The sequence below is a fragment of the Prinia subflava genome, chromosome 1, assembly GCF_021018805.1.
Source record: "Prinia subflava isolate CZ2003 ecotype Zambia chromosome 1, Cam_Psub_1.2, whole genome shotgun sequence".
Taxonomy (NCBI): domain Eukaryota; kingdom Metazoa; phylum Chordata; class Aves; order Passeriformes; family Cisticolidae; genus Prinia; species Prinia subflava.
The window spans coordinates 19,724,227-20,255,547 of NC_086247.1; the positions used below are offsets into that span (position 1 = coordinate 19,724,227).

A 531,321-nucleotide genomic window follows, 5' to 3' on the forward strand; every position below is an offset into this window, starting at 1 on the left:
GCAGGTTAGCTAATTAGCATATTAACCAATAACATCTCAGTGTTAAAGAAAAGGAAAGTTACCATTTTGGAAAGTTTTGAAAGCCTTACCACTTTGTCTTTGGTCTTGCTGAGCATTTTATGTGGGGCTGGACATCTGTCAACTAGCACAAGTTTTGTTCCCCAATAGACCAGGTTTGAAAATTTGGAAGGGAAGCCCAGGAGTAGCGTACAGGGAAAACTTTAAGAAATACAAATAATGTATTTCCCTCAGTGTTGCGGTGCATTTTTAGGTTATGATTTATTCCTGTACTGTGCTTGTTATATTCGGTATAATCCAGGCACACCCGTCTCCATCCCTCTGGTAGTTTGTTAAACTCTGGGTCTCCACCTCCCAGTTGTCAATCCTCCCTAATCCTATCCCACTTTCCAGAGTTTTCCCTATCAGTATCCCTCCATGGGCCAACCTCTACCTAATCCCCGTCTTGGAAATCCCCTAATCCTCGACGCCCCATAGACCCACATGAACCTTCCCCCCTGCCCCCATCCATTTTATTGGCCCCATATCCGTGTCATTCCACCCTATTCCACTCCCTTGCTTATAACCCATTAGTTTGTGACCCTTAAGTCACAAAAAGTCCCCCACAAGGCCTCTGCCTGGGGTCTTGGGCCTCCAACACCTGCTAAATGAACTTCTCAGCTTGCACTCCAGTCCCGTCTCTCTGTTGTCTGTCCCTGCATTGACCCGTCCATGACTGGGACCAGCAGAGCTCACCGGGGGCTGCCACAGCCCAGCTGCTGCCTGGCAGGAGCGTCCCAAAAATCAGGCACAGCTTGACCTCTGTGCATTCTGGCTTGATTTCTTCCCATGCCTATTTGGTTGCATGCCTCTGGAGCAGTCTCAGGAGGCAGCACTCATCCTCTGGCTGTTCTCTGAGCAGGGTGCTGTCACCTCCTTGGGTTGGACTGGCCTGTAGTTGTCCATAAGATTCATAAAGAAGCCTTTCTTACATGTTTGTGATTTTCTGAACCAATGTCGTGTATATTTGAGGCTCAGCTCTGTCTTACAAAAAAGGGTCCACTAAAATCAGGGTTAGCCTGCAGCTTTAGCAGTGATTTCTGCAGCTCATACAAACTGGATTCCCTTCAGCACAACATCATAAGACAGCTTCCTGGCACTGGAAGTGTCAGTCTAGACAATACCAGCACCTTCCCCAGCCACAGGTTATTTCAGCTGCTGCCCTACAGCACTCAATAAGTGTCTCCAGTGGCTTCAGAGTGGATGCCACAGCAGGGCCTCTCCAGTGCTAGCGCAATGTAGCAGGCTCCAGTCAAAAGCCCATTTGAGTCAATAGCAAGACTCAATTTATGGGTTTCAATGGACTACATGTGCATCTGAGCTATTCCCTTTATAGACAGTGACAAGAATAGGTACAGTTATGACTCATTTTCTTCTTAAAGGAGTGTGCTGGTTTGAATGTAAACCAGTAGGAGAAATGAATCCCACAAAATTAGCTTAAGAGAGATTTCAGGTTGGAGTTGCAATGCAATAAATAGAAAGATTACAATAAATGCCTTGATACCCAGAAAACTGGCTTAAACCCACAAAATCAGAGTACAACCTCACACCCTGTTGGTCAGGGTGGTGATTACAGTCCTGTTGAAGTGATGAGTGCCATCAGAAGCAGTGGTCCTGTAGAAGTTCTGGTCCTCCTCTGGATCCACTGAGGGGTGGCAGTGATGTCCCAAGTTCCCAGTTACATACGGTCAGGTTCAGGTGGGAGTGCTCAGTACCAGCCCCACCCAGGGCAGGGGTTTTCACAATGGAATGGTGTAATCCTGTGAGACATTGCAGCTGCACACTCTGCTGGTGCCATGGAGTCCATGAGGGCCCACTAGCAGAGATGACCCTCTCGGGAAGAGTGTGACTGTGCTGATGCTTCCCCAGAAGGAGTTATTACAGCTGAGACATTTGTGAAGAAAAAGAAACACTGCCCTGCTTTGAAGGGTTGCCTCTTCTTCTTTGTCTCATTTAACACCCAGCTTGTAGCCTGAGGTGTTGGATGTGCACTGGGCAGCTACTGCAAAACACTCTTCATTAACAGCTTGTCAGAAATTATATAGAGAGGAGTAGAATACATGATTTGGGTTACACCCACATAGTGCAGAACTTCTCCTGAACCAGGACAAGGAGATGTCTAAAATTATGTTTCAAATGTACCATTTCCACTGCCTGTACAGAGAGACCAGAAGACACGTGTCCGTCTGTCTGACCACTGAAATTAGGTCAGATGAGTCATATTCCTCTAGAGTTGCCAGAGAGAGGAGCACCCTCAAACTTCAGTACCTGGGTGAAGGCACTGTAAAACACAGGTCAGCTGTTGATACAGTTAGGAGTAGGCATAACCCCAGGCTAGGCATTTGTGAAACACATGCAGCAGGAAATAGATCCTGATATCAGGGCAGGCAGAGACCTTGTAGAGACCCCAGTCTGTAACAGGGATCAACCATCACAAAATCTGTCCAGTGCCATTAGATGAAAAAGCTGGAAGAGTCCTTTCTCACAGGGATACTCGACAGAGGGAGGTAATATACCTCTTTTATGCAGATAGCAATGTGTAAATAATTTACCTGTCGTGAGGAGTCCCAATCTTCCAGGGTAATGGAGCAGTTGGCAGAGGGCACTCTTCAGACAATGCACTGAAAGGGTTTGGTAGCTTAATAACAATTCAGTGCTGACTGGAGCAGTGATTAGAGGGCAGGTCTTGTCTCAAAGCTACATGCTGATCAGCATGTAACTCAGCCATGCTCATCATCCCTGAAGATCTCAAGGGATCTGTGTGGCTTCACAACCCCCACAAGTGGTTCCTCTGAGGCTGACTTGAGCTCTTCTCCCAACAAAGGAAAGTTCCAGAGATAGCTCAGTGGGAGATGACTGCATCACAGCTTCTTCCAGCTTATTCTTCCCCTGCGGAGTTTTGGGTAATAGATCTTCACTTCCAGGGAAGATGATGTATGTGATTTGGCAACAATTGACAATAGCCTATTGTGAAGCCTTGCAAGACAGGCACTTATGCCTTAACTTTCCTTTTCTGCATGAATTGTGAGCTGTTTCCATTCAATTTGCCATGTTCTTCTTGGCCCTTACTCAAGAAACAACTTTTTTTTTTTTTTTAAGAAGAATTTGTCTTGAACAATTTGAGCTGTAATAACAGCTATGACCTGGATACATGTGGTCAGTAAATAATAGCATAGTAAAATATAAAACAAAATCACATTTGGGTGTAATGATACTTAAGAAATACTCAGGTGTCAATTAATGACTTATAAACAAGTCATCTCATCTTTGTGCCATCTCATTTCACTGTAATTTGGCATCTTTAAAGACAGACCAGCAGCAAGATGAAAGCTGGCCTTGAAAAACATGGGAGTCACCATCCTGGATCCCAGCTTCCTGTTTCACTTTGGTTTGACAAGTATCCCTGATAATTGCTTCAGAAGAGAGTACATAATATTCTCTGGATGGAAACAGGGTAATCTGACCTAACAAAAGAATTTATCTTCTCTGGTGCTTAGAAACCATTTTTAGCCCTGAAACTTGAGTAACTGCATCACTTCCAGAAATTTCTTAGGAGTGGTTGTAATACTGAGATCAATGATGGCTCTTTATGAGAAAACCCATCAGCATGCTGTTTGGTTTTTTACCTGTTGAAACAATAAAGAAATAGTATCACAGGTGCTGAACTAGGCAAGACAACACCCTGATTTGAAGCCAAGGGATGGAGAGGAAATAGTTAACACCTTAGCAGGTGTTATGGTTTTTTGCCTTTTCCTCAGGCTTTAATTACTTTGCTTGCTTCATTCATGTTATCCTTATTAATTATGATGAATTGGCTGACCAAGAGTCTGTTCTCCTTTTGCAAACTTGTACAAGTAGGACCAGCTTAAGCAAGGTAAATATTCAGCCAGGACAGCAGACTTCTGGAAAAGTGGAGAATGGATCCAGTAAGTACTTTTCCTGCAGCGCAAGAAGAGGCTCTTTTTGGCTCTTACCCTTCCTGCTGAAGAGAAGCAGGGTATGTGCTGTAGTGCTTTTTAGTACTTTCTTCCTCTCCCACACCTCCCATCTTTCCTATGGTGGCAGCAGCACACTGTGGTCCTTAAACCTCACCCAGGTGTTTCACTGATAACTAAGCTTGTTTCACAGAACCACAGAACTGTTAGGGTTGGAAGGGACCTCTGGAGATCATTCAGGTCAATACCCTGCCAGGGCGAGGTCACCTACAGCAGGTGACACAGGAATTGTCCAGAGAGTTTTTAAATATCTCCAGAGAGGGAGACCCCATGACCTCACTAGGCAGCCTGTTCCAGTGCTCTGTCACCCTCAAGGTAAAGAAATTCTTGCTCATGTTGAGGTGGTATTTCTTCTGCTTTAGTTTGTAGCCATTGCTCCTCGTCCTGTCTCTGGGCACCACCAAAAGACATCCTCTTAGCACCTTGCTTTGAGATATTTGGATGTATTGGTGAGATCCCTGCTCAGTCTTCTCCAGACCAAACAGGCCCAGCTCCTACAGTTTCTCCTCATAAGAGAGATGCTGCATCCCCTCATCATCTCTGGGGCCTCTGCTGGACCCTCTGCAGTAGCTCCTTATCTGCTTCAGACCAAAACTTCCAATTTTGCTCACAGTGCCCAGAAGCCTGGCCATCTTGCAATAGCTTTTAATTTTAAAAGTCTTCTAGATTCAGCCTTTCTCCCTTAACAGTCTTCCATTTATTTACAGATTTATTTAAGACCACATGGAGTGAAAGAACAGGCTTCAAATGTGGCAAAAGAAGAGCTGTGTTCCCAGTTTGAAAAGGACTGATTTACCCTTTACACTTGGACTCCCATCTGGCTCTGCCTCCCCACATGCAAAGGTGGCCAGGCTGCATCTGTAAGCAGGGACAGGCCATGCCCTAAAGCCCTGGCTCGTGCCACACTCACTGTGCCATTGCTGGCATGGCCCCTGCCATGGTTTTACCCACAGGGGACAGCACTCTCCCAGGAAATGCTTTATGGTGGCATTGGCAAGCCCTTGTTCCCAGAAATCTGGGAGGGTAAGGCTTGTTTGAGGCAGGGAAGGGACAAGAGAAAGGAAGAGTTTGGTGTATGAACACAAAACAAGCCGTGCTGCTGGGTCTCCACGCCTGCGAAACGGAGCTGGCGTGGTTCAGTGAGCAGGGCAGATGTGACCCAGCTGAACGAGGGCCAGAGGCTGCAGGGAGGCAGGGACACCAGGACAAAGCTGCTGTAGGGCTCCAGCAGCCAGCTGACACTTAGCTGTCTACAAATGGAAGTCAAGTAGCTATTTGAGAGCAGGAATACGACCAAACCTCATGCCGTGGCCTCTCACTGAGGCCAAGGTCAGCCATGGTGTTAGTCTGAAGGGCTGAGTTTTGCAGGAGAGGATGGAGAAGCTACAGTGGGTCCATCTTTCTTTTTCCCACATTTTTGCTTTCACAATTTTCAATTTGTTTGTCATTCAGCTCTCAGGAAGGATATTTTCCCAGATGTTTTCTGGGAGCAAAAAGTGATAAAGGGAAAACAGATCTGATATTCTGGATGTCTTACCCAGAGAGTGGCATCCTCTTTTTAGGAGCTATTTGCATTACTTACCTTGGAAGCTGAACTGCCTTAAACCTCATATGCAGCTGATAGTGAAAAGTGTTCAAAATGGCTTTCGAGAAGATCCTAAATTAGAGTTACCTTCAAGGTCCCCCATCTCTTTTCATTGAGTGCAATTAAATAGGCACTTAATTTTGGCCCTCTGAGTTTCGCCTAAGTTAGATATCTGAACACAGTCTGGGTATCCATCTAAGACTGTAACTGTGGCTTGGTGTTGACACTCAGCTGTCACAACTAAGTTCATAACTCAGCACTGGTTAGGAAAGCAAAGCTGCTGACGGTGTAAGAAACTATATTCTGAATCTGTTGCCTAAGGCACCTGCTCATATTTTAAGTATTAGACATGCATGAGATATGGAAAAGTCACAAGGAAGCATCTTGGTTCTGGATCATTCTTAAAGAAAACAAGGAAATAATAACTGTGCCTAAATAGGTAAAGAAAACAATATAAAAATATGTTCTTAGTTAAACATGTATAACTAAAGAAACTAGCCGTACAGCTGCACAGATGCTGTGATTTTTACTGATACCATGCTAATTGAAAAAAAGAAATCCTGGGTTAGAAATGAGAAGAATTCACAGCAATTCAAAATGAGGATTCTTATGTTAATTTTCTTTAGTTTGTCATCTTAATGACACTTTCAGAGCTGAGAGCTGTGCCAACATTGTTTTGCTTTGCTTTGTTTTGTTTAAGACTCTTTAAGGTGCTGACAGGAATATGTCACCTCTGTTTCTCCATTCACCATTTCTTTGATTATCACCTGACTCATGTGTTTAGGGGACAACTTAGAAATGCGGTTGCATTTTAAGAGATTTAAGTGGCCTTGTTCCCTTCATTTTACCCAAATGCTTCTTGGCTCACTCTGAGATCCACCCTTTTTAGCTCCCACTTTATTTCAATGGCCAAAGTGCATCAGGATATATAAAAAATGTCAATTCCCCAAGTTTATTTTTGCTAGTGAAGAATGAAGTTGTCTGTTGGTGAAGTGCCATCCAAGCCCAGGGCTGTTCCTAGAGAGCCAGAGCTGCTGGTTTCCAGACTGCTGAGCCAAAACACAGTGTTTGTACAGCCAAAACACAGTGAAGGACAGGACTCATTTGTTTGTGCATGAGGTTGTGTAACTGTGTGCACTGACACCTCAGGCATGTGGCAGATGGTAGCTGAGGCATCTAGAACGCCAATTAGCAGATCTGAGAGTAAGCAGGTCTTGAGTACAAATTCCAAAACACAAAATCACAGCTCAGAATTTGGTATGGAATCAGAAAATGGGCTGAGAAACTGTTACATAAAGAAAATCTTTGTTTCTTTTCCAGTATGTGGGAAACTGTAAGAAGAAACTTCAAATGTCCTCAAGTTTCTTAACTGAGTTTCTTCCCATGCAGCAGAACTCTCACTGTGTTGGTCCCTGAGAGATGGTGCCTGCTATAAATGACTCTTCCTCATCCTCAGGGATCTGTCTTGCCAGTATTCAGGAATGTTGCAGCTAAAATACTAATTAACCAGAAACAAAAGGGGGATCAGAATGGTTATCAATAAAAATATCTGCTACTTTGATAATTGCACATTACCATTTAATCCCTCAGTATTACCTAAATCTCCTTTATCACAGGGATAATAGTTTTGGCAGCTATTGGCATTCAAACTGGTCTAACATGCACTGGCAAGGGAGTACTGGCCCTTTTCTTCATGAGTCTGTTGCACTATCAACAGAGCAGGACCTACTGGTTGAGTTTTTGCCTGGCAAGTGTTGGTGTTTCAGTTTGTTTTCATTTCAGTGAATGGTGTCACCTTAATATAAATATCATCTTTAAAATACTGATGATTCCTTTACTGCAGCTAGACAAAAAAACTTTAATTAACAACTCTTACGTTAAGCCCTGACAGCTGTCCGAGGGAACCATGGAATATCTCAAGTTGTAAGGGATCCATAAGGAGCATTAAGTCCAACTCCCTGCTTCTCACAGGACTACCTAAACCAGATGACTAAGAGCATCATCCAGACACTCCTTGAACTCATGGCTGCTTCCCTGGAGAGCCTGTTCCAGTGAGCAACCACCCTCTGGTTGAAAAGCCTTTCCTAATATTCAACCTGAACTTCGACCAATGCAGCTCCATTCCATTTCCCTGTGTCCTGTCACTGCTCTCCAAAGAGGAGATCAGCAGCTCCCCCTCCACTGGCCCCTGGGAGGAAGCTTTACACTGTGCTGGAGTCACTCCTTATCCTTCTCCAAGCTGAACAAGCCAAATGACTTCAGCCAATGCTCCTGAGTCTTGCGCTTGAAACACTCTATCAGTGCCAAACCTGCTCCCACCCCACTGAGGTATCCTAAACCTACATGTCTCTAAGATTGTTGGCATCCAGTGCCACTCACCCATTCCATCTTCATGGCAACATCACTTCCACGATATGTGGATAATATGGATAGCACTTAATAAACTGTTCTTGGTTACAGCAATTGTCACAGACAACAAGCACTTATGACAAACTTTTCCTTAGTCCCATGCACTGTGCTCTCTGCAGATCTAGGATGCTATTTCCTTTCCATGTGACCTCATGTCATATTTTAGGGCATCAGTGCCCTGTGGTTTAATTAGTATGGCTGCTTCTCTTTCTCCCTGGGGCTGGGCTGAGGAGTGACCTGACACGACAGTGTGTCAGATCTGGGAAATTAATTCTCACCCATTTCCTCCTTCATCAGTTATTTGCTGCCTGCTGCCCTCAGTCCTGATAATTATACAGGCAGTTCAAATAGGTCTCGGAAGGACTATGGAATCCTCATTCTTATTTCTGGCTGCTATGCCTGGATGTGCTTCTCCTAAGCACAGCTGCTGTGAAGGTAAAAATTCAACACAAGACAGTCATTACTTCCTGCCTCTGTGGCCAATGGAGAGAAAAGGAGAGAATCTGATGTGCCCAGCGTGACTCATCCCACCCTAAACAAGATATCAAAAATAGACAGGTATTAAGCAAATAATTCCAGAAGGTAATTTATCTTTGGTATTAGTAGCAGATAGCTGTATTTTTTTTTTTCTTGCCAGCTAAGCTAGGTTCCATGAACCTGTCCTTTGAAGGTGAACCATTCTTAGCTGGGTGCATGTGTATCTTCTTTCTTGCATTGCTGCTTGCTCCTGGTGAAGTGTTGTTGTAAATACCAAGGAAGGGACAGCGAGGACAGTCACAATTGGAAGCTGATTATGATATCTGCAGCTGTGGTGTCTGCTCTTTGCTGCTTGGGTATCAGAGAGAAGAGAATTGCATAGATATGAGCCAAGGGAAGAGGTACAAACTTTTCTAGACTCCCACACAGCTTTATCCAACTTTGTGAGGAAGCTATGAAATCTATTGCTTTGTTACCTTTTATGCCATATTAAACCTCTATATAGAAACTATTACATTTTAATTATTTTACAGGTGTGAACAAATATTTGATAATAGTGGGAAATAGTGCGAATGCAATGGTGTGCTGGTTGGGATTGTGCTGGCCCCATGCTCACCCTCAGTGTGGCAAACATCATGCTATTTAAACCTTGTAAATCTGAAGTAAAGCCATGGAAGCAGAAAAGCTTACTGACTGCCCACAGTCAGGCACCATGGTGTTTTACTGCATTTTTTATTGGCACAGATTCCTCCCAGCATAACCAGATGAATCAGCCATCTGAGCCAATGTTTAGTAGTCATGAGTAAAGTGGTATTGTTAATATTAAAATGATCTAGTTTTGTTTGGTTTGAAATTAAGTGGACATAGACAAGAAGAAATTGGAGAGGGAAAACAGCAAGCAATCTTGAGAACTTATCTCAGAGAATAGGACCCTTTAGAAGAGTATATGTTGTAGATTTCTTGTCTGTACAAAGCGCCTTTTCAAGGATTCACTGATTGTAATTGTGTGTATTTCTAACAAGTGCCAAAGACAGACAAGGTCTCATGTCCAGCAGTGGGAGGAGGTGTTTTCTTGCCCACTCTACCACAGGGCTGGAGATGATGTACTCCAGACTCACCTGCCCTCATAGTGCAGTTCTCACCCAGAGATTTGCCTGTCTTGACGACCTTGCCAATGTCAGCATCAGCAGAAGAGGGACCTGCTGGGGTATTAGTGGTTTAACACACCAGAAGTCTTGGTCTGTTCCTCCAGCAACCCACTTGCAGATGCAGTGCAACAAATGGAGTTCCTATCTTCACAGTTCCCACAACTGCTTGGCCCAAAGTAATTTGCTTCCTGTTTGGTGGTTTTGTCTCATGACAGTACTGCAGTGCTTTTCTTTCACCTCATCTCTGGGAACAAATACACACATTTTGCTGTGCATACTGCCAGCCAGCCTCTCACTCTTCAGTAAATAGTCATAAGTGCTTAAGTTTTGCCGAATCACCACTGCCTGTGCTGATGCTGCCTCTGAGGGGTCAGGTAGGGATTTTATCTCTACTTTCTCATCTCTACCCACCCCTCATTGCTCTAGAGGTGTTGGAACACTGCTCCCTTCTGCAGAGGCTGCATGAGCCCTTCCAGCCCCCTCTGTCAGGTGGCCATTCTGTCCTCATTTGTACCCTGCTCACAAAAAAAAAAGGCAGCTAATATTAGGTGGTATCTGGGGTTAGGGTGGAAGTCTAAGTGGCTGGTGCAGCCAGTCCCCAGCGGCTGATGGGAGCGCTCCATGGTCCCAGTACATTTAGTGTGCTGGTTATCCTGGAGCCGGAGCAGCCCGGCAGGCAGAGCTGGCAGCTGGCAGCCAGCTCCACGCTGGAGCCATGTCCTGCTTGGCTGGGAGCCCAAGGATGGCCGGAGCACAGGGCCCATGGCCTGGCTGGGTGTCAGGCACACCGGGCCTCCCGCCGCTCCCTGAGTGAATCCTGAAAGTGGCATTCCACCTGCAGCCCTGCTGGAGGAGAAAAGCATGCTTGTTCTCCAGCTGTGTGCACTGACACGGCTGCCTGAACCCCAGCTAGCTCTGATTCTGGCTGTGCCAGGGGCCGTTCCCAAATCTGCCAGCAGATTCAGGTAACAGTGCAGAGCAAGGCTGTTCTTCTACGGCAAACAGGTGTTGTGGTGTCTAGGCTTTGGAGCAAGGACTAGAGAAGGCTCTCTTCTGTACAATTTCTCAGAGACCTTTAATCCCCAAGAGGGGGATATAAAAAAGAACAAGGAACAAAGCCCATGCCTGCTTTTAAACCCGAGGGGTGGGGGGTGTGGAACAAGCAGGTGATTGGCCCCAGGACAGATGCACAGGGGGTTTCCATAACATAGGGCAGTGTCAGGGGAAAAGATGGACAGCTGACCAAAGCTTCTAGGGAGACAAAGGGACAAAGGGGGAGGCATGCTTGGACAGCACCTGACCCATCGAGCGAGGGGGAAACGGGGATGAACCACTGAGATATAGAATTTTAAACAGCTTAATAAAAACCCACCACCATAGTGCACTGTCTGTAACCAGCTCCACCGAAGGGTGTGGAAGGATGTTGCTGAGCACCTCAGAGAAAAGCAACAAAATTCTGCACACAAATTCTGTAAAGAAAATGTTTTATTTAAAGTGTTAAATACCATCACCAGAATGAGTTTGATTTACATTAGTTGGTGTTCATTACAGGCCTAATCTGCCTTTTTTTTCCCCAACTGTAATTCCTTTTAACTTTTTAAAACGTACTATTTACAAGACAGCAGTGATCACTGGAATAGTACTATTTACATGACTAAACCATAAGTAGAATTGCAGACGTGTGAAAATTAAAAAAAATACATTAATTTTTTTAAAATAAATACTGCATAATGACAATTATGTACAAACCTTCCATGCGTCATGTCCTTGATTTTAAAATTTGAAATAATTTATAGAGGACTATGCATACAAGAATGTGTGAGCACATCTCACAGTGTCAGGAAAATGGTTATGTATTTTTGTTTAATATCCTAGGGGATATTGTAGACTGCATGTTAGTAGTATTTATTTGCTGCTGGTAGACAGGTGTCTAAATTATTTCAATAAATATAATTTTACCAGTCTGTCTATTAACTTAACAATAATCCATTATATAAACTCTGCAGACAAGACACAATCTCATTTTCTATGATATTGCACAAAGTAAAAGGCATTATAAGTGATACTGTTATTACTTTTTCCCTCTTAAGAGGCATGTACAATTTGTTAATGGGAAACTTCAATAGATTTTCAAATAAAATCAGAATAATTCAGTGGCCGTAAAGGTAAATGTAATGTACTTGAAAATTATTGCAAGATTTCAATAATTTCAATTTAACCTTAAGTAGGTATTAAAGGCATACAAAGACCCATAAAAAAAAAAAGGAAGAAAGATATTTTGTTATTAAACATTAGCCAGTTACATTCCCTTTAAATAACATAACTTAATGAGAAGCTTGAACGTGCAGCACCACCCAATGGTAGTTACTGTCTGCTACAAACCCCAGGGTTTTGAAGCTCCATGAACTGCAGTGAGGTTCTGGTAATGGTGTCAAATGCTGACAGAGTGGTACTGAAAGGCTTTCTTTAAGGCTATTTTACCAACCAAAGACTGATACTTTCCAGACTGATATTACCTAATTATGTCTTTTGCAACGCAAATGTAGTGTATGAAAATTGAACTTTACAGCAGAAGAACTGTATGGATTTGTAACCTTTGTTGCTTTTGTTATTTCAAAAAATGTAGCAATCAATTTGGTTTAGTGCAAATAAAAGTGCTTAAATTTGTTTTCTAAAAATCAATCAGGTACTTAATTTTTCCTCTTTCCAAAAACCTTCAAGAAATAATAGTTCAGTCTTTGAATGAAAGATGCTGGTGCTGAAAACAAATTTATTGAAGACATCTCACAATGGCCACATGATTCCAGTATTTTGCTGTAGAATTCAATTTGAAGGTGAGAAAAAATGAAAATAAGTTACCATGCACTGTACAATAAATTGCAAAAGTTCAAATATTTTCTTTATCAAATACATGCTGAATTACATTAATGTACTCCCAAGCCATGTTGCAAAATCCTTTTCAACATGCTTGAAAAAAATTAAGCTCTTAAACAATATTTTTCTCAAATAATTCAGAAATGCAGAACAATCTGCAACCCTGAACCAAATATGGGGCATAAGACAGTAGTAAGTCAAAAGGTAGCCATTTTAGAATATGCTGATCTTCCTGGGAGGTAGAGGGGGAAAAGAGCAAAAGGAAGAAGGGAGATTGGGAGGAGAGACAGAGAAAGAAGGAGGTAAAAGAAGTGTACAATTTGCACATTATGTTGAACTTTACAAGGCTTGTACCTTTTACATTTAAATAAATTTAATATAATACACTTATTTCTTGTCACATAAACAGAATTTTAAATATTTGCTAGAAATTATTTTTTATTTTTAATATAAGTCTGCAAAAACACAGACCATGACTGCTTTAAAGAATGATAAACGTGGTGTGTCTTTGTATCACCCTGTTGCATTCTCTTCCCTTTAAAACCATGCACTAGTGAAATTTATTTTTAAAAATAATATAAACTGTTGAAAATGGCTGATTTTTTTTTTTGCAAGTTGCAGCCCCAAGAAAATAATTTAAGTGTTCAGCTAAATCTGTGTCCATGCAAAAAAGTTTCTTAATTTCATACAGTACAGTATATCCACAGAATTTATTTTTCAGAGAGTCCATCATGTCTGGGGTTTCACTGTGTGAACAGCTGGAGGTATGAAGCCCGCCACTTTAAGTCTTGAACCTTTTCAATATGAAGAGTTTTCAGATCTCAAGCAACTGCTGCAAGTGTCAGTTGACTTTTCCAGCATCCTTAGATTCTTTTCTTCCACTGCCTGCTAATCCACTGATGTGTAACATGGCTTCATGGGAGGGTAGCTCCGTTTCTGTGGCATAACCAAACTTTAGGAGGGGAGGGCAGACAAATAAAGAAATGGGAGCAACAAAACAGATATGCCATTGAAAAGGACTTTTGTTGCATGAAACAGATTGATTTTTTTAGTTTAGTCCATGGCTTCAGATTGGACCAAAACTGAGTCCCTGAACTCCAAACCTATCAGTTCTTCATGATTTCAGTCCATCACCTGAGGGCCTTCCATAGGGCACAATGTGTGCAACTTCCTTGAGAACACAGGATCGCGTTGCAGCCCTAGAAACAGGCTCAGAAGACACAACATTAAGCATGCAGTGTTACCAGGGTTTGCGACCTGTAATTTTATTTTTTGTAACGCTGGTTGCTATGACGACAGTTTCACAGCTGCTATGAGCGAGCATACGAAGGTCCTGTTGAACTTTCAAGAGATGATTGGGAAGCTCTTCTAGTGAGAGGAGCCAAGGTTGGGTCTACTAGGGAAGAAGGAGGGAAAAGTTTGAACCACCCAATCACCATGTTGGACAGGTCCAGTTCATCTAAAAGTATCTGTGCCACTCCCATAAAGGATTTGTGATCCATACGTCCATAGTCTCCCCAAACAATTATCTGTTAGGAAAAGAAACACAAGAAAATAGAAAAATTTCACCAAAAATGTCAAAAGCTTTAATCTGATTTGTCAAAAAACTCTGCTTATTTAATTAGAGTAAAGAATGAAATATCTGACTACTGACATAGTTTAGTTCTGTGTATACTAATCATGATGCAGTGACAGAAATTATTCACGATGCCAGAGAAAACCCAGAGGGGCCCAAACATACAGCAGAATGATCTATAACTCACTTTTGCTCACTTCTACTTGCATACTCAGTTTCTACTTGCATAAATAGCTATTAATGTTGTATTTATCTGTGCAGCAAGTATATAAAATACGAGAATTTATTTCTAAATGAAGCCTGAAACAAGTTTGAAACTCATTCAGTGAAAACTGTACAGGTGACATTTTCAGATTCAGAGGAATAGTTATGCAAATTACCTGTAAAACTTTCCCTTGGGGACTTTCTTCAAATGATAGAAGTTGCTGATAAAGTGGTTCCAGTGTTTTTCTTGCTACCTTTGTTTTCTTTTTGGCTATGCAGACTCCATTTTCTAATAGATACACCTTTACATATGGTGCTTAAAAGAATGAAAATAAAGAACAGTAGGTAAAGAAGTCCAGATTTTTTTGTGTAACACACACACTTTCTATCACCATATAAAAATCTGCTTTTAAAGGATATATAACTTACAAGAACAAATCTCACAATCAATATTAACAATTATTCCCATACAAAGCATCCATGCATTTTCTTTACTATTCTCCTTGGGTGTATTTTTTCCTTGACTTTTTGTATGTCTCTTTTACCATGAAACAATTCAGATTTTGACCTGAAAAAATCAGATATTCCTATATATAGCATCCCTATACTGTACAATATGCAAAATAGGCCTATTAAGTAAATGCACGACTTAAAATGACTTTGGTGAGATTTGGATCAATGCTCCAAACTGTTAATAATTTAAAAGTACCTACAAGGTGAAAATCAGTGAAGAAAAGACTCTGACACAATTTCTATTTTGGCAAAAGAGCTTGCTAAAAATATCATTATATTGTCCTTTTCACATAGTGTTACAGGACGCCAGATTATAAAATAAGGAGTGAAAATCAAATATTGTTCTACTTTTCAAGTAGATAGATATCTGTTCCACATCTCTTGATTCTCTCTTCAATTCTAAGACTCCTATATAAAATCTTCAGTATATACCTTACTTTCTACCCCATAACTAAGGATGCCTTTGCTATTATCAAAAATAATTTTGGGTGTTCTGACAGCCTGATTTTTAATTTCCTCCTGAAGGAGGGCTGATTTTTGGTGTATCATTTCAGTGTGGTATACATTACAGTATACAACACTGTCATCTACTGAGATTTGAATTTGTTAACAGCTGCCAAAGCTGAACAGAAAAGCCACAGAATTGTTTGGTTGAATGCTATTCTTAGAATCATAGAATAGACTGAGTTGGAAGGGACCCATTAGGATCATCAAGTCTAACCACTGGCTCCGTGGTAAGTTTGTTACTAAGGTTTTTCCTCCTTACCTGGCAGTGTCTTTGAACCTGGTTTTACAACAAGGCCACGGGCGCGGATTATTTCTACTTCCAGTTGTCCTTTCTTGTCCATCATTCCCACCTGAATATCTCCTAGACAACAAAAAGAAATCCCAGCATTGTAATTCAGAAATATTTTAATATATGAAATGTTGACAAAATTTCCAGGATGAATACGTGGAGACTTGTATCATCTGTTTTCCATCAATAAGTATGATCTGGATTTTAAAACTATTAAATAATTTAATATTTAATAATTTCATATATCTTCACTGCTGTTTATGTTAGTAAACAATTTAAAACCTCTGCAATAACACCTTGTCTCACATCTTCCATCTCTCTATTACTTCAAGCTAATTTCTATTTCCTAAGAGTTTCATATTAAAAAAAAAAGGCAGCAAGGGAATTAACACAAAGCAGCTCTGTAAAACTGCTTGAAATCTCTTCACTGTGCCTTTAGTTTAAGACAAGTTATGAAAAGACAACTGGTGAATATAAAAGCCTGTAAACACAGTAATAACAAATATTTTGCACCTAAATTACCAATTTTTATACAATATTTTCCAAGGGATTCAGAGAAAAGTTTGCTCTCATTAGCCCCATTCTAAAGATGGAAAACTGAAGAAGAGGTAAAAGGCTGAATTTTTCAAAGCAACTCTCTACTTTTGCATGTCTTCATAAGATCCATGATTACATTCAGCTTTGGCTGAGGTTACAGCTTTGGTCTTAACTGAGTTGCTCAAAGTTGTTTCTCACAAAAGAAATCCATATATAAAGGGAATCTAGATAAATTTTGTGTTGTAATTACCAAATAGATTACTAATTACCAAATAGAATATATCATATCTAGAAGACATAAACACTTACCCATTGATGGCGTTGCCAAAGTCTGTCGTCCTACAAGCTGGGCAGGACCAAGACCATCCAGAAAATCACTGAACTGGCTATCTGCAGCCAATCTCACCCCAGGGAAGATCAAACTAGAAATAATATTGAAAAAGAAACCAACAAAAAATACACTTAAATTTGCCCTTTCTTTGTGTTTTTTATTTATTTGGTTGGTTTTTTGTTTTAATTTGGCTTGGGTTTGTTTTTTGTTTTTAGACATTTTAATGTTTGTGGGTTTGGTAGTACTGTAAGGGACTTACAAAACAATTACTGTAATTTTTGAAATCCCACAGTGTTCAGCAAGCAGCAGTTTAGCCTTCAGCATATAAACAAACAGGTAAGGAAAGCACTACTCCTCAATAGTCTCCGAATTTGTATTCTTCCATCATGTTCTCCTTTTCCAATGCATTAAAGACCACTGTTCATTATCAAAGTATTCATATGAGACCAGTTTGTTAAGATAGTGACACACACCCTTACCACTGACTTAGTTACATAAAGGTTAAATTGCTCACATTTCTCAGTTACTGTGAATTCAATGGCTAAACATCAAATGTACACAGTGAAATTATGACAATACACCAAATACTGGTTGCTATTTTCAAAATCCCCATTCATTTGAAATATTTTGTTAAAAATGTCTTTGAGAATGACATCTATTCAATAACAGACTTGAAATACCTTGTGGCAAAGTAACTTAAAATGAAAATGCTTGCCATAAGTTATCCATGACCCTTTACAGTGCAACAAGAACTAATGAAATCTGTAATGACCAATCATTAAGAAATGTCCATCTCAAATGCATATAGTGCATCAACTTGGACACATCAAATATATTGTGCAGCATAGATGTATTGTCCAGTGCTGTGAACACCACTAATAAATCAACCTACAATAAGACTTTTCTGGGCAATGTCTCAAATTTAACACTCAGAAGCTTTTAACTTGAGCTTTTATGATAACCAGGATACATGACAGACTCGTACTTCTGTGCAGATAATTTCTTCAGTTAAAAGTAGAAGAATCTTTGAAATGCTCTTGAGCCCAATGAATGACACCATGAAATGCTCTAGAAATGCTTTGCTCTGCATAGCACTGACATATGCCAGGAGTTTTTGGAAGAGAATTTGTCTATATCTGTGTTTTACCTGGTGTACTTCACCGCTTCCCTTCCTGACACAGTTCATGATGGTGATCTGACCCACCATGTGCCCTTCTATGGCACAGCAGAAATGATCCTTCTCCTTCCTGCACCAACAGTGGCAGACTCTTTCAGTCACAAGGGAAGACTTAGGCTTAGTCCATCAATGACACCAGCTTGTGAAGGGAATTCTGACTGAACAGGACCTACAGCACTCACTGTGCTTCTCTCTAACAACCAGTTTATGGAGAAATGTTAAGAAACCAGAGCTGCAAATGCTGCTTACTTTCCCTCAGAGCTGTAGCTGTTCATGCTCCCATCCGTTGACTCCCGGCTCGCCTGGCGAGTCATCCAGTTCCTCATCTCCACGGCCAGCCCTGTCTCCGTGCTCCTCTGGACGGTGCTCCGCAGCTTCTTGCCCCCTGCTTCTGTTGGAGACAAAAGAGAAGCCCCTGTGCCACTGTGCTGTCACAGCACACCCCTGCTCCATGTGGCACAAACACTCAGAGCTGCAAATTAATGACCTGTAACAAAACTTCCATTTAAAAATTATCAATTTTTTTAATAACAGGGAAATAGCATCATAAACCTCATTTACAGGATCTTAGTTCTGTCACCGTGTGCTCTCCAAGGTCAGACAACACAAGTCTGCTTCACGGAGGAAACCAGATTTACACAATCCATAGTCTAGAGTGTTTAAAATATATTTTCCCTGGATGAATAAGTCCCTCTTAGGAATTCAATTAAAATGTTACCATGATGTCAAAACCTGCAGAGTAATGTTCTAATTCAGATGAATTACTGTTTTAAAAACACTTGGTCATTATCTCCTAAATCACATTACAGATATCCATTGGTGAGGACAGTAAACTACAAATCAAGAACCCTTCCCATGTTTTCTTCTCTATTCACTAGCTGATAAATTTAAATTTATATTTAAAATATACAGTATTGATTTTTATGCATAATATGAAACTTTATCACCTCCAAGAATAACAATTTTTCTATCTATATGCACAGTTTAATTTTACTTGTAAAAACAGCAATGTGACAGATATCTGGCTATCAGACAAGTGAAAAAATGAACAGTATAACAGCATTTTAGTGTAGGAATTTTGATCAAGACCTCAGCTTGATGAAATGAGTAGGAATGAACCCTCAGTTCTTCTTTCATGAATATGACAGCCACTCCATGTCATTTCTGATTTTAAATGCTGCTCCCTGCAATGGGGTAAGGAATTCTGCATACCGATTTCTTGCAATCTGCTCTATACGCCTCTGAGTGCAGCACAGTGATGTGCGATATACTGATATTATAAAAGTTCAAGAACTTTAAATATGCTGCAACAAATTTTAACAATTTTTAAATATTGATACCATGAGGGTAGAGGTAGGATATCCAATATCCTAGGATATCAACTGACTCAACTTCCTCCTGCAGCTGTTTGAAGCATCTGGTACCCTTTACACCTTCTTTGCCTCATCATGTACTAGAGGGCAGAAGAACTTCTGGACCTTTGAGGTTGGTGAAGCTTTAGGGATTTGAAAAAAGGAAATGAGCAAAAGGAGGAGATCGTCCTGGGATGAGGACTATCACACTCCAGGGGGATGTGTGAGCACAGGGACTGGCTTAGAGTGAGAGGATCTGCACCCTCGGACAGGGAATGGGAGAGAGACCTCAATTTCAATGTGTGCACTCATTGTCACTGTCCTACAGGCTGCAGCGCGGGTAGAAGTCTCCCAAGCCCATCCCAAGCCAAGTCAGGAGGAATATTGGGTCAGATAAAGAACATGGGAAATGTAGAGAAGTGGGAACTAAACACCAAAAATACCTTGAAAACCACTGGCTCCTTGTCAAGAAAGATTAATAACTCTGCAATATTTAGCAGCAGTGAGACATTTCTACAGCAGTATCATGAGTGGTTCAAATCATCTTGCTTATTACAAGCCTTCTACATATTCCTTAAGACCAGCACTTTTATTCAGTACATACAAATAGGAATAATAATAGAAATAATAATTTTCCTCTAGAACTTCAGCTACCCAAATGAATCCAGTACCCAGTAGAATGAAAAAATAAATTTTATTGCATCAAACTTATTTCTAAAAATGCCCATCAATACCTGATGTCAAAAATGCAAATAAAAAAGGTACCAGGCTACTAGAACATATAAAAAATGAAGGTTAGAAATCAACAATTTCATTACTTTTGGGTTGCATTGTTCCAAGTGCCTGTCGGTTTATTATTTATATTCAACTAATGCAAGCTGGAAGATGACTTCCAACAGTAGTCCAGAGTTATTGTAAAATACAAGCACTCAATTCAAAGAAATATTCCCACAAACTGCCAGGAAAATATCATGCTGTAATTTTGTAGAAAAGGTACACTGCATCACAGTTACACATGTGAAAGGCATACAACCCTGAAGCCCCACAGGATATTACTCTTCTCTTCTACAAACTCTTTTCATGAGTAAGCATTCATTTTCATTCAGCCTCACTGAAAGATGGTCATTCTCAATTCATTATTGTAAACATGATGCACATTTAAAAGAATATCTCCATCTTGCACGATTCTTCAGTATCTTCATCCATCTTTTAAAGTTTTGTGAGTTTGGGAGAAATATATGTTTGATTATGTAATATGTGAGAAGGAGTATATAGTAACCTTTATTAATTTGTAAGGCAGATTTTTTTTCTGAACTAGAATTTTAAGTCTGTATGCCTTCATTGTAGAAGAACAGAATAAAAAAATGAACACATCCATTCCACATCAATTTACTGAGAAATTAAGGTAGAACTTGTGCAACTGCCATTCAAGTCTTCATAGAGGCACACATGTTCATAGCATCCCTCTAAAACTTAATTTAAAGATTTTACCTGAAATAAGTGGTCTAGTTCACATGACAACAGACACACAAAGATATAACTTTGATACAGCATGGAAGTTAGGCATGTGTAGTATACCCAGCTGTTGTATAAGTGCAAGTGGTACACAGAAATTATTTTGATCTTAACACAGAATTTAGGGAGGGCTGAAAGGAGGTTATGTGAATAACTATTTCAAAATTTTCAATAGAAACACACAGTGCTCTCGACTGATCTCCAAAGAGAAAGATCTGACCTTTCATCAATAAAGTTCCTAATCATGATGTTGATGCTTCTTGAAGTAAGAATTGAAGATTTCAACAGCAAAATGGCAACTTGGAGTAGAATTCACAGAAGACCCAGATCTGGGTGGCATGGCTCCTGAGCCACTGCTTTTGATATGAATACTCTTTCAGATGAAACTTGGCTAAACTAATACATAATAATACACAAGAAATATCCCCACTTGATTGCCCCCAATACTAGCAATATATTTGTCCCTGGAAAAATTTTAATAAATCAAGAGTAATCCTACAATTCCTCAAAAAATTTAAAAGCAAAGACAGTATTTGTGCCGTCCCTAACTTACATTTCATAAATTCAGGATTAAAAAATTCAGAAGGTATCAAGCAGCAATGAAACCACCAAGTAGCTATTCAGCTCAAAGAAACAGCCTTTGGTGCCATACTTCCAAGCTGTAGCCAGTAGATCATACCACTCTACTAAAGCCAAACTGTTTTCCCTCATTCCTATCTAAAAACTGAAACCTCCTCTCTTGCATTAATTCAACTACTTGTGTAGCCGCATTCCATACTGGACCCAAATCAGAAGGAACAAACAAAAAATATGATTTAAAGTTGTTCTTTTTCTTTCAAGACAGATAATTTCAGAAAAGATATTTGTCAAGACAAGCACACAGTGGAATGAGCCCAACTAAGGCAATACTAACCTCAAGATAGATTAGTAACTTGGGAATGCACCACTCAGAAATAAATATCTAACTGGTGTCACTGTAAAAGTGGGGGTTGGTTTTACAATCCTAAAGTATATATACTTATACACTTACATTATGCATGCCGTTTAAATCTTACCAAATGAAAAGACATGGAAATGAGAGCCTAGAAATGTACTTTGTTGTTACATTGCTGAGTACCTGCAATCAAAATCATTTTACTCATCATTTCCTAAACTCTAATAAAGAACATTGAAAATGTTCTCCAAATTAGTATAAGCTAACTGTCCTAGCAAAAAGAAATTTCTCTCATGTCCCCACCACAAAATATGGAATATATTATCCTGAAAACACTAGTTCAGATTCTTGCAGCCATATTGTAAGGAGTGGAATAAATTACCAGAAATAATTGCATTGGTATTTATGAAAGCACATTCTTACAGTTAATCACACTGGTGATTTAACTAATATGGTTACTGCAAATAAACTCCATAGGCCACATTTTCTAAGTTACACACGGAATTATTTGTTCTCACAACTTGGAGTGCAAATCACTTACAGCTTAGGGATACAAAACTACTGATACAATCTTCAATAGCAGATGAGAAGTCAAACTGCAGTGAACACAACAGATTACCTTCCATTATCTAGGATCTAGCCAGATGAAATCTGCTGCTGGTGGTGAGAGCGAGAGCTCTCAGCTTGCTCTCAGCAGGAGCTTCCCACAACTGCTTCCCCAGCAGGCACAGAGCCAAGAGAGGACATGGCACAGGCACAGGCAGGCTGGCCATGCCAGTCCCCAGCTGATACATGATCTCTTGGAAGGACTTGTATGGAGTACAGAGCAGCTGTGCCTTCAGAAACACACGTAAGCGCTTGAGGGGGCTCTTCTCTGCTCTCCCCACATCACTGGAAAAGCTGCATGAAAGCTTCTTCAGCACTGTCATCTCAACTCAGGAGTTAGATCCACAAAGAGAATAAGCTGCCTTTAAGTGCCTGTTTTTTGAGACTAAAATTCTTTACAAACCTTGTTACCTGCTCTGGATATGTTAACAAGTAGCTTGATAAAAGAGAGTCTAAGAAAATTTGAACCTATGGAAGAAAAGGGGGACAGGGTAGGTCTCAAATTCCCTTGCAGCCACACAGCTCTGTTCTGCAGCCCAAGTTTTGTCTGCATTGAACAAAGCATTTAGCATTTGTTGAAGCACTAGGAAGCACAGCCAAGCTGTTTCTTTCTGTGTTACCCACAGACCCCAAGCAGAAGACATGGTTTAGGATCCATTAATTTAAGCAGGATTTGGGAAACCCAGATTCCATTGTCACTTGAGTTTGAGCTCATTTCACTGATTCTCATAGGCCAATGCTGACAATCAGTTTATGAAGTTTTGTGTTACAGTCCTTCTGATGGACATTTTCACAGAGCATGCTGTCAGCACTTCTGAAACCCAAAGAGCATTTCAGAGCTAGGGGAAACTGTAACCAGGGGCTTTCCCCTCCTTCCTTGTAAGGAAGAAGATCTGCATTCTAGTTCCTGCTTCCATGAGTATCTGAATGTAAAATACTGATAAATTTTGACTGGGGCAGGAATAGCCTGCCCTGATATGCCCAAAGCAGAGCTATCTTCACCAAGAAAGCTCTTCAGCATGGAAGCAGCCAGGTTTGGAAAGTGTGAGAGAGGGTCTGGGCTGACAGCCTCAGACTGCCCCATGCATTTTTAAATTTCTTGAGAGGCCTCACTAGTTCTTCATTGTCCATCAAGAAACACTTTTTCACTCTTGTCCTGTTCTTTTTTGTTTCTTCCTCAGGCCATAATGGAAGTTAAGTAAGATAGCACCTAAGAAAATGTAAAAGAGAGAGCTGAATTAAATAATCAACAATAATCCATTACAAAACTGTTGCTTGCACTTCTGGTCAAAGGCTGGTATAGAGGATTTGGCATCCTATTCCTGATGAATTTCCTACAGGACCCAAGAAGCAGCCATTATGAATCTCATTTTTTCTTGGCAAGACTGCAGCACCCTTTGACAGGATCCTACTTCCCTGTCATGGCAGGGCTGGTCATATGTTCAGTCAACTCCTTGCCTTGTTGTGGTGGTGTGATGTGAAGTCACTTCACCACATGTGGCTTCCGAGCAATGCTGTGGTTTAAGGCTACACCTGCTCCTTATTCTCTCCCATGCTAATGTGTCTAAAGCTGTATTCTGCCCCTTTAATTTCACTGCTGTTCTGATGTCCTTTCTCCAGTCTTAACTGATCCTTCAGCAAATTGTTAAGAGCATCAGGAAAGAGAAACTGGTTTTGTCTGTGTGTGGCATCCATCACTTTAGGATCTTCAGCCTACAGTTTTATGTTCTCAAAAAGGTTTTCAAAATATTTTTACAGGACTGAACTGTAAACACAGAGCTGTTTTCCTACATACATACTAAATACTTGATGTTCCTAAAACTTTAGTAACCCTGGCATTATTATTCAGAATCACATGCTACATATAAAAAGGACACATAACCACCTTGAATACCCAAAGGTTTGTTTTTGGTGTGCGTGTTAAGTAATAACTTCTGGTAACCCTGAGTATATACAGAATCACAGCATAGAGGTCTGATGCTTGGCCATTTCCTTGATAAAGAATTTACCCCTGATAAGAGACAGCTGTCCCAGGGAATCAAAACCAATTAACCACAGCTGTAAGGAAGAGAAGGGCAAGTACTGATGTAATTTTCACTTTTTTTTGGTTACCTGGCTCTGACTATATAACAACAAAAAGGCTGTGCAGGTCTGGCTGGATCCCTTGTTTTACAGATGCTGATTACAGATCTCGACAGTGAGATGCAGATCAGGAACAGAACTACACACACCGACTCAGGCCCTTCCAGCACCACTGCAGAGGTGTCTGTTTCTGTTACTGATAAGGCCACCAGTTTTCTAGGTGTGGTCAGGGGATTCACCTGCCAAAAGCATTTACCTGCTGTAAACCTGCACACAGAGATACGACAACAAAAAGCACACAGCTCTGCAGCCCACAGCTGTAGGTCCCATGTGACAAGTGACCTGAATGAACAGTTCTTCAGGAGCCCTCATTTAGAGCAGTTACCATCTCCACACAGATAAATGTTCTTAACATTCAAATGTAATAGCTAATAATGTAATGTAATGTAATAATAATTTGTGCATATTTTGTGCATGTATAACAACAGAATGGTAGCATTTTATATCCACTTTGTACATCCTGTACAACAATCTATGTAACTACAAAAAGTGCAAAGCTGTGGGAAATCAGTCTCACCCCCAATCTATTAAAATCCTGAAAAACAGAGCAAGTAATTCGAATTACATTCTAATTTGTATACCATTTATATAAAGAATAACTAGATAGGTGTACATCTTCATCACAGGAACTCTTCACATCCAGTCTCTGATTTTTATTTTTTTTTGCCAATGACAAAGGATGATCATTCAAAGTAAACAGAAACTGTTCCTCAAGTTCTAAGAGATAATATTTTTATGTTTACATGGACATTCAATTTTCTGGATGTATACCTTTCTTATATATTTATTAATAACCATTATTTCACGCAGTGTCAAGAGCAGATTAAAAATGCTTAAACAGCAAAGAGTACATATACTGAGGGGCTTAGAAGTGCTTCTTTTTTTGCATTATATGAAGTGAGAGATACTTTCTAAATATGGAATAATGGCAGTAACACTATTCTTTACCCCAACTTTGATTATTTTTATTGTAGCAAGGATCATTGCATATACTATCAGACAGATCTGGGCAGCATTTTTGAATGATGTAGCAACTGTGTTGAAACAACTCAACACTCTCTATTAAGGCTTAATGAGGTAGATGGTGCCAAGAAGTTGGACTGCTACTGAGATTACACAAATTAGAAACAGCTCTTCCTCCTTCACTTTGTCTAAGATTAATAATGATCCTATGCAAATATCATTACTTAAATAACCACAGTTAACAAAAAAACTGAACAAATTTCACCCTGTAATGATCCATTTTCAAACTACTGCTGTTAAACATTTACCTCTCCAAACTGAAACAATGACAACACAGTGTGTCGCTGCTCTGATTACACTCTTGACCTTGACATTGAAAAATGACAATTACAGCATGTAGAAATGAGACAGGTTTTTCACACATTTCTGTAGGTAGCACAGAGATGCAACCTATCATACACTGAAGCTTCACTGCTGCTGCTACAGCCAGATCTGAATTATCTGTCCACTATTCAGGTACATGCTGCAGTGTAACCAGCAGATCAGAAGAGAAACAGAACTATAAGAGAAATACAACTCTAACAATCTACTGGGCATTTCTAACTCATGTTGAAGTATGTTGTGCTTTGAATGTCAATCCTTCTGCAGTTTCTTCTACTTTTCTCCTAGTTTTCAAGAATACATGTGATTTGTTTTTGTCATGCTATTTACTTTGCCACCAACAGTATAGTTTTTCCTATGCTTATTTTTTAAAGGTCTTACCAATCTTGGCATCTACAGCTACTTCATTAATATAGTATCTGAGTATGTAACTGGTAAAAACACTTGTGACTTGCTCGAAATGCCTGCTACACTGCCTCCATGCTGGAACTCAGCCCATGGAGCTGCAGAAACAGGACAGATCACCTACCATGATGGGAAGGCTGACCCGAGTCAGCCCCAGAACTGTGTCCTAACAGCAAACAGAAAAAATTATCAACTATAAACTTAAATGTCATGCAGATTCTTACAGAACAATTATTATTCCATATTCAGAGTGCTTATTTACCCTCCAAGATGAGTGAGCCCACCATTGCACGCAATGTGCAGCAGACAATCTCTGGTGTTTTAGCATCAAGTGAGCCAAGATCTTTAAAGCTTCATCTTTTATAGTGGATAACCTGTCACAGGCCATTATACCCTTCTTTCATATCCTTCCTTGGCTCTCTCTATGAACATTCCACATAAACAAGGTCATCTTTACCACCAAGGCCAAAATGTAGGCCAATTCCCCCAAGATGATGTAGTTATTCTCATTTTCTTCATAGCCTGATACTCCTATATTACTTTATTCTTTTTAAGATGGTAATTTTAAAGGATAACTACTTCATGTGCAAAACTCTCTTCACTTTAGTAATTACTGCGCTAATGAATTTATTGTTACTACTTCTCCCATTTTCTATTTCTGGTCAAATTATTGTCTGCTTGTTATTGTCTACTGGGACCTCCAAAGGGACACTGTGATCTGGCGGTCTAACCACAGGAACAGAATCCAGGAACTGCTGGGTTTTATTCCAGCTCTACCAATGTGCAGTGATTAATCCATGAGAAATGCCACTGAAGCCATTACAGTGTTCAACTGAGCAGCTCAGCTTAACTTTAAATAAGTCCTGAGCGTTCACTAAGGGACAGCATTCCTGCTGACACCTGTGTGGGAAGGAAAAACCCTCCAGCAAGCTTCCCAGCTAGTTATCAGCCAGGTGACAGCAGGGTATAATGTGCTTCTATTCCTGTTGAACTCCTGCAGCAACACTCAGATACTTCTTTCAGTAGACATCAATATGCAAAACTGTAATGTAACTTCTCCTCAGCTAACGGAACTAATTTTTGCTATTTTTGGCATGATTGCCTTGGACTGAAGAACATTCTGTGGCTTTTTTTTAAATTGCCTTTTGTTTTTCTAACATACTGGGAGACCAAGATGCTTTTCAGTTCTTTCTGAATTAATTTATGTCTTAAATTATCATAAATTATCTCTTAAATTGTCTTCAGCACCTGCAAAGCATTTGGCTTTCCCCTTCAATCTCATAGCTTCACCACCACCCAAAAACTTTGGCAAAAGAAGATATTAAATTGAAATATACTCTCTTTCAGTGGGGCTGGTTCTGCATACAGACCTTGCCATGACCAGCAGCTCCATAGCTGCACTTGTGGCAACATGCTATTTAACTGTTCATAACAACACCTCAGGGTAAAAGACAAATCCAAAGTGAATGTAAATAGAGTATAAAAGGGAAACTGTAGTAAAAATTTATTACAGTAAACAATACACAGTGTAATTTGAGGAAGCACCAAGCCCCGCTCATAAAAACAGATGTAGGCTTTCTAGTGAACACACCATGTGATCTGAGCCTCTCCTCTTTTCTCTGCATGTTGGATAACTTTACCTCTTCTCCAGTCAGCTTCTTGTACGTAAGAATTCATTTGTTCAGTTGCTCACAGGAAAGTTCAGTGCACTCATGCACTACTTGTAAATACATCATGTGCATGAAACTGCAGTATGACTATACAGACATCTGAAAGGATATCACACACATTTATATTGGGAGTTCTCTTGTCTTTTGACAATCACAACATTTCTTTAATTTCAACAAAGCCAAGACTTCAGAAAAAATATGGGACTTGGAATGCTTCAAGAGCATTCATACAGATACTGATTTGTCCTCTGTCCCCATACCTCTTCAACGATTTCCATATAATTTAAGCCTGTTCCAAGTATTATTTGACACAAATTATCACTTCAGTATGCAGGCCATACATTTTATTATCAATAATAATATCTAACAAATGAATCTAACAAAATAAAATGCAGAAAACACCTCTTTAAAATCCTTAATACTTTGACAACATAAATAGCTTTCTCTAGCACCATGTTAGTCCTGTGTGTACACATACAGACATGCCAGAAAGAAACTGATGATGCCAAGAATTATTTTCTAACACCTTTTACTAGATGTGGCTAAGAATAAAAAACTCCTAAATAATGAATGTGCATAAACTTGAAGGATTCATCTCAACTGATTAGCAAGTAAGAAATGCTATGTTAAATAGCAGTTCCCTGTACTGCAAACCTGGCCAGCCATGGCAAGTTCAGGCCTAGCCATGATAAATTCCCCTGTACTCTGCATTGGTGAGGCCACACTTGGAGTGCCATGTTCAGTTTTGGGTCCTCCAAGGACAGTGAGGTGCTGGAGGGTGCCCAGAGAAAGGCAACAATGCTCTAAAAATACATCTTATGAGAAATAGCTGAGGAACTTGGGCTTGTTTAGCCTGGAGGAGGCTCTGGGGGATCTCATCACTCTCTACATGCAGCTGACAGGAGGCTAGTGAGGTGAGGTTCAGTCTCTTCTGCCATGCCTGCAGTGAGAGGATGCGAGAAAATGGCCTTAAACTGAGATCGGGAGATTCAGATTAGATACTAGAAACAAAAATTAATTGCCAGGGTGGTCAGGCATTGGAATAGGTTGCCCAGGGAGATGGTGGAGTCACCACCCCTGGACGCGTTCAAGAGGCGCCTGGATCTGGCTCTGGATGATGTGGTTTAGGGGTTTAGGGCTTACAGTGGTAGAGTGGACAGCTGGACTGGATGTTCTTGAAGGTCCCTTCCAACCTTGATGATTCTATGATTCAAATTCATGGCTGCCAACTGAGAACAGCAGCCTTTTTCACAGCCCACTTCTTCAGTACATCACAGCTTGGATGCCAGGGCTTAGAGGTCTCCTTCTTTAATCGGCCAACAAGTAAGGGATCTTCTTAATTATCATGTTCAAAAATAGCTTCAAAAATTATTAATATGTTGTACTGAGTTACTTGCTACTAAATTATTTCTGAACTTGACAGTACTCATATTCTTTCATACCAAAAAATCCACCTCTAGACCAGTATATTCACTTCAGCAGTTAATAAATTAAAGTCTTCAAGGGAGTATCTCAAATAAATGCCTCAACAGCTCAGATTTTCTATTTGTATTAAAAAAATATGACTAAGATTTTGACATCTATTTCAGATTAAACCGTAAAAGAACATTTGTATGTGAACATGGGAGTGCATGTTCCACACCCACTTGAATTACATTAATATAATTGCATAAACACTCCTAAGAACACAAATTCCAATTTGAGTGCAGAGGTGACTTGCTGTCCAGAAAACACATCACAATTTTTTCTTTCGAATCCCATTGAGAACACTTGGGTAATGATCTTAGCTGTCATGCCTGCCATTCCCTCTGTAACCTGGTATGTCTAAATTGAAGTAGCAAAAACTCAAATCCATAAAACTGCATAGCAGTTACATTTCTACTTCTTCATGGGAATTAATGAAATGCATTTTCAAGTGTAGCCTATATCTAAATAGGATCAGATAAATCAACACAATATGTGACGTGAATCAGTATACTACCTATTAACACTTCTGTTTAAATAATTTGCCAGCACAAAATAAATAAATCATTACAATTACCCTTAAATATACAAATATTTCTCTACTGAATTCCATGTATTTTATATTTCTTTGAACCAGTGAACAGTTTTAAGAAAACACAGATTACACCAAGGAATAATTTAAACTCTTCCTAGAGAAGTAAAGAAAAAAAAGTAGAACAAAACAAATCAATACTCTGACTTCACACAGGATTAATGCAATTATTGTAGCTAAAAATCAGGACTGAAAAGAAAATGCTTCTGGAATGATAAAGAAAAATAATCTTTAAAGAATACCTCAATATGTTTAGCACAATTTTTTATATTTTCAGTGTGTGCTTTCAGCCACAGTGTTTATTAGCATACCAAGAGTATTAAAGATGCCATCTGAAGCCTACCCTGCAGTCTACTGGCAATATTTTGCAGTTCACTTCATTGTTCAAGGCAGAGAGCAGATGAGAGTACTGAAGGACAGCAGTTTGCCCCAGGGGGCAGCCACTTCTTTTCCACTGAAAGGGGCAACCTGGCCAGCCCCAGAGAAAGGGCAGGGAAAAGGAGGGATTCAACCAGAAATGAGATGCTTTGGAGGAAAAACTTCAGAGACTGTTGCACGTGAAAAGATAAATCAGAACACACAAGGACTGGGACACGTATTAGCCACGGAACTCTCAGCCTGGAATGTGGATGGTGATAAATGAACATGCAGATATTTTAAATAGACCAGGAACGGTGGACACACAGAGCTGATAAATGTTTGCGTAGCAGCACTGGACATTAGTAACTCCGTTTAGTAGTGTTCATATCTATTGAAGGTCCATTGCTCCATTAATCTTAATGAAATTAAAAATCTTGAATCAGTTCTCATAAAACAAGGGAAAGCCCATCACTTCATTCTATTCATAAAGATATTTAAACACAACAGATTGTTTTCTTTATGAAACCAGTATATTCAAAATAAACTCAAGAAATACAAGTTCCATCCTGGATAGAGTTTGATGCCATGCTTAACTATGTACATTTGCACTTTCCAAATAGCAAATCTTTGGGAGGGGGCACAGCTACACAGAAAATCCACTGCATTTCTCTTGTTTGCCTTCCACCTACACTGCTGCCTCTAAGGAAAGGGTACTTGAGGCCAGTATTTAACTGCTCAGCTCTGGTTTTCTGTATAAATTATGTTGTAATGACAGACAAGGGATACCTGAACAAGCCCGAAGATTGACAGCAAAGCACCTGCGAGGAAATGTGGCTTGTTTTTCGTACGAATGGGCACAAAATGGAAAAAAACGGAAAGACCCTCTATCCTTTATTTCTCATCCCAACATAACTAAAGTTCAGCTAGTAACTTCATTCCCAATGTGACGATAAACATCATCTCTTAAATCACACCTTACTCTCCAGCTACAAGCACGGTCCCTCAATCTCTCAGCCCAAGCCACTCTCCATCGCTCGCGTCCCCCTCCAGCTCCTCGCCCGGCACCGACCCCCGGCCCGTCCCTGGAGCGGCCCGGAGCGCCCGCGGTCCCCGCGCACACCGGCGGCCACCGTGCCCCGGCCCCTCACCTCCGTCCTCCTCCTCCAGGGAGTTCATGCAGGGAAAGTAGACCGCCAGCGCCTCGAAGGAGGCGGAGAGGCTGCTCCGGCTCTGCGACCGCTGCATGGCGCGCCCGCCGGCCGCCGTCTGCCGGCCCATCTTGGCCGAGCGGCACCCGCCTTTGGCGCGGTACAAGAAGCGCGGCGTCTTGGCGGCGGGGCGGAGGGCGGCGGGGAGCGCTGGGCGGGCTGCGCGCCGCGGAGCTCGGCTCTGCCCCGCTGTGCCCCGCTGTGCCCTGCTGCGCCCGGCTCTGCCCCGCTCTGCTCCGCTGCGCCCGGCTCTGCCCCGCTGTGCCCGGCTCTGTCCCGCTGCTCTCGGCGGGGCGGGCCGCCGCACCAGCACGGAGCCGCCTACCAGCGGGGCGAGCAGTCAGCCGGCGGCGCGGGGCTCCGGGGCGGGACGGCGCCGTCGTGCGAGACTCGCGGGCGGGACGGCCCGGCCGCGGCCGCTGTAAATACCGAGCGCGGCGGAGGCAGGACCGCGGCTCGGCGCCGGCCGGTAGCGGCGGGACGTCCCGCAGGCACCGCCTGCAGACTTTGTTCTCCGCCCGGTGCCGCTGGGCTGGCGGGAGGGGCGCGCCGGGGCCGGCCGGGGGCTCGCAGGGATGCTGGAGGCGCAGGGAGGCCGTAGAAAGGGCGGCCCCGCGGCTCGGCACGGACCGGAGAACGCAGCAGCGGCCCCGGCGGGGAGCGGGGCTGGTCAGCGCTACCCCGTGCAGCCAAGGGGCTGCTCTCGGATGGGCTCTGTAAAAAGGGAATGAACCACTGGACCACAGAAAGGCTGAGGTGGGAAGGGGTCCCTGGGTCGTGAGGCTGGGTCACAGAGCCAGCTGCCCTGGCTGGGGCCACACAGCTTTGATTACCTCCAAGGATGGAGACTCCCAGCCTCTCTGGGAAATCTCATTCATCAATGTTCACTGACACTCACAGTGAGAAAATGCTTCCTGATGTTCAGCGTGAGCCTTCTGTGTGTGAGCTTGTGCCCATTGCTTCTGTCAGTGGCCCACCATCTCCCAAGAAAGTGGCCCTGAAGGCCACAGGCAAATCCTTCATCTCTCCTCCACTTTGAGCCAAGCTATATTTCTCTGAAGCACATCTGCCTCCTTAGCAAACATGATTGTACCTTCTCTGAATTCACTCCTTAGAGGATTTGCTTAAAGCTAAAACACATATCTTCCTCAACATTATTTAATGTTACCTATTTTTTCTTTTATCGAGTATGTTTATCGAGTATATTGAGTGTGTAACAATTGGCAACCTTCCCCCTAAAATGCTAAAAAATTAAAGCCCTGGACATGGGTCAAAAGAGGTGCTAGCTAGTGTAGCAATCTTTTGCAGCATCAGTAACTTATTCCACAACAGTTCATGACAGTACAAAAGTGCTATCAAACCTTGCACATGGTTGTTGTTTCCTTACTGGCCCTTTAAACAGTATGATAGTAAATGCAGGGCATGGGGTGCATTCAGTTTTCTTTCAAATTAAAAAAAAAAAAATTCTCTCAAAATAATGGTAAATAATGTTTAGAGTTTGATCTAACAACTGTTACAGACAGAATGATGGTCTGAAGTGAACTGAAACTCTTAATGAAGAAAGTGTGTAGAGTGAAATACACTTCACACCTCTTGTGCATTTCCTTGAGCTGATGATTGGAAAGGATAATAATAAGACATTAAAACCAGCGAACACTATCACTGACCTACTTTGCTGAGGAATGAAAACTAGTCTGAACTTTAGTGTTCAGGGAACCATCATCAGTCAATCTACAGCAAAGCAGTGAGTTTTTACAGCTATTTTTACAATTTACACAATAACAATTTCTAGACAAGTATAATCTAATAAAGCACATTTCATGTAACATCATAGGAACTCATTTTAGAAGAACATAAATCCTTTATTTCCTCTTTACTGACTATGAAAAATGCCCAGGGCAGTGTCTCTAGGCTCTGACATCTTTTAGATGTCTCATTCAGGTCATGCTCCAAAGTGTGTATTTAGTTGCTCATCAGTTTCTCTGGCCACATGGCAAAGTTTGTCACCTCCCGACATATCTGTGATGTTTTACAGTTTAACAAGAAGGTGAGCTGCCAAGACAGACAGACAGACACCTCTCTTGGGCCACAGGCAGGCCCACGGGCACTCCATGATGGCAGAGACCTGCTGAGGTCTGTGGTGGACACCTGGCCAACCTGCAGCACCACTTCCCTTAAAATCACTCTTAGCATTACATCCCATTAAAGTATATTCAAGTGGCAGAGTGAGCTTTCCCTGTTTACTCTAAGAAGACATTACTAAAATACTAAAAAGCAAACAACTCTAAAGTATAATGGCAGTAATAGTAATAAAAAATGTCTAATATACAAAATCATGTAATTGGCAGAATCCAATAAAATGTGTTGAAATATTTGCAGAAGATATTTTTAAACGACTTAGTGACTATAGAATTTCCTATCTATAAACACTGAAGCAGACAAAATAACTTCCTTCAACATTTTTATGAGTGTCAGATATCGCAGAAAATTGTTATGTAAATAACAATTCATAACTGCTTTTGAGAAGTTGGATAATAAAAATCAGTTAATATTCATTACATTTCAGATGAACGACTGGTTACTTTCACAAAACCAGCTGAATAAAACTGAAAAGACATTGAGAATGCAGAGAAAGGCAAAAAACCCCAGTCGGGTGACTTGGAGATATTTACAAAAATATAGACAAACTCTAGGATACATATTCAAAAAAGAGCAAAACTGATTTGGAACATCTGTTTCATCTAATTTCACTCACATTTATAAATATTCTTGTGTAAGTACTCCCCTTGGAAGGACCTCTTGTAGAAGAAATAGTAATACCTGCTTAGAAGCCAGGAGGCTTCAAAGCAGTCTACACTTGTTTTCCTTCCCAAACAAGAGAATGACCACATCCACCACCTCCCCCTGATCTCTGACCTCAGCAGAAACTGTAAATCTCCCTGTGACACAGGGCCCTGATGGCACACTGGACCAAACAAGACACTGATGGGGCATCTCGTGGTGACACGCAGCCTCAGTGGGAATTTGGCTGCACCCACAGGTGTGGCTGTCCCGCAGTGCCAGAGCCCCAGCATCTCTCGTCCCCTCAGCAGGGAATCAGACTTGGCAGCCACAGCCATTAAAACATGCTGGTTTTGCTAATGTTGGATAGTATATAAAAACCTGTGACCATCATGGATAAAATCGGCCTACAGCAAGAAAAGAACTTTAAAACCTCAACAATCTGTAGTCAGTTACAAATTACCCCAAACAGATACTGGGATATTAGGCACCAATGCAAAAAATGTGTGACAAAACAAATTATCTGGACCACCATCCCAATCCAAGCTTCTTCAATATGCTTCTGCCCTAATTTTCTTTCTTTAAGATAGATGTTTAAATGGGAGAATGAAAACAGACACAAAGAACTGAGGTGAGTAATTAAAAATCCTTTTTTTTTTTACTGTATGAATACTGGCTATTGTTCCTTTGGGGAGGCTGTTCTCAGTTTCTAATGATTGCATTATACAAATAGTCTAATTGATGGCAATCTAGACACATCCTGAACTGCAGAAAACAGGTTTATTACCCTGACATTGACAACATCCCCCAATTGTTTTGCTGATTGTTTAAATTTTAACTGATACTCATTGATTTGTGCCTCCAGGTAGAGGTGAATAAAACTCCTGTTAAAGGAACAGCATCCAAATTCCCATCTCAATGCTAAATATTAAGACAAAGCAAGAGACTCCCACGTATGCTATTTCTTTAGCATTTTCATAGTTTGCTGAAAGAAACTATGTTGTAGGAATCCAGGTCAAACAGAACAAGGTCAAACGTCTTCTATAAATGTATGTACTGTCCTAAGGAAATTCTATTTGTAGGGTTGGATTTATTATAAAATATTTTGGTGCCTCATCTAAAGAACTGTGGAAGCAATTGCTTACTAGTTGTATTCCTTGAAAATTACTAAAAGATGAATTTGTGGCACTGGATGTTCAGCATCCACCTACTCTAAATACAGCCAGCCAATAATAAGATTCTGAATTTAATACAGAATGTATTAAATGTATCTTTCTGTTTTTATGTAGATATACCATGTATGGTAATTTAAAAATGATATAGAAATTGTTGTATCCCCCATGTTTTTCCATGTTTCAGCTGTAATGGTGTATTTCAGCAAGCTTGCTTCAAGTAAACACAAATCATTAGACGTAAAATGGAGATGCATCAGAAGAATAATTATTTGATGATTCCTTCATGAAACCATACCTTTTTTCAAGGAAAGAAAAAAATAAAAAGAAAAAATTAAATTTCTTCACTTCCCATTTCTACTTCTATATATTGAACCCAGAGGTCATAATTCCCTGGAGTGAAGAATGCAATAATTTTTATGGCAATTATTTATTTATTATTGTATATATTATGGATTAATTCCTAAAGCCTGCTTCATCTTCTGAACACAAAATAAAAGCGTACATTGCCATAGAAGAGTTCTTGAGCCCTTGTCCACATTTTGGAGAGGATTCTCTAGAGCAGTCACTATGGAAGGGTGATCTAAAGTTTCTGAACACATTCCCTTAACCTGCAGTTAAGGAAGAATTTCTGGGAGTGGGACTGGAAAGGTGTTATTGCCCTTTTCTTTGTCACCTTTTCTGTCAAGCATTGCCCACAGACTTCTTTTGTTGGCTACAGAAAGGATTTATTTTGTTCGTGATTGTCTTCAGAAAAACAATTCATCTGCTGAGCTTTCTACACTGGTTAATTATCTTTAACTTGCACCACACGTATCAACTATTAGGCATAACATATTAAAATTGTAATTCAAACTCTCAATGACTTCCCACTTATAAGAAATCTTTGTGCAATGTATCACTACAAGAAGGGCAAATTTCTTCCTCTTACAACAGGAGTTCCCCCACACCTCCCACACTGTTTTATTTCACTAAGTTTTTGCCTCCGCCCATGCCCTCAGTCTTCACTAATCAGAGAGAGCCAAAATGTCAACAGAGAACTCCTTTACAAGGGCCTCAAAAAGAGTTAACTGAATTGTCTCCCAAAAAAATAACCCAGTTTGAAAACACAGAATTTATCTAATTCTAGGAAGACACAAAAGGAAAAAAAAATACCAGTACTGGCTGGGGGAAATGTTAATCTCCAACTGAACTCCAACTCAATCATTCAAACAATTTCCAGTAATTTGTCCAGATTAAGTATCACTGGAATATACGACTGCTACTATTACTGAATTAAACCTTTTTTTTTCCTTTGTGTAAAGCTAAAACAATATACTGAAATGTTCATTAAAAACATGGCCCAGTTAGTGTAAAATAGGGTTTATGTATGAAAACTTGTAACATGTAATAACAAGCTGCTATTGCCTATAACTTGCTAAATGTAAGGTCTGTGCTGGTTGTCCTCATTCCCTACAAAGATGGCCGTGTGCCACCTCCAGCCCAGCACTTTGAAAGGGCAAATTCCAGAATTCTACAAGGTCCTTCACAAAGTAATGGCTGCTTTTACTAATTCCCATCTTATAAAAATTCACTGTTCTTGGCTTAGTAATTTTTTGATCGTGATCAAAGAATCAGAGAATGGTTTAGGTTAAAAGGGACAGTTAAAAGTCATCCAGTCCAATGCTCTTGTGATGAGCAGGGACACCTTCCACTGCACCAGGTTGCTCAGAGCCCCATCCAGCCTAACCTTGAATGTTTACAGGTTTCAGACATCTACCTGTTCCAGAGTTTTATCCTTCTTATAAAAAAACTTCCTTATACCTTATACCTACCCTCTTTTGTTTTAAAACCATTACCCCTTGTTCTATCACAACAGACCGTGCTAATGTCAGTTTGTCCCTTACTCATCATGACCTTTGTCATGAACTCCATCCCAGGGCAATAGCTCCCATGCAACATTGACCTTCATTGGTCTCCTACTCATCTTAAAGTTTCATGATATAACAATAATTCCTACATTATTTCTATGTCTAGCAGTTAGATATAAGTTTTCTAAATTCTACTTTATTTAAATCATGCATTTTGGATTCTCCAAGCATTCCCTACTAAGCAGTCACAGAGAATGCAGGTACACTCTTCTGTCTGCTTACATGGTAACAGTAAATTTTTCCATTCTCCCATTTATTTTGGCATTTTCTAATGTAAGGTCAACTCTATCCCAAATATCAAGCTAGGTACACAGTACAGGTTTATACCAAAATAGCTTTGCTGACTGACACAGCTGTTCTGGGAGAATTCCCTAGTTGTTAGTGCAAGTACAGTTAAATCAGCAAAACAGGATTCTCCTAGAACTGCTTGTTTTGCAGTCCCACCTTAGGACTCATCTACTGGTACACAATTCCAGCATTCCTACATGGGAATAGCGGTTCCACTGTTTCCATCATCTTTACAGTCTCTGAGAACGGGGCTCTACCTTTAAGTAATTCAGTCATAATTTCAGAGTCTTGCACATTTTCAGAGAATACAGATTTGAAAGATTTGAAGTGCTGAAAGAAATTGCTTTCTCTACATCTCTTTCAAAAAGCCAACAAATTTCAGTTTCTAAAAATAAAATCAGGAAATTTTAACATAAAAATTGTTTTAAAAGGTAGAAATGGAAATGCCTTCTGGTTTTTTTTTTTTTTCTTGGAAACATAGGCTGCTTTCCAATATATAGAGATACCAATTTTAGTTTCTTAAACAATATAGTTGGATTGCTTATCCTGCAGTTGGCATTCTCTTCTGTATTAAGCTTTCTTTAATGAACATAAAAGAAATCTACAAATAAAGTAACTCTTTTTCTTTAATGCTAATATTAATCACATGTGAAAGCTGTCTGTTCTTATTTAAACAAAATATATGTCCTTTCTCCTCCAATGTTTATGGGAAAACCACAAAACCAAAATAAAATCATAATTTTTCTGAGTAACAAAAGGAGTTTTCAATGGGCTAGCATGAAGTAACACAATGTAGATAGCTCACAAGTAGCTAAAAGGTTGGAGAGAGAACCTCTACACTGCTGAGTATTTTTGTTTTAATTAAAATAATTTCACATCCTTATGATCACAAGGCGATCTGCAAATCACAAGGTGTCTTAGAGCTTGGCAAAAAGTATTACTTCATAATGCTCTATCAGGGAGAGAAACCAAGAGCACAGAAATAAAAAGCTACATACTGTTTTTGAGGAAAGAAGTGTTGAGAAAGAAACCTGTAGGAAAAATTATCAAGTAGTTTTAAAAACTAAAGGCAAGTGGTGGGGTTTTGTTTCATTTGGCTTGGTTTCTTTTTGTTATAAATGCATACATTCTATCTGCTTCCTCTGTTTTAATCCCAATCCCCTTTTTCTTTTCTCTGAGAGTGACCTTTATAATTCATCCGACCCATCAGCTTAGAAACAAGCTGTAGTTATTCATTTATATGCTCAAATCATATTATTGCAGCTGCCTATGTACTCCACTGAAAGTTTTCAGAATGTCTTAGAGGAGAACAGTGTAATTAGTTTCAGACACTCTAATTTCATGAAACATGATTTGTTTTCCTTATAATTCCATCTTCAGTAGAGATGGGACAAAAGCAGTACAGAACTGCTGGCACTTGAGTGGCCTGTGGAGCACAGTGTCCTGAACCTCTGTTGGTGCTGCAATCTGCTGATGTTACTTTAAGAGGGTATACTGCAGAAAAGCACTCTGTGGTCTTTATGCTTGTACTCTGCCAGAAAAAAAACCCAAAAAACAAAGAGACTCCTGCTGAGATAAAACGTGTTTTGCAAAAAACATGTAAAATGACAAACACGTAAACAATAGGGTGGAAAGCAAGTTGTGTACCTGTCACACATTGTTCTCTGCACTCAAGAACTGCAGTGTCTAAAGAGAACATAGTTTGCCAAGGACAGTGCAGGTCTGGTTCAATATGTTTGCCTTTTAAGAGTAATATGTTATCATCAAGTGTCAAAAGGCTTGGTGAGTCCAAATGTCAGCGTTGAAGAGACATTTGTCTTGCAAGTCAGTCAGGTAATTTTGAAATACCCTGTAGAAGGTTAATATATATTAAACTGGTGTGATTTGGCAAAGTTCTGTGTCTATTAGGTTATCTGTTTTCTTGAGACCACAGATTACATTCATTGAAAACACAGTGTGCCAGAGTCCTGTGCATTATTTCAATGCAGAAAACTAAACAAGGTTTTCTGAGGCTTCTTATGCTCTGCAAAGCACTGCAGAGATTTGCCACATCTATTTTGTAAGTCACGCTCTTTCAAACTGCCTGCACTGTGTAGTCCACAGGTAACCAGCTCCATCCCTCAGCCAGCCTGGTTTCCAGGCTGGCTGTAACCATCATATGGTTACATCTACAACCTTATGGTTACCATCCATATGGTTACAGCTAGCTGGTAGAGTGCAATCTCTGAATGCCTCTGAGTTCCAGAATGTCAGAGGAAGCAATGCTATTTTAATGAGGTCATAAATTTCCCTTCTTATGGGTGCAAATGTAAAAATTTATATCTTAACGAGGATTTTACAAAGGAGCCACATTCACTAAAGAAGCACCTTAATTTTAATGGTCACCACTAAACTCACTGACTGGAATCTGAGTCAGTTGGTGGGCACCAGAATCTATCCAGAAATAACAATAAAAATATTTTCCAAACAAAGTTTAAATACATTTTTATCTGCTGATGTCATGTTTATCTGACAAAATCACAGATTTCAGTTTTATCTTGTAAGTTTTCACACTGTAATTCTGGCAGAGGAATGTGTGCTGTTGTCATTAAACGTCTCTCATTTCCATGGTGTTCTAGTCATAGCAGTGTCTCTTCAGACATGCTCACACAATCTATGAATCCTGAAGTGCCACTGCTAATGAAAAACAATTTTATTTTTCTCTTTCATTTGTTTATATCTGGTATCCACAACTATGTCTAATGAGCAAATACAATATCAAGACACATTCTGATGCATAGAATGTGTTGAGTTGGAAGGGACCTTAAAAATTAATCTAGTTCCAACCCCAGAGCCATGGGCAAGGGCACCTTTCATTGCTCCAAGCCCCATCCAGCCTGGCCTTGAACACTTCTCTGGGCAACCTGTTACAGTGCTTCTGTACACACTCTGAGTAAAGAATTTCTTCCTAGTATCTAATCTAAACCTTCCCTCTTTCAATTTAAACCCATTACCTCTTGTCTTATCACTACATGCCCTTGTGAAAAGTCATTCTTCAGCTTTTTTGTAGGCCCTCTTTTGGGTACTGGAAGGCTTCTGGTAGGAACTAGATCCTTTACTTGTCTAGTAAGTGACAGTTAAATTTCAGTTACTCAGCAGTAAAATTTCATTGACTGAGAGTCTACTGCTGCTGTTACTATTGTTACTAGTGCACTAGCTAATATTGATTACAGACCAGATGTGCTGATACAAATTTGGCCCAATACATCTGCTGTATCCTACAAAATATTGAATAATATAAGCTTCTTTACTTATGCTGACCTTTAAGAAATAAATTTTACTTCTCCAGCTAGTAAGGTGTCCCATCCAAGATGATTTAAATATATTATACTTTCCAGAGATCCCTCAGATATGAGGTTCATTATCTTCCATGTATGATTTAGGCTCTCACCTAAAGAGTAAATAACTGAAATCAAAAAATTGATGTCAACCTCATGATAGTTTTGTTCATCTGCCAAACTACTTATGAGCATAGGTCTTTGAATAACGTTCACAATTTTGGTCAGTTTTGCCAGGATTACATAATACTTGCTATTTGTATTTCAGAACCTGGCTACTTTTTGTTGCATATTTAGTTAATCCTAAAAGAGTAAGAAGGCTTGGGCCTGAATATAGAAAAAATTATATGAACTCATAAATTGAGAATTTTTTCCAAAAGAGTTTTGCAATCTTAATGGTACAGCAGATAAAAATCTCATGCTGCAGCATAGAAAGAAACTGCACCAAATTTACACTACACCCAGTAAATCAGCAGCAAAAACTTCCTGCCATCTGGATAATCTCCATCAGCATAGAATATTTCAAATGTAGTAGCAAATAACATCCTACAAATCTTTTCATATGTTTCTATATTAAGAGAGAGTTTGTATCAACTTCCTTTTCACTAGTGTTATTTCAGACTGGCAAATTGAAGTGAGAATTATGATTTCCTCAGTGGAAGGGACACTGAAACGTGTGCCTCTTTATCTCCTTGTATTAGCCTTTTTAAGTAAAAAGCAGCGCCAGTATAACGCAAAGAATTCTATTCTTTCTCAAGGGTCATAGCAGTCCCCATTGCTGGTGATAAGTGACTCATCTAAGGACAGAGGTGTTGCTCTGGTTTAGAGAAAAAAAGAGTCTCATAACTAAAGAGAAAGGAAAAAACCAACCCCCAATGGTTTGTGCTGAGTGACATAATATGTTTACTTACAGAGCACAATGGACCCGGTACTTTAGCCCCAACTCAGGTACTGGAAACTGCATCAGTGCTGCCTCTGGCCAGGCTAAATAGTTTAGCAGAATATGTCACTTGTTTGTCTGGAGTTAGCTCAGGTATTTGCGACCCTGCTGTGCTGTGTGGCCATGACATGCACCAAGAGTCATCTCATTTCACTTTTGCATACTAAAACTAGGAGTCTAGTTTAAACCAGCTGCCTAGGCTGCCTCTGTACTCAATGGAGAAAAATTTGAAACAATGGGATTGCAGTGCTGGAGTACTAACTATAGCTAATGAATGAATTTTCAGTCCCAGAGGAGTTAACAGCCAATGCTAACTGAAAAAGAAAGCCTATGGACTCCCAATAGGAACTACACACACCCACCAAAATATCAGAACCAAACCTAGAAGATGACAGAACCCCAAAGTGACTCAGCGGGTGACTGTCAGCTGTGTAAAAGAGCTTCTCAAACCTTTTTGGACTAGTAAAGGCACATCAAGATTTGAACTCAAGAGAGCACAGTGGTACAAAACACAACTTCTTCTGACTCACCTACCCAGAGCCCAGGGGCCAATTGACAGATAGATGAAATAGGCAGGTCTCCTGTGGCCTCAGTCCAGACTGTGGCTGCTGCTTTGCAGTACACACTTGTGTGTCTGTCTATATGCACATGCATATTTATATTCATACATAAAGAAATGCTATATTGTGTTTATTCCCTCTCACTTGTGTCTGTATCATATTTTGTGCAGGAAAAATTGTAGGAGTTGATGCTGAACGGATAAAAGGAATCAGGGCAACAGCCCAGATGTTTGGCATCTGTCACAAATAATGTATATGTAATTTGAAATGTTCTTATAGATAAATTATATGCAAAATATAACGCCCAAATAATCAACATAACTAACTTTTTATTTTTTAAAATGTATGTTTTTTACATCTTCCTCCATAAATTTCACCTAATTCAGAGGTGAGAAATTTTCCTCCCACTTCTTTTGGAGTGATCTTTCAGGAACTCTGGGTTCTCAGACCCTTAAAAATCAAGCCAATAATTCTTTGCTTATTTCTTCCCTTCTACCCTGTTTCTTTTGTTTCAGAAACAAAACAAAAAAGATACACATTTTGTTAATTAAAATTCCTTTTTTTTTTTTTTTTTCTGTATGAATACTGGCTATTGTTACTTTCTAAAATAATCCTTTGTGGATTTAACAAATGTCAGGATTCTGCACCAGCATTCTTGTTTAGAGAGCTCTTCAAAATTCAGTTGGAATAGAAGCAACCCATGAAGTTCAGCAAATGAATTATTTGAATACTTTTTTTGTATCTGCCTATTATGTAGTGGATCAAAAATAGTTGACTCTTTTTAAACTTTTATAATGCAAGTCTTAATAAAGTTTAGTTAAAAATTTTAAATTTTCTCTATAGCTACCCTTATTCAGTCTCTCCATGTTTAATAATCTTAATATCTTTGTGTTTAGTGTAGGGTTTATCTTTAGATTCAGGGTCATTTAATACACAGATGAGTTCAGTTCTGTATGCATGAAGAGAGAGGAGAATGTTCTCCAAGAATGAATGTGACAAATGAGCATATGAGAACATTTTTTCCCTGTAAATATTTAGAGAATGTTTTAAATTTTAATATAAACCTTATTTTACTCTATGAAATGTCATATTTAGCAGAAAGGTACAGACTGCACAGTTAAAACTATGGGTGCCAATGTCTACTAAAGACACCTCATGTCTTTTCTTATACCCATGTGAATATGTGGCTACTCCGTGAACCTCTATAGATTATCATTAAATTTGAAGTTTCATAAAAGTGTATCAGGTAAGCACAGCAATCAGTTGAGTTATGCACCTATCTGATTTGAAATAATTTATAATTAAGGTAAGAGAATATTGTTTGTAGGAGAAATATATTATTGAGCAGTAGTAAAGATAAATAGCTTAATGAAACTTTAAGCTCTTTTACTGGGGTGATGAAAACCAGCTTTGATATGAGCTAGATTTTACCAAAAGCCAACCAAAATTTACAATAGATGAACACTTCAGAGTGTTCTCATTCTGAAGAGAGATGTTACTTTAAAGACCTGAATCTACCATGCTGGATAAGTCACTCAAACTTCTGGTTTCCAACATCCACACAGTCTAGCAATCAGAGCCAGAATATACATCAGGTCCATGCAGTATCCTATAGAATGGGTCCCTTAGTCTAAATCTGTACTGTGAAGTACTTGCTCTTGCTTGTTTGCTGGTAATTGTTTGCAATGCTCTAGTTCTTGCACTGTGAGAACAATGAATAAATCATTCTGTAGTCATCTTTTTCACAGTATCCCTGACTTTACAGGCCTCAAACATCTCCTTCAGTCTTTGTTTTTCTGGACTGAAAAAATCCTGTTCCACATTCTTCATGATCCCTGCTGCAATCTCTTCCTATTGGCTTTAGCCCTGTGTCCTTTCTGAGACTCTGGGGCCATTAGAGGTGCATCCATCAGAATAATGATGTTTCCTGTGCTGCTTTGTTATATTCTTTTCCTAACAATTGTAGCTTCATATTTTGGGAGAAAGAAAGCCCATAGGAATTTAAATATGGAGACAAAACAGGGGAAAACACATTAAACCACATCTTCAATTTGAGATGACTAAATAAAAAGTGAAGTCTTATTTTTTTAACAATTTCTAAGCTATAAAGAATGATCAAAATATTTCTTTTCTATTTTGGAAAGCCTTTACACATAAAAATCCATGTGCAGACAGTGAGCAACTCTTGAGTGCTTGAACTCAGGGACCTGAGCCTCTTTCAGCATACAGTATTTTACTCAGGCTTGCTTTGTGTTGCATCCAGCATGACTGAAGTGTATAAAATAATCCCATTTCAAGTTCATGTATAATTGACAGACAGAAAATTGTAAACTTGGACCCTTTTACAAAATGAAACTATAGAGAAAAATGGGAAAGTTGTTTTGCCTTCCTAAGTGTAAGTAGAATTTTGTGATGGGATTAAGGAAAATTGGTGGCCAAGATGTTGGCAAACAGCTAAAGAGATCTGTCAGAGGAAGCCAGCAATCATGTCTGGAGAGACAACTTAAATGTTAGGTGATGATCATATATAAGTGAATAATAAAACAAAAACAATTGCTTCCTAGTGCACACCCCAAGAAATAACAAAGCTCTATATGGAAAGTGGAAAACATTCTAAAACACAGGAAAATACCTCAATCTGTGGTTTGATATAGATTGTGCAATTAATTTCTTCATGAGACTAGGAGAAATCACTGATCCTCACTGCCAAATTTCAGTTAGAAGGGGAAAAAACAATCCCATTTCTGCAGTTCAGCATAGACAGATAAAAATGAATTTAAAGAATTAGTGTAGCCAGCTGTCCAGAAAATCTGTGGCCCAAATAACATAAGGGAACCTGTAGACAAAAATGCCTGCAGAGGGATGGTGATCCTAGTGAAAGTCTGCAGGGACTTGAGGTCTGAATAGCATTTACTAGCTCTGCACCCTAGAAAAGAGGATTTTTGATATAGGCAAGTACATGAACAGACAATTTGGAAGACAGCTAATTGGTGCAGTGGTTTCCATTTCGAATTCAATATGTCCAAGGATGGGATTTCTTATAGAAGAGAAACAATTTAAACCAGAAAGAGCTGACTGTGAAACTTCAGCAATCATATGAAGATTTGGAACATGGGGAAATCTGCAAAAATTGCAGGGGAAAATAGACTGAGGACACTGCTGAAGGCAGCTTCAGAAGATCGTGCCGGGAGGGTTACCTTGTGAGATTTGAAGAGCCACTGAAAAGTTTGGAATTTATCCTTTTGGATTGGATTAAACTAGCAGAGAGTTATACCTATTTTTATTACAGAGACCACAGAGGCCTTTCTTATATTTTGGACTCCTAACCAAATGCCCAGATAACACACATAACTGAATTATAGGAAATTTGACTTTGTATTCAACTGAGTAAAGCATTGAGTAATGTGCTCATTGCCTTTTCCACCCCCCTGAGGTGCAAGGAGGCAGGTCCTTTGAGCTGGGACTCTGACCAGCTCTGCCTGCCAGCTGAGGCAAACTCTTGGGACAGAGATCCAACTACTACACTTTAAATCACAACCTCCTGTCACTTTGAGGCAGTAAAAGAGGGAGTCTTTACTCAGTCGCTAGGGTTAGCAGTTCTGACGCCAACCTTTTCTTTCTGCAGTGCTTTTGCAGGTATCCTGCCCGTGGCAGAAGGCTTGGAATGACATGATTTTTAAGGTGTCTTCCAAACCAAATAATTCCATAATCCCATAATTTTATGATTTTCAGACTAATATTTTCTTTGCTTGTGCTTTCTCACTATGGTCCTACATTTTGGCATCATAGCCAAACAGCTAGAAGGCTGTTTTATAAAATGGCATCATGTCTTTGATTCAGTTTAAACAAACATACAGATTATCACACAAAAGCTACCTAAACACTTTCAAATTAGGAAGACTTAGGCATTTTGTGTCATGGCTACCTCAAGAACTACCTCCTCCTTTTGTAATTACGCCAATAGGGTGTGTCAGCTGTACCTAATCTAGCAAACGGAAAAGATGGTAAGAACAGGTTTGTTTTAGAAAAGGACTCTTCACTTTCTACTGTATTTCTGCTTAGAGATCAGGAATCACTAAATTTTAGGGGAGTCTGTGAACCTTTCCTTCTTCCATAGGGTTTAAGTTTTAGAAATAACACTATATGAAAAGAATCCTGTAAGACAATGTAAGAAATTTGTGGAAGATCATAGTACTAAATAATGTTTGGGCCGTGAGATACTGTATTTATAAATCAACTATTTCATCAGAGAGGATCCTTTAGCCTCAGTTTATATCGGGTTAATTTTGAATAAAAAATCTGACTAAGTACTTTGAGCACCGGAGGGGGTGTCAGTCCAAAATACGTCTGGAAAGGTCTTCTTGGGTCGTTGGAGCTGCAGCTCCCTTGCTGCAGGACCTTGGAATCCATGAGGTTTGAAAAGACTTAGAATTTTCAGGTGGCCATGTCATTATATTTCAGTCTCTCATCAAGATGTATTAAATGTTTTGTGCCACTTGCCCTGCTTTCCTCGTACTTCCAGAGAAGTGCCAAAGGTGCATTAAGCCTCAAGATCTGTTTCTTTGCCATAATCCTGTTTAGGAAAATTAACTAGTGAGAATATGGGAGGAAACAGTCAAATGCAGATTAACTGAGGTAAGAAATACTGATGCTGAGGTAAAATAATATTAGCATCATAAGCGCTGAATATGATGAACGTGGGTAAACAGTCATGAAAATCAGGTTAACAGATTTCTAAAAGAGCTTTGGAGTTCAGTAGCAAGGAACATATCTGTCCTTCCTTGCAACTGAGATACTTTTAGTGACCTTTTCTTTAAAAAGCTGCACTCTCAAGAGTACACATTTATTATTTAACATTTTATTAAATACTTCTGCAAAATCAAAAGATAATGTACATGTTCTGAATGTCTAAATGATGAATTTGAGAGTGGAATGAGGTTGCATTCCTGTTCCTTTTATGGTTCTCTGTATTCGCGATTTATTTTCAGAACAAATAAAAGTAACATTGTAATTATCCTTTTATGCTAACAGTTTTGGTATTGTATTAAAAATGTTTTAAAAGGAACACATGGCATTCACTGACATAAACACTTGTGAAATTGCTCCATTCTGCTTATGCCTGCCTCTCCACTGATGTAATTTTCCATCAGTCTGTCTATATTATATTTCTATTTCTGCAAGTTACCACTTTCATGAGCTAATACAGTATTGTTTGACAAAATAGAAGGAAAGAGAAGTCTTGATCTACATTATTAAGATCACGTTATCTAATTAATTGCCACAAAACTTGTTAATTCTAATTTAATATAACCAGATGAAGTAAAATACAATAATGTTCAGAAGTTTCAAAATATTGCGTGTTAATAGTTGGGATACAGCTCAAAATTAGTGTGCTTTTCTAGCATTATAAGACAAAAGAGGTTGAAAAAAAAGAATGCATGAAAAATAAGCTTACTGGCATAATGTTAATGCTCATGAGATGGTATGAATGAAGGTTCAACATTCATTCAGGAAGTGGGAAGAACACCAAGTGGGCAGAAAACCACATTTCTGTCAAAACAGCCAGGGAGCCAATGATATTACAGAGGTGTAGGTTGGGCTGAGTAATTTTAGGCACTCAGTACTCTCTACACATCAACCATGCACAGGACTAATCTTCTAACAAAAGTTAATTCCACTGAGCTGTACCCTGTCTGACAAGCTTATATTAATTTCTTCATCACTGAACAAGTATCCCCTCAAAATTTCTTTTCTGAATGTTCATCTTACCTCCCTTGTTGAACTATAATAATCTAAATATTTTTTTCCATGATGTATAGTGGTGTACATGTATATGTAAACAAAGTCAGTGAGAGAGAATAATCGTCTTCTATTCCCACAATAAACATTCTTCATTTCTCCTCTTTTTTTTTATAGAGACAAAACACTTTGTTCACATGCTCCATTGTTTTCTAGGCACTGAATAACCCAAACCCGAGCGCCTAAAACTGTAAAAGAGAGAGATTTTTACCTAAAAGAGAGATAATTCACCTAGTTTATAAATATGCAAGGCTGTAGTTTGTAATGGAGCAAAGGAATTTACTCAGAAATTATGTATAAATAGATATTGATAATGTGGTCCTTGCCATGGTCTACCCACAGCTGTGAACTTAATTTTCTAGTTTTTCTTCAGTCTAAACACTATCTGTGCAGCTAGCCTAGCTGTGAGAGTGAAGGGAAAAGAAGTCACTTGATGAGGAGCAAAACTCAGGACAAGAGGATGAATCATGAGGGATGTTGAAATTCAGAACACTGAGATTTAATTTATGGACATAAAAAGGGAGAAAGTCTGTCAGAGCACTAGGTAGGGAAAATTATTTTTAACTACCAAATACATGAGGGTTTGTTGACAGTCAGGAGAAACCAAAACATGCTGGGCTGCAGGGCAGAGCTGGGTATACAGGACAGAACTCTACAGTACAGCAAAAGAACTTGACTACTGCTGGGAAACGGTGTTACTGTAAAATAGTGTTTGATTTAAAAAATCCCTTGTTTGTAATTTTTTCTATAGGCAGGCCAAAACTAATCTCTTTTTGCCCAATATCAAGTCTCATCATTCCTGTGTCTGTCAGATTCCGTCCTCGTAAAAACAAGAACTCTGTGCTTACAAAGCTAAGCAAGGATCTACAATTAAGTCCTGAAAAAAGTAACAGGAATAAACAGCTCCAGGAATAATCAGTGGTGAAGTCTTTAATTTAATTTAATTTAATTCAGTTTAATTTAATTTCAGTCATTCTTTCAATTGATCTGCTTCCTGCTTAGGGCTTAGGCTTTTGCAAAACAAAGCTTTGGTGTGTTTTCAATCTGGTAAAGAGTGGGTGGAAGTAATAGTCACCATTAAGAAATCATTTCCATGCCTTCATGTAAACCTCACTCTTCTTTCTTGGAGCACTTCTATGGCCTTCTTCACTCATGACTGAAATACATTAAATTTTACACATGAACTGCATATGGAGAGGGATCCGTAGATGGTCCCTGAAACTGTCTCTTCACAGAACATTAAAAAAAAATCCCATACCCTTTTAATGCCCATTTACTGCAAAATAAACTGAAGAGCTACCATGGTGCAGATGAACTCACATTGAATAGTCAGAAATTAAGCTGTTGCTTGGCTTCCAGAGAAAGCATTAGCCTGTTACATGGTGACTTTCTCATCATGTCTCAGTTTGGAAGATGGGAATGGAGTTCAGTTAGAATAATATCTATCACATATATAGAACATATCACTTTTCATCAAAAGAATTAAAGAAATCAGAAACAGAGAAGTCTTTTAATCCAGCTACTCACTGCCAATGCCTGAGCCAGCTTGTACACTCTCAGGAAGCCCATTCAGGAAAGGAGCAAAAATTCTATCAGCATGAAGCTATTTGTTTCTGTATGTTGCACAAACTGCACTTTTGAAAATAACTCAGCTTTTCTACGATATACTAGTAATAGTTATGTTAGGAAGACATTAATTCACTTCCTAGCTTCACTTACATACATTTGGCTTTAAATTTGTCTGAGAATCTAGTTCATGGCATAGTCTCTCAGAAAGACATTGCAAACTCCATGACCAAGCACTCAAGCCAACTGACACATTCAGCTGGCAATTCTGTGCTCAGCCCAGAAGTGAAAAGTGATGGTGACAGTGAGAAAAGCTCCATTTCAGGACTGAAGTATGCCACCAGGATTGGTTATCCTGTCCTGATGCAGCAAGAACCCAGCAGTGCCCAGTGCTGTAGCCAGGCCAGGGTCACTGCAGCTGCCCAGCACAAAAGCCAGGGTGTAATTCCTAGTAACCCCTAGTAAAGGGTCTCACACAGCTACCTGTCTGCCTTTGTGGATGTTTTTCTCTTTTTACTAACTTTTCAACCTATGAGACATTTTCATTTACATCCCATAGCAGATAGGGGTATTGACTTCCTGGGGTTTTAATGAAAACAAGGAGCCCGAGCTCAGGCTGGACTGTGGCAGTCACCACTGGCACAGCGTGTGTCCCACAGGAGGGCACGTGGGAGGGTTTGAAAGGGCTTTGAACAAGAACTGCCCTATGCTGATAAGAGATGTGATACTGTTCCAATGAGAGATTTAGCCTCCAATGCTTCTAGTATTTGTATAAAAACTGAAGTTAGGAGGAAATAAAATACTTAAAATATGAACACAGAGAATACATATCTGTGTATATATGTATATTTAGTACAAATCCATGACAACAGTGTGTACCACTCAAAAACACTTAAACCAGGTATGCCTTGAGACTGATGAACCTAATTCTTTTTTTAAAAAATCAAACATTTTCTGTCTTTCATTCCAAAATTAAAAGAGATATTAAAAAAAAAAAACAAAAAACACCTCAAAGGCATCTTAAGGTAACACAAAAATTCAGATGAACTTTTAAATCAAAATAAAAAGAGAATTTAACACAGTTGTCTTATTTTTTTAATGTGTTGAAGATAGCTTTGTGAAACTATAATCTCATTTCCTGGCCCCAACAAAGCAGTGATTTTCAATTACTATTTTTGCTTATTAGAAACAACAACACCTTTTTATTACTAAATTTATTTTAATGTTAATTATTTAATAACTAATATTAAAACTAACAGAGGATGCACTAACAATAAATATTTACTAAGCCCAAACAACAGCAGAAAGCTAATTGAATCTTACAAGGTATGGAGAAGAAGGAAGCATAACATTGAGGAAAGAAAAGGAATTGCTCTCTGAGCTCTCATGTACTCTGCTTTCTCAGGATTGCTCTGGTCACTCCAAGCAGTCCTACACAATTTGCTTTCACAAAAGCTTTTCTCTTCGGCTATAATTTTCCTCAGCTGCTAGTCTTCCTCTAACTGTCTTTTTCTTGACTCCCACACTGTAATGTGCAGACAGAGCCATGCTGTCATTTAGTCCCCTCCTGTGTGTGCCTTCTTCTCCCTCTTTCACTGATATAATTGCTGAATTTCTCCATACTCTACTTACCTCACCTCTTGACTCTCTCTCACATTACAGTCTGCATTGCTGCCTCCTGCTGTGGTTCATCCTCATCAATCACTTTTGCTCTCAGGCTGGGGCTCATCTTTGTTGAAAGTCTTCTCAACAGGCTCCCTGCTACAGCTACCGACCCTGAGCCCTTCATCCTGGACCTGTACACTTTTACTGAACAGATACACCTTGCTACTTTCCTTTGATGCCAGTATTATCCTACAGTAGTTGTACCTTCCATTCATATCCTTTAAAAGCCACATCCTAAAGACCTGTTTTCACAGAACAGAAAAGTTTCTTCTTAATATTTTTAAGTCTTTTTTTTCTAAAATCTAGAAAATGCCTAGGAGGTCACTTTTTTTCATATCTGATATCATGTCAAGGATACTTACTTTCGGTGACATCCAAACTCTCTGTGCTGAAAACAAAAAAGCAACCAAATATGTTCACATCGTTGGTGTTTGGACACTGGACAGACATACCATAACTCAGGATGAGAGAGAGGGAAAAAGCAGGAATTGATGGGCTGAACAAAGTTAACTCTGCTAAAGGGAAGGAATTTAAATTAGCTGAAAATAGCTAATTGACTGCCTACAAAGTATTTTCATACAGAAACAGAATTCTTGGTGATATGCCAAAAATTTAAATGGAAAATAAGTTCAAGGGTTTAAATGAGTTTTACCTGTGTGACCACTGACTGTGGTTTTTGCCACTTCTATCCTGTCCACGCTTACATATATATATGTGTATGTGTAAAAGAAAAGAATTAGGAAACACAAAGCTATAAATCAGAATAACAAATGTGTAAATAAAGGCTGCAATAGGATTTATATGTAGGTGCTTATTATGAGCACATTGCTCTGCCATCTACCTTATCCTCCTCAAGTTAATTATTTTTGTGGTCTGCTTATTCATATGTAGATAAAATTAACCATAAAATTGTAAGGAGTTATGGACAGTGCACACAGACAAATCCTCCATCATGTAGGGGTGACTGCACAAAACTAATTTTCTCAGGCTACATTTAAAGTACTAGAGACTGTGATCATGTTATTTGTCCTTACAGATATAACCTTAAATGATCATAAGATTGAGAGCTTTAGAGGTCTTTCCAGAAGAAGACCTTCAGGTTCCTTTCCACATATACTGCATACCTTCAAATGCCAAATGAGCATAGATGACACTAAGGTCAAATCAAATGAAAAAAGTTTTCTTTCTTAATCCTGAAGAGCTTAAAATATGCAACTTGGACAAAACTGGCACATGCTTAAGTTCATCTCCCCACTGAGAAAAGACAAGCATAGTTGTAAAATCCAGGATCCGGCTTTAACCATCTGAAAAAAAATCTTTTCAAAATTGCAAAGAATTCTTTTCCCAGTAGGGCTCTGTTCAACAATTCCTATAATCAGCCAACACACTGCATGAAAGCATTTGCTTAAATGGAATAGCAAAAGGCATGCAAGTTAATGACTTCAATGAGCACTGAGCACTTGGACTTCTTCATAAGAAAGCTGCTGAAATGATTGATCTGTGTAGTTCCATGCAGCCTGACCTCTGATGGGTACCTGCTGCTGGCACCTGGCCGTGGCAGTGCAGTAACAGAATGTGAGACTCTCAGGCTGCTCACTGCTGAGAAGTGGTGCTTTTAAAGGGAACTCCTGTGGCAATAGGGTCTTCAGCCACTGATGGAAAGGCACAGGGAACAACAGTTCTGTCCAGGATTTTATGTGCGTTATTTTAGTGCAAGTAAACTGCAAGATACTTAAATGAAATTAATTTTCTAAGCTTCCTGGCATTTCTGTGCTTTTCCTGATGAAGACATGACTTAGGTTGATGAGGTGAAGTTAAACCACAAAGCAGAGCAATGGCAGCAGTGACAGAGATGAAGATTCATCTAGTTCTTATCCCTTAGTGGTCTTACCAGAGAAAGAGACCAGAAAACAAACAGGGTTGCTTGTGTGTGAAAAGTGGATTCACATGTCTTCCTCCCCTTTGTGAGAGTCAGAATTCCTCAAATGAACTATAACTTACATGGAGCTATTCATATGCTTATTAGTAATCACTGTACTTAGCTAATTTCTAACACAAATAATATTCAACCTCAGAAATAAAACCAGAATGTCTTTAAAGCAGACAAACAATAAATATTCTGCATAAATGTTTTTCTTCCTGCAAGTTACACAGATTCATACAAACCAATTTCATTTGCATCCTCTGGGTGGGAGCTCAGTTTTCTGTCACCAATGTAACTCATGGCATACAGAGATGAGGAAATTTTTCAGTTACCTACATACTAGACCAAGGAATGAACTAAGTGCTTGTTCTGTAGGTATGTCCAAGAACAGCAGGAAGCTCAGCACTGGGAGGGTGACAGAACAGGGAAATATAGCTGGTAGCAGGGAGAAGTTCTTTGTCATGTTCAAGAAAAGGAATGCTTTGGTGTGTGCTTCTCACTAGATCTTCAATGGTATTTTTCGGATGTTCACATATCATAGCATATTTCTATGCTGTATTGAAATAAAAAAATTAAAATATTGCCTTGCTAGAACGTGTAATTTACAAATTTTAGGGTATCTAAAATAGAAAGTTTCTATAGAACTCAAGTTTGTTTTTTAATATGCTACTATGTTATCTTTTCTACATGAATATTTAAATTGGCAGCACCTAAACACTGCAGGTTATACACAAGATATTGCATTAATTTAGAATTTTAAAAAATATTTGACATACACTTCATGAAAAAAATCCATAATGCTGGTAACTATTAATTAATTTAGTTAATCAGAGGGAAGTAATTTTTCCTTCACAGTACAAATTTGTTCTTCACAGGTCTTACTGCAGCAAATAGTAACAAGAACAGTACTTATTACTGTGAATATTTTCAATTAAGTCTCAACATGATTTCATAGACTGAGCTAAAAATAATTTTTGCTGGCATCAAATTCTAACCAAGGGCAAACTCAAAATATTAGAGTACTATAATTACAAAACAGAATAAAATCTGATTGTAACTTTTGGTGAAGAGATTTAATTAGTACAAGAAAACAGATATAATTTAACATTTCTTATTGTAATGAAATGATCATGACGGTAAAAAATTCAATGTCATTCACACAAGCACTTGCAAGCGTAGAAAAAAATCCTAAAAATAGATTAAAAAAGGACAACCCCCCTCCCACTGCTAGGGAATCTATGTTTTGCTTACTTTACCAAAAAAAAGTAAGACTGCTAAAAAAATATCTCCCAAAGGATCTGTTTATCTTATATAGGTAGACAAAGAACCATGCACAAATTATTTAGGTGATAAGGAAAAAGGGGTTTTTTTGCAGAAAAAGGATGAATCTTTGTATGACAAATAAAGCCTGGATAAGAGATTTGACTGTAGGCTAATAGTTGGGGAAGCTTGATTGTGAGCAAAGGTTCAGCTTCCTGATCAAATGGTTGCTTGTGTATTCATCAATGGTACACTTAAATAATTTTAAGTTACTCTGTTTAATTTCTCCTGTAGATTTCTCTATTGAGAGTTTACTGTCAGTGGCCCATGTCAGTTCTGGGTGACAGGATCATCCCACTTGCTCCATGGAAGACAAAGCCATTCTGAAGAGCCTGGGGATGCACAGTGGTCATACCCCAGTTCATTATACACAAAGTGCCTGGAAATATGAATAGCACAACTGTGTTCTCAGTACCTGCATGGCTTCCCACAAGCTGTACATTCCATGGGCTGTTTAAAAGCAGAAGTTCTGTAACTTTTCCCTCCCCACTTTATCCTACAGAGGCCACAGATTGCTCATGTTTGTAACACAGGCAGAGCAGCCAGCTGAAATGGGCAACAGCAGAGTGCAGTCTTCTTTAAGAAGTCCATGTAGCTTGGATACCAGTCTGCACAGAATGCCTCTAATACCACCTTTTCTTTTGAGGCTATTTTCATGATTTTTTACTTTCAGGCAATTATTCCATAAATTCACTTCTATCCTTAGAAAGAGAATTCCATTTATCAAAGGAATTATTAACAGTATTGATAGCATGGGTAGTGTTAAAGACATAAATTCAGTATTAAGATACAACTTGCCAAAAGACACTTAATATTGCATTCCATTTAAGTACAAGGAAAGAAATCCTGTATTATTAAGAAATGTTGAATTAAAAAAAATATGCAGCCATAATGAATCTGTAAATATGACTGTAATATTTATTTATTTTTGCTGTGCAAACCTGTGTCTGATAACTGTTCAACAGCAAAGTACAACAGCCCTCTTCCTGCTGGCCTTTGGAGATCTGAAGTAAATCTCCCTTCACAGCACAATGTTATTTAGTGACAATGGTTCACAGAGCAATGGATAGATGAATATTGTCCTAGAATAGCACAAAGAATATTCATTGAGGTGGCTATGTGCAAAATTGACAAAACTAGAAATATTATTTAAACTGAAAAAAAACCCAACTGAATTTTCTTCCTTGAAGTATAAACTACATGTGTACACAGAACTACAGATAAGTATCCCAGACATTTCAGGCAAAGTGAAAACTGAATAATTGCCAAGGTATAAGATTGCCCTGTAAAGTTCTTTTCACTCTCAAGTTTCAGTAGAATGAAATCAGAGCCCTCTTTCACAGAATAATAAACAAGAAATTCTCATATATTATATCACATGTTAACTAAGGGATTATAAAATCCCAAAAGGAGTTTTTAAACGGAAACTTTCTTAAGGAAAGTCTAAATTTTTCCTTATGTAACAACACAAAAAACCACAAATCTTGTTTATTGCAAAACCAGAAATAAAACAGCTTTATAGTTTGGGGGTTTTTATGAGATGTATATTTTTTTTAGCAGGGATCTTATGAGAATTCTTCTGCTCTGAAAAAGAAAAAAATAGTTTAGCAGAATTCTTACCAAGAAAGATCACCCTACATTTCTCTCTATTTTTACCTCTAATTATGGAAAGAAAAAAAATCTTGTGGAAGGTCAAGCTTAATGTTCTGATCTCACTTAGAACTTTCTCCTTTTTCCCCTTATTAATGAGTTTAAGAAGTAATATAAGAAACTTTATTTTTAAGTAAAGAAATGAAGAAAATAATTTTTAATACTAAGTAAGGATTTTTAATATCATAAATGCCTACAACCAGGGGGATTAGTTTTACTTCTACCACAGGCAGATGGAATTCTTACAGGTGTACACCTCACTGAGTTTATACTACAGAGAAGTTTGATGAGTTATTTGTGAGTGAGGCAGTATGGCTTAGCTGGCGTACATGATCTGCACCTTTTTTCCTAAAATTAAGCCTTTTATTCTTACTCCCTAGTCTTACCACAGGGCTTCCTTCTCATCTGCCTGGAATTTCTCCTCATATATGGCATAAGGTGTATCCCACACACTGTGTGTGAGAAATATCTTCCAGAGGACTTCTGATCTTAGGATCATAGCTAGCACTGTCTGGAGTTCAGTTCTGGCATCTCAACTCTATGTTTGTTTTCACTACACCCATCTCTTAGAAACGCCTTGTGAACATGTGAAGACTCAAATATACACCTACTTCCTCTACAGAAAATCTGTTAAGGAGGCTGCATAAATTTTGTACTGCCATATCTCCTTTCCTAGTCTTTTCCTACATTTAGAGGAAAACAACAGAATTTAATTACATTTTAAAGCCTTTTTAGTTTGCAATTAGAGTCTCTTTATTTATTAGCATACTTTTCAGAGTTTATTTAGTAAAAGCTGATTAATGCTCTTGGTAATGTACTTATTATAATGGTGCTTTCTCTTTGGTAAGGGATTCAGTTCACAATTCCCAACTAATGAGTGAGATAAATTTGCCCTAATCTCTTGTCAACTGCTAATCCTATATTTCTATCACTATATTATGTGTTAATTTTCAAAGTAAATTAGATTACACATCAAGAATATTGATGCAAGTGTAATGCTACACATTAAAGCAATCTATTACAATAGCAGTCTGTCTCTGGAATAGGAGAAGAAATAAACCCCCAAACAAATGGCTTGTTTCAAACTGCCTGTATTTTATATATATGATTTAAAAACCCCATTAAAATACATGTCCAAATTAAAAGTAGTGGATGACAATTTCAGTTGCCATTTTGACCACAAAAATTAATTCTAGGGATAGAAAATAACAATGTCTATTATGTAAACAAATACGCTTTTATTCAGAAAATTGTATGCTTACCATATACTATCTCACTTTAGACAATGAAAGACAATCAATTAAGTTTCTCCTTCAGTTACCATGATTCCAAGTGATTGAGCACCCTCTTTTTAATAGGAACCACATTGACTATATGTGTAGTAGAAGACTATTTTTATATAAATCAATTTTTAAATTGAGACATATGAAGTTCTATATCACACTAAGACCAATGTTACCAATAGATTCCCCTCAATTATTCCATAAGTGGAGGAAATTGCTCTACAGGCTACGTCATTGGTTCCTAAGAGACATATGTGACACTGTTCTACTTACAAGTACAGCACTTCAGACTGCAGTTTCAATGCTCTACAAACCATACAGAATTTGGTTTTCAACATAAATAAAATAAATCTCACTCAAACTTTTTGCTCTGAAACCTCATTCTCTTACATTTCTTCTAAGATGTAGCCATGAAATATCAAATTTTCTAAATACTTTAATCTCTTTTCATTTTGGACCTCTCCAGAATTTTTTAAAATGGAAATGCCTCATTTTCATAAAAAGTATTGAATCACACAAGATCAATCATCATTTTGTTGCCACAGAATCAACTGCTGTTTGTACTTTTCCTAGAGAGAACTATAACTTCAGTAATATGTGGCAAAGTTTAACCCCAGCAAAAACTATGAAGGATGTCAATAGATCGCATAACACTGTCTCAAAATTCCACTTTTACAGCCCTATAACTTCATCCCACATATGGCATCCTAGCAAGAGTGCTTAGGTGACATGGAGCAACATGTTGCAACAAAGCAAGTGCAGTTCAGGCAGTGTCAGCTGCCCCAGCATCACCTGCTATGTTTCTGTGTGCAGGGCCCTCTGGAGCGTGGCACCTCGGAACAACACTCTCCAGAGACACAAGGGCACTGATTCCTATCCAAACATAGTTACACCTCTCTGCAGGCATTACTGCACTGGTCACTCTCAAGTCGTGCTGTTACTTCCTTTTTTTCATCTCTTTTAATAGATTCCTTCTATTGTAATTGCATACCCAAAGACATTGACAGGACCCAGTCTCTGAGAGTGCTCTGGACCCTGTAAGGGTGACCGAACACACATCGGTGATGTTTTAGTACATAGGATCCATGGAGTGCCCCAGATTCTGAAAACATGCATTAAACTTCTTGGGCTCTTGGATGTAATCAGCCCAGCAAGACAATAAATTTTGGCTATTTAAAGAATGGACAAAATATTTACCTTGCTAGAAGAGAAAGGTCAGCTAAATAAGGGAAGTGAAGGCACCCAGGTATCTGCGTGCCAGAGACTGTGCGTGTAAATTGAAAGGGATACCTAAGATTGTGTAATAAAAGGATGGCAAAGATTTTACTCATTAATGAAATATAGCTGTGAATTAGGTCTGTATCTCTATAGAAGACTGATCATCAGTTCCCTCAGGGCTAACCAGCAGGAAAACAATTTCATTCCAGATACAAATAACTAAGCCTGTTAAGAATTGCATTTTGCATTCCATTTTCCTCTGTAAACAAAGCTGTCTTTTCCACAAGGAAGAATGCCTGTGGAAACAGGACCTGAACGTTACAACATAAACTCCTACATAAACTCCTAACCCATCAAATGTTAGCTTCTAGAATTGATAGCCTGACTCAAGAATACAGAGTATACCTTTAGGTATTTTTGGTGCACTGGAAAGGTACAGGAACCAGAAATAAAATAAATATCAGTTTCTCTTGCTATTTGACTCTTCAGTATCTTGTCATTTACTGAAGTCTTAAGTAAAAGCTTCCTTAAGAAAAATTACTTTTCTGTCATGCTCTTTACCCATAAAACAACACTTCCAACCTGAAAAGAACTACAGACCAAAATAAAAAATACATTTCTGTATCTATTTTTAGTGTCAACTTCTTAGCATTATGACAAATAGCAAGAAACAATAGAAATATAATTTGAAAATACATTTAAAATTTACCTTATAAGGCATGTATTGTAATCTGATACACAGTCCTGAAAACACTTATGATGACCTACTTTCAGAAAAACTTTTGGCATAGATTTAGTTATAAAATATGAATGAAGGAAACCACTGAAGTAAAATTATACTTTGCAAAACACTTGAAAAAAGCTTCAGAGATACAGATAGTCATTTCTACACTGATTTCCATATGAAAACAGAACCTTCTACAGAAGTAGCGTTATCTTCTGATATTGGTATGCTTTTTCAAACCTGATATGTAAGAAGATACTTAACCAGCCCATTGAATGATATACTATCTTCATAAAGTACCTAAGAAACTTTTATACTTTGACAAGTTTCTACATGGTACCAGTGCCCTGACATCTGAATATCTCCTGCCTCAGTTCCAGAAAACTGTACTTACAGGACACCTACAGGAAAATAGTGTTTTTGTTCCAGATGGTACCATTACATGATTCCTTGTGCCTTCCTACCATCTGAGAAAGGAACATGATGAGACAAACCAGATAAATTTATAAATTCATTAAACACCTTAATTGCAAGTTTTAATCCTCTGGTATTAATGCACAATGCTGGTGTCCAACATTTTCTGTAAGATGTACATATGGATGGAAACAAACAGTTTAGGTTGGAAGGAACCTTAAACACCATCTAGCTACAACTCCCCTGCAGGGGGACCAGGGACACCTTCCACATAGGTTGCTCAGAGACCCATCTAACCTTGCCTTGAACATTTCCAGGGATGGGGCATCCACAGGTTCTTTGGACAACGTGTTCCAGTGTCTCACCTTCAGATTGTGAAGGATCTGAAGACATGCAAGGTATTCCTTCATGGTGGGACCTCACCCTCATCAACCCAACAGGCCATGATGTTGTGTTACTGTAGACACAGAACCATGCACACACCTCATCCATGGCCTGACATGTGGCCACAGGCCTGCTCACCACAACCAGCAATGCTGTGTGACCCAGCTATTTTAAGATGCTTGTGCCTGTCCTGTAGCAGCAGCCACATGTGGCCATCAGACAGGGCCCCTTGGAGATGCCTGTCAAATAGAGCAGCAGAAGCAGGTATGCAGTAATAGCTCTAAAAACAACCCTGAACCTCCCTACCTGTATCCCCATACCCAACTAGCACGAGGGGCTTTTTCAGGAGATGGAGGCTGGAGTGGCACTGGCTGCTCTGGTTGGAGCCAGGTACAGGCCAGCCCTGAGCAGCCAAGGGAGAGGGGCTGTGAGCCAGAGCCACGCAGGCTCCCCGGCTCCTGCCTCTCTTCTAATTGAAGAAGAGCATTGAATTACACTCAGTTACAGCTCCTCACCCAAGAGTTTGTCAGAACACCCTATTCACAGTTAGGGGTCTAAAGACTTTGTGTACTCTTTGAGACAGTTATATTTCACATTTGTCCCTGACTGGAGCATCTAATCAGTCATTGGTAAACTAATTGGATATAAGAGAGAAAAACTTCAGCTTAAAAGTACCAAATAACAAAGACAGCGTGGTATTTAAATCAGATCTAGACCAGACATGCAATACACATTCTCTCTAGTGCTGAGACATACTTGAGCAATGTACAAAGAGCTAACACTCTTCATTTAATAGCTCTTATGGCAAGAGAGATCAGATTAGATGATAAAAAGTAGTGTGGTGCATTGTATATGATTTGATATTGAAGTGCATCTGTACAGTCACATAGTTCTGTACTATCGCAAGACAAAAAAATTTGATTTCCAGGTGAGTAAGTGATTAATTTCTTTTCTTGCCTAACCAGACACTTCTAAAGGTGACTTCATCTTTTATCTGTCATTTATTTTCAAAGAATATAGAAATGTGCATGAACCTGCCTTTCTATTACCTGCAAGTGAGCTGGTAAAACACAAGGCTGCTGCAAAGACTTGCCTACCAGTGTCTGCGTGATGTTCAGAGCTTTCTCTATATACATTCTTTCCCCTCTTCTTCATTCCCTCCTGTTCATACTGCATTCAGTAAGTCACACAGTCAAGCTCGCTACCCTCTTCTGCACTGTTACCTCTCCTCCTTTCCTTTCTTTTTTAGTTCTACTCTTTACAGTACTTGAAATCCCACCCACAATCCCCCAAAGTTTACTTTAAAAATTTACCACAGTTTCTGACAGTACAAATCATTGTTTTGCTCCATTTTTTGTACATTAAAACTCTTATCACTTTGTTTTAGAAAGAACTGAGGAATCTCTTATCCGTGTTTGAATGGTGGTTAGCACAATGGAGACCTTCAGATGGGACCTCACACAGCAGGGCACTGTAAACTTATATTGAATAGTATGAAAACATCACAACAGTTTTTCTTAAATACTGAGAATACAATATATCTTCTGTATATTGAAACATATATTGCATATACTGTTTTCTGTATACTTGAAATATAGTATATATACTTGAAATATATTATATATGCATACTTTTACATTTCTTAAATGCTTCTTTTATATGAACGCTATTAGAATACAAGTAACTTTTTTCTATGTAAAATACACTTTTCCTATACAGTGTCATTATTTGACATTGAGCTTTTCAGAGTGCATTATATGGATTTTCCCCAAAATAGGAAGAAATAGAAAAAGATCTGTAAGATTTTAAATGCTTTAGGCATCAAAGCAGGAAAACTCTCCATTTTCCAAGGTAGCACATTGAAGTATCCAATATGAATTGAGAGAAACAGAAATGAGGAAAATTTCTAGAGGTGGCAAATACACTTGTAGGCTGAAAAGAAAGGAATTAAAATGCAATAAAACATTTACGCTAAAGTAATATAACATAAAATTTTGTTCAAGCAAATAGTTTTGTTTCAAAATAAGGTTGCATGTTCAAAGGTGAAAAAAACTCATGTTGAAATATGTGAACACTGTCTGTGACAAAACCAAAGGCATCTTGCAACATTTCAGTGACCCTTCCAAACTTCAGTAAGGAATCCCCCCAAAGGGAAGGGTAGCTCATGTTGGTTCCTGAAAAGCTGAAAAGTAAGGAATTCATGTATTAAGCAGGTTCCAGCAAGCAGAAAATAAAAGCTTCAGTCCAACCTGAAAAGGATCTTTGCTTAAAAAAAAAAAAGTTCAGTAAATGTTAAGAGAAAAAAGATAATTGACCATTTTCTTCATTCCAAAGAATATTGTTGGTGAGGCAACTTCAACAGGATCTTCAAGTGATCAAACTGCAATACATAAGTATTATGTACATTTAAATGGTGATTTGAGAGAAAGAAAAAAAATGTAGTTCCTACCAGTTTGGCTGAGTTGTGACGTGCTACGGCTTTTTCGTGACAGCCCCACGATGGCGACCATCTTCGCACCAATGCTGGAGCGCCTCTTTTTGCTGCCGCCACCAACAGTGCCCACGGCCGTGTCCGACTGGCTGCCGTCGTTCTTCTCCAGCGTGTACATCTCCCCGCTGATGCTGGTGCTCTTAGTCATGTTCTTTCCTGAGATGGCCATCTGTCTGCTTTGCATTTTGGATGTAAAGACACTGTCAGCCAGTTGACGGATAAACAGTGCAGACAAAGAGTAAAAAGGGGAAGACAGAAAAGGACAGGTTTCAGATGGAAGGTTTTGGGAGACTGGAGGGCAAAAGCAACTAATCACACAGGTAGGGTTTGGTTTTAAGAGGTAAAAGGAGAAACTTTAATTCTAGGTTCTTTGTTGGTCCACTGTTAAAACACTTGATTCATCAAAATTGTGTTTTAAATAACAAGCTCTTATTTACTGATTGACTTAAAACTTACTACCAGCAAAAGCATACCAAAGAATCAATGCATCCATATATCATATAATCACTTTTTGTTTGGAAGACTTAAGTTCTGCCATCAGTGCTCTGCACCTCTTCTTCTCACATATATGCACACAAATAACCTATAGTCCTCTGAGAAACAGACACTTGATTTATTACTGAGTGGAAAAGAACATCAGTCTGAAGCCCAGTTTTGGTTGCTAAACATTCAGATATTTCAAGGATGTTCTCAGTAATCTGGTTTAGCTCAGTCATCATACAGTAATGAAGACACATAGGTTTTTTGGTCCATCTCTGTGATCAACAGGTGTTAGATCTGTATTTCACACAACACTTGACTCTTATGTGTCACAGATCATCACTGCTGACAAAATGGAATTCAATTCTAATGTATCTTTCGAACTCCTTTAGAGACTGTGCTAATTTGCTCTGTGTGGCTGCATCTAAACTATCTGCTGCAGCATTTCATGTGTCCCAGGAGAACCTGATCTGCCAGTGGTCAAGGCTAAGGGACCTTTTCTCAGAAATGGCAATCTACACTGATGACAACAGCACTTATCCAAATTTTGCCCTGGCATCTCATTGGTAGGTGTCTGAACAAATACCTAGAATGGGAAGCTCTGGGGTACACGTGGGCCTGAAAATATAGAGAGAATTTTCTATTTCAATGAAGTTCTTGCACAGAACTTAGACCTTTATTATTCTTTTCAGTACAGTGCTTCTCACCAAAAAGTCCCCATGAGATGCCATTTTAAACAATCCACAAAACTGGAATATTTCTGGAACCCAGGGGGAATGATTTTGTTGTTAAATCACCAATATATAAAGGCTAAAATGAATATTTTTGCTTTTAAAACAGATTTTCAAATACATGCAAAGGCTGTTGCTAGAGCTTTAGTGCTCAGCAAATGTCTCTAAAGGAAATTTTTCAAGGTATAGAAAAAAATATACTCCTTTTCCCTTACCTATAATGGCCTGAAATCTCCTTCATAAAAGGAAGGCATTATTGTTTCTTTATGAAGTTTTTTCCAATATGTATTCTGCCAATAACTTATATGTGGAATTAATGCAGTGCACTCAAAAGTAAATGGGCTGTGTCTAAGACTTACAGCTTAGACACAGCCCAGAGGGAAAGCTAAGATCTGGTTCATAGCAGAAGTAGACCTTTACTTTGAATAAACACTGAGTGTACTTCTCAGGGAAGTTACAAGGAAAAATATGAATGAGAGTTTGGATCAACAGATGGAGAAGAACAAAAAAAAAGCTGGGAGAGAGCCGTAGTGGCCTGGCCTGGATGCAGTCACAGAAGCCTGAACACAGCAATAACCTGAAAGCTTTTTTGTACCCTCTTTTAGCTCTCTATGGTTATATATTAGCACACACTGACTCTCATTGGTACATTTATCACCAAGGGAGGAGTGGGGTAGGATGTGGGTAAAGAACCAGGCAGGGAACCAGTAAAAGAGAATTTGGATTTCTGTGTCTTATTAGTACTATAACTTACTTGTTAGATAATACATCACATGCTGTATTTTGTTAACTTACTTGTTAGATAATACATCACATGCTGTATTTTTTATCAAACTAACACCTCTAAGAATTCAAAAAAAAGAGATGAGACAGAAACTAGTTCTCAGTTTCAACATTATCTTGCATACAAAAATACTAGAGGTCTAGAAGAAACGTTGCTGTGAAGAGTTAGTATCTTGAACTTTATCTTAAGCAAAATTTTGCTAAGAATCAAAAAATTAGAGCCCCTTGTCCAATAATGTGATTTTTAAGATCTCAAAGGAAGTATGATTAATGTCTGCTTTCAGTCAGGTCTCTCTCTTTTCAGTATTTTTTTAAAATCAGATCAAATTTGACAGAGCAGTAGAAAACTAAAGCTATTTAGTTTATAAAACTGTTTTGAAAACAGATCCCTGGAGAGAGATCTTATGAATGTCTCTTTGGGGAAAGATTGCAGAAGTCACTATTGAACCTCTCCTAGTAGAAGCCAATTCACGTATACAGGCTGGTGGGGGAAGTAAGTTTTTCACTGCTTGCAGAACAACCTATTTCAGTGATCCATTTTTTCAAAAATAATACCCAGAAAACCAGTGAGTTCCTGTCATATGGAAAACAGTAATTAATGCATTTTTATAAGTGATATTACCATTCAATAAAGGTCCTATGTCATCACTGGAAACAGAAATATCCACATTTTAATATAAAAGTCACACAGAAGAGAAAGTCACCATTTCCTGAGCTGAATGTGCCTTTGAGATGCTTTTTGTGTCCTTTCCAAGATGTATAGTTCTATTTAAGTGGGATGGATTACAATAGTTGTTCTTATTAATGAAATCAGTGTGTCTAAAGAGCTTGGTCACTATAGTTTCACTGGACAGTTAGCTATGGAAGTACTATGAATTGTTAAAGTTTGCTTCTTGGCTGCTGTGTTCTGTATCACAAAATATTTTGCTGTGTACTCCTGCCAGTAATGATGTAGACTTCAGTCAGACACCTTCTCTTGGCCAACTTTTTGAGAAAGGTAGGAAAGGGAATTCAAATGAGAAAGGGATTTGGATTTAAGTGGATATACCAAATTCTAGTACAAATGGCTGATACTAAAAATTCATTCACAAACCTCTATTTTTTTTCCCAGTAGAGTTCTAAAACTATTTTCTTCAATTAAAGACTTGGGAATTTTCCCCTTCTCTAAAAGCAGCAGAGAAGACATCTTTGCTACAGTTCTAACCAGCAAACAGCCCTTGGAGAAAGCCATCCCATAGCAGGGACTTTGCTTTTTGCAACTCCTTTCTTAGCAAAAAAGCTTTGGGAAATACTAGGAGAGTTCCAAGTGGTTTATAGTGCCTTCTAATAAACCACAACCTAAAGTGGACATGAGCACAATATTCATCAGCACTTGGAATCCTTTCTGGCTATCCAAACCCTCATTCACTAATTATTCTTGGCAGATACATGATACCATCTCAGTAGAAACCATCCTTCTACCCAGCCTGCCTTTTGACAATTCCACAAGTGGATCATTCTCAGAAAAACTGAATGTTGTATGTCAGATTTGGTTCCTCTCTGAGGTAATAGAAAGGTTGACCTCAGTGAAATTTATAGAGTAAACCATACAAACCTTTTCCTTAACAGGAAACAGAAATTACTGGGAGTTTTCTTTACGTGTACATATATACAAACATAACCTCATACACCTCCACTTAAATATGTTCAACAGTATTTTAAAACAGACATTATATAAAAGTAATTTATGAAACTGTATGAGTTAATTAATAGATATGCAGTAAAAATAGGGTTCTGAAGGTCTTATAATAATAATTTTAAAAATATCCTCAGCAAAGAGAATATACCTCCAGATGCTGGGGGAGAGGGGGGAGAATAAAATAAAGGGGATAATAAAGTAATTTTCCTAGTCCAAATAATATATGCATAATGACATAATGATACCGTCATTAGAACCAAAACAAGAACAAAATCAGCACACAACCTCAGCTATGCAGCAGCCTACAGCCTACAGCGAGAGCAGAGTGAAAGCAGCAGCCAGGCTATTGCCTTTGGCTTAACAGGACCAAATTATCACCATGGGCAGGATGAAGGACAAAGCTCACACAGGAACATTGCTTCCTGCACTATCCCTAAATCCAGGAAATCTCTTGAGAAAACCAAGAGCCGCAGACCAGTCTCAGTGTAAATATAGTTTCAGATATTTCTGATATAAAACTTCTGTTTTCCAGTGAATAAAGAAAATGGAAAAATGCATGCATTTTAGAGGGCTACATTCTCAAAGCTAAAGCAGAAAGTCCTTTAAAAAATACAAGGGAAAAATAAGGCATTAGGAAAGAAATTACAGTAAGATATTTTTATATATTTGTAATTTAAAGCCAATGGTGGAGTATGAGAGCCCTACCCACTAAATAGTATTGTTAAAAGTACCACGTTAGCCAACTGAGGAGAGTCAGACTGACAGATACCTGTGATGTCAAAGGTATTCTAAGTAAATTTGCTGAGGATACTAGATTAGGAGAAGCTCTTGACTCCCTTGAACACAGAGAGGCTCAGCAGAGGGACTTTGACAAATTAGAGGTCTGGGAAATCACCAGCCATATGAAGTTTTACAAAGACAAGATCTGGATTCTGTACCTGGGATGGGGATTGTGTGTACAGACTGGGAGACGAGTGTCTGGAGAGCAGCACCACAAAAAGAGACCTGGGGGTCACTGGCAAGTTGAGCCAGCAGTGCCCTGGCAGCCAGGAGGGCCAGGTGTGTCCTGGGGGACATCAGGCTCAGCATGGCCAGCCAAGCAGGGGAGGGGATTGTCCTGCTCTGCTCTGCTCTGCACTGAAGCCTCACCTGGAGTGGTGGGGGCAGTTTTGGGCACCACAATATAAGAAAGATATAGAGGGCACCTAAACAATGGCAACGACAATGGTGAAGGGCCTTGAGGAAAAGCCATATGAGGAGCAGATCAGGTTACTGGGTCTGTTCACTCTGGAGAAGAGGAGACTGAGGAGACCTCATTGCAATCTGGAGCTTCCTTGTGAAGGGAAGAGGAGGGGCAGACACTGATCTCTTCTCTGTGGTCCCAGTGACAGGACCCAAGGGAATAGCCTGAAATTGCATCAGAGGAGGTTTAAGCTGGATATCAGGAAAAGGTTCTTCATCCAGAAGGTGGCTGAACAATGGAACAGCTCCCCAGGGAAGTGGTCACAGAACCAGCCTGACAGAGTTCAAGAAGTGTTTGCACAATGCTCTCAGACACATGGTGTGATTCTTGGAGCTGTTCTGTTTAGGGCCAGGAGTTGAACTTCGATGATCATTTTGGGTATTTTCCAGTTCAGGAGATTCTACGATTCTGTAAAAATTAATATGGTCCTTGTAGCCAATGAAGAGTTCTGTGCCACACCTAGAGCAGTTATTCAAATGTGTTAGGCCTGTTCTCTGGCCTTGACAGCCTGCATACACATAGCAGGCTAGCTTATGCTAGCTTACGCTAGCTTACATCCTTCCCAAAACAGGGTTTTATCAGGCATCCTACCTGAAAGAAACTGATCTCAGTTTATACTGTCTCCTGAGTTATCCCTGATCTGAATCAGGGACACCTTATCAGTGTGTCCAGCACAAAGCTATACCAAAGAGAACAAAAACTGTTTAAACAATAGAGATGACCAAGACCCTGTCTTGGACCTATCTAGCTTACTGGTCCAGACTTAGCCTTAAATTCCTTGATGAGATTAGAAATCTCAGATGTTTTCAAATTATGATATTCAACAGCCCAATTCTGGCCCAAAAGCTTTTTCTGAATGCTTTTAAAGAAAAACAGTATGCAACTATAAAATGGCTGTTCAAACACAACTTTTTGGAATGGCAGTGTTAAAGTTTTGGATTGCTTTAAGACATCAATCTCCAGTATTTCTTTGCAGAGACTCACCTTTTTTCAAAACCAAGAGTGTAATTATTCCTTGGAAAAAATGTGCTCCCAAAACCTTCCAGACTCTTACTACAGCAGATAATCAGAAATTATCTCGTTTTTCTCTCCAGTTTGTCAATATTTGTACCAAATTACAGAAAGATTAGAAAACACTGCCAGAGAAACTTCCAGAAAACAATAATTAGAATTGGCTACTTGAAAAACAATCCTTTCTGGAATTGTTGCATAGCCAGAAAGGAATTTCATAAAGTGCCTAAGGAAACTCTCATAGAAGAGAAGCAGAGAAATAGGTCTCAGAATCTTAGATTTAGTCTTGGTATCTTCTGCTTTAGGCAGACCATTCCCTTGATATCTGACCAAGATGGAAAGAAACTGTTCGTGAGGTTTGAGCTGAGGAGAGGGAAGATTTCACAGTGAGAAAGAATCCTGTCCCAAAGGCAGTGAAACTGATTTGAAGCCACTTTATCTGGGTTTTACTGACTTGTAACTCTTGCACTGGCTAAGATGGATTGCACTGTGGGCAAATGTTCTGGATCCTAAAGAGGTTCCAGATAAAGTCTTGATTTACTCAATATTTTTGGATGCTAAGTAGAAAACAACAATTCAGAACCTTCATGCTACCTCTCTCAGTTTCTGATGGACTTGAATGGGTTTAATAATCTTACAAGAAAATACTAATTTTAGAACTATTTGATACTACTTTTAGCTGTTATATTTTCTATGAAGCAGGTGCAGACACAATAAATGCTCATAATAACGTATGTACTAAGTGGAAAATCTCATCCTGTTGCCATAGATTAAAACCTGCAGTCTTTGGCTGCAGTTTTTGAATTAGTTGCAGAGTTGAAAGACATCGAGGTCAGATTCTTGTCTACAGAAACAGAAATATTTTCTAAAAACTGGCTGATGTGTACAGTAAATGCTAAATTTCATCAGGAATCCTTTGTTTAGGACATAGAGGCAAAAAAACCCACCCCAAAACACTAAAAACTAAAACTCCACACTGATATCATGATCCATCTGCCAAGCTTGAAATAAGTCCCAGTGACAGGAACCCCAGAGCTGCTACTCAGCTTCCTCTTCCCTCTTCACTAACCTGGGAAGTTCTGCAGTAGTAATGTACTGCTACAGATTTATAAAACTGTCTTTTAGACCAGGCCCTGGCTCTGAACCACACCAGTCTGTGGCAGAAAGCAGCACAGGGAGCAGTACAGAATCCTTATACCCAGTGACTTTGTAATCACTAACCAGTTACAAAGAATATCACTTATTCTACAAAGACTAAGTAAAGATGTAGCAGATCTTATTTGTTTCAATGACTCATAGACCAAAATTATGATGAAAAACTTTATATTTTTTCACTTTTCAATGAATACACTTTAAAAAAACCAGTGTTATGAAGCACAGGCATTTTTCCAATCTACAATGCTGTTAATACTTATAAAATGTGAAGGAGAAGATATCAATACAATCCATTGTACTGTATATTGTTGGCAGGATTTTAAAATATGCTGTGTGTATTTTTCTGTTGTCTTTATAGCAGTATTGAAAATGACAACTTGTAATGTCATTGCTCTGCCATAAACATATATATCAGAGAATCAGATTTACACAAGTCATTTGGCAGACCTTGCAGGTTTCTTTACATCTTTATTTCAAAGTCAAAGCAAAATTAATATTATTGCTTTCCAGCTTAGTTCTCTGGTAATGATCCCTAATGAAAACAAGGCATACATAATAGTGAAAATCCACATTGCCAAGTGTGTAGTACAGCTGTGGGCTGTGATGTCCTAGGGAAAGGATTTTAACAATTTTTCAATTGTTGAAATAGATATTTTCTAATATATGTCTCCTGTGAGACTGGAACACCCACTGAAGACTTTGTTTACTGCTTTTTACAGGCAGGAGATGAATTTTAATGCCATTCTTAATGGACCTGTTAACTCAGTCAGAGATGTTCTTATTTCATTAATTTACTGAAGAAATTTAACAAAAACAGCATTATGGGGACAGCTGTGATTTAGGAAATAACATTTCCATGGGAACAACGCTTCCGGCCAAGACACATCCGCGTCTGCCAATCCACATCAAAGAGAGACACTGCAGGTTCAAAATTATAATGACTTAGTCTCTGGAGATCCACTTGGTCAAGAATTATTCTATTACCTTCTTGGTGGTATAAATCTCTAATAGCTACTGGACTGACTCAATTATTAGGTTTATTTTATTGAAATTATAACAAGAAAGTTGGAGGACATATAATAGAGCAGTGTTTATAATCTATTTTGTTATGTATATTACTATTCAAAGAAAACTAATAGCCACATCTCAAAATATAAGTAGAAATATTTTGATATTAAATTTCTTTTTTCAAAGGTCTCCTTTATTACAAATCAGGAATACCTGCTACAGCACATAGGTTGACTTGAGCTGTATCTTCCCCTCTCTGGTAGATGAAAAGCTCTCCACATGTCTTTATTGTTACAAATTATGAGAAGTATAACTTCTTCCATGACATCTCTAGCACATTTTTTTTTCAAATTGGAGCAAATAGCAAAGTCATTTGGGGTCAGGGCATTAGATTATTTACAAAACATAGCAACAGCAAATGAATGATGCAGAAAAAACACTGTAACAGGTAGCTGTTTTCGAATACTAGCAGTTGAATTATACACAGAGCTTCAGAGATTTTTGATAAAATTTCTCACCTTCTCTGATAGAATAATTGGCTATTTTTTAACATAAAAATACCGTTGATTTTTTGTTAATTTAAATTGCAATTATAATGAAGATTATATTAATATTCATCTTGTGTCGATAAATTTTCAAGTTTTCCTCTACGAAGTTAGAGAAAAGCTTTATTACCCTGATAACAGTAATGAATCTTTGATGAAATCCCTTTCTTTGATACAGTGAACTAAGCCAGTCATTTACTTTATGTGAATGCAAAAAAAAGTCTAGCAAAAACATTATTTGAGGTCTAGAAGTCTTGCATTAGTCAGCTGTCATACACATTGGTAATAAAAGAAGTCCATATGAGCTCTGAAGGTTTGGCAATAAAGTGCATTGCAGTCAAAGACCAAGAGACCTTTGAATAACGTCCAAATTCTTTGAGTTTAGAAAGCATCTTGTTTAACCCAGCCTGGCAAAGAAGCAGTTGTGTTTGTAAAAGCTGGGTAACAACTAGCTTGCTAAATTCAAACTGATCATGAGAACCTGGTTTTATCGAGACTATTCTCTTGCAGAAAAGCACCTTGCATGTACTTAATCTGAAAGTTAAATGTTGTGTGCCTTTTCCAACCTGCTGTTGAATTAGTCTTCCAACAGGGGTGGAGGAGAGGACCTAGTTTTCTGTGATAACACTGCTAAGTCACAATCTGCTCAGTGGTGTTTCTTGAAGAGCTGAATAGAGTTCTGTGAGATGAAAAGCAAGCAGTGAATTGCTAAACATTAAATCCAGTATGTGTCCCAGACCTCAAATCACCAGAGAAATAATGTAAAATAGAGCCAGGAAAGTGAGAAAAATTTCAGACTTGAAGGCTGAAATGCTCAAAAATATATAGAACTAAGAGACATAATGTTTTGCCTGAGGGTAAGAAGTACCATGATTTATCATCTTGCTAAACTGAAATTGCTGTGACAGAGATTGACTTATTTAGAAAATTCATTGACAGAAAACTTTGGAAGATAGACATGGGGAACTGGATAGAATGCACTACTGAGATTACATTAAGAGAAAAAGCACATAATACATAGGGAAGAGACAGATGTCTTGGAAAAGGCTTTATTTAAATAAAATGCTGTCAGCAATATAGATTGCACTGTAGCTTCATCTATGCATCACTCATGAAAGACTCTATTTCTTTGATTAGCACTGCACAAAGGGAATATGCTCAGGAGCATTTTAATGCTTATGTGCATGTATGTGGCAGTGGCTGTCCAAAGAATAAAACAACTCTAACATTTCTTTCATCCTTGTAAATTTGGGTTGCTTGAGGACTCTGAAAAATCAGGGCCAGAATAGGCACTGCTCATGTCTCCAAAATTCATAGCATGTGAATCATAGAATTGATCTTCTGGGACTGAGAACTAAACGGACACGAGCAAGAGATCTGAAGCCGTAATTACTTCAACCAAAGAGACATTATCTGGGACATCATGATCTTGCCTGTCTGACTTCTGTCATTTTGACAAAATGACTTTGAGTCACTTTTGATCTCTGGGGGAAATTATAAAAACATACAGAAAACTTAAGAACATAATAAAAAAGAAAACTTGAGGAGAGGTGTCTCACATCTTTCTGAACATGTGCTTGCAACCTTAGTTTTTCTGAACTGGAAAAGGCAGATCTATGACCAAATGTTCCTCCTGAAAAAAATGTGTACATGGCACATTATGCAAGTTTGAAGCACATTCCTCTTTTTTACCTTGGGCCTCCATAAGAATCATGTTTATGTTATGGCTACTATCTGGGAAGTGTTGGGCTCTCAGAGGTATTTGTAAGGAAATTTGATTTCCTGCTTGGGGCTACCTGATCACACATCTCCAGCTTGTTTAGCTAGCACCTTATGGACTCTAGGAGAAGTATGAACACCACACAGGTACAGTGAAATTATTGAAAATGTTCAGATATTCAGGCAAAAAACATCAAAATCAGCTATATGGGCAATGCCCAACCAGTGGAACATTATCATTCCATAGATATTAAGCACACAGTAGTAAGACCAGCACTCGGCTCCTTATCCTTGGTAAAGTATAGTACTTGCTAGATGGGCCTGGAAATGTGTGTCAAAGGCAATAGCACAAATCCAGCAACTGCATTTTAGAAATACTTCTAAGAAGTAACATGAAGGAGTTTGTTTGCTTCTTGGAAGACTAAGAGGTAAGCTTATTAATTATTTTTAATGAAGTACATTTTTAGGAATATGTATTAATTTTACAGAATCTTATCACTCTTCTATTAAAATAATACTGAAGTAAAAAGAATGAAAACATACATCACTAAGAGCCATGTCTGTCCAATCATAATGTCCAAGAAAGAAAAGCCTTATAAGTTTCAATATTCAATCCATTGTTTTTGTAATTTACTATACCACTTCTAGTTTTTGCTGTTGATATTATTGTCACTAGACATGTTGTGCTCAATCCTGTAGAAATAAAGATTAAGAAGTCTTTCTATTGAAAACCTTATGATTCAATCTAGCTTTAAATATTTTCAGTAAATGAATCTTTTTATAACACACTTAAAAGTGCAAAAACTAATTTCAACATTTATATTTGCCTCAAATCCACATTTTAATTTTTTCCTTCATCTCTGCTTCATTGCATGTCTACAGGTCTTTCTCCCTGCATTTCTTGTGGTTTGGTTTTGTTTAAACTACTGATGCATAGTTTTAAAATAAACTTTAGTAACAGGAGTGCATCAGTGCATCATGGATCACAGGTCAGAGGTGGCTCAACAGAGGTAAAAAGCTGCATTTCATGGAGAGGGAAGCAGTCTTAAAGATATTGCATTGCAGTCAAAGTAAAAATGTCTGAGTTCCCTGCTGGATGCCTTACATCAAAGCTGCAAACTGTTTCAAATGACTTATTTTTACTGTTCACCTGTTAATAATGTGTGGTACCAAATTCATTAATTGCTTATATCCCAGTGTATCCAAATGAATTTTTTAACTGTAAAGAAACCTATGTATCTTTTGTATTTACTCCAAAGTAACAGGGAAAAACAGGGTTCCAAAGGTTCTATAGACAGTGACAAATAACTTAGAAACAGGTGACTTTACTAGATTTCCTAAATTATTTTTATTCTATTCTCAGTACATATTTCATAACAAATATATTTGCTCATGTACTTCCATTTGGAGCCATTGATTTTTGAATATTTTTCCATAATATTTTTCAGGAGCTACAGATAGTTTTCTTCTCAGTGTCATCTATGAAAACGTAAAAAACCAAATGGTCAAATTATTGTCCGTGTTTGTAGCTCTATGAATGTATAGACTGAATATTTGCCTTTCTGTAGAAAAGTAAAGGTAAAAATCTTACATTAAAAAGTAGTGGCTTTGAATGTATGCTTCAAATGGGCAAGAGTTTCTCATAAACTCCTAACAGACTCCGGCCAGATCAATAGTACTAGGAAAATCTTACTGAAAAAAACTTTTCTTTAGGTCTTCTGATTTTAAAGGCACAGAGTGGCAATGTAAGCAGCTCTGCTTATCTAGTCATAAGAGTGCAGAAGAGTTATGTTAGAGAGACACAAAGTTGTTTCTTGTTGAAGGACCCAGTGCATCGCACCTACCCCAATTGCCTGGATCATGCAACGTTTTGCAGCTGAAAAGAGCTGGTGAACACTGTACTGCAACCTGCCATTCTCACCCCAGGAAGGGCAAGATCACTTCGTTGTCATGTTGAAAAAGTTTTTAGACCGAGATCTGTTGAGAGCTGTAGAAAACTGCATGCTGGCATGCTTTCTCTGAAAACCTGAACATTGACATGACTGGACCCAAGTTATCTCTCCTTCCATGGCAGAAATGACACTGGGTGAGCCTTATCTGTTTGTCTATCTCTCTCTCTCTCTCTCTCTCTATCTCTCTCTCTCTCTCTCTCTCTCTCTCTATCTATCTATCTATCTATCTATCTATCTATCTATCTATCTATCTATCTATCTATCTCCGTTGGAAGCACAGACTACCTGTACTGCAATTCTGCTAAAACACTGATCATGTGGTGGGGAAGGAGTCTCAGGCTACCATTTTCTCTTCCAAACATGTGGCCTGTTTGGCTACAAAGGTCAGATACAATTAAATTCTTTCATCTAGCAGTTCAGTTGAAGGAATTATTGAAATACTTTTGAAATAGCTTTAAGAAACCAAACAGCACATACACATTGAAAAGGAGCTTGCAAAGACTGCATTGACATGCTTTTTCTTCCAGAAAAATACTGCATTTAACTGTTAATAGCTGCAGTCACAGTGGAAGGGTCATAAAACCTGAAATACTAAAATTACAATTTAATGAAAAACTAAGGAACAAATACTCATCAGGAATCAGTTTTAAAACATTCCTTCCTTCAAATTAAAAGCATTTTAATTATACAAATTAAATTCTACAAAGTCTTTTTTTTTTCTAAATGAACTAGAACTATAAAGTGAATTTGAAATGAATCTTTATACCTAACAAAGGAAGGGGCATGAAAGCATGAAGAACGTTTAGAAAGAGAAAAGAAGAAGAAATCTGAAGAAATATGTTACTTAAAGCCATACTCTGTTTCTTGAATTTTTAAGTGCTCTGAAAAATTTCATCCCTGCTGAATTTTTTCACTACGATTTTTTCTTTCTTGGTTGTGTCATTTTCCTACTTAATCAGATGTATTCCTTCCACCATCTTTTCAAATTCAATTCCTTTCTTCACATGGGATATCACTGATTCCTTATACAGTGATTATATTATCCTTACACAGATTCCTTATGATCCTGATGCATAGCAAAACTTTGTGACTTGCACATGGTTTTTATTTCCCATCTCTGCCCTTTCTGTCCACCCACACAGATAATTGCTTTGTCCACTCTCTCACCATTTCAAATGACAGATACTGCAGTGCTTTTCTCCAGCCCTAGCAATTTACCCAATAACCCCTTCCAGGATACTAGAGAAAAGACAAGTTTCATAGCCTTTCTATTTGGCTGTCTCATCTTCCCCCACACATCAGTAAAAGGTTTTACTGTTTTACTCTGTTTTACACAAGTGTACATAATCCATCCTTATTTTCTACTATTTTAGCACTTGTTCCTTATCATACTTATCATCTCTCATTCAAGACTGAAAGATCGTTTCCTGATCATCAAACTTGCCCTTCATCCACTTGATATATTTTTAGCAAGCACCTCATGTTTTGTCCTAATTTTCTTGAATGCTTGAAAACAGCTCTCCAGAAACATTCACAAAGATACCTTATTTTCTTTCCTCAAATCTCCTCTTAGCATTCATTCTCTGTTGTCAAGATGTCCCCAACACAGTGTTGTACCTATCTCCATCATGTGGAACATCTCTTAGTTCTTCTGTTCTTCTCTCTCTGGACTCATATGTTATTTCATGATTTAAACTCTGTGTGCTTGGAACAGAAGTTGCATTTCTCTACTGCATTTCAACAGTGAAATCCTGCTCTGTGACTACATTTGCTGTGTATTCATATGGTAAAACAAAACTATCGTGACTATCAGAATTAATGTTTAGGATTGATATTTAGAAAAATATTAAGAAAGGATAAAATTTAGAGCAGTCTTAAATAGATTACCTTCAATAAAAAAATATTAATTACAAAGATTATATCTAAAAAGCCTTTGTTTTTGGCCCTGAGAATAGCAAGGAGATGGAGTAAGAAAAAAAAAAAGTCAGTGAACTCTACATAATAAATACTCAACAGCAAAGCTGGAGCCACCCTTTTTTTGCTAACATGTACCACAGAGAAAGAACACAATTATGATTTCCCTATAGGTCAAGCAGATGCCAAAGTTTAGTTTTACAAGGATTAATTAAGGAAAAATCTGACGCTGCAGCTATTTCTGCCAAAAAAAGATTAATTGATTTAATGTACTCCAGTGCTACAAAAGCTAATGCCTTTATTGTGCCAAGGTACTCTTTGAAATGGGCATGGGATGAATTAGTGCTGGATGTCTGTGTTTACGGCCATTTTAACCCAGCCATGATCTCAGCAGATCGAAGACCTTAGTGGGACTATTACCATTACTCAAGAAGTACATAAAGACAGTAACATCAAGAGGTGTGAGGTGTCCTTAACAAGTTAATTTTTTGTTGATGGAGTGATTGAGAGCAGCTGCTGCATTCCAGAGTGTCCAGAGGAAAGGTAACTGCTGTCCAACTACAGATGCACCTCTGAAGTAAAAATATATCTCGAAAATTCTCATCTGCAATACAGCTTTCCTTGATGCCCAGGAGCTCAAGAATGACATGATAATTTACTACTATTCTATCAAGGAGGAATTGTCTGCCTTTGTTCTGCTGGGTCTCTCAAATACCTATTGATATGTTTAATCGATTGTTTGGTTACTTTTAATATTTGTAGTCAGTCTGAAAACATTCTCTTTTGGAAGCTGAATTCATTACCTCATCTTATAAATTGCCAAGTGTGTGTTATTTTAAAATTGTCAGAAAAATGAGCAGAAGGCACTGAATTTTCAAAAATGCTGACAATTGATCCTGCCTTCAGGCTTGTCCACTGAATACACAAGTCATAATATTTCAATATATTAATGAGACATAACTATGTGTATATAAATGTGTATACATACCTATAGCTGCCCCTATCCAGGAATCAATCTGGCTTTTCTATTTGGTTCTTACCTAGAAAAATGTTCAGACAATACTAAAAAGAGAGCACTGACTCTACCATGGGAAAGGAAGGTGAATATAAACTTTTCTGTGTATTCACAGCTTGCATACTAAAAGTGATCAATATGTGCAAAGTGGGCAAATAATATTGGAGACTGATTTCCATGAAGGGAGCCAAAGGGAACACAAAAGTCACTACACAACGGTCACTTAATAACATCTTGTTTCTTTATAGAGTAGAAACTCCTGAATTGTGTCACTACTTCTGAAGGCAGAGAGCAGATAGCAACCAGAAGAAAAAGCTGGCCCAGGAAACAAGGAGCTGTTTCTCATAAAGGACTTTACTTTGCGTGGGGGACAGCATATTGGCCAAAGACCAGCTTGAGTGAAATCTAGAAACCTGGAACAGAGTCATGCTTTTGAAAGGCAGGACTTTCAGATCCATCAGAGTGGGAAATTAGTGGGAAATGGAAGAGAAAAAGGTCTTTAAATAATCCTTTCACACACTACCATACAGCAGTCCCTGGAACACCTATGCCAAGGCACTCTTAAGACAGCTGGTTCTAAACAACTGTTTTTGCTAAAATCTAAAATGCATGAACATGAATGATGGCACAATATATAAAGGCAGTAGTATGGCTATGTTAGTTCATATCACCAAATCTGAAACTCATATTTTCTAATGAAGAAAGAAGGAATGTTGTATTTCTTTCAATGCGACATACATGGATTTTGCAATACAAACTGTCAGACATTTACATAGTTTTAAGGATTTGTGGCAAAATGTATAATTCTAGAATATTATCTGATAGAACCAGAGCCAGTTGTGCTCCAATGTGTCTGGATACAACACAGCAGCCGAAGTGCATGACCCTTCCACAATTGAGCAATCCTTGACAGTTATTCACATGGAACAAAAGAAAAAAAAAAAAAAAAGGAAGACTCTACTTTATCTACATTGATTGTCAATCAGTATGCACCACAAAGAGGACTGAAAAAAATTCCAAATTTTCTTCTTTAGTATGGCCATAAATGAAAGTAAAGACAATTTTGATATTGCTGAGTTTTCACTCAACAAAACATTTTTCCATGAAATAATAATTCAAGTAGAAAATATAATAAAAAAGCTTACAATTTCTACTGTTAATCACAGTCAAACCCAAACTTTAGTCTAAACTAATTTAAAAAATAATATGCTGCAGTCGTATGCATATTGATGAGTCAAGTTGATGTGCTGCCTCTTTTGGTATGCAGAACAAGTTCATTGAAGCTGAGAATGAAATGATTAAATATGAAAGCATGATGACTGAAAGCAAAAACAAACAAAGAAGAGCTGTAGAGACATAGGCAATAAGCGAGCAAAGTGGGGTACTGGTACAGGAGAAAGAACAGATCTATATAAACAGAAATATATTTTACCTGTCATCCTCTTTCCCTTCCTCAGCTTGGTCTTCTTGAGCTTTTTCATCATGCCCTGATTCTTTGATCTCCTCCTTATCACAGTTCTCTGTCACCTCTTGCCCTTCCCCTTTTTCATTAATTTCTTGCTCTTTTGCTTTTTCCTCATCCTCCTGTTTTTCTTCCTCCTCAGGAAATACTTCATCTTGTTCATCCCCTTCCAGCCCTCCCTCTTTTTTCCCCTCTATATCCCTTGTCCTTCTGAAGTCAACAAAAATTGAAAAAGGCATGCAAAAAGAAAAAAGAAAAGAATAAATTAAAGTTAAGGTCATGGAGAAGAGCATGCATGAAGAAAGTAAATGCAAAACAAATGAAATAAAAACTAAAGGATAGAAGCAGACATAACATAAGTCATGCTTGGCTAGGAGTCCAGCCTACACCAGAGAGTCTTGGAATATTTTTTTAGTAAGTCCCTATTCAAATAAAATTTGAATGTGAGAAATAAAATTGCATGGCAATATCTCACATTTAGAAAGAAATGTTTGACAGAAACAATGTGGTCCTAACAATGCGCATATGAGCTGATGCTTAACTTTTGCAAATGCTCTCTTTTTAGAGGACAATTATCTGAGAATTAGTATAGGTGATGGAGATGGGTTACAGCTTCTAGAAAAATTATCTTTCATTTGTGCACCGAATGAAAGCCAAAGTTCCTCTGAGTGCACACAGGCAAAGAAAAGGCTGTGTTTTGGTTAAAGATACACAACGGACATCTTGTTGAAGCTCAGTACTTGTATTGAGCTCAATGATTGTACACCTACAGTTAAACTGGAGTAGTCTAAGTATTAAATAAATTGAATTGGTCTGTGTAAGTATTAAGTAATACATCTATAACAGCTCAGCGTTCTGTTTAAAAGAAAAATAAGATGCCTCTGCTGGCACAAATTTTCAAGTTAAACTCTCTTTTCAGCCATATTAAGTATATTTTACAAAACGGTTTTCAGAAAGTGTGTCTAATGCTTGCTGACAGCATATGTTTGCTATTTCAGTGTATGTTAGATAATCCAAGACAACAAAACTTGGCTAAAAACAAATTCTGTGGAGACTTCAAAAAGCATTAGATAAAAACAACATTTAAGGCAGTATTTTGCAAAATCCCTGCAACTGTCATTCTAGGCAAAATGCTAATGTCAAATACAAATATTGTTAAGTATTCCCCTGCTAAAATCACAGAGCTGTAGCAGACACTGTGGCTCACCAGGCTCACCTTATTTTCTTGTTTCCCCTGGGGCGCTCTGACTGGACAGACATGTAGCTCGTGCTGCTGAAACGCGAGGCGCTGCTGGTGCGCGACACGGCCGAGACGTCGCTGACATCGCTGTCCGAAGACTTGTTGGAAACGTTGTCCGAGCCCCGATGAGGGTCCCGCCCTGACCGATACTGCAGGAGGAAAGGGACAAAGAGACGGCGTTGTTGTGACATGCTGCCACAGATCAGCTACGGACCTGGGCCCTCCTGCTATCTAAACTGCCTTTGTCATCACACTGCCTGAACTTTTAAAATGAAGTTTTTCCCTGATACAGAAGTTATGTCTTGGTTTCTACTAATTATATTAATTTTACTCTGCTTTGCTATCCCAGACAAGTTAGCTCCTCAGTTTCATCTTGTAGAAAATATCCAGCATGTCCAAAAGTTTCACAAAGCTTAGAAAAGACATCTAAACCCTCATAGAATATTCTTACCACAACTGTTTCACCAGTGCAGAAAGAAAAGCAGAGAGATTAGTGACTTGCCTATGATTACTGAGCTCATGAAAGATTAAACAGGAGACAGAATGTGCTGCATGCTATCTATAAAGTACACGTCTCTTTTGGGGTTTAGCCTGTTTACAAGAACTTCCAACAGACAAATGTTAATTTTTTCCCACCAAGTAAACAGATAGATAAGATTATCAAATCAAAAAACAAAGCAATGTTGCGGCTGTGCAAACAAACCAACACCTTGCTGAATTGCTGGGCTGGGAAGTCCGAAAGGATGGGACTGGACTAGAGGTAATTTCTAGGGAAAATGTACATGTGCCTCAGAAACTAAAAAATTACAAAGCTATTTGAGTTTGTTAACAGTAATATCAAACATAGAGCTGGCAGATGACTGGTGATCAGCAGTAAGCCCACACAATATAGACAGTATCAGGTTAGAGCTGAACAAAATATGGTGGCTAGTTTTTGTTACACATTAGCCCTAAATTAATGTTAAATCTGTGCCACTCTGCATGGCATTGTATAACAAGTATAAATACCGGAAAGATATTTTTCCTTCTCTTCATATACAGGCATTTCTGTTTATACAGAAACCTGATGGGCTGCTACTGGTAATCTTTTCAGGAAAACAGTACTTCAAGATAAATTGTCAATGATCACTAGGTGATTGTTTGGAAATAAGACAGTACAGAAAGACATGAAGAGCAGCTCAGACAGGACTGAAAGAAAACAATGGGAAAAAATAATCTACCTAACACATCAGTGGCTTGTTGAACTCTTGGGGATAGCAACTTTGTACTCAGCCACCTGGAGAAAATAATTCATAATGTAAAATAGCAAACCTGTGTAGTACCACAGAAGAGAAGGGTGTCCAGGTTTAGCCATTAAATTTGTCTCTTTTTTATAGTTTTAGAAGAACTGTCTTTCTTGAATTACCTAGATCATTTGTTTCTGTTCTCTTACAAGGAATGCTACACTGGGAAAAATTCTGAAAGAATGTGCAGTATCTAAATAGGATTTCAGATATATCTAAAGAGGATTTCAAAATAGCATTTCAATGCCTTTCCTCAGAAATTATTTTTACACTTAGTAAATTATTTTGCTCATTTTAAGACAGGGAAATGAACAAGAAAATTGCTCATGTAAGTTAGACTGTACATCTGCTGCAGAGAGTGACCAGTCACAGCCATCAGTCCACATTTACAAAAAGCGTTGCATATTCTACACCAATCTTTATAATTCTTCCTGATCTGTACTAATTTACCATACTTCTCTCAACCAACAACCATTCAAGTCCCTTCCAGCCTTTAAATGTGAAAGTGAATTTAGCCACCCATAAACTCAAAGTACCTCTGTGATTATAATGTTCAAAAGTTTTGATATTTACTGACTGGTTCTATTGATGCCATTAATGTTTTTGCTTAATAGAAGAAGACAGTGCATATTATTACTTATATATTCAACTGGGAATGTAAAAGCAATAATTAAACAGCTGTGCTGATCATCAGAGATAATGGAACATTATACCAGAATAAAAGGAGTGTCCTTTCCAGCAACTCCTTTTAAAGAGCAACTACTTAGTCCTTTAGAGAAATAAAAAATAATTATGTGTAGAGAAATGTGTTGAGTCCTATCCCCCTACCTAATCTTCCCTATGATGATTCTTCATTTAAGACAAAGTTATGAATGTGGTTTCTGGTGATTTAGCCTAAAGCTACCAAGACTGGAAAGCACAGCCTGTTGTAGCGGGCTACCATCACACACTATGGAAAAGGCAATGCAGAACTACCCTCAGGCCTTCAGCACCATCTGAGCCCCCAGGCAGAGGTCACTGCTGTGCCAAACCCTGTGCTGCCACGGCCACACTGCCACCGGCTCCCACCAAGCTAAGGGACAGCCAAGACATTTCTTTTTTGGGGAAGAAAGATGGACCATGGCATGTGTAAATCACTGATGGATCATCAAGTGTTAATCTTACTGCAGTTAGGGGATAGATAATTAGGTGTGGTGACTCATAGAATAACAGACCTCGGCCTGCAGACCCTACACTGAGCTTGCCCAACTACCCATGGAAATGAGCCCTTCTAAATCAAACATGAAGTGGCAAACAGAATCAGCGTTGCACAGAGTTATTCTAGAGTCATTCTGCATTCTGCAGTGTCCAAAACCTGTGGGTTTGGTTTGCTGTTTCATTTCCACACCTAGAGAATGTCAGTTTTCAAACTACTGCATAGCAATGTGCTGTATATAACAAATTGGACATTTCCATAAATAAAAAGTACTTTATTGTGTTGGCTTGGGTTTTTTTTTTTTTATTTTTAGCCAAATGCAATAGTAATAATCTAGTGATATATAGTGAAGACTGAGAATTTTTTCAGCAAGAAAAGCAACTTAAAAGTAAATAATTTTAGACATATAATGTGAACAAAGTTCATCAAATCATTACCTTGTCTCTTTTTTCTCAGTTGTACATAAAGGTATTTTTCATCTAATGCATTTTGTTGGGACAGATGTCACTGAAATATTTGACTGTTACAGCTTCAGGATATTTTAAGATTAAAACTGGGAAAGTTAATTGATCCTTTCATTAAATCTGAATGTCTTAATATACAGTATTTTAAAAGGTTTGTTTATACCTTGTCTGAGTTACAGTCTCAGCATCTGCTAGCTACCTACCAAGGAAACATCTATCAAATGAAATTAAATTTCAGATATCTCATATTCACTCACTAACTGCTCCTAATTACCCTTTATTCTGCTGCTGAAGTGTACTTTTAACCTTGTATCTGATTTAATTTTCTTAGGAAATGGATTACAGTAGTGTATTACATGTTAGTGCTTCCTTAACTCCAGCACAGAAGACCAAAGGAACCATATTGCTTGTCTGAGAGAAACCATGGTGGCCCTTTAGTTTTGCATTTGTTTCTTAAATTGGGGTTCTACACAAGGCAGCTTTTGAAGTGCTCCTTTGCTCACTGCCTCAAGAGTAAAATTGCACTTCCATTGTGCAAATACTGATTTTTTCAAAAGTATTCAGTTCTTCCATGTCATATACTCCAACTGTAAAATGCAGCTATTTTTTCAGTTTTGTGCTACTGCTTTTTCAGTTTTTGTCTCTTGAAAGTTGCCTCAAGGCATCACATCTTCATATATTTCACATACTTCCTCCCTTTCTTCCTCCAAATCTCACTTTTTTTCTAAATGTTACCCACTGTATGACAAGATCAACTATTGGACTGAAAAACTGACTGCCATCCCCCCATTCTGTCTGAAGAACAGATACCATTTCCTCTCCAGTGCTGTTCCTATGTTTAGGATTTGCACCCTCTTACTGCACATTGGTGGGGAACTGCAGCCTCCCTGGTTGGATCAGCATGGCCACTGGTTTCGACCGTCGTCTCCAGCAACCATGCTGTGTGCTCCAACATCCCTCAGCAGAAAACACGAGTACAAGGACAGTAAGGGACATCACATCTCCCCTGGGCTGAAAAATTAGGTGGTCCAGCGTGCAGTGAAATGTACCTGCACACTGTAAAGATTAACTAAAAGGATTCTTTCAGATTCTTTTTTTTTCCTTTTCAAATGCCAGTCACGACAGAAGGAAAATTATCTCCTGACTTTCCCAAGGCTGGAAATACAGGCCTCTTTTGTTGGAATATGGTTAAATTTTCATTTCCACCTCAATAAAAACTCATATAATAAAGGCAACATTCTGGACTTTTATGACCCATTAAGCAGTCAACCCAACCTCTTCAAGCTGTTTCAAAATGGGAAGTCTGCTGAAAGCAGATGGATTGATTAGAAGTTGCTTTTGTAATTTTAATAGTGAGATGGTTTTGCCCTATTTTGCAGTGTTGAAGAATGAGTATAATTTCATTATTACAGATTCTATCAAACAAGTATCCTAAAGTTTCTAAAAGCATTTTTATCTGTGTTAGTAGAATAATCAGCTGGAAAGCCTAACAAAAGGACAGTTAGTTGTTAATGCCTATGCCTTTTAACCAAGAGATTACCATCCTTTAGTGACAAATTCATGATTATTAAAGTTGAAAAACAAATGCCTAGTTTGTTTCCTAATACAACAACCTCTGCATTTTGACCGCTTTGTGGACTACCAGTAAATGGCTGACAGGACATATAGAGCTGCAACTTGTCTGACACTCATGCTCTTATTTCTGCAAAGAAACTGGTTTGGAACTTCTAGTTCAAAGGGAGTTTTAATGTGTTTCATGTTGCTTTATTGTTACCAGTCTTCCATCTGGGACTATACAGTCCTGCAATTGTCCAGGCAACTGACATTGTCAGGGATTTCTAAGCATCATTCTATTTTATTATCTTTTCTTTTTTTATAGTCTACTAATCAGGTTTTATTTGCTAGCATTTACATAGGCACATACAAATCTGGTCAATTCCCATCAAAATGTTGGGAAGATGTTTCAGACAATTGCCTATTGTGCTACTACCAGAAGATTAAACAGCCATTCTGGACTATTTCAATAATTCTTTGACTCACTAACAAAAGCTCTCAAGCAGCCAGAGCACAGCAGTTTGAAATGTTCTATACCTCTCGGTGTGAATTCACAACTTCTAAAGGCATTGTGAATTTTAGTTATTACCACACATCATTTGAATAAATGTTACCAGGTTACTTGATTTTTTCTAAAACTTTTGTTAATTGCTGCATAATGATGTCTGCCATTTAAAATAAAGCCAAATACTTGCTAATAATTACAACAACAACATTAGATTTATATAAAGTAAAAAATTCAAACATTTTTACAAAATACCACATACAAATGAGTACGTACAATGTATGTTTATCTTTAGGTTGCATACATACAAACTCCAGATGAAGGCTATGATTAATCTGCCCTTTTATGTTATTTATACATAGCCAGCTCAAGAATCTATGCTTACATTTGTCACTCCTGTCAAGATTCATCAAGACAATTGAGGTACAGCCAGCCAGGTCTGCCTTTGCCAGTTCTGCTTTTGCTATCACATGGCACACAGCTGTCCCTCAGGAGATTAATTCTTGCACTGCTTGTATTAGATGTTAGGTATATAATGAGATCCACAGTTGCCTTGGGCTTCTCAATATGGAACTGCAGCCAGTGTACCTTAGACTCATTCTTGTCTGCTGATCCTGTCTCCTACTTTGTAGCCCTGGATCTTATCCTATCTTCCTCCTTTTTATTTCTGATTCTTGGATCCTACGTTTTAACCATTTAATTTTCTTCTGATGAGTTACACTGGCATTGTTCCAACTGTTCTCCCTTCAGCCAGTTCTTGCTTTGTATTCAGCACCTTTTGATCTCCTGAGCTTGGCCCTGTGCACCTCTACTGGCATTCTAGCCTTGCACTAACATAAAGGAGAGAGCTATGGTGTTGTTACTTCTGAGCAGCACAGTGCCTGGACCAGTAAATCTAGCTGGATGTGGTTCTCTAAGCATTCATCCATCATTACCATTCCTTATGCAATAATTTTTTCCTCAGTATTCAAAACATTCCAATCCTTCTACCTTCAATAAAAAGAACTGACTGTAATCTGATTTGCAAAACTCACCTTCTAAACCATCCAAATTTCCAATAAATTTGGACCATCAATTAAAACATCAATAAAAAGGAACATTCATATTTCTATTAAACATGTGAAAAAAACTTTCTTCAAAAGTTTTCACATCCTTTCCTTTGTAGTGTGGTGTCATCTACTTATCAATTTCACTAACCAATACTCACATATGCAGTCTTACAAACGAGTTTGTAAAACCTGATTTCACTATGGAACTAACCAATGCTGCAAATAGCATCCTACTGCTAAATTAGGAAAGGAAAACAACAATGAAAAAGATCGAGTCAGCAGTGGGCCTTGGCAGGAAAGAAAGGCAGCCTTGGTTGTACTGACTTTAGCACAAGTGGAACATGAGGAGAGATTATTCCCCTCTATTCAGCACTCATTAGCCTGCATCTAGAATATTGTAAGCAGTTTTGAGATCCAAAGTGAAACACTGACATTGATAAAAGAGATTAAGTTCATTGGAAGGCCACCAAGCTGGCTGGGAGAGCTGGGCTGGTTCTCACTGGAGCAGTGATGGCTATGGGAGTACCTAAAGACAGTTTATCAGACCATACAGGGGAGAACATCAAAAAGACAGAGCCAAGCAATTCAGAGCCAGCAGCTCTGACTGGTGTAAGTTTTTACCATAGGCACAGTGAAGTAATGGATCAAGCAACTCAGAGAATTTGTGCAGTTTTCATCCTTGAATGTTTTCAAGACCTGACCAGCTAGAGCCCTGAGGAACCTGTATTAATGTCACGCTGACCTGGCTTTAGACTCCTGCTAAGGGTTGGACTAGACAGCTCTTGAGATCTTCTCCAACCCAAATTACTCTGTCCTCCTATGGATCAGGGTGATCCAGGAGTTGAAGCTGAAACTGCAAGGGCAGAAGTAATACAGAAGTCACCAATATATCAATGCCTAGGGGGCAACTGGAAATCTAGAGGGAAGTAGTCCAAAGGCAAACCAAATCAAAAGACAAAAAATCATTGGCTTCACATATGTTGGAGTATGGTGTAATTTTTTAATGAAAGTATGCAATATAAATACAGGAGAGCACTAGAAAATATCTTGGCATTACTTCAAGAGAACTTACAGACCCTGTAAATATTTGGTAAAGCAGGAAGCAGGAAGGGAGATCTTAAGTGTTTGTGTCAAGTGAGCTTGAAAATTAGCTTCTCAAAAAGTGTGTCTTCCTACAAAAAAAAAAAAGAAGTTCCTGCTGTAACTTTCAAATACCAAGTAGCTTTTTCTCTCTGAGGTTTTTTTCATACAATATGACTTTTGGAATGTCAAGACAACCTCTAATTTCAACTGCACTAATGTGTTCTGAAATCAAGCTGTTATTGATGCAGAATTAATTCACAAAGATACTTTCATCTAGTCTAGGGAACTATTTGTTATTTAATCTTACTTTAAGTCTGGACCAAATTTAAAATTTTTTGAAAGGAGGGCAAACTGCAAACTTTTTGCTGGAATATATAAAGTTACCATATTATTCCAAACTTCAAAATCACAAAGACATTGTTTAAAATCCCATCTCTTCTTTGAAAAACACAGTGGGTGAAAAACTGTTGTTTAGGATAAAGTAAAACACAAATAGATCAAGAGAGGAATAATTATAAGCATCACCACAAAAAATTCTTAAAAGGCAATGTAAGATGTGTTACATAGTGGAGTGAAAATACGGAGTTTATGATGGCCAAGCAGGTGTCTCCTAATACCTCATCAAAAGCTACCTTAAAATCATTACACATAGAGAGCTTCTACATCAAATCATAGACATAATTGAAACAGGACTCTGGGACATGACACCACAGCTACACCATGGACCCCTTTGGTGGTGTGCCTCATCTAGATAATTAAACATCATCTTTAAAAGTGAAGGTAACTGCTTTCTATTATTTATCAAGGTAATTGAGATGTTTAGGAGGAGTTTTTGATAGCTGAAATAATAAAGTTGATTCTGACAGATTAATTGAGGCAAAAGAAAGACCCAGGTACAGCACAGGGTTAGGGTGAAACAGCTATAATTGACTATATAAACCAGAAGGAATAGAAAATCTTGTGTGTCCTTTGGATGAACTTCATCTTGTTACAAGAGCTGATCCCTTGTAACAAGTTATAAGTGAACCTCAGAATGCATTTCTCTAACCAGAATATTCTCAACAGTTTTTGAAAAAAGCCAAGATCTTGAAGAAAGATGAATCTACATCATATGAAGGTGAATAAATAAGAGCTCCAAAAGAAGAACCCTGCAATCACAATTAAGTTTAGAAGGATATTCAACATCAGCCTCCCTTTTCCTTTTCCTGAAAGAAATTCAGGAAAGTATACAAAATGGAAACTAAAACAAAGCTCTTCCAATGATTTCATGGAACATTTACTATCCAATTCCCCTTTCATACTGCTGATCATCACCAGAATTTTAACAGCTCTTTAAAACAAGGCAAAGTCAGTTACCAAGTTTCACTTTAGAGAAACAGGTCCACAGTCTGGCTATATGATGGTGGTAATAAACTAATGTACATCTTCTCACACTCCCCTGGGTCTTTTGGACTGCCACACATTAACTATTCTGTCTTACACAAAAGGAAGAAAATTTATTTAAAATAGACACCAGCAATCCTTTAGCAATCCACAGCATCATGTTAAGACTCCTGAAGATGAATCATCATGGACAGAATTCACTGTAAAAAGTCTGTTCAAGTCAGGGCTCTTCAAGTCAGGGCAGTTGCAAAACAGAGGTATCCAGGGATTTCCCAATTTATGGTGCAATTATATTTAACAATATCTCCAGTACTTTACCTCCTGGTGAACTTCAGCATGTTTGTAGGACAGTCTGGTGAGCCTGTGCTTGCTCAATGGGTCCAGTTTGAGTGATAATTCTGCTTTTTCTGCTCCTTGTTGGTCTTCTAAAACTAGTACATCCTACTCACACTGGATGAACTAATCAAAGCATGGTTCCTGTATGTTTCCATTCCTCAAGTGGTTCATATGCCATTTCTGTCACCACTGCACTCAAAATCTTTTGCACTTCATATAGTCCTGGCATCCAGTCAACAGCTTATTTTTTTAAGAAAATAACAAGGCAGAATTTCTGTTTTTTGAAAAAACCCTCTTTTGTCTGTGGTTGTTCTACTTAATTTGGGCTTCTTTGAGATGTTACTTTGCAAATGCAAGCTAGGAAACCAAATAATATGCAGTTTATGGAATTTTTATACATTAAAACTTGCTTTTAAACTTCATTTCCATGATTTGTTTTCTGTCCTTTGGTCTCATGAAAACAAATAAAAATAAAATAAAAAGATGGCAAGGCAACCATCTCTTTGTATCACAGAATTTGTTCCATTACATTTCATTTCAACCCAAAAGCCTGTGAAGCATTGCAGCATACCTGATGGCTTAGGAACAGAAATACAAACTTTCCCCTTAATCCTACCTTCACTATGTAACATTTAATATGTCTTTCACCAAATTTATCCTGGGACACAGCACCTTCAAAAGAATTCATGCTGAAGAGAACAGCTGGATTGACACAGGCCCATCTGGTGTGTGCTTATTCCTGTAAGCAGAAGTGCCTGAGGCCACAATTGTTCAATAACAGGATATAAATACATCTTTATACATCTATGATTCCACCATCCAAGTCCATAAATCCATAGATATCAGAGGATAGCCTGCCAAATCAAGCATGATTTGAGGGGATGTAACATAATCTTTTTTCTTAATCTTTTGTTTTCACTGATTATTAGGATACATCATGGAAAATCCCTGCACAGTAAGAAGATATAAGCTCAGCTGATAGATTTCCTGAATTTTTTCTGCTGATTCATGTCAAGCTAAAGGAGAAACAAATCTGCAAGATATAGATACCACCATTTCCTTATCAATCCATAACCAAGGTAAACTGCTTAGAAAACATTATTTTCCCTAAACTATATCTCCTCAGCAGCTTTACTTCTGTTTTATTGCAACTAGCAAAAAAAAAAAAAAAAAAAAAAAAAAAAAAAAAAAAAAGACTGCAGGGAGATCCTGAGCAAGCAAACTGCTCCTACAGATCTGAAAACCTGCACTCTCCTTTTGTCTCAGTCATTGTCCTTGAGGGAGTAATTGAAAAACATTTACTACTTATGTCTCCCATATCTCATTTTAAATAGTATGATTTGCCTTTGCTTGCTTGTAAAGTTAATCTGAGTTCACTTTTACTGAAAACATGCGACATCTTTTAATATTATTTACAATTTCATCTTCACCACAGAAACCACTTAAACAGTAGGATAATAATATGTAACATTTGCAGAAACTATTAAAAATATCAATTGAAACTGTATGAGGAATTTAATTAATTTTGCAAAACAGGTACTTAGATTGGAGCTATTATAAGATCAAAACTTCTATAAACATTCTTGAATGTCTGTGAATTCTTAGAATTCAGATTCAGAAGTTAGAATTCAGTATTCAGATCTTGAAGTTATTTTATTTTACAAATGTTTCCTCAGAGTAGCATTAGCATAATAATTCCCAAATTTATGTGACTAGAAACTAGCTAAGGAAAACATTTTAAACTGCCTCCTAAATACCATCCAATCCACTTCTTTACAATTCTTGAAACTGAGAGTCAGTCTGTTGGCCAGAAGTGAATTTAAGTTATTGTCCCCTATTTACAGAACACTATGTCACAGAGTTTGGAATTTTAATAGAAAATCATATGCTAATTAAAGTTCAGATATTATTAATTAGCTAGTAGTTTTGGATTAAACTGCAGAACTATGCAAATCACCAGAATTGTTTTTTACATGATGCATATGTCAGTCAAGAGAGAGCAGAAACAGAATTATACATCCTGCATCTCTGAAATTAATGTATCTAAGATGCCTTATATGATGCAACAAATATAACATCCTTCACAGATTTTAAACAGTTTGAAGACAAAAGATATATCAGAATAATTTTACCGTGATAGAACAAGCAGAACCTCAGACAAAATTGTGTTATTTCCTGCCAGTACTCACTGACTCCAGACTGCCAGTGATATCTCTGGTAAAACAATGATTTCCATCAGCAGAAGGAGGATAATACTCCTGATAAATTACTAAGAAAATATTCTGTTTCCTAGCAGTAAACAATGCTAGTTATTGTAACCAAAGCCTTTAGTTCCCAGAAACAACAGTAAAAAATACCACAGGTTAGGAATGCCACAGAGGTAATTTCATGTCTTAATAACATTTTCACTATGAGTGTTGCTGAAGGCATTGAGGCTTTACAAAAACCTCCCTATGCTGAGACTCCAAGGTCCTGACCCTACTTTGATTAGCTCCATTGTGCAGAACCACCTTTTTCAGAATAATGGCCATGTGCTACATCTCCCTAAATCCTTCATATGAACTACTAGCAGTACAGATGCTTGAAGCCACAGTTGTATTCATGAAAAATAACTGTAAGACTTTGGGTAGTTAAGGTGCTTAATACAGTGAGAATCAAAAATCCACAGAGAAATCTGATAGACATATATAGCATTCTTTCCTATGTAACAGCTGGCAAAAAATCCTTAAAACCACAAACCTACTGTTTGGAAAAAAAGTTGGTAAGTTGGTTAAATTTTCATTGATAATTTTTGGGTTGCTCTCAAAGAAAATCAACCTATTTGATAAAGAGGAGCACTCCCAGATGTGAAGAAAACATCCACACCACTAAAACATTATTATAGCCAGAGTTACAAATTATAACAGTAAACTCTGGGCAAATCCTCCCTCTAAGGTGTGCTCAGCTAAACCACAGGGAGAAGCTGTCCAGGGGCTGCCCCAGGAGCACCTCCTGGAGCTGGGCAGGGCAGGAGGGGTGGGAGGTGAGGGGGAAGCCAGAATTCCTGTCCCCAAATCTGACACTGCTCTGTCCCTCCTGAGCCACCCTCTGAGAAGCTGACAAAGGGCCTACTTCTTCAGCTTGGAGAAGAGAAGGCTCCAGGGAGAACTTAGTGAAGCCTTCAGTAAAAAAAGCTGGAAAAGGACTTTTCTACAAGAGCCTGTAGAGATAGAATGAGAGGTAATGTCTTTAAACTGAAAGAATAGATGAGATATTAGGAAGAAATTCTTTACTGTGAGGCACTGGAACAGGTTGTCCAGAGAAATTGTGGATGTCTCATCTGTGGAAGTGATGAAGACATGGCTGGATGGAGCTTTGAGCAGCCTGGTCTAGTGGAAGGTGTCCCTGGCCAAAGCAGGGGGACAGGAAGCAGATGATCTTTTAAGATCCCTTCCAACTCAGGCCATTCTATGATTCTATAGTTCATTTTGAATCCTACACATTAAAGCAGGGTCCGTGCAAGCCCTGCACTGAGATTTCAGGTCTGTTTTTTCTAACTTTCCTCCATTTTTCAAGGTCAGTAATCTAGCAAATTGATCTGGCAAACCTGTTTCCATCATGGAGCCACTGCTCTAGACTTGTATTTCAAATGTGAATAGTTCCTTTTTCATACATATTTACATGGCACAGAATTAAGTAGCACAAATCGGTGTGATACGTTATCACACATTATTATTTTCATTTCTTAGAGTTCCCTGATTGTTGCAGCAATTCAATTAACATCATATATTCTCCACTTTTTAATGTCATACCTTGGCACCCAGATATCTAGTACATATTTCCCAGTTATTTTTTTTTCTTTTTTTTTTAATGTAGATTTCCTCACTTATTATCAGCATAACATCAATTTCAGAACAACTTAAATAATTCAAGCATAGTCACAGTATTTTGCACACGAATTGCCACTTAGTTCAATAGCATCTTAGAACTTTACAGCTTAAATTCAGATAAAAACTGTACAAAGAAATAATTGAGTTTACTATGAAAAGACAGCCACTGTGAACCAAAAGACTAACAGTTCAGCAATCACTTGTCTATACAAAGCCATTCAGAAAGGAAAAATATATTCTATTATAAAAAGGATAAAAGGATTTAAGACAAATTGTAGTGATTGCTCTGGATGGAAGTTGATCAAAACATCACCCAGGTGAGTTTAAAATGTGATTATTAATAGAATGGTTACAATGCTCAATTGAAACTGGCTTTAACAGAGAGCTTTTGATGTAAATGCTGCTGTATATTTATGTGCTTGCTAATTTTTTTAAATACTTGCTTTTTGCAAAAGAATATTTAACTCATTGTTATAAACCACAAGACTGCATTACACTTAGAATTTGTGCTTTTTAAATGGAAACCCTGTTCTCTGATATTGAAACCCCCTTTTTTTCCTCCTAGTAGACTCCTATAACTAATGAAAATTCAGAGCCAAAATAGACTGGGTTTTTTTGTGGGGTTTTGTTTGTTTGTTTGGGGTTTTTTGGGTTTTTTGTTTGTTTGGTTTTTTTTACTTTTGAGGTCATTTTTTTGCTTTGAGAATGATTGTAAAATTATAAGTTACTTTAATAACATTTTACAATGTATTTAAGCTCTTCTTTGTAAACATGATTAACAATAGAAGTTTACACAAAATCTAAGAAAATATGTGACAACGGGACTATCTGTCGACAGCTGAAGACAGCCAGCATCACTCTCCTTTCAGATGTTTAAATTTCAGCCCCAATCATCATGGTTGAATGCAGTATTTTTGTTAGCCACAGTACTACATTTAAAAATACCCTAAATTTCTGATAGAGACATGGATACTCAAGATTAAAAAAAATAAATTACAAAATTATCAAAGCCAAAATAAAAGAGGGCTTGAATTTAATGAAAAAGAAAAATAACAGCAACAGAAATATTTTCTATTAGTTTGCACATCTTTTACTGAAGAAAATACTAGAAATCACAGCAACCCACATCTATATTCAAAGTCACTAAATTAATTCTAAAACAACAGCAAAATACAGTTTGATAAAAATAGAAATTAAAGAAGAGGTATTTTCTACATTACCATGTATATCAAGTTCAGTTCTACAATTCTGAATTCATTTCATCTAGATATATTTTCAAGTCTTATAACTGAGCTTTAAATCCTGTACTTTAAGGACCCAGAACCTCCATTTCAGCAATTCATTTAAAAAAAAATTATTAAAAATACAATGAAATACTTGATGGAAAATATAAATGCTACCAGCACTATGGGCCAGAGAGACCTCTGCCATTGACCAGCAAAATTCCTAACAAATCACAAAACACATTGAGTTATTAAGTAGATGGCCTGAGCACTCACAGGCTGTTGGCAGTGACAGGACCTGTCCTTCCAGACCAGCTGGTTGAGCTACCAAGTTTCTGGTCCAAAGTACAATACTGATTAACTCACAGGAAACCATAAAAGCCATGGAAGAGGCAATAAGTAAAATGTTTCTCACCTGGGAAATACTTAGATGGTCTAATTGGTGTTTGGTTTATTTTCCTAAGGTAAGAGTTTATTGGTGAGGAGGTGGGCAATGGCAAGATGCAGGGAACTACACAGTGCTATTCCCATTTGTAAGTCTATCAAATTCTACTGGTTAGGCTCTTAGCTGTATGGGCCTTCCACAGAAATTTATTGCACTGAATCTTTGTGTGTGATCTTATCTGTGTTAGTCTTTGCTCTCTTAATTATTCTCCAGCACAGCTCCATTCAAATTATTTTGTTTCTCCAAGTTTTATCCAGATATTTAAAATTTTAAAATTTAGATTGGTATGTTAAAAAGTATATACAAAACAATTTGTGAACTGTTTTGAGGGCACATGGATATCCAAATAGACTCCATTTTGTATTTAGTATTTTGAATATTTCTAATTACATCCTTAACAGCATCATTTGTAAGAAACAACTATAGATCAAAGAGGTATACTCATAATTATTATAAATTATCAAATTATTACTGGGCATCTCATGGTCCTTTGAGAACTCTAAACCAGTTGTCAATATAAAATCCATATAAATCTAATACATCTTATATACAGCAAAATATCAAAGTTCCCAACATCCCTTCAGCTGAATGTTTGTTTAACTATCTTCTCCACAAGGGTTTCAAGTAAGAAAGGTGACAAGTGCTTCTGCTGGCACTCTTTGCTGCTCTGTGTACTGCTCTGCTTTGATTTTTAAGGAGGAGACAAAGAAATTCCCAAAACCCCATTAAATGAAATATTCAATCAACAGCACAGGTCAGAGGATTCCACATGTAGCTGTACCCATGGCACAGCTACTTACTGCAGGTTTCAGAGGGAAAAGGCAGCTCTTGGCAGCACTTATGCACTTTACAAGACCTTACAATTATGATCTGCTTCTGAGGCATTCAAATTCAGCCTCTTCTGCCTCCAGATCTTACTTTTTTCCATTCTCTCACGCAGAAACCCCATAAGGTTGCACTTAATTCATTGCTGAATCAAAGTGTCTCATTTTGAAGAACCACAGCTGTTCTGTGCCTGCGTGCTGCATCTACACTACTCAAAAAGCTAAAGATATGCGTGACTCTCCTTTTCCACAGTTTAATTTGTCTTGGTCTTGATGTCAGGCTAGAGGATCACAAAATAGCATGCTAATATGCCTTATAGTACTATTCTCCTTCTTCAAACACAGCGAATTACGCTTATATCTAAAACTTCAGTTGTTATTGATTATCAGGAGCTGCAGCTTTACATGCATCTGATGATGCAGAAAATTTGACTTATCATTAATATGAATCATTAAAGGTGGAGTTAGGAAATCCTCTTTGATGTTCTGTATTATTCTGCATTTAATGTACTCCTTTTTACATTTGGCTAAGTAAGCTGGTTCAGCAAAAAAATCAGTTTTTATCTGCTCTTTTACCTCTTTTATCCCAACTTTATTCCTTGATGATCTAACATAGTCTATTGCTAATTACTACATCACTGACTAGTACTAATTGCTATATTATGTAACTGGATTTCTCTGCCTTTTTGTAGGTCATTATTTTTTTCTTATAAAACAAATGAAATTAGTCTCAAGATAGAGGTTTAAATGTAGGTCAGCTAGTTGTCAGTCTCTGTTTTACCTTTGTTTCTAAAGAAAGCCACAGTTTTCCACTGTTGCAACTCCTACATAAATCCAGCTCCCTTTAGACATCAGTGATCAGACTTGTCTGTAGTGGCCAATATTAGCCTGATGTTAATGGAATTCTCTCTTGATTCTACACTGATTTCACACTGATTCCAAACACTTCTAGGGTTCTATATACCATAAGTATGTCTCTTTTTTTTCTCAGTAGCAACAAAGCTTTTTAACTCTCCTCAGCTGATCCACTGAGCGAGATCTAGTCATGGGGCAAGAGGAGAGGAATGACACGGTTTCTCACACCCTTCATCCTAAATTTGTCAGCAGGAATTCCTGAATCTGAGCACTGGTGGGAATGGCCAGGGGATGATGCTCCTCACCAAACATAGCACTACCAATTTTTTTTCCAGAATGGTGGAGTATGAAGTAGGAAGCAAGGCAGAGAGGTTCAGAGAGGTTTGATTAGGTTGTTTGGGAAGTGACTCCAAAAGCCAGTTCTACAAAATATGAACTATGTGAGTCCAGCATAGTTCATATTTCTCTCATAGTTCATAGTTCTCTCAGCTCCCACCTTGGCCCTTCCCTCTTCACAGTACATCTTGCTTAACAATTTAGAACCGGGAAGCGTAGTTCTTATGCAAAACAATAAATTAGTCACAGAGAGATTCTTAAGGAAGTGACACAAATCAGGCTGGTGTTACAGAGGCACACTATGGTAAATGGCTAATTTTGCCTCTGGTGGAACACTCTTGTGCCATTGAGCGTATTTATTTCCATAATTCAGGTTTTCCAGCATGTCAGCATCTACCAGCACTGCGATTCAAACTTGAGTATATATCTCATTTAGTACAAGTTTACTAGTACCCAACAAGCAGAAATAAATAGTTGTTCCAATACCAGAAATTAATTTACCTAATGCTTAGTGCCTGCAATGTTTTCTCTCATCTGCTTAGCTGTAAATATTTATTTGAAATGTAACATATTATTGCTTTCCATATGTATGTCCTGAAACCACACTTCAGGAGCTTCTAAAGGAAGTTATTTAAGGAAATAAGTGTTTTGCACCCTGCTAAACTAATGTACACAAAATATTATGGAGGCAGAATAATTATTGTTCCAAAAATAACAAGGTATGTAAAAGAATAATAGAAATACTATCTTTATCAATCATGAAGAAAAAATATAAGGGAGAATCAATTTCATATTTCAGCAGCTTATAAGAACACTGAGGTCTGGAATTAAACTTTTCCCTCAAATTTCTTAATGTATGACTATGCACCACAGAAGGATATGTACCTTCCAGAGGTAGAACAAAGCTAGAGATATTTAATAGAGGATGCCTATTTTAATATTTTAATATCTAATAGAACTTTTATAGCTTTTGCCTTCTCATCAAGGAAGGATACTGTATATTTTTTCTTAACTTAAAGTAATCAAGAGGGACATAAAGATGCAGTTGAACTGTTGACTTCTATTTAAAGAAAGAAATAGAACAGAAAAGGTAAAAGAAAATTCTATGTGCTGGCTTTCCTGAATGTGGCTTAGTGCTTACTCAGTGACATCTTTCTCAGGCATGGCACTTATGGGTGTTAATTGAGAAGTCTAAAAAAATTGAAGTCACTGTATACTGTACAGAACATTTCAGTCAGTATTCAACATACATGTTTCCATTCATGATTCCATAAGAATTTTTGCAGAAACCAGGTAGATAAATTTTACTCTACTCATTTTCTGTCTCTAGATAATATAGGAATTTAATTAAGGGGAATTTAAGCAGTGGTAGTAGAAAACTGAAGACAGAACTCTTACATGGTTTATGAGAGTTATGGTTCGCACACAGCTTTGAAACTACACAATTTTAAGAATGCATGTTGAATTACTACACATATGTGAATATTCAGTGTCTAGTTCCACAGGTTTGTTGATAAAATAAATAACTCATTTTCAAGTACTGAAACTACACTTAAGCAGAAGAGTAAATTAACTGTTTATTTCTGGAGACATTGTTTGATGTGTGCAATAAATAAACCACCATATTCATAAAATAATTCCATTTATAATTTTCCTCTTTAATACATTCCAATAATACTGAAGGTAAAATTTTAATTAAAAATATAAAAGATGTAGAGTTATGGTGTAGGTGAAAAGGAAAAACAAGTGTAGTAAATACTTCCTTAGGTAGTCATGTTCTATCTAACTCCTTTACATGAGAACCAATTTAATCTGCACCAGTCCTATTTCTGACTCAAATTTCAGTTAAGCATTGAGGCTTAATCAGGAGGTAAATCAGGAGGTTAAGTCTGGTTACACATACAATACATAAAATCATCTTTTTGTGGTACATACAATCACAACACTTACGATAAGGTCCACTCACAGCATTATGCTCATCTCTCAAAGGTGACACCTTTCAAAGTCAACAATATAGAAATACTTTGCCATAAGAGCCAAAAATGAGAAACAGCTAAACACAACAATATCAAGTCCTTCTTACATGTTAATAAACATTCCTATGCTTTGTGCAGTTAACACTACATTTGCAAAATACCCAAATAACCATGCAGCACATCTACAGAGTTTTAAAGTGTCTTAAGCCATTGTCATGGTCTTGGTTTTCTCAATTCTATTTTCATTAACAGGGCTTTCCATTTGGAAACAGACTTTGCTGAAGTGCTTCTATTTTCCCACACTGAAATGTATATTCTAGAAAGTAATTTTATGATGTGTATTAGTCTAAATTATCTGCAATAATAATAATTAATATATTAATAATTGATAATTAATAAAATTGATTTTTTTATTTGCATTCAAATACTAAAGGTCTCATTTTACAGTAGCTTTGCCAATCCTAGGAACAAGGAAAAACAACCTGGAAATAAAAGTCTAAACCAGACATCTCTTCCTCAACCAGATTTTATAGGTCAGAAGTCTCATGTTTTCCACTTAAAATGCGACCTCAATTAATGAATAGTAGTCCTCCTTTTAGAGGACACTAAATTATTTTTGTATAATAGAAATTTAAATTGAAAATACCTTGATTATTTTAATTAACACACTCTATATGACATGACCCTGTCCCAGATAGCAGGAGATTTTGGATAGTATATTTAAGGTTATATTACTATGTAGATATTCAGATTCTTGGCAATCTGCCATAGCTGGGGTGGAAGCCTTTGCTGGTGTATAAAACACTTCTCTAAGTGCTAAGAGGCCACTATTAAACTAATTAACACTGCATCTTCCAGAGTTCAATAGATCAAGGTAACTCTCTGTTCAACTATGTGAAAGCCATAAACAAGTTTCAATAGCTCTCATGCTTTCTGTCCCTCAATAAACATCTTCCCTCTCTTTGAGTTTTTAAATCATGGCACTATTGTTCATTCTGATAGACAATTATACTGTTTCTTTCATTTGCTTTAACTTATCCTTCTTAAATTTTAATAATCAAGAACACTGTGTGTTAAGAGTTTTGCTGCACATTTCCAGAATTTTATTATAGACACACAAGAAACTTTACTGAAGAAACAACCTGGCACTCATCTATTACTTTCTAATAGGATGTTGGATATTTCAGTTTAGCATATGTTGATGCTTTTCAAAACAAAACTCCCTTGCCTTAGAATGATAATCTTGTTCCAGCCTGGAATCTGATCCTGCTACCTGTTTGTACTTGCTCATTTTCATTTGGCGATTCCTTTCTTCTACATCAATTGCACCTGTTAAGTTAAAAACAGAAGAAGAAAAGAAAATAAATACACAAGCAGTCATCAATTCCAAGGTTAAAATTATGCTCATGGAAGTTTTAACAGAAAGAGATGAAATTTGATTTACTTAAAATTCCGTGCATACAATTTTAGTTCCTGTGTTATGATCTTGTAGAAAACCACAGTTGTAACAGGAGTGAAATAGCAGATAAGTATTTCAGCAGAATCTTAATAAGTATTGTATTACCTACACAATTGAAATGAAGCCAACTTTGTAAAAAAAAACTCAGTATAAATTAAACATAATATTTCCATGGAATATAATGTTACTATTTTAAGAATATTCATGAGAAATTGATTCTTTTATTTAATAAGGAGGAATGCAAAGATAACCTGCTTACTTTGGGTAGAGATTCTGGTTCTGCATCTATTATGGTATGACATATAAAATTAATAATCAGGTAACAACCACGGACTAGCAGACCTTCAATTTACTATTTGAGTGTATTCTTAGTATGCTCAAAAAATTCAAAGAATGATTAAAGAAATCTTAAAGAGCCACCCAGTGGCATCACTGTATTATATTCTAATGAAACATACTTCAAGAACAATTTCAAAATTCACTCTTCTTGGAAAAAATACATCATTAGTTTCAGTCAGGGATAGGGTCTCACTACGTGACTCAGGCAGTAGCTGCTTTCAACAAATTGGTACCGTAACACAACGATTTACAATATAAAATAATAAGGAAGTAAGTGCCAAAGCTGAGGTGGAAGACTAAGAAATTGAAAAATAAGAGGAAGGCAACATTTCAGAAAAGATTTTCAAACAAAATATAATTAGCTATCATACACACACAAGTTTGATTGTTTTCCGCTTTAACCTATTATCAGTCAAGAATAAATCATTATCCGTTGAATGCTAAGAAGTGTTAATTTTGACTGACTTTTGTCTTAGACTATCCATAATTTTAATGCAAAAGTTGTCTAGGACTAAAATTTCAGAATCCCACTAATCATAAATAGAAGTTTCTGTATATTGTATGTATTGAGCAATATGAGCTGTATTTATGGAACTGAGATGGGAATATTAGATTCCAGTGTACTACAGAAACCTAGCTTAAACTATAAACCTTGGTTGTAAGTCATAACCTAACAGCAAAGTGGGGCTCTGCACAGAACCTGGGCCTCACAGCTCTGTATTTTCTTTCTTGAGAACAATAGGAGTAGTAACCCATACTATGAGAGCTGCCAGGTAGATGTTGTGGCACTTCAGATAGGAAATCTGGAAGGAGAGGAGGTAAAAGGATGTAAAAACACTAAAAGCTGTTCTGTTCTCTATAAACACTCTGGCTTCTACTTTTTGTATTCTAACTCTCTGTCTTTACACTTTACCACAACATGAGAGAAAACAATTCATCAAAAATTCTAAGAGAAATTATAATTAAGAAAAATTAATGAGAAATAATAAATGGTGTTTTATAGGGAGAAATAAAATGAAAAAGAGAGCAGCAGATGAAAATGTCTAAAATAAAATAGAGTCCATTTTTCCTATCATAGTTGTCCTCAACCATTATATAACCCATAGCAGTGTTTGTCAATTTATCATTAAGATGAAGTGACTTTTTTAGGACCTAGTTTTTAAAGCTCTATTCTTTTTTCTCTTGAAAACAAAAAACTTTTCATTGGAAAATATTTTCTTTTTTCAGTGACAGAAGTAACACATACTTGTTTTGAAGTAAAATACTCCAGCCTTCTCTCAAAGAAAGAAATCATCTTTGCTGAAATCAAAACCTTCTTGTGATATTTCACTAGTGTAAGAAAGAACGTTTTTCACTAAAAGGAATTTTTTTTCAATTTTTTAAATGTTTTATTATGAAACCATGGCATGTTTTTTTGTGTCCAGATATTCTGCCAAATTTCAGGAAATTACAAGTGAAGAAATAATGATTCTTGAGCATAAATTAGAAATTTCACAAGTACTTGAGAAAATATTCATTCTTATCTGTGATCAGTTGGCAAAGTGAAAGTTAGATTTCCACAAATCCAATTGCTTATGATATGTACAAAACATGCCAAAAGGGGAACCTAAGATACAAGGCCTTGGTGTGAGTCCTCTTCAACAAAACAAGCAAAATTTGTAGCTTATTTTTCTCTCATGCAAAAAATAAGATAGAAAAACTTTGAAAAAAATCTCCTCAATTCCCATAAAATCGTATTAAAGGAAAATCAGACTTCCACTGTATTTTTGAAAATATCTTTAACAAGAGAGTGAATTCAGTTATCTGTCTGCGTGCTTTAGAAGCTTCACCTTTTAACATGAGTTTGGCAACCAAGGCAGAATTTCAGTCCTACTCTAAGGACTCCACTGCAGTCAGGAGCTGTTCAGGGAGTGTGTGTCAACAAACCTGAACTAACTTGAAGCTAGCCATTAGTTATCAACAGTGGTTAAAACATAGGAACATAAGCTTTCACACACCCGAATCACTCAAGGGCTGACTGAGCCATTGTGTTATTAGGTCCTGAGCAGGAGCCCAGTACAACACATTTTCAGGACTATAAAGACTGGCATAGAAAAGTTAAAGCTGCTTCTAATATACTGAAGTATTGTCACAATGTATCAGAGTGTATGCAACCAAATTTTGGCCAGGTAAAATGAGTTAATTTCTGCTTGAACGTCCTTTCAGAATTTAGCTTATAAACAATAGTTGTGCCTCCAACAGAAATATCCAATGAAACACTCAAATTTCAGCCATATGAACACAAAAAATTAAGACTGAAGGGAGGAACAAGGCCTGATGCTGTTCAGACACAAATCAGGTCATTGCACTGTAGGCAACCTTCTGGAGTTTTGATTATTTTGAACTGTTACAGTAAAAACCCATGGCCTGAAGGGTAGTTCAGTGGGGTTTTCATGGGCAATTCCTGGCTAACAGAAACAGCTGCTGATCCATTACCAGCCACTCTCCATATTTTCAGAAGAGAATGTGCTGAGGGAAAGCAATGTACCCACAGAGCAAAGACTCCTGCAATGCCAGAGTAAGGCACAGAAGTACTGTGCAGTGCAGCCCTGTAACCTCTCAGATCCACAAGGGCTGCAGTGAGAGACTTGTGCTAGAGCTTAGCTCTAGTGACGACAGTAAATTAAACCTAAGGCCACATGAATTTGACCCTTTTTTTGGTATGGAAATGTAACCACTAGACAATTAAATATCATTTCAATTTTAGCTATAGGATATTTTGTTACAAAATTAGGGAAATTTCTCAAGGCACAGAAAAAAGGGTGTCTGGAGGCTATGGAGAAGAGCCCAGATGCTGCAAACAGGACTGGATAAGCAGGAGTGTAATCAGAAAATGAAGCCACCTATAGATACTATAAAATCCAGTAACAAGCAACTGGCAGGGCCTCAACTGAGAGACACCCAGCTTGAGCTGCCACTATTATTGCCTATTAAACATAGTAGAAAAAGGAACTCTGCTTGATTCTTTTATTGAAGTGGAAGCAAGGGATAAACCCTATTGATCCACATCATTCCTACCATGATCTAGGTGGTGGCTGTATAATTCCATTCCTACAACAGGACAGACACTAAAATCAGTGCTTCAGGGTCAAATAAAGAACATTATTTTCATGTTTTAACTTGAAATAAGCTAATATGAAATAAGATTCAGCTACTTCATCACTAAAGTGAAGGGTTGTAATCAGTGGTTTGGTTAACACCTAACATTTCCTAACCCCTCAGCTCCTCACTGAGTCACAGTTTTACAAGGAGATAAGCAATCCTTGAATTCAGCCTAGAGCTAAAGGCTGTTATTTGCTCTTCAGGTCAAACACTGGCTACTCTCTAAGACTCTTCAGACGATAGCCTGTGATCTACAGGACAGACAAAAGGGACAATAAACTGGCCTTATCATCCAGCTCTGTATAGGGCACACCTATGTGGTTATAAATCAAAATAAAACCAGCTGGGACCTCTGCTTTTTCATTCTTTCTTTCATTGTCTTCTCCGGTGGGACTTATTAAACTATTCTAGCTCCTAGAGATGCTGGTGATGGAAATCCTATACCAGGATCTGAGTTTGGAAGAGGAGTTTGTGGTACAGTGATGCTTCTGTGGCAGAAAGAATTAAAGGGAATCTGGTATGGAAGAAGAGTGGAGTTTCCTTTATAATATTAGAACAGATTTAGTTTTGAATACATATGGACAAAAGGGATAGAAAATTAGGGAGGCACAGCCACTAAGGCATGGGGAAAACACTCATGATGAGGGGACTAAAGTAACACTGATATTTTGGAAATCAGAAACGTGTAACAGAGCAGAAAAACGTGCAGGTGAGCATGCTCTGTTGTCTGGAGAGGGGAGGGCAGAACGGAGGTCTCAAAGTGTATGACATCTGCATTCAGCTGATTCTGGTCTCTTTTTTACCATTTCTCATGCTTATTTGACACCCTTAAAATAGCAAAGGAAATACATTTGGGAAAACCCTTTCTTGGGTTCCATTTCCTAGTGTCTATTTTGAAATCTGCAAAATACATTAAAATTGCACTCGGGAGCTTTGCTGCATATTTGCGTAAACATAACAGACCAAGGAATTTAAGGGAAAAACACAAAAATATTTTTAATAAGTCACCCTACCTGTATCCCCATTTTCTGGATGTGTTTTCTTTTCTTCTACAAACAAATGAAAGCAATACGTAAAGCAAAAAGAAGGGGAGAGAAAAAAATGCAGAAATAATAATAAAAAATGTAATATGAAAATGCATTAAAAAGGAAAAAATTAACAAAACTCACCAAATTAACATAACTTGAAGAATTTAGTCAACCAACCAAGTATGGTGCTCTAGATCTAGAGACATATTCACTGCATGCTAGTGTATACATTTGTGTACTCTTATTGAACATTTACTGAAGGGAACCCATGGATATTTTGTGCACTTCCAGAATCATTAACACACTCAAGAAAGAGAGAGCAAGGCAGGTGTCAGGTAGAGTTACTTTACAATTTCCTTGATCAGGATGACACAAAAATAGAAGTAAAACAAATTTGCTTGTGCTGTAGGTTTTATGCAGTGCACACATGAGATACAGTCTAATGGTTCAGGCATAAAAATTGAATGTTTCAGAATGGGTTTTGGCAATTACTTTAAATCTTCATTTGGTTTAATCAATTCTTATACAGGTTTAATAATGATATTACTGTAACTTGTCTTAGAGTTAAAAATTATGAAGAGCAAAAGACACTAAAATCAATACTCAGAACCCAGTTGATGCACATAAACTCATCTGACTGCTGCAAACAAATATTCTGAATACATATCAAAGGTTGCAAATGGCTCAGGGTATTCATCTATCACAAAAAAAAAAAAGAATATACATTGGATCCCTATCAAATAATTTAGCAGCCCATAAATAATCTGAAATATAGTTTTAGTAAAAATGTGAAAAAATTTAAGTGAAATGAAATTTACTTTAATTAGAAGTGCATTAACTGTTTCCTTTTCAAAATTATATTAGGTTCAATTAAAACAATCTCATTAATATGGAGCAACAGTTTCCAAGCTACACACCAAAAATAGCATGCATTACTAGAACTCCATATTTTTCCAGAGTTGATTATTGATTATTGAGGATTGCTCAAAAAATTATGATCTAATTTACAGTACCGAAGAGGAAAACAGAGCTGTTGTATTTTAGGGAAATACCATTATGCAAGAGGGTATCAAAGCAGAGGATGAAGTCAAACTCAGAGAGAAATCAAACTCAAGCAAGGTAGAATCATAAGAAGGAAAAATGTGTTCCTGCAGAGAGCATAAATAATACGCTACACTTCAACAGGATCTGGCTTCCTATCATGTGTGGGATCACACAAGATTATTGTTCTGCTGGCAATTTCTAGTGGAACTATTAGGCAAATTAATGGGAATCAGATATGGCTTGTCATAAACCTATACTTTCAGGAATCGATGAGTATTAAATGAGTTCTTGGAACTTCTTCCATTCCTGTCCCATACTCTACACCAATTTTAAATAAGGCTTTTTGCATTCTTCTGAGTTGGCCTTTGGGCAGCCTGGCATTACTACCTGTGTGGGCTGTGGATAGTGCTAAGAAAATAGCAGAGAATGATAGGGTTTTTTGCTTTTTAATCTTTCAATTATTTTAATTTTCGTTTTAGTTTTAAGTTGCTGTGACCGATATAAAATGTACAAATGCAATGTCTTCTACTGTCACATTACTTTCTAAAGCAGAAAGCAATTTGATAGCAATACCACTAATCCAATAATGCACAGTAGAGGAAGGTGAATTAAGTCATTAAAATATCCTTGAGCTTGGGCTCAGTGAGAATGATGACATTTCTAAGTTAGTCCATATGCATAACAAAATCTTTGCCTAAATGCTATCTTAATACAGAAATCTTATACTATATAGGGTAATTAATTTTTTAAGATGCCTAGAAGTCCATTCATCATTATGCCTGGATGTCTTTCAAACACAAATCTTTCAATAAATTGTAAAAATAAATAAGTTTGAAAGCTAGCCAACTTTCACTCATTCTTGTTCTTGGTATAAAAAATACATAAAAAAATATTTCCAGGTGGGATTGTAGAAATTAATATCATAATATTAGCAAACACAAAACTCTATTAGATTCTTGAATTTAAAAAGAAGTGCCATGACAAATCTCTACAGTAGGTATATTCTTTAGATTTTTAGTAGAAAGGTCATCACAATGGATCCTACTCTTCAAACTGAGGTTTTGAAAGTGTTGTGAAGAGCTCACTGAAGAAGTACTAGAAAGGACAGAAGATTGACTTGAGAAAGATCTCACTGTGGTGGAAGCAGTAGAATTGAACAAAATTGGTATTATCCATTTACCTAGTAAAAAAATGTTAACTTTGCAGCAGCAAAGATCTTCACTGCAGCTATGGGCCTAGTCATCATCTCTAAAAGAATTCAGAGCAGGTTCAAGATGTTGATACTTAAGTAATTAATGATTTTCTTTGTAATGTGTTTAAAACTAGAAAACTGTAAGGAGTCTTAGTGTCTTGAAATTGCTGAAAACCCATAAATCACTAAGGGATTATTTTAAAATGTCTCAAACTGAATAATATGAGATGAAAAAGTCACTGGTCATTCCTAAAAAAATTTGATCTGGTTTTTTTTCATATTACCTGTATAATCACATTGGTCAGTATTTTTCTACATTATTTGATTTAACCTTGGTTTGCAAACTGAAAAGCACATATTGTATCCTGTGGTGTAATGGTCTCAGTTCAAGAAATAATTTTTTTCAGGTCTATACACTTTGGAGAAAATAAATCAATGCTTTAATTAGTGAGACATTTCTGCACATTACAGAAAATAACTGGATGTTTTCAGCTTAATCTAAATACAGATATATTTAAGTATATTGATGAAATATAGAGATGACTATAGATATAGAGAGACTGAAATGCCAAAATATTCTCTCTCAAAACCTTCTTCTATACCACAGTAGACATTGCTATTATAATGACCACTGACATTTTATTTTGTAGTAGACAGAGCCATGGTCCCATGGTCTAACTCCCTGTTCTTTCTAACTGGTCCTAATATATCTGAGAGATATCTAACAATCTAACATGTATCTGGAAGATAAAATGAATAGAAAAGAATTCCTAATAAGAGCCTGATTCAAGAGTAGGCTTGTCAAGAACTAAATCAGATCTAAAATGGCCTTGAGTTTCTTGGAAATGCCTTAACTCAATGAGCTTTGCTGCTCTGATGGGTATCTGCGGGTGCCAGGGCTCCATCAGACTTCATCCACCTCACGCCAAGAAGTCTCATGGAGCAGGGACTCCAAGTTCCTTGGAACAGAACACTTCCTTCTCTGTACATGATAGAATCACAGTTCCACAGAAGAAGCAGGATAGCAGATTTCTCCCTAGTCATGGATACTCATGGCAGTATTGAGCAATTGCCCAGACCTCCTGGCTTTCTGGTGAAAATAAGGGGCACCCTGACTCTGCAGCATTAAGGTTACAACTGGGAGGTGCTGGGCTTCATAGTCTTCTTCCCAGGGTTTCTCCCTTCTCTCACAGCTGAATGCTCCAAACTTCAGGTTAGATGCTGGTTCTGTCTTGACCTTTCTCTTCTCTCTCACCTGGGATCCAGGTGAATGAGATTTGCATAAACTGAACAGAGGCCTAAAACCTAAAACAAAATCTTGACCTACTTGTCCGGAATGAAAAAATATTGCAGCTTCCAATGCTGGACCATATGCATGTCATTGCAAGAGACAGATACAGAACTCCTATGTTTGTTCCTGAGTTTAGGCATAAGTCAATGACATAAAAGATTTTATCCTTCTATTTTTCATATTTGCAGACACAATATCAGCAATATAACTAGGAATTCTATTTTTACAGTGGATAAATTAGTTCTTCTACTTATGTACTTTATTGAAAATTGAGCCTGATTTCTCAAGGTAGTCCAAATTATTAAATAAAATTTTATTATTAAAATCGAATATAAATGTAGTACCCTAACTTTGGGTAAGTGCTTCAAAAAATGTTAGCTGAAGCTCTTTCTAGAAATTTCTCTTGAAATGCTATTCATGAGAATATAAGAAAATCAATTTTATTAAAAAAAAAATCCCTGAAACAACATTACAAAATCACAGAATATTCTGAGCTGCAAGGGACCCATAAGGATCCAACTCCTGGCCCTTTACAGGACAGCCCCAAGAGTCTCACCATGTGCCTGAGAGTATTGTTTGAACACTTCTCGATCTCTTTCAGGCTTGGCGCTGTCACCTCTGGGGAGCTGTTCCAGTGCCCAACCACCCTCTGGGTGAAGAACCTTTTTCTAATATCCAACCTAAATCTCCCCTGACACAGCTTCAGGCCATTCCCTCGGGTCCACAGAGCAGGGACCAGTATCTGTCCCTCCTCTTCCCTTCACAAGGAAGTTGTGGACTCCCATAAGGTCTCTCCTCAGTCTCCTATAGGATGAAAAGAAGTCACCTCAGTCATTTCTTGTATGGCTTCTACTCATGCCCCTGCATCATCTTCATAGCACTATTATCAAATCAGGCAAAGGAAAGAAGATTGTCTTCTTGTAAAATGTAAAATGTAGAAGTATTTGCTTTGGACATCAAAACTTGCCAGTTAGAGGTCTTGCACTCAAAGGAGTACATTTCCCCTGTTTTCTGAGCTATTCAATTCCAATTTTACCTTTAAGGAATTAGCTCTAAATTTTGTCATTCTGGCTTTCAACACTGTGAAAAATACAACTGCCTAACTTCTACAGGTCTATCAAAGTTTCACATGCTGTAATATAAATGGTTACTCAACTTCACTCCAGGCTTTTATGACCAATTTGTGGCAAATATAAAAAAGGTACTTTTTTTATATTGCCACAAAACCAGTTCTTTTGAAGTCTGTGATCCACATCACAGTCTGAATGAAAAGAAAAAAAAATCATGGCTGTTGAAGTGTTCTTCAACTTAATGTTACTTATATATTCTTGATACTTAATATTACTGTTTAAATGTGACTGAAGTGTCAACTATTGCCCTTAAAAGGGCATGCTCAAAAGAATCAAAAGAAGACTATTTCAGCCAGCCAGCTTCCTAGCAGGGAACATGGCTTCACATTCCTGTTTTCTATTTGAGGATTGTTTGGCAACTTTTTTCTTTTGTTTTTTCTTTTTTTTTTTCTTGTTGGTTTCCAGCTTGACATACTAAAGACTAAAACCCGGGGGACATTTCTCGCCACTTAAATAAATTTTTATCACATTGCTAAAAGCATGTTAACAATGTTTCTTTGGATTATTTGCAGAATACATGGCACTGTTTAGTAAAAGAACTGAATAAAATGGTGTGGTAATCTAAATAGGGAAGTTAAAAAAAATCTCTACAATCCTGAGTTTATAAATTGACAGGGTCAGCTAAGGTCTCCATCACTAAGTATAGATCAGTGTAGACAGTAAAGGACAAAGATCTTTTGAAACAAGTTGCAAAGTTCAATTTTGCATATGTATTAAAGTAATTATTAGGGCTATGGCTAGTCCATTTTTAATGCTGCATAGATCCTTCTCCAAGGTGCTTTTTGCAGGGTAGCCAGTGATATTTGTCTGTGCTGCCTCATACAAAGGTGTGCACACACTTTGGTGGCTTTCATAAAATACTGAGGCCTACATGGAAAAAACATGGAAGGAAGAAGTAGTAAGTCAAATATTAGCTAAAACATCCCATTTTGCTTCTCCCAAGAATTCTGGCACATTCTCCCTACGTAAATGACATGAAACAGAATTTTGAAAGAGTAAAAGAAAAATATCTGAGTCATCAGTAGGCCCTTATATTCTGTACTCATAAAAATCCATTCAGATCAGCCACACTATAAACTCTGCATTGTTTTCAGGAGAACCTGAGCACAGTCTTATTATGAAGCTTTCCAACATCCTGTTTGCCTAGCCTGCTTCTCAGAGTTCCCACCACTGGTACTCTTCATAGCATAACGGAGAATTTCACATTCTGATACAGCCACTTCCAATCATAGGCATAAACATTTGATAATAATTATGCCTCTGCTTTCAGAAAAGCTAACAGGTATTAACAAAGATTCTTCAGCCATCTGAAGAATGCAAGACATCTTCATTAGCATCTCAATAACTAGAAACATGGTCAAAGGTTTAACCAAAGAACACAAAATCATCACCTGCATTTAGAACTCAGAATAGTTATAAATTAAACTACCAAATATTCTGCAAAATTATGTGTCATTTTAAATTACATAATATAATGTTTTTACTATTTATCTTCAGCAGACTTATCATCAGCCCTTATTTTTGTTGTTCAGTATAGATGGCTACTTTGGAAGTCTTTAGTTTCTGGATTTAATTCTAAACAAAACAAAGAAAAAAATATAAGGACAAAGAGCCTCCCAGCCATCCAGTATGATACATCAATTACTATGCTAAGTACCTACAGACTGAATTCAGAATTTACAAAATTAGACTGAATTTAGAGTTTACTCTTTGGGTCTTGTTGACCAAATATAGATCTAGATGCTTTAAATGTCTCTTTTACAGTATAAGGATTTTAAACAAGCCTGTCAAACTAAATATCACAGAAGTGTTCAGAGATGCACAAGTAATTTAATCATATTTGTGCTTAAATGTTACAAATTCTACCCAGAAATGTTTTTTCAGTGTAAGGAAAATGGAAACAGAAGAAAGCATCATCCTGCTCTTTAAAGAAAAGTGTGTCACAGAATACTGACTACAATAATAACAACTCAAAGGCAGAGGGTGTCATGTTCTGTTTATGAAGGGTAAGTACATCACAGCAGATTCACTCTTGGAAGACTTGAAAAACCTCTCATGATTCTGTAAGAATGAATTAAAAAACTTATGCTCCTTGTTTTCTACTGCAATTGATTTCTTAAACACTCTCAACTGTACCATTTTTTGTCCTTGTTTTCTCCTATAGTGAATTTGCCACATCCTTTCACTGTTTGGGCCTCCACTGTCCAGGTCTATGAGCTCTTTCAATTTAGTCCCTCATCTTCAGTAGGGTTTGTTACTTTTTGTGGGCTTCATTTCCATTAATCATGTTATTACAAAGAAACTTCATAACAAAACACAGAAAAAATGATATTTCAAAGCCCTTGTCTATCAGAATTTCACTCTGAAAGTTAACAAAAACTCCAATCAAGCCTTTGTGTACTCTTAACATGACAGTTTTACACCAGAAGTTACAAAAAAGGACTTCAATATCTATTTCCCTGCCTTTCATGGCCCTTTAGAAATAGAACTGTCCCCACTATCTTCTAACTTCCATCAACCTTAGAAACTTTGGAATGTCTGGGCATTACTATGCTACCCCTTCTCATCCTGGAATCAACCTAGAATTAATTACTCAACACGATTTCTGCTGTATGTGCAATGGCTGCCTTTGTACTGGCATGGATCCTCCTTTCCAAAGTTTTGATGATCATGTTTTTAGTTACTTTAGTCACATAGTTTAATTTTTGGAATTCTGAAGAATGTTCTCAGTATTTCATGTATTTGAAGAACACAGTAAGTATTACATGCAATTGCCAGTAATTTTTGGCATACTGATAAGGGGTTGGTCTGACCCATCTTACAGATGAGAATAAAGCTACTTACTAAGGCTCTTGGGCAGACAAGAGCTAACTTCCACTTCTTTGAATGGAAGTATTCTTTGTGAATACACAGGGATGTGAACAGGCACACATCTCCTAAACAATTTTCACAATATCTGATCCTATGAAACATATTAATTTGAAAAAGGTGAAAACTCTGCATCTCAAAGCAGCTTCGTGAAAATCCTGTATGGCAAAGCTCCTCCTTCACCGAAGGAAAAAAGGGTTTAATCATTAATGATGCTATCAAGCTGGACTGCTCTCAGGTAACAAAATTTATATTAAAATACTTTTGCTTATCTTTCTGAATTTGCTTTTGTGCCTGAAATATACAGCAAAAGCTTTGCACACACTTTCATACATTTTTTTTAATAAAAAATCTAGATTTTTTTCAAGGAATAAAATTTTATTTTTCACTATTATAGATTATAATATCCAGAGAGAGGAAATTGCAACATTTTTCTATCCATACAATTGTAACATATTCATATATTTAGCTTTCACAAGACTTCTTGGACTAATAACACCTAAAATCAATAGCTAATCCTCTGGAATACATGAATGTTTGGTAAAACATAAAAAAATAAACCATAAATAAATGATGTGAAAATCATTTCCTAAGAAAACCTGTAAAGTGATAATCCTAGATTCTTCTTAAAGCAAATCCTAAAAAATGGGAAAACACTTTTTTCTAAAGTATGCCTTTGAAATGTCACCCCTGCTTTTTTGCTGTGTGCCAAGTGCCTCGAACTGAAATGTGTAACCTATTTTGTTACTAAGAAAACATGGAAGAGTACCTTTTTCAAAGGTACATCTGAAAATATGGTACTATACACACAATTTTCTCCTGAGTTTAAGGGCAGTAATAACAACTGTTGCAACTGCAACACTGATCATGCCTTTGCATTTGTGTGCTAGGCAATTAAATTCACCAGTGCCTAATATATTTACTTAACACTGTGAGCTAAGTAGTGTTTTGCAGAATTGCAATGTCAAAAAAATTTAATAATACCCAGTATAACCTACTTATATATCTTAAAGAAACATAGGTGAGGAAAAAACATGATTTTTTCTGATCATTTTAAGGCCTGATTTCTTCCAGCACCAAGAAAGACATGGATTCCATATTCTGATGTAATATATTGATTCAATCAATAACTCAGAGGAAGGTTTTTGACTAAAAAGTCCCACGCTTTTATTATGAACAGATAGGAAATGGGTCACCCAACCTTCTAACTTTATTTTTGTAATAAGAAGATTCAGAATCCCTGCACAGGAACTGGCAATGAATCATAAGCACAAAGTAAGTACACTCAGTCTTTCTACAGCATAATTTATTAATTCCTAATACTAGTGATTTACAAAAGTGTGATTTCAGAAAATCCTGCCAGTTGTCTTCCCTATCTGTACTCAACTTTTTTTACCCTGTAATTGTAACATTTTCTATCTTGAGATTTGTTTAATATGAGAACAACAGCAAATAACATCTGCAAGATTCTGTAAAAATTATCTATGACCATAATTAGGGCAGGACCAGTACAAAAGGTAAAACTAAGTTCTGAAGGAGCAAGTGATAGTAGAGAAAAGACAAAAATATTTCACTAAGTATCAGCTAAGTTTAATGATCCACCCAATGTACCCCAAAACTTTTCCAGATTTATTAACATCAATGGCATCCAGATGGCTTCTCTAATTTGTTAGGATAATAGCAGAGACACAGGAAATTAATTAAAGCTTTTATAGCTGAAATTTTATAGCTGAATTTATTTAACTTAAATATGGGGAATTTTGCTGTTGTTCTACATACAAGTGAACAAGCAGGGAAATGTGAACAAATACTGCATTTTCAGACCTAGGATGCCTTGATAGATGTTTGTTCTCTGCCAGTAATATAAAGTACATGGAAAATTCAATAAAATGGCAGATTAAAATTTTTTATGGAAGAAAGCATAAGTAGTGTACAATATGAAAGAAAAGCCTCATAAAAATACAGCTAAGTGAGAACTCCTTCAGTGTTTTGACTTCTTGCTCCCATACAATCATAACTTCTTGATTTACACTTTTTGGCATGAGAAAAGAGCTTTTGTTCACTAAAAATTCTACTTATAGTTGAAACAGGTTTTATTCAAAAAAATAAGTTTGAAATTCTATTACATGAAGTTTAACTTTCTGAAATTATTCAGTTTTGAAATTATATCCTCCCAGAGTCAAAAAGAACTAGTTATGTAAGTTTCCACAGATTTTTTAGCAGTTTTTGTAGCAGTTTTCGTAGCAGTTTTCAAAGGGATAGATAAAACAAATTATAGCTTGTTTTCATGTGTTAGCTGGCATTTTGAAGGCTAATTTTCAGATGATTTGAGATGGGAAATAGAATTCACATGATAGATATCAAATCAGTTTAGAGTCTTAAGGTATAGCCTACTTGTCATCAGTTACTTTTGATCACTTTTTATAGAGTACATTGTTTACAGGTAATAGAAATTGCATAAGTGTCTTAGACTAAAATTCTAACACTTTGACAATATCTTGCCAGTATATTGAGGGGGAAGAGAGGGGAAAGTATGTGAGGTGAGCTGTGATAAAATCTATAGAAAAGGTAAAATGAAAAAAAATAACACAGAGAAAAGCAGTAGAAGAGACAGACCTGAGTTTGTTCTCCTTGATGATTCCGCTTCTTCTGTGATCACATCGTGTAATGTACAGACATAGACAAAGGAGATGGGCGTGAGAGGATGTATTCAGAAGGTTAAAATTGACACTGAGGGAAAGGGCCAAAAATTGTTTTAGAGAGAAGTCTGCAGAGCAGAGTTAGTAAGTGGAGAAAAAAATAAAAGACACTAGAAGAAAAAAGAAAGCTGAGAAATAAGTGGTTAAACTACTGTTGTTAGAAAAGAACAGTAAAGACAGAGTTAGTATAGGAGCTGAGGAAATAATAAAAGTTATAACTGACAGCAAAGTCAATCCTTGCAATGATGCCGAAGAAAAAGCTGGATAGTAAAAGGTATGTTAACTAGCATAAATACTTCTGTTCGTGACTGTTCAATTTTTTGAATGTTATCTACTTGAATGCAAATATTATTTTTCTCTTTCAGGTATTGAACACTCAATTTAATGTCCAAGAGACTTCTATTATTAGATATCTCAATTATTAGATTACTGGAATTTATGCTGAACCAAACTTCAGATACCCAAAACAGAAAATATATAGTTTTTTTCAAATGTATGTACAAGCTCAGACATTTGAGAATCCACATAACACACTCTGGAAAGGACTGCATTATTGTAACACTCTGCCAAAGGCAAAATTACCAAGACCAAGATACAGAACATGAGAAAAGAGAATGTATAGCTATTAATTCTCATGGTCAATTCAGGATACAGAAGCAATGCTGGTCTCATCTCACAGAAGTCTAAGTTTCTACAAATGCATGCAAGTTAAATGCCAAAGCAACTGTCTCATTACTTTATTACTTCACATTTAAAAGAAAGCATACTGCCATCTTAGACATGGAAAACATCTGAGGGACAGTGCCATACTATGTACTGAAAATCTATTTGTTGCAAAAGAATGGGAGGAATTAATCTTGAAAAGTAATAACAATTACAAAGAACTGTGAAGCCATTGTTGCTAGCAGAACAAATGTTTTCTTCCAAAAATTATCAGAAATAGAAAAAAAAAATCTATAAGCTTGGTCTAATTCCAACATGCAGTTTGCTAATGAGTCACAAAACACTGTTCATAAATTATTAAGGCTGAAGATACTAGATAAAGAAGTCCAGAAAGTTTTACAAACCACAAAAATATCTGTAATTTTATCAGCATTTCACATTCAATATCAAGATACCATTGAAAAAATGTAAAGTTGGAATAAGCAACATAAATCAATAAAATAAAATTAAAGACAACACTAAATTTTATCTGATAACCATTGTCTTCTATATTTAAACAACTTTAGATTATAGTGTTAGATTATATTTAATCTACTATCAAATGCCAAGACTGTACCAAAATTGTTGCAAAACCAAGCAGCTTGAAACATACATAATTAGAATGCATATTTAGGCAATTAAATTTGCTTACAGAATGAACACACATTAGTGCTATATATGAGATATGTAGTGTAAAAGCATAGGAGCTGTCAGTTTTGACAAAGGTTGCTGTGTCTTTGCATGTTAGAAAAACAATAACAGAGTATAAATATTTTTTTTTAATCTGGGCAAGTACAAAGAATCCATTGGAAGAAATACAAAAAAGCAAATAGAAAGATCTACTTCTCCATGTCATGTGACACTCATACCAATATAATATAGCTGAAATTGCAATAAGTGCTAAATAATTAAATAAATCATTATTAGCACCACCAAAACACATCTAAAAGCATTCAAAATGTTCTGAAAATATTTCTTGTTACATATATATAGCCCTGAAATGAGCACTCCTGTTACAGCAAAACAAGTTATTAGAAAGTCTCCATCAAGACCTCACTATCTTTGGTTTATTATTTTTAATATCCATAAGAATAAGCAGCTTTGAGACATACCCTGCAGTAAGAGAAATCCTTCTCTATAATTTTTCAAAGCATTGAATCACATTATTTCCAAACTTGGAATACGTCTGGTATGATGATGCAAGATATTCTAGTAATGCCAGACAGACACAATTGAATAGCATGCAAGCTCTCTTTGGATATTTTAGAACCAAATTACCTGTATTTGCATGCATATTAGTCACATATATCAATATTTTTTAAAAGTCCTCAAGCAAAATATTTGTTAGGAAAAAATATTTACATATTGAAGTGGCAATCAAAAATAATTCTTAATTGCAAATATTTTTCAGTTTTAGGTTTTTAGTTATCAAACATATTAGCAGAAGAATTCTAATAGAAACCAGAGGGAAAAAAAAGATAATAGTTGCCATCTCACTGCAGATACCTGATCAACTGATACCTCATCTGTTGGGATAAATGGATTATAATATTTTTGCATTTATTGTTGGAAATATTAAAGAATTAATAGAAGTTGTGGCATTATAATGCATCAACTTCTTTCAAATAATGATGTGAAGAAGAAAGTACTAATAGACTGATGATTTAAAAACAATAGGACTTATGCTAATCAATTTTCTCCTGATTAAGACATCATGCCATAAATCTCAAACAGTAGTTTGAAAATTTGCTGTTTCTGTTCTTTTAACCTACAAAATAATCTTTTTCATAGAAATGCATTTAAAACAAGAATAAAGCAATGCCACCAATTCTATTAAATTTACATCACATCAATAGGCAGTCTCCATTTGTAAGTTATTGCTTTTCTGTGGAACTAACATTTATTTGCATCAATTATTCATCTCGATGTATGAGAGTAGTATGTCTAAGGCTATTATATACAGATTTGGAAACAAAGGAAAATCTCATAAATAAACATAAAATTTAACAAAACCTTTAAGCTTGAAACCTGCCCAAAATAAGTAGCAACTCTTTTATCATGCTTTGACACAGAACTGTTCCTTGTAAGTAATGTCATCCACTCAAGAGAAGTAATTAGGAACTCAGTGTTCAAAAAAATTTTACATGGCAAACACACCCAACTAAAAATCTTAAAGCAGCAGAGGACAGAGAGATGTAAGTTAATTACTCTTTTTTTTTTTCCTCAAAAGTTTTCTTAATTTCAGTTTTATCTTTTCCCAAGAGCCAAGGATCTTTCACTGCAAATAGAAGCCCAGATTTGAAAAGACTCATTTCTGGACACACTTCACAAAATATGATATGCAATAGCACACTCAAGCATCATAAAACACAGAAGAGACTCTAAGACAGAAATGCTCCATAGAGTTTGTATGTTCCATAATTATGTGTCATTAATCTGGATTAGACCTGAAGACTGAATGCAATGCTAAGGATAGCTATATACCAGAGTAGATAGAAAAGCTAAGAGTGCAAATATTTGTCAGCAGAAGATTTAGATGAAGAGGATATTTTACTACATTGAGATGTCAATAGAATCAGTATTACTTAATACCAGTAAAAGCATTAAGCCACAACTAAATACAGAGCCTCTCCCACACTTCTGATTTTTTTTACTGAGGTAGCCCCCTCTTAGTTATAGTTCTTTATCTTAAAGTACAAACCTACACACAAAAAAATCGCATCATTATACTGGACGTATGCTGTCATTTTTACTCAAAAATACAGCAAGAAAATACAGCAAGGACTAAAGCAATACATTTAATTCTGCAATTACATAATATAGACTATGTAATATATGATAAGTGAAAAACACAATAGGTAAAGAGAGTAAATATGAAAAACCTGACTCTCATCCAAAGACAAGGATAGTAGAGACAAAGGTAAAGAATAACAGAAGAAGAAATTGTAAATATTCTCACTATCATAAACTCTCTAATTCAAATTAAACCATGTAGACTGCATAACTTTTTCATAAGTCTCAGGAGATAAACTAAATTAAGAACCCAGAGAAAGCTTTTTAGTCATTGTTTTTATTTTTATTATTATTGTTGTTTTGCTTCTCTGAATAAAGTTCACATGGTCATTTTATAAGGGGGAAAAAGAAAGAATAGTAACACTTCAAAATATTAATGCACTAGAGTTACACATTGGAATAGAAATAATATGAATCGTGAAAAGTCTCTGCCTCTCTCTCTCTCTCTGTCCTATCATTACTTTGCCTTTTCCAACCCATTTCTAACCATATCTCCCTTTTCACAATTTTCAATCTCTCATACTTTCAATCCTGACTACAAATTTCTATTAGAATAAACACAATTTTGAATTATTTTTGACTACTGTTTTCACACTGCAACTGAATTCATGGTGATAGATAAGCTACAATTAGTTTTCATTACATAACATTAGATTTCTGGAAGTCTTTGTCTACGTAGGTGTCAAGGCATAGTCCTGCCCAGGAGAGAGACTTAAATGTCCCACAGATAAAAATAAGCATGATTCCCTTTAAATTGAAAGCAAATCTACCCATCTAAAGACTTATCATTTGTAAGTACACATTACATTTATATTTTCTGATGTATTCATCCCATTGCTATGATTTCGCTAAAACTTTGTTTTACTTTCATATTACAGAAATATGTCTTTCCCCAAAATAATTACAAGGACATCCAATTTTTACTTAATTCCAGTCCATGATTTCAAAATCCATTTTAACTATCCTGTGTCCTTTTTTTCAATAATATTAATATATGTCAGCACTTTCTCACAGCTCTGTTCTTCTGCTCCTTGGAAATCAGACGTTTCTGTGGCAAAAGTTGGATATTAAATGACACTACAAAGCTCTCAAGAGCCAGTGATGATGAAACCATTACAGGATGGTTTCTGGTGATAGCCATCAAATCTACTGCCTTTCTGTAGGAAAAACAGGGGAAAGCCAATTCTGTTATCTTTGCTATCTTACAAAGGCAGTTTCTGCATCGTCATCTCTGTATGGAGACACAGGTTGCTAGACCGTATTCAGCTTCCAATATTTCGGATTGGGATACAGGGAACAGAAATTAGTATGCCATGGTACCCTAAACTGTGTGCTTTTTCTGTTTTAATTACCTTGATGGGTTCAAAAGATGCTAGTGATGATACTGACGAAAATAATTGCTTTTTAAGAGAACAATATCCCGCCTAGCCTTATCTGTATCAGTACAGGACACATTCTCTACACACAACCTTCTTTTCCAACTTCTCTTAAGGCCTCACATATAATAATGCAAAACCATGTGAAATGTTTGCCTGCTATATTTTCTTTCCTTTTCCTTTTACTGACAAATGAAATCTGATTAGAGGACCAGAGTATTATTCACTTTCTTTCAAATACCATCTATTGCAACTCAGATGCAGAGGTGAATGCTGAAGGTACTTAATTATCTCGGGTATGAACAAGTAAATGTTTCTCATGCTTTTTGATTTAGTGGTGTCCTAGAATCCAGTATTCTCTGACAGAATAGAACTATTCTCTTCTAAAGAAAAGCACAGATTCAAAATATAGCTTGAATTTTTATGCTATGCTTACCTATGATTCTGCAGTTTTACCCTTCCAATCCTTCAAAATCTTCGCGTAAATACAATTGAGCCTTTGAAACATGCACAACACTAATTCTGAAAATTGCATCAGGACTTAGAGCTTAAAGACACTGTTAAAAAAAGTGTTGATTTCTGATATTCAGGAAGAGAAATATTATCATCATCTTGTACTGAAAAGTCTGTAACAGAAGAACCATTTTCCTACGTTATTTAATGACTTTCAATTGTCCTCCAATAAATTTGCTGATCCCATTTCTAGTCATACATATTTCTTGAATATTAATGCTTTATGGGGTACAGTATTATTTATGTTTTTCACTTTATTTATTATGTTATTTTTCTGGGGTTTGAAATTATTTTATTATCTATGCTTTTCTCTACAATTTGTTCACAGATCTCAGTTCTTCACTCATGGTACTCATGTAATCAATGCCTATCTGTTCTCACAGGTTTCCTTGGCTATAATACTGCCATGGCTATTTCCATGTCATTGGTTAATCTTAACAGACAAACTGCACTTAAAGAAAGTATCAGCTTTCATAATAGGTCATATCAGAAAACTCATCAACAGATGAAAAGGCAATCAAAACAGGGGAACAATACCAGGTGTCCCTACTCCTCCTTGCCTCCATTGCACCCTCTGCATTCAGGGACTAAGTTTTATTAGTATTGCTTCACTGTTGTCTGTGCAGACAGAACATTTAAAGCATTCTTTTAAAGATAAAAGAAAGTGCAGTCCTGTGCAGAGGGTAAATCCCATACTGTAAAGGTTCAAGGAATGTGAAGCTTCCTTCGGTAGGTTCTGTCAGGCTGTGACATGGTTAGGTCATGGTCCTAGATATAATATAGCTCAACATCCAGATGGGAATGTTACAGCACCTTCATCTAGATTTCCTGGCTACTATGCCTTGAAAAGTAACTATTTGAAATTATATAAGGATGACTAGAAGAACAGTAGTGTGCACACATAGCAGATTATGCCAGTCCTGGAAGCTGCATTACTCCACTCCAATCAGTGAAGTACATAAGGCTTTTTGACAGATTCAGTTTGAAGAAGTATCCCAGGAATATAGGGATATGGCATTTCATGCCCATTTCAGAGTGGTCAGCAGATGTTTCTGCCTCATCTATCATCATCTCATATGTAAGTTAAAACAGAAGTTATGCACTTATCACGCATCAGCCCTCACAGAAAGACTTAGGACTGTAAAGTGATGAACACAACTTTTACTTAACTTTGTATTTATCCTAGACTTTGATAATTGAGACTGTGGCTTTTCAAACCAATTCTGTGTATTCACTGGAAATCAGTGGTTCTGTTCCAGACAGAAGAACAGATAGAAATCAGATAACTACCATTTTAATACAGAGAACACCTGTAAAGTGAGAATTTTTAGTTGTTCGTATTTGGTTCTGATTTCTGTTCTTCTGCCTGTTTTTGTCTTTCAATTATAAGAGCAGCCATCTAAAAAATGTCTTCCCTTTCTAAAATATGGAGTAGGTGGCCCTAAAAGTACTGCCAATAACTATAAACAAATTATCTGTCTAGAACACAGTCCTAAGCCCACCTCTGCTGGGAGATGGAGGTAATGTTCCTACCTAGGTACTATATAAGGGAAAAGTCAGGGCAGAGGCACTATTCTGTTGAACTCTCCCTGAAAAGACAACAGTGAAGATGTGCAGACATATTTTGAATCTATCATGCAATAGTTAAAACAGCTGGAAAAGAAGATATACCACATTCTGATCCTGACTCTTATGAGCAGTATTTATTTTATCCTGTAACTTCTTCTGATGCATCAAAAAGTGCATGCAAGGAAATGCAAGTGCACATCTGGACTTTTACAGCTAGGTTGTCTAATTGCTAGGTTAGAGTCAAGCCAGATTTTGCTGGTTTTCTTCAGTTCTGAGTCTTTTACTTTCAGCTGTACAATAGTTGAACTTCAGTGAAACACTTAGATATTATCAGTATTATAGTATTATGTAGGTGAGATTACAGTATTACTTTAGGATGTGACACAGCTGGCCAATCCTGTAAACTTTAATTTGTGTGACTCGGAAAAGGGTTGTTATTAGACTGAGACAACTAATATGCCTAACAGAGTTATTTACAACACAAAACTGAACCTAGGTATTGTTGAAACTTAAAAATCCCCATTCACTTAAGTAGATGTGGATCAAACTTTAAATACAGCACAAAACCTGCAATATAAAGATACCTTTTCCATTTTCTTTCCCTTCCCTTTCCTTTTCTCTCCTTTTCCTCACTACGTTCTCTGCTCTTTGAACTGTGCTTGCCCTTTGCAAGTGTTTAAATTAATGTGATCAGGATTTTACTCTCTGATTATGAAAACAGAACAATACTATTATTATCATCACTGCTATTATTTATTATGAGGTTTACTTTTTATTACTATGTATTTGTAGGAAAAAAGAGCTGAATAATTGAACTTGACATTTGGGGTGAAAGAAAGTTTATGATAGTTTTTAGTTTCAGAAGAAATCCATTCATGTACAGAATGGAGGAAAGAAGAGGTTTTTTAGATTTGAAAACTTCAGACATATGGATATAAACTGCAGCTTATATAAAAATTGCACAGGAACATTATTTCTGCCATGTGTGATGGTAAAAGAAGGTTTCAGATTCAAGTGTGTTCAAGATTATTTTTCCACCATACATGCAGTAGGTACCTTGGTTTGGTCAACTAAATAAGAATCAGCATAGATTATACTTGGATTCCTGAGGCTTGCACAAATATATTAAGTCATAAAAAAATTCAAAACTAAAAAGCAAACTATGTCTAATATTGTGCCAGAACATTTCTTTTCTAATGCATGTGCATTCTAACACAATTGTTTACAAAAGCAGATCTATTTTGGCTATTCTAAAACAGAACTATGTAATCTAAATGGTCTCTACATACTAAAAAATTCACACCAAAGTGAAAAAATAAGGTACATAAAGCACACACGCATTACAAAAGCATGAAATGTGGTTTTATAGTCTCATGCTTTCATGTGGTTTTCCAAACCCTGACAAACCTGTCTCAGAATGGTGTTTCTTTTTCGGCAATGGTTTGTCATCAGTTATTGTACCATTCACCTTTTTCTGCTGGTCCTCCCATGTAACTTCTAGCGTAAATCAAAAAAAAATAAATCAGAAATATTATGCAACTTACATTATAAGACACCTTATATCATTTGGGATAACTTGATCTAAACAAATGTATTATCATTAACATTAAAATTTAGATTAGTTCTTAGAGGCCTGTGGTGAAGAGAATTAGTAAACATCCTAAACATTCTGGAACAGAACATCTTATCCAAAAGTTAATATCTATGTAACTTGTCAAATATTCTGCTGCTTTTAATATTTAGCAATTGGTATAAAAACCAGGGGCTTGTTTACACAACAATTAGGTCCATTTTTAAAGGTTAGTGTTCTACATTCTATGGCGTCTTACATTATCATTGTGTTTCTATAAATTATAAAGGAAGGTAGAAATATTTTGGTTTAAAAGTCTATGCAAAGACATAAATAATAAAACCAACCAAACAAACAAAACAAATTAACAAACAAATGAACAAGCAAACAAAAAAAAAACCTCCACAAGCAACCATGGATGTCTAATTTAAATTGAAAAAGTGTTTTTAACAATTAACTCTTATGCCAAAATTAAGTCAGATTTATTTTCAAAATCCAAATTTTGATTTAAATCCAGTTTTTAATTTGGGAAGATTAAACTACTCAATAAGAACTCTTGTGATAAATATTTCCTTGTCTGAAATTGGCATTTCTGATGTAACTGCTCAGGAAAAGTGCTATAGATAGAAGCATGTACACTGCTCCACAGAATTGCATTCTCTAGAGTTGCGAGCTGCTAGTCTTTTTGAGGTTGTCAAATATTTTTTATACACTATCATTCTCTATCTTCTGACAAACCAGGTAGTTACCAGCAATATTATCAGTTTTAAACCCTTTGGAATCTCATGGCAAAACCAAATCTACACCAATTCAGATTCAATACTCTAAGCTCTATTTCTGCTTTAGGCTATTAAGGATCTGCTTATTTTGTTGATCCCATAAGTTCAAAGCTGTTCACAACCATTGCTCGCAGACATTATCACTTTTACTGTCACAGATACAGCCAGTGATGGAGAATAATATGATAGATATGGAAAGCATTTTTAATCTTACCAATTCAAAATAAATTGGCTTAAATTATTTTAGCCTATGACTTTATTATTATTATAATCATTTTCCTTTTTCAAGAAGACTGATGCATATCTGACATTCAAAATGTAAACATGTGAAAGTATTTATTTGTATGCATCCTGCAGCTTTCTTCTCTGTGGCTGAAATGCAGGTTTAAGTAAAATTGTCACTGTAATGATTTCATGACACCCCAGATGTGCAAGCTGAAACAGACTCTATCATTTTTGAAGTACCATGTGTAGTGAGTACTAAATGAGAAATCTCAAACAGAACATTCTGTTACCAAACTGTGGAAATAAAATCTTAATATGATTCTTCCTAGGAAGAATGTGAGTCTTTCTTTTTTTTCTATGAATATATACAGTTCACAATAAAATATCTACTGATGCCATTTACCCTTCCTTTTTCTCAAATGTGTCCAGAAGTATCTTCTTAACTAGCAAATCAAAAAACTCAATGACCTTAGTAAACCTACATTTGGATTTAAGGAACAGTCACTGCTTGGAAAAAAAATACCATTAACTGTAATTTAGGCCATGTAATTCGAAGATTATACTTAGAATAAGATAAAAAGTGGGCATACAATAATCAAAAGGAATTTTTCACTCTATACTACAAATAATCTAAATACTGAAGAATATCAGGAAGCCCAGTGATTTCCACTCTATTTTTATGCAAATTTTAGAAGACTCTTCTGACTCTAGGCCAGAGTCCTTTTCAGAGCTCCTAGTTCATTTCTGAACCCAAAAATTGTAGGTGTCTCAGTCACCAAAATCACCTATTATAACAAAGTTCCCTATCAAAAGAAAAGCTTTACTAAACCTTGATCTTTCTTTGAGAGCTCAGTATCTAGAAAATAATTAACCCTCTCAGTAACACTCTGTAATAACATTTGAATTCACAGGAGCGAGGAAATAAAAATAAAATAAAAATAAAATTCTTTGAATAAATAGTTTTTTGCCTCATGTTAACCTAAAAAAGAAAAACAAACAACATTACAAAAAGCAAGACAGGCTATTATATTTTTTTGAGTAAAGTGATAGCATGAGCATGCAAACACTTTCAGAAAAGGTTCCAATGCCCTCTTTTCTATAGCTTCAGTTATATTTATGGCATATCAGCATTAAATTCAAATGGCTATTTAGTTTTATCAGCAGTTAAGTACAACGTTTAGATGGAGTGTGAGGTTTGGCAGTACTCCAGATCAAGTGAAAAGTTTCACTGACTTCTAGAACATTGTGAGAGTTTTACTAGTAATGGTTATTGTTTCAAATGAGAAATAACAATAGACATATCCATTGGATTTAACCAAACATTCTACCTTTTCTTCAACAGTTTTTAATTTCATTTTCATGTCTTTGTTTTACAAAGATAAGAAAATATGTTTTAAGGAGAGTTTAAAGGAGAGCTTTCTGTTTGGGAACTACCATGAGATGCTGATGCTTATTCAAAGTGCCAAAATGTCAGTGTTGCCCATGTACTCTCTGGTTAGACAAGTTTAGTTACTGTAATGTACTTTACACAATGTAATCTCTAAAATCTCTTTTTTTCCCAAAGGCGAAGGGGCACCATCTACTCCGTTGTTGTTTTAAGCAAAGCCAACTTTGGTCAAATAGCAAATATTTGGAAAGAAACCATACAGTTTTCTAGATCATTGTTTTCCTATTACCACTTTCACTTCCCATGACATAAACCTCATCCTGTCTTCTCTTGGGATAATCAGATTTGACTCGTGTATAAAGAGAGATGTAAAATTACTAAATATTTATATAAAAAGATCTTATATAGATGACATCAAATATGGGATTCTTGAGTTGGAGTATTTTAATCAGTTGATGCCCCTTTATGGCTAGAAGGATTTGACAGGTGCCCTGATGCAGATTTTTCCCATCAGTATGAAATGGACTATCTTCAGATGCAGTTGCTTCCTTAGATCCAGTTGTTACAGCCACCCCTGGGTGCTGCACACCACAGTGAATAATGCAGCTGGGGTGACACTTGAGGTTGTGCCATTCCCTCTGAGAATGATACCTGTGCTGCCTGGAATAGGGCACGTGGCATGCTCCAGCACACAGGGTAACGCACAACCTCAGCATTTCGTACACTTTTTTAGAATACTTAATATGAAAAATATTAACAATGTGGAAATAAAATACGAGAAGAATAGTTGCATATATATAGCTTTTCTGAATTTCTAACCATGCCAGCTTAGCACCAGGAATGTTGCAGTTGAATCGGAAATGATGCAGCATACTGCAAAAGTACAAGATGATACAGCAAAATAACAGATAGTAATGATGAGGAATATTCTTATGCCAATACTCCTCTCCTCCCTTCTTTTCTCAATACTACAACCAGTAATAACCTTCTCACAACTACCCTTTACTTGAAACATTTTTATATATTTTCTCTTTTACTGGAATTTCTCTTCTTTTCATTAAATCAACTTCAGCTTTTACCTTTTTTCAGCACCTACAATTTTGGGGAACCTATTTTTATCAGTGCATTTCTAGTTTTAGACTTTTGATTAGGTTATCATAAAGTCTTCATTCTTCCACTAGGACCTACTTAATTTAGTCATCTTTTTTCTGCAAATGAAAAGTACTCAAAACTTCTTTCTATTTTTAATTTTATATGATGAATGTTCAGAAAGAAATTATGTTATTAATAATATATGGTGACAACTACTGTAAAAATAAGTCAAAAATGGATTTGGCTAATGCTTCTTAAACCAGTGCAGCTCAATAAGAAGTCATTGAAACTGTGGGATAAACTGTCAACAGCTGAGAAACTGTTTTGAATCAGATACTCAAGATCTCAACTTATGCATTAAGAATACAACAAGAAGAATTAATTAAGACTAAATTCATGGCACACAAGTTTTACTTTTTACAAAACAAGGTCCCTAAGAAAATTAAAGAGCCATCAGTCTCCCAAGCTCACACAGAGACAATATTTTCAGCGTGTCAAACCTCTACTGGCTTCAAACCATGATGTACGAATTGTCCCAGATGAACTAAATTGTATCTGGAATGAATCCAGTCCCAGCTTACAGCACCAGCATGCTGCTAATGGCATCAAGGCCAACTCAAAGTGACACCAAGTCAGCAATCAAAATTTTATGCCACACTGATGATGTTCCTACACCAGAGAAACTTTCAGGTGCCTCATTAAAACAGTGTTGATGCTTCCCTACCCTGATATAACAGGAACAAGGCTCATCCAGTACCCAAAAACAAGTCGGAACACATGTAGCCTTTTTCTGACAAATATAGAACAAGACCTCCTACCTCCCCAGGTGATCCACAGCCAACCTGAGGAACTTTTAACTTCCTCCTTCGTCGCAGTAACAGCTGATCTACACTTATGTCTCCATACACCGGAAGAATGTTTTACAGGATGTTCCTGTACCTTAGAGACCAAGGCATTTGTCTGAGACATGATGATCTGTCTTTCCTTCAAAATCTTAAATGCTTCTTAGAACATTGCCCTGAATGCTGACAAAGTGTGGACAGTATAAAGGCAGGGACACGAGTACCCATACGTACACACAACCTTCATGTGAAAATAGTTTGGAAATTAGTGCCAAATCAACTAATGAATGCTAAGAAAAGGTATAAAATTTTAAAATAAATAAATTATTCATTAACAGCTTATATCATGGTTTTTAATGAATTCAGTGTTCCAATAAAATTTCTGACATGTCTTAATTATTTATTATTTTGATTTTATCTTTCTTACTGAACTACATACACATTCTGAAAAAAAAATTAAGAAAAGAAAAAATCCCCCCAAAACCCAAACCCTGAGCTTCATTTCCTGGAGCTGCAGTTGGAATACCTTAAATAAACTTCAATGTAAATCATCAGGTCACCAATAAAAAGTACTGCAACATATCTACATTTCATATTATTGTTATTAGTATTAAAAATATGATGGTGCACTGTAGATTATTCCTTACTCAAGAAATGTTTTCTTCAAGCTGACTCCAAGGCTACGTTAATTATTTGTAGCTGTAAACACTTAAGTCTTGTCCAGTAGCAGTCTCTTCTCATCATATTCTCTACCTGCAAATTCAGTCAATTATATTTTAAATTTATAATTAAATTTTTTACTGGTGGATCCCTCTGTATGGGGAATAAATTGATTGTAATCTTCTACTACTTTATGAAAATTTGAAAAGTTGTAGATATACTCAAGCAAGGTTCCAGAGAGCACTTGTGGAAATAACAATCAGTAAAGTCATAGACTATCTTTAGCTAAAAATCAGAGTATCAAGTTGCTACTTTTATAAATATGATAGATCTGTAAAACGTGAAGGAACACCAGAAAAAATTTAATACTCCAAATGGCTGAGAAGAAAACAGTCAGTTAATATCACATTAAACATGAATACATTAATATTTAGTAAAGTATATTTAAATAATGCAAAGTAAAGATATTATTTGTATAAAATTATACATGTATATGTATATGTATATGTATATGTATATGTATATGTATATGTATATGTATATGTATATGTATATGTATATGTATAATATTTGTATTTAAAAAGCCACTATCAAGGCTGTTTTTTTTCCAGTACCATTTGGGGCATTGGGGAGGATTTGTTTTTTTGTGTCACATCTTTTTTCATGTTTTTAAAATATGGCAGCTTTGCTCCCTCTTCTGGTTACAGACCTGCACCACGCGAGACTGCGCCAGAGCAGGCGCGCTACCAACCGCCCCTTTGGAACACCTCCAAGGACAGCTCCCCCAGGTCACTCATTGGGGTAAACTCTTCGGGGCCATTTTAAGGATTTAAGGAGGAAGAAACAGAGATGAAGACACCGTGCCAAGATACCATTGATGTTTATGTGGATTCCTGAGGCACAAGGCATAGGAGACTAGGCAGCCAGTATCCTGGATAAGATTTAGTATGCTTATCCTGCTTACATCCCCTTCCCTCAGCATGCATGCCTGGTCTACCGAAGACCAGACACAGATGGGCTAGAAGGATTTTCTAGTCAGAAGCTTGTATGGCAATCCTCATACTACTGCAATAGGTAAACACAATCAAATTCAAAATATCTTCAGAACTTAATGAATAATGAATTAAAAAAAAAAATTACAAGTAATGTCCAATGTAAATGTGGAGCAAAGTACAAACTTCTGCTCTATACCTCTCTTCCACAGTGTCTCCTCAGTTTGCATTCCCTGGGTGTCAGGGAATACTCTGTGCATGCAAGGAAATGTGAACAGCCTACAAATTCACTCTGCAGAGTGCAGAAGGTAAGGTTTAGCTTGATACAGGATTTAGGATTTTAGGATTTTAGTTCCGTGTCATTTTTATATTTGTTGAAAAAGGTGCAATCTTATAGTAAGTCTTCAAACATTTTCTAACCAAAAAGATAATTTTTGATATATGATATACATCTCTCACAAACACATACATACACATACACTCTCCAAAAAAAGCTCTGCAAGCAGTCACAGGTGCTCTACCCTTTTTAAATGCAGCTAAGATTGAAGCTTATGGTACAATTCTAAAATATAAAAAAGTAATTCTGTTCACAAAAGGGGTCTGAAATTAAACCAGTAGATTTAAGCACTAATACAAATCAATAAAGAAAATATAATTAATGGCTTGCACAAAGATGAAAAATACAGATTTGTTTCTTCAGAAAGGTCTAGGTTTTTCTAAATGTCAATTACTACTACTTAACAATACAGAAGTTTTCTACTTGTTCAAACTTACATGCAAATTTACACACAAATTTACATGGAAATTGTTCATGCATCTTTACATGCAAATACCGTTTGTACTTAAAGGCCCATTTCATTCTTCTGCATTACTTCTGAAGCATTTGGTTAGTAACCAGACAAACTGTGTTTGACTAGCAGACAAAATTACATCCCATTGTCACATACCAGTCTTAGAAATGCTACATGCCATTGCAATGTAGTTTTAAAAGATGTAATCTCAAATTTTTTGTAAGTAAAATTTGAAGGTATTTATGGACAAGTTAGTAGCTAGACTCTTTCTCATCTATAATATCTCCCTGGTAGTTTTAGAGCTAAATTTGTAAAATAGCCCCCTATATCATAAGGAATTTTAACAGAATGTAGGTTCTTCAGTCTAGAGCATTTTACTGGTACTTTCCTTTTACTGGTTTGTGTTGTATTCTGGGATTTGTTTTAATTTCACTCTTTTCCCATTATGCAAATTGCAGTTATGTGCCTGTCTACAACTAGCACAATCTAACCAGGTCTATACTTTATTTAAACTTTACTTTGCTTGAACTAGAATTTAATTAAAATGCATTATTTCTCTAGGTACTCATAACACAAAGGAATGTGCTAAGTGTTCTTCAAAGCCCACGTAAAACACATCCAGTATCATTTCTCATGCAAAATTCAGAAGCTGTTGTGGTCTCTTAGTGAAGTCTAGAGTCAGTGAGCCAGGGGAGGAGAAAGCACCTAGGAGACTCACAGCAGTCATGTTCACTAGTTCAGGCAAAGATTAGGCCCCAGTTCCACAAAGCCAAATGGTCTTAGATGGAAAAAGATGTTCAGGTCAGCCATCAAGATGAGAGTGCCCTCTGGCCTGACAGGAACATGTTTGTTTCTCAAAAAAGTGTATTTGAACACTGCTCCTGCAAGTCAGTTAAGCAGGTCCATCTGTCATCACTTCTTTGACTGGAGTCCCCCTATTCTCCCTAGTTTGGCCTTCAGTCACTGAAATTCTTTAGATTATGTCTAAACTGCACAACAGTTTAGAATTATCTGGAATACAGCACAGTTTCAGTTCTACTCCCTCAGGCATCCAGACTGCTCACAGAGGGGTGGGACTCCCATGCATGGGGAAAACAGAGCGCACAGAAAGGGCAGGACTCAGAGACCCGGGTCTTGTCTTGCTATAAACTCAAGGCACAAATATGCTCCAGACACTTCTCAGTATGGGAGATTAGAACTGCAAAGCATTCCTGATTTCCATAATATAGACAAAGCTGTAGTGTAATCCTATAAAATATTCTGAAGAGTGAGGGAATATGAAACACTTAAAATTTTGCTTTGGTAACCACATCACCTTCTGTGCACCCTAAATTAAGACAGTAAAATGCATGATTACCTGGATTCTTTTCTCACAAACTCAAATGATCAAAAGATGTCATACAAATACATGAAAGAGAAATGCAAAGGAAGAGGAAGATTGGAAAGGGATGACAGTTTTGGTAATTAATATTTAAAATTCAATTAAATAATATTTTGGATTATAAGAGCTCTGCAGAAAAAACTTCTAATACATAAAATGGACACCTTAGAGAACTTTAAAAAAGTATGAAAGAAACTATGTAAATAGAGGTTAGTAGTAGTTAGTTTATTGTGCAATGTACATCTTTCAGGCTCTGTAAGTGTATAAAATACTGGTTTTGTTGAAGGAGTGGAAGATAAACCAAGAACAAAACCAAATTTAGCCTGACTAAATCACTGTGTACTGTTTTGTCAGTTTTGTCAGGTCAGTGGCCAAAGCCTCCAATCCTACTACAACTGGAATTTAGATCTTCAAAGAATGACACTGAACTATCTGGTTAGTAGCATGGATTACTGTTACAGCAGCAGACTCCCAGTATTTGAATTTATTGAGGACTGTGCTGGCACAGCCACCAGAGCAGGTGAGGTGACCCCTCAGACCGCTCTGACAGGTTGGTGACACAAAACCTTCTCTGCAAAGGCACACCATTTGGTCTTGTCTACACTTGATAATAAGAGACATTCAAAATGGTGCGGTTGTGCTTCCCAGACAGCAAGCAAGCACAGCCAAAATAGAATCCCTGCTCTCCTGGTATCTGTCCTCTCTGTGCTAAGTTGTTCTGGGGAATAGACAGCTAGCAATGGCCCATAACATTGTAACTGGATCTATACCCCTCGTAGGTTCCTGGTAGAGATGGAACTGTAAGAGTGAATACCCAAATTTCAATAAATCCAAGACACCACCTAGTTTACATTTCATTCACTGGCAGAAGACAACAATGACAGAAAATCTAAAGGTCTTAGAAGTACATGGAAAAGTAGTAATATATTTATTGAAAATTATCAAAGTAATTTAGAAGCATGAACTCGACTAAAACTTCAAAGTAAGCTATGGTTGCTCATTGCAACTTTCTTGTTCTATTTTTTAGATAAGAAACCTAAATCTCCATGTTAACATTTCAGTGCTTTGAATTAAGCTTATTTCTACAGCACTTGAAAGAGAAGAGAACATCAAACATAAATACAAACTAAACAATAGAAATGATTGCTAATAACATAAGCCTTTCTCTAGAAGTATATGATAATTAAAATGGTCAATTTTTTCTAGTTACATTAAAACATACCAAGCTTGTAAAATATATTTTCAAGCAATTGAAAAGAATATAGACCTGGTAAAAAGTGGAAGACAATGCAGACACTTTTGCAGGTGTCTGCAAATTGTACTTGGCCTCTTAGGGCAAGGCAGCCTAGGAATTCCAAAATGAGAAGAAATATAGAAACTACGCCTTAGCCAACCTGATATCTACCTAGTGCAAACTGTTTGTTTGGTAATACAATTAGCTGCAAAAACATAAACATCTGGAGTTTTTCATTCCAAGAAATATTTTTAAACCTCAGTTGAAAATAATTATATCCAAGAAGTAAAACAACACACTGAAAATGAACATTTGTGAACTTACTAATTTTGAGCTAGTACAATGAAGCCACACACACATGCAGCAAAAAAAGAAATGAAATTTCTCAAGCACCCACAATTCATAAGCAACATCATAATCAACTTGCCTTTTCTCCCATTAACAGGTGGGGTTTGATGTTTTTCCTCACAGTCTTTACAACATTAAAAACAGACAATGATGATTAACAGCTGGAAAAGTTACTATTAAGAACAATGTAACTACAAGCACACACAAACCTGTTGCAAGCTACATGAGCAAAACTCCATGCACTATGCTTGAGTTAGCACAAAACACGCAGAGTGAAGAGCACACAGTACACACACCACTGAACACCACAGAGACAGAATCGTAACAAAAGCAATAAAAAAGTAAACTGTACTACAACAAAAAAGGGGACGGCAAAGATCATAAAAGACACTTTGGATGCCTAAGTGAGAACTGACATTAAAGAGGAAACCTGTTTCCACCACTGAAATCATGAAATTACCATAGCATACAGAGCTTTGAACAAGTAATGAGTCCCATCATAGTAATTATACCTGACTTTTTTCATAGAAGAAAATAATAATATATATTTTCTTCTCTTAAATAACAATGGGAAGAGGGTTCAGGGCACAGGATTCAGACACACTATTAAGCAGCATTTAAAATTTTAGGCATACATTTGCTTCATAGTAATTTTCCTACCAGCTATTGCTAAATATATTTCTTGATCAACTCATCTCTTTTTTTTTTTTTTTTTTTTTGCATCATGCTTCCACCACTTTTGGCAATTATGGTTTAATAATTATTATTTACTTATGGACAACAGAATGTAACCTATTAACAAGGCATGTAAATACACATTTATGCATTTATGATTCTTCCTTTGAAAAAGAAACCGAAAAATAGAGAAATTATATCTTTAGATCTCTGCATATCTTCAAACCTGTACTGGGTGCTTCCTGAAATTAGAAGTTACATTATGTTTTAATCACATGGTATTTGAGTTGAAAAAAGTATTTGCAACTTTTTGATTTTATCATGAGCTATTGGTTATCATCACACTACCAACTGAACTGCCTTCCAAGCAGGATGGAGACATCATACAAAAAGGTCAAAGTATTTCCATGTAATGCAGTTGCCTGCAATTTTTGTCCAGCATCAGTCTGCTTAAGCAAACTAAGGGAAAAATAAGTGTCATAATACAAAAAAATTTAATTCCCTGCTTGTAAAAATTATTAATGCAAAGTAGACTGTACCACGTCTAAGAAGTACCCACCCAGATCTGCTAAGTCTGTTACTTGAGTATAGTGACAGAGTGTTTTCATAAAAAAGAATAAAAAGAGTAAAATAGTTGGGTACTTTTTTGTCATGTTGAATTATTTTAAGCATTTTCAACTGGCAAATAAAAGATGTTACAATGAATTTTTTTGTGTTGTTCTTTCATAAAATGATATAAATATTCTCTGGATTTTTTATGTTAAATATATCTACAGGCTTCTCTATATACTCAGGGGAAAACATATCTAAAGGAGATGGGTGCTTGTGGTCTGACAGACCTGCCTCGACCTCTGCCTCCTGAACTCCAGTATGCTTGTTTTCTTCATCTCCTGCTGCATTAGATAAGCAAGGGATGAGGAGAGAAGGGAAAAAAGCAAAACAAAAACATGCATGCTTTGTTACAAGCTGCTCAAATAAAAAATAAACATCAAACAAAAGACACCCACAATAACATACAAACCCTCAGTCTGTGGCAGAAATTATTTTTTTGTTGAATCAAAGATCAAATAAATTGTTGTGCTATTTGTCATTTATATCTCTAGCTAATTCCAATGAGATCTTTCTGCAATTAATGATGCTCCTATGCGGCCCTTAATGTTCTTTGTTGCCAATTTCTTACTAAATTTTTAAGCACTACAAAGCAGACAAGAAGTACCAAAGCAGAGAAAACAGACAGATATTGGTAGATAATTAGTTTAAATCTTCTGCTTGGCTTTGCTTTAGTTTTCCTGAGAATAAAGCCTAAGCCTCCACTCTCAAATAGCATATTTAAAATTGAATATAATTCATAAACTAGTGGACATGGTACCTTAAAAAGAGCAGAAGAAACAAAGTAAATGCTTTTTTTAGCTTGGAAAAAAAAATCCTCAATTTGCCAGATAATATGCTTTTTACCTGGATTTCAGAGTAGTTAGAATGCAAAAAGAAAGACATTTTCCACTAGTATCTACAGTTGCCTAGAGCATATTTAAATACTGGAAACACTGAAATAGTTGGGAACAACAGTGAAAGTGCCATTAATGATAAGAAACACAAATATATATTTTAATGTCATTAATAAAGAACTTTCTTTTGTGACAAAGCTCATGAGGGTAACAACAGTAATAATACTGAAGAGTGTCAAATTGAATTACTGACATACCATATGCCTGCTTCAATTTAAATGTCAATTATTTATTAAACAGCTTTGATATGATGCAATATAGTGTTGTTTTTCAAGGCTCAGATTTTGATTGCTTATTGATTTTTCATGTTCTCTCTTTCTAGAATTCTTTCCAGTTCTCTCATTACTTGCGCAAGTTTATGTTCAATTAAGTAGCTCATTGAATTACTTGACTTTAAGTTTAGCTAGCATGTAATAGTAATTTTAAAACTACTGGTTCTAGGAGGTTATTGCTAATAGAGAAATTCAGGCTTTAATCAATGCAGCGCAATGCAAACTAACCTGTGCTTAGATTTCTGCTCTACAACTCCATGATAAAACCAGGACAGTTAAATTTCAACTGAAATCAAGACACTCAAAATTTAAATTCAAATATTCAGCAGGGATATCATCTATACAGTCAACCTTCTCTCATAGAAATGAATGTATAGAAGATGTGCCTAAGACTTAAAAAAACATTTTCATTAGAGTTGAAGTAAAATGTATGACATGTAGGTACCCTGAAAGGTAAATGAACAATGGCTGTCATAAGCACAGCTGTATGGCTTCTCAGTCATTTTCCTTTTATGCCCTTTGTAGTCTCAGACCTATACAGGAAGATCTTCAAATTTCATAAAGCTGTTTAATTTCTCCTTTTGCTGATTCAAGAGAAAATTATAAAATATGTCTTCCCTGGAAAGGTCAGAACCGTTTAAGTAAGACTTTAAACTCTGGGTCATAGGTAAAGCTTGTTCAAGTTTTCTGTGGAAATTGTACCAATACAAATTAAATATTTTCATATTCTTCAAGGTCTGAGGATTCTGCTGCATCTCAGGAAAGTGAACTAAGCATCCACAATCAAAACCCAAAGGTGTATTTTTGCAAAACCATAGTTGAAATCAAAACCCCAGAGTAGACTCAGAAAGTATCCCAAGGAAGCCTTGTTACTGATGTTAACTAACCTATTCTGTTTATTTTGCTGTCAAGCACACAAAATGCAAGGTACACTGTGCAAGTTTGAAGGTTTCTGACATAGTACAGCCAGGACCACAGAAGTATCCACACAAAAAAGCAGATGGTGCAAAGCTCTGTATTTCCATCTTTTAGACTGCTGTGTTTGCCTAAGTCATCAAGTTCATAACCAAGCTGAAGGTAATCTAAGCTCCTATCCTATATTTTACAAACATGATCAATCATTTTTATAAAACAAAATACACACATGCTATATACTTTAAAAACCCTGCAAAATCATAGCTGGCAGAGTATGATAGAATCATGACCTGCCTTAATACTGGTCCTCTGCAATTGCATTATATCTACCTGTCTGTGTCTCCCATCAAACTAGGCTAGAGCTATGTAAAACGAACAATAAAATTCCTTTTCATGTTGCAAAATGAATTCTCATTTAAAGAATGTTCTAAATGAGATAAAACTCCTTAAAATAAACAGCATGTACATCTGTCATTAGTAGTATCTGTGCTTTCCTAACCATCAGGATGTCTCTGTAGCTTCCATTCCAGACTGCTAGAGTTGCAGCACTACATTGTCACTATACATCTCTCCTTTTTTAGAGATTTAAATATGTATCTGAGAGATATAAACACTGATGAATGGTTTCTAGCTATCCCTGATTAAACCTAATCAAGTATTCCTGTTAATTCTATTCATATCTAATTTTATTCTGGAAAAAGATTATCCACACCTGAAGTTAAGAGAGGACAGTTAATCAGCATTAATGTCTGGCCTTAACTGGTTCTGAAATAACTTTCCCAAGACACAAGATTATTATGAGATCATATAATTAAAGTCTTTACCATAAAGCGTAAATGGAAATGCAAATCCTTACTGAGCTATACTATTTGTTAAATTTCTGAGCATTTTATTTCCAAATTTTAAGGTTTTATTACATCTCTTTGGCCTAACATGATTTTCTAGTTTTTATGTTAAGGGTGAATGGTTGGGGAAGTTTTTGTGGAAAGAAGAAAGAAAGGGCTACGTTTATTTTTAAAAGGAAAAGTCTATATTAGGAAAAAGCACTCTCTCTCTTATTAGTAATTAACAATTAACTGAAAGGGTGAATACGGAATATTTTCACTTCATGGTATTTCATTTTAATTAGGAGCAAATGGTCAGTGATTTCATCCTTCTGCCAAGGCAAGTAAGAACAAAGAAATACATTAGAGCCACATATACATGAAAAAAAACATGTTAACCCTTAAGAACTATAAATAGTGCACTCTTCACTTCTTGGCTATAGTGCGATAAATACAGAACACTTAAGAGTACATCAATATTTCAGCACTAAAACCAAGGTCATTGTAACGATACTTTCTATAGATGTTCATGTAAACAAGATATTTCTATCTCTAGTGTAATTTATAAATGCAAAAGTTTAGCTGAAAAAAAAAAGTGTTCTGGCATTTTAGTAGTGAAAAACTTTTAGGTGGTCCCAGACATCTTTTCAGAACTATTTTCTAACCACATAACATGAAAATATAATAAACTAATAAAATCTAAAACAAAAGCCAAACTGCCTAAGTGCTAAGGTATAGCCTGGGTAGACAAGTTATTGACATGCATTTCAGAAACATCCAGTCATTCTGCTTAACAGGCAAGTCTGGTACTGGAATAAACACAGCAGTAGCAACCTAAGGAATCAGCAAAAATATCATGACCATAAAAGGCTGTAAATGCAACATAAAAGGCTGTAAATGCAACATAACTAAGGATATTGTATGTTCTACTGAGCAAGTGGGACACTGATAAAAAATATGTTTGGCTCAGTACACCACAGATAGGAATGGTCCCTCATAGCTACTCCCAGGTAGCTTTCTTGAAAGCAAACATTTTGGGCTATTTTGAAATAAAGTATTCAAGAGGCACCTTCGTGTTCTGGAGGAAAAACTCCCATCCATATAATACAGTTCATGGAATTAAATCTAACCCAAATCAATGTTTTTTTAATTCTGTTCTTGATTTGGAAAGCAATTACCCAAAGGGTTGGATTTTTCCCTGTACATTCCTCCCCCTCTATTTATAGTCACACAGCCATAAGCACATCATATTCCACATTCTAGTGGGTGCTGCCTTATAACAAAAATTATGTCCAACAGCAAATTATTGTCTTCTTTCTACTTGACTTCTGGCATTTGTACTACATTTAAAGAAAAGGTATGCAGATACAACCTTGTAAGAAATACAAATTATTCAAATGTATGCAAACTAAACGAGTCCAGTGTGGGAGTCTGCAACAGACAGGTTTTTCCTTCTTTCTTTGTCTCTTATACAAAGCTGACTTCCAATTCATCATTGCCTATAAGGTACTTGTATTAACTCTTTTCATCAGTTTGATTTTAACTTAATCTAGTCAACAATAAAATCCTTGATTTCAAAATACACAAAGTTTAACCTTCACAGCACATTTCCATGCAATATAGAAACACCTCTCTCATTTGAGTCAAGTATGTGTTCTGTAAGAGCAGAAAGGACTACTCTGGGACAACATTTTTTGGCATGGTCATATCGCCTTCCCAACAACACACAAAAGTTTTGATTATCGCTGGGGCTTAAAAAAGGCATTGAACCCTACTAAAATATCTACAAAACTTTCAGGTTCACTTGATGCTACATTCATTAAATACTAACATAAACTCTTTCTATGATAGTCAGTGTTTCCAATTCTATTAAATTTCAGTTTTTGTAACTGGTATTTCATTTGCCTAAAATAACTTTCTGTAAAATTCAATTCTCCACAGTAAAAAGACTGCTATTAATCTTAATTATGTTCTGTCACTGAACAAAGTTAGGTAATCTGCTGTTCTTGCAGAGCACTATCCTTTTCAAAGAAAATTATTACTCCATTTAAAGAAAATTATTAGAAAATCCTAAAGAAGCCTGAAAAAGCCTCAAAGAACTCTACTGGTATTAGGATATGAGCTTTTAATTCACTACAGAAAATTACATAGAATGCTCTATGAAAGCTGTATCTATGGATTAGATGTGTAAGGGTGTTTACCATCTTTATATGTAAAAATTCAATAAGAAATGTATCTAGTTACTGTATCTTGAGTCACTTATGATGCTTTGATTGTATATTAGAACATCAAAATTCATGGATTTGACAATTTTCCATAACCTAGATTTTCCAAAAGACTACTTTTTTCAAAAGAAAAAGTAAAAGGAAAATATTACTCAGTTTTCAAGTAAAAAGAAAGCTCCTCGAGTCCCAGCAGTACTTACTAGAGGAAATAATTCTAGCACTCCTTTAAAAATAATTATTTTATTGTATTTATTACATTTCTCTCCATAGAAACTATGATGTAAATAATAAGACTGTTACCCTCTCTAATCAAATAAAGTAAAAATATACCGTATATACAAAAAGTTGTACTTCACAATCTCTGCTCTAAGGAGCTCACCGTCTAAATAGATATACTAAGCAAAGAGCAGGAAAGAGTGGTAAAACATAAAAGCATAGGCACCAATGACATCAAACATCATGTGATTAGATGTGATTATTCACTGGAATGTCTAGACTGTACTTCATATAAGCAATTCACAACACATAAGACAACAAAGAAATTAATATAAGAGTTTTCCTTTCATGAAGTTTTGTTTCCAAAATGGAAAAATATACTGTAAACATTGGAAATACTACATTAAAAAGTCTGATGAGACGAACACAGTAATACTACATAAAGACCCTCAGTGGTATAACCAAGGACTGCAATTGATATCTTGTGGCTTGCTATTAAGTAAATTAAATGGGTTTAATACCATAAAATATAAGGGGATTTTATTTTAAGCAAAAACATTATAACTGTTTGAAAGACTATCTCATCTCAATAATTTTTCCTATATTATTTGCAAATTACCTACTAATTCAGTAAATGTATAATACAGAATATTTGCAATAAAAAAATATTCTGAATAAATGTACGGCTGACATAAAACATATCAAATAGCCTCCAATGCTTATATTTAAACATGTGCCTGAATATCTGTAGTCCTGGGAATGTACATGGATAACTGCTGAACTGCTCTTATTTTCCATAGGGTAAATTTTAGGTGTTTAAAAATGGGTACATGTCTGGGTACTTTTCTAATGACAATCATATTTAGATTGCATTATTTATACTATATTTTTTCATAAAATGTAAAATGTATGAGCCACAGGTCTAAAAATAAAGACTAAGTCATTATGACAATAATTCTGACTATGTCTGTGCAATCAAGTAACATCAATTGCAGTTGGGTTTGTTTTTCCCTGTACAGCCTCTGAGAAAAGGCTTTCAGGTGAAAAACAAGCCCTTCTTTATGTACAGACCTTCATAAGATTCTATCTCCTTGTCTCCATTGTCTACGGAAAGTCACAAAAACGAAAAAAACAAAAAACAAACAAAAAACAAACAAAAAAGGAACCAAAGCACAGGGGTTAAAAACAACAGAAGTTTTTTAAAAGATATAATATACATGTTAAGAAGGATTTTAAAAAAGGTGTGTGTATGGCCATTTAGACTGATTTTGCATGGCACATCTAGTTACTAGAAATAGAAGGGTGAAAATGTATTTGCTGTCAAAAATGCATTTATATACCTGTGTTTCTAAACATTTCAGAAAATATCTCCATCAACCCGTGCTTTTAGTAGATGCTAAAGATAAGCACAATTACAGTACCAGTAAAATGTGAATCATTAAATATCTGGCATTTCTTATTTTAAAGATCATTACCTGTCTTCTTGCTCTTCCTGTTTCAAGATGCAGAGGTTTTAGATTAGCAATCTGTAGTACACTCCATGTCAGCCCACAAGTGATCAACTAGATTCCTGACTCCCAAAAGAGCCAGAACTTTGTCACTAGACAACATATTAAAGAGGCACATTTCCTGTGCCTGTTGAAGTCAATGACAAAACACCTACTGAGCTGAAAAGGGAACAGGTTCATGCTAAATAGCCCACCTTTTTTCGTGTGCATTATACTGCTGATTATTCATGTCAGCCAAGAATATTGTAGATATTAGAACATAACAGAAGAAAACGCAGTACAAAATGCAACACCATTACCGAATCCCAACTCTGTACACAAAAACTCAAGAGATTTCAACTGTAATGGCGGAGCAAAAAGAAAAAATATAATCAACGTTCATGAGCAATTTGGTAATGTCATTAGGGGAAAAACCATGCACTTACTTCTCTCCAACGTCCCCTTTGGTGGGAGCTGCGGTAACTGCCTGCCCCTTCGCCCTACTACTGGAGTACTTGATGGACTTGTCTGGACAGACCCAGTTCGAGGATGTGACCTATGAGACATATCAAAACAAACCACAGCCATTAAATGACAAATTCTTTCTTAAATATCATCGAGAACTGATAACATGACTGAATAGACTTTACATCATTTGGGACTCTTGCAGTCCCAGAGGGAAACGATTCTCTCTTTTCAGAAAAAGACCTGATTAAAAAGAGAAATCTCTCTATTAAAAGGAAGCCAAATTAAGGCCGAGGATGCTTCCATAAGCTGCTTCCATAAGGTGATTTCACACAGTCAAGCCAGAAAATGAGTTGTGTGCATATTCATGTGCATATGGATATAATAGCCACGTACACATAAATTTATTCACCAGTCAAGTTCAATTATCTTTACTCAGCTTGCATTTTCTTAAATTACCTTAGAGTTGCAGTGAGATTACACAAATTTGTCTAAACACAGTAATGAATTGAGGAAAGACAACAATATTTGACTCAATGCTCACTGGGCATTTGATGATTAACTCTAACTTTCAGAAAACAAAAGAATGTATTCTGTAGTTCTAAAACAGAGGCTTTCCTGAACATCCTAGACCAAAATGTGCTCATCTTTTTTATAGTATTATGTTTGTTTAAGCTAAGAATAATGTACAGAAATCCTCAAAATATCAATCAGGGGTACTCAAACAGGAACAGTACAGACTATGGCACAGTAAAATGTAGTCAGAGAAAATGGTGGTTAAAATGATAAGTAATAGACAAAGTTAGTATAGTGCATCTAAAGAAACTTTTTTTTTTAAAAAAAATAGTTTCATTTGATGTTATGATGGTTGTTCTATAAGCAATGTCTGATGAACACAAATAATTTCTCATTCTGTAAGAGAAGAATATGATAGTTATGAGGTGCTTTATGTGGAAACCATCCAGGATTCCTGACAAATGAGAAATCATAAACAAACATAGTTAAATACTGTCAGCAAGCAATTTGCAATGGTAGCCACACCATTATATCCAGAGTAGAATATAAATAGTGTGTTCACACTGAAAGGGTTAGTATCTATTGCTGCTAGTGATCAGCTAAGGATGAGGCGATACCAATTAGCTACTGGGAAAATAAAATGGTGAGCTGGTGGGGCTGAAGGGGTTTAGTCTGATTGATTTGTCTGTTTCACCTCGGTAAGGCAGGTGAAGGAGGGGCAGATCTTCCAGTCATTAATGAAGGCATCGACCTGATGAGGTTTGAGTCAGGACGCTCTGTGGATCGGGAGCGGGAGTTGGTCCGCTCTAGTACAGGACGTTGCTCTGTTGATCTGGATCTTTGATATGGCTGTCTATCTGCTGCTTCACAATTCCTGTAATGTTAGTCAAAAAGCAGCTCAGTTGAACTTTGACTTTTCTATTAATTATAAAATATGCTGCATGATACTGGTTTGGAGCAAATCATTTTATGGTATACATTTTTAGAGGGAATAAATTTTCTGAGATAACGTCTTGATAACATACAGGTTTTTTACACGTATGATTTGACTTGCTCCATACTCTTGATAAATGGGCTGAAATGTTTCCAATGTCTCAGTAAATGACTATCCATGCAATAGTCTGTTTCCTGACAATTTTTGGGTTAAAATATTGTTGTTTTGACAAATAATATATCAACCTGGGAATAAAAGAGTAGCTGACATAATATTAAGTCTTAATAAAGCTAAGAACTCATTAATTGTGCAGTATAATTGTGCATTATTCCTCATATAAATAGATTTTTACATATTTCTTACAGATTGCATTTTCTCTAGAGGTAGCATGCTTGTTTGTAGGAAAGTCCACAATCTAGATGTTATAATTACCATGTAGCACTGTCAAATGTTGTTACACTTGGGGATAGATTCTATTATATATAGGGTGGGCTATAGTGATAGATTCATATGTGGTGATCAGACTGTAATCAGATGGAAATCTACATCATTAGTACTACAGAGGTTCCAACAACTAGAAAAAAATTTGGCTTTTAATTAAAAAATTCTTTCACAGCCTATGGAACTGTACCAAAACAGCAGTGGAAAAAGTTATTGTTAGAGATGCAATGGGAAGAAATTAGACTGAGTAAAAGAGAATTTCTTGATCAAGTAGTGCCATCTTCTACTCTCTTAGGCAATTAATCAGGCCATAACTTTCAGAAATTAATCAAGTCCCACCTTTTTTCCCAGTGTATCTGGTCTGTTTACAAGGAGTAATATTTGCGAGCAATATCCTCAAATACATTAAATCAAGGCAATGTAAGAAGTAAAATCCATACCCTAATGGAACTATTTATTAAAATCACACTCCTCCCAGCTCTCCTTGAGTAACTGAACAGATACAGAATACAAATGGGGAATGTGTACCCTTCAGGACTTTTCCCTGAGCGATGTCATGCATTTTACAATGAAGTCAGTTAATACAATGAGTGGCTTGATGGTGATTAAGTGTAACAAGAAGTCAAATTTTAATTAGTATCAAAAAGGAGAGAGACATACCACAGCCTTATTATGAAGGCTTTTATGTTAGTAACAGCATTTTATTTCTAAAAGCATTGAAAAAGAGTATAGTGGCTGACTTTGCTGAATGCGTTTATAAAACATTCATTAAAAGCAGTCTTTTCTCAGGCCTTCCATGAGGTCATAATTGCACTCCTGGAGCATACAAAGGACTTGCCACAGACAGATTGAGAATAATACCATACATCATGAACCTACATCTATAAGCTCCTAACAAGCAAACACACCACAGTGAGACACAAAAATGGTAATTATAAGCTGAGGCACTAAAGATTGTAGGAAAAGTACAATAAGCCTGGCACAAAATCACAACAAGATTACCTCACTTCTTCTTCTATCAGTTCTGTTTCTGAATGGGAAGCTTCATCAGCAAAAACATCCACTGTCTCGCTTCTTTTACATTGTTGATAGACAGAGAAACACAACCTTAGCTTTGATAGGAATGTTGTTTAGTTGAATTAACCATTTAAGAGAGGTTTCAGTTTTATGAAAGGTGAGGAAAATGTCACCCATCTGCATGATGGCAAGAAATGACCATAGAATACATTCCTTGACTATGGGAATAAATGTCAAGAAAAAATATTCCTAAATTCAACAAGATTACAAAAAACCCAATATCCAGGTCTTGAAAAACCCACCCTTATCTTGTTTATCCCCATATTTCAGACTATTAATGAGCCCGCAGAGACTTTTTTGGGTCTGTCAGCATTTCTCCTGTCAGTGAGTAGAGGGCCACAGGAGCACCCAGCAGCAGGGACTGGGCAATGTGGTAAGGGTATCTATCACTCCATACTCTATTCCTCTCTCCTTCCAACAGCCAGGAGGACACACAGAGGAACAGGTGAGTGGCAACCACATGCTTCTCATAAAGACTTCATGAGAAGTTAAGGCTCCCATTTATTAGTCTTAAGGCCTCATTCTCTCCAGCTCTATAGGTATAAAAAGTAGTTTTTAGGATATTAGGGATCTGGCCTATTCTCTGATTAGGAGGAAGGGGGCATTTTTACCATTGGGGTCAATGTTTATGGCTTAGTGGGCAGGTTTTGTGTTCTGCTGAACATCATGCAGTAACTGTAGCTAATCACTATGCTAACAGATAAAGGTGTCAAAAACTTCATACTCAATAGCTGTTTGCCACAATCTCCAGTGGGCATTTACTTCAAGTGGAAAAACAACCAGGAGTTCCCTGAAGTGAAGGAGGAGGCGGATTTTGGCAGTAAACCTTTGAAGCTGTGGCAATGCTGCTTTGTAGAGTGAAGGATTTGAAGACTAAGCTGAGTCCTGAGGTTAAACTGATTGTCACCCTCAGGTTTCAGGCTAGAGGCTGCAATCCTCTCAATAACCACTACAGCAAATGGAGGGCTATTTCAAGGGGACAGTCTTCCATTTAAAAGCTTTACTCTGTGGTTTTACATCATACATATGTAAAGAGCAATTAAAAAAATAGTTTTACTCTCTGGTCTTCATCCTCGCTTACTCTTTTATCCCTTTAACAGTAAACCCACATACTAGATGATCCCAGTCTTCAGCAACTGTCCCTTTTACAGGAAAACTATCATTCCAATAACCTGATTCTGCAGTGAAACTCCTTTACCACTGCATAAAATTATGCATGAATGGCTTCCAGCCATAATTATGGTAGGAAGTTAAATTAAAAATGGAAGTTTCTAACTTTTCAGTTATCATTCTTAAAGACTTATGCTTACAAATTAACTGGATGAAACTTTCCTCTTTTCTCATTACAAATGAATTACTGATTTTTAAAGAGGGAAATATGGTAGTCTTAGTTAAACTATTCAACATCCATATAAATATTTTAACCTACCTAGCACTGTTTACCTTTGCTAACAGACCCGTTATTATAAAATACAGCTAATGAAAATACAATTATGAAATACCAATAATGACTTCCTCCATCTAGTACTGCCTATTGTAGCATCGTTATACTTTCTCTAGGTAAGACAGGCATGGTAGATGGCTAATCTCCTTGCCAAAGTCTGCAAGACTTGTAAGCATAATTCTTCCTTACTCTGAGGCAAAGGTACAGCAGTGTTTGCTTCTAAACCAAGCAACCCAATCTGTTTGAGCTCTCTGTGACTCACTACACAGAAAGCTCTGTGAGTATTCACAGCCCGACTTCGTTTTCCGAACCCATCAAGTATTAGAACTAGAATCTAATATAATTTAGGTACCACTGTAAACTCTAGTTGCTGTAGTACCTAACCAAAGGTGCTACCAAATTTTATTTTGTATACTGATTTATCTCCATTTATATATATATATACTGCAAATTTCAAACGTGAACTCTTTTTCCAATGCACTAAATAAGACTTTCTGATTTTTAATTTTTCAGATTTGTTACTTTTCTTAACAAATAAAAAGATTTTTCAACAAATTATTATAGTCATTGACCTAAACTTATGGATAGAGAAAGCTTTATAAAAGATTAACATTAACAAGTAAGCAATTGTAACAGCTTACATAACAAGTAGCACTTATTTTTCCCCAAAATGACTGAGAACAATTTATTTAAAATCCCATTAAATTCTTTTACTCCATACAAATGAAGAGATCATGCCAATCACCATTTTAGCATTAGATTTTTCTCGTAACAAAAAAATGAAGAAATAAAAATAGAATTGTTGTAGGATTACAGTCCACTACAATTCAGCTCCTAGTGCATCTTTTTCATCTAGAAACACGGAACAGAATAAGAAAAATACAACAACACATTTCTAAGTATCATAATTTCAAACTCCAGCTAATATACAATGGCAATACCTGTCAGTGTCTGTGGATGGCTGCTGGATTTCAATCCTTGGACATGTTATTCTTCTACTAGCTATAGGAACTTTGCTGTTTAGTCACAGACACAAGATCCTCTGTTAGCATAACACAGATAAGCATGTCTACAAACAAATGAGATTTCTACTACCAAAAAACCTTAAATTTGAGTCATAAATATTGCAATGGAAAATGGGAAGGAGCAGTACACTGTCAAATCTCTAGAAAAACTGGTGACACGATATCTCAGCAAATAACTCATCTATACCCATAAAGGAACTTCATATAAAATTATGTGCTGCTATAGTTTTTAAAAGACAGAAACTTAAAGCTTTAGGTGCTCTGGTTCAAAAAAAAAAGTAAAACAAGATATTTTGGTTTCCATAGTGTTTTTTATACATGTGCTTTATATATGCATATTACCCTGTGGTACATAGGATAACTACTGGTATATCTCCATGCCAGTGACAGGCCTGATTAAACTGTAACATGCCAAAGTCTAAATTATTCTAACTCAGCTAAGCAGGCAAAGCAGGAACTCTGCTATGATCCCAGGCACATTGTGCTCCACACTCCTGTGTTCTCTGCAGCTACAGAAATGCAATTGCTCACAGCTTGCTCAGGTACCTGGACATGGCTCTGCAGTCACTTTGGTGGCTGTTGTCGACATAGATAACCATGCTAACACATGGCATGGTACAATTATAAAAATGCTTAAGGAAAGCATATATATCTCTACCTGCTGAGATTTACTCTCCAGTATATGTCATCACTGATATATTGGCTGAGGAATAGCAAAGTCATGCCTCACATAGGGAGTTGGGGGAGACAATCCAACCCAAACGATTTTATGATTCTGTGGTTTCAGTTAGAGGTTTATACTAGTTAGTACAATCAAATATCAATAAAACTAATAAGTAATCTAACTCCTGGAACAACTAAGACAGAAAAAATGTGCATTTCATATAATTTTTATGTGTAAAAAAAGTTGTAGAGTGTTTTTTACTTTATTGCTTCTGGTACTTGCAATGTACCTTTTCACTCTTATAGCCAGTTGCCTTACATAGTATCTTGTATTTTGCCAACTGCTTCTAACTTTCAACATCTTTAACACAGATCCTCAATTAACCCATATAAAAGAATCACCCTGCAGGAATACACATCTCTATGTTCATGAGATGACTCACTGAAGATCATGATAAAGCTGATTAGGATTCAAAAGCTGGGAATTCAAAATTCTCAAAGAGCTGAAATCCTCTTCTCTCCTTCACTGCAGCTCAGTTTTATAACTGAATCTGCTGCAGTGATTCTCTCCAGATAATAATCTAAACTTCCATTAAAGTACTGGAAATATTCCAAAATAGAACACTTTCAGATTTATATTATAACTATATTCCACAGTTTTTCCCATTTCAGAACACAATATTTTACCCACTCAACTTGAATATTATACCATAACGTATGAGCAAAACCAGAAACACGCCTGGATTTTAATTAGCATGTGTCTCATGACTGAAGTATAGTGGTATATAAGACAAAGCATAGAGGATCTTGAGAGGGAAGCAATAAAAAAGAAGAATTTCCTAGTAGAGTTTGACTGTTCAAATGTAGTTCAGCGGAGCACCCAGACTATAGACCACACAAAGTAGTTGTAGGCTTAAAACTAAGCATGTACTTAAATATGCCTTATTAAGTGCAGTGCTAAATGCAAAATATGAAAAGTACTTGGTTCTTGATGGATTTTGTGGGCTTTTTTCCCTCAGATCTTAAATATAATTTTATTTCTATATGGCACATCTACATAGTTGGCTTTTTTTTTTCAGTGACATTTTTAAAAACCAAAAATATGGCAGATGTTTAAATAGTAAATTACCAAACCCAGAGTTGTTACTAAGAAGGTATTGTATATGCATACTGCAGCTCCCTGTTCATCTTCTTAACTTTTGGCAACAGATCTGTAATTCTGACCTCTCTGACTTCAAGAGTTTTGTCTCTTGTTGAAACCAGGATTTCAATCCGATCATTCGAACAGGAGCAGGTATGTGAAACTTTATTACCTTTTAAGTTCTTAAATTATGAATGAGTAAAATAGCATTCGGTTTCTGTTAAAGGCATTCTCTAAATCCATTCACCTGTACAGAATCAGATCCATTCCAGCAGTCTTTATGCTACTAAAGTTTTTTCTATGCCTCATGTTTTACTTAAAAGTCATAATGGTTCACAGCAAAGGATTTTATCTTTTTTTTGGCCAAACATTTTTGGAGCTAAATTTAAATGGAGACAGAGAGTAGTAACAAATAAGTTTCTTTTAAATGTTAAAAATCTATTTTTTAGATATTTATCTATGTTAGCATGAATTCAGGACTAAAAGTAAGAAAAAGAAGGAAGCCAGGACTCTGTGACTAAAGCTTTATTTACATCAAGCAGTTTCCAGCCTTCTTTAAATGCTGTTCATTTTCAGTGTGTTTTTGCAGTTTCCAGGATGAATTAATAAGTATGGCCTTTGCTGTACACTTAAAAGTGAAGAGCCAGTGAACAGTGACATTGTGGTTAAAAAGCTGGAGAAGATATATGGTCTCAAGTCTCTGCAACTGCACTCATGTTTAGCCAAAAGACCCTCACAAATCCCTCCTCTCTAAAAGAGAAGCCCACACTAAAATGATGATGGATCCATTCTGGGTTTTGTCTGATTTTTTAAAGTTTCAATTTAACAGTCTCTTATGTTCTCTCTTCACATTTGCAAAGGAACAAAGTAAAAAAAAAAAAAAAAAAAAAAAAAAAAAAAAAAAAAAAAAAAAGAAAATGAGGGGGAAGCAATAAAGTCAACGAACCAAGGAAAATTTTTGTTCTCTCTTGATCAGAAGCCAGCTACAACTGGGAAGAACTAAAGACTGTAAGGCACAAAGCACTTTGCATGGGTTGTGCATCAATCACAAAGGAAGATAGGTTAGATAAAACTGGGATTATTTCTAAAAGTAAAAAAAGTATTAGGTCTCAAAGACACCTTCCCCAACACTGCAAATGTAGGCAGGTATCACTAAAAAAGCCCCTTTTCATTGAAGCAGCCCTGAACAGTGAGAACATGTTTTAAAAATAGTTCCAACATAATTAATGTTCTTTTTCTATTTGTAACTGAATAAAAGAGTTTAATCTTGGAAAAAAGACTAGAACATAAGTGCTTTAGTTCTGAGAAGAAAGAGAGAAAGAAAGAAAGAGAGAAAAAGAGAAAGAGAGAAAGAAAGAAAGAGAGAAAAAGAGAAAGAGAGAAAGAGAGAGAGAAGAGAGAGAAAGAGAGAGAGAAAGAAAGAAAGAGAGAAAGAGAGAAAGAAAGAGAGAAAGAGAGAAAGAAAGAGAGAAAGAAAGAAAGAGAGAAAGAAAGAGAGAAAGAAAGAAAGAAAGAAAGAGAGAAAGAGAGAAAGAAAGAGAGAAAGAAAGAGAGAAAGAAAGAAAGAGAAAGAAAGAGAGAAAGAGAGAGAGAAAGAGAGAAAAGAAAAGAAAGAAAGAGAAAAAAGAAAAGAAAGAAAAAGAAAGAAAAAGAAAGAAAGAAAGAAAGAAAGAAAGAAAGAAAGAAAGAAAGAAAGAAAGAAAGAAAGAAAGAAAGAAAGAAAGAAAGAAAGAAAGAAAGAAAGAAAGAAAGAAAGAAAGAAAGAAAGAAAGAAAGAAAGAAAGAAAGAAAGAAAGAAAGAAAGAAAGAAAGAAAGAAAGAAAGAAAGAAAGAAAGAAAGAAAGAAAGAAAGAAAGAAAGAAAGAAAGAAAGAAAGAAAGAAAGAAAGAAAGAAAGAAAGAAAGAAAGAAAGAAAGAAAGAAAGAAAGAAAGAAAGAAAGAAAGAAAGAAAGAAAGAAAGAAAGAAAGAAAGAAAGAAAGAAAGAAAGAAAGAAAGAAAGAAAGAAAGAAAGAAAGAAAGAAAGAAAGATAAAAATACATTTATTAGGAATAAATTTGGTACACTTACAGATGAACTCTTATAATAAAGATCCAAAATATATTTTAGTTTTATCTGTAACTACACTCTTTACTTACCCATATTTTTCAGCTGAACCATTGACTATATCATCTGCCCATGAACTTGCACCATTGTACCACCTTTATAATGCAGTTAAAATAAAGAAGTGTTATTAAAAAATGATGTATCACTATCAGCAATCTAATTCATGTGACACGACCACTTCTCAACAAAATGGGAAGATTTCCAAATATTTTCAAATAATTTTCTAAATTTCATATTTTCTTTCAGGTATGAACAAAACCAACTTTTCCAAAACCAAACACCAAGAAAATTATAGGGCTTTTTTCCTTATACAATTATTATATTTCACCTAAAGTCTTTTCAGCAATTAAGCACACACACAAATTTCAGTTCTATAAAGACTAATTGATCCCTTATCTTATAAATGTCTTCATGTTTTCGATGACTATTGAGCTTGTGGAATAATAAAAAAGTAATTGTGGAGACAAAACATTAACAAAAATAATATTATATGCATTCATAGTTTAAAATACAGCTTTTAACTTTAAATACATGACCTTTCCAGTTGTATTCTTTTTTTTTTCTATTTGAAAGGGTAGTTGGTTGCTCACAGGTATGTAAGAAGCAGAAGAAAATTCACTTCAATCATCAAACAATGAAAACTAATTAAATTTTATAGTAGTATTATTCTTCCAGGTACTGAATATGTGCTGCCCAAGCATTTGCAGTATCATTTCAGTAAATCAGTTGAAGACAACAAAAAACTTATATAGAAGTATTTTATCTTAGGAAACACTACTGAGAAAATAAATAACGGGACAAAAAAGATGCTTTAAGAAATCAATGGACAAACTGCTTGTGTGCTGCTACTCCAGACTATTAAAACTAGATACAAATCATCCGCCATTTGGTTAAGGAGCTTCAACTAAATCTCTGCAGTTTTGTACTTTCAGGATTTTGCTAGAGTAAAGCCACAGAAGGTCTATGTTGTCTCTATTCAACAATTTCCACATGGCAGTCAGTGAGAAGACAGGGATTATCAGAAAATATTGAGACCGGTATATTACCAATTTGGACTTTAAAAATCATTTATATGTACTTAAAATATTAGCCACAGACTAAAGGAAAAACTTTTTAATGGCTTGAATACACCGATCCAAGAATTTTCATGAGTCTGTTCCTGGGAACCACAGCAGCATTTTTTGCTTGTCCACCTTTTCTCCAAACTTCTCATGCTGCAGAATCTGAGGGTTTGCAGTATATTTAGATTTAATCCCATATAAATTAGAATACTGCTGGAGAATGGCAGGTACGTCTTTACACTCTCCCTGATAATCCGTCTCCTCAAAACTGAGGCCAGTCTCTCCAGTTAACCAGTATTTTAGGTAAGAGTTTTTGATAAAACTACTTTATTGCAGACACCATAAATACATCAATATTGGTTTAAAATTGCAGTGCACTTTATTTTTTCTTAAATATGAATGTATTTATTCATAGTAATCAAATAAATCCAAAATTTCTTGCTATTAGGAAAAAATCCCTGCTTTATCTGTTCCCATAGCATAGACAAAAATCAGACATTGACTTAAAAATGGACAGAGAAGTATAAAACATCTGATTGTAAAGAGGGAGAGGAACACTGATTTGCTCCTTTCCTCAGATTTCCATCACTTTTGGCCTAGCTCTTTAAACATGAAAGGCTGTTATCAAATAACTATTTCCAGAGACACCCCAAAACTTTTCAGATTACATGTCAGATTTTAGTGCTATTATGCTTGCTATGATACAGTATTTAGGAAGAACAATAGTATTTTGGTTCCTAGCATGAAAAACACTCAAAACCAATTTGAAGGCATTTGGTTAGTCCCCTTTTAAGTTAATGTGAGCAGTAACATGCTAAAAACTGCATACCATCTTAGGGTACTCAGGTTATTGAAAGAATGAAATTGAGGACTCTAAATTGCCCTAGAATCACTTCTAGTGAGAGAAAAGGTTTGCCACTAGATTTATGGTGCAGTTAAGTGGAGAAAAAACCTTCAGTTGTACCTAAGCTCCTCTGTACCATTCAGTTTTCCTCCCACATCTAATGAATAAAAAATTTTTCAAGTTAAGAATTATGCTTCAAAAAATCCAAAGTCAAATTAATGGAGGGCTAAAAAGAAAATGAGGTACTTAAAACTATGGAGATTAGTTGTTCTGTATTTAGAGAAATATGGCATAAAGTGCACTGTAAATTTAAATATCATTACTCTAGGCCAATTAGAATTTCAGACTATGCTTCATAAAAATTTATTGCTCAACTCTATCTATTTTTACTATATAAATTAAAATACCTTTCAGGAGTATAGGCTGTGTCATCATAATATGAATTAGGCACTCTTCTCTCCTGCCTAGTCCTCCTGAATATGAAATAAATAGCACAGATATTTCAGACAGTTTAGAAGGTGCTTTTTTCATTATATATTCCCTTACCATATTATTAAGAAGTGATAAAGATCGAGCACATTTATCTTCAATTCAGCCTTATACTCTGGACATAAATTTTTCATATATATACATATAAAAAACTTTAAACTTCTGCTTTCAAATTCTATTCAGAAATAATTAACAACTTATTAAGAACACTTGATCAATGCACACATATTTCATAGAAGTAAGAAGTTACATTGACAGAAAACCAATAATTGAACAACTGAGAAGGTTCACCAAAAGTAGGATTTGGATGTTAGAAAATGTTTGCTGGGTAAAAGAAAATCAGGGAAAAAAAAAAAAAAGGAAGCAAAGTCTAATTTCCTTAACTGACACAACAGAAATTCTGCCTGAAAGAAACCTCACATCCTGCACAAAATATACACAAACCAGTTTTTATGGACTTACAAACAAGAACCTCAAAGGTTAAGTGGAAAAAGTGGAAAAAATGAATTGTACATAGTGTGGTGCTCTTGCTGATTAAGCAGAGCTTCAATGTAGGTAAGAGAAACAATTTCATACAGTGAGGTTTTCAGCATAATTTTCTTTGGGATGAACTGCTAATATTTTTTAAACACAAGGACAAGGTTAAGAATAAGAACTTTGAGAACATTACTCTGTCACTGAGATCGTGTGTGTGTCAGACAATTTAAAATGAGTTACTGTCAAACTACGAATCAGCCCATATAACTGTAGGGTTCTGAACAGGGGGCTATAAATAAAAGTGTAAGGAAAGCTCAGCATGCCCAGCCATGATGTGTTGTGTACATTCAGTGTGAGCAGCTGCAGCAGTGTGAACTGCTACCAGCTGGTGCCACCACACCGACTGTGACACTGGAGGGTCAAGGGAATTTGGGGTGCGGTTCTGAGCAGCAGCATGTTCTTGAGAAGACCCCAAGTCCTAAGGGGTCTGAAATCACTGCAGATGCACAGGTGCTTATTGCCTTTCTTAGGCATATGCTGGAGTAAATATCTTGTCAATACTGCAGTTCCTTTTGGGAGGGAAGGAGTTGGACTTCTTCAAAAGAGGGAAGCTATCAGAAAAACAAAATGATGAATGCCATAACTTAAAAATGACGTCAGAAATTATGGCTTTTGATAATGTAAATGTGTTCTAGAACTAGTGAACTGAAGTCTATTGTATCAGATAAAGAGTAACTAATACAAACTTCAGAGAAAAGATGAAAGAGAGCCAAGTAGTCACACTGTGGGGGAAAAAACAAAGGAGAAAAAAAAAAAAGGAGAAAAAAAAAAAAGGAGAAAAAAAAAGAGACCACAAGAGTTAATGTGGTGGCTATGAATGACTACAAGGTAAGCAATAAAAGGAGCCATGAATAATAAAGGCAACTAATTTTGACTAATACATCTACATGATTTATTTGCCTGCAGGACACAGACACTGATGGATTCAGAGTGACATGGGATAAAAAACTCTCTGTCCCAGATGAGAGACTCTTTCCTGAATGCTGAACTGTACAGAACAATATTTGCTTTTTTGATGAATAGTGGAAACCAGAAAGTTGTTTCATATGCATGATAAAGTGAAAGTGGTTGCTTGATATCAACAAGACACTGATTAAGAAGGTGGAACAAAGACAGGAATAACACCATGGCCTACAAAATAATGTATTTTAGAGTAAGCATTGAACTGGTGAAAAGTGTAAAGATAAAAGAAGAAATATTGTTTAAAAAGTAATTGTTCATATATTTACGATAAAAAATGAGGAATACAAAATTACTTAGTGTTTTTCAATACGAAGAGAGAAACTGGATAACAATTATACTATAAATTGTCCTTAAATTGCTGTTAGAATACAGGAAGACTAAAAGGATGAAAAACTAGGAACTACAATCATGGCTGTGAGGTACTCAGAGGAGTTCATATATGGCAGGATGACTCAAGTAAATTGAACACTAATGTTACCCACAGGCAGTCTGGATTCAAGAAGATCATAGACTTCAGGATGAATTTCTAGGCCTAAAGAATCTCAAGGTACTGTTCTAACAGTGAGCTAGAAATATTCCATTTAATGTCAGATTTTAATTTCTGATCCTGGGTGGAATTAGCTTTAATAACCTTCTGTTCCATAAAGCCCTCAAAAAGATTTTCCCACAGCTTAAATCTTAGCTTTTTCATCTTTATGAAGTACTGTAACTTTTGCCCTTTATTTTCATTGATTTTACTTTATTTTTGAGAGATTAATTTCAGAAACAAAGATTGAGATTTACAAGTCAAGAACCTCAAAGACAATTTTAGAATAGCTTCAACTTTCACTAATACCTGAAACGTTACAGATACAACCAATAATCTGAAACAGGTTCAGATAAAGTTGTGCAAATTCAGGGTATATATCTAAGGCCAAAAAAGTATATAAAAATTAGTTATTGAAATTGCATACAAAGGAGCACATTTCATCATGCATTTTAAGAAAACAAACAAAAAAAAATCCCCCTCCTTACTAAGTTTCTACATGTGGACACAACTATTTATACACATCCTTTATACTAGGTTTCATGTAAAACAGCATCATTTCAAAACAAATGTTTGACTGAGTTCTAAATGTTAAAATGTCTAATATATTACAGCTTTGGGGAATTTTTGAAAAGCAATATTTCTTTCAAAAGATTTTTCAAATCTTTTTTTGTTTTTGAATCCAAAAGTAATCTTACATTCACTTAAAAATATGGTGACATATGATCTGAATCCAGACCAAGCATTAATGAACTTCTCAGACTCATATCCAGAGGGCAGCCACGAAGTTTATATATAAAGAGTTCTTTACTTCTTGCTTTAGCAATTTTCACATGGCCCCTCTTGTAAAGCAATACCTCTGTCAACAATTGTATCTGATCTGAAGTCACCACTCCCTTTTTATTGGCTCACAGTTTTCAGTTTGATATTTTTATTTCTACTTACACAAAACTATGTAAACTTTTTCAGTTTGCAATATTTCTGAAAATATCTTAATCACACTACTTCAGCAGCATCTCTTAAAAGCCACTGTATTTCAAGTGGCAAATTATTTCGCAGCAATTCTTATGGGCTCAAATTCTCTCCCCACATAGTTCATGTGAAAATAGGAACTATGACGTTCTGCAATCACACACAGGCATTGTGTGTACAAGTATTCCAAAATCACAGAATATGCAGTATACAAATATATACAACATAACCTTTTACTTGGCACTCTATTTTTCAGTTATGCAAAGTATAAGACTTCAGAAAGACACTCTTTCTGTGTACTTTAAAGTAGATAGACTTCTCCTTGTTATTTCAAAGAGAATAATAAATGCTACAAGCACTCTGGAAAATTCCAGCAAAAATAAGGGTTATAAAAGACATATAATATCCATATAACCTATTTTAAAAATGGCTTCTGCAAAGCTATTCAGCACCTCTTGGGATTTACCCATGGCCCTGAGTAGTCAGTTTTAAAAGGCATACATACCCAGAGTAACATAAAACATATTCACTGTATGTGTTTATCTCTTAAAACACAGATGACATTCTCAGTTTGGAAATCAAACATGGCAGTGTCAGTGTGGAAGAGCTAATGGTGTACTCCACATCAGTTATACCTCTCAAGATCATAGTAAGCACCCTCAGAATAGGTACGGCACATCGTACGGGAGCGGAGTAATCTGATTGCATCTTCACAAAATAGGGGATACATTGTGTGATCCTGGCTGCCAAAACAGAACAAGTGAACACAATGAAAAGCAACAAAAAGATGAAACCAGGACAAAACAACATAAAAAACTACCAATGTCAGCAACAGAACAAAACACTGGAACAGAACATGACTGGAACTTCAGTGAACTTTGCAAAACTACTTTTAAAAATTAAAGTATATTGGCTTGCATCTACAGGAGCTTCAAGACTATGAGAAAGGTATCACTCTCCAGTTTTATTGTAACCTTTAACACAGCCCCTCATATATGATTTTATGTACATTAAAATCACAGTATTATCAGGTATCAGTGTTGGCTGGTTTAAATTGTTTTCTTTATATACTCTCTAAAAGACATCAGACTGATGTAAATAAAGCATCATCTTTGAGGACCATAAATTATAGACTATTGGCAGTGAGAAAATATTCAAGTGAAACACAGTAGGAATTACCCAGTGTTTGTGCACACACTATGTTAACAAATCTAATGATGATACTAACTCAGCTTCTACATTTTCTACCACTCTACACAGACAAATAAAACCAGAAGTGGACATGTAGGTACACAGAAGTACATGCATTACCCACGCATAGTCACACAGAGGAAAACATATACCTGACTTCGCTGTAATGGTGATCTGTGGACTGGGTGTACCAGGAACGAGGTAAAGTAACATAATGACTGAGGTGATGGCAGAAAAAAAAATACAGATATGAGACAATGAGATGGAGAAGGAATGATACACAACGCAAAACAGAACATGTTACAATCTGGGAATACAGGAGCTACAAAACATTGTTTAAGAGCACTGGATTTATTAACAAAATAATATGATATATGGTTCTAAAGATAAAATTATCTAGATGATTCACGTATTTATTCTGAAAAGCCAGTGGGAGATTTTGGATCAAGAAGAGAGCTGAAATTTGGGGTTTTCTGCAGTATTTCAGTTAGGAAGAAAAAATGCATAAATCTTTGAAAGCAACTCGAGAAGTCAGATTACCTATTGTTTGAAGGCAGAGTACCTTGTTTGAAGGTAGTCATAACTTTAGTATGAATAATATCTTTCAAAGAGATTTACCTAATCTGTCTGAAAATCTACCACCATTTCTAAATCTGTCCCCACATAGCTCCAGAGCTTTCCCATTTCTAAGTGTAAGTTCTCCTAATACTGATCATATTGTGATAAAAGGTGAATTTAGATCAAAGAATTATATTATTTAAATAAATAGAGAAGAGATATAACATCAGTACCAGAATATGCCAAAAAAACCCAAATGCAGTTCAAAATAATAACACTAAATTATTTATATTTTGTTTGTATTATGAAAAAATGTCGACATTTATACATTTTAAACATCTTTTTATACTTGATATATTCCAATTACTAAAAATAGAAAAATTCATTTTACTTTTAATATAAATATTTGCACACAGTACAGGGAAAAGGGTTTGGAAAAGAGAGGGGTTTACCATTAACAAGGAGTTATTTGCTACAGTTTCCCAGAAGCTGGGATATTTCAATGGAAAGTCTAATCACAACTGTCCACATTGGAAGTGTAAACTGACTTCTCAAGAAACATGGAAAACCTAATCATTTATTTTTATTTCTCATATCTTAATTTGCTTATGATTAATGTTTTTCCAGTAATCAAATACATTTTTATGAGTAGGTACATTACTTACACTTATTATATTTGTTTCTTTTGCATAAGGATAAAATCCACCATAACCCACATGAAAATATTTCATATATTAGGGCAATTATATATAGTACAAGATGTCTTTGTGTTCACTTCTGTCAAATAAATGCAAAAGAATAAGAGATTCCACTATAACAAACTAACTTAAATCCCTGATCATGCAATTTAAACTTTGCAGTTTGTTGCAAGAACGAGGAGCTGTAAACAGTTCAACAGGGCCCAATTTGACATGGTACAGTTAAAATTTGATGGTCTAATAATTATTAAAATGGTCAGAGTTTACACTGTGAAAAATTATGAATGTTTTTAAACTAATGTAAAGACCTAAGTATCAAAAGCAGTCTACCCAAAGCAGCCTGTCAGTCAGCATGCTGTCAAAAAACATAAAAATAATTCACACGTTCTTAAAATTTTCTCTGGAATATAGGCACACTCAAAGGTCAAATAAAAATGTAGGCGTCTATCTCTAAATGTAGAGCTAAATGTACCATGATGGCAAACAATTGCACAACAGGTTATTATCTCCACTACATGAATACATTGCCAGGCCACATCCACATGAATATACCTTTAAATTATCCAGATGTAACCCTGGAACTAACACCTCAACACTCTTCTTCTAGTATTAATAAGCAATTAAGTGTTTCCAGTTAGTAGATGACATTTTAACAATTCATTTTGCCTTTTATCTTTCAAGTGACCTGCTGAGAAGTTTCCCTGGTAGTCTTTAAAAATATATGACATCAATAAATAGAATATATTTAACTATTTAAAAGCCAATGTCTTAAACAAAACTAGGATCAGGCAGAATATATGTTGCAGAACATGAATTCCACAGAAATACACATGCCATTTGCACATAGATTATTTATTGTTCATAAGGAGGAACACCTCAGACTGTTCACTTCACTTATTTGTGTGTGAACGAGACACCATCAGTTCATGTAATGCTTAGGATTTCAGTTCTTACAGCTTTTCCTATCTCCACCAAACTGTGTTGATTGCCCAACTTCTGGTATCAAGTTTTGTTCTAATATTTGTAGAAACTCAGAACTCCAGTGTCCTTACCAACTTCTGGGAATTTTTCTTGGGATTTTCTGGCAGGGGGTTCATCCTTTTCCTTTTTTCTTTTTGTTTCATACTCAGTTCAGGTTTTCAGAATCATAGTATGATAGCATTTAGGTAGCATTTGGATACAACCATCTATACAGTTTGATATGCAATAACTTGTACGAGTTTAAATAAGCTTTCTCATCACCCAGAACTTTGCTATCAATATATAGGAGTGGGATTAGCTTGAGCTTATGCTTGACCTGACCCTCTGGAGTTACTGGCTATTCATACTTCTCCATTTGTCTCAGAGGCCATGTTAACCATGCTATCTAACTTAACAGAATCATAGAATCACTAAAAAAGATCATCAAACCCAACCTTTGACCAAATAGCTCTATGCCCACTAAACTATACTGTAATGTGCTGCTTCTAGTTGTTTTTTGGACACTTCAAGAAGTGGTAACTCAACCATTTCCCTGGGGAGCATGCTCCAATGCATAGACTCTCCTCCCTTTCAGCAAAAAAATATTTCTTAGTATCCAATCTGATTCAACATGCAGAGCAAAATGCTTAAATGTCATCTTTCTTCTGAGCATCCAGCCAATACCACACTAGTTGATTTTTTACCATTAAATATATTCTATACATTTTTATATATGTATATTAAAACAAATTCTTTATGCTTTTATAAATATGTTAGCAACACCAAAAATGCCTATGACTTATTCTTAATGTCCAAACCTGAAACATATACCACATTTTTGGCTAATCCCTGATATAAACCATTTAAAATAATAAATATATTATAATGTAGTAAAAACATTAAGCTTTGCATTGCCTAAGTGCCAAAGAACTCCAGTAATGTTCCAGATCTCCATCTCAACTAAATACATCATTTGGGCTGTTAATGAAAATCATTACTCTACATGCACACATACATGGGAATGCTCAGAAGACGATGGAGACATGGACAAAATTTAGATATGTCAGATTCTTAAAAAGACAAAAGAACTCCAGAATACCTTTTTATTTTTTGCAGCCTAGCTTTAGATTTCTAGCCTCTTATCACCCATTCTTTACTTCCTACATTATAGAAGAATGGCAGAAGCATGCCAAATGATGGTATGGGAAAATGAACATAACCTGCATCCTCATAGACTAATGAAACATTACCGTTTTTATTACAGATAGAATAGACAGAAAATTTGCAGCAAAAATTCATTTTACTTATATTAAGATAATGAAGTTAGTCTAGTAAGGCAGCATTATAGCTTTTGCAATATGATCATTATTATACACCCACAGCCCCATCCCCTTCCACACTGTATCAGACGAAAAGAGATTTCCACTGTTCTGACAAAAAGATTCTGGGTATATAGGTAAACAGGATTAACTTTCCTTTTTTTAAAGTGAACAGAAAAATACTTACAATTTTTTCTGATATTGCTCACCTATTTGTCCATTTTCATACAAAATTCAGTGAACCATTAGGGTAAGAAAACAGAAATCAGTGATTCAGCAACTGATTGGATTGCCAAATTGGATGTACTTAGTATCCAGGACAAGGCTTAACATACCAGAAGTCTCAGAAGCACACTTGAAAGCACTCACACACAGAGTACCTCACTTGAGCCTCATGGAATGCCTTTCTGTTCCTCCTATGCAAACGAAGTTTAACATGCTCCCTATTGCTTGAAATATTTTATTTAATAGTAAAGAAGAGGCATTTAGGAGATAATTAATTTCTTTCCATTTTCACTCTCTGAGACCAGGTCCTAAAATCTGATTGGCATTCCAGCTTCCCTACTAGAGTGGGCAGTAGGCTCCCAGGTGGTTTTGGGGAAAGGCTGAAGTACTGTGTATTATTACACCCTTGTGCTCATTGGAATATCCATAAATAATTCTGAATGCAAAACAAGTCTTTGTGTTCCTTTCTGTTAGAGCTGGCATGAATGAAACTCAGTTGACGCAAGAAATTTCTCCCATCCTATCAAAGTCTATTCTCATATTCACCTGTTTCCAGTGTTACCTGATTGCAATTAAAGCAATATATTGTATCATTGGCAATAGTATTATCCTCTATTTTTAGGAACACTTCTTTACATTTTTTCAACTGAAACAATAAATTAAATACATGAAGAGCATAAAAATATTTAAATTGTTAAAAAAATTAATTTTTACTGTATGAATTTGCCTTTAACCCAAATTTCTAAAGTTACAATTTTCTGAAAAACTAGCAATGTGAACAAATAGAAATTAGCTTAATCAGTCTGCAGAGTAAGAAACATGTGGTTCTTGGGGTCAATCAGTTGGAAATTTAGAGGAGAAAAAGCTATCAAAGTGGTAGCAAAGAGAAACCTGCCATATGAAATTTAGGGAAACCACTGTGGGAAGGAATTAAGTAAAAATTGTGCCTGGGATCACATTGACTATGAGGTTGAGCACAGAATTGTTCAAGGGAAAAGGAGCTAGGAACTAGTAAAATGATGTGGATTCAGAGAAAAGGTGCAACTCTATGAGCAGCTTACTCATTTCAAAAATGGAAAGCAACTACTACAACAAGTTACTTTTTCCACGGTCCAGGTATACCATTCTAAAAGATTATACTCTCATCTGAATAAGGCAACAGTTAATGTTCTGTGGTAGAATGTTTTCCATGCTGCTTCCCAAACACCTGACAAATCACACCAACAAACTATGTGAATAAAATGTGTAGTCAAGCTCTTAGTACTTAGAAAACGTGAAATCCATTCAAGAATTAAGCACTGGTTATGTAATTTTTCCTGCTACATTTCATTGAATACATTAATATTTTTATTTAATAATTGGGTTTTTAAAAGAAAAAAACAGATTTTCTTTACTTATAAACATCTACAATTTTTCCACCAATAATGGTATGGATGTTTTTTGTTACATCGATTCTATAGAAATTTCTGCTAATCTCCTGGAAATTTCTGCTAATCTCCTCCTCTTCTCCTCTAGAAATGTTCCATCTAAATGTAACTGACAATATGAAGACTTTAGTTGAGAAAAAATAGCAATTATCAGCAGAGAATTTGTGAGCTGACACACATTCAATCAAGATGACTTTCAATAAGAAAATCAGTATCACATTATCACAGTGCTCCCCATACTGCACTTTAAATTATTGCTCCAAAGGTGCAGGAGAAGTCTTTTATCAGAACTGTATTATTTTTAAACACAGTTTTTTTTTCCTTTTTTTGTGCATTTTATTCTGAGGAATATAGCTATGACTCTTGGTGGTAGTGGGGATTTTTAAAATTTGGCTCAGAGCTTCTTCTTTACCACCTTCCTACTCCGACATCCCTGTTGGAGATAATCATCCTTCAGCAGACTCATGGAAGCACCAGGTGGGTGGTGCAGATAATTGTGCAATTAAACAGCGATTTGAAAGCAGAAAAAGAACTTAAAGAAACACTGCAATTATTGAGATTCAAACTGATGCAAACATTTTATAACATAGCTATAAGCAATTTTTCAGCAATGCAGTTCTATTACTTTACTGGGTATTGGAAGAAGCAAGGCAGTGACATTGTATATCCCCATCTGGGAACGTTACCCACATGACACACACAACTGAAACCTGAAAAAATTCTCCCAAGATTTCCTGACAGAGCATCAGGAACCCTTTATATTTTACAATATCTATGTATTTTAATCTGCAATTATATGATTTTACAGTAAAATTTAACTAAATAATAAATAAATTACTACTTAATTACATATTATTCATCTGTGTATTTAATAAAGACGTTGAAAAAAAGATCTGTACTTTTAAGTATGTTAATATGGAAAAATGCATCAAATATTCTTTTCCTAGTTTGACCTAACCTGGCACCTACCTAATAACAGTATTGGATTAGGACCCTGCCACCCACAGATGAAGCAACTGCATGGTTTAAGATGACATTTAGAAACGTAAAATTTATGTTGCTCTTGCCACTTTTAATTTTGTGTCAAATAATAGAAGCAGGTATTTGCACTGTGTTTTAGCTAACATGGAACAGGCTCATTGTAGTGAATTATTTTGGTCTTCACTGGTTTGAGTATAGCAAATGGAATTTTTTGTCCTGTATTTAAACATTTACTTCATGTTAAAAAAATTAAAGCCACATGCTTTCAACAGAATGAAAAAAACCAAGTGTCTATTCAAATATGTGAATGAAATCTTGTCTCAGTAACAGGGGTGTGACAGTTCTACTAGTCCCAGCACACCTAGACAACATTTTTGAGGCGATTTTAAAATAATGGACAACATTTCTCTCAATATCCATGCTTATGACTACCCTGTTCCTTTAATAAAATAGGTAACAACTTTTCTTCTTTCAGGTGGAAAGTGTACAATAGCTTTGATGAATGGATAGTGGATAACTTCCCTTTTCTCTTGTTTCCTTGTAAGTGCCTTTCAGAAAAATACTTTAGGAGATTTCTCACGCATTTCTCGTGCAAGACTATTTGAGTCAGGCATTCTCAGACTGCTCTGGCTTAACATACCTATGCTAAACTCACCATTAGCAAGGTTATTCCTCAGGGTAGACCCACCTAGGATATTGAATATAGTTAAATTAATAATTGTAAAATAGTATCTCAGTTTGTTGAAGTTGTGGGCCTGAGTACAATTTTCTCACACTGTCTTGGTGTTGTTAACTGTTGATACATCTTTCAGAAAGAAACACACAGATACAGTTTGGTGGTTTTGTTGTTTGCTTTTTCCTTTCTGGAATTATGCTAAGATTCTCACATTTTTCCTCTAATTCACCTAATTATGTTCATTGTTTAAATATAAAACTCAGGTTAAATCCAACTGTTTCTAAAATTTTCTCATTAGTTTCTATAGTTTGATTTCAGTTTCTCAAGTGAGGTTAAAGGTCAGTTTTAGAGAATTTATTAAAACATGTCAAACTGACATTTACAAGGTTATCCCATTACAGATAAATGTTCTTACGGAACTTGGGTCCATATTAGGTCATAAGCATTCATATTTCTTTATATTAAAAATTTAGGCTATTACAGAAGAGTGTGAGTACCCACAAAAACCCTTATATTTTGATAACAATTAACTAGTAGACCTATATTAAATATACAGGTAAAAAATTAACATGGTTTCTCACTTTGAGTTAGTGTACACAGTACAATTTGACTGTTTTTTAATACAGCAACAGATAAAAATTTAAACCATAAATTTACCCTTACATTATACAAAAATAAGTATATGATAGAGCTATATTTTATATATTTAAGGGTTTGGTGTTTGAAATTAAAATTACCTCCAATTATTTTTTAAAAAAGTTAAAACTTATTTTAAAAAAGATCGTCCAATTAAATTTTAAATTTTTTAAATTTCAGGGTTTTAAAAAATAATTTTATTTTCCATTCATTCTATTCTATTCTATTATATGCATTCAGTTTTGAAGGAATATTTACATTGCCATTAGACTTGAGGTCATTAGGATTTTTGTATGTCGTTTCAACTAACTCCTCAGTGCCATATACCTTAGAGAACTTAATGCTGAATTTTCTAGAAAAGGAAGGAACAAATTTTCTTGCTCAAATTCTCAGTCATACTTTAACTTAGCAACGGAGCACATCTACAAGACTGTACTATTTCAAAATCCCCTTTCTGCAAGCAGCTTCAAAAGCTGTTTCATGGAAACAAGAAACTATCAGAGCTGCAGGAAGGAATTATGTGATTTGTTTTCAGAGCCAAGTGTGGATAACATGGAGGGATATTACAAACCTAAAAAAGATGCACTTTTCAACTTCCCCCAACTGCCTCCAGTTCCAGAAGTTTTCAGGAGCAATACTATTAAAGAGCTACTTTAGGGATACCATTGGCTTTTTATTATATAGCAGAGATGGTGTCACAAATATTCATTAAAAATTTTGAAATCTAATAATCTTTCCATGCATTAAATCACTGTCAAATTGAAACAAAAATTTAAAAAAATCATTTGGAAATAGACTTTTTCTGTTCAGAGACTGCATGTTGCACTAGAGGCATAACTAGTCAATAATTTGATTACACAGGCAACAACTCACCATGTGTGAAGAGGAGAATGTCTCTGTGTGTTTTGGAAAATACAGACAACATATAAAACTCTATTCAGAGATTCAGAGCCCATGTATCAAGCAAACACCTTTTAATCTAGAACAGTTGTGAAAATTCAATAATCTCATCTCCAACAACCTTATGATATTGTTTTTCTGACATAAGCTAAAAAATCCAATTATTTTTCTCCATATCAGCTCAGTCCAGTCGGAATTATTTGACTTAAGGGGTGAAAAAACATTGTGGCACAGTACTTCAAGCAACCTTCCACAGCTCTGCATTTATCTGGGAGGCAACAAATGAACTTGCACAGTAAGCAAATGCAGCAGCATTCCATAAGGCATACAGACTCTAAGGACAAGTTTAGATCCTGTTTCAAGGACTACTGGTCGTAAAATCAACATAACATTGTATCCCAAAAGCATTCTGTAATCATCTTTTAAGGAAACAGTTTAGAATCTTCAAGTTATTGCCTTCTGTATGAAAATCAGATTCTAATGAAACAACGGAATCATTTTTTTCCATAATTTAAGCAGATATATTAAATAATTAATGAGAAAAGGAAGTTGACTTATGATCTACTGTACTTGTGATGAATACAGCCACTATTATGGATGATAAACACCTCACTGTTTTTTCATTAGCTTTATTTTTGCCCATGTGATTTTTTTATTCACCAAATTAAATTACAAATCACTTTGAATAGATTTGGGTTTTAATTCCTTTTGATACTTTTTTTGTAACATGTATTTGGGAACAATTATTTATTATTTTTATCTTCTGAAATGAAAATATTTTAATCTTCTGAAAAATGTTGTCTTGCATTCCATATAACCATTGACCATCACATTACTGTCTCTTAAGAAATAATAATCTTTTCTGTTCAATATTGCTAACAAAAAGCCACCAAATTCTCAAATTCTTTGTATTACAGTTAGAAACCCTAGAGATATGTTTTGATGTCACTTGAAGAATAACCTGTAATGGCTATCTGTAGAAGTATTAACTTCAAATACTAGTCATATATTACTCAAGATTATGAAATATATCTATATTACTCCTTGGTATATGCAATTATAAAATGAGACATAAGCTAGCAATTATGTCTCTCATTAGAAAGTGTAGAAATTTCAACTTGGTGCAAAAAAGCTGAAAGAATTTAAAAATTAAAGGTAATAAATGTCTTTTGTTTTGATTTTTTACCTGAAGACAATGAGGTGGAAAAGACCAATAATTCTTTTAATCTCACAAAGTCATTGCCACAATTAATTCAGCAAAATTAACTACATTGTTCAATTATTGCTTCAATTCTTTTTTACATCATTAAAATTCATAGAGGTTGCTAAAGCTCTGCTTACTGTTTGGGAAGTTCCATTAGGCAAAACATTAGTCATAGTCAGATGTGCCTCTAAACACAAAGATTCCGATTTCATACATGCTGTCCTAATCATTTTTTCTTTTCTTTTTTACAAAGTGTCTCAGAAGATTGAGCAAAGACAAAAACAGAACATAGTACTAGAATATACTTTTGTTACATCTGTGAACTGCACTGTGTCTGACAGGAGCATTACATTAATATTGAGCTGAAATTATGTATTTTTATCCCTCTTTATTCAGCAGAAAAATGACTGGGTCTACTGACAGATTTTTTTAAAAAGATGTTTAAAGAATTCACTAATATAACATAGAAGAATATTTTTATAAAAAAGGACAACTAAACTATTCAACTCTTATATTCTGTATTTTCTTGTAGATTTTTTCAGATTCCCTCCTGGCAAACATACACTCACCGGACAGTTTTGTCAGCCTTATGTGCTCTGATACTTTGTAATATATGTCACATAACCAGTGGATAAATGAGAAATGTTAATCTCTGGGATTAGGTATGTCACTGACTTTAGCAAGCTGCCATACTGCAGTTACTCACGTTGATGTGTGCAGGACACAGCTGTTTCCAGCAGCAGCATACTTACCTCTCTCTGTCCGGGGAGTAGTGGTCATCCAGGACACGGTGTCTGTCCATCCGGTTCAGGGTGTTGTAGTGCGCAGCGGTGGAGCGAGTCCCTCGCAGTCCCGGATCCACATTCCGACTGAGGACAAAAGACACCACATTCTGAGTTTAGAGCGTGCCTGGATGACATCCTCTCACTGGTTTGTACAAATAATTATTAGCAATCATGTTGGTAACAAGACTTGTTAGCTGACCAGACTTCTATAAACATTTAAAGTCATATAATTTTAAATTTGAAAGTTAAAAAAAAAAAATTCTCATTTAGAAAATGGTGCCAAGTCCATGATAGGGATAGAGTTCCCTTTTTTTGTTCCAATGCGTTTCTTCTGGAAATAAGAGGAACGGGGTTTTTTTTCTTCATTAAAAATGTTAATCTTTCACAACATTTCATTACTCTTTCCAGACTTCAAGCAAAAATTCATTTCTGACAGAAACATACACTGTAAGCAATTTTTCATGAGTTCTTGATTTTGGCCTTACTATAAAGATATAAACTGTAGTGAGACATAATGTGGACTTGTGGATGTTACAGTTGGGTGCAGTCTGCTGAAAACATTATCATCTGAATTTAAAAACAGCTGCTTGTTTTGCCCTGGAAACCTTACTCTGTAATCTCACAAGCAAAAAATCTGAAAAAACCCATAACCATTTAATTAATTGTAAGTGGTACCCATAGTGCAGGCTTGGTTAAAGAGCACCAATCACCTGTACCAAATGAGACCAAAGATTTTCCTATTGCTTGTTTTGCTCAGTTTATCTATCAATACCTACTGACACACACAAATTTCACTTTTTGTGCTCTGTAAAACAAATCCACAAGAATAGGAAAACATGGGAAAACGCTTAACTGTAATAATTATTGGATAATGAAAACATAATTGTTTTGTATTGATTTGAAAATACCAAATTGGATGCTTCCGTCCACGCAAGTTCAAGTTTTAGACCAATAAATTCTTCTGTCTCCTGTCCTTTTCTGCAATCTGCACTAGTGTGAGCCTCAGTTTCCTGTTTTTGTTTTTGTTGTTTTTGGTTTTGTTTTTGTTTTATATCTTTCAGTTCCCTTTCCTTTCTTGTCACTTTGTCTGCCTTTTTGGTACCTGTCATACTTATCCTTTGTCATTTACCAATTTCTGACTAATGTTAACTTGTATATATATCCCTCACTGCTGCTGCCATGACATTATTTCTGCATATAAGTGTTATAAAGATGTTGCATTACACATAAACTTTTGCCTTCAGCTCCACCTCATCTGTCATAAAGCATTTTCCACTCTGGTATTCATGAATCTAAATATCGAGTTTACTCTAGCTAGTAAAGAGTAGCAAGAGCAGTAACAATTTCTTGTCACCTACAATGCAGTGGGCCTTTGGTGGAGTTTATTTAAAAAATTAAGTAGGATTGGGGATTGCAAAATGGTTTCTAAGAAATAATAGAAATGTATATGGCCCAAAATCCTGCCTGCAGAGGTGTCAGTAATGGGAAAGCTCTGGGCATGCAGAATGCTCACTGCAGTTAAAAGCAGTACACATATAACAAATTCACCTAAACAGGGTGCAATTGTGATTGATAATTCTTACAGATTTCCTGAGAACACTTGCATTTTCCCAAGAACTAAAAAAGATATTTCTGTAGCCTATAGATTATACTTCTCTTCTACAAATCCTCAAGCTCTCACAACACAATTTTCTGAGCTCAACGAGTCCTCAAATAATTGATTTGGTGTGTGGGCAGGGAAATACTATACAAATAATGCATTTGATTATAACAAACATACATACAAAGAGATTTTGCTCACATTTATGTCTATATCCAAGACAAATAACCTTTGGAGATTTAGCTTAGGCAATTACTTAGGCTGAAATCAGTATAGTAAAAATCAGAACAGGCCCCTTTGTGTCTACCATTTATATCTCATTTCAAGTCAGGCTGACTTGGTTTTAGATGGGTTTAGGTTTCAAGTAGAAACACACAGATTCTGTGTGTTAGCTGTACGTGATGATGTGGGATAATTTGGAATCCTAATATCTCACTAATGCAAAAGGATAACATATAAACTACATTCATTACAGGAAATGATAAGTTAAAACATAAGTAAGACATTATGAAGTCAAGAGAATTTTAACTTAACAAAAAGAACAAAGATAACAGAAAGGAAACCAGAACACAAGAGAATCGGGATGACTGCAAGAAAGGGAGAGAAACATGGATCTGCCAGGAAATATTGGATTACAGATCTTCAGTATTAAAGGGGAATTGTGGACATTACAGGCAAAGAGACAACTTCCATTTCAACTGAATTACATAATCTGGAAACCCACCCATACATAGCAGCAAAAGTGCTGGAAAATAAGCTTCATTCCCATTTACATCTGTCCTGTTTCCCTTCCCCTAAGAAAGCTCATCCTGCAGAGTATTAAATCAATTATTGGGCGTTATCCAGAAGTACTAGCTTTTGGAAGAAATTTGCTGGTCTAATTTTCTCAAGATAAAGACTTATCAGAGATCATCCAGGATCAGGAGTTGATATCTTTCACATCAATTGTATGTCTGTCAGTTTATTCTTGATGATTTAGAAGTATGAAAAAAATAGTAGAAAGGAAGATACTACGGGCAGCAAGGGAGGCAAGGAAGGCACCCCAGAATCTTAATTCTACAGAAATAAAAGTGTTGAAAACATCCATTATCATATGAATGCTAAGGAAATATCAAACTATCACATACTTTAAAACATGGCACCTGTAAATAGCTCTAGAAAATGAAAATGAGGAGAGATTTTTTCTTTCCTTAGATTGGACTGTATTGAATTTTTATGAAAAGCTAGATATAAATAGGCAGAAGTAAGACACTATTATGTAATCATATAATAATAGTAAATAATATAGTAACAATAAACCATAATTAACATAGAATTATATATAAATTAGGCACATCATTCTAATGCAAGAAGAAACATTATTGGCTTTACATAATTTTGTAAGGTCTAACCAATTCATTGCCATTTCGAAAGCCTGGAGATTATTTCCAGAATTGGTACATTATCAATACCAATTTAATTTATATAAGTGTCATGGGTTAGCACTGGCCAGATGTTAGTGCACCTATGAATATATGTTTTTTCCCTAACAACTACTGTGGGATGTGATCAGGAACAGAGCAGAGCAGGCTTAAACCTTGAAAACAAAAAAAACTCACCAAAACTTTATTAATTACATAAGAACAGGGACAGAGATACTCTTAAACACACACAGAGACAGAAATAAAAACTTCTTAGAACATTTCTTCTCCCAGTTTCTACCTCCCCACCCATCACTCTTCACAGACCAACCCCTGGGTTTTAGATCAAACAATCACCACTCAAAAACAAACTAATCTTCAATTCAGCAAGGGAGAGAAGAGTCTCTCTCGCACCACAGACTGTTCTTCAGAAAACACGGGTCTACCCCTTATGTGTTTCTATGTCACCCATAGCACCGCCCAGAGAAGTCTGCTAAGGTGACACTCTCTTTTTCCTATGTCTAGCGCTCTCACCGCTGTCTCATAGGCCAAAACTACATACAGGGCTTTTTAAGGATGCTGCATGCCGAGCTCTCTCCTTTTTCACCCAGGGGCCGGGGTTCTAAGAGCAGGTCTGCCCTGAGGGCAGAGGGCACCACTTCACCCTCCCCCTCTTTTCTCTGCTCGCTCCAACTCTTCAGGTGCTAGTCACTGTAGCAAAAGCAAGGGGCAGCTGCATCCACCCAAAAATGCAGTTTATGTTCAAAAGAGACTCAAGTTCAGTCTATGGCTGACATTATGCAAGAAAAGTCCAGCTCCAAGGCTACTCCTCTCATTCTTCTATCGAGTTCCTTCTAATCATGCTTTATTATCTCGGTCTCAGGCCGCTTCCCTCTCTCTGAAAACCACCAGTCATGAGAATCAATGTCTAAGAAAAGTTTCTTTCTGCCAAGCAAGGGTTAACAGTTTCTTCTCAGCAGGGTGCTGCAGACGGAGGCATTCCCAGGCTCGGCAACCCCCCACATGGCTGAGCACTTTCTCTCGGAGTTTGGGAGGAGGAGGGGGGTGAGCACACACAGAAGGCACTTCTACAGTTTTCCACCCCTCTATCCTAGACGGGGCAGCTCAGTTCTAGTCTTGTCCCCTCTCTTCTCCCCCCCCCCCCCCCGGGGGGGCTCCGGCTTACCTGAGCCGACTACGTGTTTCCCCTCCCCCACCCAGCCTCGTGGCCAGGCGGGGGAAGGAGACTGGAGACGTCTCTCTGCTGAAAACCCAGATCCGAAAAAGAGGCCGAGCCCCTCAGACTCCTGCTTTTAACTCTTTGTGTCCTCAGAGGCGTGTCCAAACCTCTAAGTGACTAACCCAAGTGCCAGCAGAAAAGCTGACCACTGATTGGACTGCCCACATCCCCATAGAAGAATTCACCTCCCCCCCCAACCACGACAATAAGTGCAGAGTTAAACAAGAGTTTACCTTTGTGGGGGAGGGACACTGGGAGACCACGATCTAGTCCGTCCTATACCATCTCCACGGTGAGGGGACCCTGATCGAGAACAATGATTAGATGACATTACTTGTTCTGGTACTGACAGAGTTGAACTTTGAAGATCTCTCCCATTATGTCGGTAATCTAAAAAGAAACGCAAATATTCAGTGAATCTGAAGTTGCACTTTTCACCTTCCTGCCATATTGGTAGTAGTGAGAAATTCAATAAAGAATGGGACTTCATCAAGAATGTTTTCATGTGTTCTTGGGTTTTATAATAAAACATACGTACATAAAGTTGACTCCTGTTGTTATGCTTTATTTGTTTGTGCTATTTATGTTTATTTGTTATGCTATATTTAAGTATAACTATAGGAACAATTACAGTTTCTATAGTTATACTTTAAAAGTATAGACACTAATACCATGCACCAAACTGGGGACTTACCATTTATGGTTAATATGATGTATTAATAATAAAACAAAATTAACTTATTTTTCCTTAAAATGAAAAGGTTAATCAATGCATTTTTAATTAAAATTATATTGCAAATGGTGTACATAATGTTTTTCAAATAGAAATGTCCATAATTAAAAATTAATACAAAATTTAGTTTACAAATTTGGGATATGAAGCTACTATGGAGTTAAATAATGAGATTGGGTTCAAGATTTGTATTTCAGAAACAATTAAAGTAACAATGACTAAATGACATATATTTCACTCACAATTCTGAATTAAAAAACACAATTCCTTTACAAATAGCAAGCACCATGGCTTAATCTCGAATAAGCCTAATAGGAGACATAAATGGTCTAAGCAAAAGCCTCCAAGTTACACTGGAGTAAAAGGCTACCACAAGGACATTAAATACAGGTTTTCAACAAAAATCTTTTTTAAAAGTTGGATGTATTAAAAGTGATTGTCTTCACCTACTTGAAAAAGTTGAATTCATTGCCCCATGGTGCAATACTCTCCGTGGAAAAAAACTATGCTAAATATACAGCAATTTCCACCAGGTTTCCCCAACTTTTGTGGAGATGATATTAAAAAGTAATGATAAGAAATTGAAGATTTGCAATTGTTAACCTGATTATAATGTTTAGCAGAAATAGGACTTCAGAGAGTTCCTGGTGGCTATGACAACTGATATAACTGATTTCTTTGTTCCGAAGACAGTAACCAAGTAAAGAATACTTAGAGAGATCCACCCAGCACTGGAAAAATTCTGGCTCACGCAACTGTTATACTTTTCCCATGAGAATCTTCCAAGAGTATAATAATCTTCTGCTCATGATTTTTCATATTTTTCTTCCTGGAAAATGTTCATTAGGACCTAAACAAAACCTTATTAATTCATTCCACTTTATGGTTCCAAGGATATTCAATATTTTCAACTGAGTACTCATATTTACTGTATGGCTTTACAACCAAGGATATATACAAACAATCCTAATTAATAAGTAACTTCCTCCTCCTTGTTTAGGTGAACACTGCTTTGTGTGCATCTGGTATGTGTACATAAAGGGAAAAAAAGGCACATCATCATTACATTATACTAATATAAGGATGCTGAGGATATATAGTCTCTCCCCACTACACAGTAGTCAAATCATGTTACATGTATCCTCAGCTAAGAGTCAGTAAAGAAATAAAGACTTTTATCACATATATGAAGTAAATTTATTATCATAAGCACTGACAAAACATATAGGGGCCAGTGCAACATAATTCTGAAATCACCAAAGGCAAGACAGGGGAAATTTTATCTGTGTTTGAAACAGGGTGTTATTAACTCACTCGTAAAGGGTAGGAGATAAATAAATAAATTTTTTGCAAGTCGGTCTGGAAATCAATACGCTCTGCAATTCTGCAGTTCTTTAACCATAAGTAAAAGAGCTAAAGTACCAGTAGTGGAGAGCCCACCCTGCAGAAAACTCCTGGCAGGACCTGTGGGGAGAGAAGCCCACCCTGGAGCAGGTTTGCTGGCAGGACTTGTGACCCACCCTGGAGCAGTTTGCTCTTGAAGGACTGCACCCTGTGGGAGGGACTCATGCTGGAGCAGTTTGTGAAGAACTACAGCCCGTGGGATGAACTTAAATTGGAGAAGTTAATGAAGGACTCTCTCATGAGAGGGACCTCACTCTGGAGCACAGGAACAGCATGAAGGGTTCTCCCCCTGAGGCGGAAGGAGCAGCAGAGACAACGTGTGGTGAACTGACTGCAACCCCCATTCCCATCTCCCTGTGCAGCTGAGAGGGAGGCGGTAGAGAACCAGGAGTGATGTTGAGACCAGAGAGAAGGAAGGGGGGGGGGGATAGTTTTTAAATTTCAGGGGGTTGTTTTCTCATTATCCTATTCTGATATTATTGGCGATAAAATAATTTCTCTGAGTTGTCTGTTTTGCCCATGACCATAACTGCTGAGTGATCTCCTCCTGTCCTTATCTCAACCCACAAGTCTTCCATTATACTTTCTCTCCTGTATCCAGCTCATGAGAACAGTGATGGAGCCATGTTGGCAGCCACTTGACACCTGGCCAGGGTCAATCCACCACACATAAATGAGCAGCAAGTTATTATAAACTTCTAGACATTGAAATAAAAAACATGATTTACAGTACAAGAACACAGAGAGAAGTATTGTCTTATTATCCTAATAATGCACATCTATTGACAGAAAAGACAGGTTGTTCTTTGTATTCCACATACGCAAGGAGAACTTGTTGCGTTTGGAGACAGCAAACAATGCAGAGTAGTAATATGAAGAAACAGGTAAATCCTTTGAAAAAAATCAGCAGTTTATATAACATTTGGTATGTAGAAACATTAAAGTATGAGGGAAATGAGCAATACCATAAGGTTTTCTAGGTGAATAAACATAATGAAGGGCAAGGTAATCAATTAACAAAACACAAACAAAAACCTCCTTTAAAATTCTAAAAAATGCTAAAAAAGTCTAAAAAGTTCCTAGATGTGAGAACAAGTACATCAAAAGTATTGAGTTTACTAAATCTGCACATAGAAACAAATTAATTACTTTTAAACAAAAAGCCTCCTTCAGTTCTGATTTGTTATGGTAGTTGACCACTTGAGCAGTATTGTTGCAATAAATCAAAATATGTGACTTTGTAATTAACTGTCAAGTCTAATCCTGATCAAATAAGTGCTTTACATCAGTCTGGAGGTAGACATGCAGTGCTTTCTGGTAACTAACATTAGCACTGCTTCCTTATGACAATAACAAAACAATCAGCATTCCTAGCAATTTTGCTAAATTTTGATAATTTTTTGCTACATTTTTTGAAGAAAACTAGATGTGTTTAGCTGTGATCAAAGAAAGAGAATAATACTGTCTAATAATATCGTTTCCAGAAAACAGACTTTGACATTCATAATTCATTTATCTAAAACAAAAATCATTATATTTACAACCTCCTATTTTGCCAAAAGGTCACACTGAAAAGCAGCTGTTTGAGTAAGACAACCCACTAACATGGGTTAATGAGATAATTTCAAAGCTATCCTTCAGTTTTGTAGAGTTAATGTAGATCTGATTTAACTTCCTGTACTGTAGAAAGTTAACTGGATTTAACCTCCAATTTCAAAAATATTGCACATCCTGGAAATAAAGTTAGAGAAGGTAAGTAAAAACATTTTCTCATAAAAAGAAATTATGAACAGAAAAGACAGATCATAAGTGCAGCTTGACCAATGAGTTGATATTGAGCAAAGCAGATAGTTACTTATAGCAGTAGTAAAAATAGGATAAACATTATCCTGCTTGCAGCTATAAATATTGAGTCATTACCATAGAATCAAAGGCTCTATAACTATGGCAAGCCTCTTAAATCAACAGAGAGAGTACACAGAACCTGATAATCAGTGTAGAGATAATCAGCGATAAACAACTGTGAGCTGCAGACACCTAAAAGACAGGCACATGACCAAGATAACTGCAATGCCACCACCTTCTTCTTTCAGGGGAAGGTTTCATTAAAAACTGATACATATGAAAGAGGGATTTTACAAAGCACATTAAATACAGTTTCTTCAGACAGGAAGTTTTAGTTTTATCTGATTTGAGACTATTAATATATGTGACCTAAAGTAGTAATCCACATAGTATAGCTGTACTGTGCTACTATTATGCTACCAGGGTACATGTTCAGTAAATACTGATGCTTGAATTGTTATTAAATTATGAATCTTTCAGGCACAAAATTGCAAAAAATCATAAATTTCCAAATATTAGGTTGACATCAACAGCCCTAAAACAGCCCTAAAAAGAATTAATTGAAGTGCAAGAATGAAGATTTTAGTTTAGATGCCTTGCTGCTTGATTTACTTGAAACTCTTAGTATGAAAATTGTTCTAGAAAGGCAGTACTGGAATGGCTGTTCGTCACAGGTGACAGAATTGACTTGTTTGTGACACTGATGCTAAGCAGTGTTTTCTCCACTTCAGCATCTGTACTTGATTGAGGTGTCACACTTTCACATATTTAACTTTTTAACATTCATGTGGTTGGGCTTAGAACAAGCACTAATTAAAAATAATTATATAATCAAATTGCCAGAAATGCTTAACATACCAAGACTTCACACATGGGCACTTTGGAGAGAGTTCAGTTCTTTCATACAAATGTGCTCAGATTCTAGGGTGATTTGAACATCTAAATGAAGAATTTAGATGTACTCTAAAAAAAATTGCTGACGGTCACTGATCAATTAATTAAATTATTAATATATGAATACTTTATAAGTTGAAGATACATTGCTTGGGGAAATTTTTTTGCATCAAAATATTATTCTGCAAATATGGGAAGAATGAATGTACCGTGAAAGGAATGAGTGAACATTACAGAGGGAACAACTGGTTACTTGCTGCATAGCAGCTCAGTTCCTCACAAATATATATAGCTCTACAGCACTGATTGCATTTATGGGCCCATTACACTTGAGACAATTCTTTTCTTATGGAAAAGCATTCCCACACAGTAGTAAACTAGAGCTTGCTGAGTTTTCAGTGCTGTTCCTATACTCAGTATGACATGCAAATCTTGGGGAAAAAAAGCCAAACCATAACAGACACTATAAAGATTTTTCTTTTTAGTTAAGCACTCATCAATGTATGTTTGCATCTGTCCAACAGGTCCCCCAAAATAGCCTCCTCTTCACACTGTTGATTGGAATTTACCAGTCTTTTCTTGTAGCATTCCCTTTTTAGAAGGGCTCTTCATCACAACTGTAACCTACCCCAACAAGTCTTTCCCTTATATGAGAAGTATCCACTAAGAGCATCTCTGGTAGGAATGCAACTTCACTGCAATTTTCATTGCTATTTATGCCTTTGTCACTCCATATTTATAGGGCTGTGGTAAAATATAAACTAACATACCAAGCTCATATTTCCTTAACTTTCATCAAAGAGAATGCTATTGATAATTAGTAACAATCTGAAAATAGAACTTGAATCAAGTTACATCTTTACTTTCAAAGTGGAGTGTTACAGCTTATATTTAAAAATAGTTTTGACTAGTTTAAATTAGTTTAAGGAAAAGCATTGAGAGAATTTGGGTGTTTGAAGAGAAAGATGATTTGTCTTCTGAGGAAATGATATTGAATTATTTCTTTTTTTTAAAAAAAATAAAAGTATCACATTCAAAATTTAAATAAGAGAATAAACATGTAAAATGGGAAGTATGCATTAAGAAATAAACCTAAAAATGCAAGAAAAGCTTGAAGAATTATAATAATGTGCAAAGAACACCAGGCATAAAGTTGTAAATAATATATACATTATTTGTTTGAAAGAAAGGAAAATGGTTAAAGATCCATTGATCTAGGGGGTCAGCATAAGGATTCTAACATGGCTTGAATTTCAGTTTGGGAGGGGGTTTTTTTGATACATAGACTAACATTTTTAACTCAAGGGAGAGCCCAGAAAGAATAGATTTTAGAGCAAGGCATTTGGTATTATCATATAATAAAATAAAAAACTTGTCAGTGTTTATGTCTGAAGATACTGGGCTTTTGGGTCACTACAGGTTCCCATTTAGGGCTAGCTGGTGATCTACAATGAAATCCGTATTTTAGTAGGGATAGAAGTAATCCACTCTGTGTGCTAATGCTGTAAGATGTCTCTACAGGCAGTTGATTTCAATCTGTAAACAAAGTGTTTTCTGCATCTGCTTTGAGAAGCAATCATCCACAGGATTCAGGCATAAAAATTCAGCCCATGTTATCAGCAAATAGAGAAAAAGATATTTCCTCTGCAGCAAAGGCTGCAACATGACAGAGAAAGAATTCTTTTGAACAAAGGATTCCTCTGGTGTTTTGAGAAGTGAAGCAAAAATGGATAATTGCTTTTCATTCACCTTCAAACACAGAAATATTTTTGTAAGTTCAATAATAAATTCTGTACTGATCATTATTGGTTTTTTCCTTATTTACTTGGCTCTAACTATCCTCTGAATAAATAACTTCTTTGTATTCTTATTTTCTCCTGAAACAGACAGCTATCTTCCGCATAAGGATAAAAACTTATCACTATAAATGTTTTTTTTCTCAAAACTGGAGACTGCATTCTTTTACTTGGCAAAGCTCTTCTCTCTAGAGACTTGTAATGCAGTCTATGCAGAATTCACTGCCTTACATTATTCCATGATTCATCTGTTGAAACATATCTCAGATTACAAGTGTTTCATAATACATAATCTGTTGTAATGCAGATGAGATATTGGTATAGAACTGAATTTTAAATAATATCTCACTTAATATTTTAGTGTTACAAAAATAATAGGTGAGAATTTTATGATTAATGGTCTTGACAACACATGTCTCTGTCCATAAAGTCAGACTCAGTAGGTTGCTTGTATTCCCTAGGTTCAACATATACTATAAAGTATCTGGGAAGAAAACTATTCAGAAGTTATAGTCCATATTCATTGAATTTGCTAACTGTAATGTGTGCTTAACTTTGGACATTAAAAGAAAAAAAAACCACCCAAAAAGCCAACCTGTCTTTCACTGAATTGCATTTATTGTTATAGTATAAATGATGTTTTGTAAACTTTTCTGACATTTAAAAAAAATCAATATAAAATAGTGTATCACTTCTATCAAAAAGGACATAAGAGCATTCTAAAGGGCAGGTGAAGATGCTGATGTACTCCCACCCAGAACTGCTGGTGACAGACAACTTTGAGGGCCAAGGTTTATAGTTCATGACAGCAAAATAAATGTTTTAAATTGTTTGAGACCAATCTAAAGGCATAACCAGAACTGCTAATGCTGCTCATTCCAGTATCCTATTGTAAGGCTAATGCCAGGAAAGATGAAATATAACAGAGACTCTGTTCTAGTGTTTCCCAGGATGAATGTATATTATATTTGAAGAGAGCTATTTTATAATCTATTAAAAATTTCTTTTAAAATATATAATATATTATAACCCTTTGGGACAATTGTGCTGTTGGAGAATACAAGTGTAGCCAGAAAAAAGACATTGAAGTTTTTCAATCTGTTTATCACTATTTTCTGAAAAGCCTTTCCTGTTGACAGAAACAACAGACTGAAGTTTATCACATTTGTCTAAGCACACTAAGATCCAAGCCACAAGAAGTGATAGTTTTTGTAAATAATTTTTCCAAGAGATCATAAAATCATAGAATGGTTTGAATTGGAAGGGAACTTCAAAGGACTTCTAGTCAACCATTATGAATAAAAGTAAACTGAAGAGGAGCAAAAAGATAACTTTTATTTTTTTGAAGGTTTCTGGAGTTTAGTTCAGGTGTGATTCTAGGAATTAATTTTATGGAAAAGATGACTGAGAGTACTCGAAAGATGTTGGCAAGCTTACTTCATGTAATGCACTATTTATATAGCAGACAGAAGAAGAGCAAAGTGTCATGTTAAATAAAACCTGAAAAAACAAAATGAAAGAACTGGGGTAAGTAAGAAAGAAAGAAAACAAAGAGAGACAAATGCTTTCATGCAAAGAGTGCATCTATTTAAACCAAGAATGCGATGAGTCTACTATCAAATAGAAGAACGTTAAATGATAGAGGGTATGATAAGGAGAGTGGATGGTAAGACAAGACAAGACTAAACCAGAAGACTTACAAACATAGTGACAGCAGCACAAAGAAAGTAAGGCACTAAATTAATATTTCAAAATCTAAAAACCATCAAATTTTCCTACCTACACAGCCAGGCTGAATTAAAATGCAACTAAGGTATAGAATCGTTCAGAAAAAATTCAACAGCTTAAAGATCCTAAAAAACGAAAGGTGTGTCAGAAACTCAGGTAAGGGAAGTAGGCTCATTCACTGAACTGTAAAGACCATAATTTTACAGTTGTTAAAAGATAAGTTTATTAAATCAAAGCTGTAAATCTAGGTGCTTCATAAGACTCCTGCTGATGTTCAAGCACCTGGTAAAAAATTCTGCAAAACTTGGTACTTTTTTCCAGGACAGGAAAAAAATGTCAATTTCAAAATGATACTACACTGAGCAGTCTAGAAATATATCCATTAAATCCAGTTATTTCCTACCTTTATTTTTAAGCTCCTAAATTAGATTGATAATTTTTTTAAATTTAACTGACCCACAGCAATATGAAAGTACTTATTTTGGGGAGGACAGGCAATTTGAATGCCTTAGAGACTACTAAGTACTGACAGAAAGACATCTGTCATCCGAGACAAAAAGCCCATCATTACTGTACTGAAAGTACAGTAAATAGGTACGAAGGACTTCTGAGGATGGCTGCCTCTGGTTCCAGTACTTCACACCACTCTGGCTACATATCCTTCCTGTGTTCTGACTGTAATAAAGCAAACAGGAGAGTGAGAATATAAAAATGCTTTAAGTTTTCCTTAATAGGTTTCAAATTAAGGTAATGATCTGAAAACTGAGCCTGTTACTGTTTGAAGATAAATGTTTTAAGGAACACAGAAACTTTAAGTGGTTTTGCCGGCCCAGTGTTCTTTTTTTTATCTGGTAAAGCTGCTGGAATCTTAGCACAAATGTGACTTGCCCTGTTTATATCACAAAGTCTGTAAAATTTTACGTCGATTTAAAAAAGGGGCTTTTTCATAAAACTTATATGCTGTTTATTATTGGGGGGGAAAAAAAGAGTTATCTCCTTATCCCAGCAAGTGCAAGCCTGGAATAGTAACACACCAAGGGTCAAAAATTAAGCACAGCCTATGGGCTGATCATGAAATAGCTAGAAATAAAAGCATGACTAGGTAGATAAAACAGAAATGCATCTGAGCTGAGACTGGTAACAGTTTTTAAAACAAGTCTAGGGCAACTCATATAATTAGGTAATTCACTAATTATCTGGATTTATCAATATTTGGTTTCACACCATCTCATGATATTCAGTATTGCCTATCTCATCTCTTTCTATTCTCTCTAGTCCCAAGGTGAGCTGTACTCCTCATTCCTCTTCCCTATTTCCCCTTCCTTAGCCTCCAGCAGAATGCACTATATATACCCCTTGTGCTGACAGGTGGCTGTGTGGCAGGAACACGCTTGGACTGACCTCAGTGGATCACAGCCTTACAGCTGCTGTGCAGAACAGACAGGTTCTACTGCTCAGCCTTTACAAGTAAGGCCCAAACCCCACCAACACTTGAGCTGGAACTCACCCAAGAGAACCAGAAACTGCCTAGCACAGAAAAGTCTGTGTGTTAAAAATCTCAGAACAGCAGCCGGGTAACAGAATATTCACTGAGTTGTGTACCCCACTGTGCTGATAGCAGCAGCCCTGAGTACTGGCGGCACAGCTGCCCCCTTTGAATGGGATACTGAAAATGTCTTCCTGAAAGAGTTGTCCAGCAATGGAACAGGCTGCCCAGGGAAGGGGTGGAGTCACCATTCCTGTGGGTGTTTAAAAGTTGTGGCTTTGGGACTCAGGGACAAGGTTTAGTAGTGGACTTTGCAGTTCTAGCAATTGCACTTGATCCAACCTAAAAATGTCTATGATTCTGTAATCTTAAATATATTCTCTGCTGTAGTCATCAAAAGCATGTGTTTATGCTTTTTTCATTTTCAGATATGATTATTTTTTTATCTAGTATTATCCTTTCTCTTAGAAGAGGAGACATGCTCTTTGACATGATAACTTTTTTCTCAAGTAGGCTCAGTTCCAATACTTAGTGAAACATTATCTTCTATCTCCTGTCCTTCCTTAAATGTTCATGTTTCAGACCTTTGGCAGTGTTATTATTCCATCATGAAATTTTACAGGATATATCAAACACGAATGACTGTCAAAAAAAATTAAATGAACACTTTTTGACATTTCTTAAAAACACCACCTTTATGCTATTTGTATCATTTTATAAAAACAATAAGGACATTCACACTCTGACTTTTTTCCCCCATTAGTAATTTTTGAGATTAGATATGAATTATGCATAATATTCATCTTGTGTCTCTTAAAAGAATATATAACTAAATTCCACTTATTGTTCATCACAAAAACATTGCAAAATTCATAATAAATTATAAATAAATAGTTCTACTGAACATGGACAAGTAAATTTAAACATTAGTACCTGAAACAACACCAATTCCATCATCACAGTCATAATCAGAGACTTCACTGTCACTGATTCTTTTCGATCCTGGAAAAAGAAAAGACATAATTTTCCTTCCTGCATGTTAAAACTATCCTCTGTCAATAATATTTAAATAAATGTATGGATTTCATACTAGACCATGAAGCATTAACATCAGCATTTAAAGGTAATTATTCATATTATAATTATTGCACATATATGACTGCACCAATTATTTCAGCTGAATCTTTCAAGTAATATAAAATGAAATGCTGAAATACATTTCCACAACATTTCTTTTATGAAATATTTTTATATATTTTATATTCATTCCATATACACAGATATTTGTATTCGTTCCATAGAGAAACTGGCATCACACTGTTCATCTTCCAAGTTTTCCTATAAAAGGCACCATACCTCCCCAAAGTCTCTGAATAACAAAAAGATTATTAATAATAATAATATTAAATGCATGTATTACTTTCTTTGAGTGCTTAATAAGGATTATCAGGAGAAAAGGCAGCTTCACACATATAGTGCACCATGGAACACAAGAAAACTATTAAATGTATACCTGCCAAAATAGCTACAGATGAGTTGGCAAAAGCAGATTCCACTTCCATGATTAGAGCCCAAAGGTAGGTCACATAGGACAAGTAAATATGTCACGTTTTGTTCAGCCTAAATCTACTTCAGTCTTCTGTGGAATCTTTTAAACAGTATTTTATTGCTGATATCAGGGTTAAACACTGGCATATGACTGACAATTATTCCTTTACTTCTTTTAAATGTGAAAAAATCCCTGTTCTTCAGCAAGGTGGTGTGTCTATTTTAAGTTTCTGAGCAACTAAAAATGGGTAATTAAAAGGCAGAAACTTTAATTGTCACCACACCTCCAATCACGTACAAGATTTTATTTTCCTGCCTCACAACAATTTTTCTGAAAAATTTAGACACAAAAAGATCAGTAAAAACCTTGGAGCAAACCTGAAGAAGTCCAGGACAAAGCAATCTTAATGTTCTGAGTGACTGGCACAGAAGGATGTCTACTCTCCTTTCCCAAAACAAAACTGGGAGAACATGTATTAAGAGGGGTTTTGACAAAAATAAAGAGTTTTCAACACAAAGCATCTTTAGAAATTATTTGAATTATAAGGACTGCTGTCATTTTTTAGACCACTGAATATTTGTTTACCTACCCACTAAAGAATAGTGGAAGGTGATTCTTTCGCAAAAAGAGTGTGCTTACAAGATCTGAGACTATTCCTAAGCCATCCTGTTTACAATAAGTAATCAACTTATTCTCCAAAAATACATATAAATTTCATTTTTAGTCGCAGTATTCCCTTGCCCTCTGTAATATTCTATGCCAGTAAATTCCACAGTTTGAGTATGCATTGTGTACAATCAACTTCCCTATATTTATTTCTATTACATTATTTCAGACCATGCCTTCCAAGCTTTTTTATTCTCAGAAACATGAATCAGTGTTCTGTGTTCTTCTGTAGTTATCCCTTTGGTTTGCATTTTTTTGAGCTGAAATATCAATCTTTGATTCCTTTACATATGCAAACCATTCCATGTTTCTGATTGTTTCTGCTGTATTTGTTTGTATATTTTCTATTTCTTCTGTGCCTTTTATGAGATGTCATTGCAGCAATTAAGATGTGGATGTATGAATTTATAATCTAGACTGCAGACTATTTCTTTAAGGACAAAAATTCCCCAGTTTAAAACTTATTCAATTAAGAAGTGGTGTAAATGTGATATGTGCCAGTTCTTAGACAACAACATAGCCTGCCAATACATTATGCAATTTCAGTAAAGAAATTTCAGTTGTGTTTATTTAATTGCACTAAAGGTTGACGCTTTCCTAACAAATAGGAAATTAAAATTAGTTCAGAGAAAGTAATGCAATTCTCATATGGCAGCTCAGTTTCTTACAAAATTTTAAAAATAGCCATGCTACTATGGGTAGGGGACGAGTATCTTTGCATTCAAGAAATAACAAGCAAAGTCTTTCTCTAAAACAAAAAATTACAAGCAAGTGATGACAATTACCACTCAAGAAGACATAGAAGATGAGGGCAGAAATGAAGGAAAAGGTTTCTACCTCCTCTGATTATTTTCTTAATTATAGTATTACAAGGGCCCAGTCTCTCTTTTTCCCCAAAGAAAGCATCCATTCCACCTGTGATGCTGCCTCTGTTGCCATTTTCAGGAGAACCTTCTACTAGTGTAGTGATACATGTGCCAGTGAGCAAGAAGGATTAGTCTCCATTCTTCTTAGCCACTGATTCAAATCCGGGTCATTAAATGAGGACAATATTTGTGACCAAACACTAAGAAAGAGAGCCCTACTAGTTGGCTGGGGTTTGGCTGGGACCTGAAACGCAAAAGCCACCAAAGGGAGTGCAAAGCAGGGGAAATCTTTTGGTGACCCTGACACTGATCAGGCAGCAGGTCTGTGCCTGCTGTGCAGAGATGCCAAGAATGTCACTCAGGCCCTCTCAGGGAGAGGATTGTGGAATGGGAAGATGAGGGCAATTGAGTTTGCTGATGATCGGCACGTAGCTGCCTGGAAAGGTTTTCATCATGAAAGATGTAAAAAGGCTGAATCAACTATGATTTTAATAGATGTCATTTACCATCAACTAAGTCATTCTTATGAATGAATCTAATTAATTACAACTGAGGTTGCTTTTTATTTATGTTTATATTTACAGCTAAGTACATCTGCTATAACATATTTTTAGAATATTATATTCTGCATTCAGGAGGAGATATTTGCATCTTTGAGGATGAAAATAGTCAGCTGTTGTCACAGTGGGCTCTAGACTTCCCAGCTGTGTAACTAAAATTATAAATTGTTGTAGTCACACGATACATCTGGCAGAAAAGAGATTAATAAGCTTCAACAGACCACAGGTATAAAAGCTAGGGGTTTTTTTCTCTCTTTCTCTCTCTCTCTTTCTCTCTCTCTCTCTGTCTTCTCAGACCATATCTACCTCTTCCAGAATCTCCTAATACCTCAGCTCTACATCATCTTTCAGGATGTGGAGAGCCAAGCTTCAGGGAAGAGCCAGGGCAAGAAAAATGAATGGGCCAGGATTAAAAGCTGCCCATGGATGGAAGTAGAAAAAGAACAAAAGCAAGGGAAGAATCAGATTTCAGTCATTTCTCAAACTGTCTTTTGCCTTTGCAAAGAGGAGAGCCTCTTGTAACACATGACATCCTTGAATACGAAAGCTTGATCTGTAAGATGAGACATGAAACATGTTCCATACAGATCATCTATCTCCTCAAGGTGCTACAAGCCAGCTCTAACTACTAACAGACTTAAACCAATTTGGAAAAAAAAATCATGTTTAAGTAATATTTTTCATTTCCTTACAAATGTAAATTTACATGGTGGTGAAGAAGTCAGAAGAAACTCAAAGCAGAATTAATTACTTGGTTTTATCTTTGGCAATCAATGTTTCAAGGAAGGAGGAAGGAAAGCATGTCAGTTAAATGTGTAATGTTGAGAACTACTGCCTGGAATATATAACTCCTTCAAAGGAATCAGATTATACATATTTAAAACATCTTCCATTAACTTCAGAAATGGAACAACCTAGAAAGTGCACAGGTCAAAATCCTTTATTGAACCAAGTATTTGAAATGTCAGTATAATGGCTGGCAGATTAGTTTAATATTTCTTGGAATCTTTGCAAGACTAATTTCATCTGCTATATATTAATTTTAGAGGGTAATTTTCTTTTTAACCTATTGACAATGTATATGTGAAGATTTAGGCCTATGTCCCACCTTAGCCATGTCTTTTCAAAGTACTATTTCATTAAGTAATTTGGACCACTGATTACAAAAAAGAGAAAGAGCAATTAATATTTTATCTGGGAAATGTGACATTGAAGCCTCTCACAAATTATTGCAAATTAATATTGTGAATGAAACTGTCCTTTAGTATTTAATTAATATCTTAAACTCTTCGACATATACATTATAAAATATGGCCCTAATAAACAAGGAATTTAAATCCATTCTTATATAAATTCAGTAAAAATCTTATATTCCAAGATACTGTATACAATAAATGAATGCATTGGTGCCAATGGTTTGCTTGTAGTTAACTTTTTATTTGATGCCAATCCACTAGTATGTAGTTTATTTACAAAATGTTATTGGAGGCATTATTGCCCTTTTGTCTGATAACTGGGCAGTAATAGATGTTAAACACAGACTTTGAAGTCCCTTCCACACAGATTAACAATTATTACAGTTATGGACTGAAGGCAAAATAGAGCCCATGCTACTGTAACCCTCAAAAATGCCTTAATTCAGCATAACCCCATTACACTGGGGATAGTGGAACACCCCCATTAGAACTTGTCAAAGTTCAGCGCCCTCCTGCCCTTCCACACATCCCTCCTCCTTTCCTGCAATGCTGCTCAGGCTGCCACCTCACCCAGCACCCCAGCTCTGTGAGAACATATGCACAGCAGAGCTGGAAGGTCACAGCCCTTGAAGTGTAGCTTCCATTGCAGGATTGGGGAGAAACCTCATCATCTTAAAATCCACCAGGACCATTATTTTCAATTGCTATTTAGCAAGTACTTTCCATTTAATTTTTTATTATTTGCATTTTTATTTTCTATTATTGGAAAAGGAATTTATAATACAGTAGTTTCTTAGTATAAAAACATTTCCATTTTTCATCCTCAGGGACGAAATAATGTAAAGAAAAAAAATGAGGTGTTTCATTCAATTTTATGAATGAAACAGGGTTTTTTTTTGTAAACTTTTCATGGGATGCAGTGTTGGTGGCCATGGAAAGATTTAACAACTTCTAAATAAAAACAATATGGGGACAATTGAAAAAATGTTTACAAAATATTCTTTGACTTTACCAAGCCTGTCAAGGTTTAAAAAGCATTTGAACAATATATTTAATAACATGCTTTAGCTTTTGGTCAGCACTGAATGGTTGGGCTCTTGGACTAGATGACTGTGGTAGGTCCCTGACAACTGAAATATTCTATTCTATTTCACCAGAATCCCATTTCCCTCCATAACAACATTTTAAATAATTGGAACTCTCCTAGATGAATGAAACAATATGCAAATATAAGTATTTTCTTACAAAGCAACCAAAATCTGTGGAGGGTTCCAAAAACCTTCTGCCTTCCACACAAAGGTGACACACAGCTTTTCTTCACTCTCTTATTGATATACAGAGGAAATAATACTAAATACTTTCTGTGCTTCATATATTCCCTGCAGACATTTCTGATAGGCCTCAAGAGAAGACTAACACAAGAGGGTCAAAGCTCTGCTAAAGTGCATATGACCAACCAACATAGTTATCAAAATGAACTAGACAGGGATAGAATGAGAAATAAGATTAGTGTGAGTCAGCCTAAATACAGAAGAAAATGCTAAATTTATAGCTTAGGAATTCTGTGCTCTTGCTGTGGAGAAAGAAAAAAAAAAAAATAAAAAGAAATCAGACCAAGCTCCCAATCCTGTCCGTTACAATTCAGGAAGCTTTTACAAGGTTTTGTGGACTCCTTGGGGCAACAAAGGGTAGTGAAGCATGCTTGCAGTTCCTTCCCTGGAGCTCACAGAAGGCCTTCACAACCACTTAAAGTCACTTAGCATTGCCTGTATTCCTTCAATGTTCAAAGCCGACACATAAGCAACCCCGAAAGAGTCTCGTAACAACTGTTTTAAGAATTTGCTCTCTGATATTCATCCAGCCTGTGCCCAAGGGTTCTTAGTGTGAGCTAATTTCTCATGCAGTCCTGCTGTCTCCATGTCAATCTGTCACTTTATTATCCTGCACATAATAGTGGGGTTTAGAGGCTTTCAACCAATTTCATCTACACTGACAGAGCAGTATAAATATGAAATTCTGTTAAGTTCCTACAGATCCTTGAAAATGGTTAGAATAGGATAGATGCAAAAGAAAAAAGAGAGATACAACTTCTGGATAGGAGAGATACAAATCGAAAGTCCTTAATCAAAAAGAAACTTTATCCAGCTAAAATTTGCATCTAATCCACGTGTGGAAGTCCGCAGATGTGACACCAAACATGGTCTCTCCTCATGAGAAGATATTGTAAAACATGAGAAGAATGTGGGATTGTTTCAGGAGAGAAAGGAGTAGAAGAAATATGGGAGACTGACATTAGATGTAATGGAAAATGGATTTTATTAGTACTAATCTGAAGAAAGTTCTGCTCTAAGGGGGTTTTGTTCCTCTCCACCACGGTATGGATCTATTTTCATAACAGTGTGTTTCATTTTTTAAACATAAGTAAAAGATAATTAGTTGAACCAATCCTCAAAGAGAGTCCAATAATTAAAACTGCAAAAACTGCAAAAAATTCCCAAATGAAATTGTGCTGGTTTTGCGTTGATTGACATTTAGTTAGGAGGGATGAAGTCACCCACAGAAGTGATTTTCTAAGAGAAGCTGTTAACAGTTTCTTCCATGCCTGACAAAACCAATCACTGACTAGTTTTGAATACTGACCCCTTATTAAACCCCTAGGAAGCCGAACACGCTTCTGTGAGCACGTTAAAAATCTAACAAAGCCCGGGAAAGTGCTGTTCCTCTTGTTCTGGGAGCAGGTAACAGGCAGTAACAGGCCCAGCCTGTGGCTGGCCTGAGCCAGGCCCTGCTCCAGCATGGCCGGCGCAGCCTGGCAGGGCCAGGCCGGGCCCCTGTGGCTGCGGGGCAGGGGAAGGGGAGGCCATCAGCCCTGCTGCTGCTGTGATCCCACCCGCTTCCAGCCCCCAGCACAGCCTCTGAAGGATCCTCCACCATAAACAACCCTGGCCGCCACTACTGAGTCACCTTGCCAAGAGGCTGTCCCAGCACCGTGAGAGATCATGTGGCTGAGACCAGGGGTGTCCCTGCAGCCATGCAGGGAGCAGCCCCACGGCTGGAACTGAAGGCAGCAGGAGCTGCAGACCAGGGGCCCTGAGGTCCTGGCACAGCCCCCAGCACGGCCTGAAATCCATCACTGTGACTGATTCGGCCACCGCTGACCACCTTGACCATCTACAGGCCCCGGGCAAGATACTAACTCTTTCATTGCACAGATGAAACTTGCAGGACATTGAACTACTCTCAGGTGAGAGAAAAGGACAGAGTGAAGACATGTAGAGAGACAATGCAAAGACACCAAGGTCCGTGAAGAAGGAGTCAAGTCCCAGTTGGAGGAGAATGAGAAGTTGCCTTAGTCTTAGGCTGAAACTCTTTTGCGAGGCAATGGTGATGGACTGTGAAACACTAGAATATCCCTCGAATTCATGGATACAGTATGGGGAGACAGAGTGTTCAAATCGCAGACATGAGCAAAGTCTGATTCATACTGAAACAAGTAGATGTTGAAGTAGCTGTGATCTCATGAGAAGCTTGAACAGAGAGAGATGAGAGTGATGAAAGATCCTCTGCCCCCAGGGAAAGAAGAAGACCTCTTTTCCTAGAGATGAAGATGATTTCGGAGACAGATGAAGAGAACCTTTGCTTTGAACATCTCGTCCTTAAAACAGTACCCCATGAGTTTGACATGGCCTATGAATGCAACTGTGGAAGGCTGCATGAGAGGGAGGGACTTCACGAATGCAGATTCGCAGGTGGCTGCTATTCATGAGAATTGAAGCCACATGAGAACTGTTTTCTTGTGGAGAAGTCTCGATGACATGGCAAAAGAGATCCTCTCCCTAAGAGAACTGATGAAAGACTATTTTAGAGGTGGTCAACTGACCTGAGTCCTAAGGTTTGCCTCTGTATGTTGTCAGTGGAAAAGAAAAGAAGGTTGTGGGAGGAGGAGAAGGTTCAGAAGGTTTTATTCTGATTCTTATTTTTTTTCTTCTTTTTGTAGTTTTGTTAATAAAGCTTTCTTTATACTCTTTTAAGTTTGAGCCTGTTTTGCTCTTCTCCTAATCCCATCTCACAGCAGAAAAAGAGTAAATAATTCTAGTGGACACTCAACCCACCATGCATTATTTGGTGCATTTGCCGAGAAATGAAAAAATTGACTAACCAGTCAAAACCACTACACTAAATTGGTGTTTTTACCCGATTTGACCTGAAACTGCCACAGAAATGCACTACAAAATTTAAGTTGGTAAAAACTGTATGATATTAATTTACTTATATGTAATTAAGGCAGATTCCTCAGAGCTGGATTTGCAATGGGAGATTTATATCAACAAGAAAGTGTAAAAATATACACCAGTGTAAATACTGATTTTGCCAGTACTTCACTTACCCCATGTCTGTATTCTAAAAATACACTAGTTCTCAAACAGCTGTAATATAATAGCATTCCTTTTAATCCAGTTTAAACAAAACAGCATTTCCTAGTATAGTTAATAAAGCTTACTACAGTTTTCCTATCACAGCTCTACCTAAAATAAAGGCAAGCAAAGCAAGTATGGTGTTACAATATTGCTCCAATATCAATACTGAGACGTTAAGAATAGAGAAAGTAAGCCAACGAAAGACCAACGAAAGACGTATTACTGAAAAGCAGACAAGAAAAGCCAAAGAACTTTTATGCAATTTAGTATCTGCACAATAGGTAGCAAAAGCACACCAATAAAATATCAAATTAAAATTTTGCGTGTACATGGAAGCAGTAAGCATTTCTGGCATGCTGAAAATTTACCTGAATTATATGAATATAAGCCTTTATCTGGAAAACAAATATTGAAATGAAGTAGTGTCAGGGGAAAATACATGAATCAACACATGTAACAGGGATGATTAGAACCTTAAACTTTTATAATTGCTGCCAGAGATGGAAGAATTTGATACTGTAGGCCACACTCCTTCAAAATAATAAAACTCAAGCAGCTAAGAGACATGAAACCATTAAAATGCCAATCATTTCTGGATCAACAGTTATACACAATAACCACAGAGATCTAGTAGAGCAATTTCAGTAATTTCCAGTTCCAAAATACAATTGCACACTTTTAGTATAAGTGTTTAACTTCTTAAGGGCAAAATGTATATTCAGCTAGGCATATCATATGAGCTGCTACCCTTAAAAATATTGCACACTTCTGTTGGCACTGCAACACTAGCAGAACTTTCCCAAGGTGTAATTTTGAATCCTACTTTAACATACTCTGAAGTGATGTGCCAGTCAATCTTCTCCCTCCTGCTAGGTCTTGATTAGGTAAATATGTTCATACATGAGAACCTTAATTACATACTGTTGTTACCAGTGAATTTTAGAATCCTGATATGAGCTCAGTGATTAAATACTTGCAATACCTGATTTACTGTTTGCATTCCTTAAGTCTGGTTGGTTTATGCATTTTAGCTTTCCATACAATCATATCAATTTTTCTAAACTGAACAAAATAATAGTATGCAAATAACTGGACAATTCTGGGAACATGAAATGTTAATTGTATTTGTAAATTTTGAAAATACGGCTTCCATAAGACATCATAATACAAAGCAGGCAGGAAGTCAGAATAGCAATAATATTTTGTCATTAACAAGATTTTATAAATATTTTTATTCCTTGTAGTTATAAAGCTCACAGACACCATATTAAACAGGAAAGAGTGACAGTCTGTAAGTAAATGATGCACCTCAGATGATATGATATGACAGTGTTAGAGAAAATTTCAATTTCTTGCCAAATGGTGTTGTTAATGGATTCACTGGATGACTAAGTGCCTTCTGGCAAGTCACACTTTTTCTGACATCCAGGTACTAACTATTTTAATAAGTGAATCATATTACTAAATCATCTACTAACAATTTCTAACTCTGTATTTTCAACTTTGGTTTCTTGATAAATGTAACACATGTACCAAACCCAGAATTCCATAAGGCAATATAATTTCAAAGTGAATGATAGGAGTTTTTTCAACATCACTTACAACCTTTTAGATGTGATTTATTGTATAACTTCTCTAATATTTGTATTCCTTAATACTAGTCTCTTCTGGTTATGAATTTCATTTAAAAATTACCTTTGAGTACAAAATTATGAAAAATGCAATTTAGAGACTTTGCCTAGTTTACCCTGACAACATCAGGTGTTACCTGAACGCTGAAAGTGGAAGAGTGCCACATGCTCACAAAAAAAATCTATTAACATGCTCTAGAAGTTATTCATATAGTTAAAAATTATGGGCTTTCTGAAATTAACTGCTGGATAGATCTTTAAAAGGGTAGAGCTTCCTGAAGAGCCCAAGAATATAAAAGTAGTGAGATTATAATGGGATCAAGGACTAAGAAAGCAATGTTTGTTTCTACATGGTCACGGCACAGAAAGCAAGAAGTCAGAATGATATTAAAACCACCTGAAAACTTCATTACAGAACAGAAGACTGGTTTAAAACCATGATTTTATCAAGTAACTAGAGAAATAAAGTAATTCTCTTAAACTGCTTCAAAACAGGTTTTTAAGTATTTTTGTAGTTTAATTACAATCTAGTAAATTAATATCCTAAATTAGTTGCTTTTATTAGAAAAAGAAAAATATTTTGATAGTTTAAGGCCTTTTTAGACATCCCTGTATCATGTTAAATACCTTTTAATTAAAGTATTTAATAAACCGTAGATGTACAATAAAATACAATAAATAATAGATGTACAATAAATACAATACTGGTATATATATCCATGTTCTGTAAACAAAATATCAAGGCATGCAAACAAAGATAATGTGCCCAAGGCCTGTGCACCATTAAAAGAAAGAGAAAAACTAAGGAAGAAGCATGAAAGAGAAAATTAATTGTCATTTTTGCTCTCTAGGGTGAAATTCACATAATAAATTAATTATGGCCTGTGTCACTGACCATAAAATGCTCCATATTATAATTTGGAACAAAAGTCATTGACGCATGTTTCCATTAAGTACAATTCACTTACCTACTAGTGAACAGCATTATTATAATTTCCTCAAGTACGGTTCAGTGTTATTCATTGAAAATTATCATGCTGACTTATCATACTCACAGCAAACTAAAGGAAATTGCTGATACAGCAAGATCTCATTTCTGCAGAAAAATGAGCCTCTACAGAGCTCCAAGGAAGTGAATAATTCTCAGTGGAAGAAGAGTGGCCATCATTTCACATGGGCTTATATTTCACAGATTGAAGTTTCAGATACATTTGTAATTAATTATCATTAAACTTTAATGATTTTGGTACTATGAAATGTATATCTTGATGTTCTACAATATAGACTTGACAGCTTTACCTTTTAAATAATGGAAGTGAGGGATTAAATTAACAGTTATGACATTCCTCCTTGATCTAAAGGAAGAGCCACAGAACATTCAAAAAAAAAAATCATCGGCACCTAGCAATGACAAGTCCATCTAAAAATGTTTTGAAAAAATTAATAACTAATGGGATTCTTTATTTTTTATTCAGTATGTCAGTTTTATTTTTTCTAGTCAGATTTAATAATTTTTATCAAGTTAAGGTCTCAGCATTGCTGCAGAAAATGCAGTCTGATGGAAAAATGCACCAAATAAAAAGGTGAAAAGATGTCAAAACTTTTCATGCCACTCAAAACACTTTGTTTACATTATAGATTTTCTTTACTCCTATCCAAAAAAATGAATAAAATGTGAAAAAAAATATTATATATAGTTTTTGCACACTAGATGCAGATTTTTTTTTGGAACATAACTATAGTCAAATTTTGTCCCCAGAGTTTAAATTCTCATTACTATAATTCCTCTCCCTCCAGATTCTTTATGGGCTTGGAGAATCATGAAATTCAGTGAATGGAGTCATTGATGAATTTCATTCTAAAACTAATGAAAGTCAAATTCCCTTTATAAGAAAACTACTCAAAAGTCTGTTTATTTACATTTCTTTTCATTTTGATTTTTTATGGTCTTCAGATCTTGGAAAAAAAGCCATTTTGGACTTCTACAGGTTGATTTTCAAACACTGTAATTTCTAAAATCTTTGAGATTTTGTTCTCAGCAGAGTTTATCACCCATAGATTTATTACGTTTCCCTTATGGGGATGCTCAAAATATACTTTTTTTTTTTTCAAGCCATTTTGTGAATTCTCATGGTATTTAAGAACGGTACAGACTTGATGCTGTATAGACCTATAAGAGACTTGAAAATGTCTGGGTTAACTGCTATATTCACATTTCTTCGCATCTGCACACATAGCTGTTACCTCCACTGTACATTGGACTCTCTGTGGGCTGCAGATCAATAATTCAGACAGCTTAGTTTTAAAGCTGCAGAATCTGACTTTGAAAACTAGTGTCAGTCACTCTTCAATCCTGAGTATTTGGGAAAGTCTTAAAAACCTTGGAGTGAAAAAAATCTGCTTCTAAAACAAATTCAACGTCAATACAAAACTAAAAAATTGTTGTTCTCCAAAATAAAAAATAACCCCATATTCTTTCTCAACTCAATAGTATCAGCTCACACTGCACAAAGGCTCACATTACATGGATATAACTGTAAAAAGATGGAATTGAATGCATCATATCCAATTTGATTTCTATCTCCATATTCCTGGCTCATGGAGAGGAACTAATTTTACATATACAATCTCATGGTATAAACCTTGCCCGATTTCTGTATCATTTCTCAACAAACAGAAATACTAACAATAACTTCCACACCAGTGACCCTAACAACCATAAACAGCACTCAAAGCACATTCAATTTTGTATGTACCCTCCAATAAGATTCTTAGCTAATGAGAGACGGAAAAATAACCTACCAACAACAGTTTCCTAAATATCCTCTTAAATTATTTTTAATTTTCTGGTTACAATCTTTTTCAGAGGCAATATAAAAAGAACTTCAGCTTGGCTGTAATTCTAGATAATGTTGTCTGGAATTCTGGGTGTATGGCTGATTTTGTGGTAAATGTAAGAGAAAATGAAGTAATTTTAAAAATTCACTTCAAAAGTTCAGCACAATAAGTAAAATAGACCTACTTATTACCCCACACATTTCACATTTAAAAAAAGCTTAAAATATGCTCATTGGATCAGGGTATGAAAATCTGAAATATAATTAGCTGAAAGAGCTAGTAAGTCATAATCCTGTCCTCTATATTAGTTCCAGTTTCTAAGAAAATGTCTGTCAAAAACACAAAGGAGAAAGTATGGGAATGATTCTTCATCACTAGGAAGTTAATGGAATGTATGGATCAGAGGACTGGGAAAGAGAAGGTGGACAGCTGACTTAGATCAGTCTGTACCACAACACACTGCCCACTCAAAGATATTGAGAGATAAATATATGTAGAAAGTAAGCTACTCTCTCTGAAAGCTGGTTCCTAAAAAACCAGCATATGGGGCTCTGTGGGAAGCTTGCACTTTGCTACTGGCAATCTGTAAATACAGCTTCACTCTTCAGGGCTGACAGTCTGCTCTTCTTCAGGAACACTGCAATCCAGTCATATTAAGAAAAGAATAGAAGTGGTAAGTGTGGGTGGTTCTTTTAAACTACCTTTAGAGTGCAACATTTAAGAACAGTCTTCAAATATATGTGTTTATCACTACTCAGCAATCAGAAAGACAAAAAACTTAGATATGTAATGTGTATTTATACAAACAAAAAAACAATCTTGTAATTCAAAATACTTCTCCTGTCATTTCTCACACTAACAATTTTTGGGGGTACTCAATAAAGTCTTTCATATTGTACTCACTAATTCTATACACAGAGGCATTGCAGAAAAGGACAAAAGGTAGGAGGGCTGAACTGCTCAGATTTTGCAGCCCCAAAAATTGAAATCATCCTGCTTAATAACACATGTTCTAAGAAGTGCTGTGAAAAACATTGACAAACATGCTAGACATGCCTTGTTCTAGAGACTCTTTTCACATTGTCATAACGTGCTGCTGGATGACATCTTTTTCATCATATACAAGAATGTTATTGGAAGATACATAAACATCTTCAGACACAAAAAACCTAATATATTAAGTTTGACTTCACACACTTTTGACACCTCAAAAAAAAAAAAGAAAAAGAAAAAACCCTATGCTTCTATGCATTACAGTATAAATATTTTGCTTAGTGAAGGCAAACAGTCTTAAGAGGTGCTGTCTGCCCTTCACCAGCCCCTTGCTGATGACGTTTAGATTGGGAAGAGCATTTTGAAGGCCATCTGATGTAATGCCTGTTTCAGGCTTGGCCAACTTACACTGCATTGTTTACAGCCTTGTCCAATTGAGTACTAGATCTCTCAGTAGGATAATGCACGACCTCTTTGGGCACCAAGAAGTACTTTTATTTCAATTTCAGAGGTGTGACAGCAATAGAAGAAAAATTGTATTTTCCAATTACTAAATGAATTCTGCTATCATAGCTGAGCTCTGATCAGATGATAAATTTCCAATTGTATACATTTTCAGACCCCAGAAAGCAAGGATTTTAATTCCAGGATACCTTGTTCTGTACATTTAGAACTATCTGTTTAAACTGAAGATTATTTATGATATGCAAGGATTCAAGACATGAAAATATTCCTAGACCACAAGAGAGAATCCTTCTTTATCGGGTTCCCTATTTCCATACAAAAGGAAATACAATAATTTAGTGCAGGAACATGTGAATTCTCCAGCAATAATAGTGAACATCTGAAATTGCTTATAGGATTGAAGTTTTTAGAACCTGAGGCTGAAAAACTAATGCTCTGGAAACAGTCATGCTAAACCAGCTTCACTGACAAGCAGGGCTTCTACACCAAATCTTAGTATTTCACCAAACCAGAAGTTGCGCTAAGTCCTTTCCTCTGTATTTATAGACAAGGATGTAAAATTGTTCAGTTGAGCACATTATTAGTATTAGCATTTATTAGTTATTTTTATAAGTTTTTAGTACATAGTAGTATCAGTAGATAAAAAAACCTGAATATCTTTTAAATTTTGGATCAATATCATCAACAGATCTTTACGCAAACATCACTAAATATGTTAAAAAATAAATCGTAGATTCATTCTTAATGGCAGTTAATTATTGCACAAACAGAAATTCTGAGAGGCAAACAGGGTTTGTTTGCAGGACTAAATATTTCCTGAAAACCATAATTTCACTAACTTCACATACAAAGAGTCCAGCTGGTCTGTAAAAATAGTTGTAGATGGAAACCTAACTTCTTAAAATGTGTCAAAAGATGCATCAACTATAAAAGAAGTATAATTTTAAAACTTTAGTTAAATAACGGTCATGGCATATGAGAAGACTGAAGAGGATTGAGTTGCAATAGAACTCCTTATCTTTTAACTATCCCTTCTTTCCTCCTTTTGTGGACAAGTACAATCTTAAAACTTCAAGACTATGCAGTGTAAGTCTCTGATAGTGTGTCTATCTCAGAATATTATGATATGGAGCATTTTAATCCTTCTCACCATCAAATGCACAGAAGCAAAATAGATCAACTGCTTGAAATACTTGTATGCATGCATTATCTAATAAAGACTCTACATAGAACATAGGAGATATCCAAACTTGTTTTCATGACTATACACATAAGTTTCTGCAAGTTTGTGTGAAACATGCACACACACTCACATAAAATGACTCAAAGAAACTCCAAGTAAATATTAGAAATCGGGTTTGGGTTGTTGAAGTTTCTTTGTGTTGCTGGGGGGTGGGGTTTGTTTGGGTTTGGGTTTTGGTTTTGTTTTGTTGGGTTTTTGTACTGGTGGTGGGTCTTTTGAGTTTTGGGGGTTTTATTAATTTGGTCGGTTCATTTGGTTTGTTAAGGTTTTTTAATATAAGTGCCAGCCAGTATTTTACAAAATTTATTCAGTGAATGAGAGCTTTAAATCATTGGCAGTACTGAACAGTTAAACTAGAGAAACCAAAAAGTATTGAAGAACTAGACTTTACCCCCTTTACTGTCTTATTCTTACATATCTGTATTTATTACCATATTTGATGTAGTCTATTTTAAAAATATCTACTGATCATTACTATGGATAAAGTATAACAAACTCTACAAAGTAGAATCTACTTCTGAATCTAAGCACATAAAATAGGATCGAAGCAAGGCAACAGGCCATGGTGTTAATTTATATACATATGATATTATATACAGGTTACTTTAAGAAGTATGAACTAAAGAGGTTCTGCAAATCCACTTTTGTTTAAACAATGAAATTATGAACATAATATAAAAGGAAGGGCTTCATGATAAAAAGAGCACATTGTAAAAACCAAGACAATTTACTCGAGCTGAGGATTTGAACTGAGTTGTCTCACAAGAAAAGAATGGTGTGATGCACAGTGGTTGATACCATTTGTAGCATGTCAGACTCTCATCAGTAACTGCAAATGATCTAATTCAGAACAGCTACAAATCAACATAAAAATTCTGTCAGCTTCCCATTTGCAAGAATTTAATAGATTTTATTATGCATTAATTCAAATGAACTATACACAGTGTGCAAAACTAATAACCTACTTTGTAACCTCCGTGTGGGACTCTCGCCATGGAGTTGTCTGCGTGGCAAATATGGTGAGGGATGGGGAAGTGGCAATGAAGAGACATCATGTGTTTGCAGTTTGTACCAGTGAGGTTCATCATCTAGTAATGCTGTCTCTAACTCAATAAGAATCTAAAAAAGAAAGAATGGTTAAAAGTAGAAAAGCATTGCATGACAGAATATTTTAAAATAGTTATACTCATAAATTTTATTCTATTATTCTCTTATTGCTAAGGACTTTGTCTGAAGTTATATAAAAACCTTGTTTTAATATGAAAGGGTCTCCTATGCCTTTTAGAACACTAAATATACCAAAAAATCTTCCACAAAACCCTTATTACCTTATGAGAGCCTTTACAGCATTCAAATAAGTTAATGAGCAACATTCCAAATTTTAGAAAAATACAACTATGAGTAACATAGATTTTAATGAATAATTAGGAACTGAGAGAACACATTCATGCTGTTACTAAAACAGAAAAAACACAGAAAGAATTTCATATCAGGATTTTGTGATATGTATGAGATCACTATTTGTTTTACTAAGTAAAAGAGAAAATAAAACAATTAAAGCCAGCTTTACTTTGCACAGTTAGTAATTTTTTTGAAAATACAGTATCTAAAACGAGTATGTGAGCAACTGTATTTCTAGAGTAACTACCAATACTTGTATACCTCTCCTAAAAATTCACTTTCTTCCTCTCGAACTCGTGCTTGGTCCCAAAGAGTGATTTCTAACATTCGTTCTCTAAACTCTCTCCGATGAACTGGAGAATAAATAAATGTCTGATTCCACTTAGGTTCCAATGTTTTCTTTACAGTTTTTGTTCTTCTTTTATTTTTATCACTGAAAAAAACAGTTAAATATTAAATATGTTCAAAACACCATTAAACTGCATTAAGCGTATAATGGAAAATAGGAAATCTTAAATCAACAGTTCAGCTTGTACACTCATGGGTACTATAATCTACATCAGGAGTTTTCCTTTACAATAAAGGTCAGTGCATATATTGAGGATAATTCTTAAATTCATATTAAAAACTGAAGTTAGGTGATTTAAAGTTTATGCATCGATTCCAATTTTAAGATGTTCCCCAAAACCCACAAATGCTTTAATATGATTTAGGGTGTATTTTCTTTTATTTTGGAAACAACCTTTTATAAAGCAAAAGGTACTTCCATAAATGGGATTTCCACAAGGCACAGTCTGACAGTAGAACATCCCTACAGACAACCTTGGGCATAGCAAACACCTGCATTTCAGAAAATGAGCCAGCTGGTTCACTCAAGCTTCCAGTCCTGCAGTGGCTCACTCCAGCTGCAGAGCAGGAAGGAGCAGCTGGCCCACATGAAAGAATGGTCAGGGAGATGAGGGCAGTGCAGGGTTTTCCTGACTAAGGACTCCTTACCACCTGGGAAACCAGAAGCCCCAAAAATGAGGTACACATTCTTTTCCAGCAACACTGGCACAGTGTTCCAACACATATGTCCAGTGAATCACCCAGGCTGAAGGTGGACCTCCACTAAAAGGTGAGGTCTCCAGGCAAGGTTACCCTGGCAGCCTTGGCTCTGGCTCCAGGGTGTTGCTGAAAGCTCTGTCTTTTGCAGAATATTTCTGCTTGAAAGAATTGATATTTTCTGATTGAGACAATTTTCACTGGAATACACCCACACTCCTCCCACTGAGAACACTGACAAGAGTCCTCATAATAATGCTTATTTTAAACCTGCTGATTGCTGCATAACGCAGCTGCCACACTAATTTATGAGGATTTTTAATAGGCAATGCAGATACAGTCCATTCGTTAATACTTGCAATTGTAATAAAGTCATTGTATTTCTGAACTGTTACATGGAAGTTGGCTCAAAAAATTACCTAAGAAATAATATTTTTAGACACACTGCTATAAAAACATAAATTATTTCTAGTATACTAAAGGTTTGTTTACCCTTGTGAACTAAGTTACATCGTACACTTTTCAATGTAATTTCTTTAATCAAAGAGAATTCAGCATTTTCATCTAATTAAATGGTTGACTTACTTAAGTGTATTTTACCTCTAGCATGATTCTTTCTACTACACAAGAAACATACTTTTACTTAGTTAGCTTTTAAATCTAAGGAAAGAAAAATTAATTTCCACATCAGAAAAAACCCCACAGTTCTACAAGAGAAATTGCTGATCATAAACACATAAAACAACTAAAGAAAAGTTCTGCATACTTCTCATAAATGGGAAAAAAATTATAGATTATTAAAATTTAATGTCACTATATTTTTTAGTTATCACAATTTACATTGTAAAACATTGTGAACACACTTTTGTTAGCCTAATAATTACTCATTACTCTTGAAAAAGCAGGTAAGATAATTGAAGCAGATCTGATTCTCAGTTTAGCACAGCTTCAGCAGCTACAAACATACTACAGCAATTTGAATAAACTAGGGATTTAAACCAACAGTTCAAATATTTGTGAGCCCAAGAAAATCCATCCAAAACCTTTTAATCGTCAATGACACAGCAAATTAGGTAGTCACAGAAAATTTGCATGTCAACTTATGGTATAGAATGAAAGCAATAAAGCAATGTCTTCCAAAATACTAAATAGCTTTGATTCCTGATGTCAAATGGTACTGGAGATAGCTAGCATCTTCCCAGTTTAGCTCTTTGGAAAAGCAAAGGAAGTAAAAATACAAGTTACAACCTATTCTACAGATTCAGCAATCCACTGATCTATTATTTTGAGTGACATTGAAGCTTTGAATTATTTGATTGGTACATTATAAAATAAACATATTCCCCTGACACAACCTGAGGACATATCAGTTGAAAAATCAACTGGAGAACACACTACCTCTTTTGCTGTTCTTCCCAACACCTAAATTGAAACGCAGAAAATCATGGACTAAGAAGTGAAGGAGCTTTTCAGGAATAGGCATCCCACTACATTTTCATTTTCCCTGAGTGCATATATGACACCATCCAGTTTAACATGAGTCCTGTGCTTTAGGGCAAGTTTTTAAAGTGCAAATGGGAATTCCCAGCTGAGTCCCCTTCAGCCTTTACTCACTTATACTGTGATAAGAAATCTGTGGGGTTTAGATGCCAAACCTGCTACTGTTTTATTTTTTAAAGGTGAGGCAAACCAAACTGCTGGACTTATCAGTCCAGAAATTTATTAACCCGACTGTGTATCATTTTCTTTGCTCTAGAGAAGAATAATTGGCATAGGAAATAAAGGCATTATAAGACTTTAATAACATTCTTTGTGAATCACAGATCCCCATGCAAAGACATATGTTTACTTTTCATTTTCTATTCAGTATTTTATAATATAACCAGGGAAAGCAAGTTTGTTCTCAGTGTTCAAAGACACCTTGCTGTTACATAGCATGTTCAACACAAGAACTCAACATAAGCTTTTTTCCATGTAAGTATGACTGATAGACTCAGCTGTGCATGTCACTTGAGCATCAGACTACTTCTTATTCAAATATTCCTTGTCTTTGCATTCACCCTACCTTCTGTCTGGAAGAAAGTAAATTTTAACATAAGGATTCCTTGGCCTCCCATCTTCCCTTGAAGGAAGATCCTTTGCTCCCAGTATGGTCACTATTAACTGATGACCAACCTTGTCATACCACAGTTTTATCTGTAGGAAAAAAATATTGATTAGTGAACTCATTTCTACAATTAAGTTGTATATTAATCCTTAAAAATTGTTTTGTTTATGAGCTTCTATTTATATTGGTTACTTAAACAAAAAATATTATATCCTACTTTTCACCTATAACAAAGAATACAAATATGTTAACAATGTTATAGCTTCAATATATTCCAGGAGTTACTCTTTTTTAAAATCCTGTACTATAAGTACCTTACTTCACACTAATTGTTTTTCACATGTGCTCTGATTAGGATTATTCTCCCTCGTATTGTATTACTTGCATTACTAATGTATGGTATTCATATATATACGTTTCTGATGAGTTTATGCACAATGATTTTTTTATTTGTTGTTGTGTTAATGAGACTATGGGATAAACCCATAAATATTTTTTAACACTTAATATTTTTCAGCATATATACACTTATTCTGAAATTGTATAAGCGCTCCATTAATATTGAGAGGAAGGCTCAGTAGTCCAACCCTCTTCATAGTCCAGCTCAGTAACAAGGTAAAACCCAGTATTGTTCATTTGTAGAAATTGTTATTAACCAGTCTAAGGCTTGATTTGCTATCCTTTTTCACTACAGTCATTACAAGCTGCTATTTAGCTATTTCAGTTTGAATTCTATGACTGCAAATACACCAGCCAAGAAAGGGATATACCTACTTCAGAGCAGTCACAGCAGAAGGGGGAAATGGTGCAGTTAGGGCAAAACAAATAGCCAAATAGGCAGGGAGCCACTACATGGTGGTAGCACTGCAGAATCACTAACTACAGCTTACTGAGGAAATTCTCTTCAGGAGGACTTTGCCTGAGACGGGACAAACTAGGACATTTAAGGAAAACGGTGACCCTGCTTGAACTTAAGGGAATCAGAAGGGATAATGCCCAGCTGCATACCTAACCAGGCAATACACCTTTAGGCATGGATATACCCCAGTAGACATAAACAGGGGAAGGTGCACTTTCTGTGGAAACCATCTCACATCATTTCAGAGACAGGGTTTTCATCTGCTATCATAGCTCCTCATCTTCAACATTTCAGTCTCTTAAAGAAAGGTCTTGATGTAATTCTCAAGACTTTTAACCCATAAAGAAGAGGCTGATTTAGCTCTCTGCCATGCCTAATACTTCACTAAGTGAGATTACACTAAGACACGCCAACTCAATTATTGGCGGGAGTGTACTTCTTCCTTCACTGCTTCAGATCTTACAATTCCTGTAGCCACCAACCATTTGAATGGATATTAAAAATTAGATATTTGTCCTCTATTACCCTGACATTGGCCCTGCTACAGACTTTATATGTTTCTGGTACTAATAGTTAAAGGGTTCCGTGGCTACTCATCTTTGTGTGAATTTTAGAGGTTATTCCTGCATTCTTGCAAGCCAGGGGCTTTGACTATGTTTTTTCTACCCTGAGAATTATCTGGACTTCTAGCTATCTCCATCCAGCTATAGATCAAAAGCAGAAATCTTTGTACCAACAGTATAGCTTTAACGACCTCTGAAGTGCAAATCAACTTAAATGTTCTTTGACACTAAATGTATCCACCCACAGGCTTCCTTGGGAGTCCTGAAGCAAAAAACAGACTTGGCTAGTCCCCCATCTCAAGGGGAATAGCACTGCAGACAATCTTCATCGTTTGCTTCTTGCAGAAAATTATGCTTTCTTAAGGAGAACAAAATATATTTGTGATACAGACACGATCACAAACTGTAACTGATAAATGTGAAATCATCTAGATATAGGTGCTAAAAATACAACCAGTATTATGTGTTTATATGCAAGCTAAATATTTCTTCACTATATTTGTTTCAGACTGAATTTTTACAGGAAAACTTCAGTCAAAATATTTAGAGAATTACTTAACCAGAAACCGAAATCATCTGACACCACTTCATTGAGATGCTTTAGTAAGTGTAGTTTGGAACAAGAGCTCAAATTTTGCATTGACTTATACCTTCTACTTTCCCCATGATGTTCGGAAAAAATGTAATTAGAAAATCTTGAACTTCATGGGCATATTTTCACGGTAATGCCCTTTAATTTGGCTTGTTACAGGAAAAGTCAGGAGTCAGTATTAAGACCAGAAAGCTCTCTCTCCTGTATTCACACTGCTAGCACTTCAATACACAGCATAAGTACTTGTAACCCAAACAGTCATTTGACTGGGACGCAAGGAGAAGAAAAGAAGAAACTGTGAGAGAATGGTCAAAGAAGCCCATAGAGGGGAGAATGGGATTGTATTCTTATGAGATTAGAAGAAGAAAGAAGGGACAAATAAAAAACTGCTTTATAATTACCGTGAAAGTAAAATAGAAAGGATACTTCTTGGCGAAACATGGGAAGAATGGAACCACCAATGTCAGGGACGAGAGATTAACAGAAGGGCAAAAATAGAATGAATGAGAGAAATGCTATGAGGTGACAAAAGAACTAGCCATTGTAACTGGCACAAGATATGCTGAAAGAGAGACTGGGATGAACAAAAATCTAACAAGAGTTTTTACACATACACACATTTTCATAAGCTTAGAACATCTAAGAAACTTCAGCAAAGCAATCCTGATCTAAATGAAGGAAAGGGAAAGCTAACAACACATAAAATATGCCATATAAAAAATTATGCTGGCTGATGCTAATGTAGAGACTAAGAACTGTACAAAACTTTCTTGAGTAGGACTTTGTCTATCTAGATTACTTAGGATGTAGGCACCTAAGATGCACTTAGAAAGTGGTGCAACCTCAACAGTTTCCAAAGTTCTTCCTACGTTGCACTGAAGTCCTGGAGACTAATTAGCCATACACACACTCATATACTTTCCTTCCCTGGGCTCCTTCATGAGCCAGACATGTATCTAATGCTTTATTAAGCTTCTGCTGTGACCTACATTCAGGCAAACAGGCATCTAAATTCAGTGCATCCTGATACTGAGATGCACTGGGATGGTCTGTTATTCACAGAGGAGTGCATCTGCTGCACTCCTTGAGACAGGCTAGGTAGGAACAGCTGCCACAGAGTGCAGGAAACAGGAACTCTTCTGCACTCAGATGACTGGAGGAAAAAGAGTGGGACTGCTCCAGTTTCTCTCTTTGTGGTTTTTAACCAGTCGTGGTCTAATACAAAAACGATACTCATTTAGGATATCAGGTCAGGAACCTGCTATGCTAAACTTAAGCATGCTTTGGTAACACCACACATTTCTATTCCCAGCCAAAGAGTATCTCAGCTTCACATGAGACTTCATACTCCAGAGAAGAATGGGACGTGGAATAGCTTGATGATAAAAGGCACTATTTTGATACACAGGTTCAATCTTTTCAGTCTAAACAGTATTTAAACAGCATATGTCCTGTTTCTGGAACAAGCTTCCTACACAGACAACAGTATATAAAAGCTGACTGCTGGTGTTGCATTCTGAGAAGTGAGGATGCAGGTGTCTAGTGTATCTAGCTAGCATTCCTGTTTCACAGAATCACAGGATGGGTGAGGTTGGTCCTCTGTAGTCTCAGTAAAAGTTGCCTCCCCTGGAGAATCAACTCACCCTCTGGAGTAGCCTTAGCTTCAAATAGAGTTAATGGGCTTAGGTGTCTTTTATTTGGGTTGATTTCTCACTGCAGGTATTGAGGTACTTAGATCTTTCCTTCAACTGTACAAGTGCCTCAAGGCACCTCAAACTTATTCAAAGTTAGTAAAAGATATATAAATTAAGGAGATAAATTCAGTTTACTAAATTGCATCTTTTTTCTGTTAGATCTCATCTTCACTAAAAATTTTACAACATTGACTTAGGTCAGGCTTTAGAAAAGAAGTGCTGATGTATAAGAACCCCTAGTCTAATACACACACATAAAGGAATCAGTTAAGAAAATCTAGATAATATTATTGTTGCACTTCCTATACTCCTGTCTCATGAATATTTGACTGTTTGCTCAACTATGCAATTCTAATGTAGTTTAATGTACAGCACATACAGGCAAAACATATCTTCAGTCATAATGCAGATTTAAAAACAGAGATATTTTGAACTTTTAAATCGTATGCCACAGTTTCTTCTTTCTTATATAAGGATTACTTCACGAAGCTCGTGAAAAAGAGATAGAACTTGTAACACTGGGAGAGACCATCTGCCCTACAGCTGATTTTTACTACCACAACCTACTCAAACATCACTGGCTTTTAGAGACAGCTGGCCAGGCTTTTTTTTTTTTTTTTTCTTCTGTTGCTCATTATAATTTTTCATGTAAGCTACATAGATGTTTATTATGTTTATTATTATTTTAAAATTACATACTACTACTCTTTGTCATGGTATTCTGAAACAAAAGATATACCAGTAGAATTTGCTTGAAAAAAAATCTCAGTTTATTTCTAAAAATACTTGCAGTAATCGTTTTATTGGACTTCAGCTTAGGTAGCTGCTGAAACTGCCCTGAGGTGGTCTTTGGCATAGCTGAGGCCAGTTTTGAATGTTGTTAAACACACTTCTAAAAAATCCTGAGTACTGAGGGTTGCTAAATCAAACTACCATTGCTTTCTGCTTCAGCTGCTGTCTGATATGCTTGAACAACTGCAAGAAAAGGCTGTCAAATGGAAAAGCTTGTAGAATATAAAAGCCAGAAAACTATAGAAGTATTAAGATGGCCCAAATCTGTATTCCCTTTTAAAATCTATTTTTAGTAGTTCTACCTTGTACATATTTTTATACATGATCAAATATATTGATGTTCTGTATTAAAGCCAAAAGAATGGTTGAAATTTTTGGAAGTTAGAAAAAACCCAGAGGCAACTCTGGCTTAAAAGAACCCTTTGCCAAGTAAACAAGAGCTACTGCATAGAAAACACAATTTTAAGAACAGATTTTTCCCTACAAAGATTCATAAGGCATTACTCTGCAAGTTAGAAAATTACTGCTATGCTAAACTGAATCTAAAAGTTCAGGAAATAAAGATGCACTTTTATAGGTACTGTAAAATTAGTAAAAGCTTAGAGGGCTTTTGATAGGAAAGAAATTGAGTGGGTTTTTTCCCAATAAAATAATGATGATTCTATGAAATCATCCCATGAGCTAGAAGATGAATGGAATGGCATGGAGGGAAGTGTGGAAGAGGAGCTTTTGCCAGAAAGGATCAGCTTCAGATTAACTAGTAAAGAAGATGCAAACAAGAATAAAGATATGCATTTCCTGTTGAGAGTGATGAAACAAGTAAGAATAAACAGAATGATAAACAGAGATTCTCATTCTTATAAGGAGTTCTGCAGACACAGCTATACCACAGCCCACAATGGAATGTATACTTCCTGACAACCGTAAACAGCAGCTCAGAGCTCTGATTTAGTGAATTTGTCATGCCAAAAAAGTAACCTAGAGTTCTGCACTGCTGCTGGACTGCTCCTGATACCCTTGTTTGAAAACTACTCAGGAATCAAAGAATTCCTCTTTCTTCTGCAGCCAGCATGGTAAATATATCTAACATTAATATTTTTAAACTATCTATTATCACTACTAAAAGTGGGCAGATGGATAACTTTTTGTTTCATATTAGTTGTAAAGATTTTGCCAAGGTCATAATTTTGAGTTCTTCAGGAACCCTCATGTCTAGCGTTGATTGTTACTAGGCTCTGTAAAAAAATCTGTTGGGCAGGTTTACAAAGACTCCACAGGCATTGATTGTGTAGAGACAAAACTGGAGCTAAGGACAATTCTTACCTACAATATAAAAAATACTCCATCCAAGGGGTGAGCGAGTAAGCCTTAAACACTTTCACCTCTTGTTAGATATTTTCTAGCAAACATGACAATTTTCTCAACTACCATAATCATTGATCAAGGTTTCTTCTTTTTTTTTTTTCATTAGAGGATATTAGTCTAAGTAGAACAGACAATTTTTATGTCTCTGTCTTTATTTTGTGCAATGGCATTAAAATAAGGAACTACTACATGTTATTTCTACATTACAATATTTCATGAAACATGCAGGTTTCAGGCAGAGATTTCCTTTTTAAACTGAGAAATCAATTCCCATATATTTTTAATTTATTTAGCACATATATAAAAAAGAAAATAAATATTAAAAAACTATTTGTGTCATATATAATATTTACCTCTACGAACTACTTAACAACTTGTAATTGTACCCCTCTGATTTCATTATCATGAGCAGAATCCAAATTTCTTAATTATGTTAAAGGATGTTTTAAATTTTTCATACAAGCCAGATTATGTCACTAGCACATAATATATTAACTTTAAATCATATAATCAAGGCATTATTTTATAATCTCTTCTTTTTTTAGAAGTTCTGAATTTTGAACTTATATTTAAACAGGAATACTTTCAAGAATACTTTGTGAAAAAAATTGTAGTTTAGCACATACAAGTTATATTTGATGTTTTCTTTACAGTCTTATTTAGAATTCCTTTATAAATATATATACATATGATCTGTTCTCCATTTCATAATGAAGTTCAGTCATGTCTTTCTGATCACTTAGATCATCCTTTACATCTTGGTCAACTAATCAAAAAAGAACATTTAAAAAGCTGCTACACAAAAGATTAACATCTCCATAAAGATATTTTGTCAGAAAATCAGATAATATTCTAGTTACAAAAAGAAAAACATGCAGCAAAGCAAGATAAGCACTGTAACATATTAGTAAAACCTACTTTTGTGTAAATCTATAGTACCTTAGGAGCTTCCTAATGAAAAAAAGGCAAACAACTTGTACCTAAACAGAATATCAAAGCTAAATAAATCCAATAAGACAATGGCAGAATTCATTTTTTATTCAAGTAGAGTTTTGGTTATTTTAATGTACTTTAAAAATGTAAGCACCAAGTTTCATACACAAGAAATTTGTTTATTTAAACAAGGTACAAATTTTTTGCCTTTGTCTTCTACTCAAGGCGCTACTATTATGTGGAAAATGCAAAAAAATATGTGTTAAGTAATGATAATGAATGATTTAAAGAGACATTCATCTTTATAATATAAACATAAACAAAAGTATTTATTGCTCAAACAATACACAAATTTTGTATGTGGGATGCACAGCCATCATTGCTATTGAAACCTGTATGAGTTTAATATTGGGCAGACAGCAAACAAAAACTAGTTGTCTCTTTAAATTTTAATTTATTATTTTAACCCCCATGCAGAATTTTACAAGCTGCTCACACGATGACATGGAAGTTGTTAATATGGTTTAAAGCAACACACTCAAAATATGGGAAAACGGACTAAAATGTAACGTTTTCCTACTATGCATTTTCCATAACAAACAAAAGAAAACCCCACAACTTTAGTTTCTGTCAGGCAGACGAAGTCTTTACCTGAACCCTAGGAACAAAAGGCGTTGTTCTTCTACTAAGGCTTTGGCTCTGGTAAGCAAAATTAAAGAAAAAGCAATAAAACAAAACCAAAAAAGACAACACGCTGGAAACTAAAAGACCAAAAGTAAAAACAAAGACACATAACTATTACTTTAAACATAGCTTTACGCCAACAACATATTTATCTAACAAAAAGTATTTTAATGCAATGCATAAATTAAATCTGCAAATCTGTTACCAAATCATATGAAAACCCTTGGTGGAAATTCTTGCCTTAAGGAAGTCAGCAGGAATTTTACTACTGATTCCCCAGGAGCAAGGATTTCTCTTTGCATGTCTATAGACAACATTTACAATAGATTCAGAAATAACATGTAACAAAAAGAACAGGTAGTCAAAGTGTGATTTAAAAGTGGGGTTGGAAACATGAGTTAAGGTTGATCATCTCTTTCAGGGAGATTGTACATGCATATTCAAAGAAACAAGTACAATTCACACACTGACAGCTTTGGTTACTTAGGAAAGTGAGTAAATTAAAAGGTTTTCTCTTTTTTGCAACTTTAAGAGTAATGTCTATGAAAAGTCCTCCTAAATACTTTTAAAACAAAAGTTAGTGCTGTCTGGTATTAACATTACATGGAGGAAGGCACAATCTATGTATTTCAATTCCCTAGCAATCATGACAGAAATGACATATGGTATACACACAAAACCCTTGCATGAAATGGGATCTAGAGGTTTAGCAAACTGCATATATAGATGCATTTATAATATATTTTTGTGCTGTAGTACTTCAGACTACATATAACCTTGTGGCCTCCAGCAGCTACATCAAGACTACATTGAGTACAGGCAGCATAAATTCCTGGACTAGCTGCAGATTCCAAGCAGCCACTCCCCACCTTCAGCTTAGGGCAACAGTGGCACAGACCTGGTACAGAGTATGGGGCATGGACAGGAAAAGGAGTATGTGTTGATACCCCAGAGGGCTGGTGAGTGGGAGAAGCATGGAGTAGGTCACAACAACCACAGCCGTCTCACAGGTTGGAATCTCCTTTACCTCTGCTCAGTTTTCCTGAGATTATTGTTCTAATTCAAAATGATAGAATGAAGCTACTACTCATATTCACTTCCATTAGAAATATACCCAAAGCAAGGAAATAGGCACTGTGATGATGATTCTGCCACCCTCCTTGCTTATTTGGAATGCACAGATGCTGGAGAAATCTGTCCTATAAAATGTGTGAACTAGTCTGCTCTTACACCAAAGAAAGAGGATATAGAAGAAAATTTGACAGTCTGGATCACAAGTTTTGTCTGATGTGCTCCCTGTGTTCTGCAAGGTGCAGCAGCTGCACTCTTCCTGCCACTCTGCATGGGCAGGACTGCAGAGCCCAGCGTTAAGGATGTCAGAATGTGACCTAGTCACAATAAAAGTAGATATTCAGTTTGCTTCAGCTCCAGTTTACAAAGGAAAAGTTAATTATCACAGATATTGCAATCCTAAGAGGGACAGAATCTCTCCCACCATGCACCAAGGGTCCTCTCCTCACCTATTACATTCTGCCTTGGAAATTGAGGAAAATCGACACATTGTGTGCACTACCTAGAACTTTCTAGGTTTTGATGGTAGAGCAACAGCAATTTAATTGTATAGAGGTATAAAGCGGAGGAAGAAAAGGAAAAAGAACATGTGAAAGGGGAGGAGTAGCATGTGTTGTACTTCATCTCATCCCCTCAATGTGCTGACATATAGGCCCTTCATAATGTACAATAAAGGCTTCCTATTATGCTGCATATATTATAACAATAATTAATATAACTTTATTTCTATTGCTTTATAAACTGAATATATATGGAACATCTATTGATTCAAGTTCAAGTGTACAGGGAAATAGATTAATTTGATAAATGACATCCCTTTTCTGCTAGAACTTCCACCAGTACAAAAATGAAATACTGTGATTTTTTTACTTGTCTCCATTTACATGGTCTTATAGTTACTATTCCCTAAACCTAACTATTGGAAAAACATTTCAAGTTATACTTTGCATGCAGTATCGAAAATGTAGCCAAAATTCAGTAATTAAACTAAGAGCACCAACATACAAAGAATCCTTCTGACTTAATCAAAACTATATTAAAGGAAAAACAACTCAGTGAAAAAATACAGAAACAGGAATGAGTCAAAGCAAATAATAAAAAAAACTATAATTGCAATAACAGATACTCCCCTGAAAAACAACATGAATAAAAATGTGCTATAAAATAAAACACAGATAATATGGCTAAATTATATTAACAAGTTATAACACACAATAGTTTACTGTAGTTGCACATAAGTTGTTTAATTAAGTATGTACTTGGGCAGAATAATTAGTAATGTAAAGAAGATTTCCTGTCTATGTGAGATGGTTTACTTTGTGGTCAATCCTATTAGTCAGCTCTAGACTGACACTGCAAACCCTACAAAGAAAACACATACACAGACCAATGCCAGTACAAGAGGAAAACATGGACAATTGAATAGACACAGAAAGACATCCCTGAATACTACAGTGGCATTGCTGCAGCTAAACCAGCCAAAACCATATTGAACATAAAGAAATAGATTCCAAAATACCATCAATATATAAAAACTCTTAAGGATTTAGAGCACTGTCTGAATAAGCCTATATTCAAGTATTCATTCAAATACTTCAGACTTTCATCTGAACAGTTGCATTTCCATTTCTGCCCCCAACTCTTGTATTTCACTGCCAAATTTTTCACAGTAACTACAGCTGCACTAACAGCAACCTTCAGGACTACATGCTACTGTTCAAAGGCACAGAAAATACAGAAAACACTTCCAAAATCTTGCCTTTCATCCATTCCCTCAGATCCATCACATCTGCTTGAATTCAGCCACCATCACCCAGAATGTCACTGACCTACCATTTCCACAAAGAACAGTGTCTTTCTTCATTTATTGCCAGGGTTCTGTAGTTATTCTCCTCTCTAGGCACGCCCCATAAAGAGCACATTCACAATTTCATTCAGAATTCTGTATTTCCTTTCATTTCTACCTTACTCAGCTATTTTTAATTAATATGGATCCCTCAACTGTTCTGTTAGAAAAGAGCTGGTTAAGACACAGAAAACCAAAATACTGAAGCACATCCATTCTGTAGTACTCAAAATAAAATCTTTCTTGTAGCTTGAAGAGATCTTTAAAATTCAGTTTTACCTTATTACTTCCCTTTGTTAAAGGTCCTAAATTAGAAGATATCATAGTCCATTCTAATTTTTCAAAACACCTCCAACTTTACAAACAGGATTTTTTCACTAACTCTTCCAAAGTTTCAAAACTTTTAAAAATTATAGAATGATAAATGCAAATATTAAAAAGCGTAGGAAAAACTATTCATCATACTACTTTCAAGAACATAAATATCCAAATGTGATGTCACAAAATTTTAATTTTTCAAAACTATCTTAAAGTATCAGATAAAAAAGAAACTACATTGATTGTTTTGAAAACAATGTTCTTGTAGAATACTTCAAGTCTCATAAAGTCCTCTATTTCTAAAAGTGCATATTAGCCTATACATTGCAATGTGCCCAGTTAGATCCCATGTTGCCACCTATCCAGAGCATCTTCAGGTACTGTGACAGCCACCCTTGCTCACAAAGAAAAGTTTTGTACCTGCCTCCCAAAGTCTTGACTCAAGAGCAGCAGGAGCTGGGTTGTGCCCTTAACGTGATTAACATGAAATACACCTATTTCCAATGTTTCATTAGCTGGGCAGACAAGGCAAGCATCCAAACTTTGGAACTGTCTACTAATCTTAGATGTCTAAATTGTGACTTCAGAGAGTTAAAATATTTCTGATTTCAGTTTCACTCAGCTGGAGCTTTGTGTTCTCAGATAGATATTAGCTGCTCTCTGATGGAAACACAGATAATATGTAGTAGGGAGTATTGAATGCAATTACAAACAGTACATAAGGAAGTACCAAAAAAAAGAATAGGAACTATTTTCTAATGTCTGTTAACATTATTTGATTTCCTTTGATGGAAAGTAACTATTTAGAATAGACATTTATATATTAAAACATTCAAAAAATAAATAAAAAATAGGAATTATGCCTTCTTGAGTTCAACAATTAATTTTAGATGCCATTCTGAGAAATAAAACCTTTGGATTTCTGTTATTCTCAATAAATTAGAATATACTTCAAAATTTCCCAACACTATGATTATATACTTCAAGCTTCAGTATCCTATCAAACCACTAAATCAAAAGACTTAAGTAACTTCACTAAAATCCTAATCTTAAACTCATGATGATTTGATTTGAAACTGAGAAGGTCAGTTATATGTGGTTCCTATTTGAACAATTATTCCATAGTGTATGTGTACTGGTCATCTGAGCAGCTAACTCTGGCTCTTGAATTTCCTGCTGGGAGCCAGGCACCACAACTTTTTGACAGCCTAAACTTTTATGAAGTTTAGACAAAAGAAATGTCTTTCTTCCCTGTCTCCCCTATCAACAGTTTTTACTGTCTTGTAAAAATAAGAGGGTTTTTCAAAACTTTGGTCTGTATATTTTGACAGTTCATGTTTCCTTGTCATTGTATTTTTGCAAAGCACTCTGCACTCTACAGTCAGGATTTTTAGTTTTTCATTTATCCGAAGGATTGAATCTTTCAAAGTAGTTAAGGAGAACAACTACAGAAAATAAAAAAAAAAAAAAAAAACCCTACATTGTAAATGTTTGTTTTCATGAGCATACAAATAATGTCTCATGCACTGCAAAATGGAGCCAACGTGGTCACTGAAGAGACAAAACCATTCTCTGTCTCCTCCATCAATACCATAAACCATTTCTGTGAGACCTAGAAACAGTCAGCTTGGATTTTATGCATATTTTTATGGTACACTCAACATATACAACTTGGAAGTAACATGAATGACATTTCCAAACATTTTAACACCAGTTTTGCACTGCTTCCATTCCATTTGTCTTTCCTTTTCAATATGTCGGGCCACAACTGAGCACTTTTGAAAAATCACACTTTGTAATTGTAAATAACACGGAAAGGTGCACAAAACCCAACTTCTTCAGTTCATTACAAAAAAGTACCCTTTAAAAGAAAACATTCACATAATGAACTTTCTTCTCAATGATAGTGAAGAACAAAACTGAGTAACACCAGTACAAAGAATACAACATGAGTAAAATATCAGAGGGATATCTGGGGAAGTTATATATGAAAGTTAGTGCATGAGAAATAAGCAGTTGTAACATCCAAGCACATAGGTAATAAAATCTAGCAATTCTATATGTAAGTTTGACAGTTGAAATAGTGTTTACATTCAACATCACAACCATAACTGGAGGCCAAGATTAGACCTTTCTGAAAATTTGACTCTACCAGTCTAGCTTACCAGATAAATATACATGTATATACCAAACTCAACTAATAAAAAATTTCCAAAAGCTGGAATGGAATATCATTATGAAATTCTGTTCCTGCCTAGACTGAGATGTACACTGTTAAACAAAAAACGTAGCTAGTTTAACAAGTTTCTGTTAGAGGTAGCTAGAACTACAATAAAATTGTATATGCTGCAAAAAGCACAACATTAATATCAATGAAATGTTTACATACTGAAAGTTGTCCAGACAAGAACTGTGGAACATCCCTTAACATGCCAGGACTCATAGGAGAAGTCACTGAAATAGAAGGTCGGTCCATTTTTTGAGATTCAAATGAACTAGAACCTGTAATTATAAACAAAAATATTTTATAAATAGTAGCAGTTATGCATATATTTCAGCATTCTTTAAACAGAAATTGTAGAAATATGACCAAACGTACAGTAAAGTTATGATAAATATCACTATTTTAAATCTATTTAAAATTACCAAATAATGATACTCAATCCTTTGGTGATCATATGCAATCAGGAGCTTTTATTTATAGAATTGAAAATAGATTATTCAGATGTTTCTGATTGTAATTATGTCAGTAAGTTGAAGGCCCAAAAATAAACACTTTACTGTGGCCAAATGAATTCAGTCTTCTGACTAATTATCTTCTACAATCAGACTAATTTTTAATTATATTTTTACAAAAATATCAAGATGTACATTATGGGTTTTGTGCATTTTGTTTCAAATCTACCAGGTCTGTATATGGTTGGAGGACAAGTTTTGATATACAAAACATGGAGGAAAAGTGAAGTATTTTTATAAATACAAAAGACAATCCACATCTCACAAAACATAAAATGAAATTTAAGAATTGGGCAATGAGTAAAAAGTCACCGAAGGACTTTTTCATATTGTTATAATCAAGCTTGTGCCATTTCATTTATTCATGGCTTCTATTATACTAGTGTTCTAAAACAATGATAAAAAATAACTCCAGGCTGAAATCCATCTTATCAGATCTAAGCCAAAGAACATTTTTCCTAACCCCATGAAATATGGGTTTAGTCAATTTAAGTAGCACTGAGTGGCTCTAATAAAGTAAGGATATTCTGAGTTCAAAGTAGCTATCACTCAGGCTGTAAACAAAGAACATTTCTTTCCCATTTTTAGTTATCAAAATGCAATTGAAATGCAAAACAAGAGAAATTAAAATTTGCTATTAATGTTTTTATATATTACTTAGAATTATACTTTCTTCAATCAAAACTCATCTAATACTATAACCAATGTTGAATCTAAATCGCAATATCCTGAATCTTGATAGCTTATTATCAAACAAAGGTAGATAGATAATACAGTAAGATGATATATTGGGACAAATACAGACAAAAAGACGAGACCTATACTGACTGTAAAGGACATTTTTCATTCTATTTGTGCTTACATAAAGGAGAGAGAAGATTTTCCTACCCCACAATTGAAACTTACTGGACTCCAGCTGTGCATGTGTGCTGTCAGGTATTCTGGGAATGTCCCTGAAATCAGGAAAATAAAGACAGGCTGATCCTTTATCTGACAAGCATATTTAAATTTCAGTTACACTATAACACTTCCCAATCCACCATGGAATGCCTCAGGAACAGTGCATGATCTGCTGGCTGTCTCAGCCACTGGGATGATTATCTGTTATCCAATATAAATAATTTCAGTGTCAAATTAAATGCTACAGAACTGATTTGGTGGATGCAAGAGACAGGCTGCACAATCATAAATAAAATAATTCAGTAAAGAAAAGAACAATTTCAGAGTATTCTTTACTGTCCTTGAACCACAAATTTAATCCATCTTACCTTTTCCATAACCAAATAAAATGTACAATTTTATTTGGCAAAATCACATTCTTTCATGTACAAGAAATGTTGTAACACCTGTATTAAATTGTGTGCAGAGCCATGTCATTTTAAAGCACTGAATTACATCCCCCTAAGCAAAGGAATATATTCTTCCTCTGAGGGGCAAATATTACTGTATGCTAATAAAAACTATCAATATGCTAATAAACAATTCCAGAGCTATTTGAGCAAAACCAAGAAAGATGAAGAGCTCCATTTCTGAGTCACAGCAATACCTTATTTACAATTGTGTTTTGTGTTTCAGTGCAGTTGGGCTCTCCAAGGCCACAGTCTCCAGGACTGGTTCAGCCAGTCCTGAGGGGCGGCCGTGGTGAGGAGAGGCTGAGGCTGCACCACGCTGGGCCCAGCTGGCTCCATGGGTGCCTCTGTGATATCATATTTAATAAAGGATAAAACAGCTATGCAGCAGCCATGAGAGAAAACAATGAGAAAAAGAGGCCATGAGAGCAATGTCGTTGCAGACACCAAGGTCAGGGAAGAAAGTGGAGGAGGAGGACTGGCTGCAACTCCCTTTACCCATGCCATGGACTGCTTGGCAGAGAGGTAGGCAGAAAAAACAGGAAAAATGAGTGAATTTGAGCCTGTGAAAAGAGAAGTAAGATAAGGAGGCTTCAGGTTTGGTTTTATTTCTCACTATCCTTTTCTTTTATTAATTCTTAACAAATTAGTCTTCCTCAAGTTTGTTTTGCCCATGATGGTAACTGCTGAGTGGCCCATAAGCTTTTTCATCTATAATTGCTGCCCAAGTCCTGCTGAGGAGGGAAATGGAGAAAGCAAGTCTTTGGTGCTCTGTCAGGGTCAACCCACTGCAAAGGCAAATGAAAAGGAAGGGGAAATGAAAAACATTCCAGCAATATCTACTGTCTCACACAATGAAAGAGTCTATATGATATATAAATAATGTACCTATTTCCTTTAGAAAAGCTTTTTCCAGAATGCCTTTAGTATATCCTTTCCAAATACTTTTCAAGACTCACTAGAAAGACAGCTTTACTAAGGCTGAGGAATCTTTCCAAGCGAGTTGATGCACAGTATCCAATAATTGAAATAAATCAGAAGGCATGAAATTGCTCTAAGTGCCCACTACAGGCAAGAAAAAATCTCTGTTGACAGTACCCAAAACTTGTGACAAATTCACAGGCATTATTGAAGAAGCAAATATTTAAGTTTGTATATTTGATACAAGGAGAATTTATAACAGGACTGAATACTCGCCTAGTAATTGACTCAGAAATACATTCCTGAGCTTAACTCATAAATACAAAATATTTCTTCTACCACGAATCTGAAAAGAAAACCTTGAAAAAAATAGAAATATATAATACATAAACCATTCTAAAGACAGTGAATAAGAGTTTTCTACAGATAGCTGAAAAAATAAATTTGAGAGCTTTGAACATTATAATTTATGCTCCTAAAGCATACAGATCCCCATATTTCATGGCAGTGTGAATGGTATTTCTTATAAGGAACTCTCATAGAGTTAAACAGATGGAGGTGAACTAAAATTAGTTTCATAATGACTCTTTGCATAATAAGCTATGCTCCAATGCAAGCAGGTTGTATAAAATAATGATTAAAACACAGTACATTATTTCTTGCAAATTCAAAACTGAAGAAACCATGGAAATGACATTCATTTTAAGTTATCTATTTCTGAGAATTAGAAGGCAGAAAATAGGTATGTTCCTCTGTATAAGGGACAGCCAGCTCACACTGATTAGCAACTTGGCCATCAATTTTTATTTTAAGATGGAATGAGTGGTAAACTGCATGACAAACTGGCATGTTTTGTTAGGATTTTTTTTTTGAATGGCTTTCAATTTTATCTGCCTTGTCAGCTTAGTTTGTCATCTTCAGTTTTCATAGCACTCAGTCCATAATAAAGAGAAAAACTAATAACTGTGTTTACTGGAATTTGGGTTTGTTCTCAGAATACCAGGATGTGACAACAGGTTCTCAGCTAAGTTAATTATTGGTAACTGAAGATTTACTGCATGATTCAAAGTGTTGCCATGAAACCATCAAGAAATTCTCTTTATAAATAATAAGACATCTCAATGTAAAAGCAAAATCCTTCAACTGGGCAACAATAATTTTAATAAAAATAAATATCACTTCTGATATCTGGTAAATAAGAACTTTTAAATATTTTACAAACCTGAAACTTTATTTCCCAGAGCAGAACAAAATCTTATGAAGTTATGGTTCCTTGGACAAGCATAAGCTATTAATTTTTATTGTCAATTTGATTATGAACTGAAATCTTCTAAACTGAAAAAAGTAGTACAGTCTCTCCAGTTCATCAGCTCTAACCTCATGAAAAACATTTCTGACATTAAGTTGTTAATATCAAACTCCAAAAAGTTACACACACCTAACCAGAATCTAAAACCTACGAATTTGTAGGAAGTATTCATCACTGAGACTCTTTTACATCTACTGAAAAATGACACTGGCAATCAAATACACTGAACAATTCTTTTATCACTGATCTAGCTCAGCTCTTCAGACTATGAGGCAAGTGGTTAATGCAGAAAAAGGCATCTTGAGAGTCCACACCACTTTGTTTAAGGAATTATAGATGAGCTGCTCGAGTGACAGCAACACAGTGGAAGACACAATGACAAAGAATCTGAACAAGACACAATAAATATAAAAGCACAGAAGATTTTATACAATGAAGAGAATGCAGAAAAGTTTTTTTAAAATGGGCATTTTCAAGATGTGAGTTGCTCTTTGAAATTTTTATTTGAGAGGTAAACGATAAACTTCTATTTTAGAGATACTATGAAAGATTTGTGTGCGAAATTAATTTGAGACCTCCTTTTCTGAGACAAGTAATGTATTCTGTCCCTTAGCATTACTATTATACCCATACCTCCCAAGTCCTGCAAAGGTTTTCAATGATAGGACAGATGATACAGTCTTCATCCTAAAGGGGTTGCAATTCCATATATATGCAGGAGATAACCTCTCATCTCACTGACAAGATAAAGTCGTTTTTTTGTTATTGTCAAGTTTTAAATAAAACTGTCATACCAAATTAAGTTCCTACACCTTAAGTTCCTGATGTGTCCAACACAGCAAGTTTCTCTTATAGCTGAAACCATAATAGTCATCCTCACTGAAATGCTGTTCTCAGATTATAGAGTTCTAGATTTTTTAGTACTTCTTAATTTTTAGTCATGTTTTCTTATATTAAGGTGCATCTTATACAAAATAAAGGGACAAATATATTTATTAAAATGTAATTATAGAATCCTGAAACAGTACAGGTTGGAAGAAGTCTTTAAAGGTCATCTGGTCCAACCTAACATGGAAAAGGGACTCTAGATTACCTTACACCCTGTCCAGTTGTGTCCTGTATATTACAATAAACTTTGGGTGAAGAAAAGAAAATTCTTAATAGCTGTAAGCATCTTCAAAATCAGTGATAATCACTCCCATCTTCTCAACCCTGATGTGACCAGATATGGAACTTCCAATGGAGGATTAAAAACGTGATGTGTATGACTTTAGGGTGTAGGAACTTGGAAGAACAGTTGAAGAAGGGGAAGTACTCACAGTCCAATACAACAAAGCAACTATTGCTATGCAAGAAAAAAAAAAAAGTTTAGACTTTGAGAAGTGGGTTTGAAGGTTAATAAAAATGGGCAATATATAGCATCAAAGAAAAAGTCCTACACAGTTGTAACTATTCATTCAGATGTGTTCTGTGTTAGATAACAAGCAATAATTTAAGAGTTCCATAGATGAAGATGATGTGAATGTGGATTTGAGACTTTCCAAAGCATATTGATTTTTTTATTAACATACTATATTTCACACAAAATTCTACATTGCAGACTCTCAATAAATAGCGTTCATCATCAGTTCATAGACCAAATATTATCTCATAATTTTATGTATTATAAGAAATGAGAATGGAGAAATAAAAATCAACAGTCAAGAATTATGAGTATAACCACCGTTTCAGAGCCAATAAAGGCTGGCTCACCAACTGAAAAGCCAGAGAAGGGAACCTATTTTTAACCATAATAGCAGATGATGCCTGAGACTGAGAATACAGGATTTCACACCAGCTCTCTTTACTCACTTGCATGACCTATCATTCTAGCTACAGTTTTGGTTTACAGAGTTTTGCATAAGATTTTTCTGTTTACAATGTTAACGAATGATTGATATACTCCGTCCTAAAAGTGAACAATTTCATCATATTTAATATGAAAAATACATTAAATTACTTACCCTATTGGTCTCGAAACTACAAGCTCTACTTGTGGCTCAGGTTTGGATTCTAAAATTATATTATACACCTCCTCAAAGGTGGCTCCCTGTAGTATCCTTCCATTCCATTCTAATACTTCATCACCTGTAAGTCAAGCAACAAGTCAAGACCCTGCTCAGGAAGTTTGCTGTGGACTGCACTTACAATAACAATTTAAGCCATTGTACTGTCAGTTTTTTGGATTGCAAAACCTGTGTTATAGAACAAGTTTGGAGGCCTTCATGCAGGGAAAACCTGAGTATTAAAGGTTTTCTGCAGCTCAGCTTCAAATATATAAAGTTCTGTGAATATAATCAATAGGACCCCTACTGAGTAGACATGCTCTTACATGCTTTGGCAGCTGTGGCTTACAGAAATCCCAACATGTTCTTTACAAAGTTCATCTCTAAAACAGCCTATCTCATCAAGTTACTGTTTTGAAGATCCATGTACTTTTACAAGTTTAGTATTTAAGTTTCAGATAGTTCTTATGTTAATATTTCTTGAACATTCTTCATCCTAGTAATCTCTGGTTTGCATGTTGGAACAGAAGCAGCTTCCTAGACAAGGTGGTTCTGCTCATACAATTGCTTGGTTTGCTCTAAACAAAATATACACCACAAAATGACTGGGGAGGACATCAGCAGAATATTGTTTTGAGTATAAAAACAAGCAAAAATGTTAAAATATTTTTTGAACAACATGAAAATATATATTTCACAAAAGCAGCTAGCTAGTAACAGTGTCAGGTTGAATTCTGCAGTCTTCATCAGATCTATTTAATATAATTTCACGTGTAATTAAACTTGCTCACTTGTTATCACCTTAAGAAAAGCAACTCAGCAGTATAGATCTATAGCAGATACATACCTGGTCTAAGATGCCCCACTGTATCAGCTAAGCTTCCTTTTTTAACTTTGGTGATAAATGCGCAGAGTCGACCTGATTCAGTCATCTTTCCTCCTACTACCTGTTTCAAATAGGAAGTATTTTCATAGTATTAAAATTACTTTAAATTATTTAAATGTTCTGGCAATAGAAAGAAGAATTCAGCCTTTTCCTTGGGTTTTATGTAGTCCAGGTAATACATATACACTTGAAAAAAACACCACAGCAGTTTGGCAATGACAGGTTATTTCTGTAGCTATTCTGACAATTTGTACAATTGAAAAAAAATGGAAATAGAGACTCCTAAAGCTTTAAAGTTTTAGCAAATACATGTGTAGTATGTCATTGTATTGTAAATTATCATCCAAAACAATATAAGGTATTGGTTATTAGATTGCTCATTTCACTATTTTTTTAACTGGAAAAAGATATAGTAAGATAACAGAACTCGGGATGTTCACACTAAGCAATGAAATTCCCTTTGGCTTGGCAAGTCAGATGAAAACACTTCTCACACTGAAAATTTGTCTACAGGGAACTTCAACAGGTTTGACCTTAATATTTATACTAGAATCAGACTTACATGTCAGAATCAGTCATAACTGAATAAACTTCAAGTTTTTTAGGTTTCTTAGGTTATTTTCAACATGTAAATACTTGAAAATTCAGGTCAGGGATAACTGTTGGAAATCACTCTTTCCAGATGTCTATTGAGATTAAAAAGTAGTTTACTCTTCAATCTGAACTATTAATGAATCTCACTAAAGAGTTCTTCTGTAGAATAGAAGATTTTAGAAACTTTAACATAGATGTTTAAACAAAAAGTGCATCCTACTGGCACTGTTAATCTCTTCTCTTGCATTTTCTGACAATAAGACAAAAAATAAACATACAAAACTTGATGTTCAACTGGGTTATCCACTGACTTCCAATAAAATTATTTTTGAATTAAACAAAAATTTAAAATATTTCTAAAACATGTTAGTATATGTAATACATAGCTACACTGATTTAATCCATACTCATAGGGTGTGACTACAACCTAACCTGTATATCTGAGGTGAAGTAAGAGTCGTGCTCCTTAGAGAATGGAAAATTTAAACTTCTTAATAATTTCTCACAGCAAGGATATGGAATCAAAATAAATATATGCTTGTTTCTTTCACTGCTTATAGTTTGTTCTCATTCTTGTACTAGTATTTCTGGAACTGCAAATAATATCACACAAAATTGAGATCAATATATGAGCTAGAAATAATTCATAATGTGTTTAAAGAGCACTGCATCATGAAAAATAGGTTAACACATAAAAACAGAATACATTATTCTGTGATAAAAACCAATAATATTAAATCATTTTCTATTTTTTTTTTAAATGTGGCAAATCAAACAATCAGAGGAGAGAAAAATTTAAAAAGAGGAAGTTCTATTGGCATACTCTGATCTGATTGCAATGTTATTAATTCACAGATATCCCCCAGGTCTTCAAGACAGATAATTTATTTCTCACTTCTCTTTCTTGGGAAATAAAAGTTATACCATGGTGCAATGCTCCATACTGAAGAACACAGACGGGACTTGGCTTGCCTAGCAAGGGTGCAATTAATACTTAGCTAAGAAGAAATTCTGGGAAAACTTGTGAAAACGTGTCTAGCTTTTCAGAAAAATACAAGTTTTTAATTCTGGCAAGGACCCTACAAACCTACTCTAGGTAAATGAATATAAAATGTCTATATTGTAATTTTGAGAATGATATGGCATTATCAATATTGGTATGCATACACTATAAAATATGAGAATACTTTAATGATAAAAGTAGCTAGTTTTACTGAAAGAGTTGTTAGTTTCAAAATTGTTCATCACCAACCTTCAATCCAAGCATCGCTCCTGAGTCTCTAGGCACACTTCCATCTTTTAGTCGTTTATTTAACAAAATCCGACCAATGAGACGATCTCCATCTTTGGATGGCTGCCAAGTTACTGGATGCTATCATATGGTGTTAATGGAAAATACAGTGAATAGTATTTTAATGAAAAATATTTCAGTAATACTTTTCATTTGCTGATATATTTTAAAAATGTTATGAAAGTATTATGATTACACTAATATTTATTATAAAAATGACTGGAAACTGTGCTGGAAAATATTTATTTGGACATATCATTCATCAAAATGGATGTCTAATATTTAACAACATCATCTATTTTACTAAATTTATAAATCTCTAGAATGATCTTTCAACCCTGATTTGACAGATGCAGACAACTATATATAGTTATCCTTGCACAATGAGAATCACACGTGAGTACTGAGGAAAATGTTGCTAACAGTCTAGTATAAGAGTAATACTGGAAAAGAAGTTTAACTCAAACTGAAAGTTTGATATAAGAAATATTTAATTTTTCCACTACTTCAAGCATTTCAATTTTTATCCAAGATCAACAAATATATTTGGTATTTCACTTTCTCTCAGTAGTAGTAGATTAAAATAAAAAAAATACTATTAAAAGGTATATTCATTACTTCATTTTAATATTCTGTTTCTGTCGTGGAATCATTAATTCACATATGAAGTACAGTTAGAGTGAGTGTTATTATTCTATTATTATACATGGGCACAGTTATACTTGTCTATTGGCCTAATTAATGAACTGTTAAGATTTTCTTTTGTGTAATCATAGTACTTTTTCATGGAAAAATAATATTTCATGCTCTATTTCATGCAAAATTAGCAGGCACAGATAAATCTGCTCCCATTACAACTAATAACTCTAAAAAGATTTATCATAATCTCTACCAAACAGAAAGCAAAAATAAAAAATACCAAAGCAGATGGCAAAGCCTTTAAGTCTGCACAGTACTGCACAAAAATTGCGTGGCAACAAAACAAATGAACAACCATGACAGTGAAAGGGAAAAAAGAAAAACAACTTTTCTGTGCAGAGACCCAATTTTCTCCTTTTCACCTGGGGTTTAAACTATTAATTTAATTTTGGCCCCAGGAGTTTGGAAATAATAAATCAAATAAGCCAATTGGTAGAATGCTTATTGTTAATTACTTCATTCTTTAAGGTAATATCATGATATGCTAATTTGCAACCATAAGAATATTCCTTTATGCCTCTCAATTTTTTTTCTTAGGCTGCCAAACAGTAAAAGCTGCAAGCATGCAAAGACTTTTCATTTGTTTTTCTTTTCTGCACCTTAAGAAATGCTATGTTGTCTCTAGAAACACCCTATCTTTTATTTTATGCACTATTTTAATGAGTGACAGAGAGCAAACAAAGACCAAATGAGCAGGTTAAAAGGCAGGCTCCATAATCTCAGTACCTTCTCACTATGGCTATGTTCCTCGTTTAGAGTTGTGCTACTACACGTATCTACCCCAGAGTCTTTTATCTGAGGCTCAGACCATTCCAAATCCTCTTCCAAAGAGTGGCCACCAAAGCACACCATTCTCTTTTGCCTCTCGGATAAGGCGTTAGAATCCGACAAAACTGCCTGCTCACTAGTTTTTCTTTTTCCCCTTTGACTGTCCCCTATAGGTGTGAGATAAAAAAAGGATACAAAAAAGAAAACATGCAAAGGTGTAAATAAAACCAAGGAAATGTAAAATGATAAAGGAAACTAAATGGTAAGGCTCCACATGTCTCACCAAAGACATTGGGGATGCCTCACTGCTATGCCAAGACGTATGGTCCAACCAGTTGTAATCCATGTCTCCTGTGAGAATCAGACAGACAAGATAGTGCAGTAAAAGAAAGATGAAAGAAAGGACAAAGATACAGTAAAATTGTAAAGACTTCTGATTATCCTATCTGATTCATAACCTCTGCCAGCAGGACTTGCAAAGGGCTTCCAAGAAAAATTAGGGCTCCAACGACAGAGTACATGGAACATGAAAAACAGCGAAGAAGGAGATACATTTCTGTGTGTCTATGTGTGCATAAAATTATGTACAGGGCAAAGCATCATTGCACCAGATTTATTATCTGTCCATACGAAATTATTTACAGTAAATTAAATGAAAGGCAAATTGTATTTCTAACAATATCCAGCGGGAAAGCATTTGAATGCAGAATGTCTTAAGGAACTTATTTCTTTGCTTTTCTAACACAAATTAGTATTTATTCTAATCACATCAATAAAGTACTTAAACCAATGGCACTCTGTATTCACTTTGCAGTAAATTATGTTTTAAGGAAGGTTAAAAAAAAAAAAATCTAGAAATTAAACTGAGAATAAAAAGCATATGTACTTTGCCTTGACTACTGGTTAAATATAAGAATGAATTCTAGTAAGTACAGGTACCCCACAAATAGGAGTGTTTAGGGTTTTGACAAAGTATATAAATATTTCAGAGTCAGAATTTAACCTCCATGGCAGACATATGGTAGAAAGAAAGGTTTGAAAATCAGTTTAAGAAGATATCTAAATTAATGCTGCTGTCCAAGGAATTAGGGAATGGCTCACATATTTTAATAAAACATTTTCCTTTATGTAGGTATTTTAAACTGTAAATTATGCCCACACATTCTGCCCTATTGTGTTTCTTTTTTTCCCCTTTTTTTTTTTACTACGCTACATGAAAAATATTTTGTTACTGCATGCTACATAATATTTTTATATTACTGTATGCAGGAAACAGATGTTTCATTTTCCATCAAATTTGACCAAACTAAAGCAGAGTAGTTCAGGATTTTTAATACAGACCTCAAAAAACATTTCTCTATTTCTTTTACTTAGACCCCGCTTTAACATTGCTCAGCCTATTCCTCTGCAACTACATCAATAGGTAAAGTGCAACTAACAAGTTCTAGCACTGGCTTAACACTTGTCCAGAAAACTTTACAGAGGGGATGTGAAGATACAGCCCCACAAAACTACAAAAAACAAACAGAGGCTTTAGTAAAGTAAAATATTCTCCTTGAAGAGGTATTAACTATAACAGAATTAACTAGGTGGGAAAAGTCCTTTGAGATCATCAAATCTAACCTAGTATATTGTATGTGTACAATGAGAAATGCAGGTTTTTCACTTGATTCCTCGAAAAATAAAGACTTGCATATGTTGTATGGAAAAAAAATCTAGTATCATTTTCATTTTAAAGGAAATGTTCAAAATACAAAGGCTTTATTTTCAAAAAGATACTTTGAACTTAGTCCCTTACACAATACAGAAATCTTGTAGCATATTAAATAGCCTATTCTTTCATAAAAACAGTGAAAAAATAACTTCATAAAATTATTTTGAGGCCTCAATTCATTCATATTTTCTAACCAATAAATAGGCTATAAATCTATTGACTGTGTTTCTTGACTCTTCAAAGGAAGATACCATTCAAAAATGGCAAATTCTTACCAAAACTGCTTTGCCATGAATGTTAACATCTTGCCTGTATTACAGATAAAAGTGTGGCTATGCTGCTAAAGGTGAAAGAAATACTCTTTTGAAAGCCAGCAACATTTTGCTAAAGGTACTTCTGCAGTGGAATTTCCAGTGATACTTTTGCCTCCAGACACTGCTTCAAGTGGTGCTGGGTGAAATCATCAGTGAGCTCATGAAGATCTAGGCCTTGCTCATAAATATACATTCAGAGATATCCAGAAGATAGCAAGAGTTCCAGCCTACATATTGCGTGTTTTACAAATTCCCTGGGGCCTTTAAGCATTGGTCCCAGGCTCTGCTGGCGTAACTGGTTTCTGCTTACTCCAAGTCCTCTTACCCATATATTATTGTATGTTGCAACCACAAACTACAAACACTGTATGTGTCCAATGTTAAATTCAGTTATTTTGCCAAAAAAGTTAAAATTATAAGCCCTAGAACTAAAGCTGCACAGAGGAACACTTGTAAAATTGAGCCTGTTACCAGTTAAAAGTACTCCCTCTTCTCACTGGACCATTTTCCCTTCTCCTTTTCAAACAACATCTAGAAGGCTGACTTCCTTTTAATTTTAGTTGTGTCTCACAGTAAATACTCAGTAAATGGCATTTATAAAATGAAAATAAGCAACAACTCCATCGAAACACTGTTTTGGTTTTATCTACATAAAATATGTAGTCATATGTTTCCAAAAATTATCATATAAATTAGGAATTGTAAAGTCATTGTAGATTCTATAGATTTTGCTCTTAACACTGCTTTAAGTGATCTAAATGACAGGCATAAATACTATGCAAGTTAACATAAGGATGGTTGTCTGGAACCCTATAGTGTATTACATTTCTATGACAGACATGCCTGGTTTATTATACCTACAACTTTTTGAAATACAATGAATGGCTTGATAAAGTCACTGGAAATATTTTTTTCAGTGCAATTTCTATAAATATTAAAATCTTGACTAGGTAAATGATTTTTGAAATTTTGTAAAATTAAAAGTAATATATGTAAGGTACATAGGTCTTTGCCTACAAGAAAAAAATAGAAGTAAATAAATAAACAAAAAAGGAAAAGAAATAAAATAAAAGTTAAACCATGATCTTTTGTAACAAAGACATCATAGTTATAACTCTGAGTACCAGAGAATGCACTTACTGCTCTCTTAGAAATTTCTCTTCCACTATAGAAAACACTTTGTTATTGAGAATATATACATTTAGGGTGTGCAGCAGAAATTACTCAGGAAAAAAATATCACCTCATTGATAAATTACATAAGCTGTAATATCAAAACCATCATTCATGGAAAAAGGACGTAATATATTAGTAAGGAAGATCCAATCCTAGTTTCCACCATTGCAACAATACTCAGCTGCCTTGTGAGCTCATGAGTGCAGCTGGATATAGGAAAGGACGTATGTGAGGTCTGCTCTTACGACTGTCAGTGAGTTCTTTGTGTATATGGAAAGCTCCCATGGGCAAATCAGGTTGGGAGAACAACCTCACCAGTAACCTAGTCTTTCTGTAGAAATGGAGTCAAGCTGAAGCCTTTGTGGCCTTATCGGTATTCAGTGTGTTTTGTTTATTTTCTCTAGACAAAAACAAACAGGCAGAGGAAAAGATTTTTTTTCTTCTACATTTGGGAACCCCCAGCAATGGGACCTTCCTGTAGCAATAATAACTTTGAATGTCAGAGCATATTTTAAAATAATTTTGGTCAGTTTCTGTTTCCCTTGTATTTTATTCCCTTGTGTTTGATTTTGTAGTTTTCTGTTTCCTATAATGGCTTTCCCACACAGAAATACAATAAATGAGTATTTTTTATAAAGCATTAAGGAACTTGTATCTAAGAAACAAGGTGCATGTCTACTCTTTTTTGAATGTTGTTTAAGTTCATGGTTAAGTCCAAAACCATCTATCTTTCAAACAAGCTAGACATAAAGCACTCAGTATAATTGGCTGTTCTACTCATACAGAGTTATTTGGATGCTCTAAAGTGCCCAGAATCTTCACATAGGATATAAGCATAACCCAGGCCCTTTCTACCTAAAGCAAGACCTCTCTGAAGTGTCAACTGTTTCCCTTAGTAAACTAAAAACTCAATCTTGCTTTGAACCAAATAAACCAAAAATTTGTCCTCAAATTCAAATCTCACTGCCAGAAAGGACAGGTCATATAACTTTAAATTCTTCAGGCTGAGGAGACTACCTGACTACAGTGTGTACTGAACATACACTTCTGACTATTTGAGCCAATAATGGTCATTACTCAAAACTGCAAACGATTTAACCTCGCAATTAAGTGACTATATTCCCCCTCCGAGCTAATTTTCAGCATAAGGTGACCTGAACACATTCCATGTGTCTCTATGCCTCTCCTAACTGCACAGCTCCCAGTGCAGCCCTGTACCAGAAGGGCTCTGGAGCCAAGTAAAAAGTGAACTACAGCTTTTAAAGAACTTCCATTTAAGCAGGTTACTTTCTGTGTTTGCAATACTATCCATCTAGGCTGCCACACAGTGGGTGACTCCAAAGAGGAGCTACACAGCTAGAATTGCCTGGAGGTGATGATATGAGTGCTTAAACAATTGCTTTGTCAGCTCTGGACATTTCAGGGACATTCTAGCTTTTGGTGCAGGAACAAATGTAAAGCTGCCTGTCACACAGCTGACTGTAAAGCACAGAAATATTTTCCAACACAGTCACTGATGAAGTTTGAGCACTGATTACAAAAAAAGAAGCCCCTTCCTGCAGGGAATACAGCAGGCATTGAAAATTCCTACCATGTGTTTCAACACTTCTTGTTGGGCAATAATTATTCCTCTGGATTTGTCAACTTTCGACATGGAAGAGCCTAGGAAAATGTCTGAAGGATCTGGTCCTACCAAAGCAAAAATAAAAGAGAAACTGTTCTTTATGTAAAAGATATAAAATATATTTTTACTTTTAATATGTGAAATACAGAGAAATACAGAAATTAGAAGAAAAAACATATCAATCATCATTAGTGAATAGCAGAGTGCTGCATTCCACAAGGCAGATGAGAGAAAAGACTGGGGGAGGTGGGAGCAGGTAACAGTGACACCCATGTGGCAAGGATGGTGACATTGACAGCATACAAACATTGAATAGAGATGCTGCTACCAAAGAAATGTCTCTGGACCCCATAGGCTAGTCACTGAGAACTTAGAAATGTCTTGAATTTCTTGAATGTCTTTAAGGGTATTGTTCAGGGGAAAATATTACCAAAAGGTTTCACTTGAAGACCCTGGTTTACCCTCAAAAACTATGTAGCCTTTCTTTAAACTACTACAAGAAACTCCCTAACAGAAAAAAATATTACTCTTGATGTAAAGGCTTACCTAATGTAAAGGTGAATGGGTTTTAGCATGTCTGCTTCATTCTGGCTCTCTTTCTGAAACTGAGACTTAGGATCATTATTACTAGAAGAATATTTACTGGAAGTATTTTTTAAATTATGTTTTGCTGGAAGGTTTTAAAAGGAAAGACTTTCGTCAAAATTACGTTTTCTAAAATAAAATTATGCTCAGTCTGTTAGTCAAATATCTTTTGATAAATGTCTTTCCTTGGAATAAATTGAAAGAAAGCATATATATATGGCAAATACACTCGGTCACAGCTCATTGCACAAGCTGGATGACCTTATACACTTAACAATTATGTTTCTCATGTGATACCTGAAGTGTGACCCTATATGCCACACCATGAATCCATCATATGATCTGGTACACAAACTTAATCACAAGAAAATGGACAGGTACAGTTCAGTCATGGGAAAGAGCCAGACATTTTATACTGTGGACCCAATCCACCACTGCAGGTTTGTTTCCTTATTAGGATTCAAACTTTTCAGACTTGCACACCTCTGTTATATATTCCCTGCTACTTTAATAAGATATGAGAAAACTAGAACTAATTAAGTATAATATCCTATGGGTTTCTGTCTTGCTTGATTAAGTTTTTATCTTAGGAAGATGTTTATATCAAATTAGGCTTCTGACCCTACTTGCAACATTTTCACTTTTTCCTTTCTTCCTTCTGTCATTACAAAATTTAGAGCCTATACCTGAAAAAGGAAGTTCTTTCAGCAGAATACAAAAGAAAACAAACATTGAAAAGTTTCAATAAGACAGTATTTTTGGATCATGCCCAGCCACAAGTAATCTAAAACAATTTATTACTATTTTATTATTATTTTTAAAATACGCCGTTTTTTCGGGTTTTTTTTCCTATTCACATCCACAACGACCATATCCGTGTTCCTGGGCTGACCTCACACACCTTCCCTGGTTATCTGTTATAACCATTCATCCCTTCACCTCAGGGTTGCCACTGACAGCGTGATCACACTCTCTGCACCACCTCAGGCCTGGAACCAGTATCAGCAATACCAGCTTGCCTATTCCTGAATGAGGGACTCATATAAAGAGGAAACAATGCAGAGGAGAATAATCCTATTAAAGAATCTCATATCTGGCCCTTGTTTCAGCAACTTAGTGTTATGTAATACTGTGATAATGTTCTCATAACTAAAACCAGATAGCCCATTTAGGTGTTCTCAATGGGCACAACTTTTTTCATAGACTAGTCTACTGAAAGTTAACAAGTTCTTGGATATAATGCACAGAAGAATTAACTGGTGTCAAGAGGGTGAGGAAAAACCCTGTATTTCCTGAATCACTGAAATCCTGAATCAGAAAAATGAGCCATCTTGGAAAACAACTGCCAAGGAAGCACAGAATCCAAGAGTTCAGTGATGTGTTGGAGTTGCTGCACAACTGTGAACCAAACTGCACATGCACAAGAAATTCTGTCCTCAGACTTTGAAGCCAGTCTGGCAAATTCAGCTGTTTTGCTGCCAACAGGAAGGCAACAGTAAAACCTGACAAGCCAGTTGGAAACAAGCCTTATAGTCCCCTGGAACTGAAAACAGTTCATAATTGGAGCACTAGGAAAATTTGTGAGAAACAGCTGCAAAGTTTAGGAAACAGGTTTGGAGTTTTGTGTGTTCTCAGTACCTACTTCCATTAGACTTTTCATTACCATTTTGTATACACTCACTGAAAAAGGCTTGGTTAAACTGAAGAAATAAGTAGCTTCAGGAAAACTCCATTTAGCATTAGTAGACATATTTTCTTATGCAATTTGCTTACCCTATACTCAGCTTTCTACAGATATACACTCTTTCTACATCCTGAAGTTGTGGCTATGCCAAAATGACTGTCAGAGTAGCTCTAACAAGGCTGCCTGGCATCTCCAAGTCTCAAGGCCATAGGATTTAATGCACATGAACTGAATTCTAAGTGCAACCCTATTTCTGTTTGGACAGAAATAAGCTCTCTACCTTTGAGATGCAGTGTATAACCAGGTGCATTTTCATTCCTTGTAGTAATGGACATCTGTTGACAGGGAGCTTATAATAATATTTTCTATATCCATAGTTCCTTCTAATACTTATTAACACAGAAAAAAGAAACCAACAAAGAAAAACAAACAACTCCCCCTTATATTGTGTACTTACTTACTTTCAAGTTTTACTGCTTTGATGTCAACACCAATAATTACAGAAAATAGCCCTAAGCTACTTTGAATCAGTATATCTTAATTAATAAGTAAGCTTCAAATTTGCAAAATGAAGACAACAGGAGACCAAGAAAGACAGCAAGGGAATATATTCTTCATGAGGCAGGATATCAAAATTAACAAATAAGGACTTGGACTTAATATGCCAGTTATACTCATGACAGAGCTATTCTAATTTCATCAAGAGAACTATCAGCCATAAGTAAAGCTGAAATAGTGAACATGTCAGGAAGGAAAGTCTTCTTGGCTTAGGTTTAAAGAAACATAAATATATTTATTTATTTATAACTGCTTCCTATCTTTCACCTCCAATGTCATGTAGAGCTAGTCCTAACGAAAAGAGACATTAGTAACATAGAGATGGCTCCTTTCATAGGCACATCATTATCTAGAATCAATTTCCATCATCAGCCCAGCAGCCACCCACATACAATGACTGAGGATCAGCCAGTTGTTTCATTGATCACAACTTTTTCCTCTCTCTCCACTACTCCCAGTCAAGATCACTGACATCTTGCTACCAAAAAGTGATAGCAAGAATTACTCATTTTGTGATTTTCAGCATAACCAATATACAAATAATGTATCTATTTATCTAATAGAAAAAATCATCAACAACAAAAATAATACATTTAAAATATAAAGACATTTAAATTTTTGAACTGAAACAGTCTTATAAAATAACCCAACCAATATCTAAGTTCCAGATACTAGCTGCCTTTTTTTGTTCAGTTACTAGTATTTGTTTGGGATGAAAAGATATCCTCCCCTTTTACCCTTGAACATGGCTGTTATCCTGTAAGGACAGCTGAAGTGAAGGAGTAATGCAAAAAATGTCCAGTTCATGTTTTTAAGCAGAGTACTACCAAAATTTCTTGCAAACTCTCGGTGGGTACAGAAGAAGCCTCTAAATTCACTCTAAATGTCTTGATCACTGATAAGGAGATCCACATTTCAGAACAGAAATAAAAATAACCTTTAAAAAAATCTTTTGTATTACATAATTGAACAACTAGTGTTTGAGCAGTAAACCGTCATTCAGAAGTTAAGCTGATTTATTTTCTTATCTGTAATTCTCTGTTTACATTATGCAGAAACACATAGGCAAGTTTTAAAATTCTACATAACAATCAAGAGGGAAGTACAACTATTGTGGCAAATGTCACCTTTCAAACTATATGTAACAAAGAAATACAGCATTTCTTCACAAGTCATAGCAGATTTTTGCTTTAAACCTGACCTAACATTTTACATGTGGAGTACAAACAACTTTCTGGTTGTCTAATCAAGTATAATTTTTAACCTGCTACCTGCTCAAAACTGAACTGCAGGAGACACAACATACATTCACTTTTAAAATTATTTGCTTTAAGAAACAAGAGCTTAATAGCAGATGTAAGTCTGAAGGATCATCCATCCCTGGCAGCACACAAGCCATAAATGATCTAGAAATATCCAGTGCATCTGCTGATTCAGTTAGCTGTAGTGGAAGCACAAAAACCAGTGCAAGAGGCTTTTTCATCACCTTGACACTGCAATAAAAGCCTTTGTAAACTAGTAATTGGATCATTAATTATTGATCTCCCCTTTAGCAGTCACGATGAAGAAAGTAATTTGGTATATATAAATCACCTATTGTTTTCAGTTTGGTTACATTATTTTAGTCAAACCACCTTCTTTGAAGGAAATGAATTACCTCTTTAAAGAAGAACAGAAAACCTGAAAATAAAACTTCAGTGGATCCCAGAAGTAAAAATCATAATCAACTGTCTTATTTAGTTTCATACCTTCTGTATATAGGCTTGACAGTATGATACTGTATAATCAAATTAGTTCACAGCAATGATCTGATATGCCTGGGTTACAACTTAAAGAACAGATGTGCAAAAATAAAATACCAATGATGGAGGGTTTCTTTAAGACACTTTAGCACAATCAAGGTTATTTTGCTCTTGTACACATGTTTATACACATATGCAGGACAATTCTGCTATACATTGTGGTGGTGGGTTTTGTTAAGGTGTTTTGGAGTTCTTCATCCCAATGGTTCATCCCTGCTTCCCTCCCTGATAAATCAGGTACCGTCCAAAGGTATCTCCTCCCCTGTCTCTTTGTCCACCTCTCCTGCCCCTGCCCTGTCTCTGGAAGCTTTGGTCAGCTGTCCATCTTCCCTCTGACCCTGCTCTATGTTATAGAAAAACACCTGTCAGTCTATCCTGGGGCCAATCACCTGCTTGTTTCATGCCCCGCATCCGCTGGTTTAAAAGTGAGCGTGGGCTTTGTCTCGACCTCTTTTTCATCCCCCCCTCTTGGGGAATAAAGGTCTCTGAGAAATCACACTGAAAAGAGCCTTCTCTCATCCTTGCTCTGAAACCTGGACACTGCAACCCCTGTTGCTGTGGAAGAACAGCCTCGTTCTGCACCACTGCCTGAGACTGCGGGAGGATTCGGGAACGGCCCCTGGCACAGCCGGGAACCAGAGCCAGCTGGGATCTACTGCCCGTGGCAATACATTACATCAAGAGGAAGGTTAAGTTGCAAAATTAAATATTCAGAAGGTAAGGGTGGTGAAAGATCTAGCTTGCTGTGAAGGATTAATTTAGACCCTAAATAAATGTATTTAAGTATAATATTTCATAATACTATGGTAAAGTCCCCCATCCCCACAATGGATCTTCTATGCACTGAAAAAAAGTTGTAACTTAAATAGGTCATTAGTCAATATCACTGTTTCTTCAATTAATGCCCCCTTTCATTAGTTACTGAACATAATCTAAATGCAGATCTAAATCCAAAATTATTTGTCTCCTGAGAGCTCTGGTGCTGTGAGAACATTCTCCAGGAGTCAGAGCTAAATTCAAGGAATTTCTTTGTGAATTTGTCTGCATAATGAAATGAACAAGATGATACAATTAACCTCTTAAAATGAGCTACTGACATACAGATGTACCATCAAACACTTTGAAATGTTCCAAACAATTTTCAGTGCCAAACTCGAGAAATACAGGGCTTGATTTTTCTTTAATATTTTCTAGGGTATCACTTCTGCCTTTTTGTAGCTCTATTATACCTATTCTTAGAAAATGCCAAGAATTTACACAAATCTACTCACCAAATCAGCAATAAATTTCGTTATATGATTAAAGGAAACAAACAAAAAAATCATGTTCCAAATATTTACCCAAGATTCCTCATGTCTATATATACAAGCTGGATGGAAACCTCCTTTGAACAGAAATTCCCTAGGAATGTTTTTCAAAGAAAACCAATACGGTTTAAAGAATGTTGTGGAGATACAAGGGTAAGATTGTTAAAGTAATAAGTAGAGAGATACAGATGTCATTTGCATTTTAAATTCATTTAGAATCCTAATGATAAAAGTAGATTTTTTAATTGTAATTTGCACTGCCTTCATTATTTCAGAAGAATACAGAACAACGGAAGAAGTCTCCACACAAGAATAGTGGATGTTAGCTCTGCAATTATTTCATTTTGCTGAATACATAAAGAAGCACATTGCTCAGGGACCTTTCCAGAGTCAACAAGAACTACACTCATAATTATAGCCTTCATGGTAGCTGAAGCTGTAATAAAAGTTACATAAGGGATTTAATCTCAGTCTCTTGTTTTTGTATGATCAAAATTACCCAAAAATATATCTCCTGAGGCTAAATATTTCCAGAATGAGTTTAAGTAAAAGGTCAGTATTTTCCACTACTTTTCGTGGAAAATTCCCTCACATCTTCTTCTTCCTCAAGTTTAAATTTCTGGAAATTTGTGATAAGAGAAGAAAAAAAAGTCATAATACTTAATGAATGCTTGCAAAGCCATCAGGGAATTCTGCCTCATAAATTGGACCAGGTCCTACATTATGGAGGCTCTCATTGCACAGAGCAGTCCTTCAGACTATGTAACTTGTCTGGTTCACACAGAGTTTTTCAGAAGCAAACAAATTGCATGGCAGAGGTTGGACCAGCCTCTTCTCCGGACAGAAGAGCTATATTCACCAAGTAGAAGGCACATAATTGTGATGTAAACACAGAGACTATACTGCTCCAAGAACGGTCAGTAACTTATTCTTGTTACAAATGCATTAAGGACAACAAAGCGATATACTTCAAAAGGCACCAATTGACTTCAGATAGAGTTGAGTAAGACACTTGTAGTACAGCCAAACCATCCTCTCCCTTGCTTCATTTCCTCCTTTCCTTAGGTGCACACCTTACTTGACAATATAATTTATCTAGATTAACATAACTCTTCAAACCAAAGTTCAACATTTTTTTTGACTGTCCACTTCAGTTTTATTTTCAGATAAACTGCTGGGGAACTAACCTGCTACTGCCTAAGAAAGTCTAACAGATAATGCATCATGCTATCTCCGTAATTTGTCCAAAGACTTATGCACTTCACTCATGAACTACTTATTCATTTCTATGCAGTATGAAGCTGAAAATCCTTGATGAGGAAGCATAGCAAGAAATATGAAAATGTCATGTAAACATTTTTGGTTCATTGTGGGGTTTTGTTTTTTATTTTTAGTTTTAAATTAAAGAGGCTGCCTCTTTTCATTAAGCATTCTCAATATCTCTGCACCAGGACTTGGATGTAAAAAAAATAGGTGTGGAATCCAGCTGGCACCTGTGTCAACACAACGACCTTAACAGATATGGCCAGCTGATTTGTAAACAATAAAAGGGTCATTCCCCTGATTTAAATCTGGCAGTGAACACTTGGAAATGACTCCATTAGTCCCTTGGAAGACTGCTCAGCAAATTTTTCTTAGACTCTCCAAAACACTCTTTTGCCTCTGTTTGCTCAGCACAGATAAAAAAGCATAGAGCATCTTTGCTGTACTTTAAGAAATGCAGTCTTGTCTAGAGTGAAGATTTTATAGAAATGCAGAGCATGAATAAGCTTTAATAAATTTATTATGATTAGACTATTGAATTACCTGAATTTGCCATTTTTTAAAAGTCTATGACAATATTTTACTCATTTTACAGTGATTAGAAATACTTTATTTTTAACTCTTTTTTTTCTGTTGCTAGTTATTACCAAGGAAGTAAATTTGGCCTATTCATATCTATTAAAAGAAAATAAATTTGGAATCAAATGAAATTTTTATTGGTAATACTGAAAATATACAAATAGTGATACTATTAACATTTATTATTTTACATCTTAGACTGTGATTTGTAATTCCCTTTCTAGACTTGGCTGAAATAAAGATACCACAGGACTTGCAAATGTAGAATTGGCTGTGCTCACAGCTATACACTGTACACGAAGCAGTTAATGACTTTTTAGTGACATTGCAGTTTCTGCTTTTCTTTTTTTTTTTTTTTTAGATCAACCTCTGTCAAATCTGATAAAGAACTGGAAAGTATGATATGCTTTGGTAATAATAACTTAGGCAAACTACACATTTCAATGAAAACAGTTACAGATTTTAACTGCTTCTCTGACACAATTCAGCATCATTTCTGTCTCTTGTTGATTTCAAATGAGATCTTATGCAAAAAAAAAAATGGTTTCTACATTTCATAGAATCATAGAATTATTTGGATGGGAAGATCCTCTGGTTCCAATATTCAATTTCATAAATGACTGTGTTATTAAGATGTTTCTTATAACTTTCTTCTTGGCTTGTTTTTGCAACATCCTTTCTTTTATAAGCAAAGCATAACAAGGAATTTGTTATTTCTTGAAGTCAGAAACATCAAAATTTCATAATAAAAAATATCCTATTTCCCAGCCTTCATATATTTCCAAGTATAAAAGTTTTCCAATGGGGGAAAACTAAAACTTCACTGTATTTTGTCTTTAATTTCAGGTATTGTACATCCTGTTCTTAGGGAACATAGAAGTTCAATAGGATCCTTCGAAGCCTTTAACTTAACTGTTCCCTGCAACATAAAAAATCTTTTACACTTATTTCCAAAAGCTCTGTCACATGCATTCAACATCCTGTAAGCAGGCATGGGAGTTAAATAAATAGTCCAATCCCAGAGCAAGACAACTTTGGATACAATTTCACTCAGCTACTTGTCTCAACTTGTATCACACCATTAAAAAGTTCCTGAGTCAGTACAATGTCATAGTCTTCTCACTGGCAGCTGCTGCTTTCATATTTCATTCTTTGTGTCCCTGAACACGACAAGGAGCCATTCCAGGTGACACCTTAGAGTAAGCCACAGCTTATGAGCCACCAATCCCCAGTGTAACAGAAGACCAACACGACCATTGACCTCATCTTGACGGTTTGGGTACACTGAGGAGTGGGAACTATATCATCTGAGACAGGCATTATTAAATAGTGGACTCTGCAAGGTTCATGCACTTTTTAGCTTATGTGGAAGCTGTCTGCCCCAGTAACAAACACTTCAGAACAGTTGTGTAACCAGCAAACCAGGTACGGTGGATGTCAAGACTGCAATTCTTTCCCTGGTTTAGAGGCACCCATCAGGAGAACTGGTGGGCAGGCAGCAGCAGGAAGTGCTGGGGTGGGATGTTCTTCCCCAAGCGCTGTGTAACAAGGCAGACATTCCACACAGGAGACTGCAGGCCCTGCTCCCAGCCCCAGCCTTGCACAGTGCCTTGGTTACCTGATCTGCTAGAAGAGATTAGTCAGAAAAAAAACAAATTTGGGAAAGCTTTGAACACAGAAAACAGGTTATGAAGTCAATGCACAGGAATGAACAAATTCTAATAGAGGAGAGTGAAATGTGTATCACACACTAAGAACTTAGAGATTTTGATTTTTGCACATTTTACAAGACCAAGAAGAAGGAAGAAGACTGTCACGCAGAAAGTTGAAGAGGCAAGATTGGCAGTTAGAGGAAAGTGAACTGAATGCAGGAAAAATTCAATTTTTGCTTCGTTTAAATGCTTTGTGCCTGAACAGAACCTAGACTTTAGCAAGCAACCCCAACTGAAATCTAATAATTATAAAAATAGTTAGCTGAAATGTGGATCTTCAGTTCGTCACAAAAGAGTATTGAGCAAAGTACTCAAAGTACAAGGGATCTGGATGCTAAGCTTTGTTCTGACAGTGATCCATTGATTTCCAGTCCATAAAACCAAGATAATAAAGCTTTCTTCCACTTACAGAGACAAAGGAATGAATGCACACCATTCAAACACCACTGCGATGAGTGTTCTGCAAAGGACCATTAAAAATTGGAGACTTAAAATAATCCAGTCTCTTTTAATAAGGATTAAAAGAACAAATATGTCTCATTTCTCCAGATGCCATCCATTTCCTACAGTTAAAAATGCAGATGCTGAAAATGGACCATGGGGTAAAAAGACATTGGTACAAATCAAGTATTTCAGGAAGCAAAGTACAGCTGACCATGCGATCTAGTTACCCATTTTTTTTAATTCTTACATTATTCTGAAACACGACGATGTTGTTCAAGGGAAGAAGTAATGAGAGATGGGCTCTGATTCTCTCCACAAAGGAGCAAATACCTCCTCTAAGGTGAATGCCTAGAGTTTAGATTAATCTGGCTGATATGCAGAATCTTATTTTAGCACACTGAGAATTTAATTTTCAAGAGTAGCCTTAAATTTTTACACCAGTAAATTTTTTAATGCTTTTCTAACAGTTCTTGTTTGCTTTTGAGTTAAATCACATTCTAGTATGATAATTTGGAAAAGAGAAAGAAATATTAAAAATTCACCTAGTTCAGCAATTTCACATAAAGCTAATGTAAATTTAATTAGTTGATATATAAATAAAATAAAAGAATAAATAAATAAATAAATGTGATCACAGCTATGATGATTGGGAGTATACACACATACTTCTAAAATCAATTAAGATATTATTAATTTCAATATTAAAAAACATTTTTTATACCTTAGCAAGTATTATATTGTATTTACCAACATCAAAATACTGTTCTCAGTCCATATTTGACATGAATGTTGTCAGATTGCATTCCAAATACAAATGTGAGAAAGAATTTGGTCAGCATTTCTCACATTGTATTTATGGAGGAGTTTATTTCTTCTGGCTTAAGAAAATACTGGGCTTTGTTTCATATATATATAGCCCTTTTAAATAAGTGTTGGTAGGGATTTTTTGGTTTGCTTTCTGCTAACATTACAGAAATAAGGATCATTGAAACAGAAGTATGTCCATTAATTACACTACATTAAATACATGAATGTATTTGTGGACACACTTTTATTTTTAAAACTGAGAGGAAAGATGTGTTTCTTCATATAAAAAATTCTCATTTTTGAATTTATAAAATACGGTAAAATTGTAATACATCACTTTCATCTGTCAAGAGTAATTATTTTTGTATCTTGAAACAATTTGCCTTTGGTGACTAGGGTCACATGAGGTATACTGTGCTGGAACATGCATTGTTACAAAGGTCTTATGTGAAAATTCACAAATTTTTGGTCTTTCTGTATGCATCTAATGCTGTATTTAATGGAATTGTTCCAGAACTTCACCATGAAAAAGATCTGCTTCCAGTAAAACAATACACATTTTTCAAATGTTGAATACTGCTTTGTTAATCAGTTCTACATCAACTGTTTTCATTATTTAGCCCTTCTGCACACAATGCACATAAATCCCCAGCCTCTTCCCCATTAGAACTTACTCCAAAATCTGCACTATATTGTGCACACTCTGGAGAACACAATACACTTGATAAAGAAAAATGATAGTATTACATCTGCTTCAAGATTATTATAAACAAACATTTTAAAATATTATCACACTGTTTCAATACTTATTACTGGAAATTTATTTCCTATTATTTCATATTGCTATATTGTTTCATATTGTTTGCTGCTGGGACAACAGAGTTACAGATATAAACAAGCTCCCTAGATTTCTAGCTTTGACTATGCATTAACATTATATTTAGTAGAAGAAATAACCATAATCTGTATAAATGTCTCCAAAGGAAACAGGAAAATTCTCAGTTGACTTCTGAATTCATGACTTGTATATTTCGCCCTTTGCTCTGCCATGTTCATTATTCATGACTCAGGATAACAGATACCAGGACACATTAACATTTCAAATTGAAAAGAAAATTCAATTTTTGTACCCTTTCTTATCAGTGGAAATACTTCTCAACTACAGGCAAAAAGTATCTTTGTGTGCATATTAAAATATTCCCCTAAAGCAAGTTCCATACTTTAATGAAGAGCTTTCAATATGCCAACATTAAATATCACATGCACTTGCCATGCAGGATTTCCACTCTCGACTGCTGGTACTTTTCAGCCATTTCCTTTGCAGTGTTGTAAAGGCCTGAATAGGATGGCAGGTAAAAGCTACCTAGCATCTAATTTCTTAGGAGCTGGCACAAGTGGAAACTCATATAACTCTAACTTTCAAAACAACAACTTCAGAAAGTCACCTTTGCCCAGACAGAAAGCAAGAGTTGCCAGTGAACATCACAAATAGAACTAAGATTTCCAGTCATTTTTCCAGTGAAAGGAACTGTAAAAATGTGGATTCCATACTGAAGTCTCGGTGATTTCTGGATGAAATCTGTCCATGCTGCAAGTTTCAAAGGCAGTTCGTGTCACTGTTTCCACTGGAAAATCAGCCTCTACCTCAAAGCCTCTCCAAGCTTGTACAACTCCAACTGGAACTTGTTTTGCAAGCAGAACTTTTCTGAAGTTTGGTATTGAGAAATAAACCATCTTGTTCTCCCAGATCTCTGGGGTGTTTACAAGGAGCACAGCAAGAGATTCATGGAGTGAAGAGATTTGACAGGGATGGCAGCTCTTTTCACTGAGACACCAATTTTAAATAATCTTTCAGAGGAAATAAAACACTTTCAGCTGTGGCTAAAGAAGGAATAACACAACTGATATTAAACAAATATGTTGTGCTAAGAATACAATCTCCTAAGTTCATTAACACTTTGCTTTTCTGAGTTTCTACATTGAATGAAAAAGTAACTTCAGAGTTTATTTGTTCCTCATGTTTTAATTTACTTACAAATTTGCATATAAATCAAATAATAATAGGACTCACCACTAAGAGTAACATGATGAGTTATATATGAAAACAATTTTTGTTATAAATCATGACAGTCACAAAAAAATTAATAAGAAATGGCAAATGCTTTGGTTTTGTCAAATTCACTGTTTTCTCTCTACATTTTATTTCTTTAGTTGTGAGTTCTGTGTAACAATGTAGAGATGTAAGCAAAACAGGTGAAGTGCATAGCAAGCTTAGATTATTGCTCAGTATACAATCTGCATTTTTTTCTAGTGACTTGACTCTTTAGGAAACATTTCTAAAACCTTGGATTTTTCTGGATGCTTGTGAATTTACCAATGCCAGTAAATTTTTTTATTTTGAAATAATAATAAAAAATATTCATGATGCAATTCATATTGCAATGAGGGTCTTAACAGGTAAGTCTCTCTGGTATAATAGACTCATTTCATATATTAAAAAAAAATTGTTTTAAAATCCTGGTAGTGTGCAACATGGATTTACAGCATCACCAGGTCCACTACCACATACTTGCCTATTTTCTTCATCAAAATCAGTATAGCAAATTTCACCCTTTAATCTCAGAATACTTTAAAAATACAATCCTAAAGATTCATAGAATAGTTTGGACTGTGAAGGTTCTTTAAAACTCCTACTCTAACCCCACTGCAATGGGCAGGGATATTTTCTATTGCGCCAGGTTGCTCAGAGCCCCAGCCCATCTGACCTTGAAAGTTTCCAGGCATCCCCATTCCCCTTTACCACATCTCTGGGCACCTGTGCTAGTGTTTTACCACCCTCTTTTTAAAAACTGTCTTCCTCATGTCTAGTTTAAAACTAACCTCTTCTACTTTAAAACCATTCCTTCTTGTATTATCACTACATGCCCTTGTAAAAAATCCATCTCCATCTTTCCTGTAGGCCCCTTTTAGGTACCAGAACGTGCTCTAAGGTCTCTCAGAGCCTTCTCTTCTCCAGGCTGAACAGCCACAACTCTCTCAGCCTCTCTACAAAGGAAAAGTGCTTCAGCTCTCTGATCATCTTTGTGGCCTCCTCTGGATTTCTCCAACAGGTCCACATTCTTCTTATTTTGGGATGCCCAGACATGGTTGCAGCCCTGCAGGTGGGGTCTCACAAGAGCAGAGCAGAGGGGCAGAATCCTCTCCCTGGTCCTGCTGCTCATGCTGCTTTTGATGCAGCCCAGGACACGTTTGGCTTTCTGGGCTGTGAGTGCCAATGGCTGGGTCAGGTCCAGCCTCTCACCCACCTCACGCACCAGCACACCCAAATCCTTCTGGGCAGGGCTGCTCTCCAATTGTTCATCCCCAGCCTGGTTGATATCGGGGTTGCCCCAAACTGGATGCAGCATCAGCACTTGGCTTTGTCAAACCTCAAGGTGTTCCCATGGACCTCTTCTTGAGCTTGTCCAGGTCCCTCCAGACAGCATCCCATCCCTCAAGTGTTTCAATAGCACCACTCAGCTTGTTGCTGTCTGCAGACTTGTGAGAGTGCACTGGATCCCACATCTCATCCACAAAATACTTCAAATTAGAAAGATTAGGTAAGGAAGAACAGAGTGGAAATTTGCATAGATTTACTTAAGAGTATAGAACCTGTTAACAGTCTTGAAGGGAAATAAACTCCAAATTTTGCTTCATGAATTCTCTCAAATTTTATCATTCAAAAGTCGAAAAGAAAGAAGAAAGAAAGTGAATTATGCATTTACTTTCTTTGTATGCAGAACAAAGATATTTGTATCTCTGTTTCAATTACTGAGCTGGCGGGGGATTATTTTTGATCTGATACACACACAAAAGGATAAATGTTCAGAGTAGAAAATATGCCTCATTCACCCTACAATTCACTTTCTCTTCAAAAACATATGTCAACCCTTCCTGTTTGTTGACTAAACCATCACTGAACTTCAGGAAAACAGAACAGCTGTTTCAAGAAGCTGAAACTGCAATAAAAGATACAAAGTTTCAGAAACAGATCATTTGAATTATCTTTTACAAGGGCGGTGCAGTGAGCAGCCATGAGAGAACTTGGAGGATTTGCATTAGAAACGCTTTTAGCCATTTTGTCACTCTGACTCATGTCAATGACAGGCATTATCTTCATGATCGCTCTCTGCTGCACTGCAATTCTGTGGTCTTAAGTGCGAATCCAGGGTGTTAGCCCGGATTTACTGCCCTCCTATCCTACTGCACAGACCTACATCAGCCCTGTGTCCCAGTTCTCTGTGTTGCAAATGCCTCCTGCCAGGTACACACTGTTCCATTTTTCTCTCTTTTCCTTGCTACCACTATTAATTTTTTTCTTCTCTCTGCTTTCCATTCCAAATGTTTTATCTCGCTTTCTTTACTAGGGTGCCAGAAAAAGCAAAGGCAGATCCTGCTCCATGACTGACTCCTCAGGTTGGCAGATACTTTCTGACTACCTCATTATCTGTATTTTTTCATATCATTGAACCATCACTGGTAGGAAATGACTTGCCAAGTGTTTTACCACCAAAATACCATGGGAACGAATCCACTGTGAACAAATTGCAAGCAAACCACTATAAACCTTTATGCATAATATAAAGGTTCTAAGTTGTTTGTTTCCTAATTTAATATCTTTTTTGAGTATGATTACTTTGTTTGATCCAATCTTATCCTGTGTCAAAATGATATTTTTGAAGTTTAATTAAGTCACAAACAGCCACCTTCCTTCTCTCAAACAAACAAAAACCCCAGTTTCTCTGTTTGGTAAGAAGTAAAGATATAAATAGAAGAAAAACTAAAAAAAAATTTAACGGTGGTGCTTACACCTTTCAAGACTGTTATTACATTAAAAGTCTCTCTTCCTAAAGGCAATGCTTTAACCAAGACTAAAAGGGAAAAAAGGCCAGAACATGAAAAAGACTAAAGACTCGACACAGAAATATGTTTGGATAAAAGGTGGTTAATCCCAAAGACTTGAATTAGAGGATTATGGGGCTTCTGTAGGGCAGATGGTTGTTTATTGATGTCACAGGACATAAAAAGTAAACACAGGGGAAAAAATGAACAATTTTTCTTACTGACTAAAGACTTCCATATCCTAGATACACCTAGTAGTATAGGTATTCTTCAAAACCACTCAATAAACTCTGGTTTGCCTACAGACTTTGCAAAGGCACTAAGGAGTTTTGTTTCTCAGTTTTCAGTTATATTTCCCATCTCTTTTCAGCAGTTTATAATTGTTACACTTCAAGTGTGGCGGATCTTCACAAGCTGCATTCATAGAGAATCATTAACACTCAGAGAAATGATAGCATAGAAAGAAGGTCACAGCTAACAGGTCTGCCTTTTGAAGTTCACCCAGTGAACAAGCACGACATTATAATGATTGTATTCTCTCATCCTTTCCATTCTCAACAAATGCGTTGTATGGTTCTTCTCACTGGTTTAGGAGAGCATTCCATCTCAAATGAATTCTTTCTCCAAATGTGAGTAATGTCAAACAAAAGATACGGATGTGTAGGTTGTTTACTAATAAGTTGAATCAAGAAGCTAATCATGAAAAATTAAACTCTGTGTAGATCTAAATATATGCAACGGCAAAAATAAAATCTGGGACAGAAAACCTTGAGGTTAATTTGGATTAAACACAACATTTTATTGTCACTTTACCTGAGCATAATATTAAAAATTTAAATTCTGAAATCACATTATCTTAGCTTTATAATACAGAAGATCTTGCAGTGCCAAAATACTTTTTTATTATTTTCTAGATGAAGCATCTGGCTAAAAGCAACATATGACTTACATTTTTTCTCTTCTATAATTTATGCAGACTGTGAGCCTTTTATTCCATGAGGAATACACATAATGGAAGCAAAACATGTCATATGCACAATTTTCAACTGCACTACAATCCTGCATTGTATCATGACATAAATGAAGATTCACAGCACAACTTAGTTTAGAAACAAGAATGTAGATTACATGCTTTTTACTGCTTAGTCATACGTGTGGTGCTATAAAAAGATGTAATCCTTACAACCTTCTTATCAGAGAGATATTTTAACCCTGGACTTCAAAAGTCCGTCTGCTATCCAACACGAGAATTTCCCTGGCTTGAATATTACTCTTCAACCAATACACTTCCCTTTTGCAGTGCTGAAACTACACTCATGATGATACTTTTTTCTAAATATAGACAGAAAACAAAAAAATAAAAAGAAGCTCATAAAAAGAAACTTTCAGAAAATCATAAAGATAACTCACCAGCCCACATATTGAAGTATTTGTATAGATGTCATTCAAGCGCCTCCTCAAATAATATCAATATATTTGGAAAGATGACTAAAAACTTCAATCAGTGATGAGGCAGAGCTTTGCAAAAACATTGCAGTCTTGGCACAGCTGCAATTAATAATTATGTGCAGATGATTTTCACAGCAGATGTGTAAGTGCTTTACTTAGTCACATCTGCACAGACATTTGAGAACAGACTTTATCTGTTTATAGCAAAGGTTTATCATACTAATAATTAATCATAGTTTTGGTTTCCTCCTAAAGAAAATAATTCAGACTTTTCTTGAAGACAACAAATATTTAATTCAAAATTATGGCTCCTAGGAAAAACAGGTTTGACTTTCAAGACTTTTTCAAAATAAAAATTAGGAAAATATAAGTACTGTCATTGAAAGTGCAGAAGCAAGGAAAATACTTTCTTTTTTATTTCTTTTTTAAATTTTTGTAGTATATACCAAGCAGAAGTTGTTCCAGGTATTTTACAGGTCCTCCACATAAATGCTTCAAAGTCAGATATTTAAATATTTATTACTTAACAATATTTTTTCTTTCACGCTTCAGCCTGATATTAAAATTTTCTACCACTTTCAATTTTTGTATTGTTTTTTTTTGAGAAGATTTCTTAAGAAATTTGAGTTAAATGACCACTTAAAACTTACATAAACTGTCATGTTCAGTTTCTATTGGCTTCTAGCAGAAAAATCTAGTCTGCAAATATTAGTCTTTGCAAGAAAATGGCTGAGCATTTGTATTTGTTAAAATAGGTTACCTTGAAAGTGCTTATGTTAACTGGATTCATTTCTTGTAATTGAAACACAAATCCTCACTCCAACTGATGCATGAGAGATTTCCTACTAAATTCAGGCAAGCCAAAAATATTCTGCCAGGTTAATTCAACAGAAAATAATCTCACTGTGTAGGTTTTTGTGCAATCTTTTCAAATACACATTTAAATTTTTTTTTAAAGTTAAATATAGGAAACACACTTTGATGATTTTAAAATCAACTATAATGCCCTTATCAACACATATACTGAAACTTGGCTACACCCAAAAAAGGAACAAAACTCCCCCTGACTGCAGAGCCTAGATTTCTCTAATGCCGAGTAATGTGGAGATACTTCTGGCCATCAGGGCTCTGCAGCTCTCACTTTGTCATCCCAGAGACAAAACCTTTGTTTGCAGACTGCTTTTCTCACCCTTACTGATGGTACCACCCCTCCTGCTGCTTATCTGTTTGGGCCAGACCAGAAACCTGTGAGGGGCTGGCTGGGTGAAACAGCCCTCAGGAATACTCTCACAATCACTGTTACATTTTCTCCTTCACCACATTCAATTTCCTTCTCGGACATTTTCTTTACTTCTATACACCCAGTTCCAAAACTGCCCAGCTTTTGAATTGACTTCTTGCTATCACCACCATCATAACTAGTATGAAAAACTCAGACATAGTTAGTAATATTGTCCAGACTGATAGCAAAAGGAGAGGAGAAAAGCAAAGCAATTAGTGTAGCCCCAGACTAAAGTCTGGAGATTAAAGCCTACCTATTCTCAAATATTATTTTTTCATATTCCTGTACCTATTGCACCAAACAAAAATAGGGGAAAACACCAAACAAAAATAGGGGAAAGGAGTTCGCCTTCTTTTTTTTTTTTTTTCTTTCTTTTTTTTTTTTTTTTTTTTTTTCTTTTTTGGTGGGTTTTTTTTGTGGTTTTTTTTTTTGTGGTTGTTTTTTTTTTTTTTACTTAGAGTACTATTATCCTAAATTGAAGAAATAAAGTTAGCAAATATAAATGAGCCCAAACTCCTCATTTTATTACATGTCCTTTTCCCCAGTAGTAAGAATTTGTATATGTGAGTGTCCCTTTAACAGGTGGGTTTTTTTCCTTCTGAGGATGTTATAGAATATGAAAGAAAAAGAATAATTCATTATTTCACTTTAATATTCCAGTGATCAATTAATTTTCTGGTTTTGACTGTAAATATTATAAATGTCAGTAACAATAACTTTTAAAAAATATTTTTCTGTGGAAGCAAAACCTCTTTTAAGGGCCCATCAACCATAAAGAGCTGTTCTGTTGCTGCAACTGTGCAAGTAAAGTGGTACCTTGACACATATTATTCCCATCCTTATAGTAGGAATCTATAGAGACAAAGGGAGAATGGTCAGTGTGCTTGTTTGGATTATAATCTGATAAAATTCATTAGAAAGATATATACTCGTCCTTTGATCCACTCTGCTCTGCAGGAGACCAGAAATGTTAGCAGACATGTACAGAGCCAAAGAAACATTTCTCAGTTTTGTAGAGAGAACTGAAATTTTCTGCACTGAGGGCTAATGATGTCCTGTATTTTGGGTGAGGGAGGCAGAGGAGATGGGGGTGAGGGTTAAGGACTCAGGGCGAGGTTTGTTGTTCCTGCTTCCTTCAGGCCATGGCTGTCCCTGCAGCCTGAGGTGAGCACTCAGCTCCTCCTCTCCCTGTCCTCAGCAGCAACCACTGCACCAAACACGAACCTCTCTTACAGCAGCAACAGCAAGCTCAGCATGCAAAATAATCAACTGGGCAATTTCACCAACCCTAATTATTCTGGGCTGCTGCCTGCCTAGATTAGTCCTGAAACTCATCCAAGACATTATCTACACAATCAACTGCAAAGTCCGACATGCTTTCTTCTTCTACCACTTCTGCCAAAGATGCACAAACAAGCCCTCAGCTGGAAAGGGCATAATTGTATTTATGCAAACTGTGATCGTGCTGGTAACCCCAGCCACTCTATTGAGCTTATTACCAGTTACACACAAAGGTGTAGAAACAGCTGATGGCAAATGCCACTCTAGTTCAGAGCACACAAGGGGCTGGCACTTACCTCTGAGGATACGTTCAATTGCTAATTTTACTCATTTGCATCTTGTTAGAAATTCAAGCCAATCCAAGTAACAGAATGCATCAGTCCTGAGACACAGAAAATCAGTTCTTTTCAGCAAACATGAAATACTTCATTTATTTTAATAGTCTCAGTATGTTACTTCTACATGCAAAGGCCTTGCAGAGCATGTGATACCAAGTTTATCGCGTATCCACAGCTTACATAAACTCTATTTTTTGCTTTAGTTCATTGCAAGTACTTTAAGGTAGAAGTACTTTCACAAAGCATTTCAACCTATGCTCCTCCAGGTGAGTGTTACCTGCTCACACTGTCAGGAAGGAACGTGGATTCAGCACAAACCCTCCCTGGCATCAGCCTGCAGCAGGATCTCCTGAGCCACCAAGAGCTCGGAGTTTGTCACTCAAGAGCTGGCAAGGGACTGTTCTCCCACTTCTCAGCCCGCCCCACCAGCGAGGAGGCTGAGGGTGGGACAGCTGGACTCAGCTTGACCAAAGGGGTGCCCCATACCATACAATGTGTTGGTCAGCAATAAAAACTGCAGGGGAAGAAAATAAAATCTGAAAGAACAAAAATTCTTCTGCAGTCCAGAGCAAAAAGATTTCATCTCTGTTCTCACTCTTTGACTAATGCATTAATCAGGAAATGGATGATGAAATTGAGCTCTTTTACTGTCTTTCTTCAATAGTTGACTTTGAGTTATCATAAATTTCATTTTTCCCTTTTAAATATTATCTGACCTTTTCATCAAATACAGCCTTTAGAGTTGATGTACTAAAATATTGTGTTAAACTTCTACAGTCATGAATTAAGTAATTCCAAGTAAATTTCCAATTTTCAAGTACATAAAAATGAGCCTAATTTACGAATCTCTATTTTCTATATTTTCTCCTTACATGATTTTAGACTTGGCTCCCCTCATTGATTCTAAATTCACTAAGCATCTTTTTCTAATAAAATAAATAGTTAAATTATTACATCATAGAACTCATTCTCTATTACTGGAATGGTAATGATAGAAATAACCATCATCTTCTGATTTCTTGGATCCTCATCTTAAAGAGTGGGAAAGAACTTCCTCTAAATGCAAATGTTTTTGAAATTTTCTTCCAATAAAACCTATTGTTCTCTTCTCTGTAGATTTTTTTCTATATAAACTTTTATCTAATTGTAATATTTTTTCATTACATAATATTAATCTATTTACAGGTTTATTAGCTCACAACCTCTAGAAGACTATGTTGAAAAGATAAAACAAAATAGCCAGTTCATAGGAGGTACACAGCAATGCATATTCTCAAACATAAATATAATTCTATAATTAAAACACAATATAATCTGTTCTGCTTATTTCTTCACAGCTCTTAAATTCAAAACTTCTCATATTAAAAGATGGAAAAAACATCTAGCTGAACTTCAGAGCAGAGCAGTTAGGAGATCTGTTTAGATGTTGAACTAAGATTATTTTGTATCTTTTAGATAGTCTCAGTCCTCATAATTATTACTTAAGATGCATTCAAGTTTAATGAGATGAAGGTTTACCATTTGCAGCAATCCTAGGAGCCCAGATTACATACAGTTATGAAAGTTGCTCTCTCTTTCTGTTTACACACAGTCTTAGGCAAATGCAGAAACTTATACCTCAAGATTAATACCACTGACTTTACCAGGATGATTTAGAATGCATAAAATTAAAACTGTTTCTTTCGAGATGAAGGTTTAAAACACATGCAAGGCTAGATTAATGTTTTGAATGTAAATCCTCACCTTAAATGACAACAGAAATCATCTATTTAAATGAATTATTGAGACATCACAGATTCTGATCTCTCCTTCACACAAATGCTGGATGCCTTTCAAGAAATGCCCTTTGATCAAGCACGAGATGTTCTTCAGTAATACAAGTTATTGAGCTCAATAACAAATTAACAGCATGTCACTGAATGGACTGTGATAAATAGCAGGCTGCATTAGATGTTGTAATGGTAATTACTCATTCTAAATTCTGTGAAGCTGTAAAAACAGTTCAGAAAAAAACCCAGCAAAAACACTCCACAAGTCAGAGCAGGAGCAGAGTTCTCCTGCACGATAGAGCATTGTCAGTTGACTAAGTTAGACTCTCAAAAGCACTATATTGGTTCTATTACCATAGGAACTAAAAGCAGCAGCCAAGTATTAGGACTCTCTAGACTGTTCCTCAGCCTGTAATTTGGAAATGCAGCTACAATGTTATGCTTATGTTTTTATTATAAATAGTTTGCAAGTGCATGATCCGATGGGGCTGTCTGGTTCAGCAAAATCTGCTTTATTTTTACAGGGAATATAACAGCCAAAGCATTTGGTGGATTATGCTATGTAATACCAAATTTAAACCTCTGATAGGCAGGCCAGATCCCTGGCCTTGAAAAAGACCTACTGTGCACTCCTAAGCCATCCAAGCGAGCTTAGCAAGGCTTCTGACAAGCCAGAGGGGGTGAGAAAGTTTTGGGGTAGCACAGAAATGAAAATGCCACCTACTTGGCATATACTTGTGGAACTGAAATATTTCTGCACCCCAGCAAGGCTCACCTTAATAAAGATTAAATTGGAGAGGCAATTGTATATATCTACATTTCTAGTGGACAGTAGGACATCGCAAGCTGATGTGATGCAGTCAAGTCACAGCTGTGAAACACTTGAACTGCAGCTGTATCCACCAGGAGTCACAGTGACACCCTACCCACTCTGTTCTCCAAGAACAATAAAGCTTTTGGGAGCTGTTGTATATTTAACTTCAGTTACAGTTAAAACAAACAAACCTCATGAAATAGCATTTACATATGAATACAGATACAAAGCCTAAAATGCAGGGGAAATCATCAACCTTCTACAACTGAGCTGAATTCCCTTTTGTCACTTGCTATTAGACAATCCATTTGAAAATTATTTACAACCCCTCTTGACAAATATGATTAGAAAAGATTTGGCAACTGTACTAGCTGCAATCATACAAAGATAAATCTTTAATAACTTCTACTCTTACAGCATCAGAGTTCTCAAAACAAAATCAGACAAAAAACATTCAGCTAGAAAGATCTAAAGAACAACAAATGCTCAGAAAAAATACAAAGCAACCAAAAGAATGATGAAATATATTAAAAACGAAAAAGTAATTGAAATTTGTTTCACAAAATGCAATTTCTGAATTTTTTTTGAGCTTGCTTATCCCATTGCAATAACCTGACAAGAACCATGTAATAGAGAACAGGAGAGACAGTTTCTATGGCTTGTTATTGCCAAGGAAATCACTTAATAATGTATTTTAGTGCATCTCTGCCAGAGGTCTTGACTGTAGGAATTTACTTAAGGAACAATATTTTTACAAGTCAAAATAAATTATGATAATAATCTTAATTAAATTACAGAGAGTACTAGCTGAACAATATTTGACATAATTTTCACCAACCAACATAAGTCCTGGGATCAGCAGGATGTAGAAGATATATCAGGAATACAAAATATGTAGCCTTTTTTTTGGAATCCTGTACTGCCTTGGCTCAGAGCACTTAAAGGGAAAATGCTCTTGTGGCTATGAGCGTGCAAGACAAAACAAGTTAATTCCTTAAGGAAGGTCCCTATATATTGCAGTTATACACAGCAGACTCAAGAAGTTCAGCAGAGCCATAGATATTAGCAACCAAATACTAACAATTCTCTCCTAAGCCTCTGTGAATTGTGATTTTTGCTCAGAGGCTTATAATAAACTCTCTGCCAGTTTTCTTAGTGACCTAAAATGCATACCCTCAAGAAGGAAGGTGATGCACCACCTCAAATTAGTGTCTTAAGTGTTTTAAACTGGATGAAACAAGACATTTTCCTGTGGACTCGCTCTTCAAAATGCCTGAATTACATTTTCTGACTTTTTATGGGGTTTAAAAAAAAAAAAAGAGAGAGAGAGAAAGAGAGAATTTAAAATAATCAGTCTGCAGAACAGATCGGGCAACAAAACTACAGCACAAACAGCCAAGTCTCACTGATACAGAACCTATAGACAAAGCAGAAGGTCTGAGACAGTGCTACAACCTGTTTTGTTTCAAACAGGTGACCTACAACTGTTGTCTATAATTAGGAACAAAATTGCTCAATTACAATGTACTTTCATAGTACTTCTTACAGCACAATTTACTGTTGTCAATAAACAGGGAACTTCAGCTTCACACAGCTCTGTAAAATGTTCAGAGATCTGTATCTGTGCAGAGTCACGGAAGGTCAGCGCCTTCACAGGGTGATGGGATTTCACACTCACAGGACACAAATGTAAATGGCTCAGAGAGATAGGGCACTGTGTACAAGTCTCTTTACAGATATTTAAAAAGAACAAAGGTATTGACTAAGCATTCTGTGCTCTCATTGAATTTCACAGACACACTGAGGCTTTACCACCTTTGAAAAATAAAGCTTTTATCTTCCCCTGCAATGCATGTTGTCTAATCATCTGATCTACTGTGTAGTGAACACAAGGAAGGTGATAGTATTAATGTTAGCAAATCAAAATATTAATGCTTTACACCCACTTTTTAGTTACTTTGTACTGATAAAAAGAGAAGGGAACAACAGAAATTCAGGCTCAGAAAATACTGAATGCGAGTCAAGTCAGGATGCCTTAATGTGTATCTATTTTTTAATGTGTATCTATTTTTGCTGCATTTTCCTTTCTTGCACAAAAATATTGATAAAAAAGGCAGCAAAATTAAGTAGATAATGTATTTTTCTGGTACAAAGTTTGCCACAACCATATATTTTGTGAACTTAACCTACAGCAGTAACACAAAATATTGGCATTTTCCTAGATGTTTGTTCTCATCTTACAGGTGCCATAAAGGATTCTTATTTGCACAAGCTTACTGCTTAGAGAAGTCATCTTCTTCCAGAGGCCGGGGTTGAAAAGCTGCTTATCTCACAGGGTATCTGTTCACTGGCAGAGCCTCTGTAGTAACAAGGACACGAGCACAGCAGCTCAGCACATGCTAATCACGTGAATATTTACCCAGGGCCTCAGCAGCCAGCACTCGCAGCTCCAGCTATCAGCACTTCAACCACTGCCCTCCAAACTAGTTTGCATCTGCCAAGATGAGCTGCAGTCATGCTTTGGGCTGCAGTGCAAACCTATCTTCAGATAAGATATGTAGTTTCAATTTTGGGAAAATAGAAATACCAAGAGGCTCTCACCTACTCTGTCATCTCTCAAGCTGTCACTTACATCACTGTTTATGATTTGCAATTTTGCCTGTGTTGTTGCCAGTGTTGTTTGAAAGTCATACTATTATTTACTGCTTAGTGGAAATGTGGTCCATTAGGCAGCTGAGTTGTCCAGCAGCTCTTTGTCACTGGGCATGGCTCTCACTCTCTCGACGCTGCTCCCAGCAGTGTGCCTGCTCTTTGTGCCAGTTCTGGTAAAGGTATGTGCAATAGGCCATAGTAATTCTTCAGCTTATTAAGGTGAAAGGAATGTGTTCATTTGTTGAAGCAGTTTAGTTTCACACCAGTGTAGTCACCTAAAATGGCTCACTAAAAGTCAGGTAAATGATGGATTTGGTCCAGATCAACAGTCATGAGGTAGGATGAGGAATGGAGCTTTCATTCCAGATGACAATAAGCTTCTGGCTCACCACAGCTCACCTTATTGAGCCACACTTCAAGATAAAACCTTGTGTTCTCAGTCTCTTGAGGTGGGACACTAGCACTTGCTGACTTCTCAGCTTTTTATGCGGTCTTTAAATTGGTTCACCCACTCTACTGGCCTGAGTTTCCATGAAAATTTCATACATTTACAATGAAATTCATAGGTTTGAAGAGATTAAATTTTACTTGCAATACTATACACACAAAACAAATAGCAGAAAACAACTTCTCCTGCTACCTCTGCTTATACTGAATTACATCTATGAAGATTTCAACTACTGACCAGCCTTGGCTTTTGTAAAGGCTCATAGTGCTTGACTTGAGGCAATTGATTACATATGTCAGAAAATCAGGAACTTTCAGCCTCATAAATATAATTTGTACACTGAAGGAAAATAAACCAGCCCTTTAAATTGTGCTTGCATATTAGACTGAAGTTCAAACCTAAATCTGATGACCTTCAGTCAGAAGCTTTCAAGAACAATTTCTTCAACACATCAATATCCTAGCTTCATAACATTCTTTTTTTAAATGTGTTAAAATTGAGTGATAAAAACAGAACATGAAGACTTTTCAAAGGAACTCGTCTTTTAGAAACTCTCAGTATGAAAAGATTTTCAGAACTTAACTTAAAAAAAAATAAAACCAAATGATAATATGCAGAAATGGTAAAATTATTAGAAATTATGAAATCCAGTGAAACGTACTGCATACATTCACTTCCTACGAGTAGTAAGAATTGTAGTATCTAAACATCTTTCATAGTGCAGCACAAGCTCATCCTTTCCTTACTATAGATGTATACAGAAAATGGCCTATAAATAGGCAACACAGTAAATAGTGAGGAGGTTTGTGATAAAAACTTTTACTTGACTCTATTTAGATTATATAACAAATGTCCATATATTTACATTTTCCAAGTAAACAGATTATATAACTATGAACCTAAAAGATATTCATAATCTAAATGTTCAGAAAGGCAGAAAGTATAAACTCTGGAACTATTTCCTATAGACTGTTTCTCTAGAATCCCATTGATCTGAGCACATTTTCATAAGAATTGATGCCTTCAGTCTAGTCTAAACCTCAGTGTGTGACACGGGGATTTTTTTATACATATTCATTCAGTTCATTTGCCTTTACACATTTCAAAAGAATAGCTTAACATACAATAGAGTGCTACATGAATACAGGCTTTAGGTTCACTTTTCTATTGAAACAGGTGAGGCATAAACAGGTGAGACAGAAGCTCCAGCCACACACTTCTTTCACAATCCACTTCTCCATGCTCATAAAAGCTACTCAAATGTTCCTTGGAAACAACTACTTAATCTGTTGGGTGAAATGGAGAAACCAGATGTACCTGACTTCCACAGCACTTTTGACAATTTAGCAAGTTAAATATAAACTGAAGTAAACTGTTTTAAAAGTATCCTCAAGTCTGAAAGCCCATTAAGTGCTGCAGCATGATCAAACAGATTATTGCCAAAATTACATGGGTTCAAAAAAGAGAAAAGGGTGAAAAAAACTATATAAGAGAAAAACTGAAAATTCAATAAAGGGGAGAAGAACCACTCAGTAATGTAAAGACTTTGATGGGTTGTACAAAGGGGGCCCAGGCTAAAATAAGGATTGCCCCGAAAATAAGAATTTCAACATCAGTGAACCATCACAGGAGAAATGCATTAATAGTTTTTTGATATTAATGACGGACACCAAAATCTTCAAAACACATTTATAGGGTTTTAAATATAGTTTCAAGATAATATTATTATTGGAAAAAGTTAGCTAGAATTTTTCAATTTAGCTAGAAATAGAGTGAAATTGCATTCCTAAATCAAGAATCAGACAACTTTTGAGGCACTCATCATTCAGCACCTGCTGAGGCTCTGGCTGGGAAGGGTTTCTGTAAGACTGTGACTGCCCAAAGTGTGTCTAACACCTCACACTTGTGCCAGTGCCCTCACTACAGGAACAGCTTCACTGTCACACAGCAGCTCCTGAACAGCTGCAGCTGAAATTGCAGCCAGACTGAGAAAGACACAGAAATTGGTGCCACTTTGCCCAGACTATTCACATCAGATATTTCTTCCTGGTGCCCAGATTGTGAATTGCAATGGATGAGGCTTGGATGGAGTAAGAACGGTGAAAAGATGGAAAGAGCACGCTTTCTTCTGGCTAGCATATGCTTCCAGGTCAGACCCTTGACAATACTCAGTTTAATCTCCAGCACTTTCTGTGAATAACTCCAGGTCTTGAATAGCACATTTTGGGGAGCTTGGACAAGAGGGCTAAAGGACAGAGCTTCTTAGGAACAGTTTTCACATGAATGACATATGTACAGCCTGTTCTGTTTATTTCCCCTTCACTTTGGTTTCTCTATTTCTCCTATGCTGATTATCCTACCCTTAAAAAAATACACATAAAAATAAAAACAGAACAAGAAAGACATGTTTTTACCAAAAATTTAAAAGAAAAAACAAGACATACAATTGATAAAATACCCTCAACTAAATAATCTCTTTTTTTAATTAATTAAGTAAATTTATTTGACAGTTGCACATTTAGTTTCTGATAGTTAATTGATGAAGTAACAAAATTACCTGCCAAACCAATTTAATTATACCATAGGAAAGCACTAGCATAATCTAAAATGACATTGAGTCTAATCTGTGACAGATAGATTTAAGTGTTTTGTTTTATTATAAGAATAATGATTTCATCAAAGTATGAAGAAAACTATAACTAGAAAAACACATACTTCATGTATTCTGGAGATACTTTGTGTCTCTTTTTTTCTTTTTGTGCTGTCATTATTCCTGTTTGCTTGGACCCTTCTATAAAAAAGACTAAAACATCATAGTATTTACATAAATATTCAGAAAACTTCAAAAGAAAAACTCCATGATGACTTTTTGTTCTATCATGGTATTGTAAAGAACAGAAATGTTTTACACAAAATCCAGCAGGTCTTCATTTTGCCTTATCTGTGACAAATCTGTATTAATTATTAATATTTAGCCATGATGCAAAATTTGGTTACCAAGTAAAAATTTCTAAATTCAATAAATAGAAATAGTAGTTTGAAATAAGTGAAGCAGGTTGAATAAGATAAGAATTACCTACAACATTGGAAGCCTTGCATTTCTTGGGATGACACCCTTTCCAGCCATGTTTGTATAACAATTTCTTTCATAACTATTAAAAAGTTAATGGATATTTATGGATTTTATTTGGCAAATATTCCACCTGCCAAGATGGTAAAGGATAGTGAAAAACTATCTTGGAATGATAACTCAAGGTTTTTTTGTTTTCTATTCAGATTTGGAAAAGATTAAAAATAAAGGGTGTAGATAAAGCAAAAATGTTTTTATAATACTTTTAATACTGACCAATCATATAATTCTGGTCTACAGTTTCAACTGAAAAAGAAGCATCTTTACCTTCAGAACAGAAAATTTTCACAAATTCCAGGGAAAACTACATCTTGCAGTTAGTGTTAAAAAGGTAATCTAAAGCTAGGATCCAATTATAAAAATTTTGTGTAAGTTAAAAATATTAAAAACCTTGCTGTTTCATTAATAATAAACTTAATCTCATCTGAAACCATAGATAACTACAACAAATGCACTGAAATACTTTATTAATAACTCATAGATCTTTTGTTGCATCATCTCAGAAGATTATTAATCTTTTGCCCAGACAAGATTTCTGCTATAGCCATGGTTCCAGCAAAGTCCCAGAGCAAAAGGAAACATGATTAAAGAATTACAGTTTTAATTATTGCTGTACATTTGCACACAGAAGGTTCAGATTGCAATTTAGGCAAGGTTTTAATCAATAAAATTGAATATTAGACATTTCTGTTTGAATTGAAGGGCTATGAAATTATCCATGCTCATTTACTTATGATAAAATATTCTGTATGCTCTGATTATTATATAAAAATATTTCTTCTTCCTTACTTCAGGAAATCTCTGTCTATCCTCAGATTCTGAGAAGGCATAATCAGTTACACACCATCTTCTTAGCATGTATTTTAGTATCTTAGAGGACAATCATCATGTTATAACGAAGATCCAAATGTTAATATTTACCATTTTTTTTGCCTAGTTAGACCTATCCTACAAATATTTCTTGGCTTGATGCAGTGTGTACCTGCCTGAACACTTCTGCCAGCAGGAGTGATGATAAGGATGTGAATATCTGACTTTGCAGCCAAGAACTGGGAAAAAGCAGGGCTTTTTCAATGAGGGATATTATTGTCTTATGCCAAGTTTAAATTACAGAAAATTTAAATATTTTACAGTAGAGTCCTCTAAATGCTGCAAAAGATCACACCCTTTTCATATCTTCTAAGGAACATGGAAGTGTGTAAGTAGGAGAAGGTTTGGCAAAACGTTTTTAAAAAATTCTCTACGATTAGAAATTTCTGTAACTTTAAACATTCTAGTTCTCATGTATACATCTGTGAAAAAAAATCTAGAAAAAATGTCATAGGGAATTTTAAAATTTAAATATTTTAAAGTAGTTAGGTAGTTCTTAGTCAATGTTGTAAGAAGTACTTTCAAAGCAGTGACTTTTTGCTTAAAAATAGATGGAGAAAAGTCTAATATTTCTTATCTCCCAATAGTACTTATATCTGCACCTAAAATGAAGCCAGTTCATAGGAGTAAACTTAAAATATGGGAAAATAGAATTCCGAATTTCCAGTCAAACTCTTTATATATTTAAGCTACATTTCCCTTACATAAGAGGTAGAGGTGTCTTTGAAAAGAAAAAATATTTCATTAGAAAAAAAACACATTCTCCTACACTGCAATACTAAGTGAAATAATAATAATAAGACATTTTGTCACTCACTAAAATTTATTTGAATAAAAAAGTCTAACACTTCAGCATTTTAAATAATCAATTATTGTTCTTATGATAATTTAAAATTTGTACTTTGAATTGTAAGATATTTCTATACTGAAACTGTGTGAATACTCAGTCTTTTTTTCAACTGCTGCAGCTGATTCCTGAAATTTTGCCTTCTAGTATAATCCATTCCAGAGAAGTTAGACTTTCAGGAACCCTCTAACCTAAATGAAACAGATTTTAGAAACAATGACCTCGTTCTGATCTAATTTAGCTCAGTATATCTCTGAAGCCAAAGTTGTTGAAGATGTATGAAACTGGCGCAAGCAGGACTGAAATCAGGTCCCTTATCTCTCTGAATTCAAAAGTGAGACCTCTATGACGGAATCCCACTTCCCTGGCATCTCTGCTCATATAAGATATGCACTTTTCTAGCAGTAGCACTCAGGAAATGTGCTCTCTGCTCCTCACACTGTGAGCTACCACACTTTTTCTAACTTGTGACAAGCATGTTGTTTTCAAACAGACCTAATTATCTGTCAAAAACTAAACTGGCTATATACCAGATTGGTTTCAATACTGCAATAAACAAGTAGGTCCTGGAAGCTGCTCCAGACATGAGGATACATTAACTTTTATCATGAAAAAGGACAGTTTTTCATATGTTTGTAAATGACCAGCAAGGCTATATATTTACATTTTTAGTGAGCTTAGTGACAAAGAACAGCACATGTCCACCTGGTCCTCCAAGAACACACTGCTGCTCACATAGCCTGCACTCTGCAGCTTTCAATCAACAGCACAGAGATGTTGAATATTTTAAGATTGCTCAAGTCCAGCAGGTTGTGTTGGGGGTGTTGGTGAACAGCTGGCTGCATATGAGCTGGCAGCATGCCTAGGTGGCTAAGAAGGCCAGCCACATCCTGGCTGCTATCAGCAATAGTGTGACCTGCAGGACCAGGGCAGTGCTCATCCTCCTGAACTCAGCACTGGTGAGGCTGCACTCTAAATACTGGATTTGGTTTTGGGCCCCTCACTACAAGGAAGATGTTGAGGTGCTGAAGTGAGTCCAAAGAAGGGTAACAAAGCTGGGGAAGGGTCTGGAGCACAAGTGCTGTGAGGAGCAGCTGAAGGAGCTGGGGATGTTTAGCCTGGAGAAAAGGAGGCTCGGGGAGGACCTTATTGCCCTCTACAACTACCTGAGAGGAGTGGTAGCCACATGGGTGTGAGACTCTTCTCCAAAGTAACAAGCAACAGAATGAGAAGAAATGGCCTCATGGTGTGGCAGAGGAAATTTAGATGGATATAAGGAAAAAATTCTTCACCAAAAAGGTTGTCAAACACTGGAACAGGAACAGGCTGCCCAGGGAGCTAGTTGATTCACCATTCCTGGAGGTATTTAAAAGGCATGGATGTGACATTGGTTTAGTGGTGAACTTGTCATTCTTAACAGTGGGACTTTATCCCAAAGATCGCTTCCAACCTAAAGAATTCTATCTTTCTATGCATGTGAGTTTCTTTGGTAATAAAAACTATCTATCGTGTCTTAATAAAATAAGAGTGAAAGCAAACACTATATTTAAGAACTGACAAAACACAAACACATTTGGCTTTCCCACCACAGATTCCACCCACGTTAGATGTCAGCCACCATTTGTGCAAACAGACACCTCTCACAGGGTGCTCAGAAAAGGGGCTGGGAGCACGGTACGCGCGTATGCCTGAACTGTTTACCGTCACTGGAGAATCTACTATGTCCTACTTTATGTTTAGAACAAATTAGGGCAATATTTAGAACTATCACGCACCTAGCTTTCCTTGAATGAATTCTCTTCTTCCATGCAGACATTGTCTCTTGCTGAATCCCTAGAGTTTCAGAGATTTGTAAAGCCTTGCAGGGCTTTTAAGACCCTCAAGTGTTTGGAGAAGGTGCAAATGGAACCCCAGAGCTGCATTGCAGGTCACTGCTCTCGTGCCTGTGTTCTGAGTGGGGGTACAACAACCCCAGGGATCACAAGCTTTCCCGAGTCTCTTCAGATTGGTCCTTTGGCAGACTGCAGGTGTGACAGTATTGCCATAAGGAATACATGGGCAGTGGTACTGTTTGATTTTTTAAATTTACTGTAAAGCCTGTGGACACACAGAATTAGCCAGTAGCACTCTGCTTCACATCTACTTCACGCTGGCTAACAAATTATGGGAGCCCTTTCAAACCTCCCCTAAGACCTACTCCTTAGAATTGCACTGAGAAACATCTAACTTAACATGCAGATAAAAAAGTATTCTGTCCTTCACAATAGAAGACACTTAAATTGGACAAGCAGCACAAAATACAGCTTTATTTGGAAGTATGTAGGTGACATAGTTCAGTGTTCATGCTACTAAAATACCATCACAACTGTTCTCTTTTTATAAGCCAAATTTCTCAGAGCCTTCAAACTGCACCATGTAAACTGAGATGGTTTTGAGAAAGAATTGGTGAATTGAACAGTCTAGAACATCGATAAATACATCATTATAATCCCTGTGTTTAGTGATGGAGGATCTATTTTACAGCCATTTAAAATTTACTATTTCATAAAAGCATTGGCATTTCAAGAATTGTTTTTCTCTAACATTTTAAGCAATTTTGATCTTTCATTATTAGGGAAAATAGCAATATACCTAATATTTCCAAAACTATAGGCAACTTCTTTTTTGCCTTTCCAAAGTGTATTTCCTAAGACAGGCAGGAGGTCCTGTCGTGAAGATATAGCTTTGAACTGTCTGCTACACTGATCTCAGGAGTGGCAATAAGTGTTGTAAATGGAGACGTCTTTGCAGTTCCAGAAGCCTGATATTCACAGAAAGAGCGAAGAAGGGTCTCTTACATAAGGTGGAAAAAATACTGTGAGTTTCAGAACAGTTTGAATAACACAATAAGAAAGAATTGTTCATCCTATTCACAGAAAAAGGCAGAGACCAACTGTTAAATTGGTGTTTGATTGCGTCACTAAAGAGAGTTTCAATATCTGGGAAGACCTGCACAAAATTCACTTTGGAAAACACATCTAATTCTGGCACAACCTGAGTTTTAGGTAAACACATTTGTAATCTCAGCTATGTCCATTTAACACTGTTCTCATGCATTGTTTCCTGACTTTCTAAAGAATGAACTTGTCTGTCACAGTGTCAGCTCCTGACCATGCTCTTAGCACATCTCATCCCACCAAACACCATCTCAGCCCTTCATGTCAATGCTGCCAGGTCCACCTTCCTTGCTCAGGGAATCCCAGTCCCTCTGCAAATTCCATTCTGGTGGTTAAAGAGCAGGGGAGAAGAAGGAGGGCCTGAGGATGTTATTCAATTATGTGGCCAGGGCTGCTGAGGCTGGCACCAGCTGGCTCTGGTTCCAGGTACAGGTGTTACTGCTGGAATGACTTCTGGTGCTGTGCGTGGTCACTTCCTCCCAGCACAGGCTGGGAGCAGACACAGTCAGAAGCAGTCACATCCTTCCCCAGTTCAAGCAGCTGCTCTTCTCCCTTATGAAAAACCAAGGCTATTCTCCACAATGGTTCCAGCAGCAGGCCACACTGACACAGTTACACTCCGTATGTCAGGACAAAGTGCTTGCACTAATTCAATCAAGATTAACAAAGAACTGTATGGAACATTTTTTTCCCCTGCAAAATCTTTGCAAGCTTTTAAATTAATTTAGATAACAAATATCTAGCTTCATTCACTACCTCAGAAATCAGGACAGACATGACATTGTCATTAGTATTAATTATTGTTATCAAGAAAAATGTTTTCTTTGACACTTAAAATGTAGAATTATTTAAGTGAAAGCTATAAGTTTTGTAAGATCGTTATTGACACAGAATCTAGAATTGTACAGTATGTTTTAAACTCCCATCTGAAGGGAGCAGAAGGGCCAATATGTAGACCAGATCCACTTCTTGACAAAGTCTGGTGCATCCCTGAGACTGGGAAGTGAAAGGTTCCTATCCTGGAAAGGCCCTCAGCCATTATGGATTTTTCAAGTAGGCAGCAAAGTGGCAATAAGAAGTCCAAGGGCAATCAGAGACATCAGGGCTTTAGGATGACAGGTTAAGGAATCAGGACTACAAGTGGGCTTCTTCTCTATTCTCCCAGTTGCAGGAAATGAGGAGGGAAGAGAGGGAGATCCAGCAGATCAGTACTTGACTCTGAGCCTGGTGTCACCAGGAGAATTTTGCAGGTTTTTGATCTTTTTACAGTTTACATGACACAAGGCCTGCTGATGACAAATGTGGGTCACCTCTCTCAAAAGGGGAAAAGGATTTTTCTCAGGCATTAGCAGGGGTCATGGAGAAAGCTTTAAACTAGATCTGAAGGGAAAGGCATGAAACCAGACTTGTTACAGATAAACTACTCCAGTGTCTGAGAGACATTGGGGTCCTTCATTCTGCCTGTCCACGGAGGTAGGGGATAGAGAGCCATGCAGCAGCAGACACAAGGGTTATCAATGTGTTAGAAGCCATGGAAGTGCTAAATTAGTGGTAATCAATAATCTTGCAGATTGTTTTCAACCTAAATGTTTCTATGCATTTATAATCCTAAATGTATATGCTTTGTGTGTTATGTGTATGAAAAATATGTTGTTTGTATATTATTTCGTATAATACATTTCCTACACTGAATTACCTTGAATAAACATTTTGCTACTACTGCCCATGTATTGATTGGCCTTATTCTCCTCAAGGTCTCTTCTAAGAACAAAATCATGAACACCATAAAATTGGTATAAGTTTTTTCTACTCGTCAGGAAGACAGGGGGTCAAGGTTTCAGTTGTTTCACTTAAGTACATGCAACTGTCTACTTTGACCTGGTGACATTTTCGTCCATTCTACACTATCTTGCCCCTTACTTATCAGACCGTGTTTATGGTTAGTGACATATAAAAATTCAGAGTTATTTCACTTACTTGAGTCAATTACTTGCTTCAGAACAAATTTGATGGCAATATTATTAATAATAATAAATAGCAGTAAATTTTCTATTCCAAATCCACAACAGCAGATGACCATTCAGGAGAAGTAATACTGATACACTGGTATAAGAATAACTCAAAAACTCAAAAAAAGCTTAAAACAACACACATGAAGGTAAGCAAACTAATAATATTCATCTGATTGAGTTTAAACTCATGGTCCTCAATACTTTCATATTTAGATTATAAATTATATTTTTATAAGATGGGAAGTCATTTCAATCAATCTTAGTTTTCTTTCTGACATTGGAATAACTCCAAAATTATTTCTAAAAAGCACTAAAACCAAAAATCATCATAGCACCACAAGAAAAAGAAACTTCCATTGGTTTAAACTGCATCAGTAATTTTAAATTTGTCTCAAAACTTCAATGGGTTAACTTTATACACACAGGTCTTTTTGCAGATCAGACATTCTTTAACCTGCAGCAGACAGCATGAGACTGCCATAAGGTCTGTACCATGTGCTTCACTTAATTCAACAAAAACGCGGTCATGCGCCCACACTTGATCCAGATCAAATATGCACTCATTGTGATCCAGGAGCACGCAAATCTGGTATTAGTGGACATGAAACCGTGGCCTTATATGACAGCCCAGCTTTAGATACTTTGCAGATTTCATTGACAGGTTTTTCAGTAGGCACGTCTTTTCCTTTAACTTATCCAGATACTTATAGGAGCTGTGCTGTTGTTTTCCACGTAAATCATTAAATTTATGTAAATGAAACACAAAATCAGAAAAAAAATCCCAATTCCCATCACAATAAAGTTGAGTCCTCTGTGAAGAGCTGTAGATGTGTGGTTGCAATCAATTTAAACAGTTAAAATAAATGTCCAAAATTGAAACCAAATCAAATTATATATTGAAACAATCAAAAATTTAGAAATCTTACCTTTTTCACTAACACTTTCACTTTCAATCTCTACATCATCACAACTTGTATACTCTGGAGTGGATGCTAATTCTTCTTCTGAGCTACTTAATGAAACCTGGCGCATTTTACCTCCTTTTTTCGTTTTATGGGGCTTTGGTGGTGGAGGTCTGACAGACTCAGACTGGTCTGAGCTGAGTGAATCATTCCGTAACATGGTCTCCATCTTTTCGCGCTTTGTTTTCCGGACAGCAGAACTGGGATCCAAATGGTGCTGTTTCCTTAAAGAATCAGAGCGCCTCATGTCTGGTCTTTCCAGAGGAATTGGACTCCTCCTAGGTGTAGGAGGGCTATGATTTGTGGTCCTCTGACGATTGGGACTGGGTCCCTGAGCCTCTCGAGTTCTCTCCATAGAGTATGAACGTTGATTTTCCATGGCAGCCCTGCGTTCAGACACTGACCTTTGTCTTGATGGCCGTTCCATCCTGAGCATGGACATCCGAGAATCTTCCAACTCTGTGTTTGCCAGTGAGACATCGCTATGCCTCCGTTCATGACGCGCCCGGGACACCTCGGCGTGGATGCGCATTTGTTCCTCATACGGCTGTGGCTTGACTGGATAACGAGCCAAATTAGGATCACTCCGGTATCGTGCCTGGTATTCCTCTTCCCTCCTTTGCCTTTCATATTCTTCCCTGCTTTGTGCATCTTCTTCCTCTACCGGATACTCCTTGGAACGCCTGCGGCTCCTCCTGTTGGAATCTCTGTAGTCACCCAGTTCAGGTTCTTCGTACAACTGAGGCCCACGCTGTGAGCGCCTATCCGAATAATCTGATGGTGACCTGGGCATCGCACTGTCTGATGTAGCATACTGTGAATATTCGTCCCTCTCGTCCCTTTGCTCGTATCTTCTGCTCTGTTCTCTTGATATTGAAGGGCTTCTTTTCCTAAATAATCATGGCAAGAAAGCAGAAAGAGAATTCTGTCAATATTTTATGTAGTAAAAATATACAGTTAATGCTAGTTAAAAGATAAAATTACCAATTGATGGAAAAAAAATACCGTTCATTACGCTTCTTTATGAATGTGCTCTCACATTCTCTGTACTAAATTGAAGAAAGCATGTCATGCTATAAATCTGCTTAGGGTGCACTGTTTGGAAAAAAAAATCTTTGAAGGAAAAATGCTAATATGACTTTATAAAATATAGAATACAAACACTTAGGCTACTTAGTAGTCATGACTGCTTTACAAGTAACAAAATTTTATAATCCTTTCTAATCATTTTACAACAATATAAATTGATCATATAACTTCTATTTCACAGAGTTTTATAATCACCATGGAAATTAGGGCTAGAAGGATCATTCAGTTAGTTTACTCTTTTAGCAGCTGTTACTGCTCAAAACCACACATTTCAGTTCCCACAGAACTATAATTTGTGCCAAGGGCAGAAAACAGAGAAAGATTCAATGGCAGCACTTCTCTAAATCAGATGAATTCAGAAGTCCTGAACTCAGAAAACAAACCACTTTTTTGTGTTGTGAAGGAAAAGAGTTTCAAAGTGATGCCTGAGCTGAGAACAATCCTTCCCCTCTCTGTAGGGATGGTAGCAGTATTAGTCCAAGCATTTGAGCAAGACAAGTACCAGAATGGAGTTCCTGTGCCACATAAAGCATTGACTCTTTGATGTCATTGACACCACCTAGATATAGACAATAAATTGAAGCATGTGATTCATTTATAGGTAATATTTTCATAAAGGTGTGTCTGGAACATACAATGAATGTTATGTTTGCTGTTAGACACAACATTGTTGGCTACATGATTAGAAGGGATCAGTTAAATAGGAAAAAAACAAAGTGGATCTTCAAAACTTGCCTCTACCAACAAGTTAATAAGCATGTAAAATGCTACTTTCCAGACATGTCCCGAATCATACTTGGCTTTTTCCTCTACATGGATCTGCAGAAAACTGGAGCAAAGATCCTGGATAAAAGAGATTGAGAGGTGGGCCTTCCCTGGGATAATGTAGATCTACTCAAACTTTAAGTAATAAAAATAAAAATACAAATGACAAGCTATTTTTGTGTTCTTAGTCCTTTCTTCTTGTATTTTTTTCTACCTTTATAATTAAGATCCCTTTCAAAATGTTTTCTGCCCTCACAAAATGACCACTGATTCTGAAGGGTAGCCTTGCCAGCAGCAACCAGGAGATCCTGCCTGGTGTTTAGAAGGACAGGAAAAAAGGTGAGCAAATGCAAAGCCCTGTTTTTGTCACAGTTGTCCCAGAAGAAGAAAGGAAACACTTCGACTTAGTGAAGGGGAGAAAGAGAAAGAGGTTCTCCTTGGTGCCCAGGAAAGTATAAAGGGCTCTGTCTATCTAATAGGAGAGAAGACATTATTTTCACAGCCAGGAGGGAAATGCAGTCTCTGGTCAGCAAGGGAAAACCACAACTGCCAGTGCAGAGTGTGCATGGCATGTGGGGTGACTGGCAAAATGGCACCCTTTCCTGTTTTAGGTACCATATAGAATTATTAAACTGTGCTTGAAAGATTTGGACCCAGTATTGCCTTTTAAACAGTAAAGTACTTTAGCTTTGCAATTGCATCTACAAATGAGAAAACTAATTCAATCTTGCAAAAATGAAACTCTTTGTATGAAGCATGACAAGTTCTATAAGCATCATGCAGATGCCTATCTGCTTACAGTGAAGCTAAGATATCCCATCTGTCTTGTTACAGTGGCATGTTAGCACCAGCACAAATTATAACTTCAGTAAGATTTACAAAATCCCTACAGATTCTGCTACTGGGGACTCAACTGGAATCGCTCTAATGTAACATGAACAGAGTTTCATAAGGCTAAAACCAGAATGGCCAATGGGAAGGGACAATTAGAACAATGGAACTACCCAAACTACAGTTTGCAAAGACATAAAAGCTTCATTAAGACAACACAGATTAGATGCAAAAATGCTTTAAGGAAGATAAATATTTTTCACTGGAACACTTCAGATGATGAAAAATATGCCACATCCCAAAATAAGTTGTTCCAATAGCAAATTACCCAATCCCTGAAAAATTCTGTAATGGCTATAGTAAAAGTGTACATAACTTCCCCACTCAGTTGTGTTCCCCACATAGTAAAAATCTGCACTCATCAGATACAGGCATTCATTCATGTGAATCTCATTGCAAGATTGAGACAAATACGTGTACAAATGAAATGTACACATACTATACTGTTAATGCACTGTGAATACTCAATATATATAACTTATAGATCATGTGCCTTCAGAGCCACATTTTTTCCATCAATTTGATCCTCCAAAGCATTAAAACACTCTAGTACATATAGTTTATAGGATCAACTCCATGATGAACAGTGTAACACACAAAGCCATACAAATTCTGGTTTGACAAATCTCACGTGTGCCTTGGAGCAGTCTGAGTGTACACATGCTTTAGTATCAGACATCTCCATGCTTGTATCTACAGCAATACAAACAACACAACAGTAAGAATTGGTTTAGCTACAGATAGAAGATTATATAAACATGCACAAAATGTGTGTGTATGTATAGATATACATATAAATAAATTAATATATCACCCCATGTCACAGTGACCTCATATGGATGCAATTGTCTTCTGCTGACATTCTGCCTATAATGTCATGGGGGAAGGCTGAGAGGGATAAAATGATGGATTTCTGTATATGTAAAAACATTATTGTAGACTTATTGTTGAGGAAGTTGTATTTCTATTAAGGAAACACATCATCAGAGTAACATGCACATGACTTACTAAAAAATACTATTTTTTCTAGCATGAACTAAGTTAATGAGAGGAGGATGTGCTGATTTAGCATCATATTTTTATATCACTTGCACAAATATTTTCTAAACTCACATGCTACATTTACTACAGTCATTTTCCTTCCTCCATTTAAGACATAATATAGCAAACCATCTATGGTTGACAGTAATGTGAAAAGCAGCTGGGTCCTCAATCTACTTTCTAATCCACTTCTCACCATTAACTACCTTAAAGATACCTCAATTAAACCCTTTCACCAAGTACCTCCAGCTGGATCCACCATGGAAAATCACTGCTCCTGTCTTTCCAGGACTTCTCTGGAACTTTAAAAGCTAAGTGAACTTTAAGGGTGATATGTACCCTCCAGCTGCCAGCTGAACTAAGCACTATCTCTCTTGTCAAAAGGATTACCACCTTTTCTGAAAAGGTTATCACACCTTTTCAGAAAAATCCTCCAGGCCATTCTGATTGCTACTTGTTTAAAACAACCATAAAATAAAACCTCTGCTATGGTTAAAAAACTCTAGAACTTGCAAAAATCTCTTTGTCAGGCACATTCTATAAATGATTTATTGTTTTCAGATACGGAATATGAAATGTATTTTTTCCTACTCATTCTTTTATTGTAATTTATCAATACATGACATTTGGTCTTTTAATAAACAACCCATAACCCTACACCAATGGAAACCTCATTTGCAGTGCACTGCAGATATCACAAATATTATGGAAATGCAAATAGCTTGACTGTAATAAGTACTCCTGCTCATAAAGTTAAATTATTCAACTCCTCCACATCACAATAGAATTAAGTGCTTAAAATATAACATAGAAGAATATAAGACAGCTATTCAGCTTTGATGGCTATGATTTCCATAATGGAACTAAGTATCTTGAAAGTCTTTGACATTCATATGTATTCTTCCTTAAAGCGAAAACACTCTTCTGCTTTGATTTAGGTTTTTAGAAAATTGGTCCAAATGCACTGTAGAAAAGGAAATTTAAAAATTAAGTATCCATCTCATTTCAGGAGTCAGAGACATTAAGAAACATTGTAATATGAAAAGTATTTATATCACTCTCAAAACTTGATGTCGGAGCCTCCTGCTAATAATGCTTTTCTCAGACTAATAGAACTTGAGCTGGAGAAAACATTCATGAAAATATCATTCTAAAGTTGTGTTTGACTACCTGAAGCAAGTTGCATTTACTTGAAGAGTATTATTTATTAGAAGCTTTGGATCAATTTTAAAAAGATGATTTGGGTCAGTTAAATAATGGTTTCACTGGGCCTGAGCCATCAGCTACTTGAAAACTGAATATTGGCCATCTACTTGTAAGACCTAATTATAATTTACTAAACAATACTTTAAAATTTTGTTCTCTCTTTCCTATAAATTATCAAGGAATAAAGTTGATGGAAAATTAAAACTGAAAATATCTCTCCTGAACATACTGTAATTTTGCTTCACTCAAAATGTGATCCTTTCAATGCATGAAAGAATAATTCAGAGAAGGTAAAAATTGACATTTTTCCACCAGAACTTTGTCACAAAAGCCATGTAAGATATAGCTTCTTGTTAGAGACCTCATCAAATACACTGAACACAGCTTCATCCTTTCTTTGCTACACAGGTCCTGTCAGGGGAGCTGCATTTGTTGGTCCCTGAGTGATCATTTAAGAGTAGTCCTTCTGCTAGTTGAAATTTTGTATTTCTATGTATTATATTCAAAAAAAAAAAAGTCGAGGCACTTTGAAGTTTTAAAGCAATGGTGACATGGAGCAGATAAAGCACCTTGCCAAACAGTTCCCACACTGCCAGGAGCTGAGCTGAGCACACTCTGGACCTTGTACCCAAAGCCCCATGTGTGCAATGAACCCAGAAAACTTTCTGTGCAATTTTAAGGTCTGCCTGCTTTTCACTCATATAGGAGAGCATTTCCACAGACTTCCTTTGCCATACTGAAAAATCTGCAAAATTTTTGGCAGTGGTTTCAAGAGGCTAGCTAGCAAAGATTTAACTCTTCATTCTCTGCTTATAACTTCTGCTTTTGCTGAGTCATACTATACAGGAGAGTTCATTTTGCACATTCTTCAAAGCAGCTATGGCTCCCTTATTGAAAAAGAAGGATTTTTTGACTTCTAAACAGTTCCAGTTTTCGTAAAGATGCCTCTTTACAGTTTCTCTATGGTGTCTAGTTTTATACTAGATTAAATTTATTTTTCAGTTTCTTGTCCTTAGTTTCTTGCTCCCTCAAAAAAGATGAAGAATGTAAGCAACCAGTGCACAACTCACGAGTTAATTAAACAGCCTAGCTTGATAAACAGAAAAGGTGTTTATTGCATTTGACCAATATGGTTTTTAAAAAAATGTTCTGAAGTACATCTCTAACACTCACATATCTAAGGGATAGATTAGCTAAAGCTGACATGAGACTATTTCATTCCTCATTTCAGCCATGCCTGGAAATTTTATTTTATAGAAACCATTTTTTAACCATTAGAATATATTCCAGTTAAATATCTCCAAAGAATATGAATTAAGTTTACAGTTCAGTAAATTTACTGATGTGTGAGACTGGTAGAGCAGATGTTGATCTCTGTTAAATTTTGTCTGAAAATATGAATTCACTGACTTCAGGCTGTATCAACAAAATGAAAGGAAATCTGTAGTAACAAAATGTTAATATAATTAGTCACTACTGATAACAATTTTGCTGTGAACTTGGCATGATTGCACAGACACATGAAACACATTTTTATTTTATACAAGTAATTCAGCAAAAATTCAGCATTGCAGAAGGGTTAGTTTCAATTTGCACGAGGAAAAGATTTATAACACAGAAAAAACTGCTGAACACAAGAGGTGATTTTAACTATCAATTGCTAACCTACAAATAGTTAGGTAATACCTTTGCTTCACTTTGTTTTCCTTAAATCAAGAACATCAGAGATAGAAAAACTGGACTAACGGCAGAAAATATTTTGTCCTCCTTTATTTTGCCTGAGTATTCAGTAGCCCTTAAATCATATAATATGATTTTAGAGAACTGCAAACAGAGAAATAAAACAACTATATTTTACTTTAAGAGTTCATTCAGATACATTGATGAATGCTTACCTCTTCTAAATAGTTTAAACATGCTAAGATTTTTCTTTATTTCTACTTCTGAACATTTTCAAAATTAATATTTTGCTAATTATTTCCACTTAATAGACAAACAAGCAATGTTGCACTTTTCTTTCAGTAAAAAGTTTTGTCTCAAAAAAAATAATAATAAAAAATAATAATAAACAGTAAATTGGTTAGATTGGTTTCAAAAATAATTGATTATTAGCAATCATTCTTGTTATCTGCATCAGTACTGACACTACAGAAATCATTTGCAGAAGGGTGGAATCAATTAACAGCTGTCTAACAGCAGGATTCAAATTAGTTTAAAACACATGGTGTTAAAAGAATAATAGATCACAGAAACACCAACATAAGAATGAGTAAATATAATACTGAACTGTTACTAAAAAGTACAAATAATATAAAATAAAAGAATATTTAAAAATTCTACATATACTATTTTTATTAAAAGACACACAATGTTTCAATAATTATTTTTATCACAGAAAATGGAATACTATTTAAGAAACTAAATTATAAGGAAGCAAAAGATTTTGTTAAAGATAATATTCACATCTATCTGAAGCACCAGAAAAAGCTTTTCAATACTTTCATTGAGCTTTTCAGTAAAAGTAAAACATATCTCTTTAATTATCCTGCAGAAGAACAAGAAATGCTGAGCATTAGACATTTTTCACACCACACATTCTGCATCTTTCTTCCCTGCTTTACCTTTTGATCAGCCACTGCACATCTGGGAAGTAGGAAGCCTCGGGTTCATGAGAATACATCAATTTCTGTTCTCGCTAGCGCTTTCATTTAATCCTCTAGGTCCAGTGAAATCATATAACCAGTTGAGACACAATTTTTTAAATATGTATTTTAGAAACCCTTCCCCCAAAATGCACTTATAAAATATAAGGCATCAAGGAAAAAAATAAAGTTTAGTATCTGAAACAACAGCAATCAATTCAAGTCAGAGAGCTGACCCAATGGGAAGCTATTGAGAGCATGAGGAGTGTTATAGTTTAATGCTGTTACCATGTGCTGTATATAGCTGGAGGTCAAGTAAGAATTTACCCTATAAGGAGGATTATGGTACTTAGCTGATTAGTGCCTTGCTACAGTACTATTGCATACAAATGTACATGCTGGTCAGGACATTTCATTTAAACTATTTTTAAAATTGTGGAGGTCCAGTATTTCATGTTTTGTGATACTAGTTCCAGCATTTTCTTTATGTTCTAGGTCTCCAATGAAGATATGCAATATCTATACTTTTAGTTTGTAAGTCAAATTTTGGCATAATTTTCAACTATTAGGCTAAAATAGTTGTGGCATCTATTTCAGTCTGATGTGCTGCACACACCATAAAACTGAAAATATTTTTTCTTACATAGTAAAAAAAAACCCACAGTGAAAATTAATGGACTAATTATTTCCAGAAACAGTCATCAAAACTCACATTCAAAATATGTTGAAAGTGTGAAAATAATAGAAAGCAAATGTGTATCTTCATTTGCCTTAAATAAACTAAAAAGATATGTTCCCACTGTTTTCTACCTATGCAAACTAGATTACAAATACATTATGTTTAATGTAAAGCACCAACCAAATATGCCTGCAATATACTTAAGCCATGATAAAGTAGCATGACATGAGAAAAATAAAGACTTAGCAGATACCTAGATGGTCTCCACCTCAATAATTGTGAGTTCAGATTCCTAGGAAAGGCATTCTGACATCAAAGTTTATTTGCTCATTCATCACAGATAATATATCATAATAGACTTCATCTAAATATCATTTCATCTAATTTTAATTCTAATCTTTTTTAAGTGTTTCAGTTTCTTACCATAGGGATTGTTCAGCAGGTGCTTTTAACAGCAGCTGAAAGTATTCTGGTTCTTCAAAGGAAACCTTTAACTTTGATGACTGGGAGAATTTTCTTTCAAAGAAACGCTCCACTATTATTGCTGGTATTATCACCATTACATAAATACATAAAGATATTTCAATAATGACCAAACTAAGAAAATACCAGCAACATGAACTGTCATTTAAGAATTTTGTCCCTAATAACATCTGGAGACTGTTTTGGGTTGTTGAACTTATAAAACTCTAACTTTACTAATGAAGTTGAGTCAGTACATATTCTGTTTTTTCTGTCTCTCTTGTGTCCACAATTCCAATATAAATGTGATATCATACAATGAAGTTTAGTTTTCAAATATCTCTGTGATTCATATTTCAGTCTGCAAAAGATTAAATAGATCATACTGAGCTGTTTTGATGCCTCCATAAAAGAGCAAGCATCAAACAACTGCTGTGAAAATGTCCAGTTTCCTCAGTAACGGGAGGTAAAGGTTAAATCTGGTGAATTAGATCAGTGGTGGCTCATCGATGAATGATGGGCTGTCTGCACCAGCTTCTCCAAGACCGAGCTGTCAGGGTAAATGTGCTCCTGCTAGGGCTGGACCACTATGGAATGAGACAGCTGCATTAAACAGCCCTTGAAATCACCATGGTACATAAAACTTTAAATTTCTGGTTCAACTGTCATTCTCTAAATATTGGTGAGATGGGACTAAATGTCTCTATATTAAAGTAGCACCTAAGTCTATCACAGAAGCAGACCAAAAGTTTAGAGAAAAATAAATTGTATTTCCGTAGAAACAAGAGCACCTATATTATGTATAGGTAGGACACAATTTTACAACGTTTTTTAAGCAAAAGAACTTTCTCCACAGTAGTTTAAGCACTGGGCTCCCAATCCACAGCTGTTAGGTACCAAACTGTTGAGGATCAAAAGGTTATGGCTGCCTAGGCAGGGCTCCTTCAGATCAGAGCCCCTCAGGCAGGAGGTTAGGATGGAAACCATCTCTGTGCTGCTGGCTTTTCAGAAATACCATCTGAAAAATTTCCCCCCACACTACCATGCAGTAATGATCTTACATGCATAATAACAGCCTGGTTTCTGAAACATCATCAGGTCAAAGTGCCATCCTCAGATAATCAGTTCAGATCCCTGATGTAGATATTCCTACCAGCATGACTTGGTTTTTCTGCAGTGCTGAGACCAGCTCCTGATATTCCTCCCCGTTTATTCTCTTCTCTCCTGTTAGAGATATCTGCTCTAGAGCAAGCCTTCCCTAAAAGAAGCCCAATATGAAATCTTCTAAAGAAGAAAATATATTCATGGATGTTTGCAAAAATCCATATGGAAGGTCACTAAGTACTCTGGAAAGTGTGCGGAAGTGAACACTTGGAAATGAAAAGGGCAACCTGGCAGCTTTGCGGCTTCTATACCAAAAGGTAGCACCCAGCTAAGGTGACAACAGTACAGACTATATAGAGGAAAATAGCAACTACTTCTAGCAGGAAGCAAAATAATATTGAATAGTCCTTATAGAACTACTAGAAACACAATAGCAATGAATAAAATTCTCTGAAATATATGTTTCTTCCAAGATAGTTGTGTGGAAATATAAGGCAATTTAAAATGAAACAACTAACTAAACCTCATCTTGTAACATGAACAAGTCCATAGATGCATTCTATATTCTACTGCAAGGAAGGTAGACTTAGTTACTCTGCTTTTACTTCTAAAATAAGATGCCCTCTTTTTATATTCCACAGGAGAAATGAACGCTTATCTTGTAACTTCACATGTATATAAACATCCCAATTAATTCGTGCTTTACAGTTCCTCTGTCTAACATTGTCTGCTTTATCCAATAAACTTGTTCTCAGCAGGATTCTACAAAGTCAAATGATGAAATTCTAACTGAAATTCAGGCTATGTATTGGCAGATTTTTGACATAAAATTGGTCACTTTTTCCATCAATTACACAATTTTTAGAAAAGGCATGAGAATAACCAGAGGGCCTGTCAATAGCAACTAGACTCAAATGGCAAATAGCTGACAAACACTGAGAGGTTTATACAAATTATACAGGTTCTCAGCACCGTCAGTAACACATTACAAAAGTTACAGAACACACTCACTAACTCATTCTTAAGCAGAGTGTGATCAGTCGGCTAAGGTAACAGAGAAAGGAACAAGAAAAAAGTAATGGAACAAGAAAAAAGCGAAGTCATGATTTTAAAGCATTTTGTGAACTCATGAATTCTTTTTGAGATTAATGATGACTTCATCTCTCTCATTTACTGTTATTATCAGATTTGGGGAACGAGTAGTATCTTTTAAGTTAAATTTTACTTTCACTGTTGACCTGAACACAAAAGGTCAAAGTACTTCTCAAGGATGAGATCAATGGATAGCAGACTGGGGAGCCAGGCTATAAAAATTATTCAAAATGCTTGAGTTGACAGAGCAGAAAATGCCAATCAAGTTTCAGTAATTTAGTTTCTGTAATTTAAATGGTCAAAATTGACAGCTGGATAGATCTGATTTCTACAATTAGCAAATAATATTTTGTGGTATATAGTAATTTTGAAATGCATATTAAGGTGAACTAACACAAAACAGTTATAATATTAACAGATTCATGTATAATAATGAGAGAAGAGTAACCATGATCAAGTCGTTTGATTTCCTTCCTCCTGGATGCTTTTACAGAAATGAGATTAATGCCAGATATAAATGAAACTTTGCTGAGAAGGGAAAAAAAAATCAAATTAAATTCCTTATGTTTGGCGTTACAGTAGAACCAAGCTCATTTACCCTCATCATTAGGGAGATATTTCCCAAAGCAATGGATTAGATTATTTTGGTTTATATGGATGATATGCTATTAAAAGCATAATCTGAAGAACTATTACATTTCCAATAGCTGTCCATTTCCCTACTGCTGTAAGTCCTGCAGCAAGGTGAGAAAAGTCAAAGCTGGTTTTGGAATTTTGAGTTTGATTCATAAATACATAGAAATTTGGGGTAGAGGGTGTAGGAGGGAGAGGCAGAGAAGAAAAGGAAATGGATAATTATAACCATGTTAGAAAATTCTTGCAGCAGATAAAGAACACTTAAAATATAGAAAAATTATCATCATCATTATTTTGTAGAAAAGAAAAGGTTTTCTAAGGTCAAGTTTTTTGAAAAGTGGACTGAAAGATATTACAGGGGTAGAGGCTATGGATATCACTTCTTTGGCCCCTTTTTGCTTTTTCTGAATAGTTTCAGTATCTTCAATAATGCATTAGAAACCCTCTGTGAATGGAGAAGTCAGGTGCAGTTCCTGATCAATAGAGTGAAGGCTAGAAGTGGACATTAATGATAGAGAAGCATTTTCTAGCTAGCATTTGCCCAATATTAACAAAATGCTTGGCATATGAGGAAAATTTTCACTTTAGAAAAACTGTAAGAGGTATTTGATTGGTACAATTGAAAGTGGAAACTTTACTTGACTTCAAAAGGGTATTCATGTTATAAAAATACGATACTGAAACATAAAATTCATTTCAAAAATAGAGGAACATTATGACTTACTTTCTCTTCCTCATTGATTTAAGCTAAGAGGGAAGCATTTTATTCATGCTTTATGATGTAAGAGTGCCTTGCCTTGCTAATTGTTCATTCTGCACTTGCACTTGTGCCTGGTGATGTCTGTTCCACTCAACCATTAATTATGTACAACAAAGTTACATGACACCAGCATTATTTGGGAGAGAACTGTTCCTCCTAGTGCAACATATCCAAACACCTGCCGAGACAAGTGCCAAGGTACATTCACTGACTGCTTCAACATTAAGGTAATGTCAAGTGGAAATTTTTACACCGAAATATAAGTAAAAACTCAAACTTCTAAAGTGATAAGGAATAATACACATTTCTGCAAGACAGAAAAGAAAACTTGTTCATAGCCAAGAGATTCAACATTTTGCCAGACATTATGAAAAATCTTTGTCAAGAATCATCAAATATTGAGACTTACAGGCAAAGGCTGGTCCAGAAAAATACTTGAGGACTTTTCAAGGCTAGCAAAGGTTGGAAATTATGTATTTCATCCTAATTCAACTTAATGCAAAATTTTTTTTTCTCTCTTTCTCAACATTTTCAGGTCAGGTCAACCTAATATTAGAAGAACCATGTTGTCTCATTGACTGCAAACAGCAAGTTTTTGTTCAAAAATTCTGGATTTAAAAAAGAGCCTTCAACTTGTACAAGAACCTGGAGTTGAAGATTTAGTTGCAGATGATCAAAGATAATGGATCTATTCATCACATTAAATAAAATGATGAAAGACTGTAATAGAGACAATGAGATGATTGGCATTTTATGCAAATTAGGTACAAACAGAGGGACTACCACAGGAGCCTATGAATACTGCAAGAACCTGGACTGAGAATTGCTATTATTTTGAAAATATGGGGAGCTACAATCAAACATTGGTGTTTGCATTTCAGTGAAGTCGACTAAAATGCTTGCATTAATTAATTTATATGGAAGGTGTAGGTCTTGCAATCAGTGTTGATCACTAGTTGGCACATTGGGCAAAGTATTTCATCAAGGTGAATTCTTAATCTAAGGAAGTTATACTCAAAAAGATAATGAAATTGTGATTAATAGCAATTTGGGAAAAAAAACCTGTAAATTGAGATTACAGCTTTACAAGTATTGTCTATAGACATAAAAAAAAAAAAAAACAAAAAAAAAAAAAAACAAACCCACAATGCTAGGAAAGATGGACAAAAAATAAAATGCAAATCAGAATATTTCTAATCTAAGTTTCTATCATTTCATCCTCTGTAATAACAATACCTGTTAGAAAAAAGAAGGGGTGTTGTACATTCTGCAGGAGCTATAATTTGTTCGGTGTAAGTACAGGCTAAGTACCTGTACAGGAACAAATCATGATACTCTTTTATTTTGTTGCCTGCTTTAAAATGTTCTTTATCATTCCCACTCCCAAGTTTTCAAATATAATTTTTAGGCTTTATATGATTAGTAATTCGTCCCTTATTCTTCCTTATTGGAATAGATATTGCCTCAAAGAATCTTCTGGTCTGGAACGGGACAGCATTTCTTGCAAATGGCACTTTCTTTTCTATGAACTCAAAGGAATGGAGGGAGTTAACTGAGAAACTTATGTCCCAATCAGCCCTAGACTAGCAACAAGATAATAATAAATTACTCCTCATCTTAAAAAGAAAAGCAAACAAACCACACACACACATACAAAAACAACTGCTCACTTTATCTATCAAAAAATATGGGGGTGGCCAAGATTAAGAATTCAAGTTCACAAAAGGCCTTATGATGTACACTCACATATTCTTTAATTTTCAGTAAATCTCCTTGACAGAGTTTGAAAAGGAGTACAAGTCTCCATACTTCACTGTTTATGGCAAGCTTGCATGTGCCTGAAAATGTCTCTGTGGCATTTATATTATAAAAATGGGAACAACTGCATGAGTAAAGTTAGGATAACTGTATCAGCACTAGGAACCCCTACAAAAATGCTCATATGAGCAGCCTTCAGGAGTGAATAACAACAAGTGTTTTTTATGAGGATATGTGAAAAAGCAGTGTTATAGCCTGATTCCATGACTGAGCTCAAGTACCAGCTTAAGAGGGGGCTTTTAATATATATTACATCCAAAGATCAAGAGACAATTAATCCTCTGGACTTCTTTCTTAAGCTCGTTGACTATTAAAGGGAGCTTCAACTCAGACTTGATTTCCTTTCCTGATCCCCTCTGTTGTCAAGCTACCTGCTGTCTAACAGTAATTATGCCACTTTCACATAGCACACCAAGACATAAATACTCCAAATATTCTAATGCAGAATATTCATTTGGTTCAGTGTCCAAGACCCAAACATAGGTTTCTTCCAGCAACACAACTTACACACACATTTGATTACAAAACTTGTTTTCTGCTCCTGCATTTTTTAACTTTCTGATTCTTTTTACATCCATTAGTTGACTGGCGTACTGAGGCACATACTACCAGGTGACAAAAGAGAAAATTCAAAGAAATCCACCTTATATAGATATATTTTTCATATTTTAGTTAGTCTTCCTGAATCCACACATATTCCTGTTCTTTACCATCAAAAGTATCCTGTAACCTTGGTTAAACCCCAACATTACCAGCATGAGGGATCCAGGACCTCTACAATCATACATCATTTTTTAAGAAGAGGCATTTAGCTTTCAGATGCAGTGCTGTGAATCAGATCTCTTCCATCAAAGAATCTGTTTGCAAATCAGGCCTTCCAATGAAGTATCTTTTTAAAGCATTTATCTTCAGACCCTTTTTCTGACAAATCATACTATTTTTCTGGGTTATCTTTTATGACACCCCTTTCTGAGGCAGGCAACAAAAAATGGGCATTGGGTTGAATGATATCTCTCCATATGAACAGGACCATGCAGGCCTTTCTCAAGCAATGATTCAAGATCATCACGGGGAATAGAACTGAAAGACACTGATATAAGAAATGAATAATAAGCAAACACAAAGATTGAAAACAGCAATTTAAATTAGAAAACTCCCAGAATTCTTGGCTTGAGGTGACCTGTGCAATTTTCTTACAGTAAGTAGTACACTGAGGAATAATGGTTCAATTACTCTCCAATTTCTAACAATTACTTTTACAGCTAAAATTATTTAACATGCTATTTTCACCACTCTTATGCAATATTGTGCAGAGTGGTGCCTAGCCATGAACACAGTTAGGTGAAATCACAGCACTTAAGCAAAGCCTCCAAGCTCCCAGCTGTATGAGGAAGTTTCAATGCTCATTGCCCATATTCTCTTGTATGGAAACCAAGATGCCTACAACACCAACACACACTTAGAAGATTAGAAGAAACACTTCATTCTTCTGAATTTTTTTTCTTTAGTAATGGATCAAAAAGAAATAAGTCCATGGCAAATATAAAACCTTTATTTGGAATTTAGATGGAAAATGCAAAGTATAAGAAGGATATATGATTCAATCTTCACAGAAAGGCCACTGTGCAGTCAGAATGTGACCACAGATTACTCCTCAATGCCTTCAGCACAAGAAGAAATGGAGAGACAGAAGAAAGAGGGAAGAATACATCTGCACAACTTCAAAGAGAAAGCTGTAGAAAAAGAAATAGGAAGAAAAGCCAAAGAGCATGTGCAGCATAATCTGGACCTACTGTAAATGACATTCTCTTCATTACTTTTGGAGGCCTATTAAGTGGTTCTGATATCGACAAATTTAATACAGCAAGCAGTCTGAGAGTCTCAAAAGTGCTTAACATCTCAGTCCATATTTCATGACTTTTCCCAAAACCATTACTTTAAGACAGATAATCTTCACCAGAAAAACTGTTTTCCTCTTATTACTTTTATCTCAGTAGAAATGCTGCTCTAGGGGATTTAAAAACTCTTTATAGCTTGTCCATATCACCCAGCCAAATAGCATTCTGAACTTCAGAAATCTATGTTAAAAACTGTTCAAAATAAATGTTTCTAAAAATAATAAGTCCTAACTATTGAGCATTTTCCCCTCAAAGTAAATTGTAATATAGAAAAACATTAATAATTCTGAACATTCTTTGTGAACATTCAGTATAGAAAATTTTTCTTCTATACAGACTACTGTTTTAACAATTTATTTTTAAGACTTTATTATACTAAAGAGTAAGAACTACTCTAATATCACTAGCAATTTACTGTGACTGCAGAACATGCATTGTCTCATTTTTGAAGAATTAGTCACCTAGTCCTTGAAAGCTGATGTTCCTGTCACACATATTGTAGCGGTGGTTAAGAACACAAAAGTTATCCAGTCAGGATAACTATCAGCAGCCAGTAAGTTTCAAAGCCTTTTTAAAATATAAGTTATGAAATCAAGTCCACTTAGTCAGTCACATGCAGAGAATTCAAGATATTTCAACAATATTTAAGACATGATTTTTACAAAAGGAGAACTAACAACAGGAAATAATTATTCTATGTATCATTGGATTATTTTTGTAGTTAACATTACTAAAACTTTTCATTGGCTCCTTCCTGTCACTGTGATAAAAGATAAAAAATAAAAGTATTAGTTGAAATTCAAAATTATGCATTTATAACAAAGCATAATCTGACATTTGTCATGTGTGATCATCTCCTGCTGATACCATTATTAACAATAATGTATCATTTTCTAAAGAAATCCAGACCCTCTAAATCTGGAAAAACAATCTACATTAAAAAATCTCATACTAGGTTAGATTTTCTGATGAAAAGCAGAACGTCAGGGGAAAAAAATTCTTTATATGGATAACCTCAGCCTTTATTTTAAGTGGTTAAAAGTAAGTATTGGTGGGAAGCCTGACTTTTAAAAAGCCAAAGATGTCCAAGTAGACATAACTTTAACTGTAATTCCAGGCATGACCCACAAATATTGCCAATTTTTAAAAGACATCCAAAGAGCTGTCAGTGTGAGGAAATCTGGCCGAGACAATGGGCAGTCATGCCATAAGTTTAATAAGGTTTCAAATCTTTTAACCAGTAGAATGTTGACAATTCCATCAGACAGTTTCACTGTAAACCAGTTCTCAGGGCTTAAACAGCTAACATCAAAACATTCAATAAATGCATGTTTATGAACTCTCTGGACCACTTGATATAGATTAAGATTTACATGTTTATATAAATCATAATACTGCTATTTAACCACACTCTGATCAGTAAAACAGATATTTCTGTTATGTTTTCATAGTGAACACAAAACCAAACATGGCAAGTAAATGTCTTTAGAATTCAAATCTTTTTTCCTAAATCCCAGATTATATTACTTCTGAAATAGAAAACAATTTACCAGTGCTTGTAAAACATTTTTGAAACAAGTGATGGTAAAACTAAACATGTTAAGCATAACAGTTGTAGTTAAAACTGCTGCTATTTTTCTTCTCAGGATCTAATGGGGATGTTATGCACAATATAAAATGACTGCTGGATCAAAAAATGTGAGAGGGAGAGATGTTTTATCTACTTTAGAGTATTTCACCTACATTTGTCACTTTTCTAAAGACATTTATATGAAAATTTCTCAATTATCAAAGTTCAAAATGCCCCTGAAGTATGCCCCTCAGAGTAAGAAAGCCTTGGAAATTTTTAGACGTATTTTCACTCTTGAAAATCACACTTCAACGAATTCATTAATTTGAGGTTTCTACACATCACATCTCTTTAAATACATAGCACCCCTTGCTTCCAACACAGTGAGGTTGGACCACTTTTTTATTATCAGCTTAGAATAGAAAATATACCAAAATACAAGTAAATTATATTTTTCTAGTATTCAGAACCAAAGTTATTTTTTACAATAAACGCATTAATATTTTATTAAAATTTCCATCCCTCTGGAATTAAGCATTTAACTACTTTTACCTATCTTTCTCCAGTATTAAATATACAATGAGATAATTATATAAAGCAACTGGCTTAGTGTCAAGGTGGTTTTCTATTCTGCTAATGCTTGTATTTTTTGAACATTTAAAGGGTTAGGATTTTTTGCAGACAGAGACAGTTTTTAAAAATCAGTACAGTATTTAGTCAATAATCTCTAAAACTCCATACTTTTCATACTGGAGAGTACATGCTGGGGCTGCATTGTACTTTCCAGTTGAAAGAACAGCAAAAGAAGAGAACTGTACATTTATTCTGATATTCACTAGAAAAACCTTCAATCCCTGCAAAACAAAAAACATACTTGTTCACTCTGAGGGGCACAATAAAAATGTGAATACAAGATCCTTTCAGCAAATAATGACTCATGCATTTAGTCTTTGTTCATCTTCTCTTATGGCTCATATGAAATGCTACAAAATACTGGGTCACTGAATATATAAAATGTAACTGCACACTAGTATTATAAAGACAGGTTCTTTACAGACTCTTTTAATAACAGGACATAGCTAACCAATTCAAAATATGCAATGCAGTCTACTGAATAACCCCTAAAAGTGATGTGTCTCAGTTTATATTTGTGGCTGTGCTTAAGAAATGTAATTAACTGATGAAGAAACAACAGAAGAATCTAATTAGAGATGGCTTGCTGAGAGAATTCAGTGCCCTGTACAAACATAGAAATTTTCAGCAGAATTCTCAGAGAAAGTTGGCGAAAATAGAATCATCAGGAAAATATACAGTAATACATAAGCAGTCTGCTTTTTCTTTATTTTCCAAAGTGCAGACACCAAAAGAGAAAAAATATCTACAATAATTAAGGTACCGGATCACTGATTTAGAAACATTATATTACAAAAAAATGTAAGAGGACAACAGAATTTAAAACCTCATAAGGAGATTGAAATCTTTTGAAAACTATTATCTTTATTCTTCTGTGAATCACCAGATATTATGCAACAGCTCTGGATATTTGAAAGCATACTTAGTTCTTCCACCTGTGTATGCAATAAATATTTAATTTATCTACTCATCCTTTAGTCCCTGCAGATCAGGGAGATACCTAAAAATTTCACAGGAAGAAGCAGACTTTTTGGTAGCTTATTTTTAAAACTGAAGGCTAAAAGAAACTAATTCAAAATTTGTTTTTACAGATAGCTTTTGCAGTCATCACTTCCTCAGATAAGCCCTTTAAAGTATACATAGAGACTTTAATCAGTTTGCCTGTCTGTAGGAATAATCATGGAAAAATAAAAAAAAAAGAACAGAAGATAGAATAATTACTTACCTCACAGTAACTGGAGTTCTGTGAGATGTATCGCTTTGATGCACAGACACCTCAGGCACCCAACGTGGAACCTTAAGGCCATCAATATTTGTTGGGGCTGTACCTGGCTGATCACACCCTACTCCCTACGAGCACTGAGAGGGAGATGTGTGGTCCTGCAGCTCGGGCCACTGCAGAATCCAGCTGGGAGCTACCTCAGGGGTGAGGAGGAGGAAGCACCATGGCTCCACTGGCACAGGATGCCTCGGGAACCACAGGTATTGACATCTGCCTTCCTTGGTAAATGACAGGTCATCAGCAACTCATTTCTGCTGACTCACAAACAGTAACCTGATATGCAGTCGAGATGCTCCAAGTCCAGCTAAAAATGACTCATACAATTCTGCCAAAATGAGCAGCATACCTCTAAGCCTTTATAAAGGAATACTATCCCACAAATGCTCCTATTAACCCCAGAGAGAATTGTTTTAAGAAAACCTACAATCCAGTTCAGAAAGTAAAGACTCAAGTTCCAGCATGTTCATATTCCTTTTAAAATAATTCACTAAAATAGTAACAAACATACGAAACCAAAAAACCGCCAAATGCACAAACAAAAAATCCCTGCCCCCAAAATACCAAATCAACCAATGATTCAGTGTTTTATTCTAGACAGAGCTCCTTCCCAAAACCAAAGAATTAAGAAGGAGGGAAATGTTGAATATGCTTCTGTAAGCTTGTTTAAAATTAACTACAGAGAAACATCATTGGAAGTTTATAATTCAGAGTTTCATAAACCTCTATCATAAATGTGATGAAAGGGTTAGTCACTAACAAAACCTTTCTTCTCAAATTCACTACAAAAGTAAACTTGAGCATAAAGCTGATTCTGTCAAAGGTACATTAAATTTCCGTATTGCTAACAAAGAGTGATTTTCTGGATCCATTTTGCTCATTGAGCACCATGTTGTTGCATTAACCCTGCTATCCCTATCAGTTTAAAATAATTTAATTTCTATTTTACTACCAAACAATATCAGAAATACATAGGGATTATATTTTTTCTTTTACTTTGAGGTACCTATATAATGGTATTTTAGTAAATTACATTTATCTATTAAGGATGAATAAATACTATGGTTAACATTACCAAGGCTATATAAAGATAATATCATGATAAAATTCATTCCATTCAATAAATATATTTTTGCTGTGTTCAATAGCAATATAATCTGATCTGTCACATAATGAGCACATGTATTTGAAAACTCCTACCTGAAACTCAGCATATATAGAAAAAATCAGAACTAGAAAACTAAATAACACACACACGCAAACCCCTATCATTCTGTATCTTAAAATAAAAATGAAATCTAGTATATTTCACCCTGGAATTAACAGATTTTACTCCCTCTGAGTAAATGCTACAATGTGATACTGCTTTTAAAGGTGCAAAAAAAATAGCCTGTGGTTAAATCCCTCTGTACAAGGTGGGACAAGAACCTTAACTTCTACCATACACCTTAATGAGTGTACAACGACCCGTAAGTGCTTCCAGAGCATGAGAGTCCTCTGTGTATTCACGTGGGGATATTCAAACACTCTAAGTCAGACCTGAGAACCTGCTCAGTGGAGAGGCATGTAGAAGATTCTAATGGGCAATTCAGAACAGGAAACTAAGTTTAGTTTAGGTTCTCTGAATGATCCCCTTGAGACCCTTTCTGCTGACTATAAAGAGAGCCAAGGGAGATGATTTTCAAGCTAAAATCAACATTTATGAACCTGCTGCATGGTACCACATTGTGTAAAGTCCAAATGAACTACCACAGTTTTCATTGCTAAGAACTGATATCTACACCCCTTTTGAATGATATTTTGGGGGAAAAAATAGAAGAATCATTCACTTACATAGGTCATTTCTGAAACTTCTAAATGAAATTGAAACTTCTGCCTGATATTGAACTTCACATGTTAAGATGTCCAAATTAGAAATCATCATCACTAAGACTTAATTGTAAATCCAGAAGAAAAGCAGCCTAAAAACATTAGCAATTATGTTTTCAACAGAGCCAGTGCCTTTTTTACATTAAAAATAATGAAAATTTTCATAAAACAAAGGGAACAAACAAATCACAGACCCAAGGGACTAGGTGATTTCACCTTGCTGGAAAAAAACAGTAGTTTAAGCACTCCAGAGCAACCCCCTTAAGTCATCATCCAGTCCTTTAAACTAACTAGAAAGAAATGGCACTTAGAGAATCTAAATTTCACCTCTTTCACAGAAAGAGATGAAGTTTTCCCTGGAACTGCATATTTATCTCCTTTCAATGTAAAGGAAGACTAGACAACTAAGATACAGACTTCTACACTGTAGACTTATAAGAAAAGCAAGTTTTATTAGGATCAGAGAACAGGGAAAAAAATTCATGTCCTTAATTTTCAGACTGTTTAGGTGGGCACATATGATGCATCTTCTGCATCATGAATTGAGATGAAAGGCATATTGATCTAAAGCTAAACAAGTATACTACATGTAGTCATACCTGATCTGGATGCTGCTTAAGAGTCTACTTTTAATACTCTGCCAATGACTACAGCTTGTCATGACATGAAATGAAACATTACTAAAATAATTTGTTTAATAGAACCCCTGTGTGTCTTGGTCTCCTTTTGATGGTGTTTTCACTGAGAAACAAAAGTTGCATAAGCAAGTTATTTATTACTAGAACAGGAAGCATTTCAAAGAAACATAGAAATTTTGGGGTAAGAAGAGTTCTTAAGACCTTCTAGTTCCAGTCCTCCTGCCATGAGCAGGGATACTTTCCACTAGACCAGGTTGCTCAAGGCCCCACCCAGCCTGGCCTTGAACACTTCCAGAGACATCCACAACTCCTCTAGACAACCTGTTCCAGTGCCTAATCACCTTCATATTTTTTTTCCTTTAGTCCAATTTATCCTATTTAGGTTTAAAACCATTGCCTCTTGTCACTGCAGGCCCTGAAAAAAAGCCTTTCTCCATCTTTCTTTAAGTCTACTTATATACTGAAGACCACAATCAGGTCTCCCTGGAGCCTTCTCTTTTTCATTCAAGCTGAATCAGAGTTTTAGAAAACCATAAAATCTCTTGTAGAACAAGAATTAAACCTGAGGAAAATGTAGTGTATTTTTGCACCACTATTACCCTAGTGTTGCCCCTTTGTATGTTGTAAAGCCCAGAATTAACATGTATGTTGCTTTTTGAACACAAAGGATACCTGCCCTGCATTGGTACCTCTTCTATCGTTCCACAAGAAAAAGATTTAAAGTACATATTTGACATTTGTATTTCTTGCTTCCGTCTTGTTTCTCCTCTTGCTGCCCAACTCACATGCTGTCTATCACCATTACCTATCTGATAGGAAGGATGAGACCATCTGGCACAAATGTTCTTTTCTCTCTCTGAATAACTGACAGCCAGGATGACAACACTGCCCTCCAAATGTCCAATGTGAACTTTGAGACACAAAGAGAATTGACTGAGACCTCACCAGGTTTAAAGCAGGATCTGAAGGCAAGGCCTTTCCCATGCCTCAGCTGGTTTTGGCTTATTTTCCAAAACAGTATCAAAGAACTTTTGAAAAATAACCCAGAGAGCTTTGAATTTAATTTAATATGTGGTTTCATGGAAAAATTTAAATGTCAGGAAACAAAGAAGGACTAATAAAAAATTTGTTATAGGATTGATGTACCTTGAGCAAAAGTTTTTAAATTTAAAATATATCTTTTTAGTTCATAATAACAAGAGTTTGTGATTTCTGAACAGGCAAATATCCTTTTATATATTTTAATCAAAATTTCATAAAATTTTACTGGTAAAAGACCCTAAGCCTAAAGATGCTTTGTAAAATGAAAATAAATGGAGTACTGATTACTTAATCAATAGTATTTCTGGAGGGTTCTGATTTTTGAGTTGATATTGAATAAAATTATTTCATATTATTCAATTTTTCAGTTTCTAATCCTAAATTATGAATATCTCCAGGCTTTACCTACAAATGCAAGAACAATTCCATTTTACTTAATCAAAATTAGTATTCTATATAGGTTATAGAGCTTGAAATTATATAAAAACTGAATCATAGGGTCATAGACATCTTTCACTAGACCAGGCTGCTCAGAGTCCCCTTCAGCCTGGCCTTGAACACAGCCAGGGATGGGGCATTCACAACTTCTCTGTTGTACCAGTGCCTCAGCACCCTCCCCAAAATTTTTCTTTTCCTTTTTTTTATTTTAATCTACCCCATTTCAGTTTAAAACCATTGCCTCTCATAATTACTACGCTTTCTGATAAAGAGTCCCTCTCCATCTTTCTTGGGCTTTAAGTACAGGAAAAATGCTATAAATTCTCCCTGGAGTTTTTGTTGGTTTTGTTTTTCTTTTTGTTTTTTTTTTTCCCCATGCAAACTCTGCAGAGCACTGATTGTCTTTCTGGCTCTCCTCTGGAACAGGAGAACTTTTTGTGTTTCATTTGCTGAGGACCCCAGAGCTGGACACAGTACTCCAGGTGAGGACTCATGAGAGCAGAAGAGAAGAGCAGGAACACCTCCCTCGACCACACTTCTTCTGAGGCAGGCCAGAACAGGACTGGCTTTCTGGACTGTGAGCCCACATTGCCTTGAATACTAGGAAAAATACATATTCCTAAGGTGTATCAATACCTCATGAATCAATCCATATTACTGTGAGAATTTATTCATAAAATTAATAAGAATCTAAGAATTTAGATAAAATTAAGTGAAGCCTATTGCATCAAATTTTACAGGGAATTCTAAATTTTTGTTTAGTAGAGAAGACATTTCTGCAGTCTGTTGTGTTAGACTGAACTGCCAAAGAAAATGAAAGAAACTTTAATCGTCAATGGTTTCAGGTAATGCATTAAGATGTGCAATTTTCCTGCCAATACTTGTTTTTAAATAGTTTGTTAAAGTACTATATTACTATCCCAAATATAATAACCAATCCAGCAGTACAGTTCCAACCAATTCACAAAAGCTCTTTTTAAGTGCTGGTGAGTATAACAATTTTCTTAAGTGCTAGTGAAATATACATTCATTCTTTTTCTGAGAGACATTCAGGCACTGTTCAGTACCAACTGACTTGAGTGGGGAACTTTTGCAGTCAGTCTTGAAAACCCTATTCCCTAGCAGGGTCTGAACTTGGATCCCTTCAGTAGGGTATTTTACTAAATTTAAGCATTAATGTGAGCTGCCAGGTCAACCAGCTCATGTTTGCAAGGTCAAAATGCAGGGCTGTGTAACATACACACAGTTAAACAGTGCAGGGGAGAACAAGAGGTTCTTATGTGAGTTAATTCCATTCCAGTGTAGTCTGTGTGGTTTTACTCTGCGATCTGAACTCCTTATATTTCCTGACTAAGAGATTCTCAGCTGGTGAGACAAGAAAAGCATGTCCCCTAAACAAGCAATGCTTAAGTGCACACTTGAAAGTCACACATGGTTATTAAGGAACCATTTTTGTATTGCCATCTATACCTGTTATTTGTTGAGATTATAGCAAATAACATTCACATTGTACCAAAAATCTAATTTGCTGTATCTCCTCCCTAATAAGCATCCTTTTTTTTTTTTTTCTTTATTCAAGTTATTTAGTAAGAGAATACCTTGAAAATTTACTAAGGAGAATTTTGTATCATCTCATGTACATCAAGTCAAATCACTTTGATCATGGTTTTTAAATTTTTAAACTTCTACTTACTTTTCACCCTTAATCAAACTGCAGCACCTTCTTCCCCAGTTTCAACACACTCTCACACTGGGAAATTATGGTACCACTCTAGTTCCAAAAGGACTAGATGGAAGCTTGCATTCTTACAAAGACCTTTGAATCTAAATTTAAATCTTTTTAGATTTTGAAAGATAAAATGGGAGGTTACGTAAGCAGCTAATTTTACACCCAGCAGGTATAAGGATTAGAAGAGTAAATATTCAGAAAGCTATGAAACAGCTTAGATAAACATTCCTTTCCTCATCCGCAGTCAAAATATACCCCAATATTATTTGCCCGTAGACCATCACAGTAAAAAAAAAGATATTATCTCAAAGGTAATTCACATTTTTATGGGAATCTAAAGCCAAAATGAAAATTATATCTCCATAGTAGTTCATTTTTAATGCTTAGATCAAAACAGAGAACTGTAATTTTTAACCCTCATCATAAAAAGCTGTGAAAGCTAGAATAATATATATTTAGAGCCCATTAAAGAAAAAAGAAAAAAAAAGAAAAAAATGGACCTTATGTCAAAATTAAATAAAGCTGTTGGAAACTAAAGGCTCTTATAATAACACTAAAAAAGGAATAAGAATATTTTAAGAGCAGATTATTTTTTAAAGACAAATGAAGGCTCAATTTCTAGTAGCACTTGCTACTAGACATGTACAGCGAACCTTAAGTCATTTCCTGAGAACAGGTACATGATTCAGTGGTAAATTTCAAATATGTTACATGAACATTCTGGTAATACAGTTCAATTTTGTTCAAAGACAAAAGGATGTTTCAATAGTGTACAGCCTAATTTAGATACAGTATATCCAGATTAGCTGGGCAAATAATGCAAATAAAGAAAAACTTGTAGTTACAGTATAATGAAATCTGAAATATTTTGCATTCTGATCATTCTTGGCATTCTCAGTTGTGCTTTCACAGTTCACTGCAACCTTAGTCAGCTATTCATCTCAAAATAACATCAGCTTCAGCTAAAATTTTAACATTTACATTTTGTTTGTTCAAGTTACTGTATTAATTCACTTTAAAGCAATTTACAGAAGGAAAAAAGCCCAAACACTAAAAACTCGATTAAAATTCCTCTTTTTAAACCATTACGGAATAATCCCCACCTTTTTGGTAATGGAATATTATATTGTGTGCAATATTATGCTTTTCTACATTCTGTAATGCTATATGAATATTAACATACTTGTGCCCCACATAGGAAACCTATTCAATCGTTCAGTATTCAAAACTAATGTGAAGAAAGTAAAATGTCTTCATAAAATATGCTTAATATCTTTTGTCCTTTTTACTGGGAATTGCCAAGTAAAAAAAAAAAATTCCTCTGCAACCAAAAAGTGAAAGAAAAAGAATATATAATTATACTTTTCTTCTAAAGCTATCTTCTCCTATGTAGGAATAGCCCGTTCAAGCCAGAGGCTACAAGAATACCTTACCAAGCAGAAAATATGATGAACTAATTAATATACAGTGTGATCTCATTTAAAAATTTACTTCCCAAAAATGATACTTCAGCAAGCAAGAAACATTTTGACACTTTCACTTAAGAGGTATAACTATGAAGAGCCTGTCATTAGTCAAAGGGAAAAAAAGAAGACAAGTAACAAGAGAAGGCAAGAGATGCCTATTTTAGCTGTGTAAGCATTATATGTATAGCAGTTCTTAACTCAGTCTGGAAAATGAAATTTTTTTTAAAAAATACAATGGTTCACATGGGATTTTTCTCCTAAATGAAGCTTCAGACAAAAGCTCAAGTTGCCTGTGGGAGCTAATTACACAGCCTTCAAAGACACTTGGTATAGGTGTTTAAGGGCATTGAGGGTAAAAATAGAAGTCTGAACAACTAGTGAAGTATCTCTAATCCAAACATTTTTTAAAGGAAAAGAAAGTCTCTGTATAATGTACAACTGCACAACTAACAAATTATCCCTAAGCACTACTATGGAGTTTAGATGTATGAGGAAGAGAGATATAAAACCAATTCTGTTTATAGTGCAATTGCATTAAAATAAATAGAAGTCTAGTAATGTATAAGCAGACTAACACATTATCTCTGACTTTTATTTACAGATATTCTTTTTACATGAGCCAGTATCAATAACAAATAATGGAATAGAAAGCTATGGTGCAGCAGAACCCCACTCAAGAGCACAGAAAGTACAGGGTCCTCTGTATCTATGCTTTGACTCAAATACTGTTTATTTCTTATCTAAAATTCCATAGGAAGTGGTCAAGCACGCTGCTCAAGGATGCACAACCTACCCTGAAGGAGCTATGAATGAGCACTTGCAGCACATCTGTCCAAAGGGATGGTAAATTTTGTCTTTAGAGCTGGGAATGTGTGAGAAAGGAAATGGGACAGATGAGAACAGACCAAAAATTCTTCAGCTGTCAAAGACAATGTGTCATCTACACTGTATTCTGAGCAGGCTAACTGATGACTCACATATTCAAACTTAGGCAAAACCCTTTCTTATGCTCCTGCACAAGATAGTCACTTGCATTTTTAAAACTGTATTTCATCACATTAATTTCATTGTACCATAGATGGTATTTTTTGAAAAGTTATCCTATTTCATCCCTTTTTTTTCAAGTCAAGTGTCGGCAGCTTCTCTCATTTACCATCATCAGGATATTTATTTCACGTAATATTAATCTCAACATACTTTAATAAAAATGGAGCATGAGATCAGATTACACATTGCTATACAATGATGTTACAATAATGTTTGACTAATAAGCTGGTTTATAATACTAAATGTTAAAAACCATAAAAGGGCACAAATAAGCCTATGCAGATTTAAGTTATATAAAACCATATATAAGCTCTTATCTACCCAAAAGACTGAGACATTGTGGTCATTTTTCTGAAATATCATCTTAGTGGTCAATAGACAAAAGCATAGAAATAACACTTTGAAATACTGAAAAGAAACTGTAGGCTGATGGAAGAAGATTTAAATTCATAAAATCATGTATAAAAAGGAAAAGATAAACAGAAAACACAGCATCTCACAGAACTGAAAATGCCAGATGAAACTGTCAAATTACAGATTTCAAAAGTAGCAAAAAGGAAACAATTTTATTTCATAAAGAGAAAGTATGTAATTCATATTTTGTAGTAGTAGTCTGGATGCTAAAATACTAACGGAATAAGAAATTTGTTTGAAAATGTGAGAACAGATCTACCAGACACCATCCATGTATAACAATGACTCAAAAAGTACCTGAATTTTTTGGAAGCTAAGCTGTTCAACACTTTCACTGCTGATCATATTCCTCCCTAAACATCTGTTGTTCCTCGCTGTCAGAGACTGAATTCCGGAAACCTCTGACCCGTATGGCCTCCCTTAACATCATGAAAAAGTCAAAGGGTGGGAAAAGAAAATATAAAGGTGGTGCTTTAATAGGCACAAGGAACCAGACTTTTACATTTTCATTATACATCAGAGTCCTATAGCATTAGAGTAGGTGAGTAGGTGCACAGTTATAAGGGGAGCTATACTGCCAAAATAGTTTTTCTTTTTTTCTCCAAGTATGTTTGCCTTCCAACATATCTAATAAATTTTTTGTCACTAAGGTATCAGATGGTGAGTTCTGTGTAGTTGACCAAGTTTTACCCTCTATTTAATGATGGACTCATTGTTTCTTAAAAAATTCATGCAAGTTGGATATTACTTAGGTAATCTATGTATTTAGCAGGAAAAAAAAAAAGAAAAAGAAAAAAAAGGAATCTCAGCTCTCTCATTTAAAAAGCAAACACATAATTTTTAAAATAAGTTTAAATAGTTCTTTCAGTTATAGAGAACCCTGAATCCTAAAGATACCAAAATGAAGACTTATGACATCCATTCTTGGGAATAGAAGAAAAATTTCCAAACCTCTGATTTTACAACCAACCTGAACTGAATCTTTAAAATTTATTTTTGCTTGTCTTAGTCATAAAACTTGGTTATGCAAGTGTTGTTTTATAAAGTTATGTTGTGTCTGGGAGATACTAAACACAGAAATGTGCAGTCCAGAATGATTCATATTTATCAGCCAAAATTAAGAGTTTCCAGATATGAAAGACAATCATGGTTCTAGAACTAATCAGAAAGTTACTTCTGGCAACAGAAAGAAGCATTGGTAACATTGGATTATGCACTGTAAGACTTCCTTTATACTAGCTTGTATGCTTGGAGACACCTTCAAAAAAAAGTAAGTCATAAAGATCTACTGGAATGATGAAGAAAATGGAGAATTTCACTAAAAAGTATTACAAAAGAAGTTTGGTTATCTAGCTATGCAAAATGAAAGTCAAGAGAGAATATTATGACTCTATGTATCCAATTAGGGATAAATATCAAGAGAAAGGAACAACTTTAGCAACAGGATAATGCTGTAAGAAGATGAAATACACACAAATCAGTCATGAATAAACCAAGACTAAAAACTGAAATGTAACCTAATAATCTAAGAATTATTTTTTCTGTGATTGTGTTCCAAACAGAGTAATAGATGCATGAAATCTGCATTGTTTTACAACAGAAACAGTACTTTTAAATAAGGTATCATCTGACCAAGATATACAAATCTGAGCCTGAGTTTTAAATACATGTAAGTCTGTTTAACATTCATAAGGAAATGTTGAAAAACAAGGCTTGGATTCTGCTTGTTCCACCATCTTAATTAACTAGTCCTTCACTTCATGGCATTCAGTGATCTTGTTCTTGTTTCCAAGAAGCATCACTTGATTTTATTTCTGCTAGACTTTAGTTTTCACTGATGTGTGAGAATTTGGCTCTATCTAGCAACAGATTTTTGAGAGGAGGACAAGCATGCTCCAGATGGTATGAAAAAAAATCTCAGCTGTCTTATTGTTGCATCTTCTTTACCCTTTCATGGATAGCCTAATGGATGTAATGGAGGCCAAGAATGAATTGTACGTATGTTGGATTGCCAGGGACTTATTTATTCTTTCTCTAGAGTATAAAGTATTGTCTACTTTTAAGGTCATTTGGTGTTCTTATCTATGAGCGCTTTCAAAAATTTATGATACTGGATACTGGTAAAGCTCTTGGTCACTCCTTCCCTCTCCTTGAAATCTCACACTACGTCTCTTTTTCTTTTTTTTTTTTTTTTCTTTTTTTTTTTTTTTTTTAAAGTGTAAAAAGAAAAGACAAGAGAAACAAACAGAAAAAAAGCAACCCACAGTACTTTGTAGCATGCAGCATTTTGTAAACCTTCCAAAAGTGTAAGGTTGCATCATAAACAGCAATGAAAACTGTTTCAGTCAGGACTCAACTACAGTATCTGTCACTCTATGTTGTATTTGCAGATATGTGATCTCCTTTGAGAACCTGTACATATGTCTGAAGGTAAGATACTAATTAGCAGCACAACCCAGCTGAGAAGAGCCAAAGGGTTCTCATCCAAACAAAGACTGTGCCACTGAGTCAGAGTGTATTTAGTAAATGGCTGAATTCAGCTACAAAGAATTGGTTTTTAGGTTGCAATATTGAGTGGGTCTTGAATAAATGTGACCATAGCCCTGCTTGGCTGAGCTCTTTATAGAGTAAGAATGTAAGTGTTCTACTAAGTCTCATTACATGATCTCATTGATTTGGAAAAGTTTAAATGGAATCACCTTTGCACTTTTCCCCATAGGGTACACACATTCCATTTTAGTTTTTAAAGGTCTTTCCTCTCTCTCTCTCTCCCTCTCTCTCAAAAAGGATTCATTTTCACATTAGGGGCATGCAAAGGCTGGTGGGTTGTTGCTTTGTTGGCTTTTTCCCTGAGTAGACAGGAGCCTAAAGGAAAAGGACAGAAAAAAATAGGCTGTTCGACTTGAAAGTGTGCAAACACTAGGGAAGTAGGAAAGTGACCTAAGGGACATTTTGTTTATATGTCCTGTGGCAAGTAGGAAAACACTACGAACTTCAGTCTTGCAAAATATCTGCCAAATACTATTATGGCTATAAGAAGGCAGCTTTAAGTAATAATTGTGCAAAGGAACAATGTTTTGGAGAAAAAAATGCTGCTTGGCTTTGCATTTTAATTCACTGAATTCCATTTCAGATAAAGGGCTGGTTTTCTAACTAGTAGAAAAGTATAGGTAAGGTATTTGGAAAGCTTCTAAACTTGTTCAAGATGTCAGTGAAGTAAACTGCCAAAGAATGAAATCATATTTTGTTCACATACTTGTTTTAAGGGCTATCCAGCCCAAAGAGCAAGCTTAACAAAGATGTCCAAAGAGAGAGAGCAGTAAATATTCAAGAGATAGATATGGTCTCTGATGGCCTCTGATGACAGAATATAAAAAATTCTTTTAAAAATCAGTGAGAAATAGATACACTACTGGATGTCATACTGCCTTCTAAAGTCAAGTTACAAGTTATAATTGTTGCCTGATGGGCTTCTGCCACTGGTAATGATGTATATTAGAATTAATGACACTGCCACACAACCCCTTTATAGATTGCAGATGATTGCAGAACACTAAGAACTAATGACTAATTTTTAAGACATTATTGATCACAATTTTGAAACTGAATATTTGTCTAGGTGTGGATTTAAAGAATAAATGCACCATCTCAAAAAAGATTCATTTCTTCATACAATTCATGTCTGTGAATGGGGGTCAGATAATTCACTTTTCTAAATTACTTTCCTTTAATTCCTTTACCTGTTTTACATTCTCTGAATAACTTCCAGTGAAATTATGTCAAATGTTTTAATATATAAAAACAAAAGACAGAGTACAGGCTTGATATAATTTCCCAACCATGTAGGAGCATCATCATGCACCCACTTTGAGTCATGTGGCAGGGCATCAATCAGTTGGACCACTTTCATGTATGGTTGTTGAGCTTCAGTCTATCTATAAAGTATCCAGTCACACAGGCTGAGTAAATGACAAATTCATTAAGACTACAGACTATAACCTATAGAGCAATAAAATAAAACCTTTTCAATAGTGGGGAAATATTGGAATAAGTAAATATGCCACATACTGAACATCTCAGGCTATCAGTGCCAAAATGTCCTAGAATTTTTTAGAAAGCTGTCAGTAGTGATAAAAAAAAAAAAAACACTTCTTCAACAGAAGACAGGTATCATCCTGAGAGGATGATGAAAAACAGGAGCTAAATCTGAATAACATCCTAGGTACAAATGATCACAATTATTTTGTATATGTTATATGATCGACAGTCATGTCCTAGTCTGTAATACAATGGGGTTTAAAGTAATCTGTATTCCAAAGCTGAAAACAATTTCAAAAATCAGGAACCAAATCTAATGATGGCAAAAAATTTGAACTGAAAAGTGGAAGTCCTGATCTATTACTCTTAATACTTTAGCACCTGTCCTTTACTTCAATGGTGAAATAAGTGAAATAATTGAAAGCAGTTACACAAATATAACACACAGAAAAGACGGAAAGATGAGAATAATTAACATAAACCTAGAAGTTATCAAAAAAAATGGTAATGAAGCCAAAAATATATAAGGAAAATCCCTTGTCAACTGAGATTAGAAAGGCATGAAGTATTTCTGCAAGTATATTAAGAGCACAGGAATTCTAACAATTATATGAGTCTTGTTATGAAATAGAGTTTTTTTCAGTTGCCAGAGAGAAACACCAAGCAAGTATTCCTCTCCTGTGGTTTGGAAGGAAGTCACATGACACATTGGTATTAGGTACTATTAAGTGTATTAGGTACTATTACATACTATTAAGATCACAATATTTCCCATTCCATCAGTACCAACATTAACGTTAGTAATGACTGGCTTATATTTTTTTGATAATACAGAGTTTATAAGTTTGTACACAGTAGCTTCAAATGGGCTACACAACGAGCAAGGTGATGTGTTAACTGTGATTTCCTAGACTCTGAAGCACTGGGGGTTTTGTGCCAATAGTTATTTACACATTGACATTTACATATCTCCCAAACAGGCCTGGACTTGTCAAGATGACAGTAACTGAATGACTGAAGGAAGGAATAACTTCAAAACTCATGTTGCAGAAGAGCTAAAAATGCAACTCTTAAAGCAAGATAAAACAGACAAGTCATAACATTAGAATGGAAGACTCCAAATTGAGAAATGGTCACTTCAATTTTCAAGAAAGAGCAGAAGGATTGATACAATCCTTGAATTTACAACTAAGAACTGAGGAAATTTAATTAGTTACAGAAAATGTATTATATTAAATTTATATTGCAACTGCTTTGAAAATCAAGTCCACATCTAATGATTGAACTCTAGGAAGTATGAACAGGCATGGCTCAACCACTGGGAATACAACATTTAATAAAGACTCCATCAGTGCAGTGTATTTAGTTTATCAAAAGAGAAACAAATTTCCTAATAGGTACTTTCTTGATTTAAGAAAAATAGTAACATGATTTAATTCATGGAAATGGAAACCAAATGATGAGGTGTGCTTCTTTAACAACAACCCTGTTGGAATGATTTGGAAAGACTATGATGGGTTGTAATGAAAGCTGTTGCTTGAAACATTAATATTTTCTGAACAATATTAAACCATGAGTTCATTGTGCTTCAACATTTATGACATGAAGGAGGGCAAAGAAACTGATGAGACTCATCATAAATAGTTTGATGGGGGCTACAGGATACAGCAATGCACACCATCTGGACTAGCTCTTTAAAATGCACAGAAACCATATCTACTATTAAATTTGTACATAAGGCATGTAATAAATACAATACAAAACATACAGTAGTACATATTTAAGTAATAAACAAGATATAAAATAATATTTTCAGGTAAGATAGTGATGCCTTAAAGCTTGTTTTAAAGCAGAATAAATGATAATATTACTTGAAATATCTGCTATGGAAAATTTGCTTGAATTAAAATATACATTCTTGACTGCTGGCAGCTACAAAATGCGTTACTAAGGATGGCGAAAGAAGAGCAAAATTTTCTGAAATTCAATAGTTTGTTTTACTGGAAAAAAATGAATGCCATCTAAGAAGAAAAAACTGAATAACATCATTGTGTATACTATTTTATTATCAAGATTAATTGTTAAATTCAAAATAATTTATTAAATTCAAAAATTTTGCTTCAAAAGTGAAATAATATTCACCAGTTTGTGCTCAATATTGCTGGCTTTTGGTGTTATTGTTGATATTGTTCTTCTATACAGACAAAGTAACAACCGACAGAATATTATGTTCACAAGAAATAAACTTGACCATTTCCCACAGGAATGTCTGGGGGGGGAAAGATCTATAAGATGACCATGCTGAATGATATATTTCTAGCTTTGAACCACCGTGTGTCCATAAGCAGACTCCATTACTGCTAAGCACATTTACACTCTGCTCCTATATAGCATAGTTTTATCTCCACCCTGACACTTACAACCTTACATTTACTACAGCCTTCCTTATCTTCCTTTGTCTCAAATCTCTGAGGATATAGATTTTTGTAGGTTTATATCCTCCACTTGGTCTTCAGTTACTATATAAATTACATGGCAAAGGAATTATTCTTATCAACTTCTGTGCTCGCTCAGATTACACAGACTAGATTTCTTACATCAAGGCCATAAATTGCATTCAAGTTGAAAAATTATTTTCTGAAAAATACTCAGCTGCAATTTAGATAATTTTGATGTCAAGTCTTTGAATCCTAGAACAAAACTTCCACTTTATTCTCGTCCAAGATATTACTTTCCTTGCAGCTAATGGGTTTTGTTGCACCTAAGAAAACTTTTCAGGGAGCACACACTTATCAACTATTGAGTGCTTCACTTTCTTTAAATATTCTGCATCTTTAGCATCTTAAACTTTAAGGCAGGTTTTCCAGACTTTGAACTCCACTGTAGAGCTTTCTTAAGCTCTTCCCAGGATGGAAAATCTCTATGGAAGAACTGAATCTAAAACTGGCTACAGGTAATGACCTTACTAATATTTTTCATACTTATTTCCCACATGGGTGAATCTGGTCATACCTGATTTATATTCACACCTCTCTGAAAAACAGAATTTTGTCTAAATGAATAACTAAGTCATGAAAAACAAGCCAAAAGCCACCACCAAAACAAAGCTACTGACTTGTCTAGCCACTACTCATTTTCAAACACCCATTTGAAACTCTTATTGTTCCTTTATTAGCATTCTGTACAACTAATTTTCCTTGAATTTTATCCTGATCGTGAGTGAACTTTGGAATTGAAAAATTCCTATGAGCAGTTCCTGAAATGTTAGTAATCCATTCAATTTTTCAAATACTCATGTTCTTGCTCCAAACTGTACCTCACCTCCACTCCTGCTTGAGCATCCTCAGCTCTTTCTCTTTTCTCACACATAAGATTTAATTACGGTAACCATAAAAACTTAGCACAATAACCATAATGATGATAATAAGTCACACACTGCTGAGAAGGTGACAGATTTTTTGCACTTCATTTATGATATCCACAGAGAGACTTCCTACGCCAAAACCATGGGAAAGAGCCTTCTGACTCAGCCCTGCCTCTTTTGCTCCCCTTCATGAAATCCACCACATTGTCTGTCTTGACTGCGCTCTTTACAGGCCAGCTGGATATCATTTAACCACTTCCACAATATCCTGTGCTGAAAGCTGGTCTGCCTTATTGCTCCCTCCACAACTTGTAAGTGATTCTTTCTGTCAGGATTTGAGCATCTTAGAACTACAGTTTTGTACAGGAGGACAGTGAATACAGCAGCACTCAGCAAATTTATACAATAATAATCTACTAATTTATTAAGTAATTAATTATCCATTTATGGACGACAAAGCAATAGTAAAATAATTTTACAGTGCATTATTATCATTATTGTATTATTATTATTAATGTATTATTATTAAAATACTTTTACTTAAAATAGAGAGTTTCATGCACATTTTTCACTTAAATTATGTTTACAATTAAATGTGCCATGAGCAGTTTAGACCAAACATCAATATCTAGATTCTTTCTAACCTAGAAATCAATCTTCTAACAGCAAAAATAGAGAACAGAGTTTCATTTAAATTAAAGGATTTATCTGAATGATGCAGCTTTGTTCTTGCCAATGCTTACCTTGGCATCTGCAATCCCTGGACAAATAGTTAATACATAATTGATGATAACAGCACATACTCCTTCTCTGCTCCTTAGAAAATCTCCAAGGCTATTGCAACAAACCCAAAAAATATAGATTCATAGAAATGTTTGGATTGAAAATGACATTAAACATCATCTAGTTCCAATGCCCCTGCTGAAGTAGATCAGGTTTTCCAGAGCTCTATCCAACCTGGCCTTGAACACTTCCAGGGATTTCCTTCAGCTACTGGACAGTCTCAGTTAGATCATCCTGAAGCCTTCTTTTTCCAGACTGAACAATCCCAAACCTATCTTAATCTAACCTCCTAGAAGAGGTTTTCCATCCCTCTAATCTCCACTAAATGGGAGAAAACACAAGGAAGGTCATTTTTCAGTATCTCTTGCTAGAACCTTAACATACCACACTACCATCTAGAGCTGAAAACTAGGAAAAAAGCTGCTGATTACACAGAAATTACTAATGTTGTAGATTAAAGTCTAGCAGGTTACTTTAAACTTCACCAATAACATCTTTAACTGAGAGAATTCATAGAAGAAGATTCCACTGGTAGCTTAAGACTCCACTGGTGGTTTAAGATTTCTTTGAGCTCTTTTGAGTTGAAGAGAGGGAGAAAGAATGATAAGAAATGAGGGAGAAACAATGATTAGCCTAAATTACTCACAATTTATGTATGTGACCTGTTGATATTTTTAAGATACAACACTTCACCCATTGGGACAAAAAGCTGGACAATACTTATCTTGGTATGATAATTTTTAACCCATATCTTCTTTGAAACTGTCCATCAGTGGAGACTTGGCATATTATGTTTTATTATCATATCATAGGTATATCATTATATATCATAGGTATATTAGGTTTACTATGCATATTATTAACTTCCCACAAGAACCTATCTACAACATATTGTTTAATGTGCTTAGCAAGTAAATGTTACGCAGTCCATATTAACAGTTGTTTAATTACAATTATCAAAATCCCAATATTTTATGTAAGAGGGAGTATATAAAACAGTAAACAAAAGTAAACCAAAAAACCCCAATAAATTATTCATGATATACTTGCTATTAACCTATAAAGATTCCATTATTTTCTCCAGTTTTATGAGATCTATCTACATCAACAGCCTGCTTTCAACACATTTTTTTGCTTGAAATTTTGTAAGCATTACATTTACAGGAAGTGAACTGAAATAGAAACATTTACTTGTTCTTACCCTAAGAGATAATGATATGTTTTTAAATGTGCTGCTGCCAGATTTTATATGTGCATAAATATCCATTACACATAGGAGAGAAAAAAAATCACAACTGTTTGTCCCTCCTTCTAATAAACCATATCTTAAAATCAGTAAAAAGGATCTGAGGTTGCAGAGCCAAAGATGAGAAAACAAAATAATCTTACTTCCTTACAAGAACTCGGATATGAGAACAATGACAATTGCTTCCTAAGTAGTTCATGAAGTGGGAAATAAAATGCAAAGTTAATCATTAACCATGCTCATATAGTAAATGAGATGATTTAGGAATCTGAGGATTTGACTCACTGCAGTCTAAGCAGTATATGGGATAGTTATACTCAAAGCAGTATATGGAATACCTAAGTCAACAAATATAGGCCTCTGCTCCAGCATTTCACCATTCTTGGCCCTAGTTCAGCAGGCCATATCACCAGCAGAGAAAATCCCTTGCAGGTTATAGCATTTTTGGTATGCACTCTCATTCCCTCATCTCCTGCTCCCGTTGCCTGGAGCATCCCCCAGCTCCTTGGTGCTTCAAGGAAGCAGTGACCACGCCTGGAGTGCTTTGCTCGATGTGTCTCCACTTGGAGCCTTTGACTGTGGTCACTCTCTAGGATGTCCTTGTTCTTGCACTCTGAGCACCCCCATGCATCAGGGGGCTTCCCTCAGGAACCCCATACAGTGCCACACGCTTATTGGGTGACAAGCCACTGCAAAACTGGCAGGGATTTCTCAGGACTGTAAGAATTATGTAAATGGAATCATAAAAATGTAGGTGTCAGTGATCTGTCAACTACCTACGTATTTATCCACAGATTTCTACGACCGGTTTGATTTACAAGATGCACACATATTTATTTTTCAAAATGTACACCAAATATATTTAAAAAGTTATTTTTCTTTAGGATAGTCACAAATCTTTAATTATTAAATCTATTTTAAAATATGTGTACTTGTGTAGGTATACATATTCTGAAAAATATCCTTGATGGATTTTTACAATAATTTACAGTCTGACATTGAATGTCTGGATGACTGAACAGAAAACTTATCTGGAACGAGACAGTCTGACAGTGCAGTTGGATATGTCTTCTGAAGCATTTAGTGAAGTATGCTTTTGGTTGAGTGAATTAATTTTGATTGTCTCTACAGTCTTTCAGAGCTATTCAATTAAATTTTATATGGCCTCCACTTTATAGAAAAAGAAAAAAAGAGAGAAATTTCTGGAAACTGTAGCACAGGAGATGAAATGAAGTTAAAACAGAAGTAAACAGACAATGATAAGTTTAAGCACTTATATTACATGGTTCTCCTGTGGCTATTCTTTAAACACAATCAGAATCAATGCAAACATCTTCTTAGACAAATAAATATCTGACAAGCATTGCTTATTACTGTTAATGAATTAGTATTATTATTTTTCTTTTGGTGCACAGAGCCTATAATCATATTCTGAAAAATGTGGCTATATTTCATGCTGATTGTTTTTGATTTCAACTTTGGTTGCACCAACTGCTGTTGACAGCCATAAGGAAAGCAAAGGTAGTCAGCATTGTAGTTATCCTTGGGCTATCATGGATGTAGAACAGATTTAAGAGAAATTCAAATAAGCTGAAATAGACTCTTTTAAAATGCACCCTCATTGGGAACATGATGATTTTTTTGTGAGTCTGAAATATTTTCTGAGATTTTTTCATGTAAGATTATATTTGAAGTTTTCAGTTTAGAAATCAGTCTCTGTAAGGTGCAGGAAGTTGAATGGTGCTAAACAGTGAAGGTGTTGGAAAAAGGACTCTGAGAGTTACTACTCTGATATGTAGTTGATTTGAAAATCATCTGCTTCTATGGCAAGTATTACAATATAGAGCTCATTGTTGGCAAACCACATCAAATTGTGTTTGCAGTGAATTATTTGATAAATTTACCTTCTGAAAAGTTCCACTTGTCTCAAAGAATACAAAGATAAACAAAAGTTGCTACAGACTTGGAGCCCCCATTAGAAGAACATTCAAAGATTTTTTTGTATTTCAATAGATATATTTGAGTAGCCTCAGCATTTTAATTTTCACAGACTCAGGCTGTGGCAATATGAATTTAATTAATCTTATATTCTGTATATCATTTAACTTTTACATAATAAATTTTAATGTTTATTCTCTAAGCAGCACCGTTGCTCTTATCAACTACCATAGTAGCTAGAGGGGTTTTAATAGACACTACATATCAATTACTAAGGAAAAGGATAGCATTTCTCTATCACACTATTTGAGACATGATTTTTTTTCTCTGTATGAATCTTACAATCTAAGTAGAAGGAACTGCTTTGCCTAAGGAAAAATAAAGAAATTATTATTCCTATAAACAAATATTTATTATGAAGCAGCTTCAGTTTTCTTTAGATTTTATATTATCATTATGTATTTCCACGCATTACAATGCCAAAGTAACCACTCAAATCCCTATCAGAAGGATACACTGGCCTCATTTAGACAACTGATTCAAAATCTGGATGCATCTAATGGTCATATCTATATGAGATAATTAATATTTGTGTCACACTCCTTTTCTCAGAACACTCTGAATTTCATTAAATTTACCATTAACTGGTTAATTATCTTCAGCATGTAAAATGCTAAACAGCAGTGTGAGCCAGGAACATGAAGTTTGGATCTAGGCATCCAGGATATTTTCAAGGAATAGTGATTGCATCCCTTGCACTCACATCCCTGTGTAAATGAGCTCCCCAAAACAATGAAGCTACTACTGCCTCACCTCTTCGAGTCAGCTGCTCACTTAAATTAATGTAGCTGCCCAAAACATGTCACGAGGTTCTGCCCTAAAATATTGATGTCTCTCTGCTGATTTCACTGCAGGCCTGTGGTGCTTCCAAGCAGCACGTGAAGTCAGGTGAGGCAAAAGCCTCATTTCCTTCTTGGTACCTGATACCAGCCTCTCAAGTACAGCGTTAGCTTTTGAAATATTCCTCCTAGATTTTGAAATTTTAATATAAGCTCCATCTCATGTGTTAGTAAATACACTGTCTGACTCATAAAGTTTATATAACTGAAAATTATTTTAGCAATGCAAAGGGTAAAACCTTTCTGCTGAAAATTTAGAAACTGCAGATAAGTGTAGCAAGCATAAAGAATGCCTTCAGAATCTCTACATTCTGTCCCTGGATTTTTTTACTACTTCTTTATATAGATATTTCATTTTTGAATTGTGTGAAGATAGACTAAATATATAATCAGAATTTAAGCAAACACAACTGCTGATGCTGTCTTAACTACTGGTATGATCAGGTGACAGTTGCCTCTTTGGAAGAAAGAGTGTCAGATTGGTGCTAGGTCAATTTAATTTTTAACCGCATGGGAAGAAACTATTTCATCCCCAATATTATTCTTTAGAGAATCCTGCAAGCAAATAGTTTACTTTATAAAATCTTGTGTAAAAGGTATAACATACAAACATTGTATACACATTTTTCTGAAAAGAAGGTCTTTCGTGTCAAAGGAGCAATTTAGATAAAGGATAAATAAAAGCAATTCATTTTCATTTCAGTTCTTTGACTTGCCTTGCATTGGACTGAGAGACAGCATAATTAGACAAATATAATAGAAGTGAGGCTCACATGATGCAGAAAAAACCAGGAACAATAGTAGCAGTATTTGCTCTATTAATAATGAGATTCAGTCCATGTGTTTTAAATAGGCATTTCTGTTTTGTAAACAATAATTCCTAGTTAATCTTAATGAAATATAAACTTCCTGAGATAGCACTTAAATCTCAACTGTTGTATACTATGCTGTAATGCCAGACAGTGAAAATAATCAAAAATCCCTCCATTTTCTAAATTCATCTGAATGCCAATGGCAGAATTAGAACACAGCTAGAGATGGAAAACGTTTATTAGATCACCTCGTTTGTTTCCATGACGATGAAAGATCTTTCCCCACAGTACATTTTCTAGAATTTACTCAGTCTAATTCAAGGCTTATACCATTTCCTATGGGATGAATTATATATTGTGGTAGGCTAAGAAATTTGCATGGGCATTCAGTTGAAGCCTTCCACTCTTTACACCACATTCGTGTATTTTTTGAAAATCTCCCAAATAAATCTTCCTTCTTCTTGTGGTTTAAGTAATCACTACATACAGCTGCTGCTAGTCTGTCTCTTTTAAATGCTAGCTAAACCAACCTGGAAATATTTTTTTCTCTCTTCACTATTCTCTTCTGAAATTTTTTTTCTTACGCTTTTTCTGAAATGCAGATTTGCTAAAAATGCATGTCTGCAATTATGCACAGTGGTCCAAATGTTAGGGTCTCAGAGATTTGTAGGACAGCATGTAACCACTTATATTTGACAGTTAGAAATACTACACAAAACCTAAGATAGTCTTCAAAATGTTTTATTTAGTTGATAACCCATCAGTCATGGTCAGCCCCAACAGGCATCTGTGGACTTTTTCTGGAAAACTTTAAGTTGCCATGCAACAAACGATGTTTCTCTAAAGTTCACTGTTGTTCCTAAAATATTCTCCATATTATCTCAAGCTCAGTTTCTGAGTGATATACAATAAACATATGTTCATCTTTAAGAGTTCAAATACAAAGCTCCTTTTTCCAAATAGTTCTAGCCAAACTTTTCATCAACATATAGAAAGACAGTTTACAGAAGAACATAAGGCTACTTGGGAGAGAGACTGATTTTGTGGCAAAATGCACACCTGTTTGTAGTATTATACTTCCAGAGCACAGCAATGTTTAGGTCAGGTTGGATGAGGCATTGAGCAACCTGGTCTAGGGGAAGATGTCCCTGCCCATGGCAGGAGAGTTAGAACTGGATGATCTTTAAGGTCCCTTCCAATCTGAGCCATTCTATCATTCTGTAACAATAGATATTGAATCCTCTTTTAACAAATAAATTATCTCTGAATATAAAACTTAAAACCAAATTAACCACCAAAGTGAAAAAAAATCTTAATTGACTAATCAAGATGATTCAGGGAAAGCAGCATTAGCAAGCCACAGTCTTTTTTTAGTTAGCAGATCATATAGTTACAAAGAAACTGGAAAAAGTTCTCCTAATACCTTATTCCTTGTACTGTTTGCACAGAGTTCAAAAAAAAAAAGACCCAGTTTACTCATATATAAAATACTATTTTACAGGATTAAAGCTGAGATTTCAAGATAGTCAGATAAATCTAACTTTCCCAAGAGAATGTTAGGAATACATGAGATTGTTTTTCTTCATACAAGAAACAAAGTTAAATATTCTCCTTTGAAGGAAAAAATATATTAACTATGGAACCATAATTAATTCATGATAATATATGGATACCTGCATAAATGTAGCATCATTCCTGGTTAAATATTCAAACTGCCTTATTTATTATACATGATTATATAGCACAAATAAAATGCAGCAGCCCTGCAGTAGAAAGTACAGCTAATCAGCACAAAGTGTATCACAGACAGAAAATATAATCATGTGAAATGGAGGCTAAGCTTTCACTGCAGTGTTAATACAGGCTTCTGCTGTGACACTAACATTATTCTCTACCACAGCAGCTCTCAGAACCCCTTTTTTCCAGTTTAGTAGTGCTTCTAAATTGGACTTCACAATAAGTTTTAAGTACAGGCAAAGCCTAGGTCTATATGCAAAGGTCTCTACTATTTTCTTTTTTCTCTGTAGATATATAAACATAAAACCAGAGTCATGCTAGCATTAGTCAATTTGCAATCAGTATAAAGTGCATTTAGATTAATTATTGTAGCATTTCTTTATTTAGTGTATCTAGTTCAGTCTTTGCTAAAATATGCTCTAAAATAACACTGTATGTAGTAATTAAACATATAACATGTCCATATAATAGAAAATGACATTTTCTTTCCAGATCTGCTCAGTACATAGACTAATCCAGTGCAGTGCTGATAAAAATTCTGAAATTAATTTATTAGGCTGAGAACATGTTACCTTCTCTTGGTTTTGGTTATATAACTGTAGTAGTGCATTCTCTTCTGGAAAGCAAAAAAACTCACCAATGGCCATTAGTGCAAAATCATCTTAAAATTTTAAACAAAGGCAAGTTTTTTGGTTTTAGGTAGTGTTATGAGCAAAGAAAGACATTAGACTTTTAATCAAGTGTTTTTATGTAATAAACTCAGATTCAACCCCATATAAAGTAATAAGGAAAGAAATTAGTTTCTGTAATGTCTTATTTAGGTACATGGAGATAATGGTATTCCATTGTATTACCATAGTTTAAGTTCTGCATTGCATGAGGATTAAGTTTTGCATGACATAGGGTTTAATGAGCTATTCTATTATTTTGCAGGATTTTTTCACCGAAGCAGGAGAAGAAAATAATATAGAGAGGCAAGAGACAGAAATAACTGCAACTCAGTGAACAGGTCAGTACAATGAACTCTGTCTCCTATCTTATCTCCACCCTGTTGCACTCCTTACATTTCAGTCTACTTTTTCCAGACATTTTCTTTCAAGTTAACATTACTTTCTGGACACAAAACCATATCACATCAATATCACATCACTCCAAATTTGGAATTGTTATCATGAAACTCCCAGAATTCAAGTAAAGCTGATGTCCTGCCAAAGACATGTTAAAAGATACATTTTTCTTTCTTCCCTTTAGTTAGCTGATCTCACTTCAGCTGAAAGAGCAGCAGATTTGAGGTTAGTTCTCAATCTGATCTAAGGTCTGGTTTCAATATCCACTTGCTCCAATCAAAGGTAAATATATGTAACAGACTTTTTTCTCTATGCCATAAGTGTAGGTCAGATGTCACCCATATGTGATCTAAATGAAAGACAACTGATGTATTTTGCATAATTTCCATGAAAAAAAGTGATTTTTCAGACAGCATTTAGACACCAGTGGTTATTCTAAGACTTTCCCAAATAAAGGTAAGTAGGAAATGGGTTTATTTCTATATTTAGCCATGAACTCCAAGATACAGACTTACTCATAGTGGATTACATCAAAAGACCAAAATCCAGTAAAAATCTCTTTGCAGTAGTTGCATGGAAGTAATAAAAAATCCACAAAAATGTAGATTTGCAGTTTTGTCACCACTATATTGTCATGAGACCACACAAAATTCTTTGCGGAATTACTGACAGATAAATAATTCTTAATTAATAATGAAAAGCAAGTTTTTGTCTGTGCAGAACACAGTCTTTTCGTACACTACTGCAATCTTGTGAGCATAGTCCCTGAGCTTCTTCTATGGTTACCCAGTCTTTACATTATATAGCATATTACATTACAATGTTTATAATATTAATATATGTGTCATATATTACATGTGATATAATATATTTTATATCATATTATTATTATTATTATTATTATTATTATTATTATTGTCTTTTAGGGACGTGATTTAGTGGTGGACTTGGCAGTCCTGGGTTAACAGTTGCACTTGATGACCTTAAAGGTCTTTTCCAACCCAAAGTGTTTTATGACTCTACAATTTTAACTTGCTTACTGTGCATCCTCACAATTGTTAAGAATTTCTTTTGAATACGTTTGTTCTATTCGTCTATGAATACTGTTCAATATTTGAATTTAAAAGTTCTGAAAGACCTAGCTCAAGAAAAAAATCTCACTGTAATGAGGACACATCAGCCACATAGCTGGCATTGCCTAAGGAAACAATCTAGTTAGTAATATGAAATAATTTGCAGCTGCTAAGACTAAGGGTGCAAATGAAGGCCAAGGCACAAAATCCTGGTGTATCTCTAAGGTACTTAAGTTACTCTGCCACGTGTTCTAATGTCTACAGATGTACCTAAATTCCAAATAAAAGGCAAAATTTAATTTGTACTTTCATTTGTGTATACTTACAAACCCATGATCATAAGACCTCTGCAAATATTTATAAGTTAAAATTCATAGATGCACATGAGGGATTGAATAAGTCATACATTCCTGGGAACTCCAGCTGTGAAGTTCATATGGTTCTCCTGGCACTACAAAGGACATGCTGGCAGTGGCGAGTGCAGAATCCAGACCTCTGTGTTTGCCAGGTTCTTTGACTGAACAACACTATACCTTCTTCTCATGTTTTATTTAAAGCAACAGAGATCTGAATTATGATTGCAGGTAGTCCTTATACATCCTGATTATGCTGTGTCTTACAAATGAGCAACTTTAACATGAAAGATGCATATTAAGTACAAGGAAGCTTTTCTGGACATACATCATTTGAATTATTCATTTTTTATATTGTAATCCTTCCTGCCTTTTAAAATCTTTTCTGTCCTCCCTGACACTTTTCAAAAACTTCCAAAGTATGACAGGTAGATGAAGCAGGGCTTACTGGAGAGTTGTTGAAAACAGGGCACTTAGAAGATTTTACTGTAGGTTGTTTGCATAATGATTGAACTGTGTTAGAGTCACTGTGATACAGAAGAGCTATAAAAATTGAGGTTTCTCTAAAACACCCATGGTTCTTGTAATTTTGTAGCAGAAAAATGCTACCATTAGCAGGGAAAAAATTAAGACCCTTAAGTGAATGGAAGACTGACTACCCCTGGGGTCCTCAAATCCACACAAAATGCACTTGTTCTGAGTGCAATCTGAAGACACAGGAGCAACAGCCTGAAATATAATATTAGGAAAATCAAGAAATGTAAAGAGAAACATTGGTGTATAGAAGAGGAGAGGGTGAGAGGGGAAGAGAGATTTTAAACATCCTGTTTCAGGCAAAGATATTTTAATTACATTTGTATAAGTTTGTATATCTATACTTGAAACTATATTTTGTGGGATAAGAAGTAATAAATCAATAATTGTAGTGTAAAGTTTTCCTGAAATTCTGAGGTTCCATCTTTTAGTAATGTTTTATTCATCATCTCCTTCAGTCACTTTAAAAATAATTTGAACATTTTATATAGAGAAAAAAAATACTAAAATTTGCAAGAAAAATTCTCATTTCATTATTCTACTTTTTATTTAACACTGAAATGATGTTTTATTTATGACAAATGTATGTACATAATACATGCCAAAAGGTCCTATATTTGGTGCACAGTAGTTAAATCACAGCCTAAACTTTTTGGTTTAGAGCATTTCTCTGTGACTATATGTCCTATTCTATAGATTAATAATGAAAACTATCTTAAAGCAATCATAATTGCATTACTTGATTTTCAACATAGTTTTGTATAAACTTTAACAAAGGCTATTGTTCCTATTATATGTGATTACTACTTTCTAAGAGACAAGGGCTTAAAACTTATTTATTCAAAATAGTAATGAAGTTTCATGATAAAAAATTGTCTTGAATACCAGAAGATGGGAATTTGGAAGTATATCTTAATCAGAAAGATGATTCAAATATTGCAGCAAGGATAAAGTGTATTAATCAAGATGTATTTCATTCTTATAAAAATAAAGACACCATGCAAATTCCCTCAGGCTTGCAGTATATCCAACTCAATTCTTGTTATTAAAACAAACAAAATAATGTTTCAGCATTTCAATCTCTAATCTCTTTCAAATTTAGGCAACTTAGGCACAGATTTCTCCAATACATAACATTTTTATTTCACTTTTCTATCTCATAATTATTCCTTGTCAGGTTCAGAACAAGAAAGCAAAACCCAAAAAGCAGCTTTGAGAAGGCTGACTTTGCCTCACTAGTGCAAATCACAAGCTGAAGTGAAATCAGCAACTTGAAATACCTCCTTCTGTTTCTGCTTCAAGCCTTTTATCTCAGGGTAGTTTAAATTATGCCATTACCTCCAAAACTCACCTCAGATATCACAATTTTTCAGGGGTTGATATTATATTCATTTATTCCTTTCTCAGAACCCTGTAAATCATTTGAGGCTCAACACCAATCTTTCTTGAAATGGTGTTTTCTATGAGTAAACCTCCACTCTGCCTTTACAGTGCAAAATCAAGAGTACATTCCTGGGAAACGTGCAGGGATGATGGATCCATACTTTGCTGGGTAACCACAGTACTCCTCCCTTCTATTCTCGCCAGCTTGGCCAGACCTACACAGCCAAACATCCCAATGTTCTTTGTGCTATTCTGTCCATCTGCAAGATGTGATATTACAAGTTTTAAAAAGTTTGTTTTCCCTTTTAGTTCTTTTTCTACCCATAGTCATACTATGCCCAAAAGAAGAAAATGGAAAGAAATAACAACAAAATATCCAAGCCCACATCAACAGAAGTGGTCTTCACTCCTTCAGTAAATAAATAACTGTGGCAAGAACAGCAGCAAAACTTCTCAATCAAGGAACAAAGCAAAGACACAGCTTTTTTCTGATAAGGAAAGTTTTGCTTTTCAAAGCCCTATGTTTCTACAATGCTGCTCCTGACCTGGTAAAGGGATAGTGCCATTAGTAGGCAGATTGTACCATAAATGTGCACGTGATTCCTAACCCAAAAAGAAAAAAGCTAAAAGGATACAGGAGAGTAAAGAAGGCGAAGGCTGCATGTGTGCTGTTAACCATTATTGTGTGCAGCTTTGGATCCAAAAACTAAAGAGAGGCTAAGCTCTTAGCATCCAAAGGAGGGCAACAAAGATGGTGAAGGGCCTTGAGGGGAAGCCATATGAGGAGTGGCAGAGGTCACTTGGACTGAGGGGAGACCTCATTGCAGTCTGCGACTTCCTCATGAGAGGAAGAGGGGCAGACACTGATCCCTGTTCTGTGGACCCAATGACAGGACCCAAGGGAACGACCTGGGGTTGTGCCAGAGGAGGTTTAGGTTGGATATCAGAAAAAGGTTCTTCATCCAGAAGGTGGCTGGGCACTGGAACAGCTCCTCAGGGAAGTGATCACAGCATCAGCCTGGCACGTTCAAGGAGTGTTTGGACAATGCTCCTGGGCACATGGTGGGACTCCTGGGGATGGTGCTGAGCAGGGCCAGGAGTTGGAATTTTATCATCCCTGTGGGTCCCTTCCAACTCAGAATTTTCTGTGATTTTTTTAAAATACTTGGTAACAAGCAAAGAAGGACTGCTGAAGACACGCACTAGGAGCTTCTGACCACATAGTTGGGAAAAATTAAATATTTATGCATATGAGTCTGACAAACTACAGGAAACAGTCTGAGGTATTAACTTTGCTGCACATCAATACAAAAAGCGAACTCCCAGCTGAGGCAGGATGGAGCAGGTTTGCTTAGCACTCACATCAGTTTTATCAGTGACAGCACCCTGAAGAAGAATAAAATGGATACATGGGCTAGTTATTGTTGTAGTCACCACAGCTCAATCTGTCCTCAAACACATCTATTATCTGCTCAAGGGTCAAGACTAGCAACCTTGATTTCTGGATGCTGGAACATGCAGTTTCCATAAAATACTGGGCTCTTGCCATTGAACAAATCTCTTAAATTTTTCAACTATAAATATCATAGTCATTTTTAATATAATGATCTCTGCCTTTTCTTTTTCCAAAAAAAGAAGATAATACCCACATCTTACTGGGCTGTTCTGAGAAATGACAGGAATCATCTGAGTTATTCAAGAATAAAAGGAGATTTTTTTACATGTTTTCTTCCAAAAGTTGTACTTGGTAACTCAATTATACTTTAGATTTCTGTTGCTCTCACCCAGGTGAGGAAAAAAATCATGTTTTAAAGCATATTTAATAATTTCTAAATTTAGGATTATTTAAATTTCTGAATTTAACATACTAGCTGAATTGAGATAAATTATCCACCTCTGATCCATGCTCTTGTTTCTTCCTGGCGGGAGGTTAGGATCATATGCCAGCTAGAATTTTATTGCCATCATCAGATAACAGCAGTTGATGCACAATGAGAATAGAGAGAAACCTGTTATGGCTGCAAATATCCACAGCTCTGCGAGATTCGTGGAAGAAGCATATGTCACCTTATTAAATCTGTAGCAACTGAGGTGGAAGTAACAGAAGGTATCTCTCCAGAGCTGGAAGAGATGGGAAAATAAATGGTTCTATAAGGAAATCTCTTGCTTTTCTCTCTCTGAAAATATCTGTAACAGAATGTTACAGGGATGTTTTTTCCTAGAAATAAGTACTTAAAAGCAAACCCAAAATCCAACAGCTACCAAGAGGAGACGGAATACAGAACTTCCTCTGAGAAAGAAATAGCTTTGGGGCAAGTTAGTACGTTCAGTTGCTTCCTCCAAAGGAAACAGAAACACGAGAAGAAGATGAGAAAAATCATGCTACTTGTCCCACTTTGTCCCAAAGAGGTTAATAAAGGGCCAAAGGATAGATGGAGTTAGATACACTAATTTGCAGCTCAAAGAGGATGTGAGAGTACTCTGTGAGGAATGTTTGGCAAAGGTGCAGAAAAGACCAAATACACAGCTAAGGGAGTTTCTCTCCGCCTTTTGTCTACAACTTGCTGTCCCAGCTGGCAGTCTTCTCTCTTCGTGTAGAGAAATTCACACATATATATGCATACAGGGATTCACCTGAATACAGCTTATTTCTCAGATTTTCAGAAGAAAACAGGATAGAGATAAGATTATATGACATGAACAAGCTTCCTATAGTAATATAGAGATCTAGGACTGGAATTAGCTTAGTTTTGGAATTCTGATTGTGTCTGAGGCAAGACACAGACAGTTAAGAACAAGGGGAGGAAAGAACTTTGTTATGTCTTTAATACATTAAGGAAAAACTACATGGTAGGAATACAAATACATTTACCAACACTGTGTATTTTTTAGCTGAGAAAGCACATCAGCTAAAATTTTCAGGAATATACTTGAAACAGGATTCTAGTGAATCTAGTGAATCTAGCATGGAGGTAAAAAGGAGCAGACGTGAAAATCCCAAAAAACTAGATTTTTAAAGGTAGCTATAGACAAACTAGTTTCGAAAAGGGAAGAGAGGCAGTTTCAATTCCAGTATTAAGCAGTATTGCATCACAGAATATGGACAATATACTGTCAGTTCTAACACCATTACAGTGGTTTTCTTGACTCTTAGATTAGTAATATTTGTAAATGTAACATTCACTTATTATTACATGTAATATTCCCTTAGAATATTAGCAAACTCCTTGCTATGTTGAACCAATATAGTCAGGTAAAAAAAGAGTGAAATCTATTCTACAGAAATATTCTGACAATTTTTTTTCCAGCAAGGAAGAGAAAATTATCTTTTTCTTCCAATATCAAAGTAATGATTATTAACACCATTAAAAAGAATAGTTGTCTGTGACAGTAATTCTTGTCATCATTGGATGGCTTCATTATAAAATGGAGCTTTGGTAAATAGCTACTAGATATATTGAGGAAACAAAACAGAAAATTAAATAATGAAAACAGATCATACATTTCTGCTCAAATGATACCTCCACTGTAAGTGTCTAGTTTTGCCAACTAGCTAATTTATTTTGGCATTTTAGTAATCTTTTAAAAATCAGTGTATTATGTAAAATACCTTGGTACCAAGAGATTTCAAAAGTGAAAACTCTTAGGAGTCTTCAAAAACACTGTAGTTTAATTTAATGAAAGAAAATACAATTTGTTTTTTTAAAATTGATGTGTCTAATTTCAAAATGAGACAATTCCTAAGTCTCCACTGTACACAAAATTTGGTGAACAACCTTTGTACTGGCTTTAGGCTCAATATATTAGTTATCTTATGCCCCTGTGTGGCCAAGCTAGACAGTAAATTCACTTTCATAGAACTCTAAAAAAATGCTAACAATATGTCATGTGAGAAACCAAGTTTAGGTACATTGACCGCTTTCCATTTTCTGAGAAAAGCTTCTTACATAAACTGCAACAGCAAAATTGGACTGATAGTCCTCTGTACATTTTGTATCCATTTTAGTCATAAAAGATGCTAGCCATTATGCAGTAATGTGTTAATCTGAATACTGCCCAAAGCAATTGTAACTTCTCAAAGCATCTTGCTACAAATAGAGCATCCAACAGCAAAATATTTGTACACTAAACACTAAATGAAGAATGGCAATCTGAAAATCCAGCTTACTTAATTACTAAAGGTTTTTAATATATTTTAAAACTTTGTCTTTTGCCATTTGAATGAATAGTATGTCACTGAAAGCAATCAGACAAATTTTAGATTGCAAAAAAAAACAAACCTCCTTTAGATGCTGCTGTAAAATTTGGATGTAATGTAAGCACATGGTGTGTTTTCATAAAAGGTCTCTTGATTTCTTTTCTGGATACACGAAGATTTTATTCCTTAAACTAGCTATTTGCCAAATGCTCAATGTGCAAAACAATTCTTATGGTTTCCCAACATGAAGTAATTCTAATAATTTTTCAATAAAAATAACTTACTACCCAGGATAGCACCACAATTCCTAACACAAGTGAAACACAATTTTGAGCTGAAATGATAGCTCTACTGCTTCAGCTGGCTGGAGTTGGTAATGTCAGACAAAGCTGTGTAGGATCAGGAGGAGGCCCAGCAAACCAGCTCTCCCTGTTACACTCACAGGAACATCTCACAGGAAAATGCTGCCCTGTAGCTGGCAGATGAGAACTCAGCAGCAATATTCCTCCATTAGAAGCTGCTGGGAGGGGATACCTAAATCCATTTAAGTGCTAAAATAAATCTAACTCACAAGGAGCTTAATATCATTTGGGTCCTCTCACATTAGAGACTGAAAAACCAAAACTATAAAAAAAAAAAAAAAAAAAAAAAAAAAAAAAAAAAAAAAAAACACCACCAAAACACCAACGAACTCAAGTGAAGTTTTCACAGGAAATGATAAAAAACAGTTTAATGTATGTTCCTGTCAATGCTTAGCGTAGCATCAGAAAGCAAAGCCCAAGATCCCTATCTTTCCTTCAACAAAATCTCAGCATATCTAAACTTTCTGAAGAACTGAAGAACAAGAACTCCAAAAACAGATGATATGAAACTTAGGAGGAATGTGTATTCAGTTAAAGTCATCTGTATACTATCTCCTTTCCTATGACTTTCTTTTACACTTCGTTATGGTACAATTTGTATGCATTAACCTGTTTTCTTCACAGTTACTTTGTGGCAGTAGCAGTTAATCACTCTGTGTGTAATGTCAGCCGTTATCATTCTGGACTTGTACTCTTTAGATGTAAAAACAGAAAAAAACATATTCAAAAGAGAAAGGATCATCAAAGGACAAAATATATAACTTTGAAGACTAAAGAGATAGACCACATTATACCTCATCAAAGCAGACTCTTACATGCTGGAGGTACACCACAGTTCTGAAACATAAACTCATAATGCATGAGCAATTCATTTTTAGCAAGTGCCTTACATTTATCGTGCAAAGCTTTAAGAGAAAAATCTACCTAAATGATATATTACATTCATTTAATTTTAAAAAAAGAACAGATTTTTTGTAAATCAGTCAGACAATCAAAGGACTACTGTCTGAAATAAATGCCAGTGAGATTTTTTAGTGACTAATAGATGATTTCTTCAAAGACCTTTTATCAAGATCAGATTTAAAATATGAATAGTTATTCAAAAGAGCCAATCTTTTTACTCAATAACCTTAAAATACTTTCACCTAACTTCAGTGTCAGAAGACAGAGAAAGCATGAATTAGTCTTTCACAATTACTGCTGCATACTGTTGAAGAATTGCACAATGTTTTTTTGAGGCCAAAAGCATTGATATCTAGAAAAACAGGACATTGCTCCTTATAAATACAGAAATATTCTCATCCTAAGTCAAACAGCCCATACTAGGTATGAGGTTCAGTTTCTTAACAATCCTTTCTTGTTTGCCAGTCTTCTAGAATAAATATACTCCTAATCTAAGGCACAGCAAATGAATAAAATAATTCTGTCTTTTGATTTGATGTTATATGCAGCTTGTGCCCAAGTCTCACACACAAAATAAACACTGAAAAGCACCATGCACATGTATCTGTGAAAAAAAAATTAGCAAAAAGCATGCACGTTGATCTACAAAAAGCATGTACTCTGCTCTGCAAAAGCAGATCCAGGGAATCAGGACTGGGATGGCAGCTGATTAGAACAGTTGCTAAGGGCTTTGTTGGTTGCTGCAGGCCTGAAACTGTGCACTTGGAAATATGCACAGTTTTACAATCACAGCTGATAATACGTAAATTATTACTCCATTTTGTAGAGCTTCAAATATTTCACAGTATACCAAAGGGATTTAAGAAAAATCTCATTGAATACAGATTTCATGTATACCTAAAAATACCTTAATTCATAACAGTGATTATGATTGCTAAAACTACCTACATAATTTTACATACCTAATTAGAAATTCATACCCAAGATAAAAAAACTTGAGAACAGTTGGATTAAATAAATATTAAAATATTTTAAAGGGAAATATCAGCACTAAGGGAGAGAATCCTTACAACAAAATTCTGGGAAATAAAATTATAAGAATTTTCTGAAGTATAAAGTGCAAATATCTCTGTATTTAAGAAATAATATCCCATTTAAGAGATTTCTCCCACAGAGACAGGGAAGATTAAAATGCTGGCTATAGTCTCTGCCTATTACTTCCACCCTTTTTCCAGAATGTTTCCATCAGGGCACTATTTTTATAAAAAAACTACAGGATTCTTTTTCTTCCTGACCTGCACTTCCACTCTCTTAGATAAAATCATTAATATTTTTTATGTTTAATATTTAAAGCTGTATGAAAAAGTTCTAAACATCGGTACTATAAAATGTTTACTGAATAATGACACAGAAATGTGGCATTGTTAATTCATTTTATCCCTCCAAAAAACCTAAGAAACCAATTCAAAAACTGTCTCACACCAATAAACAACAACTTCACCCTATCATTTCTAATTCCCACAAAACAACAGCTATTCACTGAAGGATACCCTACAGAGCTGACTGACCTGCTGCAAAGCATCCACTATAATATCCACAAGCTATAATTTGGCCAGTTAAAAACACTATTTAAAAGCATCACACACAGGATTTAAATCTTCTAAAAATAAGGAACTGCTTTCTATTTTGCAAAAGGTATGCAGGACTACTAATTTGCCTCTTCCAATAAATTATGTATGGTTAAACAGACACATCTCTGCCATATCCACATAGAAATCATTTTCTCTGACAAATTTGTTTATGAATATTTAATATGCTTTAAGGATTACAGCTAATAATGCTAGCTTCTAATGGCAGCTAATGTACTTGAAAGATACATAACCATCTTAAATATTTTATTGTCTTTGCTACCTTTATTTCTACAGATTGAGTTCTCATGTAAATCTACATAAAACATAAGAACACTAACAGACTCACTGCTACCATAAAAATATTAAAATCTGTGAGTGCAGTTATAAAAGTACCCCACTGAAAAGCATGCAGTAGACTGCCATCAGCATAAAAATAGAAATGATAAAGGAAAAATATTTAATTTCTACTTACCTAGTGTTGTTCAACGTTTGTCCAAAAAGATCATTTTGTAAAATATTTGGAGGGGATGAGAAAACCCCATGAAAATGAGATAAAACAGAATTGCAGACCTGGCGCAGTGTTTCAAATTGCATTTTCTCCCTTTCTTTCCCTTCTATTTTTCTTCACCACCTGTCTTAAAAGTCATCTATTTTGTACACACCATCAAATACAAATATGTCAATCAAGTTCCATATTTCTCCTGATCTCTGTAAAAACTGTGCCTAAATGAGCAGAGGCTGATAGTTAATTGTACAGTCATTATTCTTCCAATTCAGTCGTAGAAGATTTAGCACCCGAGCGGCTTTCTCCTGACTGTAGCAAGAATTCTAAACAGCAGTAAGCTTTTTGGGCATTCCCAGCTGAAGTGTGAAGCTGAGCTGCTTTCATGTACTCTACTCATATTTCTCTAAGCCTATTAAAAACACGCAGTGAATAGATGCTGTCGTCAGGAGTTTCAGCACATCTGGCTGCCAGCAATAAAATCTCAGAAGTAAAAAAAAGGAGGACAAGGCATCCTCACACTGTTACTACTGTCTAAGAGGAGGAGGATTTCTGCATCTTCCCCTCCTCCTTCCCTCCCCTGTAAAAATGACTAATATCCGTGACCATGTATGTAGAGTCCTTATTTTTTTTAATGTAAAGGCAATTCTAAACAACAGAAAGACCACCCTAAGAAATGTTCTGCACATAATAAACAACATGTAGCACTGAGACGGTAACAATAGATCTTTTGTCTCATATCTGAAAAGCTATCCTGTGTCTGAGATAACAGGTTTTTAGTGCAAACATTTAAATGTAGTATCAATTCATGACTGAAGCAAACAGCACACGTTCTATACGTAACCACTCTGCCAGGGACAGTGCATACAGCATCAAGGCAAAGATTTGTCATGCAAACTTGAACAATTACTAAAAGGAATGGGTGCATTATATATAAGCACTGCATTTCAAAATGAAATGTCTTCAGTATCTTTTGAAAGTTTATTGCACTGAATCAGCGATGTTAGAACCGAGAAAAATCAATCACTTCCTAGGGTGCTCCAAACCCATCTGCTTCCAGGAAAACCCACTATTTTAGGAGCCTGTGTACTGGTACACATAAGTATCAGATATGTAAGAGCGAGAAGCAGAATCAGTGGTCTAACACAACAGAGTGAGATTTTGCAACCTAGTATGCACTGTGAATACCATGAACTGTACAGAAAATAAATATCCCCAACTAAAAACCCTTTTTTCTTTTCTTTCAATGCTTGTGCCAGAGGATGACATTACATAACAGTACAGAAAATATTTTATCACTGTCAGATTAAAAATAACAATAAAAAGTATTTTCTTTATAATATCTCATTTTCTATCCACAGCTTTTAACATCTTAGCACTAATTACAAAATCTCCAAATAAACCTACATAAAATGAGGTCCATTATTAAGACTCTTCCACTGAAAGCAATTTGTATCTCAGATGATGAGGGAATAAGCATCTCTCCAGCTAATTCAAGTGTGTTGATATGCTCAGAAGGAAGAAGCCATCCAGGCTTCCTTGGCCAGAAGGATGGCAGCTACGACACAGATTTTAAAAGAAAAAAAAAAGGGAACAAATTCATCTCCTGGCCCCCAGGAAAAAAAGATATATATGCAACTCTCCACTACCACCCATGTTAAATATTAAAAAAAAAAATACATTAAAATATCTGCTAATAAATCTGTTTGCAAAACTCATGTGAAACCCTACAAAGTACTACCCAAAAATAGTTTTTAATACCTGTTTTTCTATCCACAGCATATTGTGAATTACGGAAGCATTCGTATTTGAGCAATGTATTACAATTTGTGATAGAAGTAGTAGGCTCTATGTCTGTCAAAGCTGATAACTTGAGAGATCCTGAAGTAGGAACTGATGGGTATTTGTGATTATCTTCCTATAATAAAATGAAAAAGTAATACTTGGTAACCACCTTATCGATATTACAGAGAATTAATGTTTAGAATGGAAGAAAATTTGCTTTTACATTCATTCCATCAAAAAAAACCCCACAAATTGTCTTATCTGCTCCAAGAAACAGAGTTGTTCTGGCACAAAAGTTCAAGTCATTCCAATCAGTATAATTGCACCACTTAACAGTTCAGAGGCAATGGTGGCCAGTTGGTACAAGATTAGTATATTATCATATATTTCAAGAAAATTACCCTTTTATTGTGTGCCTTATGAATGGGCATGACAGTCAAAATGCTTCTGTAGTTGCAACCACATTCTGAACATTTGACATTCATTTTTCTATGTCTTCATTCTCAGATATTTTAAATGGAAGTTAGGGCATACACACTTTTTTCTTCTCTTTCTTATTTTTTTTAAGACTGTCCTAAAACTACTGACAAAAGACATACTTAAAACCCCTAAATTTTAATGTTAGTTTGGAGTAAGGAATAACGAGTACTACACAGATACTCATGCATGTAAAATGTTTCATAGGTAAGTAAAACAATACAAGGCAAATACTTCCTAGTTGATGTTAGCAGAAAATTCGGCTATAATGAAATGGGGTTTGTGCAAATACATATTTTTTCGGACATCTGAATTTTCATCAAAATTGAATGTACTGTTAATTTAAAGCACTATTTTTTATTTTGAAAAACGAATGGAACAGAATAAAACAGAATTGCCTTTCTTTCCTGACCCTTCTAATGCACTCCTAGAGACCCTTTAGTCAATAAACAATTGTTTCCTGTATTTTTATGTGGCCTAGAGTATTATATTAGCCCTTCAATGTAGACTTCCTAGTAATATCTCTTTTTAGGTACTTCTACCTTTCCCAAAATTTTATCCTTCATCTGAGAAGAATCAAGGAAGCAAGGAGACCTAACAAGAAGAGGCTGAAGGGAATGCAATGAAGGGGCATGAGCAGAGTAGGCGCTGCCCACTGATGCACCCATCCTTTGAGAACCAGAAGAAAACTGACAAGCAAAAGGAGTCAGTAGAGACACACATAAAATTTATTTTCTGTACTTTGATATTGTTCAAGAGCAAAATGGTACAGATACTATTTACCTTATTTTAATGCTGTTACAGACCTTCAAATGTGTCACTGTCTCTTATACTAAAAAATTTCTTTTGGGAAGGGCAGTGATTTAGCTTAATTTCTAACATGCAGGAAATTATACCTCAGCATTTCCAAATTAAAAGCTTCACATAAGAATGTTGGAAAAGACAGGGATTCATTTTCTACCTATTTGATATTTAACTTGAGATCTCTTTTTCTGTTCTTCAGGCCTCTGGCTCTACACTCTCCAATACCCATATTAGAAGAAAAAAGTGTCCTATAAGCACAGGTTTCTCTTTTTTTTGAACACCCCTAATTGTGTACTAAATAAGCACCAGGTAAGACAAGCACTGCTCAAGCACTTCTGTTTCTAGCATTTCCTATCTTTTGAGGGCTTCATTAAAATAATCTTGACAGTAATCTTTATTATGGTATTTGATATATACTTCTAAAAATATTTATGTACATGTTCTTGTTATTTACGGTTTAATAATAATACATTTCATTTCCACACCAATTTTATCGAGGATTTCATGGAAATGAAGACCAAGTACTTCAAAGATAATGCAGAGAAAGAGTCAAATGAGTCTAGATAGTCTTAACACGGTTGACAGCCTATTTCAAAATGAAAAGACAAGCTTGAGAAGGCATCATTGGATCCATTAAGCCAAGCTACCCTGAGGTCCATACAGATACCTCTCTCCGTAGCAAAACTGAATCTTAATAGAAGTCCACCATATACAAGTTTTTCAGAAGAAAAGTTATCTAAAAAGCTCCCAAATATGAGCATGTTCAAATTTATATAAAATATTTTTATTTCAAACATAAGATTAAACTTCCTTGAATTGATTCTAGATTTCAGAAACATAAATCAATTGTACAAAAAAGTTGAAAATATGTATAAATATGTTATCTCAAACATTACTTACATGCCTCACTTCTTATTATAGGCATATAAAAAAGATTTCACAGGACGCTGTAATTTAAACAAGGTAGAGTCATACAAACTTATTAAAGCTATACATCACAGCTTACAAGACAAAGATTTTTCTGTGATAAAAGATACTATCAAGAATAATTTTGGATTCAATTCCATTCTAATCTACTGGAAAGTATGTAAGTACACATACAAATACTGCATTTTGATGGAAATGCAGAAGAAAATTGTAGAGCTGAGTCACTTGGTGTTTGGGGATAGAAGTGGAATATTTTAAATGTACAGAAAGTCTAATGTCTACTGTCTTTCCATCTGGTCACTACGTAAAATTTTGTAATTAATAGCACATAAATACCTGTATTACACCATCGCTCTCCAATATGCCCTTATCAAAGCATATAGTTAAATACTCCTGATTAAAAATTCTTGACTGACATTCATTATGGAAGAAAAAGTTTCTGAACAAATTCTTTTCAAACAAGTAAGTTAGCAATGGTGGCCCTGGACATTAGATATGTTGTATTACTACTGTTCATATGACTACTCCTTTTGGGTGAGCAAACTGATGTTCCAAGGTGGGACATGACTTTAAGGACTATTGGAAATTCCATTCAAGGATGGGCATTTCACTTCACTATTGCAAGTGAAATGCAAGCAGACTTTCTTTTGGGATAAAGCACACATCCATTTGTATTTCATCACATCCATGTTCAAAGGTTCAGTTTCACAAGAGAAGTTTAGCAACTAATGCAAAATCTACAACTGCAAATTTAAACATAAAACAACAGAAGTCATAGAAGCCAGTATTCTGAATACCTACTATGGAAAACAATTAAGAAAGGGATACTGATAAAGCCTCAAACCCAAAAAGATAAAAGTACCTAAATCCAGGCTACAGGGAAGCATCAGTCTCTGTCCAAGGACTATAAAAATGAATCTTCTTGTTCTGCTGTCGCCTTAGCAGTCATTCAAAATGCACCATTCTTCTTATTATAGGTAGTTGGGCAGTTAGAACAGCATTAGGAAGCATGGAAAAATGAGTCCCAGGTTTCTCTACTGGCTTCCTAAAATATGCCCACAAAGTTCTTATCAACATACCCCTGTTATTCCTAAGGGAATTCGTCTTTGCTGTTGACACTCTTCTCTCTCCCGTAAAATAATTAAATATTGAAAGAACTATTTAATTCACTGAGTTAAACATTAATCAAGAATGGAAAAGTGATACTGATTTTAATCCTTGGTAGTCAGGTCACAGATCTACAATGGAAGATACTGAAATTCCAGCTAAGAGACCAAACCTCATTATAGAAAATATCCACTACCAAAGTATAGTAAGGTAGAAGAAAGTAAATTCATCCTCATCTTACACTTAAAAATATTGGGGGTTTTTTCTTGTGTTTTATTCTCAGTATCTTCACATTTCTTTGTCTCTTTTTTGAGGCATTCCATTCCATTCCATTCCATTATTTAATTTCTTTTAGTGTCCTTCTTTGTATTTCTCCCATGTAGCTATTTAAATTAATCTATACTCTCCCTTTAGTATAAGTGACACTGTTTAGGCCAATAGATGAGACTTAGAAATGTGGACAGTCTTTTTATCTCTTTTTTCTTCCATATTACCATCTATCATCACGACTAATATGCTTGAGGAGACCGGGTAATTTCATAGGGCATAGGGAGAAAGACCCCAGTCAGTGCATAGAGGAGGAGTGGGTAGAACTGAGAGCAATTTCTCATTGACTTTCACAGCAGAAAGACAGTTAAAGTATGGTCAGCAAATAGGCACAACACTGGCATCTGAACTTTGATAAAATTATCAAAAGTGATAGGAAAAGATGTTTAAGTTATTGTGATCTTCCACCACATCACAGAAGAATTGGGATAGAAATTGGGATAGAGATTATAGGCTCAAAAACACCATTATAGGCTGTACTGATTCTGGAGGTCATGGAACTGCCTCCCTCTTGTGTATTTAACTCCCTCTTCTACATTTTCCAGCAGCAAGTGGCACTAACACTTGCTGTTATTGGCATCCCATGCACAAAGGAATCACAAAAGTCAATCTGCTGCTGTTCCACCAGCAGTAACACCAAAATAGTTATTTATCCTTAGAAAAAGCTTCAAAAAAACAGTTAATTATCACAAACCTTGTAAGCATATTCTCTATTAAATACTTTAGGATATGAAGCCTAAGTGATGTGATTAAGGTTGCAGGTAAGAGTAATGTCAGTGGTCCTTGTCTTACTTGTTGTGTAGGATACTAGAACTTTGCTGTTCCAAAGTCTGTTGAAATACATTCCTTGTAGCATCAAGTGTTTAAGTAGCCTAATTCCAGTGAAATCAGGGATAACACTGCATGCCAACAATCTTTGGAGTAAGGCCCAAAAGCGCAGTTCAACACTATGCCTCTAGCACGTTTCCAAATATTGGAACTGCTCTGGTGCCAGTGGAAGCAGTCTGTGCACTGCTCCTCAGTCACGAACTCGCCCAGCAAGTGCAACAATGCTCAAAATGGTAAAGAGGATGCTCTCATTAACCTACTTACACTGAGGATAAAATAAGCTGTTAGTTTACCTTTAGCACCTTTACAGGTATCTGGATATTCCCGTCTCTGAAAATTCTCAGTACTTATGACTTCAACACATAGTGAAAAAGGTAAGCAACAGCCTACTTTTTAACAAAAGACAAAACTAACCTTGACATCTATAGATTCACAAGGAAGTCAAGGAGTACAAAGAACATCAACCCAAAAAGCCAAGTCTTGACAGGAAATTCTAGATCAGTTTTGGACTTCCTAAGTAGAAAAGTGCCAACTGTCCTTCATTAGATGTGCTGAATTCTGTGAGGACACTCAGTAACTTATTTCCCTGCATCTCATCATGGTCTGAGTAAATGAAAGTAATAATCATATTCCACCAATCAGGATGGCTTTAAAACTTCCTAAAAGATGGCAAAGTTAAACATGATATTTTGACTGTAAACTTACTACTTAGGAAAGAATATATTATACAAATAAATACTTGGAAGCTGAGGTTTTATATTTTTAATCAGTTTCTTTTTAATGAAATTCTGAATCTATGAAATGAAAAAATAAAGACTTGCAAAAGTTAAATGTCAGATGTCTTACAATAAATACTGTTACTGATAAAATAATTACACATTTTTTAAAACTCAAATAAGGCAATGGTAGGTCTAACTTTTTTCCTTCCACAGATACTAGGAAATGTGCCATATGTTCACTTGGGGAGTCCTACTGTTAGGGCAGGTATGGACACATACAAAAACTGGCACTGACCACACACAAATTGCGCATTTGAGGATGAGTAAGACAGGAAAAAACTAAACAAATTAGACAAAGGAAATAGGAAAATAATAATTTGAAAACCTATTCTTGTTTATTATGATAGACTACACCACAACAGTACTAATTCTTGAAATGAATAAGTAAGCATGCCTCGCAACTGGGTATACCTCCCAGTATAATTATTTTTAAGCTATCTCTAACATAAATAACTTTGACTTATTTTTTAATTTCCTTAGTGCAATACGGATTATGGCTCCTCAAACCTCTCCTCGGAATTCTCTTTAATACAACAGCTGAAAGAAAATACGGGAAATTTTATTTAAATACGACAAGACATAGAATAGTTGCAAATAATTACATAAAGTGTATAATTTTAATTATTTCTCTTATATTTTTCCTTCTGAATATTCCACAATATATACACCTTACTTGATCTGCAATAAAATTCCAGTGCCTTGTTCCACCGCACTTGCCAGTTCTGGGCATTTCTAAATATTCCTTGCTTAGGGAAACCTATGATTAAAAATTAAGATGTTACCAATTTTAGGCAAATTCAGAGGTTGAATTTAGATTGTTTGATCTTAATAACAAAGACACCCAGATTCATCCCACCTAAATGTAGATGACTAAGGAGTACAGTTTGGAAAGCTAGCCACCTTTTTCTTCCTGTATAATTAATAGAAAGAAAGAAGAAAATGTAGGGGAAAAAGATCATTTGACCTTAAATTGCATGGGCATTCAAAAATAGATTTAATGAAGTGTTTTTATACTTGTTTAATTACTTTAATTAGGAGTCAGGAATATAAATCTGTGGTTGCATTTCTATTGCCAGGTCTGAGAACACTTTCCAGTTCCTGCCTTAGCTGACACCATATCTGAAAAAAATCCAGGTCTGTGCATTCTCTCTCTCTTTCCAACTCATGCATTTTCCCCACATATAACACAGGTATTTTAGGGACCTTCATGGTTTTTAGCAAAACTGCTAGATTTGTTGATTACAGATGTCAGATATAAAAATGAAGCCTTCAAATCCAAGGATATGGGGCTTTAAAATCACTATCCTGACCTAAGACACAATTTATATAAAGAGCTACTAAAGCAGAAATTGCATTTGGCAAACAAGAAAACCAATCTATTTGTCTAATAAATGTACAAATCAATTCTTCAACTTGCAAGAACATGATTCTATTTTGTACTAAAATAATTCGTAAATGATACTAATTTTTTTTCATTTCTGCAGGGCAGGTCAGCTTCCTACAGTACATCTCCACAAAATAAATTTCTGGGTCAAAAACTGATCCCATAATCAATTCTCTGCTTTCCTAGAGTTCTGATAGTTTACTGAAATGGCTAGGCATCCTAACCTTATAGTATGAATATATACATTTGTCCATGTCCATACATGTAGTATACAATATATATATATAATATTTCTTAAAGTATTAAAGGAGTACTATCAAGGTGGAAGAATCAGAGTTAGAAAATACCTAAGTGAGACTTTATTCCCCTGGCTAAAGGAATAGCTCCTTTATCCAACAGGAACATTCCATTTCCTATACATTGGTTGAAGAAGTAGAGAAGTACATGTAATACACAAGGATACAAAAGCTCAATATTCAGTAGTGTGGGATTGCATTTTATGGAAATGGTTTGCTCTGGCTCACCCTTGGAAAATGTATGGTTTATCCCCAGTCTGTACCCTCCCTGCAGTATCGTGTATCTGTAACCTCATTGGCTGGAGAATGTTACCGCGCCCCTTTGAACCTCTGTGATAAGAATGCTAAGGCAGAAGACTCTGCCCTCTTTGCCCCCCTTCCCCTGGAGGCCTCCGGATGCTCCCCTTCCCTCTTCCCCTTTCCACTTCTCCCCTTCCCTTCCTCTCTCCCTCAGTGAATAAACCCTCACCTCATCAGCATCCCACCAGCGTCTGAAGTCTCTTTGCCTGCCAGCATGGGAACACCACGAACCCAAGGACCTGGGGGTCTCCCAGGGGACCACCCCCGGGAGCCCCCCATAAATTTAAACAACAACACAGTAGATGCTGCACCTTGTAGAACATGTTGTTTAGAATAGTATATTTCAACCAATTTTACCTTTACCTGACTTACAATCAATTGCTATTTCCTCGCCCCTCATTATAGTACATGAATTCCGCTTTATGCCTCATTTGCAGTTCTGGATGGTTCACCAATGAGATGCGTCTCACTAGATGAGAACTGCTGGCCTAGAACAGAGATTTGATTGATTTTTGAAACAGTGCACTGAAAAGTTCATCTGCTACAAAAGAGAATTCTGTTCTTCACGTTCATAAACAGAGATCGGTTTTCACCTTTCAAAAATACAAAAGGTGATTCAAAATACTACTAAAGAAGTATTTTGCATGATTAGTAGTTTAAATACTAGTAACAGAACCTGAAAATACACTCAGTAACAGTTTGCAGATACCTGTCTTTCCTCTCCATTTCAGGATGTGGTATTCAAGGGGCAAGTTGATTTCTTCAGTGCTCACAGGCAGTTGGTACTTACATCCCTTATTCTCCAAGTTATAGAAATTTAAGCAGCCCGCAAAAAATAAATCCTATGACAGTCCAACAATGATTATCAACTACGTAAATGCCCCCAACACAGAAATTATTCCAATAATAAAGAGATAAAGAGATAATGTTTTCTTCATGAAAGACACAGTTACCACTGTTACGACATCCTTTACACAACTGCTTTTTTGGTAAGCACGCTGATCATAAATTTCCTTGTTATGTAAAGAAAACAACAATTACATTAATCTTGAAATCCATGGTGGTTATACATTGCAGAATTTGGCTCTCATTCACAATGAATTTGGGAGTTTAATTAATTTTAGAAATTACTTTTTTCAGATGACTGATTTGGTCCTTAAAAGTCCAGACTTGTGTTGGGTGTCAGTGTGTCCGGGTGATCTGTGACAAAAACAAAGGCTAATACATGGGCAAACTAAAAGACAGGTCATTGTCCAAACGACAGTAAGACTAAAATCAGTCTTTTCATTTAGTTTAACAGAAGCTGACAACACATCTATCCACTGGATTGTTTATTAATTTTTGCTGTTCAGTCCACTGGTTAAAAATTTGAGTCTTTCATATCTTGGGGATGAGTTCAAAGAGATTAATTTATCTTCCTTTCATGTCATTATGAGATTTATGGTCTCCTGGGTTGCTCCTATATTCACTGATTGGAATACCAGAAGAATATTTTCCTAATGATCACACACTTCTGGAATTCATTTCCTCTGATAGTGTCATGGAGCCTGGATTTTATAAGCATTAAGGCTGTGTAAATATTTTATTTAGGAATGATTTCCATTTAATACAGGAGTTCTATTTAAGTGGAATAAAGGCATCATTGGCCACTTGGGAAGGGAGTTAGGGTTAATTTCATAATTGATTGTTGTAATTGTAAGGCTTCATGACTCTTGGTGACATAGCACAGGATAAATTTCTAAATAAATCTCATTTTCAGACAGAAAAAAAGTGCTTCTGAAAGAATTATCTGTATGACACATAGAAAGTGAAATTTCAAATCCTCGTTTTTAGCAAACTCTCCTGGTTTTGTTAGCTTCACCAGGCTTAACACCAAAAAGAACTGACAGCTTTTGGGGAAATATACCAAAAGGACACAAACATTCTTATATGTGCTCTTAATTACTTGGAGGAGGACAAAAGAAGTAAAGTAGGTGAAAATGATACAGATCTATGTTAGTGCATCAGTCATTGCTGCAATGCAGTTTATCACTATCCAAAACAATTTTTTTGAGAGGTTGAGACTCTATTAGTACTGCACTTAATATCCAAAGCTCAAGAGTTTGAGTCCCATCTACAATGTATTCTTATCTTTTCCATTATTTAAGTGACATATCTTCCTCTTTTCCTTCTTGCTCTAGTTCTCAGAATCTTTAGAATTGATATTCTAATTTTGGAAAGAATATCTGCATTGAAAAATCTGCTGAGTAGAAATTAAATTATACTTTACTTCAATTTTACTTTATTCAGAAGATCAAATTTCTAGCTTCAAATATTCATATATATTTTGTAAATGAAAGTCAATTCTTCAGTCTTCATTGTATGTACTTGAGACACAAGAAGCACCCAAAATATACATTTTTTTATAAGAAATGCATATCCAAGTTAAATTTGATTCCTTTCAAGACTACTTTTTTTTTGTTCTAAACCCTGTTAATAAATGGTACAGGAAGATTAATCATTACATGTCCATTTTAGGAAGAAAATGCAATTATCTCATCCTAGTGCGGAGGTGGAATTACCGAACTAACCTTTGAGTTGTCAAATTTCTTATATTCAAGGGTTGAGATTGTTGAACTAATTGTGATTCCTCTTCTAGCTTAACTATTTTTCACTGTTCTAACTGCAGCATAAAGATGCAACTGAAGCAGGTCATTTTTTGTCAGCCCAGCACCTCATGCCAGAATCAAAATATTCAATTAAAATTAATCTACCTCTTCAAAAAAAATCAGGTTTGTGCACTGATTTGGAACTCTAGAATGCAATGTCCTTCTGAAGCTTACCAATTTATTTGGCATTATAAAGCAAATCAGATGTTTTTTGCTTTAATCTCCTTGGCCCTGCTAGGTATTTTAATTTTTTTAAGTAATTATCAAGAACCCATTTAAAGTCCAGCATTTTCACAAAGTCATTACAAAAGTAACCTCTTGCAGCTAAAATGCATTTCTTTCTATCACAGCCTTACCATAAGAACTGTTTTCCTTGCCATTTTCTTTTTACAAGGAAAATGGGATTTCTGCAGCAAAGTTCATGGTGTGTCCTATTATAAGCTGCATAACAGAAACTTGCTTAGGCAGATAAATTACATCTAGGGGCCAATTCAAGCAGATAATACCAGCTGACAAAACCGTGGACCAGAAATTTGGAAAACTCTTTTTGCAGCAACTTAACCTCTTGATATTCTATGAAGATGATACACCTTCTGAGGTCCCTAAAAGCATTTTCAGAAAGCTCAGTGCTGCAGAACTGGGCACTTGCTGATGTCATTTTCTAAAAACACCGGGCCATGATTACAGGGCTGCATAATAGTTCAGGAAGTCAGAACAAGTCACTGTATACAGAACCCACTGCATATCATATACAGATATTACCTTGGATTTTAGAACTCCATTTTAAGAGTCACTGACAAAGTCACCTACATTTCCTACTTAACTTGAAATGACATAGCACTGCACTACTTTGCTGCAACTATACCCTTAAAATGTCTGTGGCTGTCTTCATTCTGGTTAGTAAAAAATGTAGAGAGCTCCTTTTATTCTGAAAGGCACAAAATTAAGATTTCTCAGAGCTTGGGAGAGAAGTATCCAATTAGTTCACCACAGAACTGAAAGCACACTTAGAAATAGTTGCAGAATTACTGGTTTTAAAGTGAGGAAAAGAAGTGAACTACATCAAGGGGAAGGTAAAAGAAGTGGCTTAGAGAAGAACAGTGTCTGTCTTTATATGAAAAAAGATCATGGTTATATCTCTGAAAGTACTTTCAATGTCTAGCCAGAATTTGGGGTTTTTTCTCATACCACTGAAAAAGAGATAGTGATACACAAAAGAAATGAGGTAATCAAATAACTAACTAACTTAATAATTCTATAAGGATGTTCCAGAGTAGGCAAAGGGATGAAAGAATTTGTCTTGAAGAAGAAACAGAAACAGAATAATCATGCTAAAGACAAGGTAGAAAGAAAATCCTATTGCTTAATAATGTAATTTTGACTTTTGAAAATATGGTCACCCTGATCCTATTACACTCATTTTTGTTACATTTTTTCCTCGAATCTGATTTAATAAAATAGATTGACAGTTACTAAAATTTTTAATCTTACCAGGTAAAAGACAAGTGACAACTAAATTGCACTGCAGAAGTGATTTCTTTATAATTTGTGAGTTCTAGAAATACAAAGAAAAAGCCAAATAATTTGCACCAGTAACAACTATGCAGTCTCACTTTTTTATTTTATTTCAGTCTATATAACTATGGTAAAAAAAATTTTAAAAAAAAAAAAAAAAGCCATTCATTTAATTGCTTCCTGCAGATCCCAGGACTACTTGGCTGCTACAAACGATAAACTTGACTTAGCAGAGTTCCTTACCAAATGTTAGAAATTTCCCTCAGGTGGACTCCACAGATGTATCTTATTCACCCTTACACACCATTTCTTTTAAAATATGAAATATAAAAAAATCTGTTATTTGTACTTCTTAAGAGAATTTATCCTCCAAAGAACAGAGGACAGTACAACCAAGGCTTATGAGCCCACACTGAACTCTAGCATCCAAGTTTATGCAAGGTCACCAAAACTGCACTTCAAGACATGCTCACCCCAGAAAGGTATTGGCCTCGTTAACTTAAAAAAAATTATAAATTCTGCTACCTTCAATTTTTTTAATATTGCTTTTATACAGGATCAGTTTAGTTAAAAGTACATTTAGTGTCATAAATGTTAGCTGCAGTTAGTACTTAATAAAAACGTTCAACACTCTATCTGTGCTTACAGATTTAAGTTATTAACAGTCTTTTAGCATAGGTAAAGACATAGTTGTGCTATGCAGAAGTTGAGCACTCCAATGGAAGGTCAAATTCCCCTTCAAAGGTACCAAATATCAGCACTGAATATCCAGACTTCCCTGAGATCAAGACTGAGAAAAATCAGTGAGAGCTTTCAATAAGCAGCATGGAATAAATGTCAACTGAGAGAAAAAAATAAATAAATAAACAGTAACAGTAAGCAAAATAACATCATGTTGTAATGGAATTATTTTTGAAAAGACTCTCTACTGCAAACTGTGAAAATGAAATTCCCTAAAATCTACATGAGATTAGCTCACTGTGGAGAATGATTGCAGCTAAGGTAACATTGTCACTTAAAGCTGGAATTAGTTATTTTTGTTATGTTCTTAATTAAAGCACTCCACAGTATTTGAAAATAAGTATGACGGTTTTAGATTGTTTATTAAGGTAGGTTTGTTCTGCTATAGTTCTAGAATTTCCCTCTTCTCTTTCTCTCTTTTACAAACAGATTATCTTTCTAAAAAAAGGATCCAAAATTGTGGCTGCCTTTGATCAGAGGCCCAAGGCTACTCAATATAGATTCTACCGCTAGATAAAGGCTCACCTTAAAACAATAATAAAATATATCTTTTAATAAATCGTAGTCAGTTAGAGAAAATTAGAGAGGAAGGGAAGCAATGCACTGCTCAGAAAAACCCCACTGAAGTCACAGTGTGGCTGCACGTCCTGGACGGTGTGTCAGAGCTGACACTTCATGTGAGCAGGGGTTCCACAAAACCAATATTAGGAGACAAAGAACTGTACAAGGAGTTTCATTTCTCAGGAAACAGACAGTTCTGCAAAGGTAATGGAGAGAAAAAGCTCCACCTTTTTTACAGAAGTTAGAACAGAATGAATATCCTACAACCCATTGCAACCTAACAATGACAGGTAGAAACAAAATGCACCCACTATAGGTAGCCTGACTGTTAATAGACAGTGTAAATATAATTCAGGAACTCCTTACTGAGACAGTGCTTTACAGATCATATCAAAATCTTTACTCATCTTCAAAAGCGGGTGTCACTTTTTCTTTGTCCTAAGTGTCTAATTATTTCATTAAAATTTCTGCACTAAAGGATTTCTGACTTTCTTGGACACACAGTACTTCTCTATAATTAAATACTGCACTTTCTCTGACTCTCTCCCCATAAATTTCTATTGCTTCCTCTGGCCATAATTGTTAAATTATTTTATAATGTCATCTGAGATTGAGAGTACAGATAAACTTAACTTCAGTTTCTACCTGAAAACTGGAACAGCCATGAAATGCTGATCCACACCTTTAATCCTATGTATAAATGAATTAAATAATTAAAACAGCAGTTCTCTGAAGAAAAAACTAATTTATTTGTTCTAAACTACTATCTCAAGAATCATAGAAAGTGTACAATGAAATGAAAGCACAAGAAACAAAAGCAAAAGTACTGAACCTAGTTTTCAGATTGACATTGGTTTTACCTTACAGCTCTAAGGACTATTAATGTAATAAAAATGCTGGAATGGGAGTAGGAAGATGAATATAAAACCTTAGTCAGATGCAGTTCAAACCCTATAAAACTTAAATCTTTAGTTGATATGTTAAAAATACTGTCAAGTACCTCAAAAACCCTTTGCATTCTGTTCTAGCACCAGGGAAAGTCACTGTGAGGCCTTTGCAGTCATGCATGGAAAAAAATACTGATTCAATTTTAAATTCAACCTGCAAATTTCTTGTATAGAGTCTTAAATTTATTCATTAAGTGAAAGAATATAATTATGCTTATCAACAGTTGTGGGTGTTTCGCTGCTGTGGTGGTCAAAAATGTGGAAAAAAATCTCTTTTTTTATGACTTACATAAAGAATTCTGAAAAGTTTAGAGACACTGTTGTCTGAGCATGAGCAAACCTGCACACAGCTTTGTCAGTCTGACTCTTGAATACTAACACAATTTAAATACTGTCCCTACACAATTATTTTAATATTTCTCACTGTCTTTAAATATTTCAGCAGGTAAAAAGATAGCAAAAAAGTTAAAATACCTCTATTTTACTTGAGAATCAGTTAAAATGCTTTGCTTTCAAATATGCTTAGTCTCCACGGGTCGAAATAAAGGGGTTTTAACACATCTGGCCTAGAAATCTATCAATTCAGGTAACTCAGAAATAGAAACAATCAAAACCAGAGGTTGCACTACAGTGATGTGCCGTAAGTGTTGCAGCAGAAAAACAGTGATAATCTCAAGAAATGGGCAGTTTTCACCTTTTCCAAAAGAAACATAATTGACTGACTTTAATGTCACACTGTCATATTTTAAACTGCAATAAACTACCATCAGTGCTGTTCTCAGTGTCAGTTGTTCATGATCCAGCAATTAAAGAATAATTTTTAAAAGATATAAACATGAAACAGATGGACACACATTTTCCTTTTTAAATTCATGCTGCTCTTTCCTGTTTCTCATCTCACTTATGCCTGCTTTTTCCTCTCTCCTCTTTTTCTCTCTTGTTTTGGTCTCTTTTTTCCTCTCTGTTCACACCCTGACATCCCCAACTGCAGTCCCAAAAGACAGATCCTACGCTGCCAGCTCATACTGGCACTCCTCCCAAGGATGGAAGGAAAGGGACACAGGAAACCACTTTCAATGCTACTGCCACTGGTAACACAACAGAATAAAGCCTTTATATGTGGGAAGCACATGGATACATTTCATAAAGAATACATGCACAAATCCTGCATCTTCAGACCCAAGCAGCCTCTTGTTTGCATTTCTTCGTTTGCACTATTCTTTATCATTTAACTCTATTTAGGGTAAATGCATATTGCATATCTCAATTATATATTTATTTATATATCACTCTCTCCCTCCATATTTCTGCATGCATATAATATAAAAGAAACAGAATAAATGCATTCTCCAAGCCTCCTATATAGTGTGTGGAGACCACAAAAATCCTCTTTTTTTTCCAAAGTAAGAGGCTTGATAGAAAATAAACCCCTAAATACATATGTATCTCTGAAAGGAAAAAACAAGGAAGAGAGAAGTGGGATATATCTTTACTGTGTCTGCTGGCCTGGAAAATAAATACTGCTGTTGTGCAACTCTGCAGCTGCTCACTCTCTCAATTTGTTGTTTTCGTTCTGGTTTTTATGATTTAATCTCATATCCTTACAGTTAATCTGAAAAGGGTTCAGGCAGCTTTATTTATTAGTCTTCCTTCAGATCATGAGCTTACAGATCATGATCTTTTCCTATACCAAGAACCAATTCTCTTCTTGTGACAAGCTCACCCTCTGAGAGATGTAGCAGGAATAAATTGATTCATGACACATGAAAATGAATATTTTTACAATACTTACCCTTTCTTTTTTTTCATTGAATCTCATGAAAAATATCCTTAAGGATGTTTTTCTTCCACTAATATAATGCATGAAAAATATATGTTGTAAAATTAAAGTCATCATTTTCAAATTTTGATGAACATTTTGGACTCATAAAATACAGATTAGGGAAAATAATAATTTTTTAAAACCTTGAAAAAGTCACATCTACCTGAACTACAAAACACCATTTCACATACATATTAATAGCTGTGTCATCGTAACCTTGCTTTGGGAAGATGCATGAGTCGTTTACTAGTTTTAGAGAGCTACTGTATATGTACAGAACAAAGGTTTGTGAAGCAACACCTCTGGAATGTAACAAAATATTTACAGTTTAAAACACTGAGTTCATATGTGGAAAATTACTGAAATGGCTTCACAATGGATCTTGCCGAGAGTAAGAGAAATAATTTTAAAAGCTAAGTATGGCAACACTGCATAAAGATCTTACAATTCAGGCGAAGAGAACTACAAACGAAAAAGCTTCTAATCAGCATTAGGTTCCTTGTTTCCCAGATTTTAATTCTAGGATGTTGTACACATTTTAATAGGACTCTATAAACATGGGCTTTTGAACGAAGAAACCAACCATTTCAAAAGCTGATTGTCTGCTGCAGAATGACTGAAAAAAAATGTTATGTCTTTTCAAACGATTTTCCTGCTAGAAATGAAACACATATCGTATGATGAGTAGTGTAGATCTTGGGAACAACAGACTACATGAAAGATCTTGATGAAAATAAAATAAAATCAGACCCCTTTGCCTAATCCAGAATTAACGTGAGTCTGCAAATCAAAGAACTGCAGCTATAAATCTACCATCTGTGCTCAGCAGACCTCAGAATAAACCTTTTGAGTCTATGGATTACTTAAAATGATATTTTGCATTTCTTGGATTCACATCATTTTGCAGTTTTCAGGAAATCTCGTGTTCCACTGTATCAGCATTCATACAACCTGCACACAAGGTTAAGTCTGTGAAAACCATTACATATGATTACAGTTCAACTGTGCTTAGCTTGAAACCTCCATGTGAGACAAATTACATTAGTCTCACCTCAAACAATGTCAAATACATAATGGTCATTTAGTGAATCAAACACATGTGCCTGCTGCCCCTGCCTTACCCACCGGTTTACTATAGAAAAAGCAGTAAAAGCACCATAGGCCAGATTGCAAATACTGTGGTAAAGAATTTAAACTGAAGGAGGGTAGATTTAGGCTAGATATATGGAAGAAAATATTTACTGTGAGGCTAGTGAGGCACAGGAGCAGGTTGTCCAGAAAAGCTGTGGATGGCCCTGTCTCTGGAAATGTTCAAGGCCAGGCTGGATGGGGCTTTGAGCACTGGTGCACTGCAAGGTGTCCTTGCCAATGGCAGATGGTGTGGATCTAGATGATTGTAAGGTTGCAATCTAACCCATGCTATGATTCTACTATATGAACTAGAAAAAGAGAAGTAATTAAAAACTCTTCTGCTCTTGGTAAGTGCAACTTACTTCTGAACTTTTTTTTCCCATTTTACGTTTTTCTGTAATGGATCCAATATAAGAAATGTCCATGGAGAATTCAAATCAATGTGCAATTCAAAATCATCCCAGGCTTCTTCAGGCAATAAGTTACAGATCAGTCAGAGAAGATCTATAATCAGGTACCTATCTATCTGTCTAAACAGGCTGGGATCTATCAATTGCAAATGGGACTGTTGCTTACATCAAGGAAACAGCATACTAGTCCAATGGTTGAAACAATAAAATTTTAATGAAGAATAATACTAGTAAACAAAACAGGAAGAAGAAATGGTGAGTACTACTCAAGGATGGAAAACCTAAAAAGCACAACCAGAAAAGGCACAGTAAGAAATGAGAAAGAAAGGACATTGATGATCTTTAAAGGAGTGAATGTTGCCCTTTAACCTGTGACCAACGTGTCTCCAGATGACCAAGATAAGCTATATGATACCTGATTTAAAGAACTTCTAAGCAACGATTGCTGCAACACCCATGGAAGCTATAAAAAGAGCTAAAAAACCTTTGATGAAAAGAATATATTTTACCTTTCTATTCAAATCATAATCCAAGAGTAGAAAGTCTTAGCAATACCTTTGCTTTCACAAGTGATTATTGTTTTTAACATTTTAAATTATTTTTTGTGTCAACACTAATGTCCTTGGGATGAAAAATAAGATGGAAAATATAGTCCTCACTTTCTACTTATTTCCATTATTGTGATTGTGCAAGGCAAGCAACGACCACTTCTAAATACTTGAGATGTTTTTGTGTATTTCCTTATTATTTTGGACATTTTGAATGACTAAGCTTTTCTCAAAGAACTCCTTCTTGTAGACAAATGGTCTAACATACTAGTTGGTTGCTCAATTTCTGCAGATACCTAGTTTAAGAATAGAAAATGTCCCCCCTTCCTCTTTCTTCACCTCACTTTAGTTACTGAGGACAGCTGTTGAGTCTCCTCCCAACCTCCCGTGTACCCCCAACTTCCTCACCAGGGTGGCAGTACAAGAAAATGCCTGTATTCTGTGTAAGCCCTGCTCAGCAATGGCAAAAACATCTCTCTGAGATCAACCCTGTGTTCAGCACAAATCCAAATCATAGCTCCATACCAGCCACTGTGAAGAAAAATAACTCATCCCAGCCAAAAACAACACAAACTGTAAGCCTTCCCAGGATTAATGATGAGAATAGCAATGGCACCACAGCACATAGAGATCCAAACTTAAAGTCTTTCCCCACCAGTGAGTTCTGGGGTAGTCTTTTTCAGAGCTGTTGATATTCTCCTTCAAAAGCACATTTGACCAGTACAACTTTGAATGGGCATCATGGAGGAATTTCTTCATTCAGTCCAGAAAAAAAAGGTCTATGTGAGGAACACTAGGGAATAAAATTATTCAGAAGACCATCCATCCTTCAGTAGTATATAATATATATCTTATTCTAAGCATACTTGTATCTGAACTTAAATAATATATCGAGTAGAAGTGATCACAATCAGCAAAATAGTTTCAATTTCAGTGACAAAGCTTACATTCTTCCTGTAGGAAAATTTCACTCTATACTGTCCATGTTTATCATTTAACTCTATTTAGGGTAAATGCATATTGCATATCTCAGTTATATATTTATTTCTATATCATTCTCTCCCTCCATATTTCTGCACATATATAATCTAAAAACTCTTTCAGAGTTAAATTGTTGCTGCTAACAAGAGTTTGGAATTTTTTAAATTATCACATTATCTATTATATCAATTTCCTGGGATCATTAAGGGAAAAAATGAACCACAGAATAATTATTCTGTCTCTCCTGCTCCCTAGTGTCAGGTTAGAGTCCCAGCTGTGTTTTTCAGAGACTGCATGTGTAACTGAGGAGCATTCAGGACAACTATCAGAGCAATATCAATTGCCAACAGAACAGCCAATATCAGAGCAAATACCTCTGACAAATAGTTAGAATAAGTTAAAGAAAAAAAGGTTGGATTAATTACATTCAATTTCTTCTAATGTAAGACTAAAAATAGAAAATAAAATGTGCTGCAATACAAGAGGTGAGGAAAAAGGAAAACTATTTTAGTATACTAAATGCAGAAGACACTATATACATCTAGCTTGTTTCAAGCTCTCAGAATAAATGCTGTAATGAGGTCATATCTGGGCAGCAGAAAAAAGCTGCCAGATTATACTGCTCTGGCTGCCAAATTCCAAGGCAGCTGGAGGTCTCTCACATGTGCGTGAGGATATCATTTCCATGGAAACACCTGAGCAACCGCACTCTCATCTTTCCCTTCCCATATTTAAAGTTCTACACCACTGTTGTTAAGGAAAAAATTAAATTCATTCAATGAAACCATTTTTATTTTTGTGCTCCCATAAAACCTAGCCACTGAGGTTGAGAGTTTTCTTTCAAAAGGTGTCTTTTGGTATAATCACATCAAGAAAAAGAGACGGAAGTTCCTGCTCCCTTCTCTGGCTAAACCAACTCTTATTACATTAGCACTGAGAGAGTTACAGTTCCAAACAGCAAAAGTGATGTTAACATAAACCAGGGAAAGGAAAAATGTTTATACTAATGACAGTAACCAACAGCAAGAAGCTGAGAAACCATGAAAAGGCTCAGGTCATTACACAAAGATTCCACTGTCCTCAATACTATAGGCTGCAAATACAACCAGATGTTTTAATTCAGTAGTCTGAACAGATGCTGTTTTCCATTAATCTGCCTTTTTGAGTCCTATTTTGGATTTACTATAAAGTTAGTGACCATAAAAGAAATATGGTAAAATCTTGCACAGCTCAATGACTGTAATTTGACAAAGTTAAATGGACACATGGACTAACTCTGTCACAGTGATACTGTGATGTCCCACATTTTTCAGTGAGAAGCAATGAAGAGCCCACTGTTGGTTTCAGATGGCTATGACCATCTGAAACCAACAAAAGTCTTCTCAGTGCTTCTTCTAAATGCTCAGTATGTATTTTATAGGCTACAGAATAAAAACGGGACAAAATTTTAAAAGATAAAATCATATTTGTAGCATAAATTCATCAGATCTTATCAGGATAATCATTAAATACTTCCTTACCTGTCTGATGTGTCACTTGTTACATGATGCTTTACTGTTGAGCCATTCTTAATTGAGTCTTGTCTTGTGAGCCCTTGAGATCTGTTTTTGTCCAAAGCTTGTGTGGATATGTCACCTGATGGTCCCTGGTACTGTGGATGCTCCTGCAGTTTTGCTTTTTTCTCTTGAGGTGCCTCCTCGTTCCTCAGAGCTCTAATTCCTTCTTGGTCTGGCTGCTGTGGTGCGTGTGATCCACTGTTGTAGAACCAGGCTCCTGATTTTGTGAGGATTTCTTGTTGTTTTCGGCACAAGTTACATACCCACATTACCTGTTCAGACACATTCAAATGTAAAATCTGTTAGCTAGTAAACACTGTATATGTTTTCAGCAAGCACACATCAACTAACTGTTACCATTTCCAAAGATAAGAAGACTACAGTTTTTATTCTATTAAAATTACAATATCTTAGCTACAATACAATAAAATATGTCTGTACAACCTTGGAGTAACTACTTTTGGAAAAAAATACAAAGAAAAATACTTTTAATCTTTTTTTTTTCATTATTTGTAATACAAGGAAAAACAACAGATAGTAGCAATATAAATGGAAACATTCTAATACTGAGGTTCTAGTGGTAATAAATGTAAGCTTTGAAATTTAACACTATAATTTGAGGAGGAGAGAAAAAATAAATTAAAAAATCATTAAACTTTTATTTCATTTTAATTCTCTCACTAAAAGTAAGGAACTTTAGACAAGGTCATCTGCTGCTTCAAACAAGTAATTTTATGATTCTCCAAAATGCTCTGCTGATTTACTTCCATGGTGATCTATATCCAATGCTTACATGAAGACCCTGACTTCAAGTGACTTCAATTTCAGAGCAATTTTAAACTAAAGCTATTTTATAACTAAAATAATGCAATGTATAAGGTGGTGTTTCTCTCCACTTCATACCCATAATTTAGCTTTCACTATACACTTACTAAATTATTAAAATTATTACAGCTTCCCAGTTGCGTGATCCTGCATATAGTAATGAAATGTTTTTAATATTCTAAAATGTACTTCTTTGCAAAACTTTTTTATGTGGTCACCTTAGTCACATGGCAGTTCAGGAAATCAACAACACCAACTATTTGTAAGTTAATTTCGTAATACTATTCAGTTATTATGTTATATGAGAATAAATCAGAATGCAATTAATCAAATACAACACACCAGTCATGAACTCATTGGATAATTCAAAGTGATTATTGTGTTACCCTAAAATTTGGATTGTAGAGAGTATAAATTCACTGCAAGTTTCATCCTTCACTCCTAATCTTCATTTTCTTTAAGCCTTAGCTTCCTTTTCTCTTTCTCTTCCCTTCATATATTTTTGTCTAAGTTCACAGGCAAACTTGTACCAGTTCTACTATATATTCCTTAAATGTCTATGCTCAGTCTTCAATCAATTATCACGTCTCCAATTCTCATCCTACAGCAAGCTGCCTTTTTTTCAAAGGTTTAGAGTATAGGATGTGCAAAGGCTTACATCAATGTTCAGCACTCTTTTAATGCAGCCAGCTCCATGGAATCACATGGAAGATGTAGTTTCTGCCTCCACAATACATCTAGTTCAGTCCTCCAGACAAGATTTCAGAAGTTGCAATCTGTATCACGCTTTCACTCTCCAGGCTGTTATCTAATAGATAATTTGGGCCATGCTCCCTAGTCAAGTTCAATGAGAGCTTCATACAGAAGGTTACTTGGATGCAAGGTTCATACTCGAAGTCAGCAACTGCCTCATTCACAAACTCCAACTGGGGCAGGAAAAGGAGGCATCACTTGCCCAGTTAATGGTGGTGGTATAATCCATCCTAGAAAAATTCCTTCTGATTGTTTTATAGGGCTGATATCATTTATGAGAACTCATGTCTGCTTACATCAGCAAGACAGAACAAACCACCAAAGCACTGAGGGCAAAAAGGTTCCTGAGTAGCATCTTGCTACTCTCTGAGGTACATTAGATGTCCTCAGAGGACATTTAAAGGTCAAAACTGTGTATGCTTCAGGCCTGGACATCATTCAAACACAAATTTAAGGACAGGACTGCTTTACCTTTTCTAATTAAGTTAGAAAGTACATGAGAAAGCACAAAAGTGAAATTTCAGAACCCAAGACATAAGTATTTTTGCCCTCTTTAAGCAATAGCAATTTAAAGGCATTAATATTTCTGCTAGATCTGTACACAGCTGAAAGTAGTTCTAAACTTTCCATATATGTGTCAGAGCAATGAAAGGACAAGATGTGAAACAACTGTGTATACATACAAATATACAACAACTTGAATGACAATGAGATAAAATCTCCAGAAGTCCTCATTTGCTATTTTCATTTCTTTTAGTAGATGATAAAATATCACAAAAACTAGATACTACAGTCAAAACACTTGGGCAACTTTTTCCTTGGCTGACAGTCATAATTTTGTCCGCAGACAATGGACTCCAGGATGACCAGTATTATTCTTTGCACCCAACAGAATAAGAGTTCCCTTTGAATTAATATGATTTCCTATCACCTCCGCTAAAAGTAGAATCAGGAAGAGTACTCCTGACCTAAGCTGATTTCTGAAAAGTTTATTTAGGGTATTTCAGACTGAAAAAAAAATTAAACACATGGCATTTAAAATGCATTTATGGATTTTACAGAATTTTTTTCTGCATTTCTATGAGCATTTAATGATAATTACAGGTCACACTTTTGATAAAGCCTTATTTCCAACATAACTTCAACATACAGGATTTCATAGGGTTAACCCTAACATAATTTTAGCTTCAAATAATCACACACAGTGAGAAGAATGTAAACTGTCGCACAGACAGAAATGTTTGTGCCTTCAGTGAGCACAAAAATTAGAAGCCCTCAAAAAGCACTGGGAAAAATTGCCTTCCCCATCTTATGGCCGCACGCAGAAGCATTCTTGAAACTTAAAAAATAAAGGTAATTTATAGCACAGCCCTCTCAATGAATTGACAAACACACTTGTAAGGGGGTGTCACACGAGCACAGACGGGAGGCTGGCGTGTTCCTGGCCAGGATCTCTCCTCCTGCCCTGGGGCACAGCGCCCGGCAGCCCAACACAGGCAGAGCAGGTCTGCCCCTGCCAGGACCCTGCCAGGACCGTGCCAGGACCCTGCCAGGACAGAGCATCGACTGCGGCTGTGACAGCGGCACTGCAGAGAAGCAAAGACCACACGACTGCACTGCGTGCTCAATACATGCATTTTGACAAACCTGCGAGAAGAAAACATAGAATTTTCCCTTCTAAAATAGAAATAAAGAAGGACTAATCCCTTACATCAGAAATCTGCACTCCAGGGTAGGCACATTACTACACCAATTCACAACTCTCCTAACCACCTCCCTAAAAGAAGTCACGAGCACACTTTGTGCACAAAAATCAGTGTTGAAATTTATGGATATCAATCCTCTACACGAGAACACTGCCAATTTGAAAAGGAAAATACGGGGGAAAATCTCCTCTCCAACGTTAAGAAATAGTTCAGAACTAGAATCCCCGGTACTGGTGGCACTGGATCGGGATGTGCTTCTCCATAGGAAAGGCTGAAACACCACCTAGTGCATACAACAGGCATTGCTGTAGTTCAGTTCAAATCAACTTCTCATTGCTGAAAAGAACCCACTAAACGTACCTGACATTTTCACATTACCCCTTATATCCATTTCTTCAAAGAATAATTTCTTTTTTTATATACAACACTGAAAAGAAGTATTCCAAGTTTGGAATAGACAGATTTACCTTAAACCTTCCATCTGCTTTCCACTCTTAAAGGTTAGTTCTATACAGTGAACTAGTAAGTTCTAACTTATTTTTGATTTCTTCACTATTTTTGGCAAGATTATTCATAATATGCTCCCAATTCTAACATTGTTCAAAAGCTTTCTTCACATACTATTAACACTTATTTTTACATGGGCTCATAAAACAAATTCTGCAAAACCTACAATAATCAGCCATATCACATCTACGTAACAACACTCAATAATGCACAAAAAAATCACTTCCTTGTATTGTCCTTAAAAAGATATTAATTTTTTTTTGTTCTTTGATAAAATTCTTCAAAATATATTTGGCATACCAATTTAAATTCAATAAATGGGAATTATATTTATCAAGAAATTACATCTGCAGATATTTCAAGTGAAAACAAAACACAGTTTAATAAAAGGATATAGTATGTCATTCATTTTAGTATTTTCAGATAGGTCACATGAAAAGACAGCTACCTTAAAAAACACCATGCACTGGAAAGAATGAGTTCCTGGAAATATAGTTATAGATGGTTTAACACTAAATCTTGAGAAGAAATTGGAAACCTTATTTTATTTAAGATTAAATTAAAAGGCTCAGTATATTTGATTATGCATAAGCTTGAGTTTGGTAGCTTTGACACTACAAACTAAGAAATAATTACACCAAATCCTCATCAGCCTTGAGAACATTGCTTCAAATTACAGGTGTGCTGAGTTGAAAAATTGTACTGGAAGGCTTCCATAATATTTCACCAAATCTCTCAGAGTTCACCTTCTTGGCAGGAGCATCTAAGATATACTAGCATTATATTAACTGCTGTGTTTGCTGCTAATAATCTTAAGCAAATTTCATACGTTTTTGTTTGGGTTTTGGCTCTCATATTTCATGTAGGATACAATTCTTTAATACAAGGTAACGATTACAGCACTGAAAGGAAGGAGAAGACAAAAGGAAGAGTAGAAATACTCTGCTTAGGTCATCAAGGTAACTAACCATGGTTACAAACACATTACTGCTAGACCTTTTTTATTTTTCCCCCTAATTTGTCATGGGTACAAAACTTCATTACATCATGGAGCTGTGCAATGTTTGCTCCACTCTGTACTAAGGAATTCGCTTCAGGGACGTAGCACATCTCTGCACCAGCCACTACGCTGATGACAGGTTCCCAGAATCATTAGGGTTGGAAGGGATCATCCAGTCCAACCCCTCTGCCAAGGCAGGGTCATCTGGAGCAGGGGACACAGAAAAATGTCCAGGTGGGTTTGGAGTGTGTCCAGAGAGGGAGCGACATCCCCGGGCAGTCTGTCCCAGTGCTCTGCCACCCTCAGTGTTACCAAGTTCTTCCTCATGTTGAGGTGGAACTTCTTGCATCTTAGCCTGTGGCTGTTGCTTTTTATCCTGTCACTGAATACCATCCAAAAGAGTCCACATGCAGTGGGGAACAGACGCTGCCAAAGCAGCCCTGGCACTCAGTAACGTGAGTCACCTTCCTCTCTGCAGTGAGGGAAACTACAATTTACTGTAGCAAATCTGTGCATCTTCAGGGAATATAGACCCAGTATCAGTAGGAGTCAATAGTATCTTCCTTACCTCTAGTCCCTGTTTCTGTTAATCTTTCCTCATTTTGCCTATTTGAACACCATCTCCCCAGAAAATGAGATGGAACTGCTTTTCTGATTATTGGGTTTTTTTCAGATTACATTATGATTTCTCAAAATTTCCCAGTAAAATAACAATATTAAAAGTTGTCCCTGTCAGAAGTAAGACTTTTTAGTACCCTACTTATTACTTAGAATTCAATCTTCCTCAAATCAGACTGGAAGACTTCTAGAAGTCAGCTAAAACATAAAATATTATCTTCTTGGTTCTATACACTCCCAAAGCATGTCTCATGTTTGCACTAAGAAACAGTAAACCTTTTGCTCTCCCCATCTGAAGCCTATGTTCTCTCTTACAGCCGAAAGTACTGATTTCCACTACTGATTAGGGAAAATTTGTACTGTTTTCTATAATATGTTTCCTTTAAAAATTTCTGGGTTAACATTCCTTTTTAATGAAAGTGTATATGACTGTGGAAGACTTATATATAGCATTTGCTATCCATAGCCAACATTCATATTTTTGGAAAACACTTTCAATGTTGCAATGTCTGTACAATTTCTCTATAGAGACATAATTCGAGAGGTTTGGGTCCAGAATACAGATGCATCTTTTGCAGCTGCTAAGATCTATTTTAAAGACGCCAAATCATTATTTTGGAGTGAATTGAATAAATCTTTATGCTCATACATTTTAAGTAGCAGAGTCTGTTTATAACTTTAATGAACAGAAAGTCATCCATTTCATTTTACTGTTCTGACTGTACAGACAAGTCCCTTTTTCATTTCCTTCTGTTACATTAACATATTTAGTCACTGAAACACAAACAAAGTTAATCTCGGAATTTGTGACTTTTATAAAAGTTGATAAAGATTACCTGTTTTTTCAATATTTTGCTATGCCACTAGTCTGTGCTATGGTACTGATTTTCATGTTACAGTCAGTTTGACTGAACACCAAAACTGCTATAATATTTATTTGTCTTATATCTGTAATGACAAACGGATATCTATTCCCCAAAACTGCATTAAATGTAACAAGAATTCCAATACCAGCCAAGAAAAGTTTGTAATATGAGTATGAGACAAACATCTGTACATATATTTTAAGGGATATGTGTATTTGCACTACAAAAATTCTTTGTTCTGTGGGAGTGATTATATTTGCTCTTGGCTTTGTAGTGAATGGATACATTATGTATGAAAAGTAATTATGGCCATAAACAACCGAGTCAGAGTGAAATAAGCGTATCACTTCTTGTGCATGTGATACAGTATATCTTTACATGACACTACATTTCAAGCAGAAGAGAAAATTTTGTGACTACAATTTTTAAAATGTCCACTCTTTTGTACTAACAGTAACCTTATCCTAATGGGAAATGTATCTCTTTTGTATCACTCTTTTACTATCCTTAAGAGATACACTAGTAATTTTGTTCATTCATTCTTTCAACCCCTCTACATGCACAGTAGTACTAGAAACTGTTAGAACACAAATCTAGCTGGGTTAATTAATATAAGCCAAAGAACATCCTTCCTAAAATATATTGTACAAAAAAAAAGTTCATATATAAAATATCTGATATTCTTCAAGATCTGTAAAGGCAATAATCTGGGATTTTTCATTATGGCACAGGCACAACTCAAAACTGTCCAGTCCATGCCAATGAAGACAGTGCATAATTCCTACACAGTGCCATACTGACCATTCTTAGCTCCTTCATAAGCTTTCATAAAGAACTAGAATGGTGTACAGACTTCCAGTGAGAAAATGGCTATTGTGATATTGGGTGTGCTTTGGACACAGTACAAAGTGGTCAGTATTATATCTCTCAACAAATACAGCTGCACTGCTTCCAAAATGGAATTCATAAACCTACACAGTACTCCAGAGGGCCATGAGGGTTTATTAAATAAGTGCACTGGGTCTGGCATGAAATAAACTTGCTCTAAGTGAACAGAGCTTACAACATTGTTCACAAAGGATGTCTTTAACCTTGGAAGTTTGAATAATTACTTAATATACTGAGAGTGTACAGTTGACCAAGCTACATATTTATCAAATTTTCAGATTGTAACAGTCTCGGAAAGCAAAAGAACTGAGCATACAGTTCCTGCACTTTTCTTAGGAAACTTAAGTTCTTAAAGTATACTGGATAGGAGGAAACCTCATGGATTGCTTCCAGTTGCCTGGTGTTTCCAAGCAAATAATTTATTTTAAACTCCATAATATAATAAACTTTCTTGAAATTAACTATAAATAATGAGCCCAAAATCTATCAAAATGCTTTTCCAAGTCCTACAGCTACAATGGAAAGCATACCTTTCAATTTTCAGTGCTCAAGTACTCCAAACTAGTTTGCTGCTATTTATTCTTGTACCAGTATTGTCATTGTCATTCAATAGCTCCTTCCTCACTTCAATGTCTGCTGCCTGATGTTTTTATAGTGACCAATCACACACCCTCTCTGCTTTCACTTTTCAAGACCAAATAGATTTTGCTCTTTGAGACTATGCCTATACTAGCAAGACATAACCCTGTCACAGGGCCAGGTGCTGGCCAGGATTTCTTGCTAATTCTTGTGCTTCCTGGCACAGTCAGGCCTTTGCTAACCAGCATCCCCAGACAATGCCAGCACACATCGTAGGAGAACAGCGTGGAGCAAAAACTGCTCCTAATAAGCAGCTTGGACTCAGTTACCCTGCTAAAGCAGAATTCAGGATTGTTGATCAAGACTGAGCCACACAGGAGACCCTGGCCTGTAGCTGAGAGAGTACAGCCTTATTAGTTCTTAAATTCCTGATTTTACACTTAGTGGTATTTTATCTCCCTCATTTTCACTACGGGGGTTCAGAAGGTCATCTGGCTCTCTGTTGTGCAGTATCCCATTGCTCCCCTGTGCTGATAGGTATCCAACTTTGTGTAACCAGTGTATTTAATTACAGCTTTCTTGTTCTCTATGCCAAAGCCACTAGTGAAAATATGAAAGGTCTTCCCCACTACTAAGGCTTGAAAAACTCATCTAGAAAGTTGATTACAGCTTTACCCTCTATTTCAATTAATCCTCATTGTTTCAGTTTAACCAATAATTTCTGTTGGTCTAGTATAATTTAAGCTTCTGCAAAGCAGTTAGGTTTTCTTACACTAATTCTTAGCTGTCCCTGCACAAAACCAAAAACAAGTTACTTGAATTCTTCAGTCCAATTGTTTTTGCTTATTTGTTCCCTTAATTCCTTAAAAAATAATTATCTCTGTAAAGACTGTTGTTGGAGCAACTTAGCTCATGGATTAGAAATTTGTGATGGAGAAAAGACAGATTTTTGGTAAAAAATACAAATAGGCAGTTATGGTTGCAATAAGGAAATACAAATAGGCATTAAAACTACTAATTTTCAGAATTTTTCTAGCCAAGACAATGACATTAACAGCTTTTATACAAATATTGAATGTCTGAAAATATTAACTTTTTTAAAATAAATATTATTACAATATTCTTAAATATTTTTTTGGTGGGAAACAAATTATTATAATAAAAATTTGTTTTCCACCAAATTTGGGACATAGTAGAAATTATCCAAATGACACCTCCAAGTTGTTTTATTTTACCAAGACTTTTACTTTCAAAGGCAATGTTAAATAATATTCATAAAGTGATTTCATTTTGAGACTTTTGTTTCCTAAAAGTCTCAATTAGATGTTATTTATGCCTCTTTGTGTTCAAAAATCTGTCCTAATGTCACAGCTTCATTAAGGGACCAGCTAATAAAAATAACAAATGATCTACAGCCCAGAGGTGCTGAGCATATTCGTTAATTAACACTTGTAAACTGTCTGAAGATGAATGGCACTAAGTGTTCACAAGTTATTTATAAATATAAAACACAATATTAACATCAACAAGAGGCCAAAAGGGAGGAAATGTGACAGGAGCACAATAAGCCTGGGGTCTGTATGCAGATGGCACTAAATTGAAATCAACAGAATTCTACCATTTACATCATCTGTGTCATCATTCATTACCGAAATTGTCTGAGAAAAATGAAAGATCCAACTCTAATGAAATGTAGCATAATGGTAATGGAAAAATTGAGATGAGTATCATGTAGTTACTGCTGTACTGAGTCCCACATAAACATTCTTCAGCTATACATGAACTTGCTGCCTGGGCTCTAACAATGTAATCACAGCAGCACAGCTCTCAGAAAAAATGTAAAACATAGAGAGTCATACAATATGTTGAGTTGGAAGGGATCCATAAGGAGCATGGACTCCAACTCCTTGCTCCTCAAAGGACTGCCTACAACAGAACCATGTCACTATGAGCATTATCCAGATGCTCCTGGAACAGGCTTGGTGGCATGTCCAGTTCTCTGGGGTCACTGTTCCACTGACCAACCACCCTCTGGGTGAAGAATCTTTTCCTAATGTCCAGCCTGAAGCTCCCCAGCCCACCTCCCTCTGCCTGTGAGGATACTGCAGACTGCAATGAGGTCACCCCTCTGTCTTCTCCAACCAGGACAAGCCAAGTGACCTCAGCCACTGCTCCTAAGTCTTGTCCTTGAGAATATTCACCACTTTAACCTCCTTCCCCAGGACTCACTCTAATAGTCTGATGTCCTTTGTATGATGTGGTACCCCAAACTGCACACAGCACTCAGTGAGGCCACACCAGCTCATGGTATGGGGGGACAATCACCTCCCTCCACCATTGCAAATGCTGTGATTCCCAGCCTGGAAACCTCCACTGGGTTGCAAACCACCACAGCTGCACATCTTATGCCTGCAATAGATGCAGCCACAGTTAACCCTGACAGAATAGTGCGAAAATCTAACATTAAAAAAAAATATATACATATGTCAGAATGTTTGTTTCATGAATTTCAAAACAGCATAGACTAAGGGTAAAAAAGCAACAGACTTAGTGACACCTTACACAGTCACGTATATAAGCCTATCAATATGCTGGAGAGAGCAATTATATTTTACCAAAGGAAAAAAGGAATGAAATAAAAATCTTTCTTTTTTTTTTTAATCCAACGTCAAATAGTCCCCTTTGTTAGGAAGCAAATATGGTTAATTGCCTATTCTTCTACTTTATAAATACTGACATGTTTATGTACTTCCATAATTATTTCATACTTTAAAATAGCTACAAATTCCACATATGCAAGTCCTTCTACTTCAGCAGTGGCAGCTAGATGAATGCTTCCCTGTCTCTGCTAACATAAATTAGCAGGCTTAGAAAGTGTTATTAGTGAGAATTATCACCTTCCCAAAACTTAGCTCTATTTCAAATTCACTCAGACGATTATATCTACAGTTTGATCACCACTTCCTGCTTCATTGTTCTTTTGCATCACTCCCTCTAGCAGGAAAAGTTAAATATATCGTGATAGAACTCTTCATGTCCATAGTCTATGTATGTGAACTGAGAGTCATACTTTAATAAGTCCTTAATGTTCTTCCAAACTCTCAATATGAGACTCCAGATAAAGCCAGAACAGCAAACAAGTCATGGACAAAGTGTCTTGAAGAACATCAATAACTGAATTTCTCTTCAAAAAAAAACCCTACATTACAATTTCAATTTGCAGCTAACAACTAAGTAGTAGACTTCAAAGAATATTACTGAATTATAAAAAGTATTTAGTCCTGAAAAACTTAGCACTAGTATTTGAAGGACTCACAAGAATAAAAGGCTTTCTAGAAGTATATCCTGGAAACTATGTCTGTGCCTTAGAAAGGGCATAGAATTTGCCTAGAAAAGCCCAGGTACTTTGTTGGTAATTCTTTCTAAATAGACTGTATAGTTTTACATTCCAACTCACAGCTGGAAGCTTCTATCAATTTACCCTGTCAAACCACTGAATCTTACTATTGATACATCTCCATGTGCTTCTGCTTCTCCTTTCATTCTCTCAATATTCACCACAGACAATGCTGAAGGAAGGAAGTCAGCTCTGTGAGGACACCGCATGCAGCCTGTATAAATGAGCTAGACTAAATGTTTGAGGCTTTAGAAAGAAAAGTGGTTAAACAGGCACTTTTGTTGAGAATAAACCCTGACACAATGGTTACTTTATGAAAGAATTTTTAATCTTCTCAGAAGGTGGGGTTTTCATTCTCAATTCTGGACCCACACTTAAGTCCACGGAGAGTGAAGATGGTGGTCTGCTTCTCCCTGATAAAGCCCTCTTTTTCTTCCCTAACTGCTAAGTGTAAGATGTAACTGGTGGCACGTTCTCCTTTGAGTAAGGCCCTTGCACAGCAGGCAGCCATTCCGTGGACTTGGGGCATGAACAAACCCTTACCTATGACAGTATCAGAATCCCATTCATAATACTAAATATATCTATAGCAGTTTTTTAAGCTTATGGTACAATAAAATTACAGAAGTCTAACATTCTAGGATCATAGCTATTTATTTCAAAGTCTTTTATAAATAGCCAATTAAGATAAACAGATGAATAAGCTATAAAACAAAAAAAAAATCATATTAATCTAGAAGGACTCTGGAAACATAAATTCTGACCAAAACCATCTTTTGTGACATGTTCAATATTAATAAAACACTTTCTCTTGAATAAAATAAATCTTTTTAGGCATTTTTAATGAGTACTTGAGATTGGTGTCTGAATCTATGGGCTAAATTTTGAACTAATTTTCACTTTTTGCTATACAACATTAAGAATAATGCTTCTCCCAAGCTACTGAGGCCAGACATTCACTACATGGAAAGTTTTCTTTGACCACACAATGATGTCAATAAAAAATAGAAGTCAAACAAGGATTAAATAAAACTAAAAAATAATTTGAAGCAAAGTAGGAGGAATTTGCTTCACACCTACAGAGCAATATCAATTTGTTAAAACATATATACTCATCATGGTGTTATAATCTAAAAATTAACTAATATTGAATGCAAAGACACTAGGCAATTGCACACATTGGGAGAAATAGGCATTTGAACCCTATCTTCAATGTAAAGTTTAAGCTATTCTAATCTCTTAGAAAAATCCCACACTTTGCCTACCTAAAATGGTAAGAAATCCAAATAGCTAACAGCAATAAATATCATCTTTCATAATCACATGACCAAGTATCTGAGAGCAAGAACACCTTAATTAAACAGGTCATGACTCTGAAGTTATGTAGCAATTACACTGAAAGAGGAACAGGTGAAATGAACACTAGTGATTAACACAGACCAGCTTTAAACATTTAAAGATGAATGGGAGGTACAGGTATACATAGTAAAAAAAATTACTCAGATTCCCACCTAAATTAATGAAGATCCATCTGGATTCTATCATCATTAAAACACTGTAGGGATTTATCTCGGGAAAGTATATTATCCCCTATATGGAATAGAAATACTTTTAATACGTATTTGGTGTACAAACCATTGGTATTTTATTTCTTGCAGATCTAAAATGCTAAGAAGGGCTTGTGAACTATATGAAACTAATTCTCAAAAAGCCACAAATAGAAACACACATAAATTGACCGAAATTGAATTAGCTACCTGAAAGCCAGGCTTTTCCGTAGATCTGCTTGATGCTGAATGAGGGTATCTTTATAATAATTCAAACCAAGGAAGTTTTAATTTTTGAATATCCAGTTGATAGTTCATAGGTGACTTATTGTTTAAACACAGGATTTTCCACATTTATTTAAATTTTTCCTTGAATGCACTGAAGTTCAACATCTGCTGAAACTGTCTACATAAGTGCACTCATACTAAGCTGAATAACTGTCTTGCCCATGCATACAATATTTCATGTATCAACAGATGCTGGCCATGCAAATTCTTTTTTTTCACACAGCAAATCTAAAGAGCAAACTGATATTAACCCAGAAGCAAGGTCTTTTTCATTTAATTCCTCAGCCTACCACTAAACTATTCCTTGAAGACGCTAACTAAATAAAGCTCTAAGTAAACAGCTGAGGGGGAAAAACACACCTTGGGAGGTTTGCCACTTTATTCTATTACTAGCAATGTCTTCATTATTTATATATATAGGCACTGGTGTCCAGCCACTGAAGCTGAATCTAGATAATTAAACATTTATAGCATCCCCTGCCATGCCATAATGTCTAACTGTGTCCAAAGAGTCCCAGGTGTGCAGTTACACACCTGGGACTGAAATGAGGAATTTGCTGAGCTACCTTTGATAAAGGTCTACACCTGCAACTTAATAGCACATGGTAATGTTTTGTTTCTGAATATTGTTAACAGGTGGCAAGTAAAAGTTACTGCTCAAAAACTATTTCATCTTCTGGTTCCAGAATTACTATTTGTAATTGCTCTTGCTCTATTATTTTGAAAAAATGTGAAAATTTATTCAGGTGCTATAGCTTTTATTGGTATAGCAATGTTACAGCAATGTTCCATGTTAATCTTGTTTTAAGACAAGATTATTTTAGGATAGCTTGAAGAAGAATTTCAATGGTAAATTAATTTATTTTGAATATTTTGAAGTTAAAAGATAAATTTTTAGTGCTATCAGGATAGCAAAAACAGCTAGCAAAACAAAAACTAGTCACAAAAACTAGTCACTAATTTCACCAGACTCTCTAAATCATCTCTAGTGCTTTCCAGAAATTCCATCTAAAACCAAACCAGCTACTTCTAATTTCTGTACGGTAAAATTACACCACCATAGTGTATATATAAATGACAAGGTTTGTAGGAAGAACTAGTGTCTTTTACACTGACTGTTGGGGGTGAAAAAAATTATAGAAGCTTTTGGGCATGTAAACTCTTGCTCATCTAATACAGAAGTACAAATATGATGGTAAAAAGAATTTCAGAGTCACTTTCATAGTTTTCTGTACATTCTTAAGCAAGAAACATAGCTGAGTGTGTTCTTTAAGCACAGAGCATAGATAACAAAAGAAAAGTCTCCTTACATGGATCTAAAACCCCATTTAGCCATTAGTTTGAAACAGCTAAGACCATTTTGAAGCTACATCATGTGAAGAAGTTGTTCTATTTTTATTTTCCAATTAAATTTCAAGCAGAAGCTGGAGAAGGAGATTGGCAGTTCCTAGGAAGACTTTTCCCTTTGCCTGAACACTGTGAAGGGTAAGCCAACGATCTGTGCATGAGAAAATAGGCCAATGGGCATTGCAGTGAAGAAAAAAAAAAAAAAAAAAGAAAAAAAAAAGTCTCCCAACATCTCCAATAACTCAAAGAGGTTAATGAAAAGCTGGACTATGGACTACAGTGTAATGTAATCTCCCTGTTCTTTGACTGTGATGGCCAACTGACAGTATGTTTTGGTATGACAGTAAGGCCCTAAAAGTTAACAACACATGAGAGCTAATTTGAAGAAAACATTTGTATGCCAATTTAACCATTAGTAGGAGGTATTTACTATGTATAGTCTTCACCAGGATTTCAGGCAAATTTAAATCTGCTACTTTCAGATTTAAAAACCTGTGTATACTGACTACATTCTATCATGACACATGACAGTCTTGAAAACATTGAAATAAAGCCAGGTAACTTATTTTGAGGACATGACTTGATTGCAGGATAATTTTGACAGGCAAAAGGAGCAACCTCAGTATTGAAATATGTTTGGCAATCCAATTTCTACCAAGAAGCTTGTTCACCTTCTGCTACTGGATGTGCTTTCTGTTAGTGATCAAGGAAACAAGAGCACAGTCTGAATGCAGCAAGATAAAGGAGAGCAGCTTAGACAAATGGATATGTGAGAAACAGGATCAGAGAACAGGCTTGGACAAGTGGCCCAGGTGGATTCAGGAAGATCTAAGTTGCCAACTCTGAATAACTTTTAGAGATCCCAATCTGAAAGACAATACTCAAGAGCTGAGGAAAATCATTAAGCTTCCCACAGCAAAGAGGTATCTCAGAAAATGATCCTACATAATAGCTGGTACAGGAGACTTTTGTCAGAGGTATTCTAAGTATAAGACATATTCTACTGTTTTTGTGAGTCTCTTTCTAAAAAAGGGATTTTTTCCAAATTTCAGTGATCTGGAAATTAACGTATTTCTTTGATGAAAACAAAACAAAAAACAAACCAATCAAACAAACAAACAAACAAAACCAAAAAACAAAAACACAACACAGATCTTATACAGGCCATGAAAATCTTGATGAGATTCTGAGTGTGTTTCTTCATAACACACAAAATCAGCTTGAGTCAAGTGTCAAGAACAGGGTAAAAATTTTCCCACATTTTCCAATAGCAAAAAGACAGAGAAAGGAGAAGCAACCTATGGCTTCTACAAATATTTCTCACATTTGTTCAGTTCCAGATGAGAAAGTTCTCAGGTGCTGTGGAGATACAGACCTACAACATTGACGGTTTAGAAATAATATGGAATTTGGTGGGGCCCAGGACACCTTCAGAATGGCAGAAGTAAAATGAGAAAAACTTTCTTTTTAACAGTGAAATTTTCACAAAAAGTGACAGAAAGCATTATCATCAACACCTAGATCTCTCCTGACTGGAATAACAATGTTGATTACTTCGGAACATGGTGAAGAAAATTGGGGAATAGGAAGTTTTAACTGCAGTAAGATAAAGGGATGGAGACTAATGCCTTATGATAATTGCTTTTTATCTTTTCTACTGTCATTTTATATAGAATTGTCATAGAAAAAAGTTCTTAGGTCTAGTAGAGATCTCAGAATAGATTTTTAAATATAAGTTATTTGTCTCTGTCTTAAGTATTTCAAAATTAACAACATCAGAAAAGTAGAAGACTTACTTCAAAGAAAGTGCAAAATATTTTATTTCCTTTCACAGGAATTAAAAAAAACAGGTTTATGCTATACAAAATTATAAACAGTTTTGGTGAAGGCTTTGATCTGTAGCAGTTTAAAACAGATTCCCTAAAAACAAGGTCCTGAATCTACTGGAAGAGGTGAATAAACCAAAAAAGTATCAGAAGTTCTGAGGGCCACGCCACTGCTGATTTCATGTCACTACAAAACTTATCACTTGAAAACAAACACTTAACAAATGTGAACCGATATATCTAAACCTCAAATGTCCATAACAAAACACTCCGCTGGAATTTTATCTGATTTAAAAAGCCAGACAATGACCAGCAAAGCAGAGGAACTACATTTTCTCCTGTCAGCTCTTTCCAAAAATGTATTAGGTTGCTTACTTATTTGTTGTCTCCACAGTGTCAGTGGTTCCTTTACAGTCATGGTCTCCAAGCCAAGTTACAAAGTATATAATTTCATTTAAATTCAGGATAACACTCAGTAAAAATTTAAAAATTCTACCAATTTTCATTTTCTACTATTTAAAATGAAGATATATTTTTGCCCAAACTGTATTGCACTTCCTAGTTCTTCATCAGTTTAATCACACTTTCCATGATTTTCAGTGATATAGTCACAAAATTTCACTACTCTAGTTAATGGCATTGTTCATTTCAATAAAGTTATTTAATTAGGAATATAATTGTCAAAATCTAAGTACAAGGGAGATGATCCTGTGTCTCTTTATTTTTTTAATTCAATTTCATTTTTATCAGCCTTAATTGACTCTGGTTTTTCAAAGAAATCTCTACCTTATAGTCACATTTTGACTGGAAATTAGTGACAGAAATGTAGGAAATCTTTGTTTCTTAAAGAAAAAACATCTAGAAGTTGGAAAAAAATCACATTATATTTCAATTTTAAAACATCAACAGCTTCCTTCTCAGACACAATCTAACTATTTTAATTTTAAATTATTCCTTTCTGAGACACTGAGTCTCAATTTTGTAAATATTCTTTATATACCTGACTAATGAAGGACTGAGACATTCATGAATCATTCCCGTGTTCTGTGGGGAAACAGGCACAGTGAGCTGCACTCTGAAGAGGTATTAACATCATAGAATCACAGAATGGTTTGGGTGGAATGGACCTTTAAAGCTCACCTAGTCCAACCCCCCTGCCATGGGCAGGAACATCTTCAGCTTGATGGGTAGCTCAGAACGCCACTGCATCACCTCTCTTGCCAACCTGTTCCAGCATTTTACCTCCCACATGGTAAAAACCTTCTCATATCTAATATAAACCAACTCTTCTTCACTTGAAAATCATATTCCCCTCTTCCTACTGCAGCAGGCCCTGCTAAAATGTTGGTCCTTATCTTCCTTATAGGACCCTTTTAGGTGCTGGAAGGCTGCTATAAGTTCTTCCCAGAGTCTGCTCTTGGGATTGTTCAGCCTGGAGAATTGTCTCAGCCTTTCCTCATAGGAGAGGTGCTCTGATTCCTCTGATCATCTTGGTGGCCTCCTCTGGACTCATTCCAAGAGGTCCATGTCCTTCCTGTGCTGAAGACCCCAGTGCTGGATGCAGCCCTGCAGGTAGGGTCTCACAGGTGGAATGGAAGGACATGCAGTCTAAGTTCCCTTTGTGCATGTTTAATGGTACAACACTAAAACACAGTCAGGATCCACGTCTAACTCCATTCCCCACCACCATTAAGAGCACCAGTAAACTGCTGTATGGTTGTCCCAATTACTCAACTCCATGTGCAGTCCCAGCTTTTCCCTGCAATCTTAATCTTTATCAAAAGATGTAATAAGATTTCTACAGGGGACACACTAAAGTATGTTTCTAACTCTTTACTGACCTGATGCTTTGAATTTATCTCATTTTCATAAGTCATGTTTTTCAAATGGATCAACAAACCATCAACAGTCACCAAGTATCTACAGCTTTATCTAGGAGCATTTTCTATTGATCTTGTCATTCTATGGTTACAAAATACAGAATAGGGCTCCTAAGGAATACTGGAATTCAGACCTTATACACTAACACTGGAAAATGAAGGATGAAAAATAATATTAAGGCTTCACTAGATGTGTTAATCTACTGGTAAATGCTGTAACATACAAAAAAATACTGTTTATATTGAAGGTACATATTTTAATAGCATCTGCAATCAATACACTAGGGCTTTTAACCTTACAGTTAGTACTAAAATAAAGAAAAATACCACTGCTTTCTCTCTTCACCATGACTATAGTTGAAAAAAAGTTGACTTAATATAGTAATTGTTTTTTCTGCCTTCATAACTTCTAAAATGTCTATTTCAAAATCAGCAGAAACAGACATTACATAAAGCAACTTGGGCCACTGTCCATATTCATGGAAAAATCTTAACTAATTGAATAGCTAGGGGAAATTCTGTCCCTTTCCTCCTCAACACATGTACATGGTAAAGCTAGATAATAATATAACCTTATTACTGTGATCTCCTTCACATGTTTTAATTTTAGTATTTGCCATGGCTCCAACATAGATAATATCTCAGACATCAGTTGTTGGACTGATTGTAGGAGTAAATACTGTTAGCATGCACTGATTACTTGCAAGATTATAGAGAAAGGGTACATTCCTCAAGAAGAAAATTGTTTCTTTTTTTAATCTGCTTTTTGTATTTGACAGCTACCTCTGTATTCTACAAACTGATGTTACTTCACAGCTTTCACAACCTTTTAACTGTGACAAGCTCTGATGATGTAGGCCAAAAGAAATTTGTGTAGCCTCTAACAGACTGGGGCACCAACAGAGGGCCGACCCCAGATGTGTCTTGCTAAAGAGATGTCCTAAATGGTAACAACAGCACGTGGCTTACAACTTCTGTGTGACACAAAGTATTCTGAACCACATGTGAGAGTCAAATGTGAGCCTTGACACTTCTATCAGGAAATAAAAATTACATTTTATTATGGAAAAAGTCATTCTCTGTATACATTAACTAAAAGTATACTAACGTTGAAGAATTTCTTTACTCCACCTCATACAGGAACTTATTTGCCAAGCATTACAGGGCCAATTCCTTTCCTAATTTCAGTTCTTTAGAGTAGAGCAGAGAGTTTGATGGAAGAACAGATTTACACTGGCTCATGTAGTTTTCTCAATTCTGTTATTTAAAAAAAATTACACTAATTTGGTAAAATAGTGAAACATACCCAGGCTTATTCTCAAATTCAGATTTATGTTACCATTTTAAACCTTGCTAAAATAAAAGATTAAAATATTTATTGTATGTGTAATATTATCAAGACAAACAGAATGTCAGTGACATGCATAATGTTTAACATCATTTCAACATTATGCTGAATACAATATGTGCACTATATCTTAGGTATGCCTACAAACCAGTTTAAAAAATAATATATATTCATGGATAACTCTATGGTGTTGCTGGCATATTCCTAAAGGTTTAGGACAGATATATTTTCTTAATATTTACTGGTATCTAATTGTATTGTCATTGACAATCAGTACAGAACTACCATGCCAAAAAATTTACAACCTAAAATGTTGAGAGCATACATATCAGTGATACAGAGTGGAAAAATCATTACAATCACTTTATGCCACTTCTATAAGAATACAAATGAATTTTATCAAAAAAACATCTATGACACAACTGACATTTAACTTTTTTAAGCTGTGGACATATATTGCAAAAGCAAAGGAAAGGCAGGGGCATGCTCACAAAAGCTGCAAACAGAGAGGAATACCATGCATACTGTTCACAACAACTCACAGGTTATTAGTAAGCTATTTGAAAAACAGTTAAGCCTTTTATGCCAAGCATTGCTTTCATTTTAATGACAGTAATTCCCCTTGCCTCCAGTAGGAATTACAGATGTGTAAATGAGAGCAAATGTAGGGCAGGAAATAAGTCTACCATAAAAGAAAAGAACTTTAAACAGAAAAAAGGCTCTAACCACTTTGTCCTCCTGGAGTTCATATCCACGAAAGCAAGAAAGAAAGGACAGGGAAAAAAAAAAACAACAACACACAAATAAGGAAAGAGTCACTTCCATTTTGAAAGCAAGTACTAGAATTTTTAGTAAGATAAACAAATAAATATCAAAGGAAGTAATATATATCTTTCTTATTTTCCCTAGTAGTGAGGGAGATATAGTGAAAAATAAGCAATTTTAATAAATTTCGTGATCCTTTCATGAGTGAAATTGAGGCTATCTTACAATAAAAAAATTGTACAAAAATGCTCAAAGGAAATCATTTTCATAAAAATAATTTGGGAGTCATTCCTGAATTATCTGCACAAAAACAATGGGTCATCTCATCAAAAGGATGCAGCATTTAGCTCATACCTTGGACCTCAGTACTGCAAATGATTAGCATTCATCTATGCTTTACACTTGCAAAGAGTTCAGAAATTAAGAATGTTTGTTTACTACAGACAAATAGAGGGTATTCAAATGGTATTCAAAATTGCATGTTAGCCACTCGAGAAACCTTTATAAAGCACAAAGAGACAGAGTTTGTCACAAGTGTTTACTGCATGTCATGCCAGCTCTATAACATATATACTTTCCTTTCCATATTCATCCATATTAAATACAAACATTCCTATTGGTTATTTACCTTGAAGAAATTGTCTTTTTGGATGTCTAAAATTGTAAATGGAATAATACGTTGGAAAAAAATATTCAAAACATTTTCAGTAAAAAGTATTCCCTATTTTAGTGAATGAAAAATTATTTTTATCTGGTATTTTAATTTCACATACCAATGCAGAGACTAAATCTAGGCACTTGGTTAAGCATTGGCTGTCCTGAGTTTACCAAAAAAGGGTGACAATTAATTTTATGGATTTACTGTTCTGATACCTGTATGGCATGTAACTTTATAACATGTAACTCTTATGGAAGGCTTAGGTTCCCTCCAATCCTAAGTTACAAAGCAGAGGCCAAACAAGACAGTCAGGCAAGAGAACAAACAATATACAAGGAGAACACGGGGGCAACAGGCTTGTTTAGCCTAAAGGTTGGGATAGGGAGGGATGTGGGAAGATGGGAACTACTTGCATCCCTCAACTATTTGAAGTTTAGCTATAGAAAACACAAAGACAGAATTTTCTTGAAGATGCACAGGTAATAAACAAAATACAACAATTAAGGGATTGTATTGTATGTAAGATGAAAAGAAAATCACAAGAGTTGTTAATCATTGAAAGAGGTTGTCCAACGGGGTTAGGGATTCTCTCTCCTAGGAGGTTGTTACAATTCAGTTAAACAAGGTCCTAAAAACCTCATCTGACTTTGAAGTTAATCCTGCATGGAGCAAGAGATTGGTCTGGAAAAACCTCCACGGGTCCCATCTGACCCAATTTATTCTATGATCCTATTTTCAGTGGCAAGAGATTAAAGTATTTTAAAGATGCTATGGGTTTTAGTGGTGTTCTCAGTTATACAAATAGTAAATAGCACAGGAAGCTATCTAAATCACAGGACATCCATGTTTTATCACTCTATGTGCAGAGACATATTTTTCTGCTCCATAACAGGTGGTCTCATACTTTCCTAGCACGGTTTCCTGTCCCACTGCAGTATGAAAGAAGGCGGTGTTCAGAGACATTTTATATGGAAACATCTAGAGCCTTGATTCCTCATCCTCACCTCTGAAGAAATACACTCTACTATCCAAGAAAATTATAATCCATAAGCATAATTCAAAATCCTATCATTCATACTTTGATCATAACAGTAACCAAGACTTGATTCACACAATCAACTTGTGTTGAGTGGTATCCAGGATGAAGAATCTCTTTTCAGAAACAAGCTACAAAATATAAAGATATGTGAAGTTCAAGACATGCCATCACACTTTACCAAACACCTAAGACAGCCTCCAGCCTCTCAGCTTCCTCCACACACAGTCAAACATTCTTCAGTTCATAGCAATTCACAGTAAGCAATGACAAGACTGATGATATGAAAGACAGACTAGTCAGGCATTTCAGCAAAGTCATAAGAGAAATCATTCAAATCAGCTTTTAAAGAACAGTGGTACTTGTCCTGTTCCACATGAAAATACAGGTATATTTTAACAGTGGTTTTAATGAGAAATGCCTTATCTCCATGAGTATTCAGAGACATGGAAGCATGTTAGCAGAATTAGTGGAATTCCATCCTATACCCAAAATAAAACTAGAGTGAGTCAGTATTTATCCCTTATCCTTTTTAAAAAAGATTTGTTACAAGGTCAATCTGGCATCTGATTGCATGAGCCAAAGCTACCCTTCAAGACTGTATTTTTCTCATTTTAATTACCTAAAATTATAAGTCTGGGTAAAATTGTGAGTTCTTCATTGTATCAGGATCACAGCAACCTCTAAGGTTTTATGAAAGCTTTAAATTAGTGAAGAGTTCAAACATGTAGCCTCTGTTGAAACTGAGACCATTATTTGCTGTTTATTGAGATCAAAAGAACTATCAAATGTAAATTGTTTCAAATAAATAAAATTAATAACAGAAATAGTTTGTGCAGTTGTCATTTGAAAGGACTGGTCATACCCACATAGCTTGTATTAAAATCACAGGGTTTTTTTAACAATTGAGAGAATCCAAATAATCAATACAGAAATGCAGATTCTGACTATCAGTTCTGCTAGGCATTCGTTTGCAAGTTTACAGACTGGAAAGGAGCAATATCTCCTGGTTCAAAATGGTAGTTGTGCAAGGCTTTTTACTCTTAGCATTAAATGCAACAATTTGAAGAAGGGTTTTGCTGAAGGGTTATGCTGGGACAGCACTACTCTTATACCAGCCCAGCAGAAGCAGGGCCAGCAGCTCAGCCAGCGCCAGGAGAAGGCAGAAAGGGTGGCATGAGGAGGTCATGCTCCCACCTGCAGACCTGTGTCCCACAGCATGCACCCAAGGGGAACCCAAGGATAGGGCCCAGGGTCAGCGAAGAATCCAGGTCCCCAGAAGGTCCCTGGTGATGAGGCAGGGTTGAGGCAATCCAGGAATCCAAGCCTAAGGATCTAGCTCAGTAAGGGAACCACCCAGGCAGCTGCATGGCTGAGGAAGGGACCAAGGCTGAGCACTGAGCAGCTCCCAGGCAAAGGACTGGAGCTCCCTAGGGAGCTTATCACAAATCATTCCACAGAGCTCTTTCTCCAGGGCTGATCCCAGGTTATGGCTCTGCTGTTACGGCTCTTCTCAGAGAAGCCAAACTACACCAGGAAAGGAGTGGGGAAAGCTACTGAGGAGTACATTAGCTGAACTGCAGTAAAGGTAAGTTTGGGTATAGCTTTCAAAAGAATAAAGAGATTGATCACCTCAGATAAAATGGGTGGAGGTTGATAATTTCTAGGTGATCAGCATTTAGAGATGTCTTAACTATCATAGATGTTTCTATGGCATTAACATTGTTCCAGTATAATCAGCACCAGATTTAAGACTGGAAGTCTTCAACATATCTGATAATACAAATTCTATCTTATCCATGGGGAGGCTGAGATGTGAAACTCATCCTAATGAGAAGTGTAACTTTTATACCCTCCAACTGTGAATTTACAACCTCTGAATAAGTGGAATGTCTTTGGAGTAATTTACCACTGACTTTCTTTATTTTCAGAGATATTTGTTCTTCAGAGAGATGAATACAGATGCAGATTATCAGTTTTCACAGGTGTTACATGGATTAAACTGAAAAGAAAAACCACACAAACTGTTTAGATGAATCTTTCCCTCACGTTTGCAGTGTTACATGTCTTTTGTAGAGACACGCAAAGTCAAACCACATCTCCTAAAGACAACAAGACTACTTGTATGCAATAATAAATCATGGAGTTTATTCCAAATTCTAGTGACTTAGAAAACGTGATTGTGACAGACTAATTATTCGATGCTTGCTAATTCTCAGCAGAATTAAATGGATTATGCATTACCACGAGTAGGCTACAATTTTGTGTTGCAACTCCATACAGGTGATCACATTGCAAGCCCTGCAGTTGGAATCATTCAGCAAAGGGAATTGATGTTTTTTTTCAAAATCAAACAGCCCCAGGGAAAGAATCAGAATGCAAAGCTTGCACTGAACCAAGGGAACTGAGAGAAGTTCACTACCTACACCTTACATGTAAGTACCCATGGTTTTGTTGGGTCCTATAAAACAACTGAAAATCTCTTACTTTTGCTCTTCAAAGACAAAAAAAAGAAGGATGTTTCAGTGGCTCCAAGTGACAGTAAGTTGCCAAATACCCCAAGAGAAGGTATTCAACATGCATTAAGTTAACTTTTCATAGAAGTATTTTTTCCTTTCTGTATAAGTGAAAGGTTGGTTTAATGAACTAGCATTCTGAGGTGCTAAAATTTATATTCACTGCACACAATGTAGTATCAATCTGGAGGCTGTACCTTTCCAACAATTTAGCATTTAGATTTCTCACCTGCATAAACCTCACTCTGCAGTCTACTGACTCATTCAATGTGCATTTCCCTATATAAATTAGTATATGATTAAAGAAAAGGAGTATATTTTATATATCAGTGGTACTCTTATTACGAAGAACAATTACTGCTTGCTCTCACATCATTTATTATTTCAGTATTAATCAATCTGAATCTGTTAATAAACATAAAAGATGGCTGTTCAAGGTTTTTTCTCTCTTGAAATTTAAGCTCCCATTTAGCAAAATATACCATTCACCAAGATAATAAATTGTACAGAAGCAAAAGTGCCACCATTATAATTTTTATTTGTTTGAGCTAGAAGAAACTCCCATGTAATGACAATTTTTGTACAGCTTGAAGTGAATGTTAATGCCTATATATTTAAGGCACTTAAATGAATCTGAAAAAGGAATAAATCATCCAAACATTTTGAGAATCCTAATCTAATGCTCTGACAACAGTCAAAACATTTCCACTCCCTGCTCTACACATGGCCATGAACCTTGTAAGCAGTAGCCAGCCCTGAGACCTTTGAAAGAGGAGTATTCTTGGCAATGCTTCATCATCTGAGGCGCATGCTGCTAATACTGGTCTGTACTAAAAATTTAGGAGCAGAATCCAGACTAAAAGGCAGGAGTTTAGCTTGAAAATGGATATTATGATGATCTCAAACAAATACACCAAAGAACTTTTCAGACAGTGTAGGTATCACCTCATACAAGGCCCAAAGAAGACATATACATATATAGTGTGAAAAAATGTCTACAAAGACCAAAAAAAGCAAATTTAAAATAGGAAGTTATTAGAAGTCATCCTTCAAGAAACTGAAGTTGTATTCAGAAAAGAAGAGAGATAAGAATGAATTCTGGTAGATCAAAATAGTTTTAATAAAATAACCAGTGTAGGCATAAAGCAGAGCATAAATAGGAGAGTGCCATAGTCTTTCTGAATTAGATCTTTTTTGTTAATTTTCACTGTGATTAGAAGGTATTTACTCTAGAATATTGTTTTATGCAGAATAATAACAATGTTTTATGCAAAGGATGTACTTTGAACTGATATTTCAGAAAGAGAAGCTATAAAGTAAGTAAAAAAAAATTACCAATTTTTTTAATGAAATGATAGTTAGTGTAAAGCATCTCCAGTCTAAAATAATTATTAACTGTAATACAGTCTTTCATTGATAAGAAGTATAAAAGTTGGCAAAAATACCAAGATATTTTTAAGGAATTTCAACATTATATCGCTTGAAGAACAGACAAATGAGTCTGACATCCTCACTGGACATATTTTTAGAAACTCAAATACACAATAAAATTAGCAAGCATATGAATAAATTATGATAAAATGTGGAAAAGTCAGAATGGCTTTAGTAGAGGGAATTCACATGTGTTACATGTCTTAGAATGCTTTCAAGTAGTCACAGAGAAAGTGAGAAAATGGGATTTATTCCTACTGCTCAGTTGGGATTACAGGCTTTTAAAGAATCTCAGCTGCCATGGAATAGGAATAAATTCATCCATGAGAAAACTTAATTAATGGAAGGACAAGAAGAAAAAAAACAAGAATAAATGGTCAGGGTTTTTTTAAGGGAAAATTTTCACCAGCAAAGCCTCACAGCATATCAGTCTAGAGATACTCTGTTCATCATATTCATAAATTATCTAGAATAAAAATGAATGAGGTGCAGGAAAGCCTCACACTAAGTTAGCAAAAGTAATAGAAAAAAATGCCAGCTGAGAAGTGTTGCAGAACAGTCTCAGACTGAAGGGAGAAGTCGAGTTACTGAAAGACAGATTTAGGTTAGACAGTAAGAAAAGCTATCTGTGGTGAGCATGGTGAAGCACTGGAATTACCAAAGACTCTATGAAAGAACCTCACTGGAAATCTGTTAAGTCAGACATATATCTGCCAAGTTCAGATGATCCACCTCAAGGAGAATCTAAATGGTGTATCAAAATGTTTCATAAGGAAATGAAACATTCTTCCTAATGTTATGTTTCTAAGGATGTAGGCATAAAGACTCAAATATCTGTCCTAATAGGCTTTTATAATCAGATGAAATTAATACAGAAATTATTATCTCTCTTTTTACTAGCAACATGACCTAGTTAGTTTTAAAAAAAAACAAATAAAATAAGTGAATCTACTGAAGGCAACATTTTTGAATTGCCTTAATGAAAATCAAGACAATTTGAGACATTTACACATAATCTCAGTTATTTTAATCAGGAGCTATTATTAAACTTTTGTATTTTTTTTTTAATTTTATAATTTGTTAATCAAAAACTTCAGTCCATTATTTAAACCTACTTTTCAATCTTCGGCAAAGAAATACATAACATGCTCTCACATATTGTCTCCTACCTTATAAAAGATAGTATTTACCGATTGCATGGTATTTGCAATGAGCATATTATTGAAAAAAATAGACTAACATAAATAAATTATATAAAAATACTGCATTAACATTAAAATAGTAAAATATTGTATTGTTTAAAAAATATGTATTTTCCTAAGACTAGCATAATACTTCTTAAATATTGCCATGTGTCTTCTACAAGTATGTGTCAGAATCTGAGAAAGACTCTGTGTATCAGATCTGAACACTTTATCTAAAATGTTGAGTAAAATGAACTCAGAAGAGTTTTCTGTGATTACATCTGTTGTGCTGAATTATTACTCTATCATTCAGCTTTTTTTCAGAATTCAGATTGCTGGTTTATCACTTGTTATACAATAAACACCAGCATATACAGAACAATATATGTTAGTGCATTTAACTATTTTCCAGATATAGGTTAACATTTGCATGTGTATGCACATATAAATATGCATAATATGTATGGATACATAAAATAGATAATAAATATTTAAAAGCAAAATATTGTATTATATATAATGTTTTAACACTAATTTTACAATAGTCTTGTACAGAAGAGCCTAGGCAGGAAAGAAACAAATCCTTGCTCTACTTTGTAATAATCAATGTCTCAATATTACCATCACTAGATATCCTTCTTTTTCTCAAATAGAGACTCATCCTCCAGTCAAAGAAATGTACTTGCATGAGTTTGTTAGTAAAAAAATAGTATGTAGTAACTTAAAAGCCATAATCACAAATTCATAGGCAGTTGGAAATTAGATGAAATGAGGACAGATATCTTGAAAACCCCTGAAGTAGATATCATTGTCTCCTTAGAGGAAATCTGTTTCAGTAGTTGTGTGATTCTCATTCATAAGCCATGAATGAGAGACGCTGAGTTTAGGAGAAGCCTGCTCTCAAACTCTCAGAGCTCCATACCTTATTCGAGCGCAGGGACACTCTTCCTCCGCAGCGTGCACAGAATTTAGTTTGGCAATATGAACAGTTATGGCCACAGCCATCTGCAAATTTTGTTTTGTGGCAGATGCCACAGGTTGGGGCATCACCCTTCTGCTCCTGGTGCTGCTGTGATTCTTCACCCATCTTCTTCACTTGCTCTTTATACATCTCAAACTGCTGATGTAATTTTCTGCAGAAGAGAAGAGATCATTAGTTGTTGTTTACTTTTGCCCACAAATACTTCACAGTCCCTAAACTGCAGTCATTTTTACAAATCAGAGAGAAATACTGTAGTAAAACAAATATTTTTAATTTATGATACTCCAGAAGTGTTACATTCAAGAATTATTTCATTTTCATTCTAACTAAACTCCAGGAGGAAGCTCAATATCGTTAACATTCAGCTCACAGTCCAGCTGTTACAAAGAGTGTCACTTTAGGATGGGACCAGATGTTTGCTACAAATACAACAGCTGGAAATGCAGGATAAGTGATCCAAGAGCCCGTGGTACTAAACAATAGTACCATGGTTAAGAGGAGGAAAACAAAAATCCAATTCATTCTTTAAAGTGTACTTTTACCTAATTCCACCAGACAGATGCTAATACCTTTTCTTGATCAAGCTTCTCTTCCTTTCTCTAACAATACTTCATAGAATAATGATTCCAAAATGCTTTTTCAATGACTTCTCAATCACTGGGTTTAAGCCTATATTAAGTTACCTCATCTTAACAAGCTGCTATAAATCATTAAACCATTCATATCATCGGATAGGAACTGTCATCTCATGTAAAATGCAAAGTAGAAGGCCTTAAGTGTAAAATCCAGGAAAAATTGCTTTAAAAAGACATATATATTTACCATCTATTTCCAGAACTAGAAACAAATGCAATCAGTGGCCATGAGTGTATAGAACTGCAATGTTAACTCATTATGTTAATTCATGCATATTTCTGAGTCCATAATCATCAAATCTCAATTCATGATAATGGGAAGTGTCTCATGGTGACCAAACCTACAGACACATTTCATGGTCTATAATGATAGGGCTTTTTCTCAAAAGCCCAGTTTCTAAAGGTAAATGATGTCATGGGAAATTTAATTTTCATTGTAAATAGTCATAATATGTTAGCTTTTGCAGATTCAGAAAAAGATGGGAAGGGTGACATTGCTTATCACAAGAGTTTCAAACCCATTGAGAAAATAAAAGAACTTTGACTTCTCTTCTTTTTTATCATTGTGATTTAAAGGGGTCTGAACAGGGATATTTAAACTTTTAGCATGGAATTCAACTTCACTTATTTTGCAATAGAGACTGCAAAGTTTAATAAATTAAAAGTTATTAATCTAATTTAGGCAGATTTTTTAGTTCCTTGAATAAGTTCAAGCAAAACCCAAAAACTTAAGCACTTCTTTTGAAACATTGAAAAGGTAACATGAGACAAAAAATAACATTGCAAAAGGCATTTATTTTTCCTTAGAATTATTCTTCTTGAGAATCTTGAGATTAAGTTAATAAAAAAACCACATGAATCATAAGATAGAACAAAGAATAACCTCCTAGAAAACAAATAAACGCAGGAGACAAACTTCCTGAAGCATAAATATATCCTTTATATAGATCACATATAAATTAATAATGCAAAACTATTTCATTAGAATTTTCAGAGGCACCAAGCAAAGCAAACATTACATGAGTCAGTTAAAAATTAACTCAAACAGTTATTTACTGTGGATATCCAAACATATGGCAAGAATTGTTGGGATTTACTTTGTTTTCCAGGAAACTCCCCTAAGAATGTACTTTACATTAGACCACTGAGGAATTGAAGGAATAGGCAGGCAGTTCCCTTTCTCCAGCAGGAAAGACAGGAGGCTGGAGTCATGTTTCTCCTCTGTACCAATCTGCTGCCTGGGCTCCCAGCTGCCACTGACCCTTTCCCAGGAAGAGGCAGAGGGTTACTTCATTTCCTTATGTGTCATTTCTCTGAGTACCTGCTGTTGTCACTTCAAGCCCAATCCTGAGTCCATGGGCTGTCCTCAGGCCCAGCAGTGTGGACTCCCAACAGCAGTGGCTCCCTTTTCCCTCACTTTCATCCCTTTCCCACCTGCAGCAGAGCAGGGAGAGGGGCTCCTCTGAGACCCCTGCGGGAGGGATGGGAGCGTTGGCATTGCCCGAAAAGCCATTTGGGCAGTCAGGAGCAAGGCCTTCCTCTGCCTTCCTATGCCTTCCCCTGCTTCAAAAGGGCTCGCTCTTGAGTGCTCTTTGTTGAAAGGGGCAGGACACGAGTTACTAACAAGCAAGAGCTGAATGAAGTTGAAAAAAATTTTGGAAGTCTGGAAACCTGGCACATTTTAGCGTTTTACACTGACAACACTATATAATTGGTACTTGGTAGTCTGGCCTCTTTCCATCAATAACACATGTAATCTCTGAGACCTTGCCTGTCTTTTAATTTTGCTTAACATTGCATTCTTCATTTAAAGCATATTATCTGTGCTGAACTCCAAGTTTATTTTTAGGCTGCATTCAGTTTTGTGGCTTCCTTATAATCTACAGCCTTTGTTTGTATGATTACTTGCTTACCAGTCTCACTGATGCATAAAAAGCACAAGGCTTTTGCCAAATCTTAAGCCTCATATACTGAAATAATTCCACTTGTATTTCCTCTTGGGCACAAGAATCTATGTAAAGGTCATAACTTTTCCTTTAAAGTATAAACTTTTCAAGGTTATACAGAGGAGTTTCCAAAATCTTTGTTCTAGTAGGAAGCAACATCATCTGCCAAATTGTTCATTATTACATCTTTTTCTGTTTTGACAAAAATACTACATGTATTGATAGGTGTAAAAAAAAATTAAACAGAGAAAACAAGAATCTATGAAGTTTTCAGTTAGACACAATCTGTGCTCTATTTACTAAGCAGAACCACCTGAGATGAATAAGCATACTCGAAACAGAATACAGAGTATTCATTTTCGGAATTTCATTTTAAAATTTTTGATCTATTTTATAGATAAATAATTATTTTTTTATCATCTAGCCTGCACAGGTTTAAGTCAAAATTTAAGCTAAAAACACACAGCAATAAATAGGTGTTTAGAACAGCACAGTATCTGAAACACATTTAGCAAACTGTGTAATGTATACTTCTCAGAAAACCTACTGCAAAATAAAATTCCATTTTGTTCAACTGTCTGCAGTCATCTTTCCGCTGAGAACATTGCTGCCTGAGGGCTCAGGAATTCACTTACTAGGGAAATCGAAGTAACCAATACCAAGGCAAACTTCAGAGCCTGAAACCAAACTCAAGTACTCCAAGACTACAACTTCCAATCCCTATATCCAGTGAGTTACTTTGTTAATGCAAGAGGTCAAGAGTCATCCAGGAATCATAGAAGAGTTTAGGTTGGAACAGACTTTTAAGATCATTAAGTCCAACTGTTAACCCAACACTGCCAAGTTCACTGCTGAACCATGTCCCCAAATGCCACATCCACATCTTTTAAATATCTCCAGGGATGGTGACTCACCCACTTCCCTGAACAGCGTCTTTGAATGCTTAAAAACCCTTTCCATGAAGAATTTTTTCTTAATATCCGATCTACATCTCCCCTGGTGCAACTAGAGGCCATTTCCTCTTGTTTAATCATTACCTGAGAGCCTGACCCACATCAGGCTCAGCCTCCTTTCAGAAAGTTGTACAGAGCAATAAGGTCACCCCTGAGCTTCTTTTTCTCCAGGCTAAACAACCCCAGCTCCCTCAGCTGCTCCTCGTAGGACTCCAGACCCTTCACCAAATTCGTTGCCCTTCTGTGGACACACTTCAGCACCTCAATGTCTTTCTAGCAGTGAAAAATGGGTTCTGCACAAGAGCTGTATTTTAGGCCAAAATTTTATCCCGAATGAAAAGCCTTATTTTTAGACTTGATAGGGACTTTTTTTGTTTGTAAATCGAGATAACTATATTAACTCATAATTAACAACTCATTTAAGTAGAAAACTCAGCAATGCATATCCATAACCCTTATATACATGTATTTTGGCAAAGGTATCTGTAGCAATGCCATCTATCTGTACTGATGAAAGTCTCACTCCTTTACTACATTTGTTTCAGAAATACACGTATGTACTTTAACAACTACTATAAATTTTAGAGGAAAAGGAGAAATTGGCATGAGTTTACACAAACACCAAATGATACTGAAAGTTTAGTCTGTAATTAAGTTCTGCTCTTGTGAGAATTGTTTCCCTGAATCACACTTATCTGCTGGAAGCTACAGTGGTGAGTTCATGAGACTTATACAACTAGACAAGCTTTTTCTTTTTTAAAACAGCATATCCAAGATACTTCATAGATGATTTCTCAGTGTGAAAAGCAACTGTTTGTAAGAACTTGGATTGTTCTGCTAGCACCAAGAAATTGTTTCTATTGGAATATTGCTTTGTTCTGGAACGGAGTTAATTTAATTCTGCTTTTCCTGATTGCCCCCACCTTTCCAGAAATGAAAAATTCAATATCAGTCAAAAAGCAGAAAACTGTGAATCTTTCTGATCCATGCCAAAGGAAAGTAAAAAAAGCAATTTTATTATTGACATTTTATTATTGTACAGTAGTTTTAATTTTCTCCTCCCCTCCAGAAATGTCCCTTAAACTTTCAGCATTTTAGCAAAACTAAAAAAGATTACTGACAAGGAGTTCTGAAACTATACTTCCCTCTGAAAAGTTCACATAAATGTTTCTGAAATTTCTAAATCTGCTTAAAATCTACCATTAGAAGGGCAACTGTTAAGAAAGAATCCAGGATGTTTAGGCTAGATTTAAGTGTAGAAGCCACTTGTCATTTCCTGGCTACACTTCTCTCAAAGTTTTATTAGAGATGTAGCACTTGCCTCATTTCATATTCCCAGGCACGGAGCGCAGATGTGGCTTTAATCCAGGCATCAAAAAGTTCACTTTCAGTTCTGCCAAGCCCATTCATTTGACATTTTTTCTGCTGGTGGCAATGACTGTCTGGTAGCATATGACATTCTTCCCCACAGTGTACACTTGAAGTTCCTGCTTGTACAGTAGTGCCAGCTAACCTGTCACTGAGTACCCCCACTTCTTAATGGATACTACCCTTACATTGATAACCCCATCTGTTGGTAGAGGTTGGGATACAGCAGTTATGCTGATAAGAACCCCTGGAAAATAGGGTGGAAACCAGGCAATGAGCCAGTGGTGTGTGTGTGCTTGCATTACAAATTGGATAAATTACATATGGGTCCATATTAGCAAGAGTATGAGCAGCAGATTAAGGGGAGTTATTTATTCCCTTTGACTGGCACTGGCAAGGCTGCACCTGGACTACTGCACCCAGGCTGGTGTCTGCCTGTTATTGATGGATGTGGACAAATTGGACACATTGGATAAGTCCAGTTTGTCAATAAAAAAGAAAATTATCATGTCTTTGCTCAATCCAGTGAAGAGGAACAGACTAAGGAGTGATTTAACACCTGTCTGAAACTAGTTATCTAATCTAAACATTAGCTGAGAACATTTACAGAGCCAAATTCTTCCTGGTAGTCAGAAATCCAAATTAAGCAGCAAAAGGCACTAAAATGGCACTTTGTGAGGAGGTTCAGGCTGGGCATTAGAAGAAGCATGGACATTTGGAAGGCAACGCAGCATTGAAAAAAGTTGTCCCAAGACACTGCAGGATCACTGTGCTCGGAGCTTTTCAAAACTTGCCGGACAGAGCTCCAGTTGCCTTAACCGAGTCTTGGCAATAACCATGCTTTGAGCAGGAGGCCAGTTCAGAGACTCTCTTCAAAGAATATTCCTGTTGTTACATATTTGGCACAAGGGCTATATGGAACCAGACAAGAGAGATGAAGAATAAACCAAAGCAGAATCACAAGGAAAAATATTCAACAAGAACTATTTGGCTTAGCAGTGTTGAAAAGAAAGAAGGTGACCAATTTTACTAACAGAAAAAACCAGCTCTTTATGCTTTTTATAAACTACTGTGAGAACAGCTCTCTCAAAGTCTGACCAATAAATTCATATTTACTTTCACCTCTATGTAGTGCAAAGGGCAAATAAACCTTGACTCTATGCTTTGATATGGATATGTGTAGGCAGTAAGATAGAAATGAAAAAAACCCACCAATGTTCATCAATGCAAAATAGGACTTTTCTTAATTGAAAAATTATGATTTTGCCAGTATTCAACTGAAATGAGAAAAGGCATCACACAAAACTCCTCTTCAGAAGACCATGAGTCTGCTTTAAGTCTACCAATTAAAGAAAAATTATTAAGCAACCAGACTCTAATCTAACTTCAAACAAAAGCCTCATATCCAATTCTATTTGAAACTAATGGTTATCATATCCAGGCAGACAGCACAACTGGAGTATTGAAGCCATTCACAATTCAGAGTTTCCAGCTTTCACATCAGTGAAAATGACATATTGACAGAAAGTAGATGTCAGCAGTGATCTCTACAAACATACACTCAATTCATAGCATTTTAACTTTCTTGCTGGTAAGATCTCGACTGTCTCATTGAAATTGATGGACTATTTCTAACTATCTGATTTCCTCAAATAATAATTAATTATTTTCTTCTGTCAATAGATTTAACTTCAGGGGCACCTATCTGTGTGAAATGTCTAAGTTTAGAATTTAGATTGAAAAAAAATACATTCAGAGAATGCAAATTGAAAGGGCTTAAAAAATATAAGTGTTGAGTAAAAATGCTACTTTTTAATCTGTGCACTGGAATTTACAATAAGTAGGAGAAATCTAAGATATTGAAAAGAGCTAGTCAGAGGTGCTTATTTTGACTGCTGCTGAAATTATCAGTTTTAGCTAAATTTTCACAACTTCTTCTTTTGAAACAGAAAGATACCATAAAATCCAATGCATCTGAATTTTTACCTGCCCGGGGTCCAAGAAATCTATGCAGAAAAAATAACTCATAAGCTTATCTCAAAAGTGTGCATAGTCCCTCCTGTGAGTTGTACTTGGGATAAATAATCTGATTTTTACCTGTTTAAGCCAAGAATGTAGCATAAAATGAACTCCACCTATTTTTTTTTCAGGTGGGAAATGGATTTTCCACACTTTAAAAGTTAATAGATAGATTAATAGATTTTCCTTAGGATTTTCGATGATTTGTTTGGAAAAAGAAGGTTATATATAAGCCATATAATGATAATAACAGTCCTATTCAGCACTGTCAAACAGTGAGCTATTTCACAGTGATTTTTTTTCTTACATAGAGTAAATCCTCCTGAAAATGTCAGTAGAAACAAATCTGAAATTTTTAGCTTTTATGCTTTTAGCTATTATGGTTTGAGTTTACAGGTTTACAGGTAGAGCTACCTAAGAAAAAACCCACGATTTTCATGTTTCCTTATCTCTAACCTGTTAAGGAATATGTCCTTTGATAGCTGTTAACATGAAATAGACACAGAGTAACAGCGATGTAATTTTAAGTGCAGAACATCTTTAAAGAGCCTACAGAATTGACTAGTCAGAGAATAAGGAGGCACTAAACATGGGGAAAGGTTTACTTATCTACAAAAGAAATAATTTGTTCACACTAAGAAGATTCTACTGCCTCCCAATCAGTGAAGTATTTATTTATCAATATAATACTCTTACTGAATTAAAAAATTTAAAAAAAAAAAGCCACCCAAAAGAAACCACTTAAAAAAAAACCCAAACTCTGGAAAAAAAAAAAAAAAAACAAAAAAACAACAACAACAACAAAACAAGATGGCCAAAATCCAGATCCTAGGTAAAAAGGGCACAGACAGAATTGAAATAGGTTCACACACATGGAACACTATGTCTTTGGCTAGTTTCCCAAAAAAAATACTGTAAAATTCATATATTTTTAGTCTAAGCGCATATATATATTCTAAATCAAAGTGAATTACACTGACTGTGCCTGAAATGCTGAAGAGAAGAAAAAGAGGTAAGAGAATGGAAAGAAAGCAGTGTGGCTGCTAAATTATCTTGCCCTTGATTTATACCAGTGCTGCTGCTCACTTCTAATTCAAGTGGGAAAAGCCAACTCTATCAGAGCTAATGAGCATCCAAAATTACCAGATCTCTGTTACAGCCTCTCTTTTCCATGCAAAGGAGCAGGGTAAAGATGTCCTGTTATGACCTAGTATCATTTGCCTCATGCTGGAGAATGAACCCAAATATTCTCTGTGGTGGGAACCTCATACCAGACTATTCTTAGAAGTAAAATACATGACCCATGTGATGCCTTCAAACTGGCCTGGCTCCATTCTCTCTTTTCCCCACTTACTAGGGCTTTCTGCAAAGGCTTCCAGGTCACACTGCATCACATTTTGTTCACAGCTTATTTGACCTACCTCATAAAATAGAAAATATTCTCCCATTGCACTCTTCCTGACATCAGAATTAATTAATTAATTTGGTATCACCCTAAATAAATTTTTAACTACAGATGAAGTTATGTCGCTGACTCTAGTTTAATTTAATACATTCAGAAACTCAGTTTAAAAAAAAACAATGACAAGAAAGAATGTGGGGAAAAAAAGCCCCTGCATATTAATAAACGAGGATATGACTCTGTAAATGAGAAAGAGAAAACACATCAGCTAGACAAAAGCCTATCTGGAACAGACAGGATTACCTTACCTATTTTTTTTTTCTTTTTATAATGCTCAGTATTGAATAAAACTGCAGCCTTTGTTTATTAACTTTGTTTATTAGCAGCAGTGAAACTGCTCTTTGTTAACAGGGGAGCAGGGAACAATAGCTAAGTAGAATAGTCCTGTGAACACAAGAAAAAGTGAACATGAAGAAGATGAACATATGGACTACAAAGGACTGACACAATTATGTTATCATATTTCTGTGTGGGCTTAATGATATCAAGATAAAGTCAGACAAGACACATAAAAAGGAAAAAGGAAGTAGGCAGCTCCTGGCTGTACCTGTTACTTCCAGTTTTCCTCAGAACAAACAGATACTTACTTTTCCTCAGTAGCTCAAACTAACTACAAGATTAAACTGAGAAGTGGTATTTTTCTAATTGTTTCTTGTTTGTTAAAATTTGTCTTTTACTGAATTATTTATTCTACTTTTACCAAATAATATAGTATTATTTATAATATAATAGCTTTATGTCCATTATATTATTCTATAATAACAATAATAAAGCTTGAAAGTCACAAATAAGTTTTAAACAGACACAATACAGTAAAAGATCCAATTTATCAAGATTTTTTCCAGCACTTCTTTGGTGATAGTAAGAAATGCAGACATTTAAAACTAAAGATAATACCACATTGCTCCAGAAGTTTAATGGCCAAATCATTCAGACAAATCTCCCTAATTTTTTCATAGCTGATAGTTATGAAAGTATCCACCTGTAAACAAGTAAGGTTCCTTTGTAAGTCCATATGGAAACTACTTTACACCTTTCAATATTTTCACACCCCTCTGTTTTATTTCAGTGAAATTGAGAAGGTTCTAATTATTCTTTTCTGGCTCTTATTTAAAATGCTATGTTACAACAGACATTTACACAGCTTTCACGCAAATATTTTGGTGATTACACTGGGATATTTTCCCTCATTCTCCATAGCTGCTCATGCAGTTGAAAAAAAAATTAGAAAATACTGAGTGTGTCTACATCTTGAGTGTGTCTACTCCTATCATGCTTTTCTCATTTGACTCTTATATAAATATTCTTAGCTGCATTTTTAATTCTTTATCCATAAGAAAATTCTTTGTTTTTCCACTAACAGATTTTGCCATCTAATTCTTTGCCTTCTCCAGCTGTACTGGAAGTATCAGTATGACTCTGGTTTTAATGTTTAAGCATCAAGTGGGTAAGTTAAATCCATACTGTTACACACAACAGTGGTAGTTTTCCTTCTGCTCTTTATCCTTGTGACAAGGTCAACACTTCCCAGGTAATTTTAGGTCTCATTTAAAGTAAGATTAACCATGCCAGTTGTAACTGAAAAAGTGCCTGACTCTCCAAGGAAACTCTCCAAGTTCATTGCACAACTGCATTCATGCAGTTAAAAATATTTTATCTCCAGTTCCATGGCCTGGTCCCTGTGTTTGCAATCCACACTATCCCAAAGGAGCTGCTTTGATAAAGTGCTGAAGCTGTAAGAACTGAACCTCAGCTGACAATGAAGATCAGGAGGAAGCAGTTGAACTCACAGCAAAAGTAGGCTGCCAGGAACTGTAAAAAATACAGATAACTATGGTCAATTTTTTTAACTAACTCACTACCAAAAAAAAAAAAAAAAAAAAAAAAAAAAAAAAAAAAAGAAAAAAAAAGCAGTCAATCTACATGCTTTACATGTCCAGATACTTTCAACTTCACTTAAATAATTTCTGCCAATTCTGATAGGAAAATAATTGTCACAAAGACAAGTGTGTTTCAAGTTTGGAAAAACAGTCAGAGTGACAGAAGGAAACCTTCAGAACTCTCGAATTTAAGGGTAACGATGCAACATGAGCTCAACTTTTACTGAATATTAAGGACACCATCAGAGACACCTTACAATAGGTGATACTATTTGAATCTTCAGTTCTACTGATGCCATAATATTATCATGTACTACTGCTGCTAAGCACTTTAGACAATTGAAAGTGGAGTTTTCAGAAACTGCATAGGAATAGTGAGCCTTTCTTTCTGCATTCAGTCTTGTATTGATGACAACCAACATGTGTCCTGAACTTCTATGAGAAAAGGCACAATGGACAGGGAAGATCTGTAGCCTGTATATTGCTGTAAAATAAGCACATCAGCTCAGAGCATTAGACACATCCAGAATCATGCAACTACCACTACTTGCAGTTGTCTATTAGAAAATCCCAACCAGAAACCAAAATGTCTCTAGACCTATAAGTCAATCAACCACAAAAGATCCCTAGGTAAAAAAAAAAAAAAAAAAAAAAAAAAAAAAAAAAATTAGAAAGCACCAGAGCTCCTTGTGGAACAGAAAGGAAATAACATGACTTTTTTTTTAACAGTCAAGTACTTTATTATCCAGAATTAGGATTATTTTGCTGCTATTGCAGTACCCTTACTATGTTATGAGCTTTATGCAAAACTCAAGACTCCTGTTGGGATATTTTCCATACACAGCTGAGAGAAGATGCACACAGACTTTCATACCCTACACAAAAATTCTCACCTGAAATCTAAACTCCTAGAAATACACTTGGCTCCCATAAAAGTTTTTTTTTACAGTCTATTTGTATCCCATCATTCTACATTTTGTATTTATGCTGATAAAAACGTGCTGATTTTTATAGTTAGATATTTCTTCCTGATTCATTTGAATGCTGTTTTGAAGCAGAAATATTACACTAATGTAAAAACATTAGAAACCCAGTTGTCCCTTGATTGTCTCTACATTTTTGCTGATATTGCTTATTTTAGGAATTCTATTGAAAATCCATTTTAAGGAATCTAAGACACATTTATATACATTTTAATTACTAGAAGTTATTTTTATACAGCCTTATTATTAAAAGCATACACATTACTGTTCTATCTAAATTATTCACTCAGAAGAAGTTTCACAGTTTATCTTCTATTTTACTTCTTTTCACAAATTACCCTTTTATTAATTTTATTCTAAATTTCCTTTTAAAGGAATACGGTATTTATCAAATGTACCAGAAAAAGAGGCTAATTCAGTTGTTGGCAATTAAGCACATTGCAACATTATTACATTTATAAAGGGCATCTCCAGCAGAGATAGTATTTCTCACAGTCACTCGGGTTACCTTTTTTTGCATCATCTGTTGACTTACAATAGGAAGCCATTCACTTCACACTTGTAGTTTTAGAAACGCCCAAAATAACTAAAGTACTGTGATAAACATTTTTATCCTTACTTTTTTATTGGACAATTACACCCATAGCCAAAATAAACACACGCTAAATAACAGGTCAGACTGTCTTGGCTCCGAAATGTAACACCTCCTGACATTGCAGTATCATGATTAGAATGAGTTCATTCCACATTGTTTACAACATTCATGAGCATTTTCAATTATTAAGTAGCCCCTATCTTTTTACTTCTGTGACAGGAGTGTTCCTATCTTCATGATTTTCCTTTTCTAACAAACAGGAAATAAATGTGAGCAATGCTGGGCAAGTGAGCATAAGCAAGTCTTGGTTGTGCTCAGCATATTGTTGTCTCAACATCGCCCAAGCAAACTACACCAACATGTTTGATGCTGAATAATCACCACTAGAAGGGGTGTTAGCAGCTGTTTCTGATGCATCTTGGTTTTGACTGTGTCAGTATTCTTACTGTAAAAGCAGCACCAGTGAAGCCACACTGCTAGCAGCGCTCTACAGGGAGGGCATCTTGAAACAGTTTGCCAATTCTGAGAAGACTTATTTTCCACACTGCTCATATTTTTAAAGTAACAGGAAGTAAGGCCAAAACACAAATTACTTTCATCATGCTAATATAATTTTTTTTGAATGAGGAAGGAGCTCAGAGAGACAGATGTTCTCACCTGCAGGAGGGTCTTTTTGTAAGTCTGTGAACAAGGTGTGTAATGATTTTCCCCACACTAATTATAACTAAATCCATGTCTCCATACCTCCCCTTTATAGAAAAAGTGCACTAAACTCAAACTTTGCTTCTCAGAAGTAAAATATCGCAATTTAGGTTGCAGCAGTATTTCTTCATTTATGATTTAAAATATTTGATAAAAAGCATTTGGTAAAAGATAAGAAATTTGTGCATCAAAAACTGCATTAATACTATTTTTGACAGATAATGCTTGAGCTTTCCAAATAAACTTAGTTGTACAAAATCACCCAACTAATCAGTGTCAGAGAGAAGATCAGAATTTAATCCTATATTGAAATCCTCTAACCTCTTAATTAAAGCCTATTAATTAACCATTAAGAGCTCAGAGTTACTGGGTATACATGAGGGATGTAAGAGAATGAAGTCAGGCCACCAGCTGGCCGGCTGCCCATGCTCAGCTGCCCATGGAAGCAGCAGCAGTGGGCCCTGGGAGCTACCAGAGGGACAAGGGACACTGACAGCTCTGTGAATATCTGTTTTCCTACAAAGCTTGAATACTGTTGTAAAAATAAACAGATTTTACTCACATCTGTTTTAGTACAATTGCACTTAAACAAGAATAAGTCTTAGTTCTGCTCTTCATCTAGCACTTGTTCTCCTGCATCACAGTTCTTATGTTCATGCATTTTTTTTTGTACTCTTGATCAAGGCCCATAGATTACTATACTGTTATGCCATCATGTAAATTGCTGAGAAGCTTTTTTTTTTTTTTTAAATAATAAGATCTGCAGGCCTAATCCCTGAGTGGGTTCAATGTAAATCAAACTTGGCAGACTCTGGCAGAAGGGGAGCCTTACTTTATAATGTGGTTTCCTTTTGCTCTTTTTTACAGAGGTACCTTCAGCTGCCATGACTTTGTAAAAAATCTACTATCCTAATTGTAGACATTGCAGAATAAAATTTTGGGGAAAAGAGAATATTTATTATCCTCTCAACTGCAGAATGCTGTCAATTCCACCTGTACAAAATAAATCATGTTCAAAATCAATTCCCATTCTTATTTTGTATGTCTTTTGTACCCAAGACTGACTGGGCATCATGATTCAAAGATGACACGATATCAATACTGACATATTTACAGTTTTTTCTGCTATTGTAACTAAGCTGCTACAACAGGATCTTTGTAACAGTCAGCTTCCAACATTGGAAGCAAGAGCTTTCTTTAAATATGGACACCCAAAGAAGCAGTTTATTAATCTAAATCTTACTTTTATCTTTCCCTGGCCTCTAAAGGTCGAGTCAAAAGAGAGACAAAGCCATGGCTGTGATATCACAGCAATACCTGAACAAATCACCAGAGGAGATAAAGTTGTGATCCCAGGATTATCACAACTCATCAGTGTTGCAAGTCTAAGCAAAGAGAGAATATTCATTTAGTGTACATAGGTAATTAGTCTTGTAACAACTAGGACATGAGAAATGTACACAATGGAGTTCCAAATCCAATAGCTAATCTTTTAAAGAATAGTTTCCAACAGAACACATGGCATAATATTTTTTTAAGAAATTCAATAATACTGTCAAGAGAAGAATGTAGCAACATCACTAGATATGATGAACTATGACTACACTATGCTTGCTACTTTAAATTCACATTTAATCTTGAAACAGACAACATGCTGCTGTTTCTGAAGTTACCTGTTAATCAGATTTTTTCCATACAACTATTAGTTTTTTCCAATCTGTTAGTGAACACTGTACTAGAAACAATAAATTGTGTTTAGCTCTTAGGCTCATAATTGGGAGCAGGGAGTGACCACAATGGTTCCAAAATTGTTTTCTGACATGGTCTGTATACACGGATAAAGTACGCATGAGATTAGAGGCCTGACTTGTGTTCGTACTCACAAATTCAAAGTTCTCCCTGCTTAATATCCTCACACTGAAACAAAGTCCATCTCCTACAACAAACCTATTCTTACTAATCAGCTGTTGAAACACAGAATATACAAATTGATGCAAAACTTCCTATAGGATGAGAAAAAGATGACATGTAGAAAGAGTCATTTGCGCTACTGACAGCTCTCAAATTTTGCAGTAATTGAATCATGTTTGTGACAAATCCAAATTCCAAATAAGCCTCAGTAAAAACTGGATTTTTGTTTCTGTGACAGTGCCTTTTTTTGCTCTGTGAGAATCTTCACTGTCTGTAAATGTTATTCATAGATGAGACTTTGTACCCACTAGTATTCCTTCTCACCCCAGGCTTCTGATCAACTCACTCTGGCACCATCTGTCTGTGTTTGTTCTGAGTCCAAGATACTCCAGGAGCCACATCACTATGAATTTACTTCAACTTTGCCTCTATACGGAACATAATCAGAAAAACGCCTTTTGGAAGAGAAGTAAATTTCCTTTTTAAAATCAATATTACTTCTACTGTCATAACAGAAAGCATCCTTGAGTGCACAAGTACAAGCAAATGGGAATGATCATGTTGGAAAAGGAAAAAGGTACACTCATCTGTAAAACAGAAAAGCTGACAGAGGGTTTCATGATATAAATATTTTGTGGACTGGCCTCCTTTGGAAACATATCTGAATACTCTATCTGTTCAATTGTCCTCAAATCTCTAAAACCAGAAGTAGAGTGAAGACTACCACCACATTAAAAAATTTGCTCCTGGTGATAAAAGACAGTTGTCTCATCTAGCATGTAAGCAAACATGGCAGAGCTCCACGTCCTGCAGTCAGCCTTTCTAAACCAGCCTAATCCTTTCCTGCCTTAAATAAGGGAAAATAAATAGACACTTTTTCCCCTCTAGTGTTGCTGCCCCCCAACAACTCTTCAATTAAGGAATGAACATTTAATTATATTTTTGTGTAATTAATTGAGAAAATACTACAACTACTCCTCATCAAAGGAATAAAACAAGACAACAGTGATAATAACATTTTAGTCATCCTCACTCTGAAAATTGTATCACAATCTACCACTGCAAATACATCAAAATATAAGTACGCACCTGAGAGAATAACCCATCCCAAACACAAATTAACTCATAGCTATCGATTAAACAGAAAAGTTGTTGAAAGAAGCTGGGAGTTTAAAAGGATGTAACCAACACTACTGAACTTCCATCTGAAAAGCTCTGCAGCTGGGAAACCTAATTGTATTTTAAGCAAGCCTAATTGTGTTTCCCGACTCCAGGGGACAGGAATTCCCCAGATGCTGTTGACTGACAGGTCTGGTTTGCTTTCAGTAAGTAAAAATTAAGCAAAAATACCCACAGCTATGTGAAACTTAGTACGAAAACCATTCCTGTTTCCACTGGTATCATTAGCAGCTGGAAGTGCCCATGTTAGCATTCAGCACTACCCACTGCTGAGTCATTTGTGAAGTCACTCCAGAGGTACAAACTACTCTCAGTATCTGCATTCAGTAGCAAACCTTAAAATGTATGGCTTAGACCACACAGGCAGTCTTTGTGAAGTACCAAACTCTTTCAGTACAGAGGAACTCAACAGAGTTAAAAGGTATCCACCAGATCCATTTCTAGAGTTACTGGCATTAACTGTTTCAAAATTTGTTTCCTGGTTCTGAAATTTGGTATTGGTTCGTGAGCCTAATGGTTGATTTTCCAAGAATTCAGTCCAATGTCTTGAGGGTATTTATGCAGTCATGGTGTTATAATTGATTCAACCATGATCACTGAATGGCTCCTCTTCCTGAATATTTATTCCACACTTTTCATTATGTTCTTATCTTAATATCTCTACCTGCAGTGCAAAATAAAACATTTAGAATATTTTTAGTTTCAAATTACTGTTCATTAAAACTATCCTTTGAAAGCCTTTTTATTGCACCAATCACTATTGATTTAAGAAGCCTGATGTATTTGATACAAACAGTTAAAAGTCATCATTAAAGCCACTTTGTTTCAGGAAATGTTGTTTTTACTACTAAATAAACTTTCATACATCTCTGACTTCAAATTCTTGATCAGCTGTCTTCCCAATTCACCCAATAACTAAAAGACTTCTTGTTATTTCCAGAAATTTTTCTATCAATCAGTAGCGTGTACAGCAGAAGAAATTAAGGTATCTTTTGTTCATGTTTTCTTACTAACAGTTTATCTGGAAAAAAACCAAACCAAAACAAAATCAAACAGGGATTACTCTGGGATAAAGATACTGCTCTTGAAAAACTGTACAAGTTAGAACATTTACATTAGTCATAGCCTTACTCATGTGTGATACCTCAACCACCTCAATATCCTGGGGGGTTATTCCTCTTTGGTGAAAGCCATGCTGAGTTTTTCCAGGAAAGATGTTGAAATGATGAAATAGATAGAAAGAAGGTGATGAGGAGAAATGTACTGAGGAGAAGTACCACAGGACTGTTTTGATCTACCATCTCATGCAAAAAAGGTCTACAGAATCATCCCTGGAGAAAATAGCTCTTAGCCTATAATACCAGGTGAGCCTAATTGCAAGCACTGAACACACCAGAAAGCTCCAGTCAGCAGATTTCATATAAAAACAAAAGCTGTAATGCCAAAACATGCCTAAGTCAACCATAATCATTTTTCCTAAGTGATGAAAACAGACACTCATAACTCTGCTGTCTTGTGTGAGTGCATCCTGAACATACTCTTTACATTTACAGTACTACAAGGGTGGCTGCATGACTCACAGAAGCATGGCTTCAGGGAAGAGAGAGATCAGTTCCATTAAAGTCTAACTAGTTCCAACGTTCTTTGATTTTATGATTCTGATGGCTAAGCTTATTCTTTTTTCTTGGAAAACTCAACCAAAAAAACCACTAACCTTTCTATAGTTATATAGAAAGTATAAGCATCTATTTTGACATATTTTTTAAACTAGGTAATGCAGAAAACACTATAATGTGTTGATCTATTCTTCTAATCCAATAGTGTTAACTGAAATTTAAAATTTTAAAATACTGAAAATACTGACAAAAATAACAAATATCCATGGTGAGGAAAACTGTAACAGAGTAGAGCAGCCCAGAGAGCCAAAATAAAATACACTGGGAACTTGCCAAGGGGAGATAAGAAAATCTTTAAACTAGAAAAACAGCAGGTCTGAGTTTGAAGAAGATGGTCTATGAAAACAATTTTTCTGTTATTAAAAGGAATTGTCTCAACTAACTGGAACCCAGAAATCATATACACCAAGCACAGCCTGGCTGTTCATTTTGGCTTTCTCCATTAGGCTTCAGACTAGGATTCTGTCTCTGCAGGAAGGCTGTAGAATTGCTGAACTTCCAAGCTTCCCTTCAGTTTCAAGCACTCTAACTGCAGTTCCATAGCATAAAGATTTTGTGCTGGACTTATATTCCTAATGGGAATACTAATTCAAAATGAAAAATTACCCAAGGACAAATAAGTACATAAAGCATGTAAAGTGATTCAGATAATATAAACCCCATGGAAGTTCAGATTTTGGTATTTGTTATGTTAACAATGAGAATCATGAACCTGACCACAATTCATCAGTGTAACATCACACATATATTTTTTATTTTCTATCCAATTACAGGAAGAAAATTGTTCCCTGCTTGAAGAGAAAGGAAAATGTATTTAAAAAGCTGATAAAATTTTCTATCCACCTAACAAAACATAAGAACCAGAAGATATTCTTTTTCTTTTCTTTTGCTTAGTCTCTGCCAAGTCATCCCCATGAATGTGAGTGACAGATTATTTTATCAAAATAGAAGCTCTATAAGAAAGCTAAGAATATGTTGCTTATTGCAATATTTTCTGGGTTAAAAGAAAAAAACAGTTATTAAAAAGTTATTTCCACAAACTTTAATTTCCCTCAAATTGACATAAATTAAAATTTACATACCATGAATGGTTGAAAATTCATAGATAATCCATAACAAACCTATACATGGTAGCAGCTGCGAGTGTACTGAATAGTCACTTCTAAATTAAAATAAAAGTTTTCTACAAGGGAGTCCATGTTCTCAATGTAGATCTATAATTTCAAGTATTAATAATGACCTGCATTTTTTTCATATTTTCACCATAATTTAATCAGAGTGGCTCAGCAATAAAAGCCACTCTTCTACCAGTTTAGTCCCTGACAAATTAGAAAAGAAAAAGTTCCGATTTCCTTTAGCAAGTCAAAACCATCTTGTGCCACTTGTTGGAATAATCTTACTTGGAACTAGTAATATTGCATGTAAAATAGGGTTGACATCACTTCCACTCACAGAATATAACATGACAGTCATTTTAAGTAGAATGACATTAAATTATCATGAATAATGTAAAGGCAGTAGAGTGCAGCAGCTGGGGTCTGATCTTCTCCAGAAGTTTTGACCTTCCTAATAACAAGACTTGATAAATCGTATAAATTGATGCATGATCTTTATCATCAGTTCTTCACAGAATGAAATGCACAATTCTTCTTTGGAAAATAAAAATTAAAGTATTCATTAGGGTTATAGTTGATGCCAAAGTGAGAGCATAGCCTCTATGTTTTGCAAGAACACCTTTTGCCTCTGTCCTAAAAGTGGCATTGGAAACTGAGGTCGCTGATTCAGCTGCAGGCTGAACATGATTTCCTCTTATTATAAGAGTATCACTTCTGTCTTAAGTTAAGCTTAAGCCAGCATTTTCTAAATCTATTTGCTTATCTCATTCAGACAACCTGTCATCCCTCTAGGGGTACTGTCTATTTCTTTTTGAAAGCAGTTCAAATCAGGATGTTGTCAGCATATTAGTACTGCTACAGCCTGTGACATTCACAAACCCTGAGAAATTGCAAAAATTAGAACAAGAATACTTCCCACAAAGCTTTTAGGAGCTGATCTATGTTAATGTATTGCAGTCTGTATTGTCTAGTAAGCATCACTTTACAGGTCTATGCATATACATATGGAAACACTCCCTTCTTCAATCATATAATATGCTTTAGTGCTGTTGCATAACACAAAACATCTAGACAAAATAGGTCAGATAAAGCTCCAATTCAGACATATCTTATAAATAAGTGGATATTTTCCTTCATTGTTCTTTTATCCAATTTATTATTTGAGAAAAGTATATAAACACATATAATGGCATTTGAGGGACTTCTTTCACCTTTTCCTTTCCCATTGTACTAACTGCTAGCCAGCTAAATCCTTCTGGTTGTATTCTTATTTCTTTATGCAAATCTGTTTTTATAACCTCAGATCTTCAAGGAATTCTTCTTTATATCATACTACCTGGTTTTTGTTTAAAGTTTTGTTCTGTCTTTCAAAAATATACCATAGATTTCATACATTTTTCCTGATCTTTTTAAAATTCCTTAATAATAAATTTTACTAATAAGCTTTATTAATTTATCAAAAATGCAGAATCTATTGTTTTTTAATTAATCATATTCTGTGGTTCTGTTGGATTACAAATCCATGTATGTTTAGGATTAAAATAGATCAGTTGGGTTACAATTAAGATAGATATTTCTTATGATCACTATATTTACCTGTTCCAAACTCCAGTATAGAGTCCAACCTTTGAACACCACTGTATCAACTAAACCACTGCACTAAGTGGCACAAGTCATTCCTTGAACACTTCCAGGGATGGTGAGTCCATCTCTTCCCTAGGCAGCTTATTCCAATGCTTAACAAGCCATTTCCTCACTGAAAGGGTATCTTAACCTCATTAACACTGTGAACAATCCAATCAACATAAATAAACTTTTCTTCTATTAAATGTTTTGAGAAAAAGGTCCAGGGCAACCATACAACCAGGCAACTGTCATGTCATGTGGCAAAAGGTAAATTTAATAGTCTCAGTCCAGAATCAAACAATGTGAATTGTTTTGGTACTTCATTTTTACTATATTATGGAGACAAAACTAGTTTTATAGTTAAGAGGTATTTTGTGGATTTCTATTTTACTTTGAAATAGCTACAGTCTCCCTGTGTTTGTTTTATGTACTGTAAATTATAACTTTTTAAATTCATTTACTCTCTATTTTCTTTCTAGCTCTCTTACTGCCCAAGAAAACAGACACAGCGGAATGTTAGACTTCTCATGACTCCAGTGTCACAAGTGTATTGGCTACAGAGATCTATTTTTCTCTTTCTGGAAATTATTCTTTCAAGTGGAGTGTGTTATTTTCAACAGGTTCTATTCAAAACCAGTCAGAACAAGAATTGCACTGACTGCAAATAAACCCACTGAGTATATATATATACAGTGTATATTGTACTAATTTTTGATGTGGCTTGCTATCACATGTCCATTAGATAATTTGAAGACATTCAAAAGTACCTAGTGGTTGGCAGACATATTCTTTATGCCGTAAATTTAGAATTCGGAATTAATGATCCATTGATTTAAGCATTTGAGAAATATCAATCTATTTTAACCAGATCATTAGAAATTCTTATAAACAGAAATTTTTACTGTTTTGCTGGTGTGGTTTATGACAATAGAAAAATATGCAAAAAAGGTTTTACTGGGTATCATTACAGTAATTTTCAATCTTCATTTCCTTAAAGTGACAACATGACTTCCAGAAAAAATATAAATATCTATTTATTGACAAAACATTTTAGCAGAAAAAAAATACCCATGTTTTGCTAAGCAATGTACATTTTTAACCTCTCCTAGAATTAGTCTAGTGAAAATACAAAAAGGCGATGAAATAATATATTTATTTTGAAATTATTTAGCTACAAAAAGCATTGCTTAATGACTTTTGATGCTGACTGTATTTTGTCTACTGTTCATTAATAATATGCTCATAACTATCAAAGACAGAAGACAGGCTCAATTTCTGCTGTCAAATTCAATGATTGTCCTCTTACAGTTCTTAGAAAGCAACCAAACTTCCAGCCTGAAAATAAACAATTTTTTTTTTATGGAAAAAGGGGAAAAAAAACCCATCGTTTCAATATTTGGATATCTTTAAGCAGCAAACATTAGAAACTTTCCTAAATCACTGCTTAAAAACACAGAGCTCTCATATCTTGAATACTGTGACATTGATCACTGCTAAGTAAAAAATATCTAATCAGGTTTTTAAAAAGAGGTAAGACAACAAAAATGACCAGAAGCAGTTTCTGTCATAGAAAGAAAAACTCTGACTCTGAAGCTTAAAGGGATAACTGTATGAAATATAATAGACTGCATCGAACATAATAGAAATGTTTAAAGGTTATAAATATTATGGATAAATTATATAACACAAGACTAGCACTTCCCATTGAAAATATAAGGAAGTATTTTTAAAGCAAACAAATGGTGACAACTTCTCTATACAGTTAATTAAATTGTAGAATTCATTTTGACCAAGTTCTGAAACCAAGAATAGAAGTAGGTTTAAAATGGGACTGCAAATAACTATGGCAAACAAATTCCTTATTGCCAGGGAATAAATCCAGCAGTATGCATGCAGCCACTGCCTCAGGAAGACACTAAAATAATTGTATCAGAACCATTTTATGCATACCCTTCCCCTTATATGTGTTCTCAGGTATTCATTGCTGAACACTACTAATATACAATATTACAAGAGTGGAATTCCTTCCAGCATGGGAATTCCTTTATTGTGATTGGAGATTAACACCATTACATAACATTCCAAGATTCATGCAGAAGAAATATATAAACTCTAAGTCAAACCCTTAAGCACAAGACCAACACTTCCTAATGAGGAACAACCTGAATACACCTTTTAGAAAACCATACAAATCTGAAGAAATAAAAATTGGTAGGCTGATTGTTAAGCATCAAAAACAGTTGCTTCAGGGGCAGCTAAGAATTTCTACTCTGTACGGATTAAAATATGGAAATATCTCAAACACTGCTGATAAAACTCATGATGAAGTATGCATGTGCTGGAGATAGAAGTATTCTTCATCAAGACAAGATATGCAAGACCACTCTCAATATCAGAATTATCACAGAAAATGGGAGAGGTGCCTAACATCTGCGGGAAAGAAAATGTCACTTCCATCTTGAAGAAGCATAAGGTTCAACAGAACCACAGACTGGACAGAAGCATAAGGATCAACAGAACTCACCTCGATTCCTGGGAAAGTGATGGTAAAACTAATCCTGGAAACTATTTCTAGGAACATGAAATACAAAGAAGTGATCAGGAGTCAGCAGACATTTACCAAGGGGAAGTCATACTCGACCAATGTAATGATCTTCTACAGTGACGACTGCATGAGGGGAGAGCAGTGAATATTGCCTATTTTGTCTCCAACAAGGCTTTTGCCATTGTCTCCCATAACACCCTCATAGAGAAGCTGATGAAGTACAGACTGATTGAGCAGAGCTAGGCCCAGAGCAGGGAGATCAGTGGCACGAAATCTAGCTGGAAGCCAGCCCCTAGAGGTGTATCCCAGGGGTCAATATTGAGTCCAGTCTTGTTCAATACCTTGCTGGTGTAGATGGTAGGGCAGTGGGTACCTTCAGCAAGTCTGTGGATGACACCAGACTGAGAGGAAGGGCTGATATACCAGAAGGTCATGTTGCCATCCAGAGGGGACCTTAAGAGGCTGGAGAAACAGGCTGACCAGAATCTCACAATGTTCCACAAGGTGAAGGGCAGGGTCCTACACTGGGGAGGAACCACACACACCAGTGCAGGATGAGAACTGCCCAGCTGGAGAGCAGCTCTGCAGAAAAGGACCTGGAAGTCCTAGTGCACACCAGGTTGAACAGGGGCCAGCATGCCCTGAGGAAAGGGAAGTGAATGGCATTCTGGGCTGTATTAGAATTACCATGAGGCAGGAAGTGATCCTACCCTTTATTTAGCACTGGCAAGGCCATACCTGGAGTTCTGTGTCCAGTTCCAGCCTCCTCAGTTAAAGAGAAACAAGGACATACTGGAGACAGTCCAGCAAAAGGCCAAAAAGAAAAGGACTGAAGCATCTCTCACATGAGAACAGACAGAAAGCTTGAATTTTTTAGCCTGGAGAAGAAAAAGTTCAGGGCGGGGATCTTATCAATAAATACAAATATCTGAAGGAAGAGTGCAAGGAGAATGGATCCAGGCCCTTTTCAGCAGTGTCCAGTGACAGGATCAGAGGCAATAGGCACAAACACAGGAAGCACAGGAAGTTCCCTCAGAGCAGAAACACTTTTTATTCTAGGGGTGACCAAGCACTAGCACATGTATCTCTCACCCAGAGATATTCTGGAGTCTCCACCCCTGGATATATTCAAGATCCAGCTATACATAGTTAAAAACAATGGCCCTAGGTGACCCAGCATGAGAAGAAGGGCCAGATGGAGATGGTCAAAATGACCTCCAGAAGTCTCTTCCAACCTCAACCATTCTGTGATTTTGTAGTACAGAACCCATGTCCAAGAGTATCAGATTAATCCTACCTCTGCCCATAAGGACACATGGTCCATGGTTCTACAAAAATACCTTCTCCAGTGCAAAAGTGATATCTGTAACATCATACCTTGTTTTCAGATACTACTAACTCAAATTCTGCAATCACTCACCACATTTTGCCTCCCCAGACTCACAATAAACAAGTTTTTTCATCAGCAAAGGACAATCAGATATATCTTGAAATTCTACTCAAATACCAACAGTGCTTTCAAGTGGAAAATGCCCCAATATGTATGATTAGTGGTAAAAATTTCTACAGACATTTATTCTCCTCCCTAGTGTCCCACAGTGTTCCTCAGTACAACACTTCAAGCCACTTAGTCCATTGTCTTGTTCCAGCACAGGACCAGCTACAGTTGTGTCTCTTCTAACAGATATTTGCCAAACCTGCTCCTTAAGATATTCACAGCTTCCACACAACTCCTAAACAAAGAATGCAAGCTTTTTAAGTTTTCTTTGCATTAAAAGGTTCACCCTACCAAGTTCAGTCGTCCCTACTGCAAGGTAAGTTTACTCCTTTCAGCTTCACCATGAGATGAACATGGAAAAGTGATCATTTCCTTCCATTTTTCAACAGCTTTCTGTACAATTTAAAGATTTGTCCATCTTCTTCATTCCATGGGATGTTCTCTTCAGGATATTAAATTTACTCATGTGTTTGATTCTTTCCTAACACATACCAAGTTTTTTGACACCTAATTATTCATTCCTATTACTCTCCATTGAATTACAACTGCTCCACCTAATTTTTGAAGGGTATGCTACTGCAGGTGAGATCTTACCAAAGCTTCTTCACAGTGCTTGCTGGTTAGTGTCTGTATATTCCTGTATGACATTAATCTCTTTCAGGATACTGGCTAAAGCTCAACTTACATACTATTGAGGCTCCTTGACTCTCTGCCAAAGAACATTTCCCTACACCATTTTTCTTTGTCTTATGTCAACCACATAAACTACCCCTACAGAACATCATTTAGCATTTTCCCTTTTCAATAGTATCATAACATCATAACCATAGTTTGGGGTTTTCAGGACAATTTTTTAATACAATCTTGCCATTAGGTGTTAACACAAGACTGGGAGAAGTGTATCTATAAATTCAGTGAGTATGCAAATTAATTAATTTCTTAGTTATATAATAAAAACACTGAACAAAACTGCTTCTCAAAGAGGTCACCATTCAAAAAGATCATTCCAGAATAACAGTAATCATTTATTAATATTTTTGTTAACTATAACTCATCTGCTTACACTGCCCATATAGTATTTTCAGTTTCTTGAAAGCCATGTGCTTCATATATACAACATTAATGAGCAGAAAAAATTTTGCTGTGCTAATAAAACTGAGAATACAAAGTACTGAGGTGTTGTGAACAAAATGTAATATTGTAGTATCTAAAAATAAAAAAAAAGTCATTATTAATATTGTACACAACTTTATAAACAGTTAAGTGAGAATATCAGGAAGGGAGCTCAGAATAATACATTTCTTTACAGAATATCTATTTTAGGTCCCATTTTTCCATTCTAATTCATGAAAATGTTTCACTATGAATTCTCAAAAAACATTACAGCTTTCATGATCCACAAGTATGAAGGTCCACTTAAAGACAGATATCAAAAAAAAAAGGAAAAATTGATTCTGCCTGGAAAGTAAATAACAAGTTATATGCATCCTTTAAACCAGTTATGCATGAGTTCAAAAGCAAACACTTATTTTATCACATGAACTTACAAGGCATAATCCTCTAGAAGAAAGAAAAGAGAGCAACCTAACTTTTTAAAGCTTACATAACATCCAAAATACATTTTAGGAATTTGAAAATTTATAATAATAAATATTTTTTAGTTTCTCTTTATGAAAGAAATACTTTCATCTCCATGCTTTCAGTTCTGCTCTAAGACTGAATGTCCTAGCTTTGCCAGTTTCTGTAAAAACTTAAAATTTTCAGATAGCAAAAAAGTACTGACAACCATATAAAATGTTCATGGACGAAATACTGGCTCCATCAAAGTCAAAATTTCCTCAGCTTTGACTGACCCAAGATTTCACCTTATATCTGCTGAAGTTCTGAAACTTCACAGATATTCTAAAAGCATGAAAAAAATGACATGATATTTTCCTAGTGCTTAGAAAGCTCTTCCAGCATATTATGTAGATTCATATAGCATTCTATGCACGACTCAGACCATGCATGTGCATAGACATGCTATAAATAATGCTACATATGTTATCATTCCAGCTCCTCATGCACAGAAAACACATCACTTCACCAGAAGTTTCATTATATAAAACATTTGCAAAAAAAAAAAGAAAAAAAAAAAAAAAAAAAAAAAAAAAAAAAAAAAAAAAAGAGAGAGAAAGACAGATAGAGTAGTAGTAACTCCTTAAATTGTACTCTAATGCAATCACTGAAGTTACTGATAAGGAGAGTAAGACCTGATTTTCAGTTTTCCCTTTGCAAATGAGGGGTTGGAAAGCAAATGGTGCTCAGCTTGTAAAATGCCCTCAGCTGAATGTTCTAAATGGGCAATTATTTTAAACATACTCTCCAGGATGTTCTAATGCTATACAGACATTACTTAATCTACAGAGAGTAGCTTACTTACGTCTGGGGCTCCTTTTCATTTTGCTGTTTTTGCTGTGGTTGAAGAACGTTATTTACCAGCTCAGTGATCCCACTAAAGGGAAACCACCTGTTTAAACAAGCAAATAATGTGACTGAATAACCAATAAAACCACACTACTTTAAATGTTTTCTTATCCAGCGTTAGTAGGAATACAGAGGCGGAAAAGCTAGAGCCAATGGGAGTGTTAGCTGCAGAACTAAGTCAGCCAGTAAAGGTGTAAGGGAAGTAAAGTTCTACAATTCACCAGTTCACAAGCAGGCAGCAAGAACCTACATCCAGCTAACATGTGGATGGAGTAAGAAGCTACAGGCAGCTCTCTTACAAGCCAGTCAGGAAGCAGATGACAAACTACCTGCAGCCTATCAGGTATCAGTGAAGGCTAATACCATCAAAGGTGCAGAGAGCAGAACATGGTAAAGGTAGAGAAGTCAAGCCTATTGCTTCTTTAAGGTACTTTACTTACTGTGTCGGCTGTGGCTTTTGCTCTTCTTTGACCCTAAAAAGATAAGTTTGCACAACTGAGTGCAACATGTTGGAAACAACTACCCTGAAGTACTAAAATGCGTATCAAATGGGAAAAGTTCTTAATTTGAGTTTAAAGGATTTGTTTTAATATTTGTTGTATGTTCATATTAAATTGTACTATGGGGTTATTTCCATTTAGTTTCAAAAATGGGGAGTGCCAAGTATAGAAAACTTTACTCTGTAACTAAAAATTACATCAGTAATGTTTTATACCTGACTTCCATTTTTTTGCACACAATACCATGTTAAAACATTTTCAGCAATACATTCAGCTACCTATACAAAAGAAGGTGCTTTGATCATGTGAACTACAATCTATTTTTTTTATTCACAACTAAATTGCCTGTCATAGTTCAAGGCAAATTTTAATATGTAATATGCCATTTAAAATGCAATTTACTAAACTAATAGATTGAAGGAAAATCTGCATTATATTTATTGAACTACAGTGACATCAGGACCTGAAGACAACGTACCAAAAAACTAAGGAAGGAAAAGTAAGGAATTTTACTCTTGGGTGAACCTTACTAGGACTTGCTTAAAGAAATAACTGGATAATATATATAGTAGGTCTGTTTAGTACTGATTAATAGTTGTTCACTGTCTTAAGGAAAATATTCCATCTGAAATACATGCTTTAACTTAAGTGAGCAAGCTGATGTTCTGTACCAAACCTGTGCTAGTTTCAGCTGGGGTAGAGTTAATTTTCTTCAAAGTGGCTGGAATGGCGGTTATGATCTGGATTTGTGCTGGACACAGGGTTGATCATAGAGAGATGTTTTTGCCATTGCTGAGCAGGACTTACACAGAATACAGGCATTTTTCTGCTTCTTGTGCTGCCATCCTGGTGAGGAAGTTGGGGGTGCATGGGAGGTTGGGAGGAGACTCAACAGCTGTGCTGAGCTGGGACAGGTGACCCAAAGTGACCAAAGGGATATTCCAGACCATGTGACATCATGCTCAGTAAGTGAAGTTAAGGGAAGTAGGAGGAAAGTGGGAGGGGGACGTTCGGAGTGATGGAGTTCATCTTCCCAAGTCACTGTTACACCTGCTGGGGCTCTGCTCTCCTGGAGATGGCTGAACACCTCCCTGCCCATGGGAAACTGATTTAATTCCTTGTTTTGCTTTGCTTGTGTGAGTAGCTTCTACTCTCCCTATTAAACTGTCTTTATTTCAACCCACAAGTTTTCTATCTTTTACTCTCCAATTCTCTCCCTGATCCTGCTGGGGAGGGAGTGAGTGAGCAGCTGCCTGGGCCTTGTTTACTGACTGGGGTTAAGCCATGACAAAACCCAAGAATAGAAACACATACCACAAGAATATTTACATCCTTTAGTTGCAGATATTGGTCTTAAATATTGAGCTAGGATCTATTTTCCCTATGTGTTCAAAAGCCAAGAAAGGTTCCTATACAGATATTCTGAATGTCTCTATAGAGAATACTCTCACCTAACTAAGGAACCACAGGCTCATAATTTTAAGTGCATGCTTGGTGTTGCACAGAAAACTAAGGCTCACCAAAATAGCTCCATATCTCCTCCACCATATGATATAACAGGAAATAACTCCATAAACAGGATTCAGTGACTACATAAGAATTAAATACGTGAACAATGAGAAACACCAATATCATTCCAAAACTGTGCACTGAAAGGGAAAACTGAACATGCAACACACAGTAAAATGTCTTCTAGCACAGTTTTGCCTCTTCAGTACTTTAGAAATGTATATACAAAGTAGCATTCAGTACAAAAACAAAACAAATAAATAAACAAACAAGCCCCACAACACCAAGCAGGTATATTAAACAAAAACAAAACAAAACAAAATAAAAAAAGTCTCATGCCATTGCCATTGCACTCTGCCATGCATCATAGTCATATTATTATCTTTAATCACAGGAATCCTCACTAGTTTTTCAATGTAGAATATTCAAAGCAGGAGAAATGGAAGGGATGGGAAATCAAAGCATGTCCATCCTTTTTTCACCAGGTAGCTCAGGACATTTAATTTAGATCCCAAGCATTATGAGCCTTAAGGCTCCATAGTCAGCTGCGAGAAGGAAATTCCCAGATGATAATTCAGAGCTCCTAAATTGCCCATGCAGAACTAGACACTGAAGTGTGACCTCCATGACAAGTGGACATTGAAAACTGAATATATCACTAATCTATAAATTCCTTTCCATACATGATTTCCAAACATACGTACTCAACACTTTAAAGTTATTACTTCATTGTGAATTGTTCAATTGAACTAAACAAAGGAAATCCAAGCCTTTCACATAATCAGACTACAACCAACATCTTTTCTTTCCATAGTGACCATGGTCAATAGTTTCTCACATGTGGAACTAAGATCAAATTAGTGTAATATCTTAAGTGCACAGTTTGAAATCTTTGTTACATTTTTACAACAGAATCTAGCATATTTACATAATAGTATATATCTAGTGGCTTCAACTGCAGATGCAAACCCTTGGTATTTTTGAAAATCTTACAATCAATAGTTTTGCGCCATTAAATAAAATTCATTGTCTATTATCAGACATGTTGCAAACCTGCATTTAAAATTAATTTTTTGGCTTTTTATTCAGAACACTGTGTTTTAAGTCAGGATATTATATGGCCTTACAATTCAAAATATCCCTCTAATAAATTAATCTTTTTACCTCCTAGAATTCTGTCTCATTCACCATACAATTTCCAACACTGCAGTTATGTGAGGACAAGAGCTTCCATTATTATATAACAGTGACGCATTCCTTGAGCACTCTCCATACATCCTTCAGTCCCTGGATTAGGAAATTATCTTCCTCGACTTTATAACGAGCATGGAAGGCAAACTACAATTTGAAAAGAAATTATTAAGAAATATATTGAATGAATAGATTCTACCATATGATTTTAAATTAATATTAACCTTGTGGAGCAACAGGGCTGAACCCTTCAGGTGTGCAGCCAGGTATTTATCTTTCAAGGTCAGAGAATGGATACAGATTCTGGATCTAAATCAGAAAGCCACAGACTAATTTCTGCTACTTTTTATCCAAAAAACTTCATTCAGATGAAATTACAAGTTTTAGCAACTGATAGAAATAATTGCATATTAGATGGAATGCACTGAATGTATTTTTAACATTGCTGTGGTTTAAATATCTTTTTCTAGACAGAAAAGGACTAAAGAGACTCCAGATAACTTGAACCCTGTCTACATGTACACATACAGTTGTATTTCCTTTGGTTACAAGAGCTGCTTTTTGTTACACTGGATTGTGTACTCCCATATTTATGCATTGTTTTCTACCCTCCTTTCAAAAATCAGCAACAAACAATTGCTTAAAAGAAGTGTCTTGCCAGGTCAGCAAACCCCCAGACTTCCATTTCCTCAACAGAACAACTGAAATATCCCAAGGTGTGTAACTACATTCTACTCCTTCCAGCCTACCTGTCTTCATTTAACCTTCCTATGTCTTTTCAATTCTATGCACTCAACACTCTACCAAGAACAGTGCCAGTTTTCATTACTCACTAGAAACAAATTCTGATCAACACTTCTTCACTAAAACCACCAACAGGCTGCAGATAATGTATCTGATTGACAGTGATTGAGACAGTGTATTCTAACAGTGCAGAATACTAAGGACTTTACCACCTATTCTAAAACATCAGAGGGGTTTGAAAACATTGTCACATTTTTTTTTACAAAGATCACAACTCCACACCCTACTCCACTTGAAAACAAGCCAGGATTTTTCTACTTGCCAACAATGAAGAATTTTTACACCTTGCACTTTGTTATTGGAAACCTCTGCCCTTTGAAACATACGCAGCACCATTACTCTTGTGTTCCTCTGCAAGCCTACACAGTGCAAGTGCCAGACCCCTTTGATCTTTTCCAGTAGCTAGAATCATTAAGCTAAATCTCAAGTCTCAGTGAACAGTTTTTGATGTTAGATCCTATCCGTGTACTAAAAATTTCCTCAAAGATTAAGGCTATTCCCACTGGCACAGGGAATGAATACAAGAACAGAACAGAAAGAAGAGGGAAGAGAACAAGAAAAATGGAAGCAGAAGACTAAGTAATGAAAACATCACTATAAAACATTATTATTATCCCTTTAAACTCCTAATATTTTCTATTTTTCAATCTACTGCCACCAGTAAAAGCTTCTCTCTAAAATCCACTCTGTCAAATCCATAAAACATTTTTTCCAAAAGGTGCTTTGGGAACAGGTAAACTAACAAGCACTCTGTTACCAGAGCTCATCTCTGCTTTCACATTCTTGGATGCATAGCCACAAAAACATAGGGGAAGAATTCATGTGCCTCAATCTATGGAAATAACCCTTGAAACAGACTACACCTGCTAGATATCTGTATTATTTCTTCAAAGTGAAGTTTGGGGAATCCAGATTTCAGAATCAGCCATCCTTGGCAGGGATAAACATCATAACCTCTAACCCAGTAACACTCTCAAGATTCACGACTTGGCATCCACAGACCTACAAGCAAGGAGATCTCATCTGCAGGAGTAAACTGGGTGTACCTAATGTCTCCTAGAAATACTGAGTTGAGCATATAGCATATAACACTCTATAGTACTTTCATTTAAAAATGCTACAGGCCAGCAGTTTCAGTCTTTTGCTCAACAATAGTCTATCTTTTCCTTATTTCCTAATCAACTCAGTGGACTAGGATAGAACAGGATGGAAGTTTTTTCTAGCCCTTTTGTTGAAATTGAGAAGATTGGAAAAGCAAGTCAATCTTTCTCTTGGAACTCACCCATAAAGAAATCTAAATATATTTTATTATTACCATTAATGCTATAATATTGCTAGTATCAATTTAATGAAGCTGTTGATGCTTCTACAGTAGTTATTTTTATTAAATATATTGCCTAGGAAATCCAGAGAGTACGACACTTGTATGAAATTTTTAAGTCTAGAGAACATAGATCCTAATGGCAAAGCAGGATATATGTGCAGTAGTCTCAATAAGCAATGCATGTTACACTAAACTTGATTAAGAATCACCATAAGATTAAATATTAATGCACCAAACTATCTGGTTTTCCTAAAGCAAATCATACAGGAAGGATGAGGGATACTCTCATATCTATAAAAAGAATTGTCACGTTTTGCTTTCTCTGCAGATGCCATACTGACATTGACCTCCAGCTTTGTTCACAATTTCTAAAGAAACAGAAATAGTTGAAAGAAGAGAGCAGCAAATAATTTTGTCTCAAAAGCAGATTTATATTATACGCAATAAAAATCTATAAAGCTGCTGTCTTTCAAATAAAAACAGCAGCATGAATGCTAACTACTTCATAACCACTTGTATTATAAAGTGAATTAAACAGAATACTATTCAGGATTAGTATATTTCCTTCTTTGCATTCCAGACCCCACTAACCCAGATGCCAGTACAGAGATGCATCCTTCTCAAGAGTCAAGGTGCCAACATCTTTGAAGTGTTCTCTCTCTCTTCAATAACTGTCTAAAATTACAAGCAGGTTTGAAATATTCCAAAATCACTTGGTAATTTAGCAAATGTCCTTTCAATGCACAACTAGTGAAAAGATTTTAATGAAGGTATGTAACTAGTTTTGTCTGGAATTTATGTATTTCCATTGTCATGGTATATGTACATCATAATCTCTAAAAGTATTTACCATTAGCAATATTTCTTAATTTACAACAACTTCCTCCCCTGAAACTTACACCCTTGAGAATGACACTGAAAATAAAATAGATTTAAGAAAACAATGATAAAATTCTAACCTCCCTTCCCTCTTGCTTCCCTGTGCCTTCCATTATTTCTTTCCAAAAAATTGCATTCTGTGCATAACTATATCCAAACCACTGTGGGGATACACATCCCCTCATTTTAATTGTGCTGAAAAAGAGGGAAGATCATCAGCTCCAGTGACATTCAGAGGTTTCCACCACCCTGTCTTAGAATGCAAGGTACATTAATCCATTTTCCTAGATTGCCTGCTGTGAACTCTTTCTTTTTTTTTTCCCCTGAATCTTCATAACAGTATTTCAATTATATGCCCTGCACCAAATGAACAAAAAAAAGGATTAGTTGCAGTGACTGCAGTGACTACACTCACACATCTGAAGTCAAGACACGACACAAGCACAGTACATAACTTTGCCTGCATCCACTCTTGAAAAAATCAAGGGATTTAACACAGACATATTAAAATACAACTAACTATTTTCTTGAGAAGGCACCTCTACAGATTAATTAAGTTAAATTATGTAAGTATGTTTAACTCCAAGAAATGAGGTCAAATATAAATCCATGCCAATTATATAACCATAAAATATTATATATTAACTGAATTGATTCTTTGCATTGATTATCCTATTGATGCTATAAGAACATACACATAATAACATGCAGTTTAACTGTTTTGATCAAACTTAAAATCTTTACTTTATATAACTGTTCCAAGTGTTTTATTAATTTAGAGAGTATAAGTAGCTGAATTGAGAAGGATCATATTTTGGACAACAAAGAAATGTCTTTCCAAAGGAATATTTTCGTGAAGATACATGCAGGTGATTTTACTGTAATTTTGTTCTGTTTGTAACAAAAGTACCAGTAGTTTCCAGAAAAGCACTTCCACAATCAGTAGCTGAGTGGTAATCGGACATTTGACATTAGTGAACGAACAAGGAGGTGGAGAAGCTGGGTTCTTGGGCTACAAACAATATCTGGTACAGAGAACGAATTTAAAACCTACCTAAATCCAAGCTTAAGAGGTTCAGCATTCAATAAAGTCCAAACTAAATTTACCTTAAAGACTTAAGACAAACAACAAGAAGGCATCATACATACCTCACAGATAAGCACAGACATTTACCTGCTCCTGTATAATAGTCTAAGCTGAATGAGCTCCCTGAATGAGCCTCAGATGAAGATCACCCATAAGCATAACGAGTTCTGTGACATAAAGCCTACTATGACATTTACATGTTAATTAGAAATGGCATGGTTTAATCTAAGGTTCCAGACAAACAAGTCACAAAGTGGAATTTTGATGATAATACCTTTATAAAATATATACTAAAATGTGGTTCACTGTGTCCAAAAATAGTGCTCAACAGGCCTGTACTTTTAACTCTAAAACTGAAGAAACTGACAGTATCTTTTGATTATTTCAGAATCAGCAAAAATCAGATTCTGCTTATCTTAGAATATGAACTCTTCAGGGCAGAAATGTTTCCTATCATTCATTTCTGGGATAGGAGATGGAGACATGTGTTCTACAAATGAAAGCTCCCTCATTTCTCACACATCCTACCTCAGCCAGACCTCTTGCTTGCTATTGGTTATGGTGTTCATAGGAAAATGATAAAAAAGAGCATCAAACTCACCAATCAGCACATGAGGAAATTATTATAGTACAACTGTAATACATATACAACAGATGTACATATACTGTATATTACATATACATATGTTATATACAGTTCCAATAATTAATTCATGGATCAGTGCTCTCTTTTGAAGGTTATACAAAATTGCAAGCAGGAGGCCTAGACCAGGGAGATGATATTAAAATGTCTGTGTTAAAAATCTAGTGTTTGTTCAAACTTACCATATAGTTTAAAATGGACTACTGCAGCTTTTTCCTATATTTAGTAAGGAAAAGAGTATTTTAGTTGTCAAAGAGTAAGTGGGAATTTCCAAGACAGAATTTGTAAGCTCTCAGCATTATAATTTGCTGCCCTGTGGAACAGGCCAGCTGCTTCCCATGTAGGTATCGTGTCTGCTGAGGGAATGAGGCATGTATAAAACTTGGAAAAACAAAAAATTATAAAATAATAAATAATAGAAAGTCTTGGATCATATGAAGTTCTAAAAGAGGGGCAACAACTAGAAAACAGTATAAACAATCTTAACAGAGGGATTAGATTGGGTGAAGTTGTGTCTTTCAATCCTAAAACTCCAGCAGTTTTCTTCAGATTGGCACATGACTAATATTTTTGAATTAGGAGTTTCAGAGATTTGCGTTTTTCTGGGTAAAGCCTCCAATATCTGTCAGTTGATCTCTAGAATCATATACAACAGCTGCAAGATTGGACCAGCTAACTTGCAACACATAAAACCAAAAATTAGCCCATATTAGAAATGCAGTAAGAGCAAATCAAAGATCAAATTAATGCATATGAAGGATGTCAAGGGCAGCAGGTAAAAAGAGTACATAAGTTTAAGGAATCCTTGAACCACAGTAAATATTTCTTTAAAAGTAGTTTGCCTGTTCAGTTTCTATCAGCTCATTTAAAGAGACAGCTAATGTTGCATAATTCTTCACTATAATGAATTTCCAAATCCATTTCAAGGACATGAGATACAAGTAAATATCTCCCTGAATAGAATCACTCTGTTCTGTCAGTAGACCCCTTTTTAGACAAAAAAGGGCAATGTTCCTACAAATAACTTTAGATTTCTTCAAAAAGTTCAAATGGGAGACAACAGTCACCTGTCCTGCTGCATATTTGGTCACATTAATGTCTCCCTCACATAATGTGAAAAGCCCTGACTTCTCTCTGATCTCAGTGCTCATATTTTATACAGGCTGAAACACTTCCCAGGGGAGCCTGACACTTGTCCAGGGCCTCTAGGTAAGTAGCCTTCACTCAGGATGTTTTAGCTGATTGAGCTTTAAGCACAGGCATATTTCAGTTCTTTGGGGGGGAAACAGTTTTATTTGGATTTAATTTTTTTCTCCGATTTAGTAAATGTTACTCTCCTAAATCCTGCAGATATGTGGATACTTCAGGCAGATCACTTACAGAGAATAAAAGAAATCGATCTGAGACAGCAGGCATAAAATCTGAAAAAATATTGGACTTTCCTCTAATTTTCCAAGAAGAAATAGAGGTAAAATTGTCCAATTGTCACATAACATTTGTTATTAAAGGTAATTTTCTGTAATTATGGGGACCTCATAGCAAGTCTTGGGTGAGATTTGCATTGAAAAAATGTTGAAATTACAGATACTTCTACAACCTAAAGTCTGGCAAAGATTAATTTTTGACAGCTAGCATTCATTTGACTGTATCTACTTTCAAAAAGTCAGGTTTCTCCACAGAAATCCTGGAATAGCACTTAGGTCTGCCACTGTAATCTTGTGTATTTTGTGTAGAGAAAGAAAATGTTTCACATTCTTGCCTACAGGATGTGTGAAATGTACCACAATGGCATTACAGCGAGCCATACTTTACTTCTGGAAATAAGGATGACTGTAACAAGATGACTGTGAATTGAATAGTCTTGTTCACAACCAAAATGCAAACATTTCCCACTATTATAGTAATAACACATGCATAAATACATCCAAATGTAACATACACATGTACAAGAAATTTTGTGAATCTATAATTTCCAAACACAGTTTTACCAGAGTGAACTTCAGTAATCAATAATCAACTACCAAATAAGGTTTTGTCCTGTGATAGCTTTTCTTAGAAAGCACTCAAAAATGCTTAAATATTTTAAATGAAAATTTTAATCATAAGGGTTTTAAGGGATATTTATTTCAGTGTCTGGATCAAAACTTTTCTTACTTAATGCAATTTTTAACTCTGTATTGGAAAGATCAGACTTTTTTAGTTACTTAAGCTTCAAAATATTTTGCAATTAAATGAAATTCTCAAGGAATTCATAAAATTAAGAAAACTTAAAATTAGGCAGAAAGACTAATTTTAAAATTGATACAAAATCTAGGATATTGAAATCAAACATATTAGGACATTTTCAGAACATTGATTGAATTCTAATGTAAGTAGAGTTTCATTTTAAAACAAACCATTAAAAAAGAAATTTCTCCTAAGGCTTTTGAGTTGCTTTTGGGTTGGATTTTTACTTTTTCAACAGTAGATGGCATTCCAAGCACCTCCTGCAGAAAGTGCTCTCATAGATGCTTGTTCTGTCACCAGCTGCTAGTGAAATATGTAACCCTGGACCCAGCTGCTAGCAGGTGATTTTAAAAAAATCATTTTAACTCTGTAATTAATTTTACATGCACTGATAATTACTTTGGACTTGATACATTATTTTTCCTGTTAAATAGCAATTTTGTAACATTATTATCTCTAAGACACCCACCAGGTGAAAATCATATACACTATAGCTTAAAAACTACACAGCAGACAATAAGTTAGTATTTCTCAGACTGCGACATTTAATTGTGTAAAATGGATTGACATTTCTTCCAGAGTTCAGGCAATCCTAGAGAAGGATACAACAGGAATAGAAATAACAAATATCATGTTCTCTTCAAAAAGGGCCTTACAAAGAGCCCCCTCTTGGAGCAGATGTGTGTCCTGCACGCCCTCTGCACATGAAGCTCTGGATCACTATTGCATAAAAAACAGGGTGTTGGCAGGATATGTGCTTCAGCTATAAGGCTGGATTACTAAATGGCTTGAAAAATTCGAGTTCCATACCAAAAAAGAAACACAATATAACTTCTGCTACAAAAAAAAAAAGAAAAAAAGAAAAAAAGAAAAAAAAAAGATTCTAAGATTTAAACAGGAAGTGAAAAACCAGGAAAATAAAAATAAATGAGAAATACAACAGTAATGCATACAAATTTAATGACAATACTTTCAAATAGCCTATTTATCAAGAAATCATTCATTTTTCTGATTTGGTGTTGCTGTTCACATAAATCTTGAGAGTTAGATATTTTATTATTATTAAATATATTTCATCTAATATTTTATGAGGGAATCATGCCTATGTTATTACCTTATTCTATTATATATTCTATATAATATTATGGAAGATATTATACATTATCTATGATGCTGATGATGGTATTATGATGATAATATCATTATATGATGATGTTATAATACTGTTATTAAGACCTCTTTCATGAGAATAAAACATAAAATACTGGGATTTTTCTTGATAATATATTTAATTGAAAAAAATATAAATGGTAATATGTGTAGATAACATTGAATTCTCTATTCACATATTCTACAAAATTTATAGTTTTTATCTGGAAGTCACAGGAAATTACTGTGATATAATCTTGTCTGTCTGTGATGTAAAGTCTCTGACCACATGAGATATTTGAGGTAAACACAATGCCCAGTTTACATGTTACTGAGAGAAAGCACGAGTGGTTTTCTTTAAAAAGAGATGTTTTCTGGTGATTCATCTGATGCATAGAAAAATTAGAATCATAAATAGAATATTATTATAAACTGTTAACATGACTAGTATAACATGACTAGTTAGCAACACAAGTTTACAAAAGTGGAAATGTTCTCTCCATTGATTTATATGCCTGAAACAAGGTTCCACTAGGAAAGAAAATGTTCCAGTGTACTTTTTAACCCCAACTCTGTTGGGGATAGCTTGCTATTTACACCTGGCTATAATTTTGTACACTTGCTATATACACCAAGTAAAGTGAATACTTGGAACACTCTTTTTCTGGATTTTTTTTCTGATGCTTTGTTTGTATGCCCTTGCCTTGTACTCTTTGAATGAGTAAGGCTCTCCTTGTTTGAAGAGTTTATTTAAATCGATCATTTTTGTGCACATTTTTCTTTCTCATGTTGTACAGGTGTATTTACAATGAGTAAGCCAAGTGATTCTAGAGCTGCATCATAGATGCCAACTAAACTGGGGGTTTGTACTTGTTTTAGTGAACAAGCTTTGGGCTCTGGAGAGGAACATAATCCAACCCTATGAGCACAGCCAGTTTTGAAACTATTGACAATTTTGCATACATTCCACTCTCTCTGCACTTAAAACATCCAACTTTTAAGGTTTTAAGACTGATATTCAGAGAATACTACCTGCCTTTAAAAAAGGGAACTACTTTAGCAAATGGCGTCTAAACAGAAAAAAACTCATCTGGTCTAATTAATAAAGGAAAAAACACATACAAAAAAAAAAAATAAAAACTTCTTCAGAACACATTGGCAAAATTAATCTCTAACTATTTTGATTTTTTGAATCCAAATTAAAATTCTTTCAAATAGTTTCTATGTCACAAATCACACTCTAAGCAGAAGCTTAAAAGAACTTAAATTATCTGCTATAAAAATTAATTAAAATATTTTCTTTCAATAGAAGTTGTAAGGGCTTCTGAACAAATATCTTGTCTTGGCTGAGAATGCCAATAGTTTTAAAAGCTAAAACTATATTACTCATTAGACTATATTAATAATTTGCTTTAGGTCCTGCCACATATGATCCTCTGTAGTGGCCAGTGGCTGAATCTGAGACATTTCCAGGTTGAGGGAGTTGTGGATTTACTCAGCCTATGAAGATCTTGCTGTTTTGGGTCCAATGGGTTTGGCATTCCAGAGTACAACGCATGTTGATGAATCAGGCTGTTCTAAAGTTCAAGGCTGTAGTCACATCATATATTTATTTTTGTTTTGGGTGTTAATTTCCCTCTGTGTCTTTTTACAGATTATTCGGAAAATTGGTTTAGTAACCCATGAAAATACCCTTGAATTTAACTTCTGTTTGCATCATAGAATTAAGAATGAAATGAGAATCTGATCTATGTAACTTTTCCCATTTCTCAGTGAAAACAAAACATCTATTCTCTAAATAGGCTCCAGGAAAGAACTCTAGATTCCAAAAATGCGAGATCACAATCAAATAAAATATGTACTACTGTTTAGTAAATTCCATGTTCATTTAAACCTCTTTAACTGGGTTTCATAGGGCAACTACTCAGACCTTATTATAACTATTCCTCTGAGCAAACTATGTAACCTCTGAGATCAGACATAAATTAAGTTTAAATCAACAGAAGTTTTTGGAACATTTCTTTTCCTTCTTATTCTGGTTCAAAAAGTATATCCCAGTGGTTCCTGAAAGTAGTACATACATTCCTATAAATGCCGAAATTCTCTCCCAGAATGACAAAAAAGTTTGATTCTGTGAACACTATTAACATAGATTCTGAAATCAAATACAGTATCCCTGAAATTGTAACAATCTTACAGTTTTCCATCTGACTTTACTTTTTTCTATAGTTTTCTACTAAGATTAACTTTCTTACTTAGGCTGCAAAATAATCTTCCAACAATCAGACACAAACTCAAGTGTTGGTAACCTCTAAACCTTTTCACAAAAACCAATGGAAATTTTAAGTGTACAATTAAACATCATACACTAGTTAAGAATACAATATTCTCTCAACAGTTAGTATTTTGACGTTGACCCAATACCTGATTTTCCTGAAATGATACAATGTCATTTGCATGACATCATAAAGTAGACTCTGAAGCTTTCCCCCTTTGTTTTCTGTTTCCTGGGAATAAATTTAGGAACTAATTAAGAAATCAGAACCCTCTCTCTGGCACGTATCTTACCTAAAATGCTCATTACTCCTTTATAAGAGTGATCAGTTCAAGATTCTAGAAATTTGGGATTGGCTATAACAGGTTAAAGGCATTTGTAGCACGGGGAAAACTACACCTGTACTAGAGGCATTAACAGAATACTACCTGTAGAAATTGTTACTTTGTGAGTATCATTATTCCTAAACATATGTTATTCAAACTCTTATCTGAACAGAAGTTCTAAATGTTTAATAACAGAATGCTGCATAGCAGCTCTGAATGTTCATTTAATTCCTGTCTTTATTGTAATGCAGACACTCATTGTTCTCATTCCTAGCTAATTACAAGCATTCATTCATGCTTGTTTGCAATTAGAGTACATTTAAAATGAATAGAACTGCCGTTCATACGCTAAATATAAATGAAAATTAGTAAACACAAAGGGACATCAAAACCAGCTCAAACAATAGTCCTGTGATTTAAAACATAGCACATGCTAAACATCCTTGAAAAACTCACAAGTTAACAGATTCTGCTGAGCTACAACACCAGTATCAATTTCCGGTTGGGAGTATGAAAGTAAATTTTGTAAATTCAGCATTTTATTTTACTATACTAGTAGTATAAAGGAGAAGTAAAGGCATACAACAGAAAACAAATTTAAAAGTGATTCTCAGGTTCACAAATTAGTGAATTTCTATGTTGTTGTTTTGCAACAAAAATACTCATCCCTTTCTTCTGAAGAAAGAGGTACATGCATTTTTGTTTAAAGAGAGAGTGAGAGAGAAAAAATGTATTTCTTAGATGAAAAACCTACCCAAAATCAACACAAGGAGTAGACTTTTCAAAACTGCAGAAATTAATGATGGACAGATGAGACTACTACTCTCATTAATCATTGTCTACGCCACGTAAGAGGCAAATGAGAAGACAGTACATTAAATAGCTGAATGTCTAATAAAACTTAGACCTTCTATTTTCTATCTTCTCTGAATCTCCCATACTGCAAGTTAAGTTGAATATTTCCTGTCCCACCATCTACTTGGGGCATGAAAAACAGCAGCCTTTCATTTCTTTGAAAATTTTGAACTTCCCCTAAGTTTCTGTCCTAAAGATTATCTAAAGTGTTTAGCCTCTTCTCATGGCATCTTTTCTAGATATCTCACCTGGACTACTGTCAACTTACCCACTGCTATTCTGAGCTGCAATTTTAAAAGCTAGATTCATTCTAGATGGGCATTTAGTGGTGCTCATTATTGCCTGACAGTTTTGTAGGACATTGTAATGTTTATGCAATCTATGACAGCAAGTATCCTTTCCATAACCACATGGGCAATTAAAGTTCATTTTCAGCATAAGAGGCAGTTTAGAGCCTAGATACTGCACTTGGGAATAGATATATAGTCAGTAGCAAACTTCAATTTCAATGTATGATTACATGTAAGCATAGTACTTACTGAATAATGTCCTTGTTAAATATCATTCAGTAATTTTAGACCATATCTCTATTTTCTCAAAATAATTTAAACTTTTCCAGCATGCTGGTAAGTGTACTCTAGTCCATCATTCTGAACATTAATGGATGTGCTTGGCAACTTCAGCAAAGTTTTATTTGGCAAATCTTTGTTTAGATAGAAAACCATCCATACATAGGAAGTAAAATTTTCTGGTTCATTACTCATAGGTAAATAATACTATTCTACAGTAGTTTTCTCTGTATCACCTGCCCTGGATTACTTAGGAATGTGTTTTTCAAGAAGATATTAAAGCCTTCCTCGAGATATGTTATCTATTACCACTCCTCTATCTACAGAAGCTGATATCTGTAGCAGAATTAAATTAGATTTTTCTGGCATGATTTGTTCTTGATAAATCCGCATTGACTTCTATTCATTTTCTTTAATCTTCCAGTTACTTACAAGAACTTTGCTTATTTCTTCCCCTGGTTTTCTTGGAATTTCATTAGGCTGATTCACTGCTAATCCTCTGGCTCTTCTTCCACTCATACCACCCCAATTTTCGAAAGGGGGATTCTGTTCTTGCTGTTTTCTAGTCTTATGTAAAAGCACATCCAGAAAAGAGATTCTGTCAGGTTTTACAAACTCATAACATTTCCTCTGTGTTATTTCAAATATGCAGCCTTTTTTAATTGACCACACCCTCTCATATGTCACTCATATGTCATGTATGTCACCATCTATGCCCCAATGATAAATTAACAGTCATCTAAATGAAAAGTGAGAAATATTTGAAATTAACTTTATGTGAGTACTTTTCACAGCTACTTAAACATTTTGAGAATAAAAGACATGCATTGAAAATAAAAATAAAGGTTGCATTCTATGCATGAGGGGTATTTCATGTTGATAAAACACCACCACCACAAAATTTAAATCTATTGCAAATGTATACTAAATAGATACTTTTAAAATACAATTAATAACATTATGTAAAAATATATGCAGGTTTATATGTCCATCTTGCTCATGAACTATCAAACAAATCACTGTAGTTTGCATAGCTAGAACTATAGAGTCCATTTTTAGATTGCTAAAGATTGTTTCAACATCTCTGATACTAGCTGTAATACAAACAATGCCCTTCCCAAATAAATTGAATATTATCTCACAGACTGCATTGATTAAAAACAGTAGCACTGCACAAAAGGAAGGGCTATACTTAATAAGACTATAAAAATACAAAATTACTGAACTTCAAAAGGAGAAATTAGAAAATTCTTCCAACCTATGGGAAAAAGGACATTTTTACTTTCTGGAGAACTTGCACAGTGGCTTATATTGCAGCTTAAAGAAACCATACCTGGTTAGCATATTACTTAGATAATGGAAGTATGGAAGTAACCTGATTTCTGCAAAGAATATAAACACTCTAGACTAACCTATAAAAAGCACATAAAATTACTACCTAATTAATTACACATAATGCTAATACAATAACACTGCAGAATAACACTGATTTGCAGAATGTTCTTGGAACAGAAAGCTCGAAGTACTCTGCACTCTTCCACAGTTCTCAGAAGGAAATAGCAAGCTCTTTTGATTTCAATAAAAAGACATTCTATAAATAAAATGTATTTATATCTTTGCAAATAAGCAGAAGAGTTGCACTGATCACAGCTTTAGAAATCTTGCCTAATTTTTCTAAGATGCTTCAAAGCCCAGCTTAGCATCTGGATGTGCTGATTTTTATAACTTTTGTAGTGATAACAGGGTTCCACTACTTAAACAAGATCTCCTCAGGAATGAAGAATAGCTGGTGCAAGCTGAACAAAAAAAAAGAATGGGTATAAGAGGCCACTTTCTGTATCCCTATTTTGTTGGACGTATATATCCTCAAACTGTTAAATCAGTCAAATATTTCAGAGTTCTCTTGGAATTCCTCCTGACAATGACTTACCATACAGCACCTACAGCAGCTTTCTCCTTTCCTAGTTTGCTAGGAGATTCAATTTTAACTTTAAGGGTGCCATTATTTATCAGCTGCCATCATCACTACCACAGTAATCCAAAATTCATCAGCAAGAAGCCATCAGCCATTACCATACTCTTATTAACATTTTTCCACCATAAGTACTGTAGCCTACTTTCCTACTCTCTGCACTGATTTCTAACAGAAGAGAGCATCGAGTGGGACATTTCAATTCTTATGTTCAAAAAGCTCAGCATCTTGTGTCCAATATGTCCAAGATAAAGATCATGGTCAGTAACTTCCCTGCTCAGACATAATAATGGTTTTAGTCTACATGAATGGAGACAGAATTTTCCTACAACAATCATTCACTCCTAAACCATTCCTGTCTATTGTTGCAGGTGTAAAGTGCATGATCTCACCTCTTCTAACATGAACACAAAGAAACATACATATTTTAGAAAAACCCTCCATGTTATAACAAACCCCATTAACTGCACATGAAATTTCTCCCCTAGGGAGAGAATGTGAGAGAACAAACCAAATGTAACAGATGTTAGTCATATCATTTAATGCATGACTGAAAGAATAAAGATATATGTTGATGAGGCAAATATAAGAACCTCTCCAGAACAGAATGGGATTAGCACTTCAGGATCTACTGTTAAAATGAGGGAACAATATAAAATAAAAACAAAGCCAAATCTCTTTTTCACATTTAATTAAATTGAAAAGTATAGAATGACCAGCAAAGGCATGTCTGAACTTCTAATTTGCTATAAATCCTGTCCACACCTGAGAAACCTATAATTCAAACTGAATGTTATATCAGCCACAGATGACTATGCCACAACACTGTGGTCAAACTTACTGACACTAATAATGCCCTTTGTGATATCTTTTTTTGTTCCTCTGTATGGTTTCAGGAAGTAAAAGAGGAGACTTCATCATAAAGATTATCTAAATTAGTTACTGAAACCACAAGGGAATGTCAAAATTCCTATAATCACTGTACCATTAATTATAGATACTATTACAGCAGGTCAAAAAAAAAAAAAAAAAAAAAGGGAATTTGTTCTGTAAATCACTAACAGTAGCTTTGAAAAAGCTATAATTAAAAAAATATTAAAACCCACATCTAAAAAAACTTGTATAATAATTATATTTATTGGCAGTTACCTAAAAACCTCAGGACTCAACATGAACATCCATAAAGAGAGTACATAAATTTGAAATGTCTTTAAATATCATTAAGAATATTTTTAAATTTTTAGCCGTTTTCCTAAATATTAGTTGAAGTTATAAGAATTATTAAAGCAGGTGGTCAACTAGCCATTAAAAATATGTATGATGTTAAACATATCTGTGGAAGAGCCACTATATTCTTTCCTGTTCTGAAACTTCAAGTAAACAGGAAATGTAAGCTATTTTCTATAAAATGGGGCAAAACAGTAGCTTCTGTGATGACACTGTTATAATTAATGTATTTTATCTAAAAATGCCACTCCATGTTAACTCTACAAAAATATATTCTGGTTGGAATGTTAATGACTACTTAAAATTTATATAGCTCTTTAAATATAAATCAATTATAGTTACCACAAGTCCTTTCTAAAACAGACAAAACACCAATTCATTATCATTCATTCCCAAGGAAAGAAGGGCAAATTCCTTGTAATCATTCTTGGAAGGAACTCTGTCCCAGGATTCCTAGTCTTATAAAGAATTGATAGCTTAGAGCTTTTAAGTACTCAGAGACAAAAATCTGATTGCAAGAGCCTTATACTATCCAGGTTTCTCATTTAAAAATAACAGCATTATTTTATATATATGATATTTTTTTATTCCATCAGGGATGTATCCATATGCTATGGTCATAATATAGACATAGTTATCAGGCAAGCAAATGCACAAATCTTAGACAAAGCAAGGCTAAATCAACCTTCAAGAAACAGAGTTAGAGTTCCAACAAAAAATATTATTTCTCTGCATAATGATATAACATGGAGGCCACAGGCAACTCCTTTCCTCCACTTTTATGTTAAAGTCCATAGATACAGCAAAAGACTGCAAATATTTAGGAACATCCCTAATTTCACACAACTGTCTAAACAGACAAGGACTAATAGCAAGATTAACAACTGCTGTGCTGCACTCTTATGAGCCCTAAAAAGTACCCCAAGAAAAATAATTATGCACTAAGTACAATTAAGGAAGTTAAGTATCCTCAATACATAATGCAGACACTCAAACATCTGACAAGCTTTACAGATCTAGCCAACAGAAAGATAAGTACACTACTCTTCTGAATTTCAGTCTTATCCATGAATTTGGGCACCTGACTGAAGCCTCTCCATACATATGAAATTTTAAATTACGTGCAATAATACCACAGATTATCTTTTCCCAGAATATTCTTGTAGAAGTCAATATTTAACTGAAGAAATTCTTTTTTTTTTATTAATATGGTATTGATCTTTTGGCTAATAGCTTGTCTGGCCAGAAATAAAAGTAATGGGATAGAAATCCACATTGTTTTGCACTCTCAGATGAAGTCTGCACTTGTAAGACCACAGAGCTTGCTTTCCTATCAGCCTCTGCATTTTCTGCATAATATCATAGGTCCAACACCTGGGAGAATGAATGTCCTATCAGACATTCATGGAAGGTTATGGACATATCCTAGTGGATGGCATTTCCAGGCACAGGAGGATGCAAACGTGTGTGAATTATCTGATTGCCACCAAATATTTCCATTGACGAAATGATTGGCCGTGTGAAGTGAATGTAAAGCCTGTGACCTGGGCTCCCATGGCATCCTTCTAGACAAACTGGGGACACATGGGCTGGACAAGCAGATGAAAAACTGGTTGGACCACCAGGCTCAGGGTGTAGTGCACAGACACGGAAGTCTAACTGGTAGCCCAGAAATAGTGATGTTCTCCCAGGGTCTTTTGTTATCTGGGCTTGTATTCTGGTCACCTTCTTTCATTTCCCTATTAAAACACCCTTTATGACAGACTCAAAACCATAGGTTTTCCTAAGATGAGCCTGCTGTATGTCTGATGATGCTCAGACAGAGTTTAGGAACTTTTCTGACTGTTTTTTGATTATGACAAGCTGAATCTCCTGTTTCTTCCTGTTGGGACACATCTGTGCACATGCTAAGGCCCAAACTTAGACATGCAACGAGCTCTAGAGCAAATACCTGGTTGCAAGGTGATAGGTAGGCATAGGACAGAAGGTAGATTTCTTAGTCATCTTGATCTTGCATGTGTTCCTAGGACTGTGGGTAACCTTATCAATTTTGGAGATTATTCACTTTTCTCAAGGTCAGCATGGCTGTCCAAGGCGAAGTAGCACATTCACTGTTCACTGCTAGTATCAGTGTGGCTTTCATTCTATTTCAAACAGAAATGGCTCATTCCACAAACAAGTATCAGCTCCACTTCTTAAATTACATCTTATTCTGTCATCATTCATTACACTGCCTATCCATTTCCAAATATTATTGCGGTCTACAAAACCAAATATTTAAAAGAGGATTCAAAGAAGCTTCTAGCAAAATAAGATTTGCCATTTGTCTAAATGATAGATAAGTACTAGTGTAAAAACAAATTGTGCTTTTCATTTAAGTGCATACTGTCCAAAAGAAAGTGTTGAAGTATCACCTTAGCTTTGTCATCTGAAAAGAGGAAACCTATGCATGTTCCATTTCTTTGATTGTTAGAACTTATTACAAAATGTACTATCTGTAAAAAAATTAAATAGGGTAATAATATTTGTACTGAAATGTGCAAACAGAGTTCCTGTAATTGTTCTTACCTAAAGCAAAACACATCTCACAAATAACTCTATGCAGCAACATGACAAGTGGGTTCTAACAGATGCCATTGATCCTTCTTTGCTTAATACAAAATTATCACTATGTGACAATGTGAATATAACATTCCTAGAATCATTTAGGTTGAAAAAGACCTTTAAGATCATCGAGTGCAACCTCTAAACCAACACTGTCAAGTTCACCTCTAAATGACATTTCTTTGCAAAGGATTCACTATGACTGGCAACAAGTGGACTGGCTACTTCCATTTTTTAATTATTTTTATTTTCAAAACATACTGTACAAAAGGGACAAATTCATTATCTTGATGTCATGACCATCAAACAGGCATTTCATCTGTGTTCACAGAAGTTCACACAAGTTAGCTAAGGTGTTTCAATGAGTTGATATATAAAAGATATCTTCCTTTCTAATAGAAAAACAAGAGACTTGGGGTTCCAACACTTGTCCCACTATGAAAAGTTGCTCAAATCTAATGATTAAAATAAGCAGCCAAATGAAACATGCTCAGGAGATCTGGGTAAATTTTTAATTATTATGTTTCATGACTTTTCCAATTGACCAAATATGTTTAAGATATGGGCTTACACTTATACACATCTGGAAGACGAGATTCTATGATGTGTATTGATAAAAGCATGAGTACTGGCTTTTATCAGTATTTCTTTTTAGTTTTACAATGAAAGGACAAAAATTCTGCTAGTACTCAAACCACAAAGCTGAATATCCAAAAATAAGGTGAAGATATAGAAGACTAGCTGTATATTTTTAACTAGCTCTCATAGCTAAAATTTCTATCACAGACTACTACAAAAATCCTACAATCTGTTATATAGAAGTTAAACCATATGGTCATAATGACACCTCTTTAGGAGGAGCTTCTCCTCCTATAGCTGTAAAATTGATGACCGAACATTTTAACTACAAAATGTTAGGATGTATCCTGAATTAAGTTTACAACAGCTTGAAACTTTTTGAATAGAAATAACTAGTGACAGCAATTTTGTATTTCTTTTTGAAGATGAAGCCTAAGATGTCACATGAAAAAAAAATCTTAACTGTCCAACAATAACTATTGTTTCAATAGTGATTATTTTTTTAAAAAAAGCACAAAAAATTCAATTCTCTCCTACAACAGCAGTCATTCTTAATTTTCATGATGATTTAGTTATGATACACAAAGATACTGATCTTTCACTATGAGTTTATTAAAGAAGTGTAGCTTGAAATAATTACACTGATAAGCAGAATATTTTGAAGTTATCCTAAATAAATAAATCAGTACATCCATTTCCATCTAAATTTTGGTTGAATTAACTTATTTCTATCACATCTTCTTATTTCCACTAAAATGTATTTATTTTTGCTTTGTAGTTTTTCATATTAAAAAGTGGCAATCAGAAGAAAAATTGAGCCCGACCTTGATTAAGTGATAATTACACTATATATAATTAATGTATACATTCTTTTGTTCTTCTTTTACATTAACTGGTACAAAAAAAAGAGAAGGAATTCTGAAGGATGAAAAAAGTCTGTTTACACCAGTGCAATCATGCAGTTTTCTCTGTCTTGAGTAGAAGGTTAATGTGACAACTGATACAATGATAACTGTAGAGTAAAAAAAAAAATACAAAACCAAATTTTAGGTGTAAGGGTAGTGTACATATGAACCTGACAAGATTTGAAGACCTAAATATCAATTTAAAATAACCAGTTAGGTTATTTTATTAGAAATGTGCTTCTTGAAGTCTCAGCTGTTCTGTCATTGTGCTTCATTCCTAATTGACTCAGGACATGAATATGCTGAACAAGAAGGAATCCCACTTTTACAATTAATCATAAGGCTTGCATGTTGAATTACTATAAGGACTCAAAATTTCAACTGTCTTAGAAAAATTAATATTGACAGGAAAAGATATAATAGGCAGAAAAAGCAAGTTAGCAACTGAAATAAACCTTTTATTTAAAAATATACTTCTATCACCAAAGGACAATTTGTTAATGGTGCATGGTAAACTAAACAGAAGATCAGAAACTAGCCTTAAATGGTGGGAAAATACCAACTGAAGAATGGGCTGTGTTGGATTATGTCTTTAGTCATCATTTGCAGGAAGCATTATTTGCATCCCTTCATCTCCTGCGACCCACTAGCCAAAGCATCAGTAACAAGCATTCATTGGACTGATCCCAAGAAATATCCCAGTCAGTCCAAAACTTTAATAAAAGGCATCTCAAACAGATACTCAAAAATGAAAGAAAAAACTTTGAGGAAAGACAGATAACCCGTCTATCTCTTCTTTGCCTTTTACTTCCTCTCTCCTTTACCTCCCATTGGCACCAGATCAGAAACTCCTCCAGAGCCCCAGACTCATGACTGGAGCACCCCCATGAGCCAGCGCTGAGTACAACAGCAAGTACCAGATACTCCAGGCCAAAACGTCATGCTCTTCTTTTAAATTATTTGCTAAACCCATTTATCCCCTCGAAACTGACTGAATATCACTCCTCTATTGTAGCTCATCTAGTCTATTATTATTATTAACCTGAATTCTGGCAGCCTCCTGAGTGTTAAATGTTGTATGAAGTTTGAAGACAGCATGACCCCTCTTACACTAAATCACAATTTCCAATCACTAAACAGAAAAAAAAAAACAACCACGGGGTAAATAATCCACTATTCAGTAATTTAGTAATACCATATACATACATGGTGGGTAACCATCATCATGACAGAAACACACCTTGCCAGCTGAAGAACAAGCAGCAAAATTATTGGTTTAATCATTCTATTTGAGGAAATCGACACAATTTAATGAACAGAGAAGTGAAATGGAATTTATTCCTCCTAAATATCAATTACATTGTGATGTAGAAGTTTTTTTGGTTTTTTGCAAAGACAGAAAGGCCCATGAACTACAGGTATTTAAGGCTTCTATTTTACCAACAACTACAATGTTAACAAAGTATTCAAATGATCTATTTTTATTCTGATATAAGACAAAGTAAATACAAATATTATTTAATTTTTATATAAATATTACTTATACTTCAGAAGGCTCCATTAAATAAAAGTTGCCATCTTAGAAAAAAATACACCTTGATACACTGCAAAAATGTTTCAATAAATTTCAGGATTATTTAGAATCTTAGAAAGAAAATCTAGAAATACATTTAGGTGGATACATTGGTTCTTTCTGTGCTTCAAACAGGCTGTGTGCATCACAGCTGAGATACAGCAGTGCCCCCCTACCCAGGAGCCATCCATGGGACACGACCATTCCTGGTGCACATTCCATCGTGCACGTGAGCACACACCAAGTAAAACAGAACCTCTGTAAGCACAGGCTGCTCTGGAGAGTGATACAGTTCCAAAAACCAGACTCACCAAGTCAATTATTTCATTCTGTGTTTACACCAATCAACCTAGGTGCTCTTTTAACTTCAAATCTGATTATACCTGCCTCACTTAGCATTCTTTAAAAATCTGGCATTCTTTCTTGCTTTGTTCTCCTTAATAAAACAGAAGAAATTTTTATATAAACATAAAGAATTAATGTATGTAATACAGATATTTGAGTGTATTATCCTACCTATTCTCCATAAAAACTAATTGCATGAGGTAAAAGGTTTTCTTCAATGCACAACTGAAAACAAATTGCAATTCTCTCTTTATGAATGTACATTTCAATTCTGTAATATGTGAGGCATATCATGTTTGTAGTATAAGTGTACATTGACAGATAACAACCTCCCACAAATATATTTAGAGTAGGGAAAAAGTTCCTTTACACTTGTGAGTTGTTCTAGAGTTCTCCTAGTGTTGTAAGAGACCAGAAAAAGGGCAAATTTTTGTTGCTAATGTACAATATTTTTAATTAAAATTACTTTCTTCATGTGTTCTCTCTGTTTTTAAGTCACTTTCCTACATTAATAAGTACATTTTCATGAATTTTTCACCTCCACTAATTTATCCAGAATTGTTCTGACAATGAAATAAGTTCATTTCAATTTACTGCCTAATTTTTCACTGTGCTATATTTTGTGTTACTTTTAACCTCTATTCACTTTTAGGAAAGTTATTTACTGACATTCCTTTTCCTGACATATGAATTTGTGTAAGATAAAGAACATAAGTGGAAAAAAACCTATGAGTTTAATTTAAAATCCCCAGGATTTAAAGTCTAGCAACTATAAAGCAGTAAGATTTTGTTTCAGAGGTTTTGTTTTGTCTTTTTTCTGCTTTCTGAAAGGTGATGGACTCAACCACCAACCATGTATGAGGAACACCATACTGCCATTTTCACTTAGCCATTTTTCAAACATAACCACATGATCAGTTGCCTTTAGCCTCTCCTCTTCTCATACACTGTACAAAAGACATACTATTTCATACAGACAACATCAGGCCCTAGCCTACCAACTGGAAAATTATTCTTATTGAGTTTTCAGAGTAGATGATGGATTTTTTTTAGCAATACCTAGTCCCTGCTCCTAAATTATTTTTCTATGGTAAGAAACCAAAATTAATATATTATCATTTTAAAGGCGGAAAAAAAGGTATATGCACACATATGAATTCAGGTAGGTTTAGTTTAACAAGCATTCTTCATTATTAATAGACAAGAATGATCATGCACTTCCTGTTATAAAATGCTGTTTTCAATTGCATAAAACTTTGTCACTTCTACCCATTTGACCTGACATTCTACATCATAGGCTTTAATTCACTCTTTCTTTAAGTACCTCTATAAACATCTCTATTTACATAAACAAAACTGCAAGAGATCAAACTTCTTTATTTAAAAAAAAATTAAAATTATGATATCATATTGAGCAACAGTCTTTTGAGGAAGGCCTAAATATTTAACAAAAAATGTGCCATTGGACATCATACAGAAACCAGAGGAAAAATGTTACTCTGAGAGTAACTTCAGATCACACATAGTGAAGAGAATTCTTATATTTTAGAAGCCAAATCCTCCAGACATTTTGTCTGCAAGCAAAGTCTTCTAACCTGTGCTGAACACAACCATATCTGTAATGATAGGCCTGAGCCTCTGTGAGTCATGTCACGTTTTGATCCAGACACTTGAAATAAGAATAGAACAACTCTTTTTCCTGAGCTGCCTGCTGGGTTCAGGCATCTTATAGGAGATGCATTATAATCCTCTAGAAATCCTAATATGTGTTAGACTTATTTCCCAACTCAGCTAAACCCACAACCCAGAGCCTTCCTCTGCTAATACTGTTGACAGCCACTGACGACCTATCCCATCATACTCTTTCTATGCATTCAGAAGAAATCAAGGAACAGTCAATGCTAATTCTTTATTAGCTCCTGTAAAGAGATCAGAGTTGTCATTCTAATGGTTCCATCCTTTTGTGGACCAGAACAAGGCAACCTGATGTAGTATCTTTGTACCACTTCACTTCTGTTTATAAAATGAGGACCTAAAGAGTTAGAAAGTATATTAGAAAATTGGTAGGTTTTCTGTGTTCTTAGTGTTTTCATACCAGTCATGAATTTTTATGGGCTTTACTGCGAGGGTCTCTGTTTGACTCTGATTCAGAGACAGAAAGGCAAAATAGTTTTGTTTAATATATATAAAATGTAAATTATTCTAGACAACCTATATGGAAAGTGACGTTCAAAATGCAAAGCAATGTCTCAGTTTTGGAACATTATACAATTTTAAAAGGAGAGAATTATCTTAATTTAAAAAACAGTTTAGAGCTTATCTTGGATCCCTTTCTAAGTGAAATCTTATTGAGAAAAACATATAGGAATAATCTTTAATAAGACTCTCTACATTTCAGGCAAAAATGGCAGCCAACAACAACAAAAAAAAGTGTTGGTCATACCATAGCTGAAGGAATGACTGTATTGCCAGAGAATAAAACACAGTGAAGCACATGGGCACCAGATGAAACTGCCATCACTGATATAATTTATTAATGTCTAAATAGGTACAGTAAGGAAAAAAGAACTGTTGTGGAACTGGAAGTAGAACAAAGGAATGTTTCTTCAATCTCCCAACAACCTGAACGGCTGTGTGTCACAAGAGAAAGGCACAACTTTGTTCTACACAACATTTCTAGATTCCAAATAGTCCCCTATTCTCCTTCCCAGTTGTGAAGTTTTTTTAGATAGGATCTCTGCAGGTGTACTGCATTTGGCTGGGATGGAGTCAATTTTCTTCACAGCAGCCTCTATGGTCCTGAGGTTTTTTGCATTTGTGACCAACACTGTTGATAACACGCCAGAATTCTGGTTATTGCTGAACAGGGCTTGCACAGAGCTAAGTCTTTTTCCCAGTCTATCACTCCAGAAATAGGCTGGTGTTGGCAAGAAACTGGAAGAACACACAGCTGGAAGAGCTGATCCTATTGATCAGGATCAATAAAGGATGTTCCATAACATATGATATTTTATTGAGCAATAAAATCTCAAGAAAGGGACATGGAAGTAAGGAAAGTCATGGTTACACCCTAAGGCAAATTCAGCAGAAATTGGTTAAATATCTGGCTCCCAGTGGAAAGCAGTGAACTTGGCTTTCAAGTATAGCTTTTGCTTCACCTATTAAACTGCCTTTATCTTGATCCACAAATTTTTATGCCTTTTTATTTTTCCCCCATCCCACAGGAGAGAAGGAGTGAGCAGCTGCGTTTAGCTGTTGGACAGGGTCAACCTACCAAAGCAGAAGAGGAAGAGCATCTACTAATGACTATGTGCAGTGGGAAAGAGTGTGATAATAGGGTAAAAATTATGCTCTAAAGACTAATTCTGTGGATAAAACACACTAGGTATTAGACTAAGTATTTTTATTAATTTTGAAAATTCCTCACTTGTTCAAGTATAAGTCCAGAGAGAACCTCATATAACATTCCAATTAATGAATTAATTTCCATTCTGACCTCAGCTGCCAGAGTGGAAAATACCTAGTGAAACTCTCAGACAACCAGATTTTGCAGTTTCTTCCTATTTCTGAGCTCAAATGTCTGGCAATCACTGAATTCTTCCAAATATGTCTTCTCCCAGACACACATCCAAGAAGGTAAGAGTGGCTGTCTGACAGAAGGATGCTATACTGCATGCCAAGCAAGGCCAGAAGCCAGAGCACATTTTTAAGAAGCAGATTTGAGAAAAAAAGAAACTACAGTCCAGCAGAAAGTTATAAGAAATGAACTTTCCCACTGATTATGAACAGACAGAAAAGGAAAAAAAAAGAGTAAAACATAAGTAAATAAAGTAAATACAGGAAAAAATAAGTAAACAAAAAAAAAGAAAAAAAAAACATAGGGGATCAAAATTAAGAGGAATTATTCCAGCTTAAAGATATGGCATCCAGGATGTGCCTCATTTATTGGGGTTTCTGAGGAAAGTATATAACTCTTAAGGGGAGTATGCTGCATGTAAGTCACTAAGGATAACAAAGTTCTTGAGATCATTATCAAAATCTCTCATGGGCAGGGACACCTTCCACTAGACCAGGTTGCTCAAAACCACAACCAGCCTGACCGTTGACTCTTCCAGGTGTGGGGCATTCACAGGTTTTGTGGGCAACTGTCGCCATGAGATTTTCATAGTCTGCTGAACATTCATATTAAAGTAGAAGGTTTGCACCTTCTCATGCTCTTTCATGTAAACAGTAGTTATGTTTTATAAACATTATCATTGTTTTCACATTCTTCTCTAAGGGGAAGAATGATTGTGTGACAGTCCTTTTGACCAATGTGGTTGAGAGGTGGGAATACCACTCTCCATGGTCACTTTGCTAAAAGTATATAATAGGAAGTAATGAACAAAGCAGGGATTCTCCTCTGCTGCTTTCTGCTCTCCCAAAAATTCCTGACTATGCGTGTTACTTGAGAGAGGCTAACAGTGACAGGCAACCTATTCCAGTGCCTCACCAGCCACACAGTAAATTTCCTCTTAATATACAATCTAAATCTGCCCTCTTTCAGTTTAGAGGCATTCCCCCTTGTCCTGTCACTTCATGCCCTTGTAAAAAGTCCTTCTTCCTCCTTTTTATGAGCCTCGTTCAGATACTGCAAGGTTCTATAAGGTGTCCCCAGAGCTTTGCCTTCTCCAGTTTAAACTACGCTAAATCTCTCAGCCTGTCTTCAGGCTCCAGTGTATCTGGAGCATCTCTGTGGCATTCTCTGGACTCACTGCAGTACATCTATGTCCTTCATATGTTGGGGACTCCAGAACTGGTTGCAGCACTCCAAGTGGGGTCTCACAAGACAGGAGTAGAATCACAGGAATCACCTCCTCTGACCTGCTGGCCACACTTCTTTAGTCACAGCCCAGGATACAGTTGGCTTTCTGCTCTGCAAGAACACATTGCCAGGCTGTGTCCAGCTTTCCATGCAGCAACACCTCAAAGTCTCCTCAGTTCCTCTCAATCTACCCCCTGCCCAGTCTGCATCTTTGCATGGGGTTTCCCTAACCCAGGAGCATGATCTTGCACTTGGACTTGTTGAATTTCATTGGTTTAGGAACTATAGAATCACAGACTAAAAGGAAATAACTGTTTCCTCAGTCATCAGTATTGTTCTGATGTGGGCCTGCTGGAGCAAGTCCAGAGGGGAGGCACAAAGATGATTGACAGAGAGAGAACTTCTATAAAGACAGGCTGAAAGAGATTGGATTGTTCAGCCTGAAGGAGAGAAGGATCCAGGAACCTCATTGCAGCCTTTCAGTATTAAAGGAAGTCTGTAAAGCAAGGAGAGCAACTTTTTGCACAAGCAGAGAGTGGTAAGACAAGGGGAGACAGTTTTAAAGTAAAAGGTGAAATATTTAGCTACAACGTCAGGAAGAAGTTCTTTAGTGTATGGGTCTCCTGTATGAGACACAGGAACAGGCTGCCCAGAGAAATCATAAATTTCTCTTGGAATTGGTCAAGGTGAGGTTTGGTGGGGCCCTGGGTAACCTCATGTAGTGGGTAAGGACCCCAGATCTTGGCAAGGGGGCTGGAACAAGATGATTTTGAAGGTCCCTTCCAACCCAAACCATTCATGATTCTGTAATCTCTGCTCACTGAGGGTCATGTAAGGAATTGTAATGCTGACCCCTAGCCTTGCCCTCTACTCAGTGGATCAGGGAGGTCACATAACTCATGAACATCAAATATATCTGTGATTAAGCATGCTGCTGGTATACAAGCTCATTTAGTCTCCATGCTCCTAGTTCCTTCTCAAAATACTACAGCCAGCTGTACCCAGTACAAGTTTAAGCCTTTGAGAAGCGAATGTACAAAAGCCATTCATACCACAGAACAAGCAGGAAAGGCAAATAATTTGCAGAATAAAAGAAGAGAGCAACTGGAGAGAGAGAATTAGTCCAGCCACCTATGATAAAGAAAGAAGTATTAGTGCCAACTCAGTGGTCGTGTAAAATCTCTGCCTTGAATACCACACACAGTCCTGTTTATCCATCTTCAAGAAAAATGAACTTACACCTGGACAGTTAGGAGGATGATTAGGGGATACAGAGAATAATTTAAGAAATAGGAGGAGACTTCTGAATTGTAGCAAAATAAGAAATAAAAAGTTGGAGTAAAAGTACAGCCAAATATGAGAGAAAGAAGAAACACAATAAAGAACAGGCATAAATTGTCTGGTACTGGTTTCATCAGGAAATTAGAAGATGGCTTCTAGCTGTAAAGAGAATGGTATACTACTGCATCTTCAAGTAAGGATAGTGAGAGCAGAATACAGTTAAACTAATCAAGCTCTACCTATAAAATAGTCATGAAAGAGGCTATTAAGTCTGCTTGTCTGAGAGCTAGAGTTTGGACCTGATGACCTAAGAATCATCCATCCTGTCTAGGGATTCATCTTCCATTCATTCCATAGATACTAAAAGAACAGGAATAAAGAGTAATTATCATGTTTCCTCTTTAATTGATTCAAAAGAATCAATGAAATTTTAATTTGGTACTAAATATGTGTATTTAGTAGAAATTTGGCATTTGTCCCTTTTTCCTCAAACACTTCCAGATATTTTTAAGTACAAATGCCCCCACCCACCCCCAGAAAAATCTACATTTTCAATAGTCAGCTATAAAGGTCCCTTTCATATTTAAACATACTGATGAGACAGAGGGAATAGTCTCCAATAGACATTTCTGTGTTATGTGGAATCCTCTGGCTTGTAGGAGCCTTGCACATTTCACAAGCACTGCTCTCACAGAATACAGTGCAAATGCAACACAGTAGGTACATTATAATCTCCCCAAAACTATCAGAAAGCAGTGTAATGCCAAATATTCTAAATGTTACCAAAACAAAACCAACCAACCAAGCAAAATCCACAAAAACCCAGAGATGAAAATGGATATTGAATAAATAAATTTTAAAACCTTAACATGAAAAGAACAGCACTCCATCTGTTCTGTTATCTAAATTACAGTCACATATGTAATTTTAACAGGATTTCCAGCTAAGTAAATAAATCTTGTACTATGACCATATACACATATGTCTATATTTTCTAAATTGTTCCACTTAGCACAGCTTTGCTCTTTTTAAGACAAACCAAATACTTTACAAAAAATCTAAACAAAAAACATGGGTAAGTTTTACTGCATAAAGTCATATTTATGTTTAGATCACATTTTTCAGAATTTCCCTTACATTTGCATATATAACTATATTACAGTCTAACACTAATAAGAAGATGATGTCTTGTAATTCTGAGATGCAAAAATATTAAAGTTCATTAACTTGGACATTAGAAGGCAAGTGAGTAATATTTATATTCAAATCTACTTCAGATCTTATCAATTTAATAAAATTAGCAAACTAAAGGAATTCCTCATCTGGACTGTTCCTAGGAAAAGAAAAATCTGAGAAAACCTTCATAGGGAGCATTAAAAAGTTTTAAATTAAATATATGTTTAATCCTATGTCTAGTGCATTCTCATTTCATAAGGGCAGTTCTCAAAGCCTGAATCTTGTCATCCTAACACAAGGCAAATATGAAAATACAAACTTTGGTGAAAGAATTCCCCAATGGTACAGACTTGCTGTAATCTTATAACTAAATGCTAGATAACAGTAAGTGTGGGTATGCAAAAAGTAATGCACATGACAAAAAGAACCCTAGCAACAGATGTAAAGCTCTCTGAAAAATAAGCTATTATGTTTCTAGAAAAAAAATCAGCTTCTAGTTGTAATCAAGAAAAGCAAAAGCAACAACTTTGGCGTTTATTATCAAAGACAATATACTACTATATTACTTGATAAATATGTGGTGTTCTCATATTTTTACCTTTCAGTTCTAGTTACCACCCCTCAGAAAGAAGAAAATTTATTTTAAAAACTAACAAGAAGGGCATTAAGGGTGATCAGAAGCAGAGGATGTTTTCTATATTGGAAAAACCTATGCTTGGTACTTTTAAGAACCCAAGATCAAACTGAGATAAACTGAAAATATCTAAACTGTAAAACCAAACTGTTATGGGGATATATAGGAAATTCTATTTAAACACAATTAATTTGGTTAAGGTGGATTTGTTTTCATATAGAGCAAAAAAGGCTGTAAAACTGCCTGGTGATTTATTCTTTCTTACATATTTATGCCTGGCCCCTGTCAAAGATATCAGCCTGTGTATGGGTGCAGGGGACCAGTCTGTAGTTTGTATGTTCTAGTCATTTAGTCTGTCATTGTACATATTAATCTTTTAGTCTGTCATTCACAAATAAAATCATTTTGTCTGTCTTTTGCATTATTGAGAAGGTGAGGCAAAACAAGGCATTTTTTACAAAACTTCAAAGAGATTTACAATCCACAGGGTAATTCAGATCGTTCTCCACTCTGCAATGGACTGTAACACCAGTGAGACCAGTCTCATTAACTGTCAAGATGCATATTAATATTGAAATGATATTTCATTCCCACTCCTACAGAAAAACTAGAAAAACATTGAGAAAAATATTTTTCTCCCTGTTTTGTGGAGGGAGAGGAGAAAAGGCAGATCTCCTCTAGTATTTAAACATTTGTTCCTGAATTCCACTATATGATTTTACTACATCAGGTTATTACAAATCAGGGAAACTGTGGTTTCTCTTACTATTTCATCTCCTGATGTCTCTGACCTTTGCAAAATGTACATCAGAAGACTCTGAGAGATTCAGTGTACCATTTCTTTCTCGGCATATTTATCAATGAATAATAAATAATTACTTAGCACAGGACTTCAGATATTTATCTACATAGTAAGTCACATCTATATTAACCTCATTTTCCTATTGCTCAGCCATTATTTTCTCAAGAGAATGGCTAACCTAGTACCTCATATTCCTGTGGAAGTTGACAAATTCTACCTATTTCTTCACCACTAGTTGAGGTGAAAACGTTAAAAGTCTAAGTCCAAATTACTAGCTGTTACAGCTGTCTTGAGAGTGTATACTAGCAAATGTGACTACTCTTTCTATCATCTTATATCCTTAGCTTGGAAAATAATTACTTATAAAAATTAGAAATTGAAATTCCTGATGTTCCTGAGACGCATCAGCCTCATGAACTGAAAATTTTAAATCTACCATTATTTTAGCAATTGAGGAAAAATTAATAACTTCGTTTTTTTACAGGTATTACAAGCCTATGAAAGCAATCCCAATTCCCACATTGTGCATTTGGCAAACAGAAAAGCTTTTCTGGTTCCATACTCAGACAGAGGAAAAACAACACACCCAATCTGTCAAGGCTAGAACTTACACGTGAAGCTAGGTCCATAGCCACCCAGAAGTGGCAAAACAGCATTTTGGAAAGACACACAGAGTCATTCAAACATGACTGGCAACACTACGCCAGTTGAGCTTTGGATCAATAATGTAACAAAAAGCAAACAGGTGAAAATGGGTTAAATATAGGCATAGCTATAGCAAATAATAAAAAAATTATAAAACATACTTGGTAATTTTACATGACCATATTACCAACAGACTTTCTGATCTACGCCACTTTGAAACACAACAAAACAAAACAAAACCCAACAACCTTTCTAAAAGTCGATGTTCTGAGAAGTTCTTTAAAATATTTGTGCATAACATAGAACAAAATATTCCTTGTAGGTGGTTATGACCATAACCTTTTGGGTGGCCTCTTTTCTAAATGTTCTCTAGGTGAAATAGAAGACACCAGATGAACACAAAATTAAATAGAAATCCTGATTTCAATTCATGTTTTCAAAAAGTAAGCCTATAAAAATTTTATTATGCTACGATTTGGTAATGATTGGATAGCCTCAGTTTCTTCATTCTCTTCCTGGAAATGGGCAGAGACAAGACTCTGCAAAGGTGTTTGGTGGAAAGCCAGAGACTTCCCACTGCTCTTCTGTTACTTTCTAACTCGTACTTGGAGGAAAACAACCTCCTTTCCAAAACATTGGAATCACAGAATCAATAAAGTTGTAAAAGATCTCCAAGATCATCAAGTTCAACCTTGCACTGAATACCACCATACCCTCTAAACCACATATGATAATATCCAAACTGAACCTCCCAAGGTGCAACTTGAGGCCATTTTCCTGTATCCTATCCCAAATTGCCTGGCAGAGGAGGCACAACCCCCCCCCCACTCAACAAAATCTCCCACCTCATTGCAGCAAAAAAGGACACAAGGAAGTTTCAAATTTTTACTAATTCAGATTTCTCCAAATGTTTCTTTGTTCAGCCTAATCTTCTGACATTTACTCCTTCAGACTTTTTTGTTGGCATGCCATTTTATAACAGAAACTGAAGAAAAAGGAGGAATTGAAATAACCAAAAATTCTGAAGGACAGAAAGGACATGATTTCAGTTCCACCACTACATTGTACTCCAGAAAGATGCCCTGAAAATCTTCTTGACAGACTTTCCACTACAGAAGATACCATCAGGTCACATAACCTTTCCCAGAAAATCCAACTTTTATTTATAATGAGCAAGGAGTTCCAGATGTGAATTAAGTGCCAGGTTGAAAGGTGAAAAGTCCAGTTTGATTCAAAGTTTCTTTGTATGTTTTAAGTGTGCTATGGATGTCAGGTAAAGAGATTAAAGACAAAAACTTTCAGAACATCAAAACTGATCACCACTCCCCAAATTAATTCCAAGATAATAAAAAATTTCTCCTCAGTTTCAAAGATTTCAGAAAAAACACACTTTTTTCCCCAAGAAAATTACTTCTATATGTATGAAACAGTCTGGCAACAGCATCACAGCACTCTAACCTTTCATGCAGATTTGCATGTGTAGCCTGAAACAAGGAACAAACACAATTCTGGAAAAACATGCCATAAAGTCACTCAGGCTTGAAGCAAGAATGGTGAAAATCTGAGGGAATTAGTTATACTCTTCCACGTGTAGATGAGCAATTTACCCACAATCTTCAACATTTCTCACTTGGAATGTTAAATAGACTCAGGGGAAAAAATTAAAATAAAATCTTCCAGTTGTTTAGGATGTTGTTTAATGATGTTGATAATTTCCTCAATGGAAATTTCGTTCTACAGTCAGTAGACTGTAATTTACTCTTATCCTATAGGTGTAAGACCACACCCTCAGCATCTTCCAAAGCATTTTTTTTTTACTAAAACACTTGCTCTTCATCATTAGGAAAAAATTCCAAAGATAGTACAGAAGAAATTTCATTTTTTCTCCAAACTGCTTATCTGTGAATAGCTCAGAGATCTCCCCCTTATTCTCTTATTCTTTTGCCTCTTCTCATGCAGCTACCTATTCTTTTTTCAGAGACTGACCCCTGACCAAAAGGGCAGCTGTCTGAGTGTGTGGAACTGCTCCAGTAAAGCAGTCCTGGGAGAACAGCCCAACATGAAATTCAGATGGTAGAGGAAGTTATAAACTAGGAAACAGGAGGGTATTATTCTGTGGCCTCAACCTTTTTTAGAAAACTTCAAAATTTTTCAAATTCTGGTAGTGACAGCGAACAAACAAACAAACAAACAAAAACCAACTAAACAAACAAACAAAAAATACTAACAACAAGTGAAAATGTGAACCTGCATACTTTTTATCTTCATGTATTTGAATATCTGATGATATTGTGTTAGTTCTGTTTACTATTCTTCTATTTAATTTATAAGTTTTTATTCTTGCCTCTTTTTTTGTTTTCAGCATGAGCTCTCTTCTGGATTTTCCAAAAATTAATGAAAGCAGAGGCTTATTTAAGATTAGATCCTTTGGGGAATGCCAATCACAATTATCTTTAAAAAAAAACCTTAAAGGCAAATGGTTACCACAAATTTTAGCATAACCCAGAGTAGCCATGAACATCTAAAATAATAAAAACTCCTATGAGCTGTCCTCAAATGCTAACTATATAAATTAGACAAGGAAAAATAAGGAAAGGTAGGCAATTAAATTTGTTCTACAAGGATGGGACTAATTTAGTTTTCTGAGGAGTTAAATAAGTTTCTTGTTCTAAATTAGACAACAGAAGGTTACTTGTTAAGTTATAACAATAATTAGAAGTACTTTTCATTCATTGTCTGTGTTGAATACACAGAAGAGTATATTTAAATACTATATGGTATAGATAATATCAAAGTTTTCATAGCAGAGGTTTAGCCCACTATGCTATCAAATTAATATAAGAATGAAACATTGGTCCATTTTAATCAAATAATAGAACAAAACCAATTTAACATTTTATGCCTATTCAGGATGAAAAGTTAGCTGGTTCATGCAGTTTCGGTGGTTATTTTAGAGACTTCAGTCCCCAGTACAGAGAGAGGCAGTCAAACCTAATCTCTCACTGTATTGACTAACTGGGCTGAAATTTTTGTCTTACCTGAAAAACATGTCAGATCCTACATTCTTAAAATTTCAACATTTCATTTGTGAAAGTACTCTTTAACCATAAACATTGTTCTGTCCCTGACAGAAGAGAGAAAGGTACATGAGAGAAAGGAGTTACATTCATCTGAGATACTAAAAAATCCAGGGAGGAGAGTATTCAAAATTCACATGAGAAAAGGAATATACAAAGGTTGAAACTTATGATTGTTTTATGGAGGAATGAATACCACATAGTTAGAATTTTGCCACAAAGTGTAATTACTTTTTTTTGACCCATTTTAATCGGGAGTTCAGGTTTTGCAAAAAGCTGCCTGACATGCTGCCCAGAATTAAGGATCCTGGGAGTTCCAGCTGTCTCTATTTCTGAAGAACCAGGGATGGAACAAGTCAAAGGATGCAGAATATGGCTTCCCAGCAGCCTGCAAGCAAGGCTGCCAAAGAGCTGGGGAAAGGACCTGGCAGAAATTCAGGTTTCTTCCGTCAGAATCCACATATCAAAACTTGTCTGGCTTTTAGCATCATATGAAAAGTTCTGTCAAAAAAAAAAATCCTGGCAAAAATTGAAAATAACCTTTCATTACCTCAGTGAACATGCCAATTCCCAAAAAAGTTGAGAAGGTCTAGTGAAGCCTTAAGTACATCAAGACCTTACTGAGGATGTGAAAAGATCCCAATTAGCCTAGAAGAACACACACAATACACTGCAGTAGAAAAACCTGTTGGCAGAATTTGAAGATAAATAAAACCTTGAAAACTCTACACAAAAGAAAGATGTTTTCTTCTCTCAAAAACTTCCTAATATCACTTTTTACCTAGAACTGCCTTTCAGTGGTTGCACTGAACAAAACCCACACACTCTTCCTCCTGCCCTCGTTCTCCTCATATCTCCCAAATTCCATATCTGATGCTGAATTCCTCGTCATTGTAAGAGTGGACTAACAGTTACATTAGACAAAACCCACCCGTATCACAAAAAGCTCTTACAAGGAATAAGCACTGGATGGGAAAGGAAGAAATTATATGAGAAAGAAAATAAATGCTACCAAATCCTTGTGAAGTCAAGATAAACATACTCACATATTTTATCCTTAAATATTATGCATCAAATAAAACTTGTGTTTATCTCATTTTAAAAGTATACAAGGAATTTTTGTTCCTATTTTAACCAGACTTAGAAAAATAATACATATTGAAACTGAGTGTTAGACCATAAAAGAAATTGAAAAATATATGGAAGCTTCTGATATCAGGAATGAGTAATACTTCGTCACAGATCACTTCTTTGATCACTTCAAATGAAACCTGAGGAACTAATAGCAGCTGGGGTTTCTCCTTTCTTTGTCTTTTTTTTCTTTTTTTTTTTCCATTTTATTTCTTCCAATGTTATATTACCTTTATTTCTGAACCAAAGAAATTTATGACAGCAAGCTAAATTTATCTATCATAAATGTCCTTGCAACAGATTTCCTGTCATATAAAAACATGTTTTTCCTGCAATGTAAAAGACCTGAAAGGACAGGTCAAATAAACCCCACCTAATAATATTCAACAGCAAAACTGTTGAAACAAGAATAAATGTTGTTATTCGTTCTTAGATTACAGCTAGGGGCAGAGCAAGCTAATTGCTTCATTACAATGGACAGATTAGATTATTAAGAGTGAAATGATTATCAAGTGCACAGTCATGGGGTTATACTGGATTCTTCATTTCTCCTGGTGGCACAGTTGTACTGATGGCAAAATAGTGTTTTTGAAACATTAAGTATCCAAGAGGCTGAATTTTCTGTTTTCAAATGAGGACAATGTCACTTTTTTCATGCTTTAATCATTTTCTAATTACAGTACTTCAACTTGTCCTTAAAAAATACGAGAAAACATAACTTGTTTAAAATTCAGCAACCTCCATGTCCAGCAAGAAACAAGAATAACCTGGGAGAACCCACATCACCACACACTACAGTTAAAAACATGACTGCAGGGCTAGCTACAGGTTTGGCTGCAATAGATACTGCTATATCACATGGGTAGTAAATACTACAGTGCCATGCACCCTGCTGGTAATGCAATTTAGGAAGGGACCAAAGGTAAACCTAAACAAACCTTTTGTCGTGCACCAAGACTCAGATATGTTCACCTCTGTGATCAGTTATTTTTTATAGTATACCATAACTGTCACACAGATGCTCCCTTTTTGTGGAAACCAAGACACAGGAAACATGGAGAGACCTGGTATACATTTTAATTTTGTGCTATTATGGAGTAATGCCTCAAAGTTGAGTTGCCTATCTAAATCCAGAGAACACGGAACCCGTACCATGCTGCAGATATTGGGAAATATGTTCTGAGAAAACCTTGAATCCTCAGTACTCAGTAGAAAATAGTATTCTGTCTGAAACACAAGTTTTGCAACTTTATTTTCAACTAGACTTCCCAGTAAAAATTTGTGCAATAATAACATCCTTCCTCAAGGACAGAAAACAAAAGAAGCACAAAGAGAGAGACAAAGATGAGCACACTAAGATATGGGTCTTGTGGATGATGCACTTTTGGTCTATTTTTACCAAAAGCCCAGAGAAAGGAACAAAACCTACTTGTGCTGCTTCAGGGGCAACATTTGTTCAAGGCAGTAAAAATGTATTTTGGGAGTGCAAAAGGATAATCTAAGTGAGATTTGTTCTTGTTTCTAATCACTTCCTTCTTTGTGAGAGTGCAGACAATTCCAAAACTTGCTAACAAATGTTAAGGTCAATTCCCTCTCCACCCCTGCCCAGGAAACACCCACATAGCTGCTGGAGATGGAAAGTAGCAGTCCTGAAAAAAAGATTTGTATTCCTCTTCAGTATGGGCAGAAAAAGGGTTGGGTGATCTCACTGTACATTCAGCATTTTGGTGTCATTCTTTCAAGCACCTTGACTCAATCTATCCATCCTCCAAAGAATGTAGATCAATCTGCTCTAACTAAAACTGGATAAAACAGATTATTAAAATAAAGAAACATGGGGAAACAAAACTAGGGTAGAAATGTAGCCTACAATTTCCTTTAAGTTTATCTGACAGATTGAGAAAGCACAAGTAGGTTGTAGCAAAGCAAGGAAGTGAATAAGCAAATGAACAGAAACTGATAGGAACCAGACTCGCGCGTTTTGACTGGCACGGCTGTCTGTCAGAAGCAAATTAAAAACAGTACTTCAGCTGGAAATGGTGCAGCTGACAGCACAAAAAAAAAGCTCCAACTATCAGATGCCAGCTCTTAGAAATAGCATTAATTAAATATGCCCTTTTAGAATTTCTTTACTTTGATTCTTTCTTGACCAAACTGGATGAATTTATCAGGACAGGAGCTCATTTTGTTAGCACCCATTTCTTTAGCAACAGAAATATGGAGATTTTTCCACCAAAAAGAGTTAGTAGAAACCTGTAGGGAAAAAGATCATTCTAGGCAATATAACAGCTATATTTACATATTGTCTACTACAGATAAAATAGTGTTAAGGCATTTAATATTGTAGCACAGTAAAAAGCTTTGGATCAGAAAGATTTTCTTAATGAGACCCCAAAGGATATTGAGTAGCTATTGTTTATTTTTCAAAAATAGTTGTACGTTTTTATTAAAATCATATGTACACACATACAGAAGATATTTCAGATTTTTAGTAATAGTCAAATGCATTCATAACTTCTACTTCGCACTTGATTATTGGAATAGCTTTCTTTTAACTTTAAATCAGAAATACTCTTCAAATATTTATTTCCAGAAATATTTGTATAAAAATTGATTCATGTAACTCAAATAGTGTGCATGCTCTTAAAGGTCAGTTAACTGTAAGGAGAGAGAACAAGAACCACTGAGAACCCTACTGTCCTGCCTTTATCTACTGTAAACAAACAAAAACCTAAAGCTGTATCTACATAAAAGCTGATGTCATAAGTGAAAATAGTGATTTGCAATTTCCTTCAGCTCCTTCCCTTTTCATTACTGTAAGCAGAATACTTTCTACATATGTGATTATTCTTGAACTTTAACCCTCAGCTTTATCATGTTTGTGAAACGTACACTAATTTCAGTTTATTAAAATGTGGATCTTTGTACTGTGTGTATTGCAGTAATTGATATTACACAAAAATATCCAGAGGTAGCAGAGTAGTCAAAGATGTATGAGTAATTCAGTTAAATTTTTTTTTTAAAAGGAGCATACTCTAGAACCAACAGTGAAAACCATTAAGTTCTGATATACAAGGCTTGCTAACTTCTTCACCTTTTACAGGTACAATGAATAGCTGGATTAATTTCAATAGTTATAATAGGTAACTGTCACTTTACTCTCTTGCTAGGATATTTCTGGACAAGGTGTCTCAATTTGCTGCATTTATGACACATATTTTATCTATTCATCTACATTTGGTAGAACACTAGATATCACGATGTTTCTCTTCCCTTTCTTCCCTTTCTTCCCTTTCTTCCCTTTCTTCCCTTTCTTCCCTTTCTTAGAAGGGAAAATAGTATCAATCTTTACAGAAATTACCAGAAAATACCTTACTGTCTAAGAAAAATAAAGACATAAAGCAAAATATTAGGAGTCAATCTACAATCCATGCTTTCACTACATGCACCTCCTGCTCAAGCAGTGGTAATGGTAAATGTTAATTTACTGCTAACAGGAAATTTGGAGGCCTGTAGAGTAAATATGAAAATAAAATACATGCCCTATTTATCAAGAAGGTAAAAAATCTTACAAAACCAAAGAATACAGTTCCCATGTGACAGACTGTGTTTTCATTTGTTTTAAGATTTCACCAGGACGGGTACTACAACTCACTTCAGATTGCTGCTCTCTTCACTCCTCCTCAGGCAGCAAAGACAGCTCAGGAAGTACAAATTCATGGCTTAAATTCTACAGGGCTGGAGCAAGGTTGTCTGCAGTCTCTCACTCCCACAAGGCCCTTATAGGTTTTGACGTAAATTATGAGAAATGTTGGACCTAATTTCTTTTCTTTCACAACAAGATTAAATCAGAAGTAATCTAATGACATTAGTAGACTTATAACAGAATAAAAGAATGCAAGTTAAACCAAAATTCAGCTCTATTATTTCATTATGGAAACAAAATTTTCAAGAAAGCAAAACAAGAAAGACATGAAGAATTTTATTTGCCAGAGAGAGGCTCTAACTCAAATATTTTCTTACCAGCTTCATCCATAAAAATTAGTTGGGGGAAGAGAACAACTTCAAATTATTCTGTATTAGACTTAAATGGTCATCTCCCAGAACACTTTTATATACAAAATGTATATAAAATGACAAAAATTTGAAAATCCTATATTGTATAACTTAAATTAATGTAAAATAAAAATATTAAACTATAATTTACTTAATTTAAATATTATTTGGAGCATTGGAAGAAATACATAACCTCTTTGTGGAAAAAAAATCTTGTTAAACATGAACATGTCTTTTACAATATCTTTTTTTTTTCCCGAATAATTCCATTATCATCTCAGGTAGATCTCTATATAAGTTCTATCCTCATTTTCTAGAGAGAGAAACATCTAAGTGCTCCTTCTTTACATACAGCATTAGGAGGAAAGACCTTTTGGTATTTCATTTTACACTAACACAGGCGTTCTAGGCAGCACTACTACAAACCAGTAATGGAAATTTTTAACCAGCCACTGAAACAGTCTGAATATTAAGCTGTAAAAAAGTATAAGCTCACTATATCCTCCAGAAATGTATGTCTGACACTGACAGGAAAATGTTCAAAACAAAGTTGTAATAAAATTACCAGCTTCTGAATGAATATGACATTTTTAAAATGTATAATTTATTCAGATTTGGGGGCAGCAAATCCTTCCAGAAGAGTGGGCTTTGATTATGAAAAGAGGACCATCACAGACTTTTGGGGGTATTACACATGTTAACATGTTAAAATATTGCTTTTGTAGTAATTTTTACCAACATTCTAGAAGGGAGACATAAAAAAGGGGACAGCTGTTTTATTTTTCAATACAATGTAGATCAAAGATGACAGTTATAGCAATCCAAGAGAAAAAAAATTCTAACCAGTAGTAGAACATCAGACTAATGAGTACTGGGCTAATATTAGCAACCAAGTAGTACAAAATATGTGAATTTTTAATATTCCTACATAATAGTCCTAGTCCTGATAAATTCGTTTCTCTTTTGAAAGAATGAAATGTCCTTCTAAATATAGCATTGCTTAAAAATAAGAATGCTAGGTAGGCATTCAGAAAATTGCTACTAGCCTGGCAATATTTTTAATTGTTATATTTCTCAATCTTTTTAAAAAACATTCAATTAAGTCAATGAGGCTACATATCAAATGCACAAGTCTGCAAGCCTGTAACTTAGGAGAATCAATTACTTTTATTGTAATTATTAAAAAAAATTAAATGCTTTGATGCAAGGTCTATCTTTTTCTTATGTGTTTGCATAGACATATGACATAGACAAAATGTGAATTTATCATAGCAATGATAAGTTCACATTTTGTATTTCTCTATGTAATCTTAAAAACATTCAGTAGTTAATGAATTCATGACCCTAGCATATTGAAACTCAATCATAATTTTTGTCATCTACAAGATCTCTATTTAAAATTATGTTTCAGTAACAGATTAATTAGAACAAAACTATTTGTGTGTCGTCTTTTCAAAAATATTGGTGTAGCCTATATTTCAAGCAAATTGCAAACAAACTTAGAGCCAAAGCCATCACACAGTTAAAAAATCAGATCTTCCCATACGCAATCTGAAATACTAGGGGTGAAGCAGCTCTCCCATTATTTTACACAACAAAAGGACTGTCCAGTCACCTGTGAAAATACAAGTGCAAGTGTGTGCAGCAATTAAAACTAGAGCCTTTGGTACACACCTTTCATTATTTATGTCCCAGATCATATTGGAAAATGCAACAGCTTTACAGAGTTCATTCACTTAACCAGAGTCATCTGAGGTATTTCATCTCTCCTTTCTGTCTTCCTTCTATGAGCTGAACTAACTATGTCTGAAAATCAGAGCTTTAAAAGTGTTATAGAAGAAAACCTGCTGTTTGATATGGAGACACAAAACCTAGTTCTACCAAAAAGTAACAACAACTCCAGTTATTCAGCAGGAAAATTTTACAAGTATTTTCTTTTTCTTCACCAAAAATACTCTGAACACTAATTTTGGTGGCACTGATTCATAGACCTTAAACAGCAACTTCAAAATCAGAAATTAGTTTGTACATCTTTGACTGCTGGTTTTCTCAGTGACTGCAACACAACCAGTCTTTGCAGACTGTGGAAATAAATGGTGGAATAATTCCATTGCTCTCAGAGTCTCCAAAAGTACTGTAGCTAATCTCTCCCAGCCCCTCAGTCGTGCTAGCTCAGCATTTTGTAGGACTGTACAGTAAATCAGATGAGTTCCTTTCTGTAGCTTAAAAAGATTCTCTGCCAAAGTGATGAAGGGGGAAATATTTTTTCATTACCTTATCCAGCCTGAAACAGCGTCAGTAGACAGTTCAACAGACACTTGCACCAGGGCCATGATGGAGCCAGGGAGGCAGGAAGGAGCAGCTGGGCTGGCAATGGAGCTGTGGGTGCTGCACTGACAGCATGGAACAGCCTGGGGCTCTGGAGCTGAATTTAGCCTCTCAGATCTGCCTTCTGGAGAAGCCTCTCTTTTTCTTACTGTATTGATTCCACAGGGACATAGGAAGAGTAGTATCTCTAGGCCTTTGCAAATATATTTGCTAAATAAATATTGTGGTGGATTAACCGTGGCTGGCTGCCAGACACCCAACAAGCCATTCTTTCATTCCCCTTCCTCAGCAGGACAGGGCAGAGAATATGATGGGAGAGCTCATCGGTCAAGATAAGGACAGAGAGACCACTCACCAGTTACCAGACTCCAATTTTGGAGGAATAATTCAAACTATTGCCACTTAACTACTGCCACAGGACAGGACAGTGGAAAAAAATCTGAAAATACTTTCCCCTCACTGCCTCGTCCTTCTTTCCAGGCTCAGCTTCACTTATGAACCTTCTACCTCCACACTTGGAGCAGTGCAGGTGGAGGGGGCAGGGACATTGTGGTCAGTTGGGAGCTCTTCATCTCTGTGACTCCTTTTTCCTCATACTTGTCCCCTCCTCCAATGTGGGGTCCTTCACATGGGATACAGTCCTTACTGAACTGCTACAACACGGTCCTTCCCATACCCTACAGTTCTCAAGAACTGCTCCAGGTCACTTCCACAGGGTGCAGTCCTTCAAGGACCATCCTGTTCCAGCATGGGGCCCCTGCAGAATCAGAAGTCTAGCCTGAAACCCTTCTCCAGTGCGGGTTTCTCTCTGCACGGGCTGCAGCACCTGCCAGGAGCCTGCTCCAGTGTGGGCTCTGCATGAGCTCCCAGCTTCATACAGGGGGCATCCACCTGCCCTGGCATGAGCTCCTCCACAGCCTGAGGGGCACACCGTGGTCTTCACCGTGGGCTGCAGGGCATTCTCTGCTCTGCTGCCCCTCCTTCCTCACTGACTTCGGCATCTTCAGGGCTGTTTCTCCCGTATTTTTCTCATTCCCTCTCTCTCACCACTGTTGCACAGGATTTTTTATCTTCTCTTACACATTATCCACAGAGATAATGTGTGACTATCCAGCAGTGTCACTGATGGACAATATAGCCAGTGGCAGATCCATTCTGGAGCAGGTGGAAATCAACTTTATCTGACATAAGGGGAGGTCATGGTGTCTTCTGCCACCCCTGCCCCTCCACCCCAACACCTGGACACGTAAATGCAGTACAAATACTTCCTTCACACCAAAGAAGAAGTGATACTATTTTTAGTTATGAGTCTAGTGAGTTACATGCTTCCATATAAGTTTTTATGTAAGTTTCCATTTATTATGGCCATATGAACTTAATTATGAATTAAAAGGCAAAGAATATTTGGGTTGGTGGGCATCTGCTCAATAACTCCTTTCCTTCCTTTGTTTCACACACTGAGAAAATTTTTGAAGAAAATCTATTAAACTGAAACTAAGGGTAGAATACATTTTGGTGATGTAATTACAGAAACTACTGTGCAGATGTTAAAACAGTCCCTAAAAAGATACTAATGATGTCCAAACATACTAAGCAATAGAAAGGCACAGCAGAGTTCTGGTATAAACCTCCTTCCATATCATAATACCATTCAGCAACTTTATAAATACTGAATAAAATATACTTATGTCCAAGACAGAAGATATTTAATGGCAATTTCCCTCTTTTAACACAAACCAACATCTTTCTTTTGGGTAGCTTTACTGAAAATCCAGCAGTTCCAATGGCAGGAAAGAGCTGTTTTAAAATAGGTCATCATGCTTAGTCTTATTCATGTTAGGACCAGCAGTCCCTTTGAAATACAAATTTTTTGTGGATTACTATAATAAAACACTCCTAAGCCCTTATCAAAGAAAAACCTTGTGGCTATGAAGAGTGACAAAACATATTATTAACTCTAAACTGCTTTTTCTTATTTAACCTAAAAAATAAAATTAGGAGTATATCATTAATTATTTCAATAATAACAAGAAAAATACACATCAGTGCTTTTACTTATTATAATGACAACGTGATCAATGCCTACTGAACTATGACTTAGTTTCCATAGTGAAACTCCAGAGTCAGTGAATGCTTTTTGATTATTAAAGTTTTATTGGGCAAAATTATAAATCTAAGCAAAGACAGTATTTTAACCCATATTCCTTTTAATAAACAAACTTCTTACTTGTAACTAACTGGTCTTACTTAATTAAGAAATAGTTATTTATATCTGAGACATTAAGTTAGGACACAGTGCTATCATGGACTAATTCTATAATTTTTATCACTCTGTGCAGAACAAATATGACCATTCATACTAAAAGTTTAAAATGTAACTAAATGTTTATTTTGTCTTTCTCCAAATAAAACCTTCTTCTATAAATGAGAATATCTGTGTAATAGAAAGCTTGGAATATATCTCAGACCAAATTTTAGACAAGAACACTGCAAATTCTGCAGAAGACAAGCTCATGTAAACTCCACAAAGTAGCTAAAACCATTTATCTTTCAACCATGTCTAAATAAACTCAAAATACATAAACGTACATTAGTGCTCAGCTATAGCACCTTAAATTTCCTTCAGCTTTGACCACCTGTATTTTCAGATATCAAGCAGACAGAATTCAAGGCTTTCAAATAACAAGAACTTTCTCTGTACTCTATCCTGAAAGCACCTTTTCTTGGCCCAGTGCCTTCACAGCATCCTCTACAGTAGTTTTTCAGATTAACCATAAACAGGGCAGGAAAAAAAATACATTTGGATTTTTGATGCATATTTTTAAGCTTGGAAGATAGTTTTTTGAAAGAAATAGGGATACTAGGTAAAAATACAGTTCTCTTCCAATCATATTGGTATTTTGCTTAACTTTAAAATCTGATGGAAACTTTGGTGAAGTTCCACAAAGGAATTAGAATTACTGCTTCAATTGAAATGTCTTCTGATGTAATATGTCTTGTGATGGAAGTAGTGTCCAAATATTTACCATTCACTTAAACTTAGCTCCTCAGACTTACTACTTATATATAAATCATACTATCATCAAAATATCAACAGGCATAACCCTACTACCAACCCAAAAAGCAAATACATTAATTAAAACCAGAACAAGCCATTTCATTCTATCCATAGAATAAAATTAAATTCTTAATTTAAATAGTTCATAGTGTTTACTGTGATATTTCATCACCTCATTACTGCAACATTACAAGTAGTTTGAAAAAAAAAGATTTTCCTGAAGATTTTAACTTTAGTAAAAAACATGTGTTTGATAAAAGCATAAACCTCAGCCTCCTACAAGTGACAGTGATGCTGTTTTTCTAGCTGTTAGATAATACATGGTTCAGCTGTCACTTACTGTGCAGCAGTCGGTTACACAGAATGAAGTGAATCGTAATCGCAGTGACTAGCCAAATTAATGAAAGCATGCTGAATCAAAACCCAGGCTCCCAAACTGCCTCAGGGCCTGACTCAGCAAAAATATATTTTATTTCAGTACCTTACAGCATATTCCATAGATACCTGTTTATCCAGACTTTCAAATCAAGGAAATGCTGAATTCAGAATGCTTAGCAGGACAACAGTATGTTTTTAACAGACTACCATCAAAAGTGACCTATCAGTTTGTAAATACACAGTAGCTGAACAAATACCACTAAAATAATACATAGCAAAAGAGAGATGGTGTGTAAGTTAAGAAAAGAAACTGTCAAACTGAGTTTATAGAGCTTTCTTTGGGTCTTAATGCTACATTGTTTTAAGCCTACAAGTAGTAGACAAATCCTGTTTGTGACTTCCCATCTAGCAATCTGATTTGTTTCATCTGTGAGATTCTACCTTAAAATATCTGCTAGTCATTCTTATTGGGGAATGGCATAGAAAGGTTTTCTTTGCAATGTTCTTTTGATGATGGACATGCTTAATCCCACATGCTGGAAAGATTTTATATTCCAAGGTCTTCTTTTAGATCTCATTCTTCAAAGGCTTTCTGAATTCAGCATAAAAAATATACCGAAACCTAAGAATAACCATGGACTAGAAGGGAAGCATACTCAGGTTCCCAGCAGTGAGTCTCAAATAGTAAGGTCATGGATAAATGAGCATATGCTAATTAATAATTGATAGAAATATAAGCAAAATATGCAGATTGACAAACAGCTTCTAGGGAACCATAAACATCAGCAGGGAAAGTGTCCACAGCATTCTCATAGGATCTAAGAGTGAAGAGTTACTCTCAAAGGCAGAACTCTGCAGGGCAGACTCAACTTACCTAGTTCCAGAAGTCTGTGAACAAGACCTCTACGCCTGACATATTCACTCTATCTTCTTTCTAAGTCCACAGCCAGAAATAGGCTCTGCAATTCGTCTGGCCTATTCGAAATGTCTAATTTAAGATGAGATAGATCACATCCTAAAAGCACCTCTTTATTTCCAATTGCTTCAAACTGAACCTAAGTGATTTCAGATATGGATGTCTTCCTCTGTAGGTATTCAAATCTGGTCAGAAGAATCCCAAAGAATTTTGGGCTCAAATAGCATAATCCAGGCTCTAAATGATGTAATGTGGGAATTAAAAAGATGCCAAAACTGAGGCAATGATTTTCATTAATCAAATAGTTTTATGAGTGCTGGACATACAAAAATCTGATTTTGTGAAAACTCACATGATGGACTTATATTGATGTCAATGTTGGTTCTCCCCTATAAGAACTGCTTGGACTGTAAAATGGTGTGAGCTTTTCAATCAGGAATGTCGACAATGTGGACAATCACTTGCACTACCCATCTTCTTATTTTCAATTAAACCCCTAGTAATTATGTCTTTTTGGGACCTCAAATTTGCATCAAATTTTTTCTATGTCAACGAATATCTTGTATCTACTGACTAAATATGGCAGCAGATGGAAGGAACCCCTTCCCTTACAATAATATAGCATTTGTATATTTCCAAGTTGGTGAAAGACCTCCTTTATCAGGAAGAGATTTGAACACAGCTCTCTCTTCCCAAGTGAATAAGTTATGGGTAAAACTGTAAAGGTTTATTCTGCATTCTAAAAATGAAGGCATACAATTGTGTGGCCAGGAATACAAATGTATGGACAGGCAAAAGAAAGTCAAAATATCTCTGTTATTAGGACACTCTGTCTAGAGGCAAGTCCTCAATCTTGCTCCAAGGGCTGTTGTGCATTTTATTTAGGTACTTGAATGCAAAATTCATTAGAGGCATCTGACAGAATACAACTCAATGGCACTAAAGACAAATACTGCAAAGCTGAGGTGTTCAAATTCAAAATACAAAATGAGGAATTATTGATTCAACAAGAGTTCTGCAGAAAAGCAGGGTGAAGGGACAGTAGATCACAAGCTGACCATGAATCCATAAGTGCTTTATCACAACAAAAACCCAAAACACGTGATACTGTCCATACAAGGAAAGAGTTCTGTGCAAGACAGTTCTATCCTCATGCTCTCCCCACACAGTTTTGGAATATGTGTCTGGGTTTGAACACTTTATTAAAGAAAAAAAATCAGTCAAAAAGTATATATAAAGACCAGCAGCAAGAATGGTCAGAAGTCTAGAAAATAAGACTTGTTGAATCCACAGAAAGCAGTGATGAGAATATACAGGAGGAGATATGATATCATTGGCGAAATACATATAAAACAGAAAAATAACAGACTGCATTGTGTTTCCATTGTGGACAGAATAAGTAGCAAATGGAGGAAAGAGACTTAGATTTAAGAGTAAGGGGCAAAATCTAGTGGTAAGGATAAGGTCTTTGAGTAACTGAGACAAATTATCTAGAGAATTCAAGGAATCTCCATCCCTGGTTGAGTCAGTAGTGGAGTATTGTTCTCACACCTTTCACTAGTGAACTATCACTTGAAAAATTTTAAAATTTTCGTACTGTATATAAGAGCTTTACCCTAAGATCTTCTTGGCCCACTCTTCACTTTCTGCTGCATAGACAACACAGCTCTTGCAGAGATCATTAGCTTGAATTCAGTGGACTGTCTGCCACGTGCCCTTGCCTGGGCCAGGAAGGCTATTTATTTCACTGGCTGGGGGGTCTCACGATTGCAAATCACTAGTTTAGACAAGTGTCAGAAACTGCTGTCTTAAGAGCTGGTCATGCCTTGAGGCAAAGGATGAACTGGAAGACTTGTTGAGGTTGTAACCAGTAATGTTTTCTATTATTCTGTGTGTTCTCTGGGCTTTAAACAGCTTTAAAATCATTTCTTCTCATTCATCCTTTTTGTAATCAGAAAAATGTATAAAGGCACCAAGAGTTAGATAAACACTATATGGAAAAAGATTTCTTGCTAACACACTGGAGTACACATTTCTGAAAAGTAATACGAAAGATAGTTGTAAACCATTTTCCAAAACAGGTTAACTGCTTCTAACTCACAATTTCATTTAAAGGTGAAAACATTTTATGTCCTTCATATGCTTAAGATAGTACAAATTCTAGAGGAAGTCTGCCCTCAAAAATACACAGAACCAAAATGCCATGTTATATCAAATACCTAGCAAGGTTATGACCTGTGAAATATTCTGCATACAAATGCAATATTATATTTGCTATAGGAAACGATTCACCTTAAAAATATTAATGTCAAATAAAGAATAGGTCATCAGGAAGTATTTAAGCAACCTCATATGAGATTTAAGAAGGAAGAACCAGCCCCATAGAGACAGTAAACAAAGAAAATAATAGGTTTTATGTGCTATTTAAAGTTTAAAGATTTTCTTATGAATTCTCTAAATAGAAGCACTCAGACCTGTTTGAAACACAAGTCCAACTCCTGCTAACTCCTGCTACAACAAACAGGATATCTCATGATATTTTCAATTAAAAAGTTCAAAGTTTAAATCAAAGATATTCTTCATGACCTCACATCAAAACTGAGAAACTCCTAAAGATATAGATACATAAAGTCAATTATTATGACTATTACTTTTACTCTATCAAAATGCATGTTTGATTTCTTTATCAAAACATAACTGAGACCATTCTGCAAGCATATAATGCTCTGACAGCTGATACTTAAATTCAAGACTATAAAAACACTGTCTTCCACTTTCAATGACAGAAAACAGCAGAAATGGCTTTGAACTCTTACTCTCCAAAAATTACGTGTATTTACTTCTTATACGCACTGCTATTCCCCTATCCAATCTCTTACTGTTACATCAACTCTCACAGTTTCAGTCCTTAGTGACCTCTTTGCAGCTTCAAGATCACAGCTTGGAGAAACTACATGAGGACAGTCACCACGGTACCACGCAGAAGCAGGTTCAGCACAGCACCGACTTTGCAATGTTACTGTGTCACCTGAAGTAAAACTCCTGAGGTAAAGTTGTTGGAGTTTACTGAGTTTACAAATGCACTACCAGATTTGGTGTAAACTGCTTTTATTAATATACTATAACATACCCTCAACAGATTACTCCAAGAATGTAACAGTTCTTTCTGTTACACCATGTAATCCTGCAAAAGAGATCTAAACTCAGTAAGCAATGAAAACAATACTGGTCGATATGAACTTCACATTTATAATACAAATTACTTTGTCTGAACAATGACTGCTTTTGAATGCCATTTTTAGACAATTAGTATTTCAAGAGACTCCTCCTGCTTATGAGTTTAAATTAAAAGAAAGACTTGCCCACTCCTAGAGAGATTAGCTTGTCTAAGGTAAATTGTAGCTAATAACCTTGATATAGTAAGACATTATTAAAACAGCCCATGTGATCTAAACTTAAAAGATCATTCCCACCTCATAGCTCATTGTTAATGTATAACATCTGTTGCAGTGAAACAGGTATAGATGAGATCATTACTCATCACTTTGTGTGTTCTTGGGGTTTTATTTCCCCAAGTTTCTGTAAAAATGCATCCATCATCAGTGAAGACGTTGGGGGGAAATGAAAAATCACACCAAAATAATCCTTCTTAGAAAAGGTTGGCCTAATGGTCTTAGAAACTGTCCTAGCATTCTGACTGACCGTAAATATGATAACAAAACTTGAAGGAAGCCACTAAAATGAAAGAGAGGTGACATTAAGCTGAAGAAAATCTCATTCCACTGGATTAAAATTCCAAGTTCAAACTATTATTTACTTTTTCCTCCTTATTATGGAACTTTGAATATGTTACAAGTATTTTAGAACTTTAAAACCAGGCGGGTAAAAACACATTTTATACCAGTTCTGCAGTAACCTATCACTACTGTGACATTTACAATATACACACTAATTAGCCATTGGTTCAATGGAAAAATCAATTATTTGACATTCTGTTATTTAGATGTTATTCAGCTCAGAGATGCGTGCAGACAAAAGCCAGAACGGACCATTCAGTCCCCTAACCTCAGCTCCGGAGACCACTGCATTTCACCCAGTCACTGCTTTCTAGGATACAGTCCCAGCACCTTTAAAATTACAATCTCCACTCCCCTTTTAAGACGTAAAATTAAATGGGTTTTTTCTGGATTTTTTCCAAGAAGTGCAGAAAGATACTTATTTGACAAGATTACAGAAAGCACATACTATCTGGTGTTGAATGTCTATTTGTTAACTAAAGTCTTTTTTACTATTTCTCAGCCCCCTATGATGTCAAGCCCTTCTATATCCAACTGATCCAACTTGTACTTCCTGAATGCGGGAACATCAGCACTACTGCAGTCTTCTAAAACTCTACTCAACACAAACATTATCAGGCCAAATAATTAGTGTAACTGCCACTTGGTATAATCTCCAAATATATTCTGCTTAGTCACTAAGAGGAAGTACTACTTTAATCATTTGTAGACAGTGTCTAAAAGTGTGCTAGATTCTTTAGAGAACAATTTTAAATAGTGAGTCTTCTTGAAGAGCAAATGGTACAAGTCATAACAACCTGACAAGCATAAGTACAATCTACAGTATAAAATGTCTAAGCATGGAAGGAGCAAGGAATAATGAAAATTTTGAGAGAGACCAAAAAGCAGCACAAATTGTTAAAACAAAAGAAGGGGGAGATGATAAAGAATATTACAAGGGAGCAGAATGAGGTGGTAGGAAGGGAAGAAGACATGACAGGGCAGGAAAGTGGGCAAGTATTCTCCTCAACTATATACATATATTTGTGTAATTTCCACTATCACTTATTTTATGCTGCATAAAGTTATTACTGTTAAAGTCACTTGGACCATATTTTATTTTATAATGCCTAGAAACGAGAGCAAAATTATGAGTGGTAGCAATGAACTGTTCCAATCAGCACACCAAACTCAGACAAAATGCTGTGCAAAATTATGGAAGCATGACTTAACTAACATTGCCTGGAGTCCTAGTTTACTTTTTAGTCAAAAGCATATCTTTTTGCCTTACTCTATAAACTTTAGGAGTGCCTATGCATATCTCCATTTTCCAAAAGCAAAATCAATAGGCACCACATATATATCTCTTTCTTCTCTCCAGCCCTGAAATCCAAATCCAAAACATACAATGCTTTTAAGACAGTGCAAATCAGAGCTGATTATTTATGAGGTAGGATAATTATTTATAAAACAGTACAATAGCTTTGTGAGTCTGATATTTACACTTCTGTGAGTCATGGCCATGAATTTATTGCTTCCTCTTCCCCAGGTGAGCATTCTGCCCCACACCTCACTCACAGTGTCATACAGAGCAGACACAGCCCAGCTTCCTTAAGTTATGCTTGTCAGAGATTTTGTCTCATTCGGTGTGCTCCCCCATTTTTAACATGTCTGTGCAATCACTATCACAGTAACTGAGCCTGCAGTCAGTTGTACCTTCCTAAAACTCACTCTGGACTTGACAGTGATGGTTCACAGAGAGCCACCATCCTCTAGCTAGCCCACTATGTTTCCACCTTTCTTGTCCCCTTAGGTAAATCAGCTGACAAAGCCACAAACTTTTAAAAGAAATCTCTTATAAGGACCTCATGGTAAACCTGTGATGCTTTGCAAATATGTGAAAAGTTGGATGATTTCATAACAGAATTTCTCTTGGGAAAATTTGTCTACTACTGGGCCAATCTCTCCATACCCATGAAAAGTTGAAATACAAGTCTTTTCAGAGATATGAGTTTGACTTTATAAGGACAGCATTTTATCTTTAGATTTGCTCAGCAAAGCCCAATTTGTTTCCAGCAAAGGAGCTGGAAACTCATGATATTTCGAGTAGGAAAGTGTCGATGCACATCACACAGACTGAAACAGAAGTCTTAATAAATAATGGCAGCATCCTAACATCTCCTGTATTTTTTTCTTATGTGCATTCTCTCAATACAGTTCTATGATACAGAAATAAAGTACAAATTAAAAGTAAGAAGGCACAAAACTGATCCCATAAATCAGTCTGTATGGAGATGTGTTATCTAAAAAGCTTACACACACAAAACCAGATTTTATAAGAGGGCAAATGTGCATAATTTAAAGAAAAAGTCTTCATGAAAAATTCTATCCTCTATCCAAGTCAGTAAAGTATCCACAAAGAAAAAGGTTGAAAATATGTAAATATTCTCTAAACAGCAAAGACTTACACCCAGAGTACAGACATAAATTCACTCTGTCACGCATTACGCATATAAAATGTTATGCAAAATATATATTCAATAACCTTGTCAAAAAGACACCTTCTTAGCACATAACATTCAAAACGCACTCCAAGGGCCCCTAAAATTCCAGAAGAGAGACAGTCAAAGCAGCAGAGTTTGCCATCCTTTTTAAAGCAGAAGCTCCACTTCAGGAGCACAGTGCACAACTGTAGCTCAGCGTATTTCACAGACTAAACCAGGCCAAAGGAGAGAGCAAATCTGGAAAGCTTCTGCTTTCCATGCCATCATGTTCCATCAAATGCTGGCAAGAATTCATGCTGACCTGATCACTGTTAGTTGCTACAGATTACAACTCAATACCATCTGTATTTCCTTTCCCCAAAAAGAGTAAAACAAGCATAAGGAGAAGTTATGTATCTATTTTAAATCCACACATATTTACCCCAGGGAGTGAAAGGAAAAGAATAAATAGTCCACATTACAGATGTGAGTCACACTACTTAATGCTCTTTTGGAAAATGTTCAAATAGTGATGGGCACAGCATAAGAATTTGAAAAACACAAGATAGAAATAGAATGGAGAAGGAAGTAGAGCCCAGAGACTAGTCATTCATACTGACACTCAATCACCATAAATTATATTTTAAAAAATAGAGGGAATACATGCTTGCTGCTTTCTTCAACATTTGAACAATTCTTGTGTTAATATCTCTAAATGTCAACTCTTGTTTTCAGGACCTTTTTTTTTTATCCTGCTATATTTCTCCATGGAATGAAATGACACAATTTTATTGCTGAGGCAAAAATACCTTCCACTTCAAAAGAAGCTTGCCTTCGAGGAGAATTACACTTGAACAAAGACTGCAGGATTTAGCTCTATATTTATCTCTATGCAATAACAGTTCATTCATATAAACATGGGGTTTTGGGTTTTTTTATTCTTTCTCTTCTTTTGACAGAAGGAAAATATTTGTCCAAAGAATTAAACTCAGTAATATCAACATAAAGATGGTGATATGACTTTGGTGGAGGGTTGTGCTTGATAAATCTGCAGCTATTTTTAGAATAAACATGTACCTGATGGTTCAAGGAGACACTTCATTTTAAGAAAAATTCAACTGATGAGTTATTCATCTAACACCAGCTCACTTCTCACTACCCTCTAAAATATTGTGGGCCATTTATTCAAATTCAGTTGACAACACTTTCCTAATAGCACTGCTTTCGACCCTCCTTTATGTATAAACTTTACACCACACCATCTCCCTTGCAGCTTACAGAGAACTCAAAAACACACTCTTAGTGAGACATAATAAGAAACTAAATGCCACATAAAGTTTATTTTAGATTTGATAAAAACTTTTTTTTACCCACTGTCTGCTTCCAAGAGTCTGAATATTACAAATGAAAAAAATTGTTTCATTTCTTAAGTTATTTTAACCTTACCATTACTTGAGAAGTTTATTCTTCACTTGCAAGCTTAACCATTCAAGCTATTATATTGATATTTTACTTTATATTTGATCATAAATAATTATTTGATCACAAGTAATTATTACAAGCAAAAGTTGACAGGAGCCTTCTTTAAAATTTTAATGCTATTATTATATTTTTAAAATGCAACCTTAATTCCTTGAATTCCTACAGCTTTCAACTTGAACTTCCATTTTTGTTAATGATTTTTAAGAGTGCAGAAATTTTAGACAAAAAATTGCATTTTTTTTGATATATCATGCAATTTAATAAAAGAAAGGAGTCTAAATTGTTTCAAAATAAAAGTATCAAAATAAAAATAGCAAACAAATTGTAGAGCAAGAGACTAAGATGTGGTGACAAAAGAAGGTATGGTACTTTATTTCCAGTGCTCACATTACGCTGACGTGCTTCAGAATGTTCATCCAACAAAAAACCTTTTTAAATAAACTTTGAAATGTTTTTAGGAGATCTCCTCAACAATTAGGAGCTGTCAAACAAATGATATTTGAAGTTTTTGGTATGAAGCTAAGAACAATGCAACGAATCTTGGAAACAGACTTCCAAAGTCAGCAGCTAAAGCTCAGAAGACAGCTTCCAGGCGCTGAGTTTGAAAGGCCAGCTGCAATTCACATGTCCGAGACACAATGCCAATCTTGATACAAAAAGAAAAAAGCTTAGAGCTTCAGCTTCACCACACTCATCAAAGTCATGTCCACGGTAGCAGTAGCTTTGCCTGTTTTTAAGCCACGAGAAGTCAGCATGGTGACTCCACCATGAAGGGAGAAGAGTTTTCTCTACTTTATTCAGTCGGACTAAGGAAGGGCGTGACTCACGCCGTGCATGGCAGCGGGACCCCCGCGCCTGCCAGGGGCCCGGTGTCCCGCCGGGAACGGGGCACAGCGCACGGGGAACGCTCCCGCTTCCCCGGGCCCCGCGCTCCTGCCCGGACACGGCCGCGGACAGCTCCCGGTGCTGAGCCGGGCAGGGCGGCCGCGGACAGCTCCCGGTGCTGAGCCGGGCAGGGCGGCCGCGGACAGCTCCCGGTGCTGAGCCGGGAGGCTGTGGACAGCTCCCGGTGCTGAGCTGGGCAGGGTGACTGAGTGCAGCCAGCTCCCTGTGCTCAGCCGGGTCGCTCCAGACAGCTCCCGGAGCCGGAGCCGCCCCACGGCCGCGCCGGGCAGGCGGAGGGCGTCCAGCTTTCCCCGGCGCCGGGGCTCACGCTTGGAAAGAGCAGCGGGGCGGGGGCGGGCGGCAGACACGTTGTCGGGGGAAGATGGCGGCTGTGGCAAACCCACCCAGCCAGGCGGCCAGAGCCCAGGCCCCGGCGGTGCCGCTCCGCCCGGCTGGGCCGCCGCGGCCAGCGCGGAGCCCGCCGCGCCCCCGGCACCGGGCCCGATGCTGCCGGTCCGCCCCCTCCGGCGGCGCCGACCGCCGCCCCGACCCACCCCCGTGCTCCCGATGGAACACGCCGGGTGAGGACGGCACCTGTGCGGCCATGTTGGGCGCCTGGTTCCCGCCGGCGCCGGGGCGTGCGAAGCCGGAGCCGCCCCGCGCAGCGCGACCAAGGCGGGCGCCGAGCTCTGCCCCGTCCCTGGCTGCACCCGCGGGTCCCTCCCGCCGTGCCCCACACTTGCCCGGCGCGGAGCACCCCTGCCCGCCCCCGGCCGCCCGACTCCTCTCTCCCGCCCTGGCCGTGCCATCCCCGGGGCCGGAGGAGAGACTTCCCCGGCCGAGGGCCCGGGAGGACGAGAAAGGGACGCGCCCGCCCTTACTTGAGCACGGATTGCTCCTTCTCCTCCTCTTTCTTCTGGCGGTCCATGACGGCCAGGATGATCTTCCGCTCTTCCTCCGTGAGGTGGCTGAGGTCCGGCATCTCGGGCTGCGGGGCCGGAGGAGGCTGAGGAGCGGCGGGGCCGCTCCGGGGCCCGGCGGGAGCCGACATGTTTGGTGGGAGCTGCCGCCGCCGCTACGAGAAGCGCTGCCCGAACTCCAGCAGCACCAGCGGGAGCGGCCGGCGCCGGGAGAAGCACATACAAATCAATACCCTGTAATCAACCGGCAGCCTAATGACGGCCCCGCCGGGGAGGGGCGGGGTGCCCGGCAGCCCCGACCTCGCACCCACCCGCCGGGCCGCCGGCGGCAGCGGGAGGACGGGGACGGAGGGGCCCCGGGGGGCGAGCAGGGGGAGCGGGGAGGGGAGAGGGCAGCTCCGGGAGAGGAAGGGTCGGGGGCGGGGTGGAGAGGGAGAGGGGAGAGGGCAGGATTAGCCGCGGGAGCGCTGTGGTTTGGGTGCGAGCGAGATTATCCCAGCCCCGAGCGCGCGGCGGGGAGAGGGGGGACGGAGCGAGCGTCGGGGGGTCAGGAGACGGGGGCAGCGGCTGCCGGGGGGGGTTAGGGGGGCGCCGTGCGAGAGTGGAGCCCCGGCGCCCCGGGGCGCGCAGCGGGGAAAGCCCCAGCGGGCGAGCGCCAGTCCCGGCCGCCGGCCGCGGCTCATAATTCCTCGCCGCCGTCCGTGGAAGGGGCCGCGGGGCGCCGCGCTCGCCTCCCGCCGCCGCCGCCTCCCGCCGCTCCTCTGCCGGACCGCGCCGCTTCCTGCCGCCGCCTCGCTTGGCTGGTGCCCTCTCGGCTGCGGGATGAAGTCCGCCTAACCCATGGCATGGCGGAGAGCCGGAGTCACGGGAGGGGGCTCCGCATCGCCCCGCTGCCTCCCTCTCCTGAGCCGAGCGGCGCGGGGCGATGCGGGGCCCGGCTGCCGCCCCTAGCGGCGCCGCGCGGGCTGGCGGCGGGGGGCGGCGGGCGGCAGCTGCCCTTATTTATTTATTTATCCCCGCACAAAAAATGGACGCGATAAAAATCACGCGAGGAAGGACAAGGAGGAGCCAAGGCGCCGGCGACGCGCTGGGAGGACCGAGCCCGGCGGCCGCGGGGGGGCAAGGGGGAGGGCGGGGAGATGCTGCGCGGCGCCGCTCCGCGTCTCCCGCCGCTCCCGCCGCTCCTGCCTCCCCCAGGGCCGCCGGAGAGGGGCACCCGCTCGGCGGGGCCGGTCCCCGAGCGCAGCCCTAGGGAGGAGGATCCGCCGGCCCCGGGAGGAGGAGATGGAGGCAGCGGGAAAGGCGAGGGGGAAGCCGGCCGGGAGGGCGACAGAGCACCCTTATCCCCGTCCCCTGGTAGGCCCCACGGCACGGTCCGCAGTTCGGGCAGAGAACCGCAGAGCAACATCGAGGGAGCCGCGGGGTGTGCGCCGGGCCAGCCTCCGGTTCCCCCGAGCCGGGAGCGGCATCGCTGTTCAGCCGAGCGAACCCAGCCCAACAGAGCTGCTGCTCCACGAGCGCCCACGTAAGGTCCTGCCGGAGTGTCCTTCACCTTCAAAGTGTGACATCTACCCCAGCCTCTGTCTGGACAGATTACTGTAACCCAGAAGAGCAAGAATGTGACACCCATGAAAGAAGCTTGGAGAAGAAAGTCCTCCTCCCACATGGGCACCAGGTACTGGTGAAAGAAACCTCTCAAAACTCTTTTGCTACCTCTAAATCCCCCACGTGAGCAGTCATTTTGTGGCAAGAAATAATTTCTGGAAAAAGTTGCCTACAGTACCCAAAATGCCATTCAGACCAAATAAATGGGAAATATCCTATCCAAGAATGCCAAAGAAACAATTCAATCCAAATCTGTATGGTTTTACTCTGTAAGAGACAGTAGAGTTCTGCTTGCTGTTCTCTCATTTTGTGAGACACAACATCAGTGCTGGATAACATCAAAGTGTATGCAGCAATAATAAAGTAATTTTAAAAGGTTTAATTTGAGCAGTTTGAAATCTCATCCCAGCTCATACGGTCTTGGAGCTGGTGCTATTTGCAATCTGCCATGACATCAATTTATAACCAGGTGCAAAGACATGGGGAAAAAAGTCATCTTCCAGAACCTATCATGGTCCTCATTAGCTGTATTTCCATAGATAATAAATTCTAGGATGCAGCTCCATAGACTAAATAGAGTTCTGCCTGTGGTATTGGTGAAGGCACCATTCCTTTGTGGAAACAAATTCCAGTATGAGGAACATATTGTCAGAAGGACATGAGAGGTTTGCTGTTGTAAAGCAGGTCTTAACAATAATCTCTACCTATTTTCAGGCACAAATATTCATGGAATTTTATTTTTTTCCAAGAGATGTCACTGGCATCCTTAGCTAAAGGAGACTGTTCCATTTCTTGATGTAAAATTCCGCATAATAGACCCTTTGTTAAAAACCATAAACCAATGTGTAAGACACTGACCTTATTATATTTAATCAGATATCCTTGTAAAATAAACTGTACGATTTTTCATTCAGCCCTGAAAGTATTCTGCTCTTCCAGTTCACATCACCTTCACCTTTCGGACTGGACGGCAGCCAGCTGGCTCTCACTGAATTCCTTGTTTCTTCCAGGCACTAGATAAATCTGGCAGCGAAGTCAAAAAGAAGAGGAAATGTAGAACCATGTGTCATCAGATTACTGAAGATAGTACGTTCTTTATCAATCTATGAATGTTGAATGGAAGAATTAACTGTACAGAAGCCTTTGGAAAATACATTTTATCCCAGGGAAGTGAAGAACGAGACAAATCACTCAATCATTTCTAAGAATGATTACAAAGAACCAGACCAATTGAAAGTAGTCACTCCTCCTGTCAGGTTATACAGTTGGCTCAAGAATATTTCATGCCATGCCTCAATCATAAACACAAGCAGTATTTGGGCTGTAGTTTTGTTGCAAGACATCACTACAGTTTTTTGTGCATTGCTTCATTCATCTGAGATTCTTTCCAATGGATATTTACCTTTGAACTCTCTGGATTTACAGTGCCTGCTTCATTTCAATGCACCTGCGATTTTTCATCCACAAATTACAAATACTTGCTCACAGCAGAATTTCAAGAGCTTTCTTTTCTTCTTGGTATTTGCCCTGTTTCCAGTAAATCCCCTACCATTACATGGGTAACTGTAAACAAACACAGGGACAGGAACTGTAATCCTCATATGTTATCTAGCTATTTGTTTTGAAAAAAGAGAGCAGATTCAGGACGGAAGACATCCTGTCTTGATGACAATATAAAAATGGTTCAACTTGACCTTTCCAAGCTTCTACCTTGCTTTCTCACCATCAGTTCCACCTATCATTCCACAGATTTTTCTGCAATTAAAAACAAACATTATTTGTTCATGTTCTTGTCAGCCTGAACAGAATTGTCTCATGTTGTTGCTGTTATTTACATTACCCAGGTGACATATTGATGAAAACATACTCACAGCACAGACTCCTCTACCCACTCCAGCGTAATGGGACCAACAGTAGTCTATAATCAACCAAGAAATGATCATACTATCATGTAGTATGATTATTTACAAAAGTTATTTTTAAGGAGCATTCACTTTTAACTCTGTCCTTCCTGTTCATGTGTCTCCTGGTACCAGCCCTTCCTGTTCTTTTGTGTTCTCATTCTGAACTCAATACCACCCTCCAAAAAAACAGATTACCATTCCTGGTTTACAGTCTTATGCTGAAATTGTTCTTCACTGCAAAATCTGTAAATGAAAATTCACTCTAATTGTATATCAAAGGCATGTGATACTTTCTTTTGGTGGCTTCTGTAAGTCATCTAAAGGTACTGACACCAGCAGAGTTATTAATATAATTTTTCTGATACCCTTTTTTTATCTGTTCCTTTTCAGTTCTGCTAGACATGACGGGTTCCCAAGGAAACAGTGATATTGTAGCCTAGTTTTATATATCACCACAAAATGTCTTTCACTAAGGGTCTCATTATACTTACTCCCATTTCCTTCCTCATAGCAGCTACAAGAGTAAATGAGTTGGTAGATTCATTGTTTAAGCACATCAAGTATGTCTTCTCTGAAAAGAAAATGCTAACATCTGCTTTATAATGTTTTGTATAAGCGAAAAAAATCAGTGTAACTGATTATTTGTTATTTCTGCCCCAATCTGAAACTCAGAAAACATTTTTATGTAGTGACATGAAGGGAACTTGAAAGTATTCTGCTATGGATCAGTGAATGGAGGAAATTCAAAACATATTCTTGGTTGAAAATGACCAGTACTCAGACTCTCAGTGGATTAAATTGGATGTATAGCCAGTAAGAAATGTATCCTGCAGGACAGTTCATGAAAGCAATCTGCAAGGGACTCCTCAAATTCCCACAGAGGAAGGCAAAACTACAGTGCAACGAATTGTGTTTTCCAGGTCCTGTACTAAGTGCTATCCAGCCATCATGGGCTGGTTTTTTGGTGCAGTCTTGGATCTTTCCCAGCTTTCTCCTGTCTAAATTGAGGAAACATATTATATAATGTCACCAACTTGTCATTTGATTGCTTTTAGGACGATTTTCTACTCTCTATGAAACATTTTATGCTCCAAGCAAATTTCTATTAGTTGGATACTTCCCCACAAGTAATTTGAACAATGCTAGATATTTATAAGTTAGATTTTTTGTTAGTCTCATTCTATATAAAAGAGGGTCATCCATAGTATACACAGTACTGACCATAACCAACTACATTCAGTGAAATAGTTCCTCTCAGTTTCATTGGTGTTAAGGATCTGTCTGCAGTAGATGGAAAGATATTGGTCTTTTATCTACAGAACACATTTTTTCCTCCACTCTGTGCATATGATCAGTATCTTCACTGAGTCAGAAGGGTGAATTTCTTAAGTTGTGCTGAAGTGTGTAACCTAATTTTTAGCCACTTCCAAACCCTTTCCCTGCTCAAGGAGAACCATTAACAAAAACCTTTTGGATTAGAGGGCTGGGGGCTCTCCATGGGCATCATGAGGGCTGCTTGGGTTAAGGAGGATGTTCAACCTTATTCCTGAAAGCTTTGATGGGAAGAGATTGATTTGCCTCCTCTCAGTGAACCAAGGAGTTGGGATCCAGGTTGTATTTTGAAATGCAATATAGGAGGGTCCCTGGCACTCTGCTTTTCTGTAAGCACAGCTAACTGAAAGCTGAAGAGAGGCTCAGCTCAATCAGATCACTTTCTGGTTTAAGGTTGGGAGAGTTGGGGTTGTTCTGCCTGAAGAAGGCTCTGGGAACCTTAATGTGGCCTTTATGTACCTAAAGAAGGTCTGTAAGTCAGATGGGGAAATATGTTTTAGTACAGCCTGTTGCAAACTAAAGTAGATATATAGAAGGAAGAAATTTTTTTATCTCGAGGTAGTAAAACTGGAATGTATTGTTCAGAGAGGTGGTGGACTAGATGACCTTTAAAGGTTCCTTCCAACCTAAACTATTCTATGATTCTATGAATGGGATACTTGATAATCATGATTTCTGCCGCTTAGATGTTTTCTTCAGAGCAGTTATACACAGAGTACAAAAGTTTGTAAATATGATCAATGCTATAAACTTCATTATGTTTCATTCCTGCAGTTCTGTTTCCATGCTCAGTTTGAAATATTCTGTCTTATCTGTGACATAAAACATGCTGAATTAAACATGCAGGCTAAAATCTTTACAGGATTTTAAACACAGTATTTTCTGTCTGAATCTGGCAGAATTTTCATTTTGATTGTTCAGTTAGTTGATTGAAAGTCAAAGGAGGAAGTTTTGAAAGAACCTGAAAGTTCCTGAGTAATGACAGTTCTTTGATTATGCATTCCTATTTCATTCTTGACCTGTACCACAATGTTTCTAAATAACTAGGCAGCAAGTTAATTCTTGTAATGTAACACTCCTGATAGTAATAAATCAACAGTGTTGCAATTGTGCAGCTAAAAGAATTGTAGAATCAAGAATCCTACCAAAACCATATAAGTCTATTTCTTTTGGTCAGTTACAGACCATTCATTGGTATTTAATACCTTTATTGGTATTTAAAAATGTCCCAGCTTGAGTACTCTGGTTTCTTTTTAATTGTTCTGGGTTGTCAGATACTACACTGTTTCAAGATAATGAGTATATAGACATTATTCAACACATAAAGCACAGGCTCACATTAGCACAGTTGGTGTTTAGAACATTATCATATGTTCATGTAAATTATGGAGGCAGCATTGTCTTCCCTCTTTGCTGCCTTCTAATCCCTCTTCCCTGACCCCTCCTGCAGTCTGAAACTCAAGCTGCTTTAGAAGAAACACCAGTATTCTTAAGTCTCATGTGATTTTTTTTTTTTTAATTCAGTCATAAGGTTGTCCTCCAGAGTTGGTACTGAATATCCTGTTCCAGATCTCAGGAATATATTCATTCCTATTGTAGTGGCATCTTGAAAGTCCCAAATCTCCTGATTTTATTATACAAGACAGGAATGACTGTTTGCCCTTTTTTCCTTCTTCGTCTTCTTTTTTTTTTCTTTTTTTTTTCCCTTTTTTATGGACTCCACTATGCAATTCTGTCTCTCAATTTATTATTAATTATTAAAAGTATTATTAATAGCCTGAATTATTATTATTATTATTATTATTATTATTATTATTATTATTATTACAGTAATACTTAGAAAGCCTAGTCATGTAGAAGAGTCTAGAGCCCTAGAAATCAATAGAAAAAATAGCACGGGCAATAGCCTATTGCCACAGAAAACTCAGAGGGCCACAGACACACTACATGTGTAACTCAGACAAAAGCAATTGAAATGAGAAGACAGCAGTAAGATAAAGGTAGCAACACTAGAGAAGTGGAAGATATTTTTTCATGGACATTATTACAATATGGTGTTAAGTTGATCTTTGAAGAAAAATGAGACACCATTTGGGAGACAGAGCATTATTGCTGGAGTAGAACTGTTTGGAGTTTTCCCAAAGGAGCATTTGAGTGGAAAGTTTTCGAGGTAACATCCATTCATGCAAAACCAGCCCGTTACTGAGATCTCTTTCTCACTGCATCCAGTTTAAGTTCTGACCTCTGAGTCTCCGTTGCTGAGAGATAGAAAATGTTGGTTTGACTCTGCTTTCCTCAAAATCCAAAGGTAGCAGGGCTTTAGCTGTTTGGATTTTCAACTACAGTTAATTCTCACAGACCAGGGCTATAGCAGCTTTGATAATGAAACATGCCTGCAAGGGATGATAATTAAAGTTTAACATCTCATATTTTCTATCTAGAAATCTACCTTTCTAGGTTTCACATCTGTCAAATGACCAGCAAATTATCAGGAAGTTCAATTAATTCAAATAATATGTAAAGGCAGAAGTGGCAGCACTGTGAAACTGTTCCTAGAAGAATAGTGGTACAGGCAATTTAATTTTTTTTTTTTTTAATTCAAGCAAGTATACATTACAATTTTAGCTCCAGTACATGAAGAAAGGCGACAGTATCTTGTGAAAGTTCATTTTATACTCCAGAGACAGAAGGCACTAGAATGGCAAGAGCTTAAGTCTAACTGGAAAACAATTTCTTTCTTGTATATTGAGATCATTAGCACTTATTTGACACTTTCTAGCACTGTTTCCCTGCAAAGGCTCCCCATGAGATCCTAGTTGACATGCCTCAGATAAAATCAAACTGTGCAGCATGAAAAGTTTATGAACAGTCTTAACAACATTAATCAACTTTGGCATTTTACTAGGCTAAGGGGAAAATTGCATTAGGCCAAATGAGAGTCAGCAAACATGTAGTAACATGATGATGGCTGCTTTGTGTTCTGCTCTCCAGACCAGAGAGCATGCTCTGCCATACTTAAAAGTACAAGCATGATTAAAACAAGATTCATTCACTAGCTACATTAGTATAATTACATTCATAATGACTTTCTAATAAGTAGAAAATCAAAACCTTCTGAGAAGGGATTCTCATGCACAAAAGCTTGGCTATTTTTACTAGCACTATTAGTCCCAGAAAATACATAACCTTTGAGTACAATTATGACCTTTCTTATGCTACAGCATCTTAAAAATTGATGCAAAATGTGTATGCTAGGATTGCTGTCAGACAAAAGTATTTAAGATATAAATGGATGACAAGTTTATAATTTTACTTCCAGCTTTTCCTGCTGATAGTGAAGTGTCAGCAGCAGTGCTTGAACACAGTCTGTTTTGATAGTCTACAGGAAAAATATAATTTTCTATAAAGAATGGTTTTACAAAGGAAAGGATGGAAGGAATCATAAAATATGAGCTCATTTTTGACATTTCCTCTTGCATTTCAAAGAAATATATAAAAAAAAAAAAAAAAAGGTGTAGGGAATTTCCTTCTTTGAATGCAAAAGGAGTTATTTCACTGCCAGCATGCAGAGAATCTTTTAGAGAGACAATACTTTAGACTTTATCAGCTGCTAAAGTCTGCCCTGTCTCTTACAAAAAGGACTACCTCCACTATAAAATTAGTGGATGACACTTTCAAAAGCAGAGGGTTTATGACTTGGAAAAGAAAAGAACAGGACCAGTAACCACCCTAATAGCAACAAAGTATGAAACACTGAGTTAACACAGCTGCTTAGCCTAAATGCCATTAACCACCATACTACAGTTCAGCTTAGTGCTACAGTATTGATGTACTACAAAGTCAGAGAGGATACATTTATGCAGAAAGACTTCTACTTTTCCATAGGAAATATTTTCACAGCAAATGTACATGCTCTCCCACAGAGCAAACTGAGCAGGTATTGACACTTTCTAGCAGGGACCACACAGTGGACAGAATTTGTTCAACACCTTAATTTAGGGGAGGGTAATAAACCTGGTGCATGTGCAAAAGCAAGGAAGCATCCAGCTGCACTGAGGGGCACGTGTTTATAGCTGCTTCAGTAAAGCAGCCCTGTGCTCACAATGTTTGTCTCATTACTGCTGTACTTCTCTCCATAACAGTGGGCAGATTAATAACCTTTTTTACTTCCCACTGCATGTATTAACAATAAATATCCAAATAAATTTCTCTAGTCATCTGGGTGCATTCTTTCCTATATTTCTGTCTTGAATATGAGATGGTGTGACAAGTAGCCACGTTTTGTGTGCACAGCCTCCCCTGTGCCAGCTATTTCAAAAGATACCAAGCAAAAAAAATCAGTAACACCTGATGGCATTTTTTTGGTGATACTGTGGATTTCATAGATATTCATCCATCATTCATAGCCATTTTCAAAAGTATTCATGGCTGTCAAGAGTTCAAAACCTATAAAAAGTGTTTGTAACACACTCAAAACTCAGCCATAAAAATAGAGAAAACTGAGTTATACACTAAAATAAAGCAGTGCTTCTTATGTACAAATCACTGCACTCCAGAAGGTGTCTAGGACAACACAACAATTTGTCTATTGACAAATCAACATTTGACAATTCTGGATGCAGAGGGAAACAGTACTGTAAGATGAGGAGAAGGCTGACATACTTATGCCTCCTTTGCTTCAGCCTTTGATAGCAAGACCAATTGTTTTCTGTATATCCAGTCCTTTGAGCTGGAAGACAGAGATGGGGACACAGAAGCTCTCATAATTCAGGAGGAAATAGCCAGCAACCTGCTATGTGATTTAGACATCCACAGGTCTATGGGGTAGATGGGATCAGTAGATGGAGCTGGCAGAATAGCTTGCCATGCTGCTTTCAGTCATTACCAGCAGTCCTGGATAACTGAGAGGTCCCAGCTGACTGGAAATTAGCATATACCTACAAAAAAGGCTGGAACGAGGCTTCAAGGGACTACAGGCCTGCCAGTGTGACCTCAGTGCTGGAGAAAGTCATGGAGCAGATCATCTTGAGTGCCACCACAGGGCGTGTACACACAGCCAGGGATGAGGCCCAGCAAGGCTGGTTTTATGGAAGGCAGGTCCTGCTTGAGCAACCTGCTCTCCTTCTGTGATGGTGTGACCTGTTCCATGGGTGGAGGAGAGGCTGTGGGTGTTGTCTGCCTGGACTTCAGTGAAGCCTTTTAGCCTAGCACCTGAGCTGCAGTAGCAGATGACTGCAAACAACTACAACACTGCTGACTCACATTCTGAGGGCAAAGAGGACATGTTGCACACATGGCTGTTTGCGTTTCTCACAAGGAACTACTTCACATTTTTAGTCAGAAAGTTGCCTCCTGTGACTTTGTCCACCTGATGTGACAATTTGGCTTTCATAGAATTATCTGCTATTGTCCTACACTATTACTGTCTGTGATTTCATATGCAGCAAGCATTTAATTCCATTGTTTTATGTCAAGTTTCTTTCTATCAGTTCATAGGATGAGAAGGACATGCAAAGATGTCTCAGCTTTGCTTTATTCTCTCACAAAATATCTTAAAAAGAGGAAAAGGTAAACCTGTTCAATAGCTGACTAAACCCTTTCATAGAGAGAAGTATGTTGTCTCCCTAGTGGATGATGTCCACATGTCCTTCAACATGACATTTTGTTGTGATCAGACCTTTGAAGCAGGAAAACGGTAACATGAAGAAAGTAGCACAAATTATTCTGTTTTGTGTGTACTTTTTTTTCCCCTATTTAGTTCTACATTATGTGTATACTGATTGCCTCTTGTACTTCTCCAATTTTGGTACAATGAATTCTACATTATTTTGAAAAGGATGAAAAATTAGCACAATATTTTTTCCCCAAAATGGTGATGTTACATAAAGTAAAAAATATATTACAAAAGTACAAGGTGCAACAGAGCTAATTGCTCAAGAAAGCAAGATCTGGGGTGACAGCAGGTAACATTTGCATGACTCAAGAAGGGATGGAAATTTCTACAGGGCATGGATTCATGAGTCAGAATCACATATTTAAAATAAGCAATTGACAATTTTTGATTTACAGAGGTATTACTCCATTGAGATTTTTCTGTTAAGTGGACCATATACTACTATCTGAACTTCACTCCTGTGATTTATGACATCACTGAAACCTCTTGTAATAGTCCATTATGTGTTTTTATTTCCCCTCATATTCTCACACACACAAACGTAGAAGTCTGCACGACCCGAAGGATTACTTAAATACTGAAAGGATTTATCATTTTTATAATCACATGCCATTTAGAAGTATTTTACTTCAAGACATTGTGAAGAAAAAAAAATTCAAAAAACAATCATGAAATAGTCCACTAGACAACATATACCAGTTGTAGTAGGTTCTGTGAAATTAGCTGATGGCTGAGAATAGGATTTTCCAAATCCTCTAAGCACCAGATACGAATAGAGAAAAAGCTAAATTAACCTGCTTAATTCCAAGTACAGTAGAATACAAATTACCAGAATTATGCAAAGTACACATGCACACGCACATGCACACACTCCCCACACAGAGGCAAACCCACATTTCTCCCCACTTCCGAACCTGGTACCTTGCTGTGTTGGGTTGCTTAGGAGACTCTGATCCAAATTTATGTCAGCAGGATTATGTAAGCTCCCGACAGGTCTACCAAGGCTGGGTAAATCAAAGATAGAGGCCAGACAGAAATTTCTCTCTTGATTCTTCAAGCGTGGGAGCTGGATGCGAGGCTGACCACTTTCCTCTTTAGAAATATTACTGGCTAAGCCTTCACTTTGTCTCCATGACAATATCCATCTCAGTTCCTTGGATTAGTGGACAGCCCAAATGAATATGTGCAACAAGCATCAGTCCAATCCCATCTCAGCAAGGAGCTCAAACCTTGAGCTATCTGCTGCTCCATGTTATGCACAAGATCCTGGCATGTACATACAATGCTGCAAGCCGGAAAAATCAGCTCAAGTTATGAGGGAGATGGAAAATTACAGTATCGATATTCTCAGCATGAGTGGGTACAGATGGCCAGGAACAGATTGTATCAAATTGAAGAACAATAATAAAATCATGAATGACTGAGGTTCCCTTGCTGCAGGAAAAGAGAAGTTGCACTGATTGTGAGTGACACAACATAAAAAACCCTGTGAGACTGATGAGGAACCAATTAGCAGCAAAGCAGCAGGTACACAGTTCAAGTAACTGAGGATGAAAACTCTCCAAATGATATCACGATACAAAACCACTTTCTAAAACATTTTACAGAACCTTATTAACACAGTAGCACACTCTCATTGACATGGCTGGGCATAAATAGGAAAGTAGGGGGAACTAATTATGGACTGAACATGACTTGGGTATCTGGAATCTGTTCACACAGCAGCACCAATAAAGACACTATCCAACTTTGGTAACTAAATTATCTCCAGAAGGCAAGAACATGTTCTTCTGCCCACAAAATCACATCAGATCAGTCATAAAATATGGGCACAACATGGTTTTAACCTGTAGTAAGTTTTTTTTTACCTCTGAATGTTTGGGGCATATAAGTTTTAGGTGCCAACAGTGAGTGTGACACATATGCTGCCATTGTGGAAAATAAATTCAAATCAAATCCTTGCAGAAGAAGTGAATTTAAAAAAAAAAAATCTCAGATGTATAGTGCTTAAATGTCAGTTCTTGAAAAGGCAATTTTTCCACTGAAAGGCATAATTTTCAGGTTTCACAGAAAGAAAATTTGAGTATCTTCGGCAAAATATGTTAGTAGAACTGACTTTTCTACTATTTTTCAATAAAAATAGGAGGGCTGAGTCACTGCAATGCTGTGGAGTGGCAGTGTCAGAAAGGGATCAGCAAAGCAGAACTTCCCAAATGGTCAGGACAAAATCCCACCAAAATGGAAAAAGGGAATAAATGCTTATGAAGAAAAGACAATCACATTGGCAGGTAGAAAAACGGGGGCTCCTAATTTTAATAATAGCTAGAATTAACTAATAAAAAACAAATGAGGAAATACCATTACCATAAATGAAACCCTACCCCAAATTAAAGAGGAGACTTCCACTTCATACTGAAACTGTCCTATCAGTTGAAAAATAATCTATTTGGCTAATTTAAATAAGACAATAACTGTGAGAAACAATCTTGCATTAACATGCAAATAGCTTAAAAGTGAAGAACTGGAAGGCTTAACACAGTGTAGGGTAAAACAGATCAGATCTGCTCAAAGGAAGCAAAAAGGATCACAAAATTATGCTCTAAATCTTGAACTGAGCACAAGAGAATTAATCCACTTTAGAAGAATGTAGAAGAAAAACCAACAAAACCACCTGAAAGACAATTTTAGTAAGACTCACATAGCATCACAGTCCTCTCCAGAAAATTATTCTACATACTTACACTGAATTGGATTTTCAACATCATTGCATCTTCAGGTACCTGAAGAACAGTAGATTACTTCTGGCAGCAGATCTTGTGCTGATCATATTTTCAGGTTGTGCATAGCCAGCAAACAACCAATACACAGTGGGACATACAGCCCATACCAAACATATTTAGACTGCGGTCTTTGGTGGTGACTTTTGGAAAGTCTTTCGGACTTTCAAGAGGATCTCTGAAATTTTTTAGTGGATCTGCACAATACCCAGAAAATGTTACGGTTTTCATTAAGACACCAGATGGACCAAGATCTCTAACCAGCTGGCCTGAAGTTAATACTGAATTTACTGTATTTTGGAGGTAACACATCCTCAAGACACTGAAATTCTGTGGTCAGGTCACGCACATGTAGGTCTGGACATTGCTGATGGTATCTGCTTCCTGGAGACATTGATAAAAAACATGCTGCTTAAGAACTGTCAGAACTGAATAAAATGTCCTGAAGTCAGAAAGTCAATAAACAAAGGTGGTAAAAACCAGTGTGACCTCAGAGAATTTCATTGCTCCATAAGAGGGAAGTTTTAAGTATTACTATCTCACTAAAACAGCAACTTTTGCACGATTTCAGCTGTGAGCAAATGACCCAAGTGAAAAGCTTTGCTTTGCCATGGCCAGGCTCCAGCAGGGAAATCCAACGCCCTCCATGACAAGCCAAGAGTCTTTTGTAGCAATGCATTAAACATATATCTGCAGGTCAGGAAGGAACGGATGGAAAACTGCTGTCAGCATTGGTATTCCCCTTGGCTACTCAGAAACAGCTGCACAGAATAAAGCAGGCCCTGATCTTGGACTGGGCACTGGGGCCAGTGTGACCTGACCTTTGGCGTCCCCAAAGACAAGAAGACCAGAGAGACTTTTTCAGTAGAGTATTCACTAAAACAGCACTTTTGCAAGAAAAATTGGGAAATTGTGACGGTGTTGCCTTCTGATAGTACTTTCTCAAGGCAGCAGAAGTCTTATGCTTCTGGTGATATGAAAAGTAGGTTGAATTAAGACAGACATAAATGAGAACTTGACAGATTTGCAGTTTCTTCTTTCAGGTATCTCTCACTGAAATATTTAACTGGATAGTTCAGCAATCTACTGCATGCTATTTTAGCTTTTCCTGTCTTATGAATAAAATCTTTGGTTACTAAACCGTTTAACAAAACTAATTTTAATAGATTTTTAAAGAATTTAGTTCTGATCTGTTCTGCCACATTTTTTCCAAGTCTGCTACTGTGACTGCGTCCTTTAGTGTGACCATCCGTTTGAATTTTGGCTCTGTCCAAAATTCACTGACATTTCTTCAACATACAGAGCTCTGTCAAAATCTCTGTCTAGGGCTGTTCACACTAAAGAGTCTCCACAGAATAAGGTACAAAACACATAAAGGTATTTGTCTTTTGAAGCAAATTACTACATATTGTCCATTATTTAAGGAACTGTCACTGAGCCAGATTTCTGCCTTTATTCCTTTATTGCTGGGGGGGAAAAACCCTCTTCTGACTAAACCTGAGTTTCAAATCACATTTAGACATCCAATTACTGAATTACATTTATTCCACAGTTTGACATCAGTATCATAATCCAGTTACCTATCCCATGCTGCTTTAACTTGTGATAGTGAACATTTTCTGTTTGAGATACTGTACCACAGCTACTGGACAGCCATAACTGATAGGATTATGTAAAAACAGCAGCTTATCATGAATGTCCTAATGTTTTCTGATGTTAAATACTCACTTGAGAATGATGCAACTGCAAATATTGCCAGTGGTTTTGTTTGCCAAGGTTATATTTTGCCTTAAGTGATGCAAAAGAACACAGGCTCTATTCCTGAAATAGCTGGTCTATAAATATGATACCTTTAGATACCCAGCTGAGCCAATGATTCTTTTGCCTTCAGACTTAAATGAGGGATTATCCCATTTGTGAAGAAAAAAAAAAGGCATTTTAGATATTTCACCTTACATTCTTATAGCATAAGAGGGATTGTATTTTCCCTTTTGTCTTTACTCAAACTGAGCAAGAAAACTGCTGACATGCTCCTTTCTTTTTGATCTGTGCCTCATAGCTCCCCATCTCCTGCCACAGCAAACTGCACCCCTTCGGACAGTTTGCAATTATATTCTGGTAATAATCTTTCCCCTTTGGCTCTCCTGGCTTCTTATCCTCTGTGAAGTTTTGAGTCCAGGTTTCCTTTCCCTTAATGCATTCCAAACATTGTGCACACCACAGTGTAAGTGCACAGGTGCACAGGTATCTGCAAATGATTAAAGCAACCATAGGTCTTTAAAAGCAAAACAATCCTCTTTTTCGGAGGGATTTGGGGTAATATTGCCCCAGATACTCTACAGTAGAAACAAATAAATAATCCTCAAAAAAGAAGTATTTATGTTTTCCAATAAGCAAAACCTAAGCCAAGTTAATGAAGACCACAGGGAAAGCAAGAATTTCTGAGGTGCTATTTTGGGAAGCAGGGATGTGAAGAGAACAAAAACAGAAGAGAAAGAAAACCATAATGCTGAAAAATCTGGAATTCTCAAATCAAAACAGTTTTAGAAATAGGAAGAAGTGATTTCATCCTCAGGTACTGTTCGATCTCTACCCTAGATCTCAAAGTGCAGAAAAACAGCAAACAGCTGTTCTCACAGGACAGAGTAAAAGGGAAATGAGTAATGACGAATGCTGCTGCTTAGCTACCCAGGGATGTTTGCCCCAGATAGCAAAAGCAGGAGCTCTCAGACGGGGACTCTGCAGCTGTTGATAAAGCTTGGCTCTGTCATGAACCAGTGGACTTGCTTCAGGCAGTTGTTTGATGCAATGGCCTCTCTCAGCAGGTAAAACAGATCCCCTATCCCTAGCTACACCCCACAGCCCATTTGTACTTTTTGCCACTAGAGTTTTCATATACTGTTTTGTAAATAATTGGCATTTTTCAGGTTGCTGAAAAAAATGTCATATTCAACAATAAGGCTCTTAGAAGAAAAGCCACATCTTCAAATAATTCCACTCTGACTGAATACAAGTTAGAGGCTTGGATGTCAGTATTGTAATAAATACATGAACACAATATGTCTACTGAATCTATATTAAATCTGTGGGTTCTATCGTATTATGGTTTTTAATCACATTTTTACAATGACAGTCAAAATACCATCTCCATCCATTTATCTTCTTAATAATCAGCAATGCTTTCTTGTCTGCTGAAAGATCTTTAGCTTTGCCCACACAAGCCATAAAAGTGGAAAACGTGATGCAACATGCTATAAGCTCCTGATCATTTCCATCTACCCTCTGAGCACACATTGTTTGCACCTGCTGAAACTGCTCTAGCCCTGGACAAAATGAAATCATTAAGTATACTAACATTCATATATGAAAAATTAAAAACCCAAGATATTCCACTATGTATTCTAAAGCCTTCAGAGATCATAGATCAAACTTTGAAGGCACTGGAAAACAACAGCTTTGCCTTAAGTTAGTCTAAGAGTAATTACTCACTATCTTTGAAAATAAATCCCTAAAGTTGTTTCAAACTGTGTATAAAATACATGATCTTCAACTGAGAAGAGTGTATTTTTTCATTTAATATAGTAAGCAATGACATTTTCAGCAGTTTTTAGTTGCTAGTATTTGAACTGTGATCTTTGATTTTGTCCTAGAATTCTTCAAATACCTTCTGAAGCCCCAGAAGTTTTGGGTGAGCACATCACAGTCTTTTCTTTTCAATTAAAGTCCCTCTTCTTCAAACGCCTTTCCATTTTTCTCTAGTTTAACACTGAGCTTGTTTCCCACACACCATTATCCACAGAAATTTCTTTGTCTTCAGTTACAAAACTTCATTCATCTCTCTTCACACATTTTTAGACTTTTAGGTACAGAATTGCAGAAGGTGCACAAGGTGTTCACTTGTCACTGGATTTGCTCATCTTAAACCTGATTGCCTCTGTGTGCAATTCTGTCCAAACACAAACATATACTTGTAAGTTAACTAGTCATATTTCACATCACAATGTTAAACATAAAAATAAAGTTTTAACTAAAATATAAATATCTGAAGCATGGGACAGAAATCTCCTGAAATAAGCATTTACCTCCACTGAGTACAGATCAGGTACGCAAAGCTGTTCACTGGGCCTGCAGTAGACACCTAAGGTTAAGCAAGATGAATTCTACTGCCTCCACCACGTTCTTGGCCCAGTCACTGGGAAAGTATTGCAGAGATACTTTTATATAACAGAACATGTTACCTGACTAAAGGTTACCAGTTAAACACAAAGCCACGGCAAGGATCAGAACAATTAGCAGAAACCAAGTGCACAGACTCACCAATCCAAAACACATGGAAGGGGAATGACACAGACGACTGCTCCTAGTACAAAACCCACTAAAGAAGTGTAGGAAATTGTCTAGAACTCTGCAAACTGAGGAATTACCTAAAGGTCATATGATTTCAGAGGAATAAGAATTTAGGGACTGTGTAAAATTTATTAGAGAATTATTTTTTTAGTGGATTGCAGCAGTGTGCCAAACTTCCTCTGGGATGTTTAAGTTAACCATCAAAAGTGGTGTTAAATGGAGTGACTAAGGTAAACTGGAGAGAAAGGTATGAAAAACCAAGGACAAAGAGGATGAAGGGGACCACATGTCTGAGGCACTTGAAGGTCCAGGAGCCTGCAAAGGGGAAACATGGGCTGGATGCCAGTGCCAGCCTGGAGTGTCACAGAGCCCCACAGCAGCTGTGTGCACAGCCACAGGTGAGGCTCAGCCTGCCCGGCTGGGGAAGGAACAGGGGGGAGCAGCAATTCCCAGCACAGTCTGTTTACACAGGTGCCAATACAGGCTCTGCCCTCTGCCCCTGTGGACTTGTGGCTGGCAGTGTTTATTGTTTGTATTGTGACTAGGTGTGCACACAGGTATTGTTTTATACTGTTACAAGCTTGATAATAAAGGAATCACAACAGCCTGGGGTCCTTTGGCTTGGGAGGAAAAAAAAACAAGCCCTCATCCCAAAAGCCAGGGGATTCTGCTGCCACGAGCCATGCGAAGAAGAGCCACACAGACAATGGCAAAAAACCCTCCTGTCGAAATTTTCAGTTGGTCTAAAAGGTTTATGTATTTCCACATACCTGAGTGGTCATTTAGTTTGTTTTAGGTATCTATAATGTGGAGAGTAAAAGAAATTACTTCATTCAAATATCTGTTCCATTACATAGGTCTAGCTATGATAAAATAGAAATAAAACATTGACTCCATAGCTACCATATAATGAAACAGCTAAATTCACCAAGGCTATGAATACTGTTTTAAGTATTCATGCAATAAAGAAATTATTTTTCTTTCAAACTACTCCTTAATTACCTTCTCAAAGAAAGAACATATACAGAAGTTTTGGGGTTTTTTTCATCAGCAGGTCTGTAGGCAATGCCTTGGTTTAGAAAATAATCTGTCATCTTCCTTTTTTCTTTTATCAACAACACCAAATTTTTAAAGGAAAACACGACCAGTTTCCCTAGACTTTCAGTATTTTATGTGATACTAACAATTTTATTCTGCATACACTTGGCTACACATACATGCAGATGCATGTATCCAAAGTCTTTTTACATATAATCATTTTGATAAATCCAGGTAACTCCATTAAGGTGATTAAGATGAGGTCTGATTACACTTCTCAAATCACTGAGGGCAAAAAATAATAAAAATCTCTTCCAAATAAAAAATTAAGGGCTCCAGCTCCTTTATTTTAATTTCTAAACCATTGGAGCAATGGCCTGTAACAGACTTACATGAGCACTTCTTGCAAGCACAGCTACCACCTGGCAACTTCTACATTTAAATAGATGTATTTGAGTATTTTGGCATTATGTACTTTAGGTGGATAACCACAAAAAGCACCAGAGACAAACTGTAAGGGTTTCCAAAAGGGATAAATCAACAGCAGCTAGCCAACACTGTACAAATCCATGGCCAGGGATCCTCTGAACTGACAGACTGCAACCGCCACCTGCAAAATTCTGAATGACTGATTTCCAACCAGAAAGCCACAGCTCAGACCTACACTGATTTTACAACTAGCATGTTTCTAGAGGTCACAGCAAGACTTGACTTTGGAAAACAGTCTTTTTCCTGGAATGCTAAAAGGGTGCCCCACTTGATGTCAAGGCCAATCTCTGTGTAAAACTATATCCAAAGATTTTGGAAAAGGAATTCATAACAGAATGCACAGCCTCTGAGTACTTTCCTAACATTGAAATTCCTTTTTTCAGCATAGTTACAATCTTTCCAGCAATTTTTTCCCAACCTTGATCCTTTGAGTTGCACTACTCAGGTCCTCTCTTAAAGCAACAGCTCACAAAGGTCTTAGAACATGAGGAGATCCTTTGGACACAGCTCACACCAACTGCTCCACACCATAACCTAAACCAACTTCAGAACTGAAAGCTCCTCATCACACAGAGTTCTGCACCAAAGCTAATAAATTCCAAGCTGCAGGGCTTTTTCACACCAGAGGTTACCATGACTCAACAAATCAATAATCAACAACTTCAACTCACGCAGAACTGACAAGGCTGAAAATTTTTAATCACATTTCAGGAGATTAGTCTGGTTTTGCAAATCGTGCAAGACTTGACTACAGCTGTGTCACAAGCCATATTTTGGACTGCATATTCTCCCTCATATTTTTTCAGTATTTCAGGAAGAAAATCAACTGTATTTGGCATTGAGTGCACCGTATGAGTACAACAGGCACACAGCCAGCATCAGCCTATTTCCTGATCTGTTCCACTTCTCATCATCCTACTTACAGCTCTTCAGATCTGCTTCTCTTCCTGCATCACCCCATAAAGGTAAGTGAGCCAGAGAGTCAAAGATACATTACTGCCTCTTATCACTAAAGAGCCATAATTTTGCCATGATGATTCAGAAATCTTGCCCAAACAGTACTGCAAGAGACAAGTTAAAGAGTAAGAACCAGAAATGCATATGGATTAGTGTCAGCAGATACATTAAATACAATGCTATATGAAGGCAAGTGCTCAAAGTGCTCCACTTCCAGATTAAAAAAAAAAAAGTATTAAGTTTACTCTAATTGAGTTCATAGGGGTTTTTTTGTGCATAAACTCAGGGCAAGGGGAGTGTCATTACAGACTGTAGTGTTAAGACTTAAAAAGATCTTTTTGTACAGATGATGTTAAGCAACATTACAGTTATTACATATCTTGTATCTCTCCTCAGTCTAGACAGCCTACTTTAATCCCAGCATAGTTTTCTGATCACCTTGGTAGCTTCAGTAAAAGGCTGTTTATCTCACTGGAAGAGAAGCAGGGTGTTTTCCAGGCAAACTGTAAAGGAACTTTAGGCTACAGATACCTTGTGAAATGTCAAACTTCCATTTTTCTTCTATAAACATAAAATAGAAAGCTTATAATAAATCTCATCCAAAGGAGTTTCTGCGGTTTATAAAATTTATGTCATTTTTTCATCCAGATTTTTAAGTTTTAAAGAGAAAAATTATTTAACTAGGTAATTATCAATATTAGCAACTTAACAGTCTGAAGTTTGGTCAAGTTATATAACAATAGTTAAGATGACAGAGCAAAATTATAAATACGTTTACAGACATCTGAAAATCCTGTTGAATTTCTTTTTGGATAAAAGAAAAACAATATATTGTACTGTAAGAAGTGCAATGCAGACATTTGAATAATCAAAATTTAGCCCATTGCTTAAGGTCACTTTATTAAATTGGTTTAAATAAAAATTTTTTAAAAAGACAGCGTAAGGACAATAATTTTTGTAACCCTGTATGGAGCAGGTTGTTTTGCTTTGACAAATATTAACATATTTCATCCTTTTTTTGTAGTAACAGTACCAAGGAATAGAATTGGAATTACAGATATTCTCCACTGAGTTATCTGCTTGTATCAAAAGGGTCAAACTCCACTGCAACACACAGTGTTGGGCCAGGAACATCAGACAAATGGCAAAGAAAGATTGCGGGGAAATTCTCACAACTACTCAAAACAGATGATTACTTGAGAAGTCAGAGGATGCACAAGCTAGGAAGAAAAGTCAAGTTTCTGGAACTGCTGTCTTACCAAAGTTCATCAAATTTTGCACAGTGTATTCTTTTAATAGTGACATTTTTCTTTCATTGTGACATTTTGTACATGTGAAAACAATTATTTCACTACTGCCACAATATGCTTCTTCCTCTCTGGCACAAATGGCACAGATCCCGGCTTGCTGTGCTTACGACGATTCAATTCCCTAGAAACAAAGCAGAAAAATGAAACTCAGTAGTCAGCACAAACATTTAAGAAATACTGTCTTCCTCCTCAAGCTAGTTAATGGAGTTATCTTACAAAGAAAACCAAAAAAGTTAAGAATTGCTCTGTTTCTAATAACCAAATGCCACATCCTCCTTTGGGAAGAAGGACCAGCCCTTTTGAAAGTAACTTTAAAGCTGCCTAATTTAGAAAGTTTTCAAATGAGCCTTTCCTTGGGAGCTCAGCTTGGTTTTCATGTCAACAGGATCAGCCACTCAAGTTTGTGGAATTTTTCAACTAATAAAGATGACTAAGACCCACCACTTACTGTTAATTCAATGGCTATAGCAAAGTATGCCACATCCTACTCCTAGAAATTCCAATATGGCAATGATCTAAGTGGCATAAAAAATTCATCCTGGAATCTGGCGTTATCAAAAACACCAAAACCACAAACCCACAAAAAACCAAACGAGAACCAAAAAACCTTCCACACACCCCAAACAGCCCATGCTACTCCCATTGCAATGGGGAATCATGCCATGCCTAACTAAGCCCTGTGGCTCTTTCCAACGTGGTATCTGTTGCCATGTCTCCACAGTACTTCTGGGAAGCAGCCAGTCCTCACTGCCCCTGGCACTCATCTGGTTTCCCTTTCAATCAATGCAGTAGCTCCTGATCACTCATTGAGGTGTTCAGAGGAGCTCTATCCATGCACCGCTGCCACAGCAGCACTGCAGCGATGCTCTTTGTTAAGAGGAAGAGAAGCAAAGCCAGAGGAGCAGAGGAGGAACAGAGGAGGAGCAGAGGAGGAACACGTACTTGCGGCGCCGAGCCTCCCTCATGATCCGCTGCTCCTTGATCTGGCAGTAAATGCTCTTGGGCAAGTGTCGGTGCTGAGCTATGCGCCGGATCTGGGGGTGAAACTGGAACTTCTCCTTCAGCTTCTGATTGTAATTCATAGCTGCCTTCTCTCGGGGTGCAAGCTACAGGGAAAACAACACAGACAAGCACATTATAAAAGAACAGGGATTTAGCTGTCATCTCCTCTACAAAACAAAAAACAAAATTGTAACTTTTCATTCAAATGGCTTCCTTCTAGCAAATTCCTTCAGAATACGGGTAAGTATTAAAAAATCTAAAATTACAACAGTATCCCAATGCTCAAACACAGAACATTATCATTTTAAAGCTGAGTGAAGTAACCCAAATTAATTTCCAAGAATCAGATGCTGTAGAGTAACAAATGAGAGCATAAATAGCTGACAGTATGCACACTGATTTGTCTTTCCTAACCTCTGATGATAACTTTCCCTGTAAAATAAAGATTTGCAGGCATTTTAATCACTAGCCAGAGTAATTATAATTGCTATAGGGGAACTGTCCTCATGAACAGCTTTACAGACAGCTCCTCAGGTGGCCTAAATCTTACCCAGCACCCTGATCCCTTGGGAAGCACAAAGCATGGATCAGATTTCCAGTATTAGCTTGACTATATGGCACACAGGGAGTTCCAACTTCCATCGAGCAGCTAAAAAAGTCTTAATATCACAAACACATGAAATGTAGGTATTGTATTGCCACAAAAGACTAATTTTTAGTTCATGATTAAAACTCTGTCTGAGCCACCATTAACAACGCCGAAAGTAAGAAACACCTTCTCCTGACAGCCAATCTACAGAAGAGGTTTTTTTTCAATTAGCCTTTTTTCCTTTGGTCCTAATGTTTATCAAAAGGAAAAAAATGTGTTTCCTGTGGTTTTGTTTAAAGTGTGCATTGCTTCATGAAGAATAGCAATCTCTATGTATTTTGGATTTACTTGGATTTTTGGGAATTTCAGCTGCATTTCAGTCTAGTGAGTTTTCATATAAACTCAAATTTCATGTAATCTGTTAATATTAAATATGGGATGATGATAATCCCATCCTCTTTTTCCTACTCTCCTGCCCAAACTCTGTAAATCTAATATTTCAGACATCTTAAGAACCCTTCATATTTTCAATTAAACCATGGCACCAGACTTGTGCCATCCCACATTTATGCCATACTACTATCTCCACCTAAAATATTAAAACAGTAGTTCAGGCAATTTCTATTTATTCAGCTTTGTAAATAACTCAGTGCCCCTAACTTCTCACTTTCAAGAAAAGACTGATACTGATGCTAACAAAAAAAAAAAAAAAAAAAAAAGCAGTAACAAAACCAACAAGTTTATTACACACAGTTGGAAATTCCAGTTACAATATAATGAGACGTGTTTTTCCTCACTTGAAATCAGCAATTGGCTATTTATTCTCCACTCTGGAGAACACTTTTTGTGTGTGACTTCCAGTAGAATTTTTCATGAATTCTGAATAATTAAATATCACACTCAGATGATTTTGGTTCAGAATACCATAAATGATGTGAAAACAAGTATTGATAAAAATTACCACAAAAAAGATTCTGATCTGGGACAATAAAGAAACCAGGTACCAAACACAGGGTTGCTCATGGTTCAAAAAACTCTTATTCAGACCTCAGAGATATGTGATGCTCTTAACCTGTTTCTCCACATTCTCTTGTTCATAAAATCCAAATCCTTCTGCTTAATTTACATTTATTGTGGCCTCTGAAATTGAAATTGAATAAATTTTACAGTCTTAGCCCACTAAAGCTACCCTCCCCCTTTTACTGAAATTCCTTCTTGTGAGCTAGCCTGTGAATAGCTGGTTCACTCTCAGTAAATCCCAGGTGTTCCCACTTTGCAGAGAACTGCCAACATAATCCAAATTAAAGAGCTTTATTTTAATTAAATGCAATGATTTTCCTTTAATTTTAGAAGAGCAAATTGCTGCCGATTTAGTACAACCTTGCTGATTCTACAGACAAGAGGTGAATCTGTAAATTAAAGGTACATCCAGGATATCTTATTTAAAGCATTAATACACATTAAGAGGTGGTGGAGCCTGACTGCATTTTTCTGGATAATGTGGTATGGAGAAAGGCACACAGCTGGTGACTTTCCACCCAACCACCGGATGCCAGCGGCCAATGCGCGCGGCTGTGCCGAGTGCACCCTCATCCACACCACGGTGAAAGAAACTTCTGCAGTCATGACAGGTTTCCCTAATGAGAGATGGCAGCCAGCTAAGAAAGCACACTGCAGCAACGCACTGAACTCCAACTCTCTCTTGCAAGTCCCTTTACAAAGGTCGGTGTGAACGGCTCAAGAGAGCAGTGTAACTTCCCATTCTGTGGAGAAGATGCACAGCATGATTTGCAGGATTATAGATTTCATTGACAGGGACTAGAACACTCTCCAATTTAATATATATAATAAGATATGTGACATCATGAGGGGAAGACATGCTTAAAGATGACATATGACTGTTTTTTCATGTTTGAATAATGAATCTGCAATTTCCTTCCTACGCAAAGAAAATGAAGATTGTGTAGCAGAAACATAGCTGATTTGTGTCACTACCACAGGACTTCACAGCAAATACTTTGGGTGAAAAAAGGGGGAAAAGAACTCTAAATGCAACCAAGTTGTCAGCAATAGGAAAATGCCTCCTTGAGTAAACTGCCCATGCCTCTTCTCCTCGCTCCTGATGACACAGACTGCCTATTTTTCCATCTAAGCAGAATGAAAGTAAGCATTTTTGCAGAGCCCTGATTAGAAGCTAAAACCACTCTTAAAAAAATTCTCCTCTTCAAGAGGGCTGTATTTAAAACTCCACACTATGAAGACTGTTTATCTGTCCTCTTCAGGTTGCCCTTCTAGGTTAGGGCAGGCAAGAGCACAGATGCAATATATTTTTAGAATCCAGATATATCCCAGCAGTTTTCTACCCCATAGCTTGTCTTTATTTATTTTTCTATTGCTCTGCTGAAAACACCTTTCTAAATTTATTGCTATGAAGTTCATTATTCATTCTTTCCTGGACCAAAAAATTTGATCTCTTTACATCTAAATGGATGACAAATTCAAAAAAACCAGAAAGTTAATGTAAGGCAATGTAGATGTTTAGAGCATAAAATCATAGCTACAGGGCTGAAGTTACAGGTGCACTGAATCACAAGCCAAAGATCACTAAGAAAAGAATACCACAACCCACAGTATCTGGTACTGCTTGTTATCAGCATTATCTCAGAAAATGGAACCACATACTAGAAACAGACTGAAAGGATAAACAATTGCTTAGGACAGTTTTGATGTGCTCCTGCTAATGCACTTTGCTAGATCAAAACCAAGATTTCTGACAGCACTTTCTACTATCTCTACTAGCCCATACTCAAAATTTCTGCATTTTTTAAGAAAGCAGTAAATCTATGCTCCACTACTGTTCACTCACTCATCAATATTTTCACTAAAATTCCAAGCATGCTAACTCAGGGCTCTGTTCTAACTCATAGAAGTAACAGAGACAAAATTTTGCAGCTGTCACTCACAGAACTAATGTTACTAGGAATTCACATGCTAAGAAGTGCAGGTATAGTTTCTTTTTTAATGTGGCAGTAGACTGAAGAATGATATAGCTTTTACAAGTTTTACTGATGGTTCATTACTTTCAGTACAATTCAAGAAAAGCCTAGTCTATCCATTTCTTTCTATCAAGTACAATAATTGTACACTATTAACTGAAATCTACTCTATTACTGCTGCTTTTTCAGCCTTTTCACTCAGACTAGGCTGTTTTCCTTCTCAGAGGTCAAAATCATTTACCTTTTCATAAATCCCAAACTTCTTCAAAAGCACAGGTAAAAAAGCATCAAACATACATAACAAGCATATCTTAGGTATTTGAACAGTCTAGAGTTTCTCAAGTCTTAACTGAGTCTTTGGCTTCTGGGCATGCAGAGATAGATGTTCCCTGCTTTAAATGTAACACCTGTTACATCCTATTTAATAAAACATATTTATCAATTAATGAAAACTTATTAAAAGCTAAATGTAGAAAATTATTTTGAAGCAACATCTGCAGTAGCTCCAACACAGATATTTGGGGTTTGTTAGCCCTATGTAAAACCTGTGCAGGTTTAAAAAAAAACTTAAATCGTCAGTGGAGTAGAGACACAAGATGCCTCTGGCTCCTCCAGAGACTTTTCTTCTTTCTTTCATGTTTCACTGATTTTGAATAATGAGTGCAGTGCCAAATACATTAAAACCCCAAAGAAACATGCATGTCAGAACTGATGACTGCTTGGGTAGCTATGGTTCAGAAAGTACAACTTTCCAACTGGATAAATGTTCACCAGCCACAACATGAGTACTATATATTCACTATAACTTCCTTTGAACTCAGCAAGGCAAAAAACCAAAGCACTCACCAAAGGAAAAAAACGTTTGATTACTATTTTTCTTTCTCTTTCAGGATGTTGATTTCTACCCACCCCCAGCACAAAAATATCTACCTTAAAATACAATGTATTGCAAGATTTTAGCATTATATCAGAAATACAGTGACCTTTGGATGAGTCATTCAATCAAATCTTCTCAGCAAAGAAAAATAGCAGACCAAGCAACTAAGCATTAAAGACATATTTTGACACTTCTGACAGAATTACTGAATGTTCAGCTTTGAATATTCAAAACATTCAAAAAATAGCCACAGACTGTGGAGGAACTGGACATTTATAAAATAAGCAAGCATATGTCTGTGAAGATAAGAACACCAATACTCTAAAAAAGAAGCAGATACTAAAGAAAATCAGTGGAACCTGCTAAATAGCCATTAACAGTTCCATTGTTAAAAATCACAGGAACTACCAGGCTGGATCAAAAGGAGATTGGCACAGTTGCCTGAATCCAAGCAACATTCCCAACATATATCCAAGAGCGTGACAGGCCATGAGGACTCCCGAGTCCTATTAGCTACAATTGCTCTCTAAACATCTGAAAAATAAAAATTCATACTGCTTCTAAAACATTTTTAAACAACTACAGCCACTTCAGACAGCTTCTGTCTTGCTAAATTCACGGCTTCAACAACACCATGCTTGAACACATTCCCACATGAAATATGGGGATGTGAAACATTCTCTTCTCATTATAATGTAATTCTTCACAAGTTCATCTCTGTTCTGTGAAGTGAGCGCAATTTTTCTACGTAAGACACTATGTCCCTTTTAAGTTCTTCCTGTATTTTTAAATAGTTTTGCTTTCTTAAGATGACTTTTGATGTTGTGAGGTGTTTCTTCTGAGATAGGATAATAAATTATGTGAGGATTTTCATTTCTGACGGTCAAAAAAAAACACCAACCAAAAAAACCCGCCCAAGAATAACTCAAAAAATGGGAAAAAAATCAAATAATAAACCACATGTCATTTGACCTGTGTCATAGTTAGTTATTGATTTGGTTGCCTTGGGAGCTGACAGTCCAAGTGCTGTGACAGAAATACACACCCTTCCACACAGTAGAAAAGCTTCACTAGCACGATCCCACAAGAGCAGAGGCACATCGGGGGCACAGCCTCCAAGGGGCACATCAAACAACAACACTGTACTCACACAGAAAAACAACAAAGGCTGTTTTGTGCCTTTTTTAGGCCCATCCATGGCCAGTTTTCACTGACACAAATACTACAGGAAAGAGTAGAATGTTATTTACCAGTCTACCTTCTGAACACTTAAACAAATGCTAAGTTATCCTTTTGATATGCAATATTTCTGCAATGCAGGAGTAGATGCGTTTGCCTCCTACTTCCCAGAGCCAATTATCCTTACTCTTTCATAACAAAAGGAGCCAATAATATCTAGTAGTCAATACAGTGAATTTTTTGTCCACATCTGAAAATATTAGGAACTCTTGTACATGAGAATGGTATTTGTGACATTCTTTTAATCCACTTGTCCTTCACACAAAGGGCTCAGAGTAAAGATGAACGTCAAAAATACCAGACAATTCTGTTACAGAACAGCATCTTAGAGAGAAACATCATGATCTCTCACTAAAAATATAGTGAGTAAATGGAGAAAGTTTCAATCACTATCATAGAATCAAGTGAAAAGGGCATTGCCATGAGTATATGGATGTAACAGAAGGAAAACAGACACTATTTCTACCCAACACTGCACTATCTAAACAAATTAACATGAACATTAAATCCAAAAGTAAAGTCTCTAATGAGCTTTTTGGAATCCCCAAAATTAACAACTATGGAACTGATATTTAAGTGTTTGACCAAAGCACCAATCCCAATAATCAATTGGAAAATCCCAATAATCAATGCAGAAGAGCAGGAAAAAAAAAAAGGAAAAAAAAAAAGAAGAAAGAAAAAATAGGTATCCTTAAAAAAATTCGACCTAAACAGTAGTTTGTAATCACAATTACTGCAGAGACCACAAAGCTGTGGAGTTTTCTTATCTATTGCTCTATGGCAAAAATGAGAATGCTAACAGGATTTCCCAAAACCTATGGTGGGCCATGGCTAAAGATATATATGTTATGTATTATTTATTATTTTAACTGTGCTACTCCATATCCAGTGCTTCAGAGTGCACAGCAGTCCATGAATGATCCTGTTTCCAATGTAGCCCTAAGTACTCCTCCACTCCCCTCCACCTGCCACCTCTCCCAGCTCTGCTATACTTCCCTCCTACAGATACCTCAAGTTGATGGAGCTTCAGGTAATCACAAAAAGTCCTAGACATTAGTATGCAACAGACCCAGCATCTCAGCTGTACCACATTCTTCTCTGAATCACAGCTTCCCTTTCCTCTCCCCACAACCTTTCACAAGCTCAAGCAAAAATTCCCCAGACGTTATCTGACAGCTCGGCCGAAGGGCTCAGAAAAGGCAATGTAAGCACCTCAAAAATACCATAACAACATAAAGCTACATAAAGGGATTGCTCCCAGCAGGAAAAGTGCCAAATTTGTTCTCCAAAGTCACTCCATACTTTGACACCACTGTGCAGATGAATCTTATGCAGTTGGTAACTGAAAGGGAACATTTGTACATAAACATTTAAACAAGTATAACTGAAAAGCCTCATTAATGAGGCTGGTGATTGTTCACACCAGGAACACCTTGACAAACAGGCTTACACTGAATTAAGTGAATTTCAGAAATTTCAGATACCATCCGAGTTTGCCCACTTGGCATCTGAGAGTTATACAGGTTAATGACAATCTCGGGGTCAAACTACACATCAGTGCAAACAGTCTACTTGACAGTACATATGCTTTTCACAGCATGATTTTTTTGATTTTTTTTTTAACAAATAACCTGCATGAATGAACATGAACTAATCACCTGCCAGTCAAAATTTTTAAAAGTACTAACCCTAAACTTCAATAGAATTCTTTAAGTATGGCTAAACAGAATTTATTACTTTTTTCCAAGTGGTAAAGGATGAATTCTAACCATTTGCACATAGGTAAAAAATTCAAATCTAATTTAGATAGAACTGATGATTATTGTTAACACCAAACAAGACCAAAGAAAGTCTTGTGTAGCAATAATGAGGGATGTTGTTTTCTTATTATCATTATAAGCTGCACTAAATGCAATGAGCTGTACTGCACACGTCAATCGCCAACTAAACACAAATATCAAACTATAATTTTACAGCTTCCCTTCATGAACAAGTTTCTGAAAGTTGAAGAGGCTAACCGGTTGTAATAACAACCAAATCCCTCAAACATCTTGCAATAACAAGAAGTAAAATGCAACTCTTACCACTCCCAGTTTTTCAGAAGCATTAGCTTTCCACAGGCGAATATTCATCTCATCTGAGCCACACAGAATGTATTTGTTATCTGAAGTCCATTTTACAGTGATGACGTGCTGCATTCGTTTGGTATGATAAACCTCCCTGGAGCAAAGAAAAACATTTTTAAATGATTTATCATCACTTTTCTCACCATTACCTTTCAAATAGCAGAAAGCATTCTGCTCAAGGCATTTTTTTTACATTTTCTTGCTGTTGTTTTTAAAAAAATCTGACTTTTTTTAAACACTGTGCTGATCTTATCTTTCTATAGATAAAGATACAAAGGAAGCGTGATAGACTGATAAAGGACCATCTAGGATAAGATGCTTTTTAAATAAGCGCTTTCACAGAAATTATAGTAAGGAGTTAAATAGTAACTCTTTTTGCAAAACATGCTAAGGGTATACATTATGAAATGCATACTGCTCCTGAAATCATTTTGATTCATATGCTTTTACATTGAGAGTGTTACAAATTGGGAATGCAGAAAAATAGGTGCCAAAGAGTCTGACACCAACCAGCAAAGAAACACCTCCCAGCTGTCCATTTATGACATGGTAATGGATTTGCTACTCTTCATTGTGATTTGACTCCTCTACCCAAAAATGGACTCCATTCTGTTTTTAATTTCTGCTGATCAGACTCCTGCTCAACAAGTGCTGTTGAAAAATGTTTCTGCATGCTACACTTTAACCAATATTTAAGTTAAAGTCTTGTCTAAGTTTCATTAAGCATATATCAAACTAACTTGTTCTTTATTTTTATAGCAGAAATGAAAGGACTAAATACACTTTTTTTCAGAAGTTTAGCTATTTATTAGCATTCTGAAAAGAAGGAAAAAGTAAGGCCTATTTACTGTCTACCAATAGTCACTCCTTTGATGCATCAGTCAGGCACTACAGCTTATTCTCTTTCTTCCACTCAGTTATTTTTGCAAGGAAAACCCAAGTAATAATGTAAAAGACAAACGAATACAATATCTATTCAAGAGTTATGGAGAAACTGCACTGGGGTTGAGCTGAAGTGGTTGTGAGAAAAAGAGAAGTAATCAATGTATCAGAATAAATAAGCTTTAATAAGCTTAATCACCTCTTTAAATTCACTAGCAAGCTATACTCTACATGAACAACTATCCTCAGAAAATATTAATACTCACACCAGCTTTTCACTGTTTAATGGCATGTGTGTACATTTGCACTTTCACAAGTATTTCTATGTTTACTTTCCTTCTACTATGTGACTCAGTAACAAAGCTTTTCTTATCCACCTTTGGGGACCTAAGTCCTTTTCCTTTCCATACTTTGAATTTGCAGCCTTTGCCTATCCTGTGGCTGTCAGCACAAGGTACTAAATATCATTTTTCAGGGACAGGAAAAACAGAGAACATGGCCAAATAACCTGGATCTGTCATTTGGAAGTTTTTACAGAAATACAGTTCTGTTTACTAAGCATTTACTAAATTTAATCAACTTCACAATAAATCTTATTTCTTAGGGCTTAACAATTTCATTATTTAAATTTTCATTTAAAAATAAAATAGAAAGCAATTGAAGTTAGGAGTTTTCCAGATTGGCAGGACATCAGAAGTAAAAACTAGAATAGCATTAGGATCCTTGCTTACAGATATTCCTAACTACCCTTTCAGTTTCCCAAGTAGGATCAGATCTTTATTTAGAGACTTTTCTCCATTCTGTCAGATTAATATGAATTGTGCAATTCTAAAGAAGCCCAGCTTCTAAAGAATTTTAAGTGTACCAGAACACTCATATCAGCTTACATGAGGCAAAATTTTTCATTTTTAAGGTTTCTCCTCAGATTTACGGCTACAACTCAAAAGGGGAAAAAGTGGGGACAAAGAGAAAAACCCCTTCCACAGGCCTTGGCAACAATCTGCAAACATGAAATAAAGACTTCTCCTGTTGCATTATGGAGTCTGCAAACTTCTCAGTGATGTGTATTAACTTTGCATATCATCACTTCTGTGAATGTTATTAATTCATACGAAACAGCTGCTAACTATATTGTTTAATAATGCAAGTTAGAAAAAAACCCCAAACCAAAGAAACTGCACCACTTAATTACATTTAAAGTATTATTGCGGGACAAACAGAACATGAGAACTATCTGTAGATTAGGTATAGAGGGAATGTGAATAGCGCCCCCACTCTTTAATGCAGCACGGGAGCACAAACAGTTACACAGCATGCACAATTTCATCAATCAATAATAAAAATATACTCCTTCACCACCAGTATTTCAACATTCTCATCCTCAAACCACCTAGAACTTGACTTAGTAACAACCTTCTGGGAGGACAAGGCTGGAGAGAGGAAGTCAAGCAGAATAAAAGAATAAAGAAAAGGAGGAAGAACTGACAAGAAAGAATAATGAAGGCAGGTTTATGAAGATCAAATGATACCAGAAAAATCAGATAACTTGCTTCAGTTTTCATCAAACTGAAGGAAAAACAAAAAAATAATGGAGACAGTAGATTCAATCTGAACTCCAGCAAAATATTTAATATACTGACTTATGAAACCTTACATGAAAAACTAATCCATGTGATTTGTACTCAAAGCACTGCATTCCAAGTCAAAACCACGTTAACAAAATCTGAACAAAAAGTAGTAAGTGCACTGAAACAGATCACAGAAAGGTCCCAGACTGATCCTCAGGAATTCATATAGGAGTCTATTTTACATAATGTCTTTAGCAATCATCCACATAGGATGAAGACAATTCCTAGGAAACCAAATGCTACAATGCTTTAATACACTGCAAATTTAAGTGGTGACAGAAACAGTACAAAGCAACCCAAAAACATTAAAGATGCATAGCCAGGGAAATCAAATGGGATTCACCATGGTCAAATACAAATGACACAAGCACGATAATCCACTCGAGTTTTAATTCCATATTGAGGAAGTACTGCTACTTGTTAAGTGGTTCTGCTCTTCATCCACACTCCAGAATTAAGTCAACTACACAGCCTGTCAGCCTCAAGCTACCGACAGAATAAGATAACACTCACAGGAAGCAAATGCCTCAATGAAGACGTTAATGAATGAATTAGTAATTTTGAGGATTTGGGAGGAAGTCACTGGAATGAATGACAGCAAGAGAGAAAGGTGTAAAACGACTCACCTGCTGTGACCTTTGTCTACAGGAAATATGCGGATGGACTTATCAAAGCTGGCAGACACAAATTCTTTCCCCGTGGGTGAATAATCCACATCAAGAACAGCAGACACGTGATCCATATGCACCATCACAGGTGATTCAAGAAAGCGCATATCAAAGGTATATAAGCTTTAAAAGAAATACAGCAGTAACTTAATATCGTAACATGTCCTGAGTAAACAGTAGATTTTACATGAACCACACTTCAGGACAGAGCCATATTGCAGAGGGAACCCCTCAAAACAGCTCATAATACATGAAAAGAAAGAAAACGACATTGGTTAGGGTTTGAAAGAAGTTTGTTAATCAGAGGATTTAGTTACTGGATCAGGTTTCTTGCTCCCTATCAAAGGACAGATAGGCTCCACTATTCCCTTCATCATCTGTCCATGGGTCAGCCTCCAGGCATCACACTCCCTCCTTCACTCCATCTTCTGATGTAAGCATGCACCCTGAACTTGTAAAAGCACCTCTGAATCCTTACAGCAAGCCTATCAGTTCTGAAAGTTTCTGAACATTCCCATACTGTGAAATCCTAGTAATTCAGGTCTAATGTAAAACTCCATTTGGTTGGCACATTTTGTTACTGCCTAATTATCTTAGGCCAGACAAGTGCAGGGAAAGCTTGGTGTAGGAAGTCTTCCTAGTGCAGGGAAAGCTTGGTCCTTACACATGGAGATGCTAGTTCAGCAGAGCACACAATCCATAGAAAAGCACTGTGTTAAAAGCAAACACCCAGCTGCTGGACCACAGCTGGTTTGCTCTTAAGGACTTCAAAGCTCAGATAAGGCCTACCTCTACCTCCTTTGAATAAAGAAGCTAGCCATAATCATACTGTGTAGATCACCAAATAAAAATATGTGCTTCATCAAATAAGCATATGTGCTTTACAAACAATGCATTTATTGAAACCTGCATAAGCTTTACTATGTAGTAGAACTGTTACGTTAAAAAAATTTACTTCATCAGGTTTCTCACCTTCCTTTCTGCAGATGAATGCATAACTGATATTAAATATATCTTACCAAATACTATAATGGTGATTATTGCCTTTTCCTTCTAAATTCCCCAAGACAAAGTATGCAGCATCTTATTCAAAACTGCTGCTCCATATAATCAGCAAATACTTGCATATGCATTGTTGATGTGTGCCTCTACCTTTGCATACTAAATGCTTCAGGCTGCAAGAGGACAGCTGTCTTTGACAGCAACAGCTACAGTTTTAGATTATCAAGAGAAAGAAAATTAAAGAAACCTCAAACTAGCCAAAAAGCAAATTCATAAACAAAAAGCCTAAACTTATAAAGAAACAGATGAGGTAGTCTAATAGTTTTACCATACCATAAGAAATACAAGAAAAACAGCACACTGAACATAACACCACATTCAAGTCAGAGACAGATTCCATTTCCTTAGAAAAACAGCCTTAAGATAAGTGATAAAATTCCTATGTTCTAGAAGAAAACAGTGATCTATTGTTAGATCACTGACTTCCTGGAAAAAAGGATATGGAGCACATTTGCAATGGCCTAGTTTTGAAGAGACAGCTTTTTCAATATCAGATTAGCTGTTCATATGAATAGTATTGTTCAAAAGTAAAAAACTGCTCCAAGACATTGAAAGGATAAGTACTGCAGTCTCCAGAACTGTCTCACAAAAGATTAGTTTATTTTTTTTAAGAAATGTTCTCACCAAAATAGCTGATCAGTGCAATGTATCAAGCTTCACAAGAGCTGGCAAGAAAATAAACACTTATATTGCCTCAGACTGGACTAATAGTACTTATTTTCCATGGCCCATTTCAAGTTACACTTGCATTGGTTCAGCTGCATTTCCTTTAAGTTACACCACTTTTTACCCACCAAGTACTGAGACACACAGAAAGAGGCAGTCCACTATCAATTTCTATTTCTTAAAACCAGTATACCTATAATTCTCTAGGTTATTAAGCAATTCAAATTTAGAGTTTGAGTAGTCTTTTAAAACTTTATTTTAGCATGACCATAAATCGCCAAGCTACAGATGAAAAATATAACCTGTCCAGGATTATCAAAAGGCAATGTTGCACTTACTTGTAATCTTCATTTGCTGCAGTAAAAATGAAAGCTTCCATAGGGTTCCAACACAGTGTATTTGTCCTCATGTTCAAGATAACCTGAAATATATTTACACATTGCTACCTTGTTATAGGCAGTAAAATACTCACTATAGTTCTATAGTTCAAAATTTCCTACATACCCCCAAAGACACGCACTTTTTACAGAATTGTGGCACAGGGATAGTACATGACAGAATGTTTCCTCAGCTCCTCTTCCTCAGTGTTAGAAGTGAAACCCAAGAACCTCCTGGCCCTCATTACATGTTTACTGCTTTGGGCTACACAACAGCTAAATTCTCCTCTGTAAATCAACTTAGAATCATATTCCTCTAAGTGGTCATTTAACATGACAGCCTGCTAGTGGTCAACAAGTAAATCTGGAACTTCCAAAAATTTTCATTTCTCTGTCCTATTTACAGGAACCTTTAGTTAAGTAATCTATAGACACACCTAAATAAATTAATATTTCAAGGGATATAGTCATTACTTGAAGCTGTGAACCAGCACTTGCAACGCAATTGTAACATTTTTATGCTCTCCCATATATTTTTATTACCCCTCCATAATTTCATGTCTAAAATTGCAGTTCAGGAATTCTCCTGGCCAGCTGCCATTTCTTGTGGAAGTGCCAAGCAATGTACACAGCAGTTACTGTGTTGTCACCTACTCAGCACTATCACTGTATCAGCAGTGAATCATTCCTCACACATTTGTAAGATTTGCTTGCTCCTTGTAAGCATATGGCCAACAAAGAGGCCAGTTAGCCCTGAAGTGGGAGGAAGGCAGCTGACAGCAGAATAATAAAACCTTTCTACTTTGCTAACTGCAGACTAGACAAGAGGCATTAGCAAGCTGTATGTTGGATGTCCCCACCTTGAAGGACAGCTGGGCCCCTGTGGGACAAGGCAAGGCAGGGAGGAAGTCATCTGACACACCAGACACAGCAGCTTTGGCTTCTGCCGAGTCTGAGAGGAACTTCCAACCATTTATTTGAAAATAAGAGCTATACAGTATGCCTGACACAAAGTGGAAAAGTGGATGTGTAATTACAGAGCAACTTATTAACAAACTGAACAACTTCAAACAGGATTTTCTAGAATAGGCTAGCTATAATCCTACTTAAAAATCCTGAAATTTGGGTGTTTAATGCTATGGTACTCAAACCCCATTTTTGTTCTTGGCTTACTACACCTAGCACCATAAATTTACACATATATTTCAGAATATAATTGTACAATTATAACCCTTACAGTAATGAACACAGTCCCCAAGTTAATAGTGATGACTTTACTGAACACCCCTCCGAAAGACTGCAATGAATGTGTGCTATTCTTGTAATTCTGGTTTTCCTAAATCCTCATTCCCTAGGTGACACCATCCTGGTTCAGATAAAGTCTGTGCTGCAGAACATTGCTTATTTTCAGGAACTGCATGCAACCAGAACTGAATGTAAACATCAGATCTCTAAAGTGATCTCTAGTTTAAAAGGTGGACACTGAAACGTCCTCTGTTTACACTAATGTGACAACCAGATTTTACTCAGATTTCAGTATTGCTCTAGTTACAAATTTTGTACAAAACTGGGAAGTTAATAATCAAGGTCTGTTCCTTATTCCTTCCTGTACAAGCTTATCAGCCACTGCAAAATGAGCACACAATGTTAACCCACTCTATGTAGAGTAAGTACTTTAAATCAAGTTACAAAATAACTTCAATATTGCCAAAAAATCCAGCTCTTTCAAAAGGAGTTCAGTTCTGTCATGCTCCAAATCTCTATTTTTTCAGTGAAATTTAAAAGCCTTCAGTTCATTTCAGCAGTGGCTTTGGCATTAAAATAGTGCCTAAGTAATGAGATTGTGTCTACAGTTCTAGCATTAGGTTTAGTAACAACTATGCAAGGCAACCTAGGCTGGAACTGATTTAAGTTGCTGTAAATACATTTATGTTGGCATTTCAGAACTATCTAAACCCATACCAGAGCCATTTTTTACCACAAGTTTAAGTCCTTATTAAGACAAGTCAAAATTGTGGAGTCCCCGAAGACTTGGTTCTCTGGGTTTAATTATTTTAACTGTGAACAGCTGCTTACAAAGAATGTCAGCCTGGAAATGTTGAGATTACTTTAATACATAAACATTACCAAAATAATTAACCTGTCTTCCTTTACCATCTACAAGGCATTTGGTTGAGATGAACACCTCAAGAGTATAACAAGCAAGAGAAAACACAGTTCCTGTCAGCTCTTTAAATGCTAGTCTATCTTTAAAATACCCTAAGCTTTCCTGATCTCACAGGTTGCATAAAAATGACTTTTAGTTTTAAAGTGTACTAACTCCTACCAAAACATTTTCATCTTGTCTTTCAACAGAATTGTTTTCATTCATCTTTCCCAGCTTTTTTTAGACTAGTTCTCATTTTGAGCCTAGGTAGCGTCTCACTATCTCATCCCTCTCTTTTTAAACTTAAGGCTTTGAACCCACACTCAGGACAAACAGGCAACAGAAGAGCTACTGCTTCATGACGTGAGAAGCTGCACTCCTATTATGTCCCTCCATTAATGAAGGGACTCTCACTGAGTTCCAGCTGCTTTGCTGATCAAATCCCAGGAATGCTGCAGTGCCAGAAACCAGTGCCCATACATAAGCAAGGTACCTCTAACAAGCAAAACCCTTCTCTTAGGAGTTCCAGAGCTCTTAGCTCCCAATGCAGAAATGGACATTTCCGATCCTCTCCACAGCAGAATTATCCCTATCCCAGGAGGAAACTCAGTATTAATCAGTTTTTTATTCCTACAGCAGGAAATGCACCTCAGCACGCTGCTTACATGAGATACACATATACAAACGTGCACACCGTCTGTAATAATTCTATATGCACATAATTCTATGTGCAGTCATATATTTAGCATATATACAGATGTTAAATGCTGTTAGAGTCAAACTTAGTTCACAAAGGATCAAACTGCATCCTTTGGCCTTGTAACTGCAGCCCTACAGCACTGGCTGTGTTCATTTCAACACTTAGGTCTTCACCTGGCATCGCTGACAAGTTTTTATAAGCACTGCCTCGGTGGCCCAAGTGAAACTTCACTAAAAATTGTTGGGGCACAGGGAGAGAAAGAAATACTGTTATGCCAACAATATTCCTTTTAATAACCAAACACCATTTTAATGTTCTAGTGTATCAGATCAATGACACTGCAGAAGTATGTAACACAGGAGAACACTGAGTGCATATTCACAAGCCAGAATACTGTATTTCAAGAAGAATATTGCTAAGATAGTTCTGGGGCTCAGAATTACTGAACTTGATTGAGGTTTTGAGGTTTGATCTGTATGTATGAATTACTGGCTCCTTATGTAAATAAACACATTCTGTTAAATAGGAATCTTTACGTCACTGGTTCATTCCACATATAAATACTATTTTACACTGCAAAGGATTTCTGAATGTTTACGGTAGGTGCACAGGGAAGGGTTTATTTCCCCTTGAAGGAGAAACACCTTTTCAAATACAGAGCAAGGCTCTCCAATGGTAAAGTTACTTTGTTTCCTTCTGGCAAGGGAGATAAAAAAATCACACATACATAGACAGAATGCAATACAGGAACATAAAGTTCTTATTGTGAAATTGCTGTCAGGTCAGACACTTGATCAAGAATTACAACAGAGTGAGCATGACAGCTTGTCTGAATGAAGAAAAAGGCCCTTCTAACTCTGCATTGTTTAAATCCCAACATTAATTCAAACTCAGAAGACTCAGACAATGAAAACACAGTGAACTCAGAATTCAGAGCCTCCCATTCTCTACTGTTACCCACAGTTACAGGCTATTAACATATTCAGTATCGTTATTAGCACCTTGAATAATCTTAAAAAGGAAACCATTACCTTCTTTAATGGAGTTGATTTTCTCATGTCATACAGCACAATATTTCTGTCAGAAGCACAGCTTCCCAAAAGGTAAGTCTGAAAAAAAAACCCCAAACCAGTGTGTAAGGTCTTTGAAATACTTCTGGAGTGTGGTTAACAGCTTACATCAGATACCTAAGCTATTTCACAAAGCTGGTCATGAGTTTCTTTTTCAGTCAAAGAAATACATTCATCATTTTTTCTCTGCAGCTAATTAGTCAACACACACATTTTAAATGAGTTTCCCTGTAAGATACAGAATCCCTGCAGTGCCCTCTACTTTAAAATTAACAGGCAATTCCTCATAAACACTTTCTCTATGAGCATAGCCCAGTCAAAGGGTATAATAAGAAGTGTTGTAAAAGACCAAATGCAATTGTTTTGCCATGAAGAGTGTGAGAAGTCTCAGTCACAGGTAGCAGAATACTGGAACAGATGAACTGGCAGCTCCACAGCCCCTGAACTGCTACACTGTATGAGTGAGGTTCCAGGTATGTATTGCAGAATGGAGACTGCCCTGATTTTGCTTCTCCTCTCTCACACTAACAGACACAAAAGATAGGAAGATAAAATTACATGGTACTACATTCCAAAATAATATAACCATCAGAAATCTCCATATACATCCTCCTGTGTATTCTATTAAAACATAAAATCTAAATTTGGAATAAAAAATTCAAGATGGTATAAACGGAGTTTAGATCTCATACTGCTCAAGAAAAATACTGATTTCCAATATATAACACAAGCATTACCTCAATGGGATTAAATTTAACACTGGTTATGCTATCAAAACCCCAAGTCAGAGAACACTTGGGGCTTGTCCTTTGTTCATCCCAAATGTCCACTTGATGGCCACAGGTAGCAAAAACAGGTTCCTTCCAGTGGTGATCAATTCCCGTATACACTGTCTTTAACGGAAAAAAACAAAAAACAAAGGAAAAATTTTAAAACCTAATTATATGTATAAATACTCAAGTATGTTCTGTCAGAAAAAAATCAACAAACCATTGCATATGGAGTCTCACATCGTTTTTCTCATTTATATTACTGTACTACCAGAAACTAAGCTTTATCAGAGGTACCCCCTCCAGTAGGCACGCTTTCTTTTTCATTTAAGGTGCACGTATGCATTTCTTGTTAATTTACAATGGAGTTGGCACTAGAGGCATATTTACAAAGTCCTGGCTGATTTTAAAGCAAATGAAAATTTTAAGAGTGCAACTGAATTTTCAGTGGGGACTTGAATGGATTCTCCAGCCATTCCAATAACTAGAGAGTTTCAAACTATCTATTTGAAAAAAGCATTTAATGTTTTTCCTGTGCCAAAATATATATACATTTAGACTGCTTTTGTGAATAAGAAAGATGTAAAGTTAGTATTTTGTATTGAATGGCTGTGAGGTCTTGGCATGAAAAGTAAGTTATTTAATGCAGACTAAGCACTGACAACACATGTCAGTTTGCAGGAAAGGGATAATCAGTACAGACAGAACTAAGCAGTCTCTGGTGGCATTCAAGGAGTTCTTTCTGGTTACATGTAAAATAAGTGTAATAAGAACATGAAGACACTCTAAAAGTGCCATTATAAAATTTGATGCCATCAAATTACAATCCATTATGGTAATAGGTGATAACAAACTATTTCTCTCTCTCCTTCAAAAGCTAGATAAGAAATGATTCAAACTTAATTCAAAAGAAGTGTGGGGAAATCAAAACTCAGATTTACTACCTTTCCAAGAATTGTATGAATAGGTTCTTCCTCTTCTCCATATTCTGGGCTCTCCATTTTCCACTGCTTCACGGTTTTGTCATCACCAACCTGGAAATATTGGAGAAATCACATACAGTTTTATGTAAATATATTCCCTTTTATTTTGCTAGATGTGCTTTGGAATTAAAAACACGCATTCTTTCAGAAGAAAAACTCTGTAATATACACAAATGCTTCCTCCTGTCTGTTAACTGTTCTATTTTATACTTCCAAGCTACAGATTAGCTCTCCTGGTCATAATATATTGTTAAAACATGCACATGGTCTGGCTGGAGTGAACATTCCTCATAGCAGCCCACCTGGCCCTGTGTTTTTGATTTTTGGCTGAAGTAGTGCAGACCCAGCACCCAGGCCTTGGCTGTGCTTGCTTGGTGCCCAGGCACTTCCCCCCACTCCCACTCTGTCTCCATCATCGCTGCCTCATCCACAGCAAGCAGCCTTGGGGTGGCCAGCATCCTGGGAGGGGACACAGGCAGGACAGATGTCCCGAGCTGGCCAGTGGAGTATTCCATAGCACAGAACAACCCTCTGCAATAAAAGCTGCAGTACTGCGAGCAGACAGAGGAGGTGGGGGCTGGCTCCACAGTGCCTGCTGCTCAGAGATTGTTGACTTCTGCTGGCTTCTGAGAGCAGGCAACTGATTCCCAGCTTGTCATTTGTTTCTCACCACTACCTCTCCTTCACCTATTCAACTGACTACCTTGATCCATAAAGCTTTTCCAGTTTCCAAAATAAACAGCTTAATAGGAAAAAGGTGAGCTGGGATGACGGCTATTTTGTAAGGCTACATTTTGTGGTTTTTAATCAACTGGCACCCTAAACTGCAAATTATCTTCTGGAAGTCACTTCGATGAGCCTGCAATCAGTTAAAAGGCACTTTCCACCTCAGTTGCTCTGGTTGCCTGTTCCAAATTTTGTTCTACCTCTTGCACTAATGCCAGCACAAGCTTTTGCATGGCTGTGCAGTGACCTGGATCATGCAAACAGGCCTAAAAATGTTAGCTTTACAAGTTTATCTTCCCCTCCCTGACTATGCTACTACTGTTTCTTCTCTTCTTCTCTCAATTTTCAGGCAGATGGATTGTCAAAAGGGGAGTAACAAACTTGGAGTCTCTGAGGATTTTTTACAGTGACCTTCCCTATATCCTAACTACCGTCCCTATGATCTGGTATATACCTTAGAAAAAATAATTATACTCTAGTGAAAATGGCTCTTCTATGGCCAGTTCAAACAAAGCACAACTTCGGGACACTTCAGTTTTTCCTCTTGTTGTGTTATCTTAGAACCGTTTCAATGCCAACACGAAGACATATTATTTCCAAGCAGTTTACATGCAACTGAATCTGTTGTGGTTTTTATGAATTAATAAAGCTTTATTCACATGGAATGATCTTAATCAAGTAATTTTTAATCATACTTTTTTTACATGCTTTAACATCTTTGAATGAACATAATCCAGTTATTACTTTAATGAAAACTAGTTTATTTTTTTAATTACATGACCATCTGTTAGTTCTTTTCTGGTATTTATCCCTTCAGTGGTCTTGAATGACATCCATACCACAGCATCAGAAAAAAGTTCATCGTAAACAGAACTGTTGGGTTCACTGACACATTTAAGAAGCACATTCATACAATATTTAAATATTCTGTGGCAGAGAGCAAGTTTCTCAGTTGCAAACAGATGGTGAACAGGTACCCTGTGCTGCTGCACTGTTAAGGAGACACATAATACTTACAGTGAAGAATGATGTACCACAGAAACGGGCACACATGCCTCGAACAAAACCTTCATGGGCTTGTATAGTGCGGATACACTGTCGCCTGGTCAAGTTCCAAATTTTAACCTGATCAAAACAAAAGAGCAAATATTCTGTAAGCTTTCTAAAGCTCACAACTGCAGTTCACAACTCAAGTACAGGAGATCACACACGTTGTAATGAAATGGCAGAGTTGGCTTGGACACTAGTCAGATTTTATCGTGTTAAAATTATTTAATCATTCCTTTCTTGAAAAATAAATTTTAAAGTGAGGCTCTTTCATTCTCACCCTCTTCCCTGACCTAAGCTATACACTTTCTGCATTTTGCACCCCATATTTTTGAACTAGAATGCTTGCTAAAAAAGAGCAGCAGTTATAAATTTAGCAAAAAGATACCCCTTTAAAGACAAAAGCACAAAGAAATTTGGAACCAACAGAATTTTTTCAGTCCAGATGCTGTACTACACTTTCTATAGATATCCACTTCTCACAGAGGTTTCTGCTTCAAAGCTTTTCAGCTATATAAAAAAAAAAAACCAACAACAAAGAAATGGAGGTCCCAGTATTTCACTCATTCTATCAGTGGATAAGAAATCTGACTAAACTTACACAGAAATTTGTTCTACTTCTCTCTGAAAAAGTTAATCTCCCTTATACTTACTGCATGACATATGCACTTTCTATAAAAAGTAGGAAGCAACCAACTGCCCAGAAGACACCTTTAAAGCATTGAAATACTATAAAATGAGCAATGTAAGGGTGAGAAAAGACCGAAAATTCAGAAAAGATAGGTCATTTTTTCTGCAACTAATGCAAATAAAGCATCCTTGACTGCTATTTATTATAGTTAGGTAAAACAATTAAATATTTATATAGGGTTAGCCCTTTTTAGGCAGTATAAAAATTGTTATTACAAAAACTGTTTGGTTGTGTGCCCCTTCACCCTAGCTAATCTAACAGTTTAACTTCTTTAGGGGGAGGGGGTGGGGTCATGTGGGCAGCAAAAAGAAAAAACAAAAAAACCCACAAAAAAACCCTAAAAACAAACAAACAAACAAACAAAACAACCAACCAACCAACAACAACAACAAAAACAATGTGTACTGGGTTTGCGTGGCCAGGTTTTGGTAGTGAGAGTCCACAGGGATGGCTTTTGTGAGAAGCTGCTGGAAACTTCCTCCACGTCCAGCAGAGCCAATGCCAGCCAGCTCCACATAGAGACACCACTGGCCAAGGCCAGGCTTGTAAGAAATTGTGGTAATGACACTTAAGAAGGAATAAAAGGAATAAAAGCTAGTGGGCAGATGTAACTGCAGTCAGAGAAGAGAGGAGCCAGAATACGTGAGAGCAGTAACTCTGCAGACACCAAGGCAAGGGAAGAAGGAAGGGGAAGAGCTGAGGTTCTGAGGTTCCCCTGCAGCCCCTCATGAAGACCATGGTGAGGCAGCAGTGCCCTGGCAGCCATGGAGGAGCTTAATGGGAGTGCAGAGATTCACCTGCACCTGTGGAGAACACTGAGGGGAGATGCACCCAAAGGCTGTGATCCACGGCCAGCCCACACTGAAGCAGGCTCCTGGCAGGGACTTCTGGACCCATGGAGAGAGGAGCCCACACTGAAGCAGGTTTCCTAGGACTGGTGACCCTGTGAGGGACCCACACTGGAGCAGCCTGCTCTTGAAGGACTGCACAATGTGGAACCCACACAACAGCAATTCATGAAGAGCTGCAGCCAGTTCATGAAGAACTGTCTCCCATGGGAGTGACCCATAGTGGAGCAGCACAGCACCTCCTCTCCCTGAGCAGAGGCAGGAACAACTTGTAATGAAGTGACTGTAACCCCCTTTTCCCATTTCCCTGTGCTGCTGGGGAGGAGGAGGGAGAGCCTGGGAAGGAGGGGGTGGGAAACGTAGTTTTATTTAAGTCTTATTTTACTTCTCATTATTCTGGTCTGAGTTTGTTAATAATAAATTCAATTAATAACCTCAAGCTCAGTCTCTTTTGTCCTTGGTAGTAATAGGTGAGGGATTCGTCCCTGTCCTTATCTCAACCCACGAACTTTCAATACAATTTGTCTCCCCTGTACAGTGGCAGAGTTATAGAGCAGCAAAAAGTTTCACCTTCCGAGTGAGGATGAAGGTAATGTGCTGAACAAAGACAGAAAATTAAGGTGTGATAAAACAAACCAACCAACCAACTCAAATCAACAAAACACAAAAGAGAAAAACGAAAATAAGAAAGAAAGGTACCTTCTTTGTTGTGGTTTTTAAGCTTACCTCTCCATCACAAGCTCCAGACAGCACTGTAGACAAACTTTTTGGATGTTTGGCCATGCAATTAACTCCATCTCTGTGGCCATCAAGTGAAGTAAGAAAGGGTTTTGCAAACACACGTTCTAGCTTTGTGGCATTCAGAGCTCTTACATACTCTCGTGCAACCTCAAATGGATGCAATACAGGATCATAGTTCCTTGGAACTGCAACAGAAAGAACACACATTAGAAACCTGTGCTGGAGCAGGTCCAGAGCAAAGATGATCAGAGGGATGTACTACCTCTCCCATGAGGAAAGGCTGTGAGAGGTGGGGTTGTTCAGCCTGGAGAAGAGAAGGTTCTGAGTAGACATCACTGTGACCTTTCAGTACTTAAAATGGGGCTATGAGAAAGATGGGGATCTATTTTTTAGATATTCTGTTCAGATATTCTGTTATGAACATCTGAAGAGAATATACGACAAAATGATAACAGTTTTAAACTTAACGAGGGTAAATTTAGACTAGATAGTAGTAAGAAGCTTTTTACAATGAGATGGCACATGCCCCAGCAAGGTTCTGAGCAGCCTGATCTAGCTGAAGGTGTCCCTTTCCACCACAAGGCAGGGTGTGAGGAGGTTAGACTAGATAACCTTTAGAAGTCCCTTCCAACCTACAAACTCTATTATTCTGTGGGTAAAATCAACACCATTTCTGGCAGTTGTAATAACGAATGTACAAGAAACAGAACTCGATGCACCAGGAACGAAACAGCAATAAGTGCAAAAACTGCAGAGGGTAACCTAGGAAACACTAAAGGCAATCTCGGGGTACCAGAACCGTGATTAAACCCCCGCCGCGCACTCCTGCCCTGACGCCGCTGCAGCCCAGGCTCGGCCACCCCGGCAGCTCCCGGCAGCCGCCGGGCCCGCGGCGCGGCAGGGGAAGCTCTGCTCCGCGGAGGGCACCGCACGCCAATCCCCGCCTGGGGCGGGCACCCGCGGGGAAAACTCCCGGCGCTGGGAAGGAGGGAAGCCCATAGCCCCCGGCCCGAGCTCTCCCACTCTCGCTGCCAGCGGGCACCAGCCCAGCGGCGGAGGGGAGGGGACGACGGGCACCCGAACACCTTCCGGCCGGCCGGCCTGCCTCCCTCGCTCCCTCCCGCGCCGCCGGCCCCATCCCTTCCGGGCGTGGGCCGGTCCCGGGCCGGTGCCGGGCCGCTCACCGCGCTGCAGGTCCAGCTTGGTGTCCCTCACGTAGTCATCGGGGTTGCGGCTCAGCACCTTCACCCGCATGGCGCCGCCGCTCCCCGGCTCACGTGACCGGACGCGCCGCGCGGGCCGTTCTCGCGCGAGAGCGCGAGCCCCGCCGCGGCCCCGCCCCTGCGCGCGCGCGGCCGGCGATGGGCGCCGCGGGCCCCGCGTGCGCGGCGCGCGAGCCGCGGGAGCCGCCGGCGCGCTCCGTGCTGCGGCACGTGCGGCTGGAGAACCTGGCGGCGGGGATGAGCGGCGGCGTGCTGTCCACCCTGGCGCTGCACCCGCTGGACCTCGTCAAGATCCGCTTCGCAGGTGAGGCCGGACCGGCCGGCCCCGCGCCGTCCTGCGCTAGAGGCGCGCCCTGTGCCCGAGCTCGCCGAGCCCGGCCCGGGACCCGCCGGCCTTTCTGCCCGGAGCCCGCGCTGTTCTGCCCCCCCTGCGCGGCTGCAGCCCCCCGGTGCCGGCTGCAGCCCCGCGCCGTGGAATAAACTGGCCGTAAGCCGAAAGGGACGGTCTGCGATTCTCTTCCCTGCTATCCCAAAGCTTCTTGCCACTGGTAGGGACTGCAGAATGTGCGGTGTGCCTCGAGCTGCGTCCAGGCAGGTTAGAGAGCTGGGCAGCCTCTTCCCCCTTCCATGACCCCCAGGACCAGAGGACACCAGGAGCACTGCCTGCTTTCACAGGCGGATTGCCCCAAGCCCACGGTCAAAGTTCACCTTTGTGCCAAAGATTTTCAACACTCAGAGCGTAGCGGCAGTTTTGGAATAACATTGGTTGTTAACAACAGTGGTATTGTTTTGCAGAAAAGTCTTGACTGGTTTGTTTTTCCACGGGGAAACATAGCGACTTCTCTTGACTTTTCTGCCAATGTGAGAAGCTTGTGCACCATTTACCATATTCTCTTTCAGAGAGGTGAAACATTTTACTGTATCTTTGGATTGTCTTCTTAAATAGACACATGGATGTTTTAAGATCTCAAAACCAAACTATCACAGAGACGTTTGACAAAATTTAAAACATTGCGTGTCCTACTTGGGCGCATCCTAGTCTGCATTATGAAAAGCATAGCCAGCAGAAGGGCTCTTTTCTCTCTGTTTTCTATGTGTAAGACTACATCAGAAGTATGTGTCGAGTTTGGGGCTCTCCAGGACAAGGATGGAGGACAGTGAGACACTGGTGTGATTCCAGTGGAGGCCGCCAGACTGGTGCAGGGGCTGGAGCACATGGCATGGAACAGGCTGACAGAACAGGGTCAGCTCAGCCTCAGGAAGGACGGGCTGAGGGGAGCTGAGATTACACTCTATGACAGTGTTATTGGAAGACGCAGAGAAGGTTAAGCCAGATTCTTGGAGATAGTTATTAGGCCAAAAAAGAACAGGCACAAGTATAAACATGGAAAATTCCAGTTATTTCACTGTGAGAATTGGCAAATACTGGAAAAGGTTACCCAGAGAAGATGTAATCTCTTCAGCCATAGAAACATTCAGGAGTCAACTGGTCGTGTCCCTAAGTAACCAGATCTAATTAGAGCTGGTTTGAGTACAGGTTTGGATTAGGTGGCTGGTGGAGGTCACGTACTTTCACATGCTTCTTTGGGTTGAAAATAACAATTCCTATGTTTTGTCTTCAACCAGGGAGCAGGAGCTGATATCAGAAATGAATGTTGTGAAGATGCTTGACAGCATAATTGACAGAAAGACAGAAAGATTCATGTCTCTGATTTCCCATGTTTAATATGTTTATAAACTTGATCTAGCATCTGCATGGTAAAAAGTTTCATAAATGTCTTTGGGAAAGGTCTAGCAATACTTACTCAGGAAGGAGAAAAGAGGTGTTTGTATTCTAGTTTTGAGTGGTTATCAAGGTGTTGAGGCCTGGTCACACTGTGCTCAGCAAAAGCGTTTTGTCTTTAACACTCAAGTCTGTCACAATGTAGTGCAGTACTGGACACAGACTTCAAGGAGAATGAATAATAAATGTGGCACTGAACAGAAAATGCCTGTTTACCAGGATTAATTTTGATGGGGACACAAAAACTACACTTCTTGTAAAACTTTGAGATCAGTTTTCAGTACAGTTGCAGTCTAGCCATATGTCTGTATTAAGAATGAAAGCTGCTGCTGTGTTGGCATAATAAGAGTAATTTCAGTCAGAAGAGATCTAAGGAGTTCACCCCCTACTCAGATAAGCTCTGCTTAGATCAGTTTGTTCAATCTTGTGTGCTGGAGTTTTGAGTGGCTCCAAAGATGCTCTTCAGGCAACTTGTTCAAGTATTTGGGCACTCTGCTGGATAAAAAGTTCTGGTCAGAATTCCCTGTATTTCAGCTTGTGACTGTTCTCTCTTGTCATCTCACTGTGGACCACATCACATATGTCAGCAGTAAGCAACTTACTCCCTTGCTGTTATGTAGGAGCAATAGTAGTTACTGCTCCAAGTTGTGTGAACATCCATGTTGTACATGATCTGTCAGACAAAAACTTGTGTGTTTTCTGTATTTTTGAAGTGACGTTTTCTGAATATTTGGACAATCAGGTGTTAGGTTATTAGGTGGGAAAAGAAATCTTTGAATATTCTGGTAAAAACTGACTTGGGAATCAGTAAGACGTGACCCATCGCTTTATGGAACATTCTAAAGAGAAAATTTGAATTGAAGGATTGTTACTTAGGACTTGTCTAAACAACTTAGAGAAACATGTCATCCATATCACTTGAAATATGATGCAAAATTGCTGGAGTGCTAAAAAGAAGAGACAGAAAACTTCAAACTTGCTGCTCATCAAAAATACAGAAAAGTGCATTTACTTAGCCTTGTCAGATTAATAGAAACTTTCCTCTTAACTGAGCTGCGGAGTCGTCTGGTTTTTTTGTTTCTTTCTCCCCTTTGTTTTTTCCTAAGTTCTTGAACTCTAGGCTTATAAAGCTGCAAACCCCAACCCTTGCATACTTGTGAAATACTACTCTTATAATACAGTGGATCAGTTAGGTTTCATGTTTATTTATTGCTTGCTTTAGAGGCTGGGTACTTCTGCGTTGGCTTGGACACAGTTGAACTTTATGCTTCCCAACATGTTTCCCAGCAGAATTTCTTTCTTTTGTAGTAAGCGATGGATTGGAGCTGAGGCCAAAGTACAATGGGATTCTCCACTGTATGACCACGGTGTGGAAGCATGAAGGACTACGAGGCCTGTACCAAGGGGTAACTCCAAACATGGTGGGAGCAGGGGCTTCCTGGGGACTTTACTTTTTCTTGTAAGTAGAACTGTAAAATGTGTCACACCCTGCACAACGTAGCGTTCAGATATACATTGCATCTTCTTTGTGAGGTATAAAAATGTGCTAAGTGACTTACATACTTGTCATTCTCTTAGCTAGTGCAGGTCTGTTAATGTTTATTATGGTTTGCTGTTTTAGAGTTTAAGCAATTTGAGTCAGAGGCCTGTTCCTTTGTCCTGGTACGGTGCATTCCCCTTGATGCTGTGAAAATACTAAGGAGGTTGAGAAGTGATGGTAGTATTCATAAAGAATTCTCTAGAGTTGCCAATACACTGTTCTTAAAACTTCATGAAAAGCAAGAATCTAAATTGATTTCTTAAGTTTTAAAGAGCATGAGGTTTTTTTACTAAAACTAAATGTCTGGTTGTTTTTAGTCATTTTAGTGACAGTTTTTTCATTGTTTTTGTCAGTTGATGGGCTCTGCTTTTAAATCCTGTTTTTTAATATTCTACTTTATTAACTCTTACTGTGACCTGATTTACTGCTTATCCCTATTAGTTGAAACATTTTAGGGACTAGTTCGCTGGCATGCCTATGCACAGCTCACTTGTCAATTGTCTAGACTCTGTTATTGTTGTACTTCAGTCCTTAAGCTTTGCTGTAGATTGCTATTAACATTTCATCTTCTATTGACAATTTCTTAAGTCACAAAGATTGCAAACTGAATCAAGAGAAGAAAGCTCAGTGTATTTCTGAGCTAGAGGGTAGATACCTGGCACTGTGGCTCCCAATAAACTTCTTTTAGAAGTTAATTCTTGATATCTTAAATTTTCAAGATGCAGTCCCGTTGATACTGACAGTTTAATTATACAATTTAAATGCATATAACCATAGCTCGCTTTAAAGAGCAAACTGCTCACAGATCGATTAATCAATTAAATAAAGGTAGTTTGGATACCTTTTTGTCCAAGGGTGTGTGCCACCATGATCTTAGGTCAGGTCTGTCATTCTGGACTTGGGTTTTTTGTGATGTAGGTCTGTTTCCACCTTTACTAAATTATATTGTACATTTTCCAGTTACAATGCCATCAAAGCTTACAAGAAGGAGGGGAAGATGGAAAGTCTCAGTGCAAGCGAACACCTGGTGTCAGCTGCAGAAGCAGGTGAGGTTAAATGCAAAGATTAATGTTCACTTGTAGCCTTTCCATGTGCTGCTACTTGCCTTTCTCTGTCAGTGCAGCTTTTTCTTACAGGTGGTAAGTGTAAGTGTTCCAACCCAAATGCAATAGTTTGTAAATAAAACAAAGATGTGTAGCACAAATAGATGGGTCACGGTGGTCCCTCAGTTTTGCACAGCTGTTGTCAAAATGTCTTTTGTCTTCGTTTTCATTCTGTATAAGCACTTTCCATATTTAGTACTGTATTGGGTCCCAAAATGTAACTATAGAAATCTGCTGCTATCAGATTGTTAACTTGTTAAGTGTTTAACACTTGGACCTGGGAAGGAGGTGGCCTATTGAATCATGGAATGGTTTGGGTTGGAAGGAACGCTAGTTCCAACCCCCTGTCACTGTCTGGGACACCTCCCACTAGACCAAGTTGCTCAAAGCCTCATCCAGCCTGGTCTTGAACACTTCCAGAGATGGGGCATCCACAGCTTCTCTGATCAACCTGTTGCAGTGCCTCACCACTGTCACAGTAAAGAATTTCTGCCTCATATCTAATGTAAACCTACTCTCTTTCAGTTTGAATAATTCCCCCTTGTCCTGTCACTACATACTGTACAGGCAATTTGGAAGACTTTTTATAAGGATTTTGAAGCATTCATTTAATGTTGAAATATAAGGCATATTGTTTAGCATGTTTTGCATATTGTTTGACATGAAATATAGTAATGGATTCTGCTACTATGGTATTTTCAATAATTTATAAAGCTATAATAGGTTGTTGCTATTAACCTGTCAATATTATTAAGCAAATTTCTCATCACTGAGGTGTCCATTAAATTTTGAATTATTGTATACTGAAGAATAACTCAGATAATCAATGGTACATTAAGAAATTACATTTCCTGTCTACTTCAGATTATACAACTAACTGGAAAGGTGAAGCATAAAAGGGGCTGTACTAGGAATATGCAAAAATACATGTGCCCTGCAAAAGTGCCCCCAGCAGGAGTGAATTGGACTTGACTGTGAGCTTTGAAGGGAGAGAGAGGGTGCAGTGGAGCACATAAACTTCACCTGCTTTAAACAATATGAGTACCCTGGTAGGAAAAGTAGTTTTGTCATTGAGAAACCTGTGTTATATTGGACTGAACAAACTGGGACGGCCTATGGAGCTGGCATAACAATGATTGTAACTTGTGTCTGTTCTCAGGAGCCATGACCCTCTGCATTACAAACCCAATATGGGTAACCAAGACTCGACTTATGCTGCAGTATAACGCTGGCGTGGATCCCTCCAAGCGGCAGTACACAGGAATGATTGATGCTCTTGTAAAGATATACAAGACAGAGGGCATACGTGGCTTGTATAAGGTAATCAAGAAAAAATCCAGGATTGCCTGGCACCACCCAGTAGGATAGTGAGACTTCTGAATATTTATCTATTAAGAAAAAATAGTAATAGCTCACTTCCATTCTGTGAGTCTTTCCCTCTGAAGAACTGCAGCAAAAAGGCTTAGTCAGAAGAAAAGCCATTATACTGTGTATAAACTGCTTTGTAATTTTTTGAATCTTCCTATAATTTGAATATTAATTAGAATTATATTAATTAGAATTATATTAATTAGAATACTAATTATAGAATTATAATAATTTGTATAAGCAGGGCAACAACAATGTAACCTATGTTGCTGGTAGTACTTCCTTGCGTTTTGTCCCTTATCTCTGTATTGCTAACACCTTCTGGAAGATAACATGACTAAAGTACCTGCTAATCTTTTCTTTCACAATGGATCATTTCACAACTGCTTATTTGCCCTCTGGTTATTGATGTCCATAATCTGTCAGCTCTAGATATATTAAATTTGCAGACCTCTAAATATGGTCTGCATATGTGTGGGTTTTTGTTCCCTTTAATTTAGGGAAACAGATGGCAACAAGATTTGGACTTTTTGCCTCCTCCTCCCTTCAGGTCATGACATCAAGAATGCATTCATCAGTGCCTGGAAGTTGTGAAGAAACCTATTTTAGTCCAGGCTGGCTCTTCTCCTGCAAGTATTGGTGCAGAGTCATTGAATCATAGAATGACTTGGGTTGGAAGGGATCTTAAAGACATTCTTGTTCCAACATGCCTGCAATGGGCAGGGACACCTTTTCACTAGCACAGGCTGCTTAGAGCCCCATCCAACCTGGCCTTGAACACTGCCAGGGACAGGGAACAAGACCAGTTTCTCTTAGAAATTTTCCTGATTACTGATCATTAGCTTCTTTTATTTTCAGTGAAAAATGTGATCTTTCCTATTCTGTAAGACTTGCACACTTCATGGCAATGAATGCCAAATTCTACCACCAGGAGCAAGGCACCTTACTTATTCCTAAATTGAAATTGTCAGGATTTCTGATTTGCCTGCCTGGATGTCTGCTCTGTTCCATGTAGATAAGTTCTGATTTCTTGGATCTGTTAGGTTTTAAGATGTCCTTCCACCCTTCTTTTCAGATTATTCGTGTGCGTAGCGTGTCGCCTTTGGCACTAGACACTTCTTTGTAGTGTTAATCTGCAAGTGTGGGACTAAAGCAGCTACTTCCTTTGAAAAAGCAAATTACTTGCTTAAATCTGCAAAGAAGGTGACCTAAATAGGTCCTGAGTGACCTACATAGGTATGCACACTGAGCAACTTCCATTTGACGTCAGGACTCTCTCAACCTGATCTATACTGGCGGAAAACGCACCTCTTCAGGTTGCTCTTTGACTTGTACATGCTTTAGCCTTCCTCCATTTCAGTGTTTGGGGGAGTTTTACAGCTAAAGCTTTCTTGACTGCCCTGAGTCACAGGAGTTGTACACACAATTGTCTTCTTTTTCCTCATAATCTTCATTTCAGATGGCATTCCTTATTCCCTAGCAGATAAGGGAATCTCAGATAGTACCACCTTATTGTAAATGAAGGGACCTCAAATAGAACAGCTTTCTCATATAGATAGAATTGGAAGTAAAATCTGGAAGGAGTTTCTTTCTGTTTGAGATTCTCAAGAATGGTACTTCTGCCCAAGCAGTTCAATGTTGTTCGTTATTGCACAGATGCTGTTACTGATCTGAGCAAATCCTTTAAGTCCTTTGCAGTACAAACTGGTAATGTCAGGCTACATCAGTCTTTCTAGCAGGGATCAAAGCTGTCTTTATTAGCTCTGCTGGGTATTGATTGTTCATGAAATATAGTTTGTCTGAATCTGAGTTTCTCAGAGCAGCTGTTCCTCTTGAACTTGGCCCGGTTTTGAAAAGGCAGGAGGAGTCTCCTTCACTCATTATCCCGGTAATCATCCAGTCATTGATCTTCCACACCCTCCATCCACTGGGCTTTGTCTTTTGGCCTCTATCCCCCGATGACTGGGGACAGAGCTGCTCTGCTGCAAACCAGGCCTAATTAAAAAACACCTTGGAGTTATGTACTTTGAACACACCCATGGATCTGCTGGAGATCTGAGCTCTAAAAATTACTTTGCTGTGAAGTTGAATGTCATACAACTGTCTTCACGTTATGATTGCTGTGTTGTTCTTTTCAAGCATAAGGTAGGAGTGACCAAACATGGTAAAATAGTTGTAAGATTGTAGGATTGGTGCTTCTAGGAAAACATAAAATATCTCTGAGCTGTTGAGAAACTGCTAGATGTATAGTCTAGAGTGACTGACTACTAAGACATCAGTCAGGAGTGCAGCTGACATTCTTCATGGCCTCCGTATTTCTGTGTGTGCATTTTTATTCTCTTTTATTGATGATCTAGAAGCAGCAGTTGAAAATAGAGCAATGCTTAATAAATAAGAGTAAAGTACACAGGAAATGTGGAAAATTTAAGGAGGTTGAAGTAAAATCCAGGTTCATCAAGACTGAGAATAATAATGTAGTGTGCTGACAACAACAAAAGTCATAACAGTAATGTGTGCTCGTTACCAAGTAAAATATATTTGGACACTTCTGTGTCATGATTTCATCTTTGGTAGGCACAATTCTATGCTCAGGGTAAAGTACTTCTTGTGGTCCCTCAATGGCTAAGACACTTAGCTCTCTTTTATTTTGCAATGCTTTTGCTTCTGTTATTTTTCTTGTAAATAGAAAGCTTGTAAGCTTTCTATACATTTGTGTTTGTACATAGCAAAATCCATTGAGAATTTGCCATCTGGATTTTAACTGAAGTTGCAGATTCTACACGGAGCCACAAGCACAAGTGGCTTTCACATAAAAGGTCGTAACATTTTTCACCATGAAGGAATCAATATGATCATGGCAACTTCAGTGTCTTGTCTGCACAAGCTGTCAGAGCAGGGCACTCAGATACTACAGATCTTTAACAAACTGGGAGCCCCAAAGAGGGCAACACTGGAGAGACTACAAGGAGTATTTGCTGCATTCTTTTGAAACATGCAGCAGAGGCTGTTCTAGCTTGAGTGCTGTCAAGCACTTCAGGCAGTGATGTGAGTACCACATCACCAAGTGAACCTTGTTCCCTTCTTCACTAAGCACACCTTTTCCAGTGTGTGCATTTGCCTTTGTTTCTTTTTATTGTGATAGGTAACCTTTGAAACACTAACCAACAGGACATTTTCTTCTTGTCATGGACTTTCAGCACTTAAAATGCTTTAAACCAACTTTTAAAATATTTCTTTATTCCCACTGTCTGCTGCTCAGAATTATATGCCATTTAAATTTCTAATCATATATATAATTCTGTCTATTGTCCTAATCCCTTAAAAGAGAATTCAAGCAGGACTTCTTTGAGAAATCACTCATCTTGTCATACCTTCATGGCAAAAATCTTCTAAAGATATAGTTCAAATATTAAAGTAAAAAATTACAAGAAATACATGAAGTTATTATAAAATCTTTATGGTCATATTAGGGATCAACATAAATAGTAAATTCTATCAAATTTTGTGGCAAGAAAATATTTTCTATTATTCTAACAATAAGAAAATAAAATATGTTTCAAAAACTTTCTCAGCCAAGATATTTCAGTGCTGTGAAGAAACATTTTTCTTAGAAACATTTTTCCATAAGAATGTGTTGTTTTCTATGATCAATAGAAACCTGGGTCAGCTCCTGTTTTACTGAAGCACATTGGCTGACAGTTGCCTCACTCCCTTCTTGCATTTTTCAATATTGGCTCAACATTAAAAGTCCCTCAGTCTTTAGAAGCTTTTCTCATCAGCACAAGATCTAAAGTGTGCTGGTATTTGTTTGTGAAGTACAACCAGGAGATGCTTTAGGACTCTGGGGTGCAAGTTATCCAAATCTTCTGGCTTAAGTTTAAGAATTTAGTCCCCTTAAAGATTGTTCAATGTTCTTCTTTTGTTGGCTGGGAAAGTATTAGCTCATTCTTCTATGATATAAATACATTGTTCTAATTCTTTCCAAGTGGAGAACAATCACTTCCACTGTCTTTTAGTGGGTTTACTGTTTAATCACTGGGAAATGTTTGTGAAGATTTTCCCTGCTATCACTGTCTGTAAGTTTCATATTCTTCACTTTTTTTCTGACCCAGATAATTTTTTCTTTGACATTTTTCATAATTTTTTTCTGCTCCTTCTGTTTTCATATTACTTCTATTTTCTTCTCTGATCCAGGATTTCTGAAAACCAAAGTTGTCCTTTTCCCTCTGTTGGGGCCCTTTGGATTCAAACTTCACTTTGTACTTACAGCTGACAAAATACAGATTTGTGGTTTAATTCCACTTGTTCTCATTTAGGGAAGGTTTTTTTTCTGGGACTTTCACCAGTTTGTGGTCATGATGATGAGTTCATATTTCTTACTGTGAGAAGCAATTTATCCTCATTTATTAAAAAAAAATCTAAAAAATCTTTTCCTGAATGACTGAAAAACTTTAGAAATCTATATGTAGCATTTGGAGAGCTGATCCCTGAAGTGGTATTTTGTGCAATTTTTATGCAAGTGACCAACTCTTCAAAAAGAGAATTAATGTGTTTCAGAACTCATACAGCTGGCAGCTCATTTTAATGTCCTGCTTCTGGAGGAACTCCTGCCTTCTCTTTCTTGTGGAGACAGTTCAGAAAGTACCTGTTTCCCCCCTTCATTTCAACTTTTTTGAAGCTAAAGGTTGATGTATATTTTCGTGTGTTTATGTGTGCAAGAAGGACAGTGCTGGAGCAGCTCGCTCTCTTCTCCCACAGGGACATGGTGTGTGGTGGACATGGCAGTGTCAGGCTTATGGCTGGACTTGATAATTTCAAAGGTCTTTTCCAACCAAAATGATTCTATGATTCTGTATAGACATGAACATTTTCAGTGTAGGAATATGTAGATATCTCATAGACACGTATTTATTTAGAGATACACATGCAAACGCACACGTATCTATTCCCAGGCTCAGTCATAGTAATTTTTTTGTACCTCTGCTCCTGATGGCCCTTCTCTGAGTTGCCAGCATCTGTCATTGCTTTACCAGTGTCAGGTGGGAACCAAACCCCTCAGTGCCAGTCTCTGGAAAGGAGCAGGCACTGAGCAGCACATTTGCAAGACCACAGCTTGGTTTGTGATCCTGCAATCCTAATCTGTGTTTCCAGCTTGTGCTCTGTGAGGTGGAGCCCCTGGGCCACTTGTTTTATCTCAGTGACTCAGTAGGTGACTCTAGGCTGTGTGTCAGAAAAGTAGCATTTATTACGTGTGTGTGTGTGATGCCTGCCCCTAGGAATACCTGAGTCAGCCTGCAACAGCTGTGCAGGCACAGTCTGTACATTAAGGGAGGACAAATGTAGCTGTGTGAGCTCCATCAAGTTGTTTAGGTTTTGTGCATTGCCCTTTAACCTTGTTTTAACCTTATTTTAGGGATTTGTGCCTGGTCTGTTTGGAACATCGCATGGAGCACTTCAGTTCATGGCCTACGAGGATTTGAAAGAGAGATACAACAAGTATAGAAACAGAGTATCAGATACAAAATTGGTATGACGCTTGAGAATAAAATTATGTTGTGGCATGTAAATAAATAGAAGCTGATTCCGTTTGTCAGGTTATACAGCAGCCAGATGTGCAAAGTATTGCTACATTACTGAAATGCAGAATATATATAAGGAAGTAATACTTTCTCACTCTTTACGATCAAGCAACTGGTTGACTGTTTTTGAAAACCAGCTTCTTATTCTGGCAAGTGTTTTGAGAATTTTAAAGGAAGGAATGAGGGTTTTTTCTTACTTTGTGGAACCAGAGGGAGTGGTATTAAACCCTGGAAAACGGTTTGGGTGCAACTTGGGCAAAGGTAGCTACTTTTGGAAGAAGTGTTTCTCTTGGTGGGAATGAGAAGGCACCACACATGTTTTACAGTCTTGTACAGTTTTACATTACTTGTAGCACTGCATATAGTGAACACTGGCATATCTTTTAATGTGTTGTATTATAAGGGGGGAAAATCTAGACTATTGCTTGGTTGTACATTTAAAAATCAGATAAGATTTTGGGAACTGGCTAATTTAATCCATACCTAAGGAAAGTCTGAACATTTTTGTTGCTTTTAGAACACTGTGGAATACATAATGATGGCAGCTGTATCCAAAATATTTGCTGTGTCAGCAACCTATCCCTATCAAGTTGTGCGAGCTCGTCTCCAAGACCAGCATAACACATACTCTGGGGTTTTTGATGTGATCCGCAGGACATGGAGGTAGGTGTGCAAAGTTAAAAGCCTGCATGTTGGAAACTGAGTTTTACAGAATCAGAGCTGCCTTTACTGGCTTCTGTGCTGACTTGCAGAACCAGTACAGTTCAGAGCAAACAAAGTGTAAGTTGTATGGTCATATTGTGCAAGATGCCACCAAGAGCTGTAAGCTAAGGAGAGAGGAGGAGATGGGAGAGGGTCAGTGCCCCCCTGCAGGTTTATTTGTTTCTGTTGTTTGTTCTGTCTCCCTTCTCTCTTCCCCAGCAAATTTCACAGGCTAGAAAATAACATTGTCGTGGCCAGTTTGGGACACTAAATGAAGTCTCACTTGAACTGCTTCAGCTTATCACATAGGACAGGAACGTTGTGCTGCTGGGAGTTGTGGCTAATCCAAATTCCTGGCAAGGTGAAGTGAGCTAGCCAGAGCTGATTATACTGATGTCCCTGGGTTACCCTGGGGCCTGACTGCATTTGTGCCAGCTTCCTCTGGGACCTGTGACCTCACACCTATTGGTGTCTTCTCACAGACCTTCCCTGAGCTCCTCAGTGCAGGGGAGTTTTCACACAGACCTGTGTGGTTCTAGGTGTGGCCCCCTCTGCAGTGCATCCACTGCTCTGGGCAGCGCTTCTGGGCTGCAGATGGACCCCCAGTCCTGGGCTGTGAAGAGGCGACAGCTGAAAAAGTGACTGAGCCTGTGTTGTTCTAGCAGCACCCCTGGTTCAGAGGCTGTACAGCCATTTTGACTGGAGGCAGTTGAGAGCAAAAATAGCTCTGATGTGTCAGCGCTGTGCCCGTCAGTGCTGCAGGCTACAGGAAGGCTTATTAGTTCTGGTAAAGTGTAGTCCAGCCATTCTGGAGCCACTGCTGTGCCCATGATGAAACAAATGCGACTTAGGGAGGGCAGTGTAAACCACACCCAAGCATTTCTCAGGATCCCTGTTTACTCACCCTTCCAGGTGTCCTAGGCCTGCACCTAAATAGCTGGGATTTAATGTCTCTGAAACTTTTTAACAGCCCTGGCATGACACACTGATTCAAATTGGTTCAAATTTGATTCTCATTTATTGGCCATTAGAATCAAAATTCTGGCGGGGATGCCTAAATTCTCAAAAAATGAATGCTGACTTCTCTTAGTAGTTCAGCCAGTTCTCATAGCATGAAGAAAGATAGTAAATTGCCTTCCACTTAAACAATACTTGCAAAAAAATACTCAAAGCTTGGGCTAAATAACTGAGCTCCATAGTGCTATTATATGTTCAGAAGAAAAAATGATGGGTTAATACGTGATACATTTTAACCACTGTCTGAAATTGTAATTTTTAACCTGAAGTACATCTCTCAATGGGAGTTTGAGAAATAAAATTCCAGGCTTTGTATTATATCTGATTTTTTCTATTAAAAGACATTAATTAAAATGATTTTTTTTGTCTTTAAAGGAAAGAAGGTGTTCATGGATTTTACAAAGGAATTATACCTAATGTGATCAGAGTGACTCCTGCCTGCTGTATTACATTTGTAGTTTATGAAAATGTGTCTGGCTTTTTACTTGGTTTTAGAAAAGAAAATAATTAAAGGTATGAACTTGTGTTCCTAGGAAGGAATCTATCCTTTATTTTTTATATTTATGATCTGGGAGAAATTTAGTTTGGCAGTCTTCTCTGACACTTTGAATTGATCTGGTATTTTGAGGAAAGAGTGTAGAGACAATAAGCCCTGCCAACATCTCTCCTGTGGAATGTTCCTGCATTGCTGCCTTCCTCTCTGAATCAGCTGTGTCTGCTTGAAGCAGATGTCTGCAACTGTGAAATACTAGTGCTGTGACTGGGTGAAAGCAGCTGCACAGCAATTCCATTCATCCTGGCCTGCCTGGAATAACCCACTGAGCAGTTTCAACAAGTCTCAACATCTCAACAGTTGGTGAGATTCTGCTCCTGCACAAGTGGAAAACTTCATCTGAAAGCAATCCTGGGTCCTGTCAAAACTTTCTTATATCTCTGAGTCTCATTAAAACAAGGAATGTCACCTGAATCCACCTCTGTGTTATTCGTCAGATTTTAGGATATGGAATGCTCCAGACTCCATTGCTCATCCAACACAAAAATGCTGCCTCAGTGGGGTGCAGTTTGGAAACTGAAATTGTTTTTTTAAAACAGCTGTCCCTTCTGGTGTTTGAATAATTGCAAGCCTGATGAAACTCAGTTCTTGTCTCATACCAGGACAGACTTGCACTGTGGTTTTTGACTTGGTTCTAGCAGCAGACTGACGTGCTAAAAGTGAATGCATTGCTGGCCACATAATTCTTATTTTCTCTCTCTTTCATTCCCTCGCCATCTCTCTCTGTGCCAGTCTGTCTCCATTAATGATACATCTGTCCAAATATTACTAAGTAAATGTATGTTTGAAAGTGGGCTTCCATTTTAAAAATCAGGATTTTTTTTCTTGTAATCCCATTGCAATGTGTTCAAACCAGTGTAATAGTGAATAAGACCACACTTATTTTCAATAATACTCTCTCGAAAAAAAAGTTTCTAGTCTAAAAAAATCCTGTGCACAGGACTTTCTTAAAAAAACCAGAACAATCCATTAATGTCTTCTGATTTGGTTTAAGCAAAAGATTGTTGTCATATTGATTGCCAACTTACTGATAAATTAAATTATAGTACATCTCAGTAAATTTGTATAAAAATTATGGGTTTTTTCCACACCAATAATTGCCATCAAGGATATGTACTTTTTAGAGTTCTGGGTTTGGTGGTTTGAGGTTTTTTATTTCTTTGAGAAGAGACATTACTGACACTAACATCTGCCTTCTGCTGTCTGTAAAAAGATATTAAGTGTCTAGTAAGTATTATGTCACTAGGAAATAAGTTAGCAAAGGCTATCAAACAGTTCGGGAAAATGAGTTACACAGGGAACAGAATAATCACTTAGAGAAGTTTCCTGTTTACCAGACTAACCTAAAGCAGAGAACAATTTTTTAATAAAAAAATAACAGGTTAGAGACGTGGTTTAAATTTTAAGTTAAAATCTGGAAAGATACAGAAACTGCTCAGCATTTTGAACCTTTGTTCAGCGATCTACGTGCTTGTTTTTGTAGATACTACTGCCACATGCCACATTTTGTGAATTACTAACTTTATTAATAATTTACACTTCCACAATCCCATCCCCTCTACTGATACAGTTGATAATCTCATCTGGGGCCAGTATTGCTGGCTTTGGTTTTTATTACAGAAGGTTCTGTGTGTATTTAGCTGAAGATAAATTAACTGGAAGTTTACCATGTAAATTATGTAGATCCATAACAGCAGCTTCTCCCTTTGGAGGGTGCTTACCAGTGTTTGTGTGTTTTGTGGCACATAGAATGAATTCAATGGAACACTGAGTTAACTCTACCACCCAGGGTACAAAATATATTGTGAAGACATATGAAAACATCACAAAAGAGAAAAAGCTGTGCATAAAAAAGAAAAAGCTGTACTACCCTGGATTGGTGTGCCCTGGGCCCAGAACAGCCCCCTGGTGCTTCAGGGTAAAGGCAGAGAGGCTGTGAGCATGTGCACAATCACTCACTGTGTGTTAACTGCTGTTCTGTAAGTTCACACCACAGCCCAGCAAATAGTGACTTGTTTGTGTTCAGATACCTTAAAACCATCGTCCAAGCCAGTGAAAACATTACAGTTCTTCAGAGACAAAATACCAGCTGTGTAACTTGCTGGCTTGCAGCAAATCTCACACACCATCTTGAAGCTGGGCAAGCCCAAGTGCTCCCCTCACTGCAGGTAACCTCCCCTGGTATCTGCAACAGCTACAGGCAAGAGCTACCCATCTGCCTGGGGGAGATCTTACAGCCTGCTCAGAAAAGAAGATGGGATTTAATCCTAAATAGCTGAAATAAATTCATTATCTCAGGTTTAGAGGGGTTTTTGCCTTCTAATTTCTGGGAAGAGTGGAGATTTTTGCATGTTGTACATGCTTTTTGTGGGTTTTTTATTTCATTAATGTAAAATTGATTTTGTAATATAAACATGACTATTGTTTCTCTTTAGAATGTGTACAAATTTTAAAAAATTGAGTATGTCACTTGCAGCATTTGGAAGAAGATACTTAAAACACTGGTTTATGGTCTTTTGGCATGATCAGTGTTGTCACTTGTCAAACAGCTCTGACATTAATGTTTCACTTTACCAGTTCACTTTTTGAAAGCTTAGGCATTTCAGCCTGCCTTATTTCTGTATCTTCTAAACTGTTTAATATATCTAGCTTTTAACCAACACCAAAGTGATTCTATATATCTGAAAGGCTAAGTCCAGGAGAATTATTTTATTGGAGCAATGAAATGAAGTCTTGTAACTAAAATTATTTAGTGTCTGCATCTTAATAGTGAAGACCAGTCATAGATGTTACACTGAAATCTAGTCTATCAGGAAGCAAGACAGGAAAGATCTTAGATAATCTGGTTTTGCTCAGCTATTCACAATGAGGTTTTTGGCACTTTCCACATTGTCTAGGTCACAGTTAAGTCACCAGGAGTTTGTTGAGAGACAAGACTGTAACAGCAGAGCATCCTTTTCTGCAGTCAGGTTTATAGGAGTAAATTTTATGTTTGTTTTCTGAAGGCTAAAGCTAACGCCTGATTTTACTTTCTTAGACATTTACCCATAAAGCCTTCTAAAAAAATCGTGTATCATAATACCATGTAAAATACATTAAACAGATTCATGCTCAATAAAATAACCTGGATTTTTTTTTGTAAAAGGTCTTATTTATTTGATACAAAAAGTTATGGTTAATTCTAAAAACAGTGGTGGTATTACATCAAAAAAGAAATTTAAAACATTAATGAACTTGATTTTGATATTTCTATTCTAAAATTTTTATTAAAAAAGCCTCTGCCATGTGCAAAACAAGACAAAGGCTACAGATGCAAGGCTTTGGTGCCTTTCAGTCCAGTACTTGCATCCAACTCTATTGAAATAAATTTCGAAAAAAATAGTACAAAATAATAATAATAAAAAGGTATTATACAAAGGGAGGGAAGTTATTTTGGCAGTTCTTCAATGATAATTCGGGAGACTGAATTCCATCCAGTAGAAGCATCTCCCCGTGGGTAATCTGAGCACGTCCCAACCCAGATGGCGATATCCACCAAGCCAGCGCTGATCCCTTCGCACAGGCCTTCCACTGACCAAAGACAAAAATGAGGTTACCTCAGCACACACAATCCCTTTGTATTTCACAACTGAAGGGGGACACAATTGCCTAACAACAGCAGTTTGTTGCAAGCTTGTGCTATTTAGTTAAATGCAAACAGTTTTTAGAATTTTAAAACAATTTCAGAAATAAAAACTATTATGTAGAGATTTAGCAGCGTCAGCAACAGCCGTGCTGTGCTTCTGTCCGTGCTGCTGTTTGACATTGCAGTACCTGCAGCAGATCACAATCCACAGGATGGCTAAATGGGAGATGTACCTGCTTCTTTAAATACCCAAATTTACACACTGGGAGCTGGAATATGGCTTCATACCCTTCCAGACATCTTTCTAGCAGTGATGGGAGGGGGTGGAGGCACAGCTGGTTTACAGCTAAGCCCTGTAAAGGTGATTGCCACCCTGTAAGCTTTTCCACTCCTAAGTCACTGCTTCTGTATAAAGTTCCACTCCTGATACCCCACGAGCACCACTAGTTGGAGGTGGGGTAATGAAGACCAGTCAGCTCTACCCCTATGCTGAAAAACATCCTATAATAGCTCTAGACATTAGATTTCATGTAGTCATGCAGTACAGGGAAGAAAGTGGAGAAATGGCATAGACTTCACATTCCCTTTTCTTAGTGTCATATCCTATTATGTTGAATGAGTTCACTCATTTCCCTCTGCAAAGCAGAATTACTCCCAGGTATTTCACTTTAGAAGTACTTTTGTGCCCCACCTGAAATCAGTAGAAATTGCAGGAGGAATTGCAGATAATGTGCAAATGTCAGTATTTTAAGCCAGGATGACACTACTTGGCAGTAAGGCTGTTTCCCTTAGGATAATACAGCACAGAATGTCTCTGTATTCGTGCTGTGGCAGAGATCAATAGACCTGTCTGGACAGAAGTCTCTTCCATTTCTAAATCTCAGGATATAAGTACCACAAAAAATACCACAGCAAGAAAGTACCATTTAATAAATAATAATACTGGTACTTATCAATAGTCAACTCTGAGGCAGCAGAGTAAGAGGAACAAGTGTGAGTTGGCCACTCTGTGCCTTTGGTTGCTGCTGCTGCCTTCTGCTGCACCTCTGCTCTCCCAGCATACCTACCTGAGGAAGTTCTGTGTATGTTGATAGTAGAATTCAGCTCCGGGCTTCCTTGATCTAAGTATATTATGGCTTCGATGGGCAGCGGGCCAGCACACTCTGCCCCGTTGAAGGTGAAGTACCAGCGCTGGCAGCAGGCGTTCCTGCACTTGAGCCGCAGCGAGCCGCTGAAGAGCACGCGGAGAGCGCTGTTGGAGCGCATCTTGGTAAACGTGCACTCCTGGCAGGAGACAAAACACCTCTGGGTCTGAGCCTGGGTATTTTCTATACATTTAGGACACAGGTTTAGGAATATATTTATTTCAAAATGTTTTGGTTATTCTCTTTAGTCCCCTCTGGGAAAAAAAAATAATTAGAGCCTGGAAAATCCCTCGTGCAAAGATGCAAATCAGAACAGCGCCTCATAGATGGTAAAGGAGAAAATGGATTATGGAGATTCTTTGTTTAGATAACACCTGCTGTTAAGTTGGTAGCCTAGTTACTTTCTGGGATTCATGTAAAGGGATACAAGCTCTCTTAAAGGTGCACTCAAGCCACAGAATTAACCAATCATAAGAACTGGAAAGGACCTCTGAAGATCATCTAGTCCAACCCCCAACTCCCTGCATGACAAGACATCACAGTTTCTGTCCCTGCTAACAGAAATCCTGGACTTAATGATTATCACAAGACTTCTGAACAGTTTATACCAAATAAAATCTCCACAACTGAAAAATAAATACTTTCAGGTTTTTCAGTGGTTGTTAATTACTTAAATGTTAACCACAGTCTTCAGAATGCTGGATATCATGGGAAACAAACAAACAAACAAACAAACTAGGGACAGTTCTGCAAGTACAAGGCAGTGAGAAAAATCTACTGAAAAAGTTGATTCTCCCTCTAACCACAGCACAGCAGTTAAACTGCTACAATCACTCTGGGCTTTGCTTCAAAGCTGGGACTGAGCAGGGATTTTTTCTGAAAGTTTTACACCCAGGGCTGCAGTAGAGGACAGACTGTGTCAGTCTGGGTGACACTGGCAATTCTGCTTCTGAGCAATGCTGATCCTTTGCATCCTGCACCTGAGTTTCAGTGAACAACCACTTTGGAGCAAGAGTTATAAAGATGGGTATAATTAACAGATTAAAGGTGTTAGTCCCTTTTTAGGATTGAAATGGTAAAAACCTTGCCCTGTTTTGGGCAAGCTAGAGGTACTTTTTTGGTACTGTGATTTTCAGCCTTACAGCTACAGATCTGGTCTACAAAACATCCTCTTACACCAGCTGTAAAATTCTTCCAAAACCCTATTCCAGAAATGAAAGAGGTACATAGCTGAAACACAGCTGAGAGGAATCCGAAGCAGCTGAGCCTTTGAGAGATTCACCCTTGCATGCAGAAAAAGGCCCCAGCAGGAGATGTGTGAGGCTGGCACTGCCCAGCTCACAGAGGCAGGCCTGGAGCCTGCTGTGGTTGGTGCAGCCCTGGGGCAGAGCCAGCTTACCGCGATCTTGCCAAGGTCGATGCCGTAATTGAGCGCGCTCCACGAGCACTGCTTGAAGTTGGGTGTCCAGGACTCCTCGATGCTCTCACGCATGCACTCGCCCTTCTCCCCCTTCAGCCCGTCCCGTCCCGGGATCCCAGGTGTCCCAGGGATCCCGTTGGCTCCCGGATTTCCATCCCGTCCAGGAACACCGCTGGGCCCTTGTAAGCACATGCCATTATACTGGAAGACAGAACAGATCTTGCTGCTTCCATCCCTTAATTCTGAGGCTAACCAAGTCAAGCACAAATGAATAACAACAAAACACAAAGCCCCTGCTGTGCCATGATGGGCTATTTCTGCATCTCTGAGAAAGTGGTTCCACAGGAAAAAAAAAAATGAAGAATACATTTTCAACTATAAGAATTGCCAGCAGAATTTGCTGTAAAATAAGATGCCATCTTTTTAATGAAATGATACATAAATCCTAGAATTAAAACTTTACCCAGTCAAAGAATAAAAACCTGTTGGAAAACCTCAGAGGAGTAAAAACATTTCAATACAGAAACAAATAAAGGAGTCACATGTTAATAGTTGCTTTCTCCTAACCCACCATGACTTATATAATTGCCTATGCTAATATGTTTTCATAATTATTTTTTCATTTTTTTAAAGAAAATTTTCCATTTCATAGAGAGCAAAGGTTAATGCCACTTTTCTTCTGTCACTACTCCTCTGGTACACAAGCACATCGTGATAATCAAGCACCACAGTTCAGACTCCAACATGCACACAAATGGATGGTGGTAGGACTGGGGGAAGCTGCACCCTGGAATAAAGCTGAACTCAGGAACCCTGTTTGTAATAGTGGGAAGGCACATGTGGGGGGAGGGCACACTAACATCCTTCCTAACATCACAGTATTAGCTAAGAAAGGTCAAATGTTGCTCTCCCAAACTCCATGTTAACACAGATCGCCTTCATACTTTGTGAGACTTGGGACTGCCCACCTTGGAGAGCAGGCTTTGGGAAGAAGCCCAGAGCTCCTTCCCTCAGCAGCCTGAGTGCTGGGATGCGGGTGGAGCACTGGTGCCGGCCAGCATGGAAATGCTGAGCAGGAACCCGCACGGGCTGCCCATGGCTCTCACTTCATGTGCACTTCCCCATCTGGTGACTGACTGCTTTCTCCAGTCTTATCCCAAATCCCCACAGAGAGCTGTATTCTGCTCTTCCACTTTCTCACATTTATTTGTCTTCATCCAGTTTAAACCACCTAATCCTCACCTGTTTCAAAAAGAAACAGTGCTACACCTATTCCTGCTCATGCCAGCCATGATCCTGTCTGCACTGCAGGCACTACAAACTACAGCCCTCTTTCCTTTTTCAGACTGGTGAACTTTCTTCACTGAGGCTGTGCCTTTTCACGGGTTCTGGTGCAAAAACCAGCAGAGCCATCACAGTCTTAACTGGAACCACACCAAAAGTAAAATCAGTGACTGTATGGAGAGGTCTAGTAAGAAGTCAGATGAGAGTTTTGACTAATGGTTGCTAGCTTTCCCTTACTACCTTCACCAAAGAAAATCCTGCTGGCTAAAGGCACTGGAAATACTGGAATATTTTAATGAAGAAAACGACGTTTTAGGAAAGTTAGCTGAAGAGAAGGCTGGCTGGCAAAGCACACACCAACCCAGGAGAACAATGCCAGGACATTTCTATTTCACACAGCAGCAGTTAGCTGGTTTTGCTGTTGCTTTCCCACCAGACTCTATTTGTGACAGTGGCTGGCTCTGGCTTTTGCATGTGGTTACTCACCACAGAAACCCTGGACGTGCAAATAGGCAAGAGCTGGGGACAGGCCAGAACTCTGGCCTATTGCCCCCATCCCCAGAGACACGAGAGGGGCTGGCCTGCCTTCACAGAGGAGCTGGACCCACAGCCACACAGGGAGAGCTCCTCAGACATGGCACCTCAAAAAAATAAATGGGAGCACAAGAATCACCTGGGCTTTGGGCTCCACTCCAACTAAAACTGTCTGTCTTGCCAAGTCAAGTCTTTTTCATGCTTTCTTACGCTGGAAATGCATAAAACATATTTAAACATCCAGGATCTCCCCTCAGTCCTGCCTCCATTCTGCCCTGGTGGGGCTTCTGCTGAAACAGTCTGCACAGCTGGGCTGTGCATGAGTCAGCTGCCATTGATTTACCCACACTTTGCTGCTCACTCAGTTGCATCCAAAAGAGCACTGAGCAATTTCAAAGAAATGAGAGACCCTAAAATACTGCTCAGAAAATGTTAGCTCATCCATGTCTACAGACTCCTAATTCTCAGCGCAATCCAATTTCCACAATAAAAGTGAAAAGGCAATGAAGTAGTGTGAAAGGGAAGGAGCTTTGCTAGCAGTGATGCTTCCAGTACATCACTTTAGGGGATCTCTCTGGAGATCACGGAAGAAATGGCCAGACCACTGGTTTTCTATAGAAGGTGAACGGCAGTCCAGCAGCTCACAGAAATACCTTCACATCTGCTTTCTGCATTCCAAGGACTGGAAAATTTCCCTGCTGTCATCTATCCCTGAGATGGGATAGTCCCAATGCATTCAGGTTTCTCGTAGCAATGGAATTGCAACAGTGGCGTGCAGTCCGTGCAGCCGAAGGAAATAATGCATTCATGCGACTCCAAGGAGAAGTGTGCTCAGTAAGCATGCAGACAGCTTTTAGGGCATACAGATAGTTTTTCTCACTCCTATTTATCCACTGGCATTTTAGGAGCTGAACGGCAGTTAAGTGCTCGTGTTGGAAGGAGCTGAACAGCGTTTACTGCCTGTGTCGGAGGCGCGGTAGGAGCTCGGCGCTGCCCGTGCAGCAGGGGCAGGGAGCAGCCCCGGCGCTGCCTCGGCTCCCAGCGGTGCCCGGCCCGGGCCCCGGGGAGTGCGGGCTCCGCCGGCTCCAGCCGCGATCCCCGACCCAGCCCGATGGGGAAAGCGCTGAAGCATCACCGGGCCGCCCAAAGCCTGCGGCTGTGTCAAAGCCCGTCCAGCGCCTCGTCCGCATTTTCCTGATTCAGCACAACCAAGAGATGCCCAGCAGCGCGGGACCCGCGCTCCCTGCCTGGAGCGGACACGAGATTTTTCGAAAGCCTCTGATCTATCGCATTTTTCCTATCTTTACAAGAACAAAGCGGCTGCGTGGCTCCTCGGCCACCCCCCGCCCGCCCGGCTCCCCGACACCTCCGCGCCCCCCGCTCCGTCCCCGGCGCCGCCGCCCTCACCACGTCCAGCACCTCCCGCTGGCGGAGCGCCTTCTGCTTGCCCTTGGGGCTCTCGGAGCCGCCGTGCGGGGCCGCCAGCAGCAGCAGCGCCAGCAGCAGCAGCAGCGGGCCGGCGGCCGGGACGCGGGGCATGGTGCGGGCCGGGGGTGCGCCGGGCCGGCGGCAGCAGCAGCCCGGGACCCCGCTCGGGCGGCAGTGCGGAGATAAATGAGCCTTTCAGAGAGCGCAGCCCGAGCTCCCTCCCCGGGGAGGCCGGGAATTTCCATCCTGTAACCGAGCGGGCCGGCCGGGCAGAGCCGCCCCCCCGCCGCCATTGGCGCGGGGCCGGGGCTCCCCTCGGGCCGGCCCCGCCGCGCTCTCCCCGGGCAGAGCCCGAGCCCCTCCCGGAGCCCCTCCCCGAGCCCCTCCCGGCCCTCCCCGAGCCCCTCCCGGCCCTCCCCGAGCCCCTGCCGGCCCTCCTCGAGCCCCTGCCGGCCCTCCCCGAGCCCCAGGCTGTTCCATTCCACATCCTCAGGTGTTTGTTCGGCAGCAGGGGACTCCTTTCCGAGGAAGGAGCTGTCTCTGCAAGAAAGCGCCTAACGCCACAGCGGGACCCTGATGCGCCGTGAGGGGAAACTGTGATAAAGGATCAGCTGGGCATCAGTCACAGATTCCACTTTAACAGCAGTCAAGGTAAGGACACAAAATCCCTCTGAACAATAGGAGGGTTTGGACTTTTTCGAAAAACCTGATGTTGCCAAACTGAACATTGCCAATTTAGTTACAGAAGGGAAACCATCTCCAACCAGTGTAAACCATCTCATGTCGATTTAATTTAAAGTCATACTCTGTTTTCCATCATTCTAGAAATGAAAGCACTGTAAAATAAGGGATGTGATATGTCCTCAAGAATTCAAATAGAAATAACAAATGTTTGAGAGCTTCTGTATACTGCAAACTTTGTAGGATTTGGAGAGGCAGAGTTTCCAGAAGGGGGAGATAAGCTTCAACACTTTTTTTTTTTTTTTCTGAAGTATTTAACAAAACCACACATTTCTCCTGCAGAAAAGAATGTTACAAGAAGTTGAGTCATTCAAACAGGCTGCATGGAACCACATTTTTGTGTAGACCGAACCCCTTCATGTGGCTCTGCACTTTAAGCCACTTCTGCCTTTCTCCCCTTTCCACGTCTGTGCTGGTGGAGCAACATCAGTGAACTGGGATCTACAGCACAGGTCAGTCCCACTGCTGTCACCAACCCTGTCACATGCGGTCCTGAGAACTGGGACTGACACCAGTCACATGGCTGAGGTGAGCGCTCCTGCCTTGTGAAGAAGGGCAGCATTACACCCTGCCAACTTCAAAAAAACCAGCTGGTAAATAATAACTGTTCCCCTAAACCAACTGGGAAAATTAATGGAATGATGTAAATCCTTAGTTGTAACAATTGCTTTGGTGACAGCCTCAGTCAGCATCCACCAACACACAGGCAGAGGCTGCACGGAGCAATTGTGCAGTGCTGTCAGCAAACCCTGCTGCCTCTGCCTGGGCTGGTGGCACTACTGGGAGGTGGTAATATTTGATTTCTGTGCCACCTGCATGTTCACACAAGCATCCTTACCAAGGGCTGGGAATCCTCAGCATCAACACAGCCTGTTGCTAAGGCGTGTCCCTTCACAGGGTGCCAAATTCTGCAATACTGAATTAATTTCCTCAGGCAAGGTGCAACAGCTGAAGAACACAGTGCAGCAGCACTGCACAACTAAGACAATCACTCCAATTTTAGAGAACAAAATTTGCGTGGACATTCACAATTATTTCCCCACCTGAGTTTGTGGTGCTCCCCACCACAGCTTTCCCCACCATATATATGAGTGTGGTTTAGAAGCGCTGAAATTCCAAATGGCTTTGCCAGAGGAAGCAAACTGAGGAGCACTGTGAGAGAAGGTCTTAGCAAACAACAGCGGGACATCTGCTTTGAGCTCTGATGAGTGCATTGTGCAGCTCCCAGCACTCATTTGACTCGCAGTGTGCATTTCCATCTGGAAAACAGAAATGTCAACATCCTCCTTAGCCTTTTTCAGCCCAAGCAAGCCTTGCCATCTGTTAGGCTTATGCTATGTGGGCTTCTGATGTGTTTAAATGCTTCTGAGGGCACCAACCACTGCCAAATGCTGGTGAGATACTCAAATTGAATCAGAACTGATCTACTTGCCTTAATTATTTTACAGCTAAAAGGAGTGATAATAAACTTGCCTGAGCATCCTTTGACCATGATCCATCTTACACCATCTAGTGATTCCTTCATTTTATCCACCCTGCCATAGGCTTTTTTTTTTATATGTGGCCTCACAAACATATCAGCAAATATAATGAGTTGTTGAATCCATTACTTGATTTCACTAAAATCTCCCAGATGCTGTCTGCTCCTGCACGGCCTGGGCAGGCTCACACGAGGTCACCATGGCACTGTCAATGCATCTTGCACTGGAGATGCTCACAGATGAGGCTGAGGCCATGAGTGCAGTCTCTGTGCTGCAGCTTGAGCTGCTCTTCCCCTCACACAGCCTCTCAGCATTCCAAAAATCCAGACACACAAGGCTGAAGAGGAGGATGTTTCCATATGCACATGTGTTTCCATTCACCTCAACTATAACATAAATCCAAGGGACTGCCCATGGGGTCACTGGGTCTCTCTGCCTTTCCTGTCCAGACTATTTCACTTGATGGATACTGTTTGTTAGCACATTGGTTTGAATTCAGCCAGTAAATATTTGTTATTCAATTCCATTTTTATTCAATACTTAGTCTTTACTGTGTGAAATAACTGCAGGGAACCAGACACGCCAGACTTAGGTGTCTAAATATTACAGAAAGTTCGAAACTGAGGATTCAGAGACAAAGGAGGCTCAGTAAGGTAAGTGCCAAGACCTGGACTTTTCATCTGCCTTTAACTCTTATTGCTTTATACATTTCTGTTCTGGGATGTCTGGGCATTTTGTCTTTGGTTGGCAGCCTGATCTCTGCATCACTCTGGGGACCATGCTGTTACCCTCGGGTAAGCACTCAAGGTTAGCACTGCAGTGCTCAACATCACAACACTCAGCATCCTTGCCAATCTGTCCTTGGTGCTTTTCACTGTGGAGTTCATCACTTAGGTCTTGTTCACTTTATTACTGACATTTTAGGGTGAGTTGTAAGTTGGTCTAAAAGGCTGAGATCAGGGAAAACTGTTGAATTTTTCAAATGGCTCTTTGCAGGCTGCCTGTCTGATCAAGGAGACAAAGAGCTGTCTGTACTGCCGTAGAAGAAAACTAAAGTAAGAGCTCTCGGGTAATTTATTACAGATTTAAGAAATGGATTCCAACTTCTTCCACAAGAAAAGCCTTTGGAACTGCATAAAAATCAAAGGGATTTTGGCCTTAGTTCCTTCTAAGAGCTCCTCATTTAAACATAGGATTCATACAGCATGAGTAATATTTTAAAAAATCCAAAACATCTCTCCTTCTATTTTATTGCTTTACTAGCACAGATACACCAACTAAAAAAAAAAAAACAACTTCCAGTAGCTTCTACATAAAATGATAAAAGCACTATAGCCACAGCAATGCTTTGCAGGAGCACATATTAACATTTGACTCTTAAAATATAATCTGGGGCATGTGCTCACCCTTCAGAGGTTTGTCTGCAGAAGAGAATTCCTGTGTTCACATGCATGAGGACAGCATTTTTTGAGTGTGGGAAAAAAATTCCTGAAGATAAGTGTTAATTCTTTATTTCTGAATAAGCACATGGCAGTTCTTGACATTACTACAGGAAATAAATATATTTTTACACAATAGAAAGTATGAGAGAATCACCACGTTTTATTACTCATATTAATCATGTTTTCTTTGGAGATAAATCTTTAACATTGTCTCTGACAAGTCAAGAGCAGGACATAGGTCAGATACCAGTGAAAACTTATGGAAACAGTTAATTCCATTGCCTGCTGGGGTTCCAGGCAGATCAGGTTTTTTCTGTCCAAGCCAT

General features: G+C 36.5%; 5 protein-coding genes across 45 annotated transcripts; 2 read left to right on the plus strand and 3 right to left on the minus strand.

The window, feature by feature from the left end:
* Positions 1–11,175: 11,175 nt before the first annotated feature.
* Positions 11,176–457,891, minus strand: RIMS2 (regulating synaptic membrane exocytosis 2). 41 transcript variants are annotated; one of them, XM_063389435.1, is made up of 42 exons: positions 457,722–457,891; positions 372,768–372,978; positions 364,982–364,993; positions 344,845–345,152; positions 267,941–268,866; positions 226,696–226,904; positions 225,232–225,351; positions 223,347–223,446; positions 222,458–222,581; positions 217,782–217,828; positions 216,529–216,641; positions 210,872–210,919; positions 203,381–203,511; positions 200,533–200,704; positions 199,836–199,989; positions 192,069–192,095; positions 183,379–183,447; positions 172,793–172,949; positions 168,287–168,403; positions 158,103–158,168; positions 157,395–157,502; positions 153,680–153,745; positions 151,400–151,462; positions 147,376–147,450; positions 144,916–144,987; positions 143,233–143,412; positions 142,004–142,113; positions 141,142–141,174; positions 134,953–135,006; positions 133,518–133,562; positions 123,545–123,634; positions 115,102–115,134; positions 104,946–104,981; positions 100,222–100,322; positions 80,590–80,762; positions 79,344–79,583; positions 62,636–62,877; positions 17,929–18,070; positions 16,481–16,593; positions 15,605–15,706; positions 14,502–14,641; positions 11,176–14,074 (listed from the first exon to the last, which is right to left on the minus strand). In XM_063389435.1, exons 1-42 carry the CDS (start codon positions 457,889–457,891, stop codon positions 13,856–13,858), a joined length of 5,718 nt encoding a protein of 1,905 aa, XP_063245505.1. In that variant the 3' UTR covers positions 11,176–13,855. The 41 variants fall into 41 exon arrangements, with proteins under 41 accessions (XP_063245505.1, XP_063245515.1, XP_063245539.1 ...); XM_063389445.1 differs by lacking the exons at positions 79,344–79,583; positions 133,518–133,562; positions 134,953–135,006; positions 147,376–147,450 and adding exons at positions 399,343–399,429; positions 399,827–399,859; XM_063389469.1 differs by lacking the exons at positions 79,344–79,583; positions 104,946–104,981; positions 123,545–123,634; ... (7 more) ...; positions 157,395–157,502; positions 158,103–158,168.
* A 1,001-nt stretch (positions 457,892–458,892) lies between these two features.
* On the plus strand, positions 458,893–461,498 carry LOC134562025 (basic salivary proline-rich protein 2-like). The gene is made up of 2 exons (XM_063419468.1): positions 458,893–459,435; positions 460,376–461,498. The coding sequence occupies exon 1, from the start codon at positions 458,900–458,902 to the stop codon at positions 459,287–459,289; it is 390 nt and encodes a 129-aa protein (XP_063275538.1). The 5' UTR covers positions 458,893–458,899; the 3' UTR covers positions 459,290–459,435; positions 460,376–461,498.
* A 17,250-nt stretch (positions 461,499–478,748) lies between these two features.
* DCAF13 (DDB1 and CUL4 associated factor 13) lies at positions 478,749–504,362 on the minus strand. The gene is made up of 11 exons (XM_063389790.1): positions 504,212–504,362; positions 503,013–503,212; positions 500,718–500,825; positions 498,936–499,025; positions 497,959–498,114; positions 497,183–497,260; positions 493,267–493,349; positions 491,159–491,323; positions 487,981–488,116; positions 480,136–480,299; positions 478,749–479,314 (listed from the first exon to the last, which is right to left on the minus strand). The coding sequence occupies exons 1-11, from the start codon at positions 504,279–504,281 to the stop codon at positions 479,227–479,229; spliced, it is 1,338 nt and encodes a 445-aa protein (XP_063245860.1). The 5' UTR covers positions 504,282–504,362; the 3' UTR covers positions 478,749–479,226.
* SLC25A32 (solute carrier family 25 member 32) lies at positions 504,344–518,828 on the plus strand. Its single transcript, XM_063389802.1, has 7 exons — positions 504,344–504,554; positions 507,342–507,492; positions 508,534–508,619; positions 509,836–509,996; positions 515,458–515,571; positions 516,141–516,286; positions 517,718–518,828. Exons 1-7 carry the CDS (start codon positions 504,389–504,391, stop codon positions 517,851–517,853), a joined length of 960 nt encoding a protein of 319 aa, XP_063245872.1. The 5' UTR covers positions 504,344–504,388; the 3' UTR covers positions 517,854–518,828.
* A 2,253-nt stretch (positions 518,829–521,081) lies between these two features.
* CTHRC1 (collagen triple helix repeat containing 1) lies at positions 521,082–527,661 on the minus strand. Its single transcript, XM_063389816.1, has 4 exons — positions 527,311–527,661; positions 524,065–524,286; positions 522,588–522,804; positions 521,082–521,465 (listed from the first exon to the last, which is right to left on the minus strand). The coding sequence occupies exons 1-4, from the start codon at positions 527,440–527,442 to the stop codon at positions 521,323–521,325; spliced, it is 714 nt and encodes a 237-aa protein (XP_063245886.1). The 5' UTR covers positions 527,443–527,661; the 3' UTR covers positions 521,082–521,322.
* Positions 527,662–531,321: the final 3,660 nt, after the last annotated feature.

What these genes read in the sequence shown, in the direction of transcription:
- CTHRC1 (XM_063389816.1), bottom strand. Translation starts at nt 527,442, where the DNA reads ATGCCCCGCGTCCCGGCCGCCGGCCCGCTGCTGCTGCTGCTGGCGCTG. An exon ending in AGCGGGAGGTGCTGGACGTG is followed by an intron (nt 524,287 to 527,310) that starts GTGAGGGCGGCG and finishes TCTGTCTTCCAG; the next exon opens with TATAATGGCATGTGCTTACA. An exon ending in TCGACCTTGGCAAGATCGCG is followed by an intron (nt 522,805 to 524,064) that starts GTAAGCTGGCTC and finishes GTCTCCTGCCAG; the next exon opens with GAGTGCACGTTTACCAAGAT.
- SLC25A32 (XM_063389802.1), top strand. Translation starts at nt 504,389, where the DNA reads ATGGGCGCCGCGGGCCCCGCGTGCGCGGCGCGCGAGCCGCGGGAGCCG. An exon ending in GCATACGTGGCTTGTATAAG is followed by an intron (nt 509,997 to 515,457) that starts GTAATCAAGAAA and finishes ACCTTATTTTAG; the next exon opens with GGATTTGTGCCTGGTCTGTT. An exon ending in GAGTATCAGATACAAAATTG is followed by an intron (nt 515,572 to 516,140) that starts GTATGACGCTTG and finishes TGTTGCTTTTAG; the next exon opens with AACACTGTGGAATACATAAT.
- DCAF13 (XM_063389790.1), bottom strand. Translation starts at nt 504,281, where the DNA reads ATGCGGGTGAAGGTGCTGAGCCGCAACCCCGATGACTACGTGAGGGAC. An exon ending in AATCAACTCCATTAAAGAAG is followed by an intron (nt 493,350 to 497,182) that starts GTAATGGTTTCC and finishes AATATATTTCAG; the next exon opens with GTTATCTTGAACATGAGGAC. An exon ending in GCAGCAAATGAAGATTACAA is followed by an intron (nt 491,324 to 493,266) that starts GTAAGTGCAACA and finishes TTTCTTTTAAAG; the next exon opens with CTTATATACCTTTGATATGC.
- RIMS2 (XM_063389435.1), bottom strand. Translation starts at nt 457,891, where the DNA reads ATGTCGGCTCCCGCCGGGCCCCGGAGCGGCCCCGCCGCTCCTCAGCCT. An exon ending in ACATGCACAGCTGGAGTCCA is followed by an intron (nt 216,642 to 217,781) that starts GTAAGTTTCAAT and finishes TTATAATTACAG; the next exon opens with GTTCTAGTTCATTTGAATCT. An exon ending in GGAGGCAGAGGTCGAGGCAG is followed by an intron (nt 133,563 to 134,952) that starts GTCTGTCAGACC and finishes AATGTTGTAAAG; the next exon opens with ACTGTGAGGAAAAACATCAA.
- LOC134562025 (XM_063419468.1), top strand. Translation starts at nt 458,900, where the DNA reads ATGCTGCGCGGCGCCGCTCCGCGTCTCCCGCCGCTCCCGCCGCTCCTG.